This window comes from Dipodomys spectabilis, unplaced genomic scaffold (genome assembly GCF_019054845.1).
Source record: "Dipodomys spectabilis isolate Male_0828 unplaced genomic scaffold, ASM1905484v1 ptg000235l, whole genome shotgun sequence".
Taxonomy (NCBI): Eukaryota; Metazoa; Chordata; class Mammalia; order Rodentia; family Heteromyidae; genus Dipodomys; species Dipodomys spectabilis.
Genome location: NW_024870912.1, coordinates 268,420 through 845,135, shown reverse-complemented (window position 1 = coordinate 845,135; position 576,716 = coordinate 268,420). Strand labels below are relative to the sequence as shown.

Here is a 576,716-nt window from a genome sequence, read left to right as displayed (position 1 = left end):
ACTTGTTTGTCCCCGTCTCCTCCACATGTTATACTGACATCAAATATAGTGAAAGCAGGGGTTACACTGTGGGGGAGGGACACACAAAGCAACAAAGAAATAATCTTATAAATGCATTAGAAACACATGCATGAAAGAAACAAAAACATTAAAATACATATTTGAGGTTTTGTTTTCCTAACATCACATTATCTGACTTTTTCCGCTTGACTCATACCTATACTAGATATTGCAAATAAGGGAAACCATGGGACCTATGTTTCTTTGGGCCTGGCTTACTTCACTTAATATAATTTTTTCCAAGCCTTTCCATTTCCTAACAAATGGGGCAATGTCATTCTTTCTGATGGAGGCATAGAATTCCATTGTGTATATATACCACATCTTCTTGATCCATTCATCTACTGAGGGGCATCTGGGTTGGTTCCATGTCTTAGCTATGGTAAATAATGCTGCAATAAACATAGTTGTGCTGGTAGCTTTAGTGTGGCCTTGTTTGTGATCATTTGGGTAAATGCCCAAAAGTGGGATTGCTGGGTCGTTGGGGAGCTCTATGTGGAGTCTTTTGAGGAACCTCCATACTGCTTTCCAAAGTGGTTGAACAAGTTTACATTCCCACCAACAATGAAGTAAGGTTCCTTTCTGTCCACATCCCCTCCAGCATCTGTTGTTGTTAGAGTTCTTGATTTTTGCTGTTCTAACTGGAGTGAGGTGATATCTCAATGTTGTTTTGATTTGCATTTCTTTTATGGCTAGGGATGTTGAACATTTCTTCATGTGTCTATTGGCCATCCTTCTTTCTTCTTCAGAGAAGCTTCTCTTTAAGTCTTTCGCCCACTTACTTATTGGGCAGTTGTTTCTTTGAGGATTTGTTGTTGGGTGGTTTAATTTTTTGAGTTCCAAGTATATTTTAGATATGAGACCCTTGTCCGTTGTATGGCTAGTAAAGATCTTCTCCCAGTCCGTGGGCTTTCTATTGATCTTGCTAGCTATGTCATTTGCCCTGCAGAAGCTCTGCAACCTTATACAATCCCATTTGTCCAGCCTTTCTTTGATTTGTTGTGTTTCCGGGTCTCTATTCAGAAAATTTCGGCCTGAGCCAAGGAGACCCAGGGTTTCTCCTATTCCATCCTGTAATGTTTTCAGAGTGTCTGCTTTGAGTTCAAGGTCTTTGATCCATTTGGAGTTGATTCTGGTGCAGGGTGATATATAAGGATCTAGCTTTAGTTTTCTACATGTAGTTAACCAGTTTTGCCAGCACCATTTACTGAAGAGGCTGTCTGTCTTCCATTCTATTGTTTTAGCTCCCTTATCGAAGATTAGATGGCTATAGGTCTGTAGGTTCATTTCTGGGTTTTCAATTCTATTCCATTGGTCCTGAGGTCTGTTCTTATGCCAATACCAAGCTGTTTTGATTACTATGGCTTTATAGTAGAGTTTGAAATTTGGTATTGATATTCCTCCAGCAGTATTCTTTCCGTTGAGGAGCGTTTTTGCTATTCGGGGTCTTTTATTGTTCCATATGAATTTTTGGATTGCCTCTTCTATTTCCTTGAAGAATGAGGGTGGAATTTTGATAGGTATTGCGTTGAATTTGTAGATAGCCTTGGGCAGTATGGCCATTTTCACGATGTTAATCTTTCCAATCCAGGAGCATGGGAGGTTTTGCCATTTTTTAAGTTCTGTGTTGATTTCCTTTTTCAAGATTTTAAAGTTTTCATCATAGAGGTCCTTCACTTCTTTAGTTAAGTTAATTCCTAGGTATTTTATTTTTTGTGAGGCTATTACAAATGGAGTTGCTTTCCTAATTTCAGCCACACTTTTCTCATTGTTGGCATACAGAAAAGCCATTGATTTTTGGGGGTTAATTTTATAACCTGCTACTTTGCCAAAGTTTTGAATCAGCTTGAGTAATTTGGGAGTGGAGTCTATGGGATTCTTTAAATACAAGATCATGTCATCTGCAAAGAGGGAGAGTTTTATTTCTTCTTTCCCTATTTGGATCTCCTCTATGTTTGCATCTTTTCTTATTGCTGTAGCTAGGCATTCTAATACTAGATTGAAGAGAAGTGGAGAGAGTGGACATCCTTGTCTTGTTCCTGAGTTAAGAGGAAATGGCTTTAGTTTTTCACCATTAAGTATAATGCTAGCTGTATGTTTGTCATATACAGCCTTTATTGTATTGAGGAATATTCCATGGATTCCTAATTTTTCCAAAACCTTCATCATACAGGGGTATTGGATCTTGTCAAATGCTTTTTCTGCATCTATTGAGATAACCATGTGGTTCTTATCCTTGCTCCTGTTGATGTGATGAGTAATATTAATTGACTTGCATATATTGAACCAGCTTTTCATCCCTGAAATGAATCCTGTTTGATCGTGATGTATGATTTTTTGGATGAGTTGTTGAAGTTGATTGGCCAAATTTTTGTTGAGAAGTTTTGCATCAATGTTCATCAAAGAAATGGGTCTATACTTCTCACAAGAGGTCTTTTATTTTTGCTGTTGTTTTTGAAGTACTATGTGATTTTTTTTGTTTCTTGTTTATTCTCTTCTCCCTATAGTATATCCCCTGTTGTCACTGTTTTTGATTTTGGTACCCTGCAACATGTATATACATTTATCTAATTTGGAGAGGGGAAGGGGAATAACAAAATGCTGAAATAAGGACACAGAATGACCCATTGCAACAATGATATGCACAAGACACTATATTGGAAATGAACTTTATAACTTCGGGTGGGGGGAGGAATGGGGCGGTGGAGGAGGGGAGGGATAGTAGGAGAAAACAAAGGAGGGGGGTAACAATGGTCGACAAGAAATGTACTCATTACCTTACTCATGTAACTGTAACCTCTCAGTACAGCATCTTTACAATAAAATAAAAAAAATTTAAAGGAAAAATAATTTTATTCAACTAGATATTCATCATCACATTAAAAAAAAAGATAGTGGATTATTTGCAAGTGGTATGTAGGAAAGCAAGTTGGAAACATGCCCTTCCGGAGGAATGTGGAATGATGGTCTCTTCTTTCTCCCACTTTTCCATCCCAGCCATGAGTGAGCAGGTTTTTTGATGTACCTCTTGCTCCCTGCCATGAAGTGCTGCCTTACTACAGGCTGAAGTAGTAGGAATTGAAACCCCTGGAATCTATGAGCCAAAGTAATTTTTTTCTTGTTGATTGTTCCAGATATTTGTTATATGAACAGAAAGTTGAATAACACATCAACTTTATTGAAACTAAAAACTTAAGAGAACACATAATCAAATACCCTTCTACTCCAGTACTGCTTTCATTAAGGGGCAGTAGAAAGGGAGAGAAGGAATGATAGAGAAATTCATATAGGTATGATGGACAGCATGATGATTGAGGATGGAGAGAGACCACATTGGAACCAAAATGGAATTCTCATGGGACAAGAGGGTGTCTTGTGTTATCCTGCAGAGTCTGTTAACACCTGGCAAGTACTGAAAAGATATTGTGGGCTAAACTTTTAAGCAATGAACAATATAACAAACTCTGGTATTATCCCCATGATTGGGAGTAGGGATTCACCATAAAAATTCCTCAATACATTCTGACTTCATTTGTTTCAAGCATTACTGCCTCACTATTAAGTCAGGGAAGTAATGATGAGTAGTTCCCAAAATTTCAATTTAAAAGTTAAGTTCCAGTTGTTCATACCTGTAATCTTAGTATTCAAGAGGCCGAGATCTGAGAATTGTGGTTCAGAGCCGAACTGGGAAGGAAAGTTCATGGGAATCTTATTTCCAAATAACCACCAAAAAGGCTGAAAGTTGACTTGTGGCTCAAATGATAGAGCTCTAGCTTTGAGTAAAAAAAAAAAGCTCAGGAACAGTGAGTGGCCAGGCCTTAAGTTCAAGCCCCAGGTCCAGCACACACACGTGTGCATGCACCCACATACACACTCACATACAATTGTTTGGGTCATCCTGTTTTTTGTTTTTATTTTTGTTTTCATATTTTAAAGATAATATTGAATTGGTTTTCTGGAAATTTTACCACCTTTTAGACAGGTAATTGATATTTTCCCATATAGTAAAGTTCTCTAAAAGTGGTTATCTGAAAAGCATTTAGTCTGTCTAAACTGAATAGGTTCCCTGAATGTGACTTATTAGTGAGAGTTTTGTTTGTAAAATTTATAAAATAAGTTTTGAATTATATTAAGAGGCAAAGAATTTCCCTGTTTTTATAGTAATGTAAATCTTAGAGACATTTTCCAGGAAATCTGTCTACTAAATTATCCCCTAAATGTCATGCAAGACACTGTGGAAGATCCATTGGTTCAATTAGTTCAGTAGGAAGCCTTTTAGTGCATTGATGGAGAGAGACAACAGTAAGCCCATAGTGAAGCATCCTAGAGCTGCATTTAACAATAGTGTATTGAGTGGCTGGCAAGTGAAAGATATTGTACTAAATAAATTCCTTAGGAAATGGCAGATCTGAGACACTAAGGGACTATCCTTCTTCAGAACTAACAGTTCATTGGGAAACACTTGTAAAGAAATAAATATAATAGAGAAGAAAGTGTAGGAGTAAAAAAGTAAGTAGGAAAAAGAATAAAAAATAAAAGAAAATGAGAGTGCATCCTGACATATAAAGTCGTTCAGCAGGAAGAAAGAGTTCTTCATGAGTTTTTATTAACTCTGAGGTCTGAAAAACCACCTAATCTGAGAGTCCTGCATCTTAAATACTCTCCAGCAGTGGCTTCAATGGAATCCAAAGATCTCTATCTTTATAAAAGATTTTCTGAAGTTGAGAGCTGGTGATTCATGCCTTCAATGGAGGCTAACTTATGAGGATTGTAATATGAAGCCAGTCTGGGGGGAAAAAGTGAGACTTCTATCTCCAAATAACTACCAAAAAGCCAGAAGTACAGTAATGGCTCAAGTGGTAGAGCATCAGCCTTGATCAAAATTAATTCATTCAGAGACAACACCCAGGGCCTGAGTTCAAGCCCCAGGAATGGCACAAAAAGGAAAGAAGGGAAAGAAGGGAAAGAAAGAAAGAAAGAAAGAAAGAAAGAAAGAAAGAAAGAAAGAAAGAAAGAAAGAAAGAAAGAAAGAAAGAAAGAAAGAAAGAAAGAAAGAAAGAAAGAAAGAAAGAAAGGAAGGAAGAAAGAAAGAAAGAAAGAAAGGAAAGAAAGAAGGAAAAAGGAAGGAAGGAAAAAGGAAGGAAGGAAGGAAGGAAGGAAGGAAGGAAGGAAGGAAGGAAGGAAGGAAGGAAGGAAGGAAGGAAGGAAGGGAAGGGAAGGAAGGAAGGAAGGAAGGAAGGAAGGAAAGAAAAGCTGAAAAGAAAAAAATAAAGATCTTCTGTTAAATTGCCAAGTTGGGAACCACTATTTCAGCAACCTGGCTAAGGGGTCAGCCAATATGATATCAGACTCTGCACTGGGGAATAATTCACTGTCTTGCTAGGGTGGACATTTCTATCCTTAGAAAACTCTGCAGTAGAGAAAGAGTTCTCTTTCTTGCCGGTCTTGAGGCTTGAACTCTGGGCCTAGGCACTGTTCTGAGGATGGCTGTCCTGCCATCCTCAGATCTCAGCCTCCTCAGTAGCTAGGATTATACCTTTGAGCCACCAGCACCCAGCTTTGAAAGCTTTTTTGTTGTTGTTTTGTTTTGTTTTTTGTTTTTGGTCCATCATAAGACTTGAACTTTGGGCCTGTGCACTATCCCTCAGCTCTTCAGCTCAAGGCAAGTGCTCTACCACTTGAGCCACAGCGCCACTTTGATTTTCTGGTGGTTAATTGGAGATAAGAATCTCGTGGATTTTCCTGCTCAGGCTGGCTTTGAACCTTGATCCTCAGATCTCAGCTTCCTGAGTAGCTAGGATTACCGGCGTGAGCCACTGGAGCCCAACAGAAAGTTATTTTTATATCTATTTGTTTTGGTTTGAGACGAGATTTTACTACGCATCCTAATATCCTAGTCTGATCTCAAACTTACGATACTACCTCATCCTCCCCACAACTTCTCTGGAATTACAGATGCAGTGCTATCTCTTCTAGTTCTAGAGTTTCTTATGATTCTAAATGGATGTTTCGCCAAGAAATTCAGTTAATTGATTCTTGTTCTACACTCAATGCCACAAAAATGCAAACTCAATTCTAATTCACAAAAACACTTTTCACTTCTCAGGATAGGTCCCAAAATGGTATCAAACTTGTCTAAAGTGCTCAAAGCTTCTAATATGGAAAAGGCAGGGGTGGGTAGGAGAGTGACCAAACTGATAGCAAGTTTCAGCGTTCACAGAAGCACACTGTTACTACCACCAATATACCTACTGCTCTTACCAATAAAATTTTAAAAAAACACAGATGATTGAACTGCATGCCATTCACCTTGCTGTGTCATTTTCCTATTTTCTTAGGCAGCAGTCAATGCCAGCCGCCACCAGATCATGTGCATTCTATTTCTAAAGCTTTCCTGGCTTTTCCCTGCCTCCATTTACCCAGACTCCTGCGGCAGTCTTCCACCCAGTGCCCTACATCCATTCTTACCCCCCCGTGAAATCAATTTCTCCCACTGCATCCAGACTCTTAAAAAAAATCTACCTTACATAGGGCCCTCAGTGTCCAATGCCTAGAATGTTAACTACTCAGGAGGCTGAGATCTGAGAGTTGAGGTTCAAAGACAATCCAAGCAGAAAAAATTCCCTTTTACTCTATATCCCATAATCAGCAAAAAGAAAACAAAAAGAAAGAAAAAAAGCTAGATTAGAGATGGGACTCAAGAGCTCCAGCCATGAACAGAAAAGGCCAAGTGAGGGCACAAAGCCCTGAGCGCAAACTCCTGTACAGACAGACAGACAGACAGACAGACAGACACACACACACACACACACACACACACACACACACACACACACACACACACACACACCTTACTTTTAGAGCATCTGAGATTTATAGTAAAACTGAAAGCAGGGTACAGAGACATCAGTCCCCACACACCCAAGCCATCCTCATATTTACATATGGCTCCAAGTTGTCCATTTGTTGCATGTCCCCTGCCCTTCGTAGTTATCCTTCCTCCCTCTTCCCCAATTCCTAGCAATCACTGATACTTTCACTCGCTCCACAGTCTTTCGTCTTTCTGTAATGTCCTATAGTTGGGAACATGAAATAGATCATTTTTACAGTCTTTTTTCACTCAGTAAGACTCATTTAAAGTGCCTCCATGTCTTTTCATGGCTTGAGAACTCATTGCTTTTTAGCAGTGAGTAGTATTTCCTTATATGAATATACCACAATTTATTTATCTGTTCATTGAAAGAGAGGAACCCAAAAGTTAATTTCGATATCCTTTCTCAGATGGCTTTGTTGATAGTGAATTGATCCTTAGAGTTTGTTTTTTCCCCCCTGATCTTGGGGCGTGAACTCAGGGCCTGGATGCTGACCCTAAGAATCTTATATGCATTAACACACTCTCAAAAGGAAATGCAATCAGTGTCCATGGGTAGCTGACATTAGTAAATTTGGAAGGCTGCAATCAGTGGACTGTGGTTTGAGGCCAACTTGGGCCTAAAAGTTCTGGAGAGTCCTTTTCAATGGAGAGATGGACTGGATGGCAAACACCTGCTTTCCTACCTGTGACAGGATTCTAACACAGCTGAATCACACCCAAACAAGTGTCTAGGCTGGAAGTGAGTTTGTATCTAGCAAAAAACAGGGATGAATGTGTGACTCAGGGGCAAGAATGCCTGCATAGCCATTGTGAGGCGCTGAGTTCATACCCTAGTACTTCTGCCCCTGACCTGCAAAAGGAATCACATTATAAAAGCTCTGCTGTTTTCTACTAAAATTTGGTGATTTCCTTCACTATGGCGGACCCTTACTTGAGTACTGTGCAAAGCAATGCTGGGAATTGCTGTATTAACTGATATCTTATTTTTAAAGTTTCAAATGAGATCCCTAACTTCTATCTCCTTTGTATATCTCCTGCTTATAGAACAGACACACAGTGATCACTGATGGAATTTAGAGTTGAATCTGGGATTTCCCTAAACTGCTTATACTACCACATCTCCTCATGGTCTCCAAGGATTATAACAGTAGGGCAGGTGAACTGTAGTGTTAGAATCTCCTCTAAGTTCTTTATTGCATCCATAGTTCTGCTTCAATTAAAAAGACTGTGTCTATAAGGCACTTCATATTCAGCAGGGAAAAGATTACTAATGGCCTAAGTTTCATAAAACATATCTATGTCTGGGAAGTTTGAATTCTGTATTGGGGGGAGAGACTCCCTCCTAGTTTGAGCTGTTGTCTATAATAACATGGATAGTTCACAACTAGAATATTTACTGATTGGCTAATGTAATTAGAATAGCATCTGATGTGAGCATTTGATTGCTTCAGAAATGCCAGCACTTCAGAAATTAACACAAGGAATTAGATGTAGGGTAGAAAGTGCTGACATGGGCAGGCAGAGAAGGACTCAGATAGAGCCAATCCTTCGAAGTAATAAAACTATCTATCTGTATGCATGGTTGGTAAAAGAAATTTTTTTCTGTAAGTAGATTTCCACCATCCTGCTACAAATAAAACAACCATTAAATATTTCATGTGCAAATGCTCAATTGAGAGTCACAAGAGGATTTTAGGGGGAAAATGGTCAGGTATTGCTACAATTTATGATTAATCATTAAATATATCTGTTTTTCATTTATCTTTTCTCAGGAAAATAAGATTGATGACTGCTGGCTCTCTAGCATGGCTTAACTATTAGAGCGAAAATCTTCTGCATTGGCTTTTCCTCTGAAACAGAATTATAAAATAGATATTTTACTAAACATAAGAAAATGAGAAATGTCCAAAAATCTATGTTTTTATTGATTTAAAACAGTAGGGGTTGGGATGTTAGCTGAAAAGTATAAGGCCCTGAGTTTAGACCTAAGCACCACAAAATAAACCAGAACACTGGTAGTACATTTCAAAATGTCATTAAGTTTTCCAGAAGAACATCATAAAGTGGTGTGCTTGGCTTGTGTGAATAACAATTTCTCTGTATTTTATAGAATAATATCGGGGGGGGGGGAAATCCCTTTAAATGTGAACAAAAGAGATAAGAAGCTAATTGATAGCATGAATGTAACATCTAAAACATATTGTTTTTTGTATATTTTTATTGTAAAAAATACTGTACAAAGGGGTTACAGTTATATGAGCAACATAATGAGGACATTGCCTATCAAGCGTTGTTACCTCCTCCTTTGTTTTTCTCCTGCTATCCCTTCCCTCTCCACCTCCCTAAGTCCTCCTTCCCACCCCCAAAGCTGTAACGTTCATTTCCAACATAGTGTTTTGTACATCTCATTGTTACAATGGGTCAACCTGTATCCTTATTTCAGCATTTTGTTATTTCCTTTCCCCTCCCCAAATTAGAAAAATGTATATACAAGATGCAGAGCACCAGAATCAAATACAGTGAAAACAGGGGCTACACTATGGGGGAAGAACATACAAAAACAAAAACAAAAAAATCACATGGTACATTATAAATACATTAAAAATAACAGCAAGTAAAATAAAATCACTTGTGTCCCTATCTTGGGTAGCATCATCTTATATGGTCATATGTACATAGCTTTTAACCTTTTCTGCTTGTCTTAGACATATACCAGTTATTGCAAATAAGGAAAAACATTGGACCTATGTTTCTTTGGGCCTGGCTTACTTTACTTAATGGACTCCACATAGAGTTCCCCAATGACCTAGCAATCCCACTTTTGGGCATTTACCAAAATGATCACCAATAAGGCCATACTAAAGCTACCAGCACAACTATGTTTATTGCAGCATTATTCACCATAGCTAAGATATGGAACCCACCCAGATGCCCCTGAGTAGATGAATGGATCAAGAAAACATGGTATATATATACAATGGAATTCTATGCCTCCATCAGAAAGAATGACACTGGACAATTTGTTAGGAAATGAGAAGACTTGGAAAAAATTATATTATGTTTTTAAAAGCTGAATTATTTTTCAATGACTAAAAGAATTCTCTAACACATTTCACATCAGCCACAATACAGAGTTATTAATCCAGCAGGAACTTTTTAATAGAAATGGTAAGGCTAAGACCCAAGTGCCAGTGGCTCACACCTGTCATCCTAGCTATTCACAAGGCTGAGATGTGAGGATCAAGTTCAAAGCCAGCTGGAGCAGAAAAGTCTATGAAATTCTTTTTTTGTAGGTTTTTTTATTGTAAAAATGCTGTACAGAGGGGTTACAGTTACATGAGCAAGATAATGAGTACATTTCCTATTGAACATTGTTGCATCCTTTGTTTTCCCCTACCATCCCTTCCCTCCCACCTCTACAACCCCACCTCCTCCCCTGTCGATGTAAAGTTCATTTTCAACATTGTGTTTTGTACATCTCATTGTTACTATGGGTCAACCTGTATCCTTATTTAAGCATTTTGTTTTTTCCCTTCCCCTCCCCGAATTAGAAAAGTGTATATACACAATGCAGAGCACCAACATCAAATACAGTGAAAATAAGGGTTATACCGTGGGGAAGGAGCATACAAAGCAACAAAAAAAATCACATGGTACATTATAAATACATTAGAAACAATAGCAAGAAAGAAAAAAGATATTGTGTCTATCAAATTCTTGCTTCCAACTAATCAGCAAAAAGCAAGAAGTGGAGTTGTGGCTCAAGTGGTAGAGTGTCAGACTTAAGTGAAAAAGTGAAGTGAAAACATGAGGCCTTCCTTAAGTTCAAGCCCCAGTATGAACTCAAAAAATAAATCTAATGGGCTGGGAAGGTGGCTCAGTGGTAGAGTGTTTGCCTTGCATGCATGAGGACCTAGGTTCAATTCCTCATTACCACATAAGCAGAAAAAGCCAGAAGTGGCCCTGTGGCTCAAGTGGCAGAGTACTGGCCTTGGGCTGAAGAGCTGAGGTACAGTGCCCAGGCCCAGAGTTCAGGCCCCACAACCGACAAAAAAATAAAATATATATAAATCTATAAACACCACATAAGCAGAAATAGCCAGAAGTGGCTCTGTGGCTCAAGTGGTAGAGGACTAGCCTTGAGCTGAAGAGCTGAGAGAAAGTGCCCAGACCCAAAGTTCAGGCCCCACAACTGACAAAAAATTAAAAAGTAAAAAATAAAATATAAATCTATAAACCTGATTATAAAAGCCAACACCTCTTTGTTAATTTGTTAGTAAGGCCATTACAGGGAGTTGGCTTTTCAATTCCATGTTATATCTTTAATTACAGTGTTTTTGCCAACTTCCTCATCTTCTGTTCTCTAGCTATAAAGACATCAGATAAGAGTGGATTTCAGGGCCACTGGGCCATTTAGTTCTACATCAGGCAGCAGAGTCTTTAAGGGTTACCTTTTATCAAGCCTGGCCCTCCTTTGTTCATCAGTGATGCGGCTCAAGCTTCATCATGTCTGAAGGCCCTTGGCTAATACTCTAACTCTCCTATTAAGTGGCTACCCTTATTATTTTAAATTAAATATTTTGGGGAATATTTTAAACATTTGAAAAGTTTGGAAAAATTCAATTATTATAAACAATATCCATGCACATTTTATCTACATTCTTCTATTGTTCATTTACTCATTTGCTTGATCACTTCTCATTTTCTCTTCATATTCTTCCCACTTGTCTTTTTATTATATAGGTATGTATGTATGTATGTATGTAAGTATGTATGTATGTATGTATCTATCTATCCATCTATTTATCTATCTCATCTGTCTTCTATTTAGCACACAAAATACCTTGGGATATTTACTTAACCAAAGTACAGTTAGCAACCTAATACTTTCATATTAATAAAAAATTTTTATTTAATCTTGTGTCTAGATTCCAGTTTGCTGGTTTACCTAATAATATCTCTTATATTCTAGCTGATACCCTCCAATACAGACTCAATCTAGACTCAGATGTTATTTTTAGCTCACATGATTTGTTAGTATCCTTGATCAGGGACATTTCCATAGCCTTTCCTCTCATAACATTGACATTTTTTACTTAAATAATGGAAATTTATTTGGACACAACCTGAAGGTCAGATTTATCTAGTTAATATTAGATGGTATTGGAGAAACACAATTAAAAATGTCATTGAACCAGATGCCTGTGACTCATACTTGTAATTCTAGCTACTCAAGAGACCAAGACCTGGAGGATCAAGGTTCAATAACACCCTGGGCAGAGCTTCTGAGCTTCTGAGAAGTTCTTATTTCCAACCAAGCAGCAAAAAGCAGGAAGTGGAGATATGGCTCAAGTGTGCAGTGCTGGCTGTTATTGCAAGTGTTCAAGCTTTAATAATGACACACACACAAGAAAGCAAGCACTGGAGTCTCTAAGTGTTCCATATTCTAAAAATCAAGATCATTTATATTCCTTAATATTCATTCTTTGCAATTTATACAGTGCATTTTTACATTCCAAGAAGTTTGATCTCTTTTTTTAACCTGTGGTAAAAAGACAGTTCTTTAAGGGAACTTATCCTCTTAATTGGCATGAAAATCCCAAATCAGTACATTTATTACAGATAGATTTTCTATCATTTGGCAATAAATTTTGTATGCTTATCTTTTCTCAAGGATATGCTGTGTGTCTGCAAGACTTGCAACACAGATTCCATTTTGAGGAGGAGGGGTGGGTGGTGCTTGCTCTGCAGGTTCACTACCACTTGAGTCAAGCCTCCAACCCGAAGACTCTAATCTTTTTCAAGTTTTTCTATTTTCACAGCATTCTCTAGCGCTCTTCCCATTTTCCACCAGTAGTATCTTTAATTTCAGTTCTCTGTGTCTAGTTCTTTCATTGGCGGAGTATAACGTCCTCTAGAATTAGAAATTTTGTTTTACTGTAATTTCTCTGAACTCTATATTTCGTTCTTTGTCTTATAAACTTTATACAAAACTGACTTTTGTAAAATCACTTGCTACAATGTCCTTTTCTTTCAGAAGAACAATATTTTGTTGGTTTTGCCTGTATTGGATTGGATTCTTTTTTTTTTTTACCCCTCCATTTTCTTAACTACCACACCAGAAAATGTGTTGTTTCCCTTTTTGGAAGGTCTTTCCAGCTGTTATTTTCTGATGACCTGTGCTGTAGGATAACTGCCTACGTGGCCTTGATTAGACAGGGTTTTAGAGCCCAGGCTAAAACCTAGTGTATGGCAGAACTGAATCCCTCGCTACATTGAGTAACTGGTCTTAGAAAAGTCACATAATCTCTTTGAGCCTGAGTCTCCTCCTCTGGATTATGAGAAAATTGTTAAATGTCACCTTTTTAGGAGGATTTGGGAAAGGCAGATTTTCAATAAAAATTCTTAGCATAACTATTTGCACATTGAAAACACTAAATATATACTAGTGATAGAATTTCCTCTACCTCTTCTTTCCTTTTATCCTGACCTCTCAGAAAGTCTTTGTGGTGCCTATTAGCAGCAATGAAATATATGAAATAATGCTTATTTCAAATAAGCATTAAAACAGGAAGCAAAATAAAAGGTACAAAGAAAGATCCCAAGTTATATAATTGTTGAAAATATGTATTTCACACTTACTAAGTAATGGATATGTATGTAGCAATGAAAAATGAAAGGAAATATTCTACAGTAGGAAAATTAATCAGTCAATAAAAAGAAGAGGAAAAGAGAGAAGAGAGGGAGGAAGAATGGAGAAAATAAAACAAGAAATAACAATCCATCCTCCAATAAATACTGAATTCTTAAGTGCTGGGCGTCTCAAAGATAGTAATTGAGACAGAATTTTCTTTTCTTTCATTGATGTTATTATGAGACATACTGATGTTTTTGGATGCTTTTAGTACTAGTAGCTCAATACCATGTAATTAAATTTTGTTTCTTTGAAATAAGATAGGCAAGAAGATGTGATAAAAATCAAGTTTTAGAGGATGACTGAGTTGAATTTCAGGCCAAACTTGCCTCCCTTCTGGCTTTGTGACTTGGCAACTTTCTAAACCTCTTTAATATCAGTAGTCCTCCTTTGTAAATTAGTGATACATAGAGTAACATTGGAGAATTTGGGAGGGTGTGGGTAGGGTTAAGAGGAATTACACCTATCACATACCAAATTTTCAATACATATCTAGTAAAATCACAACAATTCATTATTAAGTGAGAAGGGGCTTTATCTGGCTTCTAGTTTCTCAAATGACATCTAGGATTTTGTGAAGCCCGGATTCACATTCAGCTCACACTTGTAGTCTCTGTTCTTTACAAGTCTCTGTCCTATGTTAGATACCAGAAAAGACAATCCAGCTCAAGAAACATACTTTTCATCTTTTATCACTTCTGTCTTCTTTGCTTTTTGAATGCTTTTTCTGAAACTTTCAGCCTTCCATCCCAAATCATTAAAGGGATTCTTTCTTTCTTTCTTTCTTTTATTAAATGTTTTTTATTGTAAAAATACTGTACAGAGGGGTTACGGTTACATAAACAAGGTAAATAGTACATTTCCTATCAAGTATTGTTACCTCCTCCTTTGTTTTCCCTTACCTTACCTTCCCTTCCACCTCCACAACTACACTCCCACCCCTCTCCACCTCCTCCCCACCTAAATTATAAAGTTCATTTTTCAACATAGTACATCTCATTGTTACAATGGGTCAACTGCATCCATTTTTAAGCATTTTGTTATTTCCCTTCCCCTCCCCAAGCTAGAGAAATGTATATATAAGATGCAGGGCACTGAAATCAAATACAGTGAAAACAGGGTTATACCATGGGGGAAGAACATACAAAGAAACCAAAAATCACATGGTACATTATAAATACATTAGGAATAATATCAAGAAAAAAAACTACTTGTGTCCCTATCTTGGGGTTCTTTTCACTTAACATCATCTTATATGGTCATATGTACATAGCTTTGAATTTTTCTGCTTGTCACAGATATATTCTAGTTATTGCAAAGAAGAGAAACTATCGGACCTATTTTTCTTTGGGCTTGGCTTACTATACTTAATATAATTTTTTCCAAGTCTTTCTATTTCCTAACAAATGTGGTATTGTCATTCTTTCTGATGGAGGCATAGAATTCCATTATGTATGTATATATATATATATATATACATATATATATATATATATATATATATATATATGACATTTTCTTGATCCATTCATCTACTGAGGGGCATCTGGGTTGGTTCCATATCTTAGCTATGGTAAATAATGCTGCAATAAACATAGTCATGCTGGTAGCTTTAGTGTGGTCTTGTTTATGATCATTTTGGTAAATGCCCCAAAGTGGGATTGCTGGGTCATAAGGGAGCTCTATGTGGAGTCTTTTGAGGAACCTCCATACTGCTTTCCAAAGTGGTTGAACAAGTTTACACTTCCACCAACAATGCAGTAGAGATCCCTTCTGTCCACATTCCCTCCAGCATGCTGTTATTAGATTTCTTGATTATAGCCATTCTAACTGGGGTGAGGTGGAATCTCAATGTTGTTTTGATTTGCATATCTTTTATGTCTAGAGAGCATTTCTTCTTATGTCTATTAGCCATTCTTATTTCCTCTTCAGAGAAGTTTTTCTTTAGTCTTTAGCCCACTTATTTATTGGGCAGTTGTTTCCAACTTCCTTTGCAATAGTCTCACAAAAAGAATACCTAGGAATTAACAAAAGTAGTGAAGGACCTCTATGATGAAAACTTTAAAAATCTGAAAAAGGAAATCAAAGCAGAACTTAGGAAGTGGAAAAACCTCCCATGCTCCTGGATTGGAAGGATCAACATCGTGAAAATGGCAATACTTCCCAAGGCTATCTACAAATTCAGCGCAATACCTATCAATATTCCAACCTCATTCTTCAATGATATAGAAGAAGCAATCCAAAAATTCATATGGAACAATATAAGACTCCGAATAGCAAAAACGGTCCTCAATGGAAAGAACACTGCTGGAGGAATATCAATACCAAACTCTACTACAAAGCCATAGTAAACAAAACAGCTTGGTACTGGCACAAGAACAGACCTCAGGACCAATGAAATAGAATTGAAAACCCAGAAATGAACCCACAGAACTATAGTTATCTGATCTTCAATAAGGCAGCTAAACAAATATAATGGAAGAAAGACAGCCTCTTCAGTAAATGGTGCTGGCAAAATTGGTTAATCACCTGTAGAAAACTAAAGCTAGATCCTTATCTATCACCCTGCACCAGAATCAACTCCAAATGGATCAAAGACTTTGAAGTCAAAGCAGACACTCTGAAAACATTACAGGAAGGAATAGGAGAAACCCTAGGTCTCCTAGGTACAGGCCAAAATTTTCTTTTCTTTTTCTTTTTTTTTCAATAAGATTTTTTTATTGTGAAAATACTGTCCAGAGGGGTTACAATTACATGAGCATGGTAATGAGTACATTTCTTATCAAGCATTGTTGCCTCCTCATTTGTTTTTCCCCTACCATCCCTGCCCTCCCATCTCCAGGACTACACTCTGCCCCCCACTCCACTGCCAAAGTTGTAAAGTTGGTTTTTCAGCATAGCAACAGAAACACAACAAATCAAAAAAATGTTGGTCAAATGGGATTGCATGAAACTGCAGAGCTTCTGCATGGTAATGGACAAAGCTAGCAAGATCAATAGAAAGCCCACGGATTGGGAGAAGATCTTCACTAGCCATACAATGGACAAGGGTCTCATATCTAAAATATACTGGGAACTCAAAAAATTAAATCCCCCAACAAAAAATCCTTAAAGGGATTTTTAACCTTTATTACAATTATTTCATTTTTATCTCCTGACTCCTTTGCCCTCTGTACTTCCAGTGGCTCCCATTTTGGTTAACTCACAAGAAGCAGATAACTAAACATAGTAAGACATTTTGTAAATTCTAAGTTAACATTGTTTTCACTACTTTATGAAAGGATTTTTGATACATCTTTTTACCTGGCAGAGATCATGGCAATTCTAAATTGTGATTGGTTAAAAAAAAACCCTCAAATTCTATCCTATAATCCAAGCTGGGCAAGAAGCTGAGATCTGAGGGTTGATAAAAAACAAAAACAAAAACCAGAGACTCTTATCTCCAATTAGCCAGCAAAAATCCAGAAGTAGAGGTATGTGTGGATCAAGTAGCAGAGCACCAGCCTTGAAAGGAAAAAGACAATCAAGAGCTCAAGGCCTTGAGTTCAAACCCTAATAGTGCTTTCCTCCCCAACGCTTAAGTTTGTGATACAACTTGGCAAGGATTCCACAAACGAAGAAGGGTAGGAAGATGCATAAAAAAACGAAACTACAGTACTGGTGGGTTCCATCAGAGGAAAAAAAGCTTAATGTGCTGTTATTCTTTCAACAAGAAAAGAATGCCCATTAAAACACTTAAATTATTCTAGTCTTAGGAAGCAAGCCTTTCCAAAAGGCTCTGAGCCTCATCTCATCTCCCTTACTGTACAAAATTAAATAAAGTTATGTGAAGATCGTTGTACAGAAAAATCAGGGCAAAGGTTGGAAGAGGCCAGAGACTCAGACATTCTCAACAGTAGAACAGTTTTAACTCTTAGGACAACAGAAGTAAAAATAGATGACCTCAGCATTCTGAGAATTAATTGAATCAAATCAATCCATTCCTCCTTTCACCCTTTCTCCTCTAGAAGACATTCTAATTGTGTCTCAAAATAGTTTCTCTTGCCATCATTTCTCGGTCCTTTTCACAGCCATTTCCTTCAGAAATCCATATTAACCTTCCTCTGGCAGTAGATGTTAGCTAGAGATTCTCCAGTTCAGGAAATGTTTGTAATCAATGACAGAGAAGGTTTTTTTTTTCTTTCAATGGAGCTAATATCATTCATTCATTCAGTAATTTCATTCATTTCAGGACCTGTTCATACAAGCGAGAATAGAGTCTCTTTTTTCCAAGTATAAATTGCATTATAAATAGGTACAGATGACAACACAGAGACATACAAGAGTAAGGGTAGTGGGCCAGGCATGGTGTCACATGCCTATAATCCCAGCTACTGGAAAGGCATAAATAGGAGAATCACAGTTCAAGGCTATTCCCAACTAAAACAAATAAGGTAGAGCAAAAAGGACAATGGGGTAATGAGTGCTTGTCTAACAAATGCCAGGACTTGATTTCAATCCCTAGTATTTCAGAAATAAATAAATAAGAGTCAGGGAGAAGAACTCAGATAGTGCACATCCCTCTGTCTTAGCAGTGTGCACACGAAGGTGTTCTGGGTATTGAGGAATATTACATGTGATTCTATACAGTTGGTATTTAGAGGGAATTTTTAATTAACAGCTATTTAAAACTTCCTGGTGCTGTGTTGTGTATCCTGCAATGGCATGAGGAGAAGGTATCCCAGGACAATGCCATGGTTAAAACAAAGCAAAGACTCAGGTGCTCAGGTAGAGGAGAAGCAAACAGATTAATAGACCTCCTCTAACAAATGGGGCAATGTCATTCTTTCTGATGGAGGCATAGAATTCCATTGCATATATATTCCACATTTTCTTGATCCATTCATCTACTGAGGGGCATCTGGGTTGGTTCCATATCTTAGCTATGGTGAATAAGGCTGCAATAAACATAGTTGTGCTGGTAGCTTTAGTGTGGTCTTGTGATCATTTGGGTAAATGCCCAAAAGTGGCATTGCTGGGTCATAGGGGAGCTCTATGTGGAGTCTTTTGAGGAACCTCCATACTGCTTTCCAAAGTGGTTGAACAAGTATACAGTCCCACCAACAATGCAGTAAGGTTCCCTTCTGTCCACATCCCCTCCAGCATCTGTTGTTATTAGAGTTCTTGATTCTAGCCATTCTAACTGGGGTGAGATGGAATCTCAATGTTGTTTTGATTTGCATTTCTTCTCAAAGACACCTATCCAGGTGGATTTCCCCCCCATTTTCTTTAAAAAATATTTTATAATCTTTAAATAGTTACACAAAGGAGTCGCCACTCAACAAAGCTAAGAATACAATGCGTCCTCATCAATGTCACCCCTTTCAACATTCTCATCCACCCCCTCCCCTTGATCCACCCCTCCCTTCACTTTTCTTAATTTTGTGGGATATAGATTGAATGTTTGTTGTTTAACAAAACAGCTTATGAATACAATGCATCTTGATCTGTGTCACTGCCTTCAACCTTTTCACACCCCTTCAACCCACCCCTTCCATTATTTGTGTGTGTGTGTGTGTGTGTGTGTGTGAAAGATCTTGCACTGATTTACTTGGCTTAGGCTTGCTGGGATGCCATTTGTGGGTTTAGATGTAGGAGGCAGCATTTGTTTATACCTCAGACTAAGCTACTCACAGGAAAGTGGCACAACAGCTTTTACCTGCATTCTTTGTCTCCTCCAGCTGTAACTGAACTCACTGGACCTTTTACCACCAAGTGGGGCAAGTGGTTATGAAGTGTTTCCCAAGGTAGTGAGTTGAGATGATTACCCTGTTCTCAGAGATGAGAGATGAGAATGTGGAGTATGTTTAGACTGACACTTAACTGCCACATTTCCAGCAAGCTTTGAGAAAGAGCTGGTTAAAAGGTCTTTTTCAGCCAGTGGTTTATATCCATAATACTAGATACTCAAGAGGCTGAGATCTAGATGAACTATGGTCTGAAGCTAACCTGGGCAGAAGTACCTGAGTTGGAGGTATGGCTCAAGTGGTAACATGCTAGCTGAGTGAGCAATTATAAAGCCCTGAGTTCAAACTTTGGTACTGGCAAAAAAATGTCCATAGTTAATTGGAAGTCTCTGGGAAGATTATAAGGCAAAGTATAAAATTATGTGATTTATAATTCAAGTTCAAAATCAAATGTCAAAGAAAGAGCCAGGCATCAGTGGCTCACATTGGTAATCCCAGGTACTTAGGAGGCTGAGGTCTGAAAATTACCATTCAAAGTTAGTCTGGGTAGACAAATCCAAGAAGTTCTTAGTCGCGGTTGGATTATCTAGTGATAAGCCACACCTGGAGGTATGGTTCAAGTGGTAAAATGCCAGTTCTGGGTGAAAGAGCTGAGAGCTCAAGGTCTTCAGTTCAAATTCCAGTACTGGTATGTACATGTGCACACAAACATGTGTGTGCACACACACATGTCTGAGGAACTGTGTTGTAGCATATCATTCAACCAGATGCAATATGGTTTAACACGTCAAGTCAATAACACCTGATTTTAGTTAACGAAGGAAAGTTTACAGCCAAGAATTATTAACAAACCTATACTCTTTCCTGCATGCAGACTCTGCTACCTTGTAATGAATACTACAGAAGTGAAGAGACAAATCCTTTGGCCATACTGGAGCTCAGAGCACAGGATGAACAAACAGAGCTCAGAGACATTATGTCAGGAGAACATGAGCAGACAGAATGAGGTAAGTGGCCATGGCCTTCAGATATAAGGCAAAGGACAACTTGACTTGGTGCTGCTGAGATTGCTGGGGTGGGGTAGGGGTGCAGAGAGTCTTCAATTATCAAGAAACACTGCTAAATGTTTATACCCACAAATATACAATTATACTATGCTTTCTGTTCCTCTAGCTTCCTTTTCCTATACATACACTTAAGAAGTCCTTGAATATCCAAATATCAATTACATAAAATTTCCATGCTAAAAACAAAGAAGTATATAAAATATAATGCACAAAATTTATATACATAAAAACATATGCATAATTGTACATGCATAAATGTATGTACATATAAGCATGCACATTTATATACATAAAATACACATATACACATATAGATAGTTATAAAAATCAATTCTTCTGTTGAGTTTAGAGTTGACAGCAAGTCTTTGCTATATTAGTATCTCCACTCAGGTCAATTTTCTCCAAAACTTTCCAAGTATTGTTGGCAGTGCAATCCTTCAATCCATAACTATATGGGCAGAGCTATATTTCAACCTATCTGTTCAGATTTACTCTCAAGCTGCATCTTTTACTAGCTCCCTGACATTTTGCTTGTGGTAGTTTTACATTCTATGTTTTCTTAGCAACTAACATCACAGTATTTGTTAAGACTTTCTTAAAACAGAATATCCATGCTTATTGAAACTCTGTTCACCAAGGACTGCTTTGAGTATCACAAAAGAGGAAGTGTTTTTTTCTTCCTTGCTATTGTTTCTAACGTATTTATAAGGTAACATGTGATTTTTTTTGTTGCTTTGTATGTCCCTCCCCCATGGTATAACCCCTGTTTTCACTGTATTTGATGTTGGTATAATTTGGGGAGGGGAAGGGAAAAAATAAATTGTTTAAATAAGGATACAGGTGGACCTATTGCAACAATGAGATGTACAAGATGCTATGTCGAAAAACAAACTTTACACCTTTGGTGGGGAGGGGGAGAGGAGGATTGGGGAGGGGTTGGGGGAGGGGGATGGGAAGGGATGAGAAGGGGAAACAAAGGAGGAGGCAACAATGCTTGCTAAGAAATGTACTCATTCTCTTGCCCGTGTAATTGTAACCCCTCTCTCTGTATGGTATTTTCACAATAAAATAAATAAATAAATAGACTTTTGTGGTTCAAGGAAAGGTTCAAAGTAAAAAAGAAAAAAAAATTTACAATTTAGGGTGGGGGTGGGGAATGTAGTTGTGGAGGTGGGAGGGAAGGGATGGTAGGGGAAAACAAAGGAGGAGGCAACCATGCTGGATAAGAAATGTGTTTATTACCTTGCTCATGTAACGGTAACCCCTTTGTACAGTATTTTCACAATAAAAACCTTAATTAAAAAGAAAAGAAATGCAAAGAAAGAAACTGTTCACAATAACCAAATGATGGAATCAACCAAGATGCCCAATAACACACAAATGGATAAACAAGTTGTGATTCATACATATGTATCTATATGTGCATATATGTGTATATATACATATTCTTACATATATGAATATACACTAGGGAATAGTAGAGATCCATAAGGAAAAATATATCATGCATTTTTGTCATTTGCAGAAAATGGATACAACTTGAAGACATCCTACTGAGATCAACCAAGCTCCAAAAGCAAAATATTATTCATTTTTACTTACATGTAAAAGCTATACCTAAAAGATATTTATATACATAGACTTTTACAAAAGTATAAATATCCACATACATTTAGATGATTAAACATAGAACATGAATCCAGCTAGGAGTCTGCTCAGGAGGAGAGGAGAGAAGTGAAAAAGGAAGAGGATGAATAACTAGGTAACACACCACAAATACAACAAAAGCAGATGACCACCGGGGTAAGAGGGAAGAGAGACCTATGAACACTGGGAAACCGCAGGAAGTGGAGATGTGACTGGGAAAAGTATAAAGAAGTATGAAGAAGATCAAAACCTGTCTAAATAGACCATTCAAAACCATGAAAATAAGACAGGGAAACCCATTGGAGACCTTATTTCTTGGAGGAAAGGGTAGGGGGAGTGTGATGGAGAAGGCGAAATGGATTGGAATAAATTACATGTGTAAAGATGTAACAATGAAATCTTCCCCCTGCATAACTAATACAAGCTATTGTTCCACATACATTTCTAGGTAAATCTTAATATTATTTTTATCAAGTTGACAAAAATAGTCATGATTGCATTAAGTCCTTACGCTAACTTGGGAATTAATGACTTTCCCAAAGTATCTAAAGCTGAAAGATGTGTTTGTAACTATATAAATATCATATTGATATTACATAATCTTCCAGCTCAGCTCTGTGGATATTTTCATAGACATTGAGAATTTATCTTGCCAATTCTAGATGCATTGTGTCTATTGTTTTGCTTTCCTAATTGAAAGAAAGTGTCTTCTTATTGTTTGTTGATAGAAATTTGGAGATCATTGTGTTCTCTATAGAAACTTACTGAACTACTTAGTATCAGAGTCTTTTGTGTGGTACTAGGATTTGAACTCAGGACTTCACACTGGCTAGTCAAGCATTCTACTACATGAACCACACCTGCAGACATTTTTAGTTCTGGATGTTTTTGATATATGTCTCGCTTTTTGACTAGGTTGGCTCAGACCACAATCCTCCTATTTATGCTATCTGCTGTAGTTGAGATGACAGGTGCATGTCCAGCTTTTGTTTCCTTTTAGGACTTTTTTCCTTGTGAACTCTTGGTTTCCTGCCTGTTTTGGTCTTGGATCATGATCTCTCTATCATCTCAGCCTCCCTAGCTAGTACGATAGGCAAGCAACATTGCACTTAGCTCTTGGGTAAGATGTGAGTGTTTTTCATAGGCTGGCCCCAAGCTACCTTGTAGTTCTAAGAGGTTTTAAAGAAGTTTTAAGAAGTTTTAAACTTATGTTTTGGATTTTAAAGACATATAATCCTGTATTATGTAAATAGAAATGATTTATCATGTTACTAATAATTTTTGCACATTCAGACCTATTTTAATGAATTCTCATTCAATTTTCTGTGCTTTTACTAAGTGTGGTACTGTAATTTGTAACTGGAAGCAAGCTTTATCATAAAATGTGTCATCAGATTTCCAGGTTATATTAGGGAGCAAAGTAACATTTAATTTGTATCTCCAATAAATACTTCCTGTAATACACTCATTTGAATCAGTTCTTATTTTCAACCTAGAATTTTGCTTCTTGTTCTTAAAAACCATATTTTGGTGTTACTGGCATTCAGAACTTATGTCCAGGAACCAATAAATATACAAGTTTGCCTTTTAGTAAATTAAGAAAAAATTGTGATCTCTCAAGATCAATAAAATTTCATGCAAATAAGCCATTGGAAATTTCATGAAGACTTTCATAAAGAATTACAAATGTCATGGTTGCATTTACAACATATAAAATGTCTTCAGTCTATGTGTCAAAACAATGCTTTCTATGACAATGTTGTATTTGGTTATTGTTAATAGGCAAGCCAGTCAATGAGCAAATTTGTATAAGGATTTGTACAGAATAAATAACATTTTTATACTTGTACAGAATATACAAGGATTCTCACCTTGTATGTTCTGAGGGAATTGTAGACCATTGCATGTGTGTTCACTCATTTCTGTAGGGATTCCTCTTCTTCTCAGGATTTGTTTTATTTTTCCATCCTTCAGGTTTCTTCTGACTGGTCTTTGGCACTTTTCTTCTCACTCCACTCTTCCATTTCCTGGGTCTCCAATGAACATAAATGCAAAGATGACTTCCGCAACCCACCATGTCCAGCTTCAATCCTGACAGCTTTATAGCCTGAACTCCATAGCTAGATCTTAAGTTCTTCTCTATTAATGACATTCATTATCCTATAAGAATGTAAACACTTTGCTAGAAAAAAATTTTAATGTCAGTCTTGGGGCTTGAACTCAGGGTCTGAATACTATCTCTGAGCTTTTGTGCTCAAAGGTAGCATTCTTTTTTAAAAGAATGTGTTTTTATTGTAAAAATAGTATACAGAGGGATTACAGTTATATGAGTAAGGTAATGAGTACATTTCCTATCGAGCGTTGTTACCTACTCCTTTTTTCTTCCCCTACCATCCCTTCCCTCCCTGTCTCCCCAACCCCTCCCTCCCTCCCCTCCACCATCTGTAAAGTTTGTTTTCAACATAGTGTCTTGTACTCATTGTTACAATGGGTAGCCTCTATCCCTATTTAAGCATTTTGTTTTTTCCCATCCCCTTCCCAAATTAGAAAAGTGTATATACAAGACGCAGGGCACCAGAATCAAATACAGTGAAAACAGGTGTTATACCATGGGGGAAACAAAAGAAACAAAGAAAGAAACAAAAACAAATCACACAATACATTAAAGTATGTTAAAAACAATAGCAAGAAAGAAAAAACCACTTGTGTTCCTGTCTTGGGGTTCTTTTAGCTTAACATCATCTTATATGGTCATATGTACATAGCTTCTGACCTTTTTTACTTGTCCTACACATGTACTAGTTATTGCAAATAAGGGAAACCATGGGACCTATGTTTCTTTGGGCCTGGCTTACTTCACTTAATATAATTAACCACCAAAATGCCAGAAGTACAGCTATGGCTCAAGATGCCCCTCAGTAGTATATGTGATATGTGTGTGTGTATATGAATTCTGGCTTACTTCACTTAATATAATTTTTTTCCAAGTCTTTCCATTTCTTAACAGATGGAGTGATGTTGTTCTTTCTGATGGAGGCATAGAATTCATACACACACACACATATCACATATACTACTGAGGGGCATCTTGAGCCATAGCTGTACTTCTGGCATTTTGGTGGTTAATTGAATCTAAGACTATTGTGGACTTTACTACCTGGGCTAACTTCAAACCATGATCCTCATATCTCAGCCTCCTGAGTAGCTAAGGGAATAGTGTACCACTAGTGCCTTCCCCCATGCGCAAGAGTATATTATTTTTAAAGACACACATTGACTAAATAAATGAACACAGCAGATGCCTGCACTCACAACAAATCTACAGTCTTCCGAGAATATTACTACACATGTAATAAGACAGCTTTTAGCAGATTGTAATCCAAGTAACCTTAGAGAGTGCAAATTCCATCCCACAGGAATTCAGAAAGAGATGCATGCAAGCAGAAGGAATCCACAAAGCATCATGGAAGTTGGAAGATTAGAGTTAACCTCAGACCTTGGAAATGATTTGAGTATATAAAGCAAGTTCACCAAGCATTCAAAGCACAAGGGACATTTTTTTATCAAGTTCCACATAACAGTAACAAGAATTCTAATTTTATTCCAAGTTTCATAGTGAAGATATGGAGTTAACATTTCCAATTATCTTCCTGACCATGTTCTTTCTAGTATAAAACATCATATTTCAGTTACAGTTGAAATATTTAAAAAACCCAAATGCCAACCTCTCTTGTTTGCATCATAACTGGTATAGGTGGCCGATTACTCCTCTAATCAAAATTAGCTGAACATTCCAGCTGCATTGCCTGAGGGTAATTATAGCACTTAAGGAACAGTCTCATGAGTCTATACTTGTGCTTCTTAAAAAAAAAAAAAAAAGCCTGTAAAGTTTTCTAAAGCCCTGATGTGGTTTTACACTCATTCCTTTCCTTTCCTTTCAGGAAATTCTAGTAGGTTCTGGCATAGAATAACCACATTCTTTTTAAGCCATTTCTCACTCAGGAAGTTACATTTCACTTTAGTGCTGGTTGTTATAGTGGCCACATAGCAACAGTAATGGCAAAATCATGAGCATCTTTTGCCTACCCATGACAGAATTTCCCAGTGCTATTCTACATTTCCTGCTTTCCTTTTCTTCTCTTTTCTCTGGAATTTGAAATCAGGGCTTGGGTGCTGTTTTTTAGTTTTTAGTTTTATTTTTTCTCAAGGCTGGTGCTTTACCACTTGAGTCACATCTCTTCTTCTGGCTTTTTGCTGGTTAATTGTAAATATATATCAGTTTTCTCAGATTTCTCTGTCCAGGCTGGCTTTGGACCAACATCCTCAGATCTCAGCCTCCTGAGTAACTAAGTTTACAGGTATGAGCCATCTGTCTAATTCCTGCTTTTCTTTAAGAATGGAAAAACTTTAATTAATTCACCAGGTAACAAAATGTTCCTTTGTAGAAACATTGGCTCATTGCTACACTTACAAGAAGACAACAACAGAAGAGACAAAACCCTGAGAAAATGAGAGGAATATAAGGATAATTTAAACAATGTAACATATTACTTGTATGATATAGAAGTGACAGTTTTCTGGGTCCTGTGTGGTTGGTAGAATTATAAATCTGATTAGAATAGTATGATGAGATCTGTTAGTGAGCTTCCTATGACTGTGAAAAATACCTTACATAATCAGCTAGTGATATTTATTTGAGTTCACAGTTTTGGAGATTCCAGTCTATAAGTAGGCCTGGAATCAGCCAAATGAGGTACATTCATTTCTTTTTGGTCACTGATAAAGCAATACATTATGTTGACAGCATATAGTAAAACCATGCACCCCATGGCTGGGATACATATAGAGGAAGAAGATGAGGTCTCATTATCCTCTTCAAGAGCATAAGACATCAATAACTAGAAGACCTCCCACTAGGTTCCACCTCTTAAAGGTTCCATCACCTTCCCAACTGTACCAGACTAACACTAAGCCTTCAGCATATGGCCTTTAGGGACCCTTATCCAAACATCACTGAGCTCTGCTATTTCCCAGGAAGCCCAATTTCTTTATCATCAGACTTTTAACAATGAAACTTTAAGATGTGATAGGCCTTGCATTTACATCTCTCAACTAAGTTGTTATCTGCATTTTCCTCCAGAATTTAAAATTACTACAAGATATGATACTAGGTTAGAATCTACAAGAGACACAAAGATGCATCAGACTTCTGTCTTCAAGAGTCTAACTTGAGAGTCGGGAGTGCAGCTTAGTAGTAGAGCGCTTTCCTTGCATGTGCAAAGCCCTGGTTTTAATCACTAGCATTGGAAGAAACAAGTAAGAAGAGTCAGGTGTAGGTGACTCATTCCTATAATCTTCACCCCTTGACAAATTGAGAATGGGAGGATCAAGATTAACAAACTATTACAGAAAAGGTAATTTTCTTATTGTCTTTAACTTTTGGTGTTCTACTTTTCTATAGCATTTTACACATGATGACCTTTTACTATTGTATATATTTGATCATTACAACTATTTAATTGAACAAGCAGAATAGTATTCTTCAATGAACTTACAGTGTGTAGAGTTTAAGAGTAGCTAGCACATTACAGAGCCTTTCTGGAATAATGCTGCTGACTTCAAAGCAGGGCTCTTTCTGCTAGACTGTATTGCTTTTGACAAAAGGAAATTGTTTGATTCTAATTTTAAACATTAGTTTGGACAATAGTCAAAATACGTTAATACCATCTGTACTCAGAGAAAAGATATTGACTTTATTAAACTTGTTCCATTGAGCCAACACACCATCAAGGATTTAAGTATTCAATCTGAGATTAAAATATTCATTCTCCAGAATTATAGTCATGTAGAGACTCATCACACTTTTTGGCTTTTCAGATAAAAATATGATTGTTTTGTAGAGTCTCATTACATGTGCAACATACTGTTTATATCTGTTGTTTGGCTGCTGGTTTTCTGATATAATCTTTGATCTGAAAACAAATTCTGTGAATAGTCTTGTTTTATCTATTGATCGTGTTTTTATATCATAATATTATAAACAAAGGCTTTCAGTAAAAATAACAAAATCATAATTTTGTATGTTATAGTCTTATTGTAAGGACAACATTATGTCATGGCATAGGACTATAATTGAGCAAACTATGGCACTGATTACTTTTTCCTTTACAATTAAAAACTGCCTTTAAAATTTTATAATTTATCAGAAATACTAGAGAAAAAGTACTAAAGAAAAATATATACATATACACATATTATACATAATATGTACATATTAATATATCAATATACATACTGTATATAGCATTTATATACCTATATATTGTATATATCATATATGTATTATATGATATATTATAAATAGTATATATATATATATATACATATATATATATATATATATATATATATAGTATACAAACTAACCTTTACTGCAAACAGTAGAAGAGCATTTCTTCTCTAGTTCAGCTGAAGAGAACTGGAGATTTCCCTGTATTTACAGTAATGCACACTAGAGGCAGAGGTAGCTTGAGATACAGTGTCTATAAACTTCTTATCAAGAAAAATAATCCTGCTTCTACCAATAGTTATTCATTAGATGAATTCACTATTTATATTTTCAGTAAAGACCCACAGTGGGTTTGCTAATCTGGCCATGCTAACAATAAGTGAATGAACAAACCACAGCATGCATTTGGATTGCAGTGTCTTAATGTAGACCTTTTAAATGTTATATGACTACTAATTTATCTCCTCTGTGTAGTTCTAAGCATGATGACTTGTGAATATTAATATTAATTTAAGAAAACCAATCTTTATCGCGCTAAGGGGTGGGAGACTGACAAAATGAGTGTCATTGAACAAGATGCATTGTGCTCACAAACTGACATGTTGATTTAAAGTCCCTTTGTACAACTACTTTAAAATAATAAAAAAATAAAACTAGGGTGACATTGTCCAGAAAAAAAATGTTCTCATTATCTGACTTATAAAATGGTATGCCTCTGTACAAACACCTTAGTAACAATAAAATTATATTTTAAAAAATTCCCCCAAGATTAAAATGAACACGCTTAGTGGCATGGAGATTATATATAATATATTATATAATATACCTGTATTGTATATATCAATATCTCTTCTTAAGGGCATTGTTCGCCATTTAGGACTATAAGTTTATTTCCATTCCTGAAACATATAAGTGGTTATTTCATTTTCTTGATGACTAGGATTCCATTTCATGGATAAGTAGCATTTGTTTGTGTCTGCTATATTTTTGACATTTAAATCTTTCAAAGAACAATTTATTTTCCTATGTATTTGTCATTCTGTATGCTGATTCACTGGTTTCTGTTGTAATCTCTGTCCATTTTTTCTTTTTTTTTAATATATAATTTTTATTGTAAAGTTACTCTACAGAGTGGTTACAATTACATGAGTAATATGAGTACATTTCCTATGGAGCATTGTTACCCCCTCCTTTGTTTTTCCCCTACCATCCCTTCCCTCGCCAACTCCTTGACTTCTCCCTTCCCCCGCCCCAAGTTGTAAAGTTTATTTGTAGTGTCTTGTACAGCTTATTATTACAATGGGTCAACCTGTATTCTTTTTTCAGCATTTTGTTATTTCTCTATCCATTTTTGCTCTTCCTCACATTGGATTTGGTTTGACTATTTTTCAAGTTCTTATGGGGAAGCCTAAGTTATTGAGGTGTTTGTTTTTCTAAATAAAGAGTGGCCTAAATGAACTTCCCATAATTCTTATTGCTTTCATGTATAATTATTCTACTTTTGTTTGTTTGGCAGTACTAGGGTTTGAATTCAGGATTTGTGATAGCTAATGTAAAATAATAATGTTATTTACATAAAAACTTTTCTTCAGTGGGACAAATAACACAATTTACCTTGTTAAGATTGAAGAATGGAATGATTCAACCATTATTGTTGAATTGTCTGTTTCGCGCCTTAATTCTGTCAGTTTTCCTTCATAGTTTTTGTTTTCCTATTGTTTGACACATATACATTTATATGTTTTCCTTCTGATTTTTACCTTTCATTATAAAATATCTGTCTTTGGTAGTATTTTTAATCTTAAACTCTATTTTACTTACTTCTTTTTTAAAACTTTATTTTATTTTATTGTAAGGGTAGTATCCCAGGGGTTACAGTTGCATAAATATATTGCTATTCCAAATCTGTCTGGGTTACCTTTGGTAAGAAAATGATTTTTTATTCTTTTACTTCAAACTTTTTGGTATTAGAAATTAAGTAGATAATTGAGCTATATTTTAGCTAGTCTCATTTTTAAATTGGAGCCATAATGCTTTCAAATTTAATATTGCAAATATTTAAATTATTTGGTGAGATTTACATCTATATACTGTCTTATTTGTTGTTGATTTTTCTCTGTCCCCTCCATTATTCCTGTTGTATTAGACATAGACCTACTGGTTTAATATTCAAAACTCCTTTTGTAAGTATTTTAGAGATTATAATACATATCTTAAGGAAATCAACTTCAGATTATGATAAATTAAATTCTACTGTAAGGAGAAATTGTGCTACAACACAGCTCTTCCCTCATTTTCAGATTTGTATGATTATTATTATATAACTTAATGCCTTTTACATTGCATAGCTTTCTATAAAATTATTTTATAGTGTTTTTTTCCTTCCTTTATTTGGATATGAGATACAGTTTACATCATATATGTATATTTGGGTCCAGTCGTGGGGCCTGAACTCTGGGTCTGGGCACTGTCCCTCAGCTCTTCAGCTCAAGGCTAGCGCTCTACCACTTGAGCCACAGCGCCACTTCTGGCTTTTTTTCTTTTTGCTTATGTGGTGCTGAGGAATGGAACCCAGGACCTCATGCATGCAAGGCAAGCGCTCTACCACTGAGCAACCTTCCCAGCCTCTACATCCTATATTTTCAGTCCAAGTTTCTCCTTGTAGTATTTCTTATATGGCATATCTATTTATGATCAAATAACTTTATCTGAAAATCACTCTGTTCTTTTGATTTTTTTTTTTTTTTTGTCGGTCATGGGGCTTGAACTCTGGGCCTGGGCGCTGTCCCTCTGCTCTTCAACTCAAGGCGAGCGCTCTACCACTTCACCCACAGCACCATTTCAGGTTTTATGGTGGGTTATGGGAGATAAAAGTTTCACAGACTTCCCTGCCCGGGCTGGCTTTGAACTGCCATCCTCAGATGGCAGTAACTAGGATGACAGGCGTGAGCCGCCGGCGCCCGCCTTGATAATTTTAAAGTAGCTACTGGGAGATGCAGAAAGTCTTAAGAACAGCTGTTTTCTTTCAGTTTGTTGTCTATTTCATCCTATTCGTTTCTGACCTCTATCATTCTAATAACAAGTCTACTAATATAATGGAAAGTTCCTGGCATGTGCTAAGTCTTTTTCCACTTGATGGTTTGAAAACCTTTTTCTGTCCCAGATGTTCAACAATTTGAGTACAATGTGTTCCTGAGTTTATACTACTAGGTCTTTGTTGAATAATTTAGATATACAGAAAAAAATGATTTTAATAAATCTTCAAAAGGTTTATTTACTCAGATATTGTTCTACTGCTTTATCTTTCTTCTTAAACTGCAATTATGCATATTTCAGTTATTCCAAAGGTCTCTGAAGCTCATTCCTTTTTCTTCTTCCTCCTCTTCTTCTCCTTCTCCTCTTTTAACCTCCACATTTCCTTCCACCTCTTTCTTCTTCTTTTGTTCTAAAAAGGTTAGTCACTAAAGACCTAACCTCAAATTTGTGATTCTTTTGCCATCATAAATGGAGTGTATCTAATAGAATTTTTGCTTGGTTATTTTACTTTTTAAAGCATAATTTTTTATTTGTTTCTTTGAAAATTATTTCTGTGTCCTTACTGATATTATCTCTTTGCTCAGACAAATTATCATCATCTTGTTTAACTCTGCATATTTTTAAAGTCTTTGGACGTAATTGTTATGGTTATTTAAGGCTTTTGTCTACATCTGAGTCCCCCTCAGAGTGTTTCCTTTTCTTTCTTTCCTTCCTTGCTTCCTTCCTTCCTTCCTTCCTTTCTTTCTTTCTTTCTTTCCTTCTTTCTTTCTTCCTTCCTTCCCTCTTTTCTTTCTTCCTTTCTCTCTTTCTCTCTCTCTTTCTTTCTTTTTTTTTCTTGCTAGTCCTGAGGCTTGAACTCAGGGCTTGGGTGCTGTTCCTGAGTTTTGCTCAAAGCTAGTGCTCTACCATTTGAGCCACAGAACCACTTCAGGAATTTTTTGGGTGGTTAATTAGATGAGCATCTCATAGACTTTCCTGCCTGAGCTGGCCTCAAACTGCAATCCTCAGATATCAGCCTCCTGAGTAGTTAGGATTACAGGCATGAGCTACTGGTGCTTGGGTTTAGAGTAATTTCTCTTGACTACCTTCCCCTCCTTGTTTATGACTTAAACTTTTCTGGCTCTTTGCATGTACTCTAACTTTTTCCTTGACAAGGATAATATTAGATAATAAGTTGTAAAAACCTTGGAATGAAGTTTCTTTTTCTTAGTGCTTGTTTCACATGCTTTAATATTTTTATTTTATTTATTATTTAACCATACTAAGGATGAAGCCAGGATTTCACACATGCTAGCCAAGCTATTTACTACTACTTGAGCCAAGTTCCAGCACTTAGTTGCTTTTAGATTTCATATTCCCTGCAGTATGCACCACTGAGTTATCCATGTCTTCTTGTTTTTATCTGTTGCTTGTGCTAATGACAAAATGCTTTAGATTGTGTGTTTCAGTAATTCAAAAATTCATTTGGTGCAATACCTATCAATATCCCAACTTCATTCTTCAAGGAAATAGAAAAGACAATCCAAAAATTCATATGGAATAATAAAAGACTCCGAATAGCAAAAATGATCCTCAACAGAAAGAACAGTGCTGGAGGAATATCAATACCAAATTTCAAACTCTACTACAAAGCCATAATAATCAAAACAGCTTGGTTCTGGCACAAGAACAGACCTCAGGACCAATGGAATAGAATTGAAAACCCGGAAATGAATCTACAGACCTATAGCCATCTGATTTTTGATAAGGGAGCTAAAAAAATAGAATAGAAGAAAGACAGTCTCTTCAGTAAATGGTGCTGGCAAAATTGATTAACTTTTTGTAGAAAACTAAAGCTAGATCCTTACATATCACCCTGCACCAGAATCAACTCCAAATGGATCAAAGACCTCGTAGTCAAAGCAGACATCCTGAAAACATTACAAGATGGAATGCGAGAAACCCTAGGACCCTAGGCCAAAATTTTCTTAATAGAGACCCAGAAACACAACAAATCAAAGAAAGGTTGGACAAATGGGATTGCTTGAAGTTGCAGAACTTCTGCATGGCAAAGGACATAGCTAGCAAGATCAATAGAAAGCCCACAGATTGGGAGATCTTCACTAACCATACAACAGACAAGGGTCTCATATCTAAAATATACCTGGAACTCAAAAAATTAAATCACCCAACGACAATCTTCAAAGAAACAACTGCCCAATAAATAAGTGGGCTAAAGACTTAAAGAGAAACTTCTCTGAAGAAGAAAGAAGGATGGCCAATAGACACATGGAAAAAATGCTCAACCTCTCTAGCCATAAAAAAAATGCAAATCAAAACAACATTGAGATACCACCTCACCCCAGTTAGAATGGCTACAATGAAGAACTCTAATAACAACAGATGCTGGAGGGGATGTGGACAGAAGGGAACCTTACTTCATTGTTGGTGGGAGTGTAAACTTGTTCAACCACTTTGGAAAGTAGTATGGAGGTTCCTCAAAAGACTCCACATAGAGCTCCCCCATGACCCAGCAATCCCACTTTTGGGCATTTACCCAAATATTCACAAACAAGACCACACTAAAGCTACCAGCACAACTATGTTTATTGCAGCATTATTTACCATAGCTAAGATCTGGAACCAACCCAGATGCCCCTCAGTAGATGAATGGATCAAGAAAATGTGGAATATATACGCAATGGAATTCTATGCCTCCATCAGAAAGAATGATTTTGACCCATTTGTTAGGAAATGGAAAGACTTGGAAAAAATTATCTTAAGTGAAGTAAGCCAGGCCCAAAGAAACATAAGTCACATGGTTTCCCTTATTTGCAATAACTAGTATATGTCTGAGTCAAGCAGAAAAGTTCCGATAAGTTGATGTTAGAGAAATGAACCCTAAGATATGTATTCAAATGTTTTTTTCTTTCATGTGATTGTTTCTAGCACCTTTATAAGATTATTTCTTTGTTGCTTTGTATGTCCCTCCCCCACGGTATAACCCCTGCTTTCACTGTATTTGATGTTGTTATAATTTGTGGAAGGGAAGGGAAAAAACAAATCATTTAAATAGGGATATGGGTGGAGCCATTGCAACAATGAGAGGTACAAGTAGTATGTGGAAAAGGAACTTTACAACTTTGGTTGGGGAGGGAGGAGGGTTGGGTGGGGGGGGGGGGAGGATGGGATGGGAAGGGGAAACAAAGGAGGAGGCTACAATGCTTGATAAGAAATGTACTCATTATCTTGTCCATGTAATTGTACAGTATTTTCACAATAAAAAAAATCCCTTCAAAAGGTGAAAAAAAAATTCATTTGGCTCATGATTCTGGTGATTGGAGGAGGATCCAAATGGCATGATGCCATTCTTTACCAGTAGTGTTGGTAAGGACTCCTTGGCTGTATCAAAACATGATAGAGAAACAGAAAGGAAAATAGGCATGGGTACAAGAAATTATGTGGATTTTGCCGGGCGCTGGTGGCTCACGCCTGTAATCCTAGCTACTCAGGAGGCTGAGATCTGAGGATCGTGGTTCAAAGCCAGCCCGGGCATGAGAGACCGTGAGACTCCTATCTCCAATAAACCACCAGAAAACCGGAAGTGGTGCTGTAGCTCAAGTGGTAGAGTGCTCGCCTTGAGCTGAAGACCTGAGGAACAGCGCCCAGGCCCAGAGTTCAAGCCCCACAACCGACAAAAAAAAAAAAAAAGAAATTATGTGGTAATGCAGGAAGGCTGAGAGACACAGAATCCTGGTTTGCTTTTTAATCTTTTGTTTTTATTGTGAAAATACCATACAGAGGGGTTACAATTACATGAGCAAGGTAATGAATACATTTCTTATCAAGCATTGTTGCCTCCTCCTTTGTTTCCCCTTACCATCCCTTACCATCCTTCCTTCTCCTCCTCCCCCCCCCCCCCCCCCCCCCCCCCGTGCCAAAGTAGTAAAATTCCGTTTTCAACATAACATCTTATACATCTCATTGTTGCAATGGGTCCACCTGTATCCCTATTTAAACAATTTGTTTTTTTCCCTTTCCCTCCCCAAATTATAACAACATCAAAAACAGTGAAAACAGGTTATACTGTGGGAGAGGGACATACAAAGCAACAAAACAATCATCTTATAAATATGTTAGAAACAATAGCAAGAAAGAAAAACCATTTGAGTCCTTATCTTGTGGTTCATTTCGCCTAACATCAACTTAGACCGTTTCTGTTTGTCTCAGACATATACTAATTATTGCAAATAAGGGAAACCATGGGGCCTATGTTTCTTTGGGCCTGGCTTACTTCACTTAATATAATTTTTTCCAAGTTTTCCGTTTCCTAAAAATGGGGCAATGTCATTCTTTCCGATGGAGGCATAGAATTCCCTTGTGTATATATACCACATTTTCTTGATCCATTCATTTACTGAGGGGCATCTGGGTTGGTTCCATATCTTAGCTATGGTAAATAATGCTGCAATAAACACGGTTGTGCTGGTAACTTTACTCCCTACAACAACCACTTTAAAAAGAAAAAACAATTTACTATTGTGGAAACTAATGGAGTCCCATGAGAATTGCATTAATCCTCTCAGAGAGTAGGGTCCCCAAATGACTAATCATCTCCTAATATGCTCAACGTCTCCTTTTTTATTTATACCCTTTTAGAAAATATTTTATTGTAAAGATGCTGTACAGAGGGGTTAGTGTTACATGAGTAATGAGAACATTTCTTGTCGAGCATTGTTAACCTCTCTTTTTTTTCTCTTACTATCCTTTTCCTCCCCCACCTCTCTCCCTCCTCTCTCAGCCTCACCCCAAAGTTGTAAAGTTCATTTCCTACATAATGTCTTGTGAGTATCATTGTTGCAATGAGTCATCTTGTGTCCTTGTTTCAGCGTTTTGTTATTCCTCTTCCCCTCCCCAAATTTGATAACTGTGTATATAAGATGCAAAGTACCAAAATCAAATACAGTGACAACAGGGGATGTACCATAGGGGAAGAACATACAAAGGAAACAAAAAAAATCACATAGTGCATTAAAACAACAACAATGAAAAAAGACCTCTTGTGTCCATATCTTGGAGTTCAGTTTGCTTAGCCTCATCTTATATAGTCACACTCAACTTCTTAAAGACTCCACCATCAACATTACCATGGTCATGACCAAGATTTCAGTATGTGAATTTTTGAGGAACATACTTGAATCATATCCAAACCATAGCACTCCATTTAACAATATTCTTAGTTTCATTCTGTGTGTGTGTGTGCATGTATGTTTGTGTGTGTGTGCACGCGTGCGCTTGCGTGTGCTTTCCTTAGTCCTTTTGGACTTGAACTCAGGGCCTGGGCACTGTCTCTGAACTTCTTTTGCTCAAGGCCACTGCTCTTCCCCTTGAGGTACAGCTCCACTTCTGGATTTTTGGTGGTTAATAGGAGGTATGTGTCTCACAGAGTATCTAGGTTGGCTTCAAACTTCAATCCTCAGATCTCCGCCACCTGAGTAGCTAGGATTACAGGTGTGAGCCACTGGCACCTGGCACTTAGCTTCACTTTTAAACCTGAGGACTTCCAACTATTCCTTACTGAATCATCATCATCTAAGGATGAGTTCCCATTAAATAGCCATCGGTGTATTTCCTAAAATACTTTCGTCTTCTTTGTTTTGTCAAGGAAATTTAGTTTATTTTTTAAATACGTTTTTTATTGTGAAAATACTGTACAGAGGGGTTACAGTTACATGAGCAAGGTAATGAGTACATTTCTTATCCAGCATTGTTGCCTTCTCCTTTGTTTTCCCCCTACCATCCCTTCACTCCCACGTCCTCAAGTACCCCGTTCCCCCCCACCCCTTTACTCCCCTCCACTCTCCCCCCTCCTAAATTGTAATGAGATGTACAAGACAGTATGTGGAAAAATGAACTTGTGGGGCTGGGAAGGTGGCTCAGTGGCAGAGTGCTTGCCTTGCATGCTTGAGTCCCTGGGTTCGATTCCTCAGCACCACATAAGCAGAAGAAAAAAAAAGCCGAAGGGGGCTGTGGCTCAAGTGGTAGAGTGCTAGCCTTGAGCTGAAGAGCTGAGAGACAGTGCCCAGGCCCAGAGTTCAGGCCCCATGATCGGACCCAAAAAAGAAAAAAAAAGAAAAGAAAAATGAACTTGTCAAGGAAATTTATATGAGAAAGGACACCTTTACAATGTTTAAATTTATCCTTGGCTTTCCATTTCTTTATGCCTAGAGTACCACATCAGCCATAAGTGAATAACTGAAATCTGTCTTTTCCAGTTCTTATTTAGCATGCATTGAACCATGAGTGTGCTCAAACTCCTAGAGAGCCAGCAACGTATCACATTTTCAGTGTACATTGTGGTCAAGTAATACCTAGGTTTTTTTTTCTGTGTCTTCTTCTCCCCAGCTGAAATTGGCCTTAGGTAGTTGTGATGTTAACATGACTTGGGCATTTTCTCCAGAGTTAAATTCTCAGTCTGATCAAATGGTAATCAAGGACTTTCTAGGGAGCTACAATCTGACTATGCCCTGGGAATGGAACTTTTAATAAAACTCCAGATTGGGTATGTCTCCTTGGACAGTCAATAATGTTTCCTGGATCTAGGAAGTAGGGAGGGAGCAGCTCCAAACTAGCCACAGATCCCACATCATTCTTACAAGCCTTAGTGGTTTTCCTTAAATGAACATTTGGTTTGTTCTGTTCCTTTGATTTATTTTTAGAGTTCTCATATAAGTAGCCTTAATCGTTTTGCCATTATTTTTTGAAGCTTTTGCAATGAAAGGTTGTTCCCTGAGATCAACTTCTTTCCAAGTGTCTTACCTGATAGTTCTTTATTGTTGAGGATTGAAGGTCTTTGTGGTATTCTATTGGAGGAAAGATTTCAATTGAAAATATACTAATTAGTTTATGGGGGAAAGGCAACAACCACTTAATACATCTCTCTAAATCAAATTCTTGTTTTGCATAATCTAATGCTACATTTCAGCCTTGTAGATGCAGTTTCTCTTAGTACATCAGGCATAATTTGGATAGCATTATAAAAAGATAATAGAAATGAGATTTTTTGACAGTTACTGCAGTTTGGACTCAAGCCTTTTCACTTGCTAAGAAGGTGCTCTGTCAGTTGATCCACACCTCCAGCCTCTTGTGCTTTGTTACTTTTCAGATAGGGTCTCACACTTGTTTGTCTGGGCTAATCTTAGATCATAATTCTCCTAAATAAGCTGGGAATTACAGGCAGGAAGCATCATGTCCAACTTGTTTGTTAAGATGAGCTTTCCTAAATATTTTTCTTACACTGGCCGTGACTGACTGCCTACTCTTTCCCTCCTTAGTAGCTAGGATAATAAGTGTGAACCATTACACATCTCCTAAAATATGGTATTTCTTAAATGATATGCTGTCTAATACTTGTAATTTCACTGAAATAATTTAGGAGGCATGTCCTGAGCAACATTAGCTCAAATTATGTAATGTTAATACTTTTCATTAGTGGTTTTCCACAAGGAAATATCATGACAAATATAAGAGTAACTTCTTCATGATAACCAAGGTATTCATTAGTATACATTTGTGAGCTGCCAGGTACATGTTTTATTCCCTTTATTGAAGCATACAAACTTGCTTGTGGGAAAAAGTGAACAATTTATTTGGCTAGAAAATTTATAAACATTCTTTTAGCTATTTATCTTTATTTGAAAAAAATTATCTTTTTAACTACATAGTTGCTGGCATCATTTTCTATCATAAAATAATTTTTGGATAGCTTTTTACTTCAGAATTAAAACATCACAATTAATGTTGATTATCAGAAATGTTTTGGAATAAAAATCAAGAGAAAACGATATAACTTCTTTGTTTTTCATTCTACTTGTACAGAAACCCCTTCTTAAGATAAATCTTTTCCACCTTAGAGAAGATTTGCTTTCCAGCAAAAATGCCCAACATGGGAATGGCTTATAGGATAAACCAGACACTTGATTACTTTTATTTTAGCACATTATTATTTGCAGGATCTCAAAGAAGCACAGAGGCTCACAAGCTGTGGAATCCCTCCAGAGCCAGTGACATATCCGCTCTGTCATATGACCTTGTGTGTGTTCTTGCCTAGCATGACATCTCAGCAAGTCTCTTTGTGTCTCTCTGACTCATATATTAAGTTGGAGGGTGCATATGAGAATAGCAACTCACACAGTAGCTCTGGATCAATTAAGAGGAAGTAAGTAATGCACTTATCCAATCCATCACACATATACACTGAATAACAGGCTCCAGGAAGTCTTGCTCATGGAAAGATTTCTAGTTTCTGAAAGGAATTAACAACTGTAGGACAGAGTTCCTGTATCAGCATTCTGTGCCAGTTAGCCACAGAACTTTATATATAGTGCTCTCATACTGGTTTGTGATAGGACAAATGTTCTTCATCTTCTCATTTCTTCTTGAAAATATTTATGTTACCAAGTAGCAGAGAATTGTTTCAGTTACTAGTAACAAATAAAAATGCAAATTACATTATCACCACTGAGAAAGTAAAAATAGATATATACTTAGTTTTCTTTAATGTACTAGTGTCTAGCAAACACATAACAAATAATACTCTTGAAATTTAGTCCAATCCAATTCCATGTTTTGAATAATGGAAATTAAAAATGCATGCAAGCTGGGTGCCGGTGGCTCACACCTGTAATCCTAGTTACTCAGGAGACTGAGATTTGAGGATCTCAGTTCAAAGCCAGCCCTGGCAGGAAAGGCCGTGAGACTCTTATCTCCAATTAACCACCAGAAAACCAGAAATGGTACAGTGGCTCAAGTGAGAGCACTAGCCTTGAGCTGAAGAGCTGAGGGACAACTCCCAGACCCAGAGTTCAAGCCCCATGACCAATAACAACAACTACAAAAAAAAATGTGGATGCAATTTAAGATTAGAAAAATTCCTTCTATTAATGAAGACTATTCTTTGGGGGAAAATTCCATCAAAATAGTAGCTACAGATGCTAGAAATTTCCACAAAAATCCTCTCAAGTTTAGTTCTGTTTTTTATACTTGTTCTGGAAGGGAGTGACACAGATCAAGATGCTTTGTATATAAGTTGCTTCATTAAATGGCAAAAATTTAATACATATCCTAAAAAATCAAGAAAAGTAAGGGAAGGGCTGGATTGGGAATGTTGATCAAAACACATTGTACTCATAAACTGCTTTGATGAATAGCGACTCCTTTCTACAACTACTCAAAGATAATAAAAATATTTGTAAAACTTTAGTTAGTGACTTGTTATATCACTAAAAGTAAATCACCTCACTAATGTGATTATGCCACTGATATATTCAGGATTACAGTGTATATGCTCATAATAAGACAGACTGATGCAAAGTATGCTTTAAAAGAATCATTAAACATGCTCATATGAGCTATATAATCACACAAAGAGATTACTCTGGATAGTGGCTTAACATGGGTATATCCAAAGTTCCCTTCAGACTTGTAACACATTTTTCTCTGATGCTGCATAACCAGTACTGTAACTATTAGTATAATTCACTGGGAAGAAGTAGTTCACTGGTAAGGATCCTTGTACAGAGTGTTCACTTTTTAAATGACATACCAAAGGAATAATAATAATAATAATTAGAAAAATTTCAGAGCCAAGTTTACAAATAGGTCTGGCCAAATCATACTGTGAGTACATAATGACCTTTTTTCAGGAGTGAGGTATTGCATGAACAATTCTTTTAATCAGAAAGAAAGCAGGAGTTGTGAGTAAAGACAATTCATTTGATGGGCAGGAGCTTGTACTAGTGGTAATACTGCTGTCTTCTAGTCTGTGTATTTCCATCAAATGACTTTACCTGCTTCCATGGAGCAGCTCTTTGAAAAACCTAAGTGAAAGTCTAGTGTAGGATCATGTTCTCCTTTAAAGTGTACATATTTCATCATTCTTAAAAACCAGCATCCAAGACACATGAAAGATGCTGGCAATTTTTCTTCCATGGATTCTACAGAGAGAAGCATGTAAGAGGAGTTTCAATACAGCATCCACACACAGAGATTACAGTAACATTTAGGTTATTTAACTATGGAAGAAATTTGCACAGTATATGATAGAAATGTGTGTATACATAAATGTGTGTGGATATGTGCATGTAGATAAAAATGTGCACACATATGTTCTATCTCATTTATATAAAACAAATCCTTCCAACTAGACAAACCAATGTATCTGCTAAGCAATGTAAAAAGAAGAGAAGATACTTCACCTTTCTCATTAGGGAGTAAATCCAAAGACACAGATTTGTTCCATAGCTGGAAGCAAATACCAGCTACTACGGTTTAGTGCCTGTTAATTTCCTGGCTTGTAGCTGCTTTTCAGCTTTGCTTCACCTCTGAGGCTATGAGCTTTCCTGCTTCCTAGATTACTTGTTTGCAAAGCAACCTTTGGCCCTGTCCTCTTTCATTCACACATAGCCTGATTTCCTTGCTTATTTGGTTTTTATTTCCTTAGCTTTTTGTCCCTTTGCTTTGGCACTTTTATTGTGATAGAGAATAGATTTTTGTCTCTTTATGACTTGATTATGTGTTTCAACAAATAATATATTTATTAAACAATCTAAACCTACTCACTGAGGTGAAAAAAGAGAATAGAATATACTGTGGAAACTAAAGCATATTTGCAGTGATTCAGCACAAGAAAATATAACTGCAAAAATCTACACAGTGGGCTGGGAAGGTGGCTCAGTGTTAGAGTGCTTGCCTAGCATGCATGAAGCCCTGGGTTCAATTCCTTGGTACCACATAAACATAAATAAATAAATAAAATCTACACATTGTTTCAGCATATTTTATTTATTTATTTTTTGGTCAGTAGTGGATCTTGAACTCTGGGCCTGGGCACTGTCCCTGAGCTTATTAAGTGAAGTAAGCCAGGCCCAAAGAAACATAGGTCCATGGTTTCCCTTATTTGCAATAACTAGTTTATGTCTGAGACAAGCAGAAAAGGTCAGATAAGATGATATTAGGTGAAATGAACCCCAAGATAAGGACACAAGTGGTTTTTTTCTTTCTTGCTATTGTTTCTAACGTAGTTATAAGGTACCACACGATTTTTCTTGCTTTGTATGTTCCTGTCCCACAGTGTAACCCTTGTTTTCACTGTATTTGATGTTGGTATAATTTGGGGAGGGGAGGGGAAAAATTGTTTAAATAGGGATACAGGTAGACCCATGTAACAATGAGATGTACAAGATGTTATGTTGAAGAACAAACTTTACAATTTAGGCGGGGAGGGCAGGGGAGTGTAGTTGTGGAGATGGGAGGGAAGGGATAGTAGGGGAAAACAAAGGAGGAAGCAACAATGCTGGATAAGAAATGTACTCACATCTTGCTCATGTAACCCCTCTGCACAGTATTTTCACAATAAAAAACTTATTTAAAAAATCTACACATTGAAAGAGAATAACAATAAATAAATAAAATAAAATCCATGAAAATACTAGCTATCAAGTATTCAAGTTTTTTTTGCTATACAAAGTATGCTGATTGCATTCTCCAAGTCCTTCATTTCAGGGATCTATCCATTAGATGCAATCATAATTTTTATGCAATTCACAAACAACAAGTATTATGTACGGCACACATCTACTAAGCAATAAGAAAGGGATTCCAATTCAGCTTTCTCTACTACCTCAAACATAATGTCCATAAAATTTATAGATATAGCTGTATGTCAATGGTTCGTGCTTGTCACCCCAGATACAATGGAAGTTGATATTGGGAAGATCACAATTCCAAGCTAGCCTGGGCAAGAACTTGAGGACCATATCTTAACCATTAGCTGGATGCAGTGTCGTGTGACTGTCATCCTAACCTCATGGAAAGTGGTTCATGTTGGCTTGGGTATATATAATAGACCCTACTATTTAAAAGAATATGAAGATCTCAAGTTCATCCATTTACCAGCAAATTTATTTTATAACTGAATAATACCCCCACTTCTATACAAACACATTATATGCATATTATGTGTGTATACATACATATACAACATATATCTATATCTGACATTTGCTTCTAGGTCTCAATAAATTGATTTGAACTGGTTTCTCATTGTTTTTTGGTTTAGATTTTTATTTTCTTATTAGTGAATGCCATTGAGTATCATTTTATGCACTTCTTGGCAATTTATGTATCTTCCTTTTTTTGAAAAATATTCTGATACTTCAAGTATGTTTAATTGAAACATTAATCTTTTTAGTATCATGAGTCTTATATATGTTCTGGATAGAAGTCCACTTTAAGTATATGGTTATAACTATTTTCTCTAATTTAATGCTTTGTCTTCTCATTGTCTGGATGTACAGAAAATTTTAATTTTGGTAAATATATATTATTCATTTCTCCCTACTTTTACTTTTTTGTTGTTTCTTAGGAGGCTTTATCCAACTCAAGTTTATGAAAATTTACTCCTTCAAGAGAAATATTTCACTCAAAACTCCTATCTAATTTGAGTCAATTTTTTGTTTCTAATGTTGGAAGATTAACTTCCTTCTTTCATGCTTTGGTACACAGCACCACCTGCTAATTTTTCCTTTTAAATTTTATTTCTTTCATTTATTGTTTATATGGTACTGAGGAATTGAACCCAGGGACTCAGGCATGCTAGGCAAGCACTCTACCACTAAGCCACCTTCCCAGCCAGCACCACTTGTTAGAAAGATCTAATTTGCCACTAAGTTCAATTTTCCTGGAATCTGAGCACCAATACAATTTTATTACAAGCAGAAAAGATCCATTAAATCAAGCAAGAGCAAGTTCTTAACCTGATCCGTGGTAGCAGACCCTGTTTCCTTTCATGCTTTTCATTATTACCACTATGACTCTACACCCTCCAAAATCTAGACTCAGAATTGTTTTACTGTCAATAAATAGTTTCAGAATAAAGCTATAAATAAAAAGTCAAACATTTTATTGGTCTTTTTTAATTTCCTCTCTTCTCTTGAATACAAAATCGCCTCTTATATAGCAGCTTGTTAAGTACCCTTGGTGCATCAGCTCTTCAGTGTTACATTCTATAATGCCATCTGTATAATTTAGTTCCATTAATGTCCACATCAGCAGAATACCGATAAATGTAATGAATGACTTCTCAGATGTTCTGCTTCAACAGATGGAACTCATTTCCCCATAGCCACTTAAGCCACAGTGACTCAATACAGTTCATATATTGTTTTACATGTGCCATAAATGGAATGCATCTATTTGCAATGAGATTTGCCATGATTAAATAGCATGAATGGTTGTCCAGTGTATCAAGTTGCTTTCTTCACAATCTCACCCAAAATATCAGTTGTTTTTTGAAATTACTATCAGTCTCTCTTGGTTTACTATCTTTGTTTAGCATCTGAGAAGACCATCGAGTGTGAACTAAAAATATTTCATGGGGAGGAAAGAGGGACAGGCTACCTCATCCCTGTCTTCCCATCAGCCCAGTCATTTTCCATCCCTAGAACCTCCTTCAGGATGGCTCATCCCTGCATGCTCCGCCCACAAGCTGTGTGTGCTCTGATTGGTTGATGCCTCTGGAATCCTTAGGAAATTTGGCGGTTAAAGATCCAGTTGAGACAGGAGATCAGGAGGACCCGGGAGGGCTGCAAGAAGGGACCCTAGATTGAGAAGATGCTGAGCTAGAACCATGAAGGAAGAAGTGAAGGGGATTCCTGTGAGAGTGGCGCTGCGCTGTCGCCCTCTGGTCCCTAAAGAGATTAGTGAGGGCTGCCAGATGTGCCTGTCCTTTGTGCCTGGGGAACCTCAAGTGGTGGTTGGGACGGATAAATGTTTTACCTACGATTTCGTGTTTGATCCCTCTACCGAGCAGGAAGAGGTCTTCAATACAGCAGTAGCACCACTCATCAAAGGCATCTTTAAAGGTTACAACGCAACCGTCTTGGCCTATGGGCAGACTGGCTCTGGGAAAACATATTCAATGGGAGGGACCTACACAGCAGAGCAAGAGAATGAGCCAACTGTTGGGGTCATTCCTCGAGTGATACAACTGCTCTTCAAAGAAATCCGGGAAAAGAGTGACTTCGAATTTATTCAGAAAGTATCTTATTTGGAGATCTACAATGAAGAAATTCTGGACCTTCTGTGTTCGCCTCGAGAGAAAGTCTCACAAATAAGTATCAGGGAGGATCCTAAGGAAGGCATCAAGATCGTGGGACTGACCGAAAAGACTGTTTCAGTTGCTTCCAGCACCGTGTCCTGTTTGGAGCAGGGCAACAACTCCAGGACTGTGGCTTCCACCGCTATGAACTCCCAGTCGTCCCGATCGCATGCTATTTTTACAATATCCATAGAACAAAGGAAGAAAAATGACAAGAGCTGCAGCTTTCGCTCCAAACTACATCTGGTAGACCTTGCTGGATCAGAAAGACAGAAGAAAACCAAGGCCGAAGGGGATCGGCTAAAAGAGGGTATTAATATTAACCGGGGCCTCCTGTGCTTGGGAAATGTCATCAGTGCTCTGGGAGATGACAAAAGGGGGAGGTTTGTGCCCTACAGGGATTCCAAATTGACTCGACTGCTTCAAGATTCTCTAGGAGGCAATAGCCATACACTGATGATAGCCTGTGTGAGCCCCGCAGACTCTAATCTAGAGGAAACCTTAAACACCCTCCGCTATGCAGACAGAGCAAGAAAAATCAAGAACAAACCTGTTATTAATATTGATCCCCAGACAGCTGAACTTAATCACCTTAAGCAACAGGTACAAGAGCTACAGGTCCTCTTGCTACAAGCCCATGGAGGGACCCTCCCTGGGTCTATAAATATGGAATCCTGTGAGAATCTCCAGTCTCTCATGGAAAAGAATCAGTCCCTGATAGAGGAGAATGAAAAACTAAGTCATGGCCTGAGTGAAGCAGCTGGCCAGACAGCCCAGATGTTGGAAAAAATCATTTTGACAGAGCAAGCAAATGAAAAAATGAGTGCCAAACTCAAAGAGCTTAGGCAACATGCAGCCTGCAAGCTAGACCTTCAAAAGCTGGTGGAGACTTCACAAGACCAGGAATTAAAAGGAAATTTAGTGTTAATTTGTAACCTGCAACAAGCAATTTCCCAGTTACCCGATGAAACTCTTGTTTGTATAGAGACAGCCACGGATGGCAGCCTGGAGCCAGAAAGTCAAGCAGAAACCAATGCAGATAGAAGCAGGTCGTCTGATGTTTTCACCACTCAACATGCTCTACGCCAAGCCCAGATATCTAAGGAGCTCCTTGAGCTGAATAAAGCTCTTGTCCTGAAGGAAGACCTCGCTAGAAAGATGACTCAAAATGACAGCCAGCTGCAGCCCATTCAGCTCCAATACCAAGATAATATTAAACACCTAGAATTGGATATCATCAGTCTGCAAAAGGAAAAGGAAGAATTATCTCTTGAGCTTCAGTCAGCCAAGAAAGATGTCAACCAAGCCAAGCTGAGTGAACACCGTCGCAAATGTCTCCAGGAGCTGGAGGGCCAGATAGCTGATTTGAAGAAAAAACTAAACGAACAGTCAAAACTTCTGAAGCTGAAGGAATCCACCGAGAGTACCGTCTCCAAACTGAATCAGGAGATACAGATGATGAAAAACCACCGCGTACAGCTGATGAGGCAGATGAAGGACGATGCTGAGAAGTTTAGACAGTGGAAGCACCAAAAAGATAAAGAAGTAATCCAGTTAAAAGAAAGAGACCGCAAGAGGCAGTATGAGCTGCTCAAACTCGAAAGAAACTTCCAGAAACAGTCCACTGTTCTCAGACGTAAAACAGAGGAGGCAGCAGCTGCCAACAAGCGTCTCAAGGACGCTCTCCAAAAGCAAGGGGAGGTAGCCAGAAAAAGAAAAGAGACACAGAGTTGTGGAATGGAAAGCACAGCAACTCGAGTGAAGAATTGGCTTGGAAGTGAAATTGAAGTTATGGTCAGTACCGAGGAAGCCAAACGCCATCTGAGTGACCTTCTTGAAGACAGGAAGATCCTGGCTCAAGATGTGGCTCAACTCAAAGCAAAAAAGGAATGTGGGGAGAATCTGCCTCCTAAACTCCGGAGATATACATTCTCACGTACTCAGGTTCATGAGCAAGTTCCAGAGTCAGAGGCTTCGATTACAAAGCAGATTGAAGGCCTAGAGACTGAAATGGAACTCAGGAGTGCTCAGATTGCTGACCTCCAGCAAAAACTCCTGGATGCAGAAAGTGAAGACAGGCCTAAACAACGCTGGGAGAATATCACTACAATTCTTGAAGCAAAATATGCCCTGAAATATTTAATTGGAGAGTTGGTTTCCTCAAAAATCCAGATCAGTAAGCTTGAAAGCAGCGTGAAGCAGAGCACAGCAGGCTGTGCAGACATACAGAAGATGCTGTTTGAGGAGCGAAATCATTTTGCGGAGGCAGAGACCGAGTTAAAGGCTGACCTGGTCCGAGCAGAGCAACAGCACCAAGAGAAGATTCTTTACCTTCTCATGCAGCTGCAGCAGAGCCAAATGGCAGAGACCCAGCTGGAGGCATCAAGAGAAGTTAGTGGGAGGGAACAGCAGCTGTTAACCACGTTGAAGTGTCAGGATGATGAGCTGAGGAAGATGCAAGAGGTGTGTGAACAAAACCAGCAGCTTCTCCAAGAGAAGGAAGTCATTAAGAAGAAACTGACCCTCCTCCAAGTAGCCAGCAGACACAAATCTCATTTTAGGGATACTATTCACTTTCCAGACTCTTCCTTTGAATATATCCCACCTAAGCCAAAGCCTTTTCGGGTTAAAGAAAGGTTCCTGGAGCAAAGCCTGGATGTGGAAGAACTAAAGTATTGTTCAGAGAATTCCATAGATATACACGACGATGCTGGCAGTGATGGGGACGATGAGGAATGGAAGCCCACTAAATTAACTAAGGTGACCCAGAAGACCATCCACGGATGCTCCTGCAAGTGCTGGTGTGGAAACAGGAAGTGTGGGTGCAGGAGGCAAAGGTCAGACTGCAGTGTGGCCTGTAACTGTGACTCCACAAAATGCCGGAATCGCCAGCAAAGCCAACGCAGTAGCTCCAATTGTGGTGAGCAGGCCCAGGATTCTGAAGACTCCTCAAAATTGGAGGATCCCACAGAGGTAACCCCAGGACTGAGCTTCTTCAGTCCTGTCTGTGCCACTCCCAATAGCAAGATCCTAAAAGAGGTGTGTGATGGGGATCAAGTTCTGCTCAACAAGACTGCGCTTGCTCTCTCCTTTGGCTTCTCAGAATTGAAACATAGAACAATAGAATCCCAACCAAGTAAGGCCCCAGGGAAGAAAAAGAAGCGAACTCTGGGCAGCAATACCAGTTTCTTCTCTGGCTGCTCTTCTATGGAAGAAGAGGCCTATTGAAGTCACGGCCATCATCTCTATCTATTTGCCTTGGGAGACACTTTCAGGTTGTAGCCAGAAGGGGGTTCTTGAATGAGTTCTGTGGATTTGGGTTTCTTCCTTTTGAGAAAAGGGGACAAAGTCTTTATGGCAAGGAAGGGGACTTTAGATAAATGTTGGTCATCAGTCTCCAACCCTCTACCCTAGATGCCTTTTTGTTCCTCCAGAAGATTCTTAAGCCACCTGCTGAATAAACAATCAACTCACTTTCCAGTGGATCTTCAGGAGCCAGTGCCAAGACCATCCAGTTCTTGGTTGTTTGTGAACAGCTGAGTCCATCTCCTGATGGAAATGAGACTGAGGCATTCCCCTGTCAAGGTCCTCTCCGCTTAGTGGAGGAGCCTGCCCATGCTCACTGCAGTCAGGGGCTACTTTGACTCTCTGGATTTTAAGTATTGAACAAGACCCCTAATTGTCTGCCAGCTCTCTGAAGTAAATGAAACTCTCACATGTTAAATAAATAAATTTCCTGTCGAATCACAATTATTCCATGAGATTTTTACTCCTTGCATTAATAAGTAAAAGAATCGCTTTAAAAAGCCAATTAAGCTGGGCGCCGGTGGCTCAAGCCTGCAATCCTAGCTACTCAGGGGGCTGAGATCTGAGGCTCACGTTTCCCAAGTAGGAAAGTCCATGAAATTCTTACCTCAATTAACCACCAGATAGCCGGAAATGGCACTATAGGTCAAGTAATAGAGCAATCCCCTTGAGCTGAAGAGCTCAAAGACAGTGCCCAGGCCCAGAGTTCGAGCCCCACAAACGACAAAATTGAAAAAATAAAATTATCATTAGAAACCAGCATAAGGGGAAATGTCCATGGTATTGAATTTCTTGAATAAGATACAAAAATCACAGGCAAGTAAAAAAAGTGTATATTAAAATTTAAAACTACCATGAGTCAAAACACTATCTCAAAAGAATTTGTAAAGTTCATTTTTTTGACATAATGTCTTGTACATCTCATTGTTGTAATGGGTCCATCTGTATCCCTATTTAAACGATTTGTTTTTTCCCTTCTCCTCCACAAATTATATCAACATCAAATACAGTGAAAGCAGGTGGGGAGGTACATACAAAGCAACAAAGAAATAATAAATATGTTGGAAACAATGCAAGAAAGAAAAAAAAAAACATTTGAATCCTTGACGTTCACTTCGCCTAACATCAACTTATCTAACAGTTTCTGTTTGTCTCAGACATATACTAGTTATTGCAAATAAGGGAAACCATGGGACCTATGTTTCTTTGGGCCTGGTTTACTTCACTTAATATAATTTTTCTAAGTCTTTCCATTTCCTAACAAATGGGGCAATGTCATTCTTTCTGATGGAGGCATAGAATTCCATTGTGTATATATACCACATTTTCTTGATCTATTCATCTACTGAGGGGCATTGGGTTGGTTCCATATCTTAGCCATGGTAAATAATGCTGCAATAAACATAGTTGTGCTGGTAGCTTTAGTATGGTCTTGTTTGTGATCATTTGGTTAAATGCCCAAAAGTGGGATTGCTGGGTCATAGGAGGTGGGGGGTGGGGTGGAGAGGCTAAGGGATGGTATGGGGAAACAGAGGAGGCAACAAGGCTTGATAAGAAATGTACTCACTAAAAGAAAAGAAAAAGAAATGTACTCACTATCTTGCCCATGTAATTGTAACCCCTCTGTATGGTATTTTCACAATAAATAAAGACTAAAAAAATAGAATTAAAGGTAGAATGGGAGAAAATATTTTCAATTTTATATCTGGTTAGATATTAAAATGCAAAACGTATAAAGAACTCTTAACAAGACACCACACAAAAATGGGCTAAAAACGTCAATAGCAGGTACACAAATGGTGTTAAAAAGCATATCAAACTATATTCTTTGTCACTAATGTTAAGGAAATGTAAAGCAAAGCCATAATGAGATGGCATATGCATTAGGAAGACTATTCTATGACATAGTACCAATAAAAGAACATGTTGACAAGGTTGTCAGGGAATTTGGAAACCTTGAATTTTACTGGTGCAAGTGCAAAATAGTAAGAGTCATTGTAGAGACAGTGTGACAATTTCTCAAAAAATTAGACATAAGTCTGCATGTATCATTTTACCCTTATAACCCCAGATTTTTTTTATTTTTTTGTGAACATACTGTACAGAGGGGTTACAATTACATGGGCAAGATAATGAGTAGATTTCTTATCAAGCATTGCAGCCTCCTCCTTTGTTTACCCTTCACATCCCTTCCCAGCCTCCCACCACCCCCCACCCAATCCTACCCCCCCAAGAAAGTTGTAAAGTTCGTTTTCGACATGACAACTTGTACTTCTCATTGTTGCAACGGGTCCACCTGTATCCTTAAATGACTTGTTTTTCCCCTTCTCCTCAACAAATTATACCGACATCAAATATAGTGAAAGCAAGGATTATACTGTGGGGGAGGGACATACAAAGCAACAAAGAAATAATCTTATAAATGTGTTAGAAACAATCGCATGAAAGAAAAAAAAAACATTTGAATACATATGTTAGGGTTCATTTCCCTAACATCACCTTATCTGACCTTTTCTGCTTGACTCATGCATATACTAGATATTGCAAATAAGGGAAACCATGAGACCTATGTTTCTTTGGGCTTGGCTTACTTCACTTAATATAATTTTTTCCAAGCCTTTCCATTTCCTAACAAATGGGGCAATGTTATTCTTTCTCATAGAGGCGTAGAATTCCATTGTGTATATGTACCACATTTTCTTGATCCATTCATCTACTGAGGGGCATCTGGGTTGGTTCCATATCTTAGCTATGGTAAATAATGCTGCAATAAACAAAGTTGTGCTGGCAGCTTTAGTGTGGTCTTGTTTGTAAACATTTGGGTAAATGCCCAAAAGTGGGATTGCTGGGTCATAGGGGAGTTCTATGTGGAGTCTTTTGAGGAACCTCCATACTGCTTTCCAAAGTGGTTGAACAAGTTTACACTCCCACCAACAATGAAGTAAGGTTCCCTTCTGTCCACATCCCCTCCAGCATCTGTTGCTATTAGAGTTCTTGATTATAGCCATTCTAACTGGGGTGAGGTGGAATCTCAATATTGTTTTGATTTGCATTTCTTTTATGGCTAGGGAGGTTGAGCATTTCTTCCTGTGTCTATTGGCCATCCTTCTTTCCTCTTCAGAGAAGTTTCTCTTTAAGTCTTTAGTCCACTTATTTATTGGGTAGTTGTTTCTTTGAGGATTTGTTGTTGGGGGATTTAAATTTTTGAGTTCCAAGTATATTTTAGATATGAGACCCTTGTCCATTGTATGGCTAGTGAAGATCTTCTCCCAATCCGTGGGCTTTCTGTTGATCTTGCTAGCTATGTCCTTTGCCATGCAGAAGCTCTGTAGCTTCATGCAATCCCATTTGTCCAACCTTTCTTTGATTTGTTGTGTTTCTGTGTCTCTATTAAGAAAATTTCGGCCTGTGCCAAGGAGACCTAGGGCTGTCTTTCTTCCATTCTATTTTTTTAGCTCCCTTATCAAAGATTAGATGGCTATAGGTCTGTAGGTTCATTTCTAGGTTTTCAATTCTATTCCATTGGTCCTGAGGTCTGTTCTTGTGCCAGTACCTAGCTGTTTTGATTACTATGGCTTTATAGTAGAGTTTGAAATTTGGTATTGATATTCCTCCAGCAGTGCTCTTTCCGTTGAGGAGCATTTTTGCTATTCGGGGTCTTTTATTGTTCAATATGAATTTTTGGATTGCCTCTTCTATTTCCTTGAAGAATGAGGTTGGAATTTTGATAGGTATCGCATTGAATTTGTAGATAGCCTTGGGAAGTATTGCCATTTTCACGATGTTAATCTTTCCAATCCAGGAGCATGGGAAGTTTTGCCATTTTCTAAGTTCTGTTTTGATTTTCTTTTTCAAGTTTTTCAAGTTTTCATCATAGAGGTCCTTCATTTCTTTGATAACCCCAGATTCTTGAGACAGAGATCAGGAGGACCGAGGTTTGAGGCCAGCATAAGCAAAAAGTTAATGAAGTTCCCATCTCAGTCAATAAGACAGAAGTAGTTGTAATCCCAACTACATAAGATAATGATATCAGTTTGCCCTAGGTAGACTATCTGAAAAACAACCAAAGTAAGAAAGGGTTGGAATGTAGCTCAAGTAGTAGAACCATTTGTTAACAAACATGAGGCTTTGAATTCAAACCCCAGTATTGGGAAAATTGCACATAAAAGATACTACCAGATCCAGCAATTTCAGCTGGCTGGCTACGTACATACATATATACATACATACATACATACAAGCACACATGTGCATACATATATCATGAAAGCAGGAAAGTAGGATCTTGAAGAAATATCCATCCACATACCCATTCATAGCACCATTATTTACACTAACAAAAAGGAAAGCTACACAGTTTTCCATTAATAGACAAATGGATCAACAAAATATAGTCCACATACACAGTAGAATATTACTCAGCTATGAAATGAAATGAGATTCTGACAGTCTACATGACTGAACCTTGAAGACACTGTCCTAAGCTAAATAAAGCAAACACAGAAGGGAAAATACTGGATGTTTTCACTTCTATAATGTGTCTGGAATATTCAAATTCATAGAGACATGAGACAGAATATTGATATGGTTCATATAAACTCCTGATATCTGGCTGGGTTTGCTTTGCAGGCCTGTGTTAGCTCTTTATTTTCTTCAAGCTGAAGTTTCCTAATTTGTTAGAATAATAAAAGTATGTAAGTAAGCTAGCAATCCCTTCCACAGGATTGTCTTTTGCTCCATGTAGAATATCCGGTGGTGTTATTTTACAAGTATTCACTAGGTATTTAATGTAGCTTACATTCTGTGGCGGAAATCAAATATCCCACTTTTATGAAATAACAATTTTTGCCCCTTTCATATTATTTTTCTCAATATTGAAAATAAATCTTCACTTCTGCTAGTCAAACTGTGAGGCCTTTTAAAATACAGACTCTGTTCTTAGGGTGTATATTAAATATAAAGTTAAAGATGTGATTTAATGACTCAGCACTTTCCTCACAGGTACGAGACCCTAGGTTTGATCCTTAGCACTGAAACCCAACAAAACACTTTATATATTAAAGTCCTGATAATTGTGTCTCATTAAAATCACCTTTGTTCTATTCAGCAAGGCATCTAACCCTTGGAATTACTCTGAGCTCCTTTCATATTTACTTGTTGGCAGCTTCCTGTGGGTCCCAGCTGTCATCCTAGCTACTCAGGAGGCTGAGATCTGAGGATTGCCCAAACAAGAAATTTCATGAGACTTTTCTATCCAAAAAGCTGGAAATAGAGCTGTGACTCAAATGTTAGAGCACTAGTCTTGACAAAAAAAGCTAAGGACAATACACAGGCCTTGTTTCAAGCTCTAGGACTATCACCCAAAAACCATACTGACATGTTGATTATGGATTTATGACCCTCATTATTTAAAACTGCCAGAAAATATGCATATAAAGTATCTTCTTGTCTTTTTATACTTTGCAAGTAGTAGTAATTTCTAAGTTCTCCCCTCCACTCAGAGAGTTGAGCACTAGAAGACTTGGTGCCTTCTCGTTCCATGTACATTTCCAAATTCTTGGCCCATGTCAGCTACATGGTAGCAACTCTGACTGTAGAGAAGAAATGTTCCTACTTGCAGGTATGCATATATGTATATGCACATATGCATGTGCTACCTACCAAATAACCACAGTCACTGTTGATTGTTCAGAATAGTAAAACCATTTGTATGGAAGCTAAGTAAAAATTATGCCTGGGGAAACATTCTAGCTAGAATTTCACAACACCAATATTGTTGAGTAGAAAGATGTTAATTGAATTAGTCAAAGCATCACTACACAAATAAGAGATCCAGACCTGTTTTTTTCTGGAAGAATAAACCTGCTTATAACATTTTCATTATTAATTTCCTCGTCAAAATTCTTCCAAGTATAGTTACTGAAAATTAGCAATTTTTCTCATCTTCAGTTGCAAAGAAAATGCCATCAGCTGACATTTATAAAGAACTTGATTCTCCTTTTTCTCATCATTACAGCATTGCCATTTGTGTTCATACCATAGTATCACTGACAACTTTTATTAAAATAAAAAATAATGGGAACTTAAAGAAAAATCAGTCTTCAAGAAGGGTCCCAAAGGGCTAATTGAGCCTACATTCAAAATGGTGTCTGGTAGCTGTTTACTCATTGGAGATAGCTCACAAGATGTCTTTGCCAGGGTAACTATCTGTTTCAGCTGCTAAGATGTTAGCCTCCAAAAGATCCCATTACTCTACCTTAACCCAACAGATAAACTATGATCTGCAGTCAGATTTGAAAATCAATCAGGACTGAGCACACTTGCACCTCTCATTTGCATATTGGATTTGTTTTAAGTTATTTTGTAGTAATTTGTTTTGGCCAGTCCTTGGGGCTTGAACTCAGGGCCTAAGCATGTCCCTGAGCTCTTGTGCTCAAGGTTAATACTCTACTACTTGAGCCACAGTTCTACTTCTGAATTTTTGATAGTTAATTTGAGACAAGAGTTCCATGGACTATCCTGTTTGGGCTGGATTTGAACTGTGAGTATTAGATATAAGGCTTCTAAGTCACTAGGATAACAGGCATGAATCACTTGGACCATTCACTTGTAAAAATGTATGACTGGTTCCTTCAAATGGTTTTGGGGGCTGAGTAGCTTTTGTTGTGGGGGCTGTCCTTTGCATTGCAACTGGTTTTGCAGCATCTCTAGCCTCCACCTATTAGAATACAGCAGTCCTCACCCCTCATCTTGTGATGACAAACATATATTTAGACTTTACTCAATGTTATCTGGAACAGCAAATCCATCTCTAGTTAGGAAAAAATACTTTAAGTTGATAGGATACTTTTTTCCCATATTTATAGCTGACTTTTAGATAACTTAATTCTAAAATTAATATTTAAAGAAATACTTTCTCTTTCCTAGATAGAATTTGCCTTTCTTTCTAGCACCAGTTTAACAATAATTTTGCAAATTAACATTGAAACACTTTCCAGGATCCAACCTTTGGTCATTGCTATATGTGATCACTTTGAAGATTTCTTGAATTCCAGGTGCTTTAACACTAAACTTTTTACAAGTGTAGGTTCTATTCTTGTTGTGAATTCAGTGTGCTCTGAAAGACTTTTCATTGCTTCCGTGGAGAGCTGTAAAAATGACTGAAGTTATTTTTGGCCCAAATAACTCTTAGAGGAATGTATCCTTCATCTGTCTCAGTCATTCAGGTTTCTCACGGATTTCACAGCTTTTACATTAGCTCTATCCTGTTCGAATTTAGATGAACAAGGACAAAGTTGCATGGGCAAAGGTGAGAAAATGTTTGAAGGAATGCCATTTAAATTGCCTTCTTTTACCTACTCCTTTATTCTGAGTTCAATGTTGCTATTATACGCCATTTTACATTTTGTTCAGAGATTGAGTAAAAGGAATCCCACTTTAAAAACAAAACATGCTTTGGAGTAATTTTCATAGTACCTTAGAATTTGGCTTTATGGATGTATTTGATATCTCAGATGACAGGAACAAGAAAGAGATACTTGCCTTTTAGACTTGGTGAGTCTGATTTCTTTGTCTACAGGAAGTTCCCAAGAAGGCATCATCCTGGTAATAACCCCAATGTGGCAGTACCCAGTCTCAGGACATCGCATAGTATATCCCCCGTCATTGAAGGTGCATCTATAGCATCCTTGCCTGAAAAACTCAGCATGTGTTGGCTCAGGAGAGGAAAGGTGGTCCATGCACAACAGTGCTCAGTGATGGTAACTACTGGCATTCCCTTCTTTGTACGGTGACAGCCATAAGCAAGCTTTTATTTATTGTAGTGGGAGTTCATCCAAGCCTCAAAGCTGGCTGGCTTCTTTTCTAACATGCTTTATCATGGGTCAGAAGCTACAGAGACAGAGGGTCAATTTGCCAACCATTGTTTTGTGGTCATTGGCAGTAGGGATAAATGCCATGGAGGACATAACACAGCAGTGGACATTCTCTTCTTTGGTATCTCCTCCAGCCCTTATGTCAATTGTACTCATTTAGCAAATAAGTAGCTCTTGGAAAAGATTCCAGGACAGCACACTGAAAGACTGTATCAAGAAGACTCTTTAAAATTCTCTATCCAAATCCTTCCTTTTGTAGAGAAGAGCAACAGAGCTGAGTGTATTGACCAGATCTATATGACTGTGTGTGGGGTGTAGGGATGCAGGTGTGCGAGTGCTGGTACTAGGGTTTGAACCCAAGGCCTGTGAGCTGTCTCCTAGCTTTTCCTGCTAAGGATGGTACTTTACCATCCTACTTGAGCCACAGCTCTACTTCTGGCTTTTTAGTGGTTTCAGTTAAGAGTCTCGTGGACTTTTCTGCCTGAGCTGGTATCATGCCATGTTCTTCAGATCTCAGCCTCTTGAGTAGTCAGGATTATAGGCATCAGCTACCATCACCCAGCTACCTGACTAACTCTTGGCAGAACTGGGATCATTTGACTTCCTAAGTGAAAAAGAAATGTATTTTTTAACCCTATCTGTGTTTTAGTATACTTCTGTATACTTTAGTACACTTTTGGATGATATAGACCAGAGAGGGTATCTCAGTTAGCTGTAACATGATACCATAGATTGAACCACAGACATTTGTTTCTCACAGTTTTGGGAACCAAAAGTTCAAGTTCAAAGTGATAGGGATGTTGGTTTGTGGTATGAGCACTTTCTTGTATGTCATCTCATTGCCTCATTCAGGTGAGGAGAAAGAAGCTAGTAGCTTGCTTCTTCCTTCTTCCAAGGGCACTGACTTCACCATAGAAGGCCTACTCTCATGACCTCATCTAAACCCACAGAACCTACAGGCCCTGTCTCCAAATACTGCCACATGAGCATCAGAGTTTCAGCATAGCTATTTTAGTGGAGTGGAACAGTTTTAGAGCTTGGGCCTCTTTCAAAATGAGAAGCCTGAGAGGAAGGATCTTTGGATTATTACAAAATTCTATGAGAAAGCTAGTTGTGTCGGGTGTTGCCAAGGGGAGAATATCACCCAGGCCGCAGGACAATGTGTAGGCAAAATTCACACTGCTCTACCAAAAAGGGACCATGAGCAGTTGAGGTGTGTTTGTGCTGGCACTTGCCTGTGGCCAGGACTTACCAGTGGCATTTAGCAAACTTTCTTCTTTATCATAGCGTGTCTCCTAATATTGGGTATTTTTATTTTAAAGTAAGTATGGGCTGTTTGTTCATACAAATGCCTATCACCATCTTATTTCTCTTGCTTCAACATGTTCAAGGAATGCCTGCTTCTCAAAGATGTACAGGGTTATCTTTGGAGGATGGTGCCTTGTACTTTGAAAGAAGTTTCCCTAGGCACAAAGGATCACAAGGAGGTGGTCAGAGGCTACAGTATGAGTAACATCAGCTTGGAAGCTCCATTGGACTCCTTCAATATTTTTTGAGTTCTTTTATAGCTCCTGCTCATAGTGAGTGTTTTTTGTTGTTATTTGTTTTGTTTTGTTTTTAGTATAGCTTTTCTGCTTTTCTGCACTAGTTCTTTTTTCTTTCCTTTCCTTTTCCTTTCCTTTTCTATTTTTTCATTTTCCTTCCTTCCTTCCTTCCTTCCTTCTTTCTTTCTTCTTCCTTCCTCCTCCTTTCTTTCCTCTCTTTCTCTCTCTTACTGTTTCTTTCTCTCTCTTACTCTTTTTTTATCTCTCTCTTTCTTTTCTTTTTTTTTGGTGCTAGTACTGGGCTTGAACTCAGAGTTTCAAACACTTGGTTTGGCTTTTTTGATCAAGGCTGGGACGTTACCACTTGAGCCATACCTCTATTTTTGGCTTTTTTGCTAGTTTAATTCAGATAATAATATCATAGACTTTTCTGCCCAGGCTGGCTTTGATACATAATTTTCAGATCTCAGCCTTCTGAGTAGCTAGGATTATAAGCATGAACCACGACCACTTGGACTTATTCTTTGTGTAATCACAGTTACCTCCACATAGTTGTGTTTCTATTTTTGAACTTCTAAAAGCCCTTCATTCCTGGACTCGTCAATGGCATTTGGAATAAATGTTAGTCTTTCAAAAATCATACTTATTAGGTGTGTATACAGAAAACTTGAAAGACTACTTCTCAAATACTTGTCATCATTTGTAGAAAATGTCACTGATAAGCATTTTCCAAGCCTGTGCTTTTATGTTACCACTTAAATTTAGACAAGTTAAGGACTAGTTTATTCTGTTAGAACATAGGCATTAAGGGGGAAATAGGTCATTGGTTGTTTTTGATTTATCTTGACTCTTGTAAGTCTTTGTACTTAGCTACAAACAATGGCTGATCTAGTTCTTCTATATGTGTCACTGTTAAGGTCTGGACAGTGAGTCACCATGAAATCTTGCTCAAAATAATCCAAATTGCCTTTTTTATGACACCCTTTTAGTTAAGTAGCAACATAGATCATTGCAAATATGCTTAAGAGTATTTGTCCCTTGGTCAGTCACAGCTTTTCCCATTGTGGCAATTGACCACTTTCATTTCAGGCTATTTCTTTTACATGGAAAAAGTCAGCTCATGCAAAGCATCATTACTGGTCCTACAATCAATGATTTCCTATGGTCAGACTCTCATCCATGGAAACTAAATAAACACCCTACCCATGAGGGACTCATATAGAATGTTAGCTAGGAAACAAAATAAGACATTGCCAAGAAAATGTTCCATGTGCATGTTACAAAATGAATATAGATATGATATAAGAAGAAAGAATGATTTCAAGGTGTATTTTAAACAGTGTAGTCATTCTGGCTGTGAAGATAGCAGTGTTAATTTATCCAATCAATACTGACTGTGCATTTTGTGTCAGACACTGGACTTGGTGCTGGGAGTGCAGCTGTGAAGGAACAAAAAACTAAAATCTCCAAAGAGCACAGGACACTTGTCCCTATTAAATATACATAGCACATTTTCAGAACTAAACCATAATGTTTGTATTGAAGTAAACAGCAGAGAACTAAAAGGCATACAGCAGAGAGTAGAAAAGCAAGTATTTCTCAGTTTGGGCTCCACTGCTTACTGTACTTGAATTTTGAGGCTTCATTTTGCACAGCTGTAAAATATTCCTTTAGTTATGACACAACTCATAATTAAACTGGTTTATCCAGGTAAGCATTTAAAAGATTGCCTGACACAGAGTAAGCATGCACTAAAATTCAATAAATTCACTGTATGGATATACTGTCACAAAAAGCTTTTTGAAGCAGCATATGAATTCAACAAGAATGATTTTATACTTGGTGCTCAATAACTATAAATGAAGTTAGTAGTGGTGCGTATCCTACTTACATATTGTCTTTGCACCGTTCCTTTCTTTACAGATGAACTGAAAAACGAAAGATTAAGACATGCCAGACACTGGTGGCTGCACCTGTAAACCTAGCTTATCGGAAGGCTGAAGATGGGAGGATCGAGGTTTGAGGAGGACTACCCTGGCAGAAAAGCTCATGATACTCCTTCTCAGTCCATAGCTGGGTGTAAGCTACATGGGAAGTTGAGATTGGAAGGCTTTAGTGCCAGGATAGCCTGGGCAGGAAAATTTAAACATTCTATGCCCACAGAGGGAAACAGGAAGAAGAGATGCATGCCTGTGATTCCAGGATGATGGACAATGTCTCAGGCACAGGTCTGGCAGAATTCAGGACCTATCATAAAAATAACCAGTGCAAAAGAAGGTTGGAGGCACAGTTCAGGAGTATCCTATAAGACTAGTAAGTGATGCCTTGAGTTCAGTTTCAAATCCAGTAATACCAAGATGAAAGAAGGAAGAAAGGAAGGCAGGAAGGAAGGGAGGGAGGGAGAGACAGAGGGAGGGAGAGAGGGGAGGGAGGGGAAGGAAGCAAGGAAAGAAGGAGGGAAAGAAGGAAGGAAGGAGAAAGGAGAGGAAGGGAGGGAGGGAGGGAGGAAGGGAGGGAGGAAGGAAGGGAGGAAGGAAGGAAGGAAGGAAGGAAGGAAGGAAGGAAGGAAGGAAGGAAGGAAGGAAGGAAGGAAGGAAGGACATACCTAAGTTTGAATAAAGCTAGATGTATAATTTAAATTTTTATCCTCGCTGGGCGCAGGTGGCTCACACCTATGATCCTAGCTACTCAGGAGGCTGAGATATGAGGGTCGTGGTTCAAAGCCAGCCCAGGCAGGAAAGTCCTTGAGACTCTTATCTTGAATAAACCACTAGTAAACCGGAAGTAGCGCTATGGCTCAAGTGGTAGAGCGCTAGCCTTGAGCTGAAGAGCTGAGGGGCAGTGCCCAAGCCCAGAGTTCAAGCCCCACAACTGACCAAAAAAAAGAAATACCTTATTTGCCCTATAATCTTTTATTGGGTACAAAAAAAGACTTTTAGACAGCACAGGTTCTTAAAGAAGAGAAAAATACCTACCAGATATCTATTAAGACAAGAATATCTAGTAAGACAAAATTGTTTCCCATTGGTGGGTTTATCATAGAGAAGAGTTCAAGGATTTAATCGTTGAGTTGATACCTTAACTGGATTCTCTTCCTTTAACTGTGTTCTTTTTGTCTTTACAGTGGCACTTAAACATATTTGTTTCAATTCAACCTAAAGTCACTTCCATGTGCTTTTCTACACAAGGAAGTATTTCTAAAACAATATGAGTAAGAAATTTTGCAGTCTTCACAATGTGTAAGAACTGGTTGTTTCTAATGCTCAGGATTATGTAGGTGGACAAAATTAAAACTACACTTTTTTGCAAGTTACAATGTATCTAGTAATAGATCTAGGTAGGAAACTAAATGAGCTCATTAGCCCAGTCATTGAATCTTCATTCCTGTTTTCACAAAAGAAATAGTTGCTTTCTTTTTTGTAACTGGGGAAATTAAGAATTTTCTGTGTAATGAAGCAGAAGAAGCTGGAGAAGCAGAAACAACCCCATGAGAAATGGTTTTCTCATCCAGACTACTGACCATACAGCCTCGTATCAATTACCCTACATTCTCCTCTCGGCAAGAAACGCTGGCAACATTGGGCAAACATTTTTAAGGCAAGAATATTGTGTCTCTGCTTTACAGATGAAATAAAACATTATCATCTTGTGCTGTCAATATGTGAAGCTCATGCTTTGTTAGCTTGTGGTATAATAATGGAGCTAAGGCTTTCCAGAACTCAGTGGGTGCCAATAATTTTTATTAAATTCAAGTCAGTAAAAAGCTATTGATTTAAAAGTATAAACACATTTTTTCTCACTTCATTAAGAAATAGTGAAGAGCAAAGTGCCCAGCTCTGAGACCTATGAGATTTATTAACTTGGCTAGGGATAAATAACTGGTGAATTCATTTGCATTCACACAGATAGGAAAATGTATCACATTATAGCGGAAATTCTATATCAAATGAAATCTTAGTAAATGGTAAAGAACTGAAAAGTCCAGTTATGAAAGTGAAAAGCAGATGCAAAAGAAAGAACCATAAACTCTCAAAGAATAATAAAATCCCCATAGCTAGTATGACTATGTTATTTTCACTCTTGAATATATTTTAGCTAGTCTAATAAATGTACAGTATTAGCCCATTGTGGGCTAATACTAAATATCAATTTATCAAATAATTAATATTATTTTATATGTGTATGCTCAATCCAGGTATGAACTTTGATGAGGTGCATATTCAAACATTTGCCCTTTTTTGTTTGTTTGTTTGTTTTGTATTTTATTGTAACGATGCTGTGCAGAGGAGTTACAGTTACATGAGTAAGGCGATGAGTACATTTCTTGTCAAGCATTGTTACCTCTTCCCTTGATGTTCTCCCACCATCCCTCCCCTTCCCAACCCCCCGCACTCCTTCCCACACCCTGCCCGAAGTTGTAAAGTTCATTTTTATTGAATTGTTTCATTGCTGTTATTGAATTTTGAGAGCTCTATACTTAGAATAAATTTTAAAGTTAGATGTACAATTTATGTATTTCATAAGTTTATGACTGTCCTTCTCTTGTGTCTTTCTATGATGTTTTTATTTTGGGTGCTGGGCACTGCTGGGTCATAACTCTAATCCTTTGTACTCAGAAGGCTGAGCTCTGAGCATCACGGTTTGAAGCCAGCTGGACCAGGAGACTCTGAGAAACTCCTGTCTCTAATTAACTACCCACCCACCCCCACCCCCCACAACTGGAAGCGGAGCTGTGGCTCAAATGGAAGAGTGTTAGCCTTGAACAATAAAAACTCAGGGAAAGGGTCCTGGCCCTGAATTAAATCCTCAGGACCAGCAACCCACTCACCCATCTACCCCCCACCCCGCAAAAGGGTTACTTTGGAAAAACTAGTGTCAGTGAATATTTTGCAGGTTCATTATACTTTTCTACCATTATTTCTACATTTAAAAAAGCATCGCCTAAACCAGTTTTATTCTATAATTTCTTTAAAAAACGATATAGTTTGAACATTACATTTAAGTTCATCAACTTAATTTTAGTTAATTCTTACCTATATTTTATTTTCAGTTCTATCCTTTTTGTTTTCTGTACGTGGAACAGTTATTTGGTATATGAAGATTGGGATATATTCTTGCTTAATTAACATCTTGATTAATTAGCCTCCCCATCATTACAAGATAAAGGGCTTTATTTCTCATGCTTTTTCCTTAAAATTTCTCTTTGAATGATGCTATGTAACTACTCAAGGACTATTTTCTCCACTGCTGATTCGGAGAATCTTTTTTTCACTCTTTTACTTTAAACCTTAATGTACTTTGAAGCACTGTGCTTCAACTGGAGTATGCATTTACAATTAATGTGATTCTTGATATAATTAGGATTGAATCTACCAATTTTCCACTTACTTTCTACTTCTGGCAACTTATTTGTTCTTTTTTCCTCTCTTATTCTGCTTTGATTTGTCATTAAGACAATTTTTAAATTCAGTGCTTACTTTAGGGCTTAAAAGTATAAATATTTTCTATTATTTTTATTTGGAAATGCTAAAAGCAGAGAAGTTACAGTTACATGTTAGGTAAAGAGAATGCTTCCTTTTGGGTACCGCCATCCCTTCCCTTGCTCTCGTAGTTTTTCTCTCCTATCCCACACATACGTTCATTTTCAAAATAGTGAGTACTACTTCTACCTTTGTTCCCCCTTTGTCCCTCCATTTCTGTGCCTCCCTTTATCCTCCCAAACAAGACAAAAAGCAAAGAAAACAAACAGCAAAAAAGTTCATTTTGATAAATGTTATTTTATATGATCAGATAATCCTAGGTGTTGTGCCTTTCTGTTCCTTTCCTAAGAGGAGTGTCCTCTTTGGGTCTCTCACTGTGTGTGAATGCCTAGAGGACTGTACTATACAGGCATACATCCTTACCCTTGCTGTGGTATCAAGGCTACTAAATCTGGTTTTGAAATATTTAGTCTGATTTTAATCCTGTCTGGTTTGTTTTATCTTCTATGTTTTACTTCACCATTGGACCACATAGACTAATTTATAATCCTCCTCTGCCAATTCTGCTTTCCGTTCTGTTCTCGTTGTTGTGAACCATATTTCTCTGCTTCTTTTCCTGACTTATAAACTTCTCTTGGATTCCAGACTATGATTTTTGCCAAACTGGGTTTTAGACACATGTTTTTATGTAAGTATTCTTCATGTTTCACTTTGGGAGGTCAAGTTTCTTGGAACGTTTGAGCAGATGTTGGCTGTTTTCTCTGAAAAGAATAAAATAATATATGTGTTAGACTTCATGTCACATAATGATGAGTGATGAATAGTCCAGTTTTCTTATGACTTAAAAAATGTAGAAAACCTAATAAATTAAAAGAAAAACCTCTCCAAGCTAGTATAAGAATAAGGTTCCCATCATTTGTTTTCTGTCTCTTGGGAATCACTGTCTCTTACTGCATGATGCCCAGGATCTTCAAAACCATAGTTTCATTTATTTTGCTTATTTGGTCTCTTTTTTGTGGGCAGCTCATTCTGTTACTGCATCTAGTTTCCTAGGTTCAGAAGAACCTCTTTTTTCCAATTGATTCTGCCATTACTCCTACAGTTCTGCCAAGCTAGATGATTCTTCCAACATTTTTTATTCCAAATTGAATACTACAGTCTTCTGTAGATTGTAAACAAGGTCTAGATACAATATCTTAACAGGATCTGATTAAGACAATTGGGCTCTGCTTTATATGAGAAAGAAAAGCAGTCATTTGACCTGCTGAACTGCTGAAATCAATGAATCTGAGGGTTAGTTTTCCTTTTGTTTGTGAGAATGTAACCATGCCTTTCTCAAAATTATCATACAGAATTCTTGTGCATAAATGTAAGATTTATAGAAATTTTAGGCAAATTTATATCTATGAAGACATACATAACTGTTTGTAAATCTGCACTGAATATCTCCCTTCAGTTAAGTGATGTAGATCTACTAGCATCTTTCTGCTTCTCTCTGGGATAACCTTAGTAGATCACAGATATAAAAGGGCTGAGGAACCTGAAAGAAAATGATTTCTGCACTGTCAGATGCCAAAGACATTTAAAGAATCAACCCCTGAGCTAAGAAATAGAAACTAGCATCTTTTTTTCTCTTTTCATTGTTTCATATTTCGCATATACCTACTTAAACAAAGTTAGAGCTTAAAATTAGGATTGAGAAGGAGAAGAGAAATGAGAATAGCAAGTTCAACTCTTCAATTGTGGAAGGCATCTGGAAGATGATGACAATAAATGCCAGGAGCTAGAACCATTTTTTTAAAAAAAAGAGGTTTGGGAAGGCTGGGAAGGTAGCTCAGTGGTAGAGTACTTGCCTCACATGTATGAGGCCCTGAGTTCAATTCCTCAGCACTACCGGAAGTGGTGCTGTGGCTCTAGTGATAGGGCACTAGTCTTGGGCTAAAGAGCTGAGGGACAGCACCCAGGCCCAGAGTCAGGCCCCACAACTGACAAAAAATAAAAATAAAAAGAGGTTTGGGTCTATAGCTATACTTACAGGAAGCCACATGACCCTGTCTTGTAGATGAATAGAAAACACTAAAGGAAGATCAGAATCCGTATTTAAAAGAATTCTCAATGCATATAGCTAACCAGTTGCACCAATTCTTCAACCAGCACTATCAATCCATTCCTGGATATTCTGCTGGGTACTATTTGTGTTAACACCTAAAGTAAAAAAGGAGTATGTCCCTTTATGGAGCCTCAGTTTATCCCTGTAATTGTGCTTGGCAGTGGCCACCACAGAGCCATGATGAGCTAGATGGGCATCTTAATAGGGCACTAGGTGCTCGGCACTTGGTCAGTGTGAGATGTTGCACTGTTAGTGCTGACCCTGAAATCCCAGGTGGGTGGACTGACTGCCTCCACAATTACTCCTCCACATCTTATATAGGTCTCCAAATGCTCACCTACTTCTCCAATGGGACTTCATCAGAAGATCATGACCTTTTCTCTATATTCCCCTTAATTGCATCATATCTGCTCATAAAGAATCTCATTCTTACATGTGGCCCACCAGTGTCCCAGCATAGGCCAGACAAGACTCCCATATTTGTCCCTATCCCCCAAGCCTCCATTGTCCAGTGTACTCAAGTTACTCAAGGATCTTTCAGGCTGACCTTCAGACTGCTCCTTCCTGAGGGCCTTTGCTCCTCTCCCAACAGCATATCCAAAACCCATCATCTCCTCACAAAGGAACAGGCTGATCCTAAGTTCTGACATGGCATCTTCTCTTCCATCCTGGTCTACTCCCTGGATATCTTCACTCAAACACTAGAAAGTTCTGGTCCTTGAAGTTCATCACTACTGAAAGGGAAATAACAAAGTTTATGATACTAAAATTAGAATAAAAACTTTAACATATGGTCCTCATGAAACAGAGGATAAATGCATAGGTTGCACTGTCAATTTATAGAATGGATTTAGATGTTCCCTGAGTCCTACATGACCTTTGGCATGTGTGTTAGGTGAAGAAGAGTCCAGGTAACTTTCTTGCTCAGTGCTTTTGCTTATTTCTTCATTTTTCCCTCATGAACGCAGGGGACATCATTTGCAAATAGAACCATGGTACCTGCCTGATTGCCTTGCAGCAAATAAATCACGGGATAAATGAATATATGTTGTAATGTAGGAAAATCAGTCTATTAGAAAGAATAATATCATGTCATTTGCAGAGAAATGGATGGTTCTAGAACAAATTATGTTGAGTACGGTAAGTCATACTCAAAGTTTCCTCTCATATGCAGAAGCTAGATCTAAAATACACTGAAACTTGATATATTATACAGGATTCTAGACATGCACATGTAGTGAGACCACAGGACCATATTCTTAGGAGAGGAACACAATGACTATTTGTATCTGATCATATGAAATAATATTTAGTAAAAAGAACTCCAGAAAATGGAAACAAGAAGCGTTTGTCTTTGTTGCTGTTTTTGTTTTCTTTTCCTTTTGTCTTGTTTGTTCATTTTCTGTCTTTGGGAGGGTAAGAGGGACACAGAAATGGAGGAAGAAATGGAGGATGAACTAATGTAGCAGTGGTACTAACCACATACTATGTTGAAAAGAAACTATACAATTTGTGAGTGAGGATGGAAGGGGGGGACTCGGAAAGAGTGAGGGAAGGGGTGACATTGTCCCAGAAGAAATGTACTCTTTACCTGACTTATGTAACTGTAACCCCTATGCACATCACCTTTATAAGAACAATAAAAAAAAGTAAAAACAAAGAAAATCAGTCTTGTCAGGTGCCAGTGGTTCATGCCTGTGATCTTAGCTATTCAGGAAGCTGAGATCTGAGGATCATTGTTTGAAGCTAGGCAGGAAAGTCTTTCAGAGTCTTATCTCCAATTAACTACCAAAAAGCAAGAAACAGAGCTGTGTCTCAAGTGGTACAGTGCTAGTCTGAGCAACAAAGTGCAGGAAGCATGCGTAGGCCCTGAGCTCAAGCTCCAGGACCATCCCCCCCAAACAAAAGAAAATAAAGAAAGAGAGAAAACAAAAGAGTATCAGTCTCAAAAGGAGCTATGGCATTGCAGTCAATAGTATTTTCATGTTATGAAGGAAAATAGTGTCATCTCTCATATTTAATTGACACCTTTTATTTTGATTTAACTGCATTGTTTAAAAATATTAACTTATGAATAGTTCCTCTACCCCTTTTTCTAGTAATAAATATTATATGCTAAATGCTTCAAGAGATTTAAATAATAAAACTATACCAATTAAATTAATATTAGAGTTTCTTGTGATTTTTCTGTTTGTAATGTGTCTACATAATTTTGAAGTGTGGGGAATATCATTCTGTTTCAGTGTTTGAAGTCCACAACATCATTTCAAAAGAAAAATGACAATGAAGCATTCGACTCAGAAAAGAGTTGTTGAGCATTTGCTATTGCATGAGTTATACTCACAAAGCCCTTACAGTCAAGAAGAAGCAGCCAAAAGACACATACATCACTAACTAAAATTCCACGTAGCAAACAATGAAAGCCAGAAGATCAGGGTTACTACATCAGGAATTGCAAAGATAATAGACAAGATCACAAGGGTTAGAGCACAAATCTCATGTAACATTTTCCATATACTGAAAATAATTACTGAATTACTGAAAGTAATTTAGTCTGCTTGAGGAATGAGATGAACAGGCTAAAAATGAAGATTATGGCAGTCGAGAGAAAAACAAGTGAATTGAATCTGTGACTTCTGATAGTGCTGTCAATCTACGTGCTCCTCAGTGAAATGAAGCTTACTTACCAGCTCAGAGCTTCTGCAAATACCCTATTGAGACAAAGGATGAATTGTGCATTCCACCCTTCCCCTGCAGCTCTTAGGTTATTATGTAGAGGGAAGAATCTATCATGACAATCAGAAGAGAGCCCTAAAGTCTTGTAACACACACACACACACACACACACACACACACACACACACACACACACACACACGTTTGTCCGTGAGGAAGACATGAAGAGGAAGAGTATGTTAAGGGTTGTATAGAGGTATTCCATTCCCTAGTGACTCTTGGGCTCCTAGAGCTGTGGCTCTTGTATGACCAAGTGCTTGCTTTCACTTAACCCTACTCATCTCCCAAACCAGCCCAACTCATGTTAGGTATCTTTATTGGATTAAGTCCCCAGGCATTTGAACAGGGAGTCAGTGGATAATGGATGCCCTGTTGAGCCCTCTGAAATCCTTACAATTGAACAAAAATCCTTTCTGACTCAGATCGAATGGAATCTTCATGTGGATTTGATTTGCCTTTCCCTGATAGTTAAAGTGGTTTAACCTTTTTGTTCCCATAAATGTATTGGCCATTTGTGTTTATTTGAGAAGTATTCAGTTTCTCTTTTGCCCATTTATTGATTGAATTGCTTGTTCTTTCAGTATTTATTTTTGAGTCCTCTTTTTTAGGAGAGTGCTACACTAGGATTTGAACTCAGGGTCTTATACTTGCTAAGCTGGCACTCGACCACTTGATCTATGCCTCTAGTCTGTTTTCCATTAGCTGTAGACAGGCTCTTGCTTCCCATATGTGAGCTTCCATCTGCCGTTGTTGGTATCACAGATTCACTTTACTGATTCCAGCTTCCCTCCATGGAGATGGAGGCACACATACTGCTTTTTTTTTCTTTTTACAGCTGGCCTAGAACCATGATTCTCCCAATCTTCAGTCTTCCTCATGATTTAGGATCATAAGCATGTGCCACTGTGCCTAGATATAGGTTAAAAATAGGATCTTGAAAACTTTCCTACATGAGCTAGCCTCTATCCATGAGCATCTAGTCTCAGCTTCCCAAGTAGCTAGGATTATATGTGTGAGCTACTGCTATCAAGTAAGTTAGGGTTCTTTCATATATTTTATACATTCTGGATAATTTACTGACATACAAAGATTGTTTCCAATTCTGTACACTGTCTCTTCACTCTTGTGTTTCCTTTGGTGTACAGAAACTTAGCACTTAGGAGGCTGAAGAATACAACAGCCAAGATCAGCTTGGACTACATAGAAAGTTTAAAGTCTACTTGATTTACCAATTCCAGATTTTGTCTCATAAACAAAAACACAAAACAGGTATTCATTTTTAGTAAACCTCAAATAAAATTTATTTTCTTTTGGAAAATATGGACTACAATATCAGCCCCTAGCAGACAAAACCAAGAGGTTCTTATTTCTAACTAACCAGCAAAAGTCCAGGAGTAAACTTATACCTCAAGTGATAGAATAACAGTGAATGAAAAAGCTGAAGAACCTTGAGTTCCTGAGTTCCTGAGTTCCTGAGGCCTTGAGTTCTAGCCCCAATTTGAGCACATACACTTTCTAAAAACAGATGAATTTCAAATAATGATCCCAATAGCACATGAATGTTGTCATCAACAAAAATAAAGAACTCTGATGAAGAAGTGAATTTGAAAAGCAAGACCCTGAAAATCATGTACTACAGTCTGTGCTTATGGGGTTGAAGATGTTCTGGTGACAACGAAGCTTTAATCCATGTCTGAGAAATGAATGATGATATTGGTTTTATATTTAATCAAATGTGTAAACACACATGCACACCCCTACAGTGTAGATAAACCTTTGGGATGATTTGGTAAACTTGTATTCATCTCCTCTGGGAACTGGCTCAATAGTTGGTAAATACAAAATTGAGGCTGGAAAAAACGGTTTCTGTTCAAAATTCTCTAACACATCAGAAATGCCTTTTTAAAAATATCTACAAAGTAGAAAGTATAGGCAGAGAATGGATGCTGAGGCCTTGTGGTCTCAATGAGCAATTAGCTGACAAAGGAAGACTATACTAAGAAAAGTATGATTAGACACACCACAGTCTAACCAAGAACAGAAGTTTCTACCTCTTTCTCTTTTTTTCTTTTGAATACCTGCCAACTTCTGGTAAGACCAGCATCTCTGTCCCTAGAGTACCTGTAGAGAAAGAGAAATTCTTTAGAACTATTCTCTGAGCTTCCTTCCTGCCTTTCTTCATTCCAACTAGGTCACCTCTCTTCTTGTTGATTTTGCAAAATCAACAAGGCCTCAGGAATAACAAGATGGTATGTGTGTATGATAGGAGAGGAGCTGGGTTTTGCTGTGTGACCTGCATTCAGAGTGAACCATTCCTTACTCCTTACCTTTAGGGACACCTCAGGATGAGGGGGTGGAGGTGGGAAGGTGAAGAGTACCATGGAATGAAGCCTGGATGGATCACTTCTATCTTTAACTTCAAAATAGTATCAGTGTAATGGATATTTTCTAGATTCAATCCTATAAAATAATAGTCATAGAATATATTTTTAGTTTGAGGAAGTGTTTGAATAGAGACATTAAATTCTTCTTTTGAGATGGTGGGAAAACAAAGGTACCTTTCTATGTCCAGTTTAGTTCAGTATTTTATTGAAGGTCTTAGCCTTAGGGAAATAAGATAATAAACTAAGGAAGTATTAAGTATTGAAAAGGAGCTACAAAGATGTTATTATTGGGTTTAAATATTTAGATAATACAAAAGAATCTAGAGATAAATCATTATGCACAGAGGAATATAAAAGATAATTAAGACTCCACAGAGGAAAACTATAAAATTGTGCTGAAATAAATGATCAAAGGAATGGGGGGATACTAATAAACCATATTATATTTTTCAGGAAAGAAGAGCCAGTGATTCATAACTTCCTAATGTCTGAGGACATTCTACCTTCAAAAGTGGTATTTTTCACAGAATGAAAATTAAAAGCCAAATTATTTTGGAAAATACTTGCTTGTAAATGTTCTGTGGTCCTTTTTAAATGGACCCAGGCATAAATAATACTGGAATGAAAGAATTAACATTAAAAAATAAACAAATTATATTCTTGGATTGTTAGATCCAATATACTAAATACTGTTTAATTATCCTTAGTTGGTTTACATAGATCCAATGCAATTTCAGTCAAAATATAAGCTCTTTTTCTTAAAACAATCCAAGTTCTTCTATTTGTTCTGGGTGTTAATGGGAGGTAGTAAGTTGATTTGGAAATATACATAAAATATAATGACTGAAAAATAGCACAGAAACTCTATAAGAGTTGAGGGGAAAAGACTTGGTGCTGAGCATAATACTACAGAAATTTAAGACACAGATAAACCACTTGCATGTATATAGAAATAGATATAGCTCCAGACACTGACTTGATTGCAATAAACACTACTGTAAGTGTCTTTTGAGAAATAATGCTGGAAGAGTGGTTTATATAACAACAAAAACTAACTTCTACCAAAAAAAAAATCCCTCCATATTGATAGTAGCCCTGAAGGTAAAAATCAAAGTAGTAAAGCCATTAGAACATAATACAGAATTTTTTTATAATCTTTAGGAAATAGTGTTAAAATAAAGCACAGAAGAATTAATCAGCAGGAGAAATCTGTTACATTTTCTTATCTAAATTTTTTAATCAATAAACAATGACCTTAGAGGGAGAAAAGAAAAGACACAGTTTGTAAAAATCTGTTTTCAGTACATTGCCCACAAAAATCTTGAACTAGAATGTAGAAACACTTTCAAATCTAATAAGGAAAGAAAAATGAATTTTTAAAAAATAAATACCTCAATGTCTGAGAGAAAAAACATCCCATTAGCCTGGTTTGAGTGTGGCTGAACGCAAGTACTAGTAAGTGAAGTAAGAGCAAGCCCCAGTACTAAGACAACAAAAATATTGAAAGGGAAAAAATATTGAAAAGACCTATAAAGACAAGGAAGACTCCATAACCTCTTAATGATAGGAAAGTGCATACATAAAGTCACAGTAAATTTCAAACAACTGTGATAATATTGCAAGCTCTTCAGGTTAACAAATGTCAAGATGTTACATAAATAAAATATTGGATAAAAAAGGAAGTAATTAAAATTCTCACACAAACCTGAAGGGTAGAGAAAGCTGTCAAATCTCTAAACAAAATGTTAGCAACATTGACTAAATCTGGAGGGAAAAAATCTCCTATTCCATTTCTGGATTTATATTCCACATAAATATACATTACTCTATAGCAGGATAAAAGCTTTTGAATTGTGTCCAGTCAGAAAGCAATCAAATACCCACACAAATGGAAAAGATATATCCAGTACACTATGTTTAAACTATGCATCCCTACACAGCTGTGCGAAAAATCTATAGAAGTACAAAGCAGCGTGGGTGAATTTAAAGATGCTACATTAAAAAAAAGCTAGGTTCAGCAGATTGAATAGTTCAGGTCTTAATGTAGTGTTGTATAACAAAGACTGAGAAACTTATTCTTACAGTTCAGTGGAGTGGAAGTCTGAAGTGAAGGTGTCAGCCCCGTCTATCAGTATCTGGTGAAAGCCTTTCCACACTCATTCACTGTCCTCACACAACAGAGGGACCAAAGAGGTCTTTGGAGTCCCTTATAAAAGGGAACTAATATTCATAAAAGGTCCACGTGGAATCTTATCATCTCTACAAAAAGACCTCCTTTACTAAAACCCTCACAATGGTTGCTATAGTCTAGATAAATGTGCTCTACAGGTCTCCAGCCGGTGGCATTCTTGGGAGATGTTGGCTCCTTACATGTCACCCCTAAGGACAGTAAGTTAGACTTTTGTCTTAGAAGGGGATACTGAGATCCCCTCCCCCTTTCTCTCTTTCTTCCCGGCCAATAGGAATGAACAGACTGTGACCCTACTCCCACCACTCTATACTACCTGGCCATAGATATCCCCCCTCTGCCCAGCAAATCAAGGTTATCTGATCACAGACAGGAACCTTAGAAACTGTCCAAGCCGTAACAGCCCTTTCAGTTGAATATTTTAGTAATGGGTTAGAATTTCAGCCTAAGAATCTGGATGGTGGATGCAACTATTTAGCATAATTATAGTAGTTCAATTATGTAATAACTTTACCTAAAATAGCTAAAAATGAACTAAGATTTAGAGACATTTAGGTACTAAAACTACCAAGAAAAGTAATATGGCATCATTGTTGTTGGAGAGTAGAGGTTGAGAATTGGGAAGGATTACTCCTTGTATTCTATTCTATGTTATGGCTCTTTCTTCTTTTTATTGATTTCTTCCTTCCCTTCCTTCCTTCTTCCTTCCTTTCCTTCCTCCCTCCCTCCTTTCTTTTTTTTTGGGGGGGGGTGTCCTATTGTAGGGCCTGAACTCTGGGCCTGGGCGCTGTCCCTCAGCTCTTCAGCTCAAGGCTAGCACTCTACAACTTGAGCCACAGCGCCACTTCTGGCTTTTTTCTTTTTGCTTATGTGGTGCTGAGGACCAGGGCCTTAGGCATGCAAGACAAGCGCTCTACCACTGAGCCACCTTCCCAGCCCTCCCTCTTTTCTTTCTTTCTTTCTTTCTTTTTTTTTTCTTTCTTTCCTTCTTTCTTTCTTTCCTTCTTTCTTTCTTTCCTTCTCCCTTCCTTCCTTCCTTCCTTACTTCCTTCCTTCCTTCCTTCCTTTCTTTCTTTCTTTCTTTCTTTCTTTCTTTCTTTCTTTCTTTCTTTCTTTCTTTCTTTCTTTCTTTCTTTCTTTCTTTCTTTCTTTCTTTCTTTCTTTTCTTTCCTTCCTTTCTTTCCTTCCTTTCTCTCCTTTCTTTCTCTTCTTCCTTCCTTCCTTCCTTTCTTTCTTTCCATTCTGGGGTTGAAACAAATTCTGATCTCAAAATCTGATTGCTTGCTCAGTTGGCAGTCTGCTCCTTAAGCCATAGCTCCAGTTCTACATTTTTCTGGTTAGAGATGAAGTCTAGTGAATTTTTCTGCCTGGTTGTCCTTGAATCATGAACCTCTAGATCTCAGTCTTTTAAGGAGTTAGGATTATAGGCTTGAGTCACCAGAGGCTACCACAATTTAGGGTGTATGTGTGTGTATGTGTGTGAGTGCAAGAGAAAAGAAGAGGGAGAGACAGAGACAAAGAGAAAGAGAAAGAGAATATTAGGCAGTACTAGAGTTGATCTCAAGACCTTAGGTTAGCTAAATAGAAACACTAATGCTGAGCTACATCTCTGGCTTTATTTCTTAATTATGAAATAAATGGACTCAGAAAGTTAGACCCATGAAAGTGACAAAACTAGTTAATGTCTAAGCAAGGACTGGACTATATTGTCTGTTTTCCCATCATTTCTTGTTTTTTTCAATTTTGGATCATGGGGCAATTTATTTAAAAATAAATGATGCTTGTAGAACATGCATTTTAAATACACAGTAGAATCAGTATCTTTATGGGTCATAATCATGAGTGTGCCTCCACTCAAGTGTTTCTGGGATGAATCTTTTTTTTTTTTTTTAAATTTTATTTTATTTTATTTGAGAACATACTGTACAGAGGGGTTACAATTACATGGGCAGGATAATGCATACATTTCTTACCAAGCATTGCAGCCTCCTCCTTTGTTTACCCTTCACCTCCCTTCCCAGCCTCCCCCCTCCCTCCCACCCAATCATACCCCCCCTCCCCCCCACCGACATTGTAAAGCTGGTTTTGACATGACTTTTTGTACTTCTCATTGTTGCAACAGGTCCACCTGAATCCTTAAACGACTTGTTTGTCCCCATCTCCTCCACATGTTATACTGACATCAAATATAGTGAAAGCGGGGGTTACACTGTGGGGGAGGGACATACAAAGCAACAAAGAAATAATCTTATAAATGAGTTAGAAACACATGCATGAAAGAAACAAAAACATTAAAATACATATTTGAGGTTTCGTTTTCCTAACATCACATTATCTGACTTTTTCCGCTTGACTCATACCTATACTAGATATTGCAAATAAGGGAAACCATGGGACCTATGTTTCTTTGGGCCTGGCTTACTTCACTTAATATAATTTTTTCCAAGCCTTTCCATTTCCTAACAAATGGGGAAATGTCATTCTTTCTGATGGAGGCATAGAATTCCATTGTGTATATATACCACATCTTCTTGATCCACTCATGGGATGAATCTTTTTTATGTTTTGTCGGTCATGGGCCTGAACTCTGGGCCTAGGCACTGTCCCTCAGCTCTTCAGCTCAAGGCTAGTGCTCTACCACTTGAACCACAGTGCTACTTCTGACTTTTTCTGCTTATATGATGCTGAAAAATCGAACTCAGGGCTTCATGCATGCAAGGCAAGCACTCTACCACTGAGTCACCTTTCCAGCCTGGGGTGAGTCTTAAGCAAAGTAATGTTCAAAACAGTGGCACTGTATCCTCAAAGGAGAATGACTTCTTAATCCTTCATGGTAGAGGATCTCACATCTTCTCTTTATTCCAAGAGGAACGTTATTTTGACACTTCTCTACAAAAGGTATGTAAGTGTCCTGGAGCCCAAAGCAGGTGTTAGGTGCAATTGAAATCTGTGTCTCACAGTCTGGAGTCAAAAAAATTGAGACAGCTAGGGGTAAGTATGCTAGAAAGTCTGAGTGCATGCCAGGACAGCCCCATCCTCTGTGGCTCCAGCCAGTAGAACTCTTCTTAGTCTTTTTATGTAATTCAGTGTTTCTGAGTCATCAGAGGAAGCTAGTTTCTTAGAAATCTCGTGTCTATTTTCTTATGTGCCCTTGCTAAGTCTCCTTGAGTCTATCTAAACTTGTCTAAAAGAAAATACTATAGGACAAAACTAAAACTTCCTTCCTCCCATCCAAGAAGACCCTTATTTGGTCCCCTAGGTGGCTTCTCCTTTCTTCAATAAAAATGATACCCTACCTGACAGGTGTAGGTGTGTGTGTGTGTGTGTGTGTGTGTGTGTGAGATGTAGAACCAGAAAGGAAGGCAAAAATTATATGGGCTAGAACTGTGGATGAATCATTTCAGCGATGTCTGAAAGCATGTGCAACACATCCAAACATGAATGAGTGACTGAAAAGGATTCCAAGAAGAACAGGTGAAGAATCCAAGGTGCCTTGAATTGATTCTCTGGTTAAGTTTTTGTGGTCATGCCTCCACTCTGAAATCAGGCCACAGGGAGCAAATTGGAGCCAGAGCCTGAAAGCTCTGTTGTCAGTGCTCCCTCAGAGGGTTGTGGGGAGGAGTCATTGGGGAGAGGACCACAGAGCTGCAGCTGCTGACTCAGCTGACCTGCAGAGCCTGGGCCAGAGCTCCATCCAATAAAGCCCCAATTGAAGGAACATTTGGACTCACTTTCCTTTCTGAGTCCGTGGAGGAGAGCTGCAAGGTATGTCTTTCCTTTTCTGGAAGCATTTCCTTCACAGAAGCATCCCTCTGCAGTGAGCGGCCAAACTGTGTCTTGTTTTTGATACTTATGAGTAGCATGAGCTGGATCTTGGGTTTACAGCAAAGCAACAGGACAATTTCTTCCTTATAGATCCACAATACTGATACCAAGCCTAAGTAAATATTTTAGCTATATTTTTACACAAAGCCTATGCATTTGTTCAAAAGACATGTTTTATATTTTACATACATGGACCTTTTCTGAGAAGCAAAGCCAATTCATACTGGATTCTTCAATCAGAAAATGACTGAGGATGCATAGCAATAACTCCTAATATTTATAATATTTATAAAGCACAGGAGTATTTTAATGTATGATCACTACCTCAACTCTCTGAAGCTAGTTTCAGAAAACCTGAGTACAAGTTACCACTTGGCAAAATTACTCACCTACTGGATGTCAGGGCTGGATGAGGACTGTGTCAATGATTTCCAGGTCTTTGTGGTGATGGTCATGTCCAAGCATGAGAGCGTACACCTCCCCGCCACCCCCCTCCACACACTAAGACACATACACAATTGTTTGGGTTCATAACAATGGGTGTTCTCTCAAAGTTTGCTGAAATTCTTATTCTTTGGTTAGTTGGCATAGTGATAAACCTAGAAACACAACAATGTCAAGTAGGACAGGAAAACAAAGCAGAGAAAACTCTTTAAGTCAGTCTTGGGCTTGAACTCAGTGCACTTTCCCTGAGCTCTTTTGCTCAAGGCTAGCACTCTACCACCTGAGTCACAGCACCACTTCAGGCTTTTTTTTTTTTAATTGTAAAGATGCTGTACACAGGGGTTACAGTTACACGAGTAAAGTAATGAGTGCATTTCTTTACAAACATTGTTATCTACCCCTTTGTTTTTCTTCCACTATCCCTTCCCTTCCCCTCTCCCCCCTAAAGTTGTAATATTCATTTCCAATAGTATCTTGTGAGTATTGTTGTTGCAATGGGTTATCCTTTGTCCTTGTTTCAGCATTTTGTTATTTCCCTTCCCTTCCCCAAATCAGAGAAATATAAATATAAGATGCAGGGTACCAGAATCAAAGACAGTGATTGCCAGGGATAAACCAATGGAAAAAGAAAAATGAAATAAAATAAGAGGAAAGAACTATATACGGTACATTGACGATAACAAGCTCATATGGAACAATAGGAGACACCAAATATCAAAAACAATCATTAGCAGGAAGAACAGTGCTGGAAGACTTTCAATACCAAACTTCAAGCTCTATTATAAAGCTATAGTTACAAAAACAGCTTGGTACTGGCCCAGGAACAGGCCTTTGGACCAATGGAATAGATTGGAAGACCCAGACATGATCCCAGAGACCTATGACCACCTAATCTTTGATAAAGGAGCCAGAATTATCAGATGGAAGAAAGACAGCCTCTTCAAGAAATGGTGCTGGCAGAATTGGCTATACATATGTAGAAAGTTGAAGTTAGATCCTTATATATCACCCTGTCCCAGAATCAACTGCAAATTGATCAAAGACCTTGAGGTAAAAGCAGACACTCTAAACATTACAGGAAGGGATAGGGGATATGTGAGGGGCTCCTAGGCACAGGTCGAAACTTCCTAAATAAAGATACAGAAACACAACAAATCAAAAGAAATCTGGATAAATGGGATCACATTAAACTGCAGAGCTTCTGCATAGCAAAGGACATAGCTAGCAAGATCAATAGAAAGCCCACGGATTGGGAGAAGATCTTCACTAGCTGTATAATAGACAGGGGTCTCATATCAAAAATATACCTAAAGTTCAAAAAAGTAAACCCTCCAGAAGTGGACAGAAGGGAACCTTACTTCATTGTTGGTGGGAGTGTAAACTTGTTCAACCACTTTGGAAAGCAGTATGGAGGTTCCTCAAAAGACTTCACATAGAGCTCCCCTATTACCCAGCAATTCCACTTTTGGGCATTTACCCAAATGTTTACAAACAAGACTACAATAAGCTACCAGCACAACTATGTTTATTGCAGCATTATTTACCATAGCTAAGATCTGGAACCAACCCAGATGCCCCTCAGTAGATGAATGGATCAAGAAAATGTGGTATATATACACAATGGAATTCTATGCCTCCATCAGAAAGAATGACATTGCCCCATTTGTTAGGAAATGGAAAGGCTTGGAAGAAATTATATTAAGTGAAGTAAGCCAGGCCCAAAGAAACATAGGTCCCATGGTTTCCCTTATTTGCAATATCTAGTATATGTATGAGTCAAGCAGAAAAGGTCAGATAATGTGATGTTAGGAATATGTATTTAAATGTTTTTTTCTTTCATGCATTTGTTTCTAATGCATTTATAAGATTATTTCTTTGTTGTTTTGTATGTTCCTCCCCCACAGTATAACCCCTGCTTTCACTGTATTTGATGTCGGTATAATTTGTGGAGGGGAAGGGGAAAAACAAGTTGTTTAAATAAGGATACAGGTGGACCTGTTGCAGCAATGAGAAGTACAAGTTGTCATGTCGAAAACGAACTTTACAACTTTGGTCGGGGGGAGGATAGGGGAACGGAGGAGGCTGGAAGGGATGGGAAGGGGAAACAAAGGAGGAGGCTACAATGCTTGATAGGAAATGTACTCACTATCTTGCCCATGTAATTGTAACCCCTCTGTACAGTATGTTCACAATAAAAAAAAGTAAACCCTCCAATAACACTTCAGGCTTTTGGGGGCAGATAATGAAGATAAGTTTCACAGACTTTTCTGCCTACTCAGAATCTCATATCTCAACCTCTTGAGTAGCAAAGATTACAGGCATGAACCAACCAGGTACACAGTGGTAATTTTTATATCTTAAGATTTAAAATGCTTCCAAACAAAATTACGATCTCAAAAATGTGATAGATGATCATTCATAATTTGTTCCTTCAGTTTGAGAAAAAAAATTTAAGGTCCTTTCAGAAGACAGGACCTTATCATTTACATTTTTAATAAGTATTTTTAGTGTGAAAATACTGTACAGAGGGGTTACAGTTACATGAGTAAGATAATGAGTACATTTCTTATCAAGCATTCTTACCTCCTCCTATTTCTTCTGACAAGTGTTGCTGCAGGTCAAGGGACAGTGAACATTGTGTAAAACAACTTAACGCTTATGAAGTTTTTTCAAATGTCACATATAATTGAGACAATATTGTTCAACATGAAGTATATTCTGGGTGATTAGATATGAACTACTGGGCTTTATGAGATTTTATTGTAAGTGTAAGAATTCTCTGTAAAATCTGTAAGAGCTATATCATAAGAACAGACCATCTTGAAATATCCTCATGTTACATTTTTATTTCCCCTTAGCTTTAAGGAAATTATCAATGAGTCTTGATAACTTTTTTTTTGGTTAGCTGTGGGGCCTGAACTCTAAGCCTAGATGCTGTCCCTCAGCTCTTCAGCCCAAGGCTAGCCCTCTACCACTTGATCCACAACACCACTTCTGGGTTTTTCTGCTTATGCAGTGCTGAGGAATCCAACCCAGGGCCACCCCTGGGTCCTGATAACTTTTATAAATATAATAAAACTTGAGATCTAAAATCATTGTGCTAATTTTGAGTGAAAATATAAAGCTCAATTTTTATAAAAATGCAATTACATCAGTTTATACACATATTAATTTTCCTAAAACCTAATGCTTTTTCAAGTGCTCACCAACTCTCTGGTAAATGATTTTTAAAAATACAGTATGAAAGAATATAATTTTGTTTGTTCACTAGCAACAATGTGGAAGCTGCAGGTGACAAAATTTCCCAATCTCTCCTTGGAAATGTGTGAAGTGCTACGATTCTTGAATGAACCACATAATAATTTCTTTGTCATTCTGACAGATCTGTAAGAGAGTGAATAAAGAGACTAAGTTAGCTCTGCAAGAAGATCACATGCCCAGTGGCTATAATATGCCCAATTGAGACTTTTCTTGAAATAATAAAAAACTGCAGTGGTTACAAGATATGATTTATGAGAAAATAAGAGAGTGTTCAACTTGGTTCTGTTTCCTACATAGTTCCAGGAGTAGTTAAATAGCTCTATACTGAACACAGTCTGCTAATTAAAAATGAAATTATCTACAGAAAGATTACAAAGTGATAGTACAGAAGAGTTGATGTTGTCCTTTATTGTGACCTTCAGTTATACCATGTGGTTCCTACTTTGGCTATGGGACACAGGGCTACCTTCCAGTATAGCATCACTAGCCTACCTGTCAGAAAGTCAGAAGTCTCCAGTGGTCTGTAGCAGGATTATTCTGCTATAATTGTTTTGTATAATTATAACTATTCTGTATAATTTGGTGGAAAAGTGTCCTTTATGAACATGATAACTGAACTAGAACTCTATCCAGTTCATAGTGTATACAAGGAGGTAGACAATAGTGAATACAGTAAATAGTATATAAAATATGCAGAAAAAATTGACAAATTAGAATTATGATCTCAAAATAAATAATAAAATATAAACTTTGCCATTAAATCTATACATGTTATTGGTAAAAATTGAGATGAGAAAGCCTGGACTTCAGTTTTAGAAAAGAGATGCCTTTCTTTTTGCTTTATATTTTCATCTGGAGAGACCTCAGTTCAACACAGTGATATTCCCAGTCACTGATTTCGAATTTACAGGAATGTTGATAAAAATCATTAATTTATAGATTGAGTAGAATATAGCTTATAGAAGATAGAAGAATAGGAAATTATAGCAACTTTCAAATATTGGAAGAACTCGCTTTTTTATTTATTTATTTATTTATTTTATGGGTTTTTTTTTTTTTTGCCAGTCCTGAGGCTTGAACTTAGGGCCTCGGCACTGTCCCTCAGCTTCTTTTGCTCAAGGCTAGTCCTCTACCACTTGAGCCACAGAGCCACTTCCAGCATTTCCTGTTCATGTGGTACTAAGGAATCAAACCCAGGGCTTTACACATGCTAGGCAAGCACTTTACCATTAAGCCACATTCTCAGCCCAGAGCTCACTTTTAAAATAGGAATCACTCTACGTAGTTTCAGGAAAGTACTTATATTAAATTTACAGGAAAAGTTTAACAACTAAGCAAAGTCATAAATCAAATGATTTATTCAAGAATCCACTATGAGTCAAGCTCAATGCAAGAGACAACCACGGGCATGATCAACACAACCCTTGCCCTCATAGCATTTGGTATTAAGAGGAAATAAAAAGCAGGCAATTACAACACAGTGTGATGAGTACTATCTCAGGGGAAGTACAAAGATATATTACTGGAACATGCAAAATAGGGACTTAACCCAGTCTAGTGTGTGTAGGAAGGATTCCTAGAGGAAGTAATGCTGAGTGGACATACAAACCTAACCAAGGTAATAGACCAAGGGGGAGGGGGAAGAAATATAATACAGTATTGTATTGTAAGAGTGCATAGAAAAACTCAAAAAAGTTAAAAGCTTAAAGAGCGGGCACTTTTATCACAAAGTTATGAGTTCTACTTTCTACAGAAAATAAAAGCATACCAAGGCAAAATTTGTATTTTAAGGTAGTTACACTAACTATTCTGTGAAGAAGGGAAGGTGGTAGGAAGGGAGCGTTGATACAGACTGAGTGCCTGGGACTGGGAAAGATGTAGTTCTGAGGGTTGTACTTAGATAAATGAATGGCATATAGGGTGGTGAGCTCCCCTGTCCAGAGAGGCTTCGGAAGATTCTCAAGGACCATGCAGCTGCCAGAATGTTACAAGCATGCTTGACAGAACACATAGGGATCTTTAAGGACATAGCTACTTCTATTATCTCACTGAAATGTTAGCGGACTTAACTAGAACTGGGTGCAGGTCATGCCCACTGAGATTAGAAGCAGTAGCTTCTGTTCATACAAGTCAACTACTCCTTCTTTATCAAACCCTCTACCTCTGTGGTGAATTCCTCATGTGGAAGAGACAGGGACTCAGTTAAGTGTGGTAGGATAAATTTTAACATGTCTATTTACAACACAATGTTGTGACTTGATGTTTAACATTCCCTAAAGAGCTTTTGGGAGACAGAATTGCTATTATCAGGAGCCATTAGAGATAAGTGGAAACAATTTGCCTGATTTATGGCTGGTGATTTTACTTGTAAGTGTGTGTGTGTGTGTGTGTTTATTTGATCATACATTTTAAATTGTCCTCTTTTTATTTAAATTCATCAAAATAGCAAATCAAATTAAATCACACTATCTACAATGAAAATCAGCCATTTCCCACCTCTTCTCCTCAACCTCAAACCCAGTTACACTGAGACCCTCATTTTCAGTTCCTTCAGGCACTTTCCTGGCATTTATATCCTATAATATTTATTCTCTTATTTATCTTTTTATAAATTATCTATTGGCACCAGTTATAATATATATTAAATTGATATTTTTATCATCCCAGCTTTACTTCTTTTTTTCTATACAAGATAAGAAAAAGTAATCATCCATTGAGGCTCTGAGATTATCTCAGGGCCTTATCACTGTCATCACAACCAATTTCATTTTGTTTGCATAATGTCTCCTCCCAGTCTTGTAGCTGTCAACATACACCAGATTTTTACAGGACTCAGGGCTGTTGAGGGTCAACCTTGTATCTCAGCTTTCACTGAAGCTAGGTGTGGCTATGTACCTGCTTACATCAATGGAGCATGAATGAAAACAAGTGGTAAATTGTTTTTAATGAAGAAATGCTTTCACTTCAAATCCTCCCATTCTTTCTTCCTAGAATTTGAAGAGGAGGTATCAGGAAAGATGGCTTGGAGTGAAACAAAACAGCACCTTAAAACCCAACAAGGCAGTAAGATAAAAGGGTCCCTACTTTGAAAATGGCCTCATGAAGCAAGATTTATGTGATTACTAGAGAAAACACTTGTCTGTTTAACTCCTATCAAAGAGTTACTTGCTAAGAGTGAGAGGAAAATCTTACATTGTTAAGAATAAAGTTTCTTACTTTTTCTATTGTATAGCCCAATAATCTCTAGATAACTAGGTGAACAGGAAACTATTACATTAAGCATATTCCAACCACTATATTCAAGCTATCTTTGTTGCAGTATCTAAACTTGTATACCTTCTATTTCAAACATCTTACAAACTATCACGTTCTATCTAATGTTCAGGTAGTAGCACTTTGACTCATTCACATACAGTCATTCACACTAGCTCTGCTCATTCACTATGCCCTACCAAGTTCCCATCCCATCTCAAAATTAGAGCAAGTCAGCCATGCAAATTAGCACACAAGTAACAATTTACTAAATAGATCCCTTGTGGTTTTAAAGAGTTAAGATAAGTTCTAAAAACTACCTAATCAAGCCTGTTGGAAGCTGAAGCCCAAGAAGAGCCTGGCTCATTATACACTAATACTTTCAAGTCTTAACTTTATTGTTGTTGTTGTGCATATGTCAGTCCTGGAGCCGTGAACTCAGTGCCTAAGCACTGTCCCTAACTTTATTGCTCAAGGCTAACACTTGAGCCACAGCTCTATTTTTCCAGCTTAAAAAAAATGAACCCCAAGATAAGTATTCAAATGTTTTTTTCTTTCATGTGATTGTTTCTAACATATTTATAAGATTATTTTTTTGTTGCTTTGTATGTCCCTCCCCCACGGTATAACCCCTGCTTTTACTGTATTTGATGTTGGTATAATTTGTGGAGGGGAAGGGAAAAAGCCAAATCATTTAAATAGGATACAGGTGGACCCATTGCAATAATGAGATGATGAGATGTACAAGTTGTTATGTCAAAAAACGAACTTTACAACTTTGGGGGGGCCAGGGGGTGGGGCTGGGGGAGGGGGCAGGAGATGGGAAGGGATAGGAAGGGGAAACAAAGGAGGAGGCAACAATGCGTGATTAGAAATGTACTCATTTTTTGGTGGTTCATTGGAGAGAAAGAAGAGTCTCACAGACTTCATTGAACAGGTTGGCTTTGAACCATAATCTTGAGATCTAAGCCTCCTCCTTAGCTAGGATTCAGGTGTGAGCCACACACCTGGCTATAAAGGCTTATTTTGTCATCCTCAGTAATTTACTCCAATCTTACAGTGATAATATTTGGTTTTATCATGATATGAGCCTTACCATTTTGATTGAACTTCTGAAAGACATTTCTTTGGATGATATTACTAATCTACCTTAATTATTTTTTATAGCTACTAAGGACCGTTTATCTTCTTGGATTCCAGCATCCAATTCATCCAGGCAAGCACAATGATCATGTTCTACAAGAGGAACCTTCAAATATGCTGCCTGATGGGATGAATACAAGGAGACAGTGGAAGAAGTAGCTTGAAATAGAGTATAATTGTCATAACAATTTTCCACTTGTGCTAGTGTCAAGCTAGTGTCTGCATAAAACCTAGGTAAGAATAACGTAGGCTGTTCTCAAATTAGTATTAATATTGGTATTGCTTATCATAAGCATCTTGTGAAATTATATTTTATAATGACAAGTGGTTTCTTAATAATGTCAATAAGATTTATGTTATTCTTCCAAATAACAAAGGGAAGATTGTTTTAAATATTAGTGAACTGATGTTACCTAGGCACAGGCTTCCAGGGAAGAAGATGAACATAGCCTGAACAAGACCTATTCCTCAAGCCAGAGGATGTTAATGGTAATTGTTTCCACTAGGGAACAGAAAGAAGGAATGGGGAACTTAAACCACTGTGAGGCTGTTTATGCTATTTTGAATAAGCATTAAAGATTTCATTGTTGTTATGGGCTCTTATTTTGTAATTATTATGAAGCTGTGATTCTAAGAATTTTTTTCTAATGAGAATAGAGGATATGGTAGTTGATTGGTAGATACACAATTTCAGTACCCTGAATGGACAAACAACCACAGGAAATTCAGTCTTCCTAACCCATGTGACTCATGGGTTGCTTGTTGTATTTTGTTTTGTTTTTCAGGAAAACTTGAGAATCTGAAAGGACAATTGGAGAACAAAAAAGTTCTGATACTCTGTTCTAGTTGTCACTGCTGATTAGTTTGGGAACAACAGTTTCAGCATCTACATGTCTATCTCTTTGTTCAATCTGTTAACTTTATTCTGTACTTGTTTCGGAATAGTGAATTCTGTAATACTGCAATATGTCACAAGAATATGATAGAAGGTATGGTTCTTCACCAGTGCCCTTTTAGCTTTAATCTGTATTTAAAATCTATGTTAATGAAGGGCTATTGCCAGTTATGTGGGCTAATAATGAACTTTCTTAGGCTTCTCCAAAGACTTCTTTTAAAAATAAAACTGGAAACAATTGACATTCTCATGCAAATCATCCACTTAAAGTGTAAAGTTCAGTGTGGCTTTAGTATTCTTAGATATGAACATCACAATTTTAGACCCTTTTCATGACCTTAGAAAACCTTCTATGTCCATTTGCTGTTTTCCATCTACCTTCTCTCCCACACCTAGTTCTATACAATCTTCAATTCATATTCACACGTATAGACTTGTCAATTAAGACATTTCATATGATTACAATCATGTAACAGGCAGCATTTTGTGGTTCGTTTTGAATATTCCTTTCTGTTAGCATTTATTAGAACTTCATTCCCTTTTATGTCCAAATAAGTTTCCACGTAATGGACATATCACATTTACTTTGCTCATTAAGATAGTTGATTTGAACTGTCTTCTCTGAACATTCATGGACAAGTCTTTCTATGAACACGGATTTTCACTTCTTTTTAGCGAATGATAAATTACTAGAGCTTAAGATGATTGTATAGCTGCACACTTTAAAAGCTGCTATAGTGTCTTAAAAGCAACGAAACCATTTTAGTTTCTCACTATCAATATACAAAGTTTCCATTTTTTCAGTTTTTTATTGTGAAAATACCATACAGAGGGGTTTCAATTACATGAGCAAGGTAATGAGTGCATTTCTTATCAAGCATTGTTGCCTCCTCCTTTGTTTCCCCTTCCCATCCCTTCCCATCTCCCTGACCACCCCCCACGCCAAAGTTGTAAAGTTCATTTCTACCCCCTTGCCATTACTTGCTTTAACAAAAATCCAACTTTTAAATTCTAATTATCTTTGCAGATGTGAGCAGTATCTCATGGTGGTTTGATTTGTGTGTCTTTGGTGATGAATGATTGAAAGACACTTTCTGCATGCTTATGGGCCATTTGTGCAGATTCCTGAGGGAAGTGTCTATTCAGATCCTTTGTCCACTTTAATAGGCTTATTTCTATTTTTTACTCCTTTGTGCGTCTATCCAGTATTCCATATCACATGATTATGCAGCTTTTCTTTCTCTTCTCTAAAAGGTAGTTGAACGAAAACTGAAGCCTTTTTAGAACGGTTTCCATGTGGTAAGTGTCTGCCTTTCTCCAGAACATTGAAGATTTTATTGGCATCCTCAAGGCTCCATGTCATGACTAAATAAACCTGACACAATTCTCTTCTGTACTGGTAGTTAGAGTTTTCCAACCAGAACCGTTTTTATGGCTCCCTGTGGAGCTAGCTAACAGAGAATGACAATGAGCTGGAATTAGGTGAGCTCCTAAAGAGATTACAAATTTTTAGTATTTCTTTCACACTCTTTCAATGCTAATGTATTTTTCACTTAAAATACTTTAAAAAATTCCCTTGGATATACTGAATTTAGAAAGAGAACAATTTATATTTCAAATCTTACAAAGTTAATTGAACAATGAGTTTGCATTCTTATTTTTCTAAGTTTTAGGTATATATGGCATGTTTATAATACTCTTCATAACAAAGATCTATTTTACATGAGATGTTGTATGTCTATTAAATTGATACAGTTTATGTCAATCAAAAACTATGAAAAATGGACAAAAATGGTAACAGTGACAGTAACATGTCATTTAAGTCTTTGATTAATAAATAAAAGTAAGCCATAAAAACATAACAGGAGATAATGAATGGAATAAAAATAGGAATATGATAGAATTAATAATTGATCCAAAGCTAGCCTTTAAACCACCAATAAAATAGTTAAGAATAATTTTTCTCATCAGAAATATCTTTAAAGCCTATTTTAGTAATCTAGATCCTTTCAAAAGGTTTTTGGTAATACTTTCACTTGTCCTTAACAGGCTTTTCATTGTTCTAGGAACCACAAAGATATCACCAGATAAAAGAGGAAAGCCTTCATCTGGGCCCACATAATCTTATCGGTCCCTTTTCTGCTTCTTTATATGAATTTTATCCATGTTAATCTTCTTGTTTTATTTTTCTAATACTGAGGCTTGAATCAGAATCTTACACTCACTTGGTTTGCGTAACTGGCATTTTACCAGTTGAGCCACTCCCCCAGCCTGGCTTTCGGTTGGTTATTTTGGAGACAGAATCTTATAGACTTTTCTTCTTGGGCTGGCTTTGAACTGTGATCTTCTGATTTTTAGTCTAGTATATGTAGCTAGGATTCCAGACATGAGATGTGGCCCATCTATGTTAGTTTATCTTCACGTAGGTGTACTAAAGGGTTTCAGTTCAACATGTCAGTTTATGAATACAATGCATCATGGTCAATGTCATCTATTTCATCATTCTCCTGTCTCCCAATCCCACTCATCCTGTCAGGTTACCTGGGTCCATTTCACATATGTACACTGAATATTATGACTGCATTCCCCCAGCCTTTGTCTCTCCACACCCTTCTCCTTGACCTCCCTCCTCCCCTGACAACACATATTCAAAGTTCCAGGTATTCATTTTGTTAAACTGTAAGTTCATAGTTCAAAGGAGTTTCACCATTGGAATACTCCCATGCATATATTATAGTTATATATTTGCCTGCAGATGTATATGATTTTGTATGCGTTTACATATGTATTTATAATTTAGAACTAACTTACACATATGAAAGAGAATATATATCATTTGTCTCTCTGAGCCTGACTTACTTCACTTAACATAATGTTTCCTGGTCCGTTTATTTCTCTGAAAATGACATGATAGCACTCTTCCTAAGGGTTTTTATTCAACTGCATGGAACTATTTCTTTTTTTAATTAAGTTTTTTATTGTGAAAAGGTTGTACAGAGGTAATGTGTACATTTCTTATCCAGCATCGTTGCCTCCTCCTTTGTTTTTCCCCTACCATCCCTTTCCTCCCACCTCCTCAGCTACACCCCCAGCCCCCCCCCCCACCTAAATTGTAAAGTTCATTTATCGACATAGTGTCTTGTACATCTCATTGTTGCAATAGGTCAACCTGTATCCCTATTTAAACAATTTGTTTTTACCCTTCCCCTTCCCAAATTATAACAACATCAAATATAGTGAAAACAGGGGTTATACCGTGGGGGAAGAACATACAAAGCAACAAAAAAATCACATGGTACCTTATAAATACGTTAAAAACATTAGCAAGGAAGAAAAAACTACTTGTGTCCCTATCTTGGGGTTCATTTTGCTTAACATCATCTTATCTGACCTTATACCAGTAGCACTTACACACTTGGCTTATAAGAACTACTGGTCAATTTCCTTGTATATTAAAGGGTATTAGGGCCAAGAAACACACTGATAAGCAACTTCTTCAGAGATTCTTGAACAAGAGCCCAAGCAAAGAATAATACGTTATTACTTTTCACATGATAGTTATAAGAACTAATAACACAGGAACAAGAAAAAGTCACAGCAATCTTTTTTTTTTTTTTTGGGTCCAGTCGTGGGGCCTGAACTCTGGGCCTGGGCGCTGTCCCTCAGCTCTTCAGCTCAAGGCTAGCACTCTACCACTTGAGCCACAGTGCCACTTCCAGCTTTTTTCTTTTTGCTTATGTGGTGCTGAGGAATCAAACCCAGGGCCTCAGGCATGCAAGACAAGCGCTCTACCACTGAGCCACCTTCCCAGCCCAGTCACAGCAATCTTATGCAAGTTGATCCTCAATCAAACGTGAAATCTAACTGAGCTAAAACACATGTACTGCAAGAATGCTGGAAGAGAGAAGGCTGGGAGTGAGAGAAAATCCATGTAGGGTTGCTCTAGATCTGTTAAACATTCAAACAAAAAATGTATAAAAAAGTAGATAACCAGTCATGAACATTGAAAGTAAAGCCATAAACCCTGTCTACAGGCCAAGTCTATGCTGTGGTCCTGGATTTAAATTCAGCAGTGATACTCACTAGTCACTAGTTGAAATTGAACTATACAGCTTGTGGGAAAGTGGGTGGGGGGGAAGTGGTCAGGAGGGAAAAAACGGGGGAAAACCGAGGGAAAATGTGACACTGTTTAAAATGAAATGTACTCATTACCTGATTTAAGTAACTGTAACAACTCTGTATATCACCTTTACATTAAAATAAAAAAGTTCCTGATGTATCTTCTCCTTAGGAGAAGTAAAAACAGATTATTGATTGTGCTAAAGAGATTCTTGAAAAAATCTCTTCTTAGGGTCAATACCACTCTTTTCTCTTCTAAGACTGTTTCCCTTACAAAGTTAAATACATTACAGAAATAGGCTTTGGAAATAGCAAGCAACAAACAGGTAATAGGGAACAGGGAAGCCATAAAAGTTGTTTCCCCAAGTAACATCTAAAAGGACCACACTAAACTTAGAAAATATATTCAAAGTTTAAGGAAAAGTATTTCTTAGGAGGCTTAGGCTTTTAAAAGTCCATAACACTGTTTGACAAGAAATGTACTCATTACCTGACTTATGTAACTGTAACCCCTCTGTATAGCACCTTTACAATAAAGTTAAAAAAATTAAAAGTCCATAGTAATTAAAGTAAATCTTGTGAATTCACCTTATTTACAAATGGTGAAATCAAACTAAGTAGCAGCATTAAGTCAGATCTTCCAGCTCATACTATACAGAAACACTAACCAAATAATTTACAATTTTTTTTTTTTTTTTTTTATAATTTACAATTTTAAGTGCTTTACAAGCTTGCTTGTAGTGGTGTCTGTCTATAGCTCCAGCAACTTGGGAAGTGGAGGTAGGATTGCTATTCAGGAACAGCCTTTAGGCAGGAGTAGATTTCTATGGTGTAACCTGTTGAAACAATTAATTGCAAATTGCCTGAAAAACAAACTAGAAGCAAAGGTCTGGGGGCCATGGCTCATGTGATGCTGTGAATTTGATCCTTAATACTGCCTGGCCCTCAAAACAAAAATATTGATAGACTCACACATAGATGTTATAAGCAAGATATAGCCAGATAAGCCAGAATGACTAGCAAGAAATAAAGGAAATTGACTTGAATACGTTAAAATGTGTCCTTCTCAAAGCAGGAAACTATCCCTATTTGCAGATGATATGACCCTATATGTAAAGTACCTGAAAGATGGCACCCCAAACTATTAGAGATGATAAATATTTTCAGCAAAGTGGCAGGATGTATAATCAATACACACACACACACACACACACACACACACACACACACACACACACACACACACTAGTAGCCTTCCTGTATATTAAAAAAGAGCAGTTAGAGAAATGAGAACAATTCCCTTTATAACAACATTTAAAGTAAATAATAAATAAAATGCCTAGCAATAAACCTAACCAAGGAGACAAAAGACTTCAAAAATTACAACTTTTTGAAGGACAAAATTAAAGAAGACACTAGGAGGGAAAGACCTACCATGTTCATGGATTGGCAGAATTAATATTGTGAAAATGGCCTGACTGCAAAAGACAATCTATGAACTTAATGAAGTATCCATAAAGATCTCAATTTAACAGAAATAGAGAAAACAATTCAAAACTTTATGGAGACACAAAAGTCTTGAAATAGCCAAAGCAAATCTGGGAAAAGAAAAGCAATGCTGGAGGTATCACCATTCCAGACTTCAAACTTGACTAATAGATTTCATTACAGGGTAACAAAAATAGCTTGGTACTGGCAGGAAAACAGACCTAAAGACCAGGGGAACAGATCAAAAGACTCAATGATAAACCTACATTCCTACAGCTACATGATATTTGACCAAGGAGCTAAAAATATATGTTGGAAAAACGCCTCTTCAACAAATGCTATTGGGAAACTCAAAATTTATATGCAGAAGACTGAAACAGATTTTTGTTTTTCACCTAGTACTTACATTACTTCAAAATGCATCAAAGATCTCAACATAAGACCTGAAAATTTGAAACTATTACAGGAAGGAAAAGGAGAAATATTAGAACTTATTATCAGAGTCAGGAACTTTCTGAATATAATTTTCAGGAGTTCAATACATATGAAAGAGATTGTATCAAGCTAAAAAGATTCTGCACAGCTAAGCTAATATAAAATATTTTATATTTATGCAATAAGTGCTTCCCTTCAATTTTTTATCTGCAGGGAAATAGAGGGATCCAGAAAAATCATAATGACTGAAGTAAGTCAGGTTCAGATAGATATATATGTTCATATGCATATATACAATCAAACTGACTAAAGAATGGTATATGCAGAGGATGATTTTTTTTCATGTAACCCCTTTGAACAACAGACAGTTTAATAAAATAAATATCAAGATGCTGAAACATAGCTTGTTTTATAGAGGTAGAAGGGTAAAGGTAGGGAGATGTATGAATGTAGAGAAGAGTGGTGGATAAATATAGTCATATTATCCTATGTACATATTTGAAAATGGAGCTAGAAAACTTGTATAGGTAGGGTTGGGATAGATAAGGGTGGGGAGAATGTTGGAAGGGCTGACTTATATCAAGATGGATTATACTCATAAATTGACATGGTAAATTGAAAGTCCTTTGTACAACTATTAAAGATAATAAAAGGGACTTTAAAAAGTATGTAAAAAATGAAGTTCATCCTTCTCTATAGAAAAGTCATTATAAATAACCTGACAATAGAAGCTCGACAAACTACATGCAATTATAGATCTGATAAAAAAAATTTTTGAGAGGTTGAATCGGGAATCTTTATTAGAAAGCCAGCAACTGCAGGCAGACATATATCCCCAGCCTTGAATTCACTTAACACTGTTGGAAAACTGAACCATGATAGTAGGAGAGTAAAGAAAACACAGAAAAACAATACCAACAAACCCGATCAACTCCAATGGAGAGCTGAAGTGGGTGCCTGGGTACCTGAGGAGAGTCAGCTGATACAAGGCATGGCTCCCTGATAAAATTTAAGTGAATGTTCTGATTCGAAGTAAATAAATACGTTGAAAAATGTCTAGACGAGTCACAAATGTAACCAATAAATTCAGGCAAATGTTTTATTGATACAACTGATTTAAATAAATATTATTAAATCAATATTCAATTCTGAATACTAAAAAATATAAGAAAAAGAGTGAAAACCCAAGTCGATGAAGAGATGAATCTTATGTAGGGAAACAATTCACCAATGATAGAAGAAAATGTGCGTGCAGAAATAGTATAATGAAAATAACAATAATACATATTTCTACAGACATTACTATATCTGTTCTTTCAAATTCTGGTGTGTTTCCATGTCTGTCTGTCTCTCAAGACCTTTCATTAATGTGGGGAAATGAAACAAAACAAGAAAATAGAGACAATGACCTTGGGGAGTTTTTGTATGGTTTCTTTCTTGATTTTGGAGGACAGAAATCTGTCATGTGTGAAAGAAAGAATGGAGAGAAGAGAAAATTTCTAAAATTTAAGCAGAACTAATGGAAATGGAGATAGGACAGCTTTACTTTGTATCTTCTATCAGTTGCAAGCACTGAGTTCTTTTCACTTCCACATTGTTGTAGAATAAATGTGTGGGTCATAACTTTGTATGTTTTACTCATAAACCTTAAGAGATACAGAAGGACTGTTTTTATAAATGTAGGTTATATTCACATGAGAAGTAGGGAGAAAAGAAGGGGGAAATGCCATGATGTTGTCTCTGGGTTGATGATAATAATATTCAATAATTTTGAAAAAAAATAAATGCTATGTATTTGTTTTTGCTATTTCTCCCTCAGAAAATACAGAAAACTAAGAATGATATTTTAATTTTTTGTCATATTGCTCTCAAGAGGAGCATTTTGCCTTTGTGTGGGTTTCAAATCTATTATTATAATATCAGAAAAGTTGCCTGAATAAGAAAACATTGTGTTCTGGAATTTTTCAAAACTAAAATTTATATTTTACAGTGTTAAATGTCTATACTTAATATGTATATGATTAAGATACCATAAATTAGTTAAATTAGTTTTAGAATATTGAAAAGGAAAATTACAATCTGTATTAAAAGTAATAAATGTGGGCAATCTTATTCAAACCTTTGAAAGGAATGGAGGAAAGAAGAGACATCTTTTTTTTTATTCCCAAGTTGCAGCTTGTATTTTTTGTTGTCCTTTAATTCTTTAAATCACTTCAAAACATTTTCATTAAAAATCATATTAAGTGAAATAAGCCAGACCCAAAGAAACATACACTCCATGGTTTCCCTCATTTGTAATAATTAGTGTATGTCTAGGATAGTCCTAGCAAAGGACCACAATAACTCAATAGCTATATACATATGACCATATAAAATGATGTTAATTGAAATGAACTCCAAGATATGGAAACAACAGGATTAGTTTCTTTGTTTTTGTTTTTTAATTAACATCTCTTTAGCATTTTGGATATTTTTTGGCAGTACTGGATTTTTGTGTGAAATTATTTCCTTTTCTTTCATTTTTCTTTTTTCCCTTTGGTTTATTCCTTGTTGTCACTATTTTCGATTTTGATACCCTCTGTCTGTGTATATGTGTATGTGATTGGGGGAAAGGAATGGGAATCACAGAATGGTGAGACAAAGGACAAAGGGTGAACCAATGCAACAGCAGTACTCACAAGACACTATGTTGGAAATGAATTTTACAACTTGGGGGGAGGGGAGTATGCAGGTGCAGGAAGGAAAGTGGGAGAAAACAAAGGAGGGGGGTAACAATCTTTGACAAGAAATGTACTCATTAACTTACTTGTGTAACTGTAAGACCTCTGAATCACCCTCGTAATAAAATAAAATTTAATTAAAAATAATTTTATAAAACTGAGCCAATAATGATATTCCTAAATAAAAATTTAATTTAAAAAGATAAAAAGAATGAAAAAACCCTTTTCACTGTAGCTAGATTTCATTTTACCATGATTATTGTTAGACTCCAACAATTTAAAAATGACAGCCCCATGCACTCCTAAACAATGCTGACCCAGTATTGCTAAATCTACCATTCTTCTCAACATATTTGTCTTGAAATTACCTAGTCCTCACAGCAAATATAGCCACCTAAGAAATTAACAGGAAAGAACTTGAGTGACAACTAGATGTACAAATGGTATAAGTCATGGTAACTTAGGTTATGGTTGACATATCCAATCTATGATAAATAACATTTTTCCCTTTTCTGGTTAAAGAAACCTCTAAACCCTAATTGAGGTCACTGGAAAAATAGCAAAAAAATTATCTAAAAAAACAGAAGCAAAGTTAACATGAAGTCCATCTCACATGGATTAGTCTAACAGAACTAATGTTTTAAAGCCTACAAGATTTCTGCCTATCTATGAGACTTGATAAATGCTTCACACAGAAGGAGACAGTAAAAGCCTAATGACATTTCTGACATGCAGTGGGTGTTGGTAAGCACTGAAATAAAAATGCTCAGTGGAGCTTAGAGGCAAGAAGAAAGTTACTTAAACTTCAAGTCCATTTTGTAGATGAGGCACACATCTATTATCTATGATAGCTTAGGTATCTTCAATATCATGCTATAAATGACATATAAGACTTAATCAAGGCTACATAATGAGTGTATAGTATTTTCTATTGCATTACTTAAAGTAAATCTGTGAGATGATCTCTGGTCGCATGCTTCAGATATCAATGAGAGCTTTTTAAAATGAGACTATTCCATGGACTACTGTCAATTACATTATCGAGGGGCTGGTTGTTTAAGTCTTGGTCGGTAGAATGAGACATGTTCATGTTCACTTCTCTTTGTAGTCATTCATGATTAGCATGTCAAAGACTGAGCTGTTCTGCAGTAGACATACCTTTCAGGTTTGGGTAAATCTACAGTTTCTCTTAATTGCTATGAATTTTATTTTACATAAGATTATTTGCATACACACATATTTCAGAAACACTCTTCAGGAAATCAGATCAAGGCAAATGCCCTATTACATCATCTTGACATTGACTACCAACCAGCCTCAAAACACTGAATAATGCCACCACACTCCAGGCTCCAACAAATGACTAAGGACAGTGGTCCTCAGCTGCTGACCTGGAGGGCCATCAGTGCACACAAAAAGGGAGATTCTCTAAATCAAGGCTCAAAAATAAGCATTTTGTTCTCTTTATCTGTTAGAACAAAGAACATAGGCAGAGACCAACATTATTCCTGGAAAGAAGTCACAAAATAAGAAAAATGATCAGTTCCTGAGCCAAGTTGTGAGTACTAGAAACAAATAGCAAGGAACAAACAGACTATCTTATCAGATCTGGGCACAGAGGGCTCACACTTACAATCCTAACCATTCACGAGGCTGAGATCTGAGGATCAAAGTTCCAAGCCAGCCTAGACAGATGAGACTTTTATCTCCAATTAACCAACAGAGAAAGCCAGAAGTGAACGTGTGACACATGCTAGAGACCTAGCTTTAAGCCCAAAGTTCAGGGACAGTGGGCAGGCCCTGAGTTCAAGCCCCAGGACAGGCACACACTCACACATACACTTAAAAAAAAGATAAATAGAAAACTGGATCAAATTCATGAAGTAGCAAAACTCTGAACAGGGCAGCTGTTATCTATCATAAACACCTCTTAAGTAAAAAAAAAAAAGTATTGTCTTTAATTACAATAGGGAAACATGTTGATTCATTGACATATCTCAGGATGAAAGCAGCTGACAAGGAGTACTTAGGTATAAAAAAAAATCATACAGTAACATTTTAGAAGATGTCAGATTTCCTAAGGCTTAAATGAGGAAGAAAGAAAATAAGAAACAGTATGTCTATATTTGGAACTTAAGTGTGAGGTGATTGTGAAGGAAAAAACTTCATTGCTAAATCTCTTCATAGGATTTATTTCCTTTATTTCCCCAGTTGCTATTTGGATCTTTTTATTCTTTTAGATTTTGGGACTGTATCAGTCAAGGTTGAGTCGGGGAAATAGAATCAGCAGGAGACCCACGTTGAGAGATTTAATGCAAGGAATTGGCCTGTGTCAGTGTGGAGGAGGTTGGGTAAGAGAGAAGTCCATAAGGCAGGCCGTGGGGCAGGACCAGTGGGACTTCAACTGACAGTTGCTCGTGTAACTATAACCCCTCTGTACAGTATTTTCACAATTAAAAACTTATTTTCAAAAAAGAAGCTAATTCAGAGGCATTCTTGCATTGTTGCATTTTCATTGGGAAAGCCTGAGTCTTTTTCTAAGGCCTTGACATAGACAGAATTATATCACATATATTATGTTGGATAGTGGAAAATTAGCACTCTTTTTTTTTAAAGATCATCCCGTAGGCTAGTCCTTACATATTTGAAATATTTCACAGCAACATCTTTGTTAGTGTTTAATTGGATAACTAAGGATTACAACCTAGCCAAGTTGGCATATGAAGACTGACCAAGACAGGAAATCGTGAATTAATAGCTATAAAATACTCAAACTTGAAAAATAATATGTGACTAAAAGCATATCAATTCTAAGTAGGTGTCCACTGTTGCGCATATGCACGTGTGCGCGCGCACACACACACACACACACACACACACACACACACACACACCCCTGATAACATTCCAAGTCCAATAAAATTCCAGGCTTGGATTGGGCTTTATTCAACAACAAGAAGACAGCTTTGTTTTTACCCACAAAGACCAGGTATTAGGCCACTTGGCTTGATGTGATAGTTCTAGCATTGGCTTAGGATCCTATTTTTCAGCTATTTTTCTGCTCCACTATCTTCTACATATCTCTTTCATTACCAAGGTTACCTGTCCATGAAAATTAACTGCTGGAGCTCTAGACTTTGTTTCTGCTTTTGTTGTATGTGTATGCTGGTCCTGGGGTTTGAACTCAGGACCTGAGCTGTTGTTCTCAAGGTTAGTACACTACCACTTGAGCCATAGGTCCACTACAAGCTTTCTAGTGGTTAATTGGAGATGAATGTTAGGGACTTTTCTGCCACCTAGGTTTGAACCTTGATACTCAGACCATTTTTAGCTAGGTTTACGGGTGTGAGCCACCAGCAACCAGGTGTTTCTGTTTTCTAACCTACAAAATGAAAAAAGAAAAATCAAGAAAGATTAGCCTTCTTCCCCTTGAAGCTCATTCTGGAAGTCCCACATTTGTAACTGTGTGTCATTAGCCAGAACTTCTTCATATAGAAACAAATAGCTCTTTCTTGCTATTATTCCTAACATATGTATAATGTACCATGTGATTTTTTGTTTCTTTATATGTTCCTCCACCACAGTATAATCCCTGTTTTCACTGTATTTGATGTCAGTGCCCTGCATCTTGTATATACACTTCTCTAGCTTGCCCAGGGGAAGGGAAAAAACAAAATGCTTAAATAAGGATACAGGTTGACCCGTTGTAACAATGAGATGTATAAGACACTATGTTGAATAACTTTACAATTTAGGTTGGGGGGGAGGGGGAGTTGTGGAGGTGGGAGGGAAGGGGAGGAGAGGGGAAAAACAAAGGAAGAGGTAACAATGCTTGATAGGAAATGTACCCATTACCTTGCTCATGTAATTGTAACACCTCTATTTAATAAAAAAGAAACAAATAGCTATAAGGTATGGTGGGAATCCAGTGTCTGCCTTTAGGATGCAGTTTGCATACAACATTTAGAGTTCTGCTACCAACAAGAAAAGAGAAAATTATTATTGGATTTAGCAACTAGTATACTCTCTACCTTACATTGTGACCTTCAAACTGTGAAGAATATGATGTAATTTGGATCTTTCTGTTTTTATTTTTGAAAGTTTTATTATAAAGGTGATGGACAGTGGAATTATAACTACTTAAGTAAGGTAATGAACATTTTTGGGAAGTGTTACCTCTTCCCTCATTTTCTCCCACTGTCCCTGCAAATCCACTCATCCCAAGTTGTAAAGTTCATTTTCAACATAGGGTCTAGTGAGTATCACTGTTACATTGGTTCACCTTTTTTTTTCTCCACCTTTCTATAATTCCCTGTCCCTTCCCCAAGTCTGATAAACTTATATACAAGACAAAGAGTACAGAAATGAAAATCAGTGTCAACAGGAAATAAACCAAAGGAAAAAAGAAAGAAAAGAGAAATAACTGAAAACAGTACAATAAAAAAATAAACCTCCTGTTCCCATTTCTGGGAGTTCATTTCGATAAGCATCATTTTATATGGTCATATGCACATAAGTATTGAGCAATTGTGATCCTCTGCTAAGAATATCCTAGACCCATTCTAGTTGTTACAAATGAGGGAAAACATGCAGTTTCTTTGGGACTGGCTTACTTCATTTAATATAAATTTTTAAGCTTCAGCAAGGACGTATGTTAGTATAACAGAGTTAAAGTAGAGAGAAATGGGAGAAGGGAGAGAAATTTCCTGCTCCCAATACAGGAAACTGGAATTAAAGATTCCTATGGCTTGGATCTTGAATATCATTTTGCTGTTGTTGACAGTACTGAGATTTTGGAATCAGGGCCATGAACTTGTTGGGCAGGGGCTCTACTACTTGAGCTTTCCGTCACTGTAGTTATTTTTCAGATGGGGTTTGGTGTGTGTGTGTGTGTGTGTGTGTGTGTGTGTTTTAATTTCAGTTGGCCTGAAGTGAGACCCTTGAACTTATACCTCTTGAGTAGTTACACAAGCATGCCCAGCTCATTATTGAGATAAACTCTAGCTAGCTACCTCTGTAGACTGGCCCCAAACTTTCATCACCCTCAACTTCATTTTCTGAGGAGTTAGGATTACAAAAGTTTGAACCACTGTGTCTCATCTTTGAATGTCCTTGAAAAGTCCATGTGTTAAAGTCTTTGTCCCTGAGGTGGCTGTGATGGGAGGTAGCAGAACTTCAGGAAGTAGGGCCCAGTAGGAGGAATTTAGGTTATTGGAGAGCACACACTTAAAAGGTATGGAACGTCAGTCTTCCTCTCTTCTGCTTTCCCATGGTGAGGCATCTAAGTGTGATGTTCTGCCCTAACACAAGTCCAGAGAAATAACCAATTCATGATTGGATTGGAACCTCTAAACCAGAGACAAAAACAAACCTTTCCTTTTGAATAGATCCACTATTCACAACTTTCGTATAATAAAGGAATGATGTCTAACTCAGAGTACCTGCCTATCATAATTGTATTCTATGATTTTTTTGAGGGGAGGAGGGACCATGTGCATATTTTCAGGTACGCTTGTATGTTTCCCTCTAGCTTTTTCATATTTTGCCAACTTAACCATCTCTGCAACCTCGCTTTCTAAGCTAGGAAGTGAATGTACCCAAGGCTTCACATTTAATGTTTGAGCTCTTTTGTTAGTAAGGATTTCAGAATTTAGAGCTGAACTTTTGGCGTTCCAACATCAAGGTAGTTTGGCTCCAACTTGGTGTTGATTCTGACAACTAAGGATCTGACTTGTTTCCAAATAAACTCCCTACTTTATATATGATTGGGATGAATGAATGAGTGTGTATTTTTATCCATTTTATGTCAATTTTTTACTTGTAATACTTTAAACTATAGCTTAAAACTATCAAAGATGGAGGAGAAATGTTATCCTGCTTTTCTTTATCAAGGCAACCTTGGAGTTTGGTGTGTTTCTGACATTGTTGTTGAAGTAAAGCCTTTTAGGGACCAATTTTAATTTGTTAAAAAAATACTTGACGATTACATTATACATTTGCCATTTCCATTTCTTACCATTACCCAGGATAAGACCTCTCTCTTTAAATACAGATATGGAATTATTACCTTTGTGTTCAAGAAAGGAAGTCTAATCATGAGAATAAAGACATTTACTGTGTTGTGAGTAGCAATGTTTTAGAGAGAACAAGTTACTTGTAAGATTTCAAACCTGAAAGGAGGAGGTGGTGTATAGAGAATAATAATCATTCTGTTTGTCTGAAGAAATGCCTCATTTGCTCATTGCTGATTTCTTTGGTTAGTGTTAAAATGCCTTGACTGTGCAATCATAAAGTTGAACACCTTTTCCTTATTGTAGTAATTTGTAATCATTTACAAGATTGCAGAGTAGTAATTTTATTATTGCTGTTAGAAGATGAGTCCATTAGGAAACAGTGATTGCTAAATCTTTATTCCTAACAGCATCGTGTGAAGAGAGTTATGATACCAATCACTGTTTTCCATGAGACATTGGTCTTTAATTGGTGATATTCAGGTATGATAACAGCCAGCAGAGAACTGCTTAAAGCTATATTTTCCCCTAGATGTTCATAAAGGGACTATTGTGTTTCTATAGTCTTAGTAGCACTTTAGGACTGTGTTCTGTATTCTTCAAGGTTTTGAACATTTATTTATTCTGTTGTTAGAGCCTAGTTTTTGTCTGGCTTTGTCTTTGGGAAAAATTCTCAAAGTATGACATATTTCATTTCACATACAAAATTAAGAATTTGCCACTTAGGCCAATGTTTGGATATGATGTTGTTCAGGAGACTTCTTCTTTCAAAAACAATATGGTGAATTCCAGATGAGAAATGTAGAAAGCTGGGAAAATTGACATTCCTCTTGTTACAACAAGAAAATCTGAACAAACTATGAATTACTGACTTCTTAAATCCATGAGAGAACTGAGGTAAGAGAGCCATGCACAGAAGGCTGCATGTTGCATGGTTCCATTTACAACATGAACAATAGGCATAGAGAACCGTTGAGTGATTGCTAAGGGCTGAATTTGGGGCTGGTTATATACCTCAAAGGAGGCCACAGACTGGAATTTGAGAGGCAGAGACAGAGACAGAAACAGAGACAGAAAGAGCAACTAAAGTCATATATCCCAGAAGTCCCTCTTTCTAGACAAATTTATCATTAGAGACCTAGGTAGAAATGTTCTGTATGATACTAAGTTGGTTGGTTGACACATGATTATGAGACTTTGTCACAATCCACTGACTGCACTGGGCAATAGAAATGTGGACATTTTTTTGCTGGTCCTAAGGCTTGAACTCTGGGCTCTGGCACTGTCCTGGGCTTCTTTTGCTTATGGTTAGCACTTGAGCCATAGCACCACTTCTGGCTTTTTTGTGTGTGTGATTAATCGGAGATGAATCTTACAGACTTTCCTGCCCTGACTGGCCTTGAACTGAGATCCTCATATCTCAACCTCCTGAGTAGATAGAATTACAGTGTGAGCCACCATCACCCAGCTAAAGGTGGACTTCTTTATGACAGTTTTTTACACCAATTCATATGTTATGGATCCCAAGACATACTGCAGACTGTAAGAAACTAATTGTTTTATATGTGAAAACTATTTAATAAGCAATGAGAATGTCATCAGCTAGTACAAATCTGGTGCTAGAAGAAATTTGGAATCTGATCATAGGAACACATATGTTGAATTTTGAGGATTTCATGATTGCTATCTGCAAATATATGCTGGGCTACAATGATGAAAATAGGTTGGATCAGTTAGGTGCCAGTGGCCCAAACCTGTAATTCTACTCGAAGCTGACTGCAGTTCAGAGCAAGCCTGTGCAGGAAAGTCTGTGACAATCTTACCTTCAATTAACCAGCAAAGAGCTGGAAGTGGAGCTGTGACACAAGTTGTAGCAAACTACATTCATCACAAAAGCTCAGGAAGAGCATCCAGGCCCTAAATTCAAGCTCTAGGACAGGCACACAAAGGAAACTAAAAGAAAGGAAGAAAGAAAAAGAAAGAAAAGAAAGAAAGAAAGAAAGAAAGAAAGAAAGAAAGAAAGAAAGAAAGAAAGAAAGAAAGAAAGAAAGAAAGAAAGAAAGAAAGAAAGGGGGGAGGGCTGGGAAGGTGGCTCGGTGGTAGAGCGCTTGTCTTGCATGCCTAAGGCCCTGGGTTCGATTCCTCAGCACCACATAAGCAAAAAGAAAAAAATCCTGAAGTGGTGCTGTGGCTCAAGTGGTAGAGCGCTAGCCTTGAGCTGAAGAGCTGAGGGACAGTGCCCAGGCCCAGAGTTCAGGCCCCACAACCAGACACCCCCCCACAAAAAAGAAAGAAAGAAAAAAAAGAGGCGGGGGAGAGAGAGAAGAAAGGGGGGGAGAGAGAGAGGGAGGGAGGGAGGGAGGAAGGAAGGAAGCAAGGAAGGAAGGAAGGAAAGAAGGAAGGAAGGAAGAAAGGAAGGGAGGGAGGGAGGGAGGGAGGGAGGGGCGCTGCTGTGGCTCAAAGTGGTAGTATGCTAGCTTTGAGTGAAAAAGCTCAGGGACAGCACCCAGACCCAGAGTTCAAGCCTAATGATAGAGAAAGGAAGGAAGGAAGGAGAGATGGAAGGAAGGAAGGAAGGAAGGAAGGAAGGAAGGAAGGAAGGAAGGAAGGAAGGAAGGAAGGAAGGAAGGAAGGAAGGAAGGAAGGAAGGAAGGAAGGGAGGGAGGGAGGAAGGAAGGACGGAAGGGAGAGAGGGAGGGAGGGAGGGAGAGAGAGATTGAGGGAGGAAGGAAGGAAGGTAGAAAGAAAGAAAGAAAGAAAGAAAGAAAGAAAGAAAGAAAGAAAGAAAGAAAGAAAGAAAGAAAGAAAGAAAGAAAGAAAGAAAGAAAGAAAGAAAGAAAGAAAGAGGGGGGAGGGAGAGAGAGAGAAAGAAGCTGGGTGCTGTTGGCTCATGCCTGTAATCCTAGCTACCCAGGAGGCTGAGATCTGAGGATCATGGTTCAAAGCCATGCTGGACAAGGGAAGTCTGTGAGACTCTTATCTCCAATAAACAAGTCAGAAAACTGGAAGTGGTGCTGTGGCTCAAGTGGTAGAGTACTTGCTTTGAGCTGAATTGCTGAGGGACAGTGCCCAGGCCCAGAGTTTAAGCCCCACAACCAACAAAAATAAAAAAGAAAGAAAGAGAAAGAGGAGAGAGAGAGAGAAAGAGAGAGGGAGGCAGGTGGGAGGGAGGAAGAAAGAGAGAGAAAAAGGAAGGAAGGAAGGAAGGAAGGAAGGAAGGAAGGAAGGAAGGAAGGAAGGAAGGAAGGAAGGAAGAAGGAAAGAGAAAGAGAAAGGAAAGAGAAAGAAAGAAAGAAAGAAAGAAAGAAAGAAAGAAAGAAAGAAAGAAAGAAAGAAAGAAAGAAAGAAAGAAAGAAAGAAAGAAAGAAAGAAAGAGAGAAAGAAAGAAAGAAAGAAAGAGAGAAAGAAAGAAAGAAAGGGAAAATAGCTTGGATGATTTCAAGTAGAACATTGTAATATAAGTAAGATTCCCAAATTTCTGCAACTGCCCCCACTCCCACAAGCTAGATACACAAACTCAAAATCTTTCCAGTAGATGTGTGTTATCTGACATAATTATTAAGTGTCTTGATATTTTATTTCCCTTATTCATGACAATTACAAGATTATCTTTTGTAGTTGTTTGTGGAGGCAATATGTTCTGGAACTTATATCTGAATTTAAATTCTGGTGTCAAAAATCTTATCTCTGTGGCATTCGTTAATTTGTCTGTGCTGTGTATGCTAGTAATGGTGCATAGTATCCATTACTTGAACACAGGTAAAATGCGATCACATAGATAAAGAAAAACACAATGTGTAGCACATAGTAAAGATGGATAATCTGATATCTTACAAATTCTAAATGGTTTGATAACATTGTCATTCGACATAGTTTTTAAACCTATTTGAAACCTATTTGAAAATATATAAAAACTAAAATAGCAAAATAAACTTTTTTCTGTGTTTCAAAAATATAACAATTGCAATTCTTGTAAATTAAATTTTATCATGTACATGCAAGAATGGAGTTAACAAGTATTATATGGAGTATCACAGTCAAGAAACAGAAAAAACAGTACCAAAAACTGAGCATTTTTCTGTCTGACATTGAGCTGGGACCATTATACCACAAAAGTTAGACATTCTCACTGTAATTAAGACATACTGGGATTATAGGGATGGGATACTCCTTTCTAATCATTTGCAATGAATCTGTTAAAAAGCCATCAGACTTGCTAAGACAGAAATCAGAAAAAGACAGCTCTTTTGGCTTAGTTCCACTCATTGAAGCTATGTACATATGCTGTACTCCTAGAGACCATGCATAAGTACCTGTTGTAGAAATTATAAAAATGAATACGAGGGGCTGGGAAGGTGGCTCTATGGTAGACTGCTTGCCTTGCATGCATGAGGCCCTGAGTTTGATTCCTCAGCACTACATAAGCAGAAAAAGCTGGAAATGGTGCTTTGGCTCAAGTGGTAGAGCACTAGTCTTGAACTGAACAGCTGAGGGACAGGGCCCAGGCCCAGAGTTCAGGCTCCATGACCAACAAAAAGAAAAAAAAAGAATACAGGCAGGAATAGAAGTTAATGGAAAAGAATTAAGGATCCCTAAACTAAATCTCATCTGTATGATCAATTAAATTTTAACTAGGATGCAAGGAAAATTGGGTAGGGAAAGAAAGGTCTCTTTATCAAATGGATGCCATGACAACTTAGAAAAAATAGATCCCTACTTCACACAATTTACCTTTCTGACCTTTTCTGCTTGTCCTACACGTATATCAGTTATTGCAAATAAGGGAAACCATGGGACCTATGTTTCTTTGGGCCTGGCTTACTTCACTTAATATAATTTTTTCCAAGCCTTTCCATTTCCTAACAAATGGGGCAATGTCATTCTTTCTGTTGGAGGCATAAAATTCCATTGTGTACATATATCACATTTTCTTGATCCATTCATCCACTGAGGGGCATCTGGGTTGGTTCCATATCTTAGCTATGGTAAATAATGCTGCAATAAACATAGTCGTGCTGGTAGCTTTAGTGTGGTCTTGTATATGATCATTTGGATAAATGCCCAAAAGTGGGATTGCTGGGTCATAGGGGAGCTCTATGTGGAGTCTTTTGAGGAACCTCCATACTACTTTCCACAGTGGTTGCACAAGTTTACACTCCCACCAACAATGAAGTAGAGTTCCCTTCTGTCCACATCCCCTTCAGCATCTGCTGTTACTAGAGTTCTTGATTATAGCCATTCTAACTGGGGTGAGGTGGTATCTCAGTGTTGTTTTGATTTACATTTCTTTTATGGCTAGGGAGGTTGAGCATTTCTTCATGTGTCTATTGGCCATTCTTCTTTCCTCATTGGGTGGTTGTTTATGTGAAATGAACCCCAAGATGAGGACATAATGGTTTTTACTTTCTTGCTATTGTTTCTAATGTATTTATATGGTGATTTTTTTTGTTGCTTTTTATGCTCCTCCCCCATGGTACAACCTCTGTTTTCATTGTATTTGATGTTTGTATAATTTGGGGAGGGGAAGGGAAAAAACAAATTGTTTAAGTAGGGGTAAAGGTGGACCCATTGCAACAATGAGATGTACCAGAGGCTATGTCAAAAAACAAACTTTACAACTTTTGTGGGGGGAGTGTAGTTGTGGAGATGGGAGGGTAGGGATGGTAGGGGAAATACAAAGGAGGAGGCAACAATGCTTGATAAGAAATGTACTCATTACCTTGCTCATATAATTGTAACCCTTCTGTATGGTATTTTCACAATAAAAAACTTATTTAAAAATGTACAAAAGTTAATTCAAAATATATCAGAGATCTAAATGGAAAAATTACAAGTATATAAACACATGGAAAATATTTTAGAAGTCATAGATATCTATGGTCTCAGGTTAGGAGGTGGTTTCATAAATGTGACACCAAAGTTCAAGTCTGAAAAGGAAAAAAGCATATAGAAGTTTATAGAAAATAGAATATTTTGTTGCAAAGAACACCATCAAGAAAGTGATGGGAGAATGAGAGAAAATATTTGCAATTCAGCTGACAAGGGACTTATCCACAGCATGTAAAGAAATATTGTGACTTGATAATAAATTGAAAATAGCCCAATTAAATATAGACAAATGATTTGAATAGACATTTCTCCATAGGAGTTGCACAGGTAACCATTAAGCAAGTGAAGGGACCTTCAATATCATGAATTATTAGGGAAGTATAAATAAAAATTAGAATGACACTACTTTCTACCACACTAGCATGCTTTGAAAAAATAGTTAAAAATAAGTGTTGGTTAGGAACATGTGTCTTTTCTATTTATTCTTTTTTTCTGATAACTTTCTTACTTCATTGAATTTTAAAATCATTTTAGTTTGTTCTATCTTCTTTTGAAATTTCATGTTTCCTTCATGATTTTGGAAGTCATGTGAATTAATCTTTCCAATTTTTAAAAATCCATATTGTAGACACTTTCACATGTATACTAATTTAACAGATTCTTTAACTGATGAATAGCTTTACAGTTATCTCGAGAAATATAGCATCTTGGCACATGTGAAGTCTTATTATCCCCTCCCAGCTAATTGTTTCTCTTAGGTAAGGCTGAAATAGTAAACTATTGTAGCCTGGAGGGCTGTTTGGAATGTACAAATGTAATGCCCTCCAACAAGTTTTATTGTGAAATTCTGCCCTCTTATGTGATGATATTTGAAAGTGTGACACTTGAGAGGTAATTGGAACTGGGTAGAAGCCTCATGAATGGAATCCGGCCCCTTGCAAGGCATTTGAAAGGAATGGCTCTTCCAACTCTCTGCAGCATGAGTACAATCTTCAAGAGGATCCTTATCAGGATTTAACCATGCTGGCACTCTGATTTGACCACTCACCTTCCAGGACCGGAGAAACAAATTTTCATTTTTGTTTGCTACCCAGTCTATAATATTTTTTAAATGAATTCACACTGGAGCTTTAACAACTGAACATTATTTCTCATATCTCTGGAGGTTAGAAAATTGAAGAACAAGGTGGTAGTACATCCAATGAATGGTAGGGCTACCTTCCTTGATCTCAGGTGGCTGCCTTCTGTAATTCTCCTTCTGTATTCTCCTTACGTAAGAAAGGGAGCCATGTGCTGGTGTAATACCTGCAATCCTAGCTACACAGGACTGAGATCTGATGATCATGGTTTGAAGCCCAGGCAGGAGGAAAGTCCTTAAGACTCTTAGCTCCAGAAGTGGAGCAGTGGCTCAAAGTGGTACAACACTCATCTTGAGCAAAAAAGCTCAGGCACAGCACCCAGGCCCTGAGTAAAGCCAAAAAAAAAAAAAAAAAAGGGAGAGGGAGAGTAAAAGGAAGAAGAGGGAAGAGGAGTGAGAAAGGGAGAGAGCATACTTGAATCTCTTCCTCTTCCTATAAAACCAGTTAACCAATAAGGTGCACTAACTTCATAATCTTATTGAAACCTAATTACTTCCCAAATGCCCCACCTCCAAATGCCATCAGTGGTCATAAGGACTTCAACAGCTGAATTTAGAGGATACCAATTTAAGTAGATTACATCTTTATACTTGAAGTCTGACAGAAGTGATACCATTTTGACCCCAAGGAGAAAGGCCCATGACCCCAGAATTGTTTGCTCAGCAAGTACTGCAAAAATAAAATTCTCAAAATGTTTCAGCCACCCAGTATTTTGGGAAGTCTACATTTACTGGTAATGCTGGTTTTGTTTCTGTATATGATTCTCAAAAATAAAAAGCCTCTACATTTCTTGCTAAAAAGGATGTGGTTTTGTTTTTAAAAGACTAACTCTGAGCTGTCTTGGGGCTGCATGATTTGGAACACCCGTACGCTCATGCAGCCACCAGCTTGTGGAGGTAACAATAAAACTCCTAAATTTTGGCTTATTAATTGTGGTGTCCTTTGTTTTCTTGCTGATTGGGATACAACACAATATGCATGTTATTAATTTATAGGTTCATAGGCTTTAGACATTCTCTATTTTTTCCTTACCAAATGTTACATCTTATTATTTATCCATAGTAAAATGTTAGACAAATCCCATAGCTGATTACCATTACATTAACCCATGGTTTTTGAATCAAAATTTCTTTTCCTCATTTCTCTTTAATTGGGATATAATTCCATGTGAATTCACATATAAAATTCAACTACAGCATAGGGATGGAGATGGGGTGTGGCTCCAAGTGGTAGAGTAGGTACTTAGCAAACAGGAAGCTCTGTGTTTAAACTTCATTACTTCCAAAAAAAATACAGTTCAAAGGGGCTTATTATGTCCCCAAAGATGGGCAATGAGCATCAATATTTAATTTCAAAATATTTCCTTTCAATCATTATTATCTAGTTTGATATTATCTACTTTTGGTAATATCTAGTTTGATAAGATCTCACTAATGCCTAGTTTGACTTTGTCTCTTTAACAGACTGAAGGAAGTATTTTATGATGCTGAGCCTCTATTCTTGCTTCCATCTAATTGCTACTCGATAAGTTTGGGGCTTTAGTCTTTCCCTTTTGTGAGAAAAGTGTCAAAATAGGTTGCTTACTTGTGACTCTTGAGAGAATTGTTTTTCTGAAGGGTTCCTGTTTTTTCCAGGTGGCTTGACCCTGGTTAATTACATTTTAGTTACATCCTTTTTTTTCTGTATTTTAATTAAGATATTACATTAGAAGCTCCTTGAGTTTTGATTATATCCTGCTCATCAGGCCACATCCTTTTGTGAACCTGAGCTCAGTCAATCTGTACAGATTGGGCAGGGTCTGCTAGCTTATTAGGCATAGAAAGGGAGCAGTCTGGCTGCTTTGTGTGCTTGGTTGCCAGATTTTTGGCTGACAGTGTAGAAGTAAACTTTGCCTTGCCTAATTATTTTTAAGTTGGTATCTTTATTTCCTATGTGACACCCCAACATCCTACACTATTTCTAACATTCAGAATTCATTCTTCAAAAAAACCTTCACCATTTCAGAATATTGCATGAGGTTTCAATGAATCTATAGTTTAGCCCGGATGAGAATAGCATTAAATATTCCTTACTTAAGTAAGTGTTCCTTTCAACTAACATGATATATCACTCTTTGATATCTTCTAATAAAGTATAATGACTATTAATATGTTCCCATATCTTTTGCTAGATTGATCCTTAGATATTTATAACTTAGATATTTATATCTTGTTAAAATTGTTCTTGAAATTTTATTTCTATAAATATAGTAATAGTTTTTTTTATATTCCCCTTATAGTCTTACAGCTTCCTACACACTCCATTTACTCAAACAATTGTGCTTATTAAAAGAAATTTCTATAAATCACTCGTGTCATCTAAAAGCAATGACAATTGATTTTATTTCCTTGATGTCTGAAACTATTATTCATTTTTGGGGTTTTTTATTGTGCTTGTTAGAAATGTCAGTATAGTTGTAAATAAGACCAACAAAATTAAACATTTTTTGTATTGAATCTGAGTCCTCCAATTCTTTACCTCTTTGCTGTTTTTTATTTCACCTTCAGTTTTTGCATGATGTGATGTTATGGCATAGAAAAATTAAACAATTTTATTTCATTTACTGTTTTTTCTCAGATAGGAATTCACATTTTGAAAGTGTATCTTCTTTTTTGAATTGAACTTTAGTGTCAAGGTGATGTACAGAGGTGTTATAGTTACATAAGTAAGGTAATAAGTACATTCCTTGTTGGACATGATATCCCCTCCCTCATTTACCTTCCACTTGCCCTCTACCTCCCCAACTCCCCCTCCAAGTTGTCTTGTGAGTATCACTGTTGCATTGGTTCCCCTTGTCCTTTGTGTCACCATTCTGTTGTTCCCCTTCCCTTCCTTAATGCAGATAAATGTATATACAATACCAGGGTACCAAAATCAGATACAGTGACAGCAGGAGATAAACCATAAGGGGAAGACACAAAACAAACAAAAAAATCACATAGTACATCAAAAAAAACCTCATGTGTCCGTGTCCTGGAGTTCATTTAGTTTAGTACATCTTATATGTTCATACGTACATAGCTATTGAGCTATTCTACTCATCTGCTAAGATTATCCTAGATGTATACTAATTATTGCAAACAGAGAAACCATGGGACCCATATTTCTTTGGGTCTGGATAACTTCATTTAATATGATTTTTCCAAATATTTCCATTTCCTTACAAATGGGGTGATGTCATTCTTTCTGATGGAAGCATAGAATTATATATATATACACATATATAATATTTATATCACATTTTCTTGATCCATTCATCTACTGACAGGCATCTGGGTTGGTTCCATATCTTAGCTATGGTAAATAATGCTGCAATGAACATAGTTGTTCTGGCAGCTTTAGTGTGGCCTTGTTTGTGGTCCTTTGGGTAAATGCCCAAGAGAAGGATTGCTGGATCATTGGGGGGCTTTATGTTTACTCTTTTGAGGAATCTCCACACTGCTTTCCAGAGTGGTTGAGCAACTTTACATTCCCATCAATGAGGTAGTAGTATTCCTTTTTGACCACATCCCCTCCAGTATCTGTTGTTATTAGATTTCTTGATAATGGCCATTCTAACTGGGGTGAGGTGGAATCTCAATGTTGTTTTGATTTGCATTTCTTTTATAACCAGAGATGTTGAGCATTTCTTCATGTGTCTATTGCCCATTCTTATTTCCTCTTCTGAGAAGTTTCTCTGTAAGTCTTTAGCTCACTTATTAATAGGGTTGTTGTTTCTTTGAGGATTTGTTTTTGGGAGATTTAATTTTTTGAGTTCTAAATATATTTTAGATATGAGGTGGCCTTAGTCTGTTGTATGATCTTCTCCCAATTTATCAGCTTTCTATTGATCTTGCTAGCTATGTCTTTACCATGCAGAAGCTCTGAAGTTTAATTCAATCCCATTTGCTCAACCTTTCTTTGGTTTGTATTTCTGGGGCTTTATCAATTATATATCAACCTGTGCTAAGGAGCCCTACTGTTCCTCCTATTCCTTCCAGTAATGTTTTCAGGATACCTGCTTTTACCTTGAGGTCTTTGATCCATTTAGAGTTGATTCTGGTGCAAGGTGATATATAAGGATCTAACTTCAGTTTTCTACAGGTGTTTAACCAATTTTGCCTGTACCATTTGTTGAAGAGGCCATCTTTCTTCCATCCTATTTTTTAGCTCCCTTATCGAAGATTAGGTGTCCATAGTCTGTGGGTTCATTCTGGGTCTTCAGTTGTATTCCATTGGTCCTCAGGCCTGTTCTTTTGCCAGTACCAAGCTGATTTTATTACTATAGCTTTGTAATAGAGTTTTAAGTTTGGTATTGATATTCTTCCAGCACTGTTCTTTCTGCCAAGGATTGTTTTTGCTATTCAGGGTCTTTTATTATTCCATATGAATTTTTGGATTGCTTCTTCTCCTTTATTAAAGAATGATGTTGGGATATTGATGGTTATTGAATTGAATTTGTAGGTAGCCTTTGGCAGTATTGCCATTTTTACTATGTTAATCCTCCTAATCCTGATGAAAAGTTTAAAAACCTGAAAAAGGAAATTAACTAAGGAAGTAGAAAGTATATCTTCTTTAACCATGCCAAGCCTTATGATATTTAGTCTAACCTCCACTTTCTTACCTATAAACACTAAACTTTCTAGCCAATTTTAAATGTTTTAAAGCATGTGTTGAACTGATGAATGACAGGTCAGCTTCCCATTGCTGTGACAGTGTAACTGAGGTCATCAGAAGAAAGTTTTATTTAGGCTCATGCTTTCAGAGATGTCAGTTCATGGTTATTGGCTATCATTGCCTTTGGTGCAATGGAGCAGCCACACACCACTGTGAGTAGTATGTGGCAAAGGAAATTGCTTACTTCATGACAGCCAAGAAGCAAACAAAAAGAGCTGGGATGCTACATCTTCCTTAAGAGCATGCCCCAATCACCCAAATTCCTTCTGCTATGCCCACCTCCTAATGGTTCCACCATCTCCCGATAGTGCCACAGGCTGACAGCCAAGCTATAGGCCTGTGGAGGGATAGTTCAGATCTACATTGTAGCAATGACTTTAAAGATGATTCTGTAACTCAGAGTTTATCTTTTGGGTTTCTGATTAACCACCAAAAGCATAATTTTGACATAATTTGTGTCATTTTTTATTATCTTATAATGTAAACATTTTTTGATTATCATCAGTAACTAGTGATAATTATCATCAGAGAATTAAAAAATATATATGTTTACATAGTCTACCTTTATAATCACTAGCAAGATCTTAAGATCATCTATATTTACAAATGAAAATATTTTTAAATTTGAATTAACAATTCAATTAACAATTTGCTTAAGTAGAAATTGAATGCAAATAATAACTTAGAGACATTTAATCAGTATTTGAATGTTTTCCTCACATGAACTTTACTTTAAGCATAAAAGTAAAATAAAACTAAGAGGCTTAATTCAGTATAGTAGCATACTTTATGAAATTTTAACTTAATCCTTTTCCTCCTTCAAGTACAAAGCACATAATACATTTTTTCCATCTACTTCCATTCACTCACTTATTACATGCATGGTAGCAGGTTCAAAAGAGCAAGCAAAAATTTGGAGACAAATTTTGTAGGCCCCAGGGTCCTTGTCATCCAGAATCTTATCTAGCAACCCAGATTGCGGATGGCCTCCTAGATTTGGCTAAAGGAAAATTAAGGAAGAAATTTGATTAGCCTATCAGGAATGTGTGTTTGTAAGTCCTGGGACTTGATGAGTGCCTGGACATTGTCCTTTATCATTTTCACTCAAGGCTGACACTCTACCTCTTGGAGCCACAACTCTACTTCAGGCTTTTTGGTGATAAATTGAAATAAGAATCTCACAGACATTCCTTCTCTGGGTTGATTTCAAACTGTAATCCTCAGATCTCAGCCTCCTGAGTAGCTAGGAATACAAATGTGAGCACTTGACACCAGCCTAACTTCTTATATAACTTCACAGTTACAATTATAATCATTGCAAATATTTGAACAGTTACAGAATTAATTGCTCTTATCTAGAAACAGAAAGCAAGTAGTAGACTCACTAAATGATGGACTGTATCAGTCTTCAACCAAAGAACCAGAAGATTAGAGCTGTCCTCTCAGCCAATAGGCATTATCCAAGATGCAATCTGGATTTGATTGATGTTATTGAGAGTTTTTGGTGCCTGGGTCCATCTGTTTTAAGCTAGGAATTTGACCTAACTGAAATTCCTCAGTTTTTGCATATTTTTCAGACTATTTGGTAATTAAGGTATATGTTCTTTCAGCCTATGTAGGTAAATGAGAGTTGTTAATGATAATTTTCATCTGTCACGTGTCACAAACAGCCTATTATGTGCCAGGAATGCTTATTTTAAATGACTCAATGCAGTATACATTGAGTCCAAGGACTCCACTAGATCCATGATGACCATGATGAACGAGACAGAAAACTGAGGTGTATGATCATGAAATGACGCCAATGAAAGCATGCACACCTGAGCCAGTGTTTCTTCCTCTTTGTTTTGGAGATCTTAAGTTTTGGAAGGCAAATATGTGTTCCTGCAATCTTAGAACACCTGTGAACTGAGTACAATTATCAGCTACAACATCTTCTTTACTAATTACTTGCTCTTGCTCCCTCTGTAACTGCTACCTGTCCACCTATGTGTCTTGTCTATTACACTAGCTTAAGTGTTCTGGCATCTGGCTCCCTAGTTGCAGCTTCAAGTAAGAAAGTCCCCAAAGCCCAATACATATGATAAGCCCTGCCAGAAAACCAGGCAGACACCAGACACACAGAACAAAGAAAGGTTTATTGCCAGCAAAGGGACCAGCAAGGTCCCTTTTCTCAAAGTAGAATCACCAGTCAGAGTCTGAAGCGACCCTTCTGAACTTACAGGGGCTAGGAAGTAGGGATTTCGGTGTGGACGTGTGAGCCAGGGACTTCATCATGGTGGATCAGGATTTATGGCAGCAGCCCAAGTAGTAGATAAGAGGCCTGCAGCTGCCCAGACGAAAGGTCACTTTAAGGGATCCTATTACCTTATATGGTTGTAACTGCCCCTATGATGTGCCATCTCAAGGTAAAGGGGGGTGGAGGCTGATTATTTACTGCCAGCACCAAATAGGCCTGGTGCTCTAATTACTGCCGTCACCAAGTGGGCCTAAAATGATGAACTCTCTGGGAAAGGTGCCTGCCAGGTCCTGGAAAAGGTGCTTAAGCTATGGAAAAGGAGTCCTTCGGACTTGCTCTGTATTATCAAATTGTAATAATGGATAGTTCAAACAACAGATCCAATTTTCTAGAATTGATAATTTCTAAGAGTATTTACTGGTGTTGACATGAGGATGACAATCTAGAGGGAAGGAGAAAGACCTCATTTATTTGAAAAAATGCACTAAGATCTAGTAGCCATGGCTTTTTACTTTCTAGAAATGAAACTATTTTCCAAATAGTTCTTTCTTTTGTCTATGCTTATAATTCTGAATAGGTCTCTGATGAAAATATTGTCTGCCCATAATAAGAGCAAAGAAAGAGATGAGAACATTAGTATTTAATATGGTCTATGGCTGGCATGTAGAGAATTTTCTAAACAATTATTTCCCATTACTTTTCTTTTTAGTATTGATGGTTGGTTCCAAATAAAATAATAGGAACTGTGGGTATAAAAAGATACCTATTTTCATAACAAATTTATGTGAGCTGATAAGACAATCAAAGGGAGGATTATTAAGTGCAACAAAAAGAACTACTGTCAAATAATTACTTACTAGTTGTAAGATTTCCAAGCAGAAGAAGGAATCCAAGTTATAAGCTGTGCCTTAGACACTTGATATTTTCACATTATTGCTTTCTAGTATTTTAGAGATCAGAGAATGCATGGAAAGAGTATGACCCGAAGCATTTTTGTTGATACATTGTTGGTATTAGGTTAGCATGGAAACTCTCTAGTGGGCTTGTTTTGCTAGCATTGTAGAGGCTATTGAATAGGAAAGCTGTTGCATTAACTCCAAAGAGCTGGAACTCTGTGCAGCCCAATATGGTCTGGTCTTGTGTTATGTTGTTTTGTTGTTGTTGTTGTTTGTTTTGTTGGTTGTGGGGCCTGGACTCTGGGCCTGGGCACTGTCCCTCAGCTCTTCAGCTCAAGACTAGAGCTCTACCTCTTGAGCCACAGTGCCACTTCTGACTTTTTCTGCTTATGTGGTGCTGAGGAATCGAACCCAGGGCCTCATGCATGCAAAGCAAGCACTCTACCATTGAGCCACCTTCCCAGCCCCATTATATATAGTTTTTAGATAAACTTTTATTTATTTATTTTTATTTATTTTTTTTTTTTGGTCGGTCATGGGGCTTGAACTCTGGGCTTGGGTGCTGTAGATAAACTTTTATTTGTTCAACTTTTAAAACAGCTGCCTCTGCCAGAGAAGCTACTAGCCAGGAAGTTGTCGCCATCATCACCATGAAGACTTTATCTTATATATTCTTAAGAACACTACAGGGAGTCACTTCATCCTGATGTGACTGATGTGAAAAAAAATGTAATTATTCTACTTTCTACTTTCTGTAAAGATGCATTGATCAGCAAGTGAAATTTTGAGTCAACAAAGGGGAAATATGGTTGAAAGCTAGGAAAAGGATTGAATGGTTCCTTCATTTCCAGAAATTAAGCAAAGAATCTATCTATTGGTATCTGAGAATATAAAATGTTGCCAGATGCCGGTGACTCATGCTTGTTGTCTTAGCTATTCAGGAGCCTGAGATCTGAGAGTTGCAGTTTAAAGCTTGCTGGGGCAGGAAAGCCCATGAGACCTCTTATCTCCAGTTCACCACCCAAAAGCCAGAAGGGTTGACATTTTTACGATATTTAATCTTTCCATCCAGGAGCATGGAAGACTTTTCCATTTCCTTAAATAAATCTGCTTCAGTTTCTTTTTTTCAGGTTTTCAACTTTTCACAATAGAGGTTCTTTACATCTTTGGTTAAGTTAATTTCTAGGGTTTTGGTTGCTGTTGTTGTTGTTGAGGCTGTTACAAACAGAATTGCTTTCCTGATTTCAGTCCTTATCTTCTGATTGTTGGAATGCAGAAAAGCTACTGGTTTTTCATGGGTTGGTTTTATACCCTGCTATTTTGCCCAAGTTTTGGGTCACCTCAAGCAACTTTGGGGAGGAATCTATAGATTCCTGCAAAGAGGGATAGCTTTACTTCTTCTTTCTCTGTTTGGATCCCCTTTACACATTTGTTATGTTTATTATGAACACAAAGGCTCAATAAATATAATATAAAATAATACTTTACAAAATATTTTTCCAAGAAATGGAAACAAGAGATATTTTTGTTGTGGTGATTGCTGTTTTTGTTTTCTTTTCCTTTTGTCTTGTTGGTTAGATTGTTTGTCTTTGGGAGGGTAAGGAGGAGCACAGCAATGGTGGGGAAAAGGGTGAACAAATGTGCAGTTGTACTCATTAGGCACTGTGTTGAAAATGAACTATACAATTTATGGGTGGGATGAGAGGGATAAACTGGGAGAGAACAAGAGAAAGAAACATGATTCAAAAAGGCATGTATTCATTACCTGACCTATATAACTGTAACCCCTCTGTATATAACCTCTACAATAACAATAAAATAAATATTTTTAAAAGCCAGAAGTGAAGCTGTGGAACAAGTGGTAGTGTTAGCCTTGAGCAAAAAAGCTCAGGGAAGTGCCAAGGCTCTGAGTTCTAAATTGAAGTTCCCAGGACTAACAACCAAAAAATTTTGAGAAAATGTTTTAGAAGCTGCTAAATACAAGAGTTTTAAAAGGTATGTTCAAATACATGAATTTTATAGGTTTAATTTACCTTCATTCACTTGTCAAAGATTTATTTAGTATACTGTACACAGAAGACACTAAAGAAACAATAGAGACATAATCTCTTCTTTCCTTGCTACTGTCATAGAACAATGAACAAATAATATCTAACAGAAGTAATTACAAAACTTTGAATTGAAGATCTTTAATGACAGAGTTGGGATTCATGACAGAGCAAACCCTCAAGGTGAGGGTGAACATAGCCGATCTTGAATGTAGGACCTGCTTCTGACCAGTCCTTTCTGGGAAGAGTTTAAGTTCATCCTTCTGGTGGCAAAAATAAATAAAAGAAGCAGTTTATGTCAATTACCTGTAAAATGATGCCCTTTTACCACTTAGTGACAGTTCTAGAAAACCACAGCTTTCCTCTCCTCCCTGAGCTTCAGCTTATATTTATTATTTCCTTATTGATTTTGAGTCATATGCAACTAGAGGCTATTTCAAAATTAGGAAAACTCATTGTGTTGGAAAAGACACCAATCTCTCTGATGTTTACCTTCCCTGTTTGTCAATCAGGATAATTGATTGACCCTTGAGTGTATAATCCAGCTATCATTTCTGATAACCCAAATATAAGTAGTGCTTCCTTGTTTTGGGTTGTTAGACCTTTGATCCTTAAATGTGGATAGTGTTTTAGCATACTCATCTAAGTTGTTGAAGTCACCATCTAGACTGTGACTAGTTTACATATGTGGCATTTCTAGCATCCTCTGAGATATAAAAAATCCTCATCTGCCTATTGTGTTTTTAGCTAGCTATTACTGTGTAATACAGCACCCTATATTAGTGGCTGAACATAAAATAACCATATGTCGATTTTCATGAGCCTTCAGCATGACTGAGTACTCTGCTGTTGGGACTTTACTTGATGTAGTCAGACATCTTGAGTGGTCTGTAGTTAGGCAGAGTTTTAGGTAATGGCTGACCTGAGATGGCCTGGGCTGAAATACCTGCATCTGTGATGATTCATTTCCTTTTACATCTCTCACAAAGCTCCAGCAGAATAGTCCAGAATGTTCTGATATTGCAATGGAGATAGAAAAATTAAGACTGTGCAAGTGAGACATCAGATGTATGTATCTATTTTCCAACCCTCATTTTCTTTCTTTCTTTTTTTTTGCTTTTCTATCACTTTATCTTTCTTTTTTTAATTAAGTTTTTTGTTCTGAAAATACTGTACAAAGGGGTTACAGTTACATGAGCAAGGTAATGAGTACATTTCTTATCTAGCATTGTTTTCCCCTCCCATCCCTTCTCTCCACATCCCTTCCCTCCACAACCCGGCCTCCCCTCCCCCCCACCAAGTGCCAAAGTTGTGAAGTTCGTTTTTCAACATAGCTTCTTGTACATCTTATTGCAATGGGTCCATCTGTATCCCTAATTAAACAAGTGGTTTTCTGTGACATTTACTCACACATAACCTTCTGTTGTAAACTGAGTAATTCTGTCTCCTATTTATCTCCATATTTTGAAGTCTTAATGCCTAATGTGACAGCAATAGGTTTTGGGGGCAGATAGGTTTTAGAGGTGCTAATAAAGGTGGTGAGCTCAATATCATGACAGGAAAAAAAAACATAAAGAAAAGAATCTGCTGTTGATCATGGGAGAAGGCAGCTGCGAGCCAGGAGAAAAGCTTGCTATTCCCTATCACAGCTTCCAAGCCTGTAGGAAACAACTACTTGCATTTAAGTGTATCTGTGGAAAATTGGGGGTTCCTCAGAGCCAGCTAAGGATCGGGTAGATTGTAAGGGTAGCCTAGCTGACTAAGGTTCCTTCCACTGACAAAAAGAAGTCACTTGCTGAGTTGAATGTGAAATAGAAAGAGGGCTAAGGGCATGCCCACAGGGCAGCCATTATGGGAGCTATTAATTCAATCAATACACCACTGTTTTCTATTGTATAAAAGTCCTGCAGTCTGTGGGAATCTTAGGACTTGCTCTTCTGCATCTGCTCATTAAGTACACATAGCAGACAATCAACAATTAGTAGCCATTGTTGACTCTCTGTGCAGCAATTTCTACTGTCTAGCACGAAGATTTTATTTCCTTTTTATTTTCCTTTTCATGCATTTTTTGAATGTAACAAAATAGCAGGAATATAGCAATAGACTCAGCTAAGAAGTATCTTTAAAAAGTTAAAAAGGGCTGGGAAAGGGGCTCAGTGGTAGAGCACTTGCCTTGCATGCCTGAGGTCCTGGGTTCGATTCCTCAATACCATGTAAGCAAAAAGAATAAAAGCTGGAAGTGGTGCTGTGGCTCAAGTGGTAGAGCGCTAGCCTTGAGCTGAAGAGCGGAGGGACACTGCCCAGGCTCAGAGTTTAGGTCCCACGACCGGTCCTCCCCCCCAAAAAAGTTAAAATTATTTGTGTTTCAAATTAAATTTTAACTACTATTTTCATTGTAATATGGCATGCATTCATTGCAGCAAAAATAAACTAATTCATAATCTTCCCATGTGGAAATCACTAATAACATTTAGTAAAGTATTTCAAGATTTTTTCCTAAATATTTAATTATGTATGTTTTTCTAAAATGTATGATCTTATTGCTAAATTTCCAGAAAGATGGACATAAAATGCTCATCAACTACATAAAAGATATCTTTCTTTCCCAACTTTCTGAATATTATCTTCTGTAACTGCTTGCCAGCCTACTAAGGGGAAATGGAAATTTCTTACTAAAATTTTGTCAAGATTATTTTATGGTTCTATTTGTTGTGGTCAGCCTTAGGGAGAAAAGGATGTTTTACTTCTCAAAATGTACAAAAGTCACAATTACTTTCTTCTTACCAACTGACATTTACTTTCTGAGAATTACAAGATATGTCTATTTACTGAGCTATTTCTCAGGACAAGATTGGGTAAAAGCAATTGCTTTCACATCGAGTGATGATGCTATGCAATAAAAAAAGAATGCTATGCCACTGAATGTGGAGCAGTTCCCCAACTGGAGCTTTTGGAGAAGCAAGGAAGGAAAGGATGGCCACTACTTGTAGGCACATCTTCAACCTTCTCTTGCCATCTTCGTCTTGGTTCTGAAAACAGAAGTTTGTGGAAAATATTCCAAATCAGTAAGAATAAAATCCCATTTAAATATTACACACATTTAATGACTTTTATGACTGAAAGAGTGATTAAAAAGTCTAAAGATAAAAAAGAATAAAAGAGTGATTAAAAAAAGAAAAACAATCTCCATTAAAATAATTGTTATCATAACTATAACCATACAACAAATGTTCCCCCATGACAGGGGTATAATTTTATTTTAAACGAGGTCTACTTAAATTAAAGATAGACAGACATGGTAGACAGACAGACAGACAGACAGACAGACAGATAGATAGATAGCTTCAAACAGTATTAAAAACCAATTGTTTTCTTTTGCTGATTCATGGGGGTATGCTTTCAATCAAATATTCATGACCAATAACAAAAATAAGAGAACAGAAGAAAATTCAGGGTGATAAGTGCTATGGAAATAATTAACACAATGTGGTGTAAGTAAGAGATTTGGCTGAATGACCATGGAAGCTCCTTTGTGAAATGCACTTAAACAGATCTGAATGAAAAGACTGTTGAATAATTACTTCTCTAGACATCCAGAAAAGAAATTTATTGAATGGGAATTATGAAATTACTGGGATTATTTAAGGAATACATATTTATTATATGTTCTATTTAGCCATATTAAAATGATCAGCTAACCCCCAGTTCATGTTAATCCTTGGTAAATTTATGTTTTATTTTAAATAGGATCTCTATAATACCAGAATAAATTACTCATTATCAAAATTAAGGGGGAAGATGAAAAGTTTTAAGTTAATGGCTAGGAACATTAGAAAAAATGAATAACTTTAAAAATCATCAAAATGAAGAAGTGGCGCTGTGGCTCAAGTGGTAGAGTGCTTGCCTTGAGCTGAAGAACTGAGGGACAGTGCCCAGGCTCAGAGTTCAAGCCCCACAACTGAGTAAAAAAAAAAAAAAAAAAAAAAAAAAATCACTTTGTGTGTCCCTCCCCCACAGTGTAACCCCTGCTTTCACTATATTTGATGTCAGTATAACATGTGGAGGAGACGGGGACAAACAAGTCGTTTAAGGATTCAGGTGGATCTGTTGCAACAATGAGAAGTACAAAATGTCATGTCAAAACCAGCTTTACAATGTCGGTGGGGGGGGGGGAGGGGGGGGTATGATTGGGTGGGAGGGAGGGGGGAGGCTGGGAAGGGAGGTGAAGGGTAAACAAAGGAGGAGGATGCAATGCTTGGTAAGAAATGTATGCATTATCCTGCCCATGTAATTGTAACCCCTCTGTACAGTATGTTCTCAAATAAAATAAAATAAAATTTAAAAAAAAAAAAATCATCAAAATGAAACTGTCACTTTTATACAAATATGAAGAGATACAAAGAACAAATAGTTTAAACATGGTAGGTGAATAGTTTTCAGTTTATGCATGCACATGGATATGTCTATGTATGTAAATATGTATGTGTATGTATGTATGTATTCCTATATGAATGGGGATATATGGATGTATATTTATACCAATACATATGGACATAAATGTATATGCATCTATTTAACACATAGTGTTAAATAAACACAGGAGCAATACAATGAAAGAGAAATAAAATTCTTACATAAATTTATATAACTACATAAATAAAATACTACACACATACAAATAGGAAGATATATACTAAATGTGTCAAAATAGTTGTTCAAAAATTTGACAACTTATAAGGAATGGTCTAGTTCTTTGAAAGTATGAAGTCTCAAAACTCCACAAAGATTAAATAAATACCTTGACATATCCTATAACTATTCAGGAAATTTATAACTAAAATATTTTAAGCTCTAAACATGGCTGTGTTGAAGGATTTTAACTAAGTGCTTAAAGAATTAATGCCTCTTTTATTTTACATTATATATAGTACATGCTAAGAAAAGATAATCCTTCCTATCCCATCTTCTGAGACCAATATTAGCTCAACACAAAAACCAGAAAAAGCAAAATTACAGAGTATAAGATTAATATACAACACAGTTCTATATAATAACAATACACATGTAGAAACCCAAACTAAAAACACAGTGCCATATATAAACATTCAAAAATAAATGAAATACATGAGGTCAAATATAAGATGAAGGCCATACATAGAAAATTATAAATTTCTAACAAAAGAAATAAATGTAGCAATGTGTTAATTAATATTCTGATTCATAAGCAGTGCCTATCCCCATATATTAAATGAGAATAGAACCTGAAGTATGGGCTTAGGACAAATTTCAGAGCAATGCATTTCTAGAAAACACATATATTATCATTGTCACAAAGGAAAAGCAATTTAAAAAATCCTAAGCTATCAGATGCCACTAATTAGATTTCTAAGTTTGTAAAATTAATAGCATCTCATACTAGTGGTAGAAGGAATGTCACAACCAGGAGTATGAATACATGTGATTTTCTTCTGTATAAAGCAAGCACAGTTAAGCAAGCTGAAATAAGGTGAATTACATTTTACATTACCTTCCTTTGCTGATCTTATTGTACTTGTAAATACAGATTTATTTCAGTTGTGAACTAAAAGTATAGAACATTATCATTTTCTGAAGCAGAATTCAAGTTTTCTAAAAATAGTAATCATTATTCAGGCAAGTGTGGTTTATTGCCAAATGGCTTTAAGTTTTATATGACACAAGCTTAACATAAGAAGTAAATTCAAATAAGTACATCTTTCCCACAAAAGTCCAATTCTAAAATATCCCACTTGTTTACCCTATTTAGCTTATTATATTACCTTTCAAGATAATATACCATGAATTTCAACTAGAATATTTGGTATTGGGAGTGGCGAGGGACAAGATCTTGCTCTGAAGTCAGGACTTGCCTTTAACTCTGATTGTCCTGCCTCTCCTTCTCAAATGATGAAATTCCAGATATATGCCCCTATGCCTATCTTGCCCACTTTTTCCTTGACAATAATGAAATTTTTAGCTCAGGTTTTCTGCTTGCTAGGCAGGTGCTCTGCCACTTAAGTTGTGCCAGAGCTGTTTTGCTTTTGTTTTGTTTTGTTCTTGTTCTTGTTTTTGTCTTTGCCCAAGTTTGTTTCAGCTCATTGTCCCTCTACCTATGCCTTCTTACATAGTTGGGATTACAGGCATATGTCAATTCACCTGGTATATTATGTTGGTGTTGTTGCTTGCATATGAGGCTGGTGCTTCAACTCAAAGATTTCTGGGTAAGCACTGTAAACATGAGTCTTGTCCCCAGCTCCATTTATTAAGCATAGATGTACAGACATTGTTGACTATATGCTGAAATCAATTCCTGAGTATATTGGGGACAATGCGTGTATATGAACTGTCCTGAGAATGCTTTGTACTTATATTGCTTTGATTTCATTGTTTATCCTATCTGACATACAAAAAGTTCAAGAAAATGGTCAAGAAGAGCCAATATATAATAACCTCCACTATTAGAAAAGCTAAATCTTCTCTTTAGAATTCTACATGATAAACTTTATTCCAATGATTAAAAAGGAGAACCCAAAATCTTTTTTTAGGTCATGAAGTATTCCATAAGGAAATAAATATACCTTCTGAAAGATTCTTTTTGAAATCATATTACTAGATGACTATTTTGGTCAAGTAGCTCATTTTATGGAACAGTAAATCCAATAATATTAGTAATTTAAAGCTTCATGAAATGGCATAAATTGTTATAAAGTATTATTCTAGGATAAAATATGAAAGTAGAGGTATTATATCTCAAAAGAATGATCCAATTTAACTCTTCATTGAGATTTAAGGATTGCAATAATGGATGATCTTCCTTCTCACTCTGATAATCCCTTCTTGGAGTATCCTGAACTAGCTATGTCTGAATTGGTGTGGTTCAACAGAAGTAGTGTACTTTGGTTGTGCGACACATACGTGAGTCAGGAGTGAAGAAGCTGAATTAGCTACCATCACAGAGGGAATATTTGGTTTCACAGTTCACAATGCACATTAGAACACTGACCAAGGAATGAGATAATTGTCTACTAAGAGTGATCCCATTCATATTTTGGGATATACAATGATGCTAGGGAAATTTTCTAGAGGTCCACAAGGATAATGAAAACTGGCTTCCTTTTCATTTCAAAAGAAATTATTTTTTTTTAAAAAATTCCTAAATGGACCTTGAGAGCTTGTTTGGAGGTTCTAGCAGGGGAGCACAGCTACTCGTATACCCTTGACCGAACACCGGTCCTCCTCTATCGGGGATGGTCGTCCTCTTCGAATGAGCTCAGCTACCTTGAGGGAGGAAGGGGACACCTGCCTCGCCAGCCAGATCAGCCGAATCAACCCTGGTGATCAATGGGGTGACAGATGTGGCAGCCAGATCGCCCTTTTTGTTGCTTTGTATGCCCCTCCCACACGGTATAACCCCTGTTTTCACTGTATTTGATGTTGGTATATTTTTATTTTTCTAGATGAGTTTTGTACTGTGAAAATACTGTACCTTGCTCAATCACATGAGCAAGGTAATGAGTATATTTCTTTCAGTTAAGAGCCAAACGCGCTAACCAATTGCACCACAGAGACTTACGAGTACAATTCTTATCAAGCATTGTTGCCTCCTCCTTTGTTTTTCCCCTACCATCCCTTCCCTCCCATACTGTGGGGGAGGGACATAGAAAGCAACAAAGAAATAATCTTATAAATGTGTTAGAAACAATCTCATGAAAGAAAAAAAAACATTTGAATACATACCTTAGGGTTCATTTCCCTAACACCACCTTATCTGACCTTTTCTGCTTGACTCAGACATATACTAGATATTGCATATAAAAAATTCCTTATTCTAAATGTCTAGTTTATTTTATAAGTTATCATGGCCAAAGTCTAGGAAAATGAGGATTGATTGTGACTAAATTCTAATATGATATTTAAAAACATAGAAGTAATTTGAGTGGTTGCTCACAATTGGTGTTGTAATACTAGATACTCAGTAACCTGAGATCTGGAGGATCATGGTTTAAGGGCAGCCCAGATATTTAAAAAAAAAAAAAAAAAAAGTCTGAAAGACTCCATCTCCAATTAACTAGCTTCAGATTTTCAATTAATTTTTAACTTTATGTTGCTGCTTGATATGGAGATATTCAATTTGTATCTAGTTGATTTTGTCCATTTTTATTACTTATGGGCTTTGAACTAAAATGATAAAATATCCAAATGCTGGGAGCTCATACCTGTAATTCTAACTAGTAAGGAAGCTGAGATCTATGGATAGCACTGCAAAGCTAGCAAGGCAATTAACCAGCAAAAATATGGAAGTGAAGATTGGCTCAAGTAGTAGAGTGCCAAACTTGAGTGAAAAAAGCCAAGCAAAAACTCAAGGTCTTGTTCAAGCCCCAGTAGTTTATTTCATACAAAAAATAAATAAATAAAATTCTAAAACATTCTTCTAATGTAATTACAAAAATTCTCTAAGTGTTTCCATTTCCTTACAAATGGGGTGGTGTCTCTGAAAACATTACAGGATGGAATAGGAGAAACCCTAGGTCTCCTTGACACAGGCCGAAATTTTCTTAATAGAGTCCCAGAAACACAACAAATCAAAGAAAGGTTGGACAAATGGGATTGCATGAAGTTGCAGAGCTTCTGCATGGCAAAGGACATAGCTAGCAAGATCAATAGAAAGCCTACAGATTGGGAGAAGATCTTCGCTAGCCATACAACGGACAAGGGTCTCATATCTAAAATATACTTGGAACTCAAAAAATTAAATCCCCCAACAACAAATCCTCAAAGAAACAACTGCCCAATAAATAAGTGGGCTAAAAACTTAAAGAGAAACTTCTCTGAAGAAGAAAGAAGGATGGCCAATAGACATATGAAGAAATGCTCAACCTCTCTAGCTATAAAAGAAATGCAAATCAAAACAACATTGAGATACCATCTCACTCCATTTAGAATGGCTAAAATCAAGAACTCTAAAAACAACAGATGCTGAAGGGGATATGGACAGAAGGGAACCTTACTGCATTGTTGGTGGGAGTGTAAACTTGTTCAACCACTTTGGAAAGCAGTATGGAGCTTCCTCAAAAGACTCCACGTAGAGCTCCCATATGACCCAGCAATCCCACTTTTGGGCATTTACCCAAATGTTTACAAACAAAACCACACTAAAGCTACCAGCATGAATATGTTTATTGCAGCACTATTTACTATAGCTAAGATATGGAACCAACCCAGATGTCCCTCAGTAGATGAATGGATCAAGAAAATGTGGTATATATACACAATGGAATTCTATGCTTCCATCAGAAAGAATGACATTGCCCCATTTGTTAGGAAATGGAAAGACTTGGAAAAAATTCTATTAAGTGAAGTAAGCCAGGCCCAAAGAAACATAGGTCCCATGTTTTCCTTTATTTGCAATATCTAGTATATGTCTCAGTCAAGCAGAAAAGGTCAGATAATGTGATGTTAGAAAATGAACCCTAACATATGTATTCAAATGTTTTTTTTTCTTTCATGCTATTGTTTCTAACACATTTATAAGATTATTTCTTTGTTGCTTTGTATGGCCCTCCCCCACAGTATAACCCCTGCTTTCACTGTATTTGATGTTGGTATAATTTGTGGAGGGGAAGGGGAAAAACAAATCATTTAAATAGGGATACAGGTGGACCCATTGCAACAATGAAATGTACAAGTCGTTATGTGGAAAACGAACTTTACAACTTTGGTTGGGGGGGGGGGGAAGCGGGGAGGATTGGGTGGGGGGGTTGGGGAGGATGGGAAGGGATGAGAAGGGGAAACAAAGGAGGAGGCTACAATGCTTGATAAGAAATGTACTCATTATCTTGCCCATGTAATTGTAACCCCTCTGTACAATATTTTCACAATAAAAAAAAAGAAAACATAAAAAAAAAAACAAATGGGGTGGTGTCATTCTTTTTTTCTTTAATTTAATTTTATTTTTTTATGAACATACTGTACAGAGGGGTTACAATTACATGGGCAGGATAATGCATACATTTCTTACCAAGCATTGCAGCCTCCTCCTTTGTTTAACCTTCACATCCCTTCCCTACCTCCCAGTGTCATTCTTTCTGATGGAAGCAATAAACATCGTTATTCTGGGACCTATGTTTCACTTCATTTGCAATAATTAGTATATGTCTAGGATAATCCTAGCAGATGAGCAGAATAGCTCAATAGTTATGTGCATATGACCATATAAGATGATGACAAGTGATATGAACTCCAAGACATGGACACAAGAGGGTTTTCTTTTTTCTTTTTTTCTTTTTTAAATAATAAAGTTTAATCTTTATATTGACATAAATTTATCTAAATTTTACATCCCATAACTTTTTTTTATTTTGAAAATACCATACAGAGGGCTTACAATACACGGGCTAGATAATGAGTACATTTCTTATGTCTTTTTTTCTTTTTCTTTTTGTTGGTCATAGGCCTTGAACGCTGGCCGTGGTGCTGTCCCTGAGCTCTAAAGCTCAACGCGAGCCCTCTGTTACTTCAGCCACAACATTAGTTCCGATTTTCTGGTGGTTAATTGGAGATAAGAGTCTCATGGACTTTCCTGCTCATGCTGGCTTTGAGCCACAATCCTCAGAGCCCATCCTCCTGAGTAGCTAGGATTATAGGCATGAGCCACCAGCACCCAGCTTTATTGTTGTTTTTAATATACGAAGCGATGGGGTTTTTTTTGTATGTTCTTCCCTGTATGTTATATCCCTGTTGTCATTATATTTGATTGTGGCTCCCTAGTATTGTATATATGTTTATTTGAATTATGGAAGGGAAAGGGAACAACAGAATGCTGAGACAAAGGACAAGGGAGAACCAATGCAACAGCGACATACACAAGACAACATGTTGGAAATGATCTGTACAACTTGGGGGAATTTGGAGGGGTGGAAATTAGGAGAAAAATAAGGGAAAAGGTAACAAGACTGACAAGAAATGTACTCATTACCTTACTTACGTAACTGAAAGCCCTCTATTCATCACCTTGACAATTAAAAAAATAACTCTCATGCTTGCTTTTTCTGATTTCCATTTTTACATTTCTCAATCTGTTTTGTGTATTTCTCCTTTAAGCATATTACAAAGATTAAAAGTATCTTTAAGTAGTTGTACAAAGGAGTTGCCATTTTAAAAAGTTCACAAACATAATATATCTTGATCAACATCACAGCTTTCAAATTCCATGCGTCCCACTCCTCCCACCCCTTCTCTTACCCTCCTTCATACATTGGATTCTTGACTGCATTCTCACCCTCTTCTCCTCTTCATTTATCCACCCTGTCCCTTTGCCTTACAAGAATTTTAAAAATATAATGTGTTAGTGTATTTCTGTGCATGTTTTACACAAGTGATTTCTGAGTTTTTTTTAACTTCTTTCAGTCATGTAATTTTTATTTCTTGTTATTTTATTCTACATTTCATCTCACTTTTCTGGCAACTATCCTATTGCTTTTGTTCATTATTATTATTATTATTGTGAAAATACTGTACAGAGGGGTTACAATTACATGGGCAAGATAGTGAGTACATTTCTTATCAAGCATTGTAGCCTCCTCCTTTGTTTCTCCTTCCCATCCCTTCCCATCCTCCCCCCACCCCCCACACCCAATCCTCCCCACTCCCCCCCGAAAAAAGTTGTAAAGTTCGTTTTGGACATAACAACTTGTACATTTCATTGTTGCAATGGGTCCACCTGTATCCCTATTTAAACAATTTGTTTTTCCCCTTTCCCTCCACAAATTATACCAACATCAAATACAGTGAAAGCAGGGGTTTTACTGTGGGGGAGGGACATACAAAGCAATAATCTTATAAATAATCTTATAAATGTATTAGAAACAATTGCATGAAAGAAAAAAAACATTTGAATACATATGTTAGGGTTCATTTCCCTAACATCACCTTATCTGATCTTTTCTGCTTGACTCAGACATATACTAGATATTGCAAATAAGGGAAACCATGGGACCTATGTTTCTTTGGGCCTGGCTTACTTCACTTAATATATATTTTTTTTAACTTTCCTTTAACAATTCTCCTCTCATTATCCTCTTCTGGTTTCAATATAATAAATACTAGTGGACAGCTAAACCCTTAGGCATGTCTTTAAATTTTTCTGAAATTATTCAGTGTTTCATTCCCCTCTGCTTCGAAATTGGAAATCAAATTTTTGGAACTTTTTGAAGGTGCCTCCTCAATCTTCCCATAACTGTAGAAGCTAATACTGTTACTTACTTTTGTTGTGCTAGTACTGGGTTTAATCTCAGACTCTAATGCTCTTTGCTTAATTTTTTAAGTCAATACTAGTATTCTACCACACAAACCACACCTTCACTTCCAATACTTATTTTTAAATATAATTTTTACTTAAGGTTTATTGTAAATATTTAATGGAATTTCCTGGCATTTAATCAGTTATGGAGCTAACATATGTTCTTTTGAATCACACAGCTTCCTTTTTCATTCAATTTTCTTCTTACTGAAGTAGACACTTAATAGTTATTTTAATGAGTGCATGTGGGTGGGAAATTCTTCTGGTAGCTGTGAGCATGAACTTTATTTTTCTTTACTCCTGAATAATAGCTTATTTGTATATAAGGGTTATAGTTATTTGCCTGCAGTATTATTCCATCTTTTTTTAGGATCTGTCATTGCTGATATCCCTTACTGGTTTAATTGGTCATTCCCATAGTTGTTTTTTCCTGGGTGCTATTTTTCTCTTTATCCTGATATTCTACAACCTCACCAGACTGGGTCTTAGCATTCATTTATTTTAATTCATTCTGATTAGTACTTGGAGTATAATTTTGATCTGAAAATTTTTAGAAAGTACTCTACCAAACCTGGTCTGACATGGTTCATTTCCCACTTACTAAACTATTTATTGAAGAAGCATGGGAGCCTGGCTTTTTATTCAGTCTTCTTAAATGTTTCCCTCCCTCCCTCCCTCCCTCTCTCCCTCCCTCTCTTCCTTCCTTTCTTTCTTCCTTCCTTCCTCTTTCTTTTCACATTCCCTCCTCCCTTCTTTCTTCATCCCTCTTGCCTTCTTACCATCTTCCCTGCCCTTTCCTCTTACTTCCCTTCCTTCTATACTCACCTTCTCTAATTTTCTCCCTCCCTCCCCTCCTTCCTTTTTTCCTTTTCCCTCTTCCTTTAATCTTACCATGGTTTCTGTGTGGCACATTCATGGTGACTCTCAGTACTGTTTTCTAATTGATGATCCCCCTTTAAACTGTGTCAAACCTAAAATCTATGTTAAATCCAATGTCCACTTCCTGAGAACCCAGGATGAAGGCTAACTTCATTCATTCTTTGATATTTCCATTTCAATCCTATTCAGATGTTTGTCTCTCTTGAGGTCAATACCCAAGTTCCTTTAGCTTGAACTCTGAATGCATTAATGGCTTCTTCTTTATGTTTGAACGGAGAAGAGGATTAAAGAATAAACTCTATGCATATTGTGCTTGATTTGTAAGATAGTAGGCTATAAAAATTGGCCAAATATTTACCACTCTATAGAAAAAATGTAATTGTGTCTCCTTACCTTTTAATAGCCAAAACAGGTCATTTCTGATGCCCACATAAATATTGAATGCAAGGGTAAAAACCCTTAAAGACATATGGAGATAAAGTTGCTAAAATACTTAATTAGCTCATTCCAACAGATGTCCAGATGTCCTAATGAGTCATTACAGTAATCACCACAGTACAAATGTGTGCTGAAGTTTTTATTCCCTTCATATTCCTTTTTATAATACTAAACATTATTCAGAAAACAAGATTAAGTTCCTAAACTATAACAAGTACTTTTGGAATGCACTGTAATGCCTAAAGTATATTATCTCTTCTCATAGTGTTTTATTATAGAAATAAATGCTATAAAATGACATTTTTTATTACATGTAAGTTATGAAAAATTATAAATTATTTCATTGTTTTGCAAAAACTCTGCCCCCATGAATTATAACTGATTGACCCCTGACTCTTTCAAATGATTTATTTTTATCAGTAGAATACTCTGTATGTATTGCATGGTGCTTCTTTGGCAAGCACAAAGCAGTTCTCTAGTTGACCTATAAATCCAGACAGTAACTTCTGCAAAGTGATTCTTTCCTTCTTAACATTTAAGTGCCTATTAAATCATATTGCTAGCCTTCTTGGTGTTTATAGTCTGCTATTCTTATACTAGGGCTTGAACTCAGGCCCTCTTGCTCTCATTTGCTCAAGGCTGGCACTCTACCACTTGAATCACAGATCCACTGGTGGATTATTTTGGTAGCTAATTGGAGATACGAGTCTCACAGACCTTCCTACATATGCTAGTTTTGAACTGCGATCCTCAGATCTCAGTCTCCTGAATAGCTAGGATTACAAGTGTGAGCCACCAGTGCCCAGCTAATTTAAATAGAGAAATACAAAATTTTTAAAGTTTACTACACTCCAAGCAGGTGAGTAGTTCAATAATCATGTCATTGGCTATAACTGACCTTTCATTCATTCATTCATTCATCCACTATGTACCCATTAGATGGCTATTGCACACGTAACCCTTTGCTACCTATCAGGAACTAAATGGTAAATAGAACAGGGCTCCAATTTCTATCCTCATGGAATGTATAAGCCAATAGGACAAACATATTAAATCATTTCATAAACAATCTACTGTAATTGTGTTGAGAAATGATGAAACACGGAGGAAAAAAAGGAGAGGAGGCCACATGCTTGAGGATCTGAACTATTTAGTAAGCTGGGAGATGATTATTAGAGAAAGGAGAGAGGCAGCCAAGGGCAACCTAACAGGGAAAATGTGAAAAAAAGATGTGGGGTGGATCGGATCATGTCACAGGTGTGGACAGGGCAGGGTTATTGTGACAGAGGTGAGAACACTGAGCTTGAAGCCAGAGATATAGGTGGGCAGCAAGTTGCACAGGGCTCCACAACTCATTTTAATGCGTTTGAACTTCAACTTTATCCATTGTGATAGGTCATCTGTAAAACAGAAACCCCATGACAGAAGTTCCCAGATTTTGCTAATCAACAAATCACTGGAATTCTCTAGCTATACACATTCCAGGGGCTGGAAAGAATTGGTCTTAAGGAAGAGCTTATGCCTAGAGGTGTTGTATTTGTTTCTTTGGCTGAATGAAACACTTACTTGTACCTTGTTTAGTCTCCTATCTTGCACTCTGATATTATAAGCTACCTGAGGAAGCAAGAGTGTGACACTGCTTTAATAAATGGGAACATCTTCATTACATCTTTTTAAAGATTCTATATTCTACTACTTCTGAATTCAATATGTGCTTTCTATCTCCATGGCTTCAGATGTGAACAGAAAACTTGAAAATCTTCATCACTTGACAGTCACATATATAATTTACTTTACTAATATATGTATAAAATATTAGTTCTTTGGGGAAGACAGTTATATAAAGTGGAGAAGTTGGATTCTGAAGACAAACAGCCAATGCTATACTGAGTTGCCAAATCATGTATTATAGTTCTTTTATCTGTGAAATAGGAATATTGTATTATGCTCAACATGCTGTGGGAATGGTGCTACTGAATGAGGCTTTGCATAGAAACACAATATGTGTGTGGTTCTAAATTCTATACATGTAAAAACTATTCTGTGTGTTTAAAGTGTTATTTTTTTCTTTTATGACCTAAACTAATACTGATTCAGTTGTGATTCACCCCTTTTTCTGCAGCATATATTGTCTACCCTTCAGAAGTTCTCACAAAACACCCCTTCCCAAATTTCAGCCTTTTATGTCACCCATTAAGAGCCCAGTTTTGGTGCTCAGTTTTTTGGCCTCTCCCAGTGATTTGACAAATGGCCTGGTTAAGGATGATGTCCAGATGTTAGCATCAGGCCATTGCTGCCTGGTTGGATTTTTGATGTTCACATTTGATTTTCATTTACAGCAATTATAGTTGATCTCTGTGGGAGGACTGGCCAGCAGGAAGCTAAGTCTTCCTTTATTAGAAATGTAAACATTCTAATTATATTTTAATGACCATACTTCTTAATTTAAGAAAATATAGGAAGACTTTTGGGATACCAATTAAGAGTCTTGAGAGGTTCCTTTCAACTTTTGTTTCTTTTTTTTTCTAAAAACAGTAAAATTTGTGGCCAAGTTAATGAAGGTTGTAGGCCAAAAAAAAAAGAAAGAAAGAAAGAAAGAAAAGAAAAGAAAGCAAAAACGACTCTTGATCTTGCTATCGCTTGGGTGTGTTGACTCTATTTTGATGTTTCATGCATTTATTTTTAAGACTCTAGTCTAATGATGCAGAGTCCTAGACTCAAAATAATAAAGTTGAACTTAACTTCAGCTTTCCTTTATTAAATCTTCTTTGGCCAGTGAGTCATTCTGTATTGTTATTCCATAGCATTTTAAATTTATTCTCTGGAGTCTTTATTCTGTTTATCAACCTAGGCATAAAATTTTTGAACAACTTACATAGCAAACTTCAGATCTTCTTTTCATTAATCTGGTAATTTTCTCATGAGATATTCTTCCTAACATACTCCCTTCTCCATACTTTATATTTTATTTTAGTTTTTCTTCTTCTCTTTTTCTTAGCCAGTACTGCGACTTGAACTCAGAGCCTCTTTCTTCATTGGACTTTTTAAGTCAAGTCAGGCACTCCACTATTTGAGCCAAAACTCTGCTTCTGGTTTTTGGTGGTTAATTGGAGATAAAAGTCTCATGGACTTTTCTTCCCAGGCTGGCTCTGAACCTTATGAGTAGTTAGAATTACAGTCATGAGTCACAGGTGACTGGCAACACTTTCTTTTTTGGGGGGTGGGTGGGTTGTGGGCCTTGAACTCAGGCTGTGGGCACTGTCCCTGAGCCTCTTTGTGCATAAGGCTAGTGCTCTACCACTTGAGCCACAGAGCCACTTCTAGTTTTTGAGTAGTTAATTGGCACAGAGCCACTTCTAGTTTTTGAGTAGTTAACGAGATAATAGTCTCCAGGGGACTTTTCTGCCCAGGCTAGCTTCAAACTGCAATCCTCAGATTTCAGCTTCCTGTGTAGCTAGGATTACAGGCATAAGCCACGGGTGCCCAGCTATACCTCACTTTTAAACCAAATTCATCGTGTGTCCCTTAACTCCACAAAGTTAGATGAATTAAAATGTGTATTTATTTGATAGCTACTTAATTAAATTTGTTTTATCCAATCATTCTCTATTCAAATCAAATATTTATTCTTGCTTACCAGTCATTTGTAGTGGATCATTGTCCTGATGTACATGCTGAAATTTTTACCATTTTTAAACATTTACACTTTCTTTTTTATTAATAAGTTTTTTTTATTGTGAAAATACCGTACAGAGGGGTTACAATTACATGAGCAAGGTAATGAGTACATTTCTTATCAAGTATTTTTGCCTCCTCTTTTGTTTTTCCCCTACCATCCTTTCCCTCCCCATTCCACCCCCCCAAGTTGTAAAGTCTGTTTTCAACATTGGGACACAAGTAGTTTTTTTTTTTCTTTCTTGCTATTGTTTTTTAACATATTTAAAATGTGACTTATTTCCATATCCTTGTGGAGATGGGTGACAATTTTCCCTGGTCAAACATATCTTTTTATAATCATAAAATCATCATAGCTCACCCGTAACCTTATATCAACAGGGAGCTCTATTTATAGTCTCTATATTTAACATAGATTATACTTGAGTCTTTTAACATTAGCAACAATGCTACCCAGGAGAAAAGGAGATTCAAAATATTCATGTCTACCCAAAATGTCAGTTATCAGCATCTACATATTATATCTCCCTAATGACTTGATTTGGTAACCAGCAGAAAACATTAGCTTGTTACTGTTGCATAGTAAATACTATGTATCAAAGCCTGACCTTTCCTGTTAGGCCTCACAGGAATTCTTGGCTATGAGCTCCTTTATGCTAGCAATTAGACATATCTAAGTGTCTCTAATAATAACAAATAGCCTTGCCAGAACCAAGGAAGTCCTTCATCCCTCCTCCCTCTCACTGCCAAACTTCCTGAACAATTGCAGTCTTTTTATTTATTTTTTGGTATATGCAAGTTCTAGGGCTGGAACTCGGAGCCTGAGCCATGTCCCTGGGATGTTTTACTCAAGGCTATCATGATATTTGAGCCACTGCTTCACTTATAGCTTCTTGGTAGTTAATTGGAGATAAGAATCTCACACACTTTCCTGCCGAGGCTGGCTTCAATCTGAGGTGATCCTCAGACCTTAGCCTCCATGACTAACTAAGATTTCAGGAGTGAGCCACTAGTACATAGCTTCAGTATTCACTTTTTTATTTCCCCTTCAGTCACTAAAAATCAAAGCAAATTAAGCTGTCTTCCACTTCAAAGATCTACTGACTTTGCTTTATTCCTTGCAATATGCCTAGAAGTAAACAGAGACTCTGCTTTATAGAAAGCATAAACACCCTTTGGAATATCACATTTAATTCTTTCCAAGGTAGAAGTCAAGAATCATTAATAAAAGTCTGCCCTCCTATGGAACTATTTTCTTAATGTTTTCTATTTTCAATAATGTTCTCTGAGTAATAAGTGTTCTAATTTTAAATTAGCCTAATGATATCAGTTCCAGGAACTGGCTTAGTACACTCCCAGGAGGTGGTTAGTAAAGTTCTTTCTCATACAAACAGTTTCTCTTCTTATATGCATCCCATTGTTATTTGCTTTTCATTTCCTCATTCAACATTTTGAATATTTCCTTATTCAATCCAATTTTAATTACTTTCGATTTATTTGTCCATTCTGTTTTCCCCCTCCAGCTGCCTATTTTCTAGTGTCTTTTGTTTCTTGCAGAGGAAGGAATGACCTTGCCATCACCTATGTGATATCTGGCACTATGGAGTCACTTCCCCCAGTGACTGTTACAAACCACGGGCCAGTCCATATAAACAGTGGTTCAAACGCAGTGATGCTGACTGTTCATGAGCACGACTGTGGGAGTCATCTATTGTACCATATTGACTGGTGTACAATTTTAGACAACGAAAAAAAACCTGTTAAGTGATTGAAATTTCATGAAGATTTACATTATAGTTATAATCATGTATCACTTTAGTGATGGAGACATAGCCAATAAATTCATCATAAGACACTAAAAGAAAGTATAGAATGGATTATGAATAAAGCCAGGAGCCCCTGGAGATGTTTCTTTGGAAAAAAAGCCATTTTTATGATGGAGTATTTCATAGCATGTATTAAACTTTACAGTGTGAAGTTTGATAGAGAAATTATAGAATGGATTTGCAAAAACTAGGACAGTTCCTACATCATTAGACAATATAATGTGATAAGGCCACCTCTGCAGTTCACCACTAGCTAAAAGGCTATTATGTAGTGCATGACATTATTTACTTAAAGTTACTGCCAGAAACCCACTTGACTCCAATTTAATAACATTATCTTCAATGTTCTCTCCTTGTTTCTGTTTCTCTCTGTCTTTGTCTCTGTCTCACTGTCTCTTTGTCTGTGTCTGTCTCTATCTCAGTCTGTCTGTCTGTCTGCTTCTCTCTCACACACACACACACACAGGCACACATACATATACACACTCAAATACTGCTTCTTCCCAAATGATCCTTGTATATAAAATGGTCTGTTTTTATTATTGCGCCATTTTTCTTTATACAATACTCCTATATCATCTATTGCTCACACATATCATGCCCACAACAATAAATGTGAAATTTCTCCCCGCCAGTTTCTCCAATAAAACAACAAATCTGTTATTACAATGAAATTGTGCATACATCATATGCATTTATTTCGGAAACTTCATTGCCACTTCCTGTACCAATCTATGAAAGTATGTATAAATGAAAGAAACATTTGAAAGGAGAACCAGCCATGTCACCAATTTAAATAATTACATCAAGGGCAAGATCACAGAATTCATATTTCTTTTGTTTGTTTGCTTTTGTTTTTATTTATTTTTTTATTTTCCCCAATTTTCTTTTTTTTAATTGTGAAAATACTGTACAGAGTGGTTACAGTTACATGGGCAACCAATGAGTACATTTCTTATCAAGCATTGCTGCCTCCTCCTTTGTTTCCCCTTCCCACCCCTTCCCATCTCCCACTCCCCAACCGCCGACCCCCCACACAACCCCTCGGCCAAAGTTGTAAAGTTCGTTTTTCGACATAACGACTTGTATATCTCATTGTTGCAGTGGGTCCACCTGAATCCCTATTTAAACAATTTGTTTATTCCCTTCCCCTCCACAAAGTATACCAACATCAAATACAGTGAAAACAGGGGTTATACCATGGGAGAGGGACATACAAAGCAAGAAAGAAATCATCTTATAAATATGTTGGAAACAATAGCAAGAAAGAAAAACCATTTGAGTCCTTATCTTGGAGTTCATTTCACCTAACATCAACTTATCTGAACCTTTCTGCTTGTCTCAGACATATGCTAGTTATTGCAAATAAGAGAAACCATGGGACCCATGTTCCTTTGGGCCTGGTTTACTTCACTTAATAGAATTTTTTCCAGGTCTTCCCATTTCCTAACAAATGGGGCAATGCCATTCTTTCTGATGGAGGCATAGAATTCCATTGTGTATATATACCACATTTTCTTGATCCATTCATCTACTGAGGGGCATCTGGGTTGGTTCCATATCTTAGCTATGGTAAATAATGCTTCAATAAACCTAGTTGTGCTGGTAGCTTTAGTATGGCCTTGTTTGTGATCATTTTGGTAAATGCCCAAAAGTGGGATTGCTGGGTAATAGGGGAGCTCTATGTGGAGTCTTTTGAGAAAACTCCATACTGCTTTCAAAGAGGTTAAACAAGTTTACACTCCCAGTAGGGTTCCCTTCTGTCTACATCCCCTCCAGCATCTGTTGTTGTTAGAGTTCTTGATTATAGCCATTCTAACTGGAGTGAGGTGGTATCTCAATGTTGTTTTGATTTGCATTTCTTTTATGGCTAGGGAGGTTGAGCATTTCTTCATGTGTCTATTGGCCATTCTTCTTTCCTCTGCAGGGAAGGTTCTCTTTAAGTCTTTAGCCCACTTATTTATTGGGCAGTTGTTTCTTTGAGGATTTGTTGTTGGGGGATTTAATTTTTTGAGTTTCAGGTATATTTTAGATATGAGACCCTTGTCTGTTGTATGGCTAGAGAAGATCTTCTCCCAATCCATGGGATTTTTATTGATTTTGCTAGCTATGTCCTTTACCATGCAGAAGCTCTGCAATTTCATGCAGTCACATTTGTCCAGCCTTTCTTTGATTTGTTGTATTTCTGGGTCTCTTTTTTTAATTGTGAAAATACTGTACAGAGTTGTTAAAATTACATGGGCAAGATAATGAGTACAGTTCTTATCAAGCATTGTAGCCTCCTCCTTTGTTTCCCCTTCCCAACCCTTCCCATACTCTCCCCCTAAACCCCCCCACCCAATCTTCCTCCCCCCCACACCAAAGATGTAAAGTTCGTTTTCGACATAACCATTTGTACATCTCATTGTTACAATGGGTCCACCTGTATCCCTATTTATACCATTTGTTTTCCCCTTCCCCTCCACAAATTATACCGACATCAAATACAGTGAAAGCAGAGGGTATACCGTGGGGGAGGGACATACAAAGCAACAAAGAAATAATCTTATAAATGCCTCCATCAGAAAGAAAGACATTGCCCCATTTGTTAGGAAATGGAAAGACTTGGAACAAATTATATTAAGTGAAGTAAGCTAGGCCCAAAAAACATAGGTCCCATGATTTCCCTTATTTGCAATAACTAGTATATGTCTGAGTCAAGCAGAAAAGGTCAGATAAGTTGATGTTAGGGAAATGAACCCTAAGATATGTATTCTGGGTCTCTTTTAAGAAAATTTCAGCCTGTGCCAAGGAGACCTATGGTTTCTCCTATTCCATCCTGTAATGTTTTCAGAGTGTCTGCTTTGACTCTGAGGTGTTTGATCCATTTGGAGTTGATTCTGGTACAGGGTGATACATAAGGATCTAGCTTTAGTTTTCTACAAGTAGTTAATCAATTTTGCCAGCACCATTTACTGAAGAGGCTGTCTTTCTTCCATTTTATTTTTTTTAGCTCCCTTATCGAAGATTAGATGGCTATAGGTCTGTGAGTTCATTTCTGGGTTTTCAATTCTATTCCATTGGTTCTCAGGTCTGTTCTTGTGCCAGTACCAAGATGTTTTGATTACTATGGCTTTGTAGTAGAGTTTGAAATTTGGTATTGATATTCCTCCAGCACTGTTCTTTCTGTTAAGGTTCATTTTTACTATTCAGGGTCTTTTATTGTTCCATATGAATTTTTGGATTACTTCTTCTATTTCCTTGAAGAATGAGGTTGGAATATTGATAGGTGTTGCATTGAATTTGGCGATAGCCTTAGGAAATATTGCCATTTTCATGATGTTGATCTTTCCAATCCAGGAGCATGAGAGGTTTTTCCACTTTCTAAGTTCTGCTTTCATTTCCTTTTTCAGGTTTTTAAAGTTTTCATCCTAGAGGTCCTTCACTTTTTTGGTTAAGTTAATTCCTATGTATTTTATTTTTTGTGAGACTATTACGAATGGTGTTGCTTTCCTGATTTCAGCCACGCTTTTCTCATTGTTGGCATACAGAAAAGCCATTGATTTTTTTGGGGGGGGGTCCGGTCATGGGGCCTGACCTCTGGGCCTGGGCGCTGTCCCGCAGCTCTTCAGCTCAAGGCTAGCGCTCTACCACTTGAGCCACAGTGCCACTTCCGGCTTTTTTTCTTTTTTGTTTATGTGGTGCTGAGGAATCGAACCCAGGGCCTCTGGCATGCAAAGCAAGCACTCTACCACAGAGCCACCTTCCCAGCCCCAAAGCCATTGATTTTTATGGGCCAATTTTATGCTCTGCTACTTTGCCAAAGTTTTGAATCAGCTTTAGTAATTTGGGAGTGGAGTCCAAGAATTTATATTTCTTGTCACCTATGATACTGAAGAACAAACCGCCTGTGAGATTATTGACTGTGGGAGAAAACCTATGTGTCTTCTAATTCTTTTAATAAACATTAAGTATTTTCACAATGTGATAAAAGATATGACCAAAAGAGGGTAGAAAAAAACTGGTTGTTGAAAGCATCTTTCTATTTTTGTTAGGAGAGCTTTTGAGCTTCATTTCAACAGAGTGAAACAAAGGAAAATTACAGTACAAAAATTACCAAAAAACAAAGAAAGAAAAATCTTTCTAAAATCCATACTGTGTGTAGAGAAACTATTCTTGGTTCTCATTTTCTTTTCTCCCACTCATGATTTGTGGTTTTTCCCAGCATCCACGGTGACATCATAGCTAATGAGTATACCACAAACAAAGTCTTATGGCCACAGTCACTGTTGTCTGGAGGCCAATGCCAGTCCTGTCCAATTTCAGTGCTTTTCTCTCACACACACTCATAAGCAAGACTAGGAATCTTTGCCACGAAGGTATGACATTAGTATATGATTATTTGTTGCTGTATTGCAACAATGGAACAGTTTTTATAAGATGATAGCATTCATCCATAAATCTTGGACAAATGGAAAAAATCTCCATGTTCTCTTTACATGATGTTCAAGAAAATGGTACATGATTAACATATGCCAAAATATTCATAGAAGTCAGTGTGCCATATGTACCATTCTGATGAGCAGTGCTCAACATTTCCAGTTAGAAGAGTACAATATTAAGAGCAGCAAATAAGAATGAAGCACAATTTATGAAATGCCACTATGGGCACTGACAATAATACAAGAAACACTGCCAGAGCTGTTTTCCATACATGACACTTTACACACTTGATTCTTGAAATCTTTATGATCAGCTTTCAAATGGAATGCAATCGAAGCGAATAGAATAGAATAGAAGAATGACTATAATAGGTAAATCAGAGTAAATGATGTTTGCCAAGAGTTGTTTTGTGAAAATTTAAAAATAAAACTTAAAATATATTTCTAAACATTGCTATCAAACCATACATACTAAGGAAATAATATCCCATTTTCTTTAGACTCTAGGCCTTTTAATTTTGTCCTATAAGTATATATACTAGCTATCAACTGGATTTGATATGTTTAACCTTTTTGTTTCTAACGCCAATAGATCAAAGCCTACTTTTCTAAAGAAGTTAGCACTCTTCATATTCAGAATACACCTGTACTTCTTTTTAAATTTTATTTTATTGTAAAGATGCTGTACAGAGAGGTTGCAGTTAAATGAGTAAGGTAATGAGTACATTTCTTGTCAAGCATTGTTACCTTCTCCTTTGTTTTCCCCTACTCTCCTTTCCCTCCCCCACCTTCCCCACTCTCCCCCTGAAGTTGTAAAGTTCATTTCCAACATAAAGTCTTGTGAGTATCATTGTTGCAATGGGTCATCCTGTGGAAGGGGATTATAACATTTTGTTATTCCTCTTCCCCTCCCCAAATTAGATAAATGTATATACAAGATGTAGCTTTCATAAGAAATTTCCACAAACTGATTGCTTGAAACACAAATATATTCTCTTATAGTTCAGCAGGCAGTAACTCTAAAATGAAAGTGCGAGGAGTGTTCTATTTTCCACTGATCAGCAACAGACAATTTAGTTAAATCTTCACCACTTTATTATGAAAATAAAACTTTTGCTTACAGAAACATTCCTTTATTTCCAATGGAGATGTCTTCACAAGAAGTCCTTGTAATGCTTCTATCGCTACCCAGAATCTAGTTAAGGCTATTTTTCTATCATTTACCATATTATCATTTATCCACTACCTCATTCAAAGTCACCTAAATATTTAAAAAAATATGATTAAAGCAGCACTGTACTTGCTTCTAAAATTCACATTATTTCTCTAGTCCCAACATAACAAAGAACTACAACAGTAATTTATTTTCTTATAAATCTGGGGGCAATGTTCTAAATAAAGGCATCATCAGGTTTCTTTCTTCTGAAGGGTTTGAAGGGAGAGAATCTGTTTCATGTTTCTCTCTCAGCCTCTGGTGGCTGGGAAACTTGAGTTTTCTTTGGCTTGAAGATGCAACCCTCCAGTCTTTGCCTAAATGCTTACATGTTCTCTTTCATATCCTTTATCTGTGCTTCCTTGTTCCCTTCTGATAAAGATACCAGTCATATTGGATTAAGGGAACTTCTTAAGTCATTATCTTAACTTAATTACATGCTCCAAGACCTTAGTTCTAAATAAGATTGCATTAGCAGTTCAGAGTAAAGACATTCCACATTTATTTAAGTTGGCGTAGTTCTGATTAATTATAGTAATTATATTAATTCTATCTAGGGATAATCTAGAGTCTTCACTTATCATTTTGTATACCATATCCCTGTTTTTGAAAAAAATACATGGAGAGGGGAGGTATGGATCAAATGATAAAGTGTCAGCCTGGATCCAAAAAGCTAAACCAGAATGCAAGGACAAGAGTTCAAGCCCCACTACTGGCACTAATAAAAAATAAAGTAATAAAAACTTTAAGTGTACTATGCTTGACTATCACTAAATTGTAAACTTAGATATGTTTATTTTTGTTTATCTTTGAATATAACACCATTGCTATGCAAGACAGAAAAATCAAATGTGTTGAAATGCAGTAAGTTCATTATATAAAATGCTGATCTTTTGGCAGCACTGAGATTTGAACACAGAGCCTTTTTCTCGCTGGGCAGGAACGTTATCATTTGAGCTATGCTCTCATCTGACAGTCGGCTGTTCATTAAGAAAAGATAAACCAATCTTACAATGTCAAGATATTATTAGCAAAGGTAATACATCTTAAGAAAATGGGTTTTCATCTCTAAACACCAAATTCATTGCTGTAAAATTAATAATTAGGAGACTTGGTATCATAGGAAAGTAATTTTTGACAATATTCAAACTTCTAAGATATCGTGGTTGTTGTTTATAAACAAAATGCCGTTAATGTTGTTACTGGGGGTTTCTCTTAGCCCTAGAATGCTAGGAATAAATAAAACTGCCTTCATTAACCACTCACATGCCTTAATGGAACATGTGCTCTAATCGAGGTTCTTTTCTAGGCCCCAGGACTCTTCTGGAAAGCAGCTTGAACCAGCACCATGGTAATGGAAGAGACAAGCAATCCTACTCCAGATGCATTTTAAAGAAAGGCAACAAGTTCTATTAAGGAATGGAGGCACCATGTAATAGATTTAGAGGGATTCAGAAAATCTTCAGAACATTGGAACTATAGACTTCAGTTGATGTACACTTTCTGAAATGAGAAAGACTAAAAGGAGAAGAATATTTTTAGTGTTTTTGTTAAACATTATTAATATTCTTCATTGACGTTCAGATTCAGAGATCAAGTGAGAAATGGACGTGAGTCTAATTTCAAAAAATATTTGGAAATAATGAACACAGAGAAGCTATTTATGGCCGCTGGAGTGAGGGGGCTAATTTAGATAAGATGATGAATATATGGAAAGAGTGAAAGAAGTAGGCCTAGGGACAGTTATTATAGAGATGGTCAAGAAAGGAAAGACTGAAACAAAGAAGACAACATCAACAATAAAGTCACAGGAAAAGGAATAAAAAGTAATATTCTAGATGCCAAATAAGGAAAGTGTCTCAAGGGTCAAATGACACTGATAGGTTTAGAAAAATAAATTCTCCCCATTGATCATTTACATTTAACCATATCTAATCACAATTCAACTTATTTAGAAAACAATTATTGAGAAAAATTAACAATCTTCCAAAAGCTAAGAACAGTTTTGAAAAATATTTTTTAAAAATAACTAGGCCACAGTGCCTAATGCCTGTAATCCTGGCTACTTGAGAGGCTGAGATTTGAAGTTCATGGTTTGAGATGAACCCAGACAAAAGTTCATACATAAGACTTCTTCTCAAGCTATGGGCATAGTGGTGTATGCCTCCATCCCAAGATCTGTAGTCTGAGGCTGATGAATTGTGGTTTGAGAACAAATCAAGCAGAAAGCCTGAGATTTCATCTGGACTTCAGAATTACTATGAATCACTGCCTGTTAGGTCTTCCCAACTCTTTTTTAAAATGAAGCAGTGTTCTTATTCTTGTCTTACCTTACCTTTGACATATTTTTGCCAATTTCAGTTATCTACTTTATAGAGCTCTGGCATCTTTTGTCTTTCTGCACATTTGTGAGCCTGAAACTACTTTGACTCATCAGATATGATGTACAACTAAGTATATATTGAGAAGTCTCACAGAAAATGAGAGGCCCCAAGTCTACATTGGAGTTGCAGGGAGGCCCAGCGCCCAGTACAAAAGTAACCCTTGCCTTCCCAAACCATCCACATAAGGGTACTTCACAGCCTGGCCAATGAAGCCATCTCGAACATTCCAATTCCAACCAACTCTCATTGCTGGTGAATGAAATTGTTAAAAGAAGAAAGACTAAGCTGGGCACCAGTGTTTCACACCTGTAATCTTAGCTACTCAGGAGGCTGAGATCTGAGGATCATGGTTCAAAGCCAGCCCAGGCCAGAAAAGCTGTGAAACTCATAACTCCAATAAACCACCAGAAAATCAGAAAGTGGCACTATGGCTTAAATGGTAGAGTGTTAGCCTTGAGCTGAAGAGCTGAGGGACAGAATTCAGGCACACAGTTCAAGACTCCCAACCAATAAAAATAAAAGGAAGACTATAGCCATTCATCTGAGTCAAGTCATCAGACTCTAAAAGTAATTGAAGGGAGACTATTTAGATTGCAAGTTTTAGAATGGTGGACAAGGAAGTAACAACAAAATGTATTTTAGAAACAAACACAATTATTCCATAATACTTTCAACCCCCCAAAGACTAATAGTATATAGGAAGCTTTCATAATTGACCGACCCATGATTGGGATTCCCCTGAGAATATCAGGCTTCCTCACTGATGCCTCCTTCTTACAGAGTGAAATATCAACTGCCACATTTTAGAAAGAGGAAAAATAAAAAAAAAATCTTGCCCATGTAATTGTAACCCCTCTGTACAGTATTTTCACAATGAAAAAATATAAATAGAGAACTTGGTAATGATTAAATCAGCCATGGGTCTTCAAAAAGGAAAAAAGTAAACAAATAACATAGTATCTTGCAAATAGCTACAGGGTGCATTGTATCTATAAACTGCCTTGTTAAAGAGTAATTCCTTTGTACAACTACTTAAAATAATAATAAAACAAATCTGCAGGAAAGACTATTTTTATAAACTTATAATGCATTTATACTATTCTATTATGAATCATATATTTATTGACAAAATCATACAATTTCAAGGATAATTTTTAAGTACTATACCCAAAGAATTCTAAAAAGAATTTATCAAAACATTTGAAGTATAGAATTCCATTTTGTGTGTGTGTATATATATATATATATATATATATATACATATATGTATGTATATATATATATATATATATATATATATATATATATATACATTTTCTTGATCCACTCATTTACTGAGGTTGGTTCCATATCTTAGCTATGATAAATAACGCTTCAATAAGCATAGTTGTGCTGGTAGCTTTAGTATGACCTTGTTTGTGATCATTTGGGTAAATGTCCAAAAATGGGATTGCTGGGTCATAGGGGAGCACTATGTGTAATCTTTTGAGTTACCTCTACACTGATTTCCAGAGTGGTTGAGAAGTTTACACTCCCACCAACAATGCAGTAGGGTTTCCTTTTGGCCACATCCCCTCCAGCATCTGTCATGATTAGATTTTTTTATTATAGCCATTCTAACTGGGGTAAGGTGGAATCTCAATATTATTTTGATTTGCATTTCTTTTATGGCTAGAGAAGCTGAGCATATCTTTGCTTCCATCAGAAAGAATGAAACCACCCCATTTGTTAGGAAATGGAAAGACTTGGAAAAAAATCATATTAAGTGGAGTAGCCCAGTCCCAAAGAAATTTAGGTCCCATGGTTTCCCTTATTTGCAATTATTAGTATACATATAGGATAATCTCATCAGATGAGCTGAAAAACTCAAAAGCTATGTATGGATGACCATATAAGATGATGCTAAGTGAAATGGACCCCAAGATATGGACACAAGAGGTCTGTCTTTATTGTTATTGTTTAAATGTACCATGTGATCTTATTTTTGTTATTGTTGTTATTATTTCCTTTGTATTTTCTCTCCCCTGTGGCATATCCCTTGTTGTCACCATACTTGATTTTGGTACCCTGAATCTTCTATATCCATTTGTCTAATCTGCAGAGGGGAAGGGGAATAACAAACCGCTGAAACAAGGACACAGGATGACCCATTGCAACAAGGGTACCCACAGGACAGTATATTGGAAATGAACTTTACAACTTCGAAGGGGGGTGGTATATGGAGTGGAGTAGTATGGGAGGTTGGGGAGGGAAGGGATATTGGGACAACAACAAGGGAAGGCGTAACAATGCTCAGCAAGTAATGTAGTCATTGCCTTACTCATGTAACTGTAATCCCTCTGTACAGCATCTTTACAACAAAATTTTAAAAATTAATGAGGGAGCTAAACGAAGCACAATGAAATTGAATAAAATGTAGCTTTACTTACCTTTAAAAATACTTGTAATTATATATGAGGATGCACAACTATCCCCCAAATTAATGAGTATTGTGACAGGGAACAAATGCAAAAACTTTACAATACTGGAATATAGCATCACATCCAAATATAAGAGCTAGAAATGCTGAGGAATTAGCAGAATCTTTAGTGTACATGCTTTGATATGGTGAAAATAGTATTTGGACTCAAAACAAATAATATGATTAATAGAGTGCTTTTATCAAAAACTCAAGCCTAATTTAATATCACAGATATTGGCAGAGACCAAAGAAATGATTTCAACCCTAAGTGTGACTCGTTAACAATTAATTTTTCAAATATGGGCCAATAAAGAATGCTATGAAGACAGTTTTTAACCAAAGGAGGATATTCTTAGGAGAGGATCACAAAGGCTCAATCGTTTTGTGCAGATGATTATATAAAATGATGTTTATCAAAATGAACTCCAAGAAATGGAAACAAGAGGGTTATTTTTGTTATTTTGTTTTTTCTTTCTTTCCTCTCCCCTGTTGCCTTTTTTGTTTTCTGTACCTTTTCTCCTGTATGTAAGTTTATCTGTCTTTGGAAGGATAAAGGGAGGCACAGAAATGGTGGACCAAAAGGTGCACAAATGCAGCAGTGATACTCAATAGTTACTCTGTTTAAAATGAACTATACAAAGGAAATAACAAAATGCTGAAACAAGGATACCTGTTGACTCATTGTAAAATGAGATGTACAAGACACTAGGTTGAAAACAAACTTTATAACTTGGGGGTGGAGAGGGGGGAAGGAAAGTAATGGCAGGGGAAAAACAAAGGAGGGGATAACAATGCTTGATAGGAAATGTACTCAGTACCTCTGTCCAGTATCTTAAATAAAAAATACATATTATTTTTTTAATCAAACAAAATATCTATTACTTAGAGATTAATTTCTTTCCTTCTTTTCTTTCTCTTTCCTTCTTTCCTTCTTCTGTTCTTCCTCCTTCCCTCTTTCACTCCTATCCTTCATCCTCCCTTCCTCCCTTCCCTCCTTTTCCCCTTGTTTCCTTCCTTTTTTTGACAGTACTTGGGTTTGAACTCCAAACTCATACTTAGGAAGGTATTCTTACTTTTAAACCATGCCTTCAACTTTGTTTACTGTTAGCTCTTTTTGAAATAGTTTTGCTCTCTGCCTGAGCACAATCTGAACAGGCTGGAATTTCCTTCTAGCTCATGCTGTGGACAAAGGATGAATTAATGAAACAAAGAGACTCACTAGACAGTATGTTGGAAATGAACTTTACAATTTGGTGAGGAGTGGAGTGGGGAGTGGTAAGCGGGAGAAAATGAGGGAGGAGCCAATGGTGTTTAAAAAGAAATGTATTTCAATGGGAGGGGTGTAGTTGTGGAGATGGGAGGGAACGGATGGTAGGGGAAAAACAAAGGAGGAGGCAACAATGCTTGATAAGAAATGTACTCATTACCTTGCTCATGTGATTTAACCCCTCTGTACAGTATTTTCACAATAAAAAATTTATTAAAAATAAATTAAGGGGCTGAGAAGATGGCTCAGTGGTAGGGCTCTTGCCTTGCATGCATGAGGCCCTGAGTTCAATTCCTCAGCACCACATAAGCAAAAAGACAAAAGCTGGAAGTGGCTCTGTGGCTCAAGTGGTAGAGCGCTAGCCTTGAGCTGAAGAGCTGAGGGACAGCGCCCAGGCCCAGAGTTCAGGCCCCACGACTGGACCCAAAAATAAAAAAATAAAAAAGAAATTAAAAAAAGAAATGTACTCATTACCTTACTTATGTAACTGCAACCTTCCTATTCATCATATTTACAATAAATTAAAAACAAAATTTCTATCTAGCGAGGATAACAGCACATGACACTGTGTTCAGCTCTCTGGTGAGAAAAGTCTTGTGACTCTCTGTCTAGACTAGCTTCAAACCTCAATCCTCCCAAATTCAGGCACTTGGCCTATAGAAGAGATTTCTAATGAACTGACAGTGCCATCACAAATAGTAATATAAAATAAAAGTAGCCGGGCACTGGTAGCTCATGTCTGTAATCCTAGCTACTCAGGAGGCTGAGATCTGAGGATTGTGATTCAAAGCCAGCCCGGCAGGAAAGTCCATGAGACTCCTATCTTCACTAAACCCCTAGAAAACTGGAAGTGGCACTGTGGCTCAAGCAGTAGAGTGCTTGCCTTGAGCTGAAGAGCGCAGGACAGCGCCGAAGCCCAGAGTTCAAGCCCCACGACCAACCAAAAAAAAAAAGGAAAAGAAAAAAAATGAAAGTGAGTATTATGTTAAACACTGGCACAATATACACTACTAACTGTAAGAAATCTTATTTCAGGCAATTTTAAGATGTTACAACAAAAGAACAATGTGGAGTGAAATACATAACAAAGTGTGATACTATTTGGTTACTTATAATTATTTTAAGCAATGATATTTTAAAATCAATTATGTCATTTGTATCAGGACAGACCCCACATAACTTGACTGTTCTAGTTTCACAAACATATGGAGAATATATACAAATAACTTCTACTTAAAACTGATGTTGATTCTCATTCAGGAAGTCTTCAATGTCTTATCAGGTAATCAAAATTCAAATTTCACTTGAAGAAACACCTTTAATCAGTAACATTTATATGCACAAATTTGCAAATTGACTGAATTTTGCATATATTTTTGCTCATCTGAGAAATCTAAGTGTGTATGTAATGGTAAGGTTGGGCCACCTTCTGCTTTGGCAATAAACAATTCTGTCTTGACTTTGACTTGCAAAGTATAAATGCCCTGTCTCTTTCATGGTGATGATCTTCATTCTAGAATCTCTCCCTCGCATGACAGATGGCCACCACCAAAACATGAGCAATTTCTTGGTAGATGAGAAGAAATACAAGGTATTGCATGCTAGCCCTTAAAGGCATGCATAAGGAAATGACCTTCATTATTCTATTCACCAAAGCAAATCACATGATGCAATTTCAAAAGAAGTAGAAGCAACCAGGTGAAGGAACATTAAGAGCCAGTACAGTGGGAGTCCATAATGACTTCACAGTTCATCTTCAGATTGAAAGATAATGTACTTAGTCATGTGCATATATGTTTGATCAGAGTTGGAGTATAAGGTGTTCAAAGACATTTTTCTGGTCAAAAGCACTGTTGAGTGAATAAGAAATCCTTATTACAAGCCTGGCGCTGGTGGCTCATGCCTGTAATCTTAGCTACTCAGGAGGCTGAGATCTGAGGATTGCGGTTCAAAGCCAACCCCGGGTAGGAAAGTCCGTGAGACTCCTATCTCCAATAAACCACCAGAAAACCGGAAGTGATGCTGTAGCTTAAAGTGGTAGAGCCCTTGCCTTGACCTGAAGAGCTCTGAGGGACAGTGCCCAGGACCAGAGTTCAAGCCCCAGGACCTACAAAAAGAAAAGAAAAGAAATCCTTATTACGTATTTGACAAAGGTGCTATATTTTTCAGAAATAAATAAATGCTCATGATTTTCTTGTATCAGGGACTTCAGTAATTGTTTATTTCCTTTTCTGTTTCTACACACTAAGTCTCTTTTTTTTAGTCAACATCAAAACTTTGTAAAGCACAACTGTTTTATTCAGGAACTGAATCTTCACAATTTTGCAAAGGCAATTTTTATGTATCATTGACTAATCAAAAACATTATCATTGAGTAATGTAATTTTAGGTATCCAATTTAGCAAATTGATTAGGCTTAGCATGACATACATATTCGTTAACATAAAAATTTGGTCTTAATTATATTTACATTTACAATTACTTTTTTTATTTATGGCAAGTGAGATACTTTTAAGTGCATGACAGGGTAAAGTTATTTTAAATACATGTATTTTGGGGGTTCTTCTGAGATGAGTCTTGCTATCTAGCTCAAGCTAGACTTGAACTTGTGATTTTCCTTCCTCTGCCTCCAAAGTACTGATAGTATAGACATGAAAAATCACACCCATTTCAACACATGTATAAGAAGAGGTAACAAAAACGAAATAAATATATAGAAAGCTAAAAATCATGCAAAAATGATGCGAATACTAGTGGATGGCTGGAAAGCAATGGTCCAGTGAGAGAAATACAAAATTCTTTTGAAATAATTTTTTAAATAGCCTAATATTTTTTCAGTAAACTGTTATGCCACTTTCCTTGGAATCTTCAATCATAAACTTTGGGAATGTCAAGAGTTTAAAGTTCCATTTCCAATTAAAAGAAACAGGTTTTCTAAATACTTTTAATAATCAACTAAAATACCAGAAAAATACATATTGTGAAAAAATTATTTGACTATAAACACATTTATTTTAACTCTTATTTTAATGTTTTAGCAAGGATTTATTTTAATATAACAGAGTTCAGGTAGGGAGAAATAGTAAAAGCCAAACATTTCCTGCTCCTTTATGCAATTTCTTTAATGTTAAAGTATTTGTTAGAATCTAAATATGTAATACCTTTTCAGACTTATTCTGACACTTGAATTGTAATATTCTTTACCACTTTAAATTACTCTTGGAGGATATACTAGAAAAACAGGCATTTCTTGCCAAGTAATTTAGCCACCAAGGATTATTCTTAGCCACAACTGGCTCTAAGACAGGATAGGGCACTGCTACTTAAGGCCATGGTAAAGATGTTGAAAACTCTCTGGCTCCTCAGAAATTACTATTTAAAACGTTGTCTCTTTTTTTGGCTTATTTAAGCCTAAATACTCCTAAGAGTATCCATACATGAGGTATCCAAAAATCACAGGTAATGTGAGTCTTGCACGCGCGCGTGTGTGTGTGTCTCTGTGTGTGTATGTGTGTGTGTGTGCATTTCTAGGGACTGACCTTGTGCTTTCTAGAAAAGTGCTCTACTACTTGAGTGACACCCTAAGCCCAGCTCTTTTAGCTTTTATTTTGTTTTTGAGACAGGGTCTCGGGAAGTATCCAGTGTGGCCTTGAAGTTGCATTACTCCTGCTTCTACCTCTGAGGTAGGTGGTATTAAAGGTATGAACCATCATACCTGGTTTGAGACTTTGTTGTGAAGCCTGCATTGCCTCTGAAGTGTGTACTCTCTCCCTGGAGCAAAACTTGCTCCCAGTTCTGTACTTTGTCTAATCTCTGAATTCTTTCTCTCATAGTGCTAACAACCTGGAAAAACTGGGTGAAGTCTTTGGTTTGCTATCACTGAGACCTCTTCAGCCTTTACCATCTGCTGGATAAGAAAAAAGTAACTTTAAAATCTCTAGAAAGAGATCACCCATTCTAAATACCATTAAGCACATTTGTTGCCTATAATTCTGACTCTCAAGAAGCAGAGACAAAGGGATTGATTACCATCTGGAGTCAGTTTGATTACATAGAGAGATTCTATCTCAAAAAATGTAATTTATGGTTTGTTTACCTGATTCATTTAGAGATAGAGTTGCTTTTTGCCAAGGCCAGCCTGGACAGCAATACTCCTATTTTTCTGGTTTCAATTCAAAGTCTCTAGTTGTATTAGCTACTAAGACTATCTTTTGAAGCTTTTAAGCCAAGCACTGACATTGCCTCCTTAGTTAGAAAGTCCCAGATTGCATACTCTTGCAACAGAAGGCTGTCTGGTCTCTGGGAATGTGCTCTTTGGGACAGCCTCTTCCGTTATTATGCTATTCATTCTGCAGAACTTCCTGCAGCCCTGCACCAACACATGCTGCCTCCAACCTTACATTTCTGTGTTATGGGATGGCTCCTTTCCTCAAATCTTACCCACCAACCTACCCTCGCTTCAACCTTTTTCTCAGCCTTTGTAGAGCTGGAGAAAGATAGGTCCCAATGCGGGATTAGGCTCTATTTAATTAAAGAAATTTCTGTAGCTGGTTTGATCTTTTACTCATGCCACCTGACATCAAGTGTACACACTTTCAAGATGGTTTCAAGATGGATGAAACCCTTGATCACCAAGCTGCACAGTGTTGATTGAATTTCCTCACTGGAAATATTCACTCTTCACTCCTTTTCATTTTTAGGGGGGAAGTCACTGTGTGGGGGACACACTTCAGCATGTGGCAGAGGGACTCTTCATGATTCACCTACGCCCCAAGGCAGGGAGCCCAGATATACTGATGTATACAACTGAGGCATGAGTTCCTCTCTTCCATAATTAAGTGACTTGGAGACTTTCTAGCTGGGAGAGCTATCTCTCTATGCTTATTTGCTCATTTATTTAGTCATTTATTTCGTTTTTTGGCCATAACCTAGAACACAACTTCCATATCTCTACTAGCCATCAGTTTAGTCAGTCTATTTTATTTTTAAGCAGCTTTTAATAGGTTTTTAATTGTTTTGAGAGTTATTAAATGTCAAATGGCATAGAGGATCTATCTTCTTGTGAGTTTCTTAGCATCCAGATACATTCTGTGGAGAAGGTGTCTTTTTACATGATTTATTTACATTTATTGATTTTTTTCTTTTTTCTTGTTAAACTTTGAGAGGTCTTTGTATGTTCTTGACACAGAAATCTTTTGCCAGATATGTGTGTTACTAATATTTTCTCCCTATCTATGTTTTTCTTTAATTCTTAAACATATTTTGCAAAACAAAGCTTTAATTTCAAAAATACTCTATTTGTCATACAAATTTTGTTGAAGTCTATCTTCTTCAGGCTTTGAAAGATTTAGGGATAGGATCAGTATGGAATAATGAATCATCTCAACCTGTAAAATAATAGAACTGAACTATCCCTTCCAGCTCTAATCTCTACTTCTGTTTGGGGTGGGGGTTAATTGCAGATAAGAATCTCATGGAATTTCCTTCTAGACTTGGCTTTAAACGGGGGATCCTTAGATGCCAGCCTTTCTGAGTAACTAGGAATATAGGTGTGAGCCTATAATTCAGCACACAATTCAGCTCCAAAATTCTTATCAAAGTTAATATACACAACTTTTAACAGTGAGTTCTTTCATAGTTCTTTCTACATTATATCTATATGAATGTGTACTTCATCTTCTTTAGATCTGTATTCAAATTTATTTTATTTTTTGAACATCCAATGTTCTTCCCTGAATCTTCCATATTGCTGTAAATATATTTGTGTATACTTCATACCACTCTGAAATGTTTACATATATATTTTTTCTTGTTCAAACTCAATGCCAAAATGCTCACTCAAGCTTACTTGTCATGGCTGGTGCTCTACCACTTGAGCCATGACTCTAATTGGGAGATAACTTTCACTGAGTTTTCTTCTGGCCCAGCTGGAGACTATGATCTTCCATGTCTCAGCCACTCAAGTAGCTAGGATTACAGGTAGGAGCCACTGGTACTCTGCTAGGATTCCAGTACTTTTTAATTAGGATATGTACATTTTGAGGTGTAATCCTATTGGACAATTTTAGAACTGTGAACACATTTTTTATATACAAGGAAGCTGAAAAATTTATGTGACTCAATTTATTATCACTGTCTGCAATAGCTCCAAGATATGCCTGTCACTAAGTGAAAATACTATTGAAAAGGTAGAAATTTGTTAACTTGTTAGTATGATAATCTTATTTTAATGTGTTTATTTCTACAGTATACAGACTTTCTTTTAATAATAAAAACACACAAAGCAAACTTGTAGAATTATATGATTAACAATAAAATGCTTCTGTACATGTGTATAGATCCACATAATTTATTTCCTTCCTTCTTTACTTGTTTTACCATACCATAATTTAGTTTATTTTCCAGTGATTCTAATTCTCAGATCAAATATTTCTTTATATTATTTTTTCTTATACATTCAGGCAAAAATTATTGCTCTTAAAAACTGAAATAGAAGCGGACACTAGTGGCTTATGCCTGTTATTCTAGCTACTCAGAAAGATGAGATCTGAGGATCATAGTTAAAGCCATACTGCGTGCAAAAGTTCTTGAGAACCTTATCAATAAATAAATACCAAAAATCTAGAAGTGGAGCTGTAGCACAAGTGGTAGAGAGCTGGCCTTGAGTACCAAAATAGAGGGACATGCCCAGGGTCTAAGTTCAAGCACCAGGACTGGCACAAAATATTTTTTTTAAGTGGAATTGAATTTACCCTTTTGTAGTATATAATTGATTGGTTTGAGCATATTCACAAATTTACATAACCAGCTCCAGAATATTTCACCACACTAAAAAAGTCCTATAACAATTAGGAATTGTACACAATTCCCCTCAATCTCTTCCCCCAGTATCTGGTAACCACAACAATTTCTATCTGTATGGATTTGTCTATTCTGTATATTTCATGTAAGTGGAATCATAAAAGACTAAGTGGCAGTTGGGTGCTGGTTACAGGTTACACCTGGTTACTCAGGAGGCAGAGATCTGAGGATTACAATTACAAAACAGCCTGGCAAAAGTTCCTAGGACAGCACCCAGGTCCTGAGTTCAAGCCCCAGGACTGGTTCCAAAAAATATAAAAAGACCAAGCAGCCTAGTGCCTAGATTCTTCCACTTACTATACCATTATCAATATCCAAACATGTAGTGTGATTGCTTTTTATGTCTGAATAAAATTGCACTATTTAGAAATAGCACATTTTCTGTATTCTGTAATCAGTCTGTGGACACTCTAATTGCTTCTACTCTTCAGCCTATTTTGAATAATGCATATAACAAGTTTGGTATAAACGTGACTTCATTTCTCTTAAGTTTAACTGGTTGAATTTGCTAGGTTATATTTAACTCCTGTCTTAACTTTCTAGGAAACTTCCAAACACTTTCTTAAAGTGTTTGGGTCATTTTTTATTTCTACCAGCAAGAGATATTGGTTCCAGTTTCTCCATGTCTCTGTCAACACCTGTTACTTTCTTTTCAACTGAAGCCATTTTAGTAGGTGAGAAGTATTTCTTCATTGTGAGTATGATTATTGTAATGACTATGGAATTTCAAGAGCTTCTGAAGACCTTATTGAACATTCATATACTGTCTTTAAAAAAAAGTCTGCTCAAATACTTGACTCATTTTAAAAGTTATGCTTTTTATTGTTGAGTTGTAAGAGCTCTTTATGCATTTAGATACTAGATAGCAATCAGATATATTATTTTCAAATGCTTTTTCTGATTTTGTGACTGCCTTTTGACTTTCTTGATATTGTGCTTTAGAACACAAAGTTTTATTTTTTATTCTAATTTACATTTTTCTATTTTTAGTCTACTTTGCTTTGATATCAGCCTGAAGCAGTTATGACTCTTTTTCTCATATCTAAGAAATTGTTACCTAAACCAGGCTTACAAAGATTTATACCTGTTTTCTTGTGAGTCTTATAATTTTAGATCTTGCAAGTAGGTCTTTAGTACACCTTGCATTAATTTTCTGCACATAGGACTTTTAAAGACTTTTTGTTAATATATAATCTTTCATCATTCTTTTATATTTCCTTTCATATATTAGTTTTACAAGGGGTATTATTGTGATATTTCCATAAACCACTCTCCTTTACACCCTTCCTCCTTCTTAAAAGAGTTTCAGCAAACATCCTTGTTCTGTTTTCATACATACAAGTAAATGATTTCCACCACCAGACTCATCCTTATCTACACTTTTGGTTATAGCCTTTCTCCCTCTCACCAGTACCTAACCTTCAACACAGCTTAATTTGCTTGCTATCATTTTAGTGTATATCATTCTTTATTGAATTCACACTAACTCTTCCTCAGGATTTTAATCTCCTGGGATTTTAATCTCCTGGAATTTTAATCTTCTGATCTCCAAAAAATGATTATTTCTTTAAAATTGAGTGACATTTAATTCAAAGGATGAAACAAAAGCATATTGCCCTACCCCAAATTTATGTTGTGCATCAAAGTGATTTTTATACTTTCGCCAATAGTTCTTACTTGCAAGTTTAAATTTACCTTTTTGTTCAAATTGGCATGTGAAGGGGATCAAAGAAAACTTACTGAGGTTATAAAATATTAGTATAGAGAAGACTCTAAACAATACAAAACAAAATAAATAAACAGTAATATTTGAACTAGGGCTTGCTATGCAGATACTCTATTGAGAAAACTGTTCTACTACTGAACTACAAATTCAAGTCATTGAGAAAGGCTGAAAAGGTTCTAAGGACATACCGGTGCAAGTTGATTTGCAAAGAATAGAGTGAGAATTAATAATTACACTTAAGCTTCAACCTTGACAGAACAGGAGGAATCATAGTACTGAACTTAGAGATGAGAATATAAATCTTCAATCTAATTTCATATATGCAAATCAGAAGAAAGACTAAAGAAAAATATCAAGTATCTAAATGTCAAAGAATGAGTGTGTCAGATGCATTTCTCAAATATTAGCTTGACATTCTTGGTAGATTTTTGTCTGTGTGTGTGTGTGTGTGTGTGTGTGTGTGTTGTGTGCCTGTCCTCAGCCTTGAACTCGGCCTTATTACTGTTTCTGAGCTTTTTGTACTTCAAGATAGCACTCTACCACTTGAACTGCAGCTCTACTTCCTGCTTTTTGGTGGTTAATTGGAGCTGAGAGTCACACACTTTCTTGCCTGGCTGACTTTGAACCAAGATCTTCAGACCTCAGCCTCCTGATTACAGGTATGAAGAAACAATGTCTGGCTCAGTAAATTTTACAATAAAAATTCCAATTATTTAATGCTATTTTAATCATTAGTCATCAGAAAAACCCCAAGCTACTAACTTGCCATTCATCATTTTCAATGGAAGGAAATTCATTTGCAAAGGGCAGATACATGAGGAACTAGAATATATAAAAAAGTGTTACGAATTGGAACAAAAATGATGGCATGCATGGCCTTCTGTTAAGAAAGAAGAGACCAGACAAGAGTAGACAGCAGAAAGGAGTAAGAAAAGAGGCCTCTTAACAGTGATCCAAGTAATAACTTAGATTAGGGTAAGAAAAATCATCTCTCTAGGCCGACTAAGTGGTAATAGGATAAATGCTTAGAACAATCAAGGTGACCCTAGTGTAGGTTGTAAAAAGACCTGAGGAAGAGCATGTACAAGGAAAAAAATAAGCTATATGTAAACAAGCTTTAAGGAAATAAAGCATGTTAAATATTGAGAACTTGTATGAGTTCTTAACATTTTTGCTTAATTTCAAGTGACTTATTCTGATAAGAAATATTAAGCTAGAAATTATAGCTTTCTGTGTTTTTAAATAGACACTTTTATAAAATCAAAAATAACAGGTAAAATTATTTGCAATGCAAATAAATCACAAACCAATTGTGGAGAACAGGACTTACATTAATGATGCCATCATATATATGGTGTGATCTTAATAATTTGACTCTCCATACTTCAACTTAGATAAATACTCCTAAGTTGACACCAGGTGTCTCAGAGGGCCTAGGAAACAAATAGAATATACATATTAAGTAATTGGAGTTAGGTGTAGGTTTTAAAATAATTATATAATATGTTCAATGGCAGTAAATGCTCTCCCTAAGTCTGTATTTTTTCTACTTACTAACAGTGAAAACTCTATAAGCAAGAAGAGCACACTGTGAGAGAATCATTCTATTAATTTCTTTTACTTTGTGTCAATGGAGCAGATTTTAATATGCATTCAACCACAGACTTTTTTCAAAAATGTGCTCTTACAAGAGTGAAGAAATACTTTTTTAATGAAATATTGCTCTAATTATGTTAAGTGAGTGCAAATTATATGCGAGATACAATTCTTTTTTTTTAATCTTTTTTTTTGTAAAGGTGAGGGGTTACAGTTACAAAAGTCAGGTAATGAGTACATTTCCTTTTGAACTGTCATATATTTCCTCATATTCTCCCAGTTTTCCCCTCCTGACCCACCTTCCCCCCAAGTTATATAGTTCATTTTCAGCATAGTGTCTACTGAGTAACACTGCTTTGTTTGTTCACCCTTTGTCCCACCACCAGGTAAAATTCTATCTTCCTATGCTGTGACTGTTAACTGCAGCAGCAGGAAATCTAGATGTAAGCTTGAGTTAAAAAAAAAAACAAAGCAGTTTGGTTTCATAAGTATTCATTCCTATGCATACTGAAAATTTGAATATAGAACCTGATCAGTGTAAAATCACAGCGTTGGAAAGTTCAGAGTAGCAGAGACTATTTAATGTGATAGCACAGATAAAGAGGAAGAAACTTAACTAGAAACCTCTCTGCTAAACCTATCCAGCTAAACTGGAGTTCCTCAGTTTCTTTCCACAGCAGGCACTCTCATGCTGGGACATTTGTAGATATCTAGCCAACCTCTTGCTTTCTCTGCTAACAGCAATTACGACTCATCACAGTCCAAAGGAAGCATCTGTACCAATCCCATGCAGTCTCTTTTCTAGCATTTGTACTCGAGCCCACTGACAACAACAGTCACCTTGTCAAGAATCCAGAAAATTAGAGTTTATGTCCTGATGCCTTATCTTCTTGTAATACACTTCTGCCTATAGTTACTATCCCAATCATTCATCCCTTTCATTCCACCTCTAATGAAAAGGGCTTATAATCGCAAATCTGGCAGAACCATGATTTTCTACCTGACCTTCTCACTCCAAGAGTAGATGTCCAAACTGTTACCAGATTAGTGTTAATTACTTTCTTTTTTTCACTTTCTTTTTAAATTATTAATAAGTTTTTTTATTGTGAAAATAGCATACAGAGGGGTTACAATTACATGAGAAAGGTAACGAGTACATTTCTTATCAAGCATTGCTGCCTCCTCCTTTGGTTCCCCTTCCCTGCCCTCCCATCCCACCGCCCCCTTCCCCCCCCCCCCCCCCCCCCCCCCCCCGCCAAAATTGTAAAGTTCCTTTTTCAACATAACGTCTTGTATATCTCATTGTTGCAACGGGTCCACCTGTATCCCTATTTAAACAATTTGTTTTTTCCTTCCCCTTCCCAAATTATACCAACATAAAATACAGTGAAAACAGGAGTTATCCGTGGGGGAGGGTCATACAAAGCAACAAAGAAATCATCTTATAAATATGTTAGAAACAATAGCAAGTAAGAAAAACCATTTGAGTCCTTAACTTGGGGTTGATTTCGTCTAACATCAACTAATCTGACCATTTCTGCTTGTTTGAGACATATACTAGTTATTGCAAATAAGGGAAACCATGAGACCTATGTTTCTTTAGGTCTGGCTTACTTCACTTAATATAATTTTTTCCAAGTCTTTCCATTTCCATAACAAATAGGGCAATGTCATTCTTTCTGATGGAGGCATAGAATTCCATTTTCTTGATGCATTCATCTACTGAGGGGCATCTGGGTTGCTTCCATATCTTAGCTATGGTAAATAATGCTCCAATAAACATAATTGTGCTGGTAGCTTTAGTGTGGCCTTGTTTGTGATAATTTGGGTAAATACCCAAAAGTGGGATTGCTGGGTCATAGGGGAGCTCTATGTGGAGTCTTTTGAGGAACCTCCATACTACTTTCCAAAGTGATTGAACAAGTTTACATTCCCACCAACAATGCAGTAGGGTTCCCTTCTGTCCACATCCTCTCCAGCATCTGTTGTTATTAGAGTTCTTGATTATAGCCATTCTAACTGGGGTGAAGTGTTATCTGAATGTTGTTTTGATTTGCATTTCTTTTATGGCTAGGCAGGTTGAGCATTTCTTCACGTGTCTATTAGCCATCCTTCTTTCCTCTTCAGAGAAGTTTCTATGTAAGTCTTTTTTTGGGGGGTGGGGTCCAGTTGTGGGGCCTGAACTCTGGGCCTGGGTGCTGTCCCTCAGCTCTTCAGTTCAAGGCTAGCACTCTACCACTTGAGCCACAGTGCTACTTCTGGCTTTTTTCTTTTTTCTTATGGGATGCTGAGGAATCAAACCCAGGGCCTCATGCATGCAAGGCAAGCGCTCTACCACTGAGCCACCTTCCCAGTCCCTTTCTGTAAGTCTTTAGCCCACTTATTTATTGGGAAGTTGTTTCTTTGAGGATTTGTTGTTGGGGGATATAATTTTTTAAGTTCCAGGTATATTTTAGATATGAGACCCTTGTCCATTGTGTGGCTAGTGAAAATCTTCTCCCAAACCATGGACTTTCTATTGATCTTGCTATCTATGTCCTTTGCCATGCAGAAGCTCTGCAATTTCATGTATTTACTAAGTAAAGCTTCAATAGTATTCTTACTTTCCCCAATTAAAGTTCTTCTATTTCTCTAGTCGTGTCTCCAAATTATTTATATTTAAGCACAAAAGATTATATAGGTTTTTAAAATACTCTTTTTATTGTAAAAAATAGTGTACAAAGGAGTTACAGTTACATGAGTAAGGTAATGAGTACATTTCCTATCGAGCATTGTTACTTCCTCTTTTGTTTTTCCCCTACCATCCCTTCCCTTCCCATCTCTCCAACTCCTCCCTCCTTCTCCCACACCAGTTGTAAAGTTCATTTTCAACATAGTGTCTTGTACATCTCATTGTTACAATGGGTCAGCCTCTTCCCTATTTAAGCATTTTGTTTTTTCCTCCCCCCCCAAATTAGAAAATTGTATATACAAGATGCAGGGCATTGGAATCAAATGCAGTGAAAACAGGGTTTATACCATGAGGGGAAAACAAAAAAGAAACAAAAATATCACATAGTACATTATAAGTATGTTAAAAAAAACAATAGCAAGAAAGCAAGAACCACTTGTGTCCCTCTCTTGGGGTTCATTTCACTTACATCACCTTATGTGATCATAGGTATACAGCTTTTGACCTTTTCCGCTTGACTCATACATATACTAGATATTGCAAATAAGGGAAACCATGGGACCTGTGTTTCTTTGAGCCTGCTTTACTTCACTTAACATACTTTTTTCCAAGTCTTTCTATTTCCTAACAAATAGGGTAATGTCATTCTTTCTGATGGAGACATAGAATTCCATTGTATAAATATACCACATTTTCTTGATCTATTCATCTACTGAGGGGCATCTGGATTGGTTCCATATCTTAGCTATGGTAAATAATGCTGCAATAAACATAGTGTGCTGGTAGCTTTAGTATAGCCTTGTTTGTGATCGTTTGGGTAAATGCCCAAAAGTGTGATTGCTGGGTCATAGGAGAGCTCTATGTGGAGTCTTTTTTTTTTTTTTGTCAGTCGTGGGGCTTGAACTCTGGGCTTGGACACTGTCCCTGTGCTCTTCAGCTCAAGGCGAGTGCTCTACCGCTTGAGCCACAGAGCCACTTCCAGTTTTCTGAGTGGTTTATTGGCGATAGGAGTCTTTCCTGCCTGGGCTGGCTTTGAACCAGGATCCTCAGATCTCAGGCTCCTGAGTAGCTAGGATTACAGACATGAACCACCTGTACCTGGCTATCTTTTGAGAAACCTCCATACTGCTTTCCAAAGTGGTTGAACAAGTTACACTCCCACCAACAATGCAGTAGGGTTCCCTTTTGACCACATCCCCTGCAGCATCTGTTGTTATTAGAGTTCTTGTTTATAGCCATTCTAATTGCGGTTGAGTGGAATCTCAACATTGTTTTGACTTGCATTTCTCTTATGGCTAGAGAAGTTGAGCATTTCTTCATGTGTCCATTGGCCATTCTTATTTCCTCTTCGGAGTAGTTTCTCTTTAGCCTACTTATTAATTGGGAGTTGTTTTATATAGTTTTTTTTTTACATCATGAGGATTTCTTTGTACTAGGATTTCTGTTATTCTCTCTGCATTGCTATTTCTTATTCATCCTATAATCCTGTTTTCTGTTCAAATGTGTCCTCCACTGCAAATTTGTCCCTGCTTTATAGCAGAAAAATATTCCATCTTTCTTGCCCCACTTCTGTGTTGCATTACTATTGTTATATCATATACTATGCTGTTTTAGATTCTTGGTTCATAATCACTTCTTTCTGCTATAAGGACAACTCACATTATCTCATCTGAATACTTGTAGGTAGTAAAACACTGGTTGTCATGTATGTTGTTTTTAACTTATGCTTGTGGAATTAAAGAATTGTATAATGGACACATTGTAATAGTCATTGGTGGTGAATTGGGGACTAGAATTAAAATGACTGTGATAGACAGAATGCACTTGAAACAATTCAGAAAATGAGACCTGACCTTAACAGTGACAGATTGGAGAGGAATTCATAACATTTCTGAAACAAATATGGTCCCATCTTGAATGTATAAAATGGAGAGGAAAAATGGAAGATTCCTTTGATTTAGCTCAAAAGTCATGATATGGGATCTCAGATGTTCAAAAGGTATTGGACATGGCTATTGTTTCCATGATGGGCTTTATTTTCTGGAGTAATTACAATGTAGAATTATATGACCAAGTTCCTCACAAAAATTAGGGAAAATTTCTTACATGCTAGGAAAAAGTTTGCAGAGAATTGTCACATTGTCAACTTTTCCTTAATAGCAGCCAGCATTATCTTCTTTAATAAAAAAAGGTCAAAAGAATGAAGTTATTATTCCAAAACTTCTGAAAAAATATACCACCTCTCCTTTGTACATTCTTAGAGAACCTGAAAAATAGTGACTCCTTTACTGTTGAGCCAAGGCCTGTAGTCCATAAAAGAAGAAAACATAACATGCTTGTGTGAATATATCTGAGAAAAGAAGCCTTGTTACCAAATAGTTATCTAAATACAAAAGTAAAGAAAACTGAAGTACCCAACATTTGCCTTCACTTTACTGAAAGGCCTATCTGATCAGTTAACTGTGAATAATGCTAAGTAGACAATGGACTATGCCACGTCTGATTCTTCATAATGTCACTTGCTCAGACAATTTACTCACTGAGGTTGTTGAGTGCTTTCAGTAAGGTCTGACTTGCTTCCAAGTGTCCCACAACTACAGCGATAATGCTTAAGCCATAAACAAGGAATCACTTTTTATTTCAGAAAAATAAACACCATGAATGTGACACATTTGTAATATAAAAAATAAAATCTCTTTTATGTCTGGTAATAAAGTTTCATATATATGTATATGTGTGTGTGTGTGTTTTATTTCCTTCCTTCTTTTCTTCCTTCCTTTCTTCTTTCTTTCTTCTCACCCTCCCTCCCTTCCTTCCTCTCTCTCTTCTCTCTCCTCCTCCCTCTTTCTTTCTCTTTCTCTCCTTCTCTATTTCTCTCTCTCTCTTGTGAGGGGATCAAATAGAAGGTCTTACCCACACTAACATCATGAGTATTTGTTGACTACTACTAGGTACTGGTAATATATAACCAACATGTCCTTTTTGCTGGGCTGTTTGCTGTGTTTTAACTGTGTCTTATATGATATAGGTTCCACTTTTTGCTTGTCTACTTTTGTGCCAGCACACTTGAATATGACTAGCAGATTGAATTTTAACCATGGGACTATTGACTAAATTAAGATGTAATCACAGAAATTTCAATACTCCAGAACAGAGAACTGCATGTTTACTAATGAAGCTAAATCTTACATTAAATTTGAATATGGGTAGCCTACTTTGGGTTTCTATTAAGCTTATATTATACTTGAATTTTTCTTTACATAAACTGTGAATAAACCACCCCCACTTACTTCATCTTTTAAAAATTGGTTGGAAAGGGCTGGGAAGGTGGCTTAGTGGTAGAGTGCTTGCCTTGCATACATGAGGCCCTGGGTTCAATTCCTCAGCACTATAAGCAGAAAAAGCTGGAAGTGGCACCGTGGCTCAACTGATAGAGCGCTAGCCTTGAGCTGAAGAGCTGAGGGGCAGCTCTCAGGCCCAGAGTTCAAGCCCCATGACCAACACCCTCCCCCCCCCCGCCCCCCCAAAAAAAAGATTTGAAAGATTGATACTCCATAACAATTATTCTTAGTAAATTTCATATTGTTTTAGCTCACTGTGTGAACATAAGTAGTTATCTGGCCCTATGATACGATTTTTCTGTAGCCGCTGGAGCATTTGGAGATTTAATCAACATCAAGAAATTATTTAATCCAGTGACAGAATTGCAAAAGAGACATGGGAGAACCCTGCACAATTAATTATCCCAATGATCTTCCTCAGTGACTGAAACATCATATTAATCAACATTTTGGGGATAAACATGTTCAAATAGACATGATTGCAACTAACTGAGTTATAATGCAGCTCATATTTTCCAATATTATCCATGGAATATGTGTAATAGATGTACATGTATTGTTACAATTAAGATACACTCGATATATTTGTAAGTTTCTCCTGGTCTAGTCAATAATCCTATTTTGTTACAAACTAATGGATGAGAATCTATTTCATTTCTTTCTTTCTTTTTCTTTTCTCTTTTTCTTTTGAGCCAATCCTCGAGCTTGAGCTGAGGGCCTGGGCACTGTCTTTTGTGTTCAAGCTAGTACTCTACCACTTGAGCCACAGCTCTATTCCCAAATTTTTGGTGGTTAGAGATAAGAATCTGATGGGCTTTTCTTTCACAGGTTGGCTTCAAACCTCAATCCTCAAATTACAGCTTCTTGAGCATCTAGGATTATAGGCATGACCCACAGATATGCCATAAGAATCTAGTTACTTTGTTTAAGGTCTTTAATTCTCTTTTTGATAGTCCTTTGTAGAATTTTCTGAGGATTGTTGCAAAATTTGGTAATGGTCACTATTAAGACTTTAGCACAACAAAGGAGGAGGTTACAATGCTGGGCAAGATATGTACTTAATACCATATTCATGTAACTGTAACCCTTCTGTACAGCATCTTTACAATAAAATAAAATTTAAATTATCATGACATTGTCCATCTAAAGGCACACGGTTTTTCAATATCAAAGATTTCAAGTATATCTGCAAACTCACTGCGCTTTCCTCTAGTATATATTAAGTATCTAAAGCTATCTGGTTACTTCGCACCTCTATTGGATTCTAGAGCTCCCTGTAAAGATCTTAAAAAGTTTCCTATATTGTAAAACTTCGATGAAAAAGAAGTAAGAATAAACAAAGACATTGAAAATAAATTGAGTGGTGTGACTGGTACTATTATACCAGCTGCCCAAAATGACTGTTCTCAAACTATCTTTGGTATTACTCCAATTTTACTTAATAAAATCTTTAAGTTTTACTTGTAATATAATTGTATAAATGGAAACTGAACTATATGTTCATGAACATCCTTGATTCTGTTTCTTTTACTAATAGGTTAACTCTTTTTTTTTCAAAACAGTTCAGTAGAAAGGTCATTTGAAACTCATTTTCTTACTTTAGAAGCCTGGTTATTTTCTGTAAGTGCAGATTGATTTGTGATTGTACTAACTTAGAATGTCTGACCTTTGTTGAATATTTTTCCACTATAATGTCATTGTGGAAGTTATGAAATTATATCATATTTTTAAAGTTATGGAATTCTGTTTATTATTTCCAATGTCTTTATTATCATTATAGCATCTTTTCTACAGTGTTTTTTGCATAGGACATACATTTCAATTTTTATTGTTTGTTTTATTTTCATCAAAAGAATATTTGGATCCAAATTAAAAGTTAAATAACATTAAATAATTTATAATATTTCATCTTATCACACCTCATCTCAAATCCTGCTTCTGAGAAGTAAGGGCTCTTTGCTACACAGTGATTACCTGTCACACTAATAAAGTAACAAACTAACCAGTTTAAATAAGACATTTTTATTCCTTATTCATCAAACAATTTTTAACCTCTTATGAGTAAATATTAGATCATTTTCAGGGTCCTTGAATGTCTTTTCATCAAGTTCTTATTTTTACTTGTTATTGTATGGTTTTAGGTTAGTCTTAGCTTAGTTTTATACTTTAAACAGAGTTACCTATACATCACGATACAACAACATCAAATGGCCAGTTTTTCATATGAAAAGGTTAGCATCAACATTCTTTCCCATCTTCTTCATTCTCATCTGAGTTCCATCAAATATAGCTTCATCTTTACAATGGTAACGCTAATAACATTTTATGTTCTATTTGTAAACCAAAATTAAATATTGATCTGCACAGCTCAATACATAGCATTGACTTATTACAGCTGTATAACTATTGTGCACTGAAGAACAGCACACTAAGATACTATTTTATTTTCTACCTGTCTAAAACCAGGTACACAGTATCACTTGAGCATAATGATTTCTAACCTGGAAAATGTAGTAAAAATAAGGAAAACTAGGAAAAATAAAGAACTATATTTTAAACCTATGGTTAATCTACAAAATAATATACATCATTGCATGATTTGGGGTCACTTAAAAGTAGCTGAAGAGAAAATATACATTTTCTACTAATAACGTTTAGAACCTCCAGTTCTACATCTCATATATTAACTGGAATTAATACCTTCCTTTCCAGACATTCTTCTTTAGTATCCACTAAGTTTATGTAATTTAAGCCATTTGCATGCAAGCCACTTGTTTTGCTGTGCTCCTAACTTACTGGCTATTTCTCACTCATTATTTCTCTTTCTAGAGTAATACCTCTGTTATTGTGGAGTACACCGGAATGAATTTCCTCAGAGCTGGAACACTAAAAGTGAACTTCATTATTGCTGCAAGAATTACATGATCTTGGCCAAGTGAAAGTGGCTCAAGACTTTCAACCTAGTCACTTATGAAGTTGAGAACTAGAGGCTCATGGTTCAAAGCCAACCCCAAGCAGAAAACTCTGAGAGACTCCATTTCTGGTTAACCAGAATGTTGAACTGGAGGGGTGGTTCAAGTGGTAGAGGGCCAGCCATGAGCAAAAAAAGGCACAGGAGAATGTGAGGACCTGAGTTCAAAGTCTGTTACCAGCATGCATGCATGTGCACACATAAGCACACACACACACACACACACACACACACACAGAATTATATTATCCTTGTTGTACAATTGGGTACTTGTTTGGGGCAGAATTGTAGGTTAACTGTTTATAAATCTGTAGTGTGTGGGAGGTAGGTTATTTTGTAGGTGGGTTTTATGTTCTCTTTCTCCCTCTTTCTGTCTCTCTCTCTCTTTTTTTTTCTTGGTTGGTCATAAGGCCTGAACTCTGGGCCTGGGCGCTGTCCCTCAGCTCTTCATCTCAAGGCTAGCCCTCTACCACTTGAGCCACAGCGCCACTTCCGGCTTTTTTCTTTTTTGCTTATGTGGTGCTGAAGAGTCGAACCCAGGGCCTCATGCATGCAAGGCAAGCGCTCTACCACTGAGCCACCTTCCCAGTCCCCCCCACTTATTGTCCTCCTTCTTTTTCTCTCCTTTCTTCTCTACCTATGAAATTTGAGTATGCATATTGATCCTTGATTTAATGAAATTTTAACAGCTTTATTTTTAGCACCCATCATTCTAGATATTTTATTATACAGATTCTTTAAATTCTGCTTGAATTTTTAAAAACCAAACAAAATAATTTATGGCATTTCTTATCTCTTTTCCTCTTTTTCTGGCCTTGCCTTTTAATGTATCACACAATAACATTCATTTTGGCATACAGTTCTGTGAGTTTGGACAAAAAAGTGTAAATAAGATAAATAAGATACACAATTATTTTGGTCATTTTCCTCAACAATTTCCTGTGCTGACTGTTTGTGATCACCATATTTACCGATCTACAACCCCTGACTGTCTCTTATATATTCTCTTTCTTGCAGAATTGTTTGTTTTACACATGGTTTCCTTATGCAGCCTTAAACTGATACCTCAACCCCCTAGATTACAGCATGCACCACTATGAGGGGTCTGTATGTCTATCAGACTAATAGCATAATTGGGGAATGTTTTAAACCTAACTTCTTTTCTTTAGCAGAATGCCTTTGAGATCTATCTGTGCTGTGTCACTCATTTGTTTTGTTTTATAACAGAGTTATATTCTTCTCTATGGATATGTGAAAACTTACTACATAAGGGACTACATAAGGGACAGCTATTCTAGTTTGGGATAATGAATAAAACAGCTGAAAGCATTCATGTATAAGCTATGGGAGCATAGGTTTACATTTGGATTGAACAAATACTTCAGAGGAGGTTTACTGTGTGTATGCTAAGTGTATGCTTGAATATGTGTGAAAATGTTACACTGTTATTTATTATAGAAATTTATTTGTTATCTTTATCTATACAAGAGAGTTGCCTTTAACAAAGCAGTTTATGAATATAATGCATCTTGATTTTTCTAAATGCTGAATCACCTTTGTAATCCTTACAGATATTCAGTAACAATATACTTAATCCACTTCATCCCTGGCATTTATATTGTACAATGTTCTAAATCTTAAATGTTTTCTTGGCATCACACTATCATTTTAATTCTCCTTTCTCAAATGATGATTGATCTTATTCATAAGTTGATTTATCATCTGTACATCTTTAAGTGAAGGGCCATGTGTTTCACAAACCTGTAGCTGGGTATTTTCTTTTTATGGAGTTTGGAATATTCTTCATGTATTCTTGATACTGTTCCATTGTCAGCTGTGTACTGTGCAAAAATTTAACTCCAAGGCTGTGCCTTGTGTTTCCATTTGAAAAATACTGTTTCTTTTTTATGCTCTTTTCATGTTTTAATACATACATGTATATATATATATATACATATATATATATACATAAGTACACACATATATTCTTTTTCCATATTTGACAGTAATGGATTTGGAAAACACAGACCTAATTTTATCTAGTGACCTAAAATTCTTTCATATGTTCAAAAATACTGTTTCTTATAGAGAAAAAGTTGTAATTTAGCTGAATTCAAATGGTTTAAAGGATTCCACTTTTACTGTCAGACTCAAAAAGACTTTATCTAAAACAAAAGCCTCATTATTTTATCCTCTATTTTCTTCTTGATTTTTTTTATTTCTAGGCTTTAGATTTGTTGCTTTGAGTTCATTTGCATTTATGGTTGGAATACATTCTTTTCTTCTGCATAAACACATAGGACTTATTTAGGGGTCAAAGTTTCATTGTCTTCTTGCTTAAAATGTTAGCATTTTAGAAAGGGAATACTATTCTTAGTTTAAGGTATGATTTTCTTTTCTTCAGATATTACTGAAAGTGTTCTTTATTGACCAAAATGATCGAAGCTCATTTGTACAACTACGTAAAGACAATAATTTTAAAATATTGTGTGTTCTCTTATCAGCAGTGTTTTATTTTTTATGATGATCTGTCTTAGCTTGAGACTATTTTATTCAATATGTTGTAACAACAAGAGATGAGACCTTTTTCAACAGTGTTGGCTGATAAAATGGACTCAGGAAGCCACACTTCTATAGGTGCAAAGAAGGAAGAGGAAACAAAGGAGATAAACATACAGTAAAAGTAAAGCCTGTAAGTCTGAAACACATGGGCAGCAATGCATGGGCCAACGTGTTGAAAGGAGTGAATTACCCCTGGCTGCTAAGTGTACTGAGACTAACAGACTCCTTATCTGAGTAGTTGCAATAACTTCATTAGATGACAAGCTTCTTAGCATTTTCTCTTAGCAGATTAACCATGGTTCTATGGGAGAACTACAGAACCTTGTCTCCATGTTAAAGGCAAGGACCCATCACTTTTCATCCCGGTACACAACAGAGCAGGACAGGAGAGAGAATTGTCCAGAACACCTAATGGTCACTTTTTGGCTACCTTAAACTCTGAAGCTAGCTGAGATGGGGCAGTGAGAGAATCCTGGATTAGATCAGTGCAGTGTGACTAGATAGTTTGAGCAGCAGTAAAGACCACACACACACACACACACACACACACTGCATTTCTGAGGCTATTTTAAAATGTAAAATTGTCTTTTTAATACTTTTTCAATGGGTATTTCTCATACTGGACTTTCCTACCATCACCTTTCCCACACTCTCAAAAATAGTCTGCTCAAATAATATCAACTAATTTTTATAATGGGCAAACCTGTATAAGTTGTTCCCTAATCTAAGGCTAGCTCAGATATAAGTTTTAGTGAGAAACATATTTCTATATAGCTCATGATAAGACCATATCAACAGTAGAAAGAACTACAAACATCCCCACTCTTTTGTTGTTTTATTTTCCTAACTTTTCGTTTTCTACTCCCTCTTCTTTTCTTTTTTTTTTTGTCCACTTTATTGTAAAAAATGCTGTACAGAGGGGTTACAGTTATATGAGCAAGTAATGAGTACATTTCCTATTGAGCATTGTTGCCTCCTTCTTTTTTTCCCCTCTACCATCCTTTCCCTCCCACTTATTTAAAGAGCAAGAAGGTTGACTATTTGAAGAATTTTATTTGAAAGGCAAAGAGTCTGCAAGAACATTGCTTTGTAAATATTTGATTTGTCTCTTCTGCTGTTAGGGCTTTGATGACATGTGATTACTATTACTCTTAGGGTCCTCATTCCTTGACTAAAGGCCTCAGAGGCTCCTATTGCTAGCTTCTGCAGAAGTAAGAGCATGCAGCTCCAAGAAGCTAAGTGTGTAGATTTTTGTTCATAGCAGTAGCTGTGTGCCTGTGACATAAACCACTTTTACACCACAATAACTTGGCCCCTTCACCCCCTGTTTCCCAAAGGAGCTGAAGAGAATGAGGACTGAATTGCTGAGCAGAGTCTAAGGTGTTATGTTGTGAAATAAAACTTCAAGAGCTGAGCATTTGAAACATAAAATATTCACACTTCTACCCGAAATCTCTTTCTGGATGCTTGCTCAATGTTGGAATGTCTAACACAAGAATTGTGATGAAGGCTAAACTCTCTGAGGTACTTTTTGTGACCAACTCATTATTCTCAACTTGGAGACTATCAACTAGACAGAAGAAAAAGAAATGGGTTGGAATGTCAGGAGGCTTTGTCCTAATTTAATGCCTTTTCAAAATTGCAAAATGCACAAATCTGTGGTACTAGTTGAGGCTTGATTAAAACAGGTTCCGAAGACTAAAACAAAAGAGCTAAGGAACCAAGGAAAGAGCTGGGAAGAGTGGTACCCTTTAAATTTTAATTCACTAATATATTTTAGCAGAATATTTTTTAAAAATTAGAAGCTTATGAGGAACTACATGAATCTTCGACACTTGAAATTCATTGTGTAAAATTTAAATCAGGTTACACAGACCTACCTTCCTAAACACTTGTTTCCTTATGGGGAAAACATTCAAAATTCAATCTTATGATTTGCAACAACTTGGAGATCTTTATATTCAGTGAAATAAGCCAGAAATAGTCAGTGCCACAGTACTTATTCCATTTGTATAAATGGATAAATACTTCAATCTATCACAGGACTAATTAAATGAAAATTATCAAATTTCCAATGAGCTGGCAACATTAATTTAGAAACTATTTCATAAGAATTAGCATCCTATATTCTAAAGGAAGTATCTCCACTCAATTTAATTACTCATTACTGTTACTGACTGATTCTATGCTCTTGTAGGCATGATACACAAAATAATGATTTCTTGTTTCACAGTTACCTGTTCCTATATCTAATTTGCCCTCTAGACTTCAAATTCTGTGAGGCCAAAGAGTGTATTTTATACTTCTGTATCTTCCTCTGTGAATTTAGCACATTTAGCTCAAAGATTCCTGGCTAAAATGAAATATTGAAGTAATACTAAGGGAGTCTGGCAGCATGGATTCAGAAAAGCGACATAACAGTAATTAGGAGACAGGTTTAATTATCAATTAACTTGTTGATTCATTCCAAAGGGACTTATTAGGCATCTGTTAAGATTCAGTACTCTGTAAGGTACTTAAGAACCCAGCAACAGAAAAAGGATACAGATCACCCAAGCTGTACCCTCATAGAGTTTGTAGTCAAGGTAGGCCTAAGGATCTGACATGTCAGCAGAGGTATGCTTCACCAATCTGATACCAATATCTAACAATGAATGTACCAGCATTCAGGACTCTAGTAATTCTTATTTTGTCACTGACTGAGGTGAGAGTAAGGGTGGATTGTCCAGACAGGAAATCAATGGAAAAGAAGGGAAAAGTAGCAAGTACCAAGGGGTGAAAAGGATCACACTTATCACATATATATGAAGATAACATAATGAAATGCCCTCAAGATTGTAATAAATGGTGGGGGTTAGTGAGATATAATAGTCATTGCAGGTGACCATTTACGGAAATATCACAGTGAAAAAATCCCTTTATACAATTAATGTCCAATAACAAACAAAAATAAACAAGAGTATCTAATTGCTAGAATTTAGCTTAACTCCTTTTACATTACAGTATAATATGTGAGATAAAAATGAAAATCACTTAATTGGATGAACATTGAAGGAGACTTTGCAGGAGAAGTACTTAGTTTCCCTGCAGACATCACTAACCAAAAATTAAAACGAACACAGGGAAAAAGACTAGAAATAACGAACAGACTAACAATGAACTAAAGGACAACCACAAATACCAAAACATTTGAAGTTTCTAAAAAACAGGAAGGGGCAAGGATATAAAAAAATTGAAAGAAATAATGTTGAAAAATTTCAAACTTCATAAACATGTTGAAACATAGATGCAAACAAGTCAAATAATTTCCAGAATAAAAAAAGAAGACACATCATATTCATATGATGAAGAGAAGATATGAAATTAAAACAAACAAAACTAGCCAGGAAAAATAAGCCATTGTATAGATAGGAAGAAAGAATGTTAGCAGAGATCTTGTAAAAGAAAACAAACAGTATGAGTCAGAAAAAGTAGAATAAAAACTTCCACGCTGAAAGACAATCTGCCCATCTAGAGCTCTATACCCTGGAAAACACTCCCAAAATAAAAATCTAAAGATTTTGCTAGGTCCACCAAAGCTGAAAGAATTAATCTCTATTCATTCTTCACTAATAAATTGCTGAAGTAACTTTTTCAAGCAAAAGGAAAATACTAAGAAATACCTTACGTGTACATAAATAAGTGGAGATCATCAGAAATAATAACTATATAAATATTCCAAATTATTTTCTTGTTATTTCTGTTTACATGATATTGACTTAGGCTTAACACTAACAGTACAGGTAGGCTTTATAGGAATTCTAAGGTTGAAAACAATATCATAAGGGTTGGAGGGAAAAAGGGAAAAAATCCTAATAGAAGATCTTCCAAGGATACATTACAGAGTGCAAAATTACAGCTATATCATGATAAGTTAAAGTTGGATACTACAAAATTCAAAGCAGCCTACAAAATAATAGAACAGTATGCACAACTAGTAAGTCAAAGGATATAAATTTGAATAATATATATTAACCATCTTATATAACAATTATCATATATTATAATATAGTTATAAATCTAATAAAATCTAAGCAAGTTAGCTACTGAATAAAGTTTCTTTCATTTATTTTTTTTCTTTTTGGGTCCGATCGTGGGGCCTGATCTCTGGGCCTGGGTGCTGTCCCTCAGCTCTTCAGCTCAAGGCTAGCACTCTACCATTTGAGCCACACTGCCACTGCAGGCTTTTTTTTGTTTGTTTGTTTTTTGGGTCCGGTCATGGGGCCTGAACTCTGGGCCTGGGTGCTGTCCCTCAGCTCTTCAGCTCAAGGCTAGTGCTCTACCACTTGAGCCACAGTGCCACTTCTGGCTTTTTTCTTTTTGCTTATGTGGTGCTGAGGAATCGAACTCAGGGCCTCAGGCATGCAAGGCAAGCACTCTACCACTGAGCCACCTTCCCAGCTCCATTTCAGGCTTTTTTTTTTTCCTTCTGCTTATGTGGTGCTGAGGAATTGAACCCAGGGCCTCATGCATGCAAGGCAAGCACTCTACCACTGAGCCATCTTCTCAGCCCCCTGAAGAAAGTTTCTTAATCTGACAAAGAGCATCTTTTAAAAAATAATAGCTACTATCATGATGAATATGAAATATGAGGATGTGTATTCTCACCATCTCTATTCCACATTGCAGTATAGCTATGCCAGTGACCAACAGAAGGCATCAACTTACTAGAAGAGAAGTAAAATTGGCCTGCCTTATTGCCCGCATCATTGTCCATTTAGGATATCAGATGTAATGTACAAAAAAATACTAAGGCTAGGGATGTTGAGCATTTCTTCATGTGTCTATTGGCCATCCTTCTTTATGTTCACAAATAAAATAAAAAAAATACTAAGGCTAGCAATTGATTTTAGCAATTTTTAGCAGGGGATATCAATATCCAAGTTGGGTTTTATTTCTGTATAATTTCAGTGCACATTAGAAATTAAATTCCACAGTATTTTCATAATACCATCAAAATCACACAATTGTTGCAGTAGACATGCAAAATTTATCTACTGAAATCTGCAAACAGTTGCTGAAAGAAATATGGAGAAACACGCAGTGTTTATATAAGGTTATTATCATCCCCCTCCCCAAGTATTGATGTATAGAGTCAAAGAAAGCTTTATCTAAATTCCAAACTTTTTTTCAGAAATTGACATTAGATTCTATAATTTATATAGAAATACAGAAACTACCAAAAATAAGAAATATTTTTGGTAAAAAAACAAAAATATTAAAATAGTGATGCACCCTCACCTCAAGATTTATTACAAAGTATTTAGAATAAAGACAGTGTGACATAAAGATAGAGATCAATACAGCAGGATATAGTCTATAAGGACCATACATGTACTGTCCCTTGCTTTATTTTTAAATGGAAAGAAGAGGATTATCTTTTCAACAAATAATTCTGAACTAAACATTGTGACTCATACCTGCAATCCCCAGAACTCTGGAGGTGGAGACAGGAAAATTTTGAGTTTGAGGGCAACCTAGGCAAAAGTTAGTGAGACCCTATCTCAGAAATAAAATAGGCAAAAAAGAACTAATAGGAGTGGGAAAATAAACTTTGAGCCAGGTACAATGATCCTAGAAGGAACATTTTGAGTTTTAAGTTAGAAGTCAGTTTGTACAGTATAGTAAAATCTTGTTTAAAATAAATAAATAAATAAACATATAAACAAATAAAACAAAAAAAATCTTTGGTCCTCACACAAAGTATGAAAATCAATATGTTATGGATCATAGACCTAAACTTAAAATTGAAAAGTATTAAACTTCTTAATGTAAGCAAAAGAGAAACATTTTTGTGATCTTGTTTAATATTTTACAAATAAAAAAATAATAGGCATGAGTTCATAGAAATTAAAGAATTCTGATGTTTAAAATCTATAGTTTAAGTTGGAAGCTAGTGATTCACACCTGTAATCCAAGCTATTTAGAAGGATGTGATCAGATGATTGCAGTTCAAAGCCAGCCTGGGCATACAAGTCCATGAGACTTATCTCCAATTAATCACACACACACACACACACACACACACACACAGCCAGAAGTGGAGCTGTATCTCAAGTGGCAGAGTATTAGCTTTGAGCAAAAATGCTCAATAATCATCCCCGGGCCTTGAGTTACAGCCCCAGGACTGACACAAAGTAAAATAACATAAAATCTATAGTTTTATTTTAAAAAATGCAACGCCCTTTCTGGGAGAGCACATATGCACGTAAATATAACAAATATTGGTAGTACTCTCAAAATTCAATAAAAAGACAGATCCTATTAAAAATAGGCAGAAATATGAAGCTGATACTGTTAGGTCTGCCCTCCTCCTCTTCATGAAGGACAGCACCTAGCGTTACCAGAAAGCACCTTCTGGAAACTGGTGTCACCTGTAACTGTCAATCACCTGACTGTGAGTCCAGCAAAAGGAACCCAGGCTCTGAAGTCACTTCTGCATTTGCTGTGGCCACATCTCCTCCTTGCCTTTCCCTATACAATCTCTCTCTGCCATTGTTTTCCTGTCTGCACACCTACATCTGGTACAGGTCACCAGTTTGGTTCTCTCAATAAACTCTCTTCTACCTGAACTGTGTGGTGGTCTCCTTTTAGCAACACTTACAGATACTTTTTTAGGAAAGATATATAAATGAAAAATAGACACAAAACACATGTTTAACATCATTAGTCAGGTAAATTGCAAATTAAAATCTCAAAGAAATACTTTGCACAGTTATTGGATTATCTAATATAGGAATGGTTGAACATACTATGTGTTAGTGTGGATGTGGAGAAAATTGAATCCTTGTGTATTTAATGTGGGAATTTAAAATGATTGAAACAGGTTGAAAAAGAGTGGAACAGTTTATTTATTTATTTACTTACTTGATTATTTATTTATTTATTTCATCGGTCATGGGGCTTAAACTCTGGGCCTGGGCCCTGTCCCTGGGCTCTTCAGTTCAAGGCTAGCACTCTACCACTTGAGTCACAGCACCACTTCTGGTGTTCTAGTGGTTTCTGCCTGGGCTGAATTTGAACTGCGATTCTCAGATCATAGCCTCTTGAGTAACTAGGATTACAGGTGTGAGCCACCCTCACCAGGCTTGTAGCAGTTTCTTAAATAAACACCCACCATAAGATCAAACAAGCATATTCCTCTGGACCTTAGGGGGGAAAAACAATATAAAACAACACACAACTATTCATAAACCCTTATGGTGAAATAGCTAAAAACTAGTCAAAACTTGACCAACATGCAAAGGGATAAACAAATTTACATGTGGGACTGCTGGGTCATAGGGAAACCCAATATTTAGTCTTTTGAGGAACCTCCATACTGCTTTACAGAGTAGTTGAACAGGTTTACATCCTCACTAACAGTGTAGTAGTGTTCCCTTTTGGCCACATCTTGGCCAGAATCTATTAATGTTAGTTTTCTTGATAATGGCCATTCTAACTTAGAGTGAGGTGGAATCTCAATATTGTTTTGATTCGCATTTTCTTTTTATGGTCAAAGATGTCAAACATCTCTTCATGTGTCTATTGGCTATTCTTATTTCTTCTTCAGAAAAGTCTCTTGTTGAGTCTTTAGCTCATTTATTAATTGGGTTGTTGTTTCTTTGAGGATTTATTTTTGGGAGGTTTAATTTTTTGAGCTCTGAGTATATTTTAGATATGAGGTCTTTGTCTGAAGCAAAGCCAGTAAAGATCTTCTCCCAGTCTGTGGGCCTTCTGTTAATCTTGCTAGCTATGTCCTTTGCCATGTAAAAGCTCTTCAGTTTGATAAGCAGAGTAAGGCAGACTGAAACAGGCTGAATGATTTCCCTCATTTGTAATACCTAATATGCCTATACATTTAAAAGTAAACCCAATGAATAGTAAAAGATATATAATTACACCTGGACATGATTAATTAAACAGCAGTCTAAACATTCACACAGTGAGAACAAAGGAGCATATTCTTAGGAGAGGATCACAAGGGCTCAATAGCTATGTGCATAAGATCATATGAAATGATGCTTATCAAAATGGAAGTAAGAGTTTTTTTATTATACCGTTTGTACTTTTCTTCTTTTCTTTGGTTTATTCTCTTCTGTCACTGCTTTTGTTTTCTGTACCCTTTGTCTTTTATATAAGTTCACTTGATTTGGGGAGGTGAAGGGGAAGCACAGAAATGGTAGGACAAAGAGTGAAATGATTCAGCAGTGAAACCCACTAGACAACAGATTGGAAATGAACTATACAACCTTGGAGGACGGAAAGTAAGGAGGGGAGAGAGAATGAGAGATGTGGTGACACTGTTCCAAAAGAAATGTGCTTACTACTTAACTCGTGTAAATGTAACCCCTCTGTACATCACCTTTACAATAATTTCTTTAAAAATGAATTAATTAACATGAGCAATATTCACATATTATGTAACATAAGCCAAAAAGGGAAGTGTTATTCCATTTAAAGTTTGCACAAAATTAAAAAAAATATAACTGGAGCACTCATATATTCTATCATTGTAAGAACACCTTAGAGACACAATTTAAAGGAGGAAGGACTTACTTTAGATTACAGTTTCAGAGATTTTGATCCATAGTTGGTTGACTCCCATGTATCAGGACTGTGCTGAAGCAGAATATCATGGTAGAAGGGTGTGGGGAGCAAGTTTCTCACTTCATGACTGCCAGGAACCAGACAGGCCAAGACAGGCCAAGCATCTACCTTTGTGAATTTCCTTCTTTCTTTCATTTTTTTATTCTTCCTTTTTTTTTTTTTTTTTTTGGTCATGGGACTTGAACTCTGCTCTGGGCCTGCGTGCTGTCCCTCAGCTCTTCAGATCCAGGCTAGAGCTCTACCACTTGAGCCACAGCACCTCTTCCAGCTTTTTCTGTTCATGTGGTGCTGAGGAATCAAACCTGCCTTTTCTGTCTATGTGGTGCTGAGGAATCAAACCCAGGGTCTCATGCATGTGGGGCAAGCACTCTACCCCTGAACCACCTTCCCAGCCCAGAATTTTCTTTTCATCGCCTTTTGTTCCATCTGATCCCCAGTCTATTGGATGGGTTATCTACATTCAAGGGGGGAATTTCCTCCTTGATTTATCTTCTCTGGAAGCCCTGGACACCCACACAGACCCAGACATGCTTGACAAAGCCTCAGCATTTCTCAATTTAACCAAGTCAACAATCAAGATTAACCACCACAATAATCCATGGTGACAAGGGACAGAGTGGAGTTTTGAAGGAAAGAAAGATAACATAACAAGAATATGTATAATTTATATATATATCATACTTTACATATCAAATTTTAATGACTTACACAATTTAGCATATGCAATCTATGGTACATCAATTATATTTCAATAATGCCATTTAATAAAATTGAAAAATTCACTTCCATTTTAAACATTGTATTTAGTTACTTTTTCTTCCTATTTCAGCATAATTATTAGGTGTACCACTTTTTAGGATACAAAGAAAATGCCAATATTTCCAAAGTTAATTAGTACTATTTACTTACACAAATGGCCCTTGGCTTTGATGGCTTACGAAACTTTATTTCAGTTTTTTATTGTTTGTTATCTTTGCATTGAAATGTTAAACCTTTGGTCTTATGACTTATGGCTTTAAGTCTTTCATCTAAATGGAAACTTGATTATGCAATTGTCAAGTCAATCAAATATTTAAAGAAAGGAGTTGTGAAAGCAAATACTTTGAGACTAATCAACTCAGTGCCAAATTCTAAATCTGTCGCTTACTTGAGATTGATCCTGGGAACTTTTTTAAACTTAAACATCAATTTATCTATCATAAATGGGAAATGTATACATATGCCTTTCTCATTACTGGTTTAGTTGTTGGTTTGCACGGAATATCATGATAACTAATTTGGTTGAGGGAATAAATTAAATAATGTCTATGAGAAAGGTAAAGGACATAATAGACACTCCACTTTTAAAAATGACTGTATTAAAATAAGTAACTTAGAGTCTGAGGCTTATAACATCCTAAACCTCACTGACATGGTTATCATCATAGATATAACCTGGTCATATGATCATAACTGTAATGTAGTTTGGGAGAACAGATTGCCTATGGATTCAGGAAGTAGGGAAAATTAATTTCAGGTGAATGGTGAGTTTGCTTGGCCATGTTCCCTGAAAACTTTAAGAATAATGATCTAAGGAACATTTGGATGAACTTTGGCTTATAGTCTTGGTAAGATGCATTGTTGTGCAGAGACTAAGATGGGACTATTTTTCACTGGCCTGTGAGTAACATGTATGCTGTCACTTAAATACATCATCATCATCATGGTCAGCTTTCATTTCTTACTGACTGGCACTGAACTCTGCATTTTACCAATATTTTTATCTCTAGTTTTCATCTTTAATGTGTGCTTTAGAATGAAAAATTCTTTAGTATAGAGACATATCTTGTATATTTTTCCCTTAGTATTGTCTCCTAGTATTAAGCCTATAAAAAGCAGACTATGATTGATCTTTTTTGAATGAATGAAGAATAGAAACAATTACTAAAATAACTTGTAAGAAATTTATCTCAATCTTTCTACTGTCCCAGATATAAATGTGTATTTACCTTCTTTTAATGTGTCTTGAAAATGTGTTACTGTGGACATATCAATATAATAATAACACATCTGGAAGCTACATTCTGAAACTCAAAATAATATATTCTAACAAATTTGTTTCTATAGAATCTGACTCTTAAGAATGTGTTGCCAAGAATATTTGTGTGTAACTTGACCAATTATTCCTATAATCACTGGGAATACACTGATGATTTCTCTTCAATTTCATATTATTTCATTGAATAAAGGAAGATGCATTCCTGTTAATACTTCCGTATATGGCAATGAAAATAAAAATAAAATACTACATCAATGTGTGTTGCTCGTTGCTGGTTTAGTTATTGGATTAAACTAAGTTCAGGTCATTTCCAACATTGTGAACTAGTTTCAGAAAGAATGACCCCATCTCATTTGTTAGGAAATGGAAAGACTTGGGAAAAAAGTCATATTAAATGAAGTAAGCCAGACCCAAAGAAATATAGGTCCCATGATTTCCCTTATTTCTAATAATTAGTATATGTCTAGGATAATCTTATCAGATGAGTAGAAAAGCTCAAAAGCTATGTACATATGACCATGTAAGATGATGCTAAGCAAAATGAACCCCAAGATATGGACACAAGAGGTCTTTCTTTATTGTTGTTGTTGTTTAATATGCTAGGAGACTTTTTTTTGTTTCTTTTGTATGTTTTCCCCCTATGGTACATACCTTGTTGTCACTGTATTTGATTTTGGTACCTTGCATCTTGTATATACATTTATCTAATTTGGGGAGAAGAAGGGGAATAACAAAATGCTGAAAGGAGGACATAAGATGGCCAATTGCAAAAATGAGACTCACAAGACACTATGTTGAAAATGAACTTTACAACTTCTAGGGGGGAGGAGTAGGGAAGGTGGGGGAGGCAAAGTGTAGTAGGAGAAAAACAAAGGAGGGGATAACAATGCTCTCGACAAGAAATGTACTCATTGCTTTACACATGTAACTGTAATCCTTCTGTACCACATATTTATAATAAAATAAAATTTTAAAAAAACATGGTCTATCTCAAATGAGGGTCATATTTAAAATGGTGTATTCCCTCTGTCAAACTGAGACTGTGACCAACCACCATATATATATATATATATATATATATATATGTATGTATGTATGTATGTATGTATATATACCCAAAGAAACATAGGTCCCATGGTTTCCCTTATTTGCAATATCTAGTATATGTCTGAGTCAAGCGGAAAAGGTCAGATAATGTGATGTTAGGAAAATGAACCCTTAGATATGTATTTTAATGTTTTTTTCTTTCCTGCATGTGTTTCTAACGCATTTATAAGATTATTTCTTTGTTGCTTTGTATGTCCCTCCCCCACAGTATAACCCCTGCTTTCACTATATTTGATGTCAGTATAACTTGTGGAGGAGATGGGGAAAAACAAGTCGTTTAAGGATACAGGTGGACCTGTTGCAACAATGAGAAGTACAAGCTTTACAACGTCGGTGGGGGGGGAGGGAAGGATTGGGTGGGGGGGCGAGGGGGGAGGCTGGGAAGGGAGGTGAAGGGTAAACAAAGGAGGAGGCTGCAATGCTTGGTAAGAAATGTATCATTATCCTGCCCATGTAATTATAACCCCTCTGTACAGTATGTTCACAAATAAAATAAAATAAAATTTTAATATATATATGTATATATATAAATTTAGTGTGAACAGGAGTTGCAAATTATAGACAAACTGTAATGTGTAGATTATTAAGATTAATAATTAAATTATTTATTCTTTCAGCTGTCTGAATGTATTACATGCAAAACTAAAGGCCAAATCTAATTCTGTCATTATTTTTATTCATTTATGTTTTGTGTCTTTTTTTTAAATTGTGAGAATACCATACAGAGGGGTTACAATTACATGGGCAAGGTAATGAGTACATTTCTTATCAAGCATTGCTGCCTCCTCCTTTATTTCCTTAAATAATATTACTTAAAGCAGTTTGGCAAGAATACTTATAGCTCTGAAGAAAGTAGATTACTACATAATTATAAGAGTTTTCTTATAATGGATTAAATACCATGCTAAATTACAATGTTAAGGGAAACTTTCTAAATAGAATACCTCTTGATTAATCTGAAATATGTTCCTTCTACAAATTTATAAAAATTTATATTAATTTTTGTGTTACTTATCAGAATATTCTACAATATTCTTTCTCCCCCTTTTACTACTTTCTGTGGTAGTGTCTAGATGGTCTGTTGTTAGGTACTATTAACAATCCTTAATATATGCAAGTGAATATATACTTTGCTGTGTGTATTATCCATAAATCCCTTCATGATTTTTTAGCTACAAAGATTTATTTCCAAACTGTTAATGTTATTCTAATAAACAATATTAGAACAATAAACAAGGTTACAATAACATTAGAATATTATATTACTAATATTGTTTAGTAGTAGTTTCTACTTAATAATATTAAGTATAAATTTTTAATTGAGTTTTTCAAAATGTGAAAAATCATGCTATTCAATGAAATATTCTGATAATTTAATGAAGAAAGAGCCAAGTTGTGAACGACTTTGCATGTCATACCAACATTTTCAATTTAATCTTGAAGACAAGGAATTCCTGAAATGTTTTAAGCTGTAGTGAAATAGCTCATCATTTTAGGATGTTGGTAAAACTTGGTGACTAATTAGATGTCATGATGAGGTGATAGGAAGCTTTTCCAGATGACTTCCTCATTTCGGGCTTCAATGTTCTCTCACAGAATTACATTATGACTGATGACCTGAAAAATCACCACTGTATTTCAACTGCACTTTCACACTATGTTGAAATCAACAGTCATCTGTGGAAAGACTGTGAAAAAGTGCTAATAAAGCTGCACCATTTGATTTATAACATTAAATACGTGGCACATTTCTTTCATTTTTTAAAAAATTCATACAGAGGTGCTGTTTGAAATTCAACATCAGCCCATCTCACCTCCTCATGCAATTCTCCCATTGTTTGGTTCTTCTGGGTTTCTTTCTGTCTCTCTGCTGGACAATCACTATGCTAGACATTGGTGATCCAAATGTCTCAAGAGTATAACCTGGATAAACTGAAATTTTTACTACAATGTGGTAAAACCTATGATAGTGATACATACGATTAACATTGGAAAAACTTTATCTTATTTTAAGGATTTAGGCCAGGAATTTACAAAAATCGTCTTAGAAGTACAAATAAATATTACTCAGCATAAGCTGTGCAACTCAAGTCAAAGAGAAATATATGAATCAGCTACAGATATATTAAAGAGCATGTTTCACAAATGATATCATACACAACAGATTGATTAGGGCAAAAGCAATTAATGTCAAACGTTGTTTGACATTATCAGGAGTTATACTTTATATGACAAGTAAGGTATTTATTAAATACTTTAAAATAGTAGAATAACATGATCAAAAGTTACATACTTTTTGAGTCAGAACTTGAACTCAGGCCCACACATACTTGTTCAGCTTTCATGCTCATGGTTGGTTCTATACTACTTGAACAATGACTCTAGTCTGCCATTTTGCTAGTTCATTGAAGATGAAGTCTCACAGGTTTTCTGTCCAGCCTGGCTTTAAACTATAAACTCAGTCTTTGTCTTCTGAGTAGTCATAACAACCAACACAAAATTGACTTTTAGAAGGCCATTCCTGCAGCAAAACATGGAAAAGGCAAAACAGGCAGGAGTAAGATGCAGGAAGATGTTTATAACCTGGTGCAGAGATGATAAGATCTGATAGAAATATACATCAGAAATGAAATTCAAGGAAGGATTCAAAACCTACTCAAGAGGTGCAAGGCTCAGTAGTGTTTGGTGATGGATTGGAGGTGTCTGGTGAGTGCAAAAGCCTGATCCAATTTAAAGGTCCGAGTGACTTGGTGGACAATATTGCCATGGATGTCTATAACAAGAAATGAGATAAATTCTTCTGGTGATGCTGGGAATTTAACCAAAGTCCTTATAAATGCTTGCAAGTATTCTACCATTGCCATACCCAAGCTAAGGATGTAGACTAAATTTGAATGAAGGAAAAAGGCATATGATGAATTTAATATGAACCTGTTAAGTTTGAGATTTGTGTGGAAGGTTCAGGTGGATTTTTCTAGCAGGTTTTTGGGCTCACAAGTGTGTGTGTGTGTGTGTGTGTGTGTGTGTGTGTGAGAGAGAGAGAGAGAGAGAGAGAGAGAGATTGAGATCCTGGCACTTGAACTCAGAACCTGGATACTGCCCAAAAGCTCAAGGATAATGCTCTACCTCTTGAGCAACAGCTACACTTCCAGCTTTTCCTGGTGATTAACTGGAAATAAAAGTCTCACAGACTTTCCTGCCTGGGCTGACTTTGAACTTCGATCTTCAGATCTCAGCCTCCTAAGGAAATAGGATTATAGCTATGAGCTACCCATGCCCTCCTTGAGCTTACTAATCTGAAACGTAACAGATAGGTCAGAAGTGAAGATATGGGCATGAAAATTATCACCGTTTCAAATGTTATTTAAAACCAACGGAATAAACAAGAAAGCCTGTGCTCACCTGAGGAAGGAGGTTTCAGGATGAGGTGGAAGGGAAGGGGGACTGTCCAGAAAGCACAGGCCTGTGTGGTCTGTCAGCTAAGCCACTCCTTCTCAGGATGGACCAGGTGCTGACCTTGCACAGGCAGGTGAATGTCCTAAAGGGGGTCCCAGGCTGGGACAAGAGGGTGTTCTTAGCCTCCAGTCTCCTCCCCTTTCCTTCTTGATCTCATGACTATTGAAGAGTTGCTCTGGCTTTAAGGTCAATCCTGAATTGGTCCTGTATATGAACTGGAGCAGAAGTAGTAAGGTCTGAGGGGTTCCTGTTGAGCCTGTTTATGGAGGTGTGGGGAGGGGAGGATAAGAAGAGATGAGAGGAGCAAAAGGAAAAGGAAGAAGAGAGAGGGAAATTATAGAGCAGAGTGCAGAGAGCAGAGGAACCATTTTCTCCAACTGTTTGTAGCTATATCTTAACAGAGGAAATTTGTGATGAAAGAGGATCCCTGGCTGGAAAAGGGGTGCCATCTTGGTTCAACCCCCACTGTGGGACATTTTAGGCTGTGTCCCATGTGTTTTCCATAACTGTTAAATACCCTGCTTTCCTGACCAAATCTCTTCTCCTTCGGTTACAGGGGCAATGATACTTCCCTCCCCCCCCCCCCCCCCCCCCCCCCCCCCCCCCCCCCCCCCCGCCCCTGCAAGTCCTCCATGTGTGGGACAATGTATTTAATATGTGTGTGTGTTTTTAAATGGGACATTAAAAGATTCTTCATGTCTTGCTCAGCTTTCTGAAAGTTTCAGATTCTTTTTTTCTTCTTTTTTTTTTTTTTTCTTGTGAAAATACTGTACAGAGGGGTTACAATTACATGGGCAAGATAGTGAGTACATTTCTTATCAAGCATTGTATCCTCCTCCTTTGTTTACCCTTCCCATCCCTTCCCATCCTCCCTTCTCCCCCCACCCAATCCTTCCCCCCTCCCCAAGTTGTAAAGTTTGTTTTGGACCTGACAACTTGTACTTCTCATTGTTGAAACAGGTCCACCTGTATCCTTATTTAAACGACTTGTTTTTCCCCTTCCCCTCCACAAATTATACCAACATTAAATACAGTGAAAGCAGGGGTTATACTGTGGGGGAGGGACATACAAAGCAACAAAGAAATAATCTTATAATTGCATTAGAAACAAATGCATGAAAGAAAAAAAACATTTAAAATACATATCTTAGGGTTCATTTTCCTAATATCACCTTATCTGACCTTTTCTGCTTGACTCATACATATACTAGATATTGCAAATAAGGGAAACCATGGGACCTATGTTTCTTTGGGCTTGGCTTACTTCACTTAATATAATTTTTTCCAAGTCTTTCCATTTCCTAACAAATGGGGCAATGTCATTCTTTCTGATGGAGGCATTATATATACCACATTTTCTTGATCCATTCATCTACTGAGGGGCATCTGGGTTGGTAAGTTTCAGATTCTTGTATTTGCTTGTTTTATATAAAACTACCCAATCTTCTTTGTATGTTCTTTTCTGTACATAATAGGAGAGAGGCTATGGAAATTTACATATAAATAGTCCTATTTCTAAAAAAAAAAAAAAAAAGAAATTTGGGTGTCTTTCACAGTTACTATCCAGAATACCCTTTAAATTTTCACAATATTCTTGTTTGATTGGATTTTCTCTGATCACTTCTAGAATGAATGCTAACATTTGATTTAACCAAAGAACTGCAGAATACTGTATAAGTACATGATCTGTCCATGACTTCCAATTTCTTATTATTACTACCATGCTTGCTGAATTAACTAGCTTTGAGTAACCATCTCGAGAAGTAGATAACTCTTCTGGAATCTTCTCTATATTAAGGGCCCTCAAGCCACCAGTTACCAAGCTTGATGGCTTGAAGAAACAATCTTATTTGCAGTTCTGGAGTTCCAAAATCAGTTTCAGTGCGCTAATTGCAAGATGCTAGCAGACCCTTTTATAAACTCTGGAAAAATAATTTCCTTTTTTTTTTCTTTTTTTATATTCTAGGAATCCCCCGTGTTTCTCTTTGTCAACTTCCTCCATCTTCACAATACTTCATTTCAGCCTTTGCTTCCATCATCTTGTCTTCTGTTTTGATGCTATCAATTTTCCTTACATCATATCATTGTTTGTTTCAGAGTAACTGTAAGAATTCTAACGCAACCAGGATCCAGTGGCTCATGCCTGTAATCCTACTCAGGAGCCTGAGATCTGAGGATTGTGGTTTGAAGCCAGCACTTGCAGGAAAGTCCATGAGACTCTTGTCTCCAATTAACCACCAGAAAACTGGAAGTAGAGCTGTGGCTCAAAGTGTTAGAGTGCACCCAAGCTCTGAGTTCAAGCCCCAGGACCAAAACAAATTATAATGCAAATTTCACAGTCAATGTAAGAGATTTCTCTGAGCATCAAATTCTTCTTTTAAACTCTCTCATTTTAAGAAATTACCTATTTCCAACAATATATATGTATCTGGAAAGGTGATAAATCCAGATGCCTCCTTTCTATTCTGGAAATTTAGAAATCAATGTTTCTGCTTTTCCTTCTGGTACAGATAGGCAGTCAATCAGCCTGGCCAGTCAGATGCTCAACCTTGTGCTTTTAAATCTCGATCCAGTAATGCAAAGATAGTGGAAACAACTGACATTTCCTTGTCAGTGTAGTACAAAACTGAACTATTTCTGTCTCTTCTGCTCCCTGTATCCTGCCCGATTTCTAGCCCTCTCTTTAACTCTGATAGCTTTCCACATCTTTCAAAATCATTTTCACTTGAGATAGTAAAATTTGCATTCTGTCACTTGCATCAGAAAACCTGAACAGTAACTATCCTCTATAGATGCTTCAGATTAAATCTACCATAACAGTTTTGTATGAAAATTGATTTTCTACTTCAGGTTATTTATTGCCTAACATTTTCTAAATTGAATTGGGTATTGACAATTATATTGCCCTGCTTAATTAGGGGATGTCATTAAAAGTTCTATAGATTAAATATATTTACTATTCAGGAAAGGCAAGATGATATTTGGATTCTGGAAAATATTATGGATGTATTTTCAGATTCCGTATTTTCCCTTTTCATGAAGTCTGACCTGCAGCCTTTGTGTCCCCACATAATTCTAGAATTACTTTATTTTTTAGATATTGCTAGGGCATTGGTGACTAGAAAAAATGCAATGCTAAGAATTCACCTTATTTTATAGTCTATTTACTGATCCCCTCTTCTTTAATGGAAAAATCACTCTGTGAAATGGTAGAAAGGGATTATTTATCTGAGTCACAATTGTAAGGAAACCTTTTTTCACTTCTATGCATTTTTAGAGCAGTGTTTTCTTTTGAAAAGGGGATATTCTATTAATATTTATAATTAGATAGCATATAAAATAGATGCTAAATCTTATGCTATAACGTTATGGGTACAGTTACATAAAGAAGATTACATACTTTTCAGCATAATGTACTCCCTGGGAGGTGTAGAACAAAAGCTTTTTTTTTTCTTCATAAAGATGTCATTGCTTTTTTGGATGGAGGAAAACAGGACGATGGTGATTAAACACCATTATTTTAAGTGTTAATACTCAACGGAACATTCAACACTTGAGTTAATACTTAGGCGAGTAGGACCAGGACCGACACACTTAATTGATTCACTTGTTTCCCTCTGATGCACCTCTCAGTTGTCTATCCACACCGGATATTAGGCTCTGTGAAGCAACCTGAATCCACCCTCAGTTCAGAGCTGGTAGAGATGCGATAAGCCATCTCTGGGAGGGGGCCTGGCTTTCTGTGTCCTTGTGGCCGATAAGGAGGAGTTTACCAAGGTCAGAGGAGGACAAAAAGAGAAGCACTTTCTTCTAATTGTCTTAGGCCAAATGAACCTAAGATGAACTAGATCGGGCAAACGAACCCACACAACTCCCTGAGGAAACTGAGACTGCCACCAAGAGCTGTTGAAGAGTACTGGTTGCTGGGTCACTGGTGCTGGGTCATTGTGATGCATGATCCTAACTTTTCACTACCCCTCTCCTCCCTGGTGATTTCCCCTGAACACATTCTCTGGACGGTGGGGATGGAGAGGAGAGGTTGCCAGACCCTCGGCCCAACAACTTCCACTTCCGTGCTGAGAAGTGCGCAGAGTTCCATTCCCTTCCTCAGCATCCAGGTTGGCAGGCTCGGCGGGCGCGCGGGGTGCAGGTTTAATTCTCCACCGACGCTACGCTGCGCCCCGGCCGATGCCACGCCCACGAGCGGGTGGCAGCCTCGCGGCCCGGCCCCTCCGCTGCTAGGCTTCCCCTCAGGGTGGCGCGGGCCGCGCGCTCCGGGAGAGGGCGCCTCCCCGCGGCCTCGGCGCACGTGCCTGGGCCGCTGCCAGGGCGAGTGGCCGTACCGTAGTAGCTGAGGCGGGTGGGAGAGTCTGGCTCCGGGCCGCGGCTGTCACCCGCCCGCCCGCCCGCCAGCTCGGGTGGTTGGGCGGAGGAAGCGCGGGACTCCTCCTCCCCTCCGTATTAACATGCGCCCATGGGCGGGTGACCAGCGCAGCCTCGCCGCCCCAGCTCGCCGCGTCCCGGCGCTCAGCCTTCGCCACCGAAGCGAGCGCTGCGCTCCCGGCGCCTCAATTCCAGGGACACGGCCTCGCCGGCACCTTCCGCCCAGGGGAAACGGCCAGACGCGCGGCAGCGCGAGCGGCCGCCGCGACTCCTACCCCGAGTCCTTCCCGTCACCTCGCTGACAGCTGTCCCCACCTCGGGGGCCACTTCCTCCCGTCCTCCCTCCGAGACTCCTGGGACCGACCGACGGATGCAGCCAGCGACGACCGGACTGCGGGCAGCGGGAAGGTAAAGCCGGGCTGCGCCGCGGGGCTGGGGCGTGCGCGGCGCGGCGGCGGCGCGCTGGGTGGTTCCTGCCCGCCCGCCGGGAGGTCGCTGCCGAGGGACCGCGGCTGCGGGACCGCGGGCCAGGCTCTCTCTCCACTGGCTCTCGCCCTCACTTCACTCGGCCCCTCTCGAGGTGTCCTCCCGGGCCCCGTGGGGACTCCAGGATCCCGGGGGGTCGGGGGGGGGGAGCGCGTGCCCTTCTCCAGGCATGCGGTCCTCGCAGGTGTCCTCCGGGGAGCCTGGGAAGGGAAGGGATCAGTTGCTAATTACGACAGGGACCCTGAAGGAGAAAAAGAGGGGACACACGGGTTCCCCAGTCCCCATGATCTCTTCTGGACAAATCCACACCCCCCTTTCGCTCAGAAACACCCCGCCGGGAAGGAGAGGGGAGCTGTGCACTGCAGGCGACTTCTCCACAGGCTTCTGGGTCGTTTGCAAAGCAAGTTGTTGCACTTGCCGTGGGGGGGTGACATTTTGGCATTGTGTGTGTGCGTGTGTGTGTGTGTGTGTGCGCGCGCGCGTGTGTGTGTGAAGAGATCCCTCCCCTTCTGTGTGTGAGAGAGAAGCAGAGACACAAAGACAGAGATGCGGAGATCCGAGAGAGGAAGCAGAGGGAACGCGGTGCGAGCGGGCGGTCGCAGGAGACTCGCCCCGCCGCCGGTGGCGGAGGCCAAGTGCGGGCTGATCGCATCGCGTGGAGGGCGATGAGAGCCAGTCTTCAGCGAACTGAATGAGGTGAATGAGGGGGGGGGGGCTGGAGCCTAGGTCTCTCCTCGGGAATGGAGAGAGAACAGATTGCACTTTGGTGAGGAGAGGGGGGCGGGCTGCAGCGGCGGGGAGGACCCTCCGTGGGCCGAGCTACCGTGAAGACCCTGCAATCCCGACCTGCTGAAGGCGAGCAGTTCCCGCTTCTCCGTGTAGCCCGGGAGACTGTGGAAGGGGCGGCCCGCGGCCAGGGTGCCCGCGACGGGAGACACTGAGGGGACTGTGCCCGGAGCGGTTCGGCCCCTGGCGGCTCGGGTTGGCCCCGCTCGTGGCCTGATGCGCTGCGGAATTTTGTCTTTCAGAAGGGCCAGCATGCAGAGGGGAAGGGGCTGGAAAAGGCCAGACAACGAGGACAGGGATGCGTGTGTGTGTGTGTGTGTGAGAGAGAGAGAGAGAGAGAGAGACATCTTCTATGGATGGATCCAGGAGATTCTTTACTCCGGGTGTCTCTTGTGTCTCTTGTGCCACAGACCCAAGGAGATAGAGGATGTGGGAGGTGGATGATCCCCGCCTCCTGGCACAGCAGGAGAAGTTATGGAATTACAAGGAGGGAAGATGTATAATAAAAGTAACAATTAAAGACAGCTCTTGAGCTTTGATGCGCTTCATGAATGGCTTGGTAGAAAATGGTGATGAATCAATCTTCTGTGGACTTAGACACTGGATTGAGGCATGCTTAAAAGTAAGAATGAGGTTTTAAAACCCAAGGCAAACACCTTGCAAATTATCATATCATTATTTAACCAGAAAAGAGCTGTTCTTTTTGGAAGTCAAAAGGCTTTTCTTTGGAATTGTTATTTATAGCACAATCTGTTTTAGGAAGCAAGTGTCTATTGACCTAGGTCATTTTTGCATTCGAAAATTTCTTTTCATTCTTGTTACTTAAAGCATTCTTTTTTATTCCAACAATTCCGTGTTTATTCTAAAAATGACATGAAATGGCAAGAAATACTACAAGGGCTGTAGTTCATCCAGTGCCAAATAGAATAACTGTCTTTGCTTAAATTTTTAAAAAAGAAAATTCAATATATAAAGAAATGTTAAATATATCTATGTAATATGCATGGAATTTATCCCAGAAAATTCATACTTCAGCATGGGGTAAGGTAGATAGAAATCTTTCTTCTTAATTTAATTTGGCTTTGGAAGGTTCATTTAAATAAGGTCACTGCTCAACTCCTAGTTCTAGACCTACAATTCTGTGATTTTTTTCCCCTGACTTATGAGAAAACATACACTTTGGATGAGAAAATCTTTAGTGCACTGGCAACTGTGGAGTATTTTTTTAAATCACAGCTATCGCCATTTCTCTATGATTCCACAGTTAACAACATATAAAATCATTTATCTAAAATATTAGTGATGGAATTACTTGAAAAATAAGCTAGTTAATGTATACTTTAAAAATTTTGATGTAGTTTTCTGACCAAGTTCTTCAACTTGCTTTAGGGGATTCACAGATATATGAATATTTGCTGAGGAGCCTTGTTATGATATATAACATTTAATTTCTTCCTCAGGATCGATTTTTTTTGTCAAGACTTCATGTTAAGACCACAATAAAAACTTGATCTATCATATTAATGTTATTCAGAGCAAAAGGAAACAAGTCTTTCCTCCCAAAATTTTGTGTAGCCCATATAGCGAAATATCCCAAATCTAACTGTGAAGTTCTGCATTCTAGATTATCCTAAGTTTAAATGCTATGTTGAGTTAAATTTGGAGACAGAAATAACATGTACTTTGACCCTGTATGTGGTGTACACCTTTGTACATTTAAATTGTATCCATTTAGATTGATTTTATAATATTAAAGTAAAACTTAGAAGAGGAGAACTTGTTTTCAAACTACTTATTTAGAGGTGGGTAGATTTCAACTATATTGAGAGAAGTACTGCATATTTCTTAGTATTACATATTTCTTAGAATTCAGTTTGATATTACATAGTAAAATTCAAATTAAAAAAGAATATTATTGTGATATCTAATATACATTTCTATAGTGGACCTTCTATGGCTAACTCAAACTCATATGATGCCACCTTCATGATTATTATTATTAGAGGAACAGGAATTATTTATTTTTCCTTAGGAAACATCCAATTGAAAGATTTTCATGATGTCATCTCTGTAGAAACTACACTTACTTTCCTTCTTAAATTAAGGAAACAATCTAGTTGTAAGTCCTTCAGTGTATTTCCTCTTAAATAAGGTTTCCCCTGTTAAAAGAACACTATTAAGTCAGGAAAGCTGACTACCTGCCTGCCATAGTTATAACCTGGGTCTAGCTTGGCCATGTATACATTCTTTTTTATTTTAAAGAAACACTATCACCTGAATTCCATTTGCTAGCCTTCTAGAAAAATCTTTGTGTTGCATGGACTCTTGAAGATTCCAATGTACCCCATTGTCTCTTGTAAGATCTTCTTTTCCAGAAGACTCTTAAGTAGTTATAGTTCTCCATTTTCCAAGACAAGCATACCTGCAATTAACCCTGAACCACTTCCTTAAAAAAATTCTTATCAGAGAAAATTAGTAATTTAGTTCTTATCATAGGTTGATGAAGGTGACTTTGCTTAGATGGGTGGTTTACCAGAAATTGCCAAACATGTTCCTAAGAAGTTCTAAAACTTTCTCATACCCCAAGTAGGTTGCAGAAATAGCCTTCTGACAATATCATCCACAGATGGGTGACTGTATATATGAGCCAGTACTTTACCAAGCCCTTTTCTTCCAATACATATGTATTTAACATGACAGTATATATTTGCTGCTCCTTTCTCTATAACCCTATAACATATGGCCAAACAGAACAAAACTAGTGGCCAAGAACAAGAAAAGATGGTGTGGATATAAAATAATTAAAAAGATGAAATATTACCCTTGGATGGCCTCTGCTTCTGACTCTGCATAAGGGCTGATGTTGCATGAAGTCTTTGACCTAACACTTTTACACCCTTCATTCTATTCTAAGTAGTAGGAGCCAGATGTCTGTTATATGAGTGACAAACTTGGGATATTTTTATCCTTTGTTGACCTGGTTGGTGTTTATTATTTCTTCCTCCTATACAAGGTAAGGTCCACTTTGTAACAAGTGATAATCCACTTAACTGGAAAACTAGCTCACATCCAGGAAGGAAGCCTCATTTGATAAGTAGTTAAGATGAGAACATTTCTGGGACATGATTGCCTGTTTATGTTTGGTTGCAAACTAGGGATCAGTGCTCTGAATAGATAATGAGGTTGAGAACCCTCCTCCTTCTTCCTAGAATTTGCCAGAAACTAAACCATTCATTTTTACACTCACTCATATTTGCTCATTGGTTGTCACTGATGATTTTTCTTTTTCAATGTCTTCTTATCAGATTTGGAAGCAAGAACATGACTGTGAGCCTTAAAAGCGTGCAATTTGGCTTTGTCCAATATTACTAGATTTTCCTTAGTATTCAGCAGAATGGGGGCTTGTAGAAGCCATGGATAAGCAATCAGAGGAGGAAGAATGCTGTTTTGCCTTACTTATCTCCCCAACCTTGGATCTGAATCTCTATCAGGAGGTTCAGACATTTAAAGGGCTCCCTCAGGCAGCTTGGGGGAAGGTCTCTCTGGGCATATTTCCAGCTTTCTTGCCTTACTCTGTGACACGGTTTTGGCTAATTTGAAAACATCTGCTAGAGTAACTTCCCTGTTAATTCTACTACTGGCAAGCATTTATGAGTATGTGATAGGCAGACTGGCATTAACCCTCACTCTAACCTCTTGATTATACCCTTTCCCTGGAGACCCTTTCTTTCTTGGTTTCAATTTCAGTGGATGCTCAGTGGGAAATCTATTTCCGGACTAGAATATTTTCTGCTAGATATCAGGCTGGGATTTCTTTACAAAACATAGGCTGCAGTTTCAGAGGAAAATGGCATTTTGATCTTGTCTGAGACTTTGCAAACAACTAGTCTTTGATATGATTCATCACAGTATACTCGCAAGAAAGCAAGGCACATCACTTCCTTCAAAGCTATTTTCCTGCAAACATTAACCCAGAAGGCAGGGTAACTGTCTCATTCTTTCAAATACAGATGCAGCTTCCCCATTTAGAATGGTGGAAGGGTCACAGGGGAATCTTGAAACAGTGACACATTTGGAAATTCATGTGTGAATTTCCTGAGAAATTCAGATGAGACTCACTTGATTCTGTAGTCATTGTGAGGGAGAATAAAAGGTCCTTTTCCCCTTTCCATGGAACATTATTTCTTATATTGCGTCTTCTTTCCTAGATTGCAACTGAAAAGTCATTTAATTAGTGCTGCTCCACTGTTGAATACAGTTTTAGCACTTTATTATCTTTTCATGGCTCTTTTACAGTAAATAAGGATGTGTTGTCTTGTGATGGTCTGACTGACTACCTTCTCTACCATGAAATCAAGAACTAAATGTAGGGCATGCTCATCAGATATCACTAATGCCTCACACAATACTTGACACTTTATAAGTGATCAATAAACATTGGCTGAGTTAATGAAGGAATGAAGGAATGAGAAGTTGAGTGGATGTTGATCTGTGTTCCAACTGTGTTAGGACCAGAACTCTGAGGAGAGCATTCCTTGGCTTTTTTATGGCTCTCCTTGCAGGGTCAAACTCTGTATCCTTTGGCCCTATGCATACTTGCATAATACCTAGAAGGCACAGAGCCGATCCCCAAATGGACAAGATATCATGGTAAGGATTTTCTAAGTATGAATAGAGGATTTTGAAATAAAATGAGTATTATAGAAAAAAAGTCTTTCCTTTCTTTTTCTTCCCTTTTTTCCAAATAATCATATTGATAGTTTCCCTATTCCACTCCCATTTTCCCCACTTTTTAAGACTTAGTGTACCCTCTTTTTCCTGTCCATTACCTTAGAAAACTAGGCACTTCTTTTTTGCAATCACTAAATCTGATACATAGTTTCATTTCATTTTCTATCTAAGTGCCTTCTATTTCCTGGAGATTAGGAGGTCAAGGGATAGCAGAGACACTGGCTGGTATGCAGTTTGCAAATGAAAGGAAGCAAATGTCTGTTGAGGAATGAATCCAATGAGAGGATGAGAGATGAATTTACTGGGAAGGAGAGAAGTGGAGGGAGAGAAGTGGCCTTGCTTGAGGCTCTTTTTTTCTTTAGGCACTTAATTACATCCTATATGGGGTGGCTCTCATTTACAGGAGTTACTGAGGATCGTATGTTTCAAATACTAAGGAATCACAGTCTTCAAGGTTTTTCTGTGATTTTTTTTTTTTAATTCTAGTTTCTTCCAAGCATCAGAGGCTCACGCTTACAATCCTAGCTACTCAGAAGGCTGAGATCTGAGGATCACAATTAGTTCAAGCCAGAAAGTCTATGACACTCGAATCTACAATTAACCACCCATAACCTGGAAGTCAAGTAGAGCTGTGACTCAAGTAATAGACACAGCCTTGGGCAAAAAAGTTGATGAAGAGCATTCTGGCTCCTAGTTCAAGTGCCAGTATCAGCACATATGCACACGTGTGCACTTGCACACACACACACACACACACACACACACACACACACAACTAGTTTCTGGTTAGATGTTGAGTGTATTTCTGCGATTCTCTGCTTCTGGGATATGTGGGAGGTAGGAGAAGATAAGCTAGCTTCCTGCCTGTTCTAGCCTGCTGTGGTATCCTGCTCTGAGTTGCTTGGTCTACTGAGCCTTGAGTTGTCTGTGAAGAAAGGTGAGACTCAATGTGGCCATGGTCCATATTTTTCATAAACTGTGCTATGAAGTAATTGCTCAAGATTTATGTGTATTTTGTGGATAATTTAAAGCATTTTTCTTGGGTCATAAGATTTCTAAAGTATCTTGATGGTAGCTATATAGTATTTGGTATAATGTATATTTTATGTATGTATAAACAAAAATATATTATTTCCTGGGTATTCATTACCTTGGAGAATATAGAAGTTTAAGACAGTTCAACTATCGGGCATCTTAAAAGGTAATGAAAAAGGTATGATTAAGTTATGGGAAATAATTAGTACAATGTGTTCTAGGATAAAACTAAGTAAAACTATGTAAAAGTAAATACTCGAATATATGGGACCAATCAAATTTATTTTGAACTTTTCTGGAATGGTGGCATTAATAAAAATGTGTGATCATTGCAAAATATTTCCTAAAGAGGAAAGTTTTAGAGCTAGACTGTACTTCATAGGTAGAGCACTTACTTAGCATGTACAAATCCCTGAGTTCAGTTCCCACCTCTACACACACACACACACACACACACACACCAAACAAAAAGTAGAGGGAGGGAGAATAAGGAGGGAAATATGTAGGCTTGTTATGGAATGGTAGCGATTAGATAGGAATAGGAACAAGGGACACCTTTAGATAAGGTAAAACATTTACAAAGACATGGAGATGTAAATGAATTTGGCCTGTTACTGGTCTGGGAGTTAGTCCTTTAGTTCCTCTAGTGCATTTTAATTAGACCTGGAAATGAATTCGATTGAGTAGGATGGAGACATGCTACAGATGGTGTACTGATTGTACAAAAATGTTAGAGTTGATGGAAGCTACTCAAGGATTTACAAAGTAGGTGACTGGAAGAAAGGGATTCTTGGATTTATAGAGCTGGAAGGGATGAGTGGGGTTGAGAGAGATGGAGGAGAATAATAGAAAGGGTGACATTGATCAAGATGCATTGTACTCATAAATTGATATGTTGTACTGAAACCCCTTTGTGCAACTACTAAAAGATAATAAATTTTAGAAAGAAGCAGACATCTAATCTCAGATTCCCATATAAAGCCTAAATTGTTGAAAACTGGTCTAAATAAGGTTGAACCACTGAAAATATTTTGAAATATTTTCAAATAATATTAGATTATTTTTTAATCTTTGTGTTGTATTTTGGTTGTACAGATAATTAAATAGTATTGATAACAAACACCTATGTACGTATTGCCTAGATTATGAAATAGATGTGTTAACGTGAGTATGTTGGTAATTCTAATATTCTCTCTCTCTTTAAGCATTCTTTTTCTCACTACTCAATATATGGATTACATCTTTTTTCATTTTTCTGAATTTCAGTGTGTATTCTTCATTTTATGTTCTTTGTTCAAAATTTTATTTGTGTTCAAATCCTTTTTCTTTATTTTTACCTCTACATCACACCATACAACTATATTATGATTAATATCTCAAGTTTGTGTCAAAGGATGTTTAGGTTGTTTCCTGAGAGGCTTTTGTGACTATTCATATGCACATTACTTGTGTTAATAAAAAATTCCTTAAGGTGTGTTCTTAGGAGAGGATTGTAGGAGAGTGGTATCCTTAGCTGATGACACCAAATTACCAAAAATGATTGTACCTATTTGTATTCTTACTAGCAATTTATAAGATGCACTTTTGTTCCACATCCTTGCCAACACTTTCAGCACCTTATTTTTGTTTGCTAATCTTATAGATGAGAGATGATATATCATTGTAGTTTTACTTTGTTGTTCCCTGACTGCTAGTAATGTTTGCAAATTTTTCCTTCACTTTACTAAAATTTTGGCTTTTGCAGATCGTGTTTTCATACACATTCTTTACTGCCTTCCTGTTACTTACTTTTACTGAGTGGTTTGAAAGAGTTTTTAATATATTCTGGATGCCAAAGACTTCTTTTCCTTCTTCTTATAACAACATTTTGATGATCTTCACCCAGTTGTAATCTTTTATTTTTATGATGTCTTTGGGAGAAAATATTACGTTTAAATTTTAAAATAGATGAGATTTTTATTCCTCTGTGATGTAAGTAGCTTGTTTAAGAATTTTTCCCCAATTTTGAAGTGATAAAGATATAATCCTTTCATTTCTCATTAACTACTAAGATTTTATTTTCGCATGAAGATTTTATTTTCTAGACTTTTATATTCATAGTTCATTCATCATGTGTGTAATTACATTTAATGTTTAGGCAAATGCATGCCTTCTCCTAGTCTTAATTTCTTCTTCTTTTTTTTTTTTTGGTCCAGTCGTGGGGCCTTAACTCTGGGCCTGGGCGCTGTCCCTCAGCTCTTCAGCTCAAGGCCAGCACTCTACCACTTGAGCCACAGCGCCACTTCCGGCTTTTTTCTTTTTTCTTATGTGGTGCTGAGGAATCGCACCCAGGGCCTCATGCATGCAAGGCAAGCGCTCTACCACTGAGCCACCTTCCCAGCCCTTAATTTCTTCCTTATTAAGTTATGGGTAAGGTTGTTGCATCCATCAACAGACTTTAGGGTTTATTTTGTGTGTGTAGTACAAAAAGTCTACTAATGAAACTTCAGTTTTACTTTCCTGTCTACCCAAAATCAATGTCTAGGAATGGTAGGCAGTCAGATTGTTATTGAAACATAGCGTGGAGGTACAACTAGCTCTTATTGTCACAGAGTCATGTCTTCATTAGCACTTTGCAAGAAACTTCTCCACAATAACCACACTTGTGGGACAGGACTATGATTGGCCATTCTGTCCTCCATATTTGTTTTTCTTTCATGAATTTAAAGTCTATTTGAAGACTTATTTACAGTGGATTCTGTTAGAAACTATGACAAGGGGAGTTACAGGATTGGCTTTCCCTTTGTTTGCTATCTAGATTGAACATTGATTTCTTTTAAAGTAATTTTTTTAGAGCCCAGCCAAATCTGACTTCTTATATGAAGCATTTTATAGCTATGTTAGCCACAGGGAAACTTGCCTGTGAATTTAATTTGTATTAATCTGGATCACTTATTTTATGATTTACATATGTAGATACTTCTAGATAATTTTTAAGCTTCTTTAGGTGATGAATTAGCTTATGGGTTTTTGCATTTCTCATAGGCCTAACCCCAGTAGCTAACAGAGTTGTTTTCAGTGGGTAGCAGCTGCTTTCTTGATCACTGATAATTAGTTATTGGAGATGGCAGAGGGCTAAGCAGAGATTAGTAGTCTGAGTTTATTGGGCATAGGAACATTACTGGAACATTCAAGCATTTGAGATAGGAAGCTGTTTTGTAGTAACTGAGCTATATTTTGGTTGATTTTCAGATCATATTGGACATGGTTTGCAAGCTTCTTGGGACATATTAAACCTGAGTGTATAAAATTATGACAATTGAGATTTTAATTTGGGGTTATCTGCTAAAGTGGCCAGCAGATTTATGATTCTAACAGTTGTGTCTATGTTCCCAGAAGGAAATGTTACCTTCTTCCAGTCCTGATTCCATTCTCCTGATCCACTTAACTAACTAAATAACTGAACAAGTTAATTTTTACTGAACTTGGTTTTCTCATCTGAGAAACGAGGCTCATTAAACATGCATTTCACCATTTTTGAAAGGACTAAATGAGCCAACTTGTATATCTAGTTCAAAGCAGGGACCATGCTCTTATGCTCTTATTAACAATATGTTTTATATTTATGAACTAATCTGCCAACCATCTTTTTAAATTAAAGGAGTTCTAAGGAAAGGATGACAAAATGACCAATCGAGTCATAAAACACTTTCTTCTACTAAAAAAATCTGTAGATCTTACTATTTCATGCTACTTTATAAGCCAATGACAATGACAGTAATTGTGTGAGCAGCTTCAGTAATAACTAGTATTTATTGAGCACCCTGGTCTTTGTTCTCAGACGTTTTCCTTATTGCATGTAGGCAGTAGTATTGCTGTATATACAAGATGTGGAGGCTCACAACCTAGCCCTGACTGACAGGGTACCATCTGCTGTAAGAAGGGGACAAAGGAAATCAATGTCATGACTTTCTCTCCAAGGAAGACTTCATTATGTTGATGAGAAGTTATTTTCATAAAACAATTTCATAAAGCTAAAGCTACACCTCAAAATATGAATTTTAATCTATTCTAGTTAGAGAGGAAGATGATCTATGGAAAAAGTGGAAGGGACTGAGCAGAAGGAGGTTGTTGTGAATTGATTTTGCCCAGAGGATTTGTCTCTGCTAGGAACAGTGTTTTCTAAGTTAATTGCACAGAGGCAATCAAGATTCATAAGCAGGTGCTCTTACACTGCACTGATCCATGCCTCCAGCCCAGATTTTTGTTGGTTGTTTTTCAAATTGAGTTTTGTCTCCTGTCTAGGCACATCTGCAGTGAAGTCCACCAATGTCTTGCTTCTTAAAAGCAAGGAGAGCAAGCCCACACTGCTGTGTCTAGATTTTCATGGACAAGGGAGATTCTCCTGGACTTTTCTGCCCCATGCTGGCCTCAAATCACTATCCCAACAATGTCAGTCTCCATGTAGCTAAGAGAATTGGCTTGGGACACCCATGGTTTCTGATAACCTCCACCTTCTCTGCTACATGGGCAGGAAAATCCTGTGTTCACTGAGCTTATTTTCTTTCTTGGGGAAAAGGAGTTAAAAACAGATTCAGCTAAATACACACACACAAAGCAGAAAGCGAACCTCTGAAAGAGGTGGGGAAAAATCCAGTGAGTTTCCATTAAGACAAATATCTGGGTATTCATACTTAGATTTTGGGTTATGTCATTTTACTGTCTATTACACTGGCTCATGATGTCATATTTTGGAGGTTAGGTTTAAACCTCATGAGATAAGCAAATACTTGTTCTTGTTACCTGTATTGTTTCAGGGATCCTAGGACACTTAAATATTGCAGTTTAAATAATTGGCAATATCAGTTTACAAATAGGTTGTATTCAGAGACATATTTAGAAGCTAACTAGTTTTGGATAGTGAACAAGATCTCTCCATTGAAAGGGCTGCACAAAGGTACAGGCTTCTAAAGTAACTCCTACGATCTACGTGACTCATCTTCAGCAAACGATGCAGTATTGCTCTAATGAAAACCATACATCTAGGACTGGATATCTATGAGAAAGTGAACACAAATTGTGGTAAGGAACATAAGCCATCCTTTCTGCGGTAGAATCACAAGAGCCCTGACTCTTCCCTGGGTGGGTTCTGCAGGATGCTCCCATGGTTGGAGCTATTGGAAGAAACATGGCCCAGGTATATCAGATCATGTTTCAGGGCCAGAACTCAGAGTGGGGATATAGGACTATTCAAAATTTACTTAGGACACTTTTTTGAATGCTTAAATAAAGTATAAGAAAAATTAATAAAGCTCTGTTGTTTCTAGTATGTTCTGTACGCAGAGCCAAGATATCTATTTTGAAGTCATTTTTGAGTTAAATTTTAGCAAAGCAGGAATTATAGATTGGAATGTATTCTTTTGAATTCAGGTAATTTTTGCCAGATCTTTGTTTTCCTATGCATTTCAGATTTTGAAGATATCCATTATTGAAACACAGATATTATCAGTTCATTCTTTCATATATTTATTCAATTAACAACAAGTCATTAAACTACTTTAGGCCAAGTATACCAGTAGGAGGACACATAAAATGTGTGTGTGTGTGTGTGTGTGTGTGTGTGTGTGTGTGTGTGTGTGTACTTATGTACATGTGTATATGTGTATATGTTTACCAGTACCAGGGCTTGAACTCAGGGCTTATTTTCACTTATTATTATTATTATTTTTTGCACAAGACTGACTTTTGTCACTTGAGCCACAACTCCATTTCCAGCTTTTTCCTGGTTAATTAGGGACAAGAGTCTCAAGAACTACAATCCTCAGATCTCAGCCTTATGAATAGCTAGGTTACAAGCCTGGGCCACTTGTACACAGTTAATATGTACATATTGTTTTAGAATGTTAGAAAGAAGTAACAGTTATGGGCGAAACAGAACCCTATTATGATGCATTGGGGTAATATATATATATATATATATATATATAAAAGAATGACATTTTTCTTTCTTTTTTATATTAAACCTTCACTACAAATCTCCTAGCTTTAAGATTTGAGAATGCTCTACAAGAAAGGTGAGAGTACTTTCAGTGTTTGGTTATTCTTTTGCCCTAGAGTTGTCTAGGTCCTCAAAGTATCTACCACATTGCATTGTAGCTACCTCTTTCTGCCTTTTAATCTCCAAGTAGGCCATGACTGTAGCACAGGGCATATTGCCTACAAATTTGTATTTCAGTAATCATATCAGCAATTATATTTTATTGAGTACTTACTATGCACTATGCACATTATGCTAATAATCTCATTTTGTAGAAATTGGTACCATACTTTACAGAATATACTTTAAGACCACGTAACTACCATGGTTGGAGCTGATAATTGAACTGGGTCTGTAACAATCTGTGTACTTCCCTTGTGCCTAAACCATTGCCAGACATTGGCTGGCATCCAAGAAATGCAAAGTGAAATGAAAATCAAATAAGCTGTAGCTTTGCAGAATTGTGGAGCCTATCAGAACTGTGTCTTTAGCTGCTTGCAGGATGTATCCTCTTCTTTCTTTAAATTATTTCACTTCACACCTAGTCTGGCCTGGAAAGTGGTTATGTGGAAATTCTCACTGTCATTTTCCTTATTTTTTTTTATTTCCTATGCTTTTATATATCATATGCACAGTACAGAGTGGACACAAAATTATCTCTGCTAATATCACTAGTCTGTGATCCAAAGGGGGAGCTACTTTATTCTCTAATGCCAGTTGTATTAAGAAATTTCCACGTAGTCCTAATTATTATTTTCTATTTTTGAGCTTTTGAATTTCACTAGTGCCTCTTTTAAATAGATTCTTTCAGGAGCAAACTATTTTGATGCCTTCAGGATCAAAGTACATAAATAGGTTGCATTTGGCTTACATTCCCCTTTCCACCAGGTTTTTCCACTTATCTGAGAAATTTTTGCATGACAGAGGTGAATCTCTAGGGAACCTTCTAGGTGTGTGGCCATCTGCTTGCTATGGAGAAAAATAATTCTTTCCAGGGAAGGATCTGCCAGTTGAAAGAGATACTTCAGCTCCCTGCTTCCCATTGAGTAAGATGTGTGAGAAGATAAATGAGTACATACCTTAGAGGCAAAGGAGGATATCTTCAGTAAGAATCCAACTTGAGAACACAATTGTCAAACCTGGCACACTTTCTGCAAGGTTCAGTTAAGGCCTAAAGTAGCAAGGGGGAAACAAAGTGTTAGATTGGTCTCCTAACAGACACCCTGAAAAAATAGTGTGTGTTATATCCTAGGAGCTTTTGTAACTCAACCTGGTAGAATTGAAAACATCCCTCTGCTTAAATAAACAATGGAAAATCAACATTGTTAATCTTGACTCAAAAGCAAAGTAGTTTAATCCAACCAACCCATGAAATGCCAGAGTGCTTATGTAGTTTATTTTCTACTTTAAATTTTTAAAGAAAAGGAAGCTAGCTGACTGTGTACCTATCTCTACCTCAGAGAAATAAATATTGCTACAGGATGGCTAGCTCATATAAAGCAACACAAGCTGAAAGGAAAATAGATTTGCTCAAAACTGATAGAACAGTGTCTTTGTAATGCCCTTGCATTGATAAGTTAACTGTCTTAACTCTTTCTTCCTGTTTTTCTAATGCCTTTGTTTTGTCCAGAATCACTGTACATTCCTGAACAAAAACAAAATAGGAAATTTAATTGTCTTGGCACATAAGCAAAGTGAAAGTTACTGATGGGTAGTAGGAAAAACAATGCACTAATAGCAATGCATTAATTTGTCAAATACAGGATATATATGGACAAAGACTTTACTATTTTTAATAGTACCCTATATTGAAATACAGATTCAGTTTATTTATATTGGAAATGGCCTTAAAATTAATTTATGTATACATTTATATGAACCAAAGTGGTTTATTAGAAATTATACAGTTGAGGGCTGGGAAGGTGGCTCAGTGGTAGAGTGCTTGCCTTGCATGCCTGAGGCCCTGGGTTCGATTCCTCAGCACCACATAAGCAAAAAGAAAAAAAGCCAGAAGTGGCACTGTGGCTCAAGTGGTAGAGCGCTAGCCTTGAGCTGAAGAGCTGAGGGACAGCACCCAGGCCCAGAGTTCAGGCCCCATGATCGGAACCTTCCCCCCCAAAAAAGAAATTATACAATTGAAATTAAATAATATACATCAGAATCATGTGAAATCTAAGGCTAACTCCTGTTTGCTGGCATTTTCTGATATTTTGTTTCATCTGCCTGGAATTTTGCCATTTACTCACCCTACTCTTGTTTATATAATTGTTTTTTTTTCCATTAATGGTACTCTTGACCACCATTGGAAAGTCATCTAATCTATTCCTGTTTTGTTTTGTTTTGTTTTGTTTTGGGTGCTGGTGTTACTGGGGTTTGAATTTAGGGCTATTTTAATACTTGCTAGGCAGGCTCTCTTTCATTGCACTCTGCCTCCATCCCCCCCCCCCCTATTTTATTAGTCATAGGGTCTGAATTCTGTGCTTGGGTGCTGTCCCTCAGTTCTTCAGCTCAAGGCTAGGGCTCTTCCACTTAAGCCACAGTGCCACTTCCTATTTTCTGGTGGTTTATTGGAGATAAGAGTCTTAGTGACTTTCCTGTCTGGGCTGGCTTTGAACTGTGATCCTCAGATCTCATCCTCCTGAGTAGTTAGGATTAAAGGCGTCAATCACTGGCACCTAGCTCCTCCAGCCCTAAAGCTTTGGTTATTTTGTTTATTTTTTTTTCAATCTTGTGGCTTGACCTTTGGGCCTGAGTGCTGTCCATCAGCTCTTCAGCTCAAGGCTAGCACTCTACCACTTGAGCCACAGCACCACTTCCGGTTTTTCTGCTTCTGTGGTGCTGAGGAATTGAACTCAGGGCCTCATGCATGCAAGGCAAGCACTCTACCACTGAGGCACCTTCCCAGCCCTGCTCTGGTTATTTTTGAAGTTAAAGTCTTACCTATCATCGGGTCCACAATCCTACCTTCTATGCTTCTCAACATAGTTGTGATATCAGCTATGGCAAGCCTAGATTTTCTGTTAAGATGGGGTCTTACAGACATCTGCTTAGGTTGGCTTTGAACAGATTGAGGGTAAATGGAGATCTTCCCAATCTCTATCTCCTGAGTAGCTAGGGTTATAGACATGAGCCTTTAGCAACTGGAAAAATATTGGTTCTTAATAAGTATGTCAAAAGAATGAATACAAGAAAGATAAGAGATTAATAATTTTGAAATACATAGCAAGTAAAAATAAAATGGCAAAAAGGATTTCAGTGAAGACTGTTGATCAATCTAGTGTTAAATGAATGAGAAAAAAGAAAGCAATAAAGTATTATTCTGATTAAAACATAACATATGCACATCTGAAATACTATGCTGAAAACATAAGGGTAATTAAGAAAAAAATAAAGAATGACAGGAAAATAAAAGAGACCGAGAGATTACCAGCAGGAGGGAGACAGCAAATAGAGAAGGTAAATAAGGATGAATATGGTAGAAGAAGGTGGAGGTAAAGGAGAATAGAGGAGCTGAGTTTGATTGGCATATGATGTATGTTGTATGCATGTATGAAATGCCACAATGAAAGTCTCACTTATACAAAGAATGTAAGCTGATAAAAAATAATCATAAAAGAAGGAAGGAATATAAAATAACGAAGCTCAATGACTTAAGTCTCTTGCTTATAATAATGGCTAGATAAAATTTAACAGTTTTTGGTTTGTTTTTGTGTGTGTTTTATGTGTTTTGTGTGTATGTGTTTTGTGTGCTTTGTGTGTGTGTTGTGTGTGTGTGTGTGGAGGCCAGTCCTGGAACTTGAACTCAGTACCTGGGCACTGTCCAGGAGCTTTTTGCCCAAGGCTAGCAGTCTATCACTTGCACCACAGTTCCACTTTCGGCTGTTTCATTTGGTGATTAATTGGAGATGAGTCTCATGGACTTTCCTGCCCAATTTGTCTTCAAACCATAAGCCTCAGATCTCAGTCTCTTGAATAGCTAAGATTTACAGACATGAAGCACTAGTACCCAGCTCCAGAGCCTTTAAAAAAAATCATTGCATGCAAAGCTCCTTTCTTGTTTCTAGTAACATTGCTTTGTGAACTGTCAAATGTTCTTTCTGAGGGCCTAAAATCACTTATGTATAATTGACAGTCATGTGATTTTGAGGTTTCCATAAAATAAAAGCATTCTCTGAGCTATAATTTCAATTAAAAATGGTGTTTCATGGACATTTTAGTGATACATGATATAAATATTACTGTTGAGTGGCTTTATAAGTCTTCTGTAGGAGCTCTCAAGTTGTTGAGGACAGCCATTATTTGATGAAAGAATTAGCCATAGTAAATGAATATCCCTTGTATATTATTTTCTGTTTTTCTGTTAAAATATTCTCCACCTATGTTAACTGGATAATTTAAAGATTATAAGAAGGAAGTAAAAAATAATTTCAGCTGATAATATTTTTGTTTTAATTCTTTTATTGTCTTCAAGTCGATGTACAATGGGATTCCAATTCACCATGTCAGTTTATGAGTACAATACATCTTGACCAATGTTGTAATATTTTTTAAAAAGCCATACTTACTTCATAGGGGAGAGAGAATGCCAAATAAAACCAGCATCATACTAGTAATATATATCTCACATTAGTGCTTATAAATTGATCAATTATTTAGTAGCTCTAAAAAATTCTAATGATATCCACAGCATTATCTCCATACTCAGGCATCTTTCTTGGCTAGTGTGCTACAAAGCACTTGTTTTCCCCAACTCCAACTGGACCCCCTCTGTACATCACCTTGACAATAAAATTAAATTTAAAAAATTAAAAAGAAATGTACATAAAAAATCTTTGTGTTTGTTGGTATTTCATTATTCATACTATTTCAGAAATAAACAAGCCATCTGTTCCTAGAATTCTGTCATTCCTTAACAAGTCTGTTTTATTCTCCTCTTGTTTGTTTTATCATTGTTTCCAAGAATTCACCTTGGAATCATGGATGAAGAAGCCAAGTTTTTTTCTTTTCTTCACTTTGAGAGATTAATCATTTTTTCCCCCAAACAATAAATTGAACCATCTTGGCAGTTTACTATTTTTTCATTTATTTGCTGGTATTTTCTACATATCCAATTTTTGTTAGCATCAATTAGTTGTACAAAGGGGTTTCATTTCAAAATGCACATAGGTGTATACAATGTACCTTGATCAGAGGTCCCTTATGTAAGTCTTCTTCTTCATCCTCCCATTTTCCAGTTTAACTCAATATGCTTTATTTTCCCATTTAAACATATCTGCATAAAATAGTTTGAATACATTCACCCTCCTTCAGCCTCCTCACTCTTACCTGGACAGGACCTGTTTAACATTCCTAAAGATTTTACTATTATGGATAATGTTATCCAGATATTTCATTGGCATAAATAAGACTGTAAGTATCATGCTTTAGTTCATCAATATCACTACTCGGCGTCATTGCAGAATATAAGTCTATAGGTTTAAAGAAAAGAAAACAGCCTAAGTTCAGAAAGATGTTTTCCTGAATCCTCAAAGAATTCATCTGCCACTATCTGACTTTACTTCTATTTGCATCAGAATTCTGAACCTCACCTGCACATTTGAATCATTTAGAGAACTTAAAAAAATACAGACCTCAAATTCCATCCTAGGCTCTGTCATTCTGATGGGCTCAAGCTCCAGTGTGCTTATAAATTCAGTCCAGTAAGAACAGCTTGAAAGTAGGGAGCAGAATCAATGACTGATAGAAGTGGTTATGAAAAGGTGGTCCCTGAACAAGCAGTATCATCTACTTAGGAACTTGTTACAAAAGCAGATTATCAGGCTGAAGTTTAGACTTAGCAACTCAGAAAACTCTCAGGATGGGGCCAGAAATAGGTGTTCTAGATTCTTTTTTTTGTATGTATTTTTATTGTAAATATACTGTACAGAGGGGTTAAAGTTACATGAAAGGTAATGAGTACATTTCCTGTGGAGCATTGTTACCTACTTTTTCATTTTTCCCCTACCATACCTTCTCTCCCCACGTCCCGGACACCTCCCTCCACCCCTCCCCCGGTTGTAAAGTTCATTTTCTTGTACATCTCATTGTTACAATGGGCCAACCTGTGTCCTTATTTAAGTATTTTGTTATATCCCTTCCCCTCCCCAAATTAGGAAACTGTATATACAAGATGCATGGCACCAGAATCAAATACAGTGAAAACAGGGGCTATACCATAGGGGAAGACCATTCAAAAGAAATTTAAAAAAAATCACATAATATGTTATAAAGCAAGAAAGATAAAACCTACTTGGGTCCCTATCTTGGGGTTCATTTAGATTCTTGCTTCCAGTCAAGTACTTACTTTTATATGCCTAGGTGCAGGTCCCAGGCACCAGTGCTTGGGATTTGGCTCTTTTGTCAGAGAAGAGTCATTAATGACTGCAGCGATCTTGACTCTTATCTTCCTAGTATGATGTTGTCTTTTATCCAAATTGCTTCTAGCTCTCCTTCCTTCTAGAACTGTTTTTCTCAGTTGCTAACCTTTTCTCTACTATCAACCTTATCCTGTGTATTTTTGGCTGCACTGATGATGATCTTGATGACCACTTAATCCTTGTAGTCTCTGGTTTTAAAACACAAAACTGGCCCAATTGTGGTTAAGATGAAGCCCTTTGTTCCTCACTGAGCTCTTTCCACATTCACAGCTTGTCCTTTACAGCCCTAGTTCCTTCCTCTCTCAAACCACTTTTTTTCTGTTTCTTTTTCTTTTTTTGTGATCTACTGCTAACCTAGCTTTTTAAAAATAAGTTTTTTATTGTAAAAATACTGTACAGAGGGGTTACAGTTACTTGAGCAAAGTAATGAGTACACTTCCTATCAAGCATTGTTACCTTCTTCTTTGTTTTTCCCCATCCCTTCCCTCCCACCTCCACAACTACACTCCCCCCCACCCCATGCCCCCACCTAAAGTTCGTTTTTCACCATAGTGTCTTGTACATCTCATTGTTACAATGGGTCAACCTGTATCCCTATTTAAACATTTTGTTTTTTCCCTTCCCCTCTCCAAATTAGACTGACATCAAATACAGTGAAAACAGAGGTTATACTGAGGGGAGAAACATACAAAGCAACAAAAATAATCATATGGTACCTTATAAATATGTTAGAAACAATAGCAAGAAATTAAAAAAAAAACACTTGTGTCCCTATCTTGGGATTCATTTCGCTTAACTTCATATATACCTGGCTTTGAGTGCTTTGCAGTTTTATGTTTCTCATGTATTGGGGAGTGAAGTAAGGAAAGAATCCAAATTAAGGCAACTTTTATCCCTTCCGAATTACGTTTCTTTCAGAGTGATTTTATTATTGTGATTAAAGAGTCAGGAGTGTGTAGAACATCTAGAGCAATTGCATTTAAATATACCAAAACTCTCTCAAAAGTTAAATTGTAGATGCAGATAAATCATGGTAATTTTATATGAAAATTCTCCTTCCTTCAGTGTGAAGATTGTTACCACCTCTCCTTGTGTGTGTCGCTTGGATCTGTATCAGTTTCCCAATTCTTCCACCTTGGATGTCATTTCCTGGGAGTTAGAATTGTCTTTCTTGACTCCCTCTTCCTTTTCATTTTGTTGTGTTACTTCCACTGTTGAGAATTTTATACCAGTCAAATGATACCATATTTTCTACCTTATGTTTATTATCTCTGAAGTTGCTCAAGCCATGTGCTTGAGATACAGCCTCTGATTTCATTTCTTGCATCAACTCACTTGGTTACTGACCAAATGCCTAGCTTTCTTTCAAATAAACTTACTTTCCACAGCTGTGAAAAACATATCCTAGCCAATGCCTTTGCCATCCCTCTGTTCTCTGCAAATCCAAGCCCTATTTGTTTAGTATTTTTACCCTTCAAACTGTCCTTTGGAGTTATATTTGATAGATCAGTTTTGACATGTTTGCTAAGTCCTCAGATTATGTCCTTTGATGTTTAGTCTTTTGTGACCTGTAAGATGAAGCTTCAAGTATATGGTATTGGTGGCATTTGAAGTTTCTTGTGGCCCACTGGAATGATTTTCCAGCCTTAACTTTTAGCCTTTTTCAATATCATGTAGTTTTATGCTTCAGGCTGCTTTATTTGTCATGTCCAAAATAACATCATGTTTTATGATGGTTCTATGTCTAGTCCAGTATTACATCCTGTCTTTTGGATGTCCTTGCTTCATTTTCTGCATATCAGACCTCTAAATGTTGTTCAAGGACAGCTTGAGGGCTCCTGCAGCTTCTCTTCCTGGGAAGATTTACATGCCATCTTTTTTGGGTTCTAGTATTTCATGTGTATTTCTGATAATACATTGTAAATTTTCCTACCATGTTCTCCCTCCCTGACTTGTTCAGCAATGAGATCCTCAGGTTCACTAGAAGAAGATTCAGAAAAGCTAAAAATGGGAACATTGGAGAATAATGTTAGAACGAAGTGAAAATATATGGGGCCCATGGTAGGAGAGTTGAGGATGGATGCCTACAGCACAAGGGAAAGACAGAGTGGCATGCAGGCTGTTGCTACAATTTGATCAGGTCAAAGGACAAGGATGCTCAGATAAAGTTCAGGTAAAAAGGTTAGCCTAAAAATAAACAAGGCAAATAAAAAGAAAAAAGAAAAACATAAAAGAAACAAGGCAAGCTCATGCCTGTAATTCTGGCTACTCAGGAGGCAGGTATCTGAAGATCACAGTTCTAAGTCAGCTTAGGCAGAAAATTCCATGAGCCTCTTATCTCTGATTAGCCACCAAAAAGCTGGAAATGAAACTGTGGATCAAGTGGTAGAGCTATTGGAGAGCATCCCATCCCTGAGTTCAAACCCTAGTATCAGCACATGCTTGTGTGCTCACACACACACATACACACACACACACACACACAAACACACACACACACACACGAACCAAGGCATGGAAACAAAGCAGTTATCTTTGGCTATTTCATTAATTACTATAACACGTAGAGATATAAAACAACCACTTTATTATACTTATACGTTGGAGAATTCAGGTAAGGCATAGCTTTCTTTTGAGTAGAGCATATAAACTTAAGCAGCAGAAGAAAGTGTTGCTTTTATCTAGGGGTGGGGTATTTTGAGAGGAAGGAACAGATTTTGATTTATAAGATAGAATATAGGAGGGAACCCCATAATAAAGGAGATACGTTTTGGATTGGACTTAGGAGTTTGTACTGAGGCTCAAGCTCAAGCACTCAGTGAGTAAATGAAAGGACTCATCTGTTTAGATCACAAGGAGAGATTTGTAAGGCTGGAAAATAGGATGTGTAGTCACACAGGGGTGAGAGTAGAGCTTTGGAACACAAACTCTAAAAAAGACTATGATTTTACTTAAATGTATACAAGAATCATTAACTTTTTTAAAAAGAAGAACCTTCTCATATAGAGTCTATCCAGATTGTAGCATATTCAAGAATTGACTGAAGGAGAAGATGAGAATTATATTTATATGGTATAAGGTTTTTCTTTAAATCCCCAATAGGTAATTACACATTAAGATTCAGTTAGGTGCATTAAGGTTTGACCAAATGAATACCAATGGAATTTGAGAAAGAATGAATCAGTGTGATGTAGTCTGGCATTATTCTGAACCCTTTACGACCTTTCAGAACATATTTTTTTAATTTTCTTATGACAATAGTATAAATTCCATGAGACAGCATCTAGTACATTAGGTACATAGTGAAATAGAGACTTTTTTGGTAGTATTAGAGTTTGAATTCAGGGTTTCAGTTTTGCTAGGCAGGCCCTTTACTACTGATCTATTTTTTCCAGATCTTTTTTCACTGGTGATTTTGAGACAGTGCTAGTCAGTGCCTGGGTCGCGATACTCCTAATTTATGCTTTCTACTGTAGCTGTGATGACAGGTGTGAGCCACCATGCCCAGCTTCTTTTACTGAAATGGAATCTTATAAGACTTTTTGCCTGAGCTATTCTTGAACCACACTCCTCATGATCTTAGCTTCCTGCATAGCCTGGATATTAGTCACATATTGTCACATTAAGATATTGGTTAAGATAGGATCTCAGGAACTGAACTTTTTGCCCTGGCTGATACTGAACTGTAGTCCTCCTGATCTCAGCCTTTCATGTAGCTAGGATTACAAGGGTGAATCACACCCTTGAATTTTTATAAACGTTTCTCTACAAATGTAGATATGCGTTTCGTTTTGGCCTGTCTGAAAATAAAGCCTGCTAAAACTAAATGGTTTTGAGAAGTTTGGTTCATGATAGTAATTTTTACAAGCTAGTTGACACTTTTTGTTAGTAGTTGGTTATTAGGGCAAACAACAGCTCCCCAAAGCAAGAAAATTGGGTAGAACTATGCTAGAATAGAAAATGTTCCCAAAAAGTCTTACTCCATTTCTGGTACTTTATTACAGATGAATAAATCGAGGCTTAGAGGAATTAAATGACTTACCCCCAGTTATTCAACTAACTACTTCAGTGTTAAAGCAGAGACTCACGGCAGGCTCATAGTCAATCTGATATTATTTCATTGTACAGCACTGCATGCCACTTTGACTACCAATTCAAATCCTAACTTGAACTGTATAGGAAAAAAAAATCCATCTATGTCTGTTAGGTTTCCAGAGAGACTGTACCTTGGTGTGGCTGCAGAAAAAGTTTAAATCCTGGGATGGTGGAACTCAGGAAAGGAAATTAACATTGTGGTATTGTTACATAAACAGCATTTTTTTTTTCTTTTCAAGCAGCACATAGGGATTGTACATTGGATTAGTTCTTGATGGCCCGTTTTTGAGGACTAAGTTCTCATAGACTAGCTGGCTGGCTCATGTCCGTAATCCTAGTTAATCAAGAAACTGAGGTCTGGAGAATCACCCTTCCAGCCTAGGCTAAATAAAAAAGCCTGCAACGCTCCATCTCTAAGTAATCAGCAAAAATACAAGATTGGAGGTATGGCTCAAGTGGTAGAACACCAGCCTCAAATAAGCTGAATCAGAGAGTGAGACTCTGAGTTCAAGATCCAAAACACAAACAAACAACAAGCAAGCAAACAAACAGATCTAACCAACAAAAGAGCAAGACTCCAAGGTAAAGACAGGACAAATATATTTCAATACCTAGTTTGAATTTTAAATTAGATCTATTGTAAACTTATTTGTAGCCTAAATTTCATTATCAGAGATAGGGATAACATTATTAATTTAATGCTACTTAATTCAATATGTATTGAATTCTGACAGTGAGTAAAGTTTCTAGACTATATATTTATAATTATAATAGCAGTATTTAATAATTATAACCTATGGCATCTTACTTTTAATTATGGCACATTCTCAAGCTGGTCTCAAATTCATGATCTTCCTGCCTCATCCTCCTCTTTGATTACTGGTGTGTGCCACCACAGCCAGCACACATTCTCATTTTGATATAATTTGAACTTTTCATCTAATTTTTTACCATACCCAAGAAAATGTCCCCAACTTTTGAGGATTTTTTAAATGATTTTTTATTATTAATAAGTTTTTTTATTGTGAAAATACCATACAGAGGGGTTACAATTACATAGGCAAGGTAATGAGTACATTTCTTATCAAGTATTGTTGCCTCCTCCTTTGTTTTCCCCCTACTGTCTCTGCCCTCCCATCTACCCCTGCCCATCCCACCAAGTCACATATAAGGATGTTCTTTTAATGTTCCTTAAATGTGACCAGACATTTTAATATTTATCTTGAACTTGGTTGATAAAACAAAATAGGATATAATCATCTCATTAAGACAAAGACTGTACTGAAAATAAAATGACTTCTATAAAATTAGAGAGTGATTCAACCAATTTAACTATTTCAGTTTTCTGCTTAGCACAGAAAGGAAACAGATTCCAAGGTACCACAATATTTGGCATCTTTGCCACTACCTCCAAGTCATTAGTATTCTCCTAAGGAAATGACATTGTTCATTAATACAGAAAGTGTAATAGTCAGTAGGTGGTATGCTACCTAAACAAAGATAAGAAGGAAACATTTTTTATAAAATTACTTTAAAATGCAGAATTTCTTGATATTTAAATCTTTTCTTTTTCTTTTTTTCTTTTCTTTTTTTTTTTTTGGTTCCGGTCATGGGGCCTGAACTCTGGGCCTGGGCACTGTCCCTCAGTTCTTCAGCTCAAGGCTAGCACTCTACCACTTGAGCCATAGTGCCACTTCCAGCTCTTTTCTTTTTCCTTATGTGGTGCTGAGGAATTGAACCCAGGGCCTCATGCATGAAAGGCAAGCGCTCTACCACTGAGCCACCTTCCCAGCCCCAATTGATATTTAAATCTTTTCAAAGACAAAAATGAAAAAAATGCAGAAAATAGAACTACTCACTGATTAACATTATTTTGCTTTGTCAAATATATATTGTTTTATCATAAGAAATAAGAAATAATGATATAAAATAAGTTTGATTAACACTATGCCTCTTTTAGGACAAGGCACACATTTTTACCTCAGACACAGCTTTTCTGACTAGTACATTCTCAATTGCCCTTTTCCCCTCAAAATTATGCTATTTTAAGCCATTATTTGAATAGACTCCATAATCTAAAGCCATTTTTTTCTACACAGAATATTTTTCTTTCAGTATATAAGCTACAAATTGTTAGCCTAACAATACAGAAGTCATCAACAGAACCAGCAAGTGTCTACAGCCAAGTCTGAGAGTTATTGTAGTCCTTAGGACAGAACCAATACAATTTTCCAATGCAGTCAGATTTCAGCTATGGTTTCTAGATAATATTACTACAAATCTAAAGAAGCAATCTCATTGGGTCCTTCTGAAAGCCGTGCTTTCATTGGTCAATATCAGTGGTTACTAGGTAGCAAACCTTAGAGTTAAGGTTTAGTCTTTTATAGTTTGGGTTTGCTAGAGATACTTACGCAATAGCGTATGATATCTAGGTGTTTTCCCCAGGCCTCCTGATGTCATTCTAGGGTATAATATAAATGGATATTATATATAATATATTGAATATATAATATAATAAATGGTATAATATAAATGACTTCATTCTATATCATCTCTGTTCACAGAAGCCATTTGGGTACTTTGCAATCAATTCCATAGTATTTTCAAATCAAGCATGTATATAAATGTCTGCAGACTTAGCATATATGCTTGAGTACTGCTTTTAACTGTATCTGTAAGAGAAGTTTAAATCTACCTCTTCTTTTCTTTCTTGTCATTCCTCCCCCTCCCTCCCTTCCTTCCTTCCTTCCTTCCTTCCTTCCTTCCTTCCTTCCTTCCTTCCTTCCTTCCTTCCTTCCTTCCTTCCCTCCCTCTCTCCTTCCTTCCTTCTTTCCCTCCCTCCCTCTTCCTTCTTCCCTCCCTGGGGTCTAAACACTTCAATCTCATGTCCTATGATTACTAGCAAGTTAACGACAGATTTCTCATGACTGGCTCTCTTTGGTTCTACTATATCCTTATGTTCAAATGTAGTTATTGTTATATTCACTCCTGTTCCTTGGCTTTTGAAAGTGCCTGCCCCAGATTTTTTTGCCCCAGAGAAATCCAGGGGCACCTGTACACACTAGTCCCCATCAGCCCCTCCTGCCTTGCATTTGGGATCAGCAACTCAGACATACAAGTAAATATGTACAAGTGTTATTTCTCAAATATACTTTCATAAGCCTTGAAGAGAAGCAAATAAAAGCTGTGCAAACAGAAAAAAACATATTTGAGTCACACATATAAGTGCTTGTGCCTTGCACATACATTCACGCTTGCATGTAAACATGCAAACACACATAAAAACAAACAGACCTAAAGGACAACTTGCACAAAACTTGTACTTTCATACGGTATGAACAAGATCCCTAGAGAGATCAAATGATTTGTGCTAAGTCACAGAGCTACTATTGAATGCATCAGAACTGAAATGCAGGGTGCTTAATTTGGGAGAAATGAATAAAGCTTTCATCTGCAAAATATATGTTTTTAAGGAGAAAATTTAGATTTAAGGTGATGAATTTAAAATATATGTTAACATTTTATTATTTACTTGAGATGGGAAGCATAAGAATTCAACCACTATCACAAACATTCATACATCTGCCAATGGAATATTATCAACAATAAAATTCCTTGAGTCCTCTATTTTCTACGTTCAACTCCTTATCATCAACAGACACACAAGGATCACCTCTCTAAATTTGCCTTTATTCATCATTTTTCTCTATATATTTTTATCACTATATGCATGATTTCTTCTCTCTCTCTCTCTCTCTCTCCCTCTCTCTCTCTCTCTCTCTCTCTCTCTCACACACAGTTTCTTCCCCCCCCCCCCCCCCCGCTCTCCTTCTTTCTGCTTGTACTAGGGCTTGAACTCAGTGCCTTGCACTCTCCCTTGGCTTTTATGTTCAAGCTTTTTGCTCTCCACTGAAGCTACAACTTTATTTCCACCTTTTGGTAGTAAATTGGAAGTAAGTCTCTCAAATTTGTCTTTCCTGGGCTGACTTTGATCCATCATCCTTAGATCTCAGCCTCCTGAGTAGCTAGGATTACAAGTATGAGCCAGTTTCTGGCTGCATGATTTATAAACTATCAGTTTATAACAGAAATGCTTGTGTTTGAACTTTACAAAGATGGTAACAAAATGCATTCTTCAACTCTCGTTTTTTTTTTTTATTTAACAATGTATTTTGAAGATCAGTTCATGTTGATATACACAGTGAACATATTTGAATGGAGTACCATTTTACTTATAATTATCTCACTGTTCATTAATTCACCTGCATGTATACATATACATGTATGTATTTGTAAATTGATTTTAAATCTTTTACTTCTTTTGATGCTAAAAACTGGGTTGTTGTACTTTGACTTATGCATGAATCATGATAAATATATGTAGGAAGCTAGGCTGTGCACTGTGCCAGATTTAGAAGATAATACTCAGCTGTTTTACAAAGTGAATGTATCAGTGTATCAAGTGAGACTCCCACAAGTGCTGCCAGAGACCCCTCAATGTTTTAAACCTTGCCAACACTTTGTGTCACCATTCTTAATTTTTTTTTTACCAATTTGGTGGGTGGATATTAGCATGTAAACTATTTTTATTGTGGCATGGGCTCTAATCTAATGCATTGTACCAAGTCTTGAGCCTGTTATACATAGTAGGCAAGTGCTATACCACTGAAAAACCCATGTACAATATAAGAGGATGCAAAAATCAAGGCAATTTTTTTAGCCAAGGCAATCAAGGCAATTAATTTTAGCCAACACAAGAAAATCATGACATCTGCATGCAGACTCTGTTATGCTTTTGTAGTTGGAGAGGTATTTTTACACATTCAGAGTGATAGTTGTTGCTAAATTCAGCAATAACACCTTCATGTTCGTTAATATTTAATGATAACCTAGAATTAATTAAATGGGTTCAACTTCTGTGTAGCTATTCATTTTATCCTGCTGTTTTAACACATCCTATAAGAGAATATAGTAAAATGGAAATTACCTCTATATAAATGACTCTGGGTGAAATCATATATTGACCTAAATAGATTGTGCTGCAAGTGGAGGTATGGCTCAAGTGGTAGAGTGCCAGCACTGTGCATAGAAGGCAGTGCCCAGGCTCTTAAGTTAAAGCCCCAGTACTGCACACACACACACACACACACACACACACACATGCATGCACACACACACCCATAAGTTCTGGCTGTGCTTTACTGTATGACATTTAATGAAGTTAATAATGGCCATAGGCCTTCCTGGCTTACACTGTAGGATGTTTCTGCTCCACTGGAATCCACCCTTTCTGTCTTACTGGGATGGTAATGTCAAAGGGATCCCAAGTACATTTCCACCTTCCCCTGAAACAAGTAAAGGCAGCTTTGTGCTAAGAAAAAACAAAAAACAAAAACAAAAACTTATTCCCAAGGAGAGAGTAATTGGTTTTGGTATAAAATCCAGTAAGTGGTCAAAGTTCAATAGAAATTGAATAAAGCTCTTTTTTTTAAGTATTTTTTAAATTTTAATTTTAATTTTTTGTGAAAGCTCTTACTCTCTGATCACTGGTCTGAACATTTTGCACTGAGATTTGATGGTAAGGATCATCATTGTCTTAGGAAATCATTTTGTAAGGAAACACTGACTGCTGACACAATGAGGTCATTTTGAGTATTACAGTTACCCTAAGGACTCAGGGCTCCGGTTGTCAGATACCAATAATTAGAATAGGGATAAAGTTTCAGGATTAGATTTACTCTAAGATATACTAGGAGCTCATCATTTCCCCCCAACAACTTATAGTTCAAACCTGTGACCATCCAGAGAATCCTCAGGCAATGAATAACAGCAGCAAATGGTTTTGGTTTCTAAAGCTTCACTGATCAGGCCCAGGCACTCTCTTTACTGATTCCTTCTTACTTCCTTGATCTCTCTTGGAATCTATCCACTCGATTAAGGGACATGGTCTAGATTTCAAGCTGTAAGAGCTGTCAAAAGCCTAGGCAAATAGCACAGTCTCTCCCCACTCAAAACAGAAGCCTTTTCTAGATCGAGGTTCCTTCTTTACACCAAAAATCTCTGATCAAACCTGAAAGGCAATGTGGATTTCCTAATTTTGTGGGCAGAAATTAAGATTTAATGCTTGCAAATTTGATATAGTCAAGGGCATCTCTGATCCCTTTCTTTTAATGTTTTTTTCATTTTTATTGATTGGTTTATTTATTTATTTTTGATGTGATCCTGGGGTTATAAGATCAGTGCCTTGTATTTGCAAGGCAAATGCTTTGTATCATTTGAGCCATATCCCCAGCCTTTGAGATTTTGAGACAGGGTGTCACTGACTAGCCCAGGCTAGTCTCATACTGGATCCTCCCACCTCATCCTCCTGAGTGCTGAGGTTACAGGTATGCCCCAACACATGGACAGGTTCATATCATTTATTACATAACTCTCCTCTAAGTCCACGTCCTGTTTTCTCCCAAGGTAGATTTAACCATCTGCTTGTTGCTTTGTCCCTATTTATTCTTCATTTCCTCTCCATGAGGCTTTGCCCAATATGATATCACTAGCACAGAAAGGCAGTCTCTCTGCTCCATTTGGTTAATTAATCTCGGTGTCTGTGGCTCACCTTGTGCTTATATTTTCTAAATGAAGAAAACTCTGAAACTTTTCCTTTTTAGTTTTCCTTCATCTCTATACTGCACTCCCATTAAGCTGTTATCTCCCAAATTCACCACAGTAAGACATTCTATTTCCTCATTCAGAATTTATACAACCCAATACTCATCTTTTTATCTCAACATAAGTTTATTAATTTGCATACTTGTAATTTATTCTAATATGATCTATGTTTTATTACAACTGTGCCCTTCTGATCATGGCAACCTAGTATTCTAGAAGGTACCCAATTTCATTTTATTGGTTTTATATGATTTCATATCCTACTCAAGAGGCCATTCAAATAACAAGAAAAAAATCATAATTTAATATTATCTATCATCGACTGAGGTCCTGTTTCATTTTAGGCACATGATGACTTTGCTAAGTGAGTAATTTGTACTACCATTTAATTTTTACAAATTTTTTATTTGAATTGTATAGATATAGAAATTGAAGTGTAGAATTGTCCAAGGACACACAGGAAGCAATAGTGGTGTAATCACTATAGAGATGATTCAACCATATGAGGTCTGGCTCCAAATGAAGTATCTCTCTCTCTCTCTCTCTCTCTCTCTTCTTTTTTGAGCTGGCTTTGAACTCTTCATCCCTCCTGCCTCAGTCTCATGAGTGCAGTGATTACAGATGGTGCCACCATGCCTGGGTCATACCCAGCATTCTTTTTTAAAATATATTTTTCATTGAAAAGATGCTGTAACAGAGTGTTTACAGTTACATGAATAAGGTAATGAGTACATTTGCTATTGAGCATTGTTACCCCTCCTTTTTTTCCCTCTACCATCTCTTCTCTCCCCACCTCCCCAACTTCTCCCCCCCTCAAAGTTGTAAAGTTCATTTTTAACATAGTGTCTTAATCAGTAGTCTCTAGTTGTGAGATCTTACCAATATGCTAAATATTTTATTTCTCTATTTAAAAATGTTTTCCACTTGTGAGCATCTTTAATTTCAAATTACATCTAATTAGGGTCAAAGTTCATTTTGATCAGTTAAACCACATACAAATTGGTGCATATGCATACACATGCATGCACAAAATACATGAACAGAAACCACAAATGCAAACACAAACATAAAGTGTAGGTATGACACACTTTCCAACTTAAAATATATAAGAACAAACGAGACTCTGTCATAGTCTATGTACCACCCTGGCGAACCCTTCTCACTTCTGAATCATCTGTGTGATAGTTCATGCTCAGATCCTGGAAGCTCTATGTGTAGACACTAAGTCTTCAGTAGCATCCATCTCCCATTTGCTCCCACTTATATGACAAGAAATAAAATTTTTATTTACTTAAGAAAAGGGAGTTTATCAGATAATGTTGTATTAAATGTGCTACTTTCTTTGTTAAGATTCACTAGATATAATTGAGAATTATATTAACAAATATTTCAAGGTTTTAATATTTTTATTCTTTCTTTTTATAGACTGCACTAAACTATTATTTTAATGCATTTTAATTATTATTGTAGACGTACTGTACAGAGGGGTTACAATTATATGTCAGATAAAGAATATATTTCTTTTTGAACAATATCATTCCTCCCCTTGCTCTCTCCTAGTTTTACCTTCCCATCCCCACCCACAAGTTGTATAGTTTATTTCCAACATAGTATCTAGTATTTCCAACATAGTATCACTACTGTATTTGTTCACCCTTTGTCCCCATTTCTATGTCCCCTCTTCCTAAACACAAATAAATGAAAAAGTAAGACAAAAAGAAAAGGAAACAGAAACAAAGGAGAAAAACTCTCACTTCCATTTCTTGGAGTTCATTTAGATAAAAATTATTTTATATTATCAAATGCATATAGGTATTATGCTTTTGTGATCTTCTCCTGAGACTGTCCTCCTGTGGCTCATTGTCTAGGGACTTGTATAATTTATCATGTCCCAGTGTACTTTTTTTTTTAACCATCTAGTGTGTTTACCAATAGAGGTATAGGCACATTTTCCTTATCCAAAAATGAGGGAAATCTGTACAACCCAGGTTTCTTTGTCTCTGGCTTAATATACTTTCTCCAAACCTTTCTATTTCCTTATGAACTGTACCATATCATTTTTTCTGATGGAAGTGTACAATTACATTTGTATCATGTGTACCATGTTTTCTTGATCCATTTGTCCATTTAGGGGCATCTGGGTTGATTCCATATCTTGGCTATGGTAAACAATACTGCAATGAGCATAGTGGTCCTGGTAGCTTTAGTGTGACCTTATCTGTGTTCTCTTGGATAGAACAGGAATGGAATTACTGGGTCATAGGAAAGTCTGTGTTTAGTCTTTTGAAGAGTTTCCATACTGCTTTCTAGAGTGTTTGAACAAGCTTACATTCCTACCAACAGTGTAATAGAATTCCCTTTTGGCCACATCCATGTCAGTATTTGTTATTGTTAGTTTTCTTAATAATAATGGCCATTTTAACTAGCATGAGCTAGAATCTCAGTGTTGCTGGCAAAATTGGCTATCCACAATGCATAACACTGAAGTTAGGCCCTTATATATCACGCTGCATCAGAGTCAACTCAAAATGGATCAAAGATATGAAAATATTACAGGAAACACTAGGGCTCCTAGGCATGCGTCAAAACTTTTTAAGATCCAGTTTCACAATAAATCAAAAAAGACTGGCTAAATAGGATTGTATCATACTGACAAGTTTTTGCATGACAAAGGACATAGCTAACAAGATAAATAGAAAGGCTACGGAATGGGAGATTTTTACCAGCTATGCCTCAGACAAGAGGTTCATACAATAGTCTTAGAGCTCAAAAAATTAATACATCCCTCAAATAAACCCTCAAAGAAACAACAACCTAATTAATGGGTTAAAGACTTAAAGAAAGCCTTCTCAGAAGAAGTAAGAAAGGCCAATAGACACATGAAGAAATGTTCGACATCTCTGGCCATAAAGGGAAAAAAGGGATGGTAGGGGGACAATAAAGGATGGGGTAACAATTCTCAAGAGGAAATGTACTCATTACCTTGCTCATGTAACTGTAACCCCTCTGTATAGCATCTTTACAATAAAAATATATTAAAAATAAAAAGAAATACAATTCAAAACTTTAACCTCTACATTTTCTCTAAATCAATACACTCAGTCCAAGAGCATAGACAGAGTACAGCAAAAGAATACAAAGGCAGAAGCAATTGCAGCCAACCTTTATATCTTAAAAGAGACTTAACTCAGATCATGATGAGACAGGGCTTTCATAATCTTTAGCAAGACTATTTTTGGAGAAGTTTTTATGTAGAGGACACTTATGGTGATCTCAGATCAGGCTGTACGGACATCCAACATGAATCAAACCATGGAGATAGGGGTAGTGTAGTGAGATCACAGGACAGGTCAGCAGTACTGGTATTGGTGGAATATCTCTAATAGGAGTCATAAACAACCCTCAGCTACTCACTCTCTACTGAGAACTGTTTAATCTTTAGAGTGTCCTGGTGTTAGCATATCCTTTGCTATTGTTTCTACCTAGAAGTGAATGTGATCTTATCCATTTTGCAGGAAAAACAAAAACAAAACAAAAACCAGCTCAGCAAATGTCAACCATGTGTCAGAGGAGAATTTTTTAAAAAATGTTTTTTCTGGGATGTGGGATTCCTAGGTACTGTCATGCTAGGGAGAAAAGTCTAGTGGGGTCACATTCATTGGATGAATATAGGGGAGCCTTAATGTGCTACTTTATGAGAGCAACTAAGAACAAGAGTTTAAGTGTATAATACATATATGAATATAATTATATGACATATACTTAATGTAATTATGGTATCTAATATTATAATATGGTTTCGGAGGGTGAGAGGTAAGGCATAGGGTGGCCCTCTTTCCTTCCAACTTTTCTTTAGTCTTATCTTGTTTAAAAATTCCATGGCGATCATGACCATTGTTGTCTTTGTTGCCCCAGTGTCTGCCCTTGTAGCAGAATGTCTTGCTGGTAGCAGATTCTCAACACATGTTAGATTTCATTAATGAAAAAGTAGGAAAAGGGGGAACCTTATGCACTGTTAGTGGAAAGGTAAATTACAACAGACATAGAAAACATGGAGAGTCCTCTAAAACACCAGACACATAACCAAAGGAAAGGAAGTTATTGTGTTGTTTTCATGTTTATTGTAGAAGTAGAGGGTAGAGCAGTGATTTTTAGAGACTGCAGGGGCAGGTGGGAGGGGGAAATGGGAGAGTATGGCAAAAGGTCCAAACTTATAATTAGATAGGAGAAAGAAGTTACAGTATTTTCTATTGCACAGGAAAGTGACTATAATAATAAATAATAATAAACCCTCTTCTATATTCATATCCTTTATCCACTAGTCAATTCTTGCTCTTATTTTCTGAGTTACTAGAGTCATCTTTGAAAAGGAATTAGTTATACCTATTTTTCAAATGTTTTCCTTCAGCTTTCCAGTAATAGTTTTAAGGCTTTAGGTCTTTGGTCCATTTTGAATTGAGTTTTGTACAGAGAGATAGAGGTCTAGCTTCAGTCTTCTTCATGTAGATATCCAGTTGTCACAGCACATTTGTTAAAGATGTTTTCATTTCTCCAATGGATGCCTTTCCTACATTTATCAAGAATATGGGGAGAATATAGTCATAGTATCCAGTACATAGCCTATGAAGCTAAGAAAATTTAGGGGAGGGGTTGGGTTGAAAGGGATGAGGGATTATGAAAATCAATTAGGATACATTTTTACTTATAACTTGTTTCTTGAATGGAAACTCATTTGTACAACTATTTAAAATCATAGCAAAATTTAAAAAGGAATCTGGCTGAGGGCTTATTTCTGGGCCCTCAAGTCTATTCTATCAGTCCACATGTCTTCTTTTGTGCTAATCCCATGCTATTCTGGGTTTTATGGCTTTGTAGTATAATATCAAACTTAGTAGAGGGAAGGATTTTAAATGTTTTAACCACAAAAAGTGGTATTTTCATAACACAGAAATATACATTGAGTATTTGTTGATTACATATTGTATACATATACCAGTACATTACATTGCATCTTTTGCACTTATACAATTACTACCTGCCCATTAAAAAAAGAGGAAACAAATATATTGAGCTGAAAAATATAGACTTTTTTTCTCATTTCTGAAATCAAAGTCACACACACACACACACACACACACACACACACACATACACATACACATACATATACATATACATATACACACATGTATGGCTTATACTTGCTAGAGGACTGAGAAGACTGTGTCTCTGAGTAACTCTGAGTAGTCAGGGAAGGGTCTTTGACAGAACTCCAGAACTATTTTCAAATATGTGTTCAATGCTTCCTATCGCAAGGAGTCTCCCATCAAAACAGTCGCTGGAAAGTACGTATGTTATCTTTCTTCACCCTTACCTCCACAGTGGCATGAAAGAAGCTTGAGCTGAACTGTGGCTTCAGTGAGCACATGAACATGGTTAGTCATTCGTCCAGCTCCAATAGCCTGGACGATCAGAAACAATAGTGAAAAGATAAAGAAATGCCGATGAATCTCCTACGTGGTTGCCATTCTTCTCCTGGAATTCTTGTACAGAGTTGTGTTGGAGTGAAAGATGGTACTAAATTCTACATTTAAGTTTCTGAGCCAAGCATGGTGTTTCACAGCTATAATTCCAGCATTTGGAAGACTAATGCAGAAGGATCTCAAGTTCAAGGTCATCCTGGGCTTAATGAATTTTAGGCTAGCCTTGGATATGTAATGAGACCCTGTTTCAAAAAAGTCAAAAAAGTTAAAAGAAGTTTTCTCCAGTAGAATAGCCAATGATAGTAAATGTTACATACATGCTGCTAGAGAGATCTAGCAATAAATTGGTTTGGGGAAAGTAAATGAAAAATAAATTAAAGTATCCTCAGTGTCACTATCCCCTCTATTTTTACTGTTCTTCTTTACTCAAAAATATTTTTTAAAAAAGACCTTCTTAGAATCAGTTATTAAGTGAAGCTATTACTTTCTTCTTTTCTTATTTGTGATGAAAACTTTTATGCTTTCAGATATTTCCATGAATTAAATCAAAATCCCACAGAGAACAGTTTGCTCAGTATTTGCTCACAGTTTTAAGGCAGTTGTGGATAGTTTCAAGAGAATGCAGTATAAATTACTAATTTTATCCTTGTGAACATTCTGGTATTGCTGTGATAGTGACTATGGTCACCTTGTGTTATCTTTCTATCAAGTGTGCATAATTTTAAATGTATGCTAAGATTTAATTCATATCAATTAAACTAGGAAGATGTCAAAACCAGAAGAAGAGACAAATTTCAGAGAAAATATTTGTATCTAAGCTCTTTCCTAACGGAATGACGAATTTGGAATTCTGAGATTTGGGTTACTAGCACATTGTTAACACACTTGTATACTAGAGTAAGAAAAATTAGAAAGGAGAAAAAGGTTGCTTAAATCCATCTGAGTGCAAAGATTTAATGCACCCTTTTACTGCCAGCCTTCACCAAGTACCTAGTAAATTCTTGGGACTTCATATGATCTGTTACCTTATTCCACAGGCATTTTGTATGTCTGCCTCTCAGGTCCTTTATTTACATATTGTCTCCTGCCCTTCAGATCCTAAGGGGTGTCACCCTTCCAAGTATGTCTATATGTCTGTATTGGGATAGTAACCTTTTAAGACTCCTGTGAAATGACAGAAACACTGATCTTTCATGCTGTATTAGAAAAAGCTCATTTGTGAATTAAGAAGTTCATTCTTTGAATGATAAAAGTTGGAAGGAAAATATCTAACCTAGTTTTTCTTTTCTTTTGTGTCAGGACTGGGGCTTGAACTCAGGGCCTTACACTCTCTATTGGCTTATTTGTAAAATGCTAGTGTTTTCTTCTTTGGGCAACACTTGCATTTCTGGCTTTTTGCTGAGTAAGTAGAAAATAAGAGTATCACAGACTTTTTTGCCCAGGCTGGCTTCAAACTCTAATCCTCAAATCTCAGCTTTCAGTATAGCTAGGATTACAAGCATGAGCCACCAGCATCTGAGCATCTGGTTCTAACCTACTTTTTCTATCAGATATTCAATAATATAGCAAATTCTGTTCATGAAATAAGAACTTGAAAAGATTTATCTTAGGTCATTAATGGTTTTAACAGGATTACGTTATCTACGGTAGTTCATAATAAAACAAGAATTTTGTCGACAAGTATAGCCTACAAAAACTAAGGGAAATTATTACTGTAGTTTGTTGTGAAATGCCTTCCTTGCAATTAGGAAGCAAGCAATTGTGTAATTGGTAAATTGTGAACTACTTCTCACCTTAATATAGGTGCAAATGTTCTGCCAAGGAAACACAGCACAATTTCCATTATTTTATGAAGAGCCACATAAAGTTCTCCATAAAGCACTAACAGGACATTTTTTGATTAATCCATTTTCCAGATGAGGAAGCATATACCAGTGGAAGCGAATATTTATTGCTTTGGGAAGAACTGGTGGAATCACATTTAATGGTAGAAAAATTGCAATTTGGTTATATTTCTTAGGTTGAGCTATAAAATGTACACTGTATGAGTAGTATATAAAAGTGTATTATTTTATGGATAAATCAAAATAAATCTTGAAGGATCCATTTGTGCTAACATTGCTAATCATGATACTTAATGTCATTAGAGACTTCCAGAAACAATTAAATTTCATAATTTATGTGTATAATTTAAGTTTAGATGCGATTCATACACAGTCTTAAATACAAGGCACAAATTGGTTTTTAAGTAGTTCTTATAGTATAGTTACAGCTCTAAGCTAGCTTTTCCTTAAATAATGGATTTTATTAGGCTAAGATTCATATTTTATACAGTTTCTTTGGTTTTGGACTTTGTAATATTTAGGCAGAAAGTATTTGTTTTTTTCCCTAGATTGATTTTTTATGTACTTCTGTAACTGTTCTTATTAGAAAATAATATGAGTAACTCATTCAACTGAATGAAATCTTAGGTATTACAAATTCATTTTGAACACAACTAGTATGTGTTTAACAGTAAATGTAATTTTTAATTTAGATGTTATATATCAGCTCACTACAGAAAAATTCAAGCTCCTGGGGGAAAAATAGAATAAAAAACTCTGTTGATCTTACTAATATTAATATCTGTGTGATCAACTCCTCCAAGTTCTTTTAGGTGCTCCATTTTTGGCTAAGGTAGCATACTCTACCACTTATAATATATATGTATAAATGTATATATATATATATACATATATATATATATATATATATATATATATATATATATATAGTAAAGATACTGTATAGAGGGGTTACAGTTATATGAGTAAGGTAATGAGTACATTTCCTTTGGAGCATTGTTACCCCCTCCTTTGTTTTTCTCCTACATCCCTTGCCTTCCCATCTCTCCAACTCTTCCCTTCTCCCCACCCCCAAAGTTGTAAAGTTTGTTTTCAACTTAGTATCTTGTACATCTCATTGATACAATGTATCAATCTGTATTCTTGTTTCAGCATTTTGTTATTTCCCTTCCCCTCCCCAAATTAGAAAAATGTATATACAAGATGCAGGGCACTGGAATCAAAGACAGTGAAAACAGGGGTTATACCATGAGAGTAGAACATGCAAAAGAAACAAAAAAATCACTTAGTACATTGTAAGTACATTAAAAACAATAGCAAGAAAGATAAAACCTCTCCTGTCCCTAACTTGGGGTTCATTTTGCTTAACATCATCTTATATGGTCATCTGTACATAGCATTAGGTATTTTTAATCATCTTTATGTAAATAAACATAGAATTATATTCCAATTTTTCATGCATTTTATCAATTATAGATAATTTAAGCCTGATCTAAATTCTTCTTGTTGGCCATTTTAGGCTAGATTTAGGTTTTCCTTTTCAAATTCAAAATCACCTCCACAGAGAAACTGACTTTTTGACCCCCAGGCATTCCTCCTATAGGGAGACAGGTAGAGCCCTATATTTCCACACTATCACATGTAGCCCCATTTTTTAACTCTGTTTGTTTGCTTGTTTATACTCTACTGGAAATTGAGCTAAAACATTCAACTTGGGCCATATCTCCAGCTATTTTGCTTTTAGTTTGCTATCAGATAGGGTATCTTGCTTTACTTGGACCAGCCTCAAGATTGTGGGCCTCTCTTTCATGCATGTGTTTCTAATGCATTTATAAGATTATTTCTTTGTTGCTTTGTATGTCCCTCCCCCACAGTGTAACCCCTGCTTTCACTATATTTGATGTCAGTATAACATGTGGAGGAGACGGGGACAAACAAGTCGTTTAAGGATTCAGGTGGACCTGTTGCAACAATGAGAAGTACAAAATGTCATGTCAAAACCAGCTTTACAATGTCGGTGGGGGGGGGGGAGGGGGGGTATGATTGGGTGGGAGGGAGGGGGGAGGCTGGGAAGGGAGGTGAAGGGTAAACAAAGGAGGAGGATGCAATGCTTGGTAAGAAATGTATGCATTATCCTGCCCATGTAATTGTAACCCCTCTGTACAGTATGTTCTCAAATAAAATAAAATAAAATTAAAAAAAAAAATTTAAAAAAAAAAATAAAAAAAATAAAAAAAAAAAAAAAAAAAAAAAAAAAAAGATTGTGGGCCTCCTACTTCTGCCTCCTAAGTAGTTGAAAGTACAGATATGCACCAGCATGTCTGGTATAATTCTTTTTATAAATCAGATTTCCTATTAACACTTGGTGCTTTTATACAGAAGCTTATCTGAAGAGGTGTGGACTCAGATATTCCTGGCCTCTAGAGACTTCTCTTTTGCTATAATATCCTTAGCCTCAACCCTTGCAAAGCTCTTCTTTCTAGTATCTGTTATCTTTCTAGTATCATTCACAAGCGAGTTAAGGTTCAGTTGGTCTTGTAGATTCTCATTAAATGTTGGGCCAGTTGTTTGCTTTACAACTTCTTTATCCAATTGATTCCAGAAATCTTGTGAAGTTTTTTTTTTTAATGTGTGTTGTCTACGTTATTTTCTCGTATCTTCACTGACTTATGATGGTTCTGCTAATACTTTATCTATCAATGTATCTTGTGAATATCTCATATGTAAGATATTCAACACTTTATTGTAAATACATAAGTTTTCCCAACTGCCAGCAAACTTTGTATGTGTTTTGAGTAGGCCTAATGTAGGTTAAGCTAAGCTATGATGTTCAGTACATTTGGTATACTAAATGCATTTTCAATATACATATTTTCAGTTTACAATGGATTTAATAGAAGGTAACTTCATAGCATATCACAGAGCATTGTTTGACTGATTTTTTTTTCTAGGCATCTTTAACTCTCAGTGAAAACTTCAAGTTCCAGAGCTCTTACTTGTACTAAATAATTATATTAAAGCAGGAGTTATCAAATCTTTCATTGTTGTGACTCCCATTATACTATTGGGAATTATTGACAATCCAAAGATCTGTTTATATTGGTTTTATCTTTCAAATTGGAAATTGTAATCTAGATATTTTGGGGCATTTTGGGGGAAGTACTGGGTTTGAATGCTGGGTTCTGAGCTTGCTAAGCAAGAGTTCTACTGCTGAGAGGAGTATGCTTCCAATATTTTTGCATGGGTTATTTTTGAGATAGCATCTGGAATTTTTCCAGGCTTGTGCCTGGACTATAATCAGCTTTCTGCTTCCCATTGCAGCTAGGATGATAGGCACATGCCACTGCACCTAACTTACTCTGTTGAAATAGAGTTTTGTGAACTCTGTTTACCATGGTCTTCCTTATCTCAGCCTCCCATGTAGCTTAGATGATGCAGTGTGTCACTTTACCCAACTATTGGGTGACAACCATTCTGGCCCTTAACTGAACCTTGATCCTCCCAATCTTAGTCTCACAAGAAAATAGCAATAACTAGTGTATTTAAAAATCATCTATAAATTGATTTATAAATAATAACATTTAAAAACATTCTAAAATAAGATACGCATAATGATAAATATTTTAGTGATTGTTATACCATATAAGAAGTCTATTTATGGTCTAGCTTAAAGAGACAAAAACAGCAGAATTCTATCTGCTTTCCACTTTCAATGGGTCTTCTTCTCACTGTTACACACCATATAATCTCTGGTAGATTCCATTGTACACTTGTAAGAAAAAGAGAGAAGAAAGTGGAACTGACATGGTAGTTTTGTTATAAAAATAATTCTGATCTCTCAAACCTACTGAGTCAATGGACACCTGCAAGAAAGTAATAAATGTAACCTCACGCTGTTGAATACACATAATACATATACATTATATACTATATACATACATAAATAATTTCAAGCCCAATAGGTTAGGGTGTCTAATTTTGTTGCAACATAGAACACTTTGTTATTTTTATTTTTATTTTTTTATTGTGAAAATACTGTACAGAGGGGTTACAGTTACATGGGCAAGATAATGAGTACATTTCTTATCATGCATTGTAGCCTCCTCCTTCAACATAGAACACTTTGAAAGCTTTAAAATATGAAAAATAGAGCTGAGTGCTAGTGGCTCACACCTATAATCCAAGCTACTCAGGAGGCTGAGATCTGAGGATTGGGATTCAAAGCCATCCAGGGCAGGAAAGTCCGTGAGACTCTTATTTCCAATAAAGCACCAGAAAACTGGAAGTGGCGCTGAGGCTCAAGTGGTAGAGTGCTTGCCTTGAGCTGAAGAGCTGAAGGACAGCTCCCAGGCCCAGAGTTCAAGCTCCATGGCCGACAAACAAAGAAACAAAAAAAAAATGAAAACTAGAAGGAAAATAGGTTCTAAGCTTCTGAACTCATATTTGATTCCAGATCTACCCACCTTTTCTTGCCCATGTCATTTTCTCCTGATACATTGGAAAGGAGGCAAGCCAACATGCTGTTTTGACAAGTGCAGATTTCCTCTGGCACCCTATATGAGTCTTCAAAAGCCTGAAAACAGTGTCTTTTACTCTCCATAACTATAAATAAATATTTAGAAGATGGCTGGGTCTTACACAAAGTTAGTCAATTACTACTGCCTTTGGGCATTTAGAGTTATTTAGGTCTGCACATCTAGCTTCAAAGATAGTAACTATACTTAATACTTAAAAATATTATGGTATATGTTATTTTGCAAATGATTTATAGCCCAGTTCTTACTTGAACTAAAAACTGGTTGTTATTAACATGATAGCTTTTCATTTTTATTAATCCCAAGTGTAACAAAATTTGCTGATTTTGATGACCCCCCCTTCTATTAGTATAACTTAGATCAACACCTATGTTGACCAATTCTTGATATACAGTTCTATCTCACCCATGGATCTTAGTCACTATAACTTATCCTTGAAAGACACAAATGCCAAGACATCTGACATTAATAATATAGGTTAGACAACATGGGATGATGGAGTATGAACACACACGTAGTTCTTTCTTAAAGGCCACTGCATCTTTGTAGAATTTCATGATGTATTAATATGTCACTACACATTTAGGTCCTGAAGCATAAAATATGTTCTAACCAGAATGCTTGCCAAGGTACTAGTGTCAGAATTGAAATACTGCAATGTGTTTATTGAACAACATGCACATAATGGGTAAGGTTGCAGGTATATATTTTACTGTAAAACCCCAGACTGATTAAACCAGAGGGAAAGAGAGGAAGAGAACTGACAAGCTCTGTAAAAACTCCAACTAAATCAACTCTTGGGTTCTTACCAATGCAATTCATAATGAAAATGTCAGGATATAAATAGCTCCCCTTTATTGAACTCCTGCTGAATTTCAATGTATTTTAGGCTCCTTCATTATTATTTCTATTCTTTACAACTACCCTCTTCACGAGGCCATGAGCCCATGTTACAGATTACATTGAGGGTCAGAGAGATAAGAAACTTAGCTCAAGAAAGAAAATTAATAAATGTCAGTTTTTATTTTGGGTCCTATATCTACTGAAATGCAAAATATACACTTATCTTCATTCTACCAAGGCAATCAGTTTCATTTTAAGTGATATTTTTGTTATTTTTCTTCCTTTACCATACTTATTATATGTTGGTTGCATAAAGGTGTTTCATTCTGATATTTTCTTAAATAAATACCATATTTCCTGATCAAATTCAACCCTCTTACTCTTCCTTCCTACTTACTTCCTGAAACAATTCCATTGTTCTGTTTTCATACATGCATATAAAGTATTTCAACCATATTCAACTCATTCATTCTCCCTGTTCACCCTCCAGTTTCTCACTGATACCCACCTCCCAACTGAACTTGTTATACATTCCTGTCATTCTTTTCCTTTACTGTATATGAATTTTACAAAGGGGTATAACTGTGATACTTCACAATGCATATATTATACTTTAATCAGATTTAACCCCTTGGATCTTTCTCTTTTAACAATCTTCTTTATCAATCTAGTGTCCAACAGCTTTTGGTAGCAGTATAGGTTTGTGAACCCAATTTACAGTAAAAGAAAAAATATTCTAAAAAAAAAAAGAAATAATATTCTTAGAAACTTGAGCTTAATTCATTACTAAAAGACGGATCATATATTATATGATTCGTATCATATATGCTTTTTGATTTAATTTTTTTGAATCTTGAATGTTTATAAGGAAAGTAATAAGTAACTTTTACTATTATACATATATGCTTTGTAGCATATATTTTATAATACATTGTCATATTATTACATTTGCTAAATCAATCTCTGAAACAGATTACAAAATGCTAGTTAAAAATATTGTCCAGAATATGACACTGGGGTATTACTTGTGGGTTCCATTTTTATACAATTTATACCCTTCATAAAAACCAGGTAATACATGAAACAAATTTCTATGCTGGGCGCTAAGTTTACAGAGTATGATGACAGTTCTTGAATACGTATATATTACTGTGTTTATGAATAGACCAACTGTCAAGTTAGCATAGAATTCTTCTATACTCCAAATGCAAACAGTCAGGTAAGTTATTTTTATGAGTAAAACAAAACATTACATTGATCATGTAATTGTAACCCCTCTGTACAGTATTTTTACAATAAAATTTATAAAAAAAACATGTTCTCTTATCTTTATTTTGGAAAGCATTTTCATAGACACACCATATACATAATTTAAATTCACACTCATCTCTACTACATTTTTCAAATTGTCAACTTATGATACATGATTTCTAAATTCTACTTTGGCCTCTATCTGTGTTCTTTTTTTTTTCTTGGTATGCTGGGGTTTGAATTCAGGAACCTGTGGTTGGTAGATGGGTGCTCCACCATTTGAGCTATTCTTCCAGCCCTTTGAGGAATGATTACATTTTAGACAGTCTTGTTTGATATCTAGGTCAGCATAGACTGAAATCATTCTATTTATGTTTCCCCATGGTGCTGGAATGGTAAGCATGCCATTCCTTGATCTTTGCATCCTAGGTAGCTAGCTAAGATTACAGGCTTGTGCCTGTACAGGCTTGGTTTCTTCTTTGTTCTTTTTTAAAGGTTTATTTTATAAAAGCACAGATAGCTTACACCTGTTATCCTAGATAGGAGGCTGAAACCTGTAGGACTAAAATTTGAAGCCATTCTAGGCAGAGTTCATGAGCCTCCACCTTGAGAGAGTCCATTTTGATCCTATAATTGATTAATACCCAAGTGGTTACCCATTTATCTTTTCCACCGAGAATGTTGAATTTTATTAATCATGTCCATTACTCTAAAAGGATCAGGAGCACTTAATTACGATTTCAAATGCCGTTCCTGATACTGAGTTTTTTTCATTGCCATTGGGCAACCGTGTCTCTGAGACCATAAAGAGGACTTGAAACTTCCATCTAGCCACCTTAGGTGGTTTTGAGAAGCCCAAGTAACACAGTCCAGTCACATGAAGGAGAACTGAAGTGCTCTAGATAAACACTGAAGCTGGTTTTCTAGCTATGTGCCAGAATCCAACCCAAGTGACATGATGAGCCATATTTCATAACCCAGGACATCAGGCCCTCAGATGATTCCAAGCAGTATTGCATGGAGAAAAAAAGTGGTCCAACTGTGCTGAGTCAACCCAGAAATCATTATAGATAGTAAGATGGCCATTGGTTGAAGCCACTAAGTTACTCTAAGTCCCCTTTCTTCTCTCCACCACCCTAGTTATCATAACACATCCAGTAGGATACTTGAAGTCTTACCTTGATTATAGATTTTTGTGATTTTATTGAACTATTAATGCATTGAGAAAACTCACATTCCTCTTGTATTTCCAGTGTTTATTAAATCATATGCTGTAGGAAAGTTGCATAAAAGATGTCTTTTGAGCCTCCATTGAGTACTTCAAAGTCATAAATGAGAGACATTGTTTTCCCAAGCCAAGGAGACTACCAAGAAAACATAGCCAAGCCTCAACCTAATGCTATGTCCCTCTGACTTAATTGTGTTTCTACTATGTTACTTCTGAGGTCAATGTGAATAGGAATGGATGTTACGGGCCAGATGCTCAATCCAGAAAATTGAAATCCAAAACCATTTTTCTTAGCTTATGTTCATCTAGCTAGAAGTTACTTAATTTACTTCTGTTACTGCTACTTAATTTGCTTTTTAAAATCTTTTATGGAAATATTCTTGGATGACCAAATAGTATTTTTGGATAGTCAGAATTAAAATCTCTCCAACCCCAATTTTCTTGTTTTTACTACAACTGTTACCTTTGTTCCCCTTTAAATTATGTTTTTCCTTTTATTCTAGTTGGTAAAATTTGTATTGCTAAAGTGAGATTAAATTTAACTGCACTTCTTTGTGGCTAGAATTCCATGGAGTAAGTCACCTTCTTACATAAAATAAATAGGTTTCATGGTTCAGCAACTAACACAAAATTGCTTTACTGTAACAGGAGAGTACAATTTTAAATGGAAAGATCCCAGAGATCATGCAGTCATCAACTTCTTTTGAGTTGGGAGAGATCAGAGAAATTGCTTTTGTTCAAATCTACAAATTAAGTCAACATCAGCAAAATATACGAGTCAGGTTTCTGTCACTATAACAAATCCCTGAGATACTCAACTTCTAAGAGAAGAGGTTTATTTTGGCTTATAGTATTGCAAGTTTTAGCTCATGAAAGATTGGCTTCTTTTTCTCTAGTCTAGATGTGAGGCAGCTCATCCTGGTAGAAACATATGGTGCAGCAAGACCACTCACTACATGGATAATAAGCAAAAGAGAATGAGGAGAGGACTACAGTCCTACAGTTCCCTTTGGTCACCCCAAACCACCTAAAAGCCTTCCATTGGGGCCCATCTCTTAAAGGTTTTGCCACTTCCCTTGGATGCCATTTCTTTAACTTAGGAGTATTTAAGGAATATTCAACATCCAGACTGTAGCTTATGCTTACCCAGCTTTGGACTAAATGATTTCCATTTGCAATTTTTGATAGGGTGAATAATTTTGTATATTTCGTAGTTCTAATTATGAGATGTCTTTTGACTTAGAAATCAAGTGAATGCCTTATCTTTCCTTTTAATACTTGTTTCTTTGGTCTGTTAAACTCATCTCTTACTTGGATTACTTAGTCTTTCACTGGCCTGCTGACTCCCATATAATTCATGGCATGCCACAAATATGCTGCAGGAATTTTTATGTGCTTGCCACTGAAAAGGACATATCTTCTCTCCCCTAGTAAGAAGATGCCACCTTTTTCTGACTTGTACATCCATTGAGCCTCTGTTAACCTCAATGTTCTCAGCTATTAAAAATGAGAACACCCCCCCTTCATAGATCTATTTCAAAGATTAAATGGGGGTGCATCAAAGCACCCTTAGAACTGTGAAAGAGGAATTCTATGCTTCCATCAGAAAGAATGATACTGTCCCATTTGTTAGGAAATGGAAAGACTTAGAAAAAATCACATTAAGTGAAGTAAGCTAGTCCCAAAGAAATTTAGATCCCACGATTTCCCTTATTTGGAATAATTAGTGTACATCTAGGATAACCGAATCAAATGGGCTGAAAAGCTCAAACACTATGTACATATGATCATATAAGATGATGCTAAGAGAAATGAACCCCAAGATAAGGACACAAGAGGTCTGTACTTGTTGTTGTTTTAAATGTACTATGTGATTTTGTTTCCTTTGTATGTTCTATCTCCTATGGTACATCCCCTTTTATCACTATACTTGATTTTGTTACCCTGCATTTTGTATATACATTTGTCTAATCTGGAGAGGGGAAGGGAAATAACAAAACGGTGAATCAAGGGCACAGTATGACCCATTGCAATAATGATACACATAGGACAGTATACTGGAAACAACTTTACAATTTCGGGTGGCGGGGGATAGGGTGAAGAGGAGTGTGGGAGGTGGAGAGAGAAGGGACAGTGGGACAACAACAAGGAAAGGGGTAACAACGATTGACAAGTAATGTACTCATTGCCTTACTCATGTAATTGTAACCCCTCTGTACAGGATCTTTATACTAAAATGAAATTTAAAAAAAGAATTGTTAAAGACCTTGTAGACAATGGTCTAATGTTCCAGGTGCACTAAAGCTGTACTGAGGATAAATTACAGTATTGTTTCCAGAATACCAAAAACTGCTTTTGTGCATCTAAGTTTTCTTCTTATCAACTCTCTTAAAGCTGAGTGTATACAGACCATTAGTTGGTCCAATTTACACAGTGATTCTTAGTATATATTAATTTTAACTTATGCTCCATTGAAATTGGGAATATTTGTTTAAATTTTTGGAGTTAAAACCACTTTTTATTAGTTGTGGGATTGTAATAAGGCAGATCTAAGCTATTACACCCCCCCATCCCACGATCATTTTTTGTCATTATGTATGATCATTAGTTCTCAGAAGGAAAGACAGTTTCTGAAAAAAAAAAAAAGATGATTGGCTGTTTTTAAAAATATTCATTTCATTGCCTCTTGAATTGTTTATAATACAGTGCTGAACTTGAGGAAAAGTGGTTTTTTATTTTCCTCTCCTCCCGCACACTTAATTATGTGGTATCCAGATTATAGAAACTGTCTAGAGAAAATGACCTAAAATGTGTGATACATTTTTCCTACATGCTCTCCTGATATATACAGTTTACAGAAGATGCACATATACCATCATTCTGCTACTGATTTGGAATGATGGGGTGGGTTACAGCTTTGACAGCCCTGCTTTGACACAGCCCTGTACAAAGCACTGATATAAATCCAGTTTCTAATTGCACAGAAACTCTGTTTTTCTCTATCTGTTGCTAACTTACAAATGTGAATGTTCTTCCAACTGTGTATAATTGAGTGTACTTCATCTTAAGTAGATCTCTGATATTCTTGTTCTTTCTCTATACAAAGAAGAGTGCTGTTCTCTGCTAGGGTTATTCCCTATGTTATATGCTCGAAGAAATAATAAAATACAGTTGGTTCTATTTTTAGCATTTAAGATCAGGGGAAAGCATAAGGAGAGGCTTTTGTTTTGTTTTCTTTCAGACTACAGGCACCTTAAATAATTGGCCTCTAAAAGCCATGAGATGGTCTTCTCTTCTGCCAGAGATTTCTGTGACTTTGCTGTATTTTCTAGTCCTTTCTGTATTTTCCACAGATTATTGTATAATTTGATTTCAGAGGAATTGATTTTATATTGATGTTTGTCTTTTGAAAGGCTTTGTTTGGTTTGGAGCTGTAGCTCAATTGGAAAAGCACTTGTCTATATGCATCTGCTTTTAAGTACAAAGCCCGGATTTTAATCCATACTTCACAAAATAAAAAGAATTTTTAATGGAATCCTTTAGAATAAGTACGGAGACATTGTAACTCAATAGACTATTTTTAACACTAAAAGTTATTGCCCAATATTGTATTTGAAAATAAATTACATTTTTATCTTATTGTACTATTGTTGATATTTGAACTCTACACTTAGGTAGACCACCTTTGGTCAACTTCTGGCATAATTTTTTTTTTTTTTGGTCTGGTTGTGGGGCTTGAACTCTGGGCCTGGGAACTGTCCTTCAGCTCTTCAGCTCAAGGCTAGGGCTCTACCACTTGAGCCACAGTGCCACTTCCGGCTTTTTTGTTTTTGCTTATGTGGTGCTGAGGAATCGAACCCAGGGCCTCAGGCATGCAAGGCAAGCGCTCTACCACTGAGCCACCTTCCCAGCTCCAATTTTTTAAGTCATGCAAGATCCAAAATGATTGGAACCAGAGAGTTTCTGATTTTGGAGATTTTTCAGATTTTGTAATATGTGCATGTACATAATGAAATACCTTGGGGTTGGGATTTATGTCTAAATGAAATTCATTTATAGTTCACAGTAATTTTGCAAAATATTTTTCATACTCTTGTACATGAAGCAAAAGTTTTATAGTGTGGAATTTTTCAGTTGTAATAACATATGGCACTCAAAGGTGTTGAGTGGAACTTTTTGGATTTTGGAATTAAGGAGACTCAACTTGTATAAGACTTATTCTAATTTCTTGCTTCTGTTTGCAGAGCAGCTGATGTGTGTGCTCAGCAAATACTGTGTTAAATAATTATTAGAAAGGAAAACTGGCTTCATAGGAAGAAAGTTGAAATGCATTTCAAACTTAATACAACTGCATTCTGAGATATCTAATGCTATTCAGTGACATTTCATTTAGTCCTGCCCATTAATGAATATCGTTAACTGCTGTGTATTCCTCTCAAGTAAGATGTAGTGAACTACTCAAATGATTGTAAAATACAAGGAACTGTTGGATGAAATACCATTTGTCCTACAGTAAACCTTTTCTCCTTTCTTCTCGCAAAAGCCTTTTGGTGGCCTCTGCATAAAGCCTCCTCACCCAACCATTGCCATCTGAGTTTTCTGTACAGTCCTGGATCCTTGACACCAATTAAGCAGAGGCTTTTTGAGCAGGATTGAGAAGGGCAATCAGCATAGAGCAAGGGAGAAAACAGGCTGCAGAGCAGAGGCAGAGGAAAAAAATAAAGGCAAGAGAATTAGTTCTGTTTAATATTACATAGCCTAATAGTCATGTAACATTTCCTAGAGCATCTTATTGATCCCTCACAAAATCTATGGATTCATATGTGACATAACATAGGTTTGAGTAATTGAGCATAAAACATAACTTAGAATTTAGCAGGGATTTAGTCTTAATGGAGAGAAACTAATCTTTGGTTTTAAAAATGTATGATTGGCATACATTAGTTGCACAAGGGGATGTTGTTGTTACATTTCCATAGGTGTCAGCCTTCGCTTTTTTCTCCTTTCTCATTGAAACAGTTTGAACACATTTCACAGCTCTTTTATATGCATGTATATTAAATGCCATATTCAACCTCATTTGCCATCTTAATTACACTCCCACCTCTTGCTGATATCCCCTATCCAACAGACTGCTTTACTATCCCTACATTCATTTTCTTTAATGTATATGAATTGTGCCAAATACTTCATGTGTGTATATATTACTTCAGAGTAATCCTTTCTATTGCTATTTCTCCTTATCCTACAGCCACTATATTTTAACAGCTTTCCTTAAGATGTCTTATGCTATCTATCTATCTATCTATCTATCTCATAGATTAAATATATTTTCAGATTCTTTACCCTATCATTTCTTCCTTCTGTTCCTTCTCCTAGTCCTCCTAAACACACACAGAGCATCAAATATCATTTTAAAATATTTTAAAATATGGGAATTGAACTCAGGAACTTAGGTTAGTTGCTCTGCCCCTGAGCTATGCCTCCATCTTTTCTAGGTTTTAGGTTAGTTTAAAGATAGAATCTTATATATTTGCTTGGGCCAGACTAGACTGTGTTCATCCTAACTATGCATCCCACACAGCTTGGACCACAGATGTGAAACACTCTACCTGGCTTAATTTTTGAGATAAAGATCTTCCTAACTTTTCCCCCCTAGTATTACCTAGAACTTTGATCTTCCCCATCTCTGCCTCCTAATTCACCATACTTGCCCATCATTATTAATAATGAGCTTGAAAGATAAAGGTTTATTATTATCATGCTAAAATTCCATGTTTTCTAAATTTTAAAAAATTTTGTTGATCATAGATAAGGGCCTTTTGGTGGAAATTTTAACACTTTGCTTATATAGCAGGTGCTCTAATGTACATTAATGAGCAATAACTACTCATGAATCCTGTTGGACACTTTGTAGTAGCAAGAGGGTTCAGAATTCAGAGGCATTTCATAACATTTCAATTTTAAATTGTGCTTACATTTCCAAGTCAGGGCTAATAGTACCTATGTTAGTTAATTTAGGAAAACAATCTTTAGTTTGCAATATTATTCATAAGAAAAAGAACAAAATAAGAGGGATGGAAGAATATCTTTTCCCAGAGCCAGGAGGCAGCAGGTGCATTTCTTATATCTGACATAGTGAGCCATTAACTTTTATAGTATAACCATACTATGAAGATTTCAAAGAATGCAATGTTGTTGGAAATAAGAACATACATAAATCTGTTTGATCTTCATCTTAGTGGGCTTGACCTGTAGCTATTCTAAGTAATTACTTCTGTAGACATAGATTTTAGGGACAATGGCTGTTCAGTCATAAACTACACTACATTTCTTGATGGTTATAAACTTTTATTATAAGTGATGTTAATATTTTTGACTTTCTTTTCACTGTTCCTGACTTGTCATTTTGCAAAGTGACTTTTGGCGAATTCAGTGATTTTTATAATAGTTTTTTGTTTGTTTCTTTGTTTTTATTTGTCCTGGGGCTTGAACTCTGGGCTTGGGCCCTGTCCCTGAGCTCTTCAGCTCAAGGCAAGTGCTCTACTGCTTGAGCCACAGCGCCAGTTCCAGTTGTTTTTTTTTTCTGGTGGCTAATTGGAGATAAGAGTCTCATGGACTTTCCTGCCTGGGCTGGCTTTGAACAGAGATCCTTAGATCTCAGCCTCCTGAGTAGCTAGGATTACAGGCCTGAGCCACTGGCACCTGGCTTATAATAGTATTTTTAGTGTTATATTTTATAATGGCAAACTCTTTGTGACCCCCCCCCCCCAAAAGTGACCCTTGAAATAGAATTATGATGTTTTAGGGCCATATAATCTTTTTTTGGGATGGGAGTGGTGCCACTGGGGTTTTATCTCAGGGCTTCACACTTGCTTTCTCTTGGTATTCTACCACTTAAGCCACATCTCCAACTTGGTATTTTGCTGTTAATTGAAGATTAAGAGTCCCACAGAGTTTCTGCTTGGGCTGGCTTTGAACCACAATACCACAGCTCTCAGCCTTCTGAGTAGTTAGGATTATGGGAGTGAAGCACTAGCAGCCAAAGAATTTCCCCATCTATGAAACAGGATTACCAAGGCCTGCTTGGCCTACCACCCATAGTTCTTTTGAAGAGCAAATATGCAACAAATATTATTTAGTTTGAAAATGACTCTGTTAAATGAATGGTTGAGATCATTATTATTTTCCTTTCTGCATAACAATGAAAATGTGTTTCTGCACCATATGTTTTTGTTCATCAGCTTAAGAGTAATTTCCTGAAATTTAATGAAGTTAAGAAAACTTTATAATATAGCTTTGAGTTAAATTGTGACTCTTTCCACATCTTAATGTCCTAGAGAGATATCAAAGAGTATTATCACAGCTGGGTCGCTCACACACAGATAATGACTTCTGTACTTATTGGCCAAATATGAGCTGAGCTCAGCTAGAGGAGACAATAAACCTTTCCATTGTCTAAATGCTGATCAAGGGGCCCTGATACTGAATTTCAGGAATGCTGAGAGGCTCTCTTCTTTCATGGAGCCCTGAGCACTTTATTCTCCCTGTTTGTGTCCTTCCATGTAGTACTTAAGTGACCTCACTTACTAGAATTATCTTGCAGAGAACTTCAATTGCTGCTGAACACACTAATGACTAGGTATCACATTCAATTCTGTGTGTTTGTCAAATCGGTGAGTGCAATTTTTTTTTAATGTCTGTTTTGGTACTTGGAATTGACCTCAGATCCTTGAGCTTACTAAATAGGTTCTTTACTACTTGAGCTATAGCCTCAACCCTTTTATATTTTAATTATTTTCCAGTTGGGGTTCACATTTTACTTATTTACTTATTTTTGGTCTGAGGCTGGCCATAAACTTTGATCCTCTTACTTATGTCTCCTGTGTAGCTAAGCTTACCAATGTGAGACACTACATCCAATTTGTCAGTTGAGTTGTTAGTCTTTCTAGCTTTTTGCCCTAGTTGGCCTAGGGTAAGCAGTGATTTTGTCCCCAGCCTCATGTACTTGAGATTGTTGGTATGAGCCACATCTCTTGATCCTGCTTCTTCTAATTTTTTTTTTTTTTTTAAATTTTATTTTATTTTATTTGAGAACATACTGTACAGAGGGGTTACAATTACATGGGCAGGATAATGCATACATTTCTTACCAAGCATTGCATCCTCCTCCTTTGTTTACCCTTCACCTCCCTTCCCAGCCTCCCCCCTCCCTCCCACCCAATCATACCCCCCCCCCCCACCGACATTGTAAAGCTGGTTTTGACATGACATTTTGTACTTCTCATTGTTGCAACAGGTCCACCTGAATCCTTAAACGACTTGTTTGTCCCCGTCTCCTCCACATGTTATAATGACATCAAATATAGTGAAAGCAGGGGTTACACTGTGGGGGAGGGACACACAAAGCAACAAAGAAATAATCTTATAGATGCATTAGAAACACATGCATGAAAGAAACAAAAACATTAAAATACATATTTGAGGTTTTGTTTTCCTAACATCACATTATCTGACTTTTTCCGCTTGACTCATACCTATACTAGATATTGCAAATAAGGGAAACCATGGGACCTATGTTTCTTTGGGCCTGGCTTACTTCACTTAATATAATTTTTTCCAAGCCTTTCCATTTCCTAACAAATGGGGCAATGTCATTCTTTCTGATGGAGGCATAGAATTCCATTGTGTATATATACCACATCTTCTTGATCCATTCATCTACTGAGGGGCATCTGGGTTGGTTCCATGTCTTAGCTATGGTAAATAATGCTGCAATAAACATAGTTGTGCTGGTAGCTTTAGTGTGGCCTTGTTTGTGATCATTTGGGTAAATGCCCAAAAGTGGGATTGCTGGGTCGTTGGGGAGCTCTATGTGGAGTCTTTTGAGGAACCTCCATACTGCTTTCCAAAGTGGTTGAACAAGTTTACATTCCCACCAACAATGAAGTAAGGTTCCTTTCTGTCCACATCCCCTCCAGCATCTGTTGTTGTTAGAGTTCTTGATTTTTGCTGTTCTAACTGGAGTGAGGTGATATCTCAATGTTGTTTTGATTTGCATTTCTTTTATGGCTAGGGATGTTGAACATTTCTTCATGTGTCTATTGGCCATCCTTCTTTCTTCTTCAGAGAAGCTTCTCTTTAAGTCTTTCGCCCACTTACTTATTGGGCAGTTGTTTCTTTGAGGATTTGTTGTTGGGTGGTTTAATTTTTTGAGTTCCAAGTATATTTTAGATATGAGACCCTTGTCCGTTGTATGGCTAGTAAAGATCTTCTCCCAGTCCGTGGGCTTTCTATTGATCTTGCTAGCTATGTCATTTGCCCTGCAGAAGCTCTGCAACCTTATACAATCCCATTTGTCCAGCCTTTCTTTGATTTGTTGTGTTTCCGGGTCTCTATTCAGAAAATTTCGGCCTGAGCCAAGGAGACCCAGGGTTTCTCCTATTCCATCCTGTAATGTTTTCAGAGTGTCTGCTTTGAGTTCAAGGTCTTTGATCCATTTGGAGTTGATTCTGGTGCAGGGTGATATATAAGGGTCTAGCTTTAGTTTTCTACATGTAGTTAACCAGTTTTGCCAGCACCATTTACTGAAGAGGCTGTCTTTCTTCCATTCTATTGTTTTAGCTCCCTTATCGAAGATTAGATGGCTATAGGTCTGTAGGTTCATTTCTGGGTTTTCAATTCTATTCCATTGGTCCTGAGGTCTGTTCTTATGCCAATACCAAGCTGTTTTGATTACTATGGCTTTATAGTAGAGTTTGAAATTTGGTATTGATATTCCTCCAGCAGTATTCTTTCCGTTGAGGAGCGTTTTTGCTATTCGGGGTCTTTTATTGTTCCATATGAATTTTTGGATTGCCTCTTCTATTTCCTTGAAGAATGAGGGTGGAATTTTGATAGGTATTGCGTTGAATTTGTAGATAGCCTTGGGCAGTATTGCCATTTTCACGATGTTAATCTTTCCAATCCAGGAGCATGGGAGGTTTTGCCATTTTTTAAGTTCTGTGTTGATTTCCTTTTTCAAGATTTTAAAGTTTTCATCATAGAGGTCCTTCACTTCTTTAGTTAAGTTAATTCCTAGGTATTTTATTTTTTGTGAGGCTATTACAAATGGAGTTGCTTTCCTAATTTCAGCCACACTTTTCTCATTGTTGGCATACAGAAAAGCCATTGATTTTTGGGGGTTAATTTTATAACCTGCTACTTTGCCAAAGTTTTGAATCAGCTTGAGTAATTTGGGAGTGGAGTCTATGGGATTCTTTAAATACAAGATCATGTCATCTGCAAAGAGGGAGAGTTTTATTTCTTCTTTCCCTATTTGGATCCCCTTTATGTCTGGATCTTGTCTTATTGCTGTAGCTAGGCATTCTAATACTAGATTGAAGCGAAGTGGAGAGAGTGGGCATCCTTGTCTTGTTCCTGAGTTAAGAGGAAATGGCTTTAGTTTTTCACCATTGAGTATAATGCTGGCTGTAGGTTTGTCATATACAGCCTTTATTGTATTGAGGAATGTTCCATGGATTCCTAATTTTTCCAAAACCTTCATCATAAAGGGGTGTTGGATCTTGTCAAATGCTTTTTCTGCGTCTATTGAGATAACCATGTGGTTCTTATTCTTGCTCCTGTTGATGTGATGAATAATATTAATTGATTTGCGTATATTGAACCAGCTTTGCATCCCTGAAATGAATCCTGTTTGATCGTGGTGTATGATTTTTTGGATGAATTGTTGAAGTCGATTGGCCAAAATTTTGTTGAGAAGTTTCGCATCAATGTTCATCAAAGAAATGGGTCTATAGTTCTCTTTCTTTGATGAGTCCCTACCTGGTTTTGGGATGAGGGTTATGATGGCTTCATAGAATGTGTTCGGTAGTGAGCTTTCTCTTTCAATTTCATTGAAGAGTTGGAGGAGAATTGGTGTGAGCTCTGCTTTGAAGGCCTTGTAAAATTCCGCTGTAAAACCATCTGGTCCTGGACTTTTCTTAGCTGGGAGGTCTCTTATTGCTGTTTCTATTTCAATGCTTGATATGGGCCTGTTAAGATAGTTTACCTCATCTTGGTTTAGTTTTGGCATGTCAATATTTGCTAGGAAGAGGTCCATTTCTGTCAAGTTCTCAAACTTATTAGCATAAAGTTTTGAGAAGTATTCCCTTATAATGTTCTGAATCTTGCTTGTTTCCGTGGTGATGTTTCCATTCTCATCTCTGAGTTTATTAATTTGGGTGTGTTCTCTTCTTTTTCTGATAAGATTTGCTAAGGGTCTGTCAATTTTGTTAAGTTTTTCGAAGAACCAACTCTTTGTTTTGTTGATTCTTTCTATAGTTTTTTTGGATTCTAATTCATTTAATTCTGATTTAATTTTGATTATTTCTTTCCGTCTACTGGATTGGGGTTTATCTTGCTGCTCTTTTTCAAGGAGGTTTAGATGTGTCATTAAATTGTTAGTTTCAGATCTCTCCAATTTGTTGATGTAGGAGCTCAGAGCTATAAACTTGCCTCTGAGTACTGCCTTTGCTGTGTCCCAGAGGAGCTGGTATTTTGTGTGTTCATTTTTGTTGAATAGCATGAACATTTGAATTTCCTTTCTAATCTCTTCCATGACCCACTCATGATTCAGCAGTGTGCTGTTCAGCCTCCATGTGATACCGGACTTTCTTTGGTGGCTTTTGGTGTTGAGTTCTAACTTTATTCCCTTGTGGTCAGAGAGAATGCAAGGTATAACTTCAATGTTTCTGAATTTAGACAAGTTTGCTTTGTGGCCTAAAATGTGGTCTATTTTAGAAAACGTTCCATGTGCTGCTGAGAAAAACGTGTATTCTGATGCTGCTGGGTGAAATGTTCGGTAAATGTCTGTTAAGTCTAGTTGATCTATGCAGCTGTTTAGATCTGCGGTTTCTCTGTTGAGTTTTTGCCGAGTTGATCTATCTAGTGGGGAGAGTGGTGTGTTAAAATCCCCAACGATTAATGTCTTTGGATCTATATGGGATTTGAGGGAAAGTAGTGTTTCTTTGATAAATTTGGGTGCTCCATTGTTTGGCGAATAGATATTTAGAATTGTAATATCCTCCTGAAGGAGAGATCCTTTAATTAGTATGTAGCGACCTTCTTTATCTCTTTTCATGAATTTTAATTTGAAGTCTATTTTATCTGATATTAGGATTGCAACTCCCGCCTGTTTATGCGGTCCGTTTGCTTGGTAGATTTTGTTCCAGCCTTTAACATTGAAAATGTGTTTGTTTTTATGGGCAAGATGTGACTCCTGCAGGCAGCAGATAGAAGGGTCTTGTTTTTTAATCCAGCTAGACAGTCTATGTCGCTTAATTGGAGAGTTCAGTCCGTTAACATTAAGAGATAGGACTGAGAGGTATTTGGGAGTTCCTGCCATGTTATCTACCTTCTTGGGGGCTGCGAAAACTGGGTTCTTCCTATGGTTCTTGGATTCTCAGTTTGGGTGCAGTTTCTTGGCCTTTATTGCGGTCTTGTTGGTTTTCTATGTGTAGGACATCTTTAAGAATCTTTTGTAGGGCTGGTTTGATGGAGATGTATTGTTTCAATTTTTCTTTGCTATGGAAGGTTTTTATTTGGCCTTCAGTTATGAAGGAGAGTTTAGCTGGGTACAGTATTCTTGGTTGATAGTTGTTTGTTTTTAGGGCATGGCATACATCATTCCAGGCTCTTCTTGCTTTGATTGTCTCTGCTGAGAAATCTGAGGTGATTCTAATTGGTTTCCCTTTATAAGTGATTACCCTTTTCTCCCTGACAGCTTTAAGGATCTTTTCCTTGTTCTGAGTTGATCCTGTGTGGATTATAATGTGACGGTGGGATGTCCTATTCTGGTCTGGTCTATTTGGGGTTCTAAAGGCTTCTTGTATCTGGACAGGCCTATCTTTTTGCATGTTTGGGAAGTTCTCTGCTAGGATCCTGTTAAACAAATTTCCTAGACCATTAACTTCTGTTTCTAGGTGTTCCTCTACACCCATTATCCTTAGATTAGGCCTTCTGATGGTGTCTTCCAGGTGTTGGATAGATCTATCATATTTCTTGGACTTGTCTTGGATGGTTGTATGTTCTTTCTCTATAATATCTAGGCTGTCTTCAATCCCTGAGATTCGATCTTCTGCATGGTCTAACCTGCTGTCAAGACTCTCTACTTTGTTTTTTATCTCTTTTCCTTCTAGTTGGTCAGCTTTGATGGCTTCAAGTTCTTTGTTGAAGCTCTGTTTTAGGTCTTGTATGAATTTCTTTACTTCCTTAATTTGGTGTTCAGTGTTTGTCCTCAAATCACTTAGTTGATTGGTTATGGTTTCTTTGGGCTCCCATTCCTTCTGTTGGGTTCCATTCAGCATTCCCTTTGTGGTCTCCCTGACTTCCTTCAGCTCTTTGTTAATGGATTCCATGAATGCCTTTAGTGATCTTTGTGTGTTCTCTACCTGGTCTCTCAATTCCTGAATTACTCTTTGATTAGCTTCCTCCCGTTCGTGGGATTCCTGCAGATCTCTTTGATTGTTCTCAGCCTGCTCACGCCATTCCTCCCTTTCTCTTTGAGTATTCTCAAGTTGTTCACGCAAATCCTGTATCAGTTTTTGAGTAGCTTCCTCACGCTTATGATATTCCTGTATAAACTTCTGGGATGCCTCCTCTCTCTCCCTATCACGCTCATACAGAGTCCTTTGTACGTTGTCAAACTTTTCATTTATCATGTTTGCCACCAGTGTTTGTAGAGCTGTTTGGGAACTCTCCTCTGGATTATTCATTATCTGTTCTAACCCCTGATTATCAGGATTGGGAATTGAGATACCCGAATTTGCCATTTTTCTTGTGTTTTTCCGGCTTACTCTGCCCATTTGAGATGAAGATAGCACCAGTTTTGTGCTAGAACACTATCTTAAGGCAACCATCAACCAAAGTTTGCATTTGTACAGTCAATAGTCTACAGATACAATCTAGTTCAACAGATACATCTATTCGACATCAAACAACTATATGTTAAAGAACTTCGAACCGCAGAGAAGAATTTGGAAAGCCAGAAATTATTAGGGTTAGGAAGAGATGTGGGTAAAAAATAGGAATAGATTGGTGTGGGGAGGCACAGGGAGAGTTAACTATGTCCTAATCACAATGCAGGAAATAGGTTGGGTAGGATGTAAGTAGAGAGAGAGAGAAAAAGAAGAAAGGGAAAGGGGAATGAAAAGAGACCAGAAAAAAAATAGAAACGTAAAAATTAATGTTATTTTAGAGATTAAAAGACCATCTATTTATAGAGGAATATGAATATGTTGAGAGAAAGGGAGGGACATCGAGGAGATGAGAAAAACTTTAAAAAAATGCTTAAAATATTGTATAGGTATAAAGTACTGCTATTAGTGAATTTAAGTCTCAGAGGTTTTGAATTGAGTAATAAGTTTGTGGATTAAGTGTGTACACAATGGGGGATAGGGTCTACTGGTTAACTACGGGTTTATCTGAGGATGTGCAGGACAAGAGTTAAGTCACATAAAGATGAACAAAGAGGAAAAGATGGAAAGGATAGGAAAGTGAGAAGAAAAGATCAGAAGTTCAGTAGAGCTAGAAAAAAAAACAAAAAGATAATTAAGAATGAAAGAAAAAGAGAAAGAAGACAAGAAAAGAAAAGAAAACACACATTCACGTATTCCTAAAATAAAAATTATAAGAGGAGAAAAAAAAAGTTAATGGAAAACAATTATTTTTTCAGAAGAGGCAAAAATTAAAGATTAATAAAAGTTTTAGAAAAGCAAAAAAAAATTTTTATATATATATAAGGCAACAAAAAACGAAAAAAAACAAAACAAGAAAAAGAAAAAAAGAAAAGAAGAAGAAGAAAAAAAAGTTCTTTGATTTTTTTTTTTTTTTTTGGGAGGGGTGGGAAGTGTCCTGTATCTCCCTTTTGTCTGTAACCAGAGTCTGGTTGGAGTCTCTGGTCAGCTTGAGGTCCTGTGGCTTGATTGGTTTCTTAAGTCAGTTTGTTGGAACAGGCAGGAAAATGCTCTGCTTTACCCAAGATTTTGAGATCCCCCTCCCAGGTTAGTTTACTGGGAGGGTGATCTGCTTTGAGAATCACAAAAGAGGGGGATGCAGTGATGAGGCTAGGTTCTGGGTAGAGTTGAGGCCTTTCAACGAACAGTAGCTTTTCCCTGGGGCTATTTTGTGAAAAAAAACTCACAGCACCCAGCCTGGAGCCATTCTCAGGGTTTCTGTTTTTCAATTGATTGTGGTGGCTGCTAGAGGGAGGGGCAGCCTCTGGCTCTGGCCACCCAGCGAGGAGAGCCACTCCAGTGGCTGGTGCCTGAGCTGGGCGACCCCTCCCTGGATGGAACTGAGTCTGTGAGGTCACCTCGCCGCCAAGTTCCTGTGACCTGCCAAATGACTAGCTCTATTCCAAGGCCTGAGCTGGAGCTAGCCGCTCCTCCGAGCTTTGTCGGTATCCAAGATGGAGATCACCGGTGCTGGGGGGGGAGGGGTGGCCTTCCCTCCTCTGCTCCCAGAGGAGTGAGGAAGTGGGGCTTCTACTCACGCGGAGTCTTGGATCTCGGGTCGTCTCTGGTCTGCAAAGTGCAGGATGAAGTTGTCCGCTCCTTGTCGGTTCTTGCTGGTGTTGAGTAGAATCCGCTCGTCCGCTGCGTCTGGCTCCTTCGTCCCGGACTGCGTCTCAGGTATGCCTCCGCGGCGGTGGTCGCCGCTGCGACCCTGCCGCCGCAGCGGCAGCTGCTCAGATGTGTCTGCTTGGCTTCCCCTCTCTTGACTAACTCTCTGTCCTGTGATGGCACACTTGGTGTGATTCTCTGGCTTGGGACTGTTCACTGGAACTCTGAAACTGTTTTCTATGCAAGAGCTTGTTCAGATTCCAGCTTCTCCTCCGCCATCTTCCCGGAACTCCTCTGCTTCTTCTAATTTTATACCAAAAACTCCGGAGAAAACAAATCCAACTATGCTTAAACTAGTACTTGCTGTGGCTCATAGTTTTAATAAGTTTTTATTGCAAAAATACTGTTCAGAGGGGTTACAGTTACATGAGCAAGGTAATGAGTACATTTCTTATCAAGCATTGTTGCCTTCTCCTTTGTTTCCTCCCTTTTAATGGCAGTTTTGGCTAAAACTTTTGATATGTTCAAGGAAACCAGCATCACTAACAACAACAACAGCAATAATAATAATGCATCTAAAAAATAGAAAGTGTTGAAAATGAACCATACAACTTATGAGTAGGGATGGGAGGGAAAAACGGAGAGAATGAGGGAATAAGTGACATTGTCCAAAAATCAGTACAATCTTTACCTGACACCTAACTGTAACCTCTCTGTATATCACCTTTAAAATAGGCAAAGATGAAGCATAAGGATAAAAGCTTCTCACAGATGTCTTACATTTGTAGATTCTAGAAAGGTAAACTGGGAAGTGAGAATTTCAGAAAATGAAATATTATACAGAACTCATTTTAACAGGACCATTCAGCTCCACCTCCACCTGAAATCAGTGTTCGACATTTTGACCAATGACTATTTGGGGATATTTCTGCTTACATTGGCAATGGTGTTTAACTGGATTTCTTGGTTTTTACATTATTCATCCTTCTGGATATTATTCTGTCTAAAGATATCTAGTCTTGAAGTGGTAAATCAGGACCGCAATGCTTTCCCAAATAGTGAACATCAGTAGGTCAGTGTAAATTGTTATAGAAAAAGAAATCTCTGAACTTTTGAAACCAAAGCTAATTATTTGTTCTGTTGGGGTAGTCCTTCAAGTGTTATTCTCAACCTCAGAGGAGTCTATTGAAAATCTGGACAATTAGACTAGGCCTTGGAGCTGCTGAATCAGAGCATCTGTCAATGGAGCCCAGTGACTTAGTATAACAAAGTGGGATGCTGACATTGCAGACCTACTGCTCTAGCACCATTTATGAACCCTGGGATGCAGCTCTTCCTTCCTCATCTCACCAACAACAGTGTTTGACTGTCCAAAATGGGACAACTCACCCAATGCATTTGGGGAGTTTAAGCCCTAGCATTAGGGCTTAAACATTGACTTCTAGATCAGTGTCTCTAGATGTGGCCTTAATGTCAGCTTTTCAACATAGGAAGCAGGCTAATCTGGTCTCTTCATTGGTAGATTTGAAATTCCTAGAACCTCCTACTGTGTTGTCCCTCATCATGTGTCCCATTTTATTTTTATTTTTAAAGCAATGCTACATCATTCTGTCCTGATTGATCTGCCATGCAATCTTCAACTCTTGAATATCCTCAGTTTTGACTTAGTGTCTCCACAGTGTTTCAGCATCTATATTTCCTCACTTACACAGGTAGAAGAATGTTCTGTGTCCACTAGATGCTGCCCACAGAGCCCCCACCCCACTCCACAGGAACATACCCTCACCATAATTATCTCATGTCCTTCAAGTTTATTGACATTAGCTTGGCACAAGTTGGTCATGACTGAATCCTACCAAGGAGGCTGAGACCTGGAAGATTGTGGTTAGAAACCAGCCCAGCAGAAAAAATTTTGACTCCATCATCAATTAATTAACAAAACTCAGGGCTGCAGGCATGGCTCAGCTATTAGAGTGCTAGCCAGGGGCAAGAAATCCAAAGGAGCATAAGGCCCTTAATTTAAGCCCTAGTGCTAGCAAAAAAATGAGATGGAATAATTTTTAATAATATTTTAAAAATAAGCCTGGGGTACAGTCAGAGCCAAGCTGACAATTAGCTTCTCTGAGACTGGCTCAGCCCTGAGTGGTTGAGCCCTTGTGAGAAACCCATGAGAAACATCTTCCTATTAGCAGATGTTGTAGAAGCAGGTTATACAGTCTGTGTTTTTTCTGTTGAGAACAAGAATTGTCCTTTATGGTATGTAAAGGCCAAAACTTGAATGTTTTTACAGAATAATTCAAGTAAGCTTGTTCCTAGAAAAAATCAACCTGTTTACAACTTTTCAAAGTCTTTGACTATCTCCTTTAGGCAAAACCAGAACACAAATACGATGCCTGATGATGCCTGACACTTGTAGGTATGGTACAGGCATGTCTGTGGATTCTGAGTTCAGGGTCTGAATGTCATTTGTCAATTAAGATTTGCTTGTGTTCTCTCAGGGCTGTCCTGAAATGGAACATATCCAGCTTGCTTGGACATATTCAACTTAGTTTGTCATTTAGAATGTGAAGTAAGTAGGCAACACTCACATATTTGTGCATAAAAGAAGAAAAGGCATGTCTTGGAAAGTAAAGGCACTTACAGAATAACCAGAAGAGTTTTCTCTTTCTTTATCCATTTTAGATAGCTGTCTTTGTCTGTGCCTCCCTGCCTCCCTCCCTGCTACTTTCAACAACAAAATGGTAAGACAAAGGACAAAGGGCAAACCAATGTAACAGTGATACTCACAAGACAATGTTGGAAATGAACTTTACAATTTGGGATTGGGGGGAAGAAAAACTAGGGAAGGTGTAACAATGTTCAACAAGAAATGTACTCACTAACATGCATGTAATTGTAACCTTTCTGTACATCACCTTAGCAATAAAATTAAATTTTTAAAAAAAGAAGGCCTGCTTCTACACCTATAATTTAAAAGAAAAACATTAAACATCATGCATGTCAGATTTAAATGGGTTAGGTAGACTGTTGGCTCTATTTCCAACAATTTTAACCAAGGATTTCTGAGGCAAGATGTGGAAAAGGGGTTCTTCAGATACCATAAAACAGTGAAAAATTAAAATCTTGGTCTCCAGGTATGGTGATTGATACATGTTTGTAGTCCTGGACACTTGGAAGCGTGAGGCAGGAGGAAGTCCTGAGCCTGGGAGTACAAGGTACAAGGTCAGCTTATGCAACATACAACAGAGATCCCATTAAATATAAAGGAACCTGGCACCCGGGGATCATGCTTGTAATCCTTGCTTCTCAAGAGATCTGAGGATTGTGGTTTGAAGCCAGCCTACGCATTAAAGCCCATGAGACTCTTATCTCCAATTACTACTCAGAAAAAGCCAGAATGGGGTTCTGGCTCAAGTGGTAGAGCACTAGCCTTGAGCACAAAGAGGTTCAGGGACTTTGCCCAGGCCCTGAGTTTAAGCCATGCTAATAGCAAAAAGTAAGCAAAGAAACAAACAAAACAAAACCCATAAAAGTAAGGAAAGAAAGAAAAGAGAAGAAAAGGCAACACTTGACTATGCTTATATATTTTATATATTATGAATATTATATATTATATCTATTTTATAGAACAAAATAAAATATTTTATATATTATATAAACAGACAAAAGGCCATAAAAAGAAAGAAAGAAGAGAGAAAAAGCAACACTTGACTATTCTTACATATAACTATATATTTTTATATAATATATTTTACATATATTATATAATATTTTATATATTAACAGTTGCTATGCTTATATATCTTCAGCTCAGTAGCTGTTATGACATTAGTCATATACACTTTCTGATCTTCATTTTCATCACCTGTTAGATAATAATGCTTATTTTACAAGAATTCTTATGCTACAAGTGATGAATATAAAGTGAACGCATACAGAGAGATCCTTAAAAACTCATGGCTATCATTTATGACTCCCGTGTGCCTAAAGATTTCTGTTCATTGTAGAAGATTACATTTATCTGAAATGCAGACAAGATAATTCATTTGGGGGCAAATAGGTTTTTTTAAATTTAGGAATAAATTTTATATTTCAATGAGTTGTTAAAAAAAATCACCTTTTCTGAGTTTCTCTATAATAGGTCTCATTTTATCTGTAATACTCTGGCTATCTTGGATGGCTAAACTCTAAATGTTCTTTCCTGTTTTGAGATTTAGTTATTTATCCTAAGCAAACAAATAATAGAAAATTGATTTAAGCAACACAGATGTAAGTACAGGACAATTCCTCTTTCCCACTTCCAGTGTTTTTGAACTGGATCCTATATTTATCTTCCAGTAGCGGCAATATTATCTTCCACTCCTCATCCCACACTCAATTTCCATCAGTTTCAAAATATTTTCTGTAATAGTTATTAAGTTAATAGACATTTCAGGACTGCTAGATCAAGTTGCTAAATGATTTGTGCAGCACAGAGCAGGGCCAGACATGGGTAATTTCTGCAGCACATTCACTACATTTGAACACATAAACAATTTTCCTTTTGCTGTATTTGACGTCAACTTTTAAGATGATAGGAAAAGAGAAGAGTGATATTACTAATAAAGTAACATGTTGTCTTGTGGTGGGGGAGGGAAAGTAGGAGAAAAATAAGGGAAGGGGTAATAAGTTTGACAAGAAATGTAATTATTACCTTACTTATGTAACTGTAACCCCTCTGTACATTACCTTGACAATAAAAAAAAGATAAACTGAAGGGGAAAAAAGAGATTCAGGAACTTTCCTGTCTCCTGAGTAGCTAGAATTACAGGTGTGAGTCACTAGCACCCAGCTCATATTTCTAAAAGAGCAGTACATATGTGAGTATATATTCTATCCAATGTTATGTGTCTCCAGTCTCTGTTTACAATTTACACCGCAGGCATCATTAAATATTAAATTTAAGAGTACACAGTAAATTAGAGTTGCATGTTGATGAATGACTGCTCTATAAACTAGCTTTATATTACTATAAAACCTACTTAATAGCCCGACTAAAGCTTATCTTGGAAAATAGTAGATTTAGAAATCTTTACCATTTTAATTCAAATTGTAAATACCAGTGGTTCCTAAAATATAGCCAGCCTGATCTACAAAATTGCCAGTTTATCCTTTTGTATACTAACATTTTAAAAATCAATTAAAACTATAATAATAGGTGAAAGTTTCTAATTTAGGCTCTAATAATCCCAGACTCAGCATAGTTTTACCCTGTTAGCTTGTTGCTCTACAGCTTAGTGGGGAAAAGCTTCTTGTTACTTCTGTAAATGCATTCAAAAACAAGGACTATACCTTAAGAAAAATATTTGGAGGCTTTAATATTCCATTGCAGTACACAAATTCATGTTCACAATTTTAAGTGAGCTGTTCAAAGAGGAGGAGTGCAGGATCGTTATAAATAAATATAGTTTCTCTGTACACAAAGGTAATAAATCAAAAATGGTAAATGTTATTATGCAGACTTTAATAATTTAAAATGATTTGTGTTAGAGTTATTACCAGTCAGCTCTCTGTATCTCAAGACTGAAAATATTCAGAAAACATTGTAGGCGTACTGGTGGGTTTTTTTTCTTGTCATTATTTCCTAGGTGGTACAACAACTCTTCATATAACTTTTATGTTAAGTATTGTAAGCAAACAAAGATGATCTAAAATCTATAAAGTGATGCATAGAATATAAATACCATGCTATTTTAGATAAGGGACATTCTCACATCTGCTGCTCTCTGCAGACCTGGTACCAATTCTCAATGGTACTGAAGGCTGACTCTACTCACTCTGACTTGGACATCAAACACTTGGGAGGAAGAAAAATGAGCCTTTTGAAACTTAATAGGGAATGCAGTGAAATGGTTGTTATATCCTAGATCCTGAGATAACACTTTAAATTATTTATTTACTTTGCGTGAACTACCCTATGGTGAGATATATTAACAAGTAAAGATAGAGAGGCTCTGAGAATTTAAGATCCTCTCTTGATCATGATGGCGAGTGAGTGACAATGAGATCAGAACTTGTGTGTGTCTGCTTCCGGGAGCTTTATTGTTACTGTTTGACTCTACTCTTTAAATCCATGGTGTCTTTCTCCTTTATTTTTGGTTCTTTCTTACTGTGAATTATTGCATAGACAATATTTTTGTTACTCAGCCATCGAAGTATACAACATAGGTTTGGATAGCTATGAGCCAAGCCTATTCAGAACTACTTAATTTAGTGAAACACAAACCTTTGCCCCACTGTCTTATCTGGCCTCTGCTTACCTGCGAGATTAACTCATTCTAGCTCATATGAAGAAGAAAAGGCAGGAGTTTTCTCTTTTGCTCTTTCCTTTGGGCCTTTTGTAATTACTCAAGCCCCAACCTCAGGTCTTATCTTCCCACATGAACCAGCTAAATTGTAGCAGAGGGAAGAACATTTGATTTGGTTTCATAGACACGCAATACCAATCCTATTGTCAGCTATTACAATTTTTCACAAAGTAAAGCACAAGGATCTGTTAATGGCATGATCTTGTGTCGTGTGTGTGTGTGTGTGTGTGTGTGTGTGTGTGTGTGTGTGTGTGTGTGTGTGTGTGTGCTGATAGTGGAGCTTGAACTTAGCCTTGAGATTTTGTTTAGCTTTTTTTCACTCAAGTCTAGTGCTCCACCACTTGAGTCCCACTTCTACTTATAGCTTTTTGTTGGTTAATTGGAGATAGCAGTCTCATAGGTTTTTTCTGCTTGGGCTATCTTTGAATGTCAATCCTCCTAAGTAGCTATGATTACAGGCACAACTGGTGTCTGGCTTGATCTCATGGGTTTTGTATATAGAAACTTTGTGAATTTGCATTCTTTCATACTTTACACTTTGCTCCTCAGACTTGGGATCAAGTACAGATATAATTGACTAGAAGAATCAAGAGCTTCTTTGTTAGCACATCCAAAGCATTTTTTCTTTATGGCTCTTCCCAGGTCTTCAGCCCATGTGTGAGTCAGAATATCTGGTAGTGTATGTAAGTTATGCTCAGGGTGGCAGTATATCTGGATTTTGCAAGATGCTTATTTCTTCGGCACAGTAGACCTTGAATCTCACTCAAAGAATGTCTATCGTTTTTCCAATGATAAATGCAGGATGCAGATGGTATTTACCATGATGGCTAAAAACATTATGCTAATTCTAGTTCTAATGTTCTATGTTACTTGGATATTTGCCTAGAAATGCTTTAATGCTTCATCTTGATGTTCAAGTGACAGAAAGTTCCCTCTCTCCCACAGGTTAGCTTTTACAATTTAACAGGTGTTGACTGAAGCAGATTTTGATATATACTTTGATAGTATTTAAAAACATTAGGCTGGGGGAAAATGCCATTTGACCCTTAAAACTACAATACCTTTTTCTAGGTTTGCTAGAAAAAACTTGGCTTCGTCTGCCCTGACCCTGCTACCAGCCTACTTTCTAATTAATGACAGTAGTTATAAGTAACTGCTCTGTGCTCACAAAAAATTTAAAAGCAGCAGCACCTGGCTATAGGCAACCCACTGAATTTTCTCACTGAAATAGGTACTAGAAATAATGATTATAGAAGTGAACCAAAATCTTGATTGTATTTTAAACCCAGTACTAGATTTTAGGTGAGTTTATCTTGATTTCTTTTGACCTAGGAGACAGCAATATTCAGCTGCCTATTTTTTTTTTTAGAAAGAGTTACAAGAGTTTAAGATGAAAAAGTGATAAGATTAAGTGAAAAGTAATGCTCACTTGGCTTTTTCTCTTCTGTGCTTTTTATTTTATGTGGCAGTAGGAAAAATGTGAGCTTAGCTAAGGAACTCCAGTGCAATCTGCTATCATTTTAAAACATGTAAAGTTTGCATTGGAACACTTCAAAATTGTGCATTAAACACAAATGGAAGACTGAAATCAGAACCTGGAAAATTAACATTGAAGTATCTTGGTGAGTTAAAAAGACTGTACTGTTTTCTTTGACCAAATACTATTCTCTGACGATCCTGAGGTAGATTATTTCAGGTAACTGGTAGCTCTTGGTACCAAGTGGCATATTTCACAGAAACTGGGCCTGCTGAAAATATTCTCAGTTTATATCTCATTTATGTTTTGCTTACTCGAGATGAGCACTGCTTATTATTAACAAATGAGTACTGAAAGCCCTGGAAAGCATCTCAGAATCCTTGAAGAGAAAAGAAATCTCAAACTGTTACTTGTTACTATCATCAAAACCTTACTATTTCCCTTACTGTCAAAATCTTAATTCCTAAAAATGATTTGTTCCTACTTACTTAAAATTGTTACGTGATTCACCGATAAAGAAATTTATATCACAAAGAATAAGTAGTTAAGCAATAAAAGTGAAGTTTTGATTTAAGAGCTTCATTTTCATGAATAATTGAAATATTGCTTTCAAAAAGCAGTTGAAGACAGTGATTGAAGTCATTTCATTTTTAGCTATTTTTTTTCCTCCAAATTCTTGTCCAAGGGACTCTTTTCATGTACAAATGTGTCTTTCTTGTAAGGATGTCACCCTGTAAATAATTGCTTAGTTTGAAACAAATTCTTCTCAAGATACCAATGAAACAGTAGATAAGGAAAAAAATAAATCAATTTACTTTAAACTTTTTATTATCTCATGTGTCTTCAACAGCTCCTTGCTTCCTCCTGATTAAAGAACAATAAGTATTTGGGCAATGATGCTTCTTAAAATTTCACCAAGGGCAGGAGTCAGTACAACAGCAGAACCTATGGCTTCTAGTCAATGGAGACTTTCAAAGCTTATCTGTCTCACAGTAGGACTTACTATCACTTTCCTCTTATGTAATTTTCTTCATATGTACAGAATATTTCTTGTCACCTTGCCATATTCTTCAATATAGTTATCCTTTCTACTCATTCATTCAATAATATTTATTACAGAACTTCCATGGTTGTACCAGGGAATGGAAACTCAAGGAGAGTAAAATGGACATAGAATTACATGCAGAGACATCATGTGCTAGCAAGAAAGACAATAACAAACAGGCAACTGCAAATAAAAATGCTATTCCAAATTAAAATGTCCCTAAGTAAACAAACAATGAGCTTATTTGTACAGAAGAAATTAAATGTGTGATAGAAGTCCTAATGGTGGAGCACATTGAATTTTCTGATATATAATGTTATCTTCCTGGGATCTCCTATGACTTCTTCGTATTTCAACTATAAAAGAGAAACTCTATCATTGGAACCTACAGTAGGCTATTAGGATATTCTGATTATACAGTATTACTCCTCCTATCCCACTTTCTGACCTTTTCTCAATCACTGTAAATTTTTACCTTTTATTTCCTATTGATAATTAAACACGTGTACATAATAAAAAATAACGGAGTGGGGAGAAGAGTGGTGCCAGTTAACTAGATGATGAAGTCAGACATATTCAAAGAAATAGCCTTAGAGATGTGACCTATATGTTGACACAGAATCAACTATATAAAGATTCAGAAGTAGAGCCCATTCCAGGTAGAATACAGAATTGCTATGTTTAGGAAGTGTGGAGACTATAGCTGAAATCGAATGAGAGAAGGCATGAGACAAGACACAGAGTGTAGGTGTACTAATAAACAGAAATCAGGCATGTGTATCATGAATCACAAAAAGGACTTTGGGCTCTATTTTAAGTGCAAAGGGAAACCAAAAAGTATCAAGTATGCATGTGACACAGTGTAATTTATGTCATAAGGAGACCATTTCTGGAGCTGGGAATGTGGCTTAGTGGTAGAATGTGGCTTGCTTGCCTAGCATGCATTGAAGCCCTGGGTTTGATTCCTCAGTACCACATAAACAGAAAAGACCAGAAGTAGTGCTGTGGCTCAACTGGTAGAGGCTAGCCTTGAGCAAAAGAAGCTCAGGGATAGTTTCTAGGCCCTGAGTTCAAGGCCCAAGACTAGCAAAAGCAGACCATTTCTGATGCTTGAAGAAATGCAAGTATAGAAAGCTGATAACCGTTAGAGGAAGGGGACTGCTCTGAATAATAAAATATGATGCAAGTCTGGAAATAGGATATATAGGGACGTGTGAATGAATTCCTTATGCATTTTAGAGATTGAGTAGATATGATGGTGATGGATTAAGATAGGAGGTAAAAGGGGAGAAGAGAACAGGATGAATTTTTTATTTCTGGTTATAATGATTGGTGCCATATCCAATGAGGGAGAAGCTTGGTATGGGAGCAGCTGGACATCAGGACTTGGTCCTTCCAGGCTTAAAGTATCCTTGAGATACCCACAATGCTAAGGAGAACTGTGAGCTATTAGGTTGTAACTTAAAATTAGGAGTTGTCCTAGGAATATAAAGATAATTTTAAGTTCATAGGCTTCAAAACATCTTTGACTGAGAAGTTATTATAGAGAGACCAATAGATTAGAAAATTTCCTGTCATATATTAATCTTTTAATTTTGAGCAGGAACACCAATAACAATAAGAGATCATCTAGCATTCTCTTTTGATCTTCTGCTCTTAGAATGACATTTTATAGTGTTTTAACAGATGGCCAAATTCTTTTTCTTCCTCAAGCATCTGAAATGTGAATATAGACTTGGAATAAATAAGACTCTAGCAAATAAGTTCTTTTGAAGGCTAGATCTATGTTAACCACTCTTGAGAAGGCTCTGATATATTATCATTCTGATTTTATGGTTGCAATCACTCAATAAGTGAGGCAATCATTCAGTACACATGAATGTTAGATAAGTCATCTGGATGTGATTAGTCCCCTCTCTAACACTTCAAGCAGATGGTTATCAGTGGATTGCCAATTGTGCCTCCTAGTCGAATGGTATGTAGTGGGTGGAATGGTATGTAGTGGGTGTCTTTTTTTTCCTTGCTAATACAATATCAGAAGTTAATAATAAAAGAAATAAGGAAAACGTTGGCAATTTATCTATAGTAGTCTCAGTGTTATAGGATTTTTTTTTGCTTTCTTTACTGATTTTTTTTGTCTTTGTTTATATCTAGCAGGGATGGGAACACTTTTCCAGCTAAGAGCCATTTGGTTGTGTTTAACATCATTTGTGGGTCATCCTAAATTATCTATATGGGCAAATAGACCACAGGACCTTGATGAGGAGCAAATGTGTCCATCTTTCCATGTATCAAAGGATTTCTTAGGCCTTTTACCACTCATGGCTTACCCTGGCTGAAGGCTTTTTACCTGCATATGTGTTGTCCTCAGGTTTGTACTCAGGGCCTCATAAGTGCTAGGCAAATTCTCTCCCACTTGAGCTATAGCCCAAATCCTTTTGCATTTAGTTTGTTTTCCATGTATGGTCTTGTACTTCTGCTCACACGTTGTGATTGTGATCCTCCTTTCTCTGTTTCCATTGTAGCAGATATTATAGGTATGCACCGCCACAGCCAGCCATATCTAAAAGTTTGTTTTCACTAAAAAGTTTAGATGAACTCATTTTTTTTCCTGATGACTCTAATCATTGCCTTTTCACTAGCAATTCCTAACTCTGCTTCTCCAGATTAGGAGTATTCTCTGAACATAAATTGAGAAACTGCTCTCCTTCGAAATGCTCTATTTAGCCACAAGAATTCTACCTCTCCAGGATTTCCTATCTTTCCCATTTATTTCCCTTGTTTCATCCATTCCATTGGATAGCCGTCTTTAGCATTGCTTTAACTCCAATTTAAAATGTAGTTTTCCCATGGATGTTGCAAAGATCTCTGAACTTATCTTGATGGTTGCACCTTGTTTGTGATCCATCCTCCATGCTTCTGACTACAATTCTCCTTAAGTCTCAGTTCTTAATGAAAATTGGCAGAGTCACCTTAGCTTGACAAAGAGACACTTCATTACTCTTCCTTTCTTTATTTAATGTTACTTACAGCCATTCTTTTCTTAAAGATAGGCAGATGCTCTCTGAACTGCAATTGAGTGAACATCAAGGAATATACAGCTAACCACAAGCTAAGATTCCTACAATGTTTCTCCAGTAATATCACCATAAGGAACCACCTGCATATGTACAGTCTATTGAAACCAAAACCTGTTTGTTAGCGCATGACTTTCCATTTATTTCCATATATGAAGTAAATTTCTATCATATTTCAACTTCTTAGAATCATCTAGTTAATTAGATGGCATTGTTTACATCTCTACTATAACCTGTAAATTATTTTAAATCTCTATTATAACCTGTAAATTATTTAAATATGGTTATGTGTGCATTATTATTTTTTACTCACTTATCTCCTATTTCCCAATGAAGCTATTGTTTTCCTTCTCCTTTTCCTCCTCTTCCCCTCTGTTCTTGTTCTTTCTGTTTTTGGTGATACTAGGAGATTTGAACTCATAGCCTTATATTTTGATCATGCTGTACAACTTCAGCCATAGTCCCAGTCCTTTTTTTATTTTTTAGTTATTTTTCCCATAGGGTTTCACATTTTGGCTTCAGACCACAGTCCTACTACCATGCCTCACACTTAGCTGGATTACAGACATGAACCACCATGTCTAGTTTGTTTGAGATGTGGGAGATCTCAGTAGCCAATATTTTTCCTGGCCTATTCTTCAACCATAATCTTTGTAATTCCAACCTCCCAAGCAGCTGGAATTATAGCTATGAACCACTAGTTCAGCCTAAACCATTAAATTCTTTGTCACTATCCAAACAGGCTAATTAAATGCTTTGTAGCCATGTTTGTATAGAGGCCCAATAAATGCCTTTTGACTGATTAAAACCACCTACCTTTCCACTCAACCTTGCCCCATCATTTCCAAATTCTGCCATCTCTAGCCATTCCTAAGGTTTTTATTAGCATTGCAGTGAGAGTTTGTGCAGTTAGAACACAGTGGGTGTTCAATAAATATTCAGGAGGAACAGTGCAATCTCCATTCTCATGGAAATCTCCTCTCACTGGAAAAGGATACTAGGAAGGTAGTTTAGTCTTATTTATCTTTGAGTGTTAAAACTACAATATCTCTCTTTCAGTTTAAACAGTCTTGCTCCACAGATTTTATATTCTAATTATCCTTTTATGCAACTTTTTCTTTCTTTGCCTCGTTTCCTTTGCTTTAACTGCCACTCCTCTATTGTAAGCACAGCTTCATTTACTGTATGTTTATTTTCATCCTTTCATCCTTACATCTTTGGGTGTTCTCTCAGGTAGACATTTTCTAGTGGTCTCAAGAATTGTTACTGTACCATTCCCTAGTCTTTACCTATGGTGGGCTTGCATAATCTGAGGGACAGAGAATATTCCTGCACCTGTCTTCTCATTATCACCCGAGTTACCTCTTAACCAGGTATGGTCTTTAAATCATTTAATCATTAAACATTTATTAAACTATCCAGAGATGAACTTAAAATATGATCTATCACCATAAGTCTTGCTTCCGTATATTGCTAATGCAGCATTAATTATGATGGACTGCAGTTTCATTTAATAATTTGCCATACTCAGTCAACTGTAATATCTGGAGGGGATATTTTAGTCCAAAAGAGGTCATATCTATCATTGTAATCACCCCTGGCCACCAATACACTTAAATACTTTTTGAGGAAATGACTATTAGCTTTCAGACACTTCATTAACCCACTTTAAGACATTTTCCAAGTCTTCCAGGCAGTTAAAGTCTTGATTTTCATCATATATATATATATATATATATATATATATATATATATATATACACACACACACACACATATATGCTTGCTTGCTTTTCTGTGCTCAGAAAGTTTCGTGGAATTTCCTCTAAAGATCTACAGAAACTTCTTATTCTCTACAAAAGAATTTGAACAATAGTATATTATTATGAATTTAGAGACATATTTATTCCAACTACTACACAATTAATATGGGATTATCATGACTGAAGTGATAAAAGTCAAGTGTGAAAAATGAATTTACTTACTACTTGATTACATGTAAGTGTATTTTTGTTGTGTATCTTGTTTTAGAAGTCTCTAGAGGGCAAAACCTATGAGCATGTATAATTTTTACTGAAAAGGCTTTCCATTTGTACCATTGTTACTCTGTGCTTTTCATAAGATCCAAATTGCACATTCCAGTGGCTCTTATGCTGTCTGTCTGTCATCTGTCTATAATGTGGTTAAGTTATTCCTGCAGTAACTAGCAATCTGCATCTGTCCTCAGATGATACCCTAACAGAAGGGCTTCCTGCTAAGGGATAGACAAAATGAATAGTTTTAAGTATTATATGTGAATAATACAATAAAAAATAAAAATCAGATACCAGTTTGGTCCTGATTGTGAGAACTCTGATTAGGATATTATAAGAGCTAATGTATCTTGAATGTTGGGGGTGCTGTGCCATGTCTGATCTTGAATCATCACAGAAAAGGTTCCATTGTCTCACCATGCCTTTGGTATTTTCTTTAGTCACAATTTGCCTGCTGTCTGGTATCATCTGAGAGGACATACAAGAATGTGAAAGTGATACAAAGAAAGGGAAATCTGGTGGTCTACTTGTCAGTGTCAGTAAGTCTATTTCTGGCTTTACCTTCCCTCCCTGGCTGCGGTACAGGCTGCCTAAGCTTTCATTATTACTTATTTTATTGTATTGTATTGTTTTTTTAAAAGTGATTATTTCCATGGCAACGAGGCACTATTCCAGGCATCAGGGAGGCATGACAGCCACAATGGAGTTGGGAATCAGCAAGGAAGATAAAGGGGATGGAGCAAAAAGGAATGGGGGGGCAGGAAGAACTCTGACAGCAAAGATGCAGGGTATTCCAGAGAGTATTGAAGATGTTCTAATTTCTATTGCAGCTAATGGAAATTTTTACTTCATTTGTGTTTGCTAGGTCAGTGAATAAGATAACTAGGAGTTTGTTTTATTTTCAAACAATGCAAAAAAAAAAAAAGTAGAACACTCTCTGAAGATGACATTGCCACTTAAGGCACAAAGTTTAGATATCACACAGCACTAGTAAGCAGTCTTCTTCATCTGGCTTCCCTGACATCCTTAACTGTTGTTATGCAATTGAAGACACACATATAGAGAGCTTGATCTGCAGGCAGCAAAACAAAACAATTTTCCATTGTGGTAAAGGTACTAACTATCTTCCAAGATGAGGGAATAAAACTCTTTTGATGGCTGGGATATAATAAAGAAAAATACATTAATTCTTGCTATTATATATAGTCTGTAAGCAAAGTGAACTGCAATTAAAACTAGAATAGACCAGTAATTATAAAACTTTCTGAGCTACTTGATTACTTCCTAAGGTTGTTATGATGGTAAATCAATTTTAACCTATTAATTTGGTAACTTTTCTGTTAAGAGGGAAAGGTCTTAAATTTATAGTTAATGTTTTCACTTACCTTCAGAATGGAAACTTTAAAAAAAAATCATCTCTGAGCTGGGCGCTGGTGGCTCAGGCCTGTAATCCTAGCTACTCAGGAGGCTGAAATCCTGCCTGGGCAGTAAAGTCTGTGAGACTTTTATTTTCCAATTAACCACCAGAAGAGCAGAAGTAGCCACTGTAGCTCAAATGGTAGAATGCTCCCTTTGAGCTGAAGAGCTGAGGGCTAGTGCCCACACTCAGAGTTCAAGCCTCACAATCAACCAAAAAAAAAAGTTATCTCTGCATTTGCTGAAAATGTGGTGGACGATAAAGTTGATCTTAGGTAGGACAGACATTTGCTGTTCGTTATTCATGAGAAGGAATTTTGAAGTATTGGGTTCTGCCACTGGCACTTGACTTTGGAGGGTGTCCCATTTCAGTTGACTTGAGATGTTTTGGGAAGTGCAAAGTGCTTGCTTCTACAGGGAGGGATTCATCATTGTGTGCACAGCTATTCTGGTTAGAAGTGATTTTGGCTCTTGCACATCTTTTTCAGCAGAGTGAAATCTGTTTTTTGCTCATATATTCCTTTATACGAATTCAGAGGTCTTTCTACTTATTAAATGGTAGCCACTGAAATGGCTACACTTCATGTTTTCCCTCGTGTTTGTAGCATTTATATACATGTAATTTAGGTTCAAGTGGAGATGGAATAATTTAGCTTTTTCCATCAATATCATGATATTTGGCCTTTTCATTTTGCCAGTTATTTGAGCTCTTAGTGTTCTAAACAGCACAGTCACAAAAAATTCTAATTTTTCCTCATGATAAACATCTCCATGAAGTATACACTCTCCTAGTTGTATGAATGGGTGTAGTTAGTTTTCTACATATCCAAAACATAGCTTGCACAATGCTTAATTATCTTAGAATGAATGAATTCTAGCTCATAGTCTAGTTTTATTTCTCGTACAGGGGTTTTATAATGTAAAACTAGATAGATACCTTACATTTCAATTCTATTATGATTTACCTTCAAATTTTAATTATACAAAGAAAAAGAAAATACATGTAATGGAAACCATGAAAATCTTGTCAATACATTGAATATTTTAAGATCAAGTATGTGATATTTTCCTCATTAATAAATATGCTTACAGGGCAGTTGAATTTTAAAAGTTTAAATTCCAGATATAATGACTCTATAATTAGATGAATATTACATTATTTTCCCGGTCATATTTTAATGTTTTATTTGCGCTTTTGTTCTGTTTGGAATATGAGTCAGGAATTGTCAGGACATTTAGCATTTTTAAGAAGGAATGAAGATAACTTCCAATTTCTTTGTTAAACTTTGTTTGGCACATTAGTTACTTGACCACTATTAGACAAAGTCATGTGGTGAAAAGAAGTGGCTAGAAATTTTGTATAAATTCTGAATCTAGTTACTGAAATATACTGGCTGCCCCTGTACACATTGTTTTGTTTTCAAGGTAATGAATTTTTCTGAAACTGCAATGATGCACTATGTTGCCTATATTGTTGAAATGTAGTGTCAAATTCGTTTGATTTAAACAATTTCAGGAAAAGAATTTAATTTTTCCTTTATTAAGCTCATATTATATCCTAGACATTATACCATAGGTGGAATTGTGTACATGTGAGATAGCATAATTACAAAATAAGTTGTATAGAATAGATTTCGTTCTTATGTGTCCGATACTAAAAATAGATTAGCATTAAACATAATTAAGTTATTTTTATTGTAAAGGTGATATACAGAGAGGTTACAGTTACATAGGTCAGGTAATGAGTACATTTGTTTTTGAACAATGTCAGATTTTTCTTCTCTTTCTCCCCGTTTTTTTCCTTCCAACCTCTTCCCCCACAAATTGTATAGTTCATTTTCAACATAGTATCTAGTGCATATCACTGTTGCATTTGTTCACCCTTTGTCTCATCATTTCTCTTTCCTTCCCCACAACTAGATTAGCATTCTTATCCTTGAGTGTTAGGAAGAAAATCTTTTATTTAAAATAATGAGCCAAATATCAGAAATGCTGAAGATTTCTTTAAAAATAGCAATGTCTATGAAACACATGACTTCTCAGTTCACCACCTACTCTGTGTGTGTGTGTGTGTGTGTGTGTGTGTGTGGTCATAAAGTCATTTCACCTTATGAATTGTAGCCATCTTAGTTTGTGTATGTGTACTCCGAGATGTTTATTCAATAAAATCACATAGCTATGCATTTCTCGGACTATATCCCATGATCAAGTAATGTACACCTGTAATTGGTTCTCCTGCAAATTTCTTCCTGATGTTTAATTAGTGGTTTCTTAAAGAACTTTACTTGGCCAGGCATCAGTTTGAAGCTAGCCTGACCAGGAAAGTCAGAGACTCTTATTTCCAATTAGTCAGCAAAATGCCAGAAGTGGAGCAATGGCTCAAGTGGTAGTGCACTGATTTTGAGCCAAAAAGCTCAGGACAGTACCCAGGCCCTGAGTTCAAGCCCCAGCACCAGCAAGAAGAGCAAAAGAAAAAGTGGGGTGGGGGGCAGGAGGGAAAAAGGGAGGGAAAGAAGAAAAGAAAGAAAAAGAAAACTTTACAAAACAATTTTATATTGAATTACAATAATTAACAATAACACAAAGCTATATGTTTTGTTTTGCTTTGGGTCAGCCGTGGGGCTTGAACTCTGGGCTGTCCCTCAGTTCTTCAGTTCAAGGGGCGAGCTCTACCACTTGAGTTACAGCGCCACTTCAGGTTTTCTGGTGGTTAATTGGAGATAAGAGTCTCATGGACTTTCCTGCCTGGGCTGGTTTTGAACCTGATCTTCAGATCTCAATCTCCTGAGTGGTTACGATTATAGGCATGAGCCACGGCCTCCGGCTAGCTGTATTCTTATTGGGTACAGAGTTGGCTTTTTTTCCCTCATGGTCAATAAGTTTTCTTTAAAAACTGAAATAAAATTCAGCAACTTATAATGTGGAATAAAAATAGAGTTTAATAATGGTGAACCTATACTGAGTGATTAATAGTCCTAAATTTTTCAGAGTACTACTACAAGCCTAAAAGAAAACTCATACAATGATCGTCATTATGAATACATGTGCAGACATTAGAAACTCATTGAGGTATGATTGAAAATTGAGTCAGAGTTCACTGAGTATGGCCAGGAAATGAAGTCTGGGCACATTTGTGTGTAGAGCCTGGGCTGTTGATCACTCCACTCTACTGGATAACCATAAAACACTTAGTAAAGATGCAAACTTAACATGGGAAGAGACTTCTTTTGTAAGAGAACTCAAGATGTGGTGATGTTCATTTGTGTTTTAAAGATTGAATAGAATTTGTTCACACATAAGAATGAGGAAGGCTAAATGCCAAAGGAACAGGAAATGACAGACTTTTGTTAGGTCGATTCTCATCTGAGGAGACATGGAATGATTAGGAGAAGGCATCGCAAGACAGAATGAAGAAAACCTTAGGTATGAAATGATAGAAGAGCATAATTGGTGCTATGAAGATAGGGATTTTTACTTCATTCCATGGCAAGTTACTTTTTATGGTTTTGAGCTAACTATAAAATTTATTAAACAGTACCTGTGAACTGTTGCTTTCAAAATATGTTACCTGACTTCTATGAATGTATATATTATGTAAAATGCACTATGAGGTATTTATGATTGTTTTTTCATTTAAAATATTTTTTGAATCTATCACCTATCTGTACACCTACCTTTCTAATGGTCTCTGAGAACAATTTTAAGTGCACTCCAACAGAAGAATAGCCATACTTTTCTTAAACTTCTATTCCTTACAGAGCTAGTCACACTAATTTTAATGTGGGGACATTTTTTAGTGAACCATTTTTCAACTATTTTATATAGTACCTGCCAAATATCTTTGAATAAAATTAGCTACCTAGGAAATACTACCTGATAAAGCACTGGAAATAAATCATTATTAGAAATTGAATTAGTATTATTGATTATAGTATTATTTATTATTGCTTGAAGCTCCTTTAATTTAAAATGCATTTACCTTATACCTGAACACAAATACTTTAATCAGACCAGTAATGAGGGAAATTTCATGCATGCACCAGAGTAGAACTGACCTGATAGCTGCATCTTTAAGGTGCTGTCTGGAATATACAGACATGAGAGGCTGAGTGTCGATGCCAGAACAGAGGTCATATGACAAATACATTCATCACTGTTTTGTCTGAATAAAGGAAAAGAGATTAGCCAATTAGCATACAGGTCAAGAGCTGAGATCCTGGGAAACATATGAATGATATGGGAAAGCCTAAGAGGAATGGAAAAATAGGAAGTCAGATGTTAATTAACTTCTGACCACCTGTCAGATTTACATTTTCCTCTCAGCGATATTTCCTAAATGTGAAGGTTGGTGTGTATCTTGAGACTTGAAGCATGTCAAAAATGTAATCAGCATGTACACAGATCATCTTTACTAGATGAGAAGAGGAAGTGATTTGTGAGAAAGAATAGAGGTAAAATGATGTATTGAAATATATTTTCTCTTCTGATCATCTTCTACTTTCATTTTGCTTGTGATTTATAATCTCCAACCAAAGACAAATGCTCATGGTTCTTCTCTTGTACCTCCTGCATTGGCAACTTCTTAAGGTCAATGTATTTTTGAACAAGATAGTTAGTTTACTATGTTTTGTAGAAACTAAAGTAGAATATTTTTTCAGCATGTTTCTGTGATTTCACCAGAGAGTAGTCCTCAGAATCTATTGATTTTTTTCATATTTCAAAATCGACTTAAAATTTGGAGTATATAGCATCTTCTTTCATTTAAATATTTCATTGGATCTTAATGTCTTATATTAGAAAGTGCACTTATGCTACTTACTTTCATTCAGCGGGATTTAGTTGTCTATAAGATGTGCTCTAAGCAATTCAATGTATTTCTTGAATGCCTACTTAGTGCACAACACTAGAAAGTTCGAAAGAAGTGGAACACTTTTCCTCTATTCTAAAGAAATTTCTAATGTAGTGAGTTATATCTTGACAAAGTTACTGTTTTACATGTGAAAATTTCTCCTACCTATATTTAAGTTATGTGCAGACTTCGGTGAGGGGTCATCTGGAGTGAATTGGGATTGAGTCCTTGGACTTTTGTAGAATTCCTGAAAAAAAGGAATTTTAGTACTCCTTGAAAGTTGAGTAGACTTCTAGTTGGTAGAAGGACAATCCAAGGGGCAGACACAGAAGACCAGAAAACCAGTCAAATTAATTGCTCTAGGAAAATACTTTTTTATTATTATCTTTAAGCAGTTGTGTAAAGGAATTGCCATGTAACAAAACAGTTTATGAATGCAATATATCTTTATCGGTGTCACCCCTTTCAACATTCTCATCCATACCTCCCCAGCTCATCCAATTTTTTTCTTAAAGAAATAGTAATAGTGAGTTGAGTACTGGTGGATCACACGTGATCTTAGCTACCTGAAGGGTGAGATCCTAAGTAGCTAGGATTTGTGTCCTCTCCTCAGTCTTTACCTTGTTCTCATTTTCATTTGGGTTTTGTTTCTGTGCTAAATAATTAGTGCATGTAGTCAATAATTAGTACATTAACAATGTAGTACAATAGTTCTAGCAGCTTAATTCTGCTTGAATTTCCATCTCCAAAATGTAATAGTAGTTGACTTAGTCTTGGATTCTACCTATTTTTAAGTACCTATTATCAGGATAGGATTGATTTTCATTATAAAGAAGAGATTGCCATTTAAGCCAACTAATCATCTGTGATCACAGTGAATGAGCCCATTGTGTGAACACATACAAAAAGTAGTCTTTGGAGGGAAATGGTGGGATATATAGCTTTCAAGAAGCTCTCAGAAAGAAGAACATGGCTGAGGAGGAAATCTGAGTTTGTTAAATGCTGAAGTAAATAGAACAGTGGTTGGGGTTCACCAAAAAGTGTTTATGGAATTATAAACTAACCAAGGTCTTTTGAGGGAAAACACGTTGAAGAAGAATAGAAAATAAAAATGGCATTAAGCACAAGAGGCCAGAATAATTTAGGGTGCATGTTGAGTATTAACCATGTTAGGTCTTTCCATACCAAGCCTGGTAGGACGTGGGGGTGGCCTTCTGAAACTCCTACGCAGTCCACAAGCACATCAAGAAGTTTTTATTTTGTTGTTGTTGCTGTTGTTTTGTTTTTCAGTTTTGCTTTTATTATAACTCAGTTTGTAGATTTATGAAAAGTAACTATTACAATTATTAGTGTCTATTAATTGTGCAAATGAATGACTCTCACTGTGAGAGTTCCGTTCATACATAGACCATGCTTCGATCACATCTACTCTCACTCCTCCCCTCTCAGGCCCTTCCTTCTCCACTTCTCTCACTGGTCCTCTTCCCCACGATAGGAGCAAACTTACCTACCAATCATATATGACTGTGAAATCTACTTCAATTGGGTATTACTTCTATTATCTGCACTTATTCTATCTTTATATATTTAATTATTCTGCACTACTTTGTGATTAACAAATTCATCTATTGCATAACTCCTGTTCATTTGTCTTTTAAACTTTCAGTTGAAAAGTGAGACAGAGCACATGTTTGTTGTAAAAGGTTCAAACAACAAAACTAAATGTGAAATACAAAAATATTTGTTCTTAGCTTTTACCTAGTCTCATCACCCCATCTTCCATTCAACCGTCAGCATTTACTATAGATGATCATAATTTTCATATTATTCTAGAATGCTTCTCTGAAATATAGACAGCTGGCCCTTAGGATGTGAAGGTCTCATGGACTTTTCTGCCCAGTCTGGCTTCGAATCACTGTCCTCAGATCTCAGCCTCTTGAGTAGCTAGGATTACAGGCATTAGCCACTGGCACCAGGCTGAGATTTTTTTTCTTTTTATCAAAGATAAATATTCTTTAAATTTTGATGAATACAACTAAAAAGCCTTCCAAAAGAAAGTAGCGATATGTACTTCCACCAAGTGTGAGATCACTCATTTTCTCTTCTTTCACCTGTTTGATTAAGAATTTTTCCCGTGGCATCCTTTAAACATTCCTATATTGCTTCAATGGTGTAGATTATATGTTTTAGAAGAAAGTAATAATTTATATGTCACAATATAAGAATGATATAAAACACTTTTCATGAGTGATTGAAGAGGAAATTAATTTAAAAATCTGAGGAATGTTATCTCTTCAAAAGAAGTTGTTTATCCTTTAAAGGAAATGTTTACTACTCATCTCACTGATATGGAAATATGTTCCATATTTTCCAGAAGAATATGGCCAATGACTAAATGCTTTAGAGCATTTGTAAGTAATTGACATTTTGAAGCAATGTATTTATATTAAAATAATTCAAAGCTAAATAATAAACTTAGACAAATAGACAACTCCTTTTCAATGTTGAATTTAGTCTTCTTATAAAGATTAAAATGGTATGCAATGCTGTCTCAGTTTTGAAAAATGTAGCTGAAGTGCAATGCTGGCTTATCCTTTTCTACATCTAGGATTAATGCAAACACCTAAAACCAGGACACTGTTTTATTTGGAATAAGCATTTAATGAATCTGTCAAAAAATTTGTATTAGATTTACCGAGTGTTCAATGATGGAAATGTAGCCATTGACACTCTTTACCAAGCCCATTAAAATCACTCTTCAAGTGCACCCTGACTTTGTTGTTGAAATGTTTTTAATAGATTGAAGTCCATTTATTTAGAAAGTTTCCTGTTGATACTTATTACAGTTTGTCTAGAACAAATATTTCTGAAATTGGTAAGTGTTCATTCCTAAGCAGTGGCAAAGATCATAGTCTTGAGATTGGAACAGTAGCATTCCTCTCCACTGAAGTTGTGGTAAACATAAATTCAGATAACAATTGTAATTGTATAAAGGTTTATAGAGTAACACAAAGGGAAGAAACCACAGAATTCAGCTATTTCTACATGAATTCCACTAAGAGAGTTGTGGTTTTATATCATCGATAATGTAATCAGATAGAAAGTTCTCCAGATCAAAGAGAACAGGTTATGGAACTAGAGTTTATAATAGAAGTAATTTCTGCATATTTCAAGAAGACAATTATAGTAGTTTGTGTTCCAAAAGAATGATAGTAGCCACCTTGATCCCCATATAGCAATTGAAACCATCTACTATACATGCAAGCAATATTTACATTTATGCTTGTTTCAGGCAGTTTTTTGATACTTTCTGTGACCAAATATAACTTGTTTTTAGTTTGTCTTATAGTCTCCTGAAAGAAGAATCTATAGATTTACTATTTTCTATGTAATCATGGTGGTATATTATAAACCAAAGCTGTCTGTATTCACCAAGGGTCCATACAGCAACATCTAGAAACTATGAGTTTAAACTGATTATGAACATCATTTAAAAACTGCAAGTTGATGATGAAAAAAATGTTTATAGTTATAAACAATAGATCCATAGATACTAGTCTCAACTATTAACTGGAAATAAGGATTGGCTAGGCTTGAAGAAAACAGAGGTTTTTATAATGTTCTCATTGCTGTTACTCCATTTTTCTTTGTTTCTTCCCACTCCCTCCCTTTTTGTTTATGCCCTGTTGTCACTATGTTTGATTCCTGTACCTTAGTCTTGTATATAATTTTATCTGATTAGGGAAGGGAAGGGGAATCACAAAATGGTGGGACAAAGAGTGAATCAATCAATGCAACAGTGATACTCATTAGACACTATGTTGGAAATGAACTTTACAACTTAGTGGGGAGGGGAGTCAGTGAGGAAAGTGAAAGAAAATAAGGGAGGGAGTAACACTGTTCAAAAAGAAATGTAAAGTAATCTTATGTAACTGTAACCTCTCTGTACATTACCTTTACAATAAAAAAGCAGATTAAATTCACTCCCAGACTATAATGAGAATACTGTTATTCTTTCACTTTTTATTATTAATAAGTTTTTATTGTGAAAATACCATAGAGAGGAGTTAAAATTACATGAGCAAGGTAATGAGTACATTTCTTATCAAGCATTGTTGCCTTATCCTTTGTTTTTCCCTTACCATCCCTACCGTCTCATCTCCATGACTACACTCCCCTCCAAAAGTTGTAAAGTTTGTTTTTTTGACATAGTATCTTGTACATTTCATTGTTCTTTTACTTTTTATTCAGCTTAAGTCTTTACACAGATCCTTCCTGAGATGCCAATCTGCGCTGTATGCTGTGAGTAGCGCTAGTGTGACCTATAGTCATGAATCCCTCTCAGTCCGCACAGGCTTCTGCAGTGTTTAGGATATGCAGCAAAAGACAGGAATAACGTTGTGTTAACTGATTTTATGGTGATGTTGAAATCGGATTTGTTTTGTAATCTTTCATATATCAAACAATGCTTAGAAATCATTTGAAAGGATACAGCTATGGACTTACGTTAGTTGGTGTTATGAAACACTTAGGTTTTGAAAACCAAGCATTAGCACAAAGGAAACCAACTACTGTTTGAGGACTATATATACATTGTAGCCACAGGGTACAAGTAAATAGTCTGTGATTTTTTTTCTGCTGATTGACATTGGACAGAATGATGATGTTGAGCCTCAAAGTGGGTGAGAAGTATCAAGAAATATAAAATTTGGGATTAATTTATTCACCTCATCCAAATAGTGTTTGTATTTAGAATGCTATTCTATATCTGTTCCTTACCAGTATTCATTTATTAATATTTCACTAAAATATATCTGGAACTCCTGGATGAAAACTCAAATCAATAGAAATATGGTATAACAGTACATTTTTATCTAAAAAAGGGAAGGAACCCAATACTCAGTTAATAAGCATATACAATACAGTTTAATTTCTGGATTTTTCTCCCAACATTATGGTGATTTGATTTTTTTGTGAATTATACATAATTTTTTGGGGGGGAAGTGCTGGTTTTGATGCTTTAACTCAGGGCCTGGATGCTCAAGGCTAGAGCTTTACCCTCATCAGCCATACCCTCATCACTTCCAGCTTTTTTGGGTGGTTAATTGGAGATAAGAGTCTCATGGTAGAATTTTCTGCCTGAACTTCAATCCTCAGATCTCAGACTCCTGAGTAGCTGAGATTACAGGCTTGAGCCACCAATGCCTAGCTATGCATACATATTTGTTCACTTTAAATATGATTAACCTAACCCTCCTCTTCTTCCTTTAAGGAGTTTATTTTCTTGATTTCATTATACTATTTTATTTTATTTTTTTAGAGTTTTTTTTTGTTTTTTTTTTTTTTAATTTTTTATTGTGAAAATACTGTACAGAGGGGTTACAATTACAAGGGCAAGATAATGAGTACATTTCTTATCAAGCATTGTAGTCTCCTCCTTTGTTTCCCCTTCCTATCCCTTTCCATCCTCTCCCTGTCCTCCCACACCCAATCCTCCCTGCTCCCCCCCACCAAAGTTGTAAAGTTCGATTTTGACATAATGACTTGTACATCTCATTGTTGCAAAGAGCAATAAAGAGAAAGTGAATTTGATCAAAGTACATTATTTACATGTTAGAAATATAATGAAATGCCTTTGTTAATTAATTATGCTAAGAAAATAAAGAAAAATTTAAAAATAAATTGTCAATATATTTATTAAGAAAATAAATTATTGTACAAATATAAAATGTTCTCCATAGGTTCATCATAGAACAATTTATAGTAGCTTCTATCTGGGTATCCAACTAAAATTCAAGAACATTTCAAATAAACCAAGATTTGTCATAAAAAAATGTGATTAATCCTCTACCTAAAAGGGAAAAATTGATGTTTTAAATTTTTCTTTTTTTGGGGGGGGGTCCGGTCATGGGGCCTGAACCCTGGGCCTGGGCACTGCCCCTCAGCTCTTCAGCTCAAGGCTAGCGCTCTACCACTTGAGCCACAGTGCCACTTTCGGCTTTTTTCTTTTTGCATATGTGGTGCTGGGGAATTGAACCCAGGGCCTCAGGCATACAAGGCAAGCGCTCTACCACGGAGCCACCTTCCCAGCCCCTGTTTTAAATTTTTCTAATCATTATTCCTATTAATAATAGTTAAATGTTGTGTATCTCCTACATTTTCATTTCTTTATTTTCCTTCTTTTTTCTTGTTATCTTTATGTATCTATATAAAGGCATTCCCATTTAACAAAGCAGTTTATGTACACAACATATCTTGATCAATGTCCCCTCTTTCAACATTCTCACCCAACCCTCCCCTTCCCTCACTCTTCTTAGTTTTCAAGGATATGCACACACACACACACACACACACGTCATACTTTGCTGCATTCTCACCTACTTCTCCTCATTTGTCTAGCACTTTCCACTTGACCCAACAACCCTTTAGAGTACCAGTTTCCTGGTTTTTATTCTGCTTAACTTTGAGTTTTGCCTTTCTAAGGATTCCCTTGAATCTATCATGTTTCACTTAATACATTTATATATACTTCTATAGCACTGGGCGTATTTGGTTACAAGTTAATAAGCTCAGTCTGCTTCCACATAGAAAGGAAAACAGGGATCCTTTGTCTCTCTGAGCCTGACTTAGCTCACTTAACATCATTTTTCCATTTCTCTACCTTGCTGCTTCACCACTTTTCTCAACAGCAAATTATCTTCAGATTTGCCTTTTTACTGGCAAATACATGTTAGGTCGCTATTATTTGATTTATTAGATTTAAATGATATATTGTTTCCCAAACATTTATGAGAATCTGTGAACTATATTCCATTTTGTTCCCTTCTAGTCTACTTTTGAGGTAGAATTTCCTTTGTCTTCTTTTACTATAATCCTACATTTGCTTTAGTTTTGCTTCTACTTTAGAATAGATCCTATGCCATTGTCAGTCTTTACCATGATTTTTCTATTTCTCTCTTGCAAAGCTCAATAATACTCATAAAATTATTAAATATTTTTGCATATTAATAAATGTTGGCTTCATGCTTTTTCAGTCTTTATGCTACCTTGACAATCTATCAAACTTTTGATTGTTTAATAAAAATTAGTTTTGTAAGCATTGTTCCACTATCCTCTAATCAGTAGTCTGTCTACAATTAAATATATTTAATAGCAAGCTTAGTCATTCATAAGGAAATATTTTTCTTCATAAATAAATATTTTTATGTGCTGCTGATGGCTCACATTGTATTCGTAGCTAGCTACTTAGAAGGCTGAGATCTGAGGATCATGGTTCAAAGCCAGCCCAGGCAAGAAAGTCTATGAGACTATCTCCAATTAACCATCAGAAAACCAAACTGGAACTGTGGCTCAGAGGGGTAGAATGTTAGCCTTGAGTAAAAGAGCTCAAGAACAGAGCCCAGACTCTAAGTTTAAGCCTCATGCCTGAAAATAAAAATATAAGTAAATAAAAATTTTCTGTTGCATTACAGTATTTTATTTGTTATTTTATAGTGAAATAGCTTTATTAGGTTTTGTTCCAGTGTTTAGCATTTCTGTGACTATTTTTGTTGAAAAATAGTGTCCTTTTAAATCTACTGAGTAAAAAACTACTTTAAACATTTCCTAGGGATATATTGGCAACTACTTTCAAGGATTTTAATTTTTCTTTTATCATAATCTCTATTTATTACTTACAAAACAATATACATAAGGCAGAAATATTTAAAATTTTCACATAATTACTTCTCCCAACCTAAATATATTTGATAGGATAAATATATTTAAGCAAATTATTTACACAACTCTACTCTCTAGATTTCTAAAAAATACAGATCTAGGTGGAATCCTTTCTTTGGATAAATAGAGTAGTAAGACACAAACTGTGGGAAAGAAAGAAAGGATTGAAAATGATGACCCATACTTGTAAACCAAGGTACATCTGAAGTGGAGGGTTACAGTTCAAGGTCAAAAAGTATTGAGACATTCATTTCACTCAATATGTAGGCTTGGTGGTATGTGTCTGTGATCCTAACTACACAGAGGTTGTAGGAAGAAGAATCATGGTCAGTTGATAATGGTAAGCAAAACTGAAAGACCATACCTGAAAAATCAACTGAAGACCCACAAGGACTGGGACCCAAGTGGTACAGCACCTGCCTCGCAAGTGTGAAGTTCCAATTTCAAATCCCTGTATTACTAAAAGAAGAAAAAGAAGAAGGAGGAGGAAGAAGGAGGGTGTAATTTATCATGCCCCCGTGTATTATACAGGTCTCAGGTATTCACATTGAGTGAGGCCAAAGGAGGATTCTTACGAGAGGATCACAAAAGCACAAAAGCTATGTGCATCTGATCATATAAAATAATACTTATTGAAATGAATTCTAGAAAATGGAAACAAGAGGGTTGTGGGTTTTTTGTTGAGTTGTTGCTGCTTTTATTTTCTTTTTGTCTTGTTTACTTGTTTATCTTTGGAAGAGCAAGGAGGGACACAGAAATGGTGTGACAAAGGGTGAACAAATGCAGCCATGATACTCACTAGACACTGTGGAAAATGAACTATATAACTTGTAGGTGGGATGAGAGGGAAAAACTGGGAGAGAGTGAGGGAAAGGGTACCATTGTTTAGAAAGAAATGTACTCATTTCTCTGACTTATATAACTGTAACCCTTCTGCATATCATCTTTACAATAACAATAAATAATTTCTTAACAATGAATGGAAGAAAAGCAAAGAGAAAAGGAAAAGAAAGGAAGGAAATGGAAATGAAAAGAGAAATAAATAAATGTTTATTTTACATAAGAAAAAAAGATGAGTAGACAATTTCAGAGTGAACACTGGAGAAGAGAAAAGAAGAAAGGAAGAGATGAAGAAGAGAAGAAGAGAGAGAAACACAGACCCTGTATGTATGTGCAGAGGTGTTGTGTGTGTGTGTGTGTGTGTGTGTGTGTAGATGTGGTGCTGAGGACAGTTGGCCCAGAGGTGGACACTCAGTGAAAGGAGAGGTGACAGGAAATGGCTTAGTTACTTCTCCCTCACATTGTATTTCCTTTTTCATTCCTGCTGGACCCTAGGGGTCTCCTTGAATTCTTTTCACATGCTCACATTCTCCTTGAAGTTTTTTCACCTTCATGAGCCCCTGGCTTACTACTCTCCACTTTCTGTGATCTGCCTTTTCTGTTAATCACCTGTTCTGTCTTCAGTACCTACTTTAGTTAGGTCTACCTTTTGTTTTCTGAGATTATCACTCTAGCTGCTTTGTCTTTGTCTCTTTAGCACTCTTTTTAAGAGTGATTGTACCCAAATGCTCCTTCCTTCTGATTGGATTTTCTCAATGGCACCCTACTGTCTGAACTAAATAGGAGCTATACTGTAGATGTTGAATGTCTCCTGTGTTCACATAGGTTCTATATAACAGGCTTCCACAGAGGGCATTTCACTTGAACTGTGCCCACACTAACTCACATTTTCTGTTTGTTAAATACAATGAAATTATATGGCTTTCTAATAGAGCTCTGTTGTCAAGCTTGACTGCTGATAGATGCATTTGATGCAGTGTTATTTAAAGGAAGAGATTATTTTCTGAACTCAAGGAAAGAAACCTGGTCTAATATTCCATCTTCAAAGAGATGTTTTGTTTTAGGTTAAGAATTAAGACTTGTTACAGTGTCCTTTCTCATGATAAGAAGTTATAATGATCGTGCGTGATAGGAATTAGACCACCATGTTGCTAGAATACTTGAATTCTTATTTTAAATATTTGAGTGATAAGGACTTTGGAAGGAAGGACCAAAGAGTGGGATGATGCATTTTGAAAGCCAACTTGCCCCACTTTCCCATTTCAGCTCTCATTAATCTCAAATAATCAAATATTTGCTGTCTGGTGCAGTTTCATGCATATATAATCTTTTTGTACTTTAATCCTAACAGACATAAGATGCACAACATTTCACCTTAATAGATAATGACTAAAGAAAATGACTTAAACTAGAATTTGTAATCATAACTATAAGGCTTAGAGCAAGAATGTGGTACAGCCTCAGAGCAAATAATATTTGTTGTGAGACTTGGATTTTGTTAGCCATGTCTTTGCTGCTTAAGAGGGCTGCTTGTCTCTTTAAGTCACGCATTCATGTGATGTAGTAGTTTTCTGTAATGAATATTTTATGGATAACCAAAAAAAAAGTGAGTTTAAAACCAGCATGCTGAAAGGTAAGATTAAGAATGTCCAGTCTCCTGGTTATATTGCTTAATTGACACAATTTTCCAAAAATTCATGCTTCTTCCAGTGATTCCTCTCTGAGCCTAGTAGTTAGATATATTTGACTTTTTAGCAACATCATTTACAATTTCCTATTTATTTGTTTTCTGCTGACTTATTTCTTTCTTTGTTAGACTATAAAGTTATTTCTGGTACTCTGTTTCCTAAAAGGACAGATTGTCAAATGAACAGATTAAACAGCTGCTCTTCCCTACTGGTTAGGACACTACTGACATTTTCAAAGTCATTTTTGTTTGTGTTTTTATGAGTGTGATTGCATGTGCACATATGTAGTCTCTTCTTGTTACATTGCCAAAGAAGGACACTAGGTTTTATGTGGAATAAAATGTTACTGTAAAAATAACTAGTTGGTTACCTCATGTGGGAGAGAGATGCCTAATATTTTCTTTATTTTTTTTTTGTATTACTTTACATGGAATCACAAACATGTTTTGGTTTTGAAAACCAAGAAGGACACATCCAGCAGAATTAGAAGGGAAATGGGTAGAGGAGAGGAATAAAAAGCCTTTACTCAGAGATCTCTTTCCATTTCTTTTCATCCCTAATCCATCCCCATGTCCTCCTAGAGGTGGTAAGGAGGCAAGTTTGTTTCCCTTTTCACCTCTCACCTCTGTGGAGATGAGATTATTTAACTGTTGCTCTCATTCAATCTTAAAACAAAACTAGGTAGATGCTGTTGACAAAAAATTTGAAGATGAGGAAAAATCAATTGAAAGCAATTCCACTTTAAAAAGAGTGCTTTGCCAGAGTGGTCCGTCTTAGTGCTGTGCTTCTAATCTAATGACATGTGTTCTACTGATTGCCAAGCCTCTGTTTTCACTCTGATGCTTTCCCTGAACTCCTGAGCTCCTGACCAACAAAGCTGATACACCACTCGAACTTCTCCATTTGACTGTTCCAGAGGAACTTTGTATTATTGACACTATCATACTATCTTATCTTTTCTCCTCCATCTCCACTGCATGTTTTCCTGTCCACATTCTCTAGCTTTGCCAAAATCTTGGATACTTCTCAATTCTTGCTTCTCTAGGCCTCCTAACTCTAAGCATTCAGTAAATCCATCTGATTTGGTCTTCTAAGTAATAGCCTATTTTTTAATTTTAATTTTTTATTGTCAAGGTGATGTACAGAAGGATTACAGTTATATAAATAAGGTTAAAAAGTACATTTATTGTCAAACTTGTTACCCTTTCCCTCATTCTTCTCCTACTTTCCCTCCCTCCCAACCCCTTCCCAAGTTGAACAGATTATTTCCACCATAATGTCTTGTGAATATCACTGTTGCATTGTTTTCCCCGTTGTCCATTGTCTCACCATTTTACCACCTTTTATTCTAGGTTTCAATTACTTGTTATAACCATGAATAATGCCAAACCTTATATACGTAGAGAAAGGAGTGGGGAGCGAGGAGGAGAGAGAGAATATCCATATTACATGACTATAGTATATTCATTTTTAAAAAATACTGGTCCAGGGACTTGAGCTCAGGGCTTGGGCACTGTCCCTGCGCTTTGAGTAGAGCCATAGCACCACTTCCAGCTTTTTTGGTAGGTAGTTGGAGATAAGAGTCTCATAGACTTTCCTGCCTGGGCTGGCTTTGAATAACTAGAATTACAAGTGTGAGCCACCAATGCTCAGCATATCATATATTCTTAACCTGGTCTTATTTTGTTATTGTGGTTTGTGCTCTTATTGTGCCAAATTTATAAATTGAGTATCATATGGATAGGAAAAACATAATTGACAAAAGGCTTGGCACATTGTTCATGGTTTTAGATAGTCATGGTGATCTTGGAATCTATGAATGACTGGGGATGACTGAACCTGAACTCTAAAACCCAAGTGCTTTTCCTTTCCTTTCACACCCAATTGTAGCTCCTGCTTCCCAGTTAAGTGTTAAGACCTTTGCACGTGCTTACTGCTTCCACTCCTGTAAGAGCTGTTGGCAGGCCAATATAGTCATGGTCACTTCCTTCCCTCCTCAAGTCTGATCAAGCTGATTCTCCCACATGGTCCTGTGTCAGTATTTGAAGGTACATCATATAGGACCTCATTCTCCCTTTTTGCACAGAAGCTTTCTTGTATTCAACCTTTAAAGTGGTACTGGTACTGAATTTTACTTCCTAAGAATTCTTCACAGATCACATCGCCAAGCCCTCTCCAATCCTCCAGTGCATCCACACAATTGTGTTTTCTTTTACTCTGGAACAATCCTTATCCTCTGTATTCTCTGAAAGCCAGGGTCCATATCTGTGAAACCCTTTCCATAGTGCTGCCATGTGTGGCACCTGCCTCTGTTCCTCACCATTGCACCTGCTGTTTACTAGGTATTTTAACTTAAGTCCAAAGAGACTAGGGCAAAGCTGGGTGCCAGTAGTTGGCACCGGTAATTCTACCTACTCATAAGACTGAGATTTTCAGATTTTGGTTTGAAACCAGTTTGTGTAGAAATCTCAGTGAGGCTTTTATCTCTAAGAACCAGCAAAAAGCTGAAAGTGGAGGTGTAGTCCAAGTGGTAGAGTATGAACTTTGGGCAAAGATGTAAGGGAAGAGCTAAAGGAAGAGGCCTCACTGCCATCACACACAAAAAGATAGGACAAGATCCTAACGTTGACAGCATAATTCTAGGGCAAATAATTTTAAGTTATTTCAACAGAAGAAAAAAAAAGAAAACAAGCATAATTGGGAAACTAGATGATGATTCTAATTTGTATTCTCCTTCCTGCCTTCCTCCCTTCCCTCTACTTCCTTCCTTTTTCCTTCAATTCTTCCTCTCATTCTTGTTTGTGAGATGGGAGTTGGGGGAGGGCCTCTCCATATGTTGCTCAGGCTGTTCTTGAAGTCCTGGGCTCAATCAGTCCTCATACCTTAGCCTTTTAAGTAGCTGGAACTTTAGGCATATGCCATTGTATCTGTCCCTTAGGTCTTGACTATAAATTTAATATAATATAATGTGAAGATAATACTGTGTAGCTTCTGTCAATTAGAGACAAAATAGGAGTAAACTTGTATATTATTTTTTGACTTATCATTGAAGCATACACACTGAAATATGAGAGCCCAGAAATATATGTGGTCATGTATGTGTGTATGTATATTTCCTCATCTACATATAAAGAGTATCTTCAGATAGAGAGAGGCTGTTCTATTTCTGGATCTCCCATCTGGTATTTCTTGTGACCTTAGAGGTCTGTTTTCACTTATTTAAACTTGTTTCTTTTCTTGATAAAAGCTCTACATGTTGAAGTGCTTCTGGTAGGTTGCTACTTAACTCTGTTGGCTAAAATCTGCCTGTGATCTTCACCCAAATTCGTTCCATAGCTGATGCTTATTAGTGTTTGCTGGAAAAAAAAAACAGGAGTGGGAGAAATATCTATCTTGTCTATCTATCTATCTATCTATCTATCTATCTATCTATCTATCTATCTATCTATCTATCTATCTTTTTGGTCTCTGTAGAAATTGTACTGTGAATTTTAATAATCTTTTATTTTAAATGAGATTCTATCAGATGCTATTTTAACCTCTAGCTGAGTACAGTTGCTCAAGTCTGTAACCTTAGCTACTTGTACTTTAGGATTATTATTGGAGAGACATACTTCAGTCTATATGTCAGTCTACAGAATTCAGATAGGATGAGAAACATAGTGAAAGTGATAGGCAAGTCTGTTAGAAAAGGAATATGTCAGATCTGGCCACTTGTCCCTAGGTGCCAAAGAAAGAGAAATGCTGAAGGACATGGGAAGGAGACTTATTATGTGTCATGGGCACCACCTGGGAACATGGCACTTCAGATCATTTTCAGTTATTTTTAGGATAGATATGAATATTATCAGGTTTAAATAGCGGCAGGGAATAGGAGTATCCATAGTTTGACCCATCATAGGTGTTGCCTGTCTGATCTTTACTCAGTTCTGGTTTTCTTGGGTTCCAGAGAAATTATCCTTATCATCATTTGAGGGGATCAGTTTGGTTCTTGAGAGATGGTTTTTTCTTCCCTAGGGTGCAGCCACTTCATTTTAGGTAATTGCCCCCATTTGGGGGAGCTCTATTCTGCGAGGTCTTGCTGTTCTTTAGGAGTAGATTTAGTCCCTTGTCATAAAAATGTTACCAGTCATTCCTGGAACCCAAAGTACTTGCAAAGTGATTGTGGAGAGAATGGCTTAGAGCTAAGACAGATACAAAATGAAGGCAGAGATGTGAAGCTTTTCTTCTCTTTTAGCCATTTCATGGGTTAAAGGAAAGGATCAGAGCTTTTTAGCAGAAATAGTTTAAATGCCTGTTACAAATGTACTTTCAATAGACAGAAAGGAGGTTGTCTCTAGGGAGAGGTTGGCAACATTTGCCTTTGGGGTTTGAATTATCCATGAGAAATTTCTATCACTGGGTCCAGCCTACTGGGCTGAGGTTGACTGGGAGTTGGGATGTTTTAATTACAGGGTGCAGTTTTTCTCTCAGAGGTCTTGTGATCTCTTCCTCCCATGCATACTATTTATGCCTCTCAGCTAGCTAACATCTTCCTTTTGAATTCTGGAAGCCTCAACATATTTTCTAATTTAGTTTTTTAAAATATATTTTCATTGCTCATAGTTAGCTGCTATCTTTCTTGACCTATAAAATAAAAAAAATTAAGAAAGACAAATCTATTAGTGTGGGTTCTCCAAGAAACCAATGGTGTGTGTGTGTGTGTGTGTGTGTGTGTGTGTGTGTGTGTGTGTGTGTGTGTACAGAGACAGAAGGAGTGAGACAGAGAAATTTCTTAGTAACAATCTTACACAGTTAAGGAATGTGGCAAGCCCAAAACCTATAAGGCAAATCTCCGGGTGGAAAAGGAGGAGGACCTGATATTATGGTTGGATCCTGAGGACTATCTGCTGCAGAATAATCTCTTTGGGAGGTCAATATTTTTCTGAAGCCTTGGACTAATTGGAAAGGCCTACCCACATTATGGAGAGTAATCTGTTTTAGCAGAGTCCACTGATTTAAATGTTAATCAAATCTAAAAATGTACATTCCCAGAAACAACCAGACGTATTTAACCAAATGTCTGGGTATTGTGTCCTAGCCAAGTTGACCTGAAAAAATTAGCTATCATGTCATCTAAACTATAAAGAAATAATTACCATTGGCTAAATTGGGAGAGAAAATTTTAGTAAGAGGCAGGGAAAGCTATTTTTAGAAGATTCTTCAAAGTTCAATGCACTTAGACACTTCCTCTGATTTACTGTCATTGAAAATTGTCTTTGGTGTTGTATTTAAATTGTTTTGTTTCTCATAATCATGACTTTAATGTAATGTTAGCATATTTCTCAGTCTGGGTTAGTTGGCAAATGCAACAACATGCTGCAAAACAGTATTTCAGTCAATGAGGGACTGCATATGGGATGGTGGTCCCATTAGATTGTAATGAAGCTGAGATATCACTATCACATTGTGATTGTAACAGTCTAGCACCACACATGATCAATGTCCACTGGATGCTGACTGAAATGAACTTATCATACTTCCTGTTGTATAAAATCTGGCATGTATAATATATACTATATATAATTCTTGATAAGGTAAGAGATAACTAGTTTTATGTTTTATATACTTCTAGACTGTATTCTTTATCATTATTTTAGATTGAAATGGGAGGAGCTAGGGGAGGGAAGGGATGACAGGGGAAAAACAAAGGAGGGGGGTAACCATGCTTGATAGGAAATGTACTCATTACCTTACTCATGTAACTGTAACCCCTCTGTACAGTATCTTTAAAATAAAAAATAAATAAAAATAAAATAAAAGCTTTCAGGACTGTGTTGCTCACTACTCAGCAGGCTCTGATCTGAAGATTGCAGTTCAAAGCCAGCCCATGAAGTTTATGAGACACTTACCTCCAATTAAGCAATGAAAAGCCAGAAGTGAAGCTGTGATGGCTCAGGCCTGTAATCCTAGCTAATCATGAGGCTGTGATCTGAGGATCATGGTTAAAAGCCAACTGTGACAGGAAAGTCCGTGAGACTTTTACCTCTTGTTAACCCCTAAAAACCAATCAATCAATAAATAAACACATGGTAATTGTAAAGTTGTGTCAGAAAGGATTCTGGAGAAGGCATAGATGACATCTCTATGTATACCACTGTGCCTAAAGACTGTTTGGGAAAGACAAACATTGATGATTCTAACCATGTGTAGGTTTTGGTAATATGTTAATGATTTTTCTTTTTTGGGTGGAAAGGGTAATTTCTGTTCTTGGGGCTTGAACTTGGGCTTGGGTGCCATCTCTGAGGTTTTGTTTGTTTGTTTGGTCAAGGGTAGCATTCTACTACTTGAGCCACAGCTCTGCTTATAGATTTGATTGGAAATAAGAGTCTCATGGACTCTCCTGCCTGGGCTGGATTCAAACCATGATTCTCAGATCCCAGTCTCCTGAGTCACCAGGATTACAGGTGTGATCCACTGGCACTGGGGAAATATTTTAAAATGAAGAAACATTTAGGTAAACAAATAAATATTTAAATGAGTAATGCCATCTAACTTAGTTGTATACTAGGTGGGTTTGGTGAATAAACTTTACAATAGTTGCACAATGATGCAATTGCCGGATGATGCATTTTTGAGAATGCATTATAGTTACTCAAAATGTTGAGATTGGGTAATTTATGGAGAACTGATGTTTATCTGGTATATGGTCTGAGGCTGTGTGGGAGTTCATATGCTTAACACCTGGTAAGGGTCTAGCTAAAGTATGACATGTCATGGTTGGTATTGTATGACAAAGCAGGGGAAGTATGCTAAAGATCCTTCTTCTTCTTGTAAGCAACCACTATCAAAATAGAGGTCCTATCCTATGATTTCACCTGATGCTCAATACCTAGCTCAACAACTACCTCCAGATACCACAAAAGTTATGGTATTGAGGATCAAGTTTCCAGCACATGACTTCTAGGACATACACATATATCACTATGTTTGTGTTGCTGTTTGCTTCTAAAGTCATTTAAAGGTATACATTTGTATTTGTAAATTATTCTGTGTCTATATTCAAATAGATGTTGATAACATAAGATTTGCTACATGTTTTCAGTAAAAATTTTTGAATAAAATACCAGCATAACTCAATACTAATGTGGAACTTCCATCTGAGAAACTATTGAAGTCCTGCAAAAGATAAGCTACCATTTCAGAGTGAATCTTCTATTTCTCTATATTATTTTGAGGTATAATATTTGAAAGAACTGCAAAGTATTTAAGAGAATAGCTTGATTTCACTTCTGAAATAAATACATTAAATCTTAAAATCTTTACAAGATTTATTGTGGAAGAAAGCCGAGTTAATAAGATAGGGTGAAAGCAACTTAGGATAAACTTAGAAATGTGATTATAATGGATACATTTTTGAACTCTAAAAATAATGAATCAAATTAAACTAAGATTTGAAAGAGACCTTTTCTTTTTTGGGGGGGATGTTTCTGAAAATGATATGCCTACTAATTCTCCTGAAATTACACCATGCCAGTTGCTTTAACTCATCTGTGTTGCTATTTCTGAGTAAACTCAAGATATTAGGTGTGAGATGCAATTACTGTTTAAAATTAGTTTGCTTCATGGTCTTGAAGCCAGTCCTTTATAATTTAGGTCAGCAAAGAAATTTCCACAGTTTCTGCTCCACAGCTGCAAGAAAAGAAAACAATCAAGCACAGACTAAATGACCCCCAACCCACTCGTAGTGACATACCAAACCATTATGTGGAATTTACATCTAATAAAAGTAAAGATCAAAGATCATATTGCCAAGAGATTATTTTATCTATATATAATTGCTAAGTTTGATTTATGACATGAAAATGAGAAACACTATTGGCTTTTAGAGAATGGCTTTTAGGATGGTGTATGGAAAGCATTCCTGTATTCCTAATATTATCTCACATGATTAAGTAGAAAACACTCAATTTTGTAAGGATAGTCACAGGCATTTTCTCCCAGTGAAAATTTCTAAAAATGAGGTAGAGAAAAGAACCAAATAAATTAGGTTGAAATTATCTGTGGAAATGTCTCCCATTTTTTTCTTAGCTTTTGTTTGTTTGGTTGGTTGTTGTTATCCCTTAAAAGGATTATTTGTCATAGTTTTCTTTTCTGATTCGTTGTGATGACCATTCACACTGTCACAGATATTCTGTACTCTTTTTCTGTATTCTAGTCCTCACAAGGCCATAAATCATGGTAATAGCTACCATTTTCCACTCCTTGCAAGAAACATTTTTCAAGTAGAAAGCAATATTACATTGCTGATTAGCTCTTATCTTTTCCATCAAATTCAGAAGTGAGCATTTACATTGAAATGCTTATTTTTTTAGCTTATCATTTTTTCTTGGAACCTTAATCTTTCCAGAAAACTAGTATTCTCTTTCTTTAGAATGGTTCAGATTCAGCTGGGTGCTGGTGTCTCTTGTCTGTAATCCTAGCTACTCAGGAGGCTGAGATCTGAGGATTGAGGTTCAAAGCCAGCCCGCGCAGAAAAGTCTGTGAGACTCTTATCTCCAACAAACCACTAGAAAACCAGAAGTGGTGCTGTGGCTCAAGTGGTAGAGTGCTTGCCTTGAGCTGAACAGCACAGCGACAGCGCCCAAGCCCAGAGTTCAAGCCCCACGACCGACCAAAAAAAAAAAAAAAGAATGGTTCACGTTTGACTCTCAGCAATTCTAGAGTTGGATATTGGGAGAATATGGTTCAAATGCAGCTCAGGCAAAAGTCAGCAAACACTCCTCTCCTAGCTCTCATCTCAGTCAACAGGTCTACCATGATGGGATACAACTATAATCTCAGATATGTGGGAGGTACATGTAGGAGGATTATGGTCCAAGGCCAGCCCCATATAAAAGTGTGAGATTCAACCTGAAAAAGAAATGGAAGTAAAAAGGTTGAGCACCTATCCTGAGTTCAGATCTCAGTATTATCAGAAAAGCTATGGTTCACGTGTTTTTTTATCCTCAATGATTTGATTGAGAACAGATTTATTTAAATATAAATAAAATTTAAGACATTCTTGAATATTTGGAACCCAAATAGATCATTTTCAGGAAATTAGGCATATGAATCTATTTTATACAGAGCCTTTGGCCCAGATGATTCAGATTTACAACAGTTTTATTACAGAATGTGGTCCCTTGATTGCATTAGATTGAAATCAGTCACATATATTCAAAGTTGTATATGTACAAGCTGCCATGGCTTGTTTCAATGCTATGATAATTCCAGGTGAAAAAAAATCAGTATATCTTGCTAAAAAGAGAAGACATTTATATGATACAATTATTCCATATATTCAAGAGATGACCATCATTGTTCAATTATGTAATTTCTAGTTACTTGGGAGTCAAAGGTTGGAGGATCAGGGTTCAAGGCCAGTATGGGCATAAATTTCTCAAGACCTTAATTACAACCAATGCTTGTATATAATATGTCCAAACTTTTACTATACTGTACAGCAGGGTTACAATTACATGAGCAAGGTAATGAGTACATTTCCTATCAACATTGTAGCCTTCTCCTTTGTTTTTCCCCTACAATCCCTTCCTTCCCATCTCCACAACTAACCACTCCCCCACCCCTGCCTAAATTGTAAAGTTCGTTTTTCTTTTTTATTTTTTCATTGTGAAAATACCAAACAGAGGAGTTACAATTACATAAGCAAGGTAACGAGTACATTTCTTATCAAGCATTGTTGCCTTCTCCTTTGTTTCCCCTTACCATCCCTTCCCATTCCCCCCTCCCCCCATCCCCCGCCGCTCCCCCCTTCCCGTGCCAAAGTTTTAAAGTTCGTTTTTTGACATAGCATCTTGTACATCTCATTGTTGCAATGGGTCCACCTGTATCCATATTTAAACAATTTGTTTTTTCCCTTCCCCTCCCCAAATTATACCAACATCCAATATAGTGAAAACAGGGGTTATACCGTGGGGGAGGGACATACAAAGCAACAAAGAAATCATCTTATAAATATGTTAGAAACAATAGCAAGAAAGAAAAAAACCACTTGTGTCCTTACCTTGGGGTTCATTTTGCCTAATATCAACTTAACTGACCTTTTCTGCTTGTCTCAGACATATATTAGTTATTGCAAATAAGGGAAACCATGGGACCTATCTTTCTTTGGGCCTGGCTTACTTCACTTAATAGAATTTTTTGCATGTCTTTCCATTTCCTAACAAATGGGACAATGCCATTCTTTCTGAAGGAGGCATAGAATTCCATTGTGTATATATACGACATTTTCTCGATCCATTCATCTACTGAGGGGCATCTGGGTTGGTTCCATATCTTAGCTATGATAAATAAGACTGCAATAAACAAGTAGCTTTAGTATGGCCTTGTTTGTGGTCATTTGGGTAAATGCCTAAACGTGGGATTGCTGTGTCATAGGGGAGCTCTATGTGAAGTCTTTTGATGAACCCCCATACTGCTTTCCAAAGTGGTTGAACAAGTTTACACTCCCACCAACAATGCAGTAGGGTTCCTGTCTGTCCACATTAAGATACCACCTCACCCTAGTTAGAATGTCTATAATCAAGAGTTCTAATAAAGTTTGTTTTTCAATATAGTATCTTGTACATCTCATTGTTACAGAGGGTCAACCTGTATGCCTACTTTTAATATTTTAATACTAAGTAGTTATAAAACTAACTCTAATTAAAACTTAAGATAATATCAATAATATCTTATGAATATTTTATTCTTTTTAAAACCATCTTTATTGTTATTGTAAAGGTGATGTACAGAGGGGTTACAGTTACATAAAGAAAGGAATGAACACATTTCTTTTTGGACAATGTCACCCTTTCTTTACTCTCTCCCAGTATTTCTTTTGAATATTTTATTCTTTATAAATGAAGGTAGTAAAGGATATATAATTGATTATAAAATTATAAAGAACAGGCTTGAATAATTAATAATAATTAAATCTATGCTTATGCTTTACCTTTAGTGGTTTGATTTATTAAATTTGAATTTCATGATACATGTGTATATCTGTATATTTTCCAATGCCAATTGGGACATTCTATTGTAATGACTTTATTGCATAAATTAGACACAATTACTACTGTTTATTTTGGTTGTATAACTCAGTTTGTTTTGTTGTGCCAGTACTGTGGCTTGAACTAAGGGTCTCAAACTTTTACTTGGCTTTATTTACTTGAGGTTGCTATTCTACCACTTGAGCCAGACTTTCAGTTCCACCTTCTTTTTCTGGTTTGATTTGATTATGTGGCTGGCTCTGGCCTCCTAAGTCAAGAGGATCACAGCTGTGAATCATCAGTACCCAGTTTAGCTCAATGAATGTAAGCACATTTGTGATATTACCCAGTCATCTTTCTAATCCAGTTTTAGAACATTTTCCCACCATCTCATTATGATCCCTTCATGCAGTTTCCCATATCTCCCCTTCCCATGTCAAGCCTCAGATGTTAATACACTGCTGTCTGTCTAGATTGTCACTTTTTATAATAATGGATTCTACTTGCTTTGGACTCATCTACTCCTTCTTGAATTTTATGGTTGAAGATTAGAACAGTGATTTCAGATTCTTCCTTTTCATTACAGGAAGAAGTTTCTTTCTTTACACTGCTTCAGCTGTATCCCATGAATTTTACCATAATATTCACTCATTTGTATTCATTTTAACATATAATTGTATGTACTATAAACACATTTCCATAAACAATAGACCACATGTACAATAGTGGCTATGCTATATAATTCAGATGAGTCAAAGACTGTGCCATTTTGGTGTGTGTGTGCAAGCATATAATTGTTTGCACAATGATGAGCACCTAACATCTTGCTCAGGATTATTTTCTTCATCAAACTGTATAATTTATTTTAATCTTTTGGTATTTGTACAGGTTATTAACTTTTGGCAGTAATGGAGTTTGAATTCGAACCATTCCCTTGTTACTCAAGCATTCTACCACTTCTGCCATGTCCCTAGACTCAATTTCTGGAATGATTATTGTCTAGCGTGTAGTTTAATTAGGCTTATATTTCAAGTGAACTTGAAAACAATGTATCTGTTGATGTTATGGGATGGAATATTCTATAAACTTTAGTTACTTCATGCTAGTTCATAATGATTCTAAGTCTTCTAAAATTTTATTTTCTGTGTGATGTTCTATCAGTTATTCAGAGTGTAGTATTAAGACTTCCAACTGAGGGGTTCCGGGAAGATGGCGGAGGAGAAGCTGGAATCTGAACAAGCTCTTGCATAGAAAACAGTTTCAGAGTTCCAGTGAACAGTCCCAAGCCAGAGAATCACACCAAGTGTGCCATCACAGGACAGAGCGTTAGTCAAGAGAGGGGAAGCCAAGCAGACACATCTGAGCAGCTGCCGCTGCGGCGGCAGGGTCGCAGCGGCGACCACCGCCGCGGAGGCATACCTGAGACGCAGTCCGGGACGAAGGAGCCAGACGCAGCGGACGAGCGGATTCTACTCAACACCAGCAAGAACCGACAAGGAGCGGACAACTTCATCCTGCACTTTGCAGACCAGAGACGACCCGAGATCCAAGACTCCGCGTGAGTAGAAGCCCCACTTCCTCACTCCTCTGGGAGCAGAGGAGGGAAGGCCACCCCTCCCCCCCCCAGCACCGGTGATCTCCATCTTGGATACCGACAAAGCTCGGAGGAGCGGCTAGCTCCAGCTCAGGCCTTGGAATAGAGCTAGTCATTTGGCAGGTCACAGGAACTTGGCGGCGAGGTGACCTCACAGACTCAGTTCCATCCAGGGAGGGGTCGCCCAGCTCAGGCACCAGCCATTGGAGTGGCTCTCCTCGCTGGGTGGCCAGAGCCAGAGGCTGCCCCTCCCTCTAGCAGCCACCACAATCAATTGAAAAACAGAAACCCTGAGAATGGCTCCAGGCTGGGTGCTGTGAGTTTTTTTTTCACAAAATAGCCCCAGGGAAAAGCTACTGTTCGTTGAAAGGCCTCAACTCTACCCAGAACCTAGCCTCATCACTGCATCCCCCTCTTTTGTGATTCTCAAAGCAGATCACCCTCCCAGTAAACTAACCTGGGAGGGGGACCTCAAAATCTTGGGTAAAGCAGAGCATTTTTCTGCCTGTTCCAACAAACTGACTTAAGAAACCAATCAAGCCACAGGACCTCAAGCTGACCAGAGACTCCAACCAGACTCTGGTTACAGACAAAAGGGAGATACAGGACTCTTCCCACCCCTCCCAAAAAAAAAAAAAAAAAATCAAAGAACTTTTTTTTTCTTCTTCTTCTTTTCTTTTTTTCTTTTTCTTGTTTTGTTTTTTTTCGTTTTTTGTTACCTTATATAAATATAAAAAAATTTTTTTGCTTTTCTAAAACTTTTATTAATCTTTAATTTTTGCCTCTTCTGAAAAAATAATTGTTTTCCATTAACTTTTTTTTTTCTCTTATAACTTTTATTTTAGGAATACGTGAATGTGTGTTTTCTTTTCTTTTCTTGTCTTCTTTCTCTTTTTCTTTCATTCTTAATTATCTTTTTGTTTTTTTTTTTCTAGCTCTACTGAACTTCTGATCTTTTCTTCTCACTTTCCTATCCTTTCCATCTTTTCCGCTTTGTTCATCTTTATGTGACTTAACTCTTGTCCTGCACATCCTCAGATAAACCCGTAGTTAACCAGTAGACCCTATCCCCCATTGTGTACACACTTAATCCACAAACTTATTACTCAATTCAAAACCTCTGAGACTTAAATTCACTAATAGCAGTACTTTATACCTATACAATATTTTAAGCATTTTTTTAAAGTTTTTCTCATCTCCTCTATGTCCCTCCCTTTCTCTCAACATATTCATATTCCTCTATAAATAGATGGTCTTTTAATCTCTAAAATAACATTAATTTTTACGTTTCTATTTTTTTTCTGGTCTCTTTTCATTCCCCTTTCCCTTTCTTCTTTCTCTCTCTCTCTCTCTACTTACATCCTACCCAACCTATTTCCTGCATTGTGATTAGGACATAGTTAACTCTCCCTGTGCCTCCCCACACCAATCTACTCCTATTTTTTACCCACATCTCTTCCTAACCCTAATAATTTCTGGCTTTCCAAATTCTTCTCTGCGGTTCGAAGTCCTTTAACATATAGTTGTTTGATGTCGAATAGATGTATCTGTTGAACTAGATTGTATCTGTAGACTATTGACTGTACAAATGCAAACTTTGGTTGATGGTTGCCTTAAGATAGTGTTCTAGCACAAAACTGGTGCTATCTTCATCTCAAATGGGCAGAGTAAGCCGGAAAAACACAAGAAAAATGGCAAATTCGGGTATCTCAATTCCCAATCCTGATAATCAGGGGTTAGAACAGATAATGAATAATCCAGAGGAGAGTTCCCAAACAGCTCTACAAACACTGGTGGCAAACATGATAAATGAAAAGTTTGACAACGTACAAAGGACTCTGTATGAGCGTGATAGGGAGAGAGAGGAGGCATCCCAGAAGTTTATACAGGAATATCATAAGCGTGAGTAAGCTACTCAAAAACTGATACAGGATTTGCGTGAACAACTTGAGAATACTCAAAGAGAAAGGGAGGAATGGCGTGAGCAGGCTGAGAACACTCAAAGAGATCTGCAGGAATCCCACGAACGGGAGGAAGCTAATCAAAGAGTAATACAGGAATTGAGAGACCAGGTAGAGAACACACAAAGATCACTAAAGGCATTCATGGAATCCATTAACAAAGAGCTGAAGGAAGTCAGGGAGACCACAAAGGGAATGCTGAATGGAACCCAACAGAAGGAATGGGAGCCCAAAGAAACCATAACCAATCAACTAAGTGATTTGAGGACAAACACTGAACACCAAATTAAGGAAGTAAAGCAATTCATACAAGACGTAAAACAGAGCTTCAACAAAGAACTTGAAGCCATCAAAGCTGACCAACTAGAAGGAAAAGAGATAAAAAACAAAGTAGAGAGTCTTGACAGCAGGTTAGACCATGCAGAAGATCGAATCTCAGGGATTGAAGACAGCCTAGATATTATAGAGAAAGAACATACAACCATACAAGACAAGTCCAAGAAATATGATAGATCTATCCAACACCTGGAAGACACCATCAGAAGGCCTAATCTAAGGATAATGGGTGTAGAGGAACACCTAGAAACAGAAGTTAATGGTCTAGGAAATCTGTTTAACAGGATCCTAGCAGAGAACTTCCCAAACACGCAAAAAGATAGGCCTGTCCAGATACAAGAAGCCTTTAGAACCCCAAATAGACCAGACCAGAATAGGACATCCCACCGTCACATTATAATCCACACAGGATCAACTCAGAACAAGGAAAAGATCCTTAAAGCTGTCAGGGAGAAAAGGGTAATCACTTATAAAGGGAAACCAATTAGAATCACCTCAGATTTCTCAGCAGAGACAATCAAAGCAAGAAGAGCCTGGAATGATGTATGCCATGCCCTAAAAACAAACAACTATCAACCAAGAATACTGTACCCAGCTAAACTCTCCTTCATAACTGAAGGCCAAATAAAAACCTTCCATAGCAAAGAAAAATTGAAACAATATATCTCCACCAAACCAGCCCTACAAAAGATTCTTAAAGATGTCCTACACATAGAAAACCAACAAGACTGCAATAAAGGCCAAGAAACTGCACCCAAACTGAGAATCCAAGAACCATAGGAAGAACCCAGTTTTCGCAGCCCCCAAGAAGGTACATAACATGGCAGGAACTCCCAAATACCTCTCAGTCCTATCTCTTAATGTTAACGGACTGAACTCTCCAATTAAGCGACATAGACTGTCTAGTTGGATTAAAAAACAAGACCCTTCTATCTGCTGCCTGCAGGAGTCACATCTTGCCCATAAAAACAAACACATTTTCAATGTTAAAGGCTGGAACAAAATCTACCAAGCAAACGGACCGCATAAACTGGCGGGAGTTGCAATCCTAATATCAGATAAAATAGACTTCAAATTAAAATTCATGAAAAGAGATAAAGAAGGTCACTACATACTAATTAAAGGATCTCTCCTTCAGGAGGATATTACAATTCTAAATATCTATTCGCCAAACAATGGAGCACCCAAATTTATCAAAGAAACACTACTTTCCCTCAAATCCCATATAGATCCAAAGACATTAATCGTTGGGGATTTTAACACACCACTCTCCCCACTAGATAGATCAACTCAGCAAAAACTCAACAGAGAAACCGCAGATCTAAACAGCTGCATAGATCAACTAGACTTAACAGACATTTACCGAACATTTCACCCAGCAGCATCAGAATACACGTTTTTCTCAGCAGCACATGGAACGTTTTCTAAAATAGACCACATTTTAGGCCACAAAGCAAACTTGTCTAAATTCAGAAACATTGAAGTTATACCTTGCATTCTCTCTGACCACAAGGGAATAAAGTTAGAACTCAACACCAAAAGCCACCAAAGAAAGTCCGGTATCACATGGAGGCTGAACAACACACTGCTGAATCATGAGTGGGTCATGGAAGAGATTAGAAAGGAAATTCAAATGTTCATGCTATTCAACAAAAATGAACACACAAAATACCAGCTCCTCTGGGACACAGCAAAGGCAGTACTCAGAGGCAAGTTTATAGCTCTGAGCTCCTACATCAACAAATTGGAGAGATCTGAAACTAACAATTTAATGACACATCTAAACCTCCTTGAAAAAGAGCAGCAAGATAAACCCCAATCCAGTAGACGGAAAGAAATAATCAAAATTAAATCAGAATTAAATGAATTAGAATCCAAAAAAACTATAGAAAGAATCAACAAAACAAAGAGTTGGTTCTTCGAAAAACTTAACAAAATTGACAGACCCTTAGCAAATCTTATCAGAAAAAGAAGAGAACACACCCAAATTAATAAACTCAGAGATGAGAATGGAAACATCACCACAGAAACAAGCAAGATTCAGAACATTATAAGGGAATACTTCTCAAAACTTTATGCTAATAAGTTTGAGAACTTGACAGAAATGGACCTCTTCCTAGCAAATATTGACATGCCAAAACTAAACCAAGATGAGGTAAACTATCTTAACAGGCCCATATCAAGCATTGAAATAGAAACAGCAATAAGAGACCTCCCAGCTAAGAAAAGTCCAGGACCAGATGGTTTTACAGCGGAATTTTACAAGGCCTTCAAAGCAGAGCTCACACCAATTCTCCTCCAACTCTTCAATGAAATTGAAAGAGAAAGCTCACTACCGAACACATTCTATGAAGCCATCATAACCCTCATCCCAAAACCAGGCAGGGACTCATCAAAGAAAGAGAACTATAGACCCATTTCTTTGATGAATATTGATGCAAAACTTCTCAACAAAATTTTGGCCAACCGACTTCAACAATTCATCCAAAAAATCATACACCACGATCAAACAGGATTCATTTCAGGGATGCAAAGCTGGTTCAATATACGCAAATCAATTAATATTATTCATCACATCAACAGGAGCAAGAATAAGAACCACATGGTTATCTCAATAGATGCAGAAAAAGCATTCGACAAGATCCAACACCCCTTTATGATGAAGGTTTTGGAAAAATTAGGAATCCATGGAACATTCCTCAATACAATAAAGGCTGTATATGACAAACCAACAGCCAGCATTATACTCAATGGTGAAAAACTAAAGCCATTTCCTCTTAACTCAGGAACAAGACAAGGATGCCCACTCTCTCCACTTCTCTTCAATCTAGTGTTAGAATGCCTAGCTACAGCAATAAGACAAGATGCAGACATAAAGGGGATCCAAATAGGGAAAGAAGAAATAAAACTCTCCCTCTTTGCAGATGACATGATCTTGTATTTAAAGAATCCCATAGACTCCACTCCCAAATTACTCAAGCTGATTCAAAACTTTGGCAAAGTAGCAGGTTATAAAATTAACCCCCCAAAATCAATGGCTTTTCTGTATGCCAACAATGAGAAAAGTGTGGCTGAAATTAGGAAAGCAACTCCATTTGTAATAGCCCCACAAAAAATAAAATACCTAGGAATTAACTTAACTAAAGAAGTGAAGGACCTCTATGATGAAAACTTTAAAATCTTGAAAAAGGAAATCAACACAGAACTTAAAAAATGGCAAAACCTCCCATGCTCCTGGATTGGAAAGATTAACATCGTGAAAATGGCAATACTTCCCAAGGCTATCTACAAATTCAACGCAATACCTATCAAAATTCCACCCTCATTCTTCAAGGAAATAGAAGAGGCAATCCAAAAATTCATATGGAACAATAAAAGACCCCGAATAGCAAAAACGCTCCTCAACGGAAAGAACACTGCTGGAGGAATATCAATACCAAATTTCAAACTCTACTATAAAGCCATAGTAATCAAAACAGCTTGGTATTGGCATAAGAACAGACCTCAGGACCAATGGAATAGAATTGAAAACCCAGAAATGAACCTACAGACCTATAGCCATCTAATCTTCGATAAGGGAGCTAAAACAATAGAATGGAAGACAGACAGCCTCTTCAGTAAATGGTGCTGGCAAAACTGGTTAACTACATGTAGAAAACTAAAGCTAGATCCTTATATATCACCCTGCACCAGAATCAACTCCAAATGGATCAAAGACCTTGAACTCAAAGCAGACACTCTGAAAACATTACAGGATGGAATAGGAGAAACCCTGGGTCTCCTTGGCTCAGGCCGAAATTTTCTGAATAGAGACTCGGAAACACAACAAATCAAAGAAAGGCTGGACAAATGGGATTGTATAAGGTTGCAGAGCTTCTGCAGGGCAAATGACATAGCTAGCAAGATCAATAGAAAGCCCACGGACTGGGAGAAGATCTTTACTAGCCATACAACGGACAAGGGTCTCATATCTAAAATATACTTGGAACTCAAAAAAGTAAACCACCCAACAACAAATCCTCAAAGAAACAACTGCCCAATAAGTAAGTGGGCGAAAGACTTAAAGAGAAGCTTCTCTGAAGAAGAAAGAAGGATGGCCAATAGACACATGAAGAAATGTTCAACATCCCTAGCCATAAAAGAAATGCAAATCAAAACAACATTGAGATATTACCTCACTCCAGTTAGAACAGCAAAAATCAAGAACTCTAACAACAACAGATGCTGGAGGGGATGTGGACAGAAAGGAACCTTACTTCATTGTTGGTGGGAATGTAAACTTGTTCAACCACTTTGGAAAGCAGTATGGAGGTTCCTCAAAAGACTCCACATAGAGCTCCCCAACGACCCAGCAATCCCACTTTTGGGCATTTACCCAAATGATCACAAACAAGGCCACACTAAAGCTACCAGCACAACTATGTTTATTGCAGCATTATTTACCATAGCTAAGACATGGAACCAACCCAGATGCCCCTCAGTAGATGAATGGATCAAGAAGATGTGGTATATATACACAATGGAATTCTATGCCTCCATCAGAAAGAATGACATTGCCCCATTTGTTAGGAAATGGGAAGGCTTGGAAAAAATTATATTAAGTGAAGTAAGCCAGGCCCAAAGAAACATAGGTCCCATGGTTTCCCTTATTTGCAATATCTAGTATAGGTATGAGTCAAGCGGAAAAAGTCAGATAATGTGATGTTAGGAAAACAAAACCTCAAATATGTATTTTAATGTTTTTGTTTCTTTCATGCATGTGTTTCTAACGCATTTATTAGATTATTTCTTTGTTGCTTTGTATGTCCCTCCCACACAGTGTAACCCCCGCTTTCACTATGTTTGATGTCAGTATAACATGTGGAGGAGATGGGGACAAACAAGTCGTTTAAGGATTCAGGTGGACCTGTTGCAACAATGAGAAGTACAAAATGTCATGTCAAAACCAGCTTTACAATGTCGGTGGGGGGGGGGGAGGGGGGGGTATGATTGGTTGGGAGGGAGGGGGGAGGCTGGGAAGGGAGGTGAAGGGTAAACAAAGGAGGAGGCTGCAATGCTTGGTAAGAAATGTATGCATTATCCTGCCCATGTAATTGTAACCCCTCTGTACAGTATGTTCTCAAATAAAATAAAATAAAATTTAAAAAAAAAAAAGAAGCATTCAGCTTCTTAATAAAAATTATAAACACTAAAAAAAAAAAAAAAAAAAAAAAGACTTCCAACTATTGTTGAGTTACCAATTTCTCGTTTTCATTCTGTCAGTTTTGGTTCATATATTCTGAAGTTCTATTGTTATTTATTTATATTTATTGTATTCTTTTGTTGTTGTTGTTGGTCATGGGGCTGGAAATCTGGACCTGGGCACTGTCCCTTAGATCTTCAGCTCAAGGCTAGTGCTCTACCTTTGAGCCACAGTGCCACTTCTGGCTTTTTCTGCTTATGTGGTGCTGAGGAATTGAACCCAGGGCCTCATGCATGCAAGGCAAGCACTCTACCACTGAGCCAACTTCCCAGCCTGTTGTATTCTATTGATTTGATTCTTTAATTATATTTATTCCTTGGTGCTATTAGGCCTCATACTCTTTTGCCTTCCTTGCTCAGCTGGTTGTCTGTCACTTGTGCCATGCTTCCAGCTCAGCTTTTTGCTAATTATCTTGACAATAGAGTTACTGAGACTTTTCTGTCAGAGCTGGCTTTAAACTGAAATCTCATGGATTTTAGTCTTCTGAGTAGGTAAGATTATCCAGCTGTGTCCAGATTTAATTATTTCATCACTATGAAATGACTCTGTCCCTAGTAAAAACATTTGCACTAACTAAAATCGATTTGTATTTGTTTGAACACTCACCCCATTATGATTTATATGAGATCTTATTTTCTTTTTTTAATATTTCAAAGAATTTTATGTATTTATTTTTTTATTATGAAAATACTGTACACAGGGGTTACAATTACATGGACAAAATAATGAGTACATTTCTTATCAAGCATTGTTGCCTCCTCCTTTGTTTCCCCTTCCCATCCCTTCCCATACCCCTCCCCAATCCTTTCATTTCCATCTTATGATTTAAAAAACTATTGGTTAAACCTAAAGTCTGTTTCTAGTAGGTGCTAAATAATTCGATCTTGATTATATTTTTAATTTTTAATTATCTTGAAGTAGCTGTTGTACAAAGGAGTTGCCATTTAACAAAGCAGCTTGTGAATACAATGCAACTTGATCAATGTCACCCCTTTTAGTATTCTAACCTATCCCTCTCCTACCCACCCTTTCTCTTTCTCTTTTTTCCCCTTGCTCTTCTTAATTTTGTAGGATACATATTGAATTCTTAACTGTATTCTCCTCTTCTTCTCTACTTCACTCATTCACTCATTTCTACTTGACCTTATTCCAGCCCTAGAACAAAGGAGTGAAAAAGAAAAAGGGAGTACTTGAAAAATAACCTGGTTCCTGGTGTTTATTTTTTGAGCCTCACATTTGCTAAGCAATTACACTACTTGTGTTCTCTTTTCAATCTATCATATTTCAGTCAATATATGTGTATATACTTGCATACCACCACCCAATGTACTTACTTTTCAGTTTATAAGCTCAAGCAAGCATTCATGTATAAAGGAAAACATGCATTCTTTGTCTCTCTGAGCCTGACATGTACATGGGTCACTTAACATAGTTATTTCCAGGTCTTTCTATTTCTTTACAAATGGTACAGTATTATTATTTCTAATGGATCAGTGAAATTGCATCATGTGAATGTTTCAGCTTGGTATATTTCTCAGACTTCTTCAACATTTTTTTTGTAGGTTTTGGGGCTTGAACTCTGGGCCTGAGTGCTGTCCCTTAGCTTTTTAGCTCAAGGCTAGCACTCTACCACTTGAGCCACAGTGCTCACTTCCAGCATTTTCTGTTTATGTGGTGCTGAGGAATCGAACCCAGGGCCTCGTGCATGCAAGGCAAGCACCCTACCACTGAACCATCTTCCCAGTCCTTCTTCAACATTTTTTAATGATTTAATTCAAGTGAAGTAAGCCAGGCTCCAAAAAACATAGGTCCCATGGTTTCCCTTATTTGCAATAACTAGTATATGTCTGAGACAAGCAGAAAAGGTCAGATAAGATGATGTTAGGTGAAATGAACCCCAAAATAAGGACACAAGTGGTTTTTTCTTTCTTGCTATTGTTTCTAGCCTATTTATCAGGTGATTTTTTTTGTTGCTTTGTATGTCCCTCCCCCACGGTATAATCACTGTTTTCACTGTATTTGATGTTGGTATAATTTGGGAGGGTAAGGGAAAAAACAAATTGTTTAAATAGGGATACAGGTGGACCCATTGCAACAATGAGATGTACAAGATGCTATGTTGAAAAATGAACTTTATAACTTTGGTGGGGGTGGGGAGGGCAGGGATGGTAGGGGAAAAACAAAGGAGAAGGCAACAATGCTTGATAAGATAGGTACTTATTACCTTGCTCATGTAATTGTAATCCCTTTGTATGGTATTTTCACAATAAAAAAACTTATTTAAAAAGTTATAATAATAATGTATTTATTTAGTTAAAGTGATATTAGCAATTTCACTACTTTGTTTTCTCTACCCTTGTGTTTTCTTTGTGCCTCTTCTCCTGCTTTTTGATTTTTTGTATTAAATATTTTCTAGCATACTAATTTTTTGTTGATTACCTTACAATGTTATTATACTGTTTTATTAGTGTTAATTCTACAAATTTATGACAGTTTACTTCAGGTTAATATTAATTCAATTCCTGTAAATTTTGTGTATTATTATGCTTTTTAAATTTTTATCTGCTATAAAACCAACAATAGAATTTTAACATATGTATTCTATGTAGTTACCATTAAAATAGAAGAAAATTATGTATTTATAGTCTTCTATATCTTCTTGTGCACTTATATTGTTGGTCTTTCTGCGAAAAAAGTGTTAATAGTAATACGTTAATTATTCATTATTATGATTATGCCAGAGCTTGTGCTCTGGACCTTGTGATCATTCTTGTTTGATCTTGGTAAGCTTTCTTGCTCATGGCTGGCACTCTGCCATTTGAGCCATGCCTCAAGTCTTACATTTTTCTGTTTAATTGGAGTTGGAAGATCTTTTCTGCCCAGGACTGGCCTTGAACTGTGATCTTTCACATCTCAGCCTTCTGAGTAGCTAATATTATAGTTGTGAGCTTTAAGCACCTGACTACCCTATTTATTAATGAGAAGTCAGTTGTTCTTTATATTTTCTATGTATATAAGCCATTTTTCCTCATATCTTTTAAGATTTTCTCTTTGTTTTAGGATTTCACAAATTTAATTTTGATGATTCTAGGTATATGAATCTGTTTTTGTTGTTATAATGAAAGGTCCTGCCATGTAGAATAACTATGAAGAACAATACCATTTGTTTTGACTCACAGTTCTGGAGATACAGGGTGTAGTGATGGCTTTATCTCTGGCTGGTTTCAGGAATATGTATATCTCTGTCTTTGTTTATAAAGCCACCAGGATTGAACCACAGGGCTTCCCTCTAATGACCTTATGCATCTTTATCACTTTCCCAATGTGCCACTTTGAAAATCAAAGACAATCCTCTTCCATTTTCCCCACTATGTAGTGAGGGATAACAGAGCAACACAGTATCCAAAGCTGGACCTAAATGTTACTTTCTTTTAGTTTCTGTTACTTAGAATTCTTTGAACTTTTTAGATGTGTGTAAAAATGTTTAATTTTGTTTGTCTGTTTTTGAGACTTTCTTATTTAGCCCAGGTTGACCTTGAATTTATGCTCCTCTTGCTTCAGATTCCTAAGTGCTAGGATTACATGTGTGCAATAGCACACTCAGCACAAATGATGTTTGAAAAATAAAATTTAAGAAGTTTTTAGTGATTATTTCTTCAAAAACTGTTCCTTTCTTCTTTCCATTTGTAACATTACTTCTGTCCATTAGGTCCTTGTCCCCCCCCCTTTTTTTCTTAGTTTCTATTCTTAAAAATACAGTTCTTACTAAGCTATGTTACATTTGCTATTTCGTTCTTCTGCCACCCCAGATATGCTGGTGATTGTTTCTAGTGAGGTTTGTTTCAGTTATTATTTTTAAACTCTTTAATTTCTATTTTTCTTCTTCCTTCCTTCCTTCCTTCCTTCCTTCCTTCCTTCCTTCCTTCCTTCCTTCCTTCCTTCCTTCCTCCCTCCCTCCCTCCCTCCTTCCTTCCTTCCTACCTTCCTTCCTTCCTTTCTTTTTTTTTTTGTCTCTCATGGGGTTTGAACTCTGGGCCTGGGCTCTGTCCTTGAGCTCTTCAGCTCAAAGCTAGTGCTCTACCATTGGAGTCACAGCACCACTTCCAGTTTTCTAGTAGTTAATTGGAAATAAGAGTCTCGTGGGCTTTCCTTCCTGGGCTGGCTTTGAACCATGATCCTCAGATCTTAGCTTCCTGAGTAGCTAGGATTACAGGTGTGAACCACCAGCACCCAGCTTCCATTTTCATTTTTCATAAGTTCTATTTTTGTGTTGGTAGTCCTTGCTATAAACCTTGTTATTCTCTTATTTCATACTTTAAACTTGATCTTCTTTAGTTCTATATATATATATATACACACATATATACATATATTTGCACACACACACATAGAAGCATATATATTATACAATAGCTATTTTGTATTCTTTCTTCTCATAACAACTACATCTGAGCCCAGAAAGAACTTAGTAAAGACTGTTTGGATTTTTCTGTGTATTTCTATGCCTTCAGATCTAGGGACATCCTTATCCTTGTCTTAAATTGTAACTTTCTCACAGAAGGGTTTTGTGACTTGCTTCAGGAGAGATGGAAGGAAGAATCACAGAGTTCTTACTATTATCTTCTCAAATGCCATTGTGCCATGTTTTGGGGGTAGTGGGTACTGAATGTCCATAGTCTTTACTTTTGCTCTTTCCTCTTGTGCAATTCTAAACTTCAGATAAACCCAGAGTTCTCTTTTAAAAGATAAATTAAATCACTGTATCTCTAGTTTTTCTAAACACACACACACACACACACACACACACACACAGAATTATGTGCCAGCTTTATTATTAGTGGAGCTCTTAGAAAATGTACTGTAATGATTGCTAGCCATTGGCTTCCCCTTACTCATGTCTCAAATCTACATCTATCATATGGAGGTTGCAGCCTCTTGCGGACCAGAAAGAGCCTATTTGTTATGCCTGCTTTGCTTACTGTGAGCCTCTCTCTTGAAGCTGCTTGTAATAACTTGACTCAACAGATGTATCTACTTCAGGTCATTTGAAACATGTCAGCTGTGAATGAGTGGTTGTCAAGAAATTGTGATCTGCTTCACTGTCTCAGTGGGAATCTGCCATTAACAAGCCAACTTATCTCCTGGGATCTAGAAACAAAGGAAGAATAAAACACAAACAAGCAAAACATGAGATAAGCTGCAGTGTTCTGGAGACTGGGAACAAAGAGTTAAAAGTACAGAAAGACTTGTCATATGGTGATTGGTATCTCCTCAATCTTTTAAGTTCTATGTTTAAAACACAAGAATTTGCAGAGAGGAAGAATTTTTGTCCAAATGTTCACTTTCTTGTGTTTGGTAGTTTGCGCTTGATTACAGTCTTCTGATGTGCAGTACTGTCTTCTTGGGGTTGCATGAAGAACATCTGTAATCCAGGTGTAGCATTGTCATTAACACAGAAGATTTTAGGACTTAATTGTGCAGTACTCAAGATGTCACAAGTGTTTTCTCCCTAAGAACTTATACCTGCATCTTACAAAATATTACTGGCAGAAAAACACTAAGTCAAGTAAGAAATAAGACCTTGGCCCTTCCATGAACTATCGGTGTGAGTATGTTTTAAGCATGTCAAGCCAACCATGTGTTCAGAGTTGTCAGTGATGTAGTTGAATTCTTAGAGTTGATATCGACATGCTTCATTATATATAATCCTATGCACTTAGCAGTTGGGTTATTGAGATATCCTGTTAAGAATATAATACATATCTACTAGTTATTACAAATGGAAGAAACAATGCAACCTGCTATTCTTTTGGTCTGGCGTACTTCACTTAATATAAAATTTTCCAGGTCTTTCCATTTCCTTGTGAATGGGGGCAATGTCATTCTTTCTGATGGAAGCATAGACCTCCATGGTGTATATATATGACATCTTGGTCCATTCATCTACTGAGGGGCATCTGGGTTGGTTCCATATCTTAGCTATGGTCACAGACACAGCTGGACAAAGGAAGAACTAATGCAACATTGATACTAACACTAACAACATGTTGTAAATGAACTTTACAAATTGTTGGGGGTGGGGGGGAGAGGGTGGAAGGGAGTGGTAAGCAAGAGAAAAAAGAGATGGGGTAACAGTGTTTAAAAACAAATGTACTCCTCACCTTACTTATGGAACTGTAACCCCTGTGCATCATTTCTTCAATAAAGATAAAAAAATCCCACCCTTATCTTTATGAAACAGCTGTCAGTTGTAGGTAAGTGAAGAAGAGGTTGTTTGTGTGCTAGTAAATGGAGAACATATCAGATGTTAGGGAGTATTTGGTAAAAACAAGAAGGAATCATGGGACATTTGTCTCTTTTAAGTGAAACTCTCTGTTGTCTTATATCTGTAAATAACATTTTCGCACAGTAAATAGCAGGTTCATTGAGCAAGTGTTCAGTAAATTCTATTAGCTTGATCAATAGGACTTCTTAAAGGCAGAGGTTGCCTTTTCAAGCCATGGCTGGGAAAGGCAATATCAAGATGCACTGTATTCATAAACTTCTTTGTTAAATGGCAACTTCTTTTTACAAGTACTTAAAGATAACAATAAAATTAAAAACTTTGTACAAACATGAAGGGTAAGATGATAAGGAAAGGGAGAAATTCCTAGAATTTATAACATAGTGAGACTGTCCTATTGCAAATAGAGCCTAGAATTCATATGATTCTGCTCTTGAAAGTTGAGAAGAGTAGTAGTAGTTTAGTTTGTTACTCCCTGTAACAAAGAAACCTCGAAGAAGATGAGAGGCCTATCTACATTTTGAAGAAGTTGATCAATGTATTTGGGTGATTCAAATAAGTGTCTTTTAAAAATTACATTTTAAAAGGGTGATGTCAAAGGGGTTACAGTTACATAAGTAAGGTAATGAGTACATTTATTTTTAAACAGTGTTACCCCCTGACTTGTTTTTTCCCATCCTTCTCACTCCTCCAAGTTGTAAAGTTAATTTCCAGTATAGTGTCTTGTGAGTATCACTGTTACACTGGTTCACTTTTTGACCTTCGTCTCACCATTTACTGCTTTCCCCTTCCCTTCCCCAAATCAGATAAATGTATATACAAGACACTGGGTACCAAAATCAAAAACAGTGACAACAGGAGATAAACCCAAGGGGGGGAACAAAAGAGAAAAGGAGGAGGCAACAATGCTTGATAGGAAATGTACTCATTACCTTGCTCATGTAACTGTAACCCCTCTGTACAGTATTTTTACAATAAAAACATATTATAATAAAAAGAAATAACTTTGCATAGTGCATTAAAAAACAAAAAACATAAATAAACAACCAAAAAACCCTCTTGTTTCCATATCTTGGAGTTCCTTTTGGTTAACATCATCTTATATGGTCATATGTACATAGATATTGAGTTATTGTGATCCTCTAGACACATAGTAATCCTCTAGACATATAGTAATTATTACAAATGAGGAAAACCATGGAGCCTATGTTTCTTTGGTCTGGCTTACTTAACATAATTTTTTCTAAGTCTTTCCATTTCCTTCTGATTGGGGCAATGCCATTCTTTCTGATGGAAGCATAGAATTCCATTGTGTATATATACCTCATTTTCTTGATCAATTCATCAATTGAGGGGCAGCTGGGTGGTTCCATATTTCACCTATGGTAAGTAATGCTGCAATGAACATTGTGCTGGTAGCTTAAGTGTCCTAGTTTGTGATTGTTTGGGTAAATATGCAAAAGTGGGATTGCTTAATCATAGGGGAGCCCTCAATCACAAAGCTATGTGGACTTTTCTAGAAACAGCACTTGGAGGATTTTTCTTTAACCATCTTATTCTGTTAAACATTGTAGTGTCTCATAGTTTTATGCCAGATTGGAAAATTAAATGTGACATGGAAATCTGTGAGGCGTGGTTTTATGGTGAAACTATATGCTGTTTTTGACACAAATAAAAATGCATTTAGATGTTCTAAATATGACTAAGCAAATTCCTCACTAGAAGATTATTTGTTTAAAACCATATTGTGTTTCAAACAAATATATAAAATAAACAATAAATTTCTGTCTTGAATTACTAAGATAAATGATTCCTTTAGTAGTATCACATTTGTATAACAAATTTAATTTAGTGTTAATGAAATCTAATACTTTGATAAATGATTAGCTATTTTGACTTATCTTTACTCAAGAGGAATCTGAATAATTGAAATACATATGTATGGTTGTACAGACTTTTTCCAATTTATTTTCAACTGCCATAGGCATAGAAATGTTTTATTGTGTTGTGTGTGCATCTCTTTAACTAGAAAGAGAATTCTACTCACCTAAAAAATTATTAGCTAGATTTTTGAATCAGAATGGTCTAACAATTTTAGCATGTGGAATAAGAGTAGATTATTTTTCTCAGAGTTATTAATTTGCAAATGTGACTGTGGAATGTATCAAGTATGGCTATTTTTATAAATTCTTACAAACAAAAAAACTCCTCCCCCAAATATGCCAGGCTTAATTTTCTGCTCCATAGAGCACAGCAAGTGGGGTGGCAGGGCCCAGTGACATTTTCCACAGTGTGACTTGCCAGCCATTAGAAGCCTGTGGCAGTGTTTAATCTACAGTAAACAAGCTGACAATTGGTTCAAGAAAGGTTTATGTAATTCTTCTTTAATATTCCTCTCTTATGGTTACAAGAGTGTCAGAGAATCATGAAGGTATAGGTGACTGTCTGATAAGGTACCACTTTCTTCCATTTATGAATAATGTAAATTTAAGGGCTTCTGCAAATGACTGTCATTAACTTACTTTGCTAAACTCCCTAAGAACAGAATCATATTTGCCTGTTATCTCTTATATGTGCCTAAGGACTACGGTTTCAGTGATCACTACTTTCACAAAGTGGCTCATATTTATTCCCATGTCTCGTGGAGAGCTTTAAATAATAAAATGTGAACATATCTCTACCTACATTTTAATAATGCTGCAAGAATTAGGCCAAACTTATATGAAAAACTGGCCATAGCATTGTGAAGAGTTAAATTTAGTGGAAATGGAAAATGTTGTGGGTTGTATAAGTAGAAAAAGATAAAAAAAAAGTACCATTAAATTCAAAAAAGATCTGAGAGGTATAATTGACAAAAGCATATGCATCTTATGATGCTCTCTTAAAGTTGAAGAGGAAAATATGGCTATCCAAATAGTTCTACTGCAGCAACTCTGATTCTTGATGTGTAAATGACTGTGTCCATGCAAAGTAACATCTCATTTACCTGGCAATGTATATAAACATTGGAAAATAAATACATTTTCCAGACAGTTTTAACATATCTTCACAGCTAACTGTATTTGACTTTTTTATATTAAAAAAACCCAACTATGTATGTATTGTCTAGCTTCTTTCAGTAGAAGATACTGATCACAATTTCCCTTTCCTTTTGCTTTTAGGGTGTTACCTTTTGGAGTTTAGAAAAACATATGTTGACAGCTGACCATGTCTGATATCAGGAACATCTTATATTTTGTTTACTATTCATGTAATTAGAACTCATATTACATAGGCCAGTAATAGACTTAAGCATTTGCTACTTCTCTTTATTTCTTTCTCTCTCACTCTCTTTCTTTCTTTCTTTCTTTACTTCCTTCCTTCCTTCCTGCCTTCCTTCTTTCCTTCCTTCCTTCCTTCTTTCCTTTCTTTCTTCCTTTCTTTCTTTCCTTCTTTCCTCCTTCCTTCCTTCCTTTCTTTCTTTTTTTTTCCCGCCAGTCATGGGGCCTGAACTCTGGGCCTGGGCACTGTCCCTCAGCTCTTCAGCTCAAGGCTAGTGCTCTACCACTGGAGCCACAGCACCACTTTCAGCTTTTTTGCTTATGTGGTGCTGAGGAATCGAACCCAGGGCCTCGGGCATGCAAGGCAAGCACTCTACCACTGAGCCACCTTCCCAGCCCTCTTTCTTTCTTTCTTTCTTTCTTTCTTTCTTTCTTTCTTTCTTTCTTTCTTTCTTTCTTTCTTTCTTTCTTTCTTTCTTTCCTTCCTTCTTTCCTTTCTTTCCTTCCTTTCTTTCTTTCCTTCTTTCCTCCTGCATTCCTTCTTTCCTTCCTTCCTTTCTTTCTTTCTTTCTTTTTTTTTTCCCACCAGTCATGGGGCCTGAACTCTGGGCCTGGGCACTGTCCCTCAGCTCTTCAGCTCAAGGCTAGCGCTCTACCACTGGAGCCACAGCGCCACTTCAGGCTTTTTTGCTTATGTGGTGCTGAGGAATCGAACCCAGGGCCTCATGCATGCAAGGCAAGCACTCTACCACTGAGCCACCTTCCCAGCCCTCTTTCTTTCTTTCTTTCTTTTTCTTTCTTTCTTTCTTTCTTTCTTTCTTTCTTTCTTTCTTTCTTTCTTTCTTTCTTTCTTTCTTTCTTTCTTTCTTTCTTTCTTTCTTTCTTTCTTTCTTTCCTTCTTTCTTTCGCCATAGTGCCACTTCTGGATTTTTAGTCATTAATTGGAGGTAATAGTTTCATAGACTTTCTTTCCCTGGATGGCTTTGGACTGTGATCTTCAGATTTCAGCCTCCTGAGTAGTTAGGAGTACAGGTGTGTGTGAGCCACCAGCACTGGGCTTGCTACTTCTCTTTTTTTGACAATAAACTACAAAGCCCTTGAGGAAAGGGATTATATACTATTTGTTTAAAAATGAGACTGTCAGGAAAAATTCAAGGCTAGCTGCATTTTAAGAGGTTACAAAGTAACTGATATTACCATTTGGCATCCATATGCTTGGAAAGATCTAGAAATTAAACAATGCCTAATGACAAATGTGATTACTTTTAATGATGAAGAAAATTGAATTATATTGTTTTCCATTAGCATTTTTATATAGATAACCTGCTTTTAGTATTGGAAAAATGTCTCCTTTAACAAACAACTATATATTTTGTGCAGGTCCATATTTCTCTAAGCTACCCCAGGGTGCTGAATTTTACTATATCCAATAAATAATGTCTTCTCATTTTCAGGGAAGAAAAAAATCTGTGAACAAAGTTAAGGTTTCAGACCTATAGCAAATATGAAGTTATTTTGCCCTCCAAAATGATAAATAGATCCATAGCATATATTTTTCATCAAAAGAGTTATAGAATAAAGCCAGTTCTCCTCCTTCTTTTCTCCTTTCCTACTTCTCCTCCTTCTTCTCCTTCTCCTTCCCCTTCTTTTTCCCCCCTCCTTCCTCTTCCTCCTCTTCTTCCTCTTCCTCCTTTTTTTCTCTACTTACTGCTCCTCCTCCTCCTGTTGCTACTTCTATTGCATTTAATGAAAAAATGTATACTTAGAAATCATTACTTAGTTTTAATTAAAACCTATGGAAATTGATTATGTGACGTGCTTAATGTATGAAAACAGACAAAAGGGTATTTTAAAGGAAAAAGATTTTTCCTTAATTTCCCACTAAGTACAACACAAGAATCTTAAGTACACAAGTTGGTGAATATTATGGATTAATTCACCTTTGTCACCCCCACTTACATAAAAAGACAATGCCATCATCAATCCAAAGGCCACCCTTTGTCCTAACTGCTAGTTAGCATTCCCGGAGGTTCATAGAATAGAGAATTTTTTCACTAACAATTAGTTTTATCAGTGATTAGTGTTATACCATCCTTTTTTATTTTAGGATGCATTTCTCTGGAGAAATGTCTTTTTATCTCAAATATGCAAGAGGCCAGATGTGGTATGGAGTTTGAACGACAGAAAAACATAATTGAGTTTCATTCTTGGACCTAATCATCTGATTTTGGCAAATTCCTATTTCCCTAATTCTGTTTCCTTATTTGTAAAACAGAAATCAGGGCATCTGATTTGAAGATAAAGTGAGATAATTTCTAAAAAGCACCAGCCCAATGAGTGGAACTCTCTCTTCCTTTGAACATTTTAACCAAGAATAGGAAGGAAGGGCCAGATGCCTGTGGGCTCAAGCCTGTAATCCTAGCTACTCAGGGTTGCTGAGATCTGAAGATCAAGGTTCAAAACCAGCTAGGGCAGGAAAGACCATGAGACTCTTATCTCCAATTAACCACCAGAAAACCAGGAGTGACTCTGTGGCTCCAAGGGAAGGGGTAGAGCATTAGCCTTGAGCTGAAAACCTCAGGCCCAGAGTTGAAACCTCACAACTGACAAAACAATAAAATAAAATAAAGTATAGGATGGAAGGAAGGGAAGGAAGCAAGAAAAAGGGAAAGAAAAGAACAGAACAGAGAAGGAAGAGAATAAAAAAAGTAAAAGAAAAACAGTTAGGTGCTGGTGGGTTATGCCTATAATCCTGGCTATTCAGGGGCTGAGATCTGAGGATTGGGGTTTGAATTCAGACTGAGCAGCAAAGTCCATGAAACATAGCTCCAATTATCCACCAGAAAACAGGAAGTGATGCTGAGATGTGAAGTGATAGAACATTAGCCTTGAGTGAAAAAGCTCAGGGACAGCACCTAAGCCCTGAGTTCAAGACAGACAATAAATAAATAAGAAGAAACAAGGGTGAGAGAAGGGATGACACTGTACAAAAGGAAATGTACTCATTATTTATTTAACTGTAGTCCCTATGCACATTACCATTATAACTAGCAATAAAGTAAATTTTAAAAAGGAAACAACAGAAATGTTAAAATACTATACGTTGAGCATTTTAAAGCATGAAGCCTGGGTCAGCTTAGTTCTTCATTTCAGTCTTCTATGGTGTGCATATGTAGATTTTCCAAAGCAGCCTTGGTACTTGACCTGCCCAGTCCATGAATCTTAGCCTTTGACTCAAAGCCTTGCTTTTAAAAAATCCAAATTCATAGCACATGCCCCACATCTGGCCCCAATGCAGATTACCTCTGATGTTTCAGTTACTTGCAGTCAGGTTACTTACAATAGTGAATGGAAAATTCTAGAAATGAGTATTTCATAAGTTTTATATTACACACTGATCTGAGTATATGATAAATTCTCATTTCATCATGCTCCATGCTCTGTAGAATGTGAATTGTCCCTTTGTCTAGAGTATCCATGTAGTATATCACACTCACCTGTCAGTTTCATAGTAGTCATCTTGGTCATCAGATAGAGTAATAGTGTATTGCATTGCTTGTGGTTGAGTAACCCTTACTTCGTTTAATAATAGCCACAAACTCAAAAGTAGTGATATAAAAATCTTATTTTAGTATAGTGCACTATTTTATGGCTGTTATTCATTTTTCACTATGCCTGATTTATGAGTTAAAGGGGTGATATTGATCAAGATGCATTGGACTCAAAAACTGATTTGTTGAATAGTAACCCCTTTGTACAAATACTTCAGATAATAAAAAGATAAATTTAAAAAAAAACTATCATAAGAGTGTCTGAGTCAAGCAGAAAAGGTCAGATAAGTTGATGTTAGGGTAATGAACCCCAAGATAAGTATTCAAATTTTTTCTTTCATGCAATTTTTTCTAACATGTTTATAAGATGATTTCTATGTTGCTTTGTATGTCTCTCCCCCATGGTATAATCCCTGCTTTCACTGTGTTTGATGTTGGTATAATTTGTGGAGGGGAAGGGCAAAAACAAATCGTTTAACTAGGGATACAGGTGGTCCCCTTGCAACAATGAGATGTACAAGTCGTTATGTCGAAAAACAAACTTTACAAATTTTTTGGGGGGGGGGGGAAGGGGAGAAGGATCGGGTAGGGGGCATTGGGCGTATGAGAAGGGATGGGAAAGGGAAACAAAGAGGAGGCAACAATGCTTGATAAGAAATGTACTCGTTATCTTGCCCATGTAATTGTAACTCTTCTGTATAGTATTCTTACAATAAAAAAAAAGAGTGAATGTAAAAGAACAAATACAGTATATTTAGAGATCAGTACTATATGGAGTTTCAGGTGTCCACTGGGGGTCTTGGAATTACCTAACTTTTGTTTGTAGTTAACATACAGAGCACCCTGTGGGACTGGACTATCATAAATATTTGTAATAAGCCAAAGCTTCTATTCATGTAGCTAAACAAATACAAGGAATATTGCCAAAGAGTCTATGAAATTCTGATAATAGATTCCTATTCCTTTTTGTCCTCTTCTAGATTTTAGAGCACTGTGAATGGCATTCCTGAACCCATTTGAGTGATTACAACTTAGACCTTTTCCTGGGACACTATCTTGAAAGGACCTGCATATATATCAAGTTGCTCAGATCTCCAATTACAAAAGTTTCGGAGTGGAGTGCACTACTTGTCACACTACAACTGGTAAGAGATTAAAAGTACATTTTCTATTTGCAGACAGCATTTCATGTTATGCCCTGCTTTGAATTTATTTATTCTTACGTTAATTGGAAAATAGACAGCTGGATGCTGGTGGCTCACATGTGTAATGATAGCTACTCAGAAGGCTGAGATCTGAGCATTGATGTTCAAAGCCAGCCCAGATAATGAAGTGTGTGAGACTATTATCTCCAATAAACTATTAAAGAAAAAGCTAGAAATGAAGCTGTGGCTCAAGTTGGTAGAGCACTAGCCTTGAGCAAAAGAAGTTATCCCTTAAGCTCTGAGTTCAAGCCCCAGGACTGGCATAGGCAAAAAAAAAAAAAAAAAAAAAAAGAAGGAGGGAAGGAAGGGAGGAAGGGAGGGAAGGAAAAGAAAGAAAAGTAAGAAACAAGAGAAGGAAGGAAGGAAAAGACACATCACGGAGAGGAAGGGGATAGGCTAGCACAGAGGCATAGATGAGTTGATTAGGATGCTTATTATTAGCAAAGCATATGTCGACGTATTTGAAGATACTTTTATCATTTGAGGAAAGTCATAGGAGTTAACATTTCATATAAGTGGAATTTTATGACAAGCATTCTTCTTTTGGAAAATAATAGTAATAGAGTTTTATGAAAATGTTAATTGCTACAATCTATGTTGTTTTTACAGCTGTAAAAATCAATAACTGTAAAAGAGATGAAATTGATTATGATGAAAAATACCTTTGTGATAAGCTATGTGTAAATTTCTCCTTGCTGACCTTCCCTTTCCTATCTGCTAATGCACATAAGTTTAGATCAGTATACCTTTTCCTCAGCTTCAAGCTTTTCTGCTCTAGTATACTATTGCCAGATATTCTAGCCAGGGTTAATTATGAAAAGAGAATTAGAGTTGGGAAAATCAGGGCTGGTGAATCATATAGGAGTATTTCCAGCTGAGTTTCTTCGGTAAGGGATGATGATGAGCCAGGATCACTTTGAATCTCTTAGAAGGTCATGCAGTTGGCATCCTAAAAAAGTAAAGCTCTGGGACTCAAAAAGTTGTCTGAATCATGACATGAAACTACCTTTGGTACACGGACATCAAAAAACAGTTGATCCATAAGAATCCCTTTCGAAGATTACATACTATTCTTCATCTTAAAGATCTGAGACTCGAGAGTTATTACTCCTGAGACATAAATCAGAAAATAACTGAGTATGTATCTGGACAATGATCTCTTGAGATAAAATTTGGTTTACAATGTCTTCAACTATTAAAATATTTTATGGATAATGTAGAGAAGGAAGACACCAAATGTTTTCCAGCAGAAAGAACCTTTGAATAAATAGAAATCAGGAGGGTTCAAGGTATGCAAATATCCTCATCATAGCAAGACTCTTGCAGCAAGGGCTTTGGCACAGATTGGTTCTCCAGTTTGAGTCCTGACTCTGACACCTTTTGGTCCTGATGCCTAGGGTATTATAAAAACTAAATGTGCTGATATTATGAAGAGTGTTTAAAGCCAGGTACCAGAGGCTCAAATCTGTAATCCTAACTACTTAGAAAGCTGCACCTGAGGATCAAGGTTCATGCAGCAGAGGCAGGGCTAACTCTTATCTTCAAATAACCATCAAAAAGATGGATGGAGCTTTGGATCAAATGGTAGAGCATTATACTTGACCAAAAAAGTTCGGAGACAACTCCCAGGTCCTACAAAAATATAAAAAAGGATTTAATACTGAGCCTAGGACACAATGTTAATCACTTGTGCAAATATTTATAAGGGCTTTTATAAAATTCATTGGCAACTGTGATCCTTTTGCATTATTTATTTACTTTGGTGGTACTGGGGTTCAAATTCAGAGCCATATGCTTGTTAAGAGTGACCTTGATTTTAATGTAATTTTATCATATCAGAACTGTCACATTTCAAGTATCTTAATTTACCAAGTCAATTATCTAATGTTTCCGGTATACCTTATCTTGGGATGGGAGCAGTAGAACATTTATCAGAATTCTGGTGGAGATTAAATGCACCATGTGTGATACAGAAGTTCCCAAGTTATGTTAGCTAAGACTAGCGTCATTAGAATCACTGCTGCCATGGTTGCTTAAATATATTCTTTTTAAAAAATTTGTTGCCAAAATGATGTACAGAGGGGATACAGTTCCATAAGTAAGGTAGTTAGTATATTTCTTTTCAAACTTGTTACCCCTTCTCTCATTTTTCTCCTACTTTCCCTCACCCCACTCCCATCCCACAAATTGCACAGATCATTTCCAACATATTATCTTGTGTATGTCACTGTTGCATTGGTCCCCTCTTTGTCCTTTGTCTCACCATTCTGTTGTTCCCCTTTCCTTCTCTAGCTCAAATAAATGTATATACAATACCAGAGTACTACTCTTAACTATTTCTGGTATGATTATGGCAATCTTTGTGAAATGGAACATTAAACCTCTAGAAATTTTAAGTATTAATATATTTTAAAAATCTCTTCATGTTTCTATTGACCATTCTTATTTCCTCTTCAGAGATGTTTCTGTTCAAGTCTTTAGCCCACTTGTTAATGTGATGGTTGTTTCTCTGGGGGCATTTATTATTTTTTGATTGCAAGTATATTTTAGATATAAATATCACTCATATTTAGAATTTTAAAGTAGCAAGCTAACCTATTGAATGTGTAAAAATCATAAAATAACTCTTAGATGATCAGGACAACACTACTGTTCACTACCCAATCCATCTACCTTTTGTTGACATCCTTCTAAGTCTTTTCTTCTTGGCTTCAAATACTTAGAACCTGATTCTGGATGGCACTCTTAATGACAAACTGTGACTTAGGTTATAGTCAGCCTAGTACAGTCCTGGGTTTGAAATAAATAACCAATTAATTTTAGGAAACCACAAATTTTGATTCCAGCTCTCATGCTACTCTGATCTTGATCATTCAGAAGGGTTGATGGTAATGTTTGTTGTGAATCTTTGCATATAATAAAAACAAACTTAGATTTTTCTTTTTCTTTTTTTGGGGGGGAGGGTCCAGTCGTGGGGCCTGAACTTGGGGCCTGGGCGCTGTCCCTCAGCTCTTCAGCTCAAGGCTAGCGCACTACCACTTGAGCCACAGCGCCACTTCCGGCTTTTTTCTTTTTGCTTATGCGGTGCTGAGGAACCGAACCCAGGGCCTTGAGCATGCAAGGCAAGCGCTCTACCACTGAGCCACCTTCCCAGCCCTAGATTTTTCTTATCATTTGATGTTGTTCAATTTTGTGGTTTATTTCCAATATTTCTTTCAGTAGATTAAGTGTGTGAATAAACTAGGATAAGAATATCTGTTAAGTATTTCAAGTCAGTCTAGAAATTTATGGAATATCTACCACTAAACAATACAAATAATTTTTCAACACAGCTAATTCATCTTTTTATGTAATCTGAGCTGATGCCAGATTTTTGATAGTAACACTGTAATTAAATTATTTCATTGACACATTTACAAGTAACTAGACCATATGCTCTTTCAGTATGGGCAGTGAGGTAGCATTAGGCCATCTGTACCAAGACAGACTGCTTTTGTTGAAAATAAAATAAAATACTAAAGGTATTTCATTTTAGAAATGTCAAGTATTTCTTTTCTAATTTTTAAAATGTGTTCTTTTTCTAAACATTTCATGTACCTTTGTATTTATGCTCTTGAACATAATATTTTATACTTCAAAATATATAAATCTAATATTTAAAATAATCTTGTTTGCTTACAACTAGATTTGGAGCATTAGGGGATCTTCATGTTAATATGAGTTCCACAGATTCCTGTTACATTGGTACTATAATATACTGCCCAACATCAAATTTTATATCATTTTCAATGCTATAAACTGAGGAAGAGAAGTAGTATTTATTTAGTTCTTATTACATGCCAAGAACTTTGTGTATCTAGTCATCAATTCTGGAGATCTTGTAAAATGAATCTGGCTTTTTGTTTTATTCTACCTGTGAAATAAGTATATTAAATTAAATAACTTTAATATGTGAAATAAGTTTAAGGAATTAAGTTACTCAAAATTAAACTATCAAAGAAATACAGAAACATGAGAAAAAATAAAGAGAAAGAGAAGAAAAAGTCTTACCTAAATCAACTTTCTCTCTCTCTCTCTCTCTCTCTCTCTCTCTCATTATTTTCAGTGCGTGGGCACTGGATGCCTGGGTGCTATCCCTGAGCCTTTTTGCTCAGAAGTGGCTCCACTTTGGCGTGCTTAATTGGAGATAAGAGTCTCCTAGGTTTTTCTGCCTAGGCGGGCTTTGAACTGAGATCTTTAGATCTCAGCCTCATAACTAAGATTATAAGCATGAGACACCAAGGCCAGGCTTCAAATCAATTCATTTTCAAATCTACCTTTCACTATTTTGTCATACTTTCTAATTCTATTCTATGAAAGCCAGAAAAAGATTTCCTTCTAAGCAAGACTTGAACTGAATCATTACTTTTCAATGTTTAACAAAAATAGGTAATGTTAAATCTATCAAGTTTTATATATACACCACATTTTCTTGATCCATTCATCTACTGAGGGGCATCTGAGTAAGTTCCATATCTTACCCATGGTGAATAATGGAATTCTATGCTTCCATCAGAAAGGATGACACCACACAATTTGTTAGGAAAACGGAAAGACTTGGAAAAAATCACTTTAAGCTAAGTAAGCCCGACTCAAAGAAACATAGGTCCCGTGGTTCCCCTTATTTTCAATAATTAGTATGCGTCTAGGATTATCTTAGCAAATGAGCAGAATATCTCAATAGCTATGTACATATGACCATTGAAGATGATGCTAAGTGGAATGAATTCCCAAGACTTGGACACAAGAGGTTTTTCTTCGTTGTTGTTGTTTTTAATGTACTATGTGATTTTCTTTTTCTTTTGTGTGTTCTTCCCCTTATGGCACATCCCCTGTTGTCACTGTTTTTGATTCTGTTACTCTGGTATTGGATATATGTTTATTTGAATTAGGGAAGGGAAGGGGAACAACAGCATGGTGAGACAAAGAACAAGGGGGAAACAGTGCTACAGTGATATACACAAGACTATATATTGGAAATGATCTGTACAACTTGGGGGTTGTGGTGGGGGAGGGAGAGTAGGAGAAAAATGAGGGAAGAGGTAACAGTTTGACAAGAAATATACTTATTGCCTTATGTAAATGTAACCTTTCTGTACATCGCCTTGATAATAAAAAAGGAAAATTAAAATTAAAAACAACAACAAAGGAAAATAATTATATCAAGTTTTGTTTGAAAATATGCAGAGTACCTTTTGACAGTCTATAGGAACTATTGATTTTGTTCTGATGAAGGATAGGGAGACTGATGTAGGGCTGTAGAAGAGGGGGTGTATAGGGAAACCACAAATAAGTGGGCATGTATTCAGTGCACTTAGGATGGTAACTAAGTAGAAATTTCTCACTATTTCTTTACTGTTCTAAAGCAAACTAAATATTTATTATTGACATTGGCAGTTAATGAAAATCTAAAACCCACATAAATGGTACACTCTGTCATTGGGTTCAACACCCAGTCATTTTGATTGGTATAATGTTCAATGAAAATATAATTATTTTGTTTTCTTATTTGTTAATATGTGTTAAGAAGCCTTTAGAAGCAAAAATCTTTTAATAACCCAAAACTTCAAAACTTTTCTTACCTAATCTATTCTTTTAATCTTATTTCTAATTTATAAAAAGCCTGATTTTCCTCATTAGACATATTTTGATATCTATATCCCTTCAATTTTAGAAGTCTATGGATAATTGTTGCCACTCATAGTTCTTTATAAGGATTGAGAGGGCTGTGGAATATTGAAATTGGAATTCAGAATTTCAGGCGAGTATGAAATTGACTAAATTATATTTGTGAATCATTATTAGAGGCTTTAAATCATACCAAAACATTGTTTTTACATAGCACAGGCCTTTCTGGATGAGTTATTTATATGCACTTCCTTGCTTACAGTCATCTCTATAATACAAATGTGAAAAGATTCTAGTTCAGTGAACATCCTTTATATTCTTGTAAAAATCAATTTGTCTAGTAATAGCAAAATGTTTACTGCATTTCTTATCAGCTTTACTGAGAGGTCAACTAAAGCACATGGAAAACCTGACAGAGAGAATGCATCATAGTAAAGAATTATGGATGGTTACCATCTATCATCAGAGAACAACACAGTGGTACACATGAATGTCCCATATTTTCATATTAGCTTTAAATACATTTGTGTAAGAGGAAACTGACTGGACTAAGGTCAGTGGACCAATGTATTTGGACCAAATTTCTAGGTATCTTAAGCTTTAAGAATTCATTTCCTTTAAAATAATATTAATGCTTTATTGGACTGTGGAGATTAAATGAGATGATTGTGGAGCTGTTCTTGAAAACAAAGGCTCTAGAAATTTTTTGTAAGTGAGATAGTACTAGAGAAAAAATTCAGGTACTGGGCGCTGTCTCTTAGCTTTTTATTCAAAGCTGGAACTCTGCCTCTTGAGCCACACCTACACTTCTAGCTTTTTGCTGGATAATTGGAGATAGGAATCTCACAGGCTTTTCTGATCCCCAGATCTCAGACTACTGAGTAGCTAAAATTACAGTCACCAGCCACTGGCACCCAGCAAGAAACTTTTATTATACAAGTGTTAAGGTCTAAGTGTAAAAATCCTTTGAACATTAGAAACCATGGCAAAGTTAAACATTGTCATTAGACTTGGCATCACACATATTGCTATTTCCTCGGCCAAAGCATCTTAATTCATTTAATGTTCAGATTGTGTGCTTCATCAATTGGGAGAACTTGGAGCATCAGAATAATTAATAGGTATTAACATTCAATTTTTATTAAATATTAAATCCTTGTTGAATTATTAGATATTAAAGATTCAGTTTCCTGGCATTTAGTTTCCTGGCAAGATAATTTTTCGGGGTCAATCATGGAGCTTGAACTCTAGGCCTGGGTGCTGTCCCTGAGCTCAGCTCTTCAGCTCGAGGCTAGCACTCTACCACTTGAGCCATAGTGGCAAATAAATTTTAAGCAAGTATTTGTAGTTTTTTTAATCTAAGTGGTTCTAATGAAGTGAATTAAAATGGTATACAATTCATAATAAAGGCAGAATTTGTCCTGAGCTCATTGTGAGGTGTGATTAGGATACACAGAGAAGCAGTAAAAGGCACGGATCGGCCTGTATAAAGTATATGCTTAATAGTAGAAGAGAGTTTTCATGTGTAAATGAAAACTTTGGTCCTGGCCTAATAAGGTGGTTGAAGCAGTTGGTAATTTACGAGGTAGCATTAAGCCTACTCTTGTCTGATCCCCAAGTTGAGGCTCCTTTGGACTTGCCATATATCTTCATATGTACTATGAAAGATGTCATTGGCCGGGTGTCAGTGGCTCGCGCCTATAATCCTAGCTACAAGAGACTGAGATCTGAGGATCACGGTTCAAAGCCAGCCCGGGCTGGAAAGTCTGTGAGACTCTTTTTTTTGAAGCTTTTAAAAAATGTTTATTTTATTATAAAGATTCTGTTCAGAGGGGTTACAGTTACAAGAGTAAGGTAGTGAGTACATTTCTTGTCAAACATTTTTACCACTTCCTTTGTTTTTCTTCAACTCTCCCTTTCCCCCTTCCGCCCTTCAAGTTGTAAAGTTTCATTTCCAACATAGTGTCTTGTGAGTATTATTGTTGCAATGGATCATTCTGTGTCTTTGTTTCAGCATTTTGTTATTCCCCATGGATCATTCTGTGTCTTTGTTTCAGCATTTTGTTATTCCCCTTCACCTCCCCAAATTAGATAGAAGTATATATAAGACGCAGGGTACCAAAATCAAATACAGTGACAACAGAGGATATACCATAGGGGGAAGAACATACCAAAGAAACAAAAAAAAATCACATAGTACATTAAAACAATAACAAAGAAAACCCTCTTGTGTCCATAGCTTGGGGTTCATTTTGCTTAGCATCATCTTATACAGTCATATGTACATAGCTTTTGAGCTTTTCTGCTCATCTGCTAAGATTATCCTATATGTATACTAATTATTGCAAATAAGGGAAACTATGGGAACTTGTTTCTTTGGGTCAGGCTTATTTCACTTAATATGATTTGGCTGAAAGTTTTAATTTTAGATTAACAAAAAGCCACACACATCCATGCATGTACACAAACACACAGAGTGGTTTTTTTTTAAGACTTATGAGGATAGAAATCAAAGGTGTGCTATGGACTAACCAAGGACAGATAGAATAATCCTCAGACCATTCAACTCAGAATATATTACAAAAACCATAAACTATCTAGAAGATCTGCAAAAGATCTGTAAAGGTGGAAGAAATACTCTCACATTTGACTTGAATTTTTTCCTTCATTTTCTTGAATCATTTTTTTCTACCATATATAGAACAACAGATTAGCTGCCTTTTCAAAGCACCCTAAATACTACCTCTCTGGCTTTATGCTTCAAGAATTTCTTTTGTTTTGTGTGTTGACTTTTTTTGGGGGGAGGGGGGGGGTCCAGTCGTGGGACCTGATCTCTGGGCCTGGGCGCTGTCCCTCAGCTATTCAGCTCAAGGCTAGCCCTCTACCACTTGAGCCACAGCGCCACTTCTGGCTTTTTTTCTTTTTGCTTATATGGTGCTGAGGAATCAAACCCAGGGCCTCAGGTGTGCAAGGCAAGCACTCTACCACTGAGCCACCTTCCCAGCCCACTTTTTTTTTTAATGGGATTGCATGAAGCTGCAGAGCTTCTGCATGGCAAAGGACATAGCTAGCAAGACGAATAGAAAGCCCATGGATTGGGAGAAGAACTTCACTAGCCATACAATGGACAGGGGTCTCATATCTAAAATATACTTGGAACTCAAAAAATTAAATCCCCCAACAACAAATCCTCAAAGAAACAACCATCCGATTAATAAATGGGCTAAAGACTTATAGAGAGACTTCTCTGAGGAGGAAATAAGAATGGCCAATAGACACATGAAGAAATGCTCAACCTCTCTGGCCATAAAAGAAATGCAAATCAAACAACATTGAGATTCCACCTCACCCCAGTTTGAATGGTGATTATCAAAAAATCTAATAACAATAGATGCTGGAGGGGATATGGCCAGAAGCAAACACTACTGCATTGTTGGTGGGAGTGTAAACTTTGTCAACCACTTTGCAAAGTAGTATGGAGGTTCCTCAAAAGACTCCACATAGAGCTCCCCTATGACCCAGCAATCCCACTTTTGGGCATTTACCCAAAGGATCACAAACAAGGTCATACCAAAGATACCAGCACAACCATGCTTATCGCAGCATCATTTATCATAGCTAAGATATGGAACCAACCCAAATGCCCCATAGTAGATGAAAGGATCAAGAAAATGTGGTAAATATATACAATGGAATTCTATGCCTCTGTCAGACGAATGACATTGCCTCATTTGTTAGGAAATGGAAAGACTTGGAAAAAATTATATTAAGTAAAGTAAGCCAAGCCTAAAGAAACATAGGTCCCATGGTTTCCCGTGTTTGCAATGACTAGTACCTCTCTAGGACAAGCAGAGAAGGTCAAAGGCTATGTACATAGGAACTCACATGAGATATTTTTCAGCAAAATGTACCCCAAGATAGGGATACAAGAGTTTTTTTTCTTTCTTGCTAGTGTTTTTAATGTACTTACAATGTGCTATGTGATTCTTTTGTTTCTTTTGTATGTTCTTTCCCCACAACATAACACCTGTTCTCACTGGATTTGATCCCTATGTTCTGCAACTTGTATATACATTTTTGCAATTTGGGGAGGGGAAGGGATATTGGGGAACGCTTAAATGGGGATGCAGGCTGACCCAGTTTGACTATGAGATGTATAAGACACTATGTTGAAAATGAACTTTACAATGTTGGGGTGTGGGGTGTGGGAGGAGTTGGGGAGGTAGGGAGAAAAGAGGAAGTAACAATGCTTGGTAAGAAATGTACTCATTATGCCGGGCGCCGGTGGCTCCCGCCTGTAATCCTAGCTACTCAGGAGGCTGAGATCTGAGGATCGAGGTTCAAAGGCAGTCCTGGCAGGAAAGACCGTGAGATTCTTACCTCCAATAAACCACTCAGAAAAAACCGGAAGTGGTTCTGTGGCTCAAGTGGTAGAGGGCTAGCCTTGAGGGACAGTGCCCAGGCCCAGAGTTCAAGCCCCACGACCGAAAAAAATGTACTCATTACCTTGCTCCTCTAACTGTAACCCCTCTGTACAGTATTTTCACAATTAAAAAACTTATTTTTTAATATATTTATTGCAAAAATGCTGTATAGAGGGGTTAGTTACAGGAATAGGTAATGAGTACATTTCGTAAGGAACATTGTTACCTCCTTCTTTTGTTTCCCCCCTACTATCCCTTCCCTCTCATCTCCACAACTACACTTTTCCCTCCTCTCCCCTCCCCCACCCCAAATTGTAAAGTTCATTTTTCAACATAATATCTTATACATCTCATTGTTGGAATGGGTCAACCTGTATCCCTATTTAAACAATTTGCTTTTTCCCTTCCCTTCCCCAAATCTCCACTAGATAAACCACTAGAAAACTGGAAGTGGCACTGTGGCTCAAGCAGTAGAGCTCTTGCCTGGAGCTGAAGGGCAGAGGGACAGTGCCCAACCCAGAGTTCAAGCCCCATGACTGACCAAAAAAAAAAGCCATTGATTAAATGACTGCATTGTCTCCATTAGCTGGATACTCAGTATTATGTAAATTATAAGACATTTGTAGGAAAAACATTCCTTTTTTTATTTTTAATTTTTATTTTTTGTGAACATACTGTACAGAGGGGTTACAATTACATGGGCAAGATAATGAGTATATTTCTTATCAAACATTGCAGCCTCCTCCTTTGTTTACTCTTCACATCCCTTCCCAGCCTCCCCCCCTCCCCCGCTCCCCCCCTCCTCCCCCCTTCCCCCCCTCCCCCGCTCCCCCACCCCCTCCTCCTCCCTTCCACCCCCCCCCACCAAAGTTGTAGTTCCTTTTCGACATGACAACTTCTACTTCTCATAGTTGCAACGGGTCCACCTGTATCCTTAAATGACTTGCTTTTCCCCATCTCCTCCACAAATTATACTGACATCAAATATATTGAAAGCGGGGGTTATACTGTGGGGGAGGGACATACAAAGCAACAAAAAAATAATCTTATAAATGAGTTAGAAACAAATGCATGAAAGAAAAAAAAATTAAAATACACATCTAAGGGTTCATTTTCCTAACATCATATTATCTGATCTTTTCTGCTTGATTCATACATATACTAGATATTGCAAATAAGAGAAACCATGGGACCTACGTTTCTTTGGGCTTGGCTTACTTCACTTAGTATAATTTTTTCCGAGCCTTTCCATTTCCTAACAAATGGGGCAATGTCATTCTTTCTGATGGAGGCATAGAATTCCATTGTGTATATATACCACATTTTCTTGATCCATTCATCTACTGAGGGGCATCTGGGTTGGTTCCATATCTTAGCTATGGTAAATAATGCTGCAATAAACATAGCTGTGCTGGTAGCTTTAGTGTGGTCTTGTTTGTAAACATTTGGGTAAATGCCCAAAAGTGGGATTGCTGGGTCATAGGGGAGTTCTATGTGAAGTCTTTTGAGGAACCTCCATACTACTTTCCAAAGTGGTTGTACAAGTTTACACTCCCACCAACAATGCAGTAAGGTTCCTTTCTGTCCACATCCCCTCCAGCATCTGTTGTTATTAGAGTTCTTGATTATAGCCATTCTAACTGGGGTAAGGTGGTATCTCAATGTTGTTTTGATTTGCATTTCTTTTATGGCTAGGGAGGTTGAGCATTCTTCATGTGTCTATTGGCCATCCTTTTTTCTTCTTCAGAGAAGTTTCTCTTCAAGTCTTTAGCCCACTTATTTATTGGGCAGTTGTTTCTTTGAGGATTTGTTGTTGGGGGATTTAATTTTTTGAGTTCCAAGTATATTTTAGATATGAGACCCTTGTCCGTTGTATGGCTAGTAAAGATCTTCTCCCAATCCGTGGGCTTTCTATTGATCTTGCTAGCTATGTCCTTTGCCATGCAGAAGCTCTGCAACTTCATGCAGTCCCATTTGTCCAACCTTTCTTTGATTTGTTGTGTTTCTGGGTCTCTATTAAGAAAATTTTGGCCTGAGCCAAGGAGACCTAAGGTTTCTCCTATTCCATCCTGTAATGTTTTCAGAGTGTCTATTTTGACTCCGAGGTCTTTGATCCATTTGGAGTTGATTCTGGTGCAGGGTGATATATAAGGATCTAGCTTTAGTTTTCTACAAATAGTTAACCAATTTTGCCAGCACCATTTACTGAAGAGGCTGTCTTTCTTCCATTCTATTATTTAGCTCCCTTATGGAAGATTAGTTGGCTATAGGTCTGTAGGTTCATTTCTGGGTTTTCAATTCTATTCCATTGGTCCTGAGGTCTGTTCTTATGCCAGTACCAAGCTGTTTTGATTACTATGGCTTTATAGTAGAGTTTGAAATTTGGTATTGATATTCCACCCGCAATGTTCTTTCCATTGAGGAGCGTTTTTGCTATTCGGGGTCTTTTATTGTTCCATATGAATTTTTGGGTTGCCTCTTCTATTTCCTTGAAGAATGAGGTTGGAATTTTGATAGGTATCGCATTGAATTTGTAGATAGCCTTGGGAAGTATGGCCATTTTCACGATATTAACCTAGGAAAGGCATTCTTGAGGAAAAATTTAATACATGAATTGGAGAGACATTTTTGAAACCAACTTTAGCCTATTTACATGTAATAAATGTCTAAATCAGTGCCTCATTGACCTATAAATAGTTTCATAATGACTTCATGGCGAACCAGACTCTCTGAACAAAGACTTTGAGATTCTTCATTTTAATTTATGCATTAAGACACACAGAGCTCCTTGTAAATTTAACACGTTATTCATTTAAATTTTCAACCTACTTATTGTGCTGGTATGGTGAAAGACTGGCTTATAATCTCATTGTAAACTCCTAGATATCTTGGTAGCCTTACTCCCAATTTCAATTCCAGAGAGTAGGTGTTTACTAAAAATCTAAGCTAGGAATAAATACACTTCAGTCCATGTTCAGAGTCACTTAAGCCACTGTTTTAATGGATAGTAAAAGGCATTTTATTTTCGTTATTGATTTATTCACTCCAGAATCATTCAGTGGACATACAATATGTTCTTAGCACTTTTCTGGAAGTTGAAACTGTATCAGAAAAAAAACACAAAAACCTCTTACTTTTATGGGCCTCAATTTTTAGTTGGTAAAAGTGGTCCTGATTAAACTTTTAAAAACCTGAAACATTAATGATGGATTTTTCAAGAAGTTATTTAGTATCATAATTTTATAATGAATTGCTGTGGTAATGGAACTTTTCAAGAAATGTGCAAAGCTTTATGAATTGAGCTTGAGTAGAATTTTAGGCTAGTTTCTATCCAATACCCAGTATTAATCTCAAGAAATTCAGCAGAGACATTAAAATGATGCTTTAATTCATATTTTTTCAACTCTGTTTTAAAAATAATTGGTGTTTCAAATAGCAATAATAATTTAATGTTAATACAGAAATAAATAGAAGACAATAAGGAAAAAAGATCACGGGCAAAGTAACATTGTCAAACCCAGCATAGAAGTATACTTTTATCTTAGCTATGGAAGTGGAAAATAATTAAGTAAAGATGGTTCAACGTAAGAAATAATAACAGCTTGACTTGCTAGTAATACTCCTATTGATGTGGAAATTATCAGCATGTATTTATGTGTTTTTATGTTTGTACTAGCTGGTTATTAAAACAATTAGCAATTAGCTCTTGATACACCTCTCACTGGAATGTTTGATGAAGTTTTTTTTGTTTAATTTGCTTTTTGAGACAGTATTCTGCTACATAGCCCAGGCTGGCCTCAAACTTGTCAAGGTCTTCCCTCAGCTTCCCAATGTGGAGATTGTAGACATGTGTCACCACACCTAACTAGAATGTATATTTTTTACAGAGTTCTAGAATAGAGTACTGAAGCTAAGTTATCTCTCTGTAAACTATTATATTTGTAAGTCACCCCTGAAATATTCTTTTCAGGATACAAATATATGGTGTTTTGTTTGTTTTTGTGCTGGTTCTGGGGCTTTGACTCAGGGCCTAGTCACCTTCTGTGAACCTTTTTTAAAGAAGTTTTTTATTATGAGAATACTGTACAGGAGGGGTTACAGTTACATGAGCAAGGTAATGAGTACATTTCTTATCAAGCATTGTTGTCTCCTCCTTTGTTTTTTCCCCTACCGTCCCTTCCCTCCCACCTCTACAACTTTTTGCTTAAGGCTAACATCTCCCAACTGAACCACAGCTCTCCTTCCAGCTCTTTTTGATAAGTGATTAAAGTCTTTCTTGGATTTTTCTGTTCAGGCTGTCTTTGGACCTCAATCCTAAAATCTCAGCTTCCTAAGTAGCTAGGATTATAGGCATGAGTCACTGGTGCCTGGCATGAGCTATTTATAATGTAAAAATGTAAATGTAAGGAACTCAGCTTCTCCGTTTATCAGAATATCACATTTATTATTTTTAGATATTTTATGTGCTATTTTTAGTAGAAGAGAAAAGGAATTAAGAATCTCTAGACCAGTCTAAAAAGTTTTATTCCCTTGAGGTCTTTTGCTAAATATATTTCCATGTCCCATGTTTATGTTAAGATGTATCAAAAATAAAGTAGAAGAGGTATTAGACTTGGGGTTAGATGGTGACTCAGCCCCTTACATAAAAGATGACTTGATGATTTGAATTCATTTTGTCATAATGTACCTAAACTGTTTCTAGCCAATGTTAGTAAAGGGGATTTTTTTTATGGGATGATCTTTGAGAACTATTTTATATAAATATTTTCATTTCGTTCATCAATATCTATTGATCTATCTATCTATCTATCCATATCTATCTAGTCTCTGTGGAGCTTGTAGCCTCTTATCTTTCATCTTTTCAGTGGCTCTATTTCATTTCCATCTTGGTTTCATCAGATTGGCTTTGCCCATAACTGAGTTGTCCCCAAAGTCTTAACTCCACAGGCTTTTCAGATCAGGTTTTTAAAGCCACTTGTGGAAACTGTTCATTCACAGCCCAATAACCAGTTGTAAGAGCAATGGTGTAGCATGGTATATAAGCAAATTCGTTCAACGCCAGTGGAGCTATGGGGCAGGAGAGTGCTATCAGCTTCTACATTGTAACTGACAGGAGAGACTGTGTAAATACTAATTGTAGGAAGGTTAGCGTTCATGGTGTACTTTAGTGCTTTTTTATAAGAAATTGAAAGCTTAGTTTGATATATCAATTTGTGCCCTGAGAATGGAAGCCAACCAAAAGTTACATTTCTAAATCATAAAAATGTTACAAATGATCTGTATATTGTATATTCATACTTTAAATACCTGAATGTAATATGATAAAGGTTTTATTTCAAAAATCAACAGAATTTATGTATACTTTTCAAGAACTTTAGCACATCACTTATTTAATTACCTCTTTAAAATGCATTTGCAATAAAAAATAATCCAAACATTCACCTCTTGTGGGCTAAAACCAGACATAAATAATGTTGCTTTTTTTTTAACATCCCCAAGTTTAGAAGAACTTACAGTGAGAGCCACATGGCATTTGTTCAAGGAATACTTTCAGTTATGACAACCCTTGGATATTCAATCCTTTTATAAAACATAATACCTTTAAAAAAGAACAAACCTACACATATCTTCTAATATTTTTAAATAATCTCTAGATGGCTTATGATGACTAATAATATGTAAATGCTACATAAATTGTCACTATCATGTATGCTTTAGGAAATAATAACAAAAAAGTCTATATTTCAGTACATTATAAAGAATGGGACCAAGTTTACCTTTTTCTGTATTGGGAGGGATTTTTCTACCAAAAGTAGGTTGCTTTGACCAATGGGAGAGTCACTGAATTGATTCTAGCATAATTTTGGGAAGTGCCTGCACAAGGAGTTTGTTGTCTTGATTCTTAGTATCTTGGATCTTTAGGAAGAAGCACAGGCCAGCATGCTGGATGACAATTGTGTGGCTCAGTCTCCAGCCACATACAAGTCCTCTCAGTCAGGCCACCAGCACTCCTGGTTAACATCTGGCACACTTCAAATGCATGAACTAACATAGCTGAGGTTAGTGAGAGGCAGTTCAGACCAGACAAAATGTTCAACAGAACTTGAAGCTAAATAAATGGTGATTATTGTCCACCACTGGATGTGAGAATAGATTATTAAGCAGCCAGAATTAATTTATAATTATTATTATAAAATTAAAGTTAGCAACCTGTGCAACATTAGAAGAGAGAATAGCATACAGGTAAATACAATTGAGTTTAGATTATCAGGATTATCTGGTGGATAAACTTTTTACAGAGATAGATAGGTAAAGAAATGTTTTGTTTTAAACTTGGATTCTAAAATAGTATTCAGCTGTGTTCCAGTGGCTCATGCTTGCAATTCTAGTTACTCAGGAGGATGTGCTATAGGGATCATGGTTCAAAACAAGCCCAGCCAGGAAAGTGTGTAAGACCCTATTTATCTCCAATGAATCATTTAAAAACCAGAACTGCAGCTGTGGCTCAAGGGTTAAAGCATTAGCCATGAGCAAAGAAGCCAAGCGACAGTGCCTAGTTCAAGCTCCAGTGTGAATGTGTACCTGCACATGCACGTATTTGGCTAAGCACAAAACAAAAAGACGAAAGAAAACCCAAAAAATACCCATTATAGATAAGGAAGACATTTCAGCACAACAGACAGTCCTGAAGGAAAACTTTGTTGGAATGTACATATTCACTTTGCATTTCATTTGCTGCATTATATCAAATGATGGCATATTTCTACTGAATTACTAGCTTTACCTCACACAGGCCATATGTGATGACAGCCTTCCCAAAAGAGATGAAAATGTAAATATCTATGTTTTATGTCATAATTTATTCTGCCTCTAGTTATAAGCCCACTTAAAAAATGTGGGCACATATAGAAAAGGCCTAAAAAATGCTAAGTATTTCTTGTTTCCATCAAAATAATCTCTGTGATCACTAATGTATGCCATTAGGTTTTTCTGTTTTACATTAGGGACAAGAAGACATATATGTATACATATATATGCTTATATATGTATAAATATATACATATACATTTATATATGTTTGTATATAAATGTAAACAAATGCATATATAAATGTGTATATGTTTTATATATACACATACATATGTACATGTATATACACATGTATACATACATATATATACACATATAGATATACAAATACATATATGGTGATACAATTCAATGTAAAAAAATCAGTATCTTTTCTATACCAACAATGAATAGGCTTAAAAGGAAATCAGGAAAACAAATTTATTCTTCATATTCTCAACAGCAATTTTTTTAAAAAGCTGGGCATCTGAGGTGCTTGTCTTGTAATCCTAGGTGCTCGGGAAGCTGAGATTTGAGGATTATAGTACAAATCCAGTCTGGGCAGGGAATTTTGTGAGACTCTTATCAGAGATGAATATCTAACTTCAAATTATATACTACAGAGCCCTAGTAACAAATCTTGCACAGTACTGGAACAAAAATAAACACATAGACCAATGGAATAATACAGAAAACCCTATCCTGATTCACCTTTTGACAAAGATGCCAAAACCATATATTGGACAGAAAATAGTTCTTTTAACAAAAGATATTGGGAAAACTAGATATTCACATATGAATAACTGGAATTACATGCCTGTCGCTCTTCCTGTATTACTATCAATCGAAAGTAGATCTAACACCCTGATGTAAGTCCTAAAAATTTGTAGCTACTGCAGGAAATCTTAAGTAAAACAATAGAAGGAAGAGGCATAAGCAATAACTTCCTGAATATAATTTCCTCTAATAGGTCAGCAAAAGAAGTAAGGATTGGCAAATAAAAATATGTCAAACTAAAAAGTTTCTGTATGATAAATACTCACTAGACTGAAAAGACAGCCTACGATAGGAGAAAATCCTGGCTACCTGTCCATCTGACAAGGGATGAAAGCCAGAATATACAGAGAGCTCAAGAAACAAAACTCTTAAAGAACCAACAAGCCAATTAATAATTAGGCACATGAACTGAATAGACAGTTCTTTAAAAACAAAAATATCGTGCTCGCTTCGGCAGCACATATACTAAAATTGGAACGATACAGAGAAGATTAGCATGGCCCCTGCGCAAGGATAACACGCAAATTCGTGAAGCGTTCCATATTTTTCTTGTTCAACCACTTTGGAAAGCAGTATGGAGGTTCCTCAAAAGACTTCACATAGAGCTCCCCTATGACCCAGCAATCCCACTTTTGGGCATTTACCCTAATGTTTACAAACAAGACCACACTAAAGCTACCAGCACAACTATGTTTATTGCAGCATTATTTACCATAGCTAAGATATGGAACCAACCCAGATGCCCCTCAGTAGATGAATGGATCAAGAAAATGTGGTATATAGACACAATGGAATTCTATGCCTCCATCAGAAAGAATGACATTGCCCCATTTGTTAGGAAATGGAAAAACTTGGAAAAAATTATATTAAGTGAAGTAAGCCAAGCCCAAAGAAACGTAGGTCCCATGGTTTCCCTTATTTTTAATATCTAGTATATGTATGAGTCAAGCGGAAAAGGTCAGATAATGTGATGTCAGGAAAATGAACCCTTAGATGTGTATTTTAATGTTTTTTTCTTTCATGTGTGTGTTTCTAACACATTTATAAGATTATCTCTTTGTTGCTTTGTATGTCCCTCCCCCACAGTATAACCCCTGCTTTCACTATATTTGATGTCAGTATAACTTGTGGAGGAGATGGGGAAAAACCAGTTGTTTAAGGATACAGGTGGACCTGTTGCAACAATGAGAAGTACAAGTTGTCATGTCCAAAACGAGCTTTACAACGTTGGTGCGGGGGGGGGGGGGGGGGGGGGGGGGAAGGGGGGGAAGGAGAAGGATTGGGATTAGGGGGGGAGGGGGAGGCTGGGAAGGGATGTGAAGGGTAAACAAAGGAGGAGGCTGCAATGCTTGGTAAGAAATGTACGCATTATCCTGCCCATGTAACTGTAACTCCTCTGTACAGTATGTTCACAAATAAAATTAAATTAAATTAAAAAAAAAAGCACAGACACATAAAAAAAAAACAAAAAAAAACAAAAATATCTAGTAAATATATGAAGAAATGGTCAATATCCATGGATATATAGGAAAGGCAAACTAAAATTACATAAACATTTTATCTCAGAATGATCACCATCAAGAATGCAAACAATAATAAAGAAACTGATGAGGATGCAGGGGAAAAAGAATTTATAATTGAGAATGTAAATTAATGTATGGAAGTTCTTTAATAAACTGAAAATAAACATGTTGGTATTTATGTTAGAATAAAATAGGCACTTGCACATCCATGTTTATTGCAGCATACATTATTCACTGTGCAAGCAGCCTAGATTCCTTACAAGTAAAGAATGGATGAAGATAATGTAGTATATACAGTATACATTATTATTCATTCATGAAGAGTGATATTATGCTATTGGTAAGAAAATATATATGGAATTGGAGATCATTTTGTGAAGTGAAATAGGCTAAGGTAATATCTGTGACAAAAGTTGCATACGTTTTCTTATATGTATGATTTAGACGTAAAAGATGTACATATACATAAATATATGTATATGCTTATATGCTAGAAATAGAGCATGATTATAATTGTGGGACTTTGAGGGCATAAGAGGAGAGAGGAGATAGAAAGAGAATGATAGAGTGAATACTATTGAAATATATTGATTTTATATATGAAGATGACATGGGAAATTCACTAAAAGCTTTTGAGTACGTGGAGTGATGGAGAATAGAACGAGGAGAGCAATACAGGGAGAAAACAATTTTCATACAAAATATAAATGTGTGAAAAATAGTTCACTTTGTTCAGAGGACATAGTAGTACTAAGGTAGCCTTGCCCATAAGAAGAAAAATTGGAAGAAGAAATATACAGTGTTTCAGGGGCTCCAACAATCCATTCTCAGTAACTGATATAGAGCAAGTAGGGAAAATCGGGAAAAGAATAAAAGACTTGAACAAAGCTATCATTTAAATGCTCAGCATGGATACATTTCCAAATAACAGAGAGTTCACACCCAGAGCATCCATCTGGAGAAACCATATGCTGGACATGAGCAAGTTTCCATAACGTAATGACAAATGAATTCACAAAATGTATGATTAGCAGAATTGACCTAGAAATTAGTAATAAGAGAATAGCATGTTTATAAATAATCCATGTCAAAGAAATAATCACAAAATAAAATAATAAATATTTTGAGTGGAATGAAAATTAAATTCCTAGAGAGCAAAATAGGTAAGATGCAGCTAGAGTTGACTTTTTAATCACCAACTGCTTTTATTATAAAAGAAGAATAGTATCATATCAATGGACTTAAAAGTTATTAATAAGAACAGATTATTAAGCTCAAAACAAGCAGAAAGACTGAAATATTAAGTCTAAGTCAAGAACTGAATAAAGTATAACCAGAAAATTAAAAAAGCAAATAAAACCAAATGATCATTTTGGAAAAATATTAATGAAATTACTGTCTTTAGCCAGACTGGTCAAGTTAAAGAAGAAACAACTCAATATATCAAAATACCAGAATACAGACTTCAGAGAAATAGAGTTAATGAAAGAATATTAAGTGCAAATACTAAGTAAATAATTTTACAACTAAAAATAGGAAATAACTTTTAAAAAGGAACTACCAAGCTCTCTGAAGAAGTAATTAGTAAGTGTAAAACAGATTTGAATCTTTTGTTTCAAATCTCTCTAAAAAGAAATTTTTCAACCACAAGTGGCTTCATTGATAATTTCTAGTCACCCTTTGCCAAAAAAAAAAAGCCAACAAGATAGGAACTTATCAAAGATAATAAGACATGATTTTAAAAGTTCAACGTTATCTAGCTACCAAAATCAAAGTTATGACAAGAAATGAAAACCACAGATGTATTTTCTATGTACCTTAGTTGTGTTTCTCTATACTAACAACAAACCATTGGGTATGGACAAAAAGAGCAACTTTACATTGTTTTCAAAGTGATCAATAGTTTCAATGTGCTCTTTTTTTTTCTTCTAGTTCTGAGGCTTGAATTCAGGACCTGGGCACTAACCCTGAGCTTCTGTAGCTCAAGGCTAGCACTCTACCACTTGAGCTACTTCTGGCTTTTTCTGTTTTTATGGTACTGAGGAACAGAACCTAGGGCTTCATGCATACTAAGCAAGCACCCTACCACTAAGTGACATTCCCAGCCACAAAGGTAGCATTTTCAAAATATTTTAACAAACAAACTGATTTTAAAACTGCATAGGATATTCCAAAAAGAATAGTCAAGATTTTTGTTAAAAGAGAAAACAAAGCTAGAAAACTTACAATGTTTGATTTCAAGTCTTAGTTATACTATTACATACTCAAGACACTGTGATTGAAGTACAAAACAAGAAAGCTCAGAAATGTGATCAGTGGGTTTTGACAAAAGATCCATAGTAATTCAACATGGGATTGCTAGTTTTCCCCACAGCTTTTGCTGGGGCAATTGGATAGCCATACAGAAAACAATAAGCTTAAACATTACCTTACTCTATACACAAAACTTATTCATACTAGATTATAGACTTGCAAGCTACATAGAGAGCTATAAAGTATATAGTGTAGGAGAAAACAGGAGAAATAATTATGACTTTGGGTAAGGCAAAGCACAAGTTACAAAAGAAAAAAATACATTAGATTGTTCAAATTTAAAATATTTATTCCTTATAGTACACTGCTTAGAAAATTAATTAAAGGACAAGCAATTGACTGGGAGAACACTTTTGTAAAACATAGGACAAAACTTTACACCTATATATGTACACATATATGCATATGTATACAGATATATATGCACACACATGTACACATGTAATATACATGGGCAATGGTCCCTGGTTACCCAAAGTAAATGATCCTTCTTCAGACTTACTGTCAGAAGATCAATAATGGCTTAACATGATATCATAATGCTTATGCTGTTCTTCATCTTAATTCATCTAATCACATAATCATTGAGCCACTGAACATCACAAGAAGGATGAGTACAATATTTTGGGAGATAAATAAGTTCATTTAATTTTGCTAAATTATATGTAATTTTAAATTTAATAATTATTACTTAATCTCTTATTGGGTCTAATTCATAAATGAAACTTAACCATTGATATGTATGCATATATAGGAGAATAATTACATATATAATGTATATATTGAAGTTGATACTTTTCTTAGTTTTAGTCACCAGTCAGAATCCTCTGAGGATCAGAGACTTCAATTGGGAGGAAGGAATGATGAGGAACTCAAGGGGTGGTTAGAATATGGTTTCAATACATAATTTACAGTTATATAACAGTGCATAAGAGATCCCTTTTTTCCATCTCCCTTCCAAAACTTGTTTCTTTTTCCCTCTTTCTTTTTGTAATAGCCATTCTGAAAGTTCTATCTCACTGTGATTTTAATTTGCATTTCCCTGGTGATTGATGATGAGAAACATGTTTTTCATATACTTGTTAGACATTTGTAAATCTTTTGAGGATTTTATCTTAAATTCTTTTCTTTCTTTTTAACCAGGTTGTTTCCTTGCTATGAATGTAAGGTTTTTTATATTGTTGGTTTAACCCCTTACAAAGTGTATACTATAGTGACATTATCACTGGTTGCTTCTTTACTTTATTAATAATTTCCTGAATAGCAGCTTTTTAGTTTGATACAATCCTATTTGTCTGTTTTTCTGTGCATGTGCCCGTGCACATGCACACACATGTACCCAAATTGAGTCATGGAATTGTCACACTTGCATATTCTTCTAGTTATTTTATTGTTTTAATCCATACACTTAAGTCTTACTGCACTTTGAGTTGAGTTTCGTATGAAAAGTTTGGGACCATTTCATTCTTCTGCACGTAAATATCTACTCTTTCCCACCACCACCCTATTGTGTTCTTGGCACCTTTGGTGAACAGTGATTTGTTCATAAATATATGTTTAATTTCTGGGCTTTCTTTTCTGTTCTGTTAGTTGACGGGCATACTTTTAATGTCAGAAACATGTTATTTTATTTATTAAATATTTGTATTATTAGTTTGAAGTTAGGTGGTACAATATCTGCAATTGTACTTTTTTGCTTAAGACATTGAGCTTCATGCACAAAGAAAACATTCATGAAAATCGTTGTAAATTATACACTTAATTATACATGGTTTGTGGACTCAAACTATATTCTAGGTGATAAAATACAGAACATTCTTGAACTGGATTGATATATACATATATATATATGTATATATATATATATTAATTTTTTTGGGTCTGGTCATGGGGCCTGACTCTGGACCTGGGCGCTGTCCCTCAGCTATTCAGCTCAAGGCTAGCGCTCTACCACTTGAGCCACAGCGCCACTTCCGGCTTTTTTATTTTTGCTCATGTGGTGCTGAGGAATCAAACCCAGGGCCTCATGCATGCAAGGCAAGTGCTCCATCCCTGAGCCACCTTCCCAGCTGAGGACTGATATATTTTTAAGATGATCTCTTTACTGTAGATTTTCGAGGAATGCTCAAATATTGTCTTTGATTTCTCCATGGATTCTATTAAGTTTGAAAATAGTAGTGTCCTTGTAGTCTAGTTTTAAAGTGAATATGCCATGTAAGTGAGGAGTTTTTTTGGTTCTAATTTTACTTTATTTTATTGTAAAAGTGATGTACAAAGGGGTTACAGTTACATAAGTAAGGTTATGAGTACGTTATTGTCAGACAGTGTTACTCCTCCCTCATTTTCTCCTATTTTCCCTCCCCCAGCCACTCCCCCACACAAGTTGTAAAGATCATTTCCAACACGTTGTCTTGTGAGTATTGTTGTTGCATTTGTTCACCCTTTGTCATTTGTCTCACCATTTTGTTATTATCTTTCCCTTCCCCAAATCAGAGAGATGTGTATACAAGTCACACAGTACCAAAATCAAAAACAGTGACAACAGGGGATAAACCAAAGGGGGAAAAATGAAAGAAAAAGAAATAACCTCACACAGTACATTAAAAACAACAACCAGGGCTGGGAAGGTGGCTCAGTGGTGGATTGCTTGTCTTACATGCATGAGGCCCTGGGTTTGATTCCGCAGTATCACATAAGCAGAAGTGGTGCTGTGGCTCAAGTGGTAGAGTGCTAGCTATCCTTGAGCTCAAGAGCTCAGGAACAGCGCCCATGCCCAAAGTTCAGGCCCCATGGCTGACAAAAAAATAACTAAACAAAAACAATAAAAACTCTTGTTTTCATATCTTGGAGTTCATTTCAATTAGCATCATTTTATATGGACATGTGTACATAGCTATTGAGCTATTGTGATCCTCTGCTAGGACTATCCTAGATATATTGTTTTTAAATTGAAGTTAATAAACTTTCCAGCCCCATGAAGAGAAGCTCTACTGTTTTATATAATAGTTGAAGGCTAAATGACAAAGTACCACTGTCCTCAAATTAAACAGCTAAAATTTTTTCTGTAGTGTTATAACTTCTTGTTGGTAATTGAGTGCTTTCAACCATGAGTATGAAGTCCATAAAATGTTGAAATGATGATGACAATATATCAGAACACCAGTAATTATGTAATTTTACTCATGGTTAACACACATTGATCCTGTGTAAATTATTTCCAGCACTCATTTTCTATTAACACTAACCTTATGTAGTTGTAAATTGATAGTGAATATTAAGTGCTAACAATATACAAGATTCTTTCATCTTGATTCTGCAAATTGAAAATGACATTTGTATTATTTTCATTTGACTAAATTCTCAAACTAAGGGATAGAAAAAGAAGATTGATGACAGTACTTTGAAAAATAGTTTTCTTTTATGAGCTATGACAAAGTTAATTATTTAAAAATTGTTTTTCTAATGCCGTTGACTCAAATACTTGCTTTTCCATCCCCAAATTGTGGAGTTAAAATATTGTGAAGATTAACTTATGGAAGTTTATTTGTAGCTCTAGTGGTAGAGCACTAGCTATAAGTAAAACAGCCAAAGGAGATTGCAAGACCCTGAGTTTAACTCCAGTCCCCCGCCCATCCACACACATACAGAGAAAGATTATTTTAATATTAACACTCAGCAAACCTTCACTAAGTTTTACAATATAGGGTAGCAATGGCTTTTAGTAATTTTGGCCTTCCTTTAATATTTAAAAAAAACAAGTAATTTTTTTGTTTTTTAGGGCTTTCTTTTAGCAATGGTATTAGTTGTGTGTGTGTATAAATTTATAATTGGTGTTTCTACCACAGATGATTTTTAAAGCTTGAAAAGGGCAACTTTAATTCATTAGGAATGAGGATAAGAGTGAATAAAAATAAGAGCTTGCATTGTGTTTATAGGAGAGCAAAGGAGGGAGGACTTGGCCACATTGATTATACAGGTCCACATTTGACATATCTCCTGTTGGCTTTCTCTGTTTTCTTCCTACTCTGTTTTGCTAGTGATTTGGCTAAGAAGAGAATCATTATGTACTGTGGGGGTGTGTTCAAGAGAACAAGAGAATTACAACTCTTGAAACAATGATGGAATATGTCATTGGTTAAGCTAAAATAAAAATAAATACCTTTAACTCCCAAAACAAAATGTTTAAAAGGTAGTTCTAATTCCTCTATTCAGCTTGAATTCATCTAGAAAGAAAAGATTTAACCCCTTAAATATGTGTCTTCTTCCATATCTGAAATTGTGGTGGTCATTTCCCTTAACCTACCAGCTGAAACAATAAAAAATAGTTGGAGGAATAAACAGTGTAAGTATGAGCACTTATATAATGCCTTACTTTGTTTTTCATCATTGCTTCCTTTCTGAAAATGACTTTTTAGGGGAAATGCCTATAGAACATTTTTAATACATATTTATTGTAAAAATACTGCACAGAGGGGTTACAGTTACATGAGCAAGGTTATGAGTATATTTCCTATTGAGCATTGTTACTCCTCCTTTGCTTTTCCCCTACCATTTCTTCCCTCCCCACCTCCACAACTACACTCCCCCTCCAACCACCCTCCCTGCCCATAAACTCAACATAGTGTGTTGTATATCTCATTGTTACCTGCCGACCTATATCCCTATGTAAGTGTTCTGGGTTTTTTTTTCTGTGCTCTTAAATATTTTTGAAAATATTTCTTCTAGTTAACTAACATTTTATAATTAAATCTTCACAGGGAATTACTAATAGCAAAGACAAGGTTGAGGGAAGAAGGGGAGGGAGACAGGGATGGGTACCTTTGCTGTGAGAGAACAAGGCTGAGACATGGAAAGCGGAAGATTGATTGACCTAAGAATGGAGAAAGGAAAAAAAAAGTACACATGTAAAGGGAAGAGTGCAGATGTCATGGTTTCCTCCAAGTGCTACTGAATCCCATTTCCAAAATTAAAATAATATTTTTCCAGTTTGGAAATGTTTTTAATACATATTTTTATTGTAAAGATACTGTACTGTACATAAGCAAGGTAATGAGTCCATATCCTATCGAGCATTGTTACCCACTCCTTTGTTTTTTCCCTACCATTCCTTTCCTCCCCAACTCCCCAACTCCTCCCTCCTCACCCAAAAAAATTGTAAAGTTCATTTTCAACATACTGTCTTATACATCTCATTGTTACAATGGCTCAACTGGTATCCCTATGTAAGCATTTTTTCCCTTACCTTTCCCAAATTAGAAAATTGTATATGCAAGATGCAGGACACTGGAATCAAATACAGTGACAACAGGAGTTGTACCATTAGGGAAGAATGTACAAAAATCACATAGTATATTAAAAAGAACAATAAGAAAGATAAATCTCTTGTGTCCCTATCTTGGGGTTCATTTCACTTAGCATCAGGTTATATGGTAAAATGTACATAGCTTTTGACTCCTTCTGCTTGTCTTGACATATACTAGTTATTGCAGATAAGGGAAACCATGGGACCTATGTTTCTTTGGGTCTGGCTTAATTCACTTAATACATTTTTCCCAAGTCTTTCCATTTCCTAATATATGGGGCAATGTCATTCTTTCTGATGGAGGCATAGAATTCCATTGTGTTTATATACCACATTTTCTTGATCCATTCATCTACTGAGGGGCATCTGCGTGGGTTCCATATCTTAGCTATGGTAAATAATGCTGTGATAAGCATGGTTGTGTTGGTATCTTTGGTATGACCTTGTTTGTGATCCTTTGGGTAAATGCCCAAAAGTGGGATTGCTGGGTCATAGGGGAGCTCTATGTGGAGTCTTTTGAGGAAACTCCATACTACTTTCCAAAGTGATTGAACAAGTTTACACTCCCACCAACAATGCAGTAGTGTTTGCTTCTGTCCACATCCCCTCCAGCATCTATTGTTATTAGAGTTCTTGATTATAGCCATTCTAACTGGGGTGAGGTGAAATCTCAATGTTGTTTGATTTGCATTTCTTTTATGGCCAGAGAGGTTGAGCACTTCTTCATGTGTCTATTGGCCATCCTTCTTTCCTCTTCAAAGAAGTTTCTCTGTAAATCTTTAGCCCACTTATTTATTGGGCAGTTGTTTCTTTGAGGATTTGTTGTTGAGGAGCTTAATTTTTTGAGTTCTAAGTATATTTTAGATATGAGACTCGTGTCCATCGTATGGCTAGTGAAGATCTTCTCCCAATCCGTGGGCTTTCTATTGATCTTGCTAGCTATGTCTTTTGCCATGCAGAAGCTCTGCAGTTTCTTGCAATCCCATTTGTCCAACCTTTCTTTGATTTGTTGTTTCTAGGTCTCTTTTAAGAAAATTTCCGCCTGTGCCAAGGAGCCCTATGTTTCTCCTATTCCTTCCTGTAATGTTTTCAGAGTGTCTGCTTTGACTTCAAGGTCTTTAATCCATTTGGAGTTGATTCTGGTGCAAGTGATAGGTAAGGATCTACCTTTAGTTTTCTATAGGTGTTTAACCAATTTTGCCAGCACCATTTACTGAAGAGGCTGTCTTTCATACATTTTATTTGTTTAGCTCCCTTATCGAAGATTAGGTGGCTATAGGTCTGTGGGTTCATTTCTGGGTCTTTAGTTCTATTCCATTGTTCCTGAGGTCTGTTCTTGTGCCAGTACCAAGCTGTTTTGATTACTATGGCTTTGTGGTAGAGTTTGAAATTTGGTTTTGCTATTCCTGCAGCACTATTCTCTCTGTTAAAGATTATTTTTACTATTCTGGGTCTTTTATTGTTCCATATGAAAATTTTTTTTTGGGTCCGGTCGTGGGGCCTGAATTCTGGGCCTGGGCGCTGTTCCTCAGCTCTTCAGCTCAAGGCTAATGCTCTACCACTTGAGCCACAGCGCCACTCTGGGCTTTTTACTTTTTGTTTATTTGGTGCTGAGGAATCGAACCCAGGGCCTCAGGCATGCAAGGCAAGTGTTCTACCACTGAGCCACCTTCCCAGCCCCTCCATATGAATTTTTGGATTGCTTCTTCTATTTCCTTGAAGAATGAGGTTGGAATATTGATAGGTATCACATTGAATTTGTAGATAGCCTTTGGCAGTATCACCATTTGCACGATGTTGATCCTTCCAATCCAGGAGCATGGGAGGTTTTTCCACTTCCTTAGTTCTGCTTCAATTTCCTTTTTCAAGTTTTTAAAGTTTTCATCATAGAAATCATTCACTTCTTTAGTTAGCTCCTAGGTATATTATTTTTTGTGGGGCTGTTACAAAAGGAGTTGCTTTCCTGATTTCAGGCACGCTCTTCTCGTTATTGCCATACATAAAGCCAATGATTTTTGAGGGTTAATTTTGTATCCTGCTACTTTGCCAAAGTTTTGGATCAGCTTGCATAACTTGGGAGTGGAGTCCATGGAGTTCAGAGGGCATGATCCTGTTTAGAAATATTTTTGTTTGCTTTTATTTATTTTTTCTTTTCTTAATATATATTTTTGTTGTAAAGATACTGTCCAGAGGGGTTAGAGTTACATGAACAAGGTAATGAGTCCATTTCCTATCTAGCATTGTTACACCCTCCTTTATTTTTCCCCTACAGTTCCTTTCCTCCCTACCTCCCAAACTCCTCCCTCCTCTCTCCCCCACCCCAAGTTGTAAAGTTCATGTTCAATCTTGTATATCTCCTCATTGTTACAATGGGTCAGAAGAGTGAGGCTGAAATCAGGAAAGAAACTCCTTTTGTAATATCCCCCCAAAAAATGAAATACCCAGGAGTTAACTAAAGTGAAAGACCTCTATGATGAAATCTTTAAAATCCTGTTTAGAAATCTTTAGTGACTGCTATTTACAACATGTAAAGCATATGAAGCTATCATGACATTAATGGCCAAATTTTCCTTATTCTCACTTTAAAAATATTCTCTGAAAAACTATATCCTGACAAGTATGTCAAGTAGGTCTGAGCCTTTTCAAGAATGTCATTCTCTACATCAGTATTTGTTAATTTTTATCAAAATCATTAGGATCAACCAAATTTTCCCACATTCTATGATAATTATATACAAAGTCTAAAATTGCTTTCTCCTGCTAGGAATTGGCTTTTGATTGTTAATATGACTCTCCTAGACCTTGTCTCATGTACAAGTTCCCCTCAATTCAGACTAGGTGCTAATTTGTGTTTTTAGTCTTCACATCCTTTAAATTAGACATTCACTAAAATTATGTCATAAAAAAGGAAGAAAATAATTCAAAACAATGTGATCATCACATAAAAGAGCAAAAAATGTGAAGGTTATATTATATATACTACTAATGTTCTTTACTCCCCTAGAAATGCTCCATTTATAACTTTTTAAGCCATAACCAATATATTGTTTTACTCTACTCTCTGACATGCACAACAGATCTCTAGAACTTTTGCCATATATTAACTGAAATTTTGTGTCTTGAGATGAAAGTAGTGTACTGTGTTCATTAAAAGCCTCTAAAATATTTCCTACTGTAATAAAATTAAATTAATACCTTAAGACTAGAATCACAAAATGATCTGCAGTATAATTCACTAATTTAAGGAGATCCTATTATATTATTTCATTGAAATACAAAGCCTTATACTTCTCATTCTTAATGAACATGCAAATAGAAAATGATAATTTTCTTTTTTTAATTTTTTATTATTTATTTATTTATTTTTATTGTGAAAATACTGTACAGAGGGGTTACAATTACATGGGCAAGATAATGAGTACATTTTTTATCAAACATTGTAGCCTCCTCCTTTGTTTCCCCTTCCCATCCCTTCTCATCCTCGAAAATGATAATTTTCATAAGCAAAGGGGATCTTTGTTTTGGCCTCAATTCTTTTGGCCTCAAGATGGAATCATAAATTTTCCAGCAAAATTTTTTTGCCTGTTAAATTATTTCCTTTTGGTGATCTAGTCCATCATGCATGAAAAGCCTTTTCCCATCTTGTAAGTGAAGACTCACATTGAGAACCAATCTATTCTCTGTTCAGAAATGGACTGCATTTGACTTGGTCATTAATTGAAACATTATAATACAACTGCAAGATTTCCTACTGTCTGTCATGTACTGCAGTTTCATGGCTCAACAGTTCAGATCTTAATCATTGATATGCTCTATAAACATTTGGGAATTTTTCATATAAGTTAGAGCACTGGGAATGCTCTAACTTAAGTTCAGATTGGTGATATCAAATGGAATGTTTTAGTGATATCTGAAAATTAAAAGATTCCTAGATAGTATTTGAGCCATTGGCCGTATGTGAATATTATGATTCATCTTTCTTTGTTAATATCACTTTCTCAGTTTAACAAACTATTTCTGTTAAATAGAAAACTTACCATCCTTTCTATACTATTTACTTATTTTTCTGTACCTATCTGACTAGAACAGTTATTAAGTTATGTTTGATCATTTTGGGAATGAAATACCAACTTTGTACCAACTCTTGGCTTTCTTCCTTCTCTTATATAAGGATTTGAAATTGTGAAGGGAAACAAGGGACTTACTTACAGAGAACAAAACATGGGGAAAGAGAAAATATACAACTAACTTTTCTGAGTTTGTTGACTACTTTTTTTTTTTTTTTATCTTGAGCTTGAACTCAGGGTCTGGGCATTGTACCTGAACTGCTTTTGCTTAAGGCTAGCACTATACCACCTGGGACACAGCTTTACTAAGGGCTTTTTTTTTGTAATTTATTGGAAGTAAGAGTCTCATGGACTTTCTAACCCAGGCTAGCTTTGAACTGTGATCCTCAATTATCAGCCTGCTGAGTAGCTAGGATTATAGGAATGAGCCACTGGACCCTGGCAACTATAAGACCCTTTAAGATCTGAATTCAGTATAAAACTTATTTATGAATGACCAGAGAGCTTTGGAAAACATCTTGTAATCTTTTTGTTCCCTACTTTAGGAAAGTGAAATGTAACAAGAAAAAGACACCTTTATTTTAAAATATATAGGAAGTAACACTGAGTAAAGTCTCAGGTAATTCAGTGTCATGATACTTTAAAAATTATCATGGACCAATGGGTTTCTGTCTTGATACAGTTATTCATGGTCTGTCAGGTGTTATTAGAAAAAAGAAAACATATTAACAAGTCCTGCAGAAGCAGACCATGTCATTTGGAAATGATGGTAACAGATGAAGAATTACACAAACAGGTGTACATGTCAGTAGCAAAGACCTGACAGTAAGTAATGAATAGGTCTCCCCACAGGTGGTAGAGCATCACTGTGGGGAATTCAAGGTCAAGAGTGTGACAGTGAACATATGGACAGAATAGGAAAGCGTACAGCATTATGTTTTTCTTCCTACATTCTTTCGAATTTTATATGAAAATATTAAAATCTGGCCTACTTTCAAAAAACACAAGTGTTATCTGTACTTACACTATTTCCTAAGCCCTTGCCAGTTGACCTGGTTATAGATTATGAGATAAAGGTGGTCAAGGTGGGGGAAGTGGCTATTGATAAAAATTCCAATAATACCCCAGAATCCTTGGAGGAGGTGACAACTGTAAGAATTTATTTCTGTACTAAGTTAACTGAGGAACTCTTTATGGATATGAGCATGGGGGAAAATTCATGGTCCCCGAGATCAAATTATGGCCCAACGCTAATGATCTTGGTAATATTAATTTAGCTTACCAGAGTGTGGCAAGAAACATGTAGATTAAGAGTGTGAGCCCAAGGTTTTTGAATCCTCCCTGCACACAATCAAGATATGACTATAATTGTGCATGAAGAGATTGCAGCACCAGGAAGCTGAGCAGAGGGCTCTCTCACTGCTGTCCTCTGTCCTGGGTGATTCATCTGCCATGTTGGACATGGTACCCCATGGAGGATCAGGGAGAACAAACTAAGATTTTCTGGGGTACCTCTGAATATGACTCTTGCATGTGGTAGTTATATGGGATTGCTAACTACAGCTAATCACCTTGCCCCTGCCTCATTCCCAACTCCCGTCATAAAGCCTGTACTGGCACTTACCATAGGACAGAGATAAGAGCCATTTGCCTTCTATATTATACATCTTACCATAGGACAGAGATAAGAGCCATTTGCCTTCTATATTATACATCTGCACTCACTAAATAAATCCATGATGTTTTTTCTATCCAGCCTATAGTTTAAATTGCAAATAATTATTTCATATGATGCCCATGTGAGATTATTATTACCTGGAGAATGCACAATGCTATGTAACACAGTGACATATAAACCTGAGCAATCCAAAGCTAATAAAAATAAATAGATAAAATAAGTAGACTATCAATCTAAGGATCCAGTTAGGCATATGAAATTTGTAGTCTTTCAGATAGTTGGAAAGAAATCATAACAATAAAGAAAAAATTTACTTTTTATGTTAGTTCATTATGTCTTTGTGTTATGTTTTCTCTGTGTTTACACCAAGTATGGCATTCATCATATGATTAGTACTGATAGATCCTGGTGTTCCTATGAACTTCTTAGCTTGCTTGCCTTTGTGAAAATATCAGTAAAACAGTTCATTCAGTCAATCGATAATTATTGAGCACTTGGTTGATGCCAAGTATATTTATTCATTCCTACTTAAATTCAACAAATTGCCATGGTATATCCTGTAGATTTTAGAGATTTCAGAAGTTTAAATAAAGTTTATTGATTTTTTAAAATATCTGGGACCTGAGCTGAAATAATTCTCATTAATTTCAGTTTTAGCAAATCACTTCATTTACAATTTATTCACACTAATTTAAAAGTTACAATTGCAATGAATTTGATAATTATAAGCATAATAAATACTATTCATCACATAATACCTAAAAGATTATAACTTTTAACTTGTCTACTTCTGTAGAGTTTTTGAGGTAATTTGTAGTTTAAAACTCCTGTAAATCACAATAATTAGGGAGTGGTCAAAGATATTTTAAAAGCTAATGAACAGGAATGAGAGAAAATATTTAAAACTCAGAGAGTTTGTTAAGCAAGTAAACATTTAATTCATTCAGTAATGTGTAGGTAGTTATATAGTCTTATTGTACATAATTTCAGTTAAATATATATCTATAATAACATAATAATTAATCTATACTCCTCTTACCGCATGGGAGATACATTATGGCACTTTGTATATACTGTGTAGTTGCATTCTTACAACTCTAAGTAACTCATGTTACTATTATTGTCCTAGATTTTCAAATTAAGAAGTTGGAGTTAACTATTATATCCAATTGGTAAATGACTGAGTTATGAAGCCCCTCTAGATATTTGAATCCAAGCTTGGTGCTAAAAAATGTCTCCTCAAATTGTTAAACTAATTCCTATATATGAGCCATGTGTTAATATTAATAATAATGCATTTTAAGAATTTCTAAATTTTAGTTTCTGATTAAAAAAATCCTGTTCTTCAGAGGAGCCCTTTTCACGATGCACTGTGAGCCCAGGATGTGCTCTCTCACACGCCCGGTGACTCCATACAGCCGTCACCACTGCTTCATCATTTCATTTCCCATATTTTATTGTTGTGGTTAACTACAAACCAAACATATTGAATAACGAATTCCAGAAATAAATAGCTTTTTTTCCTTTCTTTTTATATGTTTGTGCCAGTCCTGGGCTTGAACTTCAAGTCCTGGGCAATGTCCCTGAGCTTTTTTGCTCAAGGGTAGCACTCTACCACTGGAGCCCTAGCTTGACTTATGGCTTTTTGGTAGTTAATTGGAGAAATATCTCATGGACTTTTCTTCAAACCACAATACTCAGATCTCAGCCTCCTGAGTGGTTAGAAATACAGACATCAGCCACCAGTGCCTGGCTAATTTATCAGTTTTAAATTGTAGGACACAGACTGACATGGTCATTCCATTGCCTAGTGAATTCACCCGTAAATACTGTCCATCCACAGGTCACTTAACAGCCACTGCAGTCATCATATAGTCTCATGGAGTCTCAGTATTTCAGAGTCTGTAATCAAGTAACTCTTACTTAACTAACAATAGTCCCCAAAACATAAGGAGTGACATTGACAATTCATGTATGGCAAGGGAAGCCATAAAATGTTTCCTTTAAATAAAAGGGTGAGAGTACAATATTTTGAGAGAGAGAAAAAAAGCAAGAGATTGAGACCCACACAGAGAAACAGGAGACAGAGACTGAGAGAACACAGAAAGACAGAGAAAGACAGAGAGGAAGAAACAGAGTCCACATTTATATAAAAGTGTTTTTTTTAAAAAATTGTACTTTTTATTATTAACTGTTGTTGGTTTCTTACTATGTTCCATTTGTAAATTAAGCTTTTTCATAGGTGTATATATATAGCGAATAACAGCATATGTAAAGTTTAGTACTAACAGCTTTCAGGTTTGGTTTCACTGCGGCTTTTAGAATTCATCTTGTGTGTTATAGGAAATCACTGTATTTTCTTTACTCATTGACTGCCTTCCTGACTCTTTGTTGTTCTATGTTCTGTCTTTATCATACCCTTCTGCTCTGTCCCACTAAAATAACTGGCCATATTTTTGTCATAATTGCTACTTGGACTCTGCTTTGATTCATGTGAGGAATATTTATCATAGACATTATTTATCTTGGCATTGTACTAGATAGTGAAACAAAACAAAAAATGGAGCACTAAGACCAACAAATTGCTTGTTATCTCTGTGTCACCCTTATACTTTACAAAGAAAAAGATGGGTATACTTGCTTAATTACAATGATGGAAGTCCTATGAGACCCAAAAGTCAAATAACCTATTGTAGTAGGAAGGTGTCATTAAGGAAGTAATATTTGAGTCCAGGAATAAATATTAGTGATAGAAATTACAAATCCATGATTTAAGGAAATTTCAGAGGTTTATGAAAGCATTTTTAAGTTTTCAGAATAATCATTGTCTCATTTATATTTCCAAAGGTCCTTTCTCAGCTCATGATGCAGAATTAAGTGGTACATAACTGTTTTCTAAGTGTAGTTTCTAGACTTCAAAATTTGTTTATGTTACTCTGAATTGATCTGATACCAACAGGTCAGAATGTAGATAAAATCAGGCATTTGAAAAGACACCTTCCATTTGTTTTTGTCTGCAACTCCTTGAGCTCTATACGTCCTGAAACTTTTGCTAAGCACTGCTCTGGGTAAGTTCTCCTCACCTCAAGGTTAATGATGTCTCTGTTCAGCATTCCTGCAGCATGCTTGCTAGTCATTGTTAAAGTACTCAAACCTTAAGACATACTGAATTTCAACATGTTATCTATTCTTTCCTAGTTTATTACAATAGTCGATGTCATCATTTCAAGTACTTTTCTAATGTTCTCCTCTGACTCCCACAGTCTTCTCTTTTTGGTCAAAGGATAGCCTGGTGGATTTTTTTCTCATCTCAGTACCATTGCTAAGCCAGTGTCCACATGAAAGACATTTCCATATGAGACATGCTGCAGTACTGGTCTTTACTCATGTTATCTAGTTCTTTGTAACTCTAGTGTACAGCTCAGATGTTTTCCAATGCCATATTCATGTGCTTCTAATAAAATAAGAATGAGCTTTGCAATTAGTTAGAAGTAGTAAAGCTATTCTCAATTGACCAGAAGGCAGAATTCACTCCATTCTTAGCTCTTGGTGACTCTCTGTTAGTCTTCAAGTGTCTTTGGTCAGTCAGCTCCTGCTCTAAGTAACAGCCTATTTCACATATCTCTCTCTATTGATATCATTTACTTCAACTTCCATTCTGAGCTCTGTGTATCCACCCAGCATGATTCTACTTTCAATTATTCCCTAGGACATACCATCTTCCAAATTAATATAAAAGTTACTTCTTTATTGAACCTCCTACTTGCTATCACACAGTAAGTCCCATGCAGGCAAATGCTTTTCTGTGTACTTACTAATGTATACTAAGCACTATGAGCATTGTATCACTCTATGAACATTGTAAACAATAAATGTTTGTTACATGATTGAATATATCTTCCAATAAATTGTGCAAACAAGAATTTTTAGCATAAAAAGATGAGGCATATTAAAAAAAAGTCTTGAGAAGACCAAGAACTGAGTGAGTGAAGCCTTAATCTGTAGTAAAAAAAAAAAAAAGCTGAATGAGTTTGGATGTGCAACTCCAAGCATTCATTTTTGTGCAATGAATGCTAAGAGAGTACTCACAGATTAATTATTTTTCCTAAACAGAAATTCTGTGAGTCTTATTATGCTTTGAAACGAATTTAATTGTGACAGAAGTTAGACAAAATAGCAAAATAGCAAATAATGATTTTTTTCTAAAGTATTCAATAGGTAAGATATTAGAAATAAAACGTTAAAGGAGATAAGTCTGCTGCTAAAACTGCTAAAACTAGAGTTAAGAGTTTTAATTATAAAATTCAAGTCAATTTTTCTAAGTATTTTTTGTGCATAGAATGTGCTGAAAAGGACATGTTTCATTTCTAGACCTGTGTATAATTTCCACACGTTGCTTTTTGCTTTCAAAAGATTATCTAAATTTTAAAGTACATTTAAATTTTCCAAAAACCACTTAGAATAGTTCATGACACACTTTGTGTGTGTGTGTGTGTGTGTGTGTGTGTGTGTGTGTGTGCACACATGTATATATTGTGTATGTATGTGTGTGTGTGCCAGTAAAGGGGTTTGAATTCAGGGCCTGGATACGATCTCTTAGTTATTTTGCTCAAGGCTGGTACATTATCACTTGAGCTATAGTGCTGCTTCCAGCTTTTTGGTGATAATTGGATATAACTTTCCTTCCAGAATAGCTTTGAACTGCACTTCTCAAATCTCAGCCTCCTAATAGCTCAGATTACTGATGCGAGCTACCATCACCCAGTTCTAACGCATTTTTACTACTGAGTTATCACTGAGAAAAAGTTTAATGGCATTATTGGCATTAGATCCTGAGGAACTTAAACTAGATTAAAATATTGAATTAAGTACCAGTAATGCTGTACTGAAAATGTTCAAGAATAAAGTATCAGTAATGATGCACTAATGGATCATAAGTTCTATTTCTGGAATATAGAAATCTTAAGTAAAATATAACCAGAACTTGACTCTAGTATAGCTCTTAGACTAGTCAAAGGATTTGTTGCAAAGCCTAGTATTATTATTTCACAGATGTCCACATATATTCTATTCAGTGCTGTAGATAGAAACTGCAAAGACATCCCTGGCCTTTGAGGGTTATTATCTAAATAAAGCAGACAGTGAAGCAAACACTGCAATTATCCCAGTGGGCATTCTATAAAAGTAAGTTTGATTGTAAATTATGGGGCTTTATGAATTAGAGGACAAAAAAATTTTGCCTTTGTTTAAGTTTAGCTGTATCCAATAAATTTCTGTCTGATTCTGCTTGAGCTAGTCCCCAGTAAAAATGACTGCAGATGAATTTGCCCAAAGCAAGAGCTTGGTGTAAGCATCTTTATCAAGTAGGATGCACAGGTTTAACCTATTGGATCATATGTTAACTAAAATCTAGGCTTCCTTTCACTTAATGCTACAGATTATTTTGAGCCATTTTTCTCTTTTTTCCTGATTTTTAATGGGAAAAATAAGTCAACATTGTTTACATGCAGTCATAGAATAAATGTGCATTTGTTGGACTGAGCAATGAATCATAAAGTGTAAAATCAGAGTGAGTTTAAGGAGTTAGGTAAGGCTTTTAAAAATTTAAAAATTGTTTTTCCCTTCCCCTCCACAAATTATAACAAGATCAGGTAAAGAAGCAGGACAGATTGGCTCTGTCTTTTTATCTGAGAATAGTTTGCTAAAGTATCAAAGCAAGAATGGATGGACATTTTTGAGATATGGAAGAGTGTTTACCTTTTAAATGAAAAGGGACACAGTGACATTTCTCATTCTTCCATACTTTTCATGTACACAGTGCATCATTATATGTCAAATAACTAATCACAGAATAGAAAGAGGTAACAAGAATTTCTGCCCCCAGAGATCTGGAAGCTTAGTGCAGGAAAGAGTCTTAAATATTTATCCTATTAACAAGCACAACACATTTTTAATATATATTTTTATTGTAAAGATACTGTACACAGGGGTTACAGTTACATGTGTAAGGTAATGAGTACACTTCCCATAGAACATTGTTACCCCCTCCTTTGTTTTTCCCCTACCATCCCTTCCCTCTCCACCTCCCCAGCTCCACCCTCTCCCTTCCTAGCTAAAGTTGTAAAGTTTGTTTTCAGCATAGTGTCTTGTATATCTCATTGTTACAATGGGTCAACCTGTATCCTTATTTCAGCAGTTTGTTATTTTCCTTCCCCTCCTCAAATTAGAAATCAAATACAGTGAAAACAGGGGTTATACAATAGAGGAAGAACATACAAAAAGAAACAAAAAATCATTATAAGTACATTAAAAACAACAGCAACAAAGATGTGTGTCCCTATCTTGGGGTTCATTTCCCTTAGCATCATCTTATATGGTCATAAATACATAGCTTGTCCTAGACATATAGTAGTTATTCCAATAAGGGAAACCAAGGGACCTATGTTTCTTTGGGACTGGCTTACTTCACTGATTTTTTTCCCAAGTCTTTCCATTTTCTAACAAATGGGGTAGTATCATTCTATGTGATGGAAGCATAGAATTCCTCTATGTGTGTGTGTGTGTGTGTGTGTGTGTGTGTGTGTGTGTGTGTGTGTGTGACATTTTCTTGATCCATTCATCTACTGAGGGGCATCTGCGTGGGTTCCATATCTTAGCTATGGTGAATAATGCTGCGATAAGCATAGTTGTGCTGGTAGCTTTAGTATGGCCTTGCTTGTGATCATTTGGGTAAGTGCCCAAAAGTGGGATTGCTGGGCCATAGGGGAGCTCTATGTGGAGTCTTTTGAGGAACCTCCATACTGTTTTCAAAAGTGGTTGAACAAGTTTACACTCTCACCAAGAATGCAGTAGGGTTCCCTTTTGGTAAGCACAACACCTTTAATGCATATCCAAGGTATCAGGAAATCACACTGATGGGCTATCTAACTAGAAGGAAAATGTATGGAGGTGACAGTTAAACTCTTCCTAAAGAATGAGATGGGAACTAGGCACCAGTGGCTCACACCCAGAAGGCTGAGATCTGAAGACTGAGGTTCAAAGCCAGCCTGGGCAGAAAAGTTCCCAGAAGACTCTTTTTTTTTTTGCTGGGGAGGGGGGGTCTGGTCGCGGGGCCTGAACTCTGGGTCTGGGCACTGTCCCTCAGCTCTTCAGCTCAAGGCTAGTGCTCTACCACTTGAGTCACAGTGCCACTTCCGGCTTTTTTCCTTTTTGTTTATGTGGTGCTGAGGAATCGAACCTAGAACCTCAGGCATGCATGGCAAGCACTCTACCACTGAGCCACCTTCCCAGGCCCCCAGAAGACTCTTATCTTCAATTAACCATTCAAAAACTGGAAGTAGCACTGTGGCTTACAGTGGTAGAGTGCTAGCCTTGAGCACAAAGAAGCTCAGGGACAGAGCCCTGGCCCTGAGTTCAATCCGCACACCAGGAAAAAAGAAAGAATGAGATGGGAAACTTCCTGGAAAATGGCCTTTGCAACTTCTTTGTAGATTTCTTATCTTCATAAACATTTAGTTACCCACATGTGTAGCATATTCCTGTAATGCCAGCAATTAAGAGTGGCAACTTGTCCCACATCACTTAGGCACATTAACAGAGTAAAAATCAAAGAAAGGATATAATTCAGTGCAATATTTTTTTTAGCATGTAAAAGAAGCAGCCAAGGAAATGAAGAGAATTGGGTGCTTTGAGAACATCACATAGGTTTTGTTGTATGCCACCACAGTTAGATGAGTATTGCAATAAAGTAAAACATATTAAGTTTTTAGTTTCTAAGGAAATGTAAAAGTTATGTTCATATCTGAGCATCAGTGACTCACACCTGTAATCCTAGCTACTCAGGTGGCTGGGAGCTGAGGATCATGATTTAAAGGCAACCTAAGCAGGAAAGTCCATGAGACTTTTATCTCCAATTAACTACCAAAAAGCCAGAAGTGGAGCTGTGGCCAAAGAGGCAGAATGCTAGCCTTAAGCAAAAAAGTTTATGGACAGTGCTCAAGCCCTGAGTTCTAGCCTCGTAGCTGGCAACAACAATAACAAAAAAGTTCATGCTATACCCAATTCAGTATACAATGACATTATATTTTTTGAAAAAGTGTGTAACTTAATGAAGAATACATTATTGCCCAAAACATGCCTGAGATCATGAGGGTTAGGAAAATGCCACAGACATAATTGTTCTAGCGAGGATTTTCACAACCATTAGTTTGAACAAAAGTCAGTAAAAGTCAAGTGAAAAGTAAAGAGGTAAACCTGGAACTGATCAATGAGGACTCTTGTTTCCCTCTGAAACAATTAACCTGGTAGTTTGTCCTTTAGTGGAGTTGAGAATAGATTGCACTATTCTTCAAAATGTCTTAATTAAGTCTTTCTAATTTCTATTGTGTTAGATTTAAAAAAAAATTGGGGGGGTCAGTTATGGGGTTTGAACGCTGGGCCTGGGCACTTTACCTGAGCTCTTCAGCTGAAGGCTAGCGCACTACCACTTGAGCTACAGTGCCATTTCCAGTTTTCTGAGTGGTTTTTTGGAGATAAGGGTCTATGGGCTTTCCTGCCCAGGCTGGCTTTGAACCGTGATCTCAGTTTCTTGAGTAGCTAAGATTACAGGTGTGAGCCACAGGCGCATGGCCCATTGTGTTAAATTAAATTTGGCCAGAGATACCTCTGTACTTTGAGTCTACGCATAACAGATTGGTACCCAATTTAGTAGGTAGACTAATTAAAAGCCCAATTTAAAAGCACACTTTAGTAACAAATAGCTGAAGAGCCCATCATAGAATCTGAGCTTGAGTCAGTCACAAGCTCTGAGTTGTAACCAATCAAGACATCTCTGTCTATCACTTCTAGGTTTTTGTCCATAAATACTTCCTCACTTTGGGCTTTCTCCATAAATACTTCCTGCCTACAGTGCATGGTTTAGAGCTCTGAAGCTCCTCAGGTTCTGCTTGCTGCCTGACTCATGAACTGTTCTTTCTTAAAATTAAACTGTCACATTTAATTTGCATAAATTCCTTATGCTAATAATTTCCAGTTAAGTAGAAAATTAAAATATTATAGATTGACCACAAAGCTCTCAAATGCAGAAGAAAAAAATAAGCTGTTGTAGATTTTAGGGAATTGTTTTTTGGAGGGGAGGCGCTCGTATCATTACAATGACTTTTTTTGACTTTTAAGAGTCTGAGAAATGCTCACATTACATCAGAGCAAAGAAGAAATAATATCAAAAGAAGGAACATATTAGAAGAACTTCATTTTTAAAAGGTATAGGAATGAGTTCTTCGTGTCTCCATTTTATAGGTAAGAAAACTGCAGTTTTTTCCTATTTGGTGACAGGGGTAAGAACCTTCTAAAAGGTGGTGTCAGCTTCATTCCTAGGAATCCAGAACTTCCCTCACATATCATGTGGCTTCTTTGACTTCGATAATTTTATCTTCTTTTCTCTTCTAAACTTTGAAAACTTGGGGCTCATATAGAAACTTTGTGTCAAACAAATTATTTTGTGTCTTTTTGCATTTTAGTTTTATTTTTGAAAATGTGTAGGAAGTAGAAGCTAGCTTTTGGAATGAACTATGTATTTCTTTACCTACCATTGTTGACCCATTCATCCCAAACTCTTCTTGTTGACCTATCCAAAACTCCAAACCACATCAAATCAGCAAAACCCAGTTGAAATTCTATTGTACTATTTTGCTTTTAGAGCATCCATCAGCATTTTTAAAGAATTTCTTGGGCTGGGAAGGTGGCTCAGTGGTAGAATCTTGCCTTGCATACATGAGGCCCTGGGTTCGATTCCTCAGCACCACATAAGCAAAAAGAAAAAAAGCTGGAAGTGGCACTGTGGCCAAGTGGTAGATCGCTAGCCTTGAGCTGAAAAGCTGAGGGACAGTGCCCAGGCCCAGAGTTCAGGCCCCACGACTGGACACCCCTCCCCCCCACAAAAAAAAAGAATTTCTTGCCTAAATGCAAAAAAAATTAGATGGTTTAAATACTGCCATGTATTCAATATACTCATTATTATTTCTGCTTGCACCCTTTCCTTATGTGGTTTAAAGGCCCTTTTTACATGGATCATTGTGTAACTTTCTTCTTCATACCTCAAAGTATAATTCTAGACATTCTCAATGGACACCATCATCAGAAAATATGTAACTAAGTCTCTGAATTGAAATCAAACTGTATCTTGATTACCTACATCTTATATGATAATGAAGTAGAGTGTTTTGTGTGCATTCTTTAATTTATTTTTCTTCATTTTTTTAAAAAATAAGTATTTGTACAAAGGTGTTTCAATTCTAGAAGTCAGGTTATGAGTACAATGCATCTTGATCAATGTCACCCCCTTCCATCATTCTCCTCCAGCTTTCCAATCTCATCCCCACCCTCAAGTTGTATAGTTCATTTTTTACATAATGTATTTGCTTACCCTTCCTCCCTCCATTCACATGCCTTCCTCTTATTTCCCTCCCTCACTACAGAGCATGTTTATCCTTCCTGGTATTCATTTTTTTAGATGATTCATTGGTTGTTCAGAAGAGTTACACTATTGGATTCCTCCCCTAAGTATACCATCCTTTAAACAATTTGTTTGTATATATACATGTTACTATAATTATATATATGATATTATATATCATTATGGTCATTCATTTTATATTCCATCCATCTTATTTCTCTGATTTACTTGTTATAATGACCTAGAGGTATTTACTTTTCAATTCACTTTTTAATGGATGAAGCAATTATACTTGTCCTTCTGGCTTCTATGTCATGAAAAGACTTGAATTTCACACATTGTGCTGTTTAATAACTGATTTTAGTTTAGTTGGAGCTTTTAAAAGGTGAAGTTCATGTTATTTGGCACAGAATATGATGGCAGTTCTTTGCCACTGACTTTGTGTTTTATTATTTAAGTTTGCTGCCAGGTCTTCACATTGAAATACGTTATTTCTTGTTCTTCTTTTGTCCTTTTTTCTTTCCTACTTAAGGCTTAATTGTGGATCTATTACTATTTGTACAAATTTAAGCATTTTAAATTAAGAAAATAAGTTGATTTTACTGTGAGTTTCATTGTCAGGCAATGTCCAGGACCGACCTGTTTTTATTGTTAATCTGATAGAGAAGCTTTATGAGTTTTGTGTACTTTAATAAAAGGAGATGGTTAAAGTTTTAAGTCTGGTGCCCAGTTAGATCATTTACTCTATACTTGGGGTTTCCTCATTCAATTTATCTTCCAAAAAACTGAACATGTCACTAAGCAGTGAAGATTATTGCTTAAAATTTGAAGGTTTTACTTTTAAGTCCAGAAATGGTAATTTTTATAACTAGTTTCATTGCTTCTCATATATTTATCTCTACCTTTTATGAGCTACAAGTAAATTTATACTTATTAGGTATTTAGTAAGAATCAATATAGTGTTGAGTAGTTCTACATGGCAATGAGTATTTTGACATCATTGTAGTGAAAAAGTAGAAACCAGTATTCAATTGGGCCTTGGGATAGAGTGTCCTTGGATCACATGGCAATTTTTTTAATGCTTTTGAATTTTTTACTTCTTTTTTTTTGTTGGTGGTGGTGGCATGGGGCTTGAACTCAAGGCTCACTCACTTTTAGCCACAGCAGCATTTCTTGTTTTCTGATGATTACTTGTAAATGAGAATTTCACTGCCCAGAATTAGCTTTAACCTTGACCATCAGATCTCAGCCTCCTGAGTAAACTAAGATTACAGGCTTGAGTCACTGGCTAAATTTTGACTTCTGTAAATTATCTTTAAGTAGTTGTACAACGATGTCTCAATTCCCCATGTCAGTTTATGAGTACTGTTGGCCATATGTGAAGTCTTCTTCAGGTTACTTAGTCTTTATACAATTTCCTCATATGCAGGCATTAATAGTAGCAGTAATCTGTCCATCGATTGTCTTTAAAGTGTTAGATGGCTCTCATACTATTTGGGGTCTCAGACAAGTTTGCTACCTGGTACCAGAGTTATGGGGCCAGAGGGCAGAGACTTTGGATTCTGAGACCTGGCTTGTTCCTTTTCAATTTCTGTCACTAGGTAGGCCCTTTCTCGAAGCCCTAGTTTCTATACTTGTCAAAAGACTAATACTATGCTAGAAAATTATTTTCTATATAAATGAGAATATATGTGGTGGAATGTGATGTTTTAGTGAGACATAAAATGACAGCTCTTTCAGTAAGTACGTGAGGATGTTTTTGCCAAAGGAATGAATTCTTGCCTTTTTTCCCCTCTGTGGCTTGAACTGAGGGCATAGAGGCTGTCCCTGAGCATTTTTGATCAAGGTTACCTCTCTACTTCTTGAGCCACAGCTCTACTTTTAGCTTTTGCTAGTTAATTGGAAGTAAGAGTCTCATGGACTTTCCTGAACTGGCTTCAAACTACAATTCTCAGTTTTCAGCCTCAGGAATAGCTAGGATTACAAGTATAAGCTGCACATGCACAGTTTTTAATTTATGCATTTTAAAGGTAAAAAACAATGACTCTTGCTCGGTCGAAAATACTTAGTTGAGGTGATGTGAAGGACAACTAGGAATTTGCTGCCTGGAAGCCAGGCAGAGAGGAAAAGAACCTTCTGGAATGTGTTCAAAACTATCATCTTCATTCTATAATACTGGCTTCTCAAGCCTATTAGATTCTGTTTTTCTTTAAGGATACATACACTTAAGGACAACTTGGGTACACACAGCACCTCTAACCTCATTTGTACTTGTATTGTTTCACTTGCTAAGTCATCTGAAATGAATCATGTTATTGTCATTTGAATTAGACATCTGAATTCTAGTTATTTAGTGTGTCCCCTTTCCATCTTCTATCCATAACTCCTCCCCAAACACACATGTAAACCATTCATGAGCTTTTGGAATTCTAGGTCTCTTCCGTTAATTCTCACTGTAGGCCCCAACATATAATGGAAGCAGAAATATGTATTGAAGTAATTGAAAGAATTAATGCATGTATTAAATTATATCCAGGTTATTGGGAGTAAAAAAGATTAGGAAAAGCCTAACAAATTACATCAGCACAATTAACAATGACACCTCATTTATTATCACTTGTTTCATATCTGAAAATCAAAGGAAAAGGTTACTGTATAAAAGCTGACCTTTCCAAGGTATATGCACTGAGTAGTTTTACTAAGTACAACTTAGTAAACTTGGAAGGTACTTTACATTTCTTGTGACTTAGCTATAAAGGCAGATTAAATGTCTCTAAAATTTCAAATTAACAGGAAAAAAACCAGAACAACAGCTCATTGAATGTCAATGAATTTAACATCATATAAACAACAATTGCCATTCTGGGATAGATAAGGTTAACGTACTTAACAAATTCTCATGAAAAATCACTCCAAATCACTGCCTTTAGGTAGATAACATACCCAGGCATTAAGGTTGTAGATGTAACTTGAAACAAACATGCCAAATCCCCCAAAAGACTTTAAGAAAGAATGTCAATTAACTAAATTTCTTGGAGTATAGTAGTTTAAATTCCTAATTCCTTTGTTATTTGGGAAATTTACAATATTGGTTAAAATCAATACTTAATTTTTTTCAAGCTACAAAGGAAATCGGTTAAAAATAGTTTTACAAGGCTTCTCTCTTTTCTTCTTCTCTTCTTTCTCCTCTCCTCCTCCTTTCTCATACATATGCACAAACACACAACACTTCCTGTACAAGCGCTCTGTCAATCACTCTACCCCACTTCCCTAAGAACTTGGTAGATCTGACAGGAGAATCAACTTGCTTGAAAGCTATTTTTTTTCAGGCAAAGCTGAAGCAATTGCCTCCCTGCAGCCTGATTAAGCAGTTGCTAGTCACCCATCAGTTTTCCAGATTAAAATTTTGTCACTATCCATCTATCTGCTCTTCTGCAATCTTCTCCCTTTCTCTCCCCGCCCCCTGCCCCAACTGGATGATGCTTCAGGAATGGCTTCATTAATGAAACTAATAAAACCAATGAGACTGGCCATTGAGAAATCCTTTGGGTTGGCGTACACATAAATCTGATCCTGTTAAGATCTCTGTTAATTCTTCTTATTCTACTTTACCTTTCTCCATTCCCTTTTCTATTCCCAATCCGTACTGTACCACATGTATATACCTCAGTGATGTGCTTTTGGAGTTCAGAGTTTGTTTCTTTTTGTATTCCCACTCAGCATATGATAACAACAGAAATATTTATTAAATTAATTGATTGAATGTATTTATTAAATAATATCAACATTATCATCAGTAAATAAGAAAAACAATATATAATGTTAGGAAAACCAGTTAGAAATTACTATATATTAGCTGTTACTACTGAAAAATTGCTGAGAGAGCCAGGTGCAGGTGGGTCTTGCCTATAATCTTAAATGCTAAAGGAGGCTGAGATTTGAGGATGGAAGTTTGAAGCCAGCCCAGGGAGAAAGTCCATGAGACTCTTACCTCCAATTAACTATCAAAACTAGAAGTGCATATGTGGTTCAAGTGGTAGATTGCTAGCCTTAAGTTAAAAACAAAGCCAAAAACAAAAACTCTGGGATAGCACCCAATTCCTGAGTCTCCTGAGTCTAAGCCCAGGGCCTGAGCACACATCCACACAAAAATAACTTAGAGAATAATCATAAGATAAGACAATTTACAATATTAGTGGAGTATATGGTCTGCAAAAATGACAGAAATTGTCAGCTAATTACTTGTTTCTAAAAGTAACAACAACAACAAAAATCCTACCAAAATCAGATGGTAAATATCTAGTTCCATGGTACTACATTTATTTATTCACAATGTTCTGGGACATCCATTACTATCCATCTATTGAGTTTTTCAGTCTTCTCCAACCAAAATATAGCACTTCTGACATTCTTATAACTAATGTCCCAATGTCATACAAGTTTTATAGCTCCAACTATAAAACATAAGTTTTAAGACCATTAGTTGTTTACCACACAAACTTTTAAGTGGAAAATGTTTGCAATCTTGATCAACAAGTAGTTAAAAAACTGATAATTTTGCTGAAAAATATACTTTTTATTTTTAGCTTAAGTCATCTCCTCTGAACACTTTGAAAAATCATATGATAGCAATATCAAAAATCAAATATAAAATGAAAATTTTTAGGATGATTATAATACCATATGCCCATTTATGTTTGAATTTCTCTCTCTTCTGACTTGTTTCAGAACAGACTCAACTAAAAGTCTCTCATTGGCATGGAACAAGAGAACATTTCTCTTCTATAACTGAAGTTCCATAATTTCTGGTAGGCAATGAATTAGCACTGCACTTGTGCATTGTCTATATAGAGCTAGTAAATGAGTAAGCAGAGAGCCTTGCCGTGTAATACCTCCTCTGGGTTGAAACTGGACAATTTGTTGAAGAAATTGGAATTGCCAATGCAGATTCATCCCACTGCAGCTATCCGTACAAAATAATTGAAATCAGTAGGTTGAAAACAAAGGTGTTCATTGGAGCATGATTCATAAGAGCCAACATGTGGAATCAACTGAACAGTTGACGAATAAAGAAAGTGTGATGGATACAGACAAACGAGTACTGTTCATCCTTACAAGCAAATGAAATTTTTGTCCTTTGCAAGTGCATGGGTAGAATCGGAAAACATTATGGAGAGTGAAATAAGCCATGCTCAGCAAGAAAAATACTTAATGTTCTCACTTACATGTGAATTCAAAGACAATTGATCATAGCAGTAGAGAGAAGAGTGGTGGCTTACAGATGGTAAGGATAAGGGGGAGGACGCAAAGGGTACAAAGCCTCAATTGATTTTTCCTTTGAATGTTCTAAATAGATTTTATTGGTTTGCTGGGAAGATTATTTTAAAATCTATTACCTAGTATGGTGAATAGAGTCAATAAAAGCATATTGTACCTTTCAAAATCACGGAGTGAATTTCAAAAAGGTAAACATTTGAGATGATTGAGAGGTTACTTCAATTTATTTAATTATTCCATATTGTCTTCATAAATCCTGCTACCTTGTGCCCCATAAATCTACACTATGGTAATTTGTCACCATATAATAAAACAAATATAAAAAGAAAAATTGAAGAGGATAAATTGATCAAGAGTTAAGTATCCTTGGAGTGGTTTCTTAACAAAACAGATAATCTTTTATCTGAGAATTGATAAACAAAAAACAGTGCCCAACTTTGGAAGTAGAAGAGTGCTTTCTAAAAAGAGAACAGCAGCTAGGCATAATAGTGCATAACTGTAAACCCAGCAATTGTGAGGCTGCGGTAGGAAGATTTAAAAAGGAAAAACATTGGTGGGTTAGGAGGCAGGAAAGAGAAAAAAATGAAAGAGAACAAAAACTCACAGTGGAGGAAAAATATATAGCTGACTCTTATAGCTCCCTAATAAGGCCTTTATTTAGGGATGCTGACAAAAGGAAAGGAAACACTTTTAAAGTATGCAAGAATACGAATGAACTCATTTGCTGAATGCACTAAATGTACTGAATACACCCAGAAAAGGAAGATTCTTTTTTAGATCAGAAAATGTGTTGATCGAAAGTACTATTAGAGATTCAGGATCAAGTCTAAACTGTAATACTGCCATTGATGTGGGGCTTAAGCTTAATGCAAAAATGGAAAAGAATTTATAGAGAAAAATATATAATAGTTAAAAAGAAAAATGACTTTGTATTTGTTGGTAGTAGGTATTTGTACCTAGGGTGGTAAGTTGGAGAAAAACAATAAGTAAATGTTTGCTCAGTGTTTTTCTTGCATATAATATTGATAGAGATTCAATGATTTTTTTGCCTCCTCCTTTGTTTCCTCTTCCCATCCCTTCCCATCCCCCCACCTGAGGCCAAAGTTGTAAAGTTCGTTTTTCGACATAACGACTTGTACATCTTCCCATTGTTGCAATGGGTCCACCTGTATCCCTATTTAAACGATTTGTTTTTGCCCTTACCCTCCACAAAGTATACCAACCTCAAATACAGTGAGAGCAGGGGTTATACAGTGGTTTTATACTTATAGATAAGCCAGAATAGAATATAATTGGTGTGCATCATGTATGAGTGATTGAGAAGTTGAATAGAACTAGCATTTTAGTTAAATCAAGAAATGGTATATAATAAAAGCATAAACAGTGGAGCATTTAGTACGATAAAAGAATAGTATCAAATATTGCTATTGTTATATATGAAATTTGTATTGAAAGACAGGCACACGCAGAATGACTCAAAAAGTAGTCCTTATGTTCTTTTGTCTACAATGTTCAAAGAAAAGAGTCCATTATTTCCAAATAAAAAGATATGGCCAAAGTTTTGTCACACAACTGAAAAATACTTTTTATAAAAATTTCAATGATTTTTTTCTTTGAATGTTCTAAATAGATTTTGCTGGCTTCTGCAGAAGTTATTAACTACTTGATAGAACACATTCATTGATTTTTTTATTCATTTCTATAGCTTTCCAGTTGTGTTTTTCCTAAGTCATTGCATAGAACAATGTAGAAATTTTTGTAATATATAGCTAAAATATAAACTACTGTCATGCACTGTACTAACTTTAACATATTTAATGAATTATCTCCTATTAATAAGGACTCATATTTGATACTATCTTTTTCTTTGTTTGGAATTTCTTTTTTTTAGTCTTACTGGGAAGAGTACAGAATAGGTATTCATAGCTCTTAATATTTCTCATTCAGTTTTATATATGCTGAGAATTTTTGTAATGAGTAAGCAGAATTTTAAGAAATAATTATATTTTAAAATCAAGACACATTTCTACTTAGTGACAATATGACAAAAGTCACTCCTATTTTCATAGATGCTCAAAATATAGATAATTGTCTTAGGCTGAATTAAATAATATGGTTAAATACAAACAAATACAATGAAATAATACAATGTGTGAAACAGGTAACTCTTCTGAGTTGTACTAAGTCATGGTCATGAATATAGAGTTTGTAACCATATAAGGAAATTTTTGATTAGAAAACCTTAACTATATAGAAGGGATTAAATCTAGGAGGTGAAAACTTTTTAGATTTAGATCTTCTGAGCATTGGTTCAAAATGAATTTAGGTCAGCAGTGTACCGTCAGATGCCACTTTTAATCCTAGAAATACATGACTAAATATGTTTCAATGGTTCATAAATTTCAGTACCCATCAGAATTAATTGAGTGGCTTATTAAAGCACAAATCACTGAGCCTTATTCTGAGGTTTGAACTTGGTATATCTGGGCTCATATATACTTGTTACTTCTCTAACAAGTTTCCAAGTTAAGCTACTATTGTTAGTCCAGAAGGCAGTTTGAGAGCTTCCAATGTTGATTTTATAAATAAACATGTATAATAAAGTAAACATGTATAATAAATAAATGAGGATAACTATTTCCTAATAATGGGTTATAGAGAACATGTTTAAATTGTCAGATTTAAATTTCATTGTATATAAGGTCTTACTATGTAGCCCAAGCTACCCAAGAGCTTATGATCTTTCTGCCTCAGTCTCCTGAGTACTGGAATTATAGGTATGAACCACCGTGCCTAGCCTATTGTAAGTTTCTAATTAAATATATTTTTATTTTTCTCTCCATGAGTTTCAGTAATAAAGTTTTGTTCATTAATTTTCCATGTAAATTATATTCCACAATAATTTTTGCCCATGGCATAAGTCTTCTTAGTCAACATTAGGTATGAATGTGTTTTCTTCCATGTCATGACACTGAGGGAAAGAGAGAAATTTTTCATAATTATCATCTAATGATTATCTCTTCTCTGTCATTTGTAGCATCTTACTTTGATGCTAAATCTTATTTTTTTTTTCTGGGACAGAGTTTTTGTCTCTGGTAAAATTGGATACTTTCCTGGAACTATTGTTGAAAATGGAAGTATTTTCTGAATAATATTTATCTTGCTTTTGGGGACCTACCCTGTAGAAGGTGTTCATAAATTGTAATTACAGATAAGATTAGGTGCAAAACAGTCATGATGCTTCTTGTTAATCCTTATTTACACCCTAACCAACTCTACACCTAGGTTAAATGTTTATCTGTGACTCAAATAAAGTGACATTACTAAAAAAATAAATTTCTATTTTACATCCCTACACAGAAGTGCTATTTGGTGATTAAATATATTGAAAATTTAAACCGATCCCAGATTTGTACAGGAATTTGCTTCTCTGCCAGGCACAGAGTAGTTGCTTGGTTAGATGCCCTGTGTTTCTACCCCCAGTTTCGAGCTGATGGAAGAAGATAAGCAGATTAGATTTCCTATGGTGAGGACCTAGCCTCAGGAATATGGTTCCAAGTAGTTAGTTATTCTTTCAATGTTGCAGTTGTCACCCCCTAAAGGAAAAGAATGACTTTGGAACACAAAATGTTCTATCTAACAGAGACTGTAGATATTTCAGAGCTATTAATCAAGGCAGTCAAGCTGAAATGACTTTAATGAAAGGACTTAGGAGAGAAGGAAACTGGAATGCAACTGTAAGATGATTCAAGATTGAAAGAGCACAACTAGATAACAGATTTTGAAAACTTAACCAAAAATAACAGATTTTGAAAACTTAACCAATTGTACCTGAAATATGATAATTCTATGAATGCCAGTACATGATCCAATTGGATCGTCCAATTTCTCTGCTCTTGCTAGAATATTTCTGAAGCTGGCCTTTAAAATCATTTTCCCTTTAACAGGGAGCTCTGTGTGTGTGTGTGTGTGTGTGTGTGTGTGTGTGTGTGTGTGTGTGTGTGTGTGTGTGTGTGTGTATAACAGCTTTGATCTGTGATGCTGGATAGATGAGCAGTACGTCTCTGCTTTCATGGAATTCATAGTCAATAAGAAGGCAATGCATCTAATTATACTAAGACAAAGTTTATCAATATGGAAACACTACGACACAGGGTAATAATGTATGATGATCTTTATAGAATTCTACTTAAACCTTATATATTTGCTAACAGCTCCGTGGAATAAAAATAATCATAAGTTTTACTTTCTGCTTCTTTGAACCCCTTGTACTCATGTAAATATATGTCTTCATTATTAAAATTTATGGTACAGTGAAGACATGAGTGGCTCATAGTAAACCCTCAAAAATATTGACTGTTGACTCATCAATCATTAGTATCTTTAAATACTGCTAATAAGAGATTTTCATAAAAAGCTTAATGTTTATCAAGCATACCCTTTTACACATTCTAGCAAGGACCTTACTTACATTATTTGATCTTCTAAGCTGTGCTAGGAGCTCGATGCTATTTTATTCTTATAATACAGCTAGTGAAATAGAAGACCAAAGTATGTTTCATTTGTATGTGATTTACTTAAAGGCTGTACAGAGAGGAAGTAATAGAGGCAGATGAGGTTTTGTACTAGCTTATTTGACATTGTAGGTCTGTGACCTCTAGTAAATTTTATTTATTTGCTTGTTTTATTGTTCTGTCTCCAGCTTTCCCCAATGGAGGTCTTCATTGACTATTCTATTCTTTACCTCACTAGATGTATTTTTTTCCTTTCTTTCATTCATTTGAAAAGTTTTATTGTTGTTATTATTACAATCACTACACTTCTCATGGGACAAATACTGTGCTACATGTTGCTGGCATGGTAACAAAACATATAAACACATTCCCAGTCTTAAATTTTTATCTGCATAAAAGGGAAACAAAAAATGAATAGAAATTGTAAAAAGTGCAATATAAGAGTGAATGCAGGGTGTTTTGTATCTGAGTACATAGTAGAATCAGATAATCCAAGAGAATAGAGACTTTTTGTGGATAATGGTTGATTTGAGGTTTAAAAGATTAAAATAGAATCAATACATGGGGTTTCCTTGTTAGTTTTATTTATTTAAGTTTTTATATTTGTATTTTTATTTTTTATTGTAAAGATGATATATAGGTGGGTTGCAGATACATAAGTCAGGTAATGAGCACATTTCTTTTAACACTATCACTTCTTCCCTCTTTTTTTCCCAGGTTTTTCCCTCCTGACCCCCATCTCCCACAACTTGTATAGTTCATTTTCAGCATAGTGTCTAGTGAGTATCACTGCTGCATTAGTTCACCTTTTGTCCCACCATTTCTGTGCTCCGTCTTACCCTCTCCCAAACAGATAAACTTACATATGAGAAAAAAGAAATGAAAAAACAGCAACAAAGGGAAAGAACACAAAAAGTAAAAACCTACAAAAAAGTAGAATAACAAAAAAACCTCATTTCCATTTCTTGGAGTTCATTTCAATAAACATCATTTTGTATGATCGTATTTTTATGTTTTTTATGTCAGTACTAGAGCTTGAATTCAGGGTCTAGGTGTTATCTGTTAGCTTTTCCTGCTTAAGGCTGGCACTGTACCACTTGAGCCACTGCTCCACTTCTGTCCTTTTTTGTGGTTAATTGCAAATTCTCATGGACTTTCCTGCATGACTGGCTTTAAATGGTAATCCTCAGATCTCAGCCTGCTGAGTAGCTTGAGCCATTGGTTTCAACAAGTGTTTTTGACCCTCTCCTAATGACTAGACGTGGTACTTTGAGGGAATTAGGTACTCTAGAAAATTAATTCAGTTCAAATCAATAAATATTAGTTAAGACATATATAAGTCTCAGGACCTGGACCACTGTTAGTCTATAGTGAAATCATACCTATGACTGAATTACCACAGCTTGCTGTGGGGAGTGGTGAAGCCCTGGAAAAAGTGGACTTTTGGAACTATAGGGACAGAAAGCATAAAGAAGCAGCTGGATGCCATACCCGGGTGGTGCTGCCACTCTACCTCAAGAGTCAGGGTTGCTCTAAGGGAGCATGTGACATTTAGGTTGTATCTGGAATGATACGTGTAAATATTGGAGAAGACATTTTAGCTGGCAACATGACATCACAAGTGTGGTCAGTTCTGGGAAGAATGTAGTCTGGCCTGGCTAGAAAATTGTGGATAGATGAGAAGGAAGTGAGGAAGGAAAAACAGATCAGCATCAGGTGATAACAGGCTCTAAATGCCATTTCAAGTTTAGTTTTCATTTCACAAGCGAAGCTATTTTTCAAGCTGAAATTAAAAGCAGAGACAATATGTGATATTTCTACTTTTTGCTACATTTCAACTCTTAAGATTTGCTGGTCTGCTTATAGTTTGAATTTCTTATAGTTTGCTTATAGTTTAAGTTGGTAGAAAATAGTGTTGGGGGGAGTAGTTATAAATGCGCAACATTTAAAACACACACTTTCTAGAATACTTGTGTTTAATTCACTCTTGAAGATGGACTCTGTGTTTTTATAGCTTTATCCACTGTTGTAAAAATAAAATTTTTCTACATTATCTTGTCAGTCTCTTCTCTCCTGAGCATTTAAGAACATCTCCTAAACTTGGATTTAATTAAGGACATGAGGTAGGAATATATTATTTTAAGAGATCTATCTTGTTCTTAAGAGCTTGAATTCTCTTTCTGGAGGGCCTATGATAGGAGAGGGGAAAATGAAGAGGTAGAGTGAATGGGAGATTGGCTGTAGAAATCCATCATATTACTGCATTATGCATTACTGTTGTTAATGACTTTAAATACTATAAGGATATTTCTTCACTAGTTTTTTTTTTGTCATAAAGACAGTGATTCTGTATTCAGGGAGTGCCTATAAACATAAACTCTTTAGCAAATGCCAAATGGTCTTGTCCACAGCAGAATGAAAATGAGATTTAAAGATGACACAGAGTCTGGAGAAGTTGGTATTCTGTGATCTAATTGCTTTGTCTTTGCATATCAAAATCTTCAAGAGGACACTCTGCTTTTAAATGGTTTTGTTGCTTTTAAATGGTTTAAATGCTGTTATTGTTTTGAAGTGCATTGTAATCTGATTTGGGGGAAAAAGCAATATTCTTAATTTGCTCATTGAAATTCTGATTTCTATTAATATTATTGAAATTGTCACATCTCTTACATCTAATTTGTCCCTTCTCCAAGAAATGAGACTTATTTCAGGGTCTAAGTTGGCTATTTGTTCCATGTGACAGATAGTTTTCAGAGATGAGGTAGCATCTGTGTAGTCTTCCCTTTATCCCAAATGGTATGGGAAACTCGATAGTATGTCTGCTCCTTTTATTCTGTCATCATGCTCTGAGGTCCCCTTTAGACAACGGAATCACCATGATCTTTGTACCTTAACACTTTCAGTTGTCATTGATCCTTTTTCTTTTATCCTTTGCCCTTGGATATATGTGTGTTATGATCACAGTTTATCTAAATGGGCATGCAAACTGTGGGTTTCTAGAATGCATAAGGCTCTAGGTTCTATCCCCATATAATAACCACCTTTTCCAAGCTGTAGCTTACATAGGAATCTGTCTGGAAATGGACTATACTGGATTTCTCTGCTCATTCAAGCTACTGTCTTTGGCAAGATTGGTACAAAAAGTAGCAGGCATTAACAACAACTCTGAGCCTCTTCCGCAAGTTATTGTGGTCTGACCCCCATGCCATTCCTTCAATTTATTTATTTATTTATTTTTGTACATCATGAGGCTTGAACTCTGGGCCTGGGTGCTGTCCCTGAGCTCTTCAGCTCAAGATGAGCGCTCTAGCACTTGAGCCACAGCACCACCTCCAGTTTTCTGGTGGTTAATTGAACATAAGAGTCTCACAGACCATCCTGCCTGGGCTGGCTTTGAACTGCAATCCTCAGACCTCAGCCTCTTGAGTAGCTAGGATTACAGGCACTACCAGTGCCCGGCTCCCCATGCCATTCTTTAGCTTTATCTCTTGTTCTTCTCTTCTGTAATTTCTATTTCTAAGAAGACAGAAAATACTGTCCTGAAATTCTACCTGTCCTAATTCTTACTTGTAGTAAAAAGTGTGAGCCCAGTACTGGTGGCTCACATTAGGCCTGGAATCCTAGCTACTCACAAGGCTGAGACATGAGGAACATGGTTTGAAGCCAACCCAGGAAGAAAAGTTTGTATGACTCTTATTTCCAATTAATCACCAAAAACTGTAAGTGGAGGTTTGTCCCAAGTGATAGAACATCAGCCTAAAGCAAAAAAGCTAATGGATAGGACCTAGTCCCTGAATTCAGGCCTCAGTACCAGCATACACACAAAATAAATAAACAATAAAAAGGTAATGTGCATGCCTCCAACCTATAATCCTAGAAATATATTAATGTCTTATGGAAATTTTTATCATAAAGAGTTAAAGAGACACATTTATTTATAATAGATTATTTTCTTGTATTTTATTTAGTTTTTGGAAGTATTTTAGGTTTTAACTTATCTTTGTGCTTGCTAGGCAGTGCTCTACTACTTGAACCATGCCCCTTTACTTATTTTACTTTTTTGTGCCAGTTCTGGGGCATGAACTTAGGACCAGGGCACTGACCTTGAGCTTCTTTTGCTGAAGGCTAGTATTCTACCACTTGAGCCACAACATCAATTCTGGTTTTTTCTGTTTATATGGTACTGAGGAATAGAACTCAGGGCTTTATGCATGCCAGACAAGCACTCTACCACTAAGCCACATTCCTAGTCCCTATTTATTCTACTTCTAAAATAAATAGTAATTAGTAAAATATCTTAAGTGTCTTACAATATGCTTAATCAAATAATGTTGTCTTATAAGAGACTGCACAATCCTGGTGCCGATGGCTCACACTTGTAATCCAAGCTACGTAGGAGGCTGAGATCTGAGGTTCATGATTCAAAGCCAGCCCAGACAGAAAAGGCTGTGAGACTCATCGCCAATTAAACACACACACACACACACACACACACACACACACACACACACACACGTGCTCATGCGCATGTGTGCACACACATACTACAAAATCAGATAGGAAAGGCAATATGTTACTTATTTTTACAGTGCTAAAATATAATCTAGTCATGTGATTTAAATCTATTTAAGCATCAAAAAGGAAATGATGGCTATAACCATCACTGAATATCTTTATAATGGATAATCATTTTGCTTTTTTGATTATTTCTTTTATTCCACAAAGAGCATGTTTTGCTTATATAACTAAACAATGAGGAAGATAAATGTTTTCTATGAATAGTGTCAGTTTCTAAATACTCTAGACCATTTTAGTAGTTACTAACTCTGCTTACTTGGGGCAATTTCCTTTTACCCATGCTGTTCTACTATGAATATTGAGCTCTTTAACTACAGAGAACAGATTGAAAATAACTGTATTGTTTTCAACGAAAACCGTCCAGCAATGATGGTTATATATTGTTGGGATTATAGTTAAAAGAGTTATATTTTTGTACTAAATGAGTATGCATGTAGCAGATATATTCCAAAAGATACCCCCAAAACATTCCCATAAAGCTCAAGATTGTGAACTGGTAGTCCTGAGACTGTTTCAATTTTAATTTTATGTAATTTAAACTCTTTGGTGGTCATAATATCCTTCCTTTGAGATACATATTTCCCTATTTGTGTCATATTTATAATGGCTAATATTCACTTTATTTATAAAGCTTCCCTAGAACTGGTAAGTTATTATGTCATAGAATTCTTTTTATCACATAATATTAGATAAATACTTAGGAAGGTGAAATTTCATCAATAAACCCATTATAAATCCATAGTGAGACATATTATAACATGGTATGCTATAATTGTCCCTACTTTACTGTGAGAACTGATACCTACTGATGTGATTATATATTCATATATATATGAAATAATCATACACATTATCATCATCTTAAATAACAGATGGATTTAGAAAGTTAATTTTCAGTAAGTCATTAGACCATCTGGTTGTGGAAAATTCTATAAATAGTGTGAATATTTTATCAAATGATTACTGAATAGCCTTTCATGTTAAATAACACACTATATGCATATTAACAAGTAGGATAAATCCAGGTTTTCCAGGGTATTCTTATTGCTAGGCAAAACCAACCTCAGTGCCAGCAGCTCTGTACTGAATTTTTATGAAAGACATTCCAATATCTTTCTGACACCTAATGAATCATGACATCTATCCATCTGAAATGGATTATACTATATACTCCATTTATACTATCTATCTGGAATGGACCAAGAGCAGCCCAGCCAGGAGTTCAGAACGAAGGCCAGCACATGTACCTTCCATAATACCATTAAAACCCTTGTCATTTCAGTGTCCAGCAGGAAAACTTTCTTTTAAATGAAACTTAATTTCCTGTGTCTTCCTATTCTCCACCTTTTTTATTTTTTATAAATACCAATACTGTGAAAATATGTTTCACTTTCTATTGTAAAATGTTCATTTTCATATTAACAATGGTAAAAAACATGTCAAAGCACCCTGTCCACTTCCTGCAGGGTGTTTTCCATAAGGGCTATACAATTTCATTTTGAATTGGAAAAAGTTAGGTAGACAGACCACATATGTGTTTTATGTTTCCTTTTCATTTTTTCTTGGGAATATTTTAGTTGTCTCTCTGTCTCTCTTACTAGTCATTACGTAATAGTAAAACAAAATATTGTAAACTTTACCCTCCACTAAATCTGAGTGCTCATTGACAATTCAAGCATATTGGCTTCTTTTTGTTTTATTTTTCTTTTTTGCATTTTATTTTTTTATTGTCAAGTGGATGTACAGAGAGAGGGGTTATAATTACATAAGTAACTGTTTTATTTTTCTTGAATTTTAATTTGTAACTGACATTTGTCTCCTTGGGATGCTTGAATGTACTACTACCATAGCTGTCCTTAATAAATTATAAAAGATGGTTCAAAATGAACTGAGCTTTACTCTTATGGTGAACATGAAGAGGTTGCTTATCTTGCCAGTTAGTGTCTACATTATCTTTGCATGGGCATAGAAATGTATTACAATTACTGTTCTTGTTAGCCAACAAAGAAGTGCTGATGGTTAGGCTATAGATTATTACAGTTTAAATTAAAGATATATGTAATGTCCAGTTCTGTTTAATACTAACATTCTGTGAACAGAACCTACAACTTATATTGTCTTTTTCTTTTCTTCTTCTTTTTATTCTGAGACAGTCTTGTTACATAGCCCAGGATAGCCTGTAACTCATTAACTAGTCCAAGCTGGCTTTGAACTTAAATCCTCCTGCCTTAACTGAGTGCTATTATTATATGCCTTTGCCACCGTGACTGGTTATTTTGTCATTTGAGTAGTTTTTAATAATTCAAGTATTTCTTCTAAAACCATATTTCTCAACTTGTTTGCAAAGTATATGCATAGTAGTTAGCATATAAACACTAATGCTTTCTATAAGATTTGACATGCTCAGCATTCATCTTCCTGATGACAGGAATTATTCTACTAAACAATAATTCATGCTGTAGTATTTGAAAAGCCTGTCTGTGAAAGAATGAAATGGAACCATTTGTCAGGTGTAGTAGTATTTCTTAAAATTAAAAAAAAAACTTCTGAGTTTATTTCCTTTTAGTGTAGAATGCTGGATCAGAACAGTATTATTCAAATGATAAAACTATCAAGTATAAAAACTGAAAGGGGGCAGAAAATTTCTTTCACTATTTGTATCTTGTATTGGGTGCATAAATTAATTATAATATTTTGTGTACACAGCCATTAAAGTTACACAAAAGCTGGGTTTCAGAATAAGTAACTGCTTTGTGCAACTACTTTGTAATAATTTAGAAGATAAATATCAGTAATGTGGAGTGAAAGGAGGTATTTAAACTCTAATTTCAGGACAGATATGTTGTCATCTAATATAACTTTAAAACTAGGTGACTCATCTCCTCTTTTTGTTTTTAATCATAACAGCCCCTCCAAAATAAGTTCCATTTCCTTAAAAATGCATTGAACAAAATATCTTCCATTCTCTCTCCCTAGCCCCATACCTCCATTTATAATATCTATGCTGATTAAAAAAAACTATTTGTTTTGAAGCAAGGTTTCATAACATAACCAAATACTCCTCTTGCTTTCTCCTCCTGAGTGCTGGTATTACAGATGTGCACCACTATATCTGGCATAAATAATATTTTAATAGCTGTGGAACCACATTTGATGATGGGTTTTCCACACAGATGTTGAACAGAATCAACCAAGTCATAGAATTTATGCAGCAATTTGTGATTTTGAACACGTTTCCAGCAGCACTCTCACCATTATTTATTTATCGGATTGCAAACAACTCTTGGCATTCTTCAGAAGGTAGACCAGTTCCCCACAGACACAGGCCAACTATGGCTACGCATATGCTCCCATTTTATCATCCTACTCTCCCTTACATGTTCCTGGTTATTGCCTACTTGCTGAATATACAGAAGAGAAATGTTCACATTTCTTTTTTTATTGTGAAAATACCGTACAGAGAGGTTACAATTACATGGGCAAGGTAATGAGTACATTTCTTATCAAGCATTGTTGCCTCCTCCTTTGTTTCCTCTTCCCATCCCTTCCCATCTTCCCCCACTCCCCTGCCAAACTTGTAAAGTTTGTTATTCGACATAACGTCTTGTACATATCATTGTTGCAATGGGTCCACCTGTATCCCTATTTAAACAATTTGTTTTTCCCTTCCCCTCCCCAAATTATACCAAGATCAAATATAGTAAAAACAGGGGTTATACCGTGGGGGATGAACATACAAAGCAACAAAGAAATCATCTTATAAATATGTTAGAAACAATCACAAGAAAGAAAAAAATTTGAATCCTTTTCTTGGGGTTCATTTCGCCTAACATCAACTTATCTGACTGTTTCTGCTTGTCTCAGACATATACTAGTTATTGCAAATCAGGGAAACCATGGAACTATGTTTCTTTGGGCCTGGCTTACTTCACTTAATATAATTTTTTCCAAGTTTTTCCATTTCCTAACAAATTGGGCAATATCATTCTTTCTGATGGAGGCATAGAATTTCATTGTGTATATATGTCACATTTTCTTGATCCATTCATCTACTGAGGAGCATCTGGGTTGGTTCCATATCTTAGCTATGGTAAATAATGCTACAATAAACATAGTTGTGCTGGTATCTTTATTATGGTCTTGTTTGTGATCATTTGGGTAAATGCCCAAAAGTGGGATTGCTGGGTCATAAGGGAGCTCTATGTGGAGTCTTTTGAGGAACCTCCATATAACTTTCCAAAGTGGTTGAACAAGTTTACACTCCCACCAACAATGCAGTAAGGTTCCCTTCTGTCCACATCCCCTCCAGCATCTGTTGTTATTAGAGTTCTTGATTATAGCCATTCTAACTGGAGTGAGGTGGTATCTGAATGTTGTTTTGATTTGCATTTCTTTTATGGTTAGGGAGGTTGAGCATTTCTTCATGTGTCTATTGGCCATCCTTCTTTCCTCTTCAGAGAAGTTTTTCTTTAAGTATTTAGCCCACTTATTTATTGGGGAGTTTTTTGAGGATTTGTTGTTGGGGGATTTAATTTTTTGAGTTCCAGGTATATTTTACATATGAGACCATTGTCCATTGTGTGGCTAGTGAAGATCTTTTCCCATTCTGTGGGCTTTCTATTGATCTTGCTAGCTATGTCCTTTGCCATGAAGAAGCTCTGCAATTTCATGCAATCCCACTTGTCCAAACTTTCTTTGATTTGTTGTGTTTCTGGGTCTTTTTAAAGAAAATTTCAGCCTGTGTTTACGAGACCTAATGTTACTCCTATTCCATCCTGTAATGTTTTCAGAGTGTCTACTGTGACTCCAAGGTCCTTGATCCATTTGGAGTTGATTCTAGTGCAGGGTGATATATAAGTGTCTAGCTTTAGTTTTGTACAAGTAGTTAACCAATTTTGTCAGCACCATTTACTGAAGAAGCTGTCTTTCTTCCATTCTATTTTTTTAGCTCCCTTATCAAAGATTAAATGACTATAGGTTTTTGGGTTCATTTCTGGGTTTTCAGTTCTATTCCATTGGTCCTGAGGTTTGTTCTTGTGCCAGTACCAAGCTGTTTTGATTACTATGGCTTTGTAGTAGAGTTTGAAATTTGGTATTGATATTGCTCCAGCACTGTTCTTTCTGTTAAGGATCAAATGTTCACATTTCTAAAGGATATTTTCACTTACCTTCGCCCATCCTGAAACATAAGAAAGAGCAGTTCTATGTGAAGAAGTATGTAAAGAATGTCTTTGATGGAAAAGTGAGCAGCTTGTCCTCAGAAGTTACAAAATAGATCAAAATAGAGTAGTGCCTTTAGTCATCCCAAAGTAAATTTCATTCTCCAAGTGGAAAAAGTATTTGTTACTCTATTTTCCATGCCATATCACACCCAGGACGTAGTGCAGTATAGTAAGACATGAGTAAGACATGAGAAATTTGTTAATTAGCATTTTAGGACAAACCATGGATGGGCCAGAATATCCAGCAGCTACAGTACAACTTTTCAAGGCTAAAAGACAGGTGGGCCTTCCTCGATCATTAATTGACTGGCCCCCAAGGAAATTCATATTAAATACCAATTATACTGAAAGCCAGACTCCTAGCCCCTTCATTTCTTGTTCTGCTTAGCCTAAGGCAGGCAATGAACCAAGCAGTGAGGGGATCTATGTGGAGTCATCTTCTAGAGCATTATATATTTGCATGACTCTCCTACTAAAATATTACTGTGTGTGTATGTGTGCACATGTGTGTGTTTCCTCAAAATCGATGAAACTCATGAAACATTAGAGTGCCAGACCCGACCACAAAAATGTTAAACCATAAGCCAGTCCATAGAGTGATTCTCACAAAACAATTTATATAGGCTGAATTAATATACAGTAGTAAATGTATCCTGAGATATTTGGAGTGATAAATACATATAGTATTTCTTTTTTTTATTGTGAAAATGCCATACAGAGGGCTTACAATTACATGGGCAAGGTAATGAGTACATTTCTTATCAAGCATTGTTGCCTCCTCCTTTGTTTCCCCTTCCTATCCCTTTCCATCTCCCCTCCCCCCCTCACGTATATAGTATTTCTGTATGGAAGGAAAATGAAAATATTCTTGCTTCTGTCCTTGCAGTTTTCATTAGTCAATTTCAGGTTCTTGGATTCTGGAACATTCTAATTGAAACTCCTATGGGAGAAATTTCCCATTAAAAGGTTAATTGTGACAATATGCCTCTCATCACTTTAAAGGAAGTCCACACTGCACAGACTTTCTCATAGCGTGGAAATTGAGCCTTACCTGCCTTATGGGAGTTTGCTGTGTTAGCATCCTGTAAAACTCATTGTCTCCTTTTCCTCTATGTTTAGTTCATACTTGTACAATTTTTGCCATGTTTTCGGGCTTTCAATGTTAAATCTGTACTGTGATAACCTCCACTTCTTTTCTTAGTAGGGCATGTCACTCTTAATAGGCAGCCTTCATGACTAAATTTGCACTGTTCTTGGATCTGTAAGGAATAGATTTCCAAATGTCCATCATAGTTTGCTCCCCTACTTTTGGATAAAGTCATCTATTACCATTCCTACTGTATGTCATTTTAAGATATCCCCTAATATTCCTCATTGGAATATTACATTCCTCACTGGGAACTTGTGTGGGTTTTTTTTTTTTTTTTGGTGGTTTGTGGAGCCTGAACTCTGGGCCTAGGTGGTGTCCCTCAGCTCTTCAGCTCAAGTCTAGCATTCTACCACTTGAGCCACAGCACCACTTCTGGCTTTTTCTGCTTGTGGTGCTGAGGAATGAAACCCAGGGCCTCATGCATGTAAGGCAAGCACTCTACTACTGAGCCACCTTCCCCGCTGGTGGTTCTTACCTGTAATCCTATAATTCTAGTAACTCAGGAGACTAGATGCTGAGGATCTTTGTTCAAAGCCAATTTATCACTAAAATGTCAGATGTGGAGGAGTGGCTCAAATGGTAGGATGCCAGGTTTGAACAGAAAAGCCATACAAGATTGCACTACTCTATCCCTTTCTCTCTCTGTAACCCACACCTGCATGCATGTGTGCACACGCATGCACATACACACAGACAGAGACCCACGCACACACAGACACATACAATTTTACTCATTCAATTCCCTTATTTCTTTTGCTTTCCTAAAATGTAAGTTTAGTAAAGACAGAGCTTCCAGCCTGCTCTGTTACCCTGGAGAATCCTTAGCATGTGTGACTTTCACTCAGTATTTCTTGAATGTTTGATAGAGGCATCCCCACCCATAAGGTACCCCATAACTATTCTGTTTTTGCCTTAGAATTCTCAGGGCCCAGAATTCCCTTAGGCTTTTAACCTCAAGGCTGGCACTCTTCGGCCTGAGCCAGAGCTCCACTTTCAGCCCTTTTCTGGTTAATTTGAATTAAGAGTTTCATGGTCTTTCCTACACAGGCTAACTTGGAACCACAGTCTTCCAGAGATGGCTTCCTTTAAGATGTACTAACATTATAGTCTTTCTCATATACTTGTATTGTGACTCATGTGCTGATACTTTCTGTTGCTTGCATCCTGAGGGTTCAGCTCTTGTCTTCCCTTAGTTTTGCATATTCCAGACTTGGATATTCCTTCCTTTTGCCATACTTTTAACTTGTTACAGGAGACCAGCCTTCTGTTCTATTTCCTTTCAAACAGGTGAAGCGAAGCAGTTTTTGCTCTCTTTCGTGTTTGTTTGATTTTATTACCTGCTACTTAACTGGGCTTCTCTGTCCTCTGCTATACAATACTGCTGTGTTTACAGTCACTTAAAAAAACATTCTCTTTTTGCTTTGCATCTTGACATTGTTTTATCAACATTCCTGTTCAGGCTGCCCCTTGAAGTGTTCCTATATGTGAGAGGTGCAAAGATATTATGTGCGTAGGTGCTAAAGTGACATTTTACTTTTCAAATGTATTTTCATCTCTAGGACAAATTTACCATCCCTGCAGAGTTAGGCTACATCAGTCTACTCTGCTTTAGGATGTCTGTGGTTTCTTTTTCCTTTAAAAACTTGTTTGAACTGTCCTGAATATTACAAAACATTCACTATCCAAAAAGAATATCTCTTTTCTTCCACTGTCACCAAATTTTTACATTCTTTTCAACTGATTTCTTTACCCTTGTTCTAACTTTAGGTATTTGCTTTTAACTAACCCAGTTTTCTTTGAAACTCTTCTTTGAAACTCTAAATAAAAGGACATCTTCAAGCATAAGAGTCTAATATTTCTTGGTTTCAAATTTGTAATAATATCTCTCGATATTTCTTGTGTAGTTTCACAGAGATTTATAAGACCCTTTCACCTTCAGCTTTATGTTGTTGTTGTTATAATTAGTTTTACCAATTGTCTGGGTCCCTGATAAGCAAGTGATGATCAGGACTTAGATGTGAACACTTAATTGAGGTCCTCATACTGAAGCCCCAGAGGTCCAAACCTACCTTCTGACCTGTACACAATAGAATGAAGAAGGCCAGTGACTGGCTGTCAGACCCGGTGCCCAGTGATTTACATATGTAAAATTAAGGAAGAAAAAAACCCCTTCAGTATCAGAATAATAGTTCTGTTGCTGCTATACATCATGAGACTCAGACCTCCTAATACTGAAAAACACATTACCCTTCCCACACACTACTCATTTTTATTGTTGTTGCTGTTCTGGTAATGTGACTTGAACTCAGAGTCTGGGCTCTTCCGTTAAGCTTTTAACCTCAAGGCTGGCACTCTTCTGCCTGAGCCAGAGCTCCACTTTCAGCCCTTTTCTGGTTAATTTGAAATAAGAGTTTCATGGTCTTTCCTACACAGGCTAACTTTGAACCACAATCAAAACTTCTGAGTGGTAAGGATTACAGCTTTCTGAGTAGTGAGAATTACATGATCACCTGTCCCCATTTTTACCTTTGCTACTTAACCTGAAAATCTCCTTCCTCATAAATGACTGTGCAATTGTTTGTTTTATGCACCAAGTGATTCCCCTTCTTGGCACTGTGTTTTGTTTCTTCTATGTCTTCCCTTTCCAACTCCTGTCTCCCCTCTCCCACACTCAACTATGACTTACTAGGCCTAAATTCTCTAGGAAGAGGACTTCCTAGTTCTGCTGCTAAGAGCTAGAGGGCTGGCTGCATTTGATCTTTACTTGTAAATGACCTCTGACCAGTGGCTTTGGATCCTACCATCTGTTTCTCTTAGTGTTTCTTTTGTTCTTGCATTCAAGCCTTTATCTTTTATTTAATTATATTGGCTTGTTAGGAGTGAGCTGAAAACTTCTTGCATCAGACCAAAGCACATACAGTCAGCAATTTTGATATGGCTATATGCTGCTTAAAATTAAACTTAGACATGGCTTTATTTAAAGTAATGTTTTTGTGTTTGAGTGTAAGCTGATAGAAGTATGCAGATGACTTTTTAGAAAAGTCTGTTTATTAATTACATATCTTCATTATCAAGTGTGGTATGTTTCAAAAGATTATTTACCACAAACTGCTTGATGTCTGTAAAGCTTACTTTACAAACTTGATGGGAAGCCTTCTGTGCTCTGATGTATTAAGATGGTCTCAAGGTTTCTTCAAGAAAAGAATGTGGAGAATACATGTAATAAAATGATTTTCATCAGAGCTGGCAATCACTGTTAGTTTTTTTTATTTTCAAGGTGATGTACAAAGGGGTTACAGTTACATAAGTAGGGTAATGAGTATATTTCTTGTCAAACTTGTTACCCCTTCCCTCATTTTTCTCGGACTTTCCCTTCCCCCGAAACTGTACAGATCATTTCCAATATATTGCTTTGTGCATATTACTGTTGCATTGAAGGATATTTTATCTGGTGTTACTTTGTTGTTAGTGCAGTCCAAGAAGCCAAAATAACTCAAATCTTCCTACTATATAATAGTAGAAAAATGCCTCTTTCTCTCTTGCTTCCTCTCTCCTTCTTCCTCTCCCTCTGCTCCTCTTTTCCCTCCTTCTCTCTCTGTCTTTTAAAATTTAGCAAGGATTTATTTTAGTAAAAAGGGTTAAAGTCGGGAGAAATAAAGAAAGAGAAGGAAACATTTCCTTCACCCCATGCAGAAAAGGAGAATTAAAGACATCCAGGTATTTCCCTAACTCTCCCCTTTTACTTGTATTTAGCTCTTCTCATGCAAGATTTCAGCATTATTTGCTTTATTCTGAAAACATTTTAATTCACCTATGTTTCTACAAAAATGACCCTCAGAAATTAGTATTAAATATCATAGAGTACAATGAGATTAATAATGTTTATTGTACTTATCCCTCTGTTTCTGCCGCCTCATAGTTCATCAGTTTCCTTGGGTAATAAGAGCCGAAAGGACCCATAGTGTGCCTATAGTATACTTCCTGCAGCACATCCCTGTCACTTTGTCATGTTTCACATGACACAATATCAAAACCAATTTTCCCCCTTCGGTGTGGCTTCAGTTGATATTCAGAACAGATTGATCACTATTTTTGAAAATAAAAGTGTTACCAAATGACAGGGTTGAGAAAAAGCAATTCCGACAGTTTATTATGGTGCGTGTTAATTTATGACATATTTCCTGGAATTATTGGCTAGGATCAAATCCATAGTGTTAAAAATGGTTGCCAGGGCATGGTAAAAGGCGATCTGTTCTTTCAAGGCTCCAGCTGTGTGGTCTTATAAAAGGGTGCTTCTGTTGTTTAAGGATGAAAATTTAGCAAAGAATGGATACCACATATAAGTAAATCCTTTTTTCCCCTTCACATAAAGCTTTTCCTTGTTTACTGAAGGCAATCAATGCTAAACATACATTAGGTGGATTATTCTACTTGGGTTAAAGTGAAAATGGATGAGTTTCCCTAAGATTAATGCATGTTTTTGTTGGTATGCACTTGCCATTTTTATTTCCATAAGGGACTAAATTGTTAGAGCATATACATATGTAACTATCAGGCATCTTATCTATTCCTTCTTTTTCAAAAATCATTTTGTCTTTTGTGTCAAAAACAAATTTATTTACTGTTTTAGCAGTAAGGAGAATGGACATATGTATTATTCATATCAAATTTTAGACATTTCTAAATTGTGTGATACTCATCATAAAATACCATTATTTTTAAAGATTATTAAATACATCACCCTTCTTACATGTGCCTCACTCAAAGTATTTTCTAGATATACAGAAGCAGAAACTGTGACGTATATAAATATATTTGTATGTATGTGCATTTTATATGTGTGTGAATAACTTAAAAGTAAGAGCTAAGCTCATCTTTACAGCTTCCAGAGAACCTACAAAGAATGTTTATCCTGTGACAAATGGCTACATTATCTCTATTTAATAATATAGAAAACAATAACTGTTGCATAGATATGAAAGTTAATATGGTCTGTTATGTATAGTGTTACATTTTAGGAAATTGGAAAATATATTCATAAATAGATGATTGCAAAATTCCAACATTTCTCCAATTTTTGCATATTTGAAAGCAGTGATCTTCACATAATTAATACAGATAAACATAATGTATCAAAATATATATTATATATAAAAAGAAATAAATTATATAGTATATATTATACATGCACACGAACTATGCATTCTATATATATGTTCTTTATGTGTGTGTGCTGGTCCTGGGGCATAAACTCAAGGCCCGGGCACTGTCCCTGAGCTTTTTTGCTCAAAACAAGTGCTCCATCACTTGAGGGACATCTCATTTCCATCTTTTTTGTTGTTAATTGGTGACAAGAATCTCATGGACTTTCCTGCCGGGGTTGAGGTTGAACCACAATCCTTAGGTCTTATCCTGCTTAGTAGTTAGTATTATAGGTGTGAGCATACAACACCCAGCAAATAAATACATTTTAAAAGATATATTATAAATACCTATATATGTTTAAATGAATAGTTTCTTTTAAAAATTAATTTTAAAATTATATTCAAATGTTTGTAAAAGGGGTTTCAGTTTGACTTATTAATTTATACATCTTGATAAGTAAAATATTTATATATTATATTAGTATTGAACAACTATTGTAATTTCAAATGACAGAAAATGAAAATGAAATTAGGCTAAATGATAATCCAAAAATTACTTATACAATTTCTTATATAATTAATAAATTTTCTTTGGCTATGTACTGTATCACAACCCTTTAATTCCAGCTACTCCGGAGACAGCTATCAGAAGGATCATGGTTTGAAGCCAGTCAGGGAAAAAGTTCTCAAGACTCCATCTCAGCCAATACATAGATACCATAGTACAAGTCAGTCATCCCAGTTATCATGGGGGAGAAAAATTGGAGGATTGTACAAGCCTGCCTTGACAAACAGCAAGAGCCTATCTCAGAATAACCAAAGCAAAAAGGGCCAGAGGTAAGGACCAAGCAGTAAAGCAACAGTCTAGCAAGCACAAAACCTTGAATTCACATCTGCAATACTTACAAACAAATATTATTAGCATTATGAATATGAACTTCATGTTGGAGATAAAAGCAATAGAAAACTGGGTACTCCAAGTGACAAAATCAATGAAAAATGTAAATTTCCAAAGAATTGCAGTTATATAGCAGGAAAGCACAAAGCTTAAAATGATAACTTGATTTTATTCATACTTGAAAAGAGATTGGGAAAACTACAATAAAATGATTTTTTAATGAATAAATAAAACTTTTGGTTAAAAACTAATCATGCACATACTTCAATATTTAGGGTAGTAAGTTGAAATAACAGTAATAAGATTAGCTGGTATAGTTAATGGAGTACATAAAAATTAATGAGATTCTCAATATTGAACTGATTGGCTTATTTCTTCAATCATCAAAATATTTTATTATATTAGTAAATTTGAATGAAATAATAGTTAATCTGCATTACAAGAAAAATCTGCTTCAGTAAGTAAAATAAGCACAACAGTTTTAGCTCTCTTACAACATTTAAAATGTTATTTTAACTTCAAATGACATTTAAGTCATTGTTATAATAAAATATATAGGCACTCACTGTTGGCTGAGAGCTATAGGAAGACCATATAATTTGTCTTACTTACAATTCTGTCTGAATTTTACTATTATGCATTTCACCTTTGGACCAAGGTTTATCCCACATTTGGTTTTGAAAAGCCTACATAGTCTTTATCATTAAAAAGTAAGACCCTTATCTCAGTCTTGGAGTCATTGTCAAAACATGCTATTCAATGTAGCTGGAATGCCTCAAGACAAGATGATAGGATAGGATGACATTCAAAAAGAAATGTACTCTTTGTCTGACTTATGTACCCCTCTGCACATAACCTTTACAGGGACAATAGTGAAAATTTTAAAAGAGATGTCAATATATTTTTATTTATTTAAGTTTTATTTAATTTATGACTTATTTTTATTTTTACGTAGTTATACAAAGGAGTTACCATTCATCAAAGTGGTATGTGAATACAATAAGTCTTGATCAATGTCACCTTTATAATTTTTTCTTAGTGTAAATGAAAAAAACTATGAATGTTTTAGATTTTTGTTATATGATAGACACACATATGTATGTGACTATGCGAAGTAACTTGTTCTGTGTTTTGTGGAAAGAAATTTTAATGGTTTAGGTGTAGCTATAAGACATTAAAAGCATTGAATACTTAATCCAGGTGTGTGGCTTCCTACCTCAGTTCTTCCTTTTCCCCAGCCTGCATCTGCTGTGGACCTGTAGTGGCTGCCAACAGCCAAACTGCACCAGCATTTACAGCTGTGTCCATTGTTGAGGAATATTTTTTCTTTGTTTTACTGGGAAGAGACAAAGGATTTTTCAGATTCACTTACAAGAACTATTGTAGGCTTTGAACTTATCACTCTGAAAATAGTATCAAGGCAAAATAACTTTCTTTTGTACATATTTAGCCCATTAACATGAAGAATTTTAAAAATTATAGGTTTTTCATGAGAATATCATTACCATATATAAAACAATAGCAACAAAAATGATTCTATAGGGCAACAAAAATTAATACAGCAGAAATGCATAAAGCTGTAAAGCTAGAGCAGAAGATAGCTATTATGATTGCCTCTACCAAAGTCTATCATATGAATATTCCTGGAAACTCTCTGGTTTATATTATAAATGATAACAGCTCACAAAAAAATTAGCACTAAATAACTCAAATAGATCAGTTATAGCATTGAAAGTTACAATTTTTTAATTTTATTTTTATTGTGAAAATACTGTACAGAGGGGTTACAATTACATGGGCAAGATAATGAGTACATTTCTTATCAAGCATTGTAGTCTCCTCCTTTGTTTCCCCTTCCCACCCTTTCCCATCCTCCTCCCACCCCCCCTCCACCCAATTCTCCCCGCTTCCCCCCCACCAAATTTGTAAAGTTCATTTTCGACGTAACGACTTGTATTTCTCATTGTGGCAATGGGTCCACCTGTATCCCTATTTGGTCGGTCGTGGGGCTTGAACTCTGGGCTTGGGTGCTATCCCTCAGCTCTTCATCTCAAGGCGAATGCTCTACCACTTGAGCCACAGCGCCACTTCCAGTTTTCTAGTGGTTTATTGAAGATAAGAGTCTCACGGAGTTTCCTTCCCAGGCTGGCTTTGAACCACGATCCTCAGATCTCAGCCTCCTGAGTAGCTAGGATTATTGGCATGAGCCACAAGTGCCCAGCTCAGTTACAAGTTTTTTAAACAAAGCTTGCTCTGAGCAGGTAGCCTTTAAGATATAAAAATATTCAGTGGCTCATATACTAATCTACTAGACATCCTTCATGGAACACATGACATATAACTTCCCTCACAAAATCCTTACCAACTGTTCTTATTTTCAGAATACATTCTTCCATGCTTTAGTTTCAGTGTTAGCGTGGCATCTTAAAATGATCAGAACAGTATTAAGAGTAAGCTCGTATACAAAGCCTTTCATAACACACACACACACACACACACACACACACACACACACACACACACACACACATGGATATTTTTGACTTTTGAAATTTGGTTATGAATAAAACATTGAGAATCCTGCAAGCAGAGTTGAAGCCAAATTAAATTGTGCAACTCTATGCATTTATCATGCTTGTTTCTGATAGAAAGAACCTGAAGCATGATTGAATTCTGAGGAGTCCACTGTACATAATCTCCAATCAGAGCAGGCCTCTTTCTCACACTCACAATTAGGCAATTGCAAGATGATCAGAATCAGATGATTATACTTTGAGGGGAAGAGCCTCCTACTGCTTTGGTGACAAGATGGTATTTCAAGTTTTATTCTTTCTTAAAAAGCATCGTGTACGGATATGGCTTCAGTGGTAGAACATCTATCTAGCAAGCATGATGCCCTGAGTTCAAATTCCAGTACTTCCAAGAAAAAAAAAGATTCAAAATGACTATAAGTCAGCATATACCTGTAATCCTAGCACTCTGGTGCCTGACCTTGTATATTCAAAGCAAGCCTGGGTTTTATAACCAGACCTTATCTCAAGCAAGCAAACAGAAAATGACCAACTAAAACAAAAAATCAGCATGCACTAAATTCCTTAGAAAATTTATTCGTGAGTTAGAAACTCTATATTCATTGAATTCTAGCAGGCAAGTAACTGAAGTATATAATGAAACTGGAGCTGAAGTTCATATGTATTTAACAAATAATTTAAGACATATATTCTTTTACATAATGTATTTCTATGGATACATTCATTCATACATATTTATAGTTAACTATTCAGAAAGAAAATTACTTTTAAAGATGGAGGAACTATAATTAGAAGAGAATAGAAGAAAGAACATATACAAATGTCCTGGAACTACAGAAAGTAAAATAGAGAGGAGTGTCTAGAAAGTCAGGTAAGTAGGAAGGAACTGGAGAAAAAAAGAGTTGACAGCCTGTGCTATGACTTTGGTCAGTTTCCAAAGAAAACAATAAAACATTGTTTTTTTTTTCGAATGTTTACAATTTAAGGTAGGTGTGATGGGAAAGAATGAGAAATACTATAGAACATGAATGAAATTGGACCCTTTATTTCACACTGTACATTCAAAAAAACCTGGAAAATGAACAAAGACCTAAATGCAATATTTAAATCTTTAAAACTCTTAGAAGAAAGAATAAGGGTAAAACTGAATAATGTTAGACTTAGCAAATGATGCTTATATATGACACCAAAAACTAAAACATTCCCTTCTCCCCCAAATAGGTAAATTAGACTTTGATCAAAATTAAAAACTTTGATGTGTCAGCAGATACCATCAATTAAGCAAGAAGATAAGCCACAAAATGGGAACAATATTTCAAATTATGTATCTGATAAGGAACATTTATATGGAAAACGTAATGAACTACTATATCCCAATAATAAGACTACTCAGATAAATACTGAGGAAAATATTTCTCCAAAGAAGGTTTGCATATGGTCCATAAGCTCACAAAAATGTACCTGACATTATTAAACCTCAGTGAAATGAAAATCAAACCTAGAATTAGATGCTACCTTCTTTAACTAAATTGTCAACTAAATAGCATAGCAAAGAAATGTTTGGGAATATCTGGAGAAACCTAAACTTTTACCAGCTGTTGGGACTGTAAAATAGTGTAGTTGCCTTGGAAAATGATCTAGAAGTTTTTCAAATAATCTAACATTAACTATATAACTTCACAACTCCAGTTGTGTGTGGGTAGCTAGCTCGATATACATATACACATATGTATAAAACTATACACTCAAACAAAAATGTATGCACTTTTGTTCATAGAAGCATTATTCATTTCTGCCAATAGATAGAAATAAGTGATCATCCACCAATTAATTGATAAAGAAGTCATGAAAGAGAAAGCAGATTACTCTTTAGGGTTGGGACTCTGAGGATGACAATATGAGAGACAAATGATAGTTCATATAGTTCATACATAGGACCTATTTTTGAGATAGAAGTACTCTAAGACTATGGTGACTTTTGCATGTAGCTGTAGTTGTTAGAACCTGTTGATAGAACAGTTTAAATAGATGAACTCTATGGTATGTGAATCATCTCAAAAAAGCAGTTTAAAAAATAAAATGATGGGAAGATGATTCGCACAGATAACTGGAATTGAACTAGTATTTAAAATTTTGTCCAGTATCACATCTTCTTTTTATAAATGTTATATTAGTGTACTGATAAAATGGATGTGTCTGAGCTAAACAAAGTGAAAAGCAAGACAAATAGCCCACAGAGGGAGAAAGAAGTAAAGGCATGAAACCCCAATTAGTGTAGTATAACTGCCAGTGATCTGTCTGTGCACATGGGGGTAAACTCCCCCTGCATGAAAAATTTGCTATCTTAGTTTTTTTCTACAACTTTTATGGAAGATATGACGTGGGAAAGCAGTAGCTTACTATATTATAGTATTACTATATTATATGTTACTAAGAAAGGCATAGCTTTGTCTGATCAGTCAGGACCACTTGATCTGCAAAGGATGTTACCCATGATGACTCACAGGCAAAAATCAATACTAATGACCACCTGTGTAATGCAAAGTCAATATTCATTCACTTGAATGGTTTGATTAGCCCCTGCTGAGTTTTAAATCTTTTCTTATGGAATATATTTTAAATAGTTGTTGGCCTACATTTGTGAGTAACTGAAAACTGGTATGAGGTAATAGTTCCACTATCTCAAAAGAAAGTCCCCTACTCTCTGGGATCAGGCCTGGTTGGAAAAAAGTTTGTCCTATCATACATCAGCAATAGACAGCTTTTCTCTGCAAGTTGTATGAAAGCTAAAAATAATCATAGATAGCATTTTTACATGTTTTAAACGTGAAAATGCAAACCTTCTAATAGACTCACATATGATTTTGTTATCAACAAATGATTTCTTTCCTTTTTGTTTTTTGTTTTTGTTTTTGTCTGTTGTGGGGCTTGAACTCTGGACCTGGGAACTGTCCTTCAGCTTTTCAGCTCAAGGCAAGTGATCTACCATTTGAGCCACAGCACCACTTCCGGCTTTTTCTGGATATGTGGTGCTGAGGAATTGAACCCAGGGCCTCATGCATGCGAGGTAAGCACTATACCTCTGAGCCACCTTCCCAGCCCCAAACAATTTCTTTTCAATGAAAAAAAAAGGGAGGGACATCACAGGCTGTAAAAACAACAATACAGTGTCATTGTTGGAACTTATATCATAATGTGGGTGGTGTTGACTGAAGTTTTTCATGGAATTCTTGGTTGAGCCAAGACTAAGAAAAGAAACTAACACTGAGAGAAGACCTGTGGAAGTTGAGAAAGCCAGAGTGAGTAAATGATTTAAGGGAGCCATTCCTTCCCCACTCTGTAGAACAGGATATTTTTATTTCAGTGCTCTATGAATTTTTAGGAATGCTGCCATAACAAATCACTACAAACAATTAGAGATGGAATCTTGTGGACATTTGTGCCCCAGATGTCTTCAAGCCATGATCTTCTAGGTGACAACTTCATGAATAGCTACGCAGACAGGTGTAAGCCACTGGAGTCCAGCTCACTTTATGAGTTTTTGATGGATTTTTCTGTAAGATCATATATGAGGAAACCTTATATAGAAGAGAGGTTTTCAGAGCAGTTTTAATCACAGAAATAGGCAAAGAATTATGACATCTTAAGCAATGAAGTGAGCATATATTCTCACGTAATATCAATAATATTTATGAATAATTTTCCATCTTAATATTATTCTGCCTTCATGCATCTAGAATCATTGTGCACATGTCATGAGCCATCAAGGGTAAAATAAAAAGAACCATAAATAAATATGTATATTTATATATTAAATAACACACTTGAGGGGGGGGCTGGGAATGTGATTTAGTGGTAAAGTGCTTGCCTGGCGTGTATGAAATCCTGGGTTTCATAAACAGAAAAAGCCAGAAGTGGTGCTGTGGTTGAAGTGGTACAGTGCTGGCCTTGAGCAAAAGAAGCTCAGGGACAGTGCCCAGGCCCTGCGTTCAAGCCCCAGGACTCTCAGGAAAAAAAAGAATAATTCACAATTTTTATACATAAGACTGGCCTTCTAGCATGAATATTGTTGATATGCCTCAGTGTTGGGAGATAGAGCTAGACATACGTACTAGGTAAACGAAAACAAAAACATACATACTCTTTTTTTTTTTTTTGTCAATTATAAGGCTTGAATTCAGGGTCTGAGTGATGTCCTGAGCTCTTTGGCTCAAGGCTAGCACTGTACAACTTCAATCCATACTTCACTTCTAGGTTTCTGGTGGTAAATTGAAGCTATGAGTCTCATAGACTGAACTGCCTTAAATTTCGATCCTCAGATTTTAGCATCCTGTGTAGCTATGATTATAGGCAGGAGCCACCAACGCCCAGCAGAAAAGAAAATTAGATACTCTCACTAGAGATAAAATCAAAATTAAAAATTATAATAGAGAATACCAGCACAGCAGGCTTCAGTGAACATAGACCATAAGTTCAGTAATTACATCTGGTGTTTTTTTTTTTTTTTTTTTGGTCACAGCCACTGGTACTCATAGTTGAAAGAATGTGAGCTACTCTCATTTATTCTGGATAACATGAAATCTTTCTTATTACATTTCTTCTAAGAAGTTTATTGGGATCACTTATCAATTAACTGGATCACACACCAGAATATTTTTTGGCAGTTTTGTCAAGCAGGGAGACCCTGTCTTAGCATCAGTGTGTGTTCTTGGAGAAAAGACATGCATCTTCTCACACACAGGAACTCTCAGTTCATAGAACTTTCAACATCTTTCATTCAGAAAAAGCCATCTTTTACCAAATAATCTAGCATTTCATATGATAATATTTTACTTGCCTAGCAAAAAATATTTTTGCCTACTTAGAATTGTACTTAATGCAGTGATGCAAGATAGTTGAGTAAGTGAAGAACTGCAAAGGTAACATTAGCCATAGTACTCAGAAAGGACACTTCAGCTTCTTCCTAAGTTATATTAAGTCATTTCAGCATAATCACTATTGACATCATTATATTAAAAGCAGGAAGGGCAAAGCAAAGGGAAAGAGGTGAGTGGAAATATTTTTTTAATTGGGAAAATACCGTACAGAGAGGTTACAATTACATGGGCAAGGTAATGAGTACATTTCTTTTTGTTTTTTTTTTTTTTGGATCCGGTCGTGGGGCCTGAACTCTGGGCCTGGGCACTGTCCCTCAGCTCTTCAGCTCAAGGCTAGCGCTCTACCACTTGAGCCACAGCGCCACTTCCGGCTTTTTCTTTTTGCTTATGTGGTGCTGAGGAATCGAACCCAGGGCCTTGAGCATGCAAGGCAAGCGCTCTACCACTGAGCCACCTTCCCAGCCCCATGAGTACATTTCTTATCAAGCATTGTTGCCTCCTCCTTTGTTTCCCCTTACCATCCCTTCCCATCTCCCTTCCCATCCCTGTTCCCCCTACACTGGCCAAAGTTGTAATAAGTGGGCTAAAGACTTGAAGAGAATGGAAATAATTTTAAAACACTAAGCTAAGCTGGGCACTGGTGGCTCATGCCTGTAATCCTAGCTACTGAGGAGACTGAGATCTGAGGATCATGGTTCAAAGCCAGTCTGGGCAGAAAAGTCCGTGAGACACTTATTTCCAATTAACCACTAGAAAACTGGAAGTGGTGATGTGGCTCAAATAGTAGAGTGCACACCTTGAGCTGAAGAGGGCAGGGACAGCGCCCAGGCCCAGAGTTCAAGCCCCTCAACCAACAGAAAACAAACAAAAAAAAAATCAGAAAAAAACCACTAAGCTGGATGTGGTATCACACAGTTGTAATTGCTGCTATTTGGTAGGTAGAGATAATAGGCTTAAAGCATGATTCCAGTGATAGAATGTTTGCCTAGTAAACCTGAGGTCCTTGGTTCAATAACCAGTAAAATGTGCATGTACATGCACACACACACACACACACACACACACACACACACAGAATTTTTCACCAAAAAAACCCTCAGAACTAATAATTGATACAGAGTATAATGAGATTCACTACACTCCAAAATCTGTTAGAACTTTTATACCATTTAAAGGAAGTTCATAAATATCACACAAAGAAGCCGGGCACCAGTGGCTCATGCCTGTAATCCTAGCTACTCAAGAGGCTGATATCTGAGTATCATGGTGCAGAGCCAGCCCAGGCAGGAAAGTCTGTGAGACTCTTATCTCCAAGAAACTACTAGAAAACAAGGAGTGGTGCTGTGGGTCAAGCAGTAGAGCGTTCGCCTTGAGCTGAAGAGCTGAGGGATAGTTCCCAAGCCCAGAGTTCAAGCCCCACGACTGACAAAACATAAATAAATAAATAAACATAAATATCACACAAAGAAAATAGTATAATCATAGGTGTTGATACTGATAATATGAGTAAAACATCAAGAAAAGATCCAAGTTGTGTTTATTATATAGTCAACTGTTCACAACCAACCATAGAAAATATTTGGAAAAATGTATCCATATTGAACAGATGGATGTATTTTGTTCCCTGAATGATATCATGTGATAAATATTTGTGTAGCAGTTGTGTTGTTCTAAATGTTTTAGAAATGATTTTAAATGTATAGAAATACACTAATCATAGGGAAAATGAAAGCTATTTTATAAAAGAGATGTGCACATGTATGGACTTGGTAGTCCCAAAGACCATCCCTTGACAATGCAGAGGAACAAATATATTTTCTTGTAAGTATAGACTTGTATGGTATTTATTAAACTTCCAGTAGGGGCTGGGAAGGTGGCTCAGTGGTAGAGTGCTTGCCTTGCATGCATGAGGCCCTGGGTTCAATTCCTCAGCACCACATAAGAAAAAAGAAAAAAGCCAGAAGTGGCACTGTGGCTCAAGTGGTAGAGCACTAGCCTTGAGCTGAAGAGCTGAGGTATAGTGCCCAGGCCCAGAGTTCAGGCCCCATGACCGGACCCCCCCCAAAAAAAAATTCCAGTGAACTAGATTGAATGTTGTATATCTGAGCAAGGAAAGCTTACAGTTCTATAAGCATTTTCTCACTCATAGTCATTATTCTCAAATAATAGCTGACAAATGAGGTACTCTCTGAAATTGCCTTAATGAGGACAGTTCTTATAGATGAAATCATGCAGTATTGAAAAAGGCAAGACCCTCATGGTAAAGTCTAATGAGGTTTTCAATCATGATTGCACACTAGAAATACCTGGGAAGCTTTGAAAATATTGGTCCTTAGGACCTATTCCAGACCAATTAAATCAGGATCTGTAGGTATTCAGTCCTGTAAATATTCCTAAATGTTGCTGATGTGTAACAAGATTTGAAAAAAGTTCTTTAAAAATGCCTGGGACCAACTTCTACATCGGGACCACGCCCAAGATACAGATGAGATTTGGAGTTAGCTGATTTTGGTGCTGCTGCAGTAAGTCAGGAGTACACCCTGCCGCTGGAATTCTGCATCTAAGCTATAGATAGCAATCCACCAGAGTGGAAAAATCCATTATGGAACCTGTTACTTCAGCAATGTAAAGATGGGAGGATTGAATAGTAAGAGGACAGCTAAATCAGGAATAATAGTCATCATATGTTAGTTAAGATATATGTTCACTTTTAAGAATTTCAGTGGAGAAAAATTCATGCAAAACCCATAGCCATATAAAGTTGTTCTTGAAACTTAACTTTTGGAAACTAAGCATTAAAAAAATTCAGTTAACAATGCTCAATAGGAAATGGACTTATTACCTTGATCATGTAACAGTAACCTCTCTGTACAGAATCTTTACAATAAAACATATGTATTAAGAAAAAAATTCAGTTAATAAATTGAAATAAATTCTGATACTAGCAAATATAGAACATCTGTTAGAAGATTTGGGACTTAATTGGAGGGTGGGGTAAAGGACAAAGAGGAAAAGTAAGAAATTTTTATTTTCCAATACAATAAATCATATAAAAGATTTATCTTTGATTATAAAAATATAATGAGGTAGACAATGTCAAATAAATAATGCCATTACAAAATGATCTACTAAAGGAGTGTCATGAATTAATGAATCTCCCCATATTAGTCATTTAATAGTGATACTATTAATAACAGCAATGTGTCTTCTCTGCAAAATAACTTTCTCAGCGAGTGAGAGAGATCTTAGTAAGAGAAACTTCCAATATTATTTCTGAAACTAAATTGTAATACTGGGCTTTTGAGCACATTTAAAATGGCACGAATGCAGAGCATCTGCATGGCAAAGGACATATCTAGTAAGACATAGCTAGCCCACGGATTGGGAGATCTTCACTAGCCATACAGTGGATAAGGGTCTCATATCTAAAATATATTTGGAACTCAAAAAAATTAAATCCTCCAACAACAAATCTTCAAAGAAACAGCTGCCCAATAAATAAGTGGGCTAAAGACTTAAAGAGAAACTTCTCTGCAGAGGAAATAAGAATGGCCAGTAGACACATGAAGAAATGCTCAACCTCTCTAGCCATAAAAGAAATGCAAATCAAAACAACATTGAATGGCGATACTCAAGAACTCTAATAACAACAGATGCTGGAGGGGATATGGACAGAAGGGAATCCTACTGCACTGTTGGTGGGAGTGTAAACTTGTTCAATCACTTTGGAAAGCAGTATGGAGGTTCCTCAAAAGACTTCACATAGAGCTCCCCTATGACCCAGCAATCCCACTTTTGGGCATTTACCCAAACAATCACAAACAAGGGTATACTAAACCTTCCAGCACAACTATGTTTACTGCAGCATTATTTACCATAGCTAAGATATGGAACCCACGCAGATGCCCCTCAGTAGATGAATGGATCACGAAAATGTGATATATATATATATATATATATATATATATACATATATATACACATATATATGTATATATATATATCAAGTGTTTTTGTTCTTTCTTGCTATAGTTTCTAACGTATTTATAATGTACCATGTGAATTTTTTGTTGCTTTGTATGTCCCTTCCCCACAGTATAACCCCTGCTTTCACTGTATTTAATGTTGGTCTAATTTGGGGAGGAGAAGGGAAAAAGCAAAATGTTTAAATAGGGATACAGTTTGACCCATTGTAACAATGAGATGTACAAGACACTGTTGAAAAAGGAACTTTACAATTTTATATCCTTGTTTGTTCAGAGGTAAAACGTCCCTAACAGTTCTTTCCTGTAGGTACAAGCCAAGCAAGAAGTTACACAAGCTAAACAATACTGTAAGCAAGCTTTGAGCAAGGGCAGCATGACTATTACTTAGCAATATAAACTGAACCATGGGTACATATATTTTTAAATGTCAGACCATAAGGATCTAATCTCACAGAAGTAGAATGGAGTTGCACGAGCTAAAGGTAGACTCTAGGATGGTGATGTTTGATACGCTTTATCACACTGTGAAATGTGGTAGATCCTATTCCAAAGAGCATAAATTTCTTTTTTTGTAAATTTTATTATAAAGATGATGTACAGAGGGTTTGCATATACATAAGTCAGGTAATGAGTACATTTTCTTTTAACAGTGCCATTCACTCCCTTGTTCTCTATTTTAACCTTGAACTTGATGAAAGGCTCAAGTGATAAAGCATTTGCTAAGCTTGAGACTTTGGTTCAATTGCCAGTACCACAAAATAAACTAGTATAATAGGAGAATAGAATAAAGAATAAAATAGCCTATGGAAAAACCAGAATAGAAGGAGATGGAAAGAGTATTGGTAGAAAATGTAAATTGTAGAGTTTAGCCCGTGATTTTTGCAAGAAAAGACAAATAAATAATCTGTATTACCTCCCAGTGACAGCCTATCTTCTTTGTCAAAACCGCCAAAGTTTAGGAGTTTGGGGTGCAGGTAGCACATAATATTAGTTATAGCATTAGACAGTAGTGGACTAAAGTATTAGCTTCATAAGATGTACGTGGAGAACAGATGTGATAGGTAAGTCAGTTATTCAACTGACTTCAGATTTCAGTCAGCAAATAAATCAGTAATGACTATAGGAATGACAGAGTTGCTTAGAATGTGTAATTTAAATAAATGTTACTTTGTTTTAAAACATATTTGTGTTTTTGTTTATATTACCTCAGAGAATTACAAAATGGCATGCATAGCTCATATACTGTTTGAAGTCTTTTTTACAAAGTCACAGAGAGCTTATTTGCATAAAAGGCAGTTGGTTGTCTTTGTGAGATGAGGGCAAATGTAAATTATCTGATATTCATTAACTGTCATTGTGTTTTTAGTTTTAACTTTATAACCTTATTGCTGGAGGTGTGAAATAAGCAGCTGAAATGATAATTTTACATTGGTGTTCTGTCTAGATTTCTTATGGAAATGCACATCAGCAGTGAAAGATGGGAGAGGGTGGTATAAGGAGAAATCTAAAGAAGCAAAAGACTGACATGTTTGTCCCTGCAAAGTTCTATGCTTCCTGTTGACCTTTCACCTCAGATGGCACTCAGTAATGTTCTCCTCTACCAGTCTTCTGGTGCTTAAAGGACCATTTGTTTTCTACTTACATTGATTTTTTTTTATGTTTTCTTGTTCCTTTTCATTGTCTTATCACCCAAAAAAGCAACTAGTGGAGTCTCTTCATGCTTTATTGGTGAGAAACTCAATCATATTCTTTCCCAAATTGAGTATTACCGAATTTATAGGCAAGTGCAGTATAGCCTTATTTGTAAAAAGGTTTTGTGAAACGATGAAGAGTTGTTGGTGCTAATGAGATGGATTTGTTGAATATAATTTATTTTGGAAAATAAGGTGAAATAAAAATTACTTCCTGATAAAAATGAGTTTTCATATGTACTACAGATTTCAGATGCTATTGTGTCACTGAGATTAATAAGCTATTTTATGAAATAAAATAACATAGGAGAGTTCTGTATCCTGAATAATTCAGTATTAACTATATTAATCTTATTAGGATTTGCCATAAGCCTATCATTCTTTGAGGAAAAAAAGATTTTGTGCAGAGACAAAAGAACAGAGCCTGAGAAATTCTACGTGGGTATTCTTTGTATGAGTAAATAGCATTGCAAAGATGAGACCGAGTCGCCAGGCACTCTACCTTCTTATGGTTTTGTTTGGGATCATGGCAATTTTGGGGTACCTGGGAGGGGAAAAAGCCTGTGCCATCTGCTGCCATTGGACAGCCTCAAGTTAGTTTATGCTAGAGGGGAGCTTCCAGAACCATTTTGGGAGTCTGAATGTCAATTCCTTTAATTCAGCTCAGAGTCACCAAGGACTAGTACATTTAATCTAAATTTAGTAGATTAGCCTGTATCAAAGTCCTATCTTTTGCTAGAAAAAGTTTAAAGGGAAAAGAATTGAGGAGACCTAAATCCTTTCAAGATTTGGCACAAGGTAGATTCTGAGAAGCCTGGTAGAAGCTGCCTGGAAAGCAATGCAGGCTACGGGAATGAGGTAGTGAGTAGAATTGATGGAAAATGCAGGTGGAGAATGAATCTCATGATCCAGTTATTGGATCAGGGCAGCAATCTAGTAGCTGACAGGAAAATCAAGGATCAAGAGGAAGTCTTACCCAATCATACCTAGAGAACAATGACATTGTACTCTCTCTCTTGGACTAGATAGAATCTCAGAATATGTATGGGCTCTGCAAGGGAGCATGCACATCTGGTGGCCTAGAAGGAGGGAATCCTGAGGGTGCAGATGGAGACAGCAAACTAGTCCCTGGACCAACTGCAGCATATGACGTCTCCACACGTTGTCTCTGGCCTTTCTATTTTTAGTTTAATGTGCTGGGATTTCCCTGACTCTGAGGAACTGGTATGGCCTTGCCCTAAAGATTCAAGGAACTACTAATTGGACTTTTTATATATCCGACTTTATCACTTTTACTTTGTGTGCCATAACCTAGTTCCTCCAGAATGTAATATAGAAAAATACAGACGCTGTGGGAAATTATCTCCATGGATAACATTTAAACTGTTTTTTTTTTTTAAAAAAAAAACCTGTGTTCATTGTGATATAATAATGGACTCAAAATTAACTATACATGTTTAATGATTATTTTGAAAGGAAATGTTTGTAAACCATTTCTTCTTATTCATCACTTCAATATTTGGAATAGTAATGTATCTCAAAGCAAAAACATGAAAATAAATCAGAAGGTGATATTTAAAAAAATACCTTGCTTCATCTTTTCATGAATCTACTGTGAAAACTCATAATTGAATAAAGGTGAATTAATGTGCATTTATTCAATAAATGTACATTATTGAATAAATAATGCATTAATAAATGTACATTAATTCACCTATCTGTTCTGTATTTCATATCTAATCACCAGTTACTGGGACAAAATAAATAGTACAGGTTTAAAACTTGAAAATTAAAGTTTATTTTCTTTTCATAATATTCATATCTACTTCAAGTGAATATGTTTCAGATCAGATTTTAGAATTAATTATAAAATCCTATGAATTCTTAAAAATTTTAATTTTGTTAAATATAATACTTCAAAAATCAATACGAATTTATTTACAACCATGGAAAAATATGTTCATTCTTATTCAGGCATAATCACATTTTTTTCTTTTCCTACTTTTGTTATTATCTTTAAATAGTTATAGAAAGGGTTTCAGTTAATCATGTCCATTGATTTGTACAATGCATCTTGATCAATATCATCTCTTATATCATTCTTCCCCCACCCTGTCCTATTTATTTCTATATAATTGAATAATAAATGATTACAAAGCAATGTAGAAAGATAAGGAAAGGCTTGAGATCAAATCTGAAGAATTTTTGAGCACACAAAGCTAGTGAGGCCTCATGGGTGATTTTATCTTTTCATCATTTGCAAGCAAGTAAAGTTTACTTGAGTTGGTTACTATAAATATCTAGATTAAAGGGAAATGGAAGTATAGGCCAATGCACAAGAAATACCAAATAACTTATATAACTAGAGATTTTCTAGCAGGATAGAATAAAATAAGACAGCTATATAACTAACTGATCATTTTTACTTCATTTTTTTCCTATGAAAAAGCCATCCATCCCTTTGGTGACAATATTGAAAGAGGTGACATTGATCAGGATGCATGCTATTCACAAACTGATTTGTTAAATGACAACTTCTTTGTACAACTACTTAAAGATAATTGTTTAAATAGAAGAAAAAGAAAAAGGAAAAAAGAAAATGCCATCCTTTGTGTTCCCACAGTGGAAGTTTCCAACTACACCTAGTTTTGAGCTTCATAATTTCTTAATCTGTTTGTGCAAGTAAACATTTTAAATGGTTTTTCCTTTTCTCTTAACACTTACAATGAATTGAACAACTTGCCCCTAAAGAAATGTTAATTTAGTTATTTTAGACAAAGTTGAAGACATTGTTACTATGACTAGCCACACAATTAAAGCTCCTCATTTTGAGCTTACATGATCCTGAAATCAAATGTACTAGTCCTTGATTTTCAAGGATTTGTCCTTTCTAATATAAAAAAAAAGTGTTTTTTTCAATGGAATTCTACTCTTCAGTGTTATAAGCTAGGATACGTACAAAGTAGCAGATAATTTAATAGAAGAAATAGAATAATAGTGGTAAATAGCAATAGATCTAGTCCAAACTTCCAGCAACAGCACTGGCTATAAAATTTGAGCAAAAAATTTCAAGTCAAAATGTTTTGTCTACGATTGCCTAGAAAGATAGTTGACTAACTGGGTCAATAATTTACCTTCCTTATCTTTAAGTGTCCAGTTATATATGATTAAGGCAAAAGTCAAATTCGCTGTCTTCTAAATGTACTAGGTGAGCCCATTTGAGCCTTCCCCCTTGCCCTCTTCCCTTTTGCTTTAGTTTGATTTTTGGATAGAGTCTCAGAGAAACCGTGGTCCTACTATGTCCATCCTCCGAGTAGCTGAGATTATAAGCATGTGCCATCATAGTGGGTCTTAAATAACTTCATAAAGTGATCATTTATGTGTGAAGAGCAAATGGTCATTTCTTTGACTTGCTTCACATTCCATAACAATAGATGCTAGACTTTTCTTCATGATATTTCCAGTTCTTTCTCAGTTTTCCCTTTCTCCATTCTCCTCCATTTTCACTCTCTTGAGCTCTGCTTTCACCTCCTTTTGCAGTGATCTTCAGTGGGTGGCCCTGTTTTCTCTGGTGGCTGGAAGTTTTCTAGTGTTCTTGGACTCATTTATGTGCCATACATTGACGGAAGCAAAAATCCTGGATGTTGAGTACATGAGTACAGTTAATGAGTTCGAATATCTGTAGATGGTTTAGTGAATAATATAACAAAGTCACCAAAAGCATTGTTGCATCAGCCTTGCAGTATTCTAAGTTAAAAAGCAGCTACTGTTTTATGCTCAATGATTTATGAGATTTTTGTAGAACCATAGTGAAATATTGTCTCCAGTATCCCAAGATTAAAGATTACACATGGTTTGATTCATAACAAAAACCTAGGTAAAGGCAAATGTTAAGGAATTTAAAAATTCTCCACACAGCTACTCTTAACTACTCAGGAGGCTGAGAACTGAGGATCATGGTTCAAAGCTAACTCAGGCAGGAAAGTCCATGAGACTCTCTTATCTGCAATTAACCACCAAAAAGCTGGAAATGGAGCTTTGACTAAAGTGGTATAGTGCTAGCCTTGTCACAGAAGCTCAGGGACAGTGCATAGGCTCAGAGTTCAAGCCCCAGTACCATATATGTGTGTGTGTGTGTGTGTGTGTGTGTGTGTGTGTGTGTGTGTGTGTATATGCATTTACATATGTATATATGTATAATGATTTACATATGTATATATGTATAATGTAATGTATATATGTATATGTGAATATATATGTATGCATGTATATATGTGTATTTATACATATATGTATACATATATATTTTCCACACTTTTATACTTTTATTTTCTTTCTTCTGGTGATTATGCTTTTTTTGTAAATATACTTTTATTTTCTTTAGTTAGTTGTTGTACAAAAGAGTTGCCTCAGAGCTGCTCAACAGAGCAGCTAATGAATACTATGCCTCTTGATCAATATTGCCCTCCTTAACATTTTCACCCACCCATCACACTCTACCCCTTCCCTCACTTTTCTTAATGTTTAGGTATGCACTGGATTTTGTCGTTTAACAAAGGGATTTCTGTCTACAGTGCATCTTGACCTATCCCATCCTTTCAACACCGTTGTCCCCTTCAACCATTTCTCAGTTCTGTGGCATACACAATGCATTCTTGCCTGAATTCTACTCATTTCCCCAGTTCATTCTTCTACCACTCTCCTCTTCACCCTCACCCATTTCACATACCCATTTCCTAGTGCTCATTTTGTTAGGCTTTGATTTAATCTTTCTAAATAATTATAGTATTTACATTCTCCATAGATTCTATTATGCTTCAGTTAATTCATTTATAACCACTTGGGTTCTACCCAGTGTGCTTACTTCTATATTTATAGGTATATTCTAGTTCCTTCTAATGAAGGAAATCATGCAACCTGTGTTTCTCGGTGTCTGGCTTACTTCACTTAACATAATCCTCTCCAAGTTTTTCCATTTCCTATGAATGACTAATGTTACTCTGTCTGATAGATGAATAGAATTCCATTGTGTATATGTGCAACACTTTTCTTGATCTATTGGTCCATTGAGGAGCATCTGGGTTGATTCTGTATCTTGGCTATGGTAAATAATGCTGCTATAAACATTGTTGTGGTGGTGGCTTTAGTGTATCCTTGTTTGTGCTCTGTTGTTAAATGCCTAGAAATGGAAGTTCTGGGTCATAGAGTAGTTCTATCTTTAGTATTTTGAGGACTCTCCATACTGCCTTATATTAGTACATGGACTGTCAGATGAGAAATGAAATAAATTGCTTTCTGTTAGTTTTATCCAAATCCAAGAATTAAGTTGCACCATAGTTTAATATATATATATTTTCACTTTTCCTACTTAAACTATTTCTATTTTTCTTACCTTTGATAGGAAAACATTTATAATCATATTATTGCTAAATTCTTCTCCAGCTCTATGTTTTTCAAATATATACATATATGAATATGGTACCTGATCATCTTATAGACTGTGAGCAAAATCAATATAAAATAGAAGAGAAATGCACAATGAAATACTTTGCTCTGCAAAAACAGAGACGTAAGAAAGGGCAATTGACCAACACATGGCTTTGACTGTTAGTTTGAAAACAGGAATTTTTACTTTGTCTAAATGCATCATTGATCTCTTAAGAGACTGTCAGAGGAAAGGGGGGATTCTTATCCATTTTGTGAATCACTTATTTGTTCAAATAAGAAACCTTGCTTTTATTGACAGAATTTCATAGATACTTAAATATAAATATGTGTATGTGCATCTGAATCTCATCCACCCATAATTGTTACGTAACAAGGAAATAGAAAATGAACAGTCAAAGAGCTTTGAGGGCTGGGAAGGTGGCTCAGTGGCAGAGTGCTTGCCTCGCATGCATGAGGCCCTGGGTTTTATTCCTCAGCACCACATAAGCAGAAAAGGACAGAAGTGGTGCTGTGGCTCAAGTGCTAAAGCGCTAGCCTTGAGCTGAAGAGCTGAGGGACAGAACCCAGACACAAAGTTCAGGGCCCACAACTGAGCCCACCCCCCAAAAAAAGAGCTTTGAGTGTTTAACTAAATCAACTATAACTGTTTACGCAGATGTTGTCAAATACACGAATGTGTATTATAAAGCCTACATTGTAAGCACAACAACTCTACCAGGTGGAACCAGTTTCTGTTTTCCATTCATTCCATTTCATGGACCAAACACCCTCCTGCAGCCCACAATCAGTGGCCCAGCTTTCCACACTGATGTATTGTACTTCCACATACCCCTGAGACGTTTTTCCCAGTATTTCTTTCATTTCCTTATTGTAGATCATTATGGCTCTCTGTTTACCCTGCCAGTTCAGAATCCTGCCCACTGAAGGAAATCATTACCAGATTTTAAAGTATAAACATAATTAGCCCCTTACTCTGTTTTCTGTAGGATTCTTTCTGTAGGAAATATACACATCACCAGAGCCCTTGGCAGGATGTCACTTCTGTTCTTTCTCTCAGTCAGAGTCAGTGCCAAAGTCATATTGTGTGAGTGATGACAGTGCTGTTTACATGGGCTCTGTGCTGGGAAGAGACCCAGCATTTGGTTTGCGTGCCTTCTCCTCCTCCCACCATGTCCTCACCCTTCTTCTTGATAATGTCACTTTCTCTGTATCCCAGAGCTATACAGGAAGCCTGGTGTCAAAGCAGAAGAGTCAAACTATCTTCATAGAAAGTTCTATTTTTCAAGTGGGAAGTATTTTCAATGATGAACACAATTTCACTATGGAAGCTTCTCTCAGGAAAGAGAAATATATACTATACTATAATTTGAAATCCTGTTTGAAATATTTTAGAATAAAAGACACTTGGTTAACATGAAGGTGAAAACCTTAATCTTGATGAGTATATGTGTGTATTTATGCTTGTGTGTATATGTATATATACATATATGTGTATCAGATATATATATATATATATTTTATATATGGTCATTCTAAACCTCTTGTAGATACCAGAATCCAAGATTTTAAAGCATAGTGGCTTAATATTTGTGTATAACCTATGTGTGTCATCTATAAATTTTAAATCACAGCTAGATTACATGTAATACTTGACACAACATAAATGGTATGTAAATAATTGTTATTTGTTTTGTTTAGAAAATTAATAGCAAGTTGGAAAGTCCCACACATGTTTAGTATAGGCACAACCATTGAAGCTCTAACTACACAGCTTGTGTCAACAATGTAAGTTATTTCTGAGCATTTTTGATCTAGAGTTGATTCAGTACACAGAGATACTAACTGAGAATATAGAAACCAATGGAATATGTATTCCCACCCAACCCCATGTATATATTTTTCCTCTAAGAACTCTAAGTTGAATAGGATATATTCACATACACATACACACCTGCATTTTTACCCTAAAGAATCTAAGTTGAGTGCAGTTGAGTAAATTTTACAAAACACATTTAAGAAGAATAACTCCTGGATAAGTCTGTAAGTAAAAGGACTGATATACAGAAAGCATGATTTTCATTACTTGTATTGCTTTTGATTAGTTGTTGCCACAGGGCTGGCTGGAAGAGTTGCACATAAAATGATTTGTGTGTAGTAATACAGAGAGTCAGTAGTTCAACTCAGATTAGCATCTCCATGCCTGTTTGCTGCCTTGAGTTGTCAGAACTCTCTGAACCTCATTCAAGTCCTTGTTCTTATAAGAAAATACTAAAATAAATCGCTGTGCAGGAAGTAAAGTCTGATCATTAATTTTATTGCTAAAGAAGCTAAAACATGATAGGTGCTGAATTTCTTTAGGATTAAATTGACATTTTCTAGATTAGAAAGTTCTAGTATTATACATTAAACATGGTTGCATGGTTGCATTTATTTTTCTTTTACAAAATAAAAATATATGTGTGTTTAATGTATTTTGGGAAAAGCTTAATTTATATCAATTCACTAGAATTTTAAGCAATAATATTTCTTGGATATGGTCTTAGTACTAAAATATTAAAATTATTTAAGAAAAAAATGTTCTCAGGTTCATAATTGATGAAAACATGGTAGAAACATGCTAAGTTTCATTGGTAATTATATTGTCTATGCTTAAAGTTGGCCTTTCACTAACAATGCTAATGAGTATAGTTTTAAAAGAAAAAATGTATGTTTGTATATGTACACACATACACTTACACATATATACCCTATAGGAGTATCTGTGTGTGTCTATATATAACTATATTTTCTATGTATGTACATATATATATTCCATTTATGTTATATTCTGGATTTGTCTTTGTATTAAAAACAATCAGAACAAAGGGTGAAAATGGCATTTTGCTCTGAGATTGATAGAGAGAGACACTATTCTATTGAATAAATCCATGAATTAAGAGCACAGAAATCTGCTACTCACAACTAATGAAAACAAGTTTTCATCTTCATTTGTCAGCTCCCTTATTCCTACTTCTGCTTTCCAGATCAGCTCAGTAAATTATGACAAAAGGCAATCTAAAGGATAAATGACTTTGAATGAGTATCATATTCCAGAATTCATTAAGTTTTCACCCCTTTGCTGAGATTTGGAGTCTGGAATTCCTGCAACAAATTCCCATGTTATTTTCCATTCTTCACAGTACCTCTTCTCTACTTGACTGGTTTGCTTTCCTCTGGACCACTGTGCTTCCCCTGAGATGTTCTTCATGGTTTCCACCCATTGTCCTCTTTAAAGCTACATGTCTTCCCCAATTACATCCCACTGAATTCATGCCACCAAATACAAGTAGTACCTTACTACAGATTATGTTGATTCTAGTAATGTCAGTGTTTGCTTTGCAAAGAAACTACTTCAAGGTCATCTCTTAGCAATTTGTATTTCCACAGCCATCAAAAAATTGAGTGTACCACAAAGCATTCTTTGATTCCCTATTTCTCTCTGAAAGCTTGGAAGTAGATTTAAAAAGAAAAAATGTATTTCATTTCATCTTTTTTTCAATGTTTATGAATTGGGACAGAGTCAGAGGTATATATTTGTGTAAAAAGGTCTTTGCTTCTTGTTTCTTGACCTCAAAATGTGATCTCATTGCTTATCATCTAGATAATATAATGTAATATGGTTGAAAGCATTATTTTAGATTTGGGATAGAGCTCCTGAATGCAAGACAGCTGTAAATAATGGAATGCATTTGCTTAAGTCTTATCTGACTTTGATAAAAAAAAAAAAAAAAACAGAGATATAAGGCCTAACTCAATTACTAACTGCTGGATGTCTCAGAATTATTATCTTGAACTATTTTCTACTAACAAGCTGGGTGAGCATGCACTTGCTATTTACCTACACTGGATATGAACTCCTTAAGTTTAAGACAGTTTGCTTCATTTGATCTATCTCTAATAAGTCTTGCAGTAACATTTCAGATTCTATTTAATCATTGGCAACTAGGATCATCAAAAGAAGCACCTGTTTATACAAAGGCGGTGGCTATGCATTACTTAGAGAAAGCAACACTTCTGGGAGTCAGGAATCTGAATTTGAAGTCAGAGCAAAGATCTTCTTGGGAGATGCTGTCTTAGATAAGCCTTGTTCTCTCTCCTGGGGTCCATCCTGACTTATATAGCACAAGATGGCAAAATAAATATGGATTGATGTTCAGAGTTACATCATGGGGTATGTAGAGGGCATAGAACACAGGTAAGGAGGCTAACATCCATATATTAGGCTTGCAATGGATTATTTATATCTTAAAGCATAAATATTTCAGGAAGAAGATGAAAGAAGGAAGGGTCTCACATAGATGCCACAGACTGGATGCCAAACCTGAGAGCCAAAGGGAGTTGTATATAAAGTTAAATATGAATGGTGAGAATTTTTTAAAAATTCAATTGAATCCCAAAGGAATATGTATTTATATTTGGAAAAATCTGCCAGCTTAGACAGGTATTTATGTTCATTGAGTTTCCAGTTATTAGTAGTTACAGCCTACATTATGATTACCTTGGTAATAGGGATAGTGGTTTTTTTTTGGGGGGGGGTCCGGTCGTGGGACCTAAACTCTGGGCCTGGGCACTGTCCCTCAGCTCTTCAGCTCAAGGCTAGTGCTCTACCACTTGAGCCACAGCGCCACTTCCGGCTTTTTTCTTTTTTGCTTATGTGGTGCTGAAGAGTCGAACCCAGGGCCTCATGCATGCAAGGCAAGCACTCTACCACTGAGCCACCTTCCCAGCCCCGGGATAGTGTCTTTTGAGAGTAGTTCTAAGAAAGATCTCTCATGATTGTGGTGGTTGTAGTGGCTTGAATGCTTTAGAATAACATTTTCCTTTTCTCGTGGAAACTTGTCATTTAGGTAAATCATATTATTGTTATTTTTATAAAATATTTAAGAATAAAATACAGTATCCTTCAAAAAGATTAGATAAGGCTGATGAGTAGAGCTCATTGGCCTCAGAATCCTACTGCATAATACATTATTGTATTTCTGAGGCTCTTTTTTCCTTTTTCTGACTTTACTGTGGGAATGAGAAGATCTCTTGTTAGTTCCCCAGAAGCAGAGAAAGTTGGCCAGTATACTGATAAATAATTACCTATCATTTATACTGCAGCAATGGCCTGCATTTGTCCTTTCCCAGAAATTTCAAAATGCTAGCCACCAGCACTAGGACTTGTGATAAAAATCTTGAATTGCTATGGTACTTTGAATCTGAAGATCAATCTCTAAGTGTCATGAAAGCATTTCCCTTCAAAATGACTTAGTTTAAAGAAAAAAAAAGGGTATCTCGTGATTAATGGCTTGGCCATTGTGATAGGTAAATTCATTTCTGATGTTAGCTTTATGGCGATAAATAGCTCTGACATTCTGGGCAGTGTTCTCGTGCCTCATCTTTAACGGCTGCACCTGAATTCTGCAAAAACTATTATTCTTGGAATTGAATATAAGCCTGTTTTGTTTTGAATATTCAGCTTTCCCTTTTCTTGGTTTAAAATGGAAAGTAAAAGTGTTTTTTAAGCCTATTACTGTTTGAGAATTATAAATACTGGTGCAAAAGAGAGGAGTCCAAATACAATGCTACAGGGAGATACCATCTGTTTCTTTCTCCCTTTTTCCTTTTTTTTTTTGTCTGTCTTTAGAGTAAGTATTATAAACTTTACTTCAGTTTGTACAATGAAGGCATCATCAACTTCAACCTTAAATGTTTTTCTCAATTCCCTGAACCACTCACCAGTTTTAGAAGAGGTTTGTGTGTGTGTGTGTGTGTGTGTGTGTGTGTTGTTGTTGTTGTTTTATTTTGTTTTGTTTTGTTTGGTCGATCGTGGGGCTTGAACTCTGGGCCTGGGCACTGTCCCTGTACTCTTCAGCTTAAGGCGAGCACTCTACCATTGAGCCACAGCACCACTTCTGGTTTTCTGGGGATTAATTGGAGGAGATAAGAGTCTCACAGACTTTATTGCCTGGACTAGCTTTGAGCTTCGATCCTCAGATCTCAGCCTCCTGAGTAGCTAGGATTATAGGCGTGAGCCACTGGTACCTGGCTAGAAAAAGGTTTTATTTAGTTTCAGAATTCCTGTCTGTTCCAGCCACTCCAGTCACTAAATGAATAGGTGTGATTTGTACATTCGCAACCTAAGAATGACAAAAATAAATGAGACACAACAGAAATAAACCAGACATCATTGTCTTATGCTTATAATCCTATTTACCCAGGAGGCCGAGACTTGGATTAATTCAGTTCATAGCCAGCCTGGTCAAAAGAAGCCTGCAAGATTTTAAAAATAGCAAGCCAAATGACAGATGTTGTCATTGCTCAAGTGGTAAAGAAGCAGCATGAGTAAGTAAGCTGAATGAGTGTATGAGGCCTTGGTTCAAGCCACAGTATTCGCAAGGGAACAGGAAGGAAGGAAGGAAGGAAGGGAGGAAGGGAGGGAGGGAGGGAGGGAGGGAGGGAAGGAGGGAAGGAGGGAAGGAGAAAGGGAGGGAGGAAGGAAGGAAGAAGGAAAGAAAGAAAGAGAAGAAAGAAAAGGAAAGGAAGACAAGACAGAAATGAAAGGAGAAATAGGTAGCTATCTTAAAATTCCATAGATTAGCCAGGCACTAGTGGTGACTTAGGACCATAATCCTAGCTACTCAGGAGGGTGAGATCTGGGAATTGCAGTTCAAAGCCAGCCCAGACAGGAAAGTCTTCTTACCTCTAATTGACAACCAAACTGCTGGCAGTTGAGCTATGTTTCAAGTGGTGGAGCAAGGCTTGGGGAAGAAAGCTCAGGGACAGTGCCCAGGCTCTGAGTCCAAGCCCCAGGACCAACATAAAAAAGAAATACACACACCACATTTCTTTCTAATCCAGAGAAAACCAGGTTCCCCTCACTCTTAGAGCAGAGCTGTCCTCAGTGAAATTGTTGGTTCTGCTATCTAAGCCACCAGACAAATTCCTTGATATTGCCCATTTGCTATGGCTTGAGATGACTCAAGACAACTCCACTTGGGACATAAGCATTTGGGCTCCAGTTGCCTTCCCAAAGCTCATAAAGAACCAGATGGGGGCCTGGGATGGAATAAATGTTCAGTGCATGCTGTGCCCCCAACCTGGCCTGAAATAAACGTGAAGGCTTGGAAACAAAGGAACCACAGAAACCATAAACAGTCAAGAAGGAAATGAAGGAGTTTAAATGATTTTTCCGGGAGATTTGCGAACCAAAAGCTATACCCGTAATTATTTATCATACAACAATGTCATCAAACATGTTCCATAACTCTGTTTGGACTCAATACACAGAGTAGGGAACCTTAGGGCCTCATTTTCATTTTCTTTTTTATTATTTTATTGTGAAGATGTTGTACAGAGGGGTCACAGTTACATGAGTAAGGCAATGAGTACACTACTTGTCGATCATTGTTACCCTTCCCTTCCTTGGTGTTGTCCCACTATCCCTTCCCTCCCCCACCTCCCACACTTCTGTCGCTCCTCCTCCCGCCTCGCTGCCAGCAGTTGTAAAGTTCTTTTCCAATATACTGTCCTATGGGTATCTTTGTTGCAATAGGTCATCCTGTGTCCTTGTTTCAGACCCTCATGCCTATTTTCTTTAATTTGCTTCTATTGCTTTTTGACACTGACTTCTAGTATAATTTTATACTAGGAATTGGGAAAATGCCAAATTGTTTTAAATCTTATTTTTTAATAAGGGAAATAAAACTATGTGACTAACTCTTAACAAGAGTCTTTCAATCCTGAGCAAATCCTGGGAGTCAGTCAGTTGTCTCTGACATTGGTGACTAGAGACAGATTTCTAGGGGGAGAAATGCCATGGCACAATCCTGACTGACCAAACTTCCTGACCTCCTCCGGACATAGCATTCTCATCTGTGGAGTTGGATTCTCAGACTAAATGAGCTCTGACAGACTTAAAAGTTACATAACTCCAGATCTGGAAAACTTCCTTCAGAAAGAAAAAAAGCAATTTATAGGATTTATGTCTATGAAAAATTTAACAGGGGGCAGGGGATAAATGTCTATCTCTGATTTTCTCTGTCCAATGTATCTTCCTGGAGGCTGTGAGGTTTTAAGGACCCTCTCATTTATCTGTTTCTAGAAGTGTTCAATCACCTCACATTCCAGTTTACATCTATCTCTGGAGGCACTGGAGATTTTACTTGTGGAAATTTCTTCCTGTGTTTGTGTGATCACTCTCAACCCGAAATAAGGGAATGAATGTGTGTTTGCTAGGGGAGGGGGAGTTCTTTTGTATTGAATATTTCGCATATAGGAGCTGTTTCAAGTTACATAATTATATTCTTCCTAAGACCATAAGATTTTGTTTGGTTTGTTGTTTTTTTGGCTTTCTTTTGTCCAGCAACATGCAAATCTGTGCTTAAATAAATGATTGAAGCTTTGGAATGCTGTTTTGAAATTTAGTTTTTTAAAAAAAATCTATGTTCCAGCTCTGCTTTACATTCTGCATTCCCCTCATTCCACATTGGGAAGTTACACAGATCAGGTAGCAAGACAACTTATCTTCTCTTTTAAAGTCACCTTTTTTTCAGTAGAAATACTGCTTAAGAATGAAGGAAAGAGACATAAAAAATGTAATGTCACTCAATCTGATCCTAAAATGACATGAACAAATTTCCCTGAGATGGAAAAACAAAGCCAGTTTCTCAGTAATTTAATGAATCATGAAGCATAAAACCACATTTTAAAAAATAATCTTTGATGGTGATCTTCAACCTTTTTTGTATCAGGCCTTTCTCAGGTACAGAGAAGGTGTGACCCAGCAGCTGACAAAATTATATTTTTGTTCTTGTTAACTGCTTCAGGAGGTATAAACTATGAGTGTGTTACCTAAAACAGAAGTGAACTCATAACAAATTAAAATGCCAGTGTTACTGCAGTAATAACTTTTCCATATAATTATTTTGCCCTTTTCTGCTTCAACTGAGAGGGACCAAAGGCAAAGGAAGAATCTTGGGGTAAAAGAGGAAAGAACATTCCCCAGATACCTACAAGATTTGCTTTTGCTTCCAGCATCTGCTAGACTTAGAAGTACAATTACTTAGTGCTTGTAAATCCTTTGCTCTATAAAGAGGCAGGAACCCATTAATAAATGGGCTAAAGAATTCAAAAGAGATTTCTCTGGCAAGGAAATAATGATAGTCAATAGGTACATGAAGAAATGCTCAAAATCTCTGGCCATAAAAGAAATGCAAATCAAAACTACATATTGAGATTTGACCTCACCCCGGTTAAAATGTCCATTATGAAGAAAATCATAACTGAGGGTTGGAAGAGTGGCTCAGTAGTAGAGTGCTTGCCTTGCATGCACAAGGCCCTGGGTTTGATTCTTCAGCACCACATAAGCAGAAAAGGCCAGAAGTGGTGCTGTGGCTCAAGTGGTAGAACACTAGACTTGAGCTGAAGGGCTGAGGGACAGCACCCAGGCCCAGAGTTCACAACTGACAAAAAAAAAAAAAAAAAAAAGGAAGAAAGAAAGGAAAGAAAGGAAAGAAAATATAAAACAATAACAGATGCTGATGGGGATGAGGCCAAAAGGGAACCCTACTATAGTGTTGATGGGACTTTAAACTGATTCAACCACTCTGTAAAGCAGTATGGAGGCTCCTCGGAAGGCTAAACATAGTGGGATTGCTAGAGCAATCCCACTCCTGGGCATTTGCCCAAATGACCACAAACAAGGCCACACTAAAGTTATCAGTTCATCTATGTTCATTGCAGCATTATTCACCATAGTTAAGATATGTAACCAACCCAGCTGCCCCTCAGTAGGTGAATGGACCAAGAAAATGTCACACACACACACACACACACTCACACACACACACACACACACACACACACACACACACACACACACACACGGGAATTCTATGTGTCCATAAGAAAGAATGACATTGGCCCATTTGTAAGGAAATGGAAAGACTTGGAAAAATTCATATTAAGTGAAGTAAGCTAAACCAAAAGACACATAAGCTCTGTGGTTTCCCTCATTTGTAATAATTAGTATATGTCTAGCATAGTCCTAGCAGATGATCACAATAGCTCAATAGCTAGGTACATATGACCACCTAAAATGATGCCACTTGAAATGAACTCCAAGATATGGAAACAAGAGTTGTTTTTTTAATGTACTGTTTGAAAAATCTTTCTTTCTTCTTTATTTTTTTTCCTTTGTTTTATCCTCTGTTATCACTGTTTTTGATTTTGGTTCCTTGTATATACATTTATCTGATTTGGGGAATGAAAGAGAGATCATCAAATGGTGAGACAAAGGACAAAGGATGCAAAGGATGAACTAATGCAACAGCAATACTCACATGACACTATGTTGGAAATGAACTTTAAAACTTCAGTGGGAGGGGAATCTGCAGTAGGGGGAGGGAAAATGGGAGAAAAGGAGGGAAGGAATAATATTGTTTGACTAGAAATATCCTCATTGCCTTGCATAAGTAACTGCAACCCATCTGCACATCACCTATACAATAAAAGTAAATAAAAAAATTTAAAAGGCACAGAGAAGTGATGTCACACACACACATGCAAGCTTAAAAACTAGTAAGTGTAACTAGTAACGGACCAGAATGGTAGAGATGAAAGTGTTTCTACCAAGTATATTGATGAGGGGACTGAAACTGAGGAATAAACACTGCTAGTGAATGTCTACTGTACTTACCTAGAGGAAAAATGCTGCCTGACTCTTTGGCCAGGCATATCTAATATGCATAAGCAATATTCAATTGTTTTCTTTGCCATACATGTAATTAAGGCAGGCTGTTACCTTGATGGACTCCTTAGTAGGACTCCTGGATAACCAAATGCCCATTTGATCTTTTCACATCTGGGTTCTTTTCCTTATTTTACAAAATGAAAATCTAATATTCATTCATTCATTCATTTGGTAAATCTACCTTGTACCTTTCCTATGTGCCAGACAATGCTCTCTGAATTAGAAATACATTGTGAACTAAACAGACTACAACTTGTTCTCATCTAGTTCATATTCTAGAGATATATGCGGCACTGAAGGAAATAAATTATTATAAATATAAGCATGAATAAGTGCAATGGAGAAAAATAAAGCAGGGAAAGGTTGAGTGTACTGCATGTACTTCATATTTAAAGAAATACTGAAGGACACAACCAAAATCACATATGTGTATAGACTTCTTTGTCATAGAGCAAGACCAGAAATGAATGTGCATGTCTGGATGTCAGGGCTAAATGAGGCACAGAGGCTCTAAACCCAGGAACCAGGCAGCAGGGTAGGCCAAGGGGAGTACTGTGTAATTGTGTAGGGTTGAAGCCTCTGCTTTGGTGACCTTGATTTGCCTGTGCAATGAAAGATTTAGGAAGAATAACTTCCTTATGGTTTCAGAACAGATTGAAAAAGAGGTAATTTGTAAGTTTGAGGAAGATAGATACATCATAGTGGATTTGAGAAGCAGTATATGAAACGGAGTTTGGGCTTCTCCATTTTTATTCCTATATCTTTCTTTTCCACATTCATGGTACATTTGTCGAAATGTCTCCACTCTCCCCCTGAGTAATTCAACAAATTCAGCAGTATCTGCAAGAAAATGATGCAATGGGCAGTTAATTACAGTAGAGAATCATTAGTTAACCTGATTTGTTGGAAAATAGTAGGGAAATCAGGCAAATTTCACTTCAGGATCAAGAAAATCCTTATGCCAGAAAATGTTGCAGACTCTACAGAGTAAATACCTGGAAGGTGTTGAAAATGTGGTTAAGGGCACCTTCAGTCCATTACTTATTTTCACCGTGGAGAAATTGCTTCTTTTGGGTCTCAAAGACATTACTAACACTTTTTTTCTCTTTCATTAGACTAAGTTAATTAATACAGTTTTATAGGAACCTCAAGACAGGCTTGGGAGGAGGCAGCATAGACCTGTCACTGCTGCACTGAATAGAGGACAAGGGAAGCATGCATGCCATGCCTTGTATTGCCTTTTGAGGATGACCTTGAGCAAAGTCACTTGTATTATTTTCATCACTCCATCCTGCACCTTCTATGTTAAGAACCCAAAGTTGTTGATTGTGCTGTTTTCAACAGCATATTTAACTTTAGATCACAATATATACTGAAATCTTAGATAATGATGATTTAATAAGAAAGTAGGAATAAAATCCAACTGGATCTCAAGAACTATCATATACTGACCTTTGGGGAAAATGTAATTCTCTTGATATCAATATGTTTACCTCTTAAAACTTTACTATAAAGAACACAGAGATTAACCTTTTGAAGAATACTTTTCACAGTAAAAGAGGTAAATAATGAAGGTAATATAGCTATTAAAACCAAGAAAGTTGCCTGGAATGATGCTTAGTGGTACAGCGCTCGCGTAGCATGCATGATACCCTAGGCTTGATTCCTCAGTACCACATGAACAAAAACATAAAGATTGTTAAAATAAAAGGAAAAATAATCCTTAAAAGCTATTCTAAAAATCCAAGAAGTTTGACATTAGACCATGTGGCTTCAAATTCATCCACTTCTTAATAGCAAGGTGAACTGGGTCATTTAACAATTCCTATGCATTTTAATTTTCAAGTCTGAAAATGGGCATAAGAATAGAACATGTATTGATTACTAAGGCTTTGTAGTAGAGTTTGAAATTTGGTATTGATATTCCTCCAGCACTGTTCTTTCTGTTAAGGATTATTTTTGCTATTCGAGGTCTTTTATTGTTCCATATGAATTTTGGATTGCTTGGTACTGGCATAAGAAGAGATCTCAGCACCAATGGAATAGAATTGAAAACCCAGAAATGAACCAACAGACCTATAGCCATCTAATCTTCGATAAGGGAGCTAAAAAAATAGAACGGAAGAAAGACAGCCTCTTTAGTAAATGGTGCTGGCAAAATTGGTTAATCACTTGTACAAAACTAAAGCTAGATCTTTATATATCACCCTGCACCAGAATCAACTCCAAATGGACCAAAGACCTTGCAGTCAAAGCAGACACCCTGAAAACATTACAGGAAGGAATAGGAGAAACTCTAGGTCTCCTTGACACAGGCCAAAATTTTCTAAATAGAGACCCAGAAACACAACAAATCAAAGAAAGGTTGGACAAATGGGATTGCATGAAATTGCAGAGCTTCTGCATGGCAAAGGACATAGCTAGCAAGATCAACGGAAAGCCCACGGATTGAGAGAAGATATTCACTTACCATAAAATGGACAAGGGTCTCATATCTAAAATATACCAGGAACTCAAAAAACTAAATCCTCCAACAGCAAATCCTCAAAGAAACAACTCCCCAATAACTAAGTGGGCTAAAGACTTAAAGAGAAATTCTCTGAAGAGGTAAGAAGGATGGCCAATAGACACATGAAGAAATGCTCAACCTCCCTAGCCATAGAAGAAATGCAAATCAAAACAACATTGAGATACCACCTCACCCCAGTTAGAATGGCTATAATCAAAAAAATCTAATAACAGATACTAGAGGGGATATGGAGAGAAGGCAACCCTACTGCATTGTTGGTGGGAGTGTAAACTTGTTCAACCACTTTGGAAAGTAGTATGGAGGTTCTTCAAAAGACTCCACATAGAGCTCCCCTATGACCCAGCACAACTATGTTTATTGCAGCGTTATTTACCATAGCTAAGATATGGAACCAACCCAGATGCCCCTCAGTAGATGAATGGATTAAGAAAATGTGGTATATATACACAGTGGAATTCTATGCCTCCATCAGAAAGAATGATATTGCCCCATTTGTTAGGTAATGGAAAGACTTGGAAAAAATTATATTAAGTGAAGTAAGCCAGACCCAAAGAAACATAGGTCCCATGGTTTCCCTTATTTTCAATAACTAATATATGTCTGAGACAAGCAGAAAAGGTCAGATAAGTTGATGGTTAGGCAAAATGAGCCCCAAGATAAGGACTCAAATGTTTTTTCTTTCTTGCTATTGTTTTTAACCTATTTATAAAATGATTTCTTTGTTGCTTTGTATGTCCCTCCCCCATGGTAAAACCCCTGTTTTCATTGTATTTGATGTTGGTATAATTTGGGGAGGGGAAGGGAAGAAAAACAAATTGTTTAAATAGGGATACTGGTGGACCCATTGCAACAATGAAATGTACAAGATGCTATGTTGAAAAATGAACTTTACATATCATACATAAACTTTGGTACCATCCATGGCTTCCAGGGGGAGTAAGTGGTTTCTGGAACATATTCCTTTGCAGAGAAGGCATTGCTATGTTATATTTTTCGCCTCTCATTCTCCTGCTTTCTCTTCCTTTTCCTTCTCCTTGGGTAACTAATACTGTCACCACTGCTGTATCCCAGATGAAAATTTTAATATATCAAATCTTAGAGATTAGCAAAAGTCTAAGGCATATATTAGAATAATATATAGATTTATCTCATGAGGCTTCATGACTTTGAAGGAAAATATTTTAATAAAAGAATTGGTGTACAACTTGGGGGTGGAGTTGGGGTGGTGTGAGGGAAGGGATGGTAAGGGTAAAACAAAAGAGGAGGTAGCAATGCTTAATAGGAAATGTACTCATTACCTTACTCATGTAATTAATCCTGTGCACTAATTTTACAATAAAAAACATAATAAAAAAGAATTCATGTCTCATTCCTTCTCCTTTTTAACTCTCTCTCCCCTAAAAGAAAAAAAATAAAGGTAAAATGAGTTCACAAATGTCACTGCTAATTGAAAAAAAAAATACTAAAAAACTGGCTAAGAAGCTTTTTAAACAACCTTTGTTGTCTTTGCTTTACTTCTTTAGTCCTGGGATTTAACCAAGGGACTCTTGTTTCTTGTTCTAGGTAATTAGCCTTTAAGGGGAAAATCCTGATAATTAAGAAAGAGATGTGTTGGCAGAAGCTGAGTTACTGTGTGTGTGTGTGTGTGTGTGTGTGTGTGTGTGTGTGTGTGTGTGTGTGTGTGTGTGTGTGTGTGTTGGGAGTGGGAGTGCGGTGGTAGTGTTGGGAGCCCTAGGAAGCCCTTTCTGTTTGAGATCTGATACTTGCCTCTCCTGGCTGCAGTAGCCCTAAGAGATTGAGACCCTCTCACAGAAGGAAGAACTTGTGTTTTTGATGTTCAGAGCCCTCAGTAGCTGAAAGTTAAAGGAAAAGGTGCAGTGATGTTCCAGACAGATGCATCAGCATTTTATCCCTTTAAATGTTCTCCAGCTCTCAGTGCTCAGAAAACATTGCCCACTTTCAACGAAGATTTTCCAAAGAAAGAAACCACTATAAAATAGAACACTGATAATTGGAACTATCTCTGTCCGTAATGTAGAAAAGGATTAAATAGCTTGAAATAACAGACATAGCTATTTAAAATTAAACATATATTTTGGAGATCGGCACATTTTTATGTACAAATGCTGACATGAAAATACAGTTAACAAATACTTTCCTGTTAGTGGCAAATTGTACATACAGTTGTATATAAATTATTTGTCCTAGAAATTCTAAATTAGAAATTCATTTGGCTAAAAAAAAAAAAAGAAATTCATTTGGCTTTTTCAAAATAACAGCTGCCACGATTTTTCACTCTGTATTTTTAAACCAGAAAGTGTAACATATTTAGCATATTTCCTTAGTACCTTATTTTATAAACTTAATTGTGTTTCATCATATTTTATGTTTTCTTTCATACTGTTTTGTTTTTCTGTGGGCTACCGGATATATATTCTCAAGATAGTCTTAAATAGCTAACTCTCTCTCTCTCTCTGTCCCTATCCCTCCATCCCTCCCTTTTACTCTCTCTTCTTCCCTCTCCTTCTCTCTCCTGTCCATACCTCTCTTCTCCTCTCCTCTCTTTTCTCCTCTTTTCCTCATTTTCTCTCTTACTCACAAAACAAACACATAATGTCCCCAATTATAATAAGACAAAAGAATATTTCTATCATATCAGCAATTTTATGGGGAAGTTATTTAAATATAATGTAAGGGATGTTTGAATTTTATGAAAGGGTCATTCCCTCCCCACCCTCACCCCACACACCAAGTTGATGACATGAACTAGAGCCTTGCAAACGAAAAAGTGATGGAACTGAGTCCTGTCTCCAGAGTCTTGGCTTTCTTTACATAATGTTTGTGTGATCATATTAGGTGAATAAAAGCATGTTTGCATTTCATTGATAAAAATGCTTTCATCTTTCTGGGAAGAGCAGCACAATCAAATCTTATTTTAAAAGGAAGTGAATGGTTTGGGGCAATGCTTCTTGGCCAAGTGGGCTCTGGTGAGGCCTCATTATTTCCTGCTGTAAGGTCAATGAATTGGTCTGGGACTCTGTTATCTCTGTGCTGCTCCAGTATGGAACTTGCTGCTCATTTTAAAATCTAGGCCTATTGCTTATAAGGAAAAATAGCTTTGCTAAGATAAAGACAGTGGAGGGATTGGAATGTTTGTTTTATTGCATTAAAACAAAACACACAGCAGAAAAGCTGCTGAAACAGCAGGCTTTGGTTGTGTTCTTTTTTTCCTGAAATCTTTTACTTCATTTAAGAAAGATGCTGGGAAATCTCTTTTTAACACAAGCTTGTGAAGTAAAAACCTTTGTCTTTTGCAGATTCGTGCCACAGTTTTTTATTTATTTTTTATTGTTAACTAGTTGTACAAAGGAGTTGCCATCCAACAAAGTAGTATATGAATACAGTTAGTCTTGAAATGCCACCCCTACATCACAATCTTTTAACAAATTACAATATATGTGAATATATATATGTATAATGTAGATATGCATATGTGATGTTGAAGCATCAATGTAACTGCTATGGAAATATTTGGGCTTGATATAATTAATAGTTTGAATGTCAGACATAAGAGTTTGCACAATTTCAATAGTGGAATAATGTTTTGTGTAATAGTAAGTAGCTAAAACAGCAGTAGACAATAGCTATTGTGATTATTAGGTTAAACTATTTGTAATTGCTTATATTAGACCATTTGTACCTCTCAATTGATCATTTCAGATTATTCACCCTTTACAGCAAGAGTAAATGGGAACCATTTATGAATTTTGTCAGCTGTTTAGAAAATGTATTACTAAACTTACTACATTATAAGTAGCTCTCCCAACACAGTATACTTGGCAAGGACTCATTCTATTATCTTGGATCACAGCCATTATCATTGAGATGCACGTACCTGAGATTTATGTTGTACCTTGTTGCCTGTGATTATACCCCATTGCCACTGCCAAATGCATCCTACCTCTCTTCTCTCAATATCCATGTGTTTTTAAAGGAGATAGTAACCTGCCTGGTATATGGTTAAAGAAAATCATGTGCAGATCAACAGAATACTAATTTGTATTCACTTAAATGTTTTCACTTGGGACAGGGACAACTTTTGAGGTAGAATCAACAAAGAATGTTCAACAATATCTATCCTATGGCCATTGCCATTACTCTGATCACTAACTTGTGATTCATATTTCTGATTACTGTGTCATATCTAAGCAGTGTTTACTGAAAAAGGCTTGCCAGATAGCTTGGTATGTGGTAAGTAGGTTCCACCTAATAGGAGTAAATAGGCAGATTGCACATACTGGAACACTTTAGCATGTTATGACATCACCAAAAATCTCTAAAATATCTCAAAACAAAGAAAATATAAGCTGCTATTGAATACATAGTGGTACATAAATGAAAAACAACACTAAACTACTGGCTAAATTCTTCAAGTCAGGAACATTGAACTGATCCAAGTGAGATTCTCTTCTGTGCATTGCCTTTCTGCTTAGGAGAATTTGGGGGGGCGGGAGATAATGAACCTAGATTCCTTCCTGGAAATTTTATCCATGAAAATATATTTTAAACTATGGTCCTAATAGAATGGATGACATTTATACTCCTAACAGAATGGAGTACATATTAGTGACCAGCATTCCTGATGCACTTAAGATAGCATAATTATGTAGGCAAGTGTCCTATTTATTAAGACATGCTGACATTTAACAGTAAGCCATCATGATTGGCAACTCAACTTCAAATGGTACAAAAAAGATGGCAAGAGTGATCAAATATAGTAAGGACTGATAAAAAATAATAAAACCAGGCAGTGAACACATGGTGTTCACTATATCATCTGTTAATCTTGAAGATTTAAACTATTATAAAGTATAAATGTCAGGACAAAAATATTCTAAAATATAGATATTTCATGTTTAAAGGTTATTTAAACATTGCCTGTCTTTTAAGAATAGTGTAGGGTATTCTATTTAGGTCAAAAAGTGGGTTTGATTTTGTCCAAAAATCTAAACCACACACCTAAATAAAATATCCTACTGGTTGATTCTCAATAGTCTGAGATCTGGAGAATGGCAGATTGAAGATAGCCTTGGCAGAGGAGTTCAAACAGAAAGTACTCTATCTTTAATTAGCCACCAAAAAAGCAGGAATGGAGGTCTGACTCAGGTGGTAGAGTGCCATGGCAGTATTTCTCTCAAGGTTAGTTTTCCACCATTTGAGCCACAGCTCCACAGTCTTTTCTTGAACTATGATAATTGGATCTCAGCCTTCTGCATAAGGTAGAATTACAGGTGTGAGCCACTTGAACCTGGCTTAGATGAGTTCTTTATATGACAAGGTCGTGGATGAAGAATATCTTCTCCCATGGAGGCAAGTTCTCTTCTCATAATGCTTCAGGAATGCTGAGCTTTGGGAGCAGCTGGCAATAGATACACAGAAGCATAACTGGCACAAGACTTGCATAATGCTCTGCACCTGTCAGTTGTCAGTTATCTCTACATTCCTGAGAAATGGTGACAATAATGTCACCTTTTATTTTTGTCATTGCTCTTTAGGGAGCATGTGTTAAATGTCAGGCATTGCATCATGCATGGATAACTTCCAGCCAGGAAGGTTATTATTGTACCCATTTTGCAGATGGGAAAATCAAAACTTAAGAACCCAAGTTGTGTGTTCTAATATGTTTTCTAAGTGTTCTGTCCAAGAATAACTCCAGAAAACCCCCACATTTATCCATGACCTTCATAAAATATTACCAAATAATTAGCTCTGGATTTGGGGCAGCTAGGAAGGCACTTGTGTTAACTGTATGTACCTTTTCCTTTATTTCTGACACATCCTACCACTCTGATGCAATAAGCAGCAGCTGAAGATAGCTTGGGTAGAGAGGGGGCTATTATCACTGTCTCATCCTATGGCATTTCGAATGCAGCTGCTCATCCTGCTCTTTCCTCGCCTTGGTATCTTAATCGCAAGACCCACTTGCTCTGCCATTCTTCAAAGGAAAACATGATTCCTCTGTGAAAGAGACAGCTGTTTTCTGACTTTCTATTTACAAGACTAGTTCTGCTTCCAATCTCTGCTAGAGCATGGTTGCTTGTATTTTTCTTCATTTCAAGTTTGTACACCAAAATTCTGGGTACACATTTGAGCACCTGCTGGAGCAGTCAGCTGCAGATGCTGCTTGTGTCCTTTGGAAGGTGATCCGTGAGCAAAGTTAATTCTAGTGGATTAAAACACAAAAAAAAAAATCAATGAAGGAAATACTTTTAAGCTGTATCTTCACAATATCCCATGGAGATTATTCCTTTGGCCTCTGAACACACTAAGGAGAGTATTATCTTCCTAATACAAAAAAAAAAATGATGTAAGCCAGGTGCTGCTGGCACTCACCTGTTGTGATAGCTACTCAGAATGATAAGATCTGAGGGTCACAATTCTAAGCCAGCTCATGGATAAGAAAGTTCATGAGACTCTTATCTCTAATTCACCAGCAGAAAGTCTCATGTGGGGCTATGCCTAAAATGGTGGAGCACCAGGCATGAAAAGCCAAGGGACAGGCCCTGTGTTCAAGCCCCGATATAATGTCAGGGAAGAACACTTCAAAAATTCAAAAGCATAGTATACTTGCTTAAAGTCTGTGAGTATGACGTCATTCTTTCTGATAGAGGCATAAAATTCCATTGTGTATATATACCACATTTTCTTGATCCATTCATCAACTGAGGAGCATCTGGGCTGGTTCCATATCTTAGCTATGGTAAATAATGCTGCAGTAAACATAGTTGTGCTGGTAGCTTTCATATGGTCTTGTTTGTGATCATTTGGGTAAATGCCCAAAAGTAGGATTGCTGGGTCATAGGGGAGCTTTATGTGGAGTCTTTTGAGGAACCTCCATACTACTTTCCAAAGTGGTTGAACAAGTTTACATTCCCACCAACAATGCAGTAGGGTTCACTTCTGTCCACATCCCCTCCAGCATCTGTTGTTATTAGAAATCTTGATTATACCCATTCTAACTGGGGTGAGGTGGTATCTCAATGTTGTTTTGATTTGCATTTCTTTTATGGCTAGGGAGGTTGAGCATTTCTTCATGTGTCTATTGGCCATCCTTCTTTCCTCTATTTGTTAGGAAATGGAAAGACTTGGAAAAAATTATATTAAGTGAAGTAAGCCAGGCTTATGTTTTTCCTTATTTGTAATAACTAGTATATATCTGAGACAAGCAGAAAAGGTCAAATAAGTTGATTTTAGGTGAAATGAACCCTAAGATAAGTATTCAGATGTTTTTTTCTTTCTTGCAATTGTCTCTAACATATTTATAAAATGATTTCTTTGTTGCTTTGTATGTCCCTCCCCCACAGTATAACCCCTGCTTTCATTGTACTTGATGTTGGTATAATTTGGGGACGGGAAGGGCAAAAACAAACCCTTTAAATAGGGATACAGGTGGACCCATTGCAGCAATGAGATGTATATGTTGAAAAATGAACTTTACAACTTTGGCTGGGGTGGGGGGGGGAGGGGAGGAGGGATGAGAAGGGATGGTAAGGGGAAACAAAGGAGGAGGCAGCAATACTTGATAAGAAATGTACTCATTACCTTGCCCATGTACAGTATTTTCACCATAAAATTAAAAAAAAAAACTTGGTAATATAAAATTAAAAAAAATAAAGTCTGTGAGGATGAAGAGACATCACTGATGAGTAGCATAAACATCTGTCCTGTTTGTTTCTCTGACATATATATTTTAAGGTATCACTTTTTATATAATGGCAAGTAGCCATCACAGATAAAAACTATAATAGATGGCTAGTTTTACCCATTCCACAATACACACATATTTCAAACAACATGAATACATATTTTCTATATTCACAATATTCCTTCTGTATTAACATAACTTGAAAGCATGAAAAGAATTGTGCAAGAAAGAAAGTGACAGGATAGTATTATTCTAAAAATATTATTACCTAAATATCTCTATTCAGAAGCACACCAATGTGTAGCCATATAAAATAACTTTTTTAAATAGAATAATGGAAAGAATGCCACTTTATTCTGTTATATGATAATATCTTACAGTCAGTACTATTGGATTCTGCCTTTTTGTTTCAGATAAACAAACTTTCATTTTCATCATTTAGCAAAGATTCATCTCTTTGTAGGCTCTGTGTCACTTTCATCCTATGTTTGTATTTCACATAAAACCATTGTTTTTTTGTTTTGTTTTGTTTGTTGTTGTTTTTTTTTCTTTGTGCTTTTATTTTCTTTTGCCAGTCCTGGGGCTTGAATTCAGTGTCTGAGCACTGTCCCTGAGCATCTTTTTGCTCAAGGCTAGCACTCTACCATTTGAGCCACAGCACCACTTCTGGCTTTTTCTGTGTATGTGGTACTGAGGAATCGAACCCAGGGCTTCATGCATACTAGACACTCTACCACTAAGCCACATTCCAGACCAAGACCATTGTTTTTAAGAGTTATATTCCAAGCTGATTCAGTTTGTTCTGCATTGGTTATCTGTATGGAATTACAGTTTGATTTCATTATGGTGATGAGAGACAGTCCATGAAATCATGCAGTAGTTCACTTATCAATGCTGTCATTCAGTATGCTTCCCAGTTGGAAGCAAGCCTATCACCTAGGAACTTGTTAGACATGCAAATTGGAGTCCAAATCCCAGACCTACAGAATCAGGAAGTCTGGGATTAAACTCTATCTCTTAGTATTTTAAGTTCCACTTGTGTCAGAATCCCCTGGAAGAGTCCCATAAATTCCAAAAATCCTGAATTCCACAAAGAAGTTACTACCTACAAAGCAAATATGACCCAAGTCCTAGGTACTCACTACTTACATTTTTTTTTTGGCGGGGGGAGGAGTGGGGATAGGTCGTAGGGCTTGAACTATGGGCCTGGCCACTGTCCTTCAGCTCTTTATCTCAAGGCTTTGTGCTCTACCACTTGAGCCACAGTGCCACTGAGTTTCTGGTAGTTTATTGGAGATAAGAGTCTCATGGACTTTCCTGACCGGGCTGTTAGGATCCTTAGATCTCAGACTCTTGAGTAGCTAGCCAGCTTCCAGCTTACTTTGATTTTTGATAGCCCCAAAATGAATTCCTCAGCTTAACCAAGAAAATCAAAGAAAAGGTGATTTATTTCCTCCTTTTATTCTCAGCATGTCCATAAAAGTGGGAAATAAAGTGATCCTTAGCAATGAATCCATTAGTCCTGAGATTGTAGAACATGTGCATCTTGTATTGTATTGGTGATAACCCATCACTGGGCTAAAATGAAACTATTATTAAGTTCTTAAACTTGCATAGAAGCCAGGTGGATTTTTGAGAACCCCATCTGCTGTTGATCTTTTCAACAACACATCTTGAAAAAATGTCCAGAACTCCAATTTCCAATAAAATATTTTCAAATGTTTAATTTGCTCAGCAATTCAGTTCACATCAGAAAACAAATTATGTACTTTCTGTGGTTTAACACTGGTATCATCGAGAAGGCCCTTACGTCTTGTAAGGATATTTAGATATTATTCTATTTGTTTTATTTTTGTATTTTACACTGGAAGAAATAGTTAATCAATTGAATGTCATTTTTTCTTTAAGTTCTCATTCTAGCTTTATAAGTTCTACTTTTATCAGAAATTTTGAATTGGTGTGCTATTTTCTAGGAACTTATTAGAAAAGATTACTTTTTAGGATCCTACAAAGTTTTCTTTGTACAAATCTTGTACAAAATAGAATAAAATTAAAAATTTTTTCCTAACACTCTGTTTCTTTTTAAGATAGTATGTTTATATCAATTATGTTTTATTGAGTATTATATTTGATAAAGTTAAGTCATCATGGAACTCGACTAGATACCAACTATATTTCGATGTATAAGGAAGATGTAATGAATAAGAAAAACTACAGGTAAAAATAAACAGAACAAACCTACACATCCTTTCCACTAAAGAAAGTACTTACAAAGACTGTTGAATCTATATCAGCAGTAATCATTCACTAGAATTTTCTTGACTATAAAATAACAACAACTTGAATCTGATAACGACTTTGCATTTCAATAAAGGACTATCTTGAGAATTTTCAGCACAAGTAAATTACAAGGGAAGAAATGTCTGTGTGGAGGGCAAGCTTGACATGCTTGAAGGACTAAGATGAAGGAAGAGATTTAAATAAACAAACAGAGCATGGATAAAGCGGATAAAAACATGGGGAGGAAATGATATTAAATAGGTGTTAATGGATTCACTGTGAATTTTCAGAACCGAATTCAAACTGAAAAATAGGTTCTTAAGGTTAGATTAACTTTAATGAGTTACACGAGGCAAACAATCATCTCACTTTTTAACCTCTTCAATTTATAGTACTCTAGACTGCAAACATGCAGACAACCATAAAGGCTAATATAGTTTGATTTTAAATGGAAGACCATTTGCTTGGTGTCAGATTCAAAGAAATGAGTGTTCTGATTGTGGCTTCCAGAGCCACACCCTGGCTACCAGGGCTTCACATTTGCCTATTGTAGGGTCTCAATCCTGGATTATCACTTGAATTTGCTCCAGTGAAGATACTGCTTGTTTGTATGTGTGTTCCTGGACTGCAGCTTGAACCTGGGACCTGAGCACTGCCCCTTAGATTTTTGTACTCAAGGCTAGTGCTTTACCACTTGAACCATAACTCTATTTCCAGCTTTTTTGTAGCTAATTGGAGGTAACAGTATCATGGACTTTCCTGTCTGGGCTGGCTTTAAACAACAATCCACAGATCTCAGCCTCCTGAGTATCTAGGATTACAGGCATGAGACAGCAGTGATTATAATTTTTTGTGTTTTTTTTTAAAAACTGGCCAATTTTTAAATTATTTCTATAGAAAGAAAAGACATAAACTGTGTGCATTATCCTGCCCATGTAATTGTAACCCCTCTGTACAGTATGTTCTCAAATAAAATAAAATTAAATTAAAAAAAAAAAAAAGAAAAGACATAAAGGATTTTTTAAAATAAAATTGTATTTTAGGGCTCATTTAAGAGTGAACTAATGAACAGCAGACTAAAAGCAATTCTTAACAGCTAAAATTATACAACACTTTAATGGTCTGGCATTTCTAATTAAGGGATTTTCTTTTCTTCAGCTGCCTTGTTAAAAAGCCTATACTTCAACAGGGATGAAAACATTTTTTTTTAGATTATGTCAATATTATATAAAATTTAGGGGGTAGATTCTATACATTTCATACTTAGAGACCCTTAAACCCAAAGATTTAAAAAGTGCAAATGGTAAATATGTTAACTATTGAGTTGGCCATTACCCATTTGATTCCTTTATGTAAATCAAAACACCACATTTTTCCAGATACATCTGTACAAACTTTACATGCCAATCTGTAAGAAAAAAAAAATCAAGTGTGAATGGGATATGTTTCAACAACTTCTTTGTGACATCAATCAAATCTTACAATTGGAGCTACTGTACAACACAGACTATACAACACAGAACAAGTTCAGTGAACCACGTTGGCTAATTGACCTGCTTTGCTTTCTGTCTACTCAGTGGTGGTCTACAAGTATCTGAACTGTGTATTGATGCTCATCAAAATCATGAGAAACATATCTATGTTTGAATAAACTTCTGTTTTCAATGCTTTAATAAGTTGTAATTCAGTAATTTGGGCATAAACATATTTTACACATTTTGTCTTTTGAAAAGTAACTCTAAGTAATTTGAATATAAAAGGTCCATGGATTTACTCTAGGAGCAATCTTTGCCTAAAGGGTACTCATGTCTAACAATGTAAGAATTATTCAGCTCCCATTGCCAGCTCATTTGCTTTCAGTATCCTGAAATACATATTCTGATTGGAATTAATAGTGCTACTATAAATACATAATCCCTCATTATCTTGTATCATCCTGTTCTCTTTTACAGAATAAACCTATTCAATAAGTAGTTACTGAATCATTTTTTTGGAGGAAAGATATAAAAGATGAGCAGTTTAAGGTATTACTTCTCAAATCTTCTATATATTTACATAGTTTTAAAAATTCCAGCTCTCAGAATTTCAACACTGCTTCTATTTAATTAAAAGTAAATGCAATTCATCAAAACATTGTCAGGAACTTGTCAAATCGACTTGAGAGGCTAGATTTATTCTTTTGTGTGATCTAAATAACTTCAGATGTCAGCCTTTTAAAATTCTTCTGTAAAAGGGCATAAATCTGACCTTTGGTTTCCAATAGGAAATAGTTTGGAATGGCTATTTTTATTTGAGTCATAATTTAGAAATGGTCTCCTAAGAACTTTCATGGACATCAACTTTGAAGACAGTGGTTATTTTTAATTACAGAGGATGAAACAGATCGCATAGGATTATAACTTGTATAAATAGAGGTTTGTGTGCCATACCTGAAATACTCTGAATGACATATGGCATCTACAGACTGTTTTGCAGGTAAGAGATCCAAAGGAATTTTTCATACTGCATGTATAATAATATTGTGTCGTAATATTTTCATTATAGCTTTACAACTCAAAGTAACTCATTTGGCACTACTCCTGATTGGTGATATAAAGTAATTACAAAGTGATTCATGTTAACATAAATTAGTTTAAGTTTAATAATTCATGCTGTCACTGGAGCCATTTGTACATGTTGAATTTCAATTCACTCATAACTCAGAAACCAATTGCTTTCCTATTCCACTCAAAAGTGATATCTATTAAAATCTCTTGCTACATACTGAAACTAACTCTGGGAAACACAAGCAAATCTTGAATTTGTTAGAAAGCTCTTGGGGTAACTAATGAGTCTGCAATGAAAACTGCAGAGTATTGCTGAGTGCTGCTGGCTCACAACTGTAATCCTAACTACTCCGGAGGCTGAGATTTGAGGATCATGGTTTGAAGCCAGCCCAGGTAGGAAAGTCCATGATATCGTATCTCCCAACTAACTACAAAACAAAAAAGAATATGGAGCAGTACCTCAAGTGGTTCAGCATTAGCCTTGAGCAAAGGAAGTTTAGGGACAGTGCTCAGGACCTGAGTTCAAGTCTCAGGACCAGCACACTATAAAAAAAAAAAAAAAGCAACCAAGAAAACAGCAGAGTATTGATCTCAGAAAAGATAGGGGTCTAGACACTGAAGGGCTCTTGATGGCAGGAATACCTACCTGCTTTGGGGGCTGAGAGCAGGCAATAAGGTGTTAACTTCAATCATTTCTTCTGGCTTTTGTTTTGCCACTCAATTCAAATTCCTATCAGATGGAACCTCCAGAGACTCCTTTAGCTTCATGGATTTATCATCTCAATGGAGTCAGTATCTGCAAAGGAGAGAAAATTCTCCCTAAAGAATTAGGTATACTGTTACAAAGTGAAATGAATAGAATGTGAACAAACAGCAGAAATGAAATATCTGCTGGAGTTTTTTGAGAAACAAATAACCTTCCCTATTATTCTTCTGAGCTTTATATGTACACACATATACGTATGTACACCTGTGCATATATTATATATATATATATATACATATATAGATAGATAGATGAGTGACAATGTCACCTCTGAAAGTCCCCAGTAAAGCTGATTGGAGGAAGTGGTATTAGAATTGTGGCCAAGTGCACTTGTCAGACTGCACCTGTTAGTGAGACAGGCACTGGAACAGCTGGTGAACTCCAGCCTACCCCAGGAGGCCCTGGACCAAATGGCAGCAAGCAGATCAGCATGTGGCCTCCTCACTGGCAGGCAAGCACAAAACAAAGAAGGGGCAGGTGCTGAGCTAAGCAGGATCCTCTCACTCAAATAGTCCACTGAAAGACACTCATGGGGAGGAGTGAATTAGGGATGAGTCCAAAGACCATGACTTATATAGGCTCTGCCCACCTGCAGAATGATACAATCATTTCTCCATTTCCCAGAGATGATCTTATTCTGTTCCTTTGCTTTACAAGTTTCTTTCCTTACAAAAAAGAAACTAAGAGCCAAAATTTGTAAGTGAGCTTCTCCTAAGTCAGGTTCGGTACTTTTCCACTACCATCCCTGTGTGGGTTTACAAATGTCCAGTTTTTAAAAAACAAAACAAAAGCCTAGACATTGTCAAGAAATGATAATGAACAGCACAGGGCATTTTCTAGATATTTGTATCTAGATTTTTGTATCATTCTGATAACAATTCTTGTCACAGCAATTATTGTATTCCTCACTCAGATAATGGTGCCATGTTGCAGGATTCCTGTAGTAATGTTAAGTATCCAAGTTGAATTTTATCTGTTTGTAAGATTTTAAAGTACATTGTGTTGGAACTAACTACTTTACAGTACATCCCAGGAAGTAGAAAAATAAAAAGGAAAAGTTACAATTTTTCATCAAAACTTGAATAAGATATCTGGCTGCTAAGAATACAGCAAAATTTCAGTGTGTTTTACATTTATAATTACTTTATCTTTATAATAAATTAATTTGTCAGAACATTGAATCATTTGAAGCACAGATTAAGTTACTTCACATCTAGAGAGACAAAAATCATGTGAGAAATTTTCCATTTTACCATTAGGCCACACTGGCAAATGTTTTCAATGGAGACAGTAGAGTACACTATTAATTTGAAGGAAAGTAAAGAGTTTCCAGTGCAGAATCTAAAAATCTACCCTAATAGAATATAAACAAGCAAGAACCATGACCTCAAAAATAACTTGATTATTAGTTCGTGAATACAGGATTAGTAAAAGGAAACTGTCTGCTGTATGTCCCTCATAAGGACTTCTTCTGCCCTAACACTGAGCTACTTGGTAACCTTTGAGGGAGGAGAGGAAGGAAGGGACTGAGTTTTGAACTCAGGTCTTTATGCATCCTAAGCAGATGCTCCACTACTTGAGCCATGTTTTCAGATCTTTTTGCTTTAGATTACTTATCAGGTAACATCTTGAATTTTTTCAAGGTCAGCCTCCGATTGTGATCCACCTACTTGTGATCTGCCTCTCAGGTATCCACTTTAGCCAGTATACCTGGCCCACTCAGTAGCTCTACCAGCATTCTCTGGGAAGTACTATGGAGAAGATACCACAGTCATATAGTGTTCCAAATCAGAGTGTCTACACCTGGGCTGGGAAGAGTAGGAGACACGTTTCATGTAGTTTTCAATGGCAGCAAAATGGCTTTTATGTTGCTCTCCATTAAATTGTGCCAGGAAGGACATCTTTTAAACTGTTCAGTAAATGTTTGCTAACAATCAAGCAGATAGAATAAGAATAGAGGTCACCTAAGAGAGCTGTTGTTTATTCAGCATTCTAGAGACTGGTTAGGGACATAGGTCATGAATGTACATCAAGTAGGAAATGTAACTGTGTAGGTGGTACTGTTTTCTTTTATGTGGGATGAACCCACTCCTCTTAGAGAAACATCAATGAAAATAAGTAGATAAACACAAAGAAATAAACAGCATTGCATTAAAGTGTTAATATAATTCATTTAAAGGGGAGAACAAAGCCAAGATTTCAAGGGTCTGAGCAATTAAATGCAGCATATGAATCAAGGAGTCATCTTAACTGGCCTTAAAGAACACCGTTGCAACAATGAGAAGTACAAGTTGTCATGTCAAAAACGAACTTTACAACTTTGGTGTGGGGGGGGGAGGATTGAGTGGGGGGCTGGGGGAGGCTGGGAAGGGATGTGAAGAGTAAACAAAGGAGGAGGCTGCAATGCTTGATAAGAAATGTACCCATTATCTTGCCCATGTAATTGTAACCCCTCTGTACAGTATGTTCACAATAAAAAAAAAAAAAAGAACACTAGCTCCATGTGCTGCTGTGGTATCTAAGCCGGCAGATTCCTTAGCCTGTTTATGAAGAGGGAAGCTATATCATGCATCTCACAAATTTTGTATAGTTTACATACAATCCCTTCAAAGTCTGGAGTTGAAGGTCCAAGGAACAGAATAATATTAAATAACTAAAAAGATTCTGTCTCTTCTGCTAATATTAGTAATAAACATTCAATGCTGAGTTAATCTCTCCAGTATGCCCGTATTCATGTACTTGCTCTTTGATTCCTCACAAAATCTTATGAGGCAAGGGATATTATTTATTTCTACTTTTCAGCGGAGCAGGCTTTAAGTCATTTACCTGAATTAAACAAATAATATATAGACAAGGCAAGATTTAAACCCAGGCAATCTAGCTGCAAAGTCTATGCAATAATAATAACAGAACAGTGTACACAGAAACTCTCATGCGCTGTTATATAAATTTGAGAGGGGAAACATATAAAGTTTTAAAATTTTATGTCCTGCTGATAGACATGACTTGGATTTATTCTTTATTTTAGAAAATACTGCAAATAGGTTGTATTTTAAGATGAATAAGAAAAAGCATTACTTTAGGCAGTACAGCCTGAACCAAGCAAACAGAGTTTTCAGTTATTGAATATTCCATGCTAGAAATAAAGTATCAGCAGGTTCCAAAAGCCTCTGATGATTTCATGGAATGTAGTTCTGAAAGCGGAGTAACTGCTATTTTCCAGACAAATGTGGAACAGTTGCTACATGGCTTGGCTGTTAGTTTCATACTGCTGTCAGGTTGTTCCCTGCCTCTAGTCCCCTCCAAACCTCTTCCTCCTTTCCCCTCATCATGAGTGACTGCCCTAGGTAAGAGAGCCCTAGTTTCTTCCCTTCTAGCTCATGCTAGTGAAGTGATAGGAGTGGTAGCATCGATCAAGATGCATTGTACTCACAATCTGACATGTTGATACCCCCTGTACAACCTCTTAAATATAATTAAAAATCTCTGAAGAATCAAAGAAAATAATTGTGAGTAGAAGGGAAGGTGGAAAGGTTTGTGATTTCAAAATAAAATTGATGAGAGGAGTAACTGGCAGCCAAGTGGAAATTTGCAACACTTGAACAGTGTTGTGTTGTGCTTGCCTTAAACCACAAGTTTGGCTTGGTTACTGTCAGATGGAAATAGAAATTAAATTTAAACAGAGCTTATTAGGAATTGTTAGTTCGAAGAGCACTTCATCAGCTCTAAAGTAGATATAAAGTGTCAGGGCTAATTAAAAATTGAATTGTAGTACTACTAATATAATTTTGAGTCTAAAAAATCTGCTATCTGGGAAACTCTCCAGTATGTTAAGATGTTCTTAGTACCATTATTAGTATTCATTGGAGGATTATAACAGCTAACATCTGTTTGACCTTCTAAACAAGAACCTTAGAAGCAAAGCAAAACAAGCAGCATCACATCATGCATCTGAGGGACCATTTTTAATGTAATTTCTGTAGATGTTTGTAATTTTCCTTAAGTTGAATCAGGCTGAAAATTGGGTACTTAGGTATAGTAATCATGTTTTTCAAAATATTTTTTGAAATTTTGCTGTAACATCAAATTGATAGGAGGAAAATACAATTGATTTGACTTACATTTTCTTGGGTTCAAATTGTTATAGGGATAAAGAAATGATAGTGTACAAGTAATAAAATTATGTGCAAATACTCTTTCCATTGCAAGTATCTACCTATTATGCAATCCTTTATCTCCATCAAAAAAAAAATCCCGAAACATCTCCAATTAAAAACTAATTGGTCACTATGGGACTTTTAACATTTGTGCACAAGTTCTTTGAAAATATTCCCTCATGTAGGTGGAGATTAATTCTCTTCTTTTTGAGTGTCAGTCACTTAATGACTTATTCTAACAAAGAAAATATAGGAAAGAAGGTAGGAGTTACTGATTTACAGTGAGGGATCTGGCATACAACGTCTTAACTGGGTTAAGGTTAACACATAGTAGTAAGTGGGGGTATGATCCACATACCCTGTTCTACAATGTGACAGGGCACTATCACCTCCATGGTTCTTTCCCCTCAACCACGCTCCAGCCTATTCATGAGAAAGTGCCAGAAATCTCAAACTGAGGGACGAAATTAACTAGTACTCCTTAAAACCTCCATGATAATGAAAGGCAAGGGAATATTAAGAAACAACAAGTGGTAGAAACAAATGAGACAAGGCCAAAAGTGTTGTGCTTTTCTAGCATGAGATCAGACATAGCATATTGATGGAAGATCTGGGGAATACCAAGCAAAGCATATCATTATACCAGTGCTTTGTTGTTCTTGAAAATTATAGTTCACATTAGAGGAAGGTATTAAGACTCTCTGAGCTGATTTTTCACCCTTTGTGGATGCAAAATAATTTTAAAGTACAAAATAAATGATTGAGTAGTGGTAGCTAGATAATTGGTTACTCTGGTAGCTGAGCTCCATAACAGTTTCCTGGACTTGCTTCCTTCTGCATACCCACACTTGGGTAGCTTCTTGGTGAATAAGAGATGGCCTGTGTGAAAGACAGTTCTGCACCATGTAATGGATTGTGACTTCTGCAGTGAGGACATAAAAGAACTTAAGGCTGTCACCTTTCTCCCTTGGATTGCTTCCTCTGAGGGAGGCTAGCTTCTATTCTCTGAGTACTCCTGTGCAGACCTAAAGGTCACTTGTGGAGAGGAACCTATATCTTCCACCACCAACCCAGCACCAACTTTGTGTGTGTGTGTGTGTGTGTGTGTGTGTGTGTGTGTGTGTGTGTGTGTGTGTGTGTGTGTGTGTGTGTGTGCTCAGAATTAGGTTTTCCAGTGCCAGACAGGCCCATAAATGATGACAGTTCCCACCACCATCTGACTGTAATCTCACAAACAATCCCACAAAAAGAAACACCTACTTGATGGTGATTATTGTTCTAAAGTTTTTAGCTCTGCAGTGATTTATTATGCAGCAGTGATTTCTAACAACAGTTACCTAAATTGTAATATATCAAGTAGGTATAAGGTGTCAGGGCTAATTAAAAATTGAATGTTAGTACTACTAATATAATTTTGAGTCTAAAAAATCTGTTATCTGGTAAACTCTCTTCAACTACTAATCTGACCAAGACAATGTTGTTACATATTCCAGACAAATCTTATAACTCTTAATTGTCACTATGGTGTTCCACGAATAAGATGATCCACAATAGGATTTACTGCAAAGTTTTAGTTCAGTGAAAAACCGGAAGATGGTTAAGTTGAATTTTAAATATGCATATGTCTACTATTTGCACCTCTTTGCTGACCACCATAAGTTTCAACAACATATCTGTGAATGGATTTCCTTGTGATTTTTTTGAAGAGTGCACACTTCATTAAATCTGAGATTCCTTACCAGAGATTCAGCTACTAAGGGAGAGTCATACCCTTTTCGTACAGCTGAAGTTATATTTTCTGTAACTTTTTCAGTGTTCATTTCTGAAACTATATGTTAATTATCAAATAATCCCTTAGCCATTTATTCTTGAAATGTGGATTGAATTACATCCAGATGTACAGACGAGCAATTGTAAAATTTCTAGCATTTGGTAGGCCAGAACCTTATTTCCCTGCTTTTAATAGCTAATTTTCTTAGTTGGTAGTTTGTTAAGGGACTTGCACATCTTGTTACATATCAAAATAAATTCTCCTACATGGTTATAGTCTTTATGCTTTCATTCATAAAGTGATGCATGCATTTGGATCAACTAGCCGACTCTCTCCAAGTGTGGATTTGTTTTAGGAAAATAATCACTAGGAAAACAAATCTAATAATGTATATTTCTCATAATTCTTTGTTCTGTTCTGAATAAATGTATCTCCTCTATACAAGCAAGAATACATTACCTACAATTAAATTTAAGATGATTTGTTTCAATTCAAAAAATAAGTACTAACCCATATAAAGAGTTATAAAGTTATAAAACATACGTTTTATTTAAAGATCTTTATTAAACATGCATTGTTATAGATCAGATTGCATTTTATGACCAATAACACTTGTGTCTCTGTTGATTGGCAGGAATTATTGGGACATTCTGTATATTTTATGCTGTTTGTCATCCTTGTGAGGTAAATAGGCTTTAGTGTGATGAAAGGAATTCTTGATAGTAGTGCTATAATGTAAAATTTTGAACTAACTTCTGTAATCGCTAAGTAATTATAAAGTGGTAAATACTTCATTTAGTTATCTTTACTCGAATTCAGCAAATATGTATTGACATTTTCTTCTAATAAATACAATGAGCTAGACATTGAGGATCAATCAGGTACCTAATAATGACCTATTTGAATGCACAATACTTATGATCTAGTCCATACTAACTTATATAACTTAAAGATTTGATACTCACTTCTTATCTACTAGTCTTATATCTTTACGGTTGAAATATTTGTTGTGATTAAAATACCTTTTTATCATGGCTCTTGAAGAAAAGTATCTCAGGTGTTTTGAATGAATAATTGTGTGTGTGTGCATGTGTGTGTGCATGCACACATGTGTATGTGAATGTGCACACGTGTGTATTCTAGGAAGTGAACTCAGAGCCTGGGTGCTATCTCTGAGCTATTTTGCTGAAAGCTAATACTTTACCACTTGAGTCACACCTCTACTTCTGGCTTTTGGGTGGTTAATTGTAGATAGTATTCTCATGGACTTTCTTGCTTGGGCTGCGTTTGGGCCAGTCCTCATACTTCAGCCTCTTGAGTAGCTAGGATTATGGATGCGTGCAAGCCAACAGTGTCTGGTAAAGGAAGATTTTTTAAAGTGAAGAGTGGTCAGCAGGACTAAGTCAATGAGAGATGGGAAAGTACCCAGAGACAGTGATGGTAAGAATAATTTATTTTCTTAAAAACTAGTAATTAAATGAGCCTACAAAAATGGATGAATTCCTGAAAAAAAGATCACACAGTAAGATTAGTAGTCTTCAAAATACTTGATTGCTTCTTGTACTTTGGCCAAATCAGTAAGCTTTCGGGAAGAAATGCTTCTGCTTTTCTCTTATCCTGCCTGTTAATATCTTGCTCTCCTGAAGACTCAAACTAGCTAGGCAGTGTTGTAGAGATCATCCACCCAGGCATCCAGAGCCAGGCAGAGAAGTAGAAGTAAGGAAAAGTGACTTTAGAAAAGAAAATATTGATGAATAAACACCAGAAACACATAAGAAAATATTTAATTTAACCAGGCTCTGGTGAGTCATGCCTATAATCCTAGCTGGCTACTTTGGAGACAGATCTGAGGATCTCAGTTCAAAGCCAGCCTGGACAGAGTTATCTGTAGAGACTTGTGTCCAATTAATGAGAAAAAAGTTGGAAGTACAGCTCTGGCTCAAGTGGTAGAGCTCCAACCTTAAGCCAAAATACCATACAAAAGCAAGAGGCCCTGATTTCAATCCCCAGTACTGGCACAAAAATAATGAAGAAAATACTTTATTAATAGTAGCCATCCTTTTTTTTCTCTCTAAGTCATATTTTGAATGTACTTACTATAAGATTTTATAAGGTTTTGGCTTTCCATTCAATTAATATGAATTAAATAATTACAATAATGTTGAGTATGACACTTGCTCTCCTAATAAATCATGCATATGATGATAATAAATAAGCCCTGATAGATAATGTTGAAATTCATTTATATAGACTTTGACTAAGTAATGGAAAAATAACCAATGGGCATCTTCTTCAGAGCCATGGACAGATTCCTTATGACCAACCTTCTAGCTTTCACTAGCACATGATCCTTAATCCAATTTCTCTGGTTAAAATTTCCTAATTTGTATTGTAATGATTGAGAGTATCATTTTACTGTCTATATAAAAATGTTATAAATTATGGTTAAGAAGTGAATTATAAGGATTAGGCCCTTTGCTGCAGACATTCTCTCTCACATGACAAGCTGAGTATCTGCTACAACATTACCCTAAGTGGGGCTTCTTTGTTTTTGTGTACACTGAGTGTAGTAGAGTTTCACATTGCAGAACTGGATGCTACAAGTTCCAACAGATTTACATTTCTGGCAGGGGAATATAAACATTTAAAACTGCTTTCTGAATTATAGTATTACTTACGAGCCTAGTGCTCCCCAAAATGTCAACTATAGTTGCACAATCTTGAGATTTATTAAAATTGCTGTAGATACAATCCTGAATGACTTTGCTAACCATATTTTGCAACCATGATCCAATAAATTATAAATTTCAAAACAGATCAGTTCTTGGAATACTTTTTCAAGAAATATGAAGAATAGTAAACGAGGCCAATCTTAGTCTCTTGTGAGTTACAAATTTAGTAAACATATTCTATAAACATATTTATACTCAGCTGGTGATAAAATGCATTTTTGTGTTTTTGTTAAATATTAATTTAAAAGAATAATGTTAATAAAACATCTGTAAGGCATAAAGCATAACAGTGCACTAGAAACTACATAACCTACACATAGTTTAAAAAGAAAATTATAACAAACAGAATCCTGAATGACTGTTAAGTAGTTATTTGATTTTCTTTTTGTTTTTGGTTATTCCAATATTCAGTTATGCCCACATACTTGTCTTCTATATTTTAACTTCCCCAAGTTGAACCTTACTGGGGTTCTGTCCAGTCTTCACTTATATAGATTTATCCATTTTTTGCCAAGTTTCTGCCTCTTGTTATTTTTGCATCTTATTTTCCATTTAGAGTCATTTTTTCTGCCTAAAAATACATCTGAAGATTTTCTATAGAAGGAGCCAGTTCTATAGAAATATATGTTTTCCATATATAAAATGCCCTTTGTTCTGGTTTGTCCTTGAAAGATGATTTCATTGAACATACAATTCTAACTTGCTTGTAGTTTCCTGGGGCCTCTTAAATATATTATTCTACTCACTTCTGCCTCTCATTGTTTTTGCTGAAATTAGCAAACAATCTTCATTAGAAAACAACGGTTTGAGCTAAAAGGTCATAGATATATCTTTACTTCTCCCCTTTAGTTTGTAATTATGATTTCTTTGTTTTTCCCCTACCATGATTTCTTCTCCTTTGTTTTTCCCCTACAATGATTTCTTAAAAATATATATTGTTCTTGGAATTTGGGAGGCTTTCACATGAGATGCTGTGAGATTCAAATGTGGCCAGGACTCTTGCGAGCTAATTAGGAAATAATGGACAACAGAGTAATAGCAGAAGTAAACCTAGTTTGGAGCAAGATTTAACTTGAACATCAAGTTTTAGAACATTGGATATGTTATATCTTTATTGACGTAAAGATATAAAAGATATTTGAATAAAATTACCAAATAAGCAAACATTTCTGTGGTTCAAAAACCCAGAAGTTTAGAACAAAGATACAAGTTTGGTAATCATCTAGTAACAAGGGAAACAAAGTACTAGTTTAGGTGAAATTTCCTAAGAAGAGAATGTAAAATGTGAATATAAGTTTTAGATGGCAATCTTGAGAAGGGCTTCAAGACTTATTTAATGGTCTTGGAAACTGAGAATGAGCAGGACCAAGAGGAAGCAACAAGATATTAAATGGAAATCAGGTATATTTCCTTCTCAAAAACTCCAAGATAAGTTGGGCGCCAGTGACTCATGCCTGTAATCCTAACTACTCAGGAGGCTGAGATCTGAGGATCTCAGTCAAAGCCAGCCCTGGCAGGAAAGTCCATGAGACTCTTATCTCCAGTAAACTACTCAGGAAAGGCCAGAAGTAGCACTGTGACTCAAGTGGTAGAGCTCTAGCCTTGAGCACAGAGAGGCTCAGGGACAGTGCCAGGCTGCGAGTTCAAGCCCTAGGACTGGAAAAAAAATCTTTCAAGATAGTTTGGAAAGAAGACTGATTCAAAATAGAGGTAAAATCAACTATTGAAAATGCTGCTTAGAGAGATAAATAAAACAAGACTGAAAACTAATCATTTTCCTTGTTGAAGAGTGAAGAGTAGAAATTGTAAGAAGAGGTCATGTATACATGTATAAGACAATGAAGAGAGGAAGAGAATGCAATCATACTCAATGTATATCCTATGAAAGTAGGAAAATTGAGGGGAGGAGTTGGGTTGGGAGGAAAGGGAAAAATGATGAAAGAGGTAGCCCAGTCAGGTTGCATCACATTCATAAACTGATTTTTTGAATCATAACTTCATTGTGCAACTACTTAAAGGTAATGAAATATAATTTCCAAAAGCTAAATGTATGTAAAATACATCAGTAACAACTTTTAAATATTAGTAGGTATAGTATCACAAAGATTGTTTCCATTCTCAAATTCCCATGTATTGGGTCTTGACATCAGCTCTGCTGATGTTCTACAGGATACAGGACCAGGGTGAGGCAGCAGCATCCACCTGGAGCAATGCTGATTTTGTAAGGGAAGGAAAAGAGGCGGGAGTGGCTCTATACATGGAAGTGGCACATATCACCTTCATATGTTATTACTCAATAAAGAAAATGAGAATAGAAAGCCGGATGAAGTATCAATGGAAAGGGGGTTTTTAAATTAAATATTTAATTTGCATGTGTATATGCAGATACATTTTAACTAGGAAAAAGAGAGCTGAGAAGCTATATGAATTGAGACATTTTTAAAAGAAAATGGAAGAATTTAATAACTTTTAATAGTTTAATAAATAATTTCTTATTTGAGTTTTCTGATAAAGAGGATTCAAGTTATAATGGAATAACTTGTCTCTAGAAGGTAAGAATTTTTCCCTCCATTAAATGAAAAACTTGTAAATTCTATTTTATCATTTTTGATTATGTTTTTAAGTGCTTGTAAAAGAAATTTCAATTTAACATGCCAATGCATGTTAAATTTAACAATGCATCTTGATCAATGTCACCACAAGTTTATCTAGAGAGATTTTTAGGTTTGTTAGAACTGAGCGGAATTCCCAAATGTAAAGAGGCTTCTCACTCTGTGGAAAAGAAAACACAAAATCTACTAAGACAATGGAGAATTGTTAAGGAATGTGTCAAAGGTTTAAGAAAATAGAAACATTTTTAGATAATCATTGTGGGAAAATGCACAGAGGTGGAATAGGAAAAAATGTCAAATAGTTACTTTTGAGGACCAATTCAGTAATTTTTAATTAAGTTTTTTTAATTGTGAAAATACTGTACAAAGGGGTTACAGTTACATGAGTAAGGTAATGAGAACATTTCTTATCCAGAATTGTTGCCTTCTCCTTTGTTTTTCCCTTAACATCCCTTCCCTCCCACCTCCTCAGCTACATCTCCCACCTCCCACCCCCCAAACCCCACCTAAATTGTAAAGTTCATTTTTTGACATAGCATTTTGTACATCTTATTGTTGCAATGGGTCAATCTGTATCCCTATTGAAACAGTTTGTTTTTTCCCTTCCTTTCCCCAAATTATACCAACATCAAATACAGTGAAAACAGGGGTTATACTATGGGGGAGGGACATACAAAGCAACAAAAAAATCATATGTACCTTATAAATACATTAGAAATAATAGCAAGGAATCTTATCTGACCTTTTCTACTTGTCCCAAACATATAGTAGTTATTGCAAATAAGGGAAACCATGGGATCTAGGTTTCTTTGGGCCTGGCTTACTTCACTTAATGTAATTTTTTCCACATCTTTCCATTTCCTAACAGTGTCATCAGTGTTTGCTCAAATGTAGGCAAAATAGATCAATTGAGGTGCATTCATGATCATTTGGGCTTGTGTTGGGTAGAAAAGAAGAGACTGGAAAACTCTTAAGTTCTTGGCAAGAATATTAGTGAAACTGAGAACCATGTAATCTAAGCTGAAAAACAATAAAGGCAGTGAAGATAAGTTCTGATGTATTGAGATGGAGATAGACGGCACCCAAGGTTGACTTGTTTTGGATGTGAAAAATTTAGGATGATGCAAGTTTTGAAAAGTGAATGTAGACGTGAAAAAGAGCAGACTAGATATCTTTGAGATGTCTGAGAGTTTAAATAGTTATCCTCTTTGCCTTCTTGTATGTTGAAGACATTCATTGCCATAGCACAAAAGACTATCTGAAGATGTTGACATTTTTGATGAATAAACTGATCACTTGCAGCTGCTTATCACAAGAAGTGTGAGAGACCTAACAAAATATAATATTCTATTTAGTCAGAATACTCTTACCCACAAGTAAAGTAAGAATAATAATAGGTAGAATCTGAGAACAGATAAGTCCAATCTTCAGAAAAAAAAAGCACTTGAGAAAATTCTCACACATCTATCATTTAAAAAAAAATATGGCAACTGTGTGTCCATGATTCATGCCTATAATACTAGCTATTCAGAAAACACAGATGTAAAGATCTCAGTTTGACGCCAGCTCAGAGAGGAAAGTTTGTGAGACTCTCATCTCCATTAACCAACAAAAAGCTAAAGTGGAGCTGTGGCTTAAGAGGTAGAGAACTAACCTTAAGCAAAAAATGTCCAGGGAGGGGCTGGGAAGGTGGCTCAGTGGTAAATTTTTACCTTGCATGCATGATGGTCTGGGTTCAATTCCTCAGCACCACATAAGCAGAAAAAAAAGCTGGAAGTGGGGCTGTGGCTCAAGTGGTAGAGCACTAACTTTGCACTGAAGAGCTGAGGGACAGTGCTCAGGCCCCCGAGTTCATGTCTCAGGACCGACAAAAAAAAAAACCAGGGAAAGTGTCCATGCCTTGATTTCAAGACCCAGGATCAACAGAAATACACACACACACACACACACACACACACACAAAAGAACAATAAAAGAGACTACTCAGCTTCACAGAGAACATCTATAAAAATCCTGCACTTAACTGTACATGTGATGGTGAGAAACTACTTCCTGCTAAGATTAGAGCAAAGCAAGGATGTCACTTCTCGCTTCTCAGTACTAGAAGTCCTAGCTAATGCAATAAGAGAAGGGAAAATAAATGATAAATAAGTAAATGAATACATATTCAAAATAAAATGAAGATATCAGCTGAGAAGTAAGAAGTCTGTATTTACAAATGGTTTGCTTGCTTATAAAAATAACTCAAAGAACTGGCATAAACGATGCTGTAACTGATAAAGAAGTAAATAAGTAGTTGTTACAAAGTTATAAAATATGAGGGGAGTATTAGAAAGTCAGTTGTTTTCATACAAAGCAGCAGTGAATGGATGGATTTGAAGCTAACAATACAATAGTATTTACATCAGCATCAAAACAGAAATAGCAACATAAATCTAAAATATGTATTTATAGGCTCTATATGAGAGAAATGATTAACTTTGATGAAATAACTCAATGATTAATTAAATGTAGAGATGGTTCATATATATGAACAGGAGAAGTCAACTCATTAGATAAGTCAATTCCTATAGTCAAAATTTATCAGTTCTGCCAAGTGCCTGGTGGCTCATGCCTGTAATTCTAGCTACCAATGAGGCTAAGATCTGAAGACTGTGGTTCAAAGTCAGCCTGGGAAGAAAGTCTATGAGACTGTTATCTCCAATAACTACAAAAAAGACTTTTAGAAGTGGAGCTTTAGGTCCAGTGGTAGAACTCTAGTCTTGAGCAAAAGAAGCTCAGGCTCCTGAGTTTAAGCCCCAGGACCACACACACACACACACACACACATGCTCTCTCTCTCTCTCTCTCTCTCTCTCTTTCTCTCTCTCTCTCCCCCTACCCTCTCTCAACAAATTCATTGGCTGTGTGGAATAAAAATCCCAGAATTTCATATTACAGATATCTACAAACTGACTCTAACATTCACATGGGAAGCCAAAACACCACAATAGCCAACATAACCCACAAGTGAGGAGAGAAAAGGGAGAAGACTAGTGATTGATACTACTTATAAGTAAACTTATTATAAATTACTATAATTAAACCAGCATAGTGAACAAATAGATAAAAATAATCAATGAAAGAGAATAGAAAGCCCAGAAACAAACTCACAAGTGCACTCCGTTGATCTTTCACAAATGAAAAAACGCAGTGCAATGGAGAGAAGGCAGATTTTTTTGGGAGGGAAGGGGAGGTCCGGTCTTGGGGCCTGAACTCTGGGCCTGGGCACTGTCCCTCAGCTCTTCAGCTCAAGGCTAGTGCTCTACCACTTGAGCCACAATGCCACTTCCGGCTTTTTTCTTTTTGCTTATGTGGTGCTGAGGAATCGAACCCAGGGCTTCAGGCATGCAAGGCAAGCACTCTACCACTGAGCCACCTTCCCAGCCCAAGACAGATGTTTTTAACAAACAGTTCTTGAACAACTGGGCTTCTATGTGGAAAAAAATGTAAACAGGTTTTATGCCTTTCAGTTAATTAAATTAAACAATCAGTATTTTTATAAGTTTATAAAACTTACAGAAGATAACCAAAGACAAAACCTAATCGACTTTGATTTTTAGTAATGGAGTTCTAGCTATAATAGCACAGAAAGCACAATTTATTGAAGAAAAATACTAATATGCTAATCTTTTAATTAAATCTGTTTCTCTGCAAAAGATACAGTTAGGAGAATGAAAAGGCAAGCCAGAGAAAATATTTGAGGAATACGTATTTAATAAAGTACTTGTACCCAAAGTCCACAAAGGCCTCCTAAAGCTAAACAATATGTAACTAACCACAATAAGAAATGATGAGAAATGAACATATACCACACAAAGGGAGATATACAGATGATAAATAAACATAGGAAAGATACCAAAAATCATATATCATTAAAGAACTGCAAAATAAACCAAGATGCTACTGAGAACCTACAAATGGAAAAAAACAGGTCCATATGAAATGCCTGTAAGGATACAGAGAAACAGAACTTATTCACTGCTTGTGGGAATACAAAGGAGTACATCCACTTTGGAAGACAGTTTAAAAGTCTCACAATATGTGTCTCACATATGTTTTAGAATTACTATGTTCTCATTCCTAGATATTTACTCAATTCAGTTGAAAACATCTCCACATAATAATCTACATGTGTGTGTGTGTATTGGATTCATTCATGCTTATTAAAGTTCTGAAGCAACCAAGATGTCCATCAGTAAGTGAATAGATATACTATATTACATCAAAACAGTGTCAGCTCTAAGGAAATTAGCAATGGAGCCACATAAAGGCATATAATATTACTAAGTGGAAAAGGCTGTCAGAAAAGTCTACCTCCCATATAATACAGCATATGTAATTCTGGATAAGGCAAAAATATAGACACTCAAAGAATCAGTGTTTACTGAGAGTTCAAGGAGAGGAGGGAAGGCTGAATAGATGGAACCTAGGGGATATTTAGGTTAACAACCTATTCAATATTATATTGTCAAGACAGAGCAATAACGTTATGCATTTGGTAAACTTGTAGAACATGATAGCATAAGTAATGAAGCCTAATATAAACCATGATTTAGTTGATACAGTTATACATCAAATGGACACATCAGTTGTGACAAATGCAAAACAATTATATGTGGGATAATGAGGTTATGGAAATTCTTGTGGGTTTTACTCAATTTTTTTAGAAACTAAATCTATGGTTAAAAATATCTATCAATTTTTAAAAAATGATAACCCAATCTCCCTCACTCTGTCTATTAAAGTGGTATTTACTTTGCTTGAATATTTTGTACTTGTCTCAATAACTAAATCCTACAATAATAGATAAAAGGCAAACCTGAAGATTTAGTCACTGTTATATTGAGCCAGTATATGTTTATTTCCACTAAGCAAAATAAGGACACCTATTGTCTATGGTACATGCATATAGGCATTCAAAATGCTACCTAAAATCGTTTTGAGATAATCATATCTAAAAGATGATGAGTATAAATAAAAGATAAGTAGAAATAAGTTTAAAAGGAAGCAACATTTAAGATCAGTTTGGAGGAGGTAATGTGTGTGTGTGTGTGTGTGTGTGTGTGTGTGTGTGTGTGTGTGTGTGTGTGTGTGTGTATTCTACAATTGCTTTGGGTTTTCCTTCCTTCTTCCCTGGTGAAGTGCTGACCTCATTCTAGTGAATTCTTGAGCTTTCTCTTCCTCCTAAACCCATTCTTGCTTTGGCAAAGAAAAAGTTGCACCTGCATAAAGGGTATTGGTACTGCCAGGACGTGATCTTTACCTTTGCCATGAAACCTGCATCAGTGATTTAAAAAACACACTAAGTCATTACTTGACTGTTAAAATCTGCCAATGTTCTTGGCACAAAATGGATGCCCTAAATTAATGCTGACCCTCTTCACTTTTGGCTGGTAAATAAGCCCATCTGTTTTAATGAACGGAGAAAAATGGCTCCCTTCTTTGCCACATAGAACCAGAAATACCAACTGCAGAAATAGGAAATGGCTGCTATCCTTCCAAGAGTATTTACTTTTAAGGTTCATATGGTAAATCAACTCAATATATACACAGCATTGAGGCTGACAGAGACTTGGATTGTATGAGATAATCTACTAAAAGTGATGTTTGCATTTTATTTGTTGACATGTTCAGTCTTTCTCTTTAAAACCTTGGAAATTATATAAGTCCTGTCAGATTATTTTATAAATAATTAGCAGCAACAATAATAAGCCAGACCCAAAGAAACATAGGTTGCATGGTTTCCCTCATATGTAATAACTAAAATGTACCTATAAATCTACAAGCAAACCCAATGGATAGTAAAAGACAAAAAAATACACTTGGAATGATAAATTAAAGAGGACTCTAAACATTCACACAGTAAGAACAAAGGATATTCTTAGGAGAGGATCATAAGAGCTCAACAGCTATGTGCATATGATCATTTAAAATGATGTTTTTTTAAATGAATTCCAAGGAATGGATACAAGAGGATTTTTTATTTTAATTTTTGTATTTTTTTCTGTTTTCCCCTTTTGTCACTGTTTTTGATCTCTGTATCTTTTGTCTTGTATGTAAAGGGAAGCACAGAAATGATGGGATAAAGAGTGAACTCATTCAGCAGTTGAACCCACTAGACACTATGTTGGAAATGAACCATACAACTTGGAGGGAAGCAGAGTTGAGAGGGGAAAAAATTGTGAGAAAATGAGGGAAGAAGTGATACTATTTGAAAAGAAATGTACTTAATACCTGACTTTTCTTACTGTAACCCCTCTGCACATCACCTTTACAATAAAAATTAAATAAATAGGGGCTGGGAAGGGGCTCAGCGGTACAGTGCTTGTTTCATATGCATGAGGCTCTAGGTTCAATTTCTCAGCACCACATGAACAGAAGAAGCTGGAAGTGGCACTGTGGCTCAAGTGGTAGAGTGCTAGCCTTGAGCAAAAAAGCAGCTCAGGGACCATATCTAGTCCCTGAGTTCAAGCCCCAGGACCAGCAAAAATATAAATACATATATTAATTAATCAATTAACATTATGTTGTGCATAGATTTTATTTAAAGATATTTTGTTGTAATATCCCTCAGTTAATGTGTATCTAGATAACTTCATGTTTTCACGTTGAATTCTTTTTTTAAATAGTGAAAGGCACACTTTATATTTGTACAATGTAATTTATAACTGTTTCATCATTTCAAAGTATTTTATAGCAGGTTAATTATATGTATAGATTATAAGTAACACAAATTTATCTTACAAATGAGAAACTGATACAACTGTAATGAAGTATAGAAAAAAGAAAGAAAATGAAATTGGTTTTACAGTCAAATAAATGTGTTTTCTTTGATAAGTTAACCTAAAATTTCATCTGTCTCTTCTTTATTCTTTATTGGTCCAAAAGTTCATTCTCATTTTATTGAATTTTTATCAAAGGGAAAAGCTAATCTCTTAAGAAGAATTGCATTTAAATCTTTGTAATTAAGGAAAGTTTTCTGGCATGTGTTTGTTTATTTTTTTCTGTTAGGGTTCTTTCCCTAAATGAACCAGATAATTAATCATGTTCTCTAGAGTGGAAAATTGGCCTGATTAGACCAAGGTCAAAATACAATTCATTGCTAAGGTTAATTAATTCTACTTCCCTGGCTAGATTAATAACTAATGTATCTAAGTAGTGGCCAACATTAATTAGATTATATATTGAATGTTATATGAGAGAATGTGAACTATTTTACTGTTTTCATATGTAAGTAATAGAAAGGTGTATATAGGGCTTTATGTTCTCATTGTAGATTGTACATCTATGCTGCGATTATCACAGATTGTCTTGAATTATATGTTTAGATTATCACAGATTGTCTTGAATTTTATGTTTAGACCAATTGCCTCTACCTCAATCCCATGTTCAACTCTCTACTGTGTGACTAACAGTACTTACATGAAGCAGACCTTCAGTAAACCTTGTTAAATGAGTAGAATAAATAACTCTATGACTTCTGAAATGAGAAGTCACAGGGGGTTTTATATGGGATGATTTTCCTAAATGAAAAAAAATTCTTATCTTGTATCTACATGTTTTAGTTCACATCTTCACCTGTTTCCTCATCTGCTTGTTGACTTCTTTTCCCCCACTTTCTGTTGAGCCCCTTATATTTCTGGTTTTGTCACTCTCCCATAATGTTGCTTTCTTCAAGCAGACAAAATGCAAGGCCTTTGAATCTTCATCCACCTTTGTATTTTTCTTATAGTTTTTACAGTTGGGCTTTTTGAAGCAATGTTTTCATACAATGTCTTCATCCTTCTCATATTCCATAGCAACTGCTCAGTTCAGGACACTGACCTCCATGGAAACTTCCTTGGCTCGGTACCAGAAGACTCTGGTTCCAAATCAGGAAGTCTCCCTGACTGGATTCTGAATGAACCGATACACTCAACCATGTCTTATTTACCTTTGGCTTCTAGGACACTGACACTGAATCATTAATTTTCCTACTGTCTTGCCAGGCTGGCCATTACTTTAATCTTGAGAGGCCAAGATTTGCCCTTACTTTTTATTACTTTAAGAAACTTTTCTTTGAATGGGGCAGGTGTTCCAGTTGATTTTCAACAGCAGTAGAACACTATTAGGCCTCATATGGCTCCTACTTAAATATCTCCCCTGAGCTTCAGATGAACTGGAACTTTCATTTACATCTTTGGTGTATATCCAGTTGTATATCATAATTTCCCCTAAATTCTAATCTGCTATTTTTCCAGTGTTTCACATCTTTGAGTGGCATCATCATCTGTTCAGAAGTCCAAATTAAACTTCGGGATTAACATCCTCCTTGTTAAATCCACAGTTAGTGGATTTTAAACTCTTAATAAATCTCTCCAATTCATCTCTTCTCTCCATTTTTCTATTGACTCAATGTGAGTTCAAGGACCTGCCTGGCATCATTTCTTGCCTGAATTACTACAATATCTTTCCAGCTGGTTCCCTCCAGGAGACAGATCATCTCTCTTCACTCCTCCAAGCTCTTCAATGCTCTTCCATTGACTTCTCTACAAAAATAAAATGTCTTAGTTTTGGCATGCATGTTTTAGTCCTTATTTGGTCTGCAGTAAACCTCAAGAAAGAGAAAAGACTATAATGAATTAATCTTTAGCATAGAGCTGTGTATTTAATACCCAAATATGTTCAGTACATAATCAAGCGGAGGGAAAAAATAAATGTTAGTATACTTTAATACATGAGAAATACCTTATGGAGTAATGTAAGCATTATTTATTTGCCTTTCTCTTTATAATCTATACATATCTTGTAAATTTGTTTCCCTCCAAATAATTACAACTGTCTTCAGCAATGATATTGATTTATTGTGCCTTTCTGAAAATCCTTTTGGATGATTAAAATTGATGTTATATTAAATATTGTTTCAGTGATAGGATTATTTGTACTGATTCAAAATTGATAATTCATGGAGTTGCGTGGAGTCTGTTACCCAGAATATTTTGTTATGAGTGATAATATTAATAGCATGTGATGCTAATTAGATTTTATCTTTATAAAGGTTCTATGATAATGTATAATTATTATGTCTACTTCAAAGAAAGAAATCACCTATTTGCTCATACATTTCCAGATTAAAAGCAGAATCTGTCTCTTTGGGAATTATGGCTAGAGATGAAGACTAAATGACTCTAGTGGTATTTATGGTTCAGCAGGCTGCATTGCAAAGTCATTCTGATGGTGACATTTGTAGTTCAGTGTCCCTTGCCCCCTTCTGTCAGTGCTGTACATTAAACATCAAGTTGTCTTCCTGAATTCCATTCTGCCACAGGTTAAATAATGCACAATTTGCCTTATATAGATTTTGTCCTGAAGGGAAACTATATTCTGACTGGTACTGTCTGCCTTTGCCCAAAGAAACACATAGGAAGGAAGCAATATAGAAAAAGTGAGGTAAATAAAGCATATCCAAAAATATATGCAAATGCATATTGTATATGTTTACTGAAAAGACTTAATTAGTTCTCCTGAGATTATGAAAAAAAGTCTGAATGGTCTCCTTTTTTAATTAGGTGAATGAACTAGAAAAGTGTGGTCAGAAAGAAAGGCAAGGAAGGCAACTAAAACCTAATTCAGAAAAGCTTCATTAGAGAAAATGACTGATGTTGGCAGCACAAGAACAGCGCCCTGTCACTCACCTGTAGTGATTCCATTATTTCACATAGTGATGCACAGTTGCATCCTTGTCTCCAGAGACCTAAAGAGCCTCACTACTGTTTCTCTGCAGAAGCATACGGAGTGATAGCTGGGATTTCTGAAGAAAATGCAGAACAGAGTGGTTTAACCTCAGGTATTTCCACTAGGCTCTCTGCTGAATCTGTTGGGACTTTCAAGGATATTCCATGAAAGAAACACTGGTCTCTAATGGACCATCAACCTATACTATATTTTGTCATTTGGAAAGGCCCACTATAATGTCTCCCAGATTTAAACTTAAGCCCCGCCAAAAAAGATAATTGAACAATCTCCCTTGGCAATCCTTTCTAATATTTACTAATAAAAAGAGTTAATGTTATGTACCTCAAGTCCATAACATTGAAACGCATTGATGTCACGTGGTCCATCCTTTTTATGTTGTATTTAGGAGTTAGGAAGAACAGATGTTTCTCATTCTCTATGGGCTGCTCATGATTAATACCATTAGCAGCTCATCTGTCAGCATAAAGCTCCATTACTACCTGGAGATACACGGTCATCTCAAGTCTAGGAAATCTGGGAGCTTCCCTCGGCCCTTTTGTAATGCTAGTTCACTAAATAAAGTATCTGTGTCAGGAACAGTGGGTCCATGTCACCCTCACGCTTCCCTGCTCAAGGTGAGGAAGGTAGTTCATTCCTGCAACTTCAAAAATGTATTACTATATTTCAGTTGAACTACATCTTCCCCTTTGATTTGTATTCTTCCATGTTCTTGTTAATCCTTGAACTTCTCTAGAATGAAGGTTGTGATCCCTGACATCCTGGTCTAGAGCCTGGGGTTGCAGTCTTAGCTTGGCTCATCATCTCCTACATAATAATGTTGTGTCTCAGTAAAAAACTTGAACTTAATCAGAGGTTTTCATTGCACATCAGGATTTTCTGAAGAGGCCATTTAGGAAGCTTTACCCAGTTGCGTTGGATTTGAGGCTTGAGTATCAGAATCAAGAAACTCACTTCTTTTTTTTATTTTTTATTTTTATTTTTTGGTCCGGTCATGGGGCCTGAACTCTGGGCCTGGGCGCTGTCCCTCAGCTCTTCAGCTCAAGCCTTGCACTCTACCACCTGAGCCACAGCTCACTTCTGGTTTTTTCTTTTTTGCTTATGTAGTGCTGAGGAATCGAACCCAGGGCCTCGAGCATGCAAGGCAAACGCTCTACCACTGAGCCACCTTCCCAGCCCAAGAAACTCACTTCTAAATTTTAGCTCTAATGTGGTTGTTCTTGATCTGAGAGCCACAGCATGTCCACAGCACAGCAGCTCTTTAATTCCATATCTGTTCCCTGAGAGTCTATTCCACTTGAATCTTCCTTTCCTTTCCCTAATTTACTACATATGGGACACTGATGATAAACTTGATTCCTCTTTTCCAATGAAGTTGGTTACCCTTAAATCAAAAGTACCCAAGTTGTCTACTATTTCTACCTTTATCTCCTGTCAATCTTACATTGAATCTAGTATTTCTTATTATTCCAACATAGTCATTCTTTCATTCATTCACCCGTCAGATAACTTACATGACAGCTTTTAACTCTTATGCACTTGACAGAAAACTGAAGTGGATTATGAACCTATCAGAAACTGTGCCAACCCCCAGGGGCCTAATTGACCATTGAATGACACAGACAGACAATGAATTGACTTCTTAAACAATTATGACAAATGAGAGAGGACACAAAGCAGTCTGTGGGACCTCATGGGAGGATTAATTGACCTAGTTTACAGGCTTAGGTAAAGTAGTCCCAGGAAGTGAATTTTAAGCCCAAAGACAACTACTGGAGGGAATGGAGAAGATTAAGCATAAAGAGAACCAGCTCAAGTCCCTTATAAAGCTGCTAAAGACTCAAGGAGAGAATGGAATAAACTTGAAGTTAGATTGCCATATGTTACAGTGTAGGTGGGATTGTCTCTCTGGAATATTTCATGTCATCCCTTTTCCTGGGACTCCTCCATATTCTCCCCTCCACACAGAACTACTTGTCTTATCAGACATAGTAACAGAGTGACTGCATTGTATAGATGAACTACTGGTGGATCTTCTTTCCCTGTTGGTAATTGGTGAGCACTTTAAAGGCAAAGACCATCTTGCTCTTCTGATATCCCGCCTCTTCTTTTTGATCTGAGCTGAATTAACTAGCACGTGCCTCTGTCCACACCTTTGCATCTTCTACTACCACCATGTTGAGCAAAGATACCCTCTTATTTTTGTTACTGCAATATTTTCTTCATTGTTTACTTTGACCCTGAACCTGTCCTCCTACATGAAAAAAAAAGAAGAGATTTTCCATGTATGCCCAAAAGAAGTCCTCTAAAAACCAAGAAGAATATATTTTACTTGTTTATATTTTTTATGGTAGACGACAGACTTTCTCTGTGTGAAAATAACTCTTCTTTCAGGATTACCTTTGTCTCTAGCTTAGCCATAACTTTTTATAATCAATATATTTTCTACAGCATGGGAAAAAATAATACATTTCCTCAAGCTGTGTTACAGTTTGAGATAGTCAGTGAGATTATTGCTTCACAAGAAAGGATGCAGAGGTAGAGAAAGCTCTGGCCACTGTTCCTTATGCCCCCAACCTGACTTCTGGTTTTTTTTTAATTTTATTTTATTGTCAAGGGGATATACAGAGGAGTTACAGTTACATATGTAAGGTAGTGAGTATATTTCTTGTCAAAATTGTTACTCCCTCCCTCATTTTTCTCCCAGTTCCCCTTCCTTTCCCCAATCCCTCCCAAGTTGTACAGTTCACTTCCAACATATCGTCTTGTGAGTATCACTGCTGCATTGATTCCCTCCTCGTCCTTTGTCTCACCTTTTTGTTGCTGCCCTTCCGTTCCTTAATTTAGACACTTGTATATATAATACTCAGGGCACCACAATCAAATACAGTGACAACAGGAGATAAACACAAAAGAAAAAAGAAATCACGTAGTACATTAAAAACAACATGGTGTTGTTTTTATGTTGTTTCCATGTCTTGGAGTTCATTTCGCTTAGCATCATCTTTTTTTTTTTTTTTTATTGTGAGAATACCATACAGAGGAGTTACAGTTACATGGGCAAGATAACGAGTACATTTCTTATCAAGCATTGTTGCCTCCTCTCTGTTTCCCCTTCCCATCCTTTCCCATACTCCCCCACCTCCCCCCACCCGATCCTCTCCTCCACCCCACCAAAGCTGTAAAGTTCGTTTTTCGACATAACGATTTGTACATCTCATTGTTGCAATGGATCCACCTGTATCCCTAGTTAAACGATTTGTTTTTGTCCTTCCCCTCCACAAATTATACCAACATCAAATACAGTGAAAGCAGGGGTTATACCATGGGGAGGGACATCATCTTATATAGTCACATTGGATGGTCTTCACTGAGCCCTTTTGGGAATAATGCTTCATTCTCAGCTGAGTAGGAAAACAGCTACAGCAATGCTTCTAGGTATCAAATTTCAATCTGGTAACAACCAGAGGAAAGAAAAGTAGGGCTTCTGTTCCTTTGTTGCTTTTTTTAAAGTAAGTTTTTATTGTGAAAATACCGTGCAGAGGGGTTATAATTACATGAACAAAGTAATGAGCACATTTCTTTTTTTTTTCTTTCCTCAATGCTCATCTTTATTGACAAGACTTTTTTTTATTGTGAAAATACTGTACAGAGGGGTTACAATTACATGGGCAAGATAATGAGTACATTTCTTATCAAGCATTGTAGCCTCCTCCTTGGTTTCCCCTTCCCATCCCATCCTCCACCCGCCCCCCACCCAACCCTCCTCCCTGCCCCTACCAAAGTTGTAAAGTTCATTTTCGACATACGACTTGTACGTCTCATTGTTGCAATGGGTCCACTTGTATCCCTATTTAAACGATTTTTTTCCCTGCCCCTCCACAAATTATAACATCAAATACATGTTCACAAGTACATTTCTTATCAAACATTGTTGCCTCCTCCTTTGCTTTTCCCCTACCATCCCTGCCCTCCCATCTCCATGATTACTGTCCCCCCCCCCCACCAAAGTTGTAAAGTTCAGCTTTTGACATAGCACCTTGTACATCTCATTGTTGCAATGGGTCCACCTGTATCCCTATTTAAACAATTTGTTTTTTCTCTTCCCCTCCACAAATTATACCGACATCAAATACAGTGAATACAGGGGTTATACCGTGGGGGAGGGACATACAAAGCAACAAAAACATTACCTTATAAATACGTTAAAAACAATTGCAAGAAAGAGAAGAAAACACACATATGCTTATGTTCATCACCTTAGAATGAGAAAAAACAAACAGTTGCCATGTTTGACTTAACATCATCTGGACGAATCTGGTGCTATGATACTGGGATCATCATCTTCCTCTAGATCATGCAGGGGAAGAGAGGTGGCCACTTGAATGTGGTTAGGGGTCTTAACCAGAGAAGTGGTGCCTTGACAGGCAGCCAATGATGACTATTCCCTAGGTACTATCCCAATCCAGTTCACACAACTGCCTCCCAGAGGAATAACTGCTCATAGATCAAACATCCCAGGTAGTATCCCAGGTAGAAAATGTCTCCTTATTTCTTGCTCTCTCTAATTGGCTAATTCGAGGCTATTTATGAAATGGGTCCTACTTAGAAGTCACTTTTTTGTAGTACTAAGGTTTGAACTCAGGGTCTTAGCACGTGCTGATAGGTGATCTACCCAGGCTTTCTTTCATTACTTTTGAGATAGGGTTTCATACTTTTGACCAAGGAAGGCCTCAGAATGTTATCCTCCCCCTCCCACATAGCTATTAGTACAGATATGCATCAGTCCACTCAGGGACACCATAGCAATTTATCCTGTTACAGCATATCACAAAATATATGGCACTCCTTGCGATTTCTGCTGTACTTTTTCTTTAAAAAGACAAGAACTATGTCTTTCTGATATATCAATGTCTTTACTCCACTTAATGTAGACTCTGGCACCAAATGTATGCAATGACATTTGTACAATGAAATATCTTTATAAATTAAAGTTAGAACTCAAACACATATATTAACTAATGTTTTCTAGTGTATTTGTTTATATACATTTTTAGCCATCCAAAACAAAGCTTTAAGTTTGATAGGATACCATGAGAAATATATTTAAGCTGGGCATGCAATCTTTTTAAAATTTGATTAAATTTAAATGAAATTATACCCCTGAAGTGGTTGATAGTTTCAATTACTGAGGTTGAAGAACTTCTTAAAAAGAGTTCTTGGGAACACGAATCAAGGTAAATCTGCTGTTCACATACTTAGGATTAACAGTCTCTGATTTACTTACACACAAATCACTACTCCTCTGTAGTAGAAAATAGTGCGTCTCTTTATATTTTTTTGCCTTCTGGGAAGCACAAGAATACTTTATCTCCTTGGTTTCTTTTAATGGTTCTAGTCCAAGCTTCCTGGCAAGTTCCAGGTGCTTGGTGATTCACCACTACTTAATTCTTACTTCTGTACTATCGTAATTTTAAAAAATCTCAGATCTTCAGTGTGCTGTTGCTGGTAGGTAGGGGTTCTACCTTACCTTCAGCGGAGCCTTATCCTCAGCACCAGTTCATTGGCTCTCGTCTCCACCCTCTCTACCCTTTGATGGAGGAAGGTCTTTTCTCCCTCACCTGAGAACTCTAAACTGTTGTTTCCTTCTTTGCCTGTTGCTTGGAAACTTAATCTCCACTGACTAAGGGGAGCCCTCCTTTTTGCTGCAGGTGGTGAATTCACTGCCTATTTTCTTGGTTTCCTCTTGGTTCATTCCTGCTGGATTGGCTCATTCCCATAGCACAACTTCTCTATTTCCTCATCATCGTTTTCTTCCTTCTCCCTTTCCCCTTGGCATACATAAATGAGAGAGCATTCTGATTCTTCTGGATGTAAAGATGGCAGAAATAAAATTGTACTTCTTGACTCAAGGGTTAACCATTTGTTCATATTGTTATACCCTCAAATGACAGTCAGAATCTCCACCACTCATGGTTCCATTTATCCTAAATTCCAATAACATGTTCCTGGCATTCTGAAAATAGACCAGAAGGAATGCTTGTCACACCTATGGCTTAACCTCTAACAGTAAATTAGTCAAGTCATTGGGCTTTGCCTGAGCTCCAAAAGTGATTTAGTGTAACAGGAAAACAGATCTTGGTTCCATATGCTATTTTGTATTATTTTATGCAAATTTATGGTACTTCAACTATATTATATATCAAATTTGCTTTTATGAGTTGGCCCGGAAACCTAATTACAATTTGTAATTTTTTTCAGTGGAAATTATATTCTATGTTCATAATACTCAATTTCCAAATGAACTTTCAAAACACAGCCTGCTCCTAAGGTGGGGACAACCTGTACAGGAAAACAGAGTGGCTGGTATTTTATGTTTTATTTCTTCCCTGATTGTGACATTAAAAATAAGGACAGAAATTTTCATTTTAAAATTTAATTGCGTAGAAATTTTCTATATGCAGCTGACCTTTCACTGAAAATAGAAAGTATTTTACAGAATGAGGATCATTAGGGTGAGGTAAGAGTCTTTAAGTATTTTAAAAGACACAGATACCAGGTAGGAATATTTAGAAAAGGTAACATGTGTGTTGCTTCAAAAGATGAGTGATTTGGGGCTGGGAAGGTGGCTCAGTGGTAGAGTACTTGCCTTGCATGCATGAGGCCCTGGGTTTGATTCCTCAGCACCACGTAAGCAAAAAGAAACAAAGCCGGAAGTGGCACTGTGGCTCAAGTGGTAGAGCGCTAGCCTTGAGCTGAAGAGCTGAGGGACAGCGCCCAGGTCCAGAGGTCAGGCCCCACGACCGGACCCCAAAAAAGATGAGTGATTTCTAGTAGATTACTGACAATTTGAAGAGCATGAATCAATTTACAAATGAAGCTGAAGATAAATCTAAAACCAGGCCACAGTGGTTCATGCCTGTAATCCTAGCTAGTCAGGAGGCTGAGCTTAGAGGATCTGGTTTGAAGTTAGACTGGGCAGGAAAGTCTGTGAGACTCTTATCTTCACTAAATTACCAGAAAAGGTTGGAATGGACTTGTGATTGCAGTGTCAGAGTGCTAGTCTTAAGCAAAAGAAGCTCAGGGACAGAGTCTAGGCCATGAGTTCAACACCAAGAACAGTGAGCGCGTGTGTGTGTGTGTGTACACACACACACACACAAGTCAGATAGAGATTTAATATTCAAACTAAGAGAAATATATTCTCAAACATAAATGTAACTCTGAACACACACACACACACACACACACACACACACACACACACATGTCAGATCAAGATTTAATATTCAAACCAAGATAAATATATTCTCAAACATAAATGTTACTCTGGGCTTTGGATCCAAAGACAGTCAATTCTGGACAGTAGGTTTGTAGACTGGAATTTTTCAAGGACTTCAAGCATCCCATGTAGAAGTTGTGGCACACCCAGGATATGTACTTCTTTGGCCTCATACAAGTCTGGAAAATCTTCATACAGGTAAATCCAGACATCAGGATTTATATGGAGCTACTGGAATAGGCAATCAAGCTAAGCTTACTACACGTGAATTTGATAAGTATATCCATAAGTATATTGCACTGATAATTTTGTTGCAGACTTTAGGGTTCAGATTAGACTATTTTCTTTCCATTATTCTTAACTCCTTCCTGTGCTGATAAATGAGTGGTCATTGTGTAAGCCCAGTCCCTGCCCACCATCCATACTATGGTCCCATCTCTTCATGGTGACAAATCTCATTACCATCATTACCAAGCCTTTCCTTTTTTGTATCTTCAAGTTATTGAACTTTACTATATCTTTTACAAGAGTATTTAAGCATCACAAATTAACTCCTGTGCTAAACAGAAATTCCATCTTAACCCTGTGTCTCCCTTTGTAATTGATCCTTTTGTGAATTTCTTTTTTATAAACCAAATTATAGGAATGACTTCCTATGAAATAAGCAGGAAATTTATAGAGATGATTGAAGATAGCTATCAATCCAGGATTGGAGTACATCAGTTTTCTACATAGAGTAGTAGGTTTTGTCAGTGGTTAGGAGGATGTGAAGGAGAAGAGGAGCCTTGATTTAGTATTTGTTCATATAGATATATATATATACATACTAAATTAAGTATATATGAATATACAGTATATGTATTATATACATAGTATATGTATTATATACTGTATATCATATATAACAATACTCTAGTGTATATTTAGTACATAGTGTATATACTATATATGGTATACTATATACTATGCTATAAATATATATAATATCTATACTATACTATAAATATATACTACATATACTATATATATATACTATAAATATATGTATATAGCATCATAGGTATATGATACCATAGGAAGGATATGTTTAAATATACATTATATATATATATATATATATGAGTTCTCCAATAGGGATTTTTATTCTGATTTTTCCTGTATGTTAGTTGGAATATATGTTACATTCTTCTTCTATATATACTGTATCTATTTATCTATCTATCTGTCTATCTAGGGCCTCACACTTGCTAAGCAACAACTCCACCTCTTGACTCCATGCTTTTCACTCTTTGGCCCTTAGCTTTTAACTGTGGTGCAGATGATTGGATAGGAGCACTTGCCTTGCAATATGCTCTCCAGACTAATGTCCATTAAGAACTAGAAGTCACAGCACCTTTCCTCTAAGCTGAGGAGTGCTTAATTCTGTGTAGACATCACTGATTGTCAAATCCTAGAAGCTGGGAGAGGTCAGGGAGCAATAACCAATTCCTAGTTCTTTTAGCTTGTGTAATTCTTTTGCATTGCATTTTTGCAAGTAGCAAAAGCCTTAAACTCAAAGTCATCATTTTTGCTCCCTTGAGCCTCCACTCTGCTTTCTGTTTAGCTCAGTATGAAAACTTGAAGAATTGTATGGAATCTTAACAATCATCATTACATCCCTGAGAGCCTCGCATGAACTAGATAGTTGTTTGGAGATAGTAGAGACCAGAAGTCGATTTTGAAACAAAAATTACTAAAAATTACTTTGGAAACCTATTGACCCAAACAGCTGCTCTCAAGTCTCAGGAACCTCAAACTAGAGAGGTCAAAAACATTCTTGTCTGTTCTCCAACCCACATTTACTATTGCAGGTATCACCATCTTTGACTCTGGCCCTCTACATCCCTCTCTACCTCTCCACAGCTACATTTTGTGTTCATTCACTAAACAACTATTTCTTCTTGTACCCTGTCTCCATTCCCACCTACCTCCACACCAGTCCTTACCTCACTCTGAGTTATCTTTTTGAATCAAGCACAGTTCCCATCAAATCAGTCTCTTGCGCAATTGTCTATCTCCATATTGGAAGCAGAACTGTTTGTTTGACAATAGGACCCTTCTGCATTTGTGCTGTCTGCTATGATGGCCATGAGTTATTAGTGGTTACTGAACACTAGAAGTGTTTCCAGTGGAACCAAGAAACTTATTTTTTTATATTTATTGTTAATTGAAATTTAAATGGCTGCTGATGGATAGTAACTATGATGCTGAACAATACATGCTAAAAAGATAAAATGCAGATTTGTTGGTATGGTGTATAAGATTGCCCACAGACCAGTCACAGTCCTCTCATAACCCCACTTCTATCCCATTAATTGGTGGCATGCTGCAGACAACAGCTGCTCATCATGTCTATAGATCTCCAACAGGGCTTTTATTCTGACTTTTTCTGTGTGCTTGTCAATTTGAATGTGTGTTACATTCTCCTTCTTTTTAACCTCCTGAGAATCACATCTATGAATCCTGTGTGTCTATTACCAAATGTTATCTATGAAAAGCATTCACTTACCTCCTTAGCATGAGTATGTATATTCTCTTAATAACACACTGGTTACATATGACCTGGCAATTAATTGTTTCTTGTTTATTATCCTACAGTTCACTTTTTCCCTCTCTGCATTGAGAAAACATTTTTCAAGGACTAGGGGCATGTTCAAGTGGTAGAGCACCTGGCTAGCAAATATAAGACCCTGAGTTCAAGACTTGGCACCACCAAAAGGAGAAAGGAGGTTTCAAATTATTTCACATGCTAGATCGTTAATCTATTTGAGAGAAGGGGCTGATTTAAATTTCAAATTAATTATGGAAGGGAACAAGGAATAATAAAATGAGAAGAGATTCATTATCAAGACCACTTTGTGTACTTCCATCAGTTTGTCTTTTGAGAAAAGATAAAGAACTGACTTTGACCTTCATAGAACATCAACATTACTCTTTATAGTTCTAAACAGGATTCTTGTAGCTTTTACTTCATTTGTATTTGAAATTTGTTCCTACTTGATGTCAAATCTCCTAAAACTAACTAATGGATTTTCCATTGAGTATGCCATATATTTTTCAAGGTTAGGTAAGAATAAAGCACTGGTTTTTCCACTCTGAAATTGACGATGGCACAGAGCATGTTTGCAAAATGATGCACTGTGTTAGGAAAAACAATCCTGTCTGTCAAACCTGCAAGCTACAACAGCCTTATAAACGTTTTATAATTATTGTTTTAAAAAATCAGAGTTAAATAATGGTATTTAAAATTTTTCCTGGGAAAATGACTTCCGGCTCATTGAGTTTCCTTGAAAAGAGTCTCACCTTTGAATTTACTGGACAGTGAAGAAGATAGTATTTTCTTGTTCTATTTTATGGGATGCAGAGCAAGCCACTCTGGTTTTGAAATTTCTATTAATTGCCTTTATAAAAGAGAGAGTACTTAGAACTGTATTCTCCTTAGTACCTATTCAAACTGTTCTAGTTTCATTGACACTTATGTACAGCCTTTGAAAGCACAATGACAAGTAAATCGAATGCTGTACAAAATTAATACAGAATGGGTGGGTTGTGTTGTGTAATTTCCTATTTTTATTAAGAGGCTTCTCACCATCATCCAGATTTCTATTTACAGACCATGTGGTGTTTGACAGTTACGTCTGCATATAGTGGTAAATCCTAAGTGTCTTGCCTTTTGAGAATTTTATCAAGAAGGATTTCTTTGGATTTGTAGAAAATATTTTATTACAGAATAAAAAGATGTTTCATTCCCAGTACACAAATGACATGTAGAAATTATTTTCCCCAAAGGTCTAGATATTTTAGACGGGAAAATAAGATGGTGGGTTTGTAAGAGTTTTTATTATCAAACTTCAACTCTTTCTCTATGCCAAGTAGGTGATGACTAACTTTTAATACTTCTGTTTCAAGTGTTTGAGTGAGATGTACCTATATGGCATTTTGTGAAAAGTAAATCTGTGAAAATACTGTGACCTCGAAATGGGCATGCCAGGACTGTGCCTTCCTCAAAATGTGTTGATGAGTCTTTCCTATGTGAGTGCATGTAGCAAATTTCTCAAATAAAATCTTCTTGCTTACTTTGTTCTGGAAAACACTGCTCTGGGAATTACCCCAGGGGTCTCCTTTATTGCTGCACACAATAAACCTTACTTTATTTCTAAAGGGAATTTTGAGAAAGAGCTGAAGTCTTAACTTAGCTGCTGCTTCTTAATCCTTTCTGATCTCAGACTTAGGACCAAGCTTTGCTAGGTGCTCAAGCACCTGTGTCCTCATACATTTATTACCAAGCCCAGATTATATTGTAATTAGATGTGTAATTAGATGTTGTAATTATACAACCACTGGCCTGGGAACTTTGCAATCATCATTGCAGCCCCCAGAGCCTGGCATGAACTAGATAGACTGTAAATGTTTTCAGGGAGGAAAAGATGCTTATTTCTTAGACCTGACTTAATGATGAAGGGATTCTCATTAAATTTTCTGAGACCCAAAAGTTCCTTAATTTTAAGAGATCTAAATCATTAAATCATGTTAAAATAGTCTGGGTGCCAATGGTTCATATCTGTAATCCTAGTTTTTCAGAGAGATCTGAGATCTGGAGAATGGGTTTTCCAAACCAAAATTGTCTAAGTGATTCTATCTCCAGAAGACAGCAAAAGCAGGCTGGAGCCATGGCTCAAGTGTAGAGCATCACCTGAACTAGTGAGCCAAGTCATTGCAAGACCCTGAGTTGAGACCCCTGCTATAGAGAAAAAGATGAATTTCGAATATAAGCCCAAATAAAAGCTCACAACCCCAACAGACATATTTTTAAAAATATTCTAAAATATGTTTAATATTTTATACTTATACATTTACTACAGTTAGTTAAAATATATTTAAAACATTAATATTTTAATATTTCTAAATACTTTTAAAAGATTGGTTAATTTGATCACGTCTTTTATATTAAAGACCTGAAAATTGGTGCTAGATTCTACCTATAACTAAAGCATTTCACCAGGCCATTAAAATTTGGAGAAGAAGGCATGCTGGGTAAGGAACCCAGCTCCTCACACATACTAACCACACTGATTACACTCCAAGCCCAAAAAATATAAGTGAATATTTCAAAGTGTTCCTGAAAGTAGATGATATTTTGTACTATATTTATGTTTTGTAAAACACTCTTTTAGGAATTTCATGTTTCAATAGATTGATGTAAAGCACAATTCAGGAAGAAAATCTTCCTATGTCCATATATATTCTCAAACAAAACGTTATGTAAATAATCATCTTCCTATTAAAAATCTCTTCAGGGTAAAATATTAATGTTGTAGTAATAGGTGTTGTGTGAAGGATGTAAAGCGATATGACTCTTGCTTGATGGCTATATTTTATTGATCTATGAATGTCATTTTCCAAGACCTTTCATGTAGAGGCTCACAGTATCTCTCAATTTAGATCATGAATCTTCTCTAGCTTGAAACATATGTCCACACACATTATCTTATTCCACCTCTGACATTAGAATATTTTGATGGATTTACATTTGGGGTTTAGGAATCGGTAACCACAAAATCACTTTCAATTGTTCATTAGTTTTAGCAGTTAGAATTTTTTGCAAAGGTTCTGCCTAATTTTGCAACTTGGTATCCCTGTTTCCAAATTTCCTTAAGATCATTAAACTCTGTGTGTGCATGTGTGCGTGTGTGTGAATGTGTACACACGCGTAGGCACACACGCACATGTTCACCAATATTGGGGCTTTAACTCGAGGCCTCATACTTTTGCTTGGCTTTTTCAATAAGAGGTAGTGCGCTACCATTTGAGACATACTACTATTTCTGGCATTTTGCTACCTAATTGGAGATAAAATGTCTCTTGTATTTGTATGCCCAGGCTCTTTGAACCTTTGATGTTCAGATCTCAGCCTCCTGAGTAGCTAGGAGTACAGGCATGAGCCACCTGAGCCTGGATAAAAATATTAACTTTTAAAAATAGTAACTTTTTAACTGCTAGATACTCAGAGAACTTGGAAACATGTTCTGACACCCTATCTATCCTCACTTTCCTGAATTCTACCTTCTTCTTTACCAGACATTTTTCTCCACTATCTACTATACAGTTCAAACTAATCTATTTTTGAAAACACATGATGGGGAGGGAAAGTAGAAGAAAAATGAGGGAGTGGGTAACAAGTCACATATGTAACTGTAACCCCTCTGTACATCACCTTAACAACAAAATTTAAAAAAAAAAAAAGAAAAAAATGCATTTGAGAGCCTGGTTATCTTTAATTTTTATTATATTTTATTATCTTTAGTAGTTGTACAAAGAAGTTACCATTCAACATGTCAGTTAATGGGTCCAATGTATCTTGATCATTCTCCCTCATCCTTCCCAGCCACACACAACTCCTCAGTTTTCCTAGTTTCATTGGCTATGCATTGAATATGATGACTGCATTCTCCTTCCCTTCCTCCTTTCATTTGTCTGCCCCCACCACCTCCTATTGATCTCCCTTACACATCTCAAGTACCAGCTTACTGGTATGCATTTTGTTAGACTGAGTTACTTGTTCTAAGGAGTTACACCATTTGAATTCTCTCCTGTATATACTGTATTTTAACCCCGATGATCTTTAAGTTGAACTTCATTTTGCATATTGTATTTGGAAATATCTTAGCCTATTTGACTAAATAAGAGAAGAGAATGTTGTTATGGGTAAAATCTTTTTGCAAGAAAAAACTTCCTATCTGTCTTCTATTAACAGAGGTAAAATTATAAAGTGGTATGACTTGTCAGACATCTGTAAAGCTATATAGGTTGAAAAATGAGAACCTCTGCTGACATTAGCATGCGAAGGCATTTTAAGCTTTGTCTTCAAGTACAAATCTATGCTTGTTTTTGTAATCTGTTTAGAAAATATCTTCTAAAATATTCCAGTTTGCTACAGTGTGTTAGTCTTATCACCGTGAGCTTTAACTATTGGGTATAGTCTATCTCCTACTCAAATCATATTCAAAGTCTCATAGAGGAATTGAGCAGCAAAAATCCTCAATACAAAGTTGTGATGATAATAATGAAATGACTTTCATCACTTATCTAAGACCTTCATATTTCTTTCAGGTTTCCCTTGTAATTGGAATTAAATCCTCTGTGTCAAATGAATAGCAAAATCTATCCATTAATAAGGTTCAATGCCACTGCAGGCATGGGGTTATGACCTAACTTTAGTCTTACTCTTGGTAATTAGGAGCTGTAACTTGAGCCAGGCTAATCAATTACAATTTGCCTTTAACTTTTTTCTCTTTTTTTTATTGCCAAGGTGATGTAAAAAGGGTTTACAGTTACATAAGTGAGGTAATGAGTATATTTCTTGTCAAATTGTTGCCTCTTCCCTCAGTTTTCTCCTACTTTCCCTCCTCCCAAACTCCCCACCTATTAGCTATTGAAAGCATTTGGTTTTTTTTTTTTAAGAAATAAAGCAATAATTCTTAGTTTTACCCAAATTATTTAACATTGATTTGAATGTTCTAACCAAGGCAATGAGAAAGACGGAGGCAGAACTGTTACTATAAGAACAGTTGAATATACTATACTTTATTGGTGATGCCATTGTTGAAAAGAGCTGTAACCTCTAAAACATTGATAACTAGGTATTATGGTTTGAATATGAGATGTACCTTGAAGGCTCATGTATTGAAAGCTTTGTTGCCAACTAAGAATGATTGGATACTGAGAGCACTGATCTCATTCAAGAATTGATCCTGTGGTATAGTCATAATAGGATGACATTATTGGAAGGCAGTGGCCAGTATCAGGTAGCATCTGCTTGGGGGAGTATATCATTGCAGGCATGCTCTGGAAAGATGTGCCTGTCCTACTCCCTTCTTGTGTCTTCTTTGTTTCATGGCTGTCATGAGGTGAGCAGCTTTTATCCCCCATGGTTTATTACAGTGATGTCTTTACCTTGCTCTAGGCCTAAAAACAACAGAGTCAGCCCGGCATGAACTGAAACCTCTGAAAACTTGAGCCCAAAGCAAGCATTTTCCTTTAAATCATTTATGCCAGTTATCTGTTAACAGCAGCACAAAAACTAACACATCTAGCAAAAGATCAAACGAGAACACATCAATGCTATTTTCCGAAGCTTATTTATTTATTTATTCATTTTGTCTGTGTGGGGCTTGAACTCTGGGCTTAGGTGCTGTCCTTGAGCTCATCAGGTCAAGGCTAGCACTCTACCACTTGAGCTATAGCCCCACTTCCGGTTTTCTGAGTGGTTTATTGGAGATAAGAGTCTTACGGATTTCCTGCCCAGGCTGGCTTTGAAAGGTGAGCCTCCTGAGTAGCTAGGATTACAGGCATGAACCACTGGCACCTGGCTTGAAGCTTATTTTAGAAAATAAAGTGGAAATATTTTATTTATATTGGCAAAATTACATAAAATGCCTGATAATCATTTTAATGAGAGTTATATGTATTCAAAAATCATAAAAATTATGAGTGGCATGTATTATGATTTTTTAATTCTCTGATTTGACAGGTTTATTGCAATCTTGATTTTTAAAAAAACTCCAAAAACACCTTTTCAATAGTAAATAGTTTTACTGTTTATAAGATACATTGAGGGGGAAATAAAACATATAAACACTGGTAAGGATATCATAGGCAAACAAAAACTAAGATTTTTGCACAGTAATAATTAAAACAATTAGAATTATAAGAAGTGTAGGTGCATGACTTAATGGTATAGTACTTGCCTAGTAAGTATAAGGCCTTGGGCTTAAGCCTCAGGAATACCCTCACCCCAAAAGGACTAAGAGAATGGACAGATGGGTTTATTAGCCAAAAAAATGCAGTGATGTTACTTAGACATGAAATACATCACTCAAATCATCATAAATTTCTGAGGAAAAGGAAACTTATTTAATATATAGTAGCAGAATAATTGGTAACAAAAATACCTAGGATAAAATCAAGTGAAACATCTATGTCATATTCTACAGCGAAATAAATCTTTAAGAATAAAAAAGGGGGAGTAGGAGAAAAATGAGGGGCCAGGTAACAAGTTGGACAAAATTGTACTTATTACCTTATTTATGTAACTTTACCCCTCTGTTCATCACCTTGACAATAAAAGTAAAAAAGAGTAAAAAAAATTTTACAGAACATTTCAAGTAATTATTAACGGAATGATAAAAGTCTTTGTAAGCTTTCTGAAAATATAAAAGAAGGTATATGTACTTGGTATAAAAGTTCGACTTGTGGTTATTGAAATCTCCATGTTAAAAAAGGCAAATAAAACAAGCCCAATGCCAGTGGCTCATGTTTGTAATCTTAGCTACTCAGGAGGCTGAGATCTGAAGGTGGTAGTTCAAAGCCAGCCCAGATAAGAAACTGTGAAACTCTTATTTCCAGTTTACCAGAATAAAAATGCCAGAAGTGAAGCTGTAGCTCAAGTGGTAGCATACTAGACTTGAGCAAAACAGCTCAGGGTAATACTCAGGCCCTGAGTTCAAGCCCTCAGACTGGTATGCACAAATACAGACACAGACACTTACACACACACACACACACACACACACACACACACACAGAGAGGCAAATAACATAATACTTAATATATTTATTAGGCATAAAGACTATAATTGAGTGAGAAAAATCAAGGAATACAGTGTATGAGGATATCTTTTTTAAATTTTATGACATTCATAAAACAAGAATCATTAGCCAAACATATGGGAAGTTATTCAACCTAGAACTAATCAAGGAAATTCAATTTAAGGTTAATTTCTCATCTGTTAAGAAAGGCTAAAAAGGTAAAGTAATTACCCTCACTAAAGCATAATATAAATGGAATCTATAATATTATAAATAGTATCTGATTAATAATAGACTTTTCCTACAAAAGCTACAAAAATTAATCATTGTTATGTATACAATTATCATATATACAAGAAATTGTATTTCTTAAACTGTGCCTAAAGAAATTTTTCAAAGTTTACAAATCTCCTGGCTTTACATTGCAATATTTTGGAAACAATAGGGAAGTGACATGTAAAATATAGTACAAATGCTTAAAGAGATTGTACTGTAGCTATTAAAAATGGTACTTAGCAAAGGCTGGATGCTACTCAGAAAATATTTGCCATCCAAACATAACTAAATAGATGTGGCTACAAAACTGTATACACATTCAATAATAATGCAAACTATAATTATGAAATTGGAATTGAATCAAATACATGTCTAGATCAGTTCTAGTTTGGTAGCTATATTCTATTTAATTTGCATAGTGCAAAATATATAGAAGCATAGGTCCCTCTAATCAATGAAATCATTTATCAAGTTAGTCAAACTATCATCATGATGCTTTATCACTTATAAATTTCTTCAAAAATGTTTTTACCTGCAACAAGACTCTTATGTTCTCTTTACAATATTCAGAATAGAAAATCTACTTCTGAAAATTAAGAAGATACTTGCTTTCCCCTCATCTTTTCCATGATCCCAGAGTTAATCCACTGAAATAGTTTCTCCATCATGAGTTCTCAAAAAATGGCTTAATTCCTAAGGGCAAATCCAGAAGTCAGATGCTACCTGTAAATGTGTAAATGTGGTGATTATATTAAGGTAGTGGTTAAATTGGAGAACCCTTCCTCCATAAGCCATAGGACATTGGTACTGATGACTCATTTGTATGGGGACATCGTATTCACAATTTTCATAATTCATCAAATCTGGCACAAAGTATAAAATATATATTATGTGCCACTGAGTCATGGTGTGCTACTGGCATGCTGTTTGATTGCAAGAAGCAATTTTATTTCCTAGAAGTGCAAATGCTTTAAAATGCAGAGTAAAATAATGGAAACATTGATATGTGTACAGTCATCCCTCCTTTATCCTTCTCACAAGATATCTGAATACAGGAAGAGTCTAAGATACTTTCTTCCAAAAGAAGCAGAAAGACAAACCACCCCAGGGGCAGAGGTCTGAGCCATGTTGTGGTGATTGTTTGAACACGGATTTTTCAAACCGATTTTCCACTGTCTGCAAACTCCACTTTTGCATCATCCATTACTAGTAAGAAATAGGTGCCAAGTAGGGAAGGGCCCCTCATTGAGAACACCACACTAATTGCTTTGGCTGCACCTCACCTTGGGTGAGGTACTAACCCTCTACCTGTCTACAATACTGGTTCTTTCCTCCAGCCATGAATGTATCCACTCCCCAATGCAGGTGAGAACAGAAGTCTTACAGGGATAGTACTGATAAACCAGCACATCGTGCAGTATTTTGAGGTCCATGTGTAAGGAGTTTGGGAGGAAACATGAATTATATCTTGAGGCCAAATTGTGTAAATCTTTTGTCCCTGCTCTTGTTAAACCTATGACAAATTAGATATAGATTACATCTATAGTTATATAGCTATAATTTTAAAAGCTGCAAATTTGAACCTCTAACTATAATTCATTATTGTTAGACATTGAATAAAGCACTGAAAGAAGGGACAGTGGTTCTGTGTTGATTTCCCTTCACTGCCTCCCCACTTCTATACTAAGATAGCACACGTACACCATCACAGACCCTGATGTATGACAGCCAGTGCAGCAGCAGTCACCATGACAGTCAGCAGTGTGAGTTTTCCATATGCAGAATGTCTTATTCCTAAGGTTTATCTTTATGTCTCTAAGTTCCCTCGTCTATAGCAATGTCAACATCTGTGGAGAATAAAGCCTTCTTTACAAGAGCAGTCTTCTATTTAAGAACACTATCATTATGCCCTGGAATGTAGCTCAGTGGTAAAGCAAGGGCCTACCATGCTTGGGAACCTGGGTTCAAGCCCCATAGATCACAAAAACAAACAAGAATATGTGATATTTGGTAGTAGTGTTTATAAAGTTGTACTGGTAGCACTTAAATATTCCTTAATTCATTTTTGCATGTGTGGGTAAGGGGAAGGTTACCAGGGCTTGGATGCAGTGCCTCACATGGATCAAGCCCTTTTCTACATACTTCTTTATTTTGAGACTATCTTACTATGTACTCTATTTTGGCTTAAAACAAGCCTCTCCTGCCTCAAACTCCCCAAGTACTGCAAATATAGTTTGTGACACTACTAATAGCTCATTCCTCATCTTGAAAGATATGAAGGCTGACTAGAATTATGCACTAAAGGATTTACTACATCTTGATCTTACTCTACTAGAGCCAATCTAAAGATTTAGGAGGTTTTAAAGATACATAATGTCTCCTCAAGATTATTTTTCATGAGGTAAAAATATGTGTAATTTGCTGTGTCTGATGAATAGAAAATGTATCACTAGATATTGCTTAATCGGATATCTTCAAATACAAATAGATCTTTCTGAAGTTCTAGGCTGACAAAACTAACCAGTATTCTAATTTTTACCAGTAAAAATTAGTAATGACAATTTAAAATATATTTGTGGTTTTTTTCTTTTTCTGCAAAAGATCTCTCTGAGAAATAGGTTTAGAGGTCTGTTGTTTAGAAGGGTGACTATATTTAACGCACTATATCTTTCAGTGTAGCTAAGAGTAAATTTTATCATCACAGAAAATGAGTGAATTAAAGGGTATGTTAATTGTCTTGGCTTAATCATCTTGTATAATACACATATATTATGATAAGACATTATGCCTATGTGTGCATGCAATTATGCTTTGCCAATAAAACAACACTAATATAGAAGGAAAATACTCCTATAGCTTCTATTAAGTAATAAAAGATATAAAAATTACATTGACATATATTACTTTAAATTGGATTAACTATAAAGCCTGAATTCCAAGGAAAACAACTCCAGATGGTGTTTTCTTAATGAATTTACAAATCTAGGAACTTATGTAAGACAGTAGGCTATGTTATTGAAACATCTACATACATACATACTTATCTCTTTCTATATATATATAATTATTAATAAGATGCCTTTATTTTTGCAAGTTCTGAAGCACTTCAAGACTGTATTGAACTCAGATTTACTAATCAGTTTGTTAAGAATTTTAATGTGCAGCAAAGAGTGATTTAATGGTTGAAGAATGTATACTTTAATCTCTTTATCTCAGTATTTTTTATCAACAGCAAGAGATATGTCAGTGTTTCAACTTCAGTTTCTATTTCTGCCAAAAAAAAAAAAAAAAAAAGAGCCAAGAAAAACTTTTAAAAAACCTTCCTGCTGAAAACTAATGCCTGTTATATCTATACTATTCTATTCAGATTCTAGATTTCCACACAAATGTTTGGATCAAGTCATTTAAAATCTTTTTTTTAGTTGACACATATGTTAATGAGTTTACTGAGACTTTGAAAATACCCTCAGAACAGAAAAAGCAGAGGGACAATGTAGAAGAGAACATTCAAAACTTGGCTTAAGCTTTGTTTCTCTTCAATTTCCTTATAAGAGTCTTTTATTGTTTCATATACTTAACCAATATTTATTTTAAAACACTAACAATTCATATTTTTCATCCAAATATATCTATTTGCACAATCCTATAAATGTTGTTCTAATCAATACTTTCTAAGCCCCAACCCCATAAAACTGTTTCACCTTTGTTGTTAAATTATCTTTTCATAGATTCCAGGATTGAAATTAGTATCAGTTCAGTATTTGCCTTGTTTCCCTCCAAAGCTGTTGTTTCTGGGCAGATTCACAGAGCAGCAACACTACAGAGTTTCTCCAAGCATTTCATTTGAATAGGACGAACTGCAAAAATAATCATGAATTATTAACTTTGTTTTGCTGATGATTTTAGTTTTGACCTAGTTTTAATAGTTTATAGATAATTTGGAAATTATCAGGGAAACAGTTTAAAAAAAAATGAGATCAAGCTGGTGACCGATGGCTCACACCTGTAATCAAGCTACTCAGGGGGCTGAGATCTGAGGATCACAGTTTGAAGCCAGCCCAGGAGGAAAGTCCATGAGACCCTGATCTCCAATTAGCGACTAGAAAACCAGAATTGGCACTGTAACTCAAAGTGGTAGAGCAATAGACTTGAGGGGGAAAGACCCAGAGAAGGGCCCAGGCCCTAAGTGCAAGCCCCACAACTGAGAAAAGAAAAAAAGTGATCAAATATGAATTCTAGCCAGAGTTGATCACATATCAGTCCTGAAATCTAAGCTGGGGTTTGCTCAGTCTTGCTCTGTGGCATGTCCAGGAGATGCCATATTGTGCTGGCACAGAGCTTGGAGATGATTGAGTTCTTAACAAATCTCACAGGAGGACACCAATGGATGTAAGGACATTGACTTCCAGCCTGTGGATAAGAGACAAACAAGTTGTAGCAGGTATAATATTCTCATTCTTTCCTTTGAATAGTGCAGTTTCACTGTTTGTTTCTTATATCTCACTGTACATCCCTTTACTCACTCATTTTGCTCATTAGGTACTTTAAAACAGAATATTTTTTTTCAATGCTGGGGATCAAAACTTGGGCCTTCTATATGTTAGGCAAGAGTTTTCACCACTAAGCTATGCCCCAACTACAGAATGGAAATTTCAGTCAGAATAATTAAGAGTCATTGTGGGAAATAGAATCTTCTTGCTTCAGCCTCAGGAAATTATGTAAGTATTGGCTATTTGATCGTTAGGGGGAAATGATGGTTAGGGGGAAAATGATGTTTTCCAGGTAGTTAATTATGGTACCTAAATTGTTTACTCTTTCCTCCCTCTCTGTCATCTGTACTATGAGTCCTTGTGTTGCCTTTGGTTTCTCTTGGGAATGATGTAATCACTTAAGAAACTAAGATTGAAAGACAGATACCACTTATATAAATCCATGAAATTCACTTTGCCTCAGCAGGGATGAAAAGTATGTGTGTAATTATGTAGCTTACTCTGTCATTGAAGTTGAACAAGTGTTCAAGGGGAAATACAACATCCTGAGACTGTACTTTGTGTTCTAACTTCTGAATGCCCTTCCCTAAGAAGTTCCACTGAAGTGGAGTACTGATGGATAAGAGACAATTAGCCAAAGGTAAAGGGAGAAAAGAGGCGTCTTAGTGCCTTGAAGGATCTTAAGTATGAATGTAACATGATCAAGTTGTGCCTAGGAGATATCACTATGGTGACTCTATAAAGAATCTACTAGGAAAGAAAGGAAAACTGAAGATAGAGAACTGTGAATATCTATTAAGGCTGCCCATCAAAGATCCAATGTTAACTTAGGTAAGCAAGGAGTTTTGGAAATAGAGAAAGTGGATATACTTCTTTTTTTTTAGATATACTTCTTATATACTTGCAGAATTCGAATTAGTTGTCTATATGTGATTTTCCTCTTTGGGTATTCATACTTTATTTAAAATAAAATTTATGTGAAAACTTCTTTTGTGATGAATTGTTAGGTTTAAAGAACATTTAGAAATATGGTTGGATTCTCAGCTCTTTTATTAATCATAGAATTCAGAAGGCAATCATGAGAAGGTGGAGAAATAAATGGAAAACTGAAGAAAAATGTGATCTTTTATCTGTCATTATGGAAAACACATTTGATGTGTTAAATGTAGCAAAAACAATTGTTTCAAGAGAAACATTTTTTATCTCCCTGAGGAGATAAAAAAGAAAAACTGTAACTTTTGGTAAAAAAGAAAAATTGTAACTTTTGGTAAGAGGTTATATGAAATAGATTCTTTCCATTCTTTCTAGCGCTTCCATTTTTCTAAATTAGAGGAATTATACATCTTTGAGCCATTGGCTTCATTTTTTCTCTTTATTTCCCCACTAATATGGATTGGATTCAAGGCCCTCATACTTGCTAAGCAAGGATTATGACACTTAAGCCACACCTGTGATATAAAATGAACCATACTCATGAAGCATCATGTTTCTCTAGGAAAAAAAAATCCCTGACTTTATTCATATGTTCTCTTTAGTTTGTGTGTCGTGATTTCTTTTTCTTGGTGGAACTGAGGTTTGAGCTCATGCTTGGGAAGCAAGCCCTCCACCACATAAGCCATATACTTAGTCATCCTTAGTTTCTCAATCCATTTCACATAGGACTAATATACTTCAATTGAAAATATGATTACAAATAAATAAGGCTGCTATAAATAACATGTAGGTACAAGCTTTTTGTGTAGCGAGGAGATTCTAATTTGTTTAGTAAGTAGTTTGGGAATGTGATTGCCGGATTATATGGTAAGGCTATGTGGACCATTATGAGTAATTGTTGAACTATATGGAAAGTAGCTGTACCATTTTGCATTGCTCTCAACAACACATCAAAATCTCTGTTGTTCCTGTGGTCTAATTTATTGATTTGCTTATAACTGTCCAGTATTTCTAGGGCCATTTGTTAAAAAGTCTATCCTTTTTTCAATGAATTGCCTTTGTTCATTTGACAAAGATAAATTGACTTCAGTTGTGTGGGTCCCATTCTGGGCTCTCTATTCTGTTCCATTGATCTGTTTGTCTGTTGTCACACGAATGCTCTGCTGTCTTTATTAGTGTAGATTTACAGTAAATCTTGAAATCAAGTACTATCTATTGATCCTCTGATTGCTTCTTTGTCCACATTATGTGTTGGCCACTCTGGTTATTTGCCATCCCACAAGACACTGGAATCCATTTGTCATATCTATAAATTAATTTTCTGTGCGTTTGTATTTTTTTCCTTGATTCTTTAAGAATTTTTTTATTGTGAAAATACCATATAGAGGGGTTATAATTACGTGGGCAAGATAATGTGTACATTTCTTTTTTTTATTGTGAGAATACCATACAGAGGAGTTACAATTACATGGGCAAGATAACGTGTACATTTCTTTTTTTTTTAATTTAATTTTTATTTTTTGTGAACATACTGTACAAAGGGGTTACAATTACATGGACAAGATAATGAGTACATTTCTTATCGAGCATTGCAGCCTCCTCCTCCTTTGTTTATCCTTCACATCCCTTCCCAGCCTCCCTCCACTCCCCCACTCACTTCTCCCCCCCCCCCCCACCAAAGTTGTAAAGTTCATTTTTGACATGACAACTTGTACTTCTCATTGTTGCAACGGGTTCACCTGTATCCTTAAACGACTTGTTTTTCCCCATCTCCTCCACAAATTATACCGACATCAAATATAGTGAAAGCAGGGTTTATACTGTGGGGGAGGGACATACAAAGCAACAAAGAAATAATCTTATAAATGCGTTAGAAACACATGCATGAAAAAAAAAAACATTTAAATATATATCTAAGGGTTCATTTTCCTAACATCACCTTATCTGACCTTTTCTGCTTGACTCAGACATATACTAGATATTGCAAATAAGGGAAACCATGGGACCTATGTTTCTTTGGGCTTGGCTTACTTCACTTAATATAATTTTTTCCAAGCCTTTCCATTTCCTAACAAATGGGGCAATGTCATTCTTTCTGATGGAGGCATAGAATTCCATTGTGTATATATACCACATTTTCTTGATCCATTCATCTACTGAGGGGAACGAGTATATTTCTTATCAAGCATTGTTGCCTCCTCGTTGTTTCCCCTTCCCATCCCTTCCCATACTCCTCCCCTCCCCCCACCCAATCCTCTCCCCACCCCCACCAAAGTTGTTAAGTTCGTTTTTTTGACATAAGGACTTATACATCTCATTGTTGCAATGGGTCCACCTGTATCCCTAGTTAAACGATTTGTTTTTTCCCTTCCCCTTCACAAATTATACCAACATCAAATACAGTGAAAGTATGGGTTATACTGTGGGGGAGAGACATACAAAGCAACATAGAAATCATCTTATAAATATGATAGAAACAATTGCATGAAAGGAAAACAAAACAAAACATTTGAATACTTATCTTGGGAAGATGGCTCAGTGGTAGAGCACTTGCCTTGCATGCATGAGGCCCTGGGTTCGATTCCTCAGCACCACATAAGCAAAAAGAAAAAAGCTGGAAGTGGTGCTGTGACTCAAGTGGTAGAGTGCTAGCCTTGAGTTGAAGAGCTGAGGGACAGTGCTCAGGCCCAGAGTTCAGGCCCCACGATCGGACCCCCCCTAAAAAATTAATGTGTACATTTCTTATCAAGCATTTTTGCCTCTTCCTTTGTTTCCCCTTCCCATCCCTTTCCATCTCCCACCCCACCCCACCCCCACCTATATTGACTGCATGAAAGCTATAGATCACATTGAGAAAAACTGACATCTTAATATTAACCTTCTTTATGTCCTTTTTATTTCAAGAGCAATTTGTAGATTTAGTGCTTACTTTATAGATAATGCCAGTTAAAAATTTTACCCACCTGCCACTGGCTTATACCTATATTCCTATGTATTCAGGAAGCTGAGATATCAGGATTGTGGTTCAAAGCAATGCCTGGTAGTAAAGACCATGGGACTCATAATATCTCCAACTAACCACCAAGAAAATGAGAGTAGAGCTGTGGCTCAATGGGCAGAGTGCTAGCCTTGAACATCCCCCTCCAATCAATATAAATGTAGAGAAATCTACTTTAGAGTGTTTTGGGTTTTTTTGGGTGGTTGTGTTCTTGGTATTTGAACTGAGGACCTGGTGCTGTCCTTGAGCTTTTTTTCTCAGTACTCTGTCATCTGTTCCATAGCTCTGGTTTTGGCTTTTTTGTGGTTAAGATAAGAGTCTCAGGGACTTTTCTTCCTGGGCTGAATCTGAACTGCAATCCTCATATTTTAGCCTCTTGAGTAGCTCAGTCCTCAGGTCTCAGCCTCATGAATAGCTAGGATTATAGGCTTGTGCCAATAGCTTTGGGCTTACTTTAGAAATTTTAGATCTATTGATTTGCAATGAAACAAAAACAAAACCACAGACAGATGCCAGTGGTTCACATCTGTAATCCTCACTGCTCGGGAAGATGAGATATGAGGATGAAGGTTGAAAGCTAACCTATAGACTCTTATCTCCAATTAACTAGCAAAAATCCAGAAGCAGATATGTTGCTCAAGTGGCGGAGCACCAGCCTTCCACAAAAAAAGCCAAGAGAGAGCAAGAAGGCCTATGTTTAAGCCCTGGTACAGACTGGCATTAATAATCACCACAGTGATTCCCCTCTCCTATGAAAAGAGAAAAGGCAGAGAGATTTTGTTGTTTTATCCAATTATTGGACCCTGAGTGGTGTGTTTTACTCTACGTTTCTTGATGCTTAGAAGCACCATCATTGAGTGAATCAGCATGTCTGTTTGTGAGGGTTATGTACAACTTCAATTATCCAATAGATTTAGAATGATTACCTATGTGTATATGAGAGATAAACTAAAATCATGATCTACCAAAACCCAATGAGAGAATTTTTGGTTTTCAAATATTATATTTTTAATGTATTAGCCATGAAGCCATAGTTATCTGGTCTACCAACAAAAACGATCTTTCTCTGTGTGTTAATAAATATAAATAGTTATTCTCCCATTAGATCCATTGGATAATGTTAGAATGACTGTGGGTTTTCTTCCCCAAGGGATTCCATTCAATGCCAGTGCTGCTCCATGAACTGTGCAGAAGCAAATTTAGGTCATGATCAATAGGAGCAATTAAAAAGCCTTTTACGAAGTGGCTCAGGCTTTGAATTCACTTAATTATTCTAAACTCAATGTGGGAAAAGAAAATGTTTACTTTTTCTCTTAAAGTTTATCCAGAATCATTCCTAACATTTAAAGATCTTTCTATTTCCTTTTCTTTTTTCACAGTACAGGCTTGCTTTGTGTAAACTAGCTCTATTAATCTAAAAACAGACTGCTCGTAGAATATTATTAACTTTGCTGTGTGGGCATTTATGCACCTTCTATGCTTTCATTCTACAGCGAGATGAAAAAATACCCTCAGGTATCTTTCTCTGAAAGCTTTCTGAAAAATAAAAGGAAAAGACTGCTTAGACTATATTTGATCTGGAAAAGAATACAGTGCTTCCAAATCTCAATGGAAGACTAAGCATCAAAATTCATTTATATGTAGACTGAGGCTTCCTATTGTTAGAGATGGGACTCTACATGAAGCCTGTATAAAGATCATTTGGTGTCCTCCTGGGGGAAAGGAGGGGAAACTTGATGGTGCTTGGTTCTTCTTGGCTTCCAGCTAGGAGCTTACCTCTTTTTGAAATAAAGGAGATGAAAAAAAAACCTATGGTAATCACAGACTGTAAAAAGAATACATTTATAAAAAAAAATTAATAGAGTGAACAGCTCCAGAAAGTGAAACGCTAGTGTAAATGGAGCTAGAGACTTGTCAACAATGTAGTGTTCATCTTCAAGTAGTTTTTCAGTTCCAAGGATTGAATTCAGACCCTCAGCCTTGGTAGGCAAGTATTCTGCCACTTGAGCCATGTTCCATCCCTTTGTTTTGAGTTTTAGTTTTTGTTATTTGAGATAGAGTCTTGTACTAACTTTGCCTTGGCTGGCCTCAGACTACAGTTCTCCTGCTTCATTTCTGACATGCCTGAGATTATACCCAATAACCCCAAGCCTCCTCAGATAATTCTCTCATTGTTTCTCTGCAATGCCAATCTATCTCTGTCTGTCTATCTATCAATATATGTGTGTGTGTGTGTGTGTATACATACATATATACATATATCTATAAAGTATGTATATATATGTATGTATGTAGACATATGTACATATATGTATATGCACATATATAAAATGTATGTATATGTGTATATACATATGTATGTATTTAGATTTATTATATTTACGTTTATAAGTATTACTAATTTTATATATATTTATACATTTTCATATATTACAGCAGAGTTTTCTCATTAATCTTCTTATTCTAGTACAATTTATATACTTTTGATATATCCCTTTTTAAATATTTATTTTCTCAGCCTCTCACAGTATGTTAATTACCAGTCATTCTGCTTTGTGCTATAATTAAACTTATGAGTTACAAAAGCTCAATTAGGAAATCATTTATGCAGTAGACATCAAGTTACAGATAAGGAAACTGATGATTTTCAGCTTGACTTGAATATTTAATTTCCTGGCATATTCAACATACCAGGAATTCATTCCTTATTTTGAAAGCAGTTTCATGTTTTCTTATTTGTTTTATCTTCTTTTAGACTATTTTGGGACCTCATGTTTCTGTAGCCACTAGCTTTGGCCTGTCTCTGAAATATCAGTAGTATTTGGAAAAGCTTAACTATGGACACCTTTATCTGAAACTCCTTTCTTTGTTCACAATGTTCTCTAAACTATTTTGTTTACCTCTTTGTCCTTAAGAAGTGACTTCAGGGTCATGATGAGAGTCCCTGGCTTCACTGAGGCAATATTTTTTTTAAATCAGTCATGGGGCTTGAACTCTGGGCCTGGGCACTGTCCCTGAGCTCTTCAGTTTAAGGTGAGTGCTCTTCCACTTGATCCACAGTGCCACTTCTGGTTTCTGGTGGTTAATTGGGGATAGGAGTCTTATGGACTTTCCTGCCTGGGCTGGCAAATAGAGAGAGATTGGAATATATATATGGAGAGGGTGGGAGAGAGAGAAACAGACACAGAGACACAGAGACAGAGAGACAGAGAGAGACAGAGAGAGAGAGAACAAACAATTGCGTTCTCAAAGAAATCAATGTAATTCCAGGTTATAAGGCAACCTTAACTAATAGCGCTAAGTTTTTAGAGTAGTGACTACATGAGGAAAAGAATTTTGAGTCCCAAAGAATAACAAGGTTTGGGAAGACAAATACATGGATAAAGGTCAGTTAGTGAAAGTATGTTCACCCAAGTTTTTCTGGTGTTGTCTCCAGGGACATGAAGGTCTAACGCTGTCTTCAATATCCAACCTTTTTTCTTCCTGGTACAAAGTGGAAGACAGAATATAATCTACCTTTGTCAAGCTATTCCCTTCATTTAGGCAAACAGGGAAATCAGAGAGCTGTCCTGTACCTACCACTTCTTTACTGCCTGAGGCCCAACCCATCCTTATCCCCAGGAGCATACTTTGAGTTCTTTTATTCTGGTGTTCCACTAGCTTACAGAAGAAGACTCATACCAATTTCTATCAACTGTGTGCTCTTTCCGTGGCCAACTTCAAGCCATCAACAAGTCTTCACTGGTCCCTGCTTTACAAAAAGATGGACTTAGTCACCCAGTTGGGTACCATATAGCTCAGCATCTCATTCCTTGACCTATGTGAGCATGTGCTATTTTCTCAATAAGAACTGCCCTAATTTCATTCTGTGAACTAACTAGAACTTTATTTAAGCAATGTGAAGGCTGCAGATGTTTGTTTATTAGAAGAATGCATGAATATGGCCCGTGTGAGAAGTGAAAGAAAAAAATACCAGCCCTGTAAAAAGGTAAAAAGAACCCAAATAGATTTTAACAAGGGACCAATGAAGTAAATTATTTTTTAAATTATTTATTTTTTGTTCAGAAAATCATGAAGCTATTGCAAAAAGAGTCCCAGAAATGCTACAAGAGGGTTAGATGAAGGAGCTCTAGGATTTACCATGAATAACAGAGAGGTGGAAGCGCTGCTTCTACTTTATGGACGTGGGCTCTCCTGTAGTCAGTGACCATTGCTTCATTTTCTCCTCAAGGCTACCCCAGTATATATTCCAACCAACTGTGAAATTAAAAAATTTTCCCTGTAGCAGTTGGATCCAGTTTGTTAGTTTGTATCTCAGGAAAAAAGAAGCACACTGTTTAAAAGCATCTCTGGTGACATTTCAATGATAATTAAAAGCAGAATCCTAATGTTTCAGGATTAAAGCATGTTTTCACATGCAACTAACTCACTTATCCAGGGTAACTATGCCAAGAAATGAGTCTGTCATATAAAATAGAGACGGGATTCCTCATGTGGCTCTTAATTTTATCATTCCATTTAATAACTATGGTGAGAAAAGGTGTCTCAGGTTTAAGAAAAAAAGCAATAACTGAAGGTCTTAGAGATCAATCATATTACATAAGGTCAAATAGTAATGGTATTGTGCAGTGCTCTTATGTGCCTCAGAATACTGTTTCATTTTTACTAAAACCTATCAGTGTCTTCTGCCCATTAGTTGAAGTCTTTAGTGTCCAGATTTGTCTGTGTGTCCAGAATGTTCTTCCCAGCATTTATAACACAATCTTGTAATTGTCATCTTCTAAAAAACACTAAGTTACTCCTCAGTAGCTCAGCTTCCAATGCCTTTTCTGGAATAGAAATGATTGTTCCCACTTCTGAACATATCTATACACTGTCCTAGAGATTTTAAAACTTTCAGCATATAAAAAACATATTTATAAGGAAAAACAAATGCTTAAGGGAAGCAGTAGTAGTAACACTCACTGAATCTTGGTAAAGGATAAATTTGTGGTCTTTCTGCTACTCTTGCAACTTTGTGGTGTTTAATATTTATTTGCAAACAAGTTGATTCAGGACATGGGGGTTTACCAAACCTAGTGAAAGTTCTCTTATAAGTACAATATGCTTCTCAGTATAAGTATTAGGGTTGAATTAAGCTTTGCAGGTATGTACTTCATGATACAGCAGCACAGGGGTAAAAAAATTTAAAGTTAAACATGCTTGGTGTCAGATGACTAACTGCTGTTCTTAGAGCAGTTTCTTAGACTTAGCACTTTCAGTGCTAAAAGTAGTAAAGTTCCAGGAAATCCAGTATAGTCTGTTTTGGACAACCTCTGAACAGATCAGTATTGCTGGCGCCAAAAATGATTCTTAGGAATGCTAAGGAAATTGGGTGCTAGTGGTTCATGCTCATGATCTTAGTTACTTGGAAGACTGAGACTGGGAGCATCATAGTTGCTGGCCAGCATGAGCAGAAAATTTGACATTCCAAATGAATAAAATAATTTTGGTGTAGTAATGTATGCCTGTCAGCCCAGATAAAACAGAAATACTAAAATAGGGTAACAGTGGCCTATGCACATGCCTTAGCAGGAAGTGAGAGCTAGAGGTAGAACATAAAAGGGGTTAGAAACATGGCTTAGCAATAAAGCACCTGCATAGCAACATAAATAAACAAAGTGCTGGGGGGTGGGGGGAACTCCAAAAGAACACTTTTCTAAGGTTGGACAAACACTGGGCCATTTATTTGTACTTGATCCAAGATGAAATACCAATTTTCTGATACATGATATAACCTGATATATTAATTATATAATTACTATAAAATAAGTATATAACTTATCACTGATGAAATTTCCAACATTTTTTATGACAGAGTCTTGCTATATAGTGCAGTCTGGGCTCAAACTTGCTATCCTCCTGACATGGTCTCCTGAATTCCAGAGTTACAGGCATAAACCACTCTGCCCAGCCAGGATTTTAAATCTTTAAGGTCAAAAAGTCTTCTGAAGATTATTTTTCTTTTTTCATTTTTTGTTTACTAAGCATTATGTTTGAACATATATGATATCCAATAAGTTTGTTTTCAATGGAGAAAAGAAAGGCTTTCTTTAGGGTTTTGCCATTGGTAAGGAAATAAAGATAGTAAAAGAAAAATAAGTAAAATTAATGAATGGATAGATACATGATAGATGAAGTTATTGATAAAGGTTTTAGAAACTAGTGTTTTCATTCTAAGTGTCATGTTTAAGAAGGCAGAGAAAGCTTTCTTTTACCTTTTATTAAAGATAAAATTATTAAGCCATCAAAGTCACAATGGCAGTTGTCAGAGTGTACATGCCAGAGTCTAGGCTAATATACTTGTCATCCCAGCACTGAGATCTTGAACAAACTACCTTAAACCTTAGTTTCCCCATCTCAAATAGAACCAGAAAGCACTTGCTATCATCAGTATAAATGTCAAAATACCTAGTATTTAGTGAGAATTAATTTAATTTTAAAAATCTCAGAAGTGAGAACTCTTTTCATTTAAAAAGGAAATAACTTTAAATTAGGAAGCTAAGCTAAGCAGAAGGTAGCTCTACATACTTTATTGAATAGTGATCATCTCTGCCAGGAAGCATTGTGAAGGCTATAATTTTGACAGCTGTTTGTGTCACTTGAGCAGAACACATTACATTACACTTTCAGACAATGTCTACTTATTGGTGATTTTTATGTTCCATAATCCCCTTCAGCCTTGAAGGTTAAAACAAATAACAGGTTTATCCAATAAATAAAATTTCTTTATCTTAAGTTTAAAGTACAGAGTTGCATTTTAGTCTTAGTTTTGTTGTCCTCCTACTTGACTAGTCATAAAAGCAAAAACAAAAGAGCTACTTTAACCAAGCTCTCTTAACCTGTAAATATTTCATGCTTTATGATAGAGATCAAGTTTTAACACTCATCCACAGAGTAACTACTGTATCAAAGTTGTATCAGTTTCACTTGACTTTCTATACTCTTGCATTTACTGGTCTTCACTCTCCTTCTTCCTCATCTACTAAATGGAAAGTTACAAGGAAGTAATTCTCTAAGACCTAGGCTTTAGTTCAGCTCTACTCTGTTGCAGTCTTCCTTGAGTCAGCTAAACATTTGATCTCCTAATTTCTGGGAGGTAAACACCTTAGTTTGAGTTGGAGGTCTGAAGTTTTAGCACGAATGATTATTTTTGGTTTGACCAGTTAGTCTTTTTTTTTGAAGTCTTTTTTTTAAATTGTGAAAATACTGTACAGAGGGGTTACAATTACATGGGCAAGATAATGAGTACATTTCTTATCAAGCATTCTTGCCTCCTCCTTTGTTTCTCTTTCCCATCCCTTCCCATCCCCCACCCCCCTCCCACCCCCCTACCCCCCCCCCACACCCCACTCCACACACACACCCCACCCCCCACCCCCCAGCCAAAGTTGTAAAGTTCATTTTTCGAAATAACAACTTATACATTTCATTGTTGCAATGGGTCCACCTGTATCCCTATTTAAGTAATTTGTTTTTTCCCTTCCCCTCCACAAATTATACCAACATCAAATACAATGAAATCAGGGGTTATACCAGGAGAGGATATACAAAGCAACAAAGAAATCATCTTACAAATATGTTAGAAACAATTGTAAGAAAGAAAAAACATTTGAATACTTATCTTGGGGTTCATTTCACCTAACATCAACTTATCTGACCTTTTTTTGCTTGTCTCAGACATAGACTAGTAATGGAATTCTATGCCTTCATTAGAAAGAATGACATTACCCCATTTGTTAGGAAATGGAAAGATTTGGAAAAATTATATTAAGTGAAGTAAGCCAGGCCCAAAGAAATATAGATCCCATGGTTTCCCTTACTTGCAATAACTAGTATATGACCAGTTAGTCTTAAAGCAGGAGTTCAGTGCAAACCAATGGCCACTACTAAGCTTTATTTAGCAGTAAGAAGTAGGAGTTAGCTCTGAAGCTTTGAACTTAGGCAACATGAATGTATTGATCCCTTAAGAATGGACCATGGGTCAGTTTTCACCCATAACTTTCATGAATGGTCCCAAGTTTATAATAGAAATGAATTTAGTTTAAATGTGTGAAGGCACTACACAACAATTACGGAAGAAAGCCCATAGCAAACATCTAAAGACAAAAGACCAGAACACAGGAGGCTGCAATTTGGGAGTTTTCATTTAGAAATAATAAGAACCTGTATTGAGAAAGCAAAGTCAGGTAGTTCAAGCTTCCAACCTCAGTAAAAGGACTGGAGAAGTTAGCCAGGGTCCAGAGCAGCTCAGGTCAGGGTTCAGTCCCTAGTATTAGAAATGGAATTCTAAGGACAAGATGCTCCTTCTAGGAGGCACGGCTGTATGGTGGAGGGACAAGGATAAAACATATTGAGGATGAGAATAAGGAGGAGTCTTGCATTTGGGGACTGGTGCTAGTAACCCATCACCAATGTTGCAGAATCACTGCATCAAATGAAATGAATTTATAATTTCAGGGAAAGTTTTCTTTCAAATAATCCTTTCACAAGCCTGTGGAAAACCCTATTATCTTAGCAAAATAAATAATTAAGTCATAGGTTGCTCTCTACCAGTGCATCAAAACACATCAGTCTAGATGAGAACAGCAGACTTAAGTTTTAGTTTTAAAGCACTTGGTCTTGAGTACTGTGATCCAAGTCACTTTCAGCTAGTACTAGACAGTTTACAGCTGTGTTAATACATTCATACTCATAGCTTCTTTTGTTAAGGAAAAATGTCATAGGTGACTTGAACATAGATTATGCTTTTCTTCCCAGAATATGTCTGCTATTTTTTTCAGTGGCGAAGCAGCTGTGGTTGCTATGCCATCAGCTCCGTTGCTATGGGGGATACCTTGGGTGCTTGCCAAACTGCGATTGGTTATTTCAGCGCCCGTCTGTTCAACAGTTGACATTTTTCTATGTTGAATCATGCTATTTTATTTTAATTTGAAGGGTAGGCTCAATAATGTTGATCAGCTTTGAAAGAACTGAAATTAGATATAACGGAATCCCACTATTTTTCTCCTTAGAAAAATGTTAAGAATCCAAGGGGCACGTATAGGAAATGTGCATAAATACCAGACCATGCCAGAAGACTACACAGTGACACATTTAGTAACGTGCCTCCTGTGCAAGGCATGTGACTCCTAAATCATAAGATTCAGAGGAACAGAACGGGATAAATGTTGGTATTTATGCATTTATCCTAAAGAGAGAAATTATTTCAAAGTAGAGGTGTCCACATCATCACCTTCAGTGATAACTGTCAGAATTAATGAAATAGCCGCTATTTGAGTTCCTTTTCCATAAAGGTAGCTCTGTGCTCCCCCGAACTTGAAAGGTAACATCAGTATAGTTGTGTGGGGAGTCAAAGTTCTCTACCACTGGATCTACCTGGTGAGGAGCTGTCTTTGTGTTAATTGAGTATTTCAGTACCTGACAAATCAAAATTTGAACTCCTTGGAAATGAACATTATTGTTGTCATTATCATAATGACTGTCTCTAATCTTGATCGTTTTACCTCAAGTGCCAGCAAAATAACCTTTGGAAAATAAGATCCCAGAAATCCTGTACCCTGATTGTTAATCTGTTTAAACAGGACAAGATGTCTGTTTGTAGCTTTTCCAAATAGAAGTAGACTTGTGAAAAGAATATAAGTAAATTGGCTTAATCTTGGGGAATCAAGATTTTATTACTTAGAGGTACATAATGATTACATTTGATCATTATTTATTCTGGTGCATTTGAATCTTCAGGAATGAAGAACATTAGTTGAAAGCTAGTTTTATGAGCAAATTTCACATTTCTATAATAAAAATTTATTTTAGAAAATAACTGAATAGCTTCCTGGAAGTATTTATTCTCAATTATTGAAAATGGGTTTTACATCTCAGTAATTTTCATCCTAAAAATACTCCCTACCTTTGACAGTTAAGGAAATTGTATGCATTTGGGTTGCAGAGAATACAATCTGACATTAACTCAAAGAATTCTTTAGATATGACTTTTCCAACTAGAGAAATAGATACAAAAATAGATACATATATTCGATTCCTGAATAAAAGGTAAGATTAAGATTTTTTTAATTCTAAATAGAGAAAGGTAAATAAAGGGAACTTTGACATAGGAAAAATTCCTATGTCCAATCTGTGATGGTGCAGGATCTACTTATATGTAGGAGCATCTATATCCTTGTTCACACATACTTAAGCCTTAAAATTTCAATTTATTAAGAAAAAAAAAGCCAGGCTGGGAATGTGGCTTTGTGGTAGTGTGCTTGCCTAGCATGCATGCAGCCCTGGGTTCGATTCCTTAGTACCACATAAACAGAAAAAGCCGGAAGTGGTGCTGTGGCCACTTGAGCCACAGTGGCAGGGAGCTAGCTTTGAGCACAGAGAGGCTCAAGGACAGTGCCCAGGCCCTGAGTTCAAGCTCCAGGACTGGCAAAACAAAAATAAAAGCCATGTAGTAAAGGTGCAAGCACAGAAGTTGGCACATATGACGCTCAAACTGTGTCTTCCACTCCCCTTTCTTGTACCCTCTACCACCAAAAGCCAGCAAACAAACATGTAAAGCCTGTGTGAGCACTTGAACTTGAATTACCTCTTTTTTAAGGAAAACATTTGGGAGGGAAGTAAGTAATCCTGTTCTTCTTTAAATATGCAAAGCGTTTATTCTTTGTATCTACAGAGTAAAGCTGTAAAGAGATGGTTTCATCCATCTCTCCATTCACCTTTGCTTCTTCTACTCTGTTCAAGAGTTCTCTGATGTCAGAAGTCCAACATGGTGGAACTCCTCACCAGTCCTCCCAACCCCTGTATCTCAATTCCACTTTATTTTCAAGTTTCCTTAAACATGGGAGGAGTCCAATAGTGTAAGTTCTTTGAACAACTGCTAACTTACAATCTAACAAATTGAATATCAAGAAGGCAGAACATGGGGTGTCAGGAGGTGAGATCCAGGGGAGAGTAAGTAGACAGATGAAGAAAGAAATGGTGCAGGAATGCAGCCATAATATTCAATGTACATATGTGAAAATGGAAATAGGAAAATTAAGTGTATGGGTGGGGTTGGGAGAAATGGGAGAGAATGATGAAAGGTGTGACATTGATCAGAATGCATTGTACTTGAAACTGGCATGTTGAATTGAAGCCCCTTTGTACAACTACGTAAAGATAATAACATTTACAATTTTTAATTTAAAAAATTTTCCCAAAGGGGAAACAAAAACAAAACAAAACAAAAGTACCCTTGGGTCCCTAGCTGAACAACTTGGATTACAAGTGTGAACTATAACTTCTATTTCTTTGCTGAAATTTCTACTTTTAATTCATTCCGAGAGAACTTGTAATGGATTTTTCAACCAGTGTAATGCTAGTGGTTTAAAACCTTCATCATTGGACTCATCCGATTCTTGGAGTCAGTTGATTGTTCTTCCTTGTTCAAATTATTATTTTCATGGTTGGTTTTGTATAGTGGTGGAGGGGATGGTTAATTGTATTGGGGGCCTTTATTAAAGTAGGGACCTTTGCTCCTACTAAATTCTTTTATTTTTGCAGCCAGCCACCCTGATTAGATTTATAAGCAGATCCTGGCCAGCAGATATGGGCCTGGCTTCAGCTTCATTTTAGTCCCCATTCCCTGTACCAGGGTAATTTGGTCTTCTGGGGTTCTTTTATGGCTGGTGCTGTGGGAATAGTTTGAGTGCAGCTTGCTGGCACATCTTCTCATGTCCCTCAGTGTTGGGGAACCTCTAAGGGATTCAGGAACCAAGACGCTTCTTGAGCTGGGTTGCTTCTTGTTATAAATTAGAGTTTTACTAGAGGAAAATTCAAAGAGCAGTAGCTGACAAAAACATAGGAAAAAGGGTAAGTAAACAGACCCAGCAAAGTGGAGAAGACAAAGGGAACCTCTTGTACAGTTGCTAGAGATGACCCTGTAACCTTCCACCTGTGAAGGAGGCAAAAGGAAGCAAGTGTCCTTCGGTTTTGCCTCTACAATGGCCCAGCTCACCAAATCAGAACATCTGCTAGAATACTGTGCACTGTTGGAGCAGATGTTTTCTTGAGATGACACAAGTGCTACTTATTCCTCCTGATTCTTTTGCCAGCTGTGACCCAGGAGGGAATGAAGGCAAACAAGTTACAACAAACGTCGTAATGTGGGCACTCTGCAGTTTACTTTATGCTTTCTTGTGGATTTACTGGGCCTGAAATAGCTTTCCCCCACCGGGCCTTCTAAAGATATGGTGAGGAACCATACAATCATACTGAGTACCAATAACATAAGAGACTTCAACTGCTCATCTTTTGGACTTTCATCCCTTGTTTCAGTTTTGTTTGTTTGTTGTTTGTTTTGAGATGAGGTTTGGGGAACCAGGTCTGGTCTTAAACATGTGATTCTCCTATCTCAGTCTTCCAAGCACTAGAATCACAAGTGTTCATCACCATTTCCAGCTCACACTTGTTATAGTTACATGTGATGATGTGTATATTTGCCCCTTAAGATGCAGTAAGAGATTCATTGTAGATTTTAATACACTTCAAAAAAAGAGTCACTTTTTTTTAAATTTTTGGTGTCAATACTAGGGCTTGAACCCAGGGCCTGGACTGACCCTGAGTTTTATTTGTTCAGGACTAGCATTTGAGCCACAGCTTTACTTCCAGGTTTATTTGGTGATTAATTGGAGATATGAGTCTCACTGACATTCCATACAGGCTGGCTTTGAACCTTGATGCTCAGATCTAGGATTATAGGAGTGAGCCACCATTGCCTGGTGAACATTCACTTTTGGCATTTCAGCACTCAGACAAGGTTAGGAGCAATGATGGATGATCATGAATTGATATCATTATTTATTCCAGGTTTGTTGTAAAACATAATTCAATATTTTGACTTTCAATTGAGGAAGAGGATCATTAAGACATCCAACTCCTGTCCTTCAATGGCATCTTCAGTGAATCTGATAAGCAGCCATACCTGCTTGACACATTCACCAGCTGGGAATCTCAAACTATTATTTAGCAGTTTGGAAGACAATGAAGCACACTTTGTGATTAGCCTAAAATAAACATTGCAGATAATGGTGTGTATTGGCATTTCAAAATATAATTAAAGAATAAGCTAAGTTTAAACCACATTACTTTGTGGTTATTATTAAGCAGCCTTGGGATGGTTATTTTTATTCAGAAATTGTAACTTGCTTTTGTGACCAAGAGCTCAATTGTTTCACTTCGTTTTAATAATATTGAGGAAGAAGTTTGCATATGTATTTGGAGGCAAATTTATATTTACATGATTAAATAAAATAAAGTATACATGTAAAAAGATGTTGGATAGAGTGATTTCAGAAAACTTGAGTTTGGGGAGTTCTGATTATTAACTTTAGTTATAATTTTAGTTAGAGCATCTCTAGAGAGTGATTTTTTAATGTCACTGAGTAAAAGATAATGTTAAAATGTTACTCAATTTTTCTAAAGATGTTTAATTTTAAGAGAAACACTGCTGAAATTTACATGATGTATAGTTAACCCTTAAGATCCCTGAAAGTGGGGTCCTTATCTACACCATTTCTCCACTGGGATCTCAGTTTATTGATCTCCATAATTGTTCTCAGTGTAATGACTAAGATTTAGTTTGTGTGTACAATAGTGTAGGCAGACCAATATATTATCTATCTATCTGTATCTATCTATCTATCTATCTATCTATCTATATACATTTATTGTCTACCTATCTAACATTGTATCTATCTATTTTCCTATGTGATATTTTTCATCTATCTTTTTTCATCTATCATCTATCTATAATTCATCTATCTAGCTGGAGAGGGGGATAAAAAGTGGGGAGAGAAAGAGAGAGAGAAGGCTTTATGCCTTACATTGATAGTGTTGCTCAGTCCACATTCAAAGCCTTTAAAACTGAAAAACTATGAATATTAGACAGAAGGACTAAAAACTCTGGTGGCTCCTAATATAAGTTCTAAATACCAAAGGTCAGAAAGCCTGGACTTCTAGAGTACCAGGGTAGGGGAAGAGAGCATAAATAGAAGCCTCAGGAGAGTACACGTTGCTTTTTTGTCCATCAGCCCCTCTGTTGATTGGAGGATGCCCACCCACATAAATCCCCTGCTCAATCCACTGACTCACAGCCTCATTCAGAAACATAAACTTACTAGTGTCTAGAGAATCCTTAACTCAATCAAGTTGACATCAAAATTAGCCTTCACACATAATACTGAGTTCTTCTGTCTCAGACATTAAAGCTTTAGATTATCCATTTCAAATTTTGCTTCTTAAACAGTCACTTTTAAAACTGGAAATTCATTTGCAGAAACCTTAATTGTATATAACATTTTATAACTTCAAAATTCGTTGCATTTTATCATGACAGTGGCAGACATGACGTGAACTTCCTACTTAGTCTTCTATCATCTTTCCAGCATCCAGAACTGCCACATTTAACACTGTCCAGGTACAAGAATGCATTTCTTTACTCACTGTGAAATCATAACTGCAGCGGTGGCCTTTGTTGTAGGTGTGCAAGACCCAGATGTCAGGAAATCCCAATGTTTGTGGGCTCTGCTATGAATTTGTTGTGGGAGTGTATTAATTCACTACATATGCCATTTAACCCTTCTGTACCTTTCTTATCAGTGTTCTATGAAATGAAGAGATTAGATTAACAAATGATGAACTCTAGCCAATATTTTAATATGCTTGACTCATGAGTAACTGAAGACAAGCAATAGGGACTAGGTTTCTGGGAACAGTTAAAGTTTGTGGTCATGGGACCACCCTTGCCAATTGGCATAGACAGGATTGAAACTAAGACTTGGTTCCCTTTGGCAACTAAAAATTTGGCTCTGATCATTGAGCTGCTCATCAATTTGATTCAGAAATTAATAAGGATCTTTTATACTTTGGCATGAAAAATTGATTTTTAAGAATAAGGAACGCTTAATCTGATACAGAAGAATGAAATGTGATGTTGTGATAAAGAGAGCTATTAGAATAATTCTTGGCTCTACAATTTTTTATGAGACTTAGTCCAAGTGATCTTCTCTAAGACACAATACCTCAGGTAAAGTGAGATGATGTAAAAACCATGTAAATAAAGTGAGTTATTTAAAGCTTCTGGGATGTAGTAATCTTTGAAAACTCGATAGCTAGGTTGATTTAAATGAATTCATGAAAAATAAATCTGTATTATCTAGTTTGGTGTAAGCACTGAAAGATGGCATTGAGGCAAGCTTACCTCATTCTGTGTAAAGAAGCCTCAACTTTCCAACTCTAATAAGTCAGTATCTTACTATCTCTCCATCACTGTTCTCCCTTCTGCAAAATGGTCATCATTTTAGCTCCTATATCAGAAGGGAATTATGGATTTTCAATGTAACAATCCATATAATAAGATTAGAGCAACATCTAACCCAAAGTAAGCACTCAATAAACATACTCATTCCTATGCCTGTTAAGCTCATACAGAGGGACAAAATGAGATAGTGGAGAGTACTCAGCCCTATGAATGAAGAGATGGGTCAGGGAACTTGGCAGTTGGGTCTCACACATCACGAATCTAGTGAATTTCTTTTAGTGTTTAGTTGAGAAAACTCTATATAATCATGGTAAGCCCTTTGAAATTTTAGGAAACAAATATCTGGCAAAGCAAGCCATTGAGCCCTTACTATAATCACTAAGGATAACTACCACGGTCGTTATGATGTCTCTGATTGGGGGATGGACCTTCCATGTGACCAAGAAATCCGTCCTTGTAGGAAAGAACTTGAGGTGTGCACCAGAATATAAGAACAATGAAATGAGGCTACTTTATTCCAGCAAGCGGTACACTTTTTAGAGGTTATTTCTTTTTGATGAGCTTTTAAAAACCAGGAAATACAAGTATATATTGCACAACTGGGAGATGCAATTTACTAGAAATTTTTGGTGATGTTTGAGCACATAGTACTCCATTTCTTTAAAAAAAAAAAAAAAGGTAAAATTGTCACTAGACCTGGTAATGATACTTATAATCTTTCCAAAAGGATAAAAAGATATACAGGTGGACCCATTGCAACAATGAGATGTACAAATCGTTATGTCGAAAACGAATTTTACAACTTTGGTGGGGTGGGGGGTGTGTAGGATTGGGTAGGGGGGGCGGGGGGAGGATGGGAAGGGATGGGAAGGGGAAACAAAGGAGGAGGCTACAATGCGTGATAAGAAATGTACTCATTATCTGGCCCATATAATTGTAACCCCTCTGTACAGTATTTTCACAATTAAAAAAAATTTAAAAAAGATATATACATGTTCAGATATGGGTGTTCTTTCAAATAAATAGGGGCAGAATGGTCAGAATAGTCTGCTTAGCAGAGTAATGCAAAGCAAATTTCTCCCTTAAAAAATAAGACTTCTTATACATTAAGGTCATTTAGGTTTAACTTGGGTGCGTTAAAGCTTTATTGATATATATATATTTAATGTACAGAAAACTGCACATACTGAATATATGTTATTTAATGAGTTTAGACATACACCTTTTCATAATAGGAATTAATATCACTTAAGAGGGTCAAATGTCTCCACTCTAAATACTTTGGAATAAATTTCTTTCATCAATGAATTTCCTCTGTTCTCTAAGTGACCTTAAGGATAGTAGAATTTCAAACGGAGGACTAAAATTAAATTACATTCAAAATTAAATTGAATTAAAAACCAGGGCACTTGTGAGAGTGGGGCTTGACTTAAATTAAGAACTCTGGTCAGACCCCAAGGAGTTACTTGGGAGACAGAGAAAACACATGAGAGAATTACACTAATTAACTTTGCTGTCATGCTAAATTTTTTTAACTCAATGGTCCATTTACCCAAATCTTAGAGATAAAACCTGAGTTAATAATGCTTGAAACACTTGCTCGAGTCTATATCAGTCCATTACCACAGTGTGAAAGTTCATGGCTACATAATTTGCAGCATCAAGGGTAAAATGAAGAGGTATTTTCATACCCTTTGATCAGAAAATAGGAACAAAGGGTCATTAAAAGTACTACAATGTGAAACTTCTTTTTTCTTTCTGATGGGACTAGTGTTTGAACTTAAGGCCTTGCACTTGCTAGGCAACTACCCCAATACATAGCCAAGGCCTACAGCCGTTTTACTTCATATATTTTTAAGATAGGTTCTCCTGTTTCTTCCTGGAATCAGTCCTGAATCATAATGTTCCTACCTATACCCTCTCTGTAGCTACAGTTACAGATAGGATGCACCCACGCCCAACTTGTTTGTTGAGATGGAGCTCTGCTAACTTTTTTTTTGGTCAGTCATGGGGATTGAACTCTGGGCCTGGGTGCTGTCTTGAGCTCTTCAGCTGAAGGTGAGCACTCTACCACTTGAGTCAAAGTGCCAGTTCTGGTTTTCTGGTGGTTATTTGGAGATATGAGTCTCGTGGACTTTCCTGTCTGAACTGGCTTTGAACTGCAATTCTCAGATCTCAGCCTCCTGAGTAGCTAGGATTACAAGTGTGAGCCACAGGTGCCTGGCTTTCTGCTTTTTCCTCTGAATGGTCTTGAACCGTTGTCCTCCAGTCTCTATCTCATGCATAGTTGGGATTTCAGGCATGGACCACCATATGTGACCCAAAAAATTTCTTTTCTTCCACCATCCTTGACTCTTGACATGTGTTAGTGCCTTTTATTACTATTTAATCTTGACCAAAATAAAACCAAAAGGACACATTATTAGCATGAGTTTTACAATGTGGCTGTATGCTGTGCAGCACACATATGAGAATCCCTAAGTTAAGTGCTGATGACTCACACCAAATGAAAGTCAATCACCAAAAAGCCAGAAGTAGAGCTGTGGCTCAAGTAGTAAAGCACTAAGTCTTGAGCAAAATTGCATGGGGACAATACCCAGGTCCTGAGTTCAAGCCCGAAGACCAGTTCGTGTGCACATGCACGTGCGCACACGCGCATACACACACACACACACACACACACACACACACACACACACACAGAGATTACCTAACTAGCTTTGAGAATCATTTAGAGCTTCACAATTTGTATTTCAAAATTTAAGCATATATGTGCCATATTGACTGGAAAATGCCACACTAAACTATTTTTAGTTCACTTCTCAATAGATGCTCATTCAACCAACATGTCTCCCTACAGCGTACTGGTGACTAGGAATAAAGTGCATGAAAATGGGCATGCTAGCACCTTCCTATACTCCCAGCTACTTGAGAGATAGAGGTAGGAAGATCGTTGTGCAAAGTTTGCTTAGGCAAAAGTATGAGACCCTATCTAAAAACATGAAGCAGAAAGGGACATGACTTAAGCTGTGTAATGCCTGTGTAGCAAGGATGGAACCCTGAGTTCAAACCTAAGAATGTCCAGAGGAGTGTGTGTGTGTGTGTGTGTGTGTGTGTGTGTAAGAGAGAGTGAGAGTGCATGTGTGTGAGAGAGAGAGATAGAGACAGAGAGAGAGAAATAAGAAAGAGCTATGGATGTCTTTCTCTCCCTTCCCTCCCCCCACCATCCCCCACCTTCTCTTCCTTCCTTCCTTCCTTCCTTCCTTCCTTCCTTCCTTCCTTCCTTCCTTCCTTCCTTCGGTCCTTCGGTCCTTCCTTCCTTCCTAACTTCCTTCCTCCTTTCCTTTCTTCCTTCCTTTCTTCCTTCCTTCCTTCCTAACTTCCTTCCTCCTTTCCTTTTTTCCTTTCTTCCTTCCTATGTCATCATTTTCAACCTATCTGGTTGGTTAAAACAGTCTAGCCAAACAGGTATAATGAAAGGAATAAAGGATGTAGAAGGTCTTTTCTTCTTAGAATAACATTGTATTCTTGCTAGGTTTGAGGCATTTCTGGTTTCAGAACTCCTCTTTGTGGCTGCCAGCTTCCTTATTTAGTTGTAGGCATAGAACATGTATTCCTGCTCTCCCATTGAACCTCACTGCACCAATGAAATCCGAGGAAGAGGCTATGCATGGGAATTCACCGTCAGTCACACTATGCCAGTGAAGGGAAGATACAGCCCCTGCAAACACCCCTGTGGCCTGCAGGTACTCCCACCCTTGAACTTACCTCACAAACACTGGTTTACATTTTCAAAAGCCCCTGTGCTGCTACCTAGGTCTCCTACCCATGGATCCTGTCTCACCTTGAAGTTTGTTGCTCACTAATGACGAATCACTTAGCAACTTTTGGCAAAACATCCCCCTTTAGTTTTATTAAGTGATTAACCTTGCCTCAGACACACGGCAGTCAAAGGATAAATACAGATTTGGTTTTTGTGTATTTAAGAGCTTCAGGGGGAATGGGATACTAGGTAGATTTACATTGCCTTTTAAAAAGTACAAATTTTATGGGCTCCAATGAAAAATTTCTGTAAAATTTTAAGATAAAAGGCAAAAGACTAATGTTTTAATTATGACAAAAGAGATACTAGATGATCAAACTTAAGAGGAACTGCTGAGTAGGACAACAGTCCTGAGAGTCAGGACACCTAAGGTCTGAACCTGACTGCACTATTGGCTACGACTTGAGATTCCATTTCTTCTGTCAAGTCATCATAAAACTTACCTGTAAAGCAGATGAGACATTTTCCAGTTTAACATTAGTTGAATTAAAGAGGCATTTATAAATGAAGAAATCAAAGAGTTTAGCTGGGTGCCTGTGACTTATGCCTGAAATCCTAGCTACTCAGGAAGCTGAGATCTGAGGATCATGGTTCAAAGCCAGCTCAGGCAAACAAACATGAGAGAATCTTATATCTAATCGGCAACAAGCCAAAATTAGAGGTATGGGTCAACTGATCGTGTCAGCCTCGAGCAAAAAAAGCTAAGGGAAAATGCAAGGCCACAGTACCAGCCCAAAAGAGAAGGAAAGAGAAATGGAAGGAGAAAAGTAAGAGGAAGGTTAGGAAAGGAAGGAAAGGGAAAAAGGAAGGGTAAAGGTAAGGAAAGAGGAAAGGTAAGGAAAGGAAAGGAAAGAAAAGAAAAGGAAAGAAAAGAAAAGGGAAGGGAAGGGAAGGGAAGGGAAGGGAAGGGAAGGGAAGGGAAGGGAAGGGAAGGGAAGGGAAGGAAAGGAAAGGAAAGGAAAGGATAGGAAAGGAAAGCCTGAGAGCTATTGATAACTGGTGCATGTATAAGTCACAGAAAATAGAGTGAAAAAATAAGACAGTTTATCAACAACATCCAGAGATATTTGAGAGAAGTTGGGTGACTTCAGGATTCATTTCTATTCTGTCTTCATGCTTTCCCTGAAATCTCTCCACTCTATTCAAAACAAAATTTACCTAGCTATTTTGTTACTTACTGAGTACTCTTGATACTTTATTGAGTGATTCTTTTTCCTATGTTTTAAAAAGAAATGCCACCATGTAAAGTATGTTTTTTTATTATGTCTTGAAGAAAAACTGATTTGTATTTGTATTCCAGTCCTGGGGCTTAAACTCAGGGACCTCAGCTTTTGTGCTTAAAGCTAGTGCTCTACCATTTTGAGCCACAGTGTTATTTCTGGCTTTTCAGTAGTTAATTAGGAGTCTCATGGACTTTCCTGGCTGACTTATGGGGATCTTCAGATCTCAGCCTCCTAACTAGTTAAGATTATAGGCATGAGCCACCGGTGCCTAGTGAGAAAAAATGATTTTTATCACAGAATGGTAACAAAGACTCTATCTTATAATACAATCACTAGAAGAACAAACAATATAAAATAAATACAGGAAAGAGAAGAAAATAAATGCCAAGTTTCTGGTTATGCATCAGGCGTTTTATTTAACCCTTGCATGATCATCTATGGCAGATGTAAATAACAAAATGAGCAATTACCTATGATATGCAACAGAGCTCTCAATGCAAACCCAGTCTAGACTACTCTATCACATTTCAGGTTCCCATGTTGTATGTCCAGCCATTTACAGGACATGTGGACGTAACACTGACATCTCAAAATCTTATGAGCAGACTGTTCATCGGGTATCAAAGCTATTCTAGCCACAACTTTCTCTTCTCAAGTAATGGCAAATTGACTTTTCCAGGGGTGTGGTCTAGAAATCTTAGGGATCATCATTGTATATTCTTTTTTCACCATTTCCTTCTAGTCTGTCAATTCTGGCTCTACAGTTGGCCCACTCCCAACTGAACCTGCCTTAACATTGCCTCTCCCAGGTACCTGATAAACTTTCCAGATATTCCTCTGTAATTTGATCCAAAGCAGCAGGCTGGATGAGAAATCTCAAACACAGTTCATTCCATTGTGAGTCCAGATTCCTGCAATGCACTCCATTTTAGTCTTCATAACTTTTCCTCAGGTCCTCCTGGTACCTCTCTTGGTGCCTATTTCCTCTTCTACTCTCGTCCAACTTCATTCCATCTTTACTGACTTCTTGGCAATTCTAAGACCAACAAGGCACACTCAAGGTTGGGTCTCTACCCCAGAAGATTTCTTGCCTGGAACACTCCTGTCTTGCACATGACATTTTTCAAGATTTTCGTCAACTCACATTTTAATGAGTCAGCTTTCAAAATACCTAAGACTGGATAAAGTGTATAGAAAATAGCGCTGGGAGCTGGTGGATCACACACACAAGTAATCCTAACAGCTCAGTAGGCTGAAATCTGAAGATTGCTTTTTGAAGCCAGCATAGGCAGAAAAGTCTGTGAGACTGAATTCCAATTAACTATCACAAAGCCAGAAGTGGAGCTATATAAGTGGTATAGCATTAGCCTTGAGCAAAAATGCTCAAGGATAGTGGCCAGGCCCTCATTTGGAAACTCAAAGGCATGACACAAACATTATGACTCTGAAGAGGGTCTCATAGAAGAATGTATCACAATGGCAGAAGCCTATGTAGCTTGTAGAATAGAGTCACATAGGGGACAGAGATCCAGAGAGAGGAGAAGGGCTATTCATTATCTTTTGTAAAAGCCTTCTTGTGAGAGTCTCCTAAGGACTACATTAATTACTTCTGAGGTAGATGCCTCCAGTGACCTTATAACCTCTCATGAAGTTTCACCTCCTGCAACCCTACCACATCATAACATCTCCAATCAGGGGGTCATTTTCTAACAGCTGATCCCTTAGAGGCAGGAAAAGAGCATAACAGGTCCACTCATTCACTTCTTAATATTCCTTACTTTGTCCTGTTTTTCTAACATCTGAAGTCTGGTTCACTTTCAAAACTATAATTTACTGTGTCAACATGTTCATTAATTCTGTGTACATGTCTTTGCTAACATGAAATGTTTGCTGACTAATTCTGAGTCACTGACAGTGCTTGGAAAACAGTACTGTAAATCTTTATGGAGTGGTAGGATTCATGAATGAGTGAGTGAATAAATGAATGAGAACTCCTACTAACATTTCTAAGGTAGTAGTCAGAACATGGTTTTCAAGCCAGAACATTGAAACACAGTCTGGGTAACTTCCACAAGTCAAAGATCTTGTGAGCTAACATGAAAAGGGACTTTTCTAACCTGAACCTTCCCTGTTTTATTATATGTCAAAACTTGTACTTTATGAAAATATAGGTATTCCATAAAATATGCAATGAACTTGTAGTTTGTATTCCTCTTCTGCACATTCTTAGGCAATATTTTTTAAATGTGCCTCAAAATGTTGAAGCTAAGTGACTGACTTATAATGTAGCTCATAGAATGAATGATGATAGAAAGTATATTAGTTTTAACTCATTGCAGAGTTATACAATCAATTTAACTGATACTAGCTTAAGCCAAAAATTAATTTTAAAATAATATAAAGGATTTTTAACAAAGGAGAATATATCTAAAGAATATTATGAGCTTATGGAAGCCACTAAGCAAATAAAATGAAGTGAGGGAAGAAAATAAATTTTAAAGACTTTGCACACCCTCTTGTATGTTTTTCTTTTTCTTCTTTCCCAACTTACCTGAATACCATCAAGCTTCATCCATTGGAGTTTAACTTGAGTGAGGCTACTGTCTTCTTGACCTAAGTGAGAGGCAGTATTTGATTGAAATGCCTCCAGTTAATAATGGCTAAGAATCAGGACTTAACAATCAAACCACTGACAAATGCCACACCACACTATGAAGTAATGGGGGTATATCTGGCAGATACCAGGAAAAGAGGATCAGCTAACATCGTGAAACAGACTGACTCTCAAAAACAGACAGTGGAATGGTAGAAGGCACGTTACATAATCGAAGCCCTTCAGTCTAGATTCCTGTTTCTTTTCTTCCATCTCTGTGATCTAAATGAGATTCTTCGGAAGGAAACACATTTGATTCTCCTGAAGCTCAAATAATAGTTTAGTTGTTATTTTGCCCTTATTCTCTCTAAGATATAGGAATTAATATTTAATATACCTTACTATTAAGATTCTTGGGATACAGGAAAGTAAACAAAAGTATTAGAGAATCAAGAGTTCTTCATTCTATTCTCAATCCTCTCAAAAAGAACCAAATGGCAGGCACCGGTGGCTCATGCCTGTAATACTAGCTACTTAGGAGGTTGAGATCTGAGAATCATAGTTTGAACCTTGCACAGGCAAGAAAGTGAATGAAACTCTCTATCTCCAATCAGCAAGCAAAAAAAAAACCTAGTAGTGCAGGTGTGACTCAAGTTGTAGAGTGCCAGCCTTGAAGCAGAAAACCTAAGGGACAGCAGCCAGGTCTTTAGTTCAAGGCCCAGTACTGGCACAGAAAGGAAAGAAGGGAGGGGAGGGAAGGGAAGGAAGGGGAGGGGAGGGGAGAGGAGGGGAGAGAACTAATAATGTCTGGTCAAGACAATTCTTAGATCCATCATGTTTATCAGAAGAATTTACTGCAAACATTTTCAATGTTCAGATTCCCCAGATTTACCTAGGAATGTTCTAATTTAAAGCATTTTACCTCAATGAGCATGGTGGCATATGCCTACTAGGAAGGCTGAAGCAGGAGAATTGCTTGAAGCTAGGAAATTAGGGCCAGCTTGCACAATATAATGAAACCTGAATCAATAAAATTAAAATTCAGATAAAAAATCTTGCATGAACCATTGTAATTTATATGTTCAAGCAGTTTTCCAGAAAACCATGATGACCAACTACAGTGGGGAATTATTCATCTAAATAAGGCATAAATCCCTTTTCAATGTTTGACTTATATCTTTACCTAACAGTCATTTAACTTAGGAAAAACTCCAATTTTAATGAAAATTTGTATGTTCAGGTGTCTTTTTCATAAGTTACCTTGTCTTTCCATTTTGTTCTTATAGATAATTTGAAATGCTATTTATCATAAAATAGACTCTTAATAAATATTTATAAGTAGATAAGTAGTTCTGTATATTTTAAAAATGAACAATTACTCTTGAGTCCATCAATATATGGAGAATAAATTATTTTCTGACTTGGTATAATTTATAGAAATATTAAGAATACTGAACAGTATGATAGCATATAAATCAGAGTTCCAAGTTGTTATAATGGAATCTTATTTTTACCTCTTATAGATTGAATTACACACACACACACACACACACACACACACACAGAGAGACATATAACATTCACAGCATACCTTAAGTACTTTACATTTAGCTGGGACTATTTTTTCATTGCTCTCCTTGCATTTCTTTATCCAGGCCTTACAATGCCTGTCAACAGTACCAGGTTCAAAATAGTGCTTTAGCTAGGCATGGTGGCTCACACCTATAACTTAGGTACTCAGGAGGCAAAGATTGGGAAGATCATACTGTGAGTCCATCCCATGGAAAAAGTTCACAAGAGTCCATACCAGCCAATTAATATCTGGATGTGGTGGTGCATGCTTATCATCGAAGTGTGTGGGAAACATAAATAGGACGATCAAAGTCTGGGTCAATTTGTGCATAAATATGAAATCCTATATGGAAAATGTTCAGAAACAAAAAGGGCCAGAGAGTAGTAGTAGTTCTAGCGATAAAGTGCCTGTAGCATATTCAGAGCTCTGACCTCAAACCCTAGTACCAAATAAAAAAGTGTTTTAACAAGCAATGTAAAGGGTTACAGTGGTTCTAGTCTTTTGGAAAGTAAAGCATCTGCACTTGTAAAGGAGTGGACTTCCAGGTGGAGGACATAGGTTATAGTTCTGTCTTTTTTCCTACCAATTGTATAAAATTTATTGAGCTACAATACACTTCTGGCTTCAGATTCCTCATCTTTTATACAAATTCTGTATTCATGCAGATACTGTAATTCTTGTAATCCATCATGAAGGTAAAAAAAGTAACATTTAAATTGATATTCTTAGTTCTCAATCTGACTACAATTGCTTATTAATTAGATTTACTCTTCTTCTCATTCCCTTCTAAAGTTATATTTACACGTTAGCTCGTTAGAGCCACAAAGTCATACTTTTTAAACAAGTAGAAGCAAATCTGTGCAGACACTTACACTTTTTAACACCAGAACATTTGTGTGAGGGACACAAGTCCTTCCCTGTGTAATCTTCCAGAAGGGAAATCACAGCTCAGCATATAGCATGTGATGTGACCTAAAGCATCTTCCACAAGTGTGGTCCTGGCTCTGTGTTCAATTTTGTCACTTTTCTAGAGAGCATCACTGATAATTAGAGGTAAAAGTTTCCTCAAGGTGCCAGCAAGCTACAGTACATTCCTGCCCATGCCTGGATCCCCTATGAAGATGAAACAATCACCCTGGGAAGAATGATGTTTTTAGTTCACTTTAGTCACAATCACTAAGTGACTCTATTAGTATCACAAATAAGACTTAAGAAATGAATGTAACCTATTCTCTGTGTATTCTGAATCTTGTAAAATTATATCATTGATGTGGGCATTGTATTGTTTTTTAAATAGAATGAAAAGGATAGTAACTGAAAAGTGTTATATAGTACATATTAAACCTACTTATTACAGTAATATAATTTTCATGTTTGTAGTTATTTCCTGAAATTTCAGAAAGGCATAAAGGAAGCACATAGTATGACATCCGGCAGGAATGCCACCATGTAAGTTTCCTGGTCTCACATCATGGACTCCAGTGGCTCTTAGTGAAGTTTTTGTAAGATAATTCTTTTTGTGCATATGTGAGTATACATACAATGAATGGCCTGGATACTTCCCTTTAGCATTGTTTTTGTTTTTTTTAATTACTTTAAGTAGTTGTACATAGGACTTGCCATTCAACAAAACAGCTTTTCTAATATGTAGAAACTAGAATCCCTTCATATATAGATAGATAGATAGATAGATATACACATATATATTTATATATCTATATATAAATCAAGAGGTAGGCAAGTACATAAAATGTACTAACTTAAATACAATACATTCAGGACAGAAGTCAAGCAATGTAATTCCCTTAGCATTTTGTTCAAGGCTGGTGCACTTGAACAACACCTCTACTTCCAGCTTTTTGAAGATAAGAGTGTTGGACTTCCTTCCCTTGGCTGGCTTCAAACTGCAATCTTCAGATCTTAGCCTCCTGAGTAGCTTGGATTACAGGTGTGAGCTGCTAGCTCCTCAATATCATTCTTAAGTGCCATTTTTTTTCTTTCTGTTTGTCATGTGTAATCACTGCATTGTTGTCTTTCAGAACAATTGAATCTCATACATCAAGAGTGACATCAGGTTTTAAAACACTGCTATTTGGATCTTCTTCTACCTTGGAAACAAGAAAAATGAAAAATTGATAATCAAAGGTAATCCATTTTTATAGCTTCTTTTTTGTTTTTGTTTTTTGGGTTTTTTGTCGGTCATGGGGCCTGAACTCTGGGCGTGGGTGCTGTCCCTCAGCTCTTCAGCTCAAGGCTAGGGCTCTACCACTTGAGCCACAGCGCCACCTCTGACTTTTTCTGCTTATGTGGTGCTGAGGAATCGTACCCAGGGCCTCATGCATGCAAGGCAAGCACTCTACCACAAGCTACCTTCCCAGCCCCTATAGCTTCTTTTTTAAATAATTGCTATATTTGAACAAAACTGTTTGTATCTTATAATTTCAGACATTTTAACAGACCACTGATCTTAAAGTTTGTTGTTTTTTAAATGTTTTTATTGCAAAGATTCTATACAGAGGAGTTACAGTTACATGAGTAAGATAATGAGAACATTTCTTGTTGAGTGTTGTTACCCCCTGCTTTGTTTTTCTCCTTCCCTCCCCTACCTCCCCCACACCTTCCCCCTGAAGCTGTAAAGTTCATTTCCAACATAGTGTCTTATGAGTCTCACTGTTGTAATGGGTCATACTGTGTCCTTATTTCAGCATTTTGTTATTCCTCTTCACCTCCCCACATTAGATAAATGTATATACAAAATCAAATACAGTGACAAAAGGGGATATACCATAGGAAGAAGAACATACAGAAGAAACAAAAGAAAATCACATAGTACAATAAAAACAACACCACAGAAAAAAATCTTTTATGTTTTTAACTCCTTGATTACATGTGTAGACTTGGAAAAATGTAGGTCATGTATTTAATGTTCATGTTGTAGTTCACCTAGGATAGGATATAAGGCAAATGTCATTTTTACAAATCTATAGACCAGAATATTGTGTATAAAGTGAAGCATTATGGAAGTAGGTGGCAAGAATCAGCATTTTTTAGCATGTTGTACAGTTTTGCATTTATTAACACAGACATGCTGAACATGTTCTAATTGTGTTAAGAAGGGGAATGAAATAAAAGAACTTAAGTTTGTGCCATGAATAGCACTTCTTTCATTTCATTATGTGGGGCTAGAGGGGGAGGAGTCGCTTAACAATGTCTAAATCAGACCCACTACATATGCGATGTTGATGAAGAAAGGGATTCAGTTGCTGGATACGATAATGAGCTTCTGTCTTTGGGTTACTTGCCCAACAAAGATGGATGTGACAATTATTGGGAAGCTGATACTATGGCTCATAAACTGCGCATGGTGGTACATACCTACGTTCCCACCCAGCACTCAGGGAGCTGACACAAGAAAGAGAATTTGAGGCCAGCCTGGGATATCTAACAAGACTGTCTCAAAATCTCTAAAGCAAAAATAGAACAAGAAGATAAACAGGGATTGTGAATTGGAGAGGGTATGCAGGTGAAGTCATGGTGGATTAACAAGTCCACTGTGGCCAGTAGCGTGTTGACTTTTCAGAGATCTCTGGAGAGGAAAGTAGAATCTTTTAGAATTTCTGCTCGAAAGGTAAGCAGCAAGAGGACTATCCTCTGGCTCTTTCCCTGGGTAGCCAAATACCATGAGGGACTTGAACTCTCCTGCAGTTCTAGATGTGTCTAAGAAGCAGAAAGACACTCAGATGTCCACAGAGGATGGATGCTATGAATGTAAAGAGCATCCAGGCGGGCACAGGCATGCCTCTCCTTTCAGCTCTGGCTAGTGTCTCAAATGTATTCATGACTCAGGATTCAGAAAACCTGAGGAACATCTGTCATGGTTCCATTTATGTAATTTTAATACTGAATTTTTCTCCTAAATGAAATATCTCTGGGAAGAAAACATTTGTGTTTTAAAGTTACATCCAATTATCATGACACCAGAATAATTATTTTGTTTGAAAACTAACTTGTTCAGTAAGAATTTTTTTGTGTTCAGAATGAGACATGAATCTTGTCCCAACAGTATTTTTAAGAAATTAAAAGAACTAGATGGTGCTGAGTGGGAGAGGTCTGGCCTTGAGTAATAAAGCTAAATGAGAGCCAAAGCTCTGAATTCAAACTCCAGTTAGACAGACAGGAAAAAAGAAAGACAAGAAGGAAAGAAGGAAAGAAAGAAAGAAAGAAAGAAAGAAAGAAAGAAAGAAAGAAAGAAAGAAAGAAAGAAAGAAAGAAAGAAAGAAAGAAAGAAAGAAAGAAAGAAGGAAAGAAAGAGAAGAGAGAGGGGGAAGGAGGGAGAGAGGGAGGGAGGGAGGAAAGAAGGAAGGAAAGGAGGGAGGGAGGGAGGAGGGGAGAGAGAGAGAAAGGAAGGAAGGAAGGAAATAGGGAAATATAGTGCTAGACACAGTGGCTGATCACTGTAATCACAGCTACATTGGAAGTTCCAGGTCTGCAAGAAGTTAGAAAGACTTTTATCTTCAGGAATAAGCTGGGGGAGGTGGGGAAATGAGTAAGTGGTAGAAAATTTGCCTGACAAGCACAAGATCCTGAGTTCAAATCCAAGTACTGTCAAGGAAAAAAAAAAAAAAAAGAACAAGCCCGGCATGGTGCTATATGCTAGTAATCTCAGTGACTTGGGAGGTAGAGGAAGGAAGGTTACAATCCAAAACTAACTTCAGCCAAAAGTGTGTGGCTTTATCTGGAAAATAACTAAACCTAACAAACACTTGTTTATCAGTCATAAGCCCCTGAGTTCAAACCCCAGTACTACTAAAAATAATTTGACATAGTATGGAAAACATTTTGGAATAGCTAGAAGCAATATAATACTCAACTATAAGCCTTCTTTGCCAATTGTATGTTATTTCACATATGATGGAGTATCTCTGAATGCACATGTGGAAGTTTTTCATTACCCTTTCTATTCAGAAACAACCCTGTGAGCAGTGGCATTATTTATGTGAAAGTGTGACTGAAATTATGCATGGATGGGCACCATGTTAGATGGATGGTCTTCTAGCAAAATGGACTTAGTTCCTTAAAGTAAATCAGGATTTTTTTGTTTTATTTGGGGGGTTGGGTAAAGCCTGTGGTTTTATTGTGACACAGGTCACAGGTTTAGAAGTATGTAATCAGTGAACTCTAAGAAGCAATTAGAAAGATAAAATAGACGGAAACAAACATCTAAACTGTCTGACGTATACAGTTTTCTAGGAAAAGCCAGGGAAATAGAGGTGGAGTGCAATGGCCGGAGAAAACACTGGGGCAGGAAAACCAGGGATGGCCGGAAGACGGTAAGGCAAAAGACCAAAAGGAGTGAACAGACACACGCCACAGGATGAAAACAATGCCAGGATGGTACAGAGATGTGTCTGAAAACATACCATTTCCTGAGCACATAAAATAAACCTAGGGAGTGGCCCCAGCTCATCCCTGAACTTCATGGATTCCCTTACTATGTCTTCTTAATTTTCCTCCTAGGCTTTACTTTGGCTCCAAAGTCTTCCTTATTAATTGCTAATCAATCTGCTTTTCATTCAGAAAATATTCTATGTCTGGTACTAGATGCTCTAAAGTGAGCCATTCTTAAATTTGCTTACTGCCTAACTTCACTTACCAGAGATCTAGCCACATAGGAGGTCTGTGACTTATCAGTTGCTTTCGTGGCTTGTATTTCTCAAAATCAGATTGGTCCAGGATGAGACCTGAGAATCTGCATGTATAGCAAGTTCCCAAAGAATATGACTCTATTGGTCCACAGGTGTTACTTGGAGAAGGGTTCTGCAGACCAAATGACCAGGCCAGCACTCTGATATCTACATTGTTTAAGTTAGAGAGTTCACAGTTAAAAAGATTTCAACATCTCAGTGTGGGGAGATTTGTTTATTTACAACAATATTCAAGCTTCATCATGATACCATCTTAACATCTTAAAATTTCCTACTAACGCTTTTAAAATCTGGCATGTTGTATAGGGACCAGTTGGTTTTCTTCACAAGGAAACCTCTCTGTAAGGTCACATTCAACATCGAAGACATTTTATTGTGTGAACTAACTTCTATCTATTCAAAGCCTGGGCTTCTGAATATCAATAGCATTGTATTCGTTAATAAACAGAGTTTTCACAAAATACTTCTTGCTTTTTGATTGAGTAGAATGAGAAAAATGTCATTTTAATCAAGACAAATTGTACATTTTACTTTATAAAAGAGCCACTGGGTATGTGAAACCAGGAAATTACATCAATTTAATAAGACACATTTGCAAATGTCTCTTCCTTTCGTTTCAATTTTGCAGCTGCAGTGTAATTCGAGTGTTTATTCATAGAGAACAATAGTGCTTTCTTCTCTCTTGTTTTCTTGTATATTCGTGTGTGTGTGTGTGCGTGCACGTGTGTGTGCAAATGTCCCACACTTCCTCTCTACATCTATAATCTGCACACATCATTCAGTGCTTGGCTTGAGAAACTAAGTCTCATTTACTTGCTAAAATAACTGATTCTGCTATCTGTTTTCTACCTGCTTTTTTATTTCATCCCAGAAACTGGACTCAATGCCTAATTGTAGAGCTCCGTGTTCAGGTTACTTGTGTTTTTTTAAACCAAACTCTCAATTTTTTTCTGTTTTGTATTCTCTTGTGAAGCTAACTTCAAAGCGCATCTATGAGAAAGCTTATAATTACATGTTAGTATAAAATAATAACAATGGATGATTAATACATATGATTCAAATTTTTACAAGTGTATTCCATAATTCACTTCAGTAGTAGAACTTGGTATTTTTATTTTATTTTCTGGTATGCCTAATGGTACATACATACATATGTAAATGTAACCCCACATTATATCACTCTAAAACAACAATAAAGTAAGTTAGAAAAAAAAATCTTTTTTACCCATTAAATAGATGAGCTTAGAAAATGCACCAAACCATACTCTGTACTTAGGACAAAACATGTAAAATGAGTGCCGTTTTTATTATTATCTGCAAGGTTGGTTTAAAGATCTAGCACTTGGAAGGTATTAAAGATAAACAGTTCTAAAACCTTTTTCCTGGCTAACTGTGGTAGTAACACATGCCTGTGATCAACTACTTGGATGGTATAAATAAGAGGATCACAGTTTGAGGTCAGCTTCAGTGAAATGTTAGCATGATCCTATCTCAAAGGGAGTGGTGGTTCATGTCTATAACACCAGTTACTCAGAAGGCAAAGGTAGAAGGATCACTGTCTGTGCACTGCACTGCTAGTAAAAGGACTGTGGGTATGACTCAAATGACAAATCACTTGCCTATCAAGCACAAAGTCCTGAGTTTAATCTTCAATACTACTAACCAAGATATTAGAGGTTAATGAAGATTATGTTTCCTTCCAATATAATTTCACAAAGCTACAACATTTACACTTGAGACTTTAAAAATAGACACAGTTTGCAAAAATATATCCAGTACTTAGTCATCTGTGTCTTGGGGGCTAGTGGGAAAATTCACCTATTTTTTATCTGGACAGGAGGTTCTGGTTCCACACATGGCTAATGAGCACACATAGCAAGGAAGGCCATTTTCATCCAGAGTGACTGGTTCAGCATCAAGCATAAGATCTGTACATTTGAATTCTAACTTCAGTTCTATAATCCAGCCATAGCATGGGCAGCAACCAAAATGAATATTTTCATTAGGTTTACCCTAAAAAGGCTCACATGCTCCAAATTTTTATCCAATTTTAGTACATCTAATGTTGTTTTCTGTTATTGTTCTCCAAAGTAATTATTTGCATAGCTAATATGCCTGATGAGATCTTTTCCTTGGCAAAATAAATCAAATTTTAGTTAATAGATGCTTCATTTACTACAGGATTTGTGCTCATAGTAACATCTTTCTGCTCTTTTTGCTGTGTTTTTAAGACTGAATTGTTATTCTGGCTAATCTCAGTACTTTGTCAGCAGAAATTCAGAGCTGTCTATGTAATAGATAATCAGTAAATTTTGGGGATAATATTTTATCAGTCCTAGTGGAGGATTCAGTCCTGATGAGTTTTTTCAACGTCAATATTATATAAATCTGTTGTAACTTCATATGTTTTGAGATAAATCTTACCACTTACTGTCCTTTCCTTTTTATGTTGGAAATGATTGAGGAACAGAACTGCTGTGCTATTTGACTGCCTTGATTATTTCAGACATCTGTAAGCCACTAAAATCTAATTGTAGAATGTTATGCTTATTTTTTATGTCTCAGAGGTATAGCACAATCAAAATGAATTCCTTTTGGGAAGGCTGTAGCAATGTTGATAATAGATAATGTAAGATTAAAGAAATAAACTGATAGATGATAGATAAGTAGATTGGTAATTGATAGGTAGATAATGGATAGCTAGATAGATGATAGATGGATAGATAGTTATGTGTGGTATAGATATTCAATGACTAGAAATATATGGATGATAGATAGATAGATAGATAGATAGATAGATAGATAGATAGATAGATAGATAATGTGTGGAGTGGTAAGACCATGGGAGAATTTAGGTGCTATTGTCTATTTAGGTAATGCAATAATTAGCGTATTAATTTCTATATAAACTAATTATTATTGCTATTGACATTTTTAATGACCTAATGTAAAGTACTTTCTAAAAGCAATAGAAATATTATTTTGTATGATGGAGCAGTTTGTTTATAAAATCAACTATAGTGGTGTTCCACACAATCATATTTCTGCATATTGGTTTCCACTGCAAGAATATTCAGGGACAGCATTTACTATGTAGTAAAAATCTGCAATATGACCAGGCGCCAGTGGCTCACACCTGTAATCCTAGCTACTCAGGAGGCTGAGATCTGAGGATCTTGGTTCAAAGCTAGCCCAAGTAGGAAAGTCTGTGAGACTTATCTCCAATAAACTACTCAGAAAATCAGAACTGGTGGCTCAAGTGGTAGAGCACTTGCCTTGAGCTGGAGAGCTGAGGGACAGCGCCCAGGCCCAGAGTTCAAGCCCCATGACCAGCAAAAAAATACATAAATAAAAGCAATATGACAAGAATTACAAAAAAGGGATGAAAGGCATGTTGGCTGGATTTATTTCATTCTTGCTGTATTCTCAATTTGTGCTACAAATTTTCACCTAAAACATTTTAAATTTATTTTTTGTTGTCTTTAGGTATTTGTATAAAGAATTTCAGTTCCACATGTGAATAAAAATAGCCACTTAAAAGCTGTTTGATAAGACAATCAAAATTATCACTGGATCTCCTTTACCTTTCCAATATAATCTCATAATGAAACTAAAGAAGACATAGAAATTTGACAAAATAATTATGGAAATATACAAATCCCATTTTTCCTCACACTTCAAATATTTGGGCATTTCCTTATAATGACAAGAAAGATAGGAAACTTATATAATGCACGTAGGTGTGTACCAGGCATTATTTTCAGCACCCTTCCTAAATTACTATGAGAAAATTCTGTACAACTATAGGTCAATCTATTATGATAATAGACTTCAAAATGAACCAATGGCAGAGGAAACACAAGAAAAAACTCCTTTTGAAAATACAGATGGTTTGAACAACACATAAGCTTCATCAACAGTCATCTGTAGACTTCTTCATGCTTTGTAGAGTCAGAGCATAAACCCAATTTGCCAACAGAGCCCACTTAACCATCTGCTGTTTCACCTGTACATAACTGGGCAAGGCAAAGAGCTGGGCTTTATTGAGATTGTTTATAATATACACATTAAGTCTAGAGATTATGTTCAATTTACTTATGAAGCAAAGAAGCTGCCTATTTGAGATTAAGAAATGGAGTATCCTATCATCTGTGAAGCTAGATGTACAAGATAACCATCCAAAATGCAATGAATTATTTAGATTTATGTAACTGCTAAATGTTTAAGCTCATGGATCCCTTTATGACAGGGCTGTATCTAATAAATGTTCACCATGTAACAGCACTGAGTATAGTTACACAAGCTAGGATGACAATGAAGTCATTACATGACATGTTTAAGATGTCACCATCATATATGTGGCTCATCATTGACCAGATGTTGTATGTGACCTGTGACTTTAGTTTGAAGTACCTTCAATCAATTCCCTTTATTAAATCAGACCTGAATTCTTGATAATGTTTTGGACCTATATATATATATATATATATATATATATATATATATATATATTATATATACTGAAGTTTCATAGTCAACACCAAGTTCATTTTTCTGAACTTGAATTTATAACCATTTGCTCCTGCCTTCTCCTCCCTCTTCTGTTCTCTGTCTCAGTCTACAATCCTGCTCTCTTCCCACCCAATTGCTCCAATTAAAAACCTAGGGCTCATCAATGAAATCTCCTTCACCTCCCACTGTTGACAAATTTGAGTTAATTTCTTGAATGAAGTAACAGATGAACCATCTAATATTTTAATTCCCAATTCATTGTGTAGTTACAGCCAAAGAGAGTCTGATAATTGAACATTATAATCCACTGATATTTCTAATGTATTTTAGTTTCTGGCTATGCTATTCAATTCCTTTGTAAGAGTTGGTTTTTGGCTATGTGTTGATAGTGATATCATTGGTGATGCTGTCTTTGAACCTAAATAGATGCACAGAGTAACCAAAGGAGTGGTGATCTTTGTCTTCTCCATGAAGATAGTATCTATATTGCCAAATACAGAATATTGCTTTTGACAATTATGTTTCCCGAAGGGATGATTAGCTTCTTGGCAACACAGAGTCCATAATTAAAGGCTGAGCCTTATGTTAAAAGAAATTCAACACTTCAACAAGTAACTTCTAGTGGAGTTTAACTGGGCATATACTTTAATCTCCTTTGGGGATTCAGAAAGTCTTAAGTGTTCCACGTAAAAAAATACTTCATGAGGGGGCTGGGAAGGTGGCTCAGTGGTAGAGCGCTTGCCTTGCATGCATGAGGCCCTGGGTTCGATTTCTCAGCACCACATAAGCAAAAAAAGAAAAAAGCCAGAAGTGGCGCTGTAGCTCAAGTGGTAGAGCGCTAGCCTTGAGCTGAAGAGCTGAGGGACAGCGCCCACCCAGGCCCAGAGTTCAGGCCCCACGACCGGACCCAAAAAAAAAAAGAAATACTTCATGAGGGACGAGGAAAGATTCACACATTTGGACCACTTCTATGTAAGAGAAATTACTGGTAAATAGCATATACCTTGATAATAAAGGTTTGAATCGTTAAATAATAATTGACTTGAAATTGTTGATTTTTTTCCTAATATGTCCATTATTACAGTTTTTCACTTGATCCTGGTTTTGGATATGGAAAATGTTACATAATTAAAAGATGAGGAAGGTGTTTCAGGTAGGTAATGACAAGCATGACAGGATGAAAAGTAACATAAAGTCAGCTTCCAGCCCAGGAGACAGCTTATAGGACAAGAGGATTGTGGCTCTAGGAAAGGCCCTCAGTTAGGTGATAGCTGAAGAAAGAATTAGCCAAGAAGGATGTCATGAGACATGGAAACTAGGAACGTATTTTGACATGAAGCCTGATTAGAAAGTTCCAGAATTCAGCGTGGATTATTTAATTAACACAGTCATGGCATAGTTTTAAACTTAGAAACTTCTTTCAAACATGGCATCTAATAAGTTGCATAATTATAAACTGTGAAGTTACAAATTCATCATCCTTCCTCACCTACCTGACTTACTGAATTTTTAAAAGCACCATCCGTTATCTCAGTGTCAAAATCTTAGGGTCATGTTTGACTCAAACATTACTTGGTTCCCACCTACATATCCAGCCTGTCAGCAGATCTTGGTTATATTTTCTTTCTGGCTTCCTAGCACCCTATTAGCCAGCCAACACTCATTTAAGTACTCCCTGCCTCACCTCGTAGCTGCTGTTTTAGCATGCTTACCAATATCTAGGCCTCATGCCAACCTCATTTTGAAATCAACTTTGCAAGCCATCTTTGTGTTCATTATAATTTCTGATTCTTTTTCTCTGGTACTCAGAGCCTCGTGCTCATTTGGCTTTCTTGCTTATGATTGGAGTTCTACCATGTTGAACCATACCTCCAGCCTGGCATTTTGCTGGTTATTTTGGAGATGGGATCATGTGGCCTTTTCTTCCTAGGCCTGAGTCAAACCCAGATGCTCCAGGTCTCAATCTTCTGAGTAGCTACAATGTCAGGGATGAGGCACAAGCATTTAGCTCTTTTAAATTTTTTAACTGTAACATACAAAAGTTGTACATATAAATGAGGTACCATGTAATGTTTAACACATTGTGTATACTGTTTAAATAAGGTTAGGCAATTTATCTTCTCAAAGATTTGTCTTTCAGCCAGGCGCCGGTGGCTCACGCCTGTAATCCTAGCTACTCAGGAGGCTGAGATCTGAGGATCGCGGTTTAAAGCCAGCCCGGGCAGGAAAGACCATGAGACTCCTATCTCCAATAAACCACTAGAAAACCAAAAGTGGTGCTGTAGCTCAAGTGGCAGAGCGCTCACCTTGAGCTGAAGAGCTGAGGGACAGCGCCCAGGCCCAGAGTTCAAGTCCCACGACTGACAAAAAAAAATTGTCTTTTCATTGCAATGAAGACTTTCAAAATCTTCTTGCTCTTTGAAATGTGCAATACATAATTTTTATGCAGTCATCATATTGTGCAACAGCATCTGAGCACCGCTAACAATGTTTTGGTACCCATTTGTTCAGCCTTTCCCTATTCTCTCCTCATTATACTCAGCCTCTTGTAACCACCATTCTGCTTTCAACTTCTATGCCTGGCTTATTTACATCTAACATCCATGTAGTCACAATGACAAGATTCCATTCTGTTTATGGCTCAATAGTATTCCATTGTGTGTGTGTGTGTGTGTGTGTGTGTGTGTGTTACCACCTTTTCCTGATCCATTCATAAATCAGTGGACACTCAAGTTGTTTTCATTGGTTGGCTGTAGTCACTAGTGCTGCAGTAAGCATGGAGTTGCAGATGTCTTGTTGACATACTGATTTCATTTCCTTTGGATATACACCCTGGAGTGCAAGGATGTGTTTGTTTTCACTGTGGAACTTGTAGAGTCTTTATATACTAAAACCTATGCTGTTCATTATTTCCTTGTTAAGGCAAATTTAGGCCATAATTCTGTTATTATTACAGCTTTTCAAATGAGAAAATTAATGTGTAGAGGGTTTGGAATGATTTCACTCAAGGTTACAGCACCTAAACGGGTAAAGTGGAACTCCAAAACCCAAGCAGTGTAAGTTACAAGCCTAACTATACCCAACCCAAACTCCCAAGCCCTTCACATCATTTCACCAAACTTTCTGTGACCATGTATGAGACAATGCTGACCAAACGCCAAGAGATAAACCTGGACATGCTATGATCAGATTAGAAATGAGTCCATAAAGTTTATTCAGTGGTCAAAATGTATTCAAGATTTTAAGCCAGCATCAAGGAGACCCATGACTAGATTTTCTTTTGCTAAATAGTTGTGAGTGGAATAACAGGATTTGGGTCTGGGGAGATCTCTATATCTACCATGTTGGGAAAGCAAGGACTGCGTCCAGGTACCATGTTCCTGCTCCCTCATTTTAACAGGTACTCTCATATCTACATGGGATATTCTTCCTGAGTTTCTCAGCTTCATATACTGTTTTCAAGATTCTCTCCATCTCATTGCCTTCCTGGAGGGACCTGAGTCTCCTCCACATTCCTGCAGCTTCTACTCAAAGCATAGTCATGTACTCTGTTACAGCCATTGTGTGCTGATTCTCTGCTGACTCCAAAGTCTTATTGAGATATTGCTACCCTGATTGTAGGATAAAAACACTAACTAAGGTTAACAGCAAGAATGTGAGTTGCCTCTGTTGTAGCTGAAGCATCTCTTCATTACTGATGCTTATGACCTAGTAAATAAATGCCCGGTAAAGATGTACCAAATGTATTAGTTACATCCATATGATTATATTTTTATTTACAAGATTGATGCCAGGTGCTAGGGGCTCATGCTTGTAATCCTGCTACTCAAGAGGCTGAAATCTGAAGCTCACTGTTCAAAGCCAGCCCCAGCAGACATTTCTGAGAGACTCTTATCCCAAATTAGCCAGCAGAAAAGCCCAAAATTGGGATGTGGCTTAAATGGTACAGTGCCAGTCTTAAGCAAAACAACTGTGAGAAGACTTAAGTAAAATGTAAATGTCTACCTAGCAGCAATTATATTTTGCAGCCCTCAAAAACACTTACGTCACTTACATACATCACACAGAACAAGTAAAATTCTTTGAGGACTAAGGTATAGTTCAAGAGGTAGAGTGCTTGACAAGTAAGCTGGTATATCACACATACACACACACACACACACACACAGTACTCAAATTTCTAACCAAAAGCTTTTCATTTCATGTTGCTTTCCTCTTTTCATTTTGGATGCAAGATGCTTTTGAGTAGAATTTTAAGCAGCTCAGCATTGCCAGAAGACAGACACTGGGCTAATAAGAAGGACAATTTCTGCCCTAGAATTACATTAGTGTACCTGACAACATGAAAAAACAAAAAAGGAGAAATGTTACAGCTCTTACCAAAATTCGACTGTGTAAGAGGCATCGTGCTTTACTGGTAAAGTCTCATTTTACTCTTACAGTACCCTTTAGTGTACATATTATTTGATCCCCATTTTACTAAGTAACAAGGATGCACAGAAAGTTTGAGCAATTTCTTCCTAGATCCCATAGCTAGAAAGTAACGGATCTGAGATTTGAACCCAGGCCCCAAGCTCTGAGTTACATTCATTCATTCAGTTCAGCGTTTTTATCCTAGGATATACCAGGCATGTGGGGAGGATTTCTGGTGGCCCATGAACATGGATGTAACAATTATACCATGTGAGTACAGAGTCAGGAAGGGCACTGACTTACGTATAAAAGTAGATTTTTTATTTACTGGCGGTGAAGTCATTTCAGTGAAGAAAAAGGAGGGTGTGCAGCATCTATTTTTAGTTTTCAGATTCTACAAACTCTACAAATTCTTCCTCAATTAAAAGAAAGCAATTGCAACGTGACTAGGAAATAGTCGATTATTGTTTGAGCTGCCAAGCTTCAGGAATTAGCATCCTCGAATCTGCAAAAATGTGAAGCCAGGAGAATGAAGTCATAAAACACCCTTTCAACTGCTTTCAAACTGCAGCCAGATATTAGTGATTGTTTTATAATTCAAATTTTGCAGTCTTAGGACGTTCAAGTTGAATGAGAACTAAAATTGTCCGGGCCAACTTGCTATCTCATGCCAGGATTATTCACACAACATTGTAAAAATGAGATCTTTGACAAATGCTCTAAAAGTTGTCCTAGTATATAAACAAGAGTCATATTGTACTATATTTCTGATAAAAAGACAGAGTAATGTAGGTATGACTATTAAAATATATCTCATGTTATATTCTTTTTTAAAAAGTTAAATGCAAATATTCTCTTCATTCTATTTTCTTTTATATTACAGACTAATCAGACAAACTCTTATCTCCGTGAGCCCTTTGCCCCTCACTACCACCCCATGATTGGTCCCACTGGCCATCTTCAAGCCAACCACACTGGGAGATGTCCTTACCTTTTTTTGAAAAAGGCCAAATTCTTGCTACTCTTGCCAGACACTATGTGGTTTACTTCCTATATTCTTCTTTACATCATTGTTGAAATATTATCGCCAGCTAAGCACAGCCTCCCCTGGCCTCTAAATCACCCTCAGCCTTGTTTCCCTGACATTCCTGATGTTCATCACAAAGCATAGCTCCATATTCATCTTCAGTGTGTGCTGAAGTGTTGGGAAGAAAGACCTGTACCTGTCTTGTTTGTCATGGTTCTAATATAGTTAATGTTCAACAAAACAATAGCAAAGTGAATATCCTGTACCTTGTAGTGTTAAAATGAGAGATTTAAATGCACATCCAAATATCATTAGGGCTTGCACATGACTGTGCTGGTGTTGTTGATACATTCATCTGCTGATCATTGAGTAACCCTTAATCCAGTTCCATGTTTATGCTTTGTGCGCACATGTGCATGTATGCCCAATGGAGTTTCCTCATTTGGAAGATAGTGGAAATAGGAGATAGCCATCTCTTTTTAGGATAGAGAAAGGTCTTTAGAGGTCATGAAAATTTAAGACCATCTTGCAAGACCCACAGAGAAACAACGTGTTGGATATTGCTCGTGAAATTTGGCAATTCATGAGTCCGAATGAGTTCTTTAATACACAAGGCTTGAGAAAGATTGGACATGGCAGTGCACTAGACAGATAAGTGTGTGATTAATCCTTTCCAAAAACTTAATGCTTTGAATAAGACCTAGAAGGCCCTATTCAGATATGTAAAGAATACTTCAACAGCAAACTGATGGTGGCATGTCATCATTGTCTAAAGCAATTACCTATAGGCCAAAACACTTTGCAAAGTCTGTTGTAGATTTTTATAGTTTTCCTTAAAGCTCTCTTTTAGAGAAATCTTTATCTAATGAAAGGCAATCCATTTGTAAACTTACTCCCAAGTAAGTTAGTATCCTAGTTGGCATAGATGGCTTGCAGAGATAGTGCAGTGATCAGCAGGGGTAGTCTACAATATCGCATCTGTCCCTGCTTACCAGCTAATAATCCAGAAATCTCAGAGTTCCTCTTCAATACACAGAATCTTTAAAGGCTTCGTTTTATTTTCTACACATACTTTTCTTTCCCTTATCTTTTCTTTTCTTTCTGTCTTCTCTTTTCTCTTTCCCTTACCTCCCCTCCTCTCCTCTCTTGTTCTTTTTTCTTTTTTCAGTACTGAAGTTTTTCAAGGCCTCTTGCTTGCAAGCCATGTGCTCTACCACAATACGTTTGTCAGTGTTCATCTTTAGATACCATGGTAGTTTTTCTCTCTGTTGAGTATAGCAAAAGAATGTCTTTGTCTTCTTGTGCTGAGCACAGAGAACAGAATGTTAACTGTCACATTTCTATAGGCTTGCTCTGGGGATTGATTAATTTGGTTTAGAGTGACAACTGTGCTTAATGAGTCCTCCCTTCTTCTTCCCTTCTATAGTCCCAAACCTTCTGGTTACAGACTCATTCGTTGTTAGAGATTTACCCTAATTTATTGTCAAAGACTAAGTATTCTAGTATACATTTAAGTGGAAATTCTGCACGCACTTTGGGAAAACTATAAGAAAAAATAATAAAACCAGTTTTTGGTGTTTCTGGGGAATTAGAAATGCAGTAGGGGGTCATTAAAACTCTATTCTTCTGTGGTTCAAAATGTCATTTTGAAACTCGGGAGATCTTCAATTTGTTTTTAGCTTACTTGTTGGCCCCTGCTTGTCCGTGGACTTGTGTTTTACCCTTCATTTTGTTCAATTCCGTCTCAACTTGGACCTTTGCTGACACGTTCCCTTCTTCTCCTGCTCCTTTCATGGACTGGCTTTTCTGACTGAGAACTCAGTTCCCACCCCTTCCAGGATGGGGCTTGTTTTCCCACTCATTGGAATAGCTCAGGAGATTGTAAAGCATTTAGACAACTGAAAGTGGGCTAGAAATTATAGTATAGTATAAACTACAATCTCAGAAAAGAACTCAGCAGTTACAGGAGACACATAAATGCCTCTAGTGACACAGAATGCTCTCAATGAACTTAGTGGTGATCTTGAGAGAAAATAATATGTAGTTAAAAAGAAAGGAAAAGTTCTATTAAAAACAATGCTTATCTACAATTCAAAATACTTTTGAAAGCCCTCAGTTATGTTGTGATTATGATATTCAGTTATTTCTTTTGACAGATGAGCTTATACAGTATTGATTCATCTAAAATAGGTTTTTGTTGTTGTTGTTGTTGATCATGGGTCTTGAGCTCTGGGCCTGGGCGCTGTCCCTCAGCTCTTCAGCTCAAGGCTTATGCTCTACCACTTGAGCCACAGCACCACTTCTGGTTTTCTGGTGGTTAATTGGAGATAAAAGTCTCACAGACTTTGTTGCCTGGGCTGGCTTTGAACCATGATCCTCAAATCTCAGCCTCCTAAGTAGCTAGAATTACAGGCGTGAGACACCACACCCAGCTAAAATGGATTTTGTATATATTTATTTCTAGTGACTGGATGGTTTAAGTTCGTTGAATAAACTAAGAAATTACATATGAAAATTTAACATAGCATGTACCATACCTAGAATAGATAATTGTAAAATATTTTGCCTTTTCCATTTTATTTTGGGGAGCCTTAACATAACAATAAAGTAATATCTGTTTTCCTATTCTGTAGCAAATATGTGAATCTTACAATTAGGTTCAGTTATGATTCTTATAATACGTTTTATACCAAAAATTATTATCATTGAAACTTTAGTGTGGTGGTTCCAGTTTGTCTCCTTGAGATGAGCTGACAATTTTTAATGTATCAGTGAGTCAATTGTACAAATGCTTCCAAAGAACCCTGCTGCCCTTCCTCTGAACTGAAAATCTTCCTTTCTCTTCCTGTCTCCTTTCTCTGTTCTTTTCCCTCTTGCACTTCTGTGCTCCTCACCATATTTTTGCAGTAAAAATTGACTAATGCTCACAAGAAGGATTTCAGCAGTTGTGTTTTTCTGTTACCGTAACAAACAACAGTGGTACTCAACTAATAAAGAGAAAATGTTGACTTTGACTCATAGCTTTGGGGTTTTAAACATTAGTCAGGAGGAATCTTTTCCCCAAGAATAAGGGAAACTGAGATGGTGATTCCAAAAACTTTTGAAGCAAAAGGTTGAACTTTTCAGGAATTGGAAAGGGACAGGAGAGAAGGGGAATACTAAAAGATGTTCAGATTCAGGCTACCCCTGCTTGAGCAGTCCAGGGTCCAGTAATTTCTCAGTGGTCATGAGGAGGGTTGGTTTTTGTTTTCTTTCATTCTGCCAGTTTTATTTTGAGTTGGTTTTTCTAAGTCATGCAGGCTGACTTCAAACTCAAGATACTCTAAGTGCTGGGACTAAGGAAGAATTAATTTTATTTTTTAAAGTCTTTTATTGATGCGTTAAGAAATTACATTCTTTTTTTCTTTTTTAACTTTATCGTTAAGTAATTGTGTAAAGGGGTTTCAGTTCAGCGTGACATCTTAGGAGTACAGTTCATCTTGAGCAATGCCACCTCATCCATCATTCTCATGTGAGATGAGAGGCAGTGGCCTGTGCATCCTTGGGGACATCATGACATCACTGTCTCTGGCACTGAGAGGAGGGAGGGAATAAAGATTAAGGAAGAAGGGCACATTCTGCACATTGTTGACAGGATGAGATCTTTACTTCTACTTTAGTGGACAGCAGGATATGAATTCAAAAGCCTATGTTTCTTAGACATTTGCCAGTAGCTCTTACTTATAATCCAAGACACTCACCTTGCTGAAATCTGGAGGACCTTGGTTCAACCTGGGAAGAAAATTTTGATATATTCTATCTTGTAAATAAGCAGCAAAAAGCATGGCTAGAGGTATGGCTCAACTAGCACAAATCTAGCAGCAAACCCTTGACTTCAAACACCATTGCTGCCAAAATAAGAAAAAGAAAGGAAAAGCATATACACCTCTTGTTCCTCTGAGGATCTTGTCTCCTGCACTCTTCAGTCTCAGTCCACCATCTGTTGGTCCCATTGCTATTGGTTCTATGCAAGAAAGTGCACTGTAACATTGTGTGTGTGGTGGTGCAAACCTGGTCATCTTAGGACTGGAAAACCAAAGAGAGAAAAAGACTAAGGGTACGGGGCTAGGACTCCACTATCCTCTTTAAGAACATTCCACTGACCTGAAGGAACAATACCTAACCTTCCAGTAGTCCCATAGCCTGAGGCCCAATCCTTTAGCATGTGGGGCCTTTGTGGGGGAGATTTACAGATACAAACATTAGCAATAGATAACATCTTGTTATAAAGCCAGATATGGTAGTGCACATCTGTAATACCAGCTACTGAAGACATAGAAGTATAATTGGGTGTCAGTGGCTCATGCTTGTAATCCTAACTATCCAGGAAGCAGAGATCTTAGGATCTCAGTTTGAAGCCACCTTGGGAAAAAGTTCATGAGTGTCTTACCTCCAATTATCTAGCAAAAAGTGGCAGTTGAGTTAACATTCAAGTGGTAGAATGCCAGCCTTGAGTAAAAAAGCCAAGAGAGAGCACAAGGCCCTGAATTCAAGCCCCAGTACCAGCAACAAAAGAAAGAAAAAAGAAAGAGAGAGGGAGATAGAGATAGGAAGATTGCCAGCTAAAGCCAACCTGGACAAAAAGTAGTCAAGTTCCTCTCATCTCAACAAGCAATCCAAGCATGGTGGTTCATGTCTGGAATCTGAGCTATACCAGAGGAATACTGTGGTCTCAGTTAGCCTATGAAATATGCACAAGACCCTAGCTGGGGGAAAAAAATGTTTGGAAGTGTAACTCAAATGTTTAAACAGGGCCTGTACCATACATTTTTTTTTTAAAGGGGGAAAAAAGCATACTTTGTTATGTTGTGAAAAAGATACTTAATAATGCTCTTTTTTCCTTTTGGAAAAAAAATATTCATTCTTTTGAAAATCTTTTATTGGCTACCAGTCTGTTTTCTCAGCTACACAATAGCTCATTCTGCTTAGGGAAGTGTGTAGGTGTGTGTATAACCTTAGAATAACCTTGAAGCTGCATGGGTAGTTCTTGATGAGTAGAATTGCAGCTTCCGTACAGATCCCACTCAGGCGCCTCCTCCAGCTCCTCTTCTGAAATGATACAATTATTCAGGGAACTTTCAATAGATATTATAGTATTCTAGGTCAGATGACGAGAAATACAAAATATTAAGCTATGAGCTTGGATCTTTAAGGCAAAATGGTTCGGCTTTTGCTATACAGATACAGAAGAATAAAGTGAAGCAGACTCCTTTGCGAGAGACACTGTCATACCACCTTTTACTCTTTCATGCAGGATGATCCCATTTCCCTCCAGGGAAAAGGTTTTACTAATCCGGGACAGCAGTCTCAAGAGATTTTATCATTTTTGGAGGTTGCCTTTGAAAAGTTTCTTTGATCATTATATATCTGGGTGTTTGTGATTTAAAAATAAGAAGCATTTTTTCCAACACCATCTGTAGCCACCATGACACTACTAGGGATGCTGCTGGGAACTTGCTCAGCAGCCATGTGGTAAGCCAGGAAAAAGCCATCTGATGATTTTAAGCAGTGATAATCCCCTACAAGATCCCTCTGGAAGGCATGCCCTCATTTTATTAGGACTGTACATATATAGCTAATATATACATATATACACACACATACTATACTTTATACACATATATACATATATACACATATGTACACACTATACATATATATATATATATATATATATATATATATATCACACTCCATCTGGAAATCTATATAATTAAAGCAAATGGATATAAAAATATTCTCTCCAAATATCAAAAGTGATGCATTTGTATATGGTACCTACCAGGTCAACTCCAGGCTGGATTGTAAATGAGATTTGTGTTTGACTCAGATACGTGACCTCAGAAGTTGTCCCTTTATAATTGTGAGCAAATGAGTTTGTGCACTGCTGAGATTTCTGCTGTTATCTCTGCACTTAAGGGGACTACAAAGTCACTGAGAGACAAAGCACCTAATAATGGTAGAGAGATCTGCTATAGCCATCTTTGTAGTGGTTTTTATTTATTTTGTAATATAGTCCCCATCACCACAACTCATGAGAGAATTCACTCAGAGAAAGCTACAGCTGTGTCCCCACTCTACATAGCCTATGGTGGCCAGGTGCTTCAAATTGCAAACTTCCGTCCATGAGTCTGGGACCAGCTGGGTTGGGATTGATTCCTGCCTCACAGGAAACGAAAGAGAGCCTGAACTAGGTCAGAAAACTGCCTCCCTCATCAGCTCATGCTGCCTCAAGCCTGTGTCCTTATTTCCTTCTTTGCTGATGCCTGTCTCCTGGCCTCTGGGATCCTCTGGCCTTATGACTACAATCATTCCAGCCCTGCAAAGGTTTACGGCATGCATCTGTGGCCCCAAGTTCATGCTCTTAGTTTAGGACAATTCTTGGGTCCAGACCAAAGCATAAAGAGCAGCCAATCTCTGGTCAAAAAACAAAGCAGTGTGTATCTATCCGGTCTCATTGTTCTAGCATATTCGATCTAGTTTCTTCAACATCCCTTATTTTCTCTAAGGCAGTTAATCTCTAATTCAGCTGTAATTAGAATTCATGCCTTAATCCATACTGTTCCTGGATGATTTATATATTGGACTCTGCAAGCCAGCCTTCTTGGGATTACCATACTTCCCTGACCCAACTAGAATTAATCTGTACAGCACTGCACCCCAAGATTCCATTATCTCAGCTCCATCTGAACAACCAGACACTAGATGTAGGTCTTTGGCTACTATGCCTTGATTCTCTGAGTTTCATACCGACACATTATGTGGCAATATTTATCCCAGTGGCTAGAAATCTCCTTTCCTTTGGTGATGTGTTCTATTAGCCTCTATTAGAACTTAGTTCTGACATTCACTCTCCATGAAACCTTCTCTGGACTCCCTTTTCCTTACTTCTGACTCCTCTATCCTACACACATACACACATACACACACACACACACACACACACACACACACACACACACACACACTGCCAGGGTGGGCTACATGATCTTTCATTAGGCCCTGAGAATGGCCTGTGGATCTTTTAGATACTAGCACTGACATAATTTTCCACTTTCATACCTGTCATACCCACTACCCTTCAGTAGTAAATTTCTTGAGTGACCGATTGACTCCTCAGATTGTATTTGTATGTGTTAAATCTACAATAATTGATCCCTTGTCCTGCTCCTGTATCCTGAATCTCAAGCTCTATCCAACCCTGTTCCTTGCCTATACTGGTTGTTGTCATACTTAAGCTATGACCACCAACCTAGACCACAGGCTTGCTTACTTCATGCTTTTGTCTTGCCTGTTAATTCCTGGCTACCTCTAGAAAAATCTATTCAGGTGTTCACAGCTGTTGGCAATGGTTGCAATCCTGGGACAGAGGCATGGCTTTTTTTTTTTTTTTTTTTTTTTGCTTCTAACTAGAAGGTAATCCATATTAAGAAAATGTGATTTTCATAAACTTTGAGCCCAAGAAATGCCAAGCATGTAAACCTTCATCCCTAATAGAAAAATTAAAATAGCGAATCAATCATCTTTACACCTTTAACAATGATTAATGAGATAGCAAAATATTTATAAAGGGTTTCTGACAATTCATGACCATCATATTAAAATGAGCTGAGACCCAATCTCTCCCTGAGGTCTAAAGCTGTTCTACACCTCGTAAGCCAGAGGCAGTTGCTTGTCATTACATTTCTAGACCTGGAGGCTCCATGAAAAGACTTGCTTTAACTCAGCACATCAACATTCTATATTAGAAGCAATTGAAAGTTGATAGGAGATACAACTGCTTTTGGAAACAAAATTACCCAAACATTTTGCCCCAACAAGGGTCTGTTCTCATAGGATCCATTTAGAGAGCAGCAAAGTCAAGCCACATATCACCATCAGAAATTTGCCTTGTGAACAACAATCTGTTTTGCTCAGAATCTCTGGGAAATCAATCAGACAACAGAAGTGAGCGTGTAGGGCTCCTTTTTTTCCACAGAGCAATTGCTGACCAAGTTCTGTCACAGTTTCCAGAGCCCCTAGGTCATTGTTCAGTTCAGTCAGCAGCTCCAACTTCTTCCTTGGAGACTCATGAGCAGGTCAGCATTTCTAATTGTTCTGCCCAGTTGGGCACTTAGGATCCCATGGTGAAGATCATCACTTTCCATGTTCCTACCAGAGCTTTGCCTCTGTCCCACATTCTGAGTATATTCTGCTACATATGCTTTATCAGACTCTCCTTTCTTCTTCCCTCCTTCTCTATTTCCTATACAGACAGTTATTGAGGATCTACTGGGTCGCTGTTTTACTCATTGGAGTGAGAGTTTCCTCTGCCTATGTTTAATTTGACAGTCTAGTCTATCCTCTTTATTCATGGAATTCCTGTGCCTGAAATGCAGGAAGAGAGTCACCTTGGAGTCTGATCTCCTTAGTCCCTAAAACTCAACTCACTTCATCCAACTGGCCAGAGCCACCCACACTACACAAGTTGGCACTTCACACTTATCATCTTTCTAGGTGATGCCCATGAGGAGAAAGAGATGGATAGGTAGGAAGTTCTCATTATCTGTGTTGATTAACCTTACTCTGAATGCAGGAAGAAAGGAGATAGGCAAACATTTAGATGAGTTTGTTTGCATTCCTGAATACTTTGAATTCAGAAGGAAGGTATGGGAGAGAAGGTTGGCAATTGCTCTGCCATTTTCCATTCTCTTCTTTTATCAAGAAAAATGTGTAGACATCCTCACCCCCAGTTTCATGTGTGTGTGTGTGTGTACGTGTGTCTGTGTCTGTGTGTGAACATGTATGTATGTGTGCCTGATATTGGGGCTTGAACTAAGGACCTGGGTGCTGTCCCTTCATTTTTTCACTCAAAGCTAGCACTCTATCACTTGAGTCACAGATCCATGTTCAGCTTGTTTTGTGGTTAATTGGAGATAAGTCTCACTGAGTTTCTGTCCAGTCTGGCATTGAACCACAATCCTCAGATTTCAGTCTCTTGAGTATCTAGGATTATGGTGTAAGCCACAGCACCCAGCATTGAAGTCATTCTTTCCTGTCTATCATTATGTTTTCCAATTATGTTTTAGTGATTCATATTGAGATTAAATTGTGGGCACAGTTTGGAAAAGCTGAGAATGATGTGAAATTCACTTTTTCATATTGACTTTCTGCATGCTATGGGTTACACAAGGATTTCATTGGTTGATTGCTTTCTTATGACAAAGGCTTTAACATTAGCCCTTCTACCTGCAGTGATGCCATCTGATGACCTGTAACAATTTACTTGTACACTGTAATAAATTTAGCAGCCCTGTTCTTCTCAACAAACTGCCAACTTAAATGTCTCCACTAGTGACTTGATTTTATGGGTGTTTTTAAAACAAGGGACAGTTTATTAAAGATCTCTTCTTAAAATTAATCTTCATTAGTTTTCTGGCATGCTAAATATTCGTTTTTAAAAATTGTGATTGTGTTGAAGAGAATTCTTTATTTATATGATAAGTAGCAATTAAGAACAATCTTTTATTAGCTCAGCTAGCCTCCTCTTCTGTTAAAAGGTGGGATTATTATTTTTTCTTTTTTCCATTTTCAATGTCTTTTTTTTAACCTCAGAGACACTTAAAATTTCAGTCATTGTATCAAATAAAGAATAGGCATGACTGTCAAGTAATTTTACCACTGAGAATATTTATATGTCTAGGTAATGTCTCGTTTCAGACAATCTTATCAAAAACACAGTGTTTCCTTGAATTGTGGCTGAGTTAAAATATGCAAAGAGAAAACTTCTAGATTAATAAAGATCCAAATCTTTGTGGGTAGTAGGTAAGCTACTACTTCAGGTAAAAAATAAGCAGATTTAAAACAAAGTGTAGCTTGTAGTAACTCAGGTGGCTGAAATATGAGAATAGCAGTTCAAGGCCAGCCCAGGCAGAAAAGTCCCTCATAGACTCTTTAATTCTTTTTTTTCTGTCAGTCATGGGGCTTGAACTCTGGGCTTGGACACTGTCCCTCAGCTCTTCAGCTCAAGGCGAGTGCTCTACCACTTGAGCCACAGCATCACTTCTCCTCATAGACTCTTATCTCCAATAAACTCCTCAAAAAATAAAAGGCTGGAAGTGGCACTGTGGTTCAAGTGGTAGAGTGCTAGCCTTGAGCATAAAGAGGTCCAAAGAGAGAGCCCAAGCCCTGAGTTCAAGCCCCAGGCCTATCAGTCAATCAATACAAACGAAGGGTAAAGTGCATTGCCAGCCATGCTGGGGATTAAACCCAATGTCTCCTCTATGCAGGTAGAGCTCTAGTACCATACCCCCACTCACTGTTCTGTAATGAGGCAATGAGATTTGGAAGCTGGGAACCCAGATTCCATTACAGCTCTGTGGAAAACACCTGTGTGATGCTCCTGGTATTTTCTTTAGCTCTAAGAACATGTCAGCCAGTAAGGGCAAAGTGCTATTACTATTTCAATAGCACTATGAGACAATAAAGTGCTTTCCAAATGTAAACCTATAGGAGAGAGCTTTGCTCTTTATTCTGTCCTACAGTTTACTAGACACTGGTGATTCTATCACGTGTAAATTCGGAAATAATGATTAACTTATAAAAACACTTATGATATAATAGAAGGTATCATCTGTGTCCTGAAAAAATGTCATTGCTCATGGTATTCCCAATATTAAGCATGAAAAGGGGAAAATGACATTTGAAAAAGCACCTCAGAGCCTCCATCCCAACATACACTTATCTGAAACAGAAATTAAATACTCATTTAAAAGAAGTTGTCCTAAAGACATTTAGCAAATAGAGAAATACTTATTCAAGGCAATGAGAAAAATCTGCTATATCTCAATAAGGAAAGAATCTGGACTTGAGCTTAAAGAAACTGGCTGAGGTGGTTCTTTTTTGGTTTTAATTTTATTTTATTGTAAGGGTGATGTACAAGGGTGACAGTTATAAGTAAGGTAATGAGTACATTTCTTGTCCAATATTGTTACCCCCTCCCTCATTTTCTCCCACTTTCCCTCCCCCTGACTCTCCTCCCCCCAAGCTGTAAAGTTCATTTCCAACATGTGCCATGTGAGTATTGTTGTTGCATTGGTTCACTCTTTGTCCCTTTTTTCACCATTTTGTTATGTTCTTTCCCTTCCCCAAATCAGATAAACATATATACAAGACACAGGGTACTAAAATAAAAAACAATGACAACAAAGGATAAACCAAAGGGGGCAAGAAATGAAGAAAAAACACAAATAATTGTACACAGTAAATTAAAAAAAACCTCTTGTTTCTATATATTGGAGTTCATGTCAATTAACATCATTTTATATGGTCATATGTACATAGTTATTGAGCTATTGTGATCCTCTGCTAGGACTACCCTAGGCATATACTAATTATTACAAATGAGGGAAACCATGGAGCTTATGTTTCTTTGGGTCTGGCTTACTTCACTTAATATTATTTTTTTCCAAATCTTTCTATTTCCTCCTGAATGAGGCGATGTCATTCTTTCTGATGAAAGCATAGAATTCCGTTGTGTATATATACCACATTTTCTTGATCCATTCATCTACTAAGAGGCATCTGGGTTGGTTCCATATCTTAGCAATGGTGAGTAATGCTGCAATGAACATAGTTGTGCTGGTAGCTTTAGTTTGGCCTTGTTTGTGATCATTTGTTTGGGTAAACTCCCAGAAATAGGGTTGCTGGATTATGGGAACTCTATATGTAGTCTTCTGAGGAACCTCCATACTGCTTTTCAGAGTAGTTGAACTAGTTTACATTCCCAGCAACAGTGTAGTAACTTTTCCTTTTAGCCTCTTCCCTGTCAGCATATGTTATTATTTGTTATCTTGATAATGGCCATTCTAACTGGAGTGAGGTGGAATCTGAATATGGTTTTGATTTGCATTTCTTTCATGGTCAGACAACATTTCTTCATGTGTCTTTTGGCTATTCTTATTTCCTCTTCAGAGAAGTCTCCTTTTAATTCTTTAGCCCACTTATTAATAGGGTGGTTGTTTATTTGAGGATTTGGTTTTGGGGTTTATTTTTTTTAACTTTAGGTATATTTTTGATATGAGGACTTTATCTGTTGTATTGCTATTGAAGATCTCCCAATCTGTGGGCTTTCTGTTTACCTAGATAGCTATTTCTTTTTTTATTGTGAAAATACCGTACAGAGGGGTTACAATTACATGGGCAAGATAATGAGTACATTTCTTATCAAGCATTGTTGCCTCCTCCTTTGTTTCCCCTTCCCATCCCTTCCTTTACCTCCCTACCCCCCTACCCGATCTTCCTCCCCACCAAAGTTGTAAAGTTCGTTTTTCGACATAACAACTTGTACATCTCATTGTTGCAATGGGTCCATCTGTATCCCTATTTAAATAATTTGTTTTTCCCTTCCCCTACACAAATTATATCAACATCAAATACAAAGCTCTGCAGTGTAATGCAATCCCATCTATCCAGCCTTTCTTTGAATTGTTGTGTTTTTGGGTCTTTTCAGCCTGTACCAAGGAGTCTTAGTTTATCCCCTATCCTTTCCTGTAATATTTTCAGGGTATCTGCTCTTATCTTAAAGTCTTTGATCCATTTGGAGATGATTCTGGTGCAGGGTGATATATAAGGATCTATCTAACTTCAGTTTTCTACATGTGTATAGCCAATTCTGCCAGCACTATTTGTTAAAGAGACTTATCAAATATTAGATGGCCATAGATCTGTGGGATAATTTCTTGGCCTTCAATTCATTGATCCTCAGGCCTGTTCATGTGCCAGTACCAAGCTGTTTTTATAACTACAGCTTTATAGTAGAGTTTGAAGTTTGGTATTGATCTTCCTGAGGTGGATCTTATCCAGGCCAGGGCACCTGAAGATGGAACATAACTCCTTTAGTCTTTTCCCAGCTTCCAGACTTGTACCATCATCTCATCATGGAAGAACAGGCTTCTAGTATTTTACATATCTTTTAGCCCCATTTTGCCAAACTGTATTCCAGTTAAATGGGTCAAAGAGGTCCTGGGCTTCCTCTTTCTATCTTTACATCATTTGTGGGATGGAAGCTCTCCCATTGTCATAACATACCAGGATTATTAGAATCCCCTAATAACCCTCACCCCAGCCCACTGATGTCAAAATTTCACATCAGGAAAGCCCAACCAGGAAAATGGAACACATGCACACACACACACCATTGGATGTTCATCTTGGAAAAGCAAGCCCCTGAGTCCTAAAACTAGTCCTCCTTCAGTGGCATAGAGATTCTGGCCAGGAAGATAAGCAAGTCTCAAGGTTGAAAACCTCCATAGCTCTGCTTGAGGGAGCTGACGTTATTTAGAACAGGGGATAGTGCATGGAGAATTCCATGCCCAACCAAGGACATTGTCAAAAGTGATGAACATCTTGATGAAGAGCAATTAAGAAAGCACTCGTAGCTCCAAGATGCAGACAGCAAAAAAAAAAAAAAAAAAAAAGCAAAATGGCAGATCAACAGTGAGGCGTACAGTTGAGAGTACAATAGACAAAAAGAGCCAAGACAAGCCCTACTGGGATCATAAGAAACATTAGAGGTCAGAAAGGCTGAGTGAAGTGCTAGACTGTATTAACTCAGCTACAATCAGAAAGGCTGTTGGCAGACCTGAAAACTTCTCTGAGCTATACATATGGCAGTCAACACAATAGAGAAGCATACCTACGCTGAGCACCACTGGCTCATGCCTGTAATCTTAACTACTCAGGAGGCTGAGATCTGAGGATTGCGGTTCAGAGCCAGCCTGGGAAGGAAAGATGGTGAGATTCCTATCTCCAATAAAACACCAGAAAACTGGAAGTGGCACTGTAGCTCAAGTGGTAGAGCACTGGCCTTGAGCTGAAGAGCTGAGGGACAGCGCCCAGGCCCAGAGTTCAAGTCCCACGACTGACCGAAAAAAAAAGAAGCATACCTATAGCTAGAGGCTGTCACCAAAAACTGCTTGAACTACTGTGATCTAGAAGCATCTCCATGGAAAGTCTGCTTAGATACAAAATCTGTATATATACTTACCTGTCTGAAGGTTTGCATTTGTATACACACTTAGGATTATACCTAAATATGATGTGATGAGAAAAGGAAAGTTCAGGCTAGTAATCCCTCACAAGATGTAGAGACAAACACAAAAACTGTGATTGCACCCAGCAAGCAATGTACCTGCATAAGGGATTTGAAGTACAACAAGAGGCTGCATGCTGCATGGGGGATAGAAAATTCACTAAATACATGTTACCAATTACACACACACACACACACACACACACACACACACACACACACACACACACACCACTCTAATTCCCTTGGAATAAAGAAGAAGCACTCAATAAGCAGAGTTGTTACATCATGCAAAATGCCCAATTTTCAACAAAAATTACAATATATAAAGGATCAGGAATGTTGATTCTATATTACTTTGCTAAGGATGCTATTACAAAGCACCAGAGACTGTGTGGCTTAAAAAACAGAAATATATTTTCTCAAGATTCCAAATTATAGAAGTCTATAGTTAAGATGTCAGCAGAGTTGTTTTCTACCATGGTCTTCTCCTTATTTGTTGATGATCATCTCCCTCTGGCCTCTCCTTCTTCTTAGGAGAGCAGCCCTAGTGAATTAAGCATCAAGGTAATGACTTCATTTTACCTGAGTTACCTCTTTAATGACCTTATTTCCAAATATAGTCACTCCTCAGGTACTGGGGATTAAAACTTCACCTTACAGAGATTGAGGTAGTACCACTAAGCCCAAACCAGACCTGTAAGCAGAATAATGTCAAGAAAAATAAACTGCTTTGTGATTATCTAACAGATAGAGTGACTTCAATGCATTGAAGTTACTAGTACACTCAGTGAGTGAAAGAAGATCACATCTCTAGACCTGAAAGCATCTCTGAGCCATACATATGGCAGTCAACACAGTAGAGAAGCATACCTGCAACTAATTAAAATGTATGATGGCACTGTCTCATACCAAATAGATACCTAGAAATAGAGAAATTATTATTTTTAATCACATGTAAATTATGGACTTGAAAGGTACAATTTAAATGAAAAGATGGTCTAGTAGCTCACCAGAAGGCTTGGACTGGCAGAAGAAAGAAGCAATCAACTTGAAGATAGATTCTGAAATCATGAAGAGAGAGATAGAGAAAAAAGGAATTAGGAAAAATGAACAGTACCTCAGAAACATGTGGGACAGCATTCAGTGCACAAATCCCTAATAACAGGAGTAACAGAAGGAGAAGGAAGAGAGAAAAAAATGAGAAGGAAGCATCATTTAGGACACAGTGTCTGAAAACTTACTAAATTTGATGAAAAGCATTGATCTATCTATCCAAGTAGCTGAGTAAACTCAGAATAGAGAAATACAAAGATATCTGCAACTGGACACACTACAGTCTAAATGTGGAAGAACAGCAATGGATAAAGGACTTTGCTCTTACAAAGGTTTAAAAGATTAAGAGTTGAGGGGCTGGGAAGGTGGCTCAGTGGTAGAGGGCTTGCCTTGCATGCCTGAGGCCCTGGGTTCGATTCCTCAGCATCACATAAGAAAAAAGCTGGAAGTGGCACTGTGGCTCAAGTGGTAGAGTGCTAGTCTTGAGCTGAAGAGCTAAGGGACAGCACCCAGGCCCAGAGTTCGGTCCCCATGACCGGACCTAAAAAAAAAAAAAAGATTAAGAGTTGACTTCTTTAAAACAATGCTTGATAAGAAATGTACTCATTATCTTGCTCATATAATTGTAACTCCTCTGTACAGTATTCTCACAATAAAAAATAACAATATATAAAACAATGGAGGCTATTAACAAGTAGATGAAAGTTAAAAAAACATCAACCAATAGTCTAGCAAAATTATCTATGAAAAGTGAAGGCAAAACCAAAACATTACCAGATTTTTTAAAGCTCCTTTTTGGCTGGATTCAAAAGGAAGAGTAATTTTGTTTCACAATTTACTCTAAAAGAAAGTCACACCAGAGACTAATTCAAGTCCACATTTAAAAAATTAGGAGTGACTGGATCAAGTGGTAGATCAAGGCCCTTACAAGAGCAAGATGCTGACTTGAACCCAGATAACCACCAAGGGAAAGGTAAAAGAAAATTTTAAATGGGAAAAATTAAAAGCATTTAAGAAATAGAGAAGATAAAAGTAATTACATAGAAAAATAAAAAAGACAATGTAGTTGAATATTTATCTCCTTTCTATAAACAAGTATAAGAGAGAAATCCCCTAAAAATTTGTTTGTCATATTCCTGAATTGGTAGCATAGAAATGTAATGTGTTTGACAATAACGGTGCAGAGAAAGCAAGCAACAAGATAGCTTTATTGGAGTGAAAATGATGTAGGATGGTAGCTCTAATGGACAGAAATGAAGAGAATCACAAATGGTATACAAAAAAGGTTAATATAGCAAGCTTCCAAAATACTCTCCTTCTTTCTATAGGGTATCTGAAAGATTATATAAAGCAATAGTTATAACAGTACATTTCTTGGACTACAGAGAGTGGACATTGAAAGTCCACTATCCATAATATTAAGAGCACCCAAGGGGAAATTCAGTTTCCTTGGCTAACTTCAGGTGAGAGGAGAGAAGGGCAGCTCTGAAGGACCATCTTTCTTCTGTTTTCACTGTCCTTCAGGTTACAGTACTCGGTGGATTCTTCTGAAGTTTCAGAAGCAAGGCTGGGTTTTTGACAGTATTGCATGAGATGTGCTTCCCTTAAGCATTTTCACAACATCAATGTGTTACCCATCTGATTACCTTACCAAAAGAATACTCAGTATGTTACAGTACCATATTTTGGTGCAGCATTTACCTATTTGGTAGATTTTTCAATTCATTGAGTGAGAAGGAGGAAGGAAGGGTTTGAGCATGGAGGGAGAGGAGGGGAAACAGAGAGAGAGAGAGAGACAGAGACAGAGACAGAGAGACAGAGAGAGACAGAGACAGAGAGAGAGAAAGATAAAGACAGAGAAAGACAGAGAGAGAAAGACAGAGACAGAGAGAAATGAAGACAAGATTTTTAATGAGACCTAAAGTATTAAAAGGTAAATCTAAAGAGAAAGCTCATGAATGCAATCAAGAATCCAATGTATATCCTACAAAATTAGGAAGAGAAGGAGAGAAAGTGGGTAGGGGTGGGATGGGTGAGAATGTTAGAAGGTTTGTCATTGATCAAGAAACTGCTTTGTTAAGTGGCAACTCTTTTGTACAACTACTTAAAAGAAAGATTCAAATGGAAGTATCGCAAATCCAAAAGAAAGTGAAATCCCTACACTTAAATTTTGTTTTAAAAGAGATCAAATATTACTATTTTTCATATGCCATACATTCTATTTAAAAAGAGAAATCAATTTCAATAGCTCTATTGAGCAATAATTCAAATCCCCTACAACTCAACTAATTCAAGTGCATTAATACTTTAGTGGTATTTAGTATATTCATACACCCAATGTTATGCAACCATCACCACAATCTAAGTTTCATTGCCACTGAAAGAACCCCTGAAATCCTTCTATTTAGAAAGGTAAAAAGTACTATGTAGGACCTGGGGTTATGGGGGTCAAGGAAATTAGGGAGTGGAAGGAGAGGTGAGACAATGTCTGTATTCTATTAGATTGCCTTGGACTCCTCTGTCTCTACTAAAAGAAGACCAACATCTTTCAGATGTTTTCCCTAGTAAATTTAGCTTGTGGAACATGCACGGCATGGTTCCATTTAAGCCTAATGGGAGTATGCAGGCTCATACAAGGCTGAATTGTGAATTGTGTTCCTCCCCACAGCAATCTCCCGGTCCTTTCCAAACAGGTCCAGGGTAAGCTGGCATCAAAGCTCAGTGTGTGTTTTCCTTGAGCAAAGAAGCAATTGTAATCCAGTGGTGCTGTTTTAGCTGGGCAATTTTCAAACAAATACTTGCATTTGGGCAGCTTCTAATAAGGACTGTGTGGCTTTCTTTCCATTTATTTCAAGTTTTAGAGACCATAGTACTAGAGAAAACCTAGAATATTCTATTGTAAAATAATCGGACTGTGACTAGAATATTCACTGGAAGCCAATAGCTATAAGAAAATGCACAGCCAGGCAGGGAAATGGATGGAGCTAGAAGAAATCATGTTGAGCGAGGTAAGCCAAGTGCAAAGAGACAAACGGCACATGGTCTCCCTGATAAGTGGATCTTAAATCCAAAATGTTAGGTGATACAACAAAATTAACAGTACTTAAGAAACAAAGGACTTCCACACATCTGGTCGAATCACTAGTAAATAACCCCATGCTGCTGATCACATATATGGTATATATGTGCACACCGGAGGGAAACCAGGACAACACAGAACTAGAGGGAATCAGGGGAAAACATACAACAGCGGGACCCATCAGCTGCACTGGACATTGACCAAAATGAACTAAGCAATGCAATGGCAGCGATGGGGGGAGGGAACAAATAGGAAAGAGGGAACAGCTGATGCTATGCAAAACAAAAGAAATGTACATATCACTCAATGTGGAAGAAGTAACTGTATCGCAAAACTCATAGAACTCATAAATGTTATAGACCATGATAGACAATCTGTCCTATGAAAGTTACAATGTGTTTGTGACTTTAACTGAGCATCACTATCCCACAATACTGTGAAACTTGGGAAATTATGTAACCACTTAATCACAATAAAAAAATTTGAAAAAAAAAATGCACAGCCAGGCATCAGTGTCTCTACCAGATACCAGTAGTTCAGGAGGCTGAGACCTGATGATTGTGGTTCAAAGCCAGCTCAAGCAGGAAGGTTCATGGGACTCTTACTTCCAATTATTCAGCAAACAACTGGAAGTGGAGCCATTTCTCTAGTAGTAGAGTGTTAACCTTGGGCAAAAAGCTCAAGGGCAGCACCCAAACCCTGAGTTCAAATCCAGAACTGGAACAAAATAAAAAAAGGAAATGTACAAAATGTTTCCTTCCTGAGAGCTATGAACTTAGAATTGATGTAAGGATTGATTACAAGGTTGACTCTAGCTGGGGCGAACTTTGTCTTGTTTTTTATTTTCGTTTTTGTCCTCATTTAGGTGTATCTTGACATCTTTACATCAGACATACCAATTACTAAATTCAATATATTGTTCTCATATTAAACAGCCCTTTTCAAAAAGGTGGTTTTTTTCCACGTGCGATTTTTCTAAAGCCACAGGAGCAAACAGTTTGTGTGTAAAGACAAAGCAGTGTGTTACTAGCTCTGTAAACTTTTGCTCCTCTGTTCCCTCTGCCGGCTGAAGGGAAGAACTACTGGCACTTCATGGATATCTAAGCAAATCTGGAAGCCTGCACAAGAATTCAGTGAAGTGCAGTAGTCAATTTTAAAATTTTCCCAAGACCAGTGAAGTTTCTTCTTCCTATTACTCCTCCTGCAGCATGAGAAGTGGGAAAGCAATGCACACAGGACCTGTATGGTGACAGCTGGTAGGTCAGCTTTGCTTTCAGCCAGTGTGACAATTATATAATGAATGAAAAAGGAGTGGATTCAAAGGAGAGTCTTTTTCCCCTCTTGGGGAGATGGGGGAAGATCTCAGGAAGGGTCTGAGATCCTGTAATGACCTACAGCCATACACATTATTTTATAATGTTATAGGTATTACGATTTGAATCTTTAGTATTCCCAAAGGTCATGTGTTGAAGCCTTGGCTTCTAGCTTCTGGTGCTATTAAATGGTGGCAGGACGTTTACAAGGTGGGCTTTAATGGCAGAAAGTTGAGTCAGTGAGAGCATACCCTTGAGAAGGACTATCAGAACGCTGACACATTGCAAGTGCTCCCTCTGCCTCTCCCACTCCACACCCTCCCAGGTGCCATGAGGGGAGAAGTTTTACTCCACCACATTCTACCCACCATGATGTTCAGATTCATCCTAGGTGTATGTGTATGAGACCATAGGCTAAAACTTAGGGAATCATGAGCTAAAGCAAACCTTTTCTTCTTCAATGTTGATTATATCAAGTGCTTTGTCACAGCAATGGAAAGCTGACAAAGTAGGTATTGTGTTACTGAACATGCGGTTTTTATCTTTGTCCTCTGAGTTGAAAGGATGCGAATATGTTACTTCTTCCTTTCACAGATGATCACCTAGCTACTAACTTCTTGCTGCTTAATCAAAGAAAAAAAGTTATTTTTTTAACTGAAGCAATATTTTTTTTCGTTACTGCCTATAATAACTTTCTGTCACTGTGACAAAAATACCCTACATAAATAAAAAAGAAGAAAGGTTTTGGGGGGGGCTCCCTGTTTTAGAAGCTTCAGTTCATGTTCACCTGGCTTTGTCATGTTGGCCTGAGACAAGGCCACATCACATTTGGGAGTGTGTGGAGGAGGGAAAATAATCACCACGTGTTGGTCAGAAAGCAAGAAAGACAAAGGTAGGGCCACACCCCAATTGGTCCTAACCTACTTTCTTTCACTGGTCCCACCCCATGCCTTATAGGTTCCATTGCTTCCTAGTAAAGCCACAGATTGAGGACCAAGTTTTAACCTATGACCACAGCAGAACATTTCATTTCTAAATAACAATCTTGCTTCTGTTTCTCTGAGCTGTGGATATAGGTGTCAAAGAAGCAATGAACATTTTAAAAAATGGATTGGATTGCACTTAAATTATTTTTCACTAGCAATGTATTTCTCTGTCATCTACACAATTCATGGAATTAACCCAAAATTTCAAGGGCTAAAGCAAATGGATAAGTTGATGTAAATATACTTTATTCATAACTCAATAATAAATGTGAACATGGGTCTCCAAGTAACATAATTAAAATATTAGAAATAGTTTAAATCTTGAGATTTTGACCAGATTGACAGCTGAAATGAAAATGTCCATCCTACTTCAGAATCAAAGACTTTTAGATCACATTATATTTAGTAATGGTATAATATAATTTTATTATATACTATATATTATATAATACATAATATTAAATTTTATAATTATTATAATATTTATATTATATTTATTTTCCTTTCTCTCAAGAGATGGAAACAACCTCACAATTATATGCACAGTAGGTTCTTTGTAACCACTTTTTTAGTTTACCCTGTCTCCCTGCCTGTACCACATCAAAGCTGGACATGAACAAAAGTTAGTTGCTACAGTGCCACATCTGTTCCTTGATTAATCCAATCTTGGATTGTTAGGGTTTAATGGTACTTCTTGAGACTATCTATCTATCAAGCCCTATCTATCTACCTATCTATCTATCTCCTGACAGCTTGCCTTGCCTTTAGGACATATATGGTCCCTTCACAAAAAGACATAGTCACAGAGGACATACATCATGCTTTCTTCTAAGCCCTCCTTTATGAGGCTTGTAATTCAGGTTGTTTTTCTCTCACAATGCCTCACTCCCAGGACCTATATATGATTCAGTCCTTGCCCTCTATACTAGTAAATGCCTGGTCCAAGTACCAGGTGTTTCTATAGTTTACTTGACAGTTTCTTAGGATCCCTTTTTAATTGATGTATAATAATTGCACATATTTGTGGAGTACAGTGTGAATTTCTATATAAACAGTGTGCAATGATTAAATGAAGGTAAGTACCATTTCATCACTTCAAACACACAACATTTCTTTGGGGTGAGAACATTTAGACTCCTATTTAAATTGATGTTACTGTACCGTATGTGAAGAGTTTCTGTGAAGGAACAAAATAAGATCTGACAAATCTAAACCTAACAGAGTTAGGGTGGTAGTAGAATAACTGAGAGAGTTATAAAGAACTGCACTTTATGATATTTTACTTAAAGTAAAAATAGGGAGAAACTTAGCTAGATTCCAAAAATCAAAGGGAAAAGGAATTGCTGCAAGTAAATTATGTTAGAAGTGAGAAAATGAAGCCAGGAGCAGTGGCTCAGGCTTTTAATCCTAGCTACTCTGGTGATTGAGATAGGAAGCATTGTAGCTGCAAGCCAGCCCAGGAAAAATAGGCAGATGGTCCAGGCTAGTTTGGGCAGAGAATAAGACCCTATTCAAAAAATAACTAAAGAGTGGGCACACTAATGGCTCATACCTTTAGACTCTTAAAACTCAGGAGTTTGAGATCAGAGGTTTGCAATTTGAAGTCTTACCAGGCAGGAACCTCTGAGATTCTTATCTCCAGTTAACCACTGTGGGGAAATCTGTGGGGAACACAGGTAGCAAAGATGGCCCTGAGAGGAAGTTGAGTGGGCAGAGCCGGATTTGTTTAGGTTCAGTGTGTAAATAACTCATGGAAGCTTAGGTGCATGATAAGGTATGGCCTTTCAGTGATTGGTTGGTTCCATTTCCTCCCCTCCCACGCAGTCTTTTGCTTTAAAAAGGGGATGCTCCCTGTTAATAAACGAGTTCCAGTTTGACTTGACTCCCCGCTGAGTCTGATTGTCTCCTGGGCTAAGGGAGGCTGGGAAATGGGCAAGCAGCGGAACTTCGCACTTACCTTTCCTTGGACCCTGTCCATCCGAAGACCCAACAAACCACCAAAAAGCCAGGAGTGAAAATGTAGTTCAACTGGTAGAGAAGCATTAACCTGGAACTAAAAAGCTGAGGGATAGGGCCCAGGCCCTGAGTTCAAGCCCCAGGATTAACACTATCATCATCAACAACAACAATAACTTAGGTGAAAAAGAATGCAGGTATGGCTCAAGTAGTAGAGCCATTGCCTTGCCTGACCAACTCAAGGCACTGAGTTCAAACCTCAGTACCAGCAGAAAGGAAACCCCAAAAAGTAGAAATAAGAAAACAAATACAGCTGAAGGGAAGAGCATCTCTAACAAGAATATGAGAATACTTTGCACACATTATTTTTAGTTGCCAAAAATGAATCAATTACAAAAACTTCCCAACAGAAGAAAAAACTTAATGGAACAATAGACACAGAAGAAACTATTTAGCCAAAAAAAATTATATAATAGAATCATAATAAATATATTAAAGAAACTTTAAAAATATTATAAGTAGATAATTTTCTTATAAAGTCACATTCAGATAATAAGAAAGATTATAAATATCCTGATTAATCAGCAAAGACTAGCAAACTGTGATAGCATAAGAGAAGGCAAATGGCAAATCAAGTTCACTTGCAAATATAGATAGGAATACCCTAAATAAACTATGAATAATTAAGACACAGCAGTACCTCTAAAGAAGTAAATACATGGATTAAGTGCCATGAATCTAACTATGTAAATCAATTTAGTTGAAAATATTCATTCATGTTATTATCCATGAAAAAGAAAACCTGAGCAGAGGTGACTCACACCTGTGATCCTAGCTACTCAGGAGGCTGAGATCTTGGAAATCATGGTTCCAGACAAGTATAAAAAGAAAAGCCCATGAAACTCTATCTCCAAAATAGCCAGTGGAAAGGCTTGCCTGGAGGTGGCCCAAGTGGTAGAGTATCAGCTGATTGAACAAACCAACTAAATAGGAGGCTCTGAGTTCAGATACCAGTGAAAGAAATAAAGGGTGAGAGAGGGGAGGAATGAGGGAAGCAGGGAAGGAAAGGAGGGAAAAAAGAAAAAAGTATGATTGTTTTATTGGACTCTGAAAAAATAGTGAACAAAACATAAATCACAAAGAAACAACCCAACTAATGAATGGGCTAATGACTTCAAGAGAGTATTCTCAGAAGAAGTAAAAATGGCCAATAGACACATAAAGAAATGTTAAAAACAACCATGAGATTCCATCTCAACCAAGTTAGAATGGACATTGTAAAAAAAAAAAAAAGAAAAGAAAAGAAAATGCTGGTGAGAATGCAGCCAAAAGATAACTCTAATACACTGTGCTGGGAATCTTTGTTTAATCATTCTGGGAAGCAGTATGGAGGTTGCTCAAAAAAAGTAAACATCAAGAATAAAATGAAACAATATATCTCCACCAAACCAGCCCTACAAAAAATACTTAAAGATGTCCTACACATAGAAAACCAACAAGAACACAACCCCCAGAGAATCCAAGAATCATAGGAAGAACCCATTTGGCACAGCTCACAAGAAGGTGGATAACATGGCAGGAACTACCAAACACCTCTCAGTCCTAATTCTCAATATTAATGGACTTAAAGTTCCAATTAAGCAACAGATTGTCTAGTTGGATCAAAAAGGATGATCCTTCTATCTGCTGCCTTCAAGAGACACACTTTGCCCACAAAACAAACCTGTTCTGAAAGTGAAAGGCTGGAATAAAATCTACCAAGCAAACAGCCTGCATAAACAGAGTTTATGGAGAGTTGTAATGCTAATATCAGATAAAATGACTTCAAATTATTTTACAATAAAAATGTACAAAAAAAGTTCTAAAAATGGAAAAAATGACTTCAAATTAAAATTAACGAGAAGAGATAAAGAAGGTTGTTACATACTAATTAAGGGATCTCTCCTTCAGGAGGATATTACAGTTCTAAATATCTATTCACCAAATAACGGAACACCCAAATTTATCGAAGAAACACTACTTTCCCTCAAATCTCACATAGATCCAAAGACATTAATTGTTGGAGATTTTAACACACCACTCTCCCTGCTGGATATATCAACACGACAAAAACTCAACAGAGAAACTTGAGCTCTAAACAACTGCATAGATCAACTAGACTCAACAGACATCTACTGAATATTTCACACAGCAGCATCAGATTACACATTTCCACACAGCAGCACACAGAACATTCTCCAAAATAGGCCACATTTTAGGTCACAAAGCAAATTTGTCCAAATTCAGAAACATTGAAATTATGTCCTGCATTCTCTCATCGCACAAGGGAATGAAATTAGAATTCAACACCAAAAGCCAACAAAGAAAATCCTGTGACACATGGAGGCTGAACTACACACTTTTGAATCATCAGTGGGTCATGGAAGAGATTAGAAAGGAAATTCAAATGTTCATGATATTTAATAAAAATGAATGCACAAATTACCAGCTCCTCTGGGACACAGGCAAGTTTTTTTGGCTGGTTTTTGTTTTTGTTTTTTGCCAGTCGTGGGGCCTGAACTCTGGGCCTGGGCACTATCCCTGAGCTCTTCAGCTCAAGGTTAGTGCTCTACCACTTGAGCTACAGCACCACTTCCAGCTTTTTCTGCTTATGTAGTGCTGAGAAATTGAACCCAGGGCCTCATGCATGAGAAGCAAGCACTCTACCACTGAGCCACCTTCCCAGCCTCACAGGAAAGTTTATAGCTCTGAGTTCCTACATCAACAAATGGGAGAGATCTGAAACCAACAATTTAACAAGGCACCTGAAGCTCCTTGAAAAAAAGCAACACGCTAAATCAGAACTAAATGAATTACAGTCCAAAAAGAACTATAGAAAGAATCAATAAAACAGAGTTGGTTCTTCAAAAAACTTAACAATATTTACAGACCCTTAGCAAATCTTATCAGAAAAAGAAGAAAACACATCCAAATGAACAAACTCAGAAATAATAATGGAAACATCACCACAGGGGAAAAAAACAAGATTCAGAACATTATAAGGGAATATTTCTCAAATCTTTATTCTAGTAAGTTTGAGAATCTGGAAGAAATGGAAGAATGTCTAGCAAATATTGACATGCCCAAACAAAACCAAGATGAGTTAAACTAACTTAACAGACTCGTATCAAGCATCAAAATAGAACAGCAATAAGAGACCTCCCACCCAAGAAAAGCCCAGGACCGGATGGATTTACAACTGAATTCTACAAGACCTTCAAAGCAGAACTCACACCAATACTCCAACACGTCAATGAAATTAAAAGTGAAAGTTCACTACCAAACATTTTATATGAAGCCATCATAACCCTCATCCCAAAACCAGGCAAGGACTCATCAAAGAAAGAGAACTGTAGACTCATTGCTTTGATTAACATCAATGCAAAATTTCTCAACATAATTTTGGCCATTCGATTTCAACAACTCATCAAAAAGAAAAAAAAACCATACACCATGATCCAACAATGCATTTCAGGGATGCTAAGCTGGTTCAATATATGCAAATCAATTAATGCAATTTATCACATCAACAAGAGCAAGGACAAGAACCACATGATTACCTCAATAGATGCAGAAAAAGCATTTGACAAAATCCAACACCCCTTTATGATGAAGGCTTTGGAAAAACTAGGAATCCATGGAACATTCCTCAATATAATATAGGCTGTATATGACAAACCTACATCCAGCATTATACTTAATGGTGAAAAGCTAAAGCCATTTCCTCTAAATTCAGGAACGAGACAAGGATGTCCACTCTCTCCATTTCTCTTCAATTTAGGATAAGAATGCCTAGCTAGAGCAGTAAGACAAGACATAAACATAAACAGGATCCAAATAGGGAAAGATGAAGTAAAACTCTCCTTCTTTGCAGATGACATGATCTTGTATTAAAAAAAAAAAAAACCCATGTACTCCACTGTCAAGTTACTCGAGCTGATTCAAAACTTTGGTAAAGTAGCAGGGTATAAAATTAACCCTCAAAAATCAATGGCCTTTACTTATGCCAATAACGAGAAGAGACTGGCTGAAATCAGGAAAGCAACTCCTTTGGTAATCGCCCCACAAAAAATAAAATACTTAGGAGTTAACTGAACTAAAGAAGTGAAGGACCTCTATAATGAAAACCTTAAAAACCTGAAAAAGGAAATTAAAACAGAACTAAGTAAATGGAAAAACCTCCCAAGCTCCTGGATTGGGAGGATTAACATCTTGAAAATGGCAATACTGCCAAAGGCTATCTACAAATTCAAGGCCATAACTATCAATATCTCAACCTCATTCTTCAAGGAAATAGAATAAGCAACCCAAAAGTTCATATGGCACAATAAAAGATTCCAAACAGCAAAAATAATCCTTAGCAGAAAGAACAGTACTGATATATGTCTGAGACAAACAGAAACTGTCAGGCAAGTTAATGTTAGGCAAAATGAATCGCAAGATAAGGATTCAAATGTTTTTTTTCTTTCTTGCAATTGTTTCCAACATATTTATAAGATGATTTTTTTTGTTGCTTTGTGTGTAGCTCCCCCAGGGTATACGCCCTGCTTTCACTGTATTTGATGTTGATATAATTTGTGGAGGGGAAGGGAAAAAACAAACTGTTTAAATAGGTGGACCCATTACAACAATGAGATGTACAAAACATTTTGTCGAAAAAAGAACTTTACAACTTTAGCGGGGTGGGGGGTGGGGGTAGTAGGGGTTGTGGAGGTGGAGAGGGGAAGGGATGGAATGGGGAAACAAAGGAGGAGGCAACAATGCTTGATAAGAAATGTACTCACTATCTTGCCCAGGTAATTTTAACCCCTCTGTATGGTATTTCCACAATAATAGAAAGAAAGAGAGAAAGAGAGAAGGAAAGAAAGAAAGAAAGAAAGAAAGAAAGAAAGAAAGAAAGAAAGAAAGAAAGAAAGAAAGAAAGAAAGAAAGAAAGAAAGAAAGAAAGAACAGTGCTGGAGGAACATCAATACCAAATTTCAAACTCTTACTACAAAGGCATAGTATTCAGAAAAGCTTGGTAGTGCCACAAGAACAGACCTGAGGACCAGTGGAATAGAACTGAAGACCCAAAAATGAATCCACAGACCTATAGCCACCTAACCTTCCATGAGGGAGTGAAAAGAATAGAAGAAATACAGACTCTTCAGTAAATGGTACTGGCAAAATTGGTTAGTCACCTGTAGAAAACTAAAGCTAGATCCTTATATATAACCCTGTACCAGAATCAACTCCAAATGGATCAAAGACCTACAAGTAAAAGCAAACACCCTGAAAACATTACAGGAATAGGAGAAACTCTAGGGCTCCTTGGCACAGGCCAAAATTTTCTTAATAAAGACCCAGAGAGACAACAAATCAAAGAAAGGTTGGACAAATGGGATTGCATGAAATTTCAGAGCTTCTGCATGGCAAAGGACATAGCTAGCTAGCAAGATCAATAGAAAGCCCACAGATTGGGAGAATATCTTCACTAGTAAGGTTGAATATCTTCAACAGACAAGGGTCTCATATCTAAAATATACTTAGATCTCAAAAAATTAAATCCCCCAACAACAAATCCTCAAAGAAACAACCACCTGATTTATAACTGAGGTAAAGGCCTAAAGAGAGACTTCTCTGAAGAGGAAATAAGAATGTCCAATAGTAAAAGGTGAAAGATTTATCGATCTAAAGAGAAACTAGAGTGGTTTTTTTTTCTTGATATTGTTTCTAACGTATTTATAAGGTACCACGTGATTTCTGTGTTGCTTTGTATGTCCCTCCCTCACAGTAAAACCCCTGTTTTCACTGTATTTGATGCTGGTATAAATTGGGGAGCAGAAGGGAAAAAACAAATTGTTTAAATAAGGATAAGGTTGACCCATTGCAACAATGAGATGTACAAGATGCTATGTCAAAAAATGAACTTTACAATTTAGGTGCGGGGGGATGTAGTTGTGGACATGGGAGGGAAGGGCTGGTAGAGGAAAAACAAAGGAGGAGGCAACAATGCTTATTAAGAAATGTATTCATGTACCTTGCTCATGTGATTGAAACCCCTCTATACAGTATTTTCACAATAAAAACTATTTTAAAAAAAAAATAATGGCCAATAGACACATGAAGAAATGCTCAATTTCTCTAGCCATAAAAGAATTGCAAATCAAAACAACGAGATCCAGTTAGAATGGCTATAATCAAGAAATCTAAGAACAACAGATGCTTGAGGAGATGTGGCCAAAAGGGAACCCTACTGCATTGTTGGTGGGAATGTAAACTTGTTCAACCACTTTGGAAAGCAGTATGGAGGTTCCTCAAAAGACTCCACATACAGCTCCACTATGAGCCAGCAATCCCACTTTTGGGCATTTACCCAAATGATCACAAACAAGACCATAGTAAAACTACCAGGACAACTGTGTTTATTGCAGCATTATTCACCATAGCTAAGAGATAGGGAACCAACCCAGATGCCTCTCAGTTTTTGAATGGATAAAGAAAATCGCACACATACACACACACACACACTGGAATTCTATGCATCCATCAGAAAAAAAATGGTACTGCCCCATTTGTTAGGAAATTGAAAGAATTGGAAGACATTGTATTAAGTGAAGTAAGCCAGACCCAAGAAACATAGGTCCCATGGTTTCCCTTATTTGCAATAACTAATATATGTCTAGGACAAGCAGAAAAGGTCAAAAGCTATGTACACATGGCCATATAAGACGATGCTAAGCTAAATGAAACCCAAGATCTTTCTTGTTGCTCTTTTCAAAGTATTCTTAATGTACTATGTGATATTTTTGTTTCTTTTGTATGTTCTTCCCCAATGGTGTAACCCCTGCTGTCACTGTATTTTATTCCAGTGCCCTGCTTCCTGTATACATATGTTTCTAATTTTGGGAGATGAAGGGAAATAACAAATGCTGCAATAATGATACAGGTTGATCCATTGTAACAATGGGATGTACGAGACACAATGTTGAAAATGAACTTTAAAACTTTGGGCAGGGGATTGGGGAAAGAAGAGTTAGGGAGGTGGGGAGTGAAGTTATGATAGGGAAAAAACAACGGAGGGGTAACAATGCTTGACAGGAAATGTACTCATTACCTTACTCATGTAACTGTAACCCCTCTGTATAACACCTTGGCAATAATATATATATATTAAAATTTTAAACATAGAGCTCCCCTATGATACAACATTTCCACTGCTTGGCATCTATACAATAGAACAATGTTCATTGTAGCACTTTACAACATAGCCAAGATATAAAATCATCCCAGATACCCCTCAATGGATAAATGGATCAAGAAAATGTGGTGTATATATACACAATGGAATTTTACTCATCTATTAAAAAGAATGTTATTGTACCATCCATAAGGAAATAGAAAGATTTGGAAAGAATTATAATAAGTGAAATAAGCCAGGCTCAGAGAAACAAATGTATGGTTTCTCTCTTTAGTTGGTAGACATAATGTGCCTTTATTTTATTTGTTTGTTTGTTCATTTACTATTGTACAGGTGATGTACAGAGGGGTTAAAGTTGAGTAAGTCAAGTAATGAGTACATTGGTTCTTGAACAGTGTCACCTCTTCCCTCATTCTCTTCTGGTTTTTCCCTCCCAGCCCCTCCAAAAGTTGTGAATTCATTTTTTTCTTTTTTTATTGTGAAAATACCATATAGAGGGATTACAATTACATGAGCAAGATAATGAGTACATTTCTTATCATACATTGTTGCCTCCTCCTTTGTTTCCTCTTCCCATCCCTTCCCATCTCCCACCCCCACTCCCCCCAGCCCTCCACCCCCAGCCAAAGTTATAAAGTTCGTTCTTCAACATAACCACTTGTACATCTCATTGTTGCAATGGGTCCACCTGTATCGCTATTTAAATGATTTGTTTTTGCCCTTCCCCTCCACAAATTATACCAACTTCAAATACAGTGAAAGCAGGGGTTATACCGTGGGGGGAGGGACATAGAAAGCAACAAAGAAATCATTTTATAAATATGTTAGAAAAAACATTTGAATACTTGTCTTGGGGTTCCTTTCACCTAACATCAACTTATCAGACCTTTTCTGATTGTCTCAGACATATACTAGTTATTGCAAATAAGGGAAACCATGGGACCTATGTTTCTTTGGGCCTGGCTTATTTCACTTAATATAATTTTTTCCAAGTCTTTCCATTTCCTAACAAATGTGGCAAAGTCATTCTTTCTGATGGAGGCATAGAATTCCATTGTGTATATATACCACATTTTCTTGATCCATTCATCTACTGAGGGGCATCTGGGTTGGTTCCATATCTTAGCTATGGTAAATAATACTGCAATAAACACAGTTGTGCTGGTAGCTTTAGTATGGTCTTGTTTGTGATCATTTGGGTAAATGCCCAAAAGTGGGATTGCTGAGTCATAGGGGAGCTCTATGTGGAGTCTGTTGAGGAACCTCCATACTGCTTTCCAAAGTGGTTGAACAAGTTTACACCCCCACCAACAATGCAGTAAGGTTCCCTTCTGTCCACATCCCCTCCAGTATCTGTTATTATTAGAGTTCTTGATTATAGCCATTCTAACTGGGGTAAGGTGGTATCTCAAAATTGTTTTGATTTGCATTTCTTTTATGGCTAGAGAGGTTGAGCATTTCTTCATGTGTCTATTGGCCATCCTTCTTTCCTCTTCAGAGAAGTTTCTCTTTAAGTCTTTAGCCCACTTATTTATTGGGCAGTTGTTTCTTTGAGGATTTTTTGTTGGGAGATTTAATTTTTTGAGTTCCAGGTATATATTTTAGATATAAAACCCTTGTCCGTTGAATGACTAATGAAGATCTTCTCCCAATCCGTGAGTTTTCTATTGATCTTGCTAGCTATGTCCTTTGCCATGCAGAAGCTCTGCAATTTCATAGAAGCTCTGCAATTTCATACAGTCCCATTTGTCCAACCTTTCTTTGATTTGTTGTGTTTCTGGGTTTTTATTAAGAAAATTTCAGCCTGTGCCAAGGACACCTAGGGTTTCTCCTATTCCATCCTGTAATATTTGCAGAGTGTCTGCTTTGACTCCGAGGTCTTTGACCCATTTGGAGTTGATTCTGGTGCAGGGTGATATATAAGGATCTAGCTTTAGTTTTCTACAAGTAGTTAATCAATTTTGCCAGTACTGTTTACCGAAGAGTCTGTCTTTCTTCCATTCTATTTTTTGAGCTCCTTTATCGAAGATTAGATGGCTATAGGTCTGTAGGTTCATTTCTGGGTTTTCAATTCTATTCCATTGGTCCTAAGGTCTGTTCTTGTGCCAGTACCAAGCTGTTTTGATTACTATGGCTTTGTAGTAAAGTTTGAAATTTGATATTGATATTCCTCCAGCACTGTTCTTTCTGTTAAGGATCATTTTTCTACTCGGGGTCTTTTATTGTTCCATATGAATTTTTGGATTGCCTCTTCTATTTCCTTGAAGAATGAGGTTGGAATATTGATAGGTATTGCATTGTATTTGTAGATAACCTTGGGAAGTATTGCCATTTTGTGAATTCATTTTCAATATAGTGTCTAGTGAGCATCACTGCTGATTTTGTTTGTCCTTTGTCCCATCATTTCTGTGCATCCCCTTATTCTCCCTCAAACAGATAAAATGCACATAAGACACAAGGTACAGAAGTAAAACATAGCTACAAATGGGGGGGGGGAGCAAAATAATATTTTACAAATGTCTTGTTTCCATTTCTTAGAGTTTATTTTGATAAAAATCATTTTATAAGATCATATGCACATAGCTGTTGAGCCTTTGTGATCCTCTCCTAAGAATTTCCTCTTTGGGTCTCACTGTATATAATACTTAGAGTCCTGTTTAATTTATCATGTCCAAGTGTAATTGTATTTACTCATAGCTTTATAGGCACAGAATGTGCCTTTAAATCTTTAAGTAAACATTCTTGGTAATATGTATGCAGTTCCCAGTGAATTAACTGACATTATGAAGAATTCAAATAGTACAAGTTTTTAGAAGGACTAGGCCTTAAACCCAACAAAATAAGCACCAAGAAATGGGTACGGTTGGGGGGAAAGGGAAGAAAGGTAGATAATGAAGGGGGAATGTGGGAAGAAAGCAGTCAAGAATTTATGGTATTTATAGACCACAAAATTGAGAGATGTAAGGGAAGAGGTAGGTCAAAGGGGGTTGAGATTGTTTGAAGGGGTGATAGAGATGCATTATATTCATATAGTGCATTGTTAATTAACACATCTCTTGTACAACTATTTTAAGATAATAAAAAATAAAATGATAAAAAGTATTTAAAAACACATTTCAGGTGTTTTTTTTTTCAGAACTAGCAATGAAAGAAACTTCCTTTATCTTGCTGTTACAGCAAGTAATATAATCTATAGTAAGACATGAAGTACACGTTAGTATGCATTCCTGATGGCTCAGCTAATTTCAATGCTCTTGAATTTCTAACCAATGAAGTTAAATCCAAAACAGTGAGTGTAGTAAGAGGAGCAAGCTTTTATTATTTAATATGATATTTTTATGTGGTATAAAACATGAACAGCTATTCAAACTAATAAAAGATTTAATCAAGTTGCCCATGATAAAAATTAATAAACATGCATAAGTGGTTTTTCTATACAGCACCATAAATCCCATTAGAATTTTTTTACATATACCCTCTACACCATGGTAGTCAATATCATAAAATGCTTAGCAGTGGGTATACAAATAAACATATAAAACTTACTGAGGGCAACTGTTAAATTTTGTGAAAAAATACTCTGAGTAAACAGAAAATATGCCATAAATTCCCAAAAAGGAAAGTTTGCCAGTTCTTCAAAAGTTGTTCTATACATTTAATTCAGCCCCTATCAAATACCAGAAAGAGGTGCCATCAGTTCCCAAATCTCACCTAAAAATTGTCTACAAGTAAAGCCAGACGATACAGAGGAAGACAAAAGAATAAATAAAAGCAAATATGGAAGCACTTTCTTCCTCAGGCATCAGATCACACTATTGAGGGTTTAAACCTTCCCTTAAACCCTGCGTGCACGTATACTCCCATCATTGCCTCTGCTTCTTCCACCATTTCCCCTGCTACTTATTTAAAAAGAAAAGAAGAAAAAAGAACTGAACTGGTTTAGAATTGCAGTGTAGTTTCCTGCCTAAGAGACCATGTCGCATGAGCTCCCCTTGTCTTCCCCAGCTTTCACACCCACCCCTTAGGTCAGAGGCAGAACAAAACGGGAGGCTGAGCCAGCTCTGAGGAGCTGTTATCCATTCACTCCCAGAAGGAATTGGGACAATGGTTCTTTGCTGTTAGCAAGAAGGGCAAGAGCTTGTTTTCCTGCATCAAATAAGTGACTTCCCTTCCCAAAGGAGGGTTGAGTCAGTTCTGGGAGAGAAGACAAAATCCCCACTAACAAGCACGTCCCACGGGGGCCTCTGTACCCAAAGTACTAGACTGTGAAATTACTACCTGAAATGGAAGGAACCAGACAGACTTCGGGGTTTTGAAGATTTATGGGGTTTTGAATTCTGATATTTTATAAATACATGAGCTATCTTGGGAATGGAACCCAAATCTCACCACAAAGTTCATTTAGGGTTCTTATAGACCCTTATCTGCCGATACAGTGGGACAACCTAGATATGTATTTGTACAACCATAAACAGTTACAAATATGTAATATAGGACACAGAAAATTATAACATGTTTTACAATGAAATATTGGAAGAATAAACATGAGACTAGTTGAAGTAGTTAAGGAAAAAGTCAGGTGAAGGATTTTTCAGTACATGTCTCTTATAAAAGATTGGTCCTTTTCAACCCATGAATGTGAAAAAGATGTGTAAACTGGTTTTGAAAATGTAGAAAGACTAAAACCAAGAAAACAATAGAATATGAAAAAGAAATTGTGAGCATATTTATATAACTTTGGAGTACCGAAGTTTTTCTAGACAAAAAAAAAAAAGATGAGCACAGACATTATGAAGAGGAAAGAAGCCTATCAATTGGCATCCACATTTCAAAAATTCACTACTGATGACACAGAAAAGCAGCTAAAAGGCAACATCATTACAGAGAGGATTTTCAAAGATACAGAAGGAATAGTACAAATATGTAAGGAAGACTTATTGTAAGGAGAAGAATGATCCAACAGCAAGTGGTAACAAATGATATAAACATTCAGTTTCCAAAAAGAAGAAATATAATTATCAAGGGAGCCTTTCGCTTGTCCGTGTTGTATTTTTATATAGGTAACATATTTAATTAGAATGCTTTGAATTAAAATTCAATTAAAATTAGTTGAATTAAAATAAGATCTTTGAAACAAAATGGAATTCTATTTGAATTAATTCAAAGACAGAGAGAAAATGCAGATGAGGATAAATGACAGAAAACAAGCCAGGAAGCTTTAACCCAAGCCCAATTTCACCACAGGAAAGCCTGGAGCAGTTCAAGGCTCAGGTAATACCAAATGCAGAATGAATGCAACCATTGGGATTTCAGCATGAACTCATCAAGAAAGGAATGAAAGACCACTGGGAATGTGGGGATGCTTTCCTCAAGTTCTCAACAAAAACAAAAAGAAAAGTGCTTCTAGGCCAGGTGTGCCAGAACATAACCTACTCCTAGCTGCTCAGGCAACTGAGACAGGAGGATCATAGTACAAGATGGGCCTGGACAAAATCAGGAGACCCTATGTGAAAAACAAACTAAAAGCAAAAGAGCTAGGGATATCACTCAAGTGGCAGAGCACTTGCCTGACAAGTTTGAATTCAATCTCAAGCACCACAAACCAACAGCTGCCTATAGTTGTGCAAACCAACAACTGCCTGTAGTTGTACAGTTGCTCATTTAAATAGACCAGTCAGTCAGCACCTCTTCCACCCCTCATTCCAAAATTAGACCTTCTCCATTCTTGCCAATATTGAGTGAACCACTGAAAAAGATCTTGTTTGGCTCCTGATTGTAAATACTTAATAACGACCGAACTTACTGATTTTTTTTCCTTCATGAATGGAATCATTTACCTTTTTCTTCAACTATCTTGTCACTTTGAATGAAAAATTTAACAGGTTATAATAGAACTGCCTTTTAATTCCTTAAATAGATCTTATTTGTAATGAAATACCTAGTGAGTCTCAGGGTAATTGTGTGTGAATGAGAGAAAAAGCAGTGTGAACATCTTTCTAACATAAATCACAAGCTATTATTAAAACACCACCTTTATTGTCCGATCTGGCTTTGGATTGTGATCTCAGCCTCCTGAATAGTTTAGGATTATAGGCATGCACCACCAACACCTAGTGATACTCAGGATTTATGCTCATCTGTTCACTACTATGCCTTTATATTCTTAAATGTGGAGCTTATGTTAAAAATGTTCTTTGGATGTTTTAACCAAGAATTGGGAAGAAGGGCCAGGTGCTTGTGGCTCAAGCCTATAATCCTAGCTACTCAGGGATGGTGAGATCTGAGGATCATGGTTTGAAGCCAGCCCAGGCAAGAAAGTCCATGAGACTCTTACCCCCAATTAGCCACTAGAAAACTGGAATTGGAGCTGTGACTCAAAGTGATAGAGCTCTAACCTTGAGCAAAAAAGCTGACGGACAGTGCCCAGGTCCTGCATTCAAACTCCCCAATGCACATACATCCTGAGTATGGACTCAGAGAAATAGGCCCTGAATTCTAAACCCATTACCCCTTAATAAATGTTAAACTACCTAGCCCCAAATCATTTTTTTCAATACTAAAAAAAATTCACTATATCAACAGAGTTTTTAAAAATACTGGAGACTAGTGATGGACCCAATGGTCTGACATCTGTGATGTAGTATATATACATCAGAGGCAAGATGCAAAATCCCCTAATCTGGGCATATCCTCTAGCCAGTAAGAATCCTGCTGCCTACGTGAAGAAAAATATATTGAAAACACATAAGCTATATTTTCTGAATATTAGGCCATTTTCTTATATGTGGCTGGCAAAACTCTTCTCCCATTGTGCAGGTTCTCTTTTAGCTTGTTAGCTATGTCTTTTGCTGTGCAGAAACTTTTTAGTTTGATGCAGTCCCATTTAGAAAGTCTTTCTTTAATTTGCTTACCTTCTGGATCTTTTCTCAGAAAATGTCTACCTGCGCCCAGGAGCTCTAGTGTTCCCCTACTCTTTCCTGTAATAGTTTCATGGTTTCAGGTCTTACATTGAGGACTTTGATCCATTTTGAATTAATGCTGGTGCAGGGTGATATATAAGGATCTAGTTGTCTGCATAGGGATAAGCAGTGTTTCCAGCATCGTTCTTCTAGCCTATGTTTTTGGTTCAGAGAACTTAACAAATTAAATCCTCAAAAAAGCAACAACCCAATTAATAATGACTGAAAGAGATTCTTCTCAGAAGTAAAAATGGCCAATAGACACATGAAAAATTGCTCAACATCTCTGGCCATAAAGGACATGAAAATAGCATTGGGGTTCTATCTCATCTCAATTAGAATGGCTATTGTCAAGATAACAAATAATAATAGATGTGGACAAAAGGAAACCCTCATATAGTGGGAATGTAAACTTATTCAACCACTCTAAAAAAGCAGCGTGGAAGTTCCCCATGAAAATAAACATAGAACTACACTATGATCAGCAATTTCACTCCTGGGCATTTATCCAAATGGGCATTTATCCAAACGATTACAAACTAGGATAGAGTAAGGCCACCAGCACAACTATGTTTATTGCAGTGCTATCCACTATACCCAAGGCACAGAATCAGTCCAAATGCCCCTCAGTGGACACATGGATCAAGAACATGTGGTATAGATACTCATCCATGAAAAAGAATATTTTGTACCATTTTAAAGAAATGGAAAGATTTGGAAAATTTTATGTTAGAAACTGAAGTAAGTCAGGCCTAGACAGAAAAAAAGATCCATGTTTGTGCAGAAGCTAGATTTACTTTACCAACTCATAAGTAAATACATGGGGTGGTATGCAAGTGTATCCAAATGTACTCACTGAAATACAGTAGAGTTAAGGGAGATCCTTGCGTAGTTCCTTAGAAATAAGCCAAAATCAAAGTCCAGCAAAATAAAACACCAGGAAGTGGGTACTTGAAAAGGGTAGAATGGAATTTAAGGGGAAGCGGGACAAATGATGAGGACATGAGGGGAAAATTTCAGAAAAGAACCCAGTGTATATGGTACAAGATTAAGAAGAGTGAGCAAAGGGGCTTGTGGGGGATGGATAGGTGAGAATGTTAAAGGATGACATTACACAAGATATATTGCATTCATAACCTGCTTTGTTAAATGGCAACTGCTTTGTACAACTACCTAAAGATAAGAATAAAAAGTAAATAAAATAAAATAAATTTTAAAAAGGAAAAAAGCACATAGGCTGACATACCAATTGGATGGTTTGCTTTTCATTATTCATAATTAGCGTAAGCTGCTTTTGTGATGAAAGAAACCTTGTTATTTAAAAATAAAGGAAAGAGGAGGAAGGGAAAGGAAGGAAGGAATAAAAGGAAGGAGGAAGAAAGGAAGGAATGGAGAGAGGGGGAGAGGGAAAGAGAGAGGGTAGGAGGGAGGAAGGGAAGGAAAGTGTAGGCTAAAGAATCAGCCTTACCCACCTGATAACCTGATCAAGTGACTTTGGGGAAAATAAGGAGCAGGAAGCTTGCCTCACTGAGACAGGGAAGGAGACTGTTAAGTGCTCACATCCAGTAGCGGTCAGTCAGTGCTTGCACTGTCTTTCCCCACTGTTCCCATCTACCTGACCTGCTCCAGTCTTTGAAGACCTCCCCTCCTGTCTCTGCCCTTTCTTCCCACCTATGCTGCCATTTCTTCTTTGATTTCTCTCTACTTTGTCTATTTTCTTCTTCCTTCTGTTCCTCTTTCTCCTCTTCCCCCTTCTCTTTTTCTCTTCTCTCTCCCCCTCTTCGTTTTTACTCTCTCTTAAACTTGAACTGTCAAGTTCCAGGCTCCCTGGTGAACTAGGTGTAGAAGTAATCTAACAGAAGTCAAAGCAGTTTTCTGTGCTGGCCACCCTAAGAGCTTTATGTCTTTTCATTTTCATTCCACATCTAGGAGACAGATCTGGATGAGAAATGCAGCAATTCACACAAAATCAGAGAACTGGCAGCTGGAAAACAGAAGTTCAAACACTGGGATGAACCCAAACCCAAATCCAAACACTTGGGTTGGGATTGAAGCAAACTATTTATTTAACCTCCCTGAACTTTGTAGGTCATCTAGAGATGAGTAGTACAATGATAGACATAAAGGGGCTTTAGGACAAAACCCATAAAGATCATGTACAACCTCCCTCCTTGGATATTTTTGTTTGAACACTGCTTCCCATACATGGTTTTCCTAATGACTTATTTCCTTTCTCTCTGATTCTCCTGCCACCTCTAATGATTTCCTCATTTCCTAATTTTCTTGTTTCCTTATACTGATCCTTTTTTTCTCAGAGTTCTAGGGTTCAAATAAGCAAAAATTAAACTAGAAGAAGAGAAACAACTCCCTCTCTTTGTCTTTGTTTAATCTCCCTATCCCATGTTCTCTATCTTTAACTTATCCTCAGTTCTCCGTCCCTCCTACCATTCTTCCTTACCTCAACAGTGGCTGAATCACAGGGGATGTCTGGACCCCATCATTGGGACCCTGTGTTAACTCTTTCATCTCATTAGATATCAAAGCCTGGTCTCAAATTGTATAACAGCCATTGCCTTATAACAAATACGGCACTGAGGTTTAGTGTAATACAACCTTTCCCCTTTACTTTCTCTTACTTTTTACCTGCCTCCTCTATAGTTTCTTCTTCTATAGATACTATTTGAATCATGGATTTTTTAGTTCCTTTTATTTGATCTGAAATCTGTATCCATCAATTATGTATTGACCCATTGAAATGACACTGTAGGATTAAGGTTATCTATTGGCTGTTTGTTTGTGACATCTTGTGGGAAAGTATATTTACCCGAGTAATTTTTGTGGAAGCATGTAAAACTTGTTTTAAAGTTCCGCTGTATTATACTTCAAACGTTCAATGAAGAAAATAGTTTTGTATAATATGCTCTTTCACTAGGATTTATTGTAGGAAAATTATCTTGGAAGTTCTGATTCTTTTTTTCTCCCCCCACCCCAACCCCCGTCATGGGGCTTGAACTCAGGGCTTGGGCGCTGTCCCTGCATTCTTCAGCTTAAGATGAGCACTCTACCGCTTGAGCCACAGCACCACTTTCGGTTTTCTAGTAGTTTATTGGAGATAAGAGTCTCACAGACTTTCCTGCCTGGGCTGGCTTTGAACCATGATCCTCAGATCTCAGACTCCTAAATAGCTAGGATTACAGGCGTGAGCCACCAGAGCCCGGCAGGGGTCCTGCTTCTTAACAGGCTGATTGTAAAGCTGAATTTACAACAGTGATTATTTGCTAAGCTACCACCACTAGAGAAATACACTGATGGAACTTCAGAGAATATACACATATACAGGCTTTGACTTCTGCCTGTGGAAACCATAGACTCAGAAATAGGGAATGGGGCAGAATCACTACCTCTCCTGTGTGAATTGCTTGGCACTGTATGAAGAAAGCTGCTAAGAGAAGGCTATAAAGATTTCCAAAACCAGGAGACCAGAATGGGACCATTACGTTGAGCATCTTGAAAAGGGTAGAATAAAGGAAGATAGGATATGCTGGATATATACATGGAAGCTGGAGAAGGACAGCTCTAGCCAAAAGAGAACAGAACAAGTTAGAGAAACAGTAAAATGCTCCCTGTGCTTGAGCAACATTCAGCAGACCAGAGGGAGGTACAAGCTAAAGATTCCTCATACAAAACAGCGATGTCTAAACAGATCCCTTCACACTGCATTCTGTTCTAAGAAATAGATTGTAACCCATTACTCCCTTTCTCACTCATACTTGCTAAGATGTTGCCAGTGGGAACAACTTCAGGCTCGTTTCGATATCCTTTCTCTTTGCCTTCATAGATTCAGATTGAATATTCTTTATTGTAAATGCTTGGACCAAAAAGGGTTTTGGATTTCAGCTTTTTCCCCCTGATTTTGGAATGTGTACATATATAGAATGAGATATCTCGGAGCTACGATCCATGTCTATGGGCTCATTGATGTTTCATATAAACCATGTAGATACGACTGAAGAAATTTTGTTTTGAATTTAAGTTGATATTTGGTGTGTCTGCATTTCCACTACAACCCATCACATGAGGTCATGAATCTTCCACCTCTGGCATAGGTCATTGCTCAAAAAGATTCAGATGTTGCAGCATTTAGAATTTTAGATTCTCAAATTAGGGAGTCAATTTGTGCTAGAGTTCTTTGAGTACCAGTCCAAAGAATTTGTCCCTAATGTGATTAAAAATATGTAAGTGGATAGATATAGACATGTATATGTAGATACCTATAGATATACCTACAGAAAGATAGATAGATAGATAGATAGATAGATAGATAGATAGATAGATAGATAGATAGATAGATAGATAGAAAGAAATAGATGGCACATTTAAGCATAGATACATATACAGCTATCCATATTATATAGAAGCCCTTAACTGTTTCTGTTGAGTTGAAGCCTAGTACTGGAAGTTCACATATAGTTCTACATACTCAGAAGGTTGAGATCCAGAGGATCATATTTTGGTTGCAACCTAGGAAGAACAGACTGAGAGACTGCACCATCAATTAACCCACAAAAACAAGGCTGGGGACATGGCCTAGGAGCTGGAGCACCAGCTAGGCAGTTTCATCCCGGCAGGACTTGGGCTTGAATTCAGAATTTTGTGTTCACTAAGCAGATGTTCTATCACATGAAGCATACTCCCAGCTGTTTTTTTCTTTCATTACTTTTTCTAACAGGGTCTCTCATTATGCCCATGCCAGCCTGGACATTGATCCTCCTATTGACACTTCCTATCTTGAATGACAAGTGTGTGCCATCATGCCCAGATTTTTTATTGATTGAGATAGTATCTCTTGAACTTTGTTCCTGGGCTGGCCTTGAACCAGGGAGTGAGACACTGTGCCTGTCCAAGGCTTTGCATACTTTCAAAGAGCATATGAAATAGATCATATTATAGGTCATAAAGCAAATGTAAGCAAATTCTATAGAATTAAAATGAGAACTTAAGCCAGGTCAAAAAGCAAAAAGATAGAAAAGCATGTAAACATTTTAAAATTAGACAATACCTTGTATTGTAATCTATAGGTTACAGGAAAAGTCACAATTAAAATTTTATGTTGAATAGAATGAAAATGAAAACGCGAAATATCAAAACTCTGACACAGCTGAGTGCTTATAGCACATGCCTGTAATCCTAGCTACTCAAGAGGCTGAGATCTGAGAACTGTGGAAGTCACCCCAGGCATAATAGTCTATATGGTTCCATCTCTAAAATAGTCAGCAAAAAGCTGGTCTGGGGACATGACTTAAATGGTAGTACACTAGCTTTGCAAGGCCCTGATTTCAATCCTATTACTAGAAAAATAAAATTCTGTGACACAGCCAAAGCTGTACTTATAGAAAATAGGTATGCTTGCAAGAAAATGTATTGCATTTAGTACTTACATTTTCTGAGTAAGTTGTTAAGTTAAATGAGTTGATAAGGAATAATGCGCTGCTGTTGCTCATCTTTTCTCCCTTTAGAGAAATCTTATTCTCACTTTGCCATTCTTCACACTGAGACAAAGCCAAAAGATAAATTGAACAAACAAGCCTAACATCTCACCTTTCAATGGCAGACCACACTGATTCTCAAACTGCAGTGCTCTACGGAATTTCCTAACCACCTTCCCTGACCCAGCATCTCCCCACAGGCTTGGTCCTGACTCCTCCCAGGTCTGAGTTTGTCCTGGCTTAGATAATGTCCAGGAATGAGACACGGATTGCTTGTAACACTTGTAAGACAGACAGTGGCCAGTTAGAAGATTTTCCTCTTTAAATATTTTTATGTGTCATTCAATCTATTTCTAAAACTATCACACCACCATCATAGATGTAGAAAAGGTGGAGTTATGTCTTAGATTCGGAAGATACTTCTTCCTGTGATAGGGAGCTGATGACGTTTCCAGCATAGCAAAATTCTGGTGTAAGCTAGTTTTGCAGAATTCAACAAAGGAAACAGATTCTTCAATGAAGACAAAGCCTCTAATTAGCATGTAAGTGAATCGGATGCTGATGCTCATAATTGCTGCTTGGGGGAAATAATCAAACCCTATGACCGCCCACATTATTTTTCTGCCTTGGTGACTTGTCTATGAAGTAAACAATTGGCTTCTTGATTTTTTTTTTTAAAGAGGCTGACATTTGGAAAGATTCTGCAAATACTGTTTTCTCTTTCCTTTTCCTTGGGTCTATTTAATTCTACCATTCAGTTGCACCGAGACTGTGTAGCCTGCCTGGGTAATTTTCTTATGAGATATATAGATGTGGGGGGGGGAGAGAGAACAACATAGAATTATCTGTTCTATTTTTGTGTCTGATAAGTACAGAAATCCTCCTGATTCATAAGCTTATAATTTGCTGCTAATCATCCTGAATTTAGTTGATGCTTGCTCCTCGTGCCATGCTCGGCTTAATTTAGAGTCAATCATAAAATAAAATTAAAAAAAAGAGAAGTTAGTAGAGAAAAAAGAAATGTCCCTCAACCACCTTAGGGGTCATGTCTGAAAATAACCAATGGGAGAAGAGCACATCAATGTATTGCTTAAGTTTCATAGTTCATGTATGTCTTCATAAGGCAATAAGAGGCCCAAAGAAATGGGTAACTATGTGTACTTTATACTAAGTTTGATGAGTGTACGAAAGGTTATGATCTGGTAGTAATCTGACTTGTGGTGTATTCTCAGTAAGGCTTGTGTTCAGATTCATCTCTGTATCCTATCTTTGTGTCTTCAGAGATAAGGATGCTCCTATCTCAGGGTATGCAGTGAGTATCACTCACCTATGTCCTGTGGCCTGCTGTAGGGGAGAAGGTGGGTGGTTACAGAAACGTTCTTGTTACTAAAATTGTCTCAAAAGTCTACAGCTTAAAATACTCATGGGGCTAAGGTCTCATTCCTTGGGATAGTGTGAAGTATTTTAAACCACCTAAGAATAAATCTAAGTTTCTAATAATAAAAAGATTAATGAATCATGTCATAGAATCCATTTTTCTCATTTAGAAAAAATTCAATTTAAAAACTCACAAAACTCAGATTCAAATAATGATATGATTCCAATAGATAGATGTTAAGATAGACCTATAGGTAGTAGATAGATAGATAGATAGATAGATAGATAGATAGATAGATAGATAGATAGATAGATAGATAGAAGATAGATAGGTAGACAGATAGATACCAATAGGTAGATAGATCCATATGGTCAATTTGTTTTTTTTTTCTATTGTGAAAATACTGTACATAGGGGTTACAATTACATGGGCAAGATAATGAGTACATTTCTTATCAAGCATTGTAGCCTCCTCCTTTGTTTCCCCTTCCCATCCCATCCTCCCCCCCCACGCCCCATACTGTAAATTTGTAAATAGACAAAATATCCCTAGAAAAATGTCTGTATACACACAAGTACATATGAATACATAATACCTAATAGTATAATGTTTCATTGGATGTGATTTCTGTTTTCTTCATATTTTCTACATAAAATATGCATTAATGCCAATGAAGAAAAAGGCAAAATATTTTTACAGAAAAAGAATGATGTCTTGCCCATAAGAGTAGATATAAAAGTGAGAACAGTCATTTAGTCAAGAATCTGAATGCCAGAACTTATGAGGAGATCAAATTTTTAGACTTTTCCTGAGCCATTTTATATTCTAAGCCCACTAATAGTAGGGCCTATATGTGTATTTGTCTCTGACAATTTCTGACCGTGAGTTTGACATTTTTGGGCCACCATAGCCCAAGCACATAGGACCTCATGTGACTGAGCAGGTTGTGCTTTTATGAAGCCAGCCCTAGACTCTGCCTTAGAATAAGATCGGTCAGCTGCCTGATTTCACATCTTATCTATCAGAGCCTCAATTTCCCCATCCGAACTAATTAAGTGGTATATCCCAAAGATCTGGCATAGAGTACTAAAAAACTTAGTCCTTTTCCTGGATAGGAGAAACCAAGCAAAGCAAATATCAATGACAAGTCCTTCCTGAGTCCTTCCTTTACATTGTACTTCATATAATTCCAATTATCATGAATGAAGTATCATTAAGAGATACAGTGTGGTCCAGGGAAATTGCCTTTAAAATTAAACCCTGGTTGGGCACCTTGGGTGACTCAGACCTATAATCCTAGCTGCTCAAAAGGCTGAGATCTGAGAATCACAGTTGGAAGCCAGCCCAAGCAGGGAAGTCCATGAGCCTCTTATCTCCAATTAACCAAAAAAGCTGAATTGGTGCTGTGGATCAATTAGTAGAGTGCTAGCCTTTAGCAAAAAATCTCAAGGACAAGGCCCAGACCAGAGTTCAAGCCATAGACCAGCACAAATTAAAAGAAAAAAAAATCCTGAAAAGCAGTCATAATATTCAATGCATATCTCATGAAACTAAGAACATTGAGGGAAAGGGACAGATTGGGAAGAATCGGGAGAATGATCAAAGAGGTGACACCAAACATGAAGCATTTTACTTATGAACTGATTAATTGAATGGTGACTTCTTTGTACAACTACCTAAAGATAATGGAATTTTTTTAAAAAAAATACTCATTCCCTCAAAGCAAATTTCATATAGGAAAGCATCTCAATATGTCTATGTTTAGATACAAACAGAAAGTTAAATCTATTGTTCCCTCAGCTCAAATTCCTGGTAAATGAGAGCATAGCTCTTAGAACAGATGTTACCGAGAATTTCTAATAGAACAAAGCTGATCATGAAACTTCCTTTAAACTTTGAAATTGCCTAGCAAAGGACAAAAATAAATGGCTCTTCAATAGTTTATGGGATGAACTTTATTTCTGTCTTGTTTGTGAGCATACTTAATGAAGAAGAATTTGATGAACACACACTTTCATATTGTGAGTTAAAGCATGGCAGAATTTATTAGGAGAGGTAATCGTTGTTCAGGGCAGCTGTTTCTCAGAAAAGCATGTAAGACTCACTTGAGGGAGATAATTTAAATTACAGATTCTCGATTTACTGAATCAGAGACTAATATGAAAGTCAGAAATCTCATTGTTAACAAGCTAGTGGTTCTCATCTGCATTAGACGTGGACAGCCACATGTACTATAAGAACACATTACATTCCTGTAGAAACCCACATCACCATTCAGGATGCTGTAGGCTTGGGTGAGAAGCTGATGATCTGTGTGCCCCTGCTTAGAAAGGGCTGATTCCAGGTGATGTTAATGCTCTGCTTAAAAACCACCCTCTCTTATCTAAGATTCATGAATGAGAATATTTATTTGCACATAGTCATAGTTTAAAAATTGAAAACTGTGACCTTGTCCTCATGGGGACCAAACAACGCCTCTATGTCATTATGCCAAGACAAGAAACCTGGACTTGGTGAACTGTTCCCTACGAGACCTCAGTCCATCAATATCTTTCCTGAAGTCTTCCATTCTCCCCCATCCCCAGGAACATTAAATACCAAGTTGGCAGATTATGGAGATACTTGAAGTATTTCAAAAATATGATACATGCAGAGTTACATGGATTTAGTAGGTTCCCCAATTGCTGACCCTATCTGCCTCAATTATTCATAGCCAATGATTTTATGCTTCCCATTTCAGTCTTCAGTCTATTAGTTATACAGAATATCTTTCTAGGTGGATATTACAAAACTAGTAAAGCTTAGATCCCATTGTAACTGTGATATGTGTCTGAAGCACTAATAATTTATTTCCCAGAAAAGCTAGCCAGTTTACTTGAAACCTTGAAAATGAACAAGGCACCTAGGGAAGTGTTGGTTTTGTGGGGGGAGGGCTGATTTTGTTTCGGTTTTCAATGACTAGGTAAATTCCTAAACTTGAAAAACTCTATGGCATTTCCACAGCTTTGCCCCTCAATATACATACCTGATTCCAGGATGGCTTTTGCATTCCACCTGTGTATACATGGCCTGTTCAAACCCCTGTGGGTAAACTTGGCACTTCTTATGGGTAAGAGCTCCTAAATACTCAGTGTCTTTCTTCACAGAAGACTAAATGACTTTCAGAGATTATCTAAGTGTTACTTTAAATTTACCCAGAGCTTTGCACCCTCTAGACTCCTAATTAGTATCATTTTAAGATCATCTTTAAGCTCTGATCATTTCAAACTTGGCTTTTGTCTATTCAGAGTTGAATATCTTCACATATTCACAAATCCCTGAATACTTAGCTGTTTTATTTAACTCTTTCCCTTTGTGTATTTATGTTCATTGTGAGTTTTAATAGGAAAATACTGAAAGTGGTAAATGTCATTTTTAACAGTGAGCTTTTTGTAGTATAGGAGGTATAGATAGGTGGTATACCATTCATAAATTAATACAACTCATACTTGCTGAAGGCCTACCCTGAACTGTACTCGTGGGAGTTCAGGTTTGTTTAGATAGGTCCCTAGCAAGTGTGAAATGAGAATTTAGCCCCTGAGGGATGTAAGCAAGGAACAGACAAGTATTTAGTATGTAATAGCAATTAGAAAGAAAGCGCAGTGTTGTGTGAGAAAAGGACATGACTTTAGAAAGCAAACCTTTTATTTTCCTAAATGAGTCTTTTTTTTTTTTTTTTGGTCATGGAGCTTGAACTCTGGGCCTGGGCGCTGTCCCTCAGCTCTTCAGCTCAAGGCAAGCACTCTACCACGTGAGCCACAGCGCCACTTCTGGTTTTCTGGTGGTTAATTGGAGATAAGAGTCTCACAGACTTTCCTGCCTAGTCTGGCTTTGAACCGAGATCCTCATATCTCATCCTCCTAAGTAGCGTGAGCCACCAGCACCTGGTGGTAGAGCGCTCATCTTGAGCTAAAGAGCTCAGGGACAGCACCCAGGCCCAGAGTTCAAGCCTCATGACTGATAATAAACAAAACAAAACAAAAAACAAAAAGAAAGCTCTAAATGAGTGTTTAGCAATAGGGTTTTCTATTCAGTTTTCTCTATTTCATTATGTAAATTCCTCGTTTCCTTCAGTTTCGTATGTGAAAATGTAGTTTGAGCCTTTTCAAAGAAGGAACTTAATTTGTATTTTGTTTTCCTTTTTCTTTTCTTCTCTCTCTCTCTTTTTTTTTTTTGACAAGGTCTCCCTCATAGTCCAGGCTGACCTTAAACTCTCCATTTTCCTACCTGGATCTCCCAAGAACTGAAATTACAACTGTGTACCACTACACCCAACTTCTTTGCTTTCAGTTTTGAATGTCTTGGTAAATGAAGATATTACTGTATCTTTGTTAATTCTTAGTTCTACCAAGTTTATACTAGAACCAATCAAATGTATCAATTCTAATGAGCAAAGATCTTTCCCTTAAAAAAAAAAGTAACACTTTTTAAGTGAAACATATGGTGTGTCTCTGAAGGGATAATTGGGGGGAAAAAAAGTATGTATGCAGAGAACTAAAAGAATCATGTTTCAACTCACTATTCTACATTTTATACCATGGGACTTCCCCAGAGTGAGTTGTATAATATTTGTGGAGGGGGCAGTACTGGGATATGAACTCAAGGTCTTGCACTTGCTAAGCTGGTTCTTTATCAATTACTCTAGGATTGCTTTTTGTTGTTTTTTTTTGTTTCTTGTTTTGTTTTGTTTTTGTGATAGTACTGAGGCTTGAACTCAGAGCCTGGGCACTCTCCCTTAGCCTTATTTACTCAAGATTTGCTTTCTACCATTGTGCCACAGCTTCACTTCTGCCTTTATTTCAGGTTATTTGGAGATAATAGCCTTACAGACTTCCCTGCTTAGTCTGGCTTTGAACCAGGATCTTCTAAGTAGCTATGATTACAGTAATGAGTCACGTATACCTGGATTTTTTAGTTTTTTTGAGATATAGTCTCAAATCCTTTGTCCAGGATGGCCTTGAACCACTATATTTATGCTTTTTTGAGGAAGTGCTGGGCCAAAGAAGGGAGTGAGGGGTAAAGTGAGCAGGAGAGGAGAAAGTATCAGAAAAAAATAAAAGAATCCTAGGAGTTTTGGAGGCATGGAGAGAGCATGAGAGAGATCAACAGACAGAGAGAGACAGACAGAGGGAGACAGAGAGGGAGAGAGTGAGGGAGAGGAAGAGGAAGAGAGACTGAAAATTAACTGTGGGGGAAAAAAGAGGTGGGATGGATTCCAGCTAACAATGAGCTCCATTTTTCAATTTAGAACAAAAGAGTCTGACGAAGGTAACAACGTTTTAAGATTCTTCTTAAAATAATCAGCATCTGTCTTGTGTAAAACATTATAAATTCGTATTTCATTTAATACACCTGAGCAAAGAACACCTCCCTAATGAGAATCAGTGCTTGACCTGTTGCTCCTGAAAAGAATTATCAGAATTGAATCTATTGTCTCACACAACCCTATTAATACCCTAGATAATTAAATACCATTTCCTGCCTGTTGTTGGTTCTCATCTAATGAGGCTAGACAAAACATGCTATATCTATGGTTTTGTTCAGTGAGCTCTTTGCCACCTCATTTTAGGAACAATGTACTTGTGACTTAAATAATCAACTATTTGATGACCCACTCTTATTTTTCCCACAGAAATGTAGTCATTAGGAACAATGGGTGCCTTCAAATGGGTAACTGTTGCTAATGTCCTTAGTTACTGGAAAATTCGTTCACTTTCTATCCAACTTGGTTGTACATATTTTTATGTTGCTATGCTTCATAAAAAAGAGTGGAACACGTGTCTTACTTTTTCTTAGCTATTTCTTTTTACTCAGTAAAAAAGGGTTGACCCAGTCACTGCTCACAAAACTGGAACCAGCAATTGTGATGAAAGTACTAGAGGATTTCTTGTAGTTATTCACCAGCACCATATGATTTTGGAAACAAGAAATCATAGCTGCAGAAACTGTTGTCATGGATTTTTTTAAAGAATTCTAAGAGCTGTTTAATGTCAAGTGGCTGCCCACAAGATCAATGAGAGAAAAGTTCCCCTTGGTAAATTGTGGGAATTCTCAAGTGGAAAGGTTCAAGTCATTTCATTGTCAAGAAAACTAATGAAATTAAAGTTTTGACCTTCAAAAGGTTAGATTAATGGAACAAAACGGAGAAATGTTCTGAGCAGAAAAACCAAGTTTCTTTTGTTGAAACTGGGAATTTTAATGTTCCGATTGATCCAATGCATGTAGGCAAAGTAATTTATCCAGTCATTCAGTGAAAGTTTTTTGAGTACCAGTAGTATACAGTATGAAATGTACATGTGGCAAAATCTCTATGAATGCTGACTATATACAGTCTGGGATTTGCAGCAGTGAAGGCTCTCCAAGTGCCACTGTACACAGTGTGGAATGACATTCATTGAAAATTCGGAGTGCCAACTGTGTGCAGATGAGAAAATTTGAGTTTATATTTACAAGGCAAAGAAGGAAAACATTTGAGAATACATATCATCCTTACCCATGATTTTCAGCAAGATGCATAGTATAAATATTCAGTTAGAAATGATGATCATGGTTGAGCTTTTTAATCTTTGTAATTGTGATTTGACACTTTCAATAAGATTTACTTTTAACTTTTTCTTAGTACCAGTAAAGAAGACATTTAAACTTGGCAAGATAACGAAAATTATTAAATTATGTTTAATAACTGTTTAAAAAAAAAAACTCTTGACAACTGATTTGGCTTCCAAAATTAAGGCTCACACTGAAATGAGTTTCTGAAGGTCATATTGAAATTACCAAAAACTGACAATATGAAAACAGTTGTTTCTGAGGTTCCAGATCTCCCTTAATCCATTCCTTCTAAGTAGAACAGCCAAACAATTTTATAAAAAGTAGAAAAGCTGGTGGCCCCCTTCAAGCCCTGAGATACCGGGTGATCAAGACTGAGTGTCTGGACAAAGCATGTGCAGAACCGAGAATTTTAGAAGTAATTGACCTATTCAATAATCTTACCAAAAAGGAGGGCTGATACACCCCAAAGGAGAACCTACTGACCCCAGCTTATGCAGATGTAGAGGCGAGTCTAAAACCTATACCCATTGGCTCCGCCTTCAAAATGTCTGTTTGACACAATACTTCCTCACCTAGCACATGCATGAACCCAAATAAATAAACATTTTAAACTTTGTATAGGATTAGCCATGGGGGGCAAAAAATGAGTTTCATTTGTTTTCTACACAATAAAGTTATCTAAAAATAAAATTACTTACTCAGAAGTAAACTTTGAAAAGTTTTCTTCCTGAGAAGAGTTTTTATCAATTTAGTTATTTGTGGTGTGGAAAAATGGCCCAACAAGTATGAGGTCCTGAGTTCAAACCCCAGTACTGTCAAAAAGCAGGGAGAGGGAAGGAAGGAAGGAAGGAAGGAAGGAAGGAAGGAAGGAAGGAAGGAAGGAAGGAAGGAAGGAAGGAAGGAAGGAAGGAAGGAAGGAAGGAAGGAAGGGAAGAAGCAATTGACAGAGAGAGTAATGACTTTACATCAAACTGAAAGTATTCTTTCTAGTGCTTTTGAGAGTTGAAGTCGACTAGGAAGGATGAGAACTTTGAATTCACAAAGTTAAAATTCTCCTATACAAATGAATAGGTCTGGAAATTAGAAAATTGTAATGGCAGGCTGCAAGGAAGAAGGCATTGTCTTGATTTCTTCTCTGAGATGGCTCAGACAACCAGAACCATCCTTTTAGTTTTACTACAATGTTGAGATGAACTCTTTTGCTAATAGTGTCATTATTATACATTAGATGATGCTAACCTATGATGTCCAGCTCTTGTATCTGTGAGAGGAAGTGTGGCTCAATTGTTCATAAAAATTTCAAGAAGCAAAATGACAGTTGACCAAAAGACATATACATAATAATAAGGTTTATTGTTTTATCATTTTGATGTGTATTGGTCCCTTAGGAGAAGGTGGTGGTCCTGTTAATATTTAATTGTTCCAATGAAAAATTCAAATAGCAACCAAGGATTAATTAACTATTTTGTATTGCTAACAAATATTTTAGTTAAATATTTGAATGGACATACTTGCACATATATTTATATTTAAGGTTAACTTTTAAATCTATTGACCCTTTTCAAAAAAAGCAATTCTGCTGGAAGCTGGTGGTTCATGCTTGTAATCTTAACTACTCAGGAGACTGAGACCTGAGGATTGCAATTCAAAGCCAGCCCAAGCAGGAAAGTCCAGGAGACTTTAATCAATTAACCAACAGAAAACCAGAAGTGGCACTGTGGCTCATAGTAGTAGAGTGTTAGCCTTGAGCATAAAAGCTCAGGGATAGTGCAAGGCCCAGAATTCAAGCCACACATTACCACCACCACCAATAAAAAAAGGCAATTCTAAGGAAATAGGAAATATTTAACATTGTAGAATAGTGTATAAAAAACAAGAATTAAAATTAAAATGTCTAGACTTGACCAAAATTATAATATGCTCAATAAGTCCTTTATTAACTAGGGTTATCTCTAATAATAATAAATATTATTAATATTATTATTATTTTCCTTTTAAATCACTAGAAGTCCAGAAACAAATTTCAGTTGAGTAGAGATGAGAACATTCACACATTTTTTTATATGAGACCAGTTTGTGATGATTCTTTATATTTTTATCTGAATATATGTATTCTTCATATATATGCATATATTTTTTTCATTTGGGGGAATTTGAGGATTGTCACCTTTAAGAATTTTTTAATCACATGATAGATTTCTAAGAGGCATGTATTAAATTCTCATATGAGTTTTAAGTTACTTGTTTTTCTGTGATTTTTAAACCTCTTTTTTTTTGGAGGGGGAGGGGGGTCTGGTCGTGGGACCTGAACTCTGGGCCTGGGTGCTGTCCCTCAGCTCTTTAGCTCAAGGCTAGTGCTCTACCACTTGAGCCACAGTGCCACTTCCGGCTTTTATTTTTTTGCTTATGTAGTGCTGAGGAATCGAATCCAGGGCCTCAGGCATGCAAGGCAAGCGCTCTACCACTGAGTCACCTTCCCAGCCCCCATTTTTAAACTCCTCATTTCTTTTCCTCTTCTTACTATTAGTCTGACATATCTTTATAAGTCTACTTATTATTCACCTTTCTGTGTCATTTAGTTTCAGATGTGTCTGTCATGAGTAATAATTTCATTGCTTTGCATTTTCCTTTGTGTTTTACGCCACACCCAGCCTTTCTGTTTTAACAGGGGATCTTGTCCACTTGACTTTACTCTGATAGCTCATATGTGTGGAGTTGCAATTGCACAAAGATTCTTTTGTCTTTCTTTTTGTGATTTTTGTAGTGTTGGAGATAAAGCCAATGGCCTTATGCATGCTAAGTGACTGCTCAACCCCTGACCTATATCCTGATGATTTTCTTTTTTACTTACTTTTGTCATATCTTTACACTCTTTCTATTGCTTCACTAGCATCGTATTTTCAGCCCTGTCAGATTTGCACTTACAGCTCAGCTCATGATCACTGTATTGATTTGGTCAGTGTACATATCCTTCCTTGGGTTGATGATAACATGACCATATTTTTATTTCCTTTTCACAGCCTTTCTTATTCCCCCATCCCTTGTGACTCTCATTGAGACCACCCAGACCATCAGCATAATTTATTTCATACCCTGTATAAACAACCAGTTTAATAGGCTATTTTGGTCACTACGATTTTTCATTTTTGACTCCCTTCATCTTACATGCATGTTTTATTTTGTGTATATGCCAGTGCTAGAGCTTGAATTCGGGGCCTGGGGCATCCATCCCTTAACTTTTTCTCGAAATCCTGGTGTTCTATCACTTCAGTCACAACTCCACTTCCTGCTTTTTGGTGGCTGATTGGAGATAAGTGTCTCACAAACTTTCCTGCCTGGGCTACCTTCCAACTGTGATCCTCAGATCTCAGCCTCCTGAGTAGCTATGATTACAGGCAAAAGACACTATGGCCCCAATCTGCATGTCTTATTTTGTCAGGGTAAAACCTATATGCCTTTTAACAACAAAAAAAAAAGGCTACTTTAGCTACACACACACACACACAAATACAGCTTTCAAAACAGTTTCCATCTGAGTTTTTTAAAATTTTGTTTTCCCCTCCCATACCTTCCCTCCCGACCTCCCCAACTCCTACCTCCCCCCCACCCCGACCCAAAGTTGCAAAGTTCATTTTCAACATAGTGTCTTGTACATCTCATTGTTATAATGGGTCATCATTATTTCAGTTTTTTGTTATTTCCTTTCCCCATTAGAAAAATGTATATATAACATGCAGGGCACCAGAATCAAATGCAGCGAAAACAGGGTTTATCTTCCATCTGCGTTTTGAAGATATTGTTCCATTATCTTTAGGGATCATGAAGAATCAAGAATGGGTTCCCTTCCTTTATAAAACACCAATGTTCTCCCTTTGAGGTCCAGAAGAGTTCACATGTATCTTTGCTTCCTGAAATATCACCATAGTACATGATTTTAGTCTCTTTATTCATTCTTGGAAGTCAGGTATCTTTCCATCTGAAGACTTGGAACTCCCAAGGTCATGGTAATTAATTATTTACTTTGTTTTTCTCATACTCTTTGGTATACTTGTATAAAGACAGACATGAGGACTTACAGACTTATTTCTAGAAGCTTTATTTCATTTTTTTCTAGAAAGCTCTGATCTTTTCCTACACCTTCTACCTCCTCCTTTACTAGTTTTGTGTTCTGAGAGATCTCTGCCCCTATCTTCTAGTTCATTAACACCCCAGTTCATCTGCATCTATGATACTAGTCAGCCTTCTGATTTGAAAAGAAAAAACCAACAAGCATGATTTAAACTTCCACTATCTCTTTTATTGTCTAGTCAGTCTTTTCTTTAGTACATTTCACTACTGCAATTTTAGAAGAATTCTAATTATCCTCGATTCATGTAGTCTTATGTCTGTTCTACTGTATTCGACGTTCAGTGTATTCTTACTGTTAACTTTTGTCTTTCTTTTTGGTGGTATTGCTTGTTATCAGCTGTTTGATTATCCTTGACTATGTGCTTGAGTTTATGACTGTTCACATCCCTAAGTGTCCAACTCTTACTTTGAGATCTGACTTCTGGGATCGAGGAAAACTTAGACTTGCTGACAGTTAGATGTGCTGGCACTTTGCCTTGTGGAAACATTAGCTACCAGGAGTAAGTGTGTCTCTTCCTCTCCAGAGCTTACACTCTGGGGTAGCGGGAGGAAGGGTGTATGTTGAGTTCCTTGGTTTCTATATACATCATTCCTTGACCACTCATTGTGAACTTCCTAGGGTTGCTTATTGGCGCTGCTCCTATAAACTCCATTCAGCAAAACCCAGTGTTATTCTAGTCTTTGCAGCAATCTGCTCTGAGAATGGGCCTTCTCTGCTCTGAGAATGGCCTTCTCTAGCCTTTTCCCCCTTTCAGTCCATTACTCCTGTTTTACAATCCTCAGACTATGTTTTTAATTAACCATTTTTTTTCTTTTTGGTAGTACTTTTTGTTTTCTGTTAATGTTTATGAGGCATTTTTTTGGGGGGGTCCAGTCGTGGGGCCTGAACTCTGGGCCTGGGCGCTGTCCCTCAGCTCTTCAGCTCAAGGCTAGCACTCTACCACTTGAGCCACAGCACCACTTCCGGCTTTTTTTCTTTTTGCTTATGTGGTGCTGAGGAATCGAACCCAGGGCCTCATGCATGCAAGGCAAGTACTCTACCACTGAGCCACCTTCCCAGCCCCTTATGAGGCATTTGAAGAGAAATATTTTTTCTGCTATTTCTCTGTGTATGGAGCAAAGAAAGTAGTAGACAAATGTCATTAAGTTACCATCGTTAACTAGTTTCATACCCAGGCCTGGATACACACTTAGGAGGTAGAGACAGAAGGACCAAGAAATCGAGGTCAGCCTGAGCTATATATCAAAACCCTGTCAAGACCTTGGAAATATCTACACACTAAGATTTTATACCCTAACAATGTATTTTCCTACCTTTCATTTCAATTTTAGCAGCTATTTTCTGCTTATTTGATTAGATACTTTATCAAATTTATTTTCAAGCTCCATAAGGGACCCATAAAATATTGTGCAAAGTAATGTCATTTATGTCTAATAAAAATAACACAGTAAGTGACATGATATCACATTTAAATGTAGGCTCAGACCCTTTCATCACTGTCATTCAATTTGGATTTTTACTGTCATTGACCTGAGCTTTTTAAAACATAGGTTGTCACTGTCTGTTAGAGGTGGTTTTCCTGACTGCTGTTATACTCAAAACTTTGATCTCAGAAAATAAGAGCTATTTTATAGCGCATATTTTTGGAAACATTCTTATTCAGCCATATTTCTTTTTGCACGTCACTTTCATATAATTTCTTTGTAGCTGAATTTTCCAATTTCTTCTCTTTTCAGATATATGATTTCTGTGAAGGTACTGTAAAATGCACAGCTGAGAGGGAAATCTGGGTAGAAAACATTGGACCTAGATTTTGTGTACAAACTGAGTCTGAATCAAAAGTAGTGCACATGAGTGTTTTGAAACAGAAGTAGAAATCATGATTTGCATCAAACACACTGACAAATAAGTTAGGAACTTCATGGCAAACAAATGAAGAGATGAACTGATCAATATTACTTGAATATTATAAACAGACCATCAAACCCTAATATATGACTTTCAGGGCAATTTATCATAAGCAGTGAGGGACCTCTTTCTAATCTTTCGTGTACTCAAGACTCCCTTAATATTTAGTAAGGGCCAAATGTCTTGAATATTTCCTATCACTGAGAAGTTTGCTGTAAAAGAACTTACCTCCCAGCAGGTTAATAATGAATATTTCCCAAGCCCAGTCTGTGTGCTATGTACCAGGTGAGCTATAGACATATAGGCCTTCTCGCAGAATTAAAGAATGCAAATACCATGGACTCCCTGAGGGCGCTGTAATGGGGGCAGAGGCCATGCAGCAGAATGCTGCAATGGGCCTGACTCAGAGCACATGTTCCCACTTCTCCACATCTCTTCTCCCACACTCAGTTGTGCTAATGACAATTCATATGCAAGCTTTCCAATTTCTGTCTTTGTACAAGTGGAATTTGGATGGGAAAGCCTTTGAGACTCCTCCAAGCTTCCAAGACATTTGACAAGGTCACTTTTGTTTTACCAGTGCCCAGAAGATGGCACTAAAGAGCAAGGATAGCTGCCCTTCCTCCCTCCAGGCCCATAGGATTCCATAAGTAATGCTTCCTGTTAACTAGATTTGACACAGCCATTAAAGATGTGAAAGCATTCTTTTGGTTGTTGTCATTGTGTGTGTAATGGTCCTGTGGCTTGTACTCCTGGCCCAGGAACTGTCCCTGAGATTTTTACTTAAAGCTCTATTCTACAATTGAGCCACAACTTCACTTACAATTTTTTTTTTCTGGTCAATTGAAGATAAGACTCTCAAGGACTTTACTGTAGTAAAAGTTTTGAACTGTGATCATCAGAACTAAGCCTTCTGAGTAGCTAGGATTACAGGCCTGAGCTACCAGCACCCAGCATGAAAGCCTTTTTCCACCAGAGTTCACAGGAAAGAATATTTTCATAAGCATTAAAAACTATACAGATGTGCATCATATTTATCAATATCTGCAAACAACCAAAACATCTAAATCAATTCATGGTACTGTTAGTAGTCTAAATCTGGAAAGCAGAAGACTAAAATGATTATTTTTAAATGTAAACCTACATAAAATGCACAACCCTAATATATACAGAGCATCATGCACATATATAAATACACAAACATATAATAGTAATATGTAGTTATTCCAAAACACAAAGCTAATAAATCATGAATTCTATATTTCTTGTGCATCAGTGATTCAGGTCCTCTTAGATGCCTAGAGATATGGTGATCTGTCTGTATCAGACCTATGTTCCATTAAGAAAGCTAGGATTCAATAAAAACAAAGAATGTTATCATAGATAATATGTCAGATGATAATGAATGTAGAAGAGAAAAAAATCAAGGGAGAGAAATATGTCTATATGAAAAGCGTCTATGTGTGTATAGATATAAATATGTATTTATGGTACTATCTTTTTATTTCAAATGAGGATCAATTATTGAGAGGGAGGCAGATATTAGGTACTAGAACATGTGGTACAGAAGATTCTATAGAATATCAGATTGAGGACTACAAAACATGTCAATGCATTGAAAGTCTGCTGGGGAAGTTTTAGATCCATGAAGACTCTCCCAAGGAAAAGTTGGATTGGAATGTATGTGTTAAAAATCCTCTCTCTGCTACATTTTATAAGTGTGCATGTGCACACACACACACATACACAAAGTAGAGATTTTCTTGCTGTAAATACTGTGGCATAGCAAGCTTATATACAGATGGTCGTCTCATCTTTGAGCATGGAACATGCCATTATAGGACAAGAAGGACAAACTCAGCCTTTCATAGATTGCAACAACTGCTAGTAATGATCCTGATCGAAGAAAAAAAGTCACAGTGCTTCGGCAATGATACCTATGCTAGATACCTACAAATTATTTCTGTTCATTCACCAAATTCTACCCATTAGAATTATGGGTTTTTTTAGTCTTTTGTCTATGTCTGCCAGCTAGAGACTTCTCTTTAGTTACTATTCTTATTCAGGCTATGTTTGGAGTTTTCTATTTTCTTTTTAGTTGATTTGTATCTTGAGGTTTAGAAAAACATATTAAGTATACCTGGATGAAATGTTACCAAAGAAATATATGCAGTAAACTCACTTTATGATTAGATCTATTGCATGTGGTTTTGACTATGCATGGTTTAAAAAATAGTATACATTTTTTTAAAAATCAAAACAAATTTTGAGAAAGTGTGGAATTCCCACATGCATATTGCACAGTTCCGTTGATGCAGAGAAGTGGTCCCTTGAGCTCTTGTTATTGCCAATTGAGTTTAAATTGTTGTGTGATCTACTCAGTATTTCACTGCCCTTTGTTTTATGGAAACATTCTTCCTTAAAAGCAAATGGTGTTCAAAAAACAAGATAAAAATGAATGTAACTAAGTGGGATGATAAAGTGACAATTTTAGATTTGTTGAAAGGCAGCTTATCTTTTAGTGGAAATTGGTCAGCATTATGGGGAAAATGAATTGATAATAAACTCTATGCATCCCGAGCAAGCATGTGTGTGTGTGTGTGTGTGTGTGTGTGTGTGTGTGTCTGTAAACCCACAGATAAATGAGAAACTTCCATATAGCCACTCCAGTAAGCTTGTCTATGCCACATATAACTTGGATGTTCATATGGGTTAGGAACAAGCTAAAGTATAGTATAGTTAACCTCTTAAAAATCTGCTTTTGGGGCTGGGAAGGTGGCTCAATAGTAGAATGCTTGCCTTGCATGCATGAGACTCTGGGTTCGATTCCTCAGCACCACATAAGCAGAAAAATCCAGAAGTGGCACTGTGGCTCAAGTGGTAGAGTGCTAGCCTGGAGCTGAAGAGCTGAGGGACAGCGCCCAGGCCCAGAGTTCAGGCCCCACAACGGACAAAAAA

At 36.7% G+C, this 576,716-nt stretch overlaps 1 protein-coding gene and 2 non-coding genes across 3 annotated transcripts; all 3 read left to right on the top strand.

The window, feature by feature from the left end:
• The first annotated feature begins 45,059 nt into the window (after positions 1 to 45,059).
• On the top strand, positions 45,060 to 48,758 carry LOC122124479 (chromosome-associated kinesin KIF4A-like). The gene has a single exon (XM_042699200.1). The coding sequence runs from the start codon at positions 45,060 to 45,062 to the stop codon at positions 48,756 to 48,758; it is 3,699 nt and encodes a 1,232-aa protein (XP_042555134.1).
• A 285,160-nt stretch (positions 48,759 to 333,918) lies between these two features.
• On the top strand, positions 333,919 to 334,025 carry LOC122124487. Its single transcript, XR_006150569.1, has one exon. It is a non-coding gene; the product is annotated as a U6 spliceosomal RNA (small nuclear RNA).
• A 200,273-nt stretch (positions 334,026 to 534,298) lies between these two features.
• LOC122124485 lies at positions 534,299 to 534,401 on the top strand. The gene has a single exon (XR_006150567.1). It is a non-coding gene; the product is annotated as a small nucleolar RNA U13 (small nucleolar RNA).
• The last annotated feature ends 42,315 nt before the right edge of the window (positions 534,402 to 576,716 follow it).

Excerpts from the sequence above, each read along its gene's own strand:
- LOC122124479 (XM_042699200.1), top strand. The coding sequence starts at position 45,060 with ATGAAGGAAGAAGTGAAGGGGATTCCTGTGAGAGTGGCGCTGCGCTGT.